This window comes from Muntiacus reevesi, chromosome 9, assembly GCF_963930625.1.
Source record: "Muntiacus reevesi chromosome 9, mMunRee1.1, whole genome shotgun sequence".
NCBI lineage: Eukaryota > Metazoa > Chordata > Mammalia > Artiodactyla > Cervidae > Muntiacus > Muntiacus reevesi.
In genome coordinates, this window is record NC_089257.1 from 67,709,455 (window position 1) to 68,286,170 (window position 576,716).

At 43.7% G+C, this 576,716-nt stretch overlaps 2 protein-coding genes and 1 pseudogene across 5 annotated transcripts; all 3 read right to left on the reverse strand.

Annotated features, from left to right (window-relative positions):
* Positions 1 to 15,614: 15,614 nt before the first annotated feature.
* On the reverse strand, positions 15,615 to 63,649 carry TTC12 (tetratricopeptide repeat domain 12). The gene is made up of 22 exons (XM_065944549.1): positions 63,639 to 63,649; positions 61,991 to 62,063; positions 53,870 to 54,033; positions 53,305 to 53,326; positions 52,579 to 52,656; positions 51,412 to 51,533; positions 47,111 to 47,170; positions 42,271 to 42,342; positions 36,718 to 36,778; positions 36,108 to 36,296; positions 34,411 to 34,480; positions 33,558 to 33,646; positions 31,362 to 31,530; positions 25,338 to 25,430; positions 24,232 to 24,292; positions 23,093 to 23,230; positions 22,550 to 22,648; positions 22,033 to 22,101; positions 19,395 to 19,496; positions 17,897 to 17,996; positions 16,919 to 17,144; positions 15,615 to 15,713 (listed from the first exon to the last, which is right to left on the reverse strand). The coding sequence occupies exons 2-22, from the start codon at positions 62,046 to 62,048 to the stop codon at positions 15,638 to 15,640; spliced, it is 2,118 nt and encodes a 705-aa protein (XP_065800621.1). The 5' UTR covers positions 62,049 to 62,063; positions 63,639 to 63,649; the 3' UTR covers positions 15,615 to 15,637.
* A 37,673-nt stretch (positions 63,650 to 101,322) lies between these two features.
* On the reverse strand, positions 101,323 to 449,650 carry NCAM1 (neural cell adhesion molecule 1). 4 transcript variants are annotated; one of them, XM_065944611.1, is made up of 20 exons: positions 449,409 to 449,650; positions 174,738 to 174,812; positions 172,851 to 173,069; positions 170,900 to 171,043; positions 170,365 to 170,502; positions 169,146 to 169,263; positions 168,555 to 168,721; positions 157,470 to 157,612; positions 151,115 to 151,144; positions 146,654 to 146,804; positions 146,162 to 146,346; positions 145,517 to 145,613; positions 145,065 to 145,235; positions 142,873 to 143,004; positions 122,457 to 122,581; positions 118,486 to 118,663; positions 107,941 to 108,148; positions 106,063 to 106,179; positions 104,279 to 105,079; positions 101,323 to 102,820 (listed from the first exon to the last, which is right to left on the reverse strand). In XM_065944611.1, the coding sequence occupies exons 1-20, from the start codon at positions 449,458 to 449,460 to the stop codon at positions 102,709 to 102,711; spliced, it is 3,363 nt and encodes a 1,120-aa protein (XP_065800683.1). In that variant the 5' UTR covers positions 449,461 to 449,650; the 3' UTR covers positions 101,323 to 102,708. The 4 variants fall into 4 exon arrangements, with proteins under 4 accessions (XP_065800683.1, XP_065800685.1, XP_065800684.1 ...); XM_065944613.1 differs by lacking the exons at positions 104,279 to 105,079; positions 151,115 to 151,144; XM_065944612.1 differs by lacking the exons at positions 104,279 to 105,079; positions 151,115 to 151,144 and having other exon boundaries at positions 118,486 to 118,666.
* Positions 355,032 to 356,034, reverse strand: LOC136175132 (zinc finger Ran-binding domain-containing protein 2 pseudogene; annotated as a pseudogene).
* Positions 449,651 to 576,716: the final 127,066 nt, after the last annotated feature.

Below are 576,716 nucleotides of genomic sequence, written 5' to 3' on the forward strand. Positions count from 1 at the left end.
CCAGGAATGGGGGGCCTAGGGAGTAAACCAAGCACTAAAGACCACTGTCTCAAGTTGTACTGAGATAGGTTGGGACCTGGGACCCTGGACTTCTGTAAGAGATTAAAAATAATAACTGTGTGCAGCTGGGGCAAATTATGACAACAAGATACAAAACGGTCCAAACCCAGCTGCCACTTCTGAGGTGCCAGGAGTGAAAGCAGGGTACTGCACGTGATCCTTGCACAGTACCACCAAGGCGGTGGGCAGACCACCTGAGCCACCCCTACCCCATCCCATTTAAAGGATGGAGCCAGGGAACCTGCTACTCTTTCTTGCCCCCTTGTGCAGCAGCAAGGGGCCCCCATAAAGTCTCCCCATCTGGCCTCTTATCAATTCCTACTGATCAGACAGCCCTAGAGCCCAGGCTGGTGACATTACAACAGGAAGTGCTGGAAACTTGCTAACTCTGAAGGACAAGAGAAGGATGTCTAAGATGGGACTGATTTCATGCTTCTTGTATTATGTTTCTTTTTTATTTACCTTGTGCATGCATGAAGTCTCTTCAGTTGTGTCTGACTCTTTGCGACCCATGAACCATAGCCCACCAGGCTCCTCTGTCCATGGGATTCTCCAGGCAAGAATACTAGAGTGGGTTGCCATGCCCTCCTCCAGGGGATCTCCTGATCCAGGGATCAAACCCTCATCCCCGCATCTCCTGCATTGGCATCACCTGGGAAACCTTTTTGTTTAAGGTGTGAGAAATTAGGCTACATTGGAAACACTAAAAGAAACCAAGCAATGATTTTGTTTGTTTGTGTTTGTTCACCATCTGGCTTGGATGATTGTGAAAAACGCAACTCTTAAGAGTTGACTTTTAAAAGTCAAACCTCATAAGAGAGCTCAAACCTGGGTCTCTGTGACTATCTAGAGGGTTGGGATGGGGTGGGAGGGAGATTCAGCAGGGAGGGGATGTAAGTATGCCTATGGCTGATTCATGTTGATATATAGCAGAAACCAATGCAATATTGCAAAACAATTATCCTTTAATTAAAAATAAATAAAATTTTAAAAAGTCAAACCTCAGATAGACTAGTAGAATGTGAACTCCTGAACAGGAATCGTGGGGTGTCTTGTTACTGCTGTGTTCTCAGAATGTGGCATTTAGGAGGGAGTTCAAGTCATATCTGATAGTGAATGAGTGAATGAAGGAAGGAATGGATGGGAAGGTGAAGCTCACGGGTAGAGGTTGTCTTTCGGGGTCCCTCCCATCTTTCTTCAGGGTCCTGTCTAGTCCCATTGAGTTCCTCCTCCCCTTATAGTTTCCACTTCTGCCCACACCCCAGAGCCAGGTTGCAAAGACCTCTGAGCAGTTACGGTTCCCAGCATTGGAGCTCCTGTGACTGCCTAAGACCCCCTTTCCCTGGGGAAGCTCTCTCAGTCTCATCACTGTTGGCCTTTTCCTGTCAGTTTCCTTATGATCCCTCATGACACTGTGCATGTTTTTATAAATATGGTTTTCCAAGCAAAGGACTTTTCTGATGAATCAGAAAGAGTTGATGGTGTGGTTTTTAGAGGCCAAAGCAATAAGAAGACCTGTCATTTACTGAATCTTCTCTTTGTGCCCACTCCATCTGGAGTGAGGGAGAAGGCAATGGCACCCCACTCCAGTACTCTTGTCTGGAAAATCCCATGGATGGAGGAGCCTGGTAGGCTGCAGTCCATGGGGTCGCTAAGAGTCAGACACGACGGAGTGACTTCACTTTCACTTTTCACTTTCATGCATTGGAGAAGGAAATGGCACCCCACTCCAGTGTTCTTGCCTGGAGAATCCCAGGGACGGAGGAGCCTGGTGGGCTTCCGTCTATGGGGTTGCACAGAGTCGGACACTGGAGAGACTTAGCCGCAGCAGCAGCATCTGGAGTGATCAACCTGCATTATCTCATTTAATCCAATCCCCTGAAGTAAGCAGTACTGATACTATTACTTCCATTTTTATAGGCTTAGAGAAGCTAAGTAACTTGCCCGTGGTCATGCAGCTGGTACTTAGGTGCCTCAGGACTTTAACCTGGCTTGTCTATTGCCGCGGCACAGGCTCTTAACATTGTAATACGGCCAGAAGAACCTTGATAAAATCAGACACGGATCCTGAGATTGTAAGGCTCATCCAGGTGAGGTGGTGGGGTCGTGTGTTCTGGACGTCTGGGGCATGTATCAGCTGTAGCAGTTCAGTGATTCTCCCCATCCTCCATCAGTCCTCCGGGGAGTGTGAGGGTGGTGAGCTAAAGGAAGGGCTTTGACTAATATTATACTCATCAGGACTTTGCCTGAGGCTAAAAGATATCTTTGGAAGCTGTGCCTTAGAAAGGTCTATATTAGCTCAATCAAATTTCGCTTCTGGAGGAATTTCAGGATTACTTAGTTACAATGAAAATGTCTCCTTGTCTCTGCTGTTTTGGCTGGAAAGAAAGCAATCAGTCCTTGAGATTATCAAAAGTCCTTTCCACCTGTAAGAGGGAAATGAATATATTTGCTGGAAAACTTGCATCTGAGGCTTCCCATGTGGCTCAGTGGTAAAGAATCTGCCTGTCAGTGCAGGAGAGGAGGGTTCCATCCCTGCGTCAGGAAGATCCCCTGCAGGAGGGCATGGCAACCCACTTCAGTATTCTTGCTTGGAGAATTCCTCCTTCCAGAGGAGCTTGAAGGGCGATGGTCGATAGGGTCGCCAAGATTCCTACATGACTGAAGCGACTTAGCATGGCACAGTAAACTTGCGTCTGAGTGTGGAAACCTGGCGTGTGGGATGTCAAGCAGATGGCGTTTGGGACTGGGAAGGGAGCCCTCTGCATTTTGTCCAGCTCTGAGCTATCCTCTCTCTCCTGGAGGAGTGACCTCAAAGAGAAAAGCGTGGTGGTTGGTTCTGGGAGGACTGAATCGACAGCAATATGAAGTAGAGAAGGTGAGATATTGAGGACAAAAGACTGATACACATGGTCTCCTTTCCAGGTGTAACTGGTGGTGGGCATGGACAGCGAGGTTTGGCTTTTCACAGAAACCACGACTGGTTTGGGACTTCCCTGGTGGTCCAGTGGGTAAGACTCCATGTTCTCAATGCAGGGGGCCTGGGTTTGATCCCTGGTCAGGGAGTTAGATCCCTCATGCCACATCTGAGAGCCTGCATGTCACAAGAAAGATCCTGCACATGACAACTAAGATTTGGCACAGCCAAGTTTAAAAAAAGAAAGAAACCAAGACTGATCTGGTGGTGGTGGTTTAGTCGCTAAGTCGTGTCTGACTCTTGCGACCCCATGGACTGTAGCCCGCCAGACTCCTCTGTTCATGGGATTCTCTAGGCAAGAATACTGGAGTGGGTTGCCATTTCCTTCTCCAGGGGAATCTTCCCAACCGAGGAATCGAACCCAGTCTGCTGCATTGTGGGCAGGTTTTTACTGACTGAGCTATGAGGGAAGCCACAGGAGCTTATGGGAAGTTACAGATGGTAACATTGAATGATGTTGGAACAGGTAACCAAAAAGAACTATGACTTTTTTTACCTTGAAATTCAAAAGAGTAAAAGACCCCATCTACTTGGTCTCCTGAGAGAGAATCTGGTCTGGTGTCAGAGAATGCACAAGGGGACTGACCGAATCAGGTCAGCCCAGATGAGAAAAGGGAGGGAATCAGAGTACATTCTGAGTACCTTCTCCTGACCCAGCCTTTGGTGCAGTCTGAGTTTCATTCTTTCTTCCCATCTTCTCTCTCTACTCTCAACCCAGATGGGAAAAGGGAGGGAATCAGAGTACATTCTGAGTACCTTCTCCTGACCCAGCCTTTGGTGCAGTCTGAGTTTCATTCTTTCTTCCCATCTTCTCTCTCTACCCTCAGCCCAAGTCCATCTCTGAAATGTCTTCCTTCTAGCATCCCTTCCAGGAAGGTGTCTGTCACCCGGGTGTCTCTTGCTGAGCTAGAAGCCTTATTTCTGTGCTACAAACATCATGCTGGGCTGAGCAGTATGTGATTCCTGATCTGTCTCTCTCTTGTGCACCCCTTGAGAGAAGAAACTGAGTGTATCTGTCTTCTCTTTGTGCCCAGCACTCATCCCAGTGCCTGGCACATAGTGGGGACTTAATAAATGAAAACCGTTGTTCATTGTAGTATTTCAGCCCAAACCATTACCCATTTAGCCCATTACCACCAGTGGGGTGGTGGTGGTGGTGGTGAAGGAAGGCTTGGGGAGTTTCAAGTAGTGTGAAAGTCCCCTAATGTGTTACCTTGCTAAATTTTAATCATTCAAGCAATAAACACATACTGAGCATCTATTGCATATCAGCATAAATGTTAAGTGTTCCTATTCCCTTTTTTTGGCAACTCTCTTGATAGATGCCTATCACTCTATCACATTATAAAACTTCCTTATCAGGATACATTGCTTATTGTTTGCACTTCAGCCCTCTTCCCACCAAAATATGAGCTCCATGATTTTTGTTCTTGTCAATGATATGACCAAGTACCAAGGAAGATTGAGGTGTCATTACTAGAACGGGGGAATGAGTGCCGGGCAAGCAAATCAACTGTCCAGTCTGCAAGGAAATAGCAAGTCAAAGACCCAGACCCAGAGAAGTGAGCTGGTCTGTCTGAGGTCATAAATGTGACTGGGGCAGAGCTGGGCCTCCGGCTCTTGGGCCATGCTGGTCCCAGAGTGCCTCAGAAAGAGCCCACTGGGGGCTCTTGTCTAGCCTCCTGCTGCTGAACAAATCACGTTCCCTGGCCACCCCTGCAGATGTTGATCTTCTTTTCTCAATGACTCTGGTTAAATAGCAAACACCCCAGCAATTTGGGAAGTCTGCATTTCAAAAACATCATTCCTGCTTCAGTTACTGACCTGAATTTGATTCTGACAGTTCTGAGAAGGAAAAAAAAAAGGCAGGGGGAGCGCTTTCTAAAAAATTGCCTTTTTAATGATCCAGAGCCTCAGATGTGTGGTCCATCTAGGACTAGAGATTCTAAACTCATTGCATGTTCATGGAGGAGGGTGTTCCTAGCAAATATCTAGGGAAAAGATGAGAGCAAGTCTAGCACAAAGTCTAGCACTAGTTATCACTGGTACTCAGGGGGGAGTCATACCATTCACTGATTGGGTAAATAGGGCAGACCACATTTCTCCTGATGCATTTCCAAACTGCCCTTGGGAGAAAAAGGTCACGTCTGAGTTCACTAGAAATAAAGACCATGTCGGAGAGGCTCTGTTTCATCAGAAATATGTATAAATTATAAACTCTGTGTATAGTATAAACTATAAACTCCATGTATAAACTATAGTCCTGACAGTACTCTCCAGAAGTCTGAAGTCTTCTAAATGCTTCCTTTTGCTTGAAGGACATAAGGCATCTTGCCGTACCCGGACTCTGGAGTGATAACCCCTGTAATCCAAGGGCTGGGGTCTGGAGGATTCTCGCCCTTATTGGATGTTCCTCTAACCCTTAAGGCCAGATTCATGAATCGGGGGCCAAGATCACATTAGCTCCATTGAGAGTTTTTGTTCAAGTCTGATTGGTTTGTTACCCTGAAGCTTCCCAGGTGGTGCTAGTGGTAAACAATCTGTCTGCCAGTGCAGGAGATGCGAGAGATGTGAGTTCAATCCCTGGGTTGGGAAGATCCCCCAGAGAAGAGATATGGGCTACCTGCTCCAATATTCGCGCCTGGAAAATTCTGTGGACAGAGGAGCCTGAGTTGGACACAACTGAGCGACTGAGCACCCACTGAGAATGGCCTGCTATAATTATCAAAGAAATTAGTGAGGAAATATCATCTATTTCATCCAAAGTCATTTGACAGTATCCAGCACTGGGCTTCCCTGGTGGCTCAGACGATAAAGAATCCACCTGCAATGCAGGAGACCGGGGCTTCATCCCTCGGTTGGGAAGATCCCCTGGAGGAGGCCATGGCAACCCACTCCAGTGTTCTTGCCTGGAGAATCCCCGTGGACAGAGGAGCCTGGCGGGCTGCAGTCCATGGGGTTGCAGAGAGTCGGACACGACTGAGTGCCTAAGCACAGCACGGTAGACAGCACAGTGCCTGGCTCATAGAGGGTGCTGGATAAATACTTACTGAGTGAATGAGGTGTTTTTCAGAATCAAGCTGTTCTTTTAGTGACCTTGGCTGAAGAGTTGCTTCATGTAAGGACAGACCCTGGGCTTCCCCCACCCTGTCTGGGGGGGCACAGCGGTGTCTGGAAATCTGAAAACCTCCATTTCTCAAGACAGTGCCCCAGCCTCTGCGCTGATGCCGCCTCACGCCTCCTCTAATGTGTTTGCGAACCAGTTGGAAGCTAATCCTTATCGGTGGGGAGATTTAAGCTGTTATCTAACAGACTGCTGATGGATTAGCAAGGCTTTCAGATAAAACCTTCAAGGGGTTAGAGTTTCATTTCCCCCTCACGCTCTTGGGGAGAAGAACTGCTGCTTCACTGCAGCCATGGTTTGGGTCCAGCAATGAACGAGAGGAGAGGCAGGGCTGGGTGTTGGGCAGCAAGGTTGAAGGGAAAGGCCGGATTCTGGTCCTGGCCCAGCCACGGTTTCCCCGGGAAATTCTGAACGAGACACCGAATCTCTGGGTTTCTCTTTCCTCTGCTTCAAATGGGAGATAACAATACCTACCTGACGGGTATTATACACATAAGATGAGATCAGTGACATGAAAGCCCTTTAAAGAAGTTAAAAGTACTTCCCTGTGTGAGGCTATTATTTTCCTGCCATGGGAAACAGACTGCAGGGCTGAAGCTGCTGCTAGAGACACAGGACTGTTGGGTGGGATGTTTGAATAGGGCTCTTTGGCCTACATTTGCTTAGAGTGTGACAGGGAAGAACCTATTTGACTCTATATGGGAATCTGTGCCTTTTACTTTAATCTTCATAGTCTATCATTTTTGCTACAAGTTAACCACTAAAGGGATATTGTCATTAGCATCAAGTATACATGATGGCCCATCTCTGGGGACCTTGCCTCCCATGCCTGAGCATGAAGTTAAAATACCTTCGTTTAGCTCACAGGAAACATCCTGATCAGGCTTACCTGAGAATGAATGCAGGCAACAAGAAATCGATCCATGCCCACTGAAGTCTGGCTGGAACCAGGAAATATTTGTGACAGTTTATTGCCTTTTAAACTTTATCTCTTCACCTACTTCTCTATGTTTCATAAGAGAAACTAAGATCCAAACCTGGGCAAGATGTTTCTTTGGAACACTGGTCCACTGTCTTCTTGGTCTGCTGGGTTACCAAATAAGGTTGCTATTCTTTGCTCTAAGAAGTCATTTCTCAACTTACTGGCTAGTCATATGGTGAAGAGATGAGCTTGGACTCCGTCACAAGAGGAAACAAAGTGGGACCTTTGCATTCTATCTGTGGATATTACGGTGAAGAAATGTGCGGCAAGTACTCCTCTGAGGAGTGGAGGACTCAGAGGCTTGACATCCAGACAAGATAATGTCGTGAGCGACAGGCCTGGGAGACTAAAGCAAAAGTCCTTTACTTCAAAGGACAGGGACACTGGGGTTTGTATAGGGTCCAGTCTCCCCTTTTCTTTGATATGCCTCAGTCTTGAGAGGAACACATTCAGGAAAAGAAAGGGAATAAAGTTTTGGATAGAAAGGTTAATCATAAACTCAATAGAGGAACTCAGTTCTAGGGGAAATCAACTTCAGGGGTAGATCTTCCACCAGTTTTCTGACCTTTCTGTGCCACCGTTTCCTCACTTGTAAAAGGAGAATAATTATAATATCCACTTCATTAGGCAGGATCTGAAACCTGTGTTTAATGAAAGGTGTCTGCCATTTTTATTATGTCAAGACTTTGAGGATGTCAAGGTTTTAAGGAAAGGGAAGAAGATCTTTTACGGGGGAGGAACAGTAGAAGCAGAATCAAGAAGATGGGAATGAACTGAATATATGCAGACAAAACAAATGGGGGGCTGGCCTAAGAGAAGAGAGGCCGTGGGGGGGTGCTACCACTCAGCAAACATTCCTCAGGCTTCTTGGAGGTGCTGGAGCACCACCATGAGCCACAAAGGCATGGGAGTCACGGCCAGTTCTATAACCCAGCAGGAACCTACGGGGCCTTCGTGGAAAAGATGGCCCACACCCCCACCATGTCCTCTGCTGCCTTCTGGTCTGTAGAAAAACTCTAGCCTCCTAGGCCTTCCCTGAGTTCCAAAGAATACATTCATCAGAAAAGAGAGAAAATGCAGAAAGGAAAACAGTCAAGCAAGACAAAATAATAGTAAGTTAGCCATTAAACAAAGTCAAGCTCCTTTAGTTCCTCCTCTGAAGTCATGTGCTGTGCTTAATCGCTCAGTCATGTCTGACTCTTTGCAACCCCACGGACTATAGCCCACCAGGCTCCTCTGTCCATGGGGGTTCTCCAGATAAGAATACTGGAGTGGGTTGCCATGCCCTCCTCCAGGGTATCTTCCCAACCCAGGGGTCGAACCCAGGTCTCCTGCATTGTGGGTGGATGTTTTACTGACTGTCTGAGCTACCAGGGAAGCCCAAGAATACTGGAGTGGGTAGCCTATCCCTTCTCCTGGGGAACTTCCCTATCTAGGTATCAAACTGGGATCTCCTGCACTGCAGGTGGATTCTTTACTAGCTGAGCTACCAGGGAAGCCCTCTGCTGAGGCCATATTCTGAGTTCTATCCTTTGAGTTGTTTTGCAGAGACTGAAACTCCTACCAGGTGGGAGAAGTTAACTGTGTGTTGACCACAGCAGGTAGACCCCAGACTGGTTGGAACCAGAAGGTTATGATGTTGACTCTCATTACCTCACCACCAACCAATCAGAAGAATGTCCGCAAGCTGGTCACATGCTTCCTAACTCCCCAACTTCACTCTTTCCCTGAAAGCCATTGGGGAGTTTGGGTCTTTTGAGCATGAGCTTCCTGGACTCCTTGCTTCAGTTCAGTTCAGTTGCTCAGTTGTGTCCAACTCTTTGCAACCCCATGGATTGCAGCATGCCAGGCTTCCCTGTCCATCACCAACTCCTGGAGCTTGCTCAAACTCATGTCCATTGAATTGGTGATGCCACCCAACCATCTCATCCTCTGTCATCCCCTTCTCCCCTTGTCTTCAGTCTTTCCCAGCATCGGGGTCTTTTCTAATGAGGCAGCTCTTTGCATCAGGTGGCGAAAATACTGGAGTTTCAGCTTCAGCATCTTTAGGACTGATTTCCTTTAGGATTGACTGGTTGGATCTCCTTGCAGTCCAAGGGACTCTCAAGAGTCTTCTCCAGCACCACAGTTCAAAAGCATCAATTCTTCAGCACTCAGCTTTCTTTATAGTCCAACTCTCATCTCCATGCATGACTACTGGAAAAACCATAGCTTTGACCAGATGGACCTTTGTCAGTAATGTCTCTGCTTTTTAATATGCTGTCTAGATTGGTCATAGCTTTTCTTCCAAGGAGCAAGTATCTTTTGATTTCATGACTGCAGTCATCATCTGCAATGACTTTGGAGCCCCCCAAAATAAAGTCTGTCACTGTTTCCATTGTTTCCCCATCTATTTGCCATGAAGTGATGGGGCCAAATGCCATGATCTTCATTATTTGAATGTTGAGTTTTAAACCAACTTTTTCACTCTCCTCTTTCACTTTCATCAAGAGGCTCTTTAGTTCCTCTTCACTTTCTGCCTTAAGGGTGGTGTCATCTGAATATCTGAGGTTATTAACATTTCTCTTGGCAATCCTTGCTTGGTACCCTGTGATAAATGCTGCATCTTCTTCATCACCACCTGGTGTCACTAGATTGGCTTTACTGCACACTGGAGGAGCAGACACAAATCTGATTTGGTGACAGTTCCAGGATGTGACCCTGAAACCAAGCCAGCTCTGAGGCTCAGTGAGATCACACCACATGGGTCATGTGGTAAGACCATGTGTAATTTTGGTAATATTTAAGGGGTAATTTTTAAATTGTACCTAAAACTTATGAATCATGGCTCTTACTCATATTTAGAGTTAGAAATGTATATAAATCATATAGTAGTTTAAAGAAAATAATGAGTGCTTTATCAGCAAATTTTCAGAATATTAAAAAAGCCCTATGTTCTTCCTCCCCCTTTGCCCATATGCTTACATGCACTCACAGCACACACACCCATGCACACACCCACAGGCAGACACCCCATTCTCACACATGGTGAAGGAGTTTGTCCTTTATTCTGCAGGCAGTTGTGAGGAGGTGCCTGAAAAGGGGCACGGCATAATGAAAGTGATCTTTAAGAGGATTACTCCGGCTGCACTGAGCAGGCTGGCTTAGAAGACAGAATGAGACAGGCAGATCAGCAAGGCGGCTATTACAATAATTCAAGTTAACCAAATCCGGCGCCTGTCTTTTTCTTATTTTCCTCAATACTGATAACGTAGTGTTGAGTTCAGCAAAGTCTTATCCTGCTGAATGCGTGTCTCAGTCCTTGAGGCTCTCTGGGGCAGGCTTCCCGCCCATCTTGAGTCCCCACCAGCCGTCCGCACGAGCTCAGCCCTCCCAGTCAGTCTATATCCAGGATAACATTGAATCTAGAAGCCCTTCTGATAAAGAGCCTCACATGTAAGAACTTGAGTAAAGAGCACACGTGGCTGGGAAGGCAGGGGGCATCTACGGAAGCAACTGATTCCAGTATAATGACAACAGGAGTCGTAGTAACCATTTTCCGAAGGCTTATTGTGTGCTCCGCTGAGAACTTTGCAGAAGTCATCTCATTTAATCCTCACCATAAACCCATGAAATAGCTATCATACCTTCCCCACCCCACATCTGCAGACAAGGCAGTTGAAGGCATGACATTATAAGAGGTGAAGCTGGGCTTTGAACCCGGCATCAGGACACGGGGCACCTGCACTCCAGCCACTGCATATCCTGCTTGCCAGAAGCCCCCGTGGGTCCCCGTCCTTCTCTGTACCTTGGTTCAGAGGCTTCTCGCACATGGAGGACAGCTCACAGGGTCTTTTGGAGTCTTGATTTCCTCATTTTTAAAATGGTGGACAGTGGCCTGGGCAACACATTTTGAACAGTGAATTGTATTTAGCAACTGAAATCAGATGGCTTCCAATAAAGTTGACAGCGGATTAGATGGTCCCTGAATTATTTTCAGCTTGGACATTCTAGGCGCCTTTGTCCTTGTCACTCATTCTAATATTTCCCCCTCTCTTAACGTGCATTGGATCAGCCTAAATCCTCGCTGCGTGTGAACTCATCCACTTTTATGTGCAAATTCATCTCTCAGCTGCAGAGAGATGAAGTCCGCCTGTGCGTGCATGTGTCTGGGTGGACTTGTGGCTTGAGGGTACGTGAGGGATCTAAATGAGCAGATGGAGCTGCTGAAGATTAAAAGCACAATGTGAAGTTGGAGACGGACATGTGACAGGGGAGTGATGCTCGGGCTGAGAGGAAGCGGCACTGCTGGCAGACAGCCACCCTCACTCGGGGACGGGAGCCCAGCCCCGGAATTGAGCTGACTTGGGTCTGGGGTGGCTGGAAGGGCACAGAAGCAGCTGCTGCTCCCACGCTTTGCTGGCACCCACAGGCTCTCCCTCACCTCTTGCAGGAGCAGAGACCAGAAAGCAGTCAGAGAAATGGGATCCTGGTCTCAGGGCAAATTCAGGCCAAAGGCCAGGCTGGCTCCAGGGAGAACCCATTCTTCATGTTGCCTTTTTGAAATGGAGATTAAATTAGAGGTCTTGACAGAATGTCATTCAGCAGGGCTTCAGATCACAGCAGCTCAGGGCTTCACTGGCATGTGGCGGGCAGCAGCGGGAGTGGGAACTGTCACCTGTGGGTCCTGCTGTGACCTGCGCCTCCTTTCCGGGTGCTTATGGCCCGGGGCGAGGGGGAAAGAACAACCATTGGAATCAATGGGCTTTCGGGATTCTAAGAAGGTCAGATAGCAAGTGGCAGGGAGCATCTGTTTGGTGAGGGGGATTTGGGGTATTGATCCCAGCATCCATAGCCCTTCCTGCACAGGGTTCCCAGCCCACTGCCCATGGGGTCCTGCCCATGTAAACGCAGCCTGGCTCCAGGCCGGGGAAGCCCTGGGCACGTTGTTCCTGGTAAGGAGCAATGTGAAACCTCAGGGAGCCCTGCTCAGAACCCCACCCCACCCAGGCCTGGTGCCTTTAGGCCTCGCTGCCCACAGACAAGTCTTGAGGGATCCTCGTGTTTGCCGTTGGGTATAGGAGAGAGGGAAGAGCAGACGTTAAGAGCCACATAGCTGCTTGCCTGCCTAGAGGTGAGTACCTAGGAGGGTGAGCAGATTGCTAAGTGTGGGAGGGGGACGAAAATAAGATCATGGCAATTTCTGGCTTAAAAATAATAGTCCCTGTTAAGAGAATGCCTTCTATTTACCAGTTGCCCGTGCCAGGCCCTGCATATGGGTTAAATCCAAACCCAAGAACTCTGTTAAGTAGGGACTGTTTCTCCCATTTTACAGAGAGGAAATTGAGGCTTGGAGAAACTCAGTAATTTTTCCCTCAGGCCATGTTTAGTAAACGGGAGTGCGTTTTTTACTCAGAAGGGGTTAAAATCCAGGCTGGGGTCAAATTCTGACTCCCTAACCTACCTGCTAGGTGGTCCTGGGTAAGAAGCACTGATTGTCTTCACATCTTAAGTTTCCTTACCCACAAAGTAAGTGAGATAATGCCCTCCTCACTGGTCTTTGTGAGGCTTACAGGGGCTGGATCTTCAGACACTCATGACAGTGCCTGCAACAGACCTTGGGCAGGACTTTCTCTCTGCAGGCTGGCCGGTCCCAGGCCCAGGAAGACTAAGAGCCTCTCGCCTTGAGAAACAGAGTGACCTGTAGATGTTTTCCTCATCTCCAATTACTCTCTCCTCTTTCTGGGCCTTGTGAAATCTGTCTTTTCAAGGCATTCAGAAAATGAGAACTTTTGCTGAAAGTCACCTGCCCTCAGGAAGCTTCAGATAGTACTCTCTTCTCTCAGTTCTCCAAGCTAGGATGCTCTCGTCCTAACAGAAACTTAAGAAAGTGCCTACCATAGCATTCCTGCTCTTTCCTGTCACTTCTTCCGAAATCTATTAATCTCAGTCCGGCCTTGCTACCTTCTTGCACCACTGGCATCACCTAGTCTAGGACAGCAGTTCACCATCCAGGGCTTGACTCCTCTGCGGTGGCTTCAGGGTGGTTACTAAGCTCCATCTTGGTCACATCTCCTGCTTTGGCAGGTGGGTCCTTTATCACTAGTGCCACCTGGGAAGCCCTGTCCCGCCTCTTTAGGATGGACAATCCCACTGCCTGTGGAACCAACAGACTGCTTTCCCAGAATAAGCCGTGATCCTGAGGGTGGTCAGGACGGTGCTCGTGTCTCCTGGCATGAGGAGAGGTGCCCCTCCTTCCGCATGGAGATCGTTTTTCCCAGGCTGCCTGGGAGCCCCGCGTGGTAGCATTGTGTGAGAGGCCATGAGGCCAGGGAGGGCTGGCTCCGCAGAGATGGAGACTCCAGTGTGTAAACCATTTCTCTCCACCTGCGAGAGGAGGGCGCACCTCTGGTACCACCAGATATTCCTGCAAAGCAGAGATGAGAGCACTTGGCAGCTTCTCCAAAGCAAAGATAATAATATAATTTGACTTTCCCCACTCTTTGGGGAAAGAGATTACATGGATAATAGCCGTTTTCAAGAGCCAGGGAGGAGGAGAGCACCCAGAGAGAGGGAGGAGGAGGAGGTGCCTGAACTTCAGATCTGAAAAAATGGGTCTGCTAGTTAGGGGCACAGGCAGCCTTCTCCATTTTTAAAGCTCCATTGAATTCTCTCCCCAAAACTGCAAATTTCACAGCCTCTAATTTTCTTCCCTGTGCTCTGTTTAGCGCCAAGCCGTCTCCCTCTGCAATTCAGGGGCCTCTTGAAGAGTGTTTGTTTGCACGATGGGCAAGTCCCAGCCTCTCTAACGCGGCCTGTCACTTACCGGCCACCCAGGGATAGCACTTGGGCAGCAGCACTAAGTGCTCCAGTGAGCCTGACCCAGAGTGAGATTCTTGGGGCTACTCGTTTCCTTCTAGCCCCCAAAGTGCTAATTATCTCTCGTGGTTCCAGGAGCAAAGCTCTTCACCGAAGCCAAGGGCTGTCTCACTTGTGAAGACCGATTTTGTTTGGGTGCGTTGCATCAGATCTCTCAAGAGGAGGATCTCCTTTCCTACGTGGTCCAAAAACATTTGGTTCTGGACTTCCCTGGTGGTCCAGTGACCAGGAATCCATCTGCCAGGGATTCAGTGGGTTCAGTTCCTGGTCTTGGAGGATTCCACATGATGCAGGGCAACTCAGCCTGTGCGTCACAACTGCTGAAGCCCCTGGGGTCCAAGCCCATGCTCTGCAATGCAAAGCCACTGCAACAAGAAACCCATGCACTGCAGTGAAGAGCAGCCCCTGCTCGCCACAGGCAGAGAAAGTCCAAAAGCCTGTGCACGGCAACAAAGATCCAGGATGGCCAAATAAATAAATAATTTTTTTTAAAGTCCACTTCTGATTCCTTAAAGAACATGTGCTTACCCTTCCCCAAGGTCCCTCAAATTTAACTCAACTGACATCATAGTCAACTCCCCCCATCTCAAGATAGAGTCTGGAAATCTCATATATTTCTGTAGCATTTTGCAATTCCTTGTGCCTTTACCTCCAAAACCTCATTTAATCTTCACAGTAACGTTGGAGATAGATTGGACAGCTATTAACTCCAGCTTATCCAAACACTGCAACCAGGCCTCAGAGAGGGTAAGGGACTCGTCCAGTCACACAGCTCCCAGGTAGCAGGGTAAGTAGGACCACAGATTTTTGGAACTTTGGTCTGGGACTCTTTGGCATTCGCTATACCATGAAGGTCCTGCCTCCTACCTGAAAAGAGTCAACTGATTGTACTGAGAAGTGGAAGAGCAGTGGCCCTTATTGGACTTTTTGCTTCGGGACTTGGGGTCCAGAGGTGACCCTGTCAGTTTCAGAGTGGACCTGGGGCAACTGTAAGGGAGCAGTGCCTTTTGGGGTTGGGGGTGGGAGAGCAAGGTGGGGGGTTAGAGAAATAGACTACATCTGTGTTTGTGAGAGTTCAGTGCAGAAAGAGATTCCCCCTGCTTTGGCACTTGAAGCAGGAGACAGTTTAAGAGAAGGGCATGTTACAGCATCCTTGCATGGGGTGGACAAAGGCGCCGGGTGGTGCTTGCAGGAATGATTCCCCCGAACCTTCAAGAACTCCCTGCCAGGGAGCTTACCACCCACCACTCACCCCACTGAATTAAAGACCTCGTGCCACAATGGCAGGTCAGGCTCAGAGAGGCTACTGCCTCGCAGATGTCAGTAGGGCTGTGTCTTGGCACTTCAGAGCTGGAAAAGAGAGGTCGAAGTCACTGCTGAAAAACCTGATGGTTCTAGTGCAACGCCAGCAGAAAACAACAAAAGGCGCAGGACAGGTATTAGGTAAAATCTAGTTCCCAACTAGACCCATTATTTATCAGAGTCTGGGAAAGTCTCATGACCAATAAAAACCAACTGGCGAGCACTCTGAAAAATTCATGTTCAGGTCTGGAGCAAATATTCAAAAAGTCTTTATTAGCATAGGAACAACCAGAGTGAACAGTCATAGGCAAAACCCGTTCAGACGCCACGTCTCTCAAGAACTCTCCACGTGCTTCATGGTAGAGTTGAGAATTTCCATCCCGTGAAGCTCTCTCAGCAGAGCAGCAAATCTGTTATAATCAAAGCACAAACTCCAGGATATAAATGCCAGAGCACAGACATCTGGTGCCCAGAGGCATCCCCCTGGCTCAGGAAGAAGCTGGCTGGGAAGGCGGGACGGGGTAGATGCTATTTCCTTGAAGATCAAAGTGGGGAGCCCCCAGGAGGCCCACAGAACACAGCAACACCCACTGTGTTAGTGGGGAGGCCCAGGGAACATGGCAATGCCCGCTGCGTGAGTGGGGAGCCCCCAGGAGGCCCACGGAACACGGCAACGCCTGCTGTGTGAGTGGGAAACCCCAGGAAGCCCACGGAACACGGCAACGCCTGCTGTGTGAGTGGGGAACCCCAGGAGGCCCACGGAACATGGCAACGCCCGCTGCGTGAGTGGGGAGCCCCCAGGAGGCCCACAGAACACGGCAATGCCTGCTGCACTAGTGGCAGATGTGCCAGGGACCCGTCGGGGCCTGCTTTCAGGGACTGCCTGGCAGGCTGCCATGGTGAGACCATCCTAGTTAATGCACCTTGCTTTCTGTAGAAGAAAGCTTTCATCCATTCCTTCCATTTGAACAATCAGAACTTGGAAGGACTTTAGGTGTGACCTAGGCCAGCTCCCACATTTTCCAGAGGAGGGATCGGACGGTGAGTCTGGGCGAGAAGGAAGCGAGCTGGCCATAGCCCCTCCCTGCCTGTGGAAGGCACCCCTCCGGGGCCAGGGCTCCACGCTCAGGCACATGGGCACCTTCCAGGGGCACGAGGATCAGGACCGAGTGGAGTGGGAGCCCGCGCTGAGACGGGCACGGGCACGCAGAGGCCCCGGGCTTGGCTTGTCGGGTGCTCTGCATCGGGCTGCCCCCACCCCGCTCGCCTGTTTGGCCCCACTCAAGAACGGACCCTACAGGGCACTCTTCCACATGCTTAGGCCCCAAGCAAAAAAAAAAAAAAAAATGAAGTTAGAGGTTTGTTTCTGGAAAAGCAGAGGAGACAGAAAGGCAGGAGAGAGAGGTGGGGATGGTGCGAGGAGAGGGAGGAGGAGAGGAGAGAGGAGACTGCGGGAGCTGAGCAGAGAGAAGACGCTGGGGGTGCCAGGAAAGACCCCTGTCCCATGCTGTGTCCCCTCAGCCTGAGCGCTCCCAGTGTCCTGGGCGGGGCGCGGCCGGGAGGGAGGGGTGTGGATCCTCCAGAGAAGGAGCTGGCTCCCCTCGTCCCTGAGTACCTGGGCTCCGCAGTGCACAGCTTCCCCAGGGCGATGCCCGCGTTCAGCTGCACGGCTGTCTGCTGGGCATCGCTGCCTGCCAGCTTCAGGAGGACGGGCACGATGTCCGTGGACAGCAGGGACGAGGCCGCGTGCGGCACCTCCATGCAGTTCCCCAGGCAGAGGGCGGCGTTGCCCACCAGGATCTCGTCCTCCGAGTCCAGCAGCTGCATCAGAACCCCGAGCTCTATGGGGCGGAGGAGAACAGGCAGGGAGGCTGGCAGGGGGACGTGGTGGGCACAGAGAGGGGGCGGTGGAAGGCCGGCCGTGTCACCCGCTCGAGGAATCCCTACTGAGTGCGCTGAAGCTCCTCGGCTCCTGGCCGGGTCTCTGAGGGGCCTCAGGAGCCCCCAGCACTCAGCCGTCCCAGGAACGCAGGCCGGGCCTCAGCCAGGTCTGTCCTCTCTACCTCCCGTGCTGAACCTCTGCGCTCCTCTCGACATCCCCTGCTTAAGCGGGAGGCCGGGAGCCGACGCTCTGGGCCTGCGGGGCCGGGACAAGGCTCCACAGGGAAGGCCCTGCTCCCCACTCGGTGGGCCCCCTCAGTTCCCAAGGGGTGGGAAGGTGAGCGGCAGCAGGCCCTGACCCCGACGGCAGCGGTTTGGTGATTAGACCACAGCCGCACTGGACTCCCCATCACGCGTGGTCACAGGTGTTTCCCCCGGGAAGGGGGAGGACCCGCGTCAGGTCGTCTAAGGAGAGTGCTTTGGAAACGATCTTAGCACAGGCGCAGTGCCCGTGAGCTTCCGAAGGCTAACTAAAGGCATTCAGAGCTGGAGGTGAAGTGACAGGGTCCCGAACACACTGCAGGAGGGCGGGGAGGCGTGGGGCAGCCTCCTCCATCTCTCCTCCCTCCTAGCGCACAGCGCCCTCTGCAGCTTCGAGGCTAGACTCACCTCCAAGTTAATGTGGGCTCTGCTTAATGAAAGGATCACTTACTTTTATCCAGTCTTATCACTTCTTCTCGTGCTTCTTGGTAACTGTTTGTGCAGATGGCGAGTATCTTTACTGCGTAACGTGACGCAGTCTGGCCTCCTGCCTAGATTTCAGAGTGCAATGAGAACAAGAAAACCAATGCTATGGTTGTTCTGGTCGAAAATGACAGTGAACAGCTGGGATTATGCTCATGGCTTCTTAAATTTCCGAGAGAGTGCTGCTGACAATACGTGTGCTTCCGGGCAAGGGGGCCTGGTCCCTGCTGGGGTGCAGGGTCGCTCACATCCTCCCTAGAATGGCCTGCAGCCATTCTAAATGGAGGCCTGTCATGGACACCCAAGTAATTATCTGTGGAAGGCTATAGGAGTGAGGGGCTGAGAAAAGAATGATGCTGTTGATCGGCAGATCTACCAAGAAGGGAGGCAAAGGCCCTCCCATGTCATTTCACCATTTGAGAATGAGGGCTGACTTGCTAGGGCTGCAGGCTGACAGGTCTGCATGGAGAACGTCACGAACCTAGATCATTTTAAGAGGTGATAACTGTCAAATCATAACCGTTAGAATCACCCTATGCAGGGGTCTTTAAAATGCATGTGTGAGGAAACGCATGCATAATGCACACACATGGGTACATGGAATCAGCAGGCTCCGGTGGGTATGCAAGAGTGATACGGAGTAAATGATGACCATCACCCACGTGGCAGCCTAAACTCAGACCCATTCTGCCCCCTCGATATCACCCCTGCCCCAGCAGAAGCCCCCTCACAGAGCACCCTTCTTGGTGCCACTCAGCCTAGGCATTTATGAATAAGTCTCCTGTGGGGTCATCAAGCTAATTCAGGTGAGTGAACCTCACTGGGCATGTATACTGCAGCTGGGATCCAGGATGCAACCTAGTAACTGATCTCCTGGCTCAGGAGAATCCAGCTAACTCTTGTGCTTCTGTGTGTGTGCTCAGTCCCTCAGTAGTGTCTGACTCTTTTGACCCCATGGACTGCAGCCTGGCAGGCTCCTCTGTCCATGGGATTTTCCACTGCACTCATATTGCAGGGAAAATCTGAACATCCTTTTAAAAGTCACGTGGTTACTCTGAGGCCTGCATGTTTCATAAATGGAGTTACCCCCCAACCTTTCCAGGAAACTGGAAAGAGCATTGTGAGCAGGAAAACATGAACAGAACCAGGGCCTGAGAAACCTTGTTGAAGCCACTCAGACCATCTTTTTTGAAGACAGAGGCCATGCATTTTTTAAAGTTAGGTTTTAGTGGTAAGCATTTTTATGGATTTGCCTAATGAATGTTATTTGTCCAACAATCTTCCATTGCTGGTCATAGTAGTCTAGGTGAATAGGCAGAAGGGAAACCTCATTCAAGAAGGCTAGAAACTAGCAGAGGGGAACTAGCAGGACCTTTGCTGAACAAAGCCCTCCTTTATTCTGTTCCCCAAATAAAAGATGACACTCCTGGAAATTCAGGGGGTTGTAACTAACGAAGTTATTTTACCTTCAGGAATTTAATCATCTTCTTCACCACTCCTGCTCTGAGGGCTTCCTCAACAATTTTCAGAGAGGAAGAAAGGGTGCGGCTGAGAACGCCAGCAGCTCTCTGAGTGAAGCAGAAGGGAAAGGGTGACTAAACGTTCCCACGGGGAGAGGGGCAAGAAAAGGGTAGGACATTAAGGGGTGCAAAGTGCTATGTACAAAATAAATAAGCTACAAGGCTATGCTGTACACTACAGGGAATACAGTCAATATTTTATCATAACTATAAATGGAACACCACCTCTAAAAATTATGAATCACTATGCCATACACCTGAAACTTACATAAAATTGTATACCAACTAGCCAACGGGAATTTGTTGTATGGCTCAGAAGACTCAAACAGGGGCTCTGTATCAACCTAGACGGGTGGGATGGGGAGGGAGATGGGAGGGAGGTTCAACAGGGAGGGGATATATGTACACCTATGACTGAATCACATTGAGGTTTGACAGAAAACAACAAAATTCTGTAATGCAATTATCCTTCAATAAAAAAATAAAAAGAAAAAAAATTTATACTAACTATACCTCAATAAAATTTTTTTTTCTTAAAATGCTGATGACGTTTTAAAGTGAACAAGCAGTTTTGTGAGGCAAGAATCATTAGTGTTAGATGCAAAATATGTACCTTGATTTTAAAAATGCAATGGCTGAGTAACTGACAGCAAGTCCTGATGTTTACAGTAAAGCTACTGGGTAGCCAATTCAAACTGAAGGCTGCCAACGTGGCCCTTGGGCACAGAGAGGCTCAGCTCATTCCAGCTTCACCAAGGACCAGCATTCACCCCTCAGCAAGAAAGTCCTGCCCTGTCTTCCTGTGGGGCTCTGATACCAGCAGGACCCTTATTACACGGCAGACTTCCTAGATTGATCCTCTGGGACTTTTATCTTTCCTGAATCTTTTTATTCTAATTTCTAGGAGGCTTTATTGATTTTTATTTTCCAGTTCTGAATTTTTTTAATAGCAAGTTGTTACTGTTTTATGGCCATAACACCATTTTGAATCTTTCTGAAGATACAAATGATAGCTATTAGTTTTTTCCTCTCTTTCCAACATCATCTCTTTTTTTTCTGGACTCAAATTTTCTGCTTACTCTGCTTTGTCTGTTTATTGGTATGGCTTTCCTGAAAGGCCTCGTGACTCTCAGCTTGCAAGTCACATTTATGAGAAAAGCAGTTATGTCTGGGTATGCTGTGGGAGTCTGTCCACTCACAGGTGGAGAGGTGGCACTCTCAAATACTAGAAAGTAAACATTCTTTCTCTGGTCTTTCAGTTCCTTAAGGAAAAAAAAGCTCATGTTTTATGCTCGAGGAAGAGATGCCTGGCTACCAAATGTAGCCCCCTCATCTCCTACTTCTGTCCTCTGCTGTATGCAGTTGGCAGTTTGACTTCTGTCTTCTCCATAGAACTGCAAGGTACACTGGTCGCCTACCAGCTGTGCTCCCCTCATCTGCCCTCTATACGAAGGTGCTTCCCGTGCTGCCTCATTAATGATCAGTCCTGCAGCTGTTCTCCATCATCCAGAATTGGCTATAGTAACTTACCCACCAGTGAGATAACTTACCCGCTAGGTCCACCAGCCAGAAGACCCCAAGTCCCCAAGAACAGCGATGCTTACCACTTTTGGGCTCATGCAACTTTTTTAAGGATCTGATGAAAACCGTGGTGCACCCCCTCAAGCCCCATGAAAATGCACATACATGCAGAATTTTCTATACAGTTGCTGGGGGTCTTAGGGAACCTGAAGAACCCACCACCTCTTCCTGGAGCCCAGGTTAAACACTTTGCCCTGTAAGTCTGGATTGACTGCAGGGAAGTTGTCAGCTTGCTGGTCACACACAGGATTCGCTGGACCTACTCAGAGCCTTTCACAACTCTTGAACCAGTCCCCAGGCTGTGACCCTTGAAGGGCTGGTTTCCCAGATCTGCCCTGGATGTGACTCCAATTGTGTCTCCAGGTTTAGAGGCCTAATAGCTGACCTAATAGGCAGAAACGTTGGGGTGATTCCTAATGTGAGTGAAGAACACATCCCAGGATGATGGCAAACAGCCTCTTGAATCATATCAACACTCTCCTCCTGATATACTGTGCTAACCACAGGCCTTAGTTTTCTTATCTAAATGTCAGAGACAGAAGCAAGAAAGCCATTCCAGAATTTTTCTCCAAGGCAGCTAAAACCATTGTGTACAAACTCCTCCAGAATCACTGGCTTTAAAACATGTGCCCAGCTTTTTTTTGACTATGGAGAAAAGATTCTAAATAAAATCATTTGGCCTGTCCAAGTCACACAAGGATGGTTTGATATGGGACAAATCAGATAGATGATCTGGTGTCAGCTGTTAAGCTCCACACCTTCAAGAAAAAGGATCCTGAACTGGAGTTCCTAGATTCCAGGGCATCCACATTCAGAGGTCTCCAAATCCCCTGAACCTGTAGGCAAACTCAGTATTTCTGTGCTTATGGGCATCGTTTTGAGGAGTATGTCTGACCCATGCCTCAGAGAGTCAGAAGAAGCTCAAAGGCATGGTGACCACAGAACAAAACAAAACGAGAACAACAAAGGAAGCGGTTTCTGGATTTCCCTGGGGGAAGCTTACTGTGAGGATTCCTCCATCCTGGCTATTCAGCAGAGACAGGCACTTCTTGCTCACCTCCATGGCCCAAACCTACAACAGGCAGTGCGAGAAGGAGCTTGCCTCTCCAGGTCATGGTCATCTGCAGATTCCTTCTGGGCACTCATGCAGAACCGACCGCTCCCCACTCCCTTCTTCTCGCCACCGCCAGGTCGGTCCCCATCTCCTTCACAACATCTGTGATTGCTCTCATTTCTTTCCCACGTCCATCTCCCCCAACTAAGAGGGCCACATCGTATTTGACTGTGTAAATGTGGAACTTAGCACCGTGCGTAGCGCCCTGGACACTCAGCTGGTTTGCAGAATGAATAACTGACAGAGTGACTCATCCATCCCTGAGCGGAGCAGGGGTGGAACCTCCGCCCAACGTTCCCCATTCCCAGTGCCAGGGTTTGAGTGCCCTGCTTCTAGCCTCTACAGGGCAACGAGAGCAGTTCTAAGCAACAGAATGTGTTACTATAGGGAGAAAAGAATCCGGTACCTCGGAAACAAGGGGGGACTGGAGACACAGGTTCATCACGAGCCCCAGGAGGGCGTACATGACGTCCCTGAGCAGGTCCGCATCCTCCTCACACCTGGCCTTGGGAAACAAAACAAGGTGATCAGAGATCTTGTCATGGTCACCTGTTCCCCTTGGCGATGGTCCCAGATCTCTCACACTCCCTAAAGGGCCAGTGTCATGAACTGAAGTGAGGCAGGAAAATCAGAGACCCATTTATAGCACAGAGTGTCTGGCGCCTCTGCTGTGGGGCTCTGGCCCTGCATTCAAATTGCAGAGGGAGCTGCTGAAATGGGTGCTCAAGCCAGCTCCACAGGGAACCCTCCAGACATCTCCAGGGTGGAGGAGACTTGATCTGGAGAATTCTTTAAGGCCAGCTGTCCACCAAATCTAGGGTTATAGAAGGGGTAAGCCACTGGCCCCTGCACCCTCAAACAGAATTTTTAGAAAAGTCAGATAATTAATGAGAAGCCCATGGCCCCAAAGCAGGTAGAAAACTAGCTCTGAACAGAAAAGCTGAAATACCATGAGGCCCAAGCAGGCAGCCCCAAAGTCTTCGGAGGCAGACATCTGTCTTTGGGCAGCGGCCTCAGCGCTGAAGTTCCCCATGATGGCAAGACACTGGCAGAGAGCTGATATGTTGGTGACCTTGGGATCTCTCTTCTGAAAGGGAAGGAAGAGAAAGCGAATCTGCAGAGAGCAGAGGAATAATGCCGGAATCATCTCCAGGGGTGTCCTTCACGCTTCAAAACGTCTGGGAACCAGATGGCCTGATGTCACATGGGGATGTCAGTGGGGTCACGCCGGCAGAAAGGAAGGGGGCACACAGCGGGGCAGACCCCAAAGCGCCCCAGCCTGGTCCCAGTCTCTCCACCAACCAGCTGGGGCACTGGGGCAAGTCCTGTCCCTTCCCAGAGCTTCCATTTCCACATCTGTGAAATACCAGGACGTTGATGCACCCTCAAAGGACCCCTGAGAATTCTACGGTTCACTGGGGTTAGGTCTCGTCACAGCACGCTTTTTTGGAGGACTCCCCTGGTACCCCCCAACACTTGCACCTTTCTCCCTCATCAACTCCAACCACCACACTTGCTCTCCTGATCAGGATGACAACTCAGGGGACAGGGTTGCATGAGGTACTTATGACGCTGGCCACCTGATGTGAAGAGCCAACTCACTGGAAAGACTGATGCTGGGAAAGATTGAGGGCAGGAGGAGAAGGGGATAGCAGAAGATGAGATGGTTGGATGGCATCACTGACTCAATGGACACGAGTTTGAGCAAGCTCTGGGAGTTGGTAATGGACAGGGAAGCCTGGCGTGCTACAGTCCATGGGGTCACAAAGAGTCGGACACGGCTGAGCGGCTGAACAACAACATTTCAACAACTTATGACAGGACTTTGGTCAGAAGGGGACTGGTGGAGACGGACAAACTCTCCGCCATCACCGCCTACAGCCTTCCTCCTCTGCAACCAGTCCTGCCCATGAACCTTCTCCACCTGATCCCCACAGCAACTGTTCCAAGTGCAAATTTCAGCTGTGAATAAATGATCCAGCAACCCGAGAGGCAACGGGAGTTCTAGGAGGCAAACCCCTGTTGAAACAGCCCCGCACACACTCCCAAGAGGGTCTGTTGCAGGTGACAAGACAAGGGTTTGCTCACCAGCACGCCCGTCAGCACCGGAAGGACGTCTGGAAGGCTGGTCTGGAACCAGACTTGAAATCTGTCAAGAGAACATCAGCCATGACTTATTTCTACACCGTGCAAAGTAAAACATAAGTGCAGTGTCTCGGGTAACAGAGCCAATCATCCAGCTGTGGGCCCCTGTGATTTGTTCCTGCGTGAAGGAGTCATTGGGAAGCAGAAAAGGTCGTCCCTGGGTAGGTCATGTGGCTTTACTCTGCTTCTAAGCCTGGAGACTGGCCTTTGATGTGAAACAACACATCTCAGACGGCGGCTCTCCTCTGCAGAAGCTGCTGGAATCCTGAGGTTTCTGCAAATTGACTTCGCACCACCCCTGCCCTCCCCTTGTTCCGAGTTACACGGTGTAAGCATATTTACATGTCACAGCTGTCAGGAGGGCCCCATAGTACGTACGCCTCCACCTGATATTTGGGTTAGTACCACCCCCAGCCCCTGCCGATGGCCAGCTACCTGCACGAGACGCTCTCTCGCTATATGACCATTTCTAGGTAAGATGCCCTAATGTTGGTGAGGAAATTAAAAACAAAACAAGATGCATTTTAAAAAATGAAAAGTTATGAAAATCTAATATCTTTACTGTCTTCTCCAGCATCAGTAAAGAAAAAAACAAACAAAGGCAGGAGGCTGGCTATCCATTATGCCACTGGCAGCCCAGGAGGGCTCCTATGTGTTTCTGTGTTTCTCCTCCCTCCCCATCCCTTTCTCTTTTTCCTCCCTCCTTCTCCTTCCTATTTATTCAACACACATCTGCCAGGCAGTTCCCATTAGGCACTGATTAGGGGAAGAAGCTTCACCAGCACACAATAATGGTAGGTTTGCTTACTATGAGAGGTGCGGTTCTAAGTATATGATGGCTTCCAATCCTGTTGAGGGCTGGGTCCCCCTGCACGCAGAGGGATTGGGACAGAAGTGGTGACCACAGCCCTTGGGGACATCAGCCCTCCTATGCAGGGAATCCTGTGATGCTCAGTCGGCCTAACCTCCCGTGTGCCTCACGTTTTGGGAGATCAGATGGTGCAGCAGAGGCTGAAGAGGAGACGTCAATTTCTGGCAAGAAAAATTACCTTTCTTGCAGAGCCAAGTCTGTGAGCAGTCCCATGGCTGAGTTGGCCTTTTTATCTGAGAAGTCAAGGAACGACACCAGAGCTTCCAACAACCTGCAAACATACGTAACACCTTCAGGGTGGGCTGACCTCCAGCTCACAGCATCCCCAGCGAGGGGGCCTGGCGTGGAGACCAGGGAGGAGTCGGCACCTGAGCGAAGTGAGCTGAGAGGGCTGCTCATGCCCCCAGGAAGCCAGCCCTTGCCCACCCCAATGAGGCAGGTACTGTCCCGTGAGAACAGCTCTACCACTTAATGTGAGGTTCTGGGGGGTGAACAGTTTTAACCTGCGTTCACTGATCATCACATGCTGACTTGGAAGGCCTCTGGTGCCTCTACTGTGTGACTCTGGCTCGGCCAAGCTGAATCACACAGATGACATCCAAATGGCACGCTTACTAATGTGCGCTGATGACTAAGTGGGAGGCCCCTTAATGAAGCGGGGGATGGATTAAAGACTTAACAAGATTTTGACAGGTTGCTGAATACATGAGATGAAATTTCAGAGAGTTAAACTCAAAAATCCTTCCCTGAGAGCTGGGAAATCTGTTTAAGTAACAGAATTGGGAGACCTGGTTGATAATTGACTCACGTGAAAAAGACTTAAGATTTTTAGCCAAATGCAAAACCCAGGATATGAGCAAACAGTCTGGTGCGCCTGCCACAAAGCATAATGGAGTATCAGGCTGCCTTAAGGGCTGACCAGCACCAGGACGGTGGAGTGGAAGTCACGTGTCCATCCAGCAGACCCATACCGGGCACCTACAGCGTGCCGAGGGCTGCACTTGATTCTGGGACACCATGCTGAGCGTCTGGCCTCCCACGGTGACATGTGTCAGGTGACAGGGTAGAAACAGGCACACGCCGAGTGGGCACGGGGCCCAGCTGGCAAGAGCTGTGGGAGGATGGAGATGAGGAGGACACTCCCGCATCACTCGAAAGTGGCGCGTTGGCTGCTCGTCCCTTTGTCCAGGCAGTCAACAGCACTCGCTGGCACTGACTGTGTGCCAAGGAGGAAAAAGACAAGGTCCCAGATCCAAGGGGCTTGCAGGCCCGTGTCAGGCATGTGGGGACAGGAGCTGATCATCCGAGGCAGAGGGCACAGCAGTCAGAGAGATGACGAGGCGTCAAACGGCAGAGGCACACTTGGGGACTGCTAGTGGTTCCTCACAGCTAGTGCGTAGGGTGTCCTGCTAGTAGACAGGGAGCAGCCAGCCCGGGTCACAATGGACTGTCTACGGCCTTCTGGAATGTCTGTACTTTCCCTGGGCAGCCTGAATCCCAAGTGTGGGTGGTGGATGACCTGCCTGGTGGGGGTGTATGGACAGGGGTGGGCTGCAGGCTCTTGAGGCCCTCTCGGTCTCTGAATGAGATGAGGTTCCAGGAAGTTGAATTTTATAATTTTATTTATTTATGTTTGGGGGCTGTGCTGGGTTGTCATTGCTGTGTGGGCTTTTCTCTAGTTGTGGTGCAAGGGCTTCTCATTGCAGTGGCTTCTCTCTGAACTGTGGGTTCAGTAGCTGCAGCTCCCGGACTCTAGAAGACAGACTCAATAGTCGTGGTACCCGCTTAGTTGCTCTGCACCTGTGGGATCTTCCTGGACCAGGGATCAAACCCATGTCTCCTGCATTGGCAGGTGGATTCTTTACCGCTGAACTACCAGGGAAGCCCCGAAGCTGCATTTAAATAAAGTCCCCAGGTGATTCCTAGACACTCTATCTATCTCGGAAGTTCAAGAACTAGTCTAGTAGGCAGCAGAAAGTCCTTTCAGCATTTTAAGTAGGAAAATAACAGGACAGATGTGCATTTAGGACAAATCCCTTTGGTGGTTCAGCAGAGGTGGATTAGAGCAGGTGGCACAGGAGGCAGGGAATCCAGTGGGGGAGAGCTGGGACTGTTCAGACATCAAGGTCAAGGCATGAGCTGGGACGGGGCCGAGTAAGACATACAGTCGACAAGAACGAGGCCTCATGATGACCTAGAGGGAATACCTGAGACGCTGCAGGAGGGAGAGAGGAAATGCATCCAGGAGATGCTGAGGAGGCAGGACTGACAAGGACCATCTCCTGAGGGGCGTGGGGACAGGAAGTTCAGCTAAGCGGTGTGGGTTTGAAGAACTACTTTTGAATCACTAAGTTTGTGATAACATTACTAAGCTTATGATAAAATTACTAAGTTTATGATAAAATTACTAAGTTTATGACACTTGGGATGTTGTGATGGAGGTGCCCAGTGACAGAAGGATGCTTCCTTCTAACATCTGAGAGAGAGACTCAGACATGATAACTGGGGCCATGGACAAGAAGAGGGCCAGAAGAGGATGTTGGGGTCCCTGACCTGGAAAGAAGACAGCATAAGTGGGCTCACCAAGGGAGCCAAGAAGGAATAGCAGAGGGTAGGAGGAGGGCCAGAAAGAATGATATCATTACAAGCAGACGCCATAAGCCTACAACGGGAGATAAAGACAGAAAAGAACCCATCAGATTGGGTTCTTATATTCAGGAGCATGGCCTCCAGTCACTCCCATGTATGGTACTGGGTTTATTTAGCAGCTTGTTCTGGGAGGGGGCTGGAAGACAAACCACCTGAGGAATGGTTGAGGAAACAAGGATGCTTGGGCTGGAAAATGTCAATGTCTTCGGACACATCAAGCAGTGGAGAGAGGGAGAGTGGATACAATCCGCAGGTCTTCGACAGACAGAACCGAGGCCTCAGTACAGAAGGAAGACCTGCCCTGGGGTGGTGGGGGCAGGCAGCTTGTGTTTGGTGTAAGGAATCATCTTATATCAATCAGAACTTTTCCAGAACTGGGCACGCTCCTCTCCTTGGCTGGGGAGAGACCCCCCACCTGTGAGCTGCTGTGGCGCCATCCCAGTCAAAAGGAGAAGAGAATGCAAATGCTGGAATCTTCCCTGCAGCGCCTCACACACAGGCCTTTTGGGCAACCCCAGAGGGGACACTGTGCTGGGTGGGGCTGGACTGGATTGCTGCTGTGGTCCCTCCGCACTGGGGGTTCTGCAAAAGCCCAACTTCCCCAGGAGAACGGTCAGTGTTCCTGCTGTCAGAAATCATTTATTTCCCTCAGTTCAGATTCTTCCCTCACCAAAGCAAACCTGTTTTCTTTAGTCTTGCAATGAATCCTAATTAACCTGAGTGGCGCAGAAGAGGAGCCAGGGGTCTGAGAGTCTCTGGGTTTTGTACTTGGAGACATAAATGAGACAAAATGCACTCCCTAACTGGACACAGATGGCAGGTCTGTCCTTTTTTCATGGCAGATGTTCTGCACTGCTGGCCTGCAGCTGATGGAAAAGGAGAAGTACCACAGGTCAGAAAATGGTCTAAATGACCAATAAGTGTGCTTTCCCCTTAGTTTAGGACCCTGAGCAATAGACCCAGAAGAAAGAAACTGATGCAAAAGTCATTATTGAGTCCAAATCACATGTCAGGCATGATACTAGCTGCTTTCTTTGATGTGGCAGATGCTGTTTGCTGGTGAACCAGACATCCCGTTATCTCCTTTCTGTCCTGCCTGCCTCTGCCTCAGAAGCTGGAACCATCTCCTCTCCAGGGCGCCATGTGACACAATTCTGACCAAAGAGACACAAAAGCAGTAGCTCCTCTTGATAAAAGGGACAGACCCATTTGGTGCTAACCTGTCTTAAAGAGGGATGTGAAGGCTGGAGTTGCAGCAGCCTTATGTGACCATGAGGGAAAGGTCAAGAGAGGGACAGAGACCTTGACCCTGCCGTCATTAAGCCACCAAACCAACTATTACTATCTTTAGTCTTTTGGTTTATAGAAAAACAAGATGAGTTCTCCTGGTAAGTGAAGAGATTAACCTGTCAAATGCTGCAGAAAAAAGTTTACCTGGCATATAGGCATCATCTCTGAAGTTTCACCATAAATCTCTGATACATGTGAGATACCAGGCGCATCAGGGCTAAGCAGTTTCCTGGGTCACACAAGCAGAAAGAGATACGTGGGGGGCTGAGGCTCCTGACCGCTCCAATCTAAAGCCCAGCACGTTTCACAAAGGGACACTGGCCTTCACTCTACTGCTGTCCACGCACATCTGTCCCTTCACATTCTCATATGGGGAGGAAGGCGAGGGTCATGGGACCCGGCCTATTTCAAACTAGCTCGTTTCAGAGAACATGTTCCACCTCTTTCCAGTTTACCTGGAGACAGATATTAACAAGAAGAGTGGGCACAAGGGTGATAAAGGCTTCTTCGTCTAAAGCAAGGAGGCAGTACTGCACAAGATGATGACAAACGCCAAGACACTGGAAAAATTCAAATGAAACTCAAGCAATTAAAAAACAAGCTTAGGTGGCGGGTGGGGAAAGCTTATGATAATTGTGGTTGTATTTACTCAAAGAGACCAAAACCAAATGAAAAAACATATGATGAAGGTACTGAGGAAATGACTACAGAGTCATTTGAAATGTGAAATGTGCTTTTGATGACTTAACTCTGCTAACGACCCATCTACCCGTGTGCGCTGAGCTTCAGGGGCTGCCAAGGCTTGTCCTGTGAGCCACAGGACTGTGCTGGGCTGAGAAGGGGAGAGCCAGAACCTAGGCTCATCCCCACACCATCCTCAGCACCCATGGGCCTCCTCACCAACATGGGATGGGCACCAGAGTTCTCAGCATGGTCCAAGCAGGTCTGACACGGCTTCAGACTTGGCTGCCTTTCTAACAGGGAACAGACTAGGAGCAAGCTCCACGGCCTGGGAGACAGCTGGCTGAGATGACCCAAGTCACTCTCCTACCCCATCTGTGAAATGGGGAAAGGACACTAATCTTGTCTCCTTCCCAATGAGATAACAGTGAGCAGAATCGGAAGCCAAATTCTGTTTTTAGATTACATAGATTACATTTATAAAGCAAAGGTATAACCATGGCTGGGCTTCCCAGATGGTACAGTGGTAAAGAACCACTTGCCTATGCAGGAGACGCAAGGGACTTGGGTTCAATCCCTGGGTCGGGAGTCCTCTGGAGGAGGAAGTGGCACCCCACTCCAGGATTCTTGCCTGCAGAATCCCATGGACAGAGGAGCCTGGCGGGCTACAGTCTGTGAGTTCGCAAGAGTTGGATATGATTGAGAACACACAGAGACACGATCACAGCTACTATTTCTTTTAGATTGAACCACATGAAATTGCCAACATGCAAACTTTTCTGGACATAAAAAGTGGCAATTTCACATATTCAAACTAATAATCTTTAGAGGGGAAAGCACCAGGCAGAATCACTATGGCCCATTAAAAAAAAAAAAGTTTACTTAGGAAAGAGGCACATTCCATTCCTATCATCTTAAGCCTTGGAAAGACCTACATGCAACAGTATTTGAGATGTGTTGTATTTATTTATACCCTACTCACTCCAAAAAGCATTTAAGGATAAGTAAAATCAGGTAGCATTACCTGAAACAGGAGTAAACAGAGAAAAGTAAGAATAGGAGCAGGGTGGAGCCAAGACTGAGGCTAAAAGAGCAGAGGCAAATGGCCCGTTTTACAGGTAGGTTTTGCAAGTGCCGCTATATTTACATGGTCTGCAGTATCTGTTCCCTGGTGGCCCAGTGGGTAAGACTCATACAGGGGATCTGGGTTTGATCCCCGGCCGGGGAACTTGATCTGACATGCCACAGCTAAGAGTTTGCATGCCTCAACCAAAGATCCTGCCTGCCACAACTAAGACCTGGTGCAACCAGATAAAGAAACCTGTGAAAAGAAAGAAACAAGTTCAGAAGTGACACTGTCCATGATAGTAAGTTCAGACAGGAGTTTGTCCAGGAGATCCTTAAGGGGGAGAGTTCCTCTCAAAGGCTCCTTCTGTTTTTTTTTTTTTTTTTTTTAATCCTTAATCTGGTTGGCTGGCTCCTCTCACATCAGAGATGTGGGAAATGAGACAGGTCTTAACATGGCAGGTGAAACCTGAGATGCCGCAGGGAAGCTCCCGCCCGCATGCACACGGAGCCTTACCGGATCAGGTCAAGGTGGCCGATGATCAGGTTCCGTCCATTCTCTGTTTGGCTGAGCTGCAGCAGCAGTGCCAGGCTCTGCTGCCGGATGGCCGGGACCCTGGAGGTCAGGAGGGAGGGCAGGAGCCCGCCTGTGTCCGGGTGCAGCACAAGCAGGCGCTGATTCTCCTCTGCAAAACACAGGGCACATGGGCCTCATGCAGACAACGGCAGTCACATGGGCTCTGTCTTCCCTCCTCTAAACGAGAAACCCAATTCTCCAGGAGGCAGGATAATGAAGGTAAGAGCATGGATTCTAGAAGCAGACTGTTGGGTCTGAATGACCAGGAAATGCCCTTAGCTGAGTTATCAGCTTCCTCATTAGTGGAACAAGGAAGAGGACCAATGTAAGAGTTGTCATGACGATGAAATAAGTTAATACATGATGGTGTGGAGAACAGGGACTGGCACATAGATATATGTTAGCTAGTATCATTGATCTTGCCAGAGGCTGCATGGTGGACAGTACCTGGAAATGTGAAGAAAAGGAAAGAAATCAGTTGAATAGTGAAAGAGCTTTAGACCATCGATTTTCATCTAATGGCCAAAGTAACCATCTGAGTTCTTTCTAGAAAACTAGAATGACCACATGAGAACATTAATGAATGAAGCACGCTACCCTTCCTGGTCGGTGAACTACTTCCAGGGTGGCAGCATTGGATATGCCCTCTCCCCCTTTCACCCAGTTCATTTTCTAACCCAGTGCATGAATTTATCTGAGAGCAGGCAGAAGGATACAGGCTGGAATAGGAGGCTAAGCTCTGAAACAGCTCAGTTTGTTTAGATTACAGAAAAAAAAATGGAAAGTAGCTCACTGTAAGCAACTCAAATAACACAAAATGTGCATAAAAGTTTCTTCTCTGTAACCTCCTCCAGGTAAGCCCTTTCCCTAAGGGGGCTAGTATTCATATGAATAATGTTAAAACATAATACACCCTTCCCTGTAACTGGCTTTTCTCTCCAGTCAGCACTATATCACAGACCTATTTCCACGCTTTTCCTTTTAAGCATTCCTTTGTCCTATTTAAAAATGTCTCTGTATTTATTGAATTGGATATACCAAGATTCCATTCACCCGAGACAGAGCATTTAAGTCCTAAGTTGTGTCTGACCACATATTTCCAGATGTTAAAAAAGATGTGACCCCAAGGTTCACAGAAGCCAAAGTAGGGTGCAGACTGAGGAAGCAGGGCTGTACAGAGAGATACGGGCCCCATTAGGACTGAGGAAACACCTGGTCACCAAGCCCATCTTCTTAATCTCAGGCAAGGGGATCAATGCAAACACCACCCGGAGCCCACGCAGTGTCCTATGAATAGCAAGGCACCTTGACAAGGATGTTAATCTGAGCATAATTCCCTTCAGGGAAGAGGCCTCCTGATTCTCTGGAACCTAAGATTTCTAGAATTTAAGGTGATTCCTCCTCTCTACTAAATGAATTAAAAAAATTATATTCTCTCATATTCGGCACTTAACCATTTACAGGCTGCATTCATAAGCTCCTGGCTTCTCATGCATGGGAGACACAGCTATCACTATTCCCATTTTCACTGTTTTGTGTTCAACGTCAAACATTTTCCCTCATTTGAAAAAACACTTTTTTTTTTAAATGAAACACCTAAAATTTTTATTTACATTGAGGTCACTGAAGTGGCGACTATAAAAATTTAGCAAACCCCGGAAGATGCTAATATGTAAAAAGGGAAGAGTCAGGGTAAATAAAATCTCCAAAGCGTGTCACTGTCTCAATATTAAGCACTCAGTATTAACCAGTGTCACAAGAGGCCATCAGGGACGGCCGTAAACCTCATGATGCTAAAATGGGTACTATGGTCAGCAAAAAGGAGAACTATTTTTCAGCACAGAAAAGGAAAAGCTCTACCCGCCCCGCTGCCAATGCAAGAAGCGAAGCTACTTGTCTGCAAAGAGCGGGGCAAGCACCCAGGTGATGAGACATGATGCCGGCCGTGACCTTGCCCGCCGTGCAGGCAGCTATGAGGGTGCAGCGCCAGTCTGCATGTTTCTTCCAGGGGACGGTCTAGACCTCCGCTCTCCAGGGTCTATCCCAGGGGAACAGTCACGCCTGCCCCTGCCCCTGCTCCGTAACTCTCCCATTACCAGTGCACTGGTGATGACTGATGGTGGCTCCCTGGCTTACCGTTCTCACTGCACACTGCCTGCCAGAGTCTGAGAACAGATAAGCACACCGTCTCTTCCACGGCATCTTTTCCTGCTGTAGAAAAGCACCTACAGTGGGCAAGGGAGAGACATGTTAAAATTGCAGTCCTGATCTTCCTTTCAGTTGGCTTCATTTCACCTCCAGACTCCTCAAATGTGGGTTTCTGCAGGTCACCAGGACCGCGGGACGGCTAAGCCCTGAACTGAGGTCCAGGACAAGGATGCAGCTGAGGAAGCTGGGGCTGCCTGGAGGGAGCACAGTGAGCCAGGGGCCAGGGCGATGGATGCACCAGACCAGCAAACTGTTCACGGGCCTCCTCACGCCCGCAAACGTGTGCCAGTGACTCCAACCCATGTCTTGTCCTAATCCCCAGGAATTGCATCAGAATAACTGAAGTACAAAATAAAATTAAAATACATTTAGCAAACTACCTCCTGCAATATGAGTCTTTCTTCAGAAGAAATTATATATGGGATCAGCCAGGACCCAGCTGATCTCATTTCCTGAAGTGATCGGCAAATTCCAAAAGAGGAAAGGAACAAAGAGCCATCTTGCAAAAACGGGCGGGAAAGACCCAGCAAGAATGGTCATTTCTCTGACTTTGAAGAGCTTGGAGGAACCTGGGAAGTTTTGCTAACTCCACTCTCTCTGCAGTTGTTAACTGTGGTCTAACTCAAGCTGCTCCCAGCTCAAGGGTCTCACGTGGCACCCGGTACCGACTGAAAGTCGTACCATCTACCACCACGCTGCCTGTGTGCCGCATGTCTGATTGCATAAGACATGGTCGTCTTTCCTTCCTTTGAGGCCAGGCTGTTTTTGCAAGCATCCCTACCTTCTTATGACCTCATTCTCACTGATGATACTGAATCCATTGTTTGTTCTGAATAAAGTTCGTTCTGTGCCTGAAACAAATTCGGAGAAAACCATATCATCAGAATCCTGAACTGTCTGCCTTAACTGTCTGGCTATCACAGAGCCAGATGATAACAGAAAACCAATATGGAATGTCCAGGTCACCAAATTCACAGTTTGGGCAGAAATTAATGCCTTCCATTCTGAAACCTACGCCTATCATCAGCCACTTGGTATCACAGTAAGAGGGACATCCTGTTCACAGGAAAGCTGGGTCCGGGTGGCCCTGTGAGTGATCTGACAACTCCTCATTTTGTAAGCTTTAGAGAGTCTCCAGGAGCTGCTTAACCTCCTGGAAGAACTGGCATATCCATCTGTTCTTAAATGTTTATTTCAAAGCTGTTTCCAGGCTCTAGAGAGGAACTGATAATCTTCAAGAAACTACTGCAGGGGTGTTTGAGCACCCTCCACTGTACACTAAAGAGAAGTTAGACTCCATCCATTTGTACAAACAAACAACATTCTGGCACTGAGAGACAAGGAAAGTTTCAGTCCTGGGATCAGTGATAACAGGAACTGGTAAGAGAAAGCAGCATGGGTCTCATTAGCGGGAGGATAGCTGATGTTTGCTCTGAAACTCTTTTCACATCCTAGGAAACTATTAAGTGTGACTGGGATGAACTTCATGGTTTATCTTACAAAATTCTGTCTTCCATTCTTCTATAGTTGGGGGGAGATATGTGGGGATAACACAGGATGCTTGGGGGTATGTATGGGGTGTGTGGGGCTTCCCTGGTAGCTCAGCTGGTAAAGAATCCGCCTGCAATGCAGGAGACCCCAGTTCGATTCCTGAATTGGGAGGATCCCCTGGAGAAGGAATAGACTACCCACTCCATTATTTTGGGGATTCCCTGGTGGTTCAGACAGTAAAGAATCTGCCTGCAATGCAGGAGACCCCAGTTCGATTTCTGGGTCAGGAAGAGCCACTGTAGAAGGCATAGGCTACCCACTCCAGTATTTGGGGGCTTCCCTGGTGGTTCAGATGGTAAAGAATCCCCCTGTAATGTAGGAGATCTGGGTTTGATCCCTGAGTTGGGACGATCCCCTGGAGAAAGGAATGGCTACCCACTCCAACATTCTAGCCTGGAGAATTTCATGGACAGAGGAGCCTGGTTGTCTACAGTCCATGGGGTCGCAGAGTCAGACATGATTGAGCAACTTTCGCATGGGATAAGTGTGGGGTATGCAAATGGTGTGTGGGCATGTGCAGCCCATGGGGAACAGATGAGAGGTGGATGTGTGTGGTGTGTGGATGTGTGATACAGCATATATGGGTCTGTATCCCACGTGCATGGTGTGTGTGTGTACATGATGTGAGCACATCCTGTGTGTGTGCGTGTTAAGTGTACATGCAGTGGGTGTATGCTGTGTTTTTTGTCGCATTGTGTCTGGTATTTATTGCAGGTGTGTGCAGTGTCAGCAGAGGAGAGGATGGAGCTGGCTGGGTGGGGGATATTTCTCAAGCAACCCCTTTAGCACCTACATTATAATAGATCTTCAATCAATATCTGTGAAAGGAACAGAGGAAGGGATTCTTTGCCTCATATGGTCAGACCTTTAAACTCTGTCCCTTCATACTAGACAACATTCATGAGATCACACACACTGCTGGCTTACAATCCTTCATCATCTCAGTCAGGATTTCAATCCCCCCTGCGTAGAACAAAGGGATCTGATCAGGCTTGGAAAGAGTCTCCAGGAGATTCTTGGTCGTCACGGCCGAGTTCTTTCCTGAGTCCAGTGACTCCTGGGCTTCCTTCTCTTGAAGGTCTGCTTTCTCCCGAAGATCTACCTGATTCAGGTAATCTAGAAAAACAAGGAGGAGAAGCACAGCAACATCCTAACAAGAAACTCGTGGACCAACCTTTTTCTGAAGATGGAAAGTTGAGAGGCAGAAAGCATGAGAATAATTCAAGCTTGTTTTCAGCACGGAAAACTTTTAGGAAGAGTGTACAGTTTCTACCCAGAATCTTAAAACATCTTGGAATCATTCAAGGACAACGTTGTTTGCTGTCTAGAAAGCTCTGGGGGAGGATGGTAGAGAAAAGGAGGAAGGCCAAGAACAGGGAAAAAGGATGCGGGCAGGGTGGTTAATGAGAGGATTGAACTGTGCAGGGCTGGGCAAGGCTGTGCCCGTGGCCAAGTGCAGAGAAGGCGTGGAGGGCACCCCAGAGCCAGAGCAGAGGGGAGGTGCAATTCAAACAAGGACGTCAGCAGGAAGTCTCACCTTTTACCTGTGTCTGCAGCTGGGGGTTTAGTTCTAAGATCTTCTGATAACACTCTCTAGACTGGAAGAAAGAAACAAGGCCATGAAGAGTGGCTAGGGGGGAGCGGTGATTATAAGAAAGGCACTGGCTACCACAGGGCTTGGCTTCTTCATTATCTCCTCCCAGCCTCCCCTGCTCCCCTCGTCAGAGGCAGGCATGGGGAACGCAGCATGCATTTGACATTTTGTTTAGACTTCTCTGGTTCTGTGGGGGCAATGGGCAATATTTCAAAATTCATTTTTAAAAACAGTGTTGTCAGATACAGTCTGTGATGGAAAATAACCACTCCTAAATTCTCATGGTTCATGACTGGCTGGGAGAGGAATAATCGTAAGGTTAGTGCAAAATTCAGATATGATATCTGCACTGAGAAAGAATGGGAGGCTACCTGTCAGATATGCCCACATGGAATAAGGAAATAAATGAAGCTAGAAACATTGTTGACGGAGACTTCGGAACAGGAAGAGACAATTGCCTATTCAAATGTGCAGGCTGCAAAGGGCTCGTGAGGGGGCTGTTCACTGGCCATGGAAGAGTCAACTAGAACCCCTGAGAGTGAGGGGCTCTCGCTGAGGACACTGTTAGAAAGTTTCTGCAGAAGAAAGATTCTTGCTAATGGGTTTAGGATGACAGGTTTAGGGCAGAGAAGAAAAGCTCAAGGGGGAGAAAAAATGGTTCTCAGATATTTTAAAGGCTCAAGACTCATCTAGAAGATCAGGATTAAGAAATAAACTGAAGAGAAAAACATCACATTAAAACAGGAAAGAGTGTTGCAAGATATTGAACATGGTAACTGTAATAGATTGAATGTTTGGATCTTCCCAAAATTCATGTTGAAACCTAAACCCCAATGTGATGGATCTGGACGTGTGGGCTCTGGGAGGCGACTGGGTCAGAGGTGGAGCCATCATAAGGGAGATGAGTACCCTTATTAAAGAGACCCAGAGATCTTCCTTGCTCCTGCTGTCTGTCTATGAACTAGGATAAAGGCCCTCATCAGACACTGAATTTGCTAGCATCTTGATCTTGGACTTCCTAGAATTGGGAGAAATAAACCTTTGTTGTATAAGCCACCTGGTCTATGGAGCCCCAAAGGACTAAGATAATATCCCTGTTTCCAACTTCTTTTCAACCCTAGCTCTAATCTATCAGTAATTCTCATTGACTTCACTGTGAGCATATAAGCAGAAGCCCTCACTTCTTACCACCTTCATTGTCACCAACCTGATCCAAGCCATCATCACATCTCACTTGGATGATTTGTTGCAATAGCACTCTGACTGGTTTTCTGTCTTTTTCTTACCATGTCAAGATACATTCTCAATACAGCAGAGTGATCCTTTAGAATACAAGTCAAATCGTTTCAGTTCTTTACTCAAAACCTTCTGATGGTTCCCAGAGCACTCAAAATAAAAGTTCAGGTCCTTCCATAAACCTGTAGGGCCCTAGGGCATCAGTCCCTCACACACTCTCACAGGCTCACCCTATCTCCTCTCACCCTCCTTGCTCATTCCATTCTAACCATCTGCCTATCTGGACCATTCCTCCACTGTATATCCACATGGTTTCCTCACTTCATGCCCCCCTTTCCTTCAGAGAATCCTTCCCTAGCCACTCTCTATAAACCCAATCTCACCTTCACCACTTCCCAGTGACACTTATCACCATCTAATGTACCACACATCTACTTATTTGGTTTCTATCTTGCAACAGGTCACCCTTACTTCGAGAAAGTGAGTCAAGGATTTTCTCTGGTTTCCTGCTGATTTCCTGCTGCCTAGAACAGTGCCTGGGACACTGAGAGTATGCATTAAATATTTGCTGAGTGAAATAATTAACTAAATAAATTAATGACTAAATGGAATTTGGTGGACAGGGGATTAACATTTTCCTTTTTACTTCTCTATTATTTGACTTTATCCTGATAAGTTTGTAGTATTTTTGAATTAAAGTCCAACAGAGAATAATATTTTAAAAATGTACAATAGGGAGCAATTTCTTTTTAAACACATTATATCTTGTAAATGGAAATACATCTCATGTTCATGGATTGGAAGCCTTAATATTGTTAACAATATTCAATGCAATTCAATGCAATCTCCATTAAAATTCCATCTGTCTGAATAACATTCCATTGTATAAATATACCACATCTTTATTCATTCATCTGACAATGGGCATTTAGGCTGCTTACATGTCTTGGCTATTGTAAATAGTGCAACAGTGAACACTGGGGTGCATGCATCTTTTTGAATTATGACTTTCCCTAGATATATGCTCAGGAGTGGGATTATGGGATCATAAGGTAGCTCTAATTTTAGTGTTTTTAAGGAACCTCTATACTGTTGTCCAATTTATATTCCCACCAACAGCGTAGGAGGGCTACACCCTCTCCAGCATTTATTATTTATATTACTCAGCCATAAAAGAAGAATAAAATAATTCCATTCACATCAACATGGACAGACCTAGAATTTATCATACCAAGTGAAGTAAGCCAGAAAAAGACAAATATGATATTCCTTATATGTGAAATCTAAAAAAAAAAAAAAAATGACACAATGAACTTACATAGAAATAGACCTACAGACATAGGAAAAAAATTTATAGTTACCAAAGGGGAAAGGGGGAAGAGAGACAAATTAGGAATTTCAGTTCAGTTCAGTCGCCCAGTCATGTCCAATTCTTTGTGATCCCATGGACTGCAGCATGCCAGGCCTCCCTGTCCATCACCAACTCCCGGATTTTACTCAGATTCATGTCCATCCAGTTGGTGATGCCATCCAACCATCTCATCCTCTGTCATTCCCTTCTCCTCCTGCCTTCAATCTTTCCCAGCATCAGGGTCTTTTCTAAGGAGTCAGTTCTTCACATCAGGTGGCCAAAGTTTTGGAGTTTCAGCTTCAGCATCAGTCCTTCCAATGAATATTCAGGACTGATTTCCTTTAGGATTGACTGGTTTGATCTTCTTGCAGTCCAAGGGACTCTCAAGAGTCTTCTCCAACACCACAGTTCAAAAGCATCAATTCTTCAGCACTCAGCTTTCTTTACAGTCCAACTCTCACAGCCATACATGACTACTGGAAAAATCATAGTTTTGACTAGATGGACCTTTGTCAGCAAAGTAATGTCTCTGCTTTTTAATATGCTGTCTAGGTTGGTCATAACTTTTTTTCTAAGGAGCAAGTGTCTTTTAATTTCATGGCTGCAGTCACCATCTGCAGATTTTGGAGCACAAGAAAATAAAGGTTGTCACTGTTTTCATTGTTTCCCCGTCTATTTGCCGTGAAGTGATGGGGCTGAATGCCATGATCTTAGTTTTTTGAATACTCAATTTTAAGCCAGCTTTTTCACTCTCCTCTTTCACTTTCATCAAGAGGCTCTTTAGTTCCTCTTCACTTTCTGCCATAAGAGTGGTGTCATCTGTGTATCTGAGGTTATTGATATTTCTCCCAGAAGTCAGGATTCCAGCTTGTGCTTCATCCAGCCCAACATTTTGCATGACATACTATGCATATAAGTTACATAAGCAGGGTGACAGTATACAACCTTGACATAGTCCTTTCCCAATTTGGAACCAGTCTGTTGCCCCATGTCCAGTTCTAACTGTTGCTTCTTGACCTGCATACAGATTTCTCAGGAGGCCGGATGCTGCTGCTAAGTCACTTCAGTCGTGTCGGACTCTGTGCGACCCCATAGATGGCAGCCCATCAGGCTCCCCCATCCCTGGGATTCTCCAGGCAAGAATACTGGAGTGGGTTGCCATTTCCTTCTCCAATGCATGAAAGTGAAAAGTGAAAGTGAAGTCGCTCAGTCGTGCCCGACTCTTAGTGACCCCATGGACTGCAGCCTACCAGGCTCCTCCGTCCATGGGATTTTCTAGGCAAGAGTACTGGAGTGGGGTGCCATTGCCTTCTCCACAGGAGGCTGGATAGTCACATGTAAAAGAATGAAGTTGGATCACTTCCTCACACTCTAGACAAAAATTAACTTGAACTGGATCAGAGATCTAAATACAAGTGGTAAAGCCATAAAATTCTTAGATCTTGGATTAGGCAATGATTTCTTACATTTGATATCAAAATCATAGGCAATCAGAGGAAAAAATTAGGCAATGTAGACTTTCATTAAAATTAAAAAACTTTTGTGCTATGAAGTGAAAAGATAACACAGAGAATGGAAGAAAATATTTTTAAATCATTTATCTGATAAGGGACTTGTATCCAGAATTTATATTGAATATTACATTATGCTAATATTTATATTACTTTATATTTAAGCTATATAAATATAAATTTATACCAGATTGATTACATTTATATTCAATATAAAAAGACAACCTATTGATAAAATAGACAAAGGATCTGAAGAGACATTTCTCCATAGATACATAAATGGCCAATAAGCATATGAAAAGAGACTCAGCATTATTAGCCAACAGAGAAATGCAAATCAAAATTATGAAATACCACTATAAGGTGGTATACTCATCAGGACAGGTATAATAAAAAAGACAAATAAATAGCAAATATTGTCTGGGATGTGGAGAAACAGAAACATACACTCCTGGCAGGAATGCCAAATGATACAGCCACTCTGGAAATCACATGGGCAATTCTTCCAAAGAATAAACACAGAGTTACCATGTGACTCATCAGTTTCACTCCTGGGTGTATAGCCAAAGAGACTGTAAACATGTGTCTATACAAACGCTTGTACATGGATGTTCACAATAGCCAAAAATGGAAATAAGTCACATGTTCAGCTGACAAATGGATAAATAAAATGTGGTATATCCATAAATGGAATATTGTTCGGCAATAAAAGAAATGAAGTACTACATATTAATATATTACAACATGGATGAAACTTGCAAACATTATGTTAAGTGAAAGAAACCAATCATGAAAGACCACAAATTGTATAGTTCTATTTATATGAATAGTGTAGAACAGGCAAATGGATAAAGACAGCAGTAGATTATTAGTTGCCTAGGAGTGAACTGGGGGTGGGGGTGGAGGGAAGGGAAGTGACTGCTAGTGGGTGACAAAAATGTTCTAAAGTTGACTGTGCAATTCTGACAAGACACTAAAAACCACTGAGTTGTGTATCTTCCATAGAAGAATCGTTTGACACCTGAATTAGATCTTAACAAAGCTGCTATTATAAAATATATCTCAGTGTGTACATATATCTGCATGATTGCTTTCTGGTGATGAGATCACAAGTGAATTTTGCTTTTTCATCTTTTTGCTTATGTCTTTTCTGTCCAGAGATGCTCCTCCTGGGGCTGAAAGAACACTGGGAGAAGACACTGCAGAAGAGGTTCCTATGGCAGGTGGGGCTGTACCAGATGATACTCAATATCCTCCCCAACTCTAAGATTTACTGTGGAAAATACTAAAACGTGGATTAACATCTCATCAACTTGGAGGAATGTGGTTCTCCTCTGAGACACTCTGAAGCACTGCTCCAAGATCAAACATACCATTTAAGCCTCCTCTTGCACTTACCTCACTGTAGTTCTTTAGGGCTAGGTGGGCTTTTCCCATGTGGAAATACGCTTTTGTGCATTTTTCATCACACTGCATAAAAGAGAATCACTGATCAGATGTTTTGGAAGATTTGAAATCATCAGCACCAACTGCCCAGCTAATAGGGTTAGGGTAGCGCTTTGATTCCCAGGACAGCCACCAGAGTTGACAATTAAGACTTTTTCTGTGCATCTGTGACCAAAATAATTGATGCTTGCAAGGAGCCTGGATGCACAAGTAAGCTCTATATCAAATTAATTCATGATACTCGCCAGTTTTCATTTCCACTTAATGAAACTCAACCAGGAAACAAACCAGGAACCCTTAATTTAGAAGAGCTCTTGACCCTGGTTGAACATTAGAATCACCTGGGGGTGCTTGTAAAAAAATCCTGACAGCCCACCTGAAACCCACAGCAATTAAATTATACCCATGGGTAGGACTGAGGCATCGATAATTTCTTACACTCTCTGGGTAATATAAATGCCCAACCAAGTTTGAGAACCACTGGTTTATTAGCAGGTAGGAAAATTTACTCTGGGTAAACAACTGAGGTTATTATTACATCTTAGGAAGCCTGGCAAGTTCCTCCCTCGAAATAAACCACAATATACATACCGGGAACTTGCCTTTGTTATCACTTTTGATCAGAAAGTGAGCCCCTTTAAAACTTATGAAACTTATGGCTGAAACAATACTGCTTGTTCAAGGGACCCTGCACTGGCCTGCTCTGAATTACTGTAACTACAGAGGGAATGATATAGGACAAAGACATAAACTTAAAGCATCCAGTTAATTCACTGAAGCCCTTTTATGTGCCAGGCCTTGTGCTGGGTCAGATGCTGTCAGGCATGTGGATGTACAGAGGGAGTCCAAGCTCAGGAGTCTAGAAAGTCCTGGGTGAAGCCCTGTCTGCCTCTCACTGGCCAGGCCCCCCAGGTTTTCTGAGGTCATCATCCCCATCTGCAAAGTGGAGATCATAGCAGTGTTTCTCCTGGGCTGTTGTGAGGAGAGAACGTGTGTAAAACACGCAATGCCAGGTAACAGAGTGTTAGCTGCTGTTGCTGCATTTACAAGAAAAGCAATCCATTTCAGGGCAAAAAGGAAAATTTAAGAAAAGCTAAAGAATAATAGAAGGGGTAACAATAATCATAACATTTGAAGAGGCCTTTATAGATGCATTTTCATGAATATCCTTTCCTGATTCCTTGCTAAGTGAATGATGGTAATTATATTAATTACCATTATTTTCAGTCTTGACTATATGGTTCATAAGAATGATCTTATGTAAATCTTATAGCAACTCTATGAAGGAGATATAGTTATTACTCCCATTTCACACATGAGGAAACCAGGGGTCAGAGAGGTTTAAGGTCTCACAGACCCTAAATGGAAGAACTGGGATTAAGATCTAGCCATTGGACTCCAGGACCCAAAGGCTTAGAAATCACACCGGATCTCCTCCAGAGAAGTGCTACAGCAATTCAGAAGGAGGAAACCCACTCTGAAGAGATATACAGTAAGTCCTCTACATACGAACCTGCAAGTTGCAAACTTTCAAAGATGCAAATGTGCATCTGGTTCCAGCAAGCAACATCTCCCTCCTCCAGTCAGTAACCCTTCTTGCCTGTTCACTCCTTGCCAGCCCCGTATGCCAACTGTTGTACCAAACTACTATACTTTTCAAGGTACTGTACGCTGATTTAAAATGTTTCCTTTATTTTCTGTTCATTTGCTTTTTACGCATTATTTGTGTGAAACCTATCATAGTACAGTACTATATAGCCGATTGTGTTAGTTGGGTACCATGGCTAACATTATTGGACTTATGAACATATTGGATTTATGAACGCACTCCTGGAATGGAACTTGTTCCTATGTAGGGGACTTGCTGTAGTCTAACAAAGACATACTGCATTTCAGAGGATGCCAAGACAATCACATAGAAACCTTTGGGGGTGGGGGAAGCGGAAATGCGGGGATGGGGGAAGCTGAAATGCCCCTGGCAGGGATGAGTGTTGAACCCACGCGAGGAGACAAGAGCTTTGAAGAAGAAACTGCAGGAAGAAGAAATGCAGGGAGCTGTGGTGTGAACCCTGCAGAACTCACACGGGATGGAACTAAGGCTTCACTGGCAGACGTCAGGGTTCCATCAGGGGAAAGGGAGCCCCACTGTGCCCTTCTTATGGGGTGTATTGCGGCCCCGCCTCTGCAGACACTGACACCAGGGCCCGCGCGCTTTCTCACTAATAGGCCCTTTCTCCTTTGAAGAGGTATCAACTCTCACCAGGACTCTCTCAGGCAAACCCCAGACCCCCTTAAAAGGAATTCTGCCTTCAGAGGAAGATGTCTTTTATTGTGAAGGAAGAGTTCTGCCAAGAAAGAAATGATTCTGATCCTAATTGAAACCCGTTTCACTGCCTTATCTTCCCAGACAAGGAACACGGGCCTTGAAATATCATCACATGGGCTTGTCACTGCCAATTCACAGGTGTCAAAAATACTAAATTGGCATGAAAGGACTAATACTTTCATGGAGTAAAATAATAACGGAGTGCCACTGATGTTCACTACTGATATTTTAAAATGTGAAACTTTTCCTTTTGATTCACAGCTTCCATGTAGAGCCAACCATTGTTAGTTTTTAGATCTCCTTACACATTTTTTCCCCCAGCCCTCCAAGTGTTCACCTAATCCTCTGCAACAGGGAGCCTCGCTGGGCTCTTATCAAGGTTGGTTGCTGGGTCTCAGCTATGCTGGACCAGCTCTGCTTCGGTCTCACCGTTCGTCACACCGTGCTTCAATTAACGTTTAGGAACAGGCCAGTGTATCGTGCTGAATCACCATGAGGCTGTGATTAACTCTTTGGGCCTTCACAGTTCAGAAAAGATACTCATGAGAAGCCCCATGAGATCTTGTTTCTGCCACAGAAGGAATGAGAGCCACGCCCAGGGATGACGGGGTTTCCAGTTTCCGAGGAGAGGTGTTTACAGTCAACGGCTCAGGGCACCAGCCTACGGCGAGGCCAATGTGGGCTATGTGATCCTGGGCAGTTTACTTAATTACTCTGACGTTCAACTTCCTTGTTAGAAAGATAAGGATAACTGTGGTGTTGACCAGAACAGAAGGCTGGGAGGCTCCAATGAGATGGGTGACAGCCAGTGAGCAGAAAAGCAGCTTTTGCTCTTATTGCTAAAACGCCACAGGAAAATGCCCTTGCCTCTCTCTTCACTTACAGATGATAGTAGGAAAAAAATAAATAAATAAACAACAAAAAACCATGATCACATAATGTGACATAACAGGCTAGTAGATCTCTGCTGGAGCCATGAATAACCATGAAGGCACCAGCTTCGGGCAGTTCTCATCACTTAAAGGTTGTCACGAGGCTGTGGGACAAGGTGTTCCCTGCACCATATCTTCTAGGGCATAAAGAAATCAAGTACGCCAGATGTCTGTTTTGGAGAGACCCTCGTGTTTTAGAAACTTATTAGGAAAGGTGAGTTTCAAATTCCTTGCCTACCTTCTCAATAGAAAGTAAGGAAGGAGGCAGGGCCAACTGCTGCTGCAGTGATGGGCTCTTGGCTGGGCCGTGCCCGCCCACTAAGCTGGGTTAGGCTGGGCTGGGGAAACTAAGCCCAGGATAAACCTGGCACATTTTCCTGGCACTTCAATTTTACTTGATTTTAAGTTATTTAAAATAATACGGTTATATTAAAACAAATAGATACAGTTAATGGTGTGCAATGCAAAATTTGCAAGGATTTCCAAGATATAGCGAAGTTGCTCAGTCATGTCCGACTCTTTGCAACCCCATGGACTGTAGCCCACTAGGCTCCTCTGTCCATGGGATTCTCCAGGCAAGAATACTGGAGTGGATTGCCATTTCCTTCTCCAGGGGATCTTCCCAACACAGGGATCGAACCTGGGTCTCCCGCACTGCAGGCAGACTCTTTACTGAGCCACCAGGGGCCCCTAGAAATAATTTGCACCTGAGAAGAAATTTCATGCTCTCTGCTTTTAGACCCTCCAGGGGCTCATGTTCCTTCTGTTAGCATGTTGGCAGGAAGGTTGAGAGGCATTGGATTTGATTATTTAGTTAAAGCCCCCTGTGACAGAGTAACTTGGGGGAATGTGGATTAAAGGTTATTTAAATATTTAGTCATCTGAAATAATGTTCCAAAGAAGTGATCATGACATTTCTCTTTTAAAAACCCTTCTAAGATTTCCACTAACAGTCCTTCCTTCTTTCTACCTTTGATTATCTATTTTGGCAGAAATACCATGCACAGTGTTATGCTATCTGCCTGAGGCCTGACTAGCATCCAGACGGAACAACAGAAAATCTTTCTTCTGATTATTCCTCTACACAGAGGGGTGCTATGATATATTTCTAAATTATCAGAGCTGGAGGAGAAAAGGATGAACTGATGAGGAAGAATGATGATGTGGCAGAAACAAGCCCCCCAGGTCGGCTCTGGAAAGCGTAAGACGCATCTTCACTATCTCAAGGAGCAAAGCGTCTGCTAACACAATAGTAAAGGGTGAGCCATTGTGATAAAACCCTGAAAAGCCGATGTTAACAACAGTTTCTCTAGAGTACTTCCTGTGGGTGAGGCACCACGGGTGTTATCATAACCCTCACAACAATTCTGTTCTCTCCCATTTTACAGATGAGGAAACTGAGGCTCTGACTGCAGTGTCTACACCACTTCCCACTATGATACACCACAGCTCCCCTCTATTCACTTCAGGAATGAAACACCCGGCCTTGAGCAATACCACCTCCATCATGTGGAAGAGGAAACAATCTTCTTACCTTCAGAGCCCAGTCACAATCCACCAATGCCTTCTGGTAGTCTCCAAGTTTGATATAAGCCTGTAAAGACAAAAATAGCTGGTGTTCACACACAGTTCTGCAGCCAGCAGTCTCCAGTCAATGCAGAAAGAGCAGTCGGGGAGGAGAGTGGTGAGAAGTATTAATAACTGGTCCCTGCCTGCATCCGTCAGGGTCCCAGCAGGAAACAGACAGCATTCACACTGGGTAACAGGAGTCTAATAAAGGGACTATTTACAGGGTGAGTGCAGGGCAGATGGAGACCAGCAGTGGATAGCCAGCACCGCTGCTAGACCTGAAGGAGCAGAAGGAGGAGTAACAGACAAAATGGAACAGAGCTGCTTTGTGAAGAATGCTGCTTAAGAGTAGCTGAGGCCTTTAGTAGAGCGGAAACTGGAGGAGGAAGCCCCAGTTCACGTTCCTCCTTCCTTCTGATCTCACTGGCCAAACAGAAGTTAGAAAGCTGGGAAGCCAAGAGGCCAGTCCACAGAGTCAGTCCCCCAGGGCACAGAAGGATCTGGAGGGACAAACAGAAAATACCCAGCACACTAAAAGCCAGTTCCTGGAGGCTACCCTGCTGTGAATGTTCCAGAAGGAAACCAAATGAGAAAGGGGATCAAAATGACAGATAATAACAAGTGTTGGTGAGAATGTAGGAAATTGGAGCACTCATACACTGTTGGTGGGAACTGCAGTGATTTTGGAAGACAGTCTAACTCAAAAGGTAAAACACAGAGGTGCCATATGATACAGCAATTTCACTCCTGGGTATATAGCCAAGGGGACTATACGTATATGTTCATGCAAAAAGTCGCATGCCAATCTTCAGAGCAGCATTACTTATAATGCCCAGAAAGCAGAAATAACTCAAATGTCCATCAACTTATGAATGGGTAAATAAAATATAGTAAAATTCACACAATAAAATATTATTTGGAAATAAATAGGAATGGGGTACTCATGTACACTACAACATGGATGCACCCTGAAAACACTACTGAATGGAAGAAGCCAGACACATAAGGATAAATACTGTGTGATGTCATTTACATGAGAAGCCCAGAACAGACAGGTGCATAGAGGCGTAAAGAGACAGAAAGTAAATTAGTGGTGACCTAGGGCTGGGGTGGGGGAGGACAAGAGGAATGAGGAGCTTAAAGGGTATGGGGTTCTTTTGGGGATGATGAAAATGTTCTAAAATTAGTTGTGGTGAGGGTTGCGCAAGCCTGTGAATAGAAACTACTAAATTGTATTTTCAATAGGGGAATTATTGGTTATAGCAACTGTATCTCAATAAAGCTGTTACCAAAATATGATCAAGAAAAAGTTTTGCTTCTTTCCTCCTGAGAGAAGTGAGGAGTTTATACAGGAAATGAGCTCATACAGGAAAAAAGCTCATGCAGGAAATGAGCTGACATGTAAGAGTCAGACCATCACCAGGAGCCCTTGGTTTCAAATGCCTTGCAGCTCTCTTCTGGGATCCCCTAGAATTGGGGAAAATCTTGAAAACCAAGCATTAACTCAGAATTCTGTGATTCACTCAAACTGAACTAACTGAACAATTTAGATCATTTATAGTTTCCAAGAACTGTGGCATATAAGCAAATGAAAGTCTGCACCAAAGCTGTTATACCCTCTGTATTAATTACTGGATATGAAAGATACTTAATAAATTCTTGTCAAGTTGCACAAAGTAGACTTTAAGTGCTCTTCTTTCGGAAAGTTCCCTAAGAAGCAGCAGTGATCACCCTGTTGGAAGAAAGGAAAACTAGGCACGAGGGTACCATTAGTCACCAATAACAGATCCAGTACTCCACAGAGGTCTGCCCATGATCAAAACTGCACCAGGGCACTGTGACATTCTGGACCATAAATTGGATGAGACATCTACACGGACAAGCCAATTATGAGTTAGTGTTATAGCTCATGAGAAATCTAAGCAGTCAACCAAAGTGAAGGGGGAGCAGGCAACAGCAGGTTAATGGAATTTCTGCTGGGCAGCTCTTTGTACCAAGAGAAAGGAAGCTGCCAGGCAGTGCTTTCATTAACAGGGGTTCAGTACTAATTGAAGATGGTGACTCTTTGAGCTCTCTGTTCTATATAAAGCACCATCCTTTCCTCTGGGTTTGGGGTTTCATTTGGAAGTCAGAGGATGTGAGGAAGAAACTAGCATCCTTCTAGACAACTTTAGTCATGACTTCACGACACTGTTATTCAGGATGCAGACTCTGTATGGGCTTCAACAATTTCTCTACACAGTCCTTCACTTTTGCTTCTTTTTCTTTTTTAAAGCTTGGACTCAACACCCTCTAAATTCCCTGTTTGCTTTTGTTTTTCCACATTTTGAAAAGAACGACTTTTCCAAATGGCAATTAAACTCCTGATTTATCTAAATTACACCAGCAATCTATTGATCATAACACTAGCTCCGGGAGAACAACAAAGCCATGAAAGGGTAGGTTTTCTCTCTAGCAAGCAGCGACACTCAATTCACAGGGTCCTTATTAAGTGTTTTCTAACACCACATGCAAACAGGGAGGCATTTTAAAAATAGTCAATGGTTCAAATGGTTCCTAACACCAGGCAGCACATTTTGCATTTATTTGTCTCTGAATAAGCTTTCTCTTTGGGAAAAGAGGAAGGAATTGCCTCCCCAAAGCTTTTCATTGCATTTACCTATTTTTATCCACAGTCATTCTTAATGTGGTTCTCCAGAACTAATCAAAGTACTGCTTAAACTTGAGTACAGTAAAAATGTAACTAATTTAGATGAATCAGGGTATAGACCATCTGAATTAGATGTAAGTCTGCATTATATAACATTCTAAAGGCAATTCAATTTTACAGCTTTCAGGTAACTTCAGAGTAATAAGACTGAATAAGCATCAGTAGGTAAATGGTTTGGAGACCAAATTTGTGATAAATAAAAAAGAACTATAATTATCATATTAATTGTTTGTTTGCATTTAGCTGTTTCTTTTGACATGTCAACAGAAACCTCACTCCTTCAAATGGACTTGCTCTGCCTCCACCAAGTGTTATATAACTTAATAAGGATTTATTGAACATTGGTTATAAGCACAGCATTAGGGGGAAAAGCATATGGCAATTTTCACCCTCAAAAAGTGTATAATCTTGTAAGGGTGATAAAATAGACATTGCAAAAATCAACCTCTGGCCGTTTTATTTACCGGTTCACTTCCTTATAACAATTTTTTCTCCACAAATAGGGGTAGGTAAATGACACCTCAACTCGAGACTGATTTATCCAAACTGGTGAACTAATGAGTTTATGTTGTGCTTGGATTTTATTTATCATTAAATCATTGTCACTGTCCAGACTTTTTGGACTGCTGATATCCTGTTTCTTGTACTCTTCCTCAACATACCACAGCAGGATATTCTTAATCCTGAGTTACAAAATTGGAGCTGACGAGGATCCTCTCCTTGTCAATGACATGGCATCAAGTTCATCTCACCCAGGTCCTGCTGACATACTCTGATCATCAGATAATCATGTCCACAAATTTGCCAATTTTTCAGGCCTGAGCAGGAGACAGCTCTCTTATACTCAAGCACTTTTCAAAGATAAGGTCACAGGTGACATTTTTGTTTCAACTGAAAACTATTCATCTTGTCCCTTCATTAAGGAGTAGATGATAAACATCAAGGTAATGATTTTTATCTGGTGTTCCAGAAATCTGAGCTCATCTGTGATATTAAATGGAAGTATCAGGGGTTTTACAAACTCAAAATTTCTGAGAAATTGGCTCAGGTCCATTAGCTGGAGTATACCCAATCACAGAATCTTAATGAAGGAGGGATTCATACAATAAGTAAGAAATTAACAAGAGAGTTAGCCTCAGGAGCCTTAAACTGGCATCAAAAAAGAGGATGAACTAAGTCAGTGGTGGCAGAATTCCAAGGTCCCCCAGGCTGTCTCGTTCCACTGGCTTTCTCAGCTACACACGAGGGACCATCAGTGATGAGATGGGAGACTTTTACTATGGAGAGAGCCGATTATGTGTTGCTATTCCCAAGTCCTCCTCTAATGAGTCCGAGTTGGTAGCTTGAAACTGGACCATAATGAGAGTATTTACACCACGGAAACTGGCAAATGCTCCATGCAGATCAGCCTCCAGCCTCACCCCAAGCAGAGCCGGCTGCTATGCATTCACCACCACACCACTGGTGCCAGCTAACCTCATCTTTCTCTGCTTTCACAAAGTTAGTGGCTACCGTCCCCTGGGGAAATCCCGCGGACACGACCTGGCCTCACTGACCTGAGCTCGGTTGGTGTACAGCACCTTCATGTCCTTCAGCTTCTCCAAACCCTCACTGTAGCACAGGATGGCCGTTTCATAATCACCTCTGACAAATGCTTCGTTCCCCTTTTCTTTCAGGGCTGTGAGAACAAAAGGCATACAGGTGAGCTCTCCCCACACACCGGAAAATGCTTTCAAGCTTCACTGCCCTGATTTTCCAATTCTGCTTTGAAGGTTAGTATGTCCATCCATCCAAATGGGGGCCTGGCACTTCCTTCTCTCTGCAGATCATTTCTGGGTCGATTTCTTTTACATAAATCCACCCCAAGTCTTCTACGCAGCTTCTCAGAAAAAGCAAATGCTTCTGCCTCAAGGCTCGGAATATCCCAAGCTTGCCACAAGGAGCAAATCTACACATTCAGTGTCTGATAAAGAGATTCAAACGACTAATTTTCTAGCAAACATGGAATAATTCGGATCTGCAGCACACATAGCACTGAGTGATATAAAGTAAATGCTGAAAGTATTCTTCTGTCATATGTATCCCCCCATCCCATGACCACACACACACAACCCCAGCTCTTTCTTTTCCTTTATTTCCCCTCTCCTTTCTCCCAGCTTGGGGCTTCCCTCATAGCTCAGTTGGTGAAGAATCCGCCTGCAATGCAGGAGGCCTGGGTTCAATCCCTGGGCGGGAAGATCTCCTGGAGAAGGGAAAGGCTACCCACTTCAGTATTCTGGCCTGGAGTATTCCATGGACTGTATAGTTTATGGGGTTGCAAAGAGTCGGGCATGACTGAGCGACTTTCACTTTCTCCCAGTTTTGTTTGCTTGTTTCGCTTTTCTTTTTCACATCTTCATCTGTGCCTGAGGCTAGAGAGTGGTACCTCACTCCCACCCCTCCCTACTTTCCAAGCATCCTTTAGTGCCACTATATTCAACAATATGCTTTAGAAACAGGTCTGACTGTGGAGGCTATCTCGGGGCTGTGTCTGCCTCTCCACCGCCTGTTGCAGTAGAAACAGGAAACAGACAAGTCTCTGCCTGGCCAGATCCCACTGCCTCAGGCGCATTCTGAACCCACCCACTGGGAATCTTGATGTCCTCAAACAGCAGCATAAACTCCCCTGCTTTTTCCAGCACAAATCATCCCTGCCATTAAAAAGTGAAAAGACTGACAATTACCATCTGCTAAGACTTTGTTTTCCCTTCTTCTTTTGGCACGTTCTTTAGCATCCTTCTCCAGAGATGCCAAGAAGGCTTCTGACAACAGAGTGATTTCAAGTATTAAAAAAGAAAAATCCAAATACTATAATCAGTTCTTTAGCTCAAATTCAGAAAAAAAAGCCACATCAGAGTTTTAGAGCCACATGTTTCATGCATACACATGTAGGCACACGCACGCGCGCGCGCGCGCGCACACACACACACACACACACACACACACAGATTTTGGAGACAACTGAAATGACATTTTCTTAATTCGACATTAAATGGGAATCTGTGTGATGTATTATTATACATGATGACTATGTCTGTGCTTCAAATTTGAATTATGCCTTTTAAAACAGTTTTTCTTTGAAGACGGACTTTTTTGGTTCCACTTAGCATAATGAGCTGCTGAGCTGAGCAACTGAGAAGCTCTCTGGATCCTTCTGAGTAGCTAAGAGTAAATTGGATGAAACAGAATAACTGAATTCAGTGTACAGAAGATTGGTCAGGAGAACACAGGAAAAATCCTCTGAGCGCCATTCCCTCTGACCACTAGTAACAGAACTGGGTGATCAGTAGGTTTTTGTTTATGGTTGTTTGTAAGCCCAGAGGCTCTAATTTAAGGGTCTAGAAGCCACAATCAATAAACGCTGACTTAAAATGAATAATACACATTGGGAAGAGAGATGCAGTCCTTACCTGTGTTTATTTCATCTGCATCCTACAGGGCACAGGTTATCATAAAAAGAAAGAAACAAATTTCAAAAACTACTCTCTTATTTATACATATACAAACCAAGCAGGCAGATAAATTTCAAGGGCGGGGGGGTAGAGTCCTTTCCTTTAGCCATAATATTAGAAGGTTCCAAATTCAGGGGGTTTGCTTTAAATCAGGAGATCTGATTATAGGCATAGCTGTTACGGGGCTAGTCTGCAGAAACCAGGGACCCCAGCTGTGGCTGCATGAATTGGAACTATGAGTTAGTAAGCGGTTACATTAACAGCTTAAAAATGGTCCTAATCTCAGTGGGTGGAGAGGCCAAATTTTCATTAAAACTAACCAAAAGGATTGTTTAAGGATGACTCAGAAAGGCCAAGAAAAATATATCAGAGTTTATACTTCCTTGTGAAAAATCTAGTGACTCTAAAGGACAAGTCTATTTCAGCCTCACCAGGCAGTTGAGATTAAACCATTCCTTCCTCTGTTCCATGCAGACTTCCTTGCTGTGTCTACACAGATAACTCCACGATAAGCAAAGCGCACCTTCTTGGGAGCTTGCGGGGGACTGATCGTGGTCTTGTTCACGGTGGTCCTGCACTCGTCCTCCTCTTGGTCCCCCTCTGGAAACTGTAGTCTCTTTTCTGTCTCAAGGACCGCTTTCTCGCGTACGGCTGGATCATCAGAATTCATCTCCTGAATTAAACTGGCTAGAGGAGAAATCAGAGGTGAATCATTCAAGTAAGGTCTTCAAAAAGAAAGACCCTATTCAATATCAATGATGGTGTAGTAAATTTCATGGGGAAGGACTTTATTTTCTCCAGCTTTTTTGAGATACAGTTGACACATGACAATGTGTAAGTGTAAGGTGCATCACATGGTGATCTGATAGAGGTATACAGTGAGAAAGGGTTCCCACACCAAGATGAGTTAACACATTCGTATTTAATTTTTTGTGTGTGTGAGTGGTAAGAATATTTAAGATCTCCTCTCAGAAACTTTAAAGTGTACAGTATTGTTAACTATAATCGCTATACTGTTTATTACACTCCCAAAACTTATTCACCTACTAGAGAGTTTGTGTAAATGCATGTATTTGAACATCTTAAATAAATGTTTTTTTAATAAAATGTGCATTCTTTTGCAACTTAGTTTTTTTCTCTTAGTATGCTTTAGAGATTTGTTCTTGAAACAAATAGTTCCAATTGATTCATTTTACTTATTTTACATAGGTGATTCATTCTCTTATTGATGGACCTCCAGGTTTTTAAATTTTTTTCTACAGCAAATAAATGCTGAATTGAATATACGTATATATTTACCCATGCACGTATGTGACATATTCTTTAGGCTATGGCTATATCAGTTTTTATTCCTACAAGCTGTGTACGAGAGTTCCCACCTCCACATCCTTGTTAAAACTTGTTCTCATACTTCTATGCTGTTTTCACTATAATGCGTTTATCTCCTTAATGTTGTCATTTGCCTTTTCTTGAATGTGACTGGGATCCAGCATCTTTTTATTGGTTTATAGGCCATCTGGATTTCCTTTCTGTGAATTGCCTGCTCCTATTTTCTATTGGGTTGTTTGTCTTCTTCTTATTGTGATTGTTTTATATATTCTGGACTGTTATGTATATTTATGAACATTTTCTACTTGGGTATGGTGTGTTTTTGTTTTTTGGAACCTTCCATTGAAGAGATTTCCTATGCCTTAAATGTACCAATATTTCCCCTTATGACTTATGCCTTTGTGTATATTAAGTTTACAAATATACTCTTGTGTGTCTTCTAAAAGTTTTAACATTTTGTTTTTCTCATTAAGGTATTTAATCCACCTGGAGCCGACTTGCTCTTTTTTTTTTTTTTTTTTTGGCTGTGCGGATACGCAGGGCTCTTAGTTCCCCAACCAGGGATCAAACCTGTGCTCCCTGCAGTGGAAGCATGGAGTCTTAACCACTGGACCACCAGGGAAGTCCCCTGGAGCTGACTTTGTGTAGGGCAGGAGCACCATTTGTTGAAGAGTCCCTGCTTTCTCACCGATGAACTGTGTCATCCCTGTTTCATGTTGCATGTGTGAACCTGCTCTAGGGCTCTTCATTCTGTTCTACCGGATGACCTGTCTTTTCCCGCACCAAAACTTTCATGCCTAATTACTACAGCTTTATAACAAAACTTAAGCATCTGGTAGGGGGATCCCACCTTCTTATTTTTCTGCAAAATTTCCTGCATTATTCGTGGCCCTTTGCTCTTCCATGAGAACTCTGGAATCGGCCTGTTGAATTCTAATGAAACATCTTGGGGATTTTGATCTATCCCAGGCGGCACTGCTAGTAGTACTGTTAGTCGCTCAGTCGTGTCCAACTCTTTGCGACCCCATGGACTGCAGCCCACCAGGCTCCTCTGCCCATGGGAGTCTCCAGGCAAGAACACTGGAGTGGGCAGCCATTCCCTTCTCAGGGCATCTTCCCGACCCAGGGATCAAATCCAGGTCTCCTGCACTGTAGGCAGATTCTTTACCACCTGGGCCACCACAGAAGCCCCCTACCTCCTAGAGGGGAGAATACTTTATTTACAATACCAAAATAAATCCATCAAAATGTATGCAAGACCTTTATGGAGAAAATTATAAAATTCAGTCAAAAGAACTCCCAGTGGTCAAAACTTTTGAAACAATTTGAGCAAGAAAACAAACATGATAGTATTGTATTAAATATCCATGAGTCTATATGGAGATTTACCTTACATATTTATTTACTTATTTATCTATTCATCATTTCTTTAAATCCATATAGACAAATTTAATTTCAATTAAATTTTATAATTTTCTCCATAAGAAATATATTTATTTCTTTATATCTATTTAGAAAGATATATATATATTTATAATTTTCTTTATATTTATAATTTTCTCCATAAAGAAATACTGCATATATTTTGATGGCTTTGTTCTGGTATTGTTGATGAAGTGTTGTGGGTATATAGCAAGTATATAAGAATGCAACTGAATTTTATACATTAATCTTATATTTGAAAACCTTGCTCAATTTCCTCCTTTAATAATTTATTTACAGATATTCTTGAATTTTTCTCTGTAGACTCTCACATTGTCCAAAGATAATAAGAGTTTCATTCACCTTTTCAAACTTTTCTACTTTTTATCCATTTTCCTTGACTTATTTCTACAATAAGCAGTAAAGTGCTAAATAAAAGCAATGATAGTATTTGAGCCTTGTTCTGGACTTTTAAGAGAATCCTTATTTCACTAGAAGTATGAATGTCTGCATGAGGGTTTGCAGGGCTTTCCAGGTAGCACTGGTGGTAAAGAACCTGCCTCCCAATGGAGGAGATGTGGGTTTGATCCCCGGGCTGAGAAGATCCTTGGAGGAGGGCATGGCAATCCACTCCAGTACCCATCTGGAGAATACCATGGACAGAGGAGCCTGGTGGGCTATGATCCATAGGGTGGCAAAGAGTCGGACATGACTGAAGTGACCTAGCACGCAGGCACATGAGGGTCTGCAATGAGGTTTCAGTTAGCATTCTTTCAGGTTTCCTTCTTAGTCTCGGTCGACATCAATTTATCATAAATGGGCTTTGAAGTCTAACAAATGTCTTATTTTACATTTTTCTATCAGCTAAAATGATCTTATGGCTTTTCTCTTTTAAAATGTTAAAATTTGAAAGTACATTAATAAATTTTCTAGTATTCAACCATTCTTGCATTCTTTAGAAAGACCAACTTGACCATGATAAATTATGTTTTAATTCATCACTGGATTTGGTTTGCTAGCATTGTAATTAAGATTCTAACTATATTTATAAATAATACTGCCCTATTTCCTTCTAGTACTGCATACTTTTTACTTCGGTGTCTAGTTTCATATAATGATCAGGGGCGTCCTCTGTTTTCTCTTCTCTGTAACAATTTGTATAAGACGGGAGTTATCAGCTTTTCAAATAGTTGGAGGGACTTGAAAGTTTGCAAATTTAGAAATTTTTATCTTCCTTGTGAATTTTTCCTTAGAAATTACAGTCTATGCTTTAAAGTCAATTTTGTCTGGTGGTAATATTCAACACCTACTTTCCTTTGGATAGTATTTATATCACAAATATTTTTTCCTTTTTAAGGTTCAACTTTTCTGAGTCCTTAATTTTAAGGTGTTTGTTTTATACAGCACAATAACTGATTTTAAAAAATACAATCTGACAATCTGTTTTAACTGGAGATTAGTCTATTTATTTTACCATAATTGATTCAGTGTTTAGACTAATTTTTACTATATTTCATGTATTGTATTTACATTTTCTTCCCTTCTTTTCCTGTCTTCATTGGAGTCACTGAGTTTGCTGAGTCCTTTTTAACCCTCTACAAGCTTAGATCTTATGCTTTGCTTTTCTTATAATAGAAACTCTTTCCATTTTAACAAACATGCTTAACAAATGAAAAGCTTGGAGTCTATCATGTTTTATCCAGCCTTTCTGGATGTATTGTATTATGTGGGAGGGATTTTAGAGTCTCTCACCAGTAATATTACTGGAAATGGAGATCCCACTTGCTCTTCTATACACTACAGTTTGGTTTCTCCGATTCCAAAGTTTTTTCCACCAAAGGTACAAACAATCTTCGTGTTGTTACATTTAATGATCATTCTTTAGTGCCTGTTTTGATCAAGCTCTCTGAAACATCTGACAAATGCTGCCCACTTCCTTCTCTATGAGGTGATCTTTTCCCTTTGCTTCCATAACATGAACTTCACCCAATTTTCTGCCTACCTCTCTAGTCATTGCTTTTGGTCTCCTTTGCTTGCTCCTGCTTTTCCTCTCCTACATATCTTCTAAATCATGGCGATCCTCAAGGCTCTGCTCGAGCCCTCCTCTCTTTTTCTCCAGCTTCTCAGAATTCCTGCTCTTTGCCAAGGCTCTATGTGCTATGCAGATCCCAGTGCCTTCTAAGCTGAACTCCTCACCTATTCTCTTTCCTAGGCTCAGACTCACAAAGCCAGATGCCTTCTGAACATCTTCACCGGGATGCCTTACTCATCAAACTTGACCTGCCCATCCTCTTCCTCCCAAAAGTCTTCTTCTTTCAAATGCCCCTGTCTCAGCAGATGGCCCAACCATCCACCTGTCATTCAGTCAAGAATCTCAGACTCATTTGCAAGCTTTTGCTCTCTCTCTGCCCTCTTAGCCATCATCACTAAAGCTTGTCAAATAAGGTCTGAAATCTCTCTTCAAAGTCTACTTGCATCCATTCTGGCCCCATTCTCTTCTCCCCAGAACACTGTGACAGCCTCCCAGCTGGATCTCAGCTCCTGTCTGTTTCTCTCTTCTAGTCTACATCTACACCATGGCCAGAGTGACTTTTCTAAGATGTAAATCTGACCACGTTTCCACTCTGAGTAAACCCTCTAAAATATTCCCATTGCTCTCAGGATGAACATGAATTCCTTACCATGGCTTCCAAGGTCTTCCCTGATCTGGCCTCTCTGGACTCAGATGAGACCCTTCTCTCCTTGAACTCTTCTCTCCAGCTACACTTAATCTTCGGTTTCTCAAAGGTGCCACACTCTCTCTTAACTTTCAGCTTTCCTACCTACTTTCTCCTCATTTACAGTACTCCCCTCTCTCTCCCCAATGGCCAACTCCTACTCACACTTCAGATTTGTGCCTAAATCTCATCCTTCAGGGAAGCCTCTATTTGTGGATTGAATTGTGCCCCTCTCCCCCAATTCATATGTTGAAGTCTTAACTCCTGCACTGTGACTGTACTTGGAGATGGGACTTTCAAAGAGGTCATGAAAGATAAATGAGGTCATAAGGGTGGGGCCTTAAACCATTTAGATTCGTGTCCATATAAAAAGAGGAGGAGACGCCAGGAATGTGCACACACAGAGAAAAGGCCGTGTGAGAACACAGTAAGAAAAGGGTTATCTGCAATCCCGGGAGAGAGGGCTCAGGAGAAACTAAACCTAACACCTTGATCATGGACTTCTGACCTCCACAACTGTGGCAAAAATGAATTTCTGTTGCTTAAGTCCCCCAGTCTGTGGTATCTTGTTACAGCAACCCAAATAGACTCGTATGACTCCCTTAACTGAGTTAGATTCCTTAGCATGTTTAGCATGTTACAAATCTCTTTTTGTAGCATACACCACAGTTGAAATTACTTGTTTCATACCTGCCTTTTCTCACTGGATTGTAGGTATCAGGAAGGAAGATGGTTCTTATTCACTGTTACTGTTCTTTCCAGGGTCTAGCAACAGTCAATACATAATAAGCACCCAAGAGATGAATGTATAGAATCTATACACATGTGGCTATATACATTTAAATTATGTATAAATGAAATAGGGCATCCCAGGTGGCACAGTGGTAAAGAATCTGTCTGGCTATGTAGGAGAGGCAAGGGATGAAGGTTTGACCCCTGGGGCTTCCCTGGTGGTTCAGAGGTAGAGAATACGCCTGCCCAACAGGAGACATGGGTTCAATCCCTGGGTTAGGAAAATCCCCTGGAGAAAGAAACGGCAACCCACTCCAGTATTCTTGACTGGAGAATCCCATGGACACAGGAGCTTGTGGGCTACAGTCCATGGGGTCCAAAAGAGTCGGACATGACAGTGGCTAAACAATAACTACAAATAAATGAAACAATAGGGGAACTCACTGCATTAATAGGACCAGTCACATTTCAAACCCTCAATGGCCACGTGCGGCCATTGGTTGCATCGTGCACACTGCAGATTATAGAACATATCTGTCATCACAGAAAGTTCTACATACAGTATTGATCTAAATGATATGGGAATGAACTTGGGGTATGAATGAATGTTAGTCAGATAAAGAAAGGTGAAGAAGCAAAGAGAAGAAAGCCAACAGGCACGGGAGGACCTTCAGGGGGTGTGTGTGGGGAACAGAAGTAGTTTGTTGCTCAAGTGTGAGGTAAGGAGAGGCGAGAGGCAAGAGTAAGGTCACGGGAGGACTTAGGTCCTGATGAGAGCTTGAAATTTATTGTGACTGCGGGAAGAATCCAAGCAGAGAAGTGTCTGGGTCAGATTTGCATTTTAGATACATTACTCTGTGGGGAGTGTGAGCCTAGAGGCAGGAAACCCAATCAGGGGGTTGTTGAAATAGTCTGGATTAGAGAAGCAGGACAAAGGGAAATTAGGAGAGGACAGAGCTGGAGAAAGAAAGCAAATCTGAGGGCTGATTAAATTCAGGGCTGGGGGTGGGGAGGCCAGTGTGACTTGTAAATTTAGGGGATGGTAGTGCCACCAATAAGACTAGAATGAAGGGGAGGGTAGGAGAAGCAAGTTTTATTTGGGGGAGGGGGACAGAGAGGAAAGAGACAATCAACTGAACTTTGGACACAGGAAGTTCCTGGTGTTTGAGGGACACATGGATGTGACAGTTGGCATAGAGGCTGAAGGTCAAAAACGCAGCTGGTGGCAATTGAGATGTGCGGTCATCAACAAGGGTGGGAGTTAAAACCTCATGCTTGGGTTAAACCACCGGCAGAGAAAGTGGTGAGCAGTGGGCCAGGCCAGAACAACATGTGCGGGACGGGCGGAGGAGAGGCCCATGACGAAAGCAAAGAACACACCAAGGATGTATCATCTATGAAGCTGCCTGGACTATTTAAAAACGATTTTATTCTTTGGACCCATTACGGCCTGTGAGAAGTGACAACTTCAATATATTTCTATTACATAAGTTTTGCTTTATTGTTGGTTTTCTTGTTTCTACCCTCAAACAGTCCATAGGGTTGCAAAGAGTCGGAAGTGACTGAGTGACTGAACTGACTGACCCTCAGACAAGCTCCTTGAAGCCTGAACAGGGACTGGGTACTTCGGAATCTCCTGTATGTGGTCTGTGTGATCAGCGTGTCCTCTGAGAGCCCACTTGTCTGAGCTGAGGAAAGGTCTTCCTGCCTAGAAGAATAGAGACACGGGTGTGGCAACTATGAGCCGTCCATGTAATGTGATGGATACTGAAGGAAGCCATTTGACTTTGCCTCTGCAGCTCAAAGGGCTTCCCAGGTGGCTCAGTGGTAAAGAACCTGCCTATGAATGCAGGAGACATAAGAGATGTGAGTTCAATCCCTGGGTCGGGAAGATCCCCTAGAGGAGGACATGGCAACCCACTCTAGTATTCTTGCCTAGAGAATCCCATGGAAGAGGAGCGTGGTGGGCTACGCTCCACAGGGTCGCAAAGAGTCAGACACGACTGAAGTGACTTAACACATACGCACACACTGCAGCTCAAAACCAGAAATGGCTTTCCCTCCAGACAAGATGGATTCCAGATCAATGAGGCTCCTGAGTGACCTCAAACGGAAGAGCTCATTGGTGATGGGGAAATGGAAGCTCCTTTTGACCTGCTTCTACAATGAAGGGGAGAAAATACGAAGAGTGGTCAACCTGAATTCCAATCAGAATATTAACAGCTTCACTGATACCAATTAACAGCCAGAAAATATTAGCCCCAGGCTCCAATATTACTTATTTCTTGATACCCTCTTCTGTTTAGTCTCAATGACATTTTTTTCCCTTAAGAGTCATAAACCTGTCAGGCAACCCAGGAACTAACTTAGAGTAATCATCTCTCTTTAGTCACTCCACTTCCATAAAGTAAAATTTAATTTGTATATGATTTACTGATACTTACTGATTTCATCCACATTTTTAAGAAATTTCTGCAAGTCTTCCTCTTGATAGTCAGCCATTGTGAACCAGAATCCCTGAGGGAGGCAGCATACACGATGAAAATTAATAATAATAAAACACTAAACAGAATTCGTCAAGCTTATTAGCCTGCTAAAACCAAGAACCAAGTGATTATTTTAAAGACAGATTTGTGTTTAGAAAAGTCATGAATAACAAGCCAGGTGATCTATTTCATTCTGACTTCTGTTAAGGCCAAGGGACACTCATTACATGTGGTGATATTGCCAGAAAGCTGCCAGCCTCCTCCAATGGGGAAACTGCTCTGCAAAATGTCCCTACAAAGTCCACATCCACTGCGGGTAAGGGATCTGGTGTGCAGGAGACCAGGTGGAGCAGCTGACAAGCTGCCAGGGATAGAGGACACTAACTCTTGACTTTGATCTTGACAGGCTGGCCCAGCCAGAAGTTTAGACTTGACCTTGTGACAGGTAACCAGAAACAAGTAATCTGCATCTACATGTTCAAACTTGTTTAAAATATAAGCCTCAGGCTTGTTTCTGAGAAGTGAAGAGAAGCTACAAATTGACTGAGGGGCTGGAACCTCACAGTCCAGCCTTATCTTCTCTCCAGGTACTTTAGCTGGATCACCTCTCAGCTGTTTTTGGGTGAAAAGGCTTCATGCTGTAGCCAGTGGTTCCCAAAGGTCCACCCACAGATCATAAAAAGCAAGCAAAAACTGATTTAGTACACAGATTCCTCAGCCTTAGCCCAGAGCCCCTCAGTAAGTTTGAGAGAGTACCCAGAAATGTACAGTTTTAAGCACTCTCCAACTAATTCTGATTCACAGTTAGGTTTAATAGTAGTCTTCAAAGCCACCTTTAACTGCAAATTCCAGATCTGCCAGGAACAAGCTGTGAGTTATTTGATCTCTTTTGAGATCCCACCAGTTACATAAGCTGTGCTACCTTAGCTTAAGGCACAACCTCTCTGAGCCTTACAGGCCTCACTGGTTCTAGCAAACAGGGCTATTTGCAGACTAATTAAAAGTGCCAGACACTCGCGATGATGACTGGTTACTGTGAGGCATCATTATTGTAAAATCAGGGCAGGGGACTTGTGGCTTAACTAAATGATCCATAGGCTTCTTTCCAGCTCTAACAACTCAGGCTCCCGCTGGAACTGAGGCCTAGTCAAGTGAGTTAACGTGATCAAGGTTAGGAGGGGCAGAAGGCAGGCTCAGAACTACCCTGGGCAGGCACCAAGCCCTCGGCTCCCAGGGCGGGGTCTGTGGGCGCGCCCTGCCTAGCCAGCAAACCCACGACCTGACAAGAAGGACAGGACTGGTGATGCCCAGGAAGTTCTCCAGTGTGTACTTCACCAACTAGAAGCCTGCGGCTCTCCTGGAGCCTCTGTGTGTGCAGGGGCCTAGGCACGCCCCGCCCACCCGGCTCGGAAGGCGGGGCCGCGGCATCGTTGCCTAGCAACTGCTCCGTAGCGTCCACCCGCCCAGTGCCCGCCTTAGGAGTCCTAGCCCACAGCTGATCCCATCCCATCGACTGGAGCCCAAACCAGTGTCCTCTGCTCAGTTCTGACGAGAGATGAGAACCAGACCTGGGCGTGGACAGGCTGGGCCACCCCGCTGCAGTTACCTGACGCGCGCCCAGGTCCGGACAGGAAATGGCGGCTGTGGGCTGGCGGTGACCGACTCAGACCGGGGAGAGGCGGGGCCGAGGGTGGGCGTGGCCCGAGCTCCGGCGCCCCGCCCCCGCGCTCTAGTTCGGGAGCGCGCAGCCAAGTTCAGGGCCGGCTGGGGCTAGGGATCTCTAATGGGCACGAAGGAAGGGTGGAGGGGACGGGCAGAAAAGCCCAAGTGACCTGCGCTGATGCCTAAATGAGCGCCAGGTTTTCGCCTCTTTTTCCTCTAGGGTTGGGGTGGGGGCGATGGTGTCACTTCCATTAGCTTAATAATCCCTGGCCCCAAATGGGGAAGGTTAACAGCGGTACTTAGGAGAGCCAGGCTTGCTTATTGGTATAAATGAGATCTTCGGAGAAGAGAGTTGTATGAAGACTCTGATCTTAAGTTTTCTTATGTGTGACATGGAGAAATGGCACTTTCTCATGAATTTTGATTAAAGTGCCAGGCGCCTGGTCAGTAGAAATAAGTTGGTTATTATCCAGGGAGTCATAGCATTTAGAGTATAATGAAACAATGGACTCATTCACGTTTTGAGAGACAGAGAAAAAGAGATTGATTTACTGTAAGGAACTGGCTCGCATTATTGTGGAGGCTGAAAAAGTGCACCATCTACAGTTCAGTTCAGTCGTTTAGTCGTGACTGACTCTTTGTGACCCCATAGACTGCAGCACGCCACGCCTCCCTGTCCATCACAGCCACCTGAGCATGCTCAAACTCATGTCCATCGACTCAGTGATGCCATCCAGCCATCTCATTCTCTGTCGTTCCCTTCTCCTCCTGCCTTCAATCTTTCTCAGCATCAGGGTCTTTTCCAGTGAGTCAGTTCTTCACACTCAAGGCCAAAGTAGTGAAGATTCAGCTTCAGCATCAGTTATTCCAATGAATATTCAGGACTGATTTCCTTTAGGATTGACTGGTTTGATCTCCTTTCAGTACAAGGGATTCTCAAGAGTCTTCTCCAAAACCATAGTTCAAAAGCATCAATTCTTCGGCACTCACCTTTCATTATACTTCAATTCTCAAATCCGTACGTGACTACTGGAAAAACCAGAGCTAGATGGATCTTTGTTGGTAAAGTAATGTCTCTGCTTTTTAATATGCTGTCTAGGTTGGTCACAGCTTTTCTTCCAAGAAGCAAGTGTCTTTTAATTTCATGGCTGCAGTCACCATCTGCAGTGATTTTGGAGCTCCCCGAAAGATCGTCTCTCACTGTTTCCATTGTTTCCCCATCTATTTGCCATGAACTGATGGGACCAGTTGCCATGATCTTAGTTTTCTGAATGTTGAGCTTTAGGCCAACTTTTTCATTCTCCTCTTTCACTTTCATCAAGAGGCTCTTTAGTTCTTTGCTTTCTGCCATAAGGGTGGTGTCATTTGCATATCTGAGGTTATTGATATTTCTCCTGGCAATCTTGATTCCAGCTTGTGCTTCATCCAGTCCTGTGTTTCACATGATGTACTCTGCATATGAGTTAAATAAGCAGGGTGACAACATACAGTCTTGATATATTCCTTTCCAATTTGGAACCAGTCTGTTGTTCTGTGTCTGGTTCTAGTTGCTGCCTCTTGACCCACATACAGATTTCTCAGGAGGCAGGTAAGGTGGTCTGGTATTCCCATCTGTTGAATTTTTCACAGTTTGTTGTGATCCACACAGTCAAAGGCTTTAGCATAGTCAATAAAGCAGAAGCAGATGTTTTCCTGGAATTCTCTTGCTTTTTCAATGATCCAATAGATGTCAGCAATTTGATCTCTGGTTCCTCTGACTTTTCTAAATCCAGCTTGAACATCTGAAAGTTCTTAGTTCACATACTGTTGAAGCCTGTCTTGGAGAATTTTGAGCATTACTTTGCTAGTGTGTGAGATGAATGCAATTGTGCTGTACTTTGAACATTCTTTGGCATTGCCTCTCTTTGGGATTGGAATGAAAACTGATCTTTTCCAATCCTGTGTCCACTGCTGAGTTTTCCAAATTAGCTGGCATATTGAGTGCAGCACTTTCACAGCATCATCTTTGAGGATTTGAAATAGCTCAACTGGAATTCCATCACCTCCTCTAGCTTTGTTCATAGTGATGCTTCCTAAGGCCCACTTGATTTCGCACCCCAGGATGTCTGGCTTTAGGTGAGTGATCACACCATCATGGTTACCTGGGTCATGAAGATCATTTTTGTATAGTTCTTCTGTGTATTCTTGCCACCTCTTAATATCTTCTGCTTCTGTTAGGTCCACACCATTTATGTGCTTTTTTGTGCCCATCTTTGCATGAAATGTTCCCTTGATATCTTTAAGTTTCTTGAAGAGATCTCTAGTCTTTCCCAGTCTGGTGTTTTCCTCTATTTTTTTGCATTGATCACTAAGGAAGGCTTTCTTATCTCTCCTTGCTGTTCTGTGGAACTCTGCATTCAGATGGGTGTGTCTTTCTTATCTCTCCTTGCTATATTTCTTATCTCTCCTTGCTATTCTTTGGAGCTCTTCATTCAGATGGGTACAGCCATCTGTGGTTGGCAAACTGAAGACCCAAGGAACCAGTAGAGTGAGTTCCAGCCCAAGTCCAAGGGCCTGAGAACTAGGAGAGCTGATGATGGTGTAGGTTCCAGTCTGAGTCCTAAGGCAGGAGGAGACGAACATCCCAGCCAAATATAGTCAGGCGAGAGAGAGAATTCTATTCAGACCTTCAAATGATTGATTGAGGCCCACCCACACTGGGGAGAGAGGTCTGCTTTATTCAGGCTATTGATTCAAGTGTTAATCTCATCCAGAAATATCCTCATAGACAAAACCCTGAATAATGTTTAACCAAATATTTGAGTACTTGTGGGTCAGCCAAGTCGATGCATAAATTTAACTATCACAAATATCTGGTCACCAGACTCAAAGAGCTTATCACCTAAAGGGTGTTAAAGCTCAATAAGCAAATAATCACTTAAATTCTTATTGTGATAAGTGCTGTAAGATGTAAAGAGTGAAAAACTAAAGTACCAAAGGGTGCTATGTCTCCTCCAAAGGCAGGTGGGTTCTTTACCACTAGCACCACCTGGGAAGCCCACCAAAGGGTACTATGAAAGTTTAGTCTCAAACCTTGGAGATTTCCCCTGAGGACATGATGTTTCTGCTGAGTCGTAAGGGATCAGTGGGCATTGACCAGCTGGAGAAGGAGGTGGAAGCAGAGGGCCTGCATGGACAGTCAGGAAGGAGTCTCACAAGGATGAAGCATCTGCAGGAGGCCAAACTTGGTTGTAGCTTGGAGAGCGGAAAGTTAGCGGTGCAAGATGAAGATGGGCAGAGGCCACACAGGGCCTTTGAAAGGTTCCGAGTCTTCCTCCTAAGTGCCACAGGCAGCTTCCAAGGGACTTGAGGAGAGGAGTGACCTGCTCAGATTTTTCATTTTAGAAAATCATTCTGGCTGCAATGTGGGGAATGACCTGGATCGAGGCCAGAGGGGACACTGGGAGACAAGTTAGAGGTTGTTGACAGTGTGTATTAGTAGAGGGAATAGAGGGGATTAGATGAATTTGAGTTGTATTTTGGAGGGAGAGTTGACAGCAGGGGAATTATAACAATGACATTAGGTTTCTGGCTTGAGCCAGAATAGGGCTCTCCATTGGCTGAGATGGAGAAAACTGGAGGAGAATCAGGTGGGGAGCCAGATAATGAGTTCAGATTTATATTCAGTGCAAGATGCCTATGAGTTATTCAAGTGTAGATATTGAATAAATTAGTTGTCCTTTCATAGTTACTCTCCTCTTCTTCATATCCTCCAATTTTTGGCAAAGCACAGACACCTAGAATAAATTGTATTTCCCAGTTCTCCTCACATATGACTATTTCCTTACACATGACTGGGTCAATTAAATAGAAGCAGAAGTGGTGGGTGCTACTTCTAGATAATGTCATTAAAAAAAAAAAAGATTTCCTTCTCTTTACCTTTTATTCTTGTTGGTTGGAATGTGGACACAATGGCTGGAGCTGGATCAGTCATTTTGGACCATGAAGTAGAAGCAGTATGCTAAAGATGGAAAGCTACAAGGTAGAAGGAACTTGTGTACTGATTGATGATCATGGAGTTACTATATTGGTTTTGGACTCCAGAACTCCATGTTTCTGGGTAGCAAAGCTATTTAAACTCAACAGTATGTCAGGTTCTGGGATTTTAAAGACTTCTATGTTGTTAGAGTAAGTGTTATACTGGGTTTTCTGTCACTCTCAGTGAAACCTAATGCTATCTGATGTGGAAGGCACTGTTCATTTATTCAGCCATAAAGAAGGCTGAGCGCTGAAAAACTGATGCTTTTGAACTGTGGTGTTGGGGAAGACTCTTGAGAGTCCCTTGGACTGCAAGGAGATCAAACCAGTCAATTCCAAAGGAAATCAATCCTGAATATTCATCGGAAGGACTGATGCTGAAGCTGACGCTTCAATACTTTGGCCACCTGATGTGAAGAGCCAACTCATTAGAAAAGACCCTGATGCTGGGAAAGATTGAAGGCAGGAGGAGAAGAAGATGACAGAGGATGAGATGGTTGGATGGCATCAGCAGCTCAATGGACATGAGTTTGAGCTGCTCTGGGAGATGGTTAAGGACAGGGAAGCCTGGTGTGCTGCAGTCCATGGGGTCGCAAAGAGTCAGGCACAACTGAGCAACTGAACAACAATTCATTTATTCAACTAACCGTTTTAAACTTGATTTCCAATTTTTTTCATTACAGATGTTTCCAAATAGTCCAAATGATGTCATGCAAAATAGAAATGTTGATATTTTAAAATAAAACATGTCAACTTTAAAATAATTTGTTGTCTGAAGGATTCAAACACCAGAGAAATTTGGCACTGAGATCACATAATTAAAAAACACATGAAGGACTTCCCTGGTGGTCCAGGGGTTAAGACTTCGCCTTCCCATGCAGGGGTGCAGATTTGACCCCTGACTGGGAGCTAAGAGCCCACCTGCCTCTCGGCCAAAAACCAAAAGATAAACAGCAGGAGCAATATTGTAACAAGTTCATTAAAAACTTTAAAAATAGTCCACACCAAAAAAAAAAAAAAAATCTTTAAATAAAAGTACATGAGTAATATTTTATGTTAGAAGTTATTTTTTTCTCTTCAAAGTCATATTTCCATTTTACAGCAACCCCCCACATACATGCTGAATACTGTCCTAAATATAGGATATTTTCATGCTTCAGTATCTTTCACTGATCATCATAATTCTCTGCAACAGAAGTGTCAACAAACATCGCTGGAGTATTTGCTTTAACCCTACGGTAAGTCTGGGGTAGAGCCCCAGCCCTCACACAGCTCAGTCGGGAAGGTGGATGCATAAACAGATTGTTACAGGACCGTGTGATAAGGACAGTCTAGCCGTTAAGGAAGAGAAAACGGTGTCAGGCAAGTGCCCATAGAAATAGGAATTGACACAGTTAATGTGGAAGCTGAGTATGTTCCAGGCACAGGGGACAGACTGAGCAGAAATTTAGGAGGCAGGAAATAGGTGTGAGAAAACAGAAAATTTCAAGGCAGGAGTGGTAAGAGATGAGCCCATCAGAGATGTGGGCAGGGCCCAGGGCATCAAGGAGGGAAGCCACAGGAAGACTGTGAAGTAGGGGAGAGACAAGGGGAAAGTCCAGGCAAGAGATAGGAGAGAGATCTCAGCAGGAGGCCTGCAAAAGCAGGGGCAGTGTGTGTGCTGCTAGGTCAGGCTGGAATAACAGCCTCCACAGGCACTTGCGGCATCTTCAGAGTCACCTTCATCTTGACGACATTTACATGGGTCTCTATCAAGCCCACACCTCACTCCAAGCCCCATTCTGATAAACCCAATAGGATAACTAGATTATAGATCTTTTGAAAGAAGGGATTTTGCTTTGTCTTAACATTCCCAGCACCTTGTGCTCAGTTGGAACTGAAAAGAAGAGATGTGTTGTAGAAGTGAGTTAATCTCTTGCTCTGCATGGAGAAAGGCTCAAATCTAAGTTATTCTAGATGGAAAAGGATTAACAATGCTTACAGTTTCTCTATTTCACTCTTCCCAGGGAGCTCCATGCTGGAGGACAAGTGCTGTGATAGTCACAAAATACATTGCAGTATGAGACTGATCGCTTTAAAGTGTCAGAAGTCCTAGGAAGCCTGGGTGGTGAGGAACTGTCCACAGAGATGCCGGGTTTTCTCCTGGTAGGCACACAGCAGGATCTTACCTCTCTGTGATCAGGTGACTTGCTTTGTCCAGGGCTGTAACTGTGGTCGGAAGAAATGAAGTGGGCAGAAGCCTTCAAGGGCCAGAGTGAGGCTCACCATACGTAGCCAGCCCTTCCCCCTGCTCTGCAACCAGAGGATGCAGTGTGTGTCTGCCTGAATCAGTCTCTGAATGAGAGGACAGGGACCAGAGATGCCCATCTACCTTTGATGGACATGCGATACTAGTGAGGAATAGACATGTCTTGTGATCAGCAAATATTTTGGACCCCTTTGTTACATAGCATAACATAGCCCTTCAAGTCCAACATGCCTTCTGAATGGGCATGTTGGACTTGAAGGGCTTTCTTGCCTCTTGGACCCACCCTTTGCTCTCTCGCCTTATTAGAGATAGAGAAATAATTTCAGGATCTAGTCACAGATTTAGTCTGTATGTTCACAGGGGCAAGAGTCTTTCTTAGGATTTCTATGCACAATTAATGACGTCACAGTGATTAACAACTGCAATTGTAACAATAACGATAGCTGAGTTGCTACGTGCTGGCCATCCCACTTATGTCCTTTGCAAGATGTATATAACTTCAACCTCTCAATGGCCTTGCAAGTTCCTATCCCCATTTCACAGACAAGAAATGCAGCCAGGGAGGTCGTGTGACTCTCCAGAGGCTGAGCCAAGATGTGAAACCTGGTCTGAGTATCCCCCTGCCCCCACTCTTGCCAGTTTGTGATATCACGTCTCACCATGTTGCCTCCCGGGTATCAGCCTTCCCTGGAGAGCTGTTTTCAACTTCATCCAGGACTATCCCAGGAGCCTCCGGCCCTAGCTCCATCTCATGGATGTATAAACCTCAGTACTGGGTGCCCCAGCGGTTTCACAGGCTGGTCCAACCTTCCACGGGTGATGAATGCATCTTTCCGGTAGCCCAGGCCCACGTCTCCCACTCTATTGGGAAAGACAGGGCGACTCTGAACAGTGTTCTCCCTTGGAGCCTTTCTGTGGATCCTAGGTCAACTCTGCCTGAAAAGGGAAGGGGAATTGGGCCTTGACTTCCAGGTGGAGAGAGTGCCCGCCCATCTGTACCTTGTGTGGAGCAGTACTGCCACCGTGTGGACAGACTGGCTTAGTTCAGCTCAGTCGCTCAGTCGTGTCTGACTCTGCGACCCCATGGACTGCAGCACGCCAGGCTTCCCTGTCCATCACCATCTCCCGGAGTTTGCTCAAACTCATGTCCCTCGAGTTAGTAATGCCATCCAACCATCTCATCCTCTGTCATCCCCTTCTCCTCCTGGCTTCAATCTTTCCCAGCTTCAGGGTCTTTTCCAGTGAGTTAGTTCTCACATCAGGTGGCCAAAGTATTGGAGTTTCAGCTTCAGCATCAGTCCTTCCAATGAATATTCACAATTGATCTCCTTTAGGATTAACTGGTTTGATCTTCCTGCAGTTCAAGAGACTCTCAAAAGTCTTATCCAACACCAAGTTCAAAAGCATCAACTCTTTGGTGCTCAGCTTTCTTTATAGTCCAACTCTCACATCCATACATGACTACTGGAAAAACCAGAGCTTTGACTACATGAACGTTTGTTGGCAAAGTAATGTCTCTGCTTTTTAATATGCTGTCTAGGATGGTCATAGCTTTTCTTCCAGGGGACAAGTGTCTTTTAATTTCATGGCTGGAGTCGCCATCTGCAGTGATTTTGGAGCCCCCCCCAAAATAAAATATCTCACTGTTTCCATTGTTTCCCCATCTATTTGCTATGAACTGATGGGACTGGTTGCCATGATCTTAGTTTTCTGAATACTGAGTTTTAAGCCAACTTTTTCACTCTCCTCTTTCATCAAGAGGCTCTTTATTTCTTCTTTGCTTTCTGCCATAAGGGTGGTGCCATCTGCATATCTTGAGGTTGTTGATATTTCTACTGGCAATCATGATTCCAGTTTGTGCTTCATCCAGCCCAGCATTTTTCATGTACTCTGAATATAAGTTAAATAAGCAGGGTGACAACATATAGCCTTGACAAACTCCTTTTCCAATTTGTAACCAGTCTGTTGTTCCATGTCTGGTTCTAACTGTTGCTTCTTGACCTGAATACAGGTTTCTCAGGAGGCAGATCAGGTGGTCTGATATTCCCATCTCTTGAAGAATTTTCCACAGTTTGTTGTGATCCACACAGTCAAAGGTTTTGGTGTGGTCAATAAAGCAGAAGCAGATGTTTTTCTGGTATTCTCTTGCTTATTTGATGATCCAACAGATGTTGGCAATTTGATATCTGGTTCCTCTGCCTTTTCTAAATCCAGCTTCAACATCTGGAAGTTCATGGTTCATGTACTGTTGAAGCCTGTCTTGGAGAATTTTGAGCATTACTTTGCTAGCATGTGAGATGAGTGCAACTGTACAGTAGTCTGAGCATTCTTTGGGATTGCCTTTCTTTGGGTTTGGAATGAAAACTGATCTTTTCCAGTCCTGTGGCCACTGCTGAGTTTACCCCATTTGCTGGCATATTGAGTGCAGCACTTTCACAGCATCATCTTTGAGGATTTGAAATAGCTCAACTGGAATTCCATCACCTCTACTAGCTTTGTTCATAGTGATGCTTCCTAAGGCCCACTTGACTTTGCACTCAAGGATGTCTGGCTCAAAGTGAGTGATCACACCATCGTGTTTATCTGGGTCGTGAAGATCTTTTTTGTACAGTTCTTCTGTGTATTCTTGCCACCTCCTCTTAATATCTTCTGCTTCTGTTAGGTCCATAGCATTTCTGTCCTTTATTGTGTTTATCTTTGCATGAAATGTTCCCTTGGTATCTCTAATTTTCTTGAAGAGATCTCTAGTCTTTCCCATTCTATTGTTTTCCTCTGTTTCTTTGCACTGATCACTGAAGAAGACTTTCTTATCTCTCCTTGCTATTCTTTGGAACTCTGCATTCAACTGGTTATATCTTTCCTTTTCTCCTTTGCCTTTAGCTTCTCTTCTTTTCTCAGCTATTTGTAAGGACTCCTCTGACAACCATTTTGTCTTTTTGCAATTCTTTTTCTTGGGGATGGTCTTGATCACTGTCTCCTGGACAGAGTGGCTATGGCTGGACAAACACAGTGGCAGAGAAAGCCGGGGACCCCCTGAGCAGTCAGCTCCTGTGCAGGCAGGCATTTAATGTTGGTTGAGCACCTACCGACTATTGCCATGAACTCAGGTCAGCTCCTTCTATTGCTGCTACTGCTACTGCTGCTGCTGCGTAGGTTCCTTCTCTGGGGAGGTAATTAAATGATGTCAGCAATTTAGACTATAGTGAAAGTTTAACATTTATTCATCATTTATTTAGAGCACTTTCATCTAGGGCTGATTCACATCACTCAGACATTATAAAGATGCACGAGCTTTGTGCAGTGGGAGTTTGTTTCCGAGGCTTTGAAGACAAGAGGACACAGAGAAATATAGGGCTTCAGAGTTACTTAACTACATCTCAATGTTATGAAAGTTACACATGTATTTCTATCAAACACTTGTGCTTCTTTTTGTTTTAATAGTTTAGTAGTATATTGAAAGCATGCCATAGGAAATAGATAAAAGCATAAAATCATTCCTTGCAACCCCATTACAATTAACATTTTGATATATTTCCTTTCTATCTTTTTTTTTTTTTGCCTTTCTTGGAGTTGATGTAACCATGCTTGCATATGATGTAGTAGTTCATTTTACTGATCTAGCACTGTATCATCATCATAGCTGATACATTCTGAGCACCCATGATATTCCAAGCCCTTTATTAGGGGCTTCAGTAGGGGCTTTCTCTCATAAAGCTATAGAACAGTCTCAGGAAATAGTATCGTTTTCTCCCTTTTAATAGAAAAGACAGTTCAGGCTTAGAGGGGATCTGTATGTCTCTTGCCTCTCATAAGTCTGTCTCACCTCATGCATTGCTATAGTAATGATCATTTAATCTCTATGGTATTAATGCATTTAATTTATCCATGCTCCCTCCTTCACCTACCTACTTGCCATCATTTTAAATCTTTAGATATTTTTTGCCGATGTAAACATTGCTGCAACAGACATCTCTAAATACATCTTTTTTTCATGGTTAGGATTAATTTGTTAGGGCAGCTTCTAAGAAGTAGAATCAAGAGTCAATCAAGACTTTGAGTCTTTTTATGGTTGTTGGTATTTCCACATTGCTTCTTAGTGGCGTTGGGCAAATCTGTGTACATTAGCCCTGCTACTGGTAATGTACAAGGCGTCAGTTTTGCAGCATCTTCAGCACTGACTGTTATTTTTTCCAACCTAAAAGATGATCAATGATTTGATGAATAAATCTGTGATAGATGGATTATCTTGTGATATTTCATTATCAGAGCAGGTGAAATCACTTTCACTCCTCATTACCTGTACAGGTACACTCTACCTCCTTTTGCACAATCCTGGAACATCTCTGTGGTCTTGGGCCCACTTAAACCAACCGGTTTAAACCTAGGGTCCAGGGACCCCCCCCCCAAGGGCCCGTGGATAGAACTCTGGGGGTCTGTGAACTTATTTGGGGAATAATTATACGCTTATTTTTACAGGCTTGTCACTGAGGTACTTCTCCTTTCATTGTCAGTGGAGGCAGCCACTCTCAGTGGCATTAGCAGTAACTGTGTATCGTTTCTGTTCAGCGACACTTTGAAATTAGTTATGAGCCCTGCTGCTAGAACTTGTGTTTTGATGTGTTAATAAACAAACACATGTATTAACATATCACACACTGGTTTGCAAAATATTTTGATAATTGTATTTCAGTATAATTGTTTTCCTTTGTAATGTGTGTGTTTTATTTTTAAAATAAAAACACTACTTTCAAAATACTATTCTAAGAAGAGGGCCATAGACTTCACTTGGCTACCAGTAGACTCATAGCAAAAATAAAGATTAAAATTCCTGTCCTACAAATCTTCATTACAGAAGAATTCCAAATAATGAATGTAGACGCTTCCCCTCTGGGGAGAGAACTCAATCCCTGTCCCCTTGAGTATCCACTGGACTCAGTGATTCATATCTGAAGAACAGCACATGGAAACATGAAGAGGGAAAAGAGCGACTCCAAGTGGAGAAGCCTGCAGACGTCACCTTCACCAAGTGCCCAAGGTCAGCACAACCAGTGAGAAGTCATGTTTCAGCACTCTTGATGCAACGAGAAGGGCACTTCACCTCTGTGACCTTCTTCCCCCAAATCCATAACCCTGGTCTAATCACAAGGAAATATCAGACAACCCAAATCCAAAGATGTTCTCCAAAATGCCTGAAAGATAACTTTCAAAAAATAAGGATATAAAGAATAAGGAAAGCCAGGGAAACTGCCCCGGACAGGAGGAGACGAAGGAGACATAATGGCTAAGTGTAAAATTGTCCCTGGATGAGATCCTAGCACTGAAAAAAAGGACATTGGTAGAAAAACTGGTGTAATCTAAATGAAACCTGCAGTTTTAATTAGGAGTATTGTATCAAAGCTAATTCTCTGGTTTTAAAGAAAAACTTACTGAAGTATAGCTGACTTACAATGCTGTGTTAGTTTCAGATGTACAGAAAAGTGAATCAGTTATACACATACATGTTCCCTTTCATGAAGTTTCTTCTCCTATGTAGGCCAATACAGAATATTGAGTAGAGTTTCCTGTGCTATCCAGTGGGTTCTTATTAGTTACCTGTCTTATATATAGTAGCGTGTATATGCAGAGAAGGCGATGGCACCCCACTCTAGTCCTCTTGCCTGGAAAATCCCATGGACAGAGGAGCCTGGTGGGCTGCAGTCCATGGGGTCGCTAAGAGTCAGACACAACTGAGCGACTTCACTTTCACTTTTGACTTTCATGCATTGGAGGAGGAAATGGCACCCCACTCCAGTGTTCTTGCCTGGAGAATCCCAGGGACGGGGGAGCCTGGTGGGCTGCCGTCTATGGGGTCGCAGAGAGTCAGACACAACTGAAGGGACTTAGCAGCAGCAGTAGCAGCGTGTATATGACAATCCCGATCTCCCAATTTCTCTCCCCCTTCCTCTGGTAACCATAAGCTTGTTTTCTATATCTATAACTCTACTTCTGTTTTGTAAATAAATTCATCTGTGCCTTTTATTAGATTCCACGTATAAATGATATTATATGATATTTGTCTTTCTGTGTCTGGTTTACTTCACTCACTATGATAATCTCTAGGTCTATCCATGTTGCCCCAAACAGCATTATTTTGTTTTTTTATGGCCGAGTAATAAAGGAAATGAAAAAAATGCAAAAAGTTTGTCTGAGGAGTACTTCTTATAGCTGAGAAAATAGGAGAATCAAAAGGCAAAGGAGAAAAGGAAAGCTATATCCATCTGAATACAGAGTTCCAACGAATAGCAAGGAGAGATGAGATAGCCTTCCTAAGTGACCAATGTAAAGAAATAGAGGAAAACAGTAGACTCAGAAACACTAGAGATCTCTTCAAGAAAATTAGAGATACCAAGGGAACATTTCATGCAAAGATGGGCTCAATAAAGGACAGAAATGGTATGGACCTAACAGAAGCAGAAGATACTAAGAAGAGGTAGCAAGAAAACACAGAAGAACTATGCAAAAAAGATCTCATGACCCGGATAACCACGATAGTGTGATCACTCACCTAGAGCCAGACATCCTTGAGTGCAAAGTCAAGTGGGCCTTAGAAAGAATCACTATGAACAAAGCTAGTGGAGGTGATGGAATTCCAGTTGAGCTATTTCAAATCCTCAAAGATGATGCTGTGAAAGTGCTGCACTCAATATGCCAGCAAATTTGGAAAACTCAGCAGTGGACACAGGACTGGAAAAGATCAGTTTTCATTCCAATCCCAAGGAAAAGCAATGTCAAAGAATGTTCAAACTACCACACAATTGCGCTCATCTCACATGCTAGCAAAGTAATGCTCAAAATTCTCCAAGCTAGGCTTCAACAGTACGTGAACTGAGAACTTCCAGATGTTCAAACTGGATTTGGACAAGGCAGAGGAACCAGAGATCAAGTTGCCAACATCTGTTGGATCATCGAAAAGCAAGGTAATTCCAGAAAAACATCTACTTCTGCTTCATTGACTATGTTAAAGCCTTTGACCGTGTGGATCACAACAAACTGGAAAATTCTTAAAGAGGTGGAAATACCAGACCACCTTACCTACTTCCTGAGAAATGTGTATGCAGGTCAAGAAGCAACAGTTAGAACTGAACAGGGAACAGTGGACTGGTTCAAAATTGGGAAAGGACTATGTCAAGGCTATATGTTATCACCCTGCTTATTTAACTTTTATGCAGAGTACATCATGAGAAATGCCGGGCTGGACGAACCACAAGCTGGAATCAAGATTGCCGGGAGAAATATCAATAACTTCAGATATGCAGATGACACCACCCTTATGGCAGAAAGTGAAGAGGAACTAAAGAGCCTCTTGATGAAGGTGAAAGAGAGTGAAAGGCTGGCTTAAAACTCAACATTCAAAAAGCTAAGATTATGGCATCTGTTCCCATCACTTCATGGCAAATAGATGGGAAACACTGAAAACAGTGACAGTATTTTCTTGGGCTCCAAAATCTCTGCAGATGCTGACTGCAGGCATAAAATTAAAAAACACTTGCACCTTGGAAGAACAGCTGTGACTGACCTAAACAGCAGAGACATTAAAAAGCAGAGACATTATTTTGTCAACAAAGTTGCATGTAGTCAAAGCTATGGTTTCTCCCATAGTCACGTTAAGGATGTAAGAAGTGGACTATAAAGAAAATTGAGCACTGAGAATCAACGCTTTTGATCTTGGTGTTGGAGAAGACTCCTGAGAGTCCCTTGGACTGCAAGGAGATTAAATCAGTCAATCCTAAAGGAAATCAGTCCTGAATATTCATTGGAAGGACTGATGCTGAAGCTGAAACTCCAATACTTTGGTCACCTGATGCAAAGGGCTGACTTGTTGGAAAAGACCCTGATGCTTTGGAAAGATTGAAGGCAGGAGGAGAAGGGGATGACAGAGGATGAGATGGTTGGGTGGCATCACCAACTCAATGGACGTGAGTTTGAGTAGGCTCGGGGAATTGGTGATGGACAGGGAAGCCTGGCATGCTGCAGTCCATGGGCTCACAAAGAGTCAGACACAATTGAGGAACTGAAATGAACTGAACTGAACTGATGGCTGAGTAATATTCCATTATACATATGAATCGCATCTTCTTTATCCATTCCTCTGTTGGTGGACCTTTACTTTGCTTCCATGTCCTGGTTCAGAGAAGGCGATGGCACCCCACTCCAGCACTCTTGCCTGAGAAATCCCATGGACGGAGGAGCCTGGTAGGCTGCAGTCCATGGGTCACTAAGAGTCGGACATGACTGAGTGACTTCATTTCACTTTTCACTTTCATGCACTGGAGAAGGCAATGGCAACCCACTCCAGTGTTCTTGCCTGGAGAATCCCAGGGACGGGGGAGCCTGGTGGGCTGCCGTCTATGGGGTCGCACAGAGTCAGACACGACTGAAGCGACTTAGCGGCAGCAGCAGCAGCATGTCCTGGTTATTGTAAATAGTGCTGCAATGAGCACTGTGGTGCATGTATCTTTTTGAATTACAGTTTTCTCTTGGTATACGCCTAGGAGTAGGATTGCTGGGTCATATAGTAGGTTTATTGTTAGCTTTTTAAGGAAACTCCATACTGTTCTCCGTAGTGTCTGTACCAATTTACACCCCCTCCCCCAGCAGCGTAGGAGATTTCCTTCTCTCCACAATCGCTCCAGGATTTATTGTCTGTAAACTTTTTGATGATGACCAGTGTGAGGTGATACCTCATTGTAGTTTTGATTTGTATTTCTCTAATGCTTGGTGATGTTGAGCATTTCTTCATGTGTTTTTGGGTAACTGTATGTCTTCTTTGGACAAATGTGTGTTTAGATCTTCTACCTATTTTTTGATTGCGTTGTTTGCTTTTTTGATACTGAGCTACATAAGCAAGCTGGTTGTTTATTTTGGAGATTAATCCCTTGTCGGTTGCTTCTTTTGCAAATATTTTCTCTCATTGTGAGGATTGCCTTTTTATTTTGTTATGATTTCCTTTGCTGTGCAAAAACTAAGTTTAATTAGATCCCATTTGTTTACTACTTTTGTTTTTATTTTCATTCCTCTGGGAGATGGATCAAAAAAGATCTTCCTTCAATTTATGTCAAAGAGTAATGTTCTACCTAGAGTTTTACGGTGTCTGACCTTACATTTGGGTCTTTAATTCATTTTGAGTTTATACTTTTGTGTATGGTCTTAGGGTTGGAAATTAGAAATCTTCTAATTTCATTCTTTAATTCTCTAGTTTTGGTAAACTTATTATGGTTTACAGGAATGCTCTGTACTATCTTTGTAATTGTTCTATAAGTCTAATTTACAGAACTCCTGTCTCCAACCAGTCTCTCTTCCCACTTTCTAGCTCATCCATCCATCCAGTCATCCATTCAACAAACACATTAATCAGCCTCTTTGGCATGGGGTTTGTGCAGAGGTATGAAGACAATGATGAAACAACAAGAGCTTATCATCTTTCATGCAAACCTCCAAGACCTGCAGGCAGCTAAGGTTCAGTGGGACAGATGTGTCAGTGGAGATCTGCATAGTGCGCAACACAGGAGCAGGACATGAAACAGAGGTAGAAGCATGCCTGGAGAACCAGGCCTGTGGGTGGAGTGCAGAGCAGGTGTGGAGGGCAGACATGTGAGAGTGTGGTGTCACTCGGAAACCATGAGGATTCAGTATTGCAGAAGCATGCAGTGGAAGGGTGGGTTGTTCTCTGTGAAGCCAGAGAGGGAGGAAGATACGACCATTAGCTTTTATCCTGTAGGTGGAGGAGAACAAGAGGAATGTTCTGAGCCAGTTAGTCACTGGTCTATGCTACAGAGAGATACGTTCTCACTGAGCAGGAAGGATCAGACCCACGTGGGGGTTCTCTGACTATGCACAGAATGACCCAGGTCTTTCTGCCTTGGATTCTTGGGTTCTCTCTCATGGGTTTTGCCCCCTGCTCTGGGCCTCACTGTCTGCACATCCTCATTCTCCTTCTCTGCCTCCCTACCTTACAGCATCTCCATAGCCTTGGATTGAGTGCTTTTCTGTGGAGATGACTCTGTAGATATACACCCAGGTCCCGTCATCAAGTCTCACCCTGTGACTGAGTCCTGTGGCTGATGCTGAGTCTCCAGGCCTTTGCTTGTGGGAAAGGAAGTACATACAATTGCAAGTGCACGTTTGGGAGGTGATGTTGGCCTAATTAGGTCTGTGATTGTGTGGATGGAGAGGAAATAATGCAGACAAGAGACGTTTAGTAGGGAGAATCAGTAGAAAACATCAACTCGTTGGAAGTAGAAAGGAAGGATTTGGGGATGATGCCAATTATGTAGCTCAGGGAAGTGAGTGGATGGCCATGGCTTTCTCTGCAAGAGGAAACAGGAAGAGGAGAAGGAGGAGAGATGAAAGAAGGCATAAAGGAGATTTGATGGGTTGGTTGAGTTCAAGATACCAGGAAAAGATTTGGCCACTCATATGTGAATTTTGGAAGAAAAGTTGGTGATGAAGATAAAGATGCAAGGTTATTAGAATATTTTCAGCATCCTGTATCAATAGGTTACATGTAGGCCTCCATACACATATTCATGACTTTCTATTAAGCAGCTTTAATTCTGAGAAATAAAGAGCACTGGACTTAGAGTCAGATCTGGATTCAAGTTCCAGTTCTGCCACTTACCATCTGTATCAAGGCTCTCCAGAGAAACAGAACTATACCTATAGGATGCAAATATAGATACAAATGGGCTTCCCTGGTGGATTAGCTGTAAAGAATCTGCTGGCAATGCAGGAGACACAGGAGATGCAGGTTTGATCTCTGAGTTAGGAAGATCCCTTGGGGGAGGAAATGGCAACTCACTTCAGTATTCTTGCCTGAAAAATCCAATGGACAGAGGAGCCTGGCAGGCTACAGTCCACAAGGGTTGCAAAGAGTCAGACATGGCTGGGCACGAGAATATATACATAGATATAAATATATATGATTATAGATTAGATAGATGATAGATAAACAGATAGATACTGCTTTAAGGGATTAGCTCCCACAACTTTAAAGTCCAAGTCTATAGGTCAGGCCAGCAGGCTGCAAACTCAGGTAGAAGTGGATGCTGCCATTTTGAGGCAGAACTTTTTTCAAGAAACCTCTGTTTTTGCTCAAAGACCTTCCATCTAATGGGAGGAAGGGACTCTCCTTTGCTAAAAGCCAACTGAATAAAGATGTTAACCACATCTACAAATTACCTCACAGCCACACCTAGATTAGTGTTAGATTAACTGGGCACTGTGCCCAGCCAAGCTGACGTAAGCCTAAGCATGACATCATCTATGTGGTCGGTGTCAAATAGCTTCTCTGGGTCTCAGTTTACTCATCTGTAGAATCTGATAAAAATTGCTTCCCAAAGAATTTGTGTTGGGACTTTTTTTTGCTCTTTACTAATTTATTTATTTTGGCTGTGCCGTTTTGGCAGGCAAAGTCTCAACCACAGGACCACCAGGGAAGTCCAAAACTTTTAATGAAAGTAACAGAATCCATTTTGAACTCACTTAAACTAAATGAGGAATTCACAGGCTCACAAATGAAAACTCTGGCTTTGGTCATGGTTAGATTCTAGGTCTCAAATGACATCATTAGGGCTTAGATTGGGTTCCCGTTTTGGCCTTGCTTTTCTCTGCTGGCATCACTGCAGAAAAACAAAACGACCCACAAAACTCAGAACTGTCTCTCATTGGCTTGATTGGGTAACTTGTCCCCATCTGAGTAATTGTGAGGCCAGGCATGTAATTTGCTGACTGGCCATGGCCACGCCCAGAGCCACAGTCAGTCCTACCCAACCCATACAGACAGAGAGAGAGGGAGCGTGAATTCCCCGAAGGAAACCAGGGTGTTGTTATCATAAGAAAGGGAAAGAGATGCTGAGCAGGAGAAATAATTCCACTCGCGTTCACTGTTTGGCTGCCCAGCACTCCTCAGGCCTTTCTTCCCAAGTAATAATTTTAAAAATCCTCCCCCTTATACCGCTGGACTCCAGGGCACTCACTTCTGCCCAAAGGAAGAGGTTCCAAAGCCGTCCACTTCTGAGCTTAGCCCCGGGTCAGGGCTCTCCGAGTGATGCGTGCCCGCCTTGGTTAGGCCCACGTGTGCGTCTTCATGGTGACATGGCCAGCGGCCAAATGATGAATGTCATCAGCCCTGTGCGCCCGGTGTGGCCCAGTGATGAGAAAGTCCTCTGACAATGTGTGACCCTGCTGTGGCCCCTGAGCCACAGGCCATCTCCCTCCCTGCAGTTGGGGAAAGCGAAATCATCCTCCCTGGGGAGGAGTGCACTGCTCCACCAGCCCCCGTCACACTCCCTGGAGAGCTATGCTTTGTCAACCCTGCTCCTTGACCTCACTGAGGAAAGGCCTCAGAGTACCTCTCCTTCCCGGGATCTGTGACATAACAGCTCGTTTGCCGTTGGTACGGTGGGAGTAGGGGTGGGGATGAGGCCTGTGAAGGGGGTTAAATGTCAAGCAGGATGAGGAGGGTGTCCACATGGGGAGATGGTGCTGGAGAGGCGAGAGGAAGGCATCCGTGTGTGTGTCCACTGAGAAGGCTTGGGAACAGTAGTTCCAAGGGCTACAGGCCTTGGAACCTCATGACTCCTTAGAGAAATGGCTTCCAGTTCTCAGGAGAAAGTTCAAGATGATTCCAGAATATTTTGTGCCAGAAAGCAATGAAGTACTCGAAAAATGATGGGATCTTGTAAAAAATGGTACAGAAGCCAGCTTGCATGTGCTCCCATGGCCAGACAAAGGAGCAACAGAATAACTAACAAGAGTGATAATTCACTGAAAAAAGTAGAAAGCCATTAGTCTATATGGATACAGACGAAGAATAAACATTTGAAATTTTGATGGAGCATGGGATATTTACAAATTTTTAAAGTACCTCTTCACATATTAAGCTAATGATATTTACTACAAGGATGAGCACATGCTTATTAATTCAGGGCTTCTCTGATAGCTCAGTTGGTAAAGAATCTGCCTGCAATGCAAGAGACCTCAGTTCAATTCCTGGGTTGGGAAGATTCCCTGGAGAAGGGAAAGGCTACCCACTCTAGTATTCTGGCCTGCAGAATTCCATGGACTATATAGTCCATGGGGTTGCAGAGAGTCGGACTTGACTTATTAATTACAAAGAGGGAGAAGAGGAAATTTGCTGTGGAGAAGCCTGGCAGATACCACCTCAGTCCAATGATCAAAGCAGATGCTGTCAGGTATAGGAAAATGGAAATTGCGTGCCACCTCAGAGGATGCAATGAGAAAACCCATTACCACCTCTGTGATGTTCTTGTCAGAGGCACTATCTGAATTCAACTGGGAGAAAATTTCAGACAAACCCAAATCAGGAGACATTCTGCAAAAGAAATGGCCTGTACTCTTTTGAAAATGTCAAGATCATAGCAAAAGATAAAGGTTGAATCTTCCAGATGTAGAGAGAAGCAGAAACCTAAACAAGATGCGTGTTTCCGGAGTGAACGGTGGACACATCAAAATGATTATCTTTTGCTGAAAAGGTCATTACTGAAACAACTGGGGAAATCTGAATAAGGCCTGCCAATTAAATACTAGTATTGTACCAACATTTGTTCCTTGATTTCAGTTTTGATTGTGATTATGTAACGAAGGGAATGTCCTTGATTGTGGGAAATAGTAAAATATGTACAGATAGTGGGACATCCTGTTATAAACTTAGTTTCCAATGTTACAGTAAAAAGAAAATCTTTTATAACTTTTGTGAAGTTTGTGATTATGATTGGGAGGAGCTGCAGTCATCTTTTGTAGCCATTCTTTTTGATCAAATAAAATACTTTGTCTTTTTTTTTTTTTTTCCAATCTACCGCTATGTCCACATTGGAACTATTATTTCCAGCCTTAAATATGCTCCTTCCTGTCTCAAAAAAAGCCCCAAATCCACCCTCTGTCTTAAGGCAGACGTCTAGGAATTGTCTTGACTGTCCTCTTTCTCTTACCGGTGAGTCCTACCAAGTCCGCCTCCGGAGAAGATTTTAAACCTGTTCACTTTCCATTGCTGGTACCACCTCTCTAATACAAGCTACCATGTTTGTGGGGCTGAGAAGGAGGTGTTCGTTGAGAGGTCCATGGGAGACTGTTACCTCTGCGTATCCTACAGTCAGGTGTCTCGCTGTGGGCTTGTGTGTGTTTGGGCTTAGTTGTGCAGTCACGTCCAACTGTTTGTGACCTCATGGACTGTAGCCTGACAAGTTCCTCTGTCCATGGAATTCTCCAGGCGAGCATACTGCAGCCATCCCCTTCTCCAGGGGATCTTTCTGACCCAGGGATCAAAGCCGGTCTCCTGCATTGCAGGCAGATTCTGTGCATCTGCGCCACCAGGGAAGCTTGCATTGGGCTTGAGGCTGTGGTTAATCACCATGCTGACAGATGGCTAGACTTGAATGGAGGAGAGCAAAGATGTCATGAACTCGCCCAGCCCCTCTGCATTGTCCATCCCTGGAGCTGATGGCAAAAAGTCCTCAACAAAGCAGTAGGCACTGCCTCACTTCTGCCTTCAAATCTCATGCAAATTCTTCCTTTGGCCAACTCTAACTGGAACTGTACATAGAGGGGAGTTCTGGGAAAAAGTAGCCTAGTGGACTGGGAGCGTCATACCATTCTCTGACCACCCAATCTAAAGTTCTCACCTGGCCCTACACCATCACATCTCCCCATTATAATTTTCTGGGTGGCATGTATTGCCAGCTGCTGTTGTGTAATTTGCTTTTGTGGCATTCCCCACTAGAAAGTTAGCTCAGGAGAGCATGAATCTTGTCTGCCCTGGTGCCTACTTGATATCCAGGGCCTAGAACAGAGTAGCACGTGGAAGTGAATAAATGTCCCTCACTATCTTGTGACCAACCTAGACAGCATATTAAAAAGCAGAGACATTACTTTGCCAACAAAGGTCTGTCTAGTCAAGGCTATGGTATTTCCAGTGGTCATGCATGGATGTGAGAGTTAGACTGTGAAGAAAGCTAAGCGCCGAAAAATTGATGCTTTTGAACTGTGGTGTTGGAGAAGACTCTTGAGAGTCCCTTGGACTGCAAGGAGATCCAACCAGTCCACCCTAAAGGAGATCAGTCCTGGGTGTTCATTGGAAGGACTGATGCTGAAGCTGAAACTCCAATAGTTTAGCCATGTGATACAAAGAGCTGACTCATTTGGAAAGACCCTGTTGCTGGGAAAGATTGAAGGAGGATAAGGGGACGACAGAGGATGAGATGGTTGGATGGCATCACCGACTCAATGGACATGAGTTTGTGTGGACTCCGGGAGTTGGTGATGGACAGGGAGGCCTGGCGTGCTGCGGCTCATGGAGTCACAAAGAGTCGGACACACTGAGTGACTGAACTGAACTGAAGTGAACCCTGTCTTTGAAAATTTCCTCTTTTTTAAAATCTGGTGGATCCTACTTTCACATTAATTTATTTTATTAAATAGGAATCAGTAGAATTATTTTGGTTTAGAATAGAAAAATGTTCATTCAGATTTAAGTAAAGGGGAACGTATTGGTTCTTGGAATTGAAAACTCCGGGACTCTTTCAGGTTCGGCTGGATGCGGGGGGCTCCAATGTCACTGAGATTTGCTGTGCTTCTTGTGGATTGGTTTCCATCTCAGACAGGCTTTCTCTTCAGGTGGCACTTTTTCTTATGGGTTCATGGGAAGAGAATTTCCTTTTGTCAGCAGTTTCAGTGAAAGTTTTGAGAATAGAAGGGGAATCCTTCTTCTGACCCCCATGCCCATCCCAAAGAGAGGTGCTATTGAGAGAAGGAAGGAAAATGAAAGCTATCTGGGTAAATGCATTTGTTTATTACAGACTTGTTACAAGGATCAAGAGATGATATTTTAAAGTTTCCACCATATAGTAAATACTCATGTTACTACAGATAATTAACATTGTCGTGCAGTTATGTAATGTAATTATTATTACATGACAATACTAGCAATAATATAATAGTATTATCAATAGTATTATCATGTGATAATAATACACAATCACTATTGCATGACATTTTAATAATAATATTATTATTACTGTGTAAAGCATGTTGCAGACTCTAGGGTACCAAACTAATATCAGATATCATTTCCTCCTTCGGAGTTTGTTGAACTAGACGTCTAAGTAGAGGGGTGGAGGGGAGGAGGTGGGCTCCTTTCCCAGGCTCCAGGGGAGGTGGGCCTTCTGTCCAGGCCGCCTGGTTGGAGGGAAGGCTGGTCCTCCTGTGGTTCTCAGGATGGCCACTTGGTGGCAGCCTCAGCCCACTCTGCTCCCTTCCCAGCCAGCTCCCACCCCATCGGGTTTTTCCTGGGAACCTCAGGGTCCCCAGCTTTTCTCAAACCTCTTGCCTGAGGCTCTCGGTTGTGCTGGAGATGGGGCCGCATGCACATACAGGCACACAAAGAATTTCCATGGTTCCTGGTGTGCCAGGGTTGCAGAGTGAGTGTACAGAGGCCTTGGGAGTGGGGGACGTCTCCACCAGGAATTTACGGAAGTGGCGAGAGGCTGGGAATATATTTGGTGACTACTGTAAGGGACCCCAGTGGACATTTATCAGGTTCTGGTTGTCAAGCACTTGTTGAGCACCCTTGCTTTATTGGAGGAAGGGCCAACATCCCCGCAAAAGTTGAAGCCTGGGTACTCAGGCCCCAGGCTTCTTTGCAGCTACTTACTGGCCATTGGTGAGACCCGGGGCCCTGTGACCAGACTCCCAGAGATGAAGACAACACGAGGAGAGAAGTTCTGCTCAGAACCCATCTTTTGTGCCAAGACTGTAGAGGCGTCAGCTTTCTCTTAGAGGTGGGGGTGAAGGGTGGGCAGTAGCACTTGAAAGGCCTGGACCCGGCATTGCCTGGAGGCAGAGTGGGTAGTGGTGACTTTCTCATCAGGCCAGCTCTGCGGGTTCATTACAAACGTTATTTTTGGAAGCTTGTTCTAAACCCCTGTTCTCCAGGCCTCCCACAGTGGCGTGAGCCACACAGTCTCCTTTTAGTAAAATCCTGTTTTGGTTTAATCCAGCAGAATCAGCTTCAGTTGCTCGCAGCTAAGAACCCTGACTAATGTAAGCACTATCCTGATTTATCATGTGCCACGATAAGGCCTCTTTGAAATTGCAAATAGTTCTATGAGGTAGGGATTTGCATTTTATAGACAACCCAAACATACTCAGAGAGGTTAAGCGCTTTGCCTACAGTCACACAGCATGGACATACCAGAGCCTCAAGTCCAATGCAGGATATATGTTGCTCTCTGGAGTCCATGATCTTTCCACTGTGCTGGGCTCTCTGCCATCAGGGCAGGAATATTGTCTGTACCTCCACTACCCAACTCAGTGCCTGACACATAATAGGTGCTCGATAAATATCTGACTTTAATAAACGCTGAACAAGTGAGTAAATGCTACAATCCTTTGTTCTTGGAGTGTGTTTGTTCTTGGAGTGTGTTTGAGCTTGGAGTGTCTTTGGGGTGGAGTCAAGTCCTGGTAAAATGGCAGGTGAAACTCGTCTTAGGAAGTCTCACCTCTCTGGAGAGCCCAGTCTCCTCCTGGCTCCAGTCCCTCTGCTCCATCTGGGAACTTAAGTAACCGTCTGTCCCCAGCAGGTGAATTCCAACAATGGCGGTGATCACGTTGACAATTTGCTTCCTCCACATTCAGTGGTGGTGGGGAGCTCAGAGTCGCTGCTATCAAAGGAGCAGAATCTGAACAGAATCATCTGTGCATCCGATGTACCATCTCCTCTGCTTGTGCATGAGGAGGCTGTCCAGCCTCTGCTTAAGGATCTGACTGTCCACTTCCAGGGCCGCCCTGAGACAGTGGTCTTCTGCTACTTTGTAAAGGCAGGTTCCCTCTAATGCTGGCTCTGCTTGAGCCCCAAGAGTATTACATCTGATGCCCATTCCCCCGTAACTGTTTCTACTTCTGAGGTTGTTTTTCTTAATTTAAGTTAAAACATTTTTTTGAAGTAACCAGAAAAACAACCCAATCAAAAAGTGGGCAGAAGACCTAAACAGACCTTTCTCCAAAGAAGATGTGCAGATGGCTAATAAACGTATGAGAAGGTACTCAACATCACTCATTATTAGAGAAATGCAAATCAACACTACAATGAGATATTACCTCATACCAGTCAAAGTGACCATCATAAAAAAAAATACAAACAATAAATGCTGGAGAGGGTGTGGAGAAAAGGAAACCCTCTTGTACTGTTGGTGGAAATGTAATTTGACACAGCCACTGTGGAAGACAGTACGGAGATGCCTTAAAAAAATAAGAATAAAACTGCCATATGACCCAATCATCCTACTGGACATATACCCTGAGAAAACCATAATTGAAAAAGACACATATACTGAGAGACTTCATTTCTGGGGCTCCAAAATCACTGCAGATTGTGACTGCAGCCATGGAATTAAAAGACTCTTGCTTCTGGAAAGAAAAGCTATGACCAACCTAGACAGCATATTAAAAAGCAGAGACATTAGTTTGCTGACAAAGGTCTATCTAGTCAAAACTATGGTTTTTCCAGTAGTCACGGATGGATGTGAGAGTTGGACTGTAAAGAAAGTCGAGCGCCAAAGAATTGATGATTTTGAACTGTGGGGTTGGAGAAGACTCTTGAGAGTCCCTTGGACTGCAAGGAGATCCAACCAGTCCATCCTAAAGGAAATCAGTCCTGAATATTCATTGGAAGGACTGATGCTGAAGCTGAAACTCCACCTGATGGCTAATACTTTGGTCACCTGATGCGAAGAACTGACTTATTGGAAAAGACCCTGATGATGGGAAAGATCAAAGGCAGAAGGAGAAGGGGATGACAGAGGATGAGATGGTTGAATGGTATCACCGACATGATGGACATGAGTTTGAGTAGATTCCAGGAGTTGGTGATGGACAGGGAAGCCTGGCGTGCTACAGTCCATGGGGTCGCAAAGAATCAGACACGACTGAGCGACTGAACTGAACTGACCCCAGTGTTCACTGCAGCACTATTTATAATAGCTAGGACATGGAAGCAACCTAGATATCCACTGACAGACAAATGGATAAAGAAGCTGTGGTACATATGTACAATGGAATTACTCAGCCATAAAAAAGAACACATTTGAGTCAGTTCTAATGAGGTAGACGAGCCTAGAGCCTATTAGACAGAGTGAAGTAAATCAGAAAAACAAATCTTGTATACACGTATATGGAATCTAGAAAGATGGTCCTGATGAACCTACTTGCATGGCAGCAATGGAGATGCAGACATAGTGGACGTGGAGGGTGGGAAAGGAGAGGGTGGGACGAATGGAGAGAGTATCACAGAAACATACACACTACATGTGTAAAACAGACGGCCAGCGGGGATTTGCTGTCTGTCTCAGGGCTCTGTGACTGCCTGGAGGGTGGGATGGACTTGGAGGTGAGAGGGAGGTTTAAGAGGGAGGGGACATGTGTGTACCTATGGCTGATTCATGTTGATGTATGCCAGAAACCAGCACAATAGTAGAAGGCAATTATCCTTCAATTAAAAATAAATTAAAAAAAAAACTAAAAAACATTTTATTGAAGTATAATTACTTTGCAATGTTGTGTTAGTTACAGGTGTATAACAAAGTGATTCAGCTATACACACACACACATATATATAGTCATTTCCCTTATAATTTATTACAAGACATTGAGTACATTTCCCTATGCTGTGCAGCACGTCCTCGTTTACCTATTGTAGGTATTGTCGTGTATATATGTTAATCCCAAACTCTTAATTTATCCCTCCCTGCTGCCGCGGTCTCCTTTGGGAACCAGAGGCTTGTTTTCTATGTCTGTGTGTCTGTCAGGGTTTTGCAATTAAGTTCATTTGTATCATTATTTTAGATTCCACGTATAGAGGATAGCATGTGATATTTGTCTCTCTCTTTCTGACTTGCTTCACTAGCAGGACAATCTCCAGGCCCATCCTTGTTGCTGCAAATGGCATTATTTCACTCTTTTTTATGGCTGAGTAGTATTTGATTGTTCACATATACCACATCTTTATCCATTCCTCTGAGGAATGGATAGGTTTAGGTTGCTTCTGTGTCTTGATTACTGTGAGTACTGCTGCTCTGAGCAGAGGGTGCATGTGTCATTTTGAACTAGAGTTTTCTGGATGCATGGATATGTACACAGGGCCCACACTCTTTTATAACTGGTTAACCTTCAGATGTGTGACGCAGTCACTTGAAGTCTCTGGTATTCAGCCCCACAGCCTCTCACTTGCTCCCAGATCTTCTTCCTCCAGTGAAGCACACCTGCTCCCCTTGCTGCTTTTCAGATGCAGCTTTTCATCCCTCCCCCTCCCAGTGGTTCTGCCCTGGGCACGCTCTGTTGGCCTGTGCCTCTTCTTGGTTGTGGATTGTCACCTTGAAGAACGAAAGCTGTAACCCAAGCGCCGTCTGCTCAGGGCTGGGTAGAATGTTGGCTTTCGCGTTCCTTGCTGTGGAAATCTTATGGCCCTGCTTCTTACTGACTGTGTGACTTTGGGTAAGTTATGAAACCTCTCTGTGCCTCAGTTTCTCCATCTGTAAAATGGGGTTAATAGTAATATCTACTTCATAGAACTATTACAAAGACTAACAAAGTAAATATTTGTCAAATTAGAACTGCGGCTAACAGTGACATGTGAAGTAAAAAGAAATACAGTGATCAATATCACAAGTATTGTGGAATGTCTATACTATATCAACTTTCACACTGAATTTATAGCCAAGTAAAAACCCATTGTCTTATTTTCTTTTTCTTTCCTCTGCTGCTAAACCCCATCAGCAGGCGCTTCAGCAGCTGGATTTTGGAGGGTGCAGGAGTTTACATCTCCTCCTTGGACATGACATCATCTCAGAGGCTCGTGGCCTCGAACGGCTGGCTCGCTGGAATGCTAGCTCTGCCTTCCTGTGTGTGCTGAGCCACGGGCCGCGTCTTGCAGACTCCAGACACTTGACTGTGTCTGCAACCCTTCCTGTCTGTCCGTGCGGTACCGCTGAATCTCCTGCAGGAGTCTCTCCCTGCCCTTAGCTGGATGGACTGGGAGCTCGGGCCAGTGGTCCGCGGAGGGGATGTTGAGGCAAGATGGTCCCTGGACCTTCAGTAGCTTTTCTCTGCCTGCAGGCTCTGGACCACCTACAGGGGTATCCTGCAACCCAGACCCGCAGCCTGAGGATCTGGGATCCAGGAGAGTGCAGTTTATAGAGTCCCAGGAGACCCAGTGGCCTGATTTGGGGATGACAGAGGAGCATGACCAAGCGTGGCTGAGGGCAAGAACCAAAACTGACCTCCCGGCCTGGGCGATGTGGGCAGACGCAGTTGCCCATGTGAGACCCTCTCCTTGTCTCCAAGGACCCACTTTCTTCCTTCTTTCAGTATTAGGACGTGAGTGTGGCAGGACTTGTGGACTGGATCCTTGGGCTCCAAAGTGTGGCTCCCTGAGAAAGCTGTACCCCCTCAGCCAGGGAGCTCATCAAAGCTTTGTTCCTGATGCTCACCATCAGGTTTCCAGCGGGCTGTTGATGGCTATTGCGGCAGAATGCACTCCAAAGGGAGAGGCTCTGTGGGTTCTCTTGTCTGGGCTGGGGTCGGCAGCCAGACACCAGGGCCCACCTGCTCAAGAAGACGCCCCTGCATGGTGATGTCCGCTGAAGACCAGCCCACCAACACCTGGATCTCGGGACCAGAAGACCCTCCCAGACCTCACTGTCCTCTTCTCCTGCCCCCTGTTCACGCTTCCCAGCCTCCCAGCCCAGAGGTTTTCCCTGAGATAAAGGGAAGGAAGTCCCCTGGGCTAGCTTGTCTGTCCTGCCCATCAGACAACCATGGCTCTGTGTAACAGGATGAGGTCAACTTGGCTGCGATGTTCTTGCTTTTCAGGTTCCCCTAAGCCGAGTCTTCCCAGACTGCTTCCATCCTGCAGGGGCTGCTCACTGGCTGGATTTTGCCACCAAACCTGGAGGAAGGTGATCCGGGGCTGGGGAAGGCACAGCACTCTCTCTCCAGTCATGTGAGAGCCCGTGACTGGACCCCTCCCTGGTCCCCAGGGCGAACTTCCTCCAGGACTCTGGGCAGCGGGCACTGCTGTGTGGCTCAGGATTAAAGGCATCATCCCTGGCCAGGTAGAGATCCTGTTTGTACTCACACACACACACACACATATGCACACACAGGCACACACATGAACATGGGCAAATAACCATGGTTGGTGTACATATATATATATATATATTTATACTCACTTCATTCATGAGTTCGTTCATCCACTCTATGATTCACGAAGCCGACTAACACCAAGCTTCTACTTTCTGACAGATGCTTTATGATGTGCTGGGATCAAGGAATGAAATAAGACAGACACAGAATCTGCCCTGGAGGAATTGAGACTCAGAGGGAAAGAGAAACATTCAATGAGAAAGTAAAGAAAGTGTGGGGTCTTAGCATATAACTGGCTGCTGCTGCTGCTGCTGCTAAGTCGCTTCAGTCGTGTCCAACTCCATGCGACCCCATAGATGGCAGCCCACCAGGCTCCCCCTTCCCTGGGATTCTCCAGGCAAGAACACTGGAGTGGGTTGCCATTTCCTTCTCCAATGCATGAAAGTCAAAAGTGAAAGTGAAGTTGCTCAGTCGCGTCTGACTCTTAGCGACCCCATGGACTGCAGCCTACCAGGCTCCTCCGTCCATGGGATTTTCCAGGCAAGAGTACTGGAGTGGGGTGCCATTGCCTTCTCTGAGCATATAACTGGAGGGTACGTTAAAAATATTTTACAAACTGTATTCCATGGATACTGACCACAGCTCCAAAGCAGAACCCTGCAGACCCTCTTCTGGATCAGGTGCGACCCCCTGGGTTGCGAGATCTTGCGGGGGGAGATCAGAAGGGTCCCTTGTGGGGGGCTGGGTGACAGCAACGGCTTACAACAGTGAAGAAGCATTTCAACATTTTAACAATCTGATACAAAGCACCTACAAGTGCCAGCTGCACACTGACCTGGAGAGGCCATCCAACAGGGAACTACGCAACCTGGATCATCCTTTAGGAAAGGCTTCCCTGATCAGGAGATATTTAAGCCAAGACCTGAGGATGGAGTAAGCGTCAAGGATAAGTGGGCACAGGGGATGCTGGAGAGTGTTCCAGAGAAAGCAAGAAGTGAGAAAGACCCTGACAGGATTAAGGAAATACATTTATTGCCCCACTAATTCTGGCACATGGAGTAGAAAGGGAAACTCACGTGACGGGCTTGGAGTGGTAATTAAAGGTCATGTCAGCAACTCTGAGAGGGCTGAGAGGTGGAACTTTAGTTTGATGGAGATGACATTTCTACCCAGGTGGTGCTAGCGATAAAGAACCTGCCTGCCAATGCAGGAGACGTAAGAGATGCTGGTTCAATCCCTGGATTGGGAAGATCCCCTGGAGAAAGACATGGCAATTCACTCCAGTATTCTTGCCTGGAAAATTCCATGGACAGAGGAGCCTGGCGGATGGGCTACAGTCTGTGGGGTCACGACTGAAGCGACATGGCACACACACATTTCTACCACCCCATGGCATGGCAGATTGAAGGAGGAATTAAGTTCACCAATAGGAAAAAAATGTTCATTTCATATTCACTCAATAGTCTTACCCACCACACCCACATGAGCTTGCTGAGAAAGTGCTTGGAACACAGGCTCCTTCTTCTTCTTGCTGTGCTGTTCTCAGTCATGTCCAACTCATTGCAACCCAACGCACTGTAGCCCTCCAGCCTCCTCTGCCCATGGGGTTTCCCAGGCAAGTGTACTGGAGTGGGCTGCCATTTCCTCCTCCAGGGGATCTTCCTGACCCAGGGATGGAACCTGTGTCTCCTGCATTGGCAGGTGGGTTCTTTACCCCTGAGTCACCAGGGAAGCCCCCTTCTCGTTCCTAGCTCTCTGCTTAATGCCAGTTCCTCGGAAAGGTCTTCAACCTATTCCTGCATGTCAAACAGTCGTTTCTCGTCTGTGACTCGCTAGCCTCCTTTCCTAACTGCGCATTTCTTACCTCACTTATCCTGGACTCAGGACGTATATTTAGAGTGTCGGCTCCACGACCGTGGGGTCATTGCTTCCCCAGCATGTAGAACAGTCATGGCTGTGGCTGGTGCTCAGCAATATTTGTTAAGTGGATCTTGAGTGGATGGAGAAAGAATCCATAAATGGAGGGGTGAAAGACCAGTGCCCAGGGAGGGAGATTGCTTTTAGGAATGGGAGAAGCTGCTTCCTTATACAGGAGCCAAGAGGCAGGGAGGGTATGGGGTGTGTGTGTGTGTGTGGGTTGTGGGTTTCATGTACAAGATTGAGAGTGTTCCTTTCTGCCACCTGTTTTTTCTTTCAGAAGAAGGAAGCAAGGTCATAAGCTGAGATGGAAGGAATGGCTTGACAGAGGGGTTGGTTTGGGGAAAGTGAAGACGTTTTGTCGACAATGAATGAGTTGTTGAGAAATATCATTTGGATTGTTAGGGACTGCTATTTTTAGAGCCTAATTGAAAGGGACTTTATCTACTGATACGAATGTGACTGGTTACCTGTTTTTTCTTCAGTGGCACCCAGCTGTCCAGGTGTGAGCAAAGAGATGCAGCCAGATGATTTTCCAGGGCTAGAGTTTTATAAGAGAGATGTGGGATGAGAACACTGAGGCAAGGACTGTTGAATTTGGGGGACTGAGTGGTTAGCATGCTAGACTGGGGAACAGAAGCTGGATATGGAGGGAGGAGAAGGGAGAATGTAGCAAGTAGGGAAAAATCTGGGAGTCAGTGAGTAGCAGCCTCAGCAAGCACGAAGCACTGATTTATCGACAGTAGCCTGGAAAATCCTATGGACAGAGGAGCCTGGCAGGCTGCAGTCCATGGGATGACAAAGAGCCGGACACGACTGAGCAACTGAATACACACACACATGGAAAAACAACAGCCGAGTGAGAGTTGGATGGGCCAGCAGCAGTAGAGAGCATTGCTGTAATGGAAATTTGAATTTCCGATTCAGGCTGGATGACTGAGATGATGATCGGCTCTGTGGCTTGCTCAAGGGATGAGGTGGTTCAAGGTCACTGGAGACAAGGCAGTCAAGCTGTGTGTTGGGAGGGTGGTCCGCACAAAGTCCTGAAGTCATCCAGGGTGAGAGGGGAACTCTGGGGGAGAGGAAGACCATGGACAGCAGCCAAGGTCTCGACAGATGAGGGGCAGAGTCGGAGACTGCCCTTGGCAGTGACAGCCTGGAATCAGATGGTCTTCCATCTTGTCATTGTCAGCTGGGTCCTCCCCCCACCCCCTGTGTGAATGCCATTCCTACTAGAGCAAGATAAAGAGCTCCGCAGTTTCTTCCTCGACACACAGCTGCCTGGGGAGTTTCTTTTTTGGGTTCCATGTTTGGTTCTCCCCTCTTCTTAGCCTACATTCGTCCCCTGGTTGACCTCAGCAAGTGCCAGGGAGTTAATCACAATTACATGCATCTCCAGATTCTGGAACTTCAGTCTGTTTAAATCTTCACTAGGATGTTCACATGGATCTCAGACTTGGGGTGTCCAGAAACAGAGTCTGCGTTCCTAAACTCTGCTTCTCCATGACTCCTTTTAGAGAGTAAATGGCAATTCCATTTTTCCAACTGCATGTGAAAGTAGCTCAGAAGTCTCCAACTCTGCAACTCCATGCACTGTAACCTGCCAGGCTCCTCTATCCATGGAATTCTCCAGGCCAGAATACTGGAGTGGATTGACATTCCCTTCTCCAGAGGATCTTCCCAACGCAGGGATCGAAGCCAGGAATAATAGGGCTTCCCTGGTAGCTCAGACAGTAAAGAATCTGCTGGCAATGCAGGAGACGTGGGTTCAATCTCTGGGTTGGGAAGATCCCCTGAAGAAGGGAATGGCAACCTACTCCAGTATTCTGGCCTGGAGAATTCCATGGACAGAGAAGCCTGGGGGGCTAAAGTCCATGGAGTCGCAAAGAGTTGAACATGACTGAACGACTTTCACACACATTTTTCAGTTTATTCGACTCCAAATCCAGAAGTCATCCTTGATGCCGATCTTAGATCCACATCCATCACCTGTTTCTGTTCTTTTTACCTCCAACAGAGCCAGAATCATTTGCCCACCTCCAAATGGAACCAGCTTATTCCACACACACCGTCTTGTCTCATCTACATTATGGCCTCCTAACTGGTATCCTTGTTTCTTTTTTTTTTTTTTTTAAATATTATTTTATTAGTTGGAGGCCAATCACTTTACAACATTTCAGTGGGTTTTGTCATACATTGACATGAATCAGCCATAGAGTTACACGTATTCCCCATCCCGATCCCCCCTCCCACCTCCCTCCCCACCCGACTCCTCAGGGTCCTCCCAGTGCACCAGGCCCGAGCACCTGACTCATGTATCCCACCTGGGCTGGTGGTCCGTTTCACCATAGATAGTATACATGCTGTTCTTTCAAAACATCCCACCCTCACTCTTGCCCTCCTGTGGTCTATTCTCTACCCAGCAGCCACAGTGAGTTTTAAAACTTAAGTCATGTCAGGCTTCTGTTAAAAATTTCTTTCTTAGCCTTCCATCTTGGTTGAAGAAAGAGCCAAATTCTAACCATAGTCCACAGACCCTATGTGAGCTAGCGCTGCATACCTCTGACTTATTTCCTGCGCTTCAGCCGCTGCCACACAGGATCCCTTGCTCTTTGCTCCGGCTGAACTGACCTCTCTGCTCTTTATCAAACACAGCAAGTAAGTCTTCACCTCAGGACCTTTGCATTTGCTGCCTGAGATATCTTTGTTCAGATATTTGCATAGCTCAGTAGGTCACTTCTTTCAGGGCTGCTGCTCTGTTGTATCTTTTCAGAGAGGACTACTCTGACTTCCCCCCTCACTTGGATTTATTATTTTCCATAGGACTTAGCACTCCCTGATTTAGCCATGATAGGCTGTGGTAGCAGATCCTGAGGTTACGTGGTTTGTAACATAAACGAATATCCAGTGGTAGGCTGGAGCCAACTTGTACTGAAGCAAGAGAGTCAGTTAAATTTTCAGGAAATCTATGAGTCATAGATCATTATTAAGAGTTAAATTACATAAACTTACAATTAACATACTTAAGATGAGGTGATACATATTCAAAACACATCAGTTCTCCATCGTTTCAGTATTATCATTAGTGTATACAAAGTTTATTGTTATTACTACTCCATATCATTATGACCTCTGTGCTTAAGGTTATCTATGCTGCTTTTATTTGCATGTTTGGAATACTATATAATACGTACTCCTGTGTGAGGGTGCATGCTAAGTCACTTTGGTCGTGTCCAACTCTTTGTGGCCCCATAGACTGTAGCCTACCAGGCTCCTCTGTCCATGGTATTCTCCAGGCGAGAATACTGGAGTTGGTTGCCTTGCCCGCCTCCTAACTCAGGGATTGAACCTGCATCCGTTAAGTCTCCTGCATTGGCAGGCAGATTCTTTACCACTAGCACCATCTGGGAAGCCCCAAGCTACTGTGCATCTCTACCTAATTCCTCATCCAGTGATGACATGTTGGAATCAGTCATATTGGGAATATTTTCACATCCCTGAAATCAACAAATGCTACAAATCAAGGTTTGATTGCTTTTGTGTCTCTCTCTGTGTGTGCTTTTCTAGACTTAAAGAAGTGATGGGAAAAATATTTATGATGCAGATTAAACTTTAAAGTGTCATGTCTGCAGCCATTACACTCTGAATAGCGAAAATTGAAGCAGTATTCAAAAAGTTACACCTGATTTGGCAAAGAGGTTGCTCACTGCTGATGAACGAGTGAAGTTCTGACTCATAGATCTTCATTGTGTCACTTTCATCTTACTTGTTAACATAAATGAATACATCAACCGACATTTATGTTGGAACTATGCTCATCCATCAGTTGCAACCACAGGTTGATTATGGATACAAGACTTCAGCAAAAATAAACCAAAGCATCTGTATTGATTGGATACATGGCATTTCAGTATAGAGTACTGTGTGCATTACTATTGTAAATTGATTATGTCAATAGAGTTTATAATAAACACACACACATACCCCATACATGTATCCCCCCTCCCCTCCTTCTTTGGAGAGCTGGTTGTTAGACATTTACTGGGTTGATTGCTCGTGCATGTTACAGGTCCATCATGGGCCTGTTCACACCCCTCGCTCTGGGGCCAGATGATGTCACTTGCACCACGTGCAGAATTGGTGGGGCAGGGGAAGCGGGCCACACTCAGACCCACTGGCTTTCAAAGGCTCCGTGTGGAAGCAACATGCACTTCCCTGTTCCTATTCCACTGTCAGGAGAGAGCCGCATGGCCACGCCTACTGTAAGTGAACAGAGAAGCGCGATTCTATCGTGTGCCCGGAAGGAGGGGGAGACCTGGAACGCTGGCACACAGCCCCATGACCCCACGGTACATTAGCGCTTGTGCGCGTATTGTCTGCCCCAGTCCCACAATGAACGAACGTCGCACTGGAGAGAGTTTTGTCTCCTGTGGTCTCCTGGAGCATCTTGAGACACTCAAAAAGTACTTAGCGAAGCTGAGAGGAGACTGGCCTGAAGGAGGAAGGTTCTGGAAGTAAGCCCTCATGGATAATGGAGAGTCATCCGAATCTTGAAAAGCAATGTACTTTCACCCCTCAGCATACTATATGCAGCTGGAAATTTGTGACACAGGAAGCCACACAGATGCACGTGGCTCTGTGTCCTTTAAACAGGCCCTATGGCCAGAGAAGGAGCAAACCCTGGGGGTGACTTCAGACCAACCCAGGCTGGGACCAGGGTGAGGCCCACAGACATCAAGGACAGTATCATTCAGGTTGGTGCAGGTAGAGGGCCAGCCCTCAGAGTTAGGTTTTGCCCCCTGGGTTCTTTGCTGGTCTCACCTCCTCCTGGCCCTCGGGCCAGCTCTTCTCTAGGAACTGCTGCTTCCATAGTTAAACAGATAATCCCAACCCTACTGGCTGCTTCTTCCCAATACAGCCTCATGGTAGTTTAGGCAAGAGAATTCTGAGCTGAGGCAAAGTTTTCTTCACTCTGGCTCAAAGGCTTCATTAAATCCTGGGGGCTGAATTAAGGCTCCGAGTGCTAAGCGGGATGACAAAGGTAATAAGGAGGGCCATTCTATGTCCTAGAAGTCTCAGGTGTCTACCTCGGGTTGGCACTTGGAGCTCAGGAGTACGCTGTGACCCCGGTGGGTTTGCTGTTATCACACACCAGGGAGGCACCCGTGCCACTTCAATTTGTTGGCTATCTATCATGTGCCAAGGTTTTCCTACACGGCGCTTCATTGCCAGTACCCACGTCTACCAGTCTTGGCATTTCCTATTTGTTAAAAAAGGAAACTGAGTCTGGGGGAGATTAAGTAACTCTTCTGATGTCAATAGGAAAGCGGCAGAACCAGGATTTGAATGAAATCTTTCTGACTCTGATATCCGGTCCTTCTCAATGAGGACGCCTCCATCAACCTGTGAGAAAAGACTAGAAACCCGATCATTCAGGCAACACAAACTCGGGACCCTGGGTTTTACTGGTGTTAAAAAACATACCAGCGTCATTTCCACATTTAATTCACATGACAAACGTCCCTTGACTTGAAATAAATTCCAGTTGGGCCATAACAGCTTTTTTTTTTTCTTTCAATTTTTATTGAACACAAGTATTCTGACAGAATGCAAAGTCAAAATTCTCAGTTAGTACTCAGTATTTACACCAGTGAGAATGGAAACAAAGGTGGTATCGATGTTTCACTTGGTAAAAAGTTTGTAACAAGAGAGAAGGCCCCCGAAGTCGGGAATGCTGGGTAGAGATGTTAATGCAGATCTGATAACCACCATCCAGACAGACAGCCTACAGTGAAAACCTGGGAGTTGGAAGGCTCCATAGAAAAGTGTGAAAACCGCGTTCCACTTCAAAGCTGCATTATATACACTACGGCCCTTCAGGGTTCGGAGGCCCCACGCGTGGCACCCGAGTGCCCCTCTGGCAGAACCTGGCCACGCCGGTCTTTATGTGAATACATATGTATGGCACATACACATATAGACACACAGACAGTGGAAACTGATAGGGTGATCCCTCCTTCAAAAAATTAAAAAAGGAAAACTATAAGCTTTTATCTCTTAACATAAAAGATACGACGTCTTGAAAATAAAGCGACTCCCTCTATGATTTTAGAGAAAGCATTGCTCTGATTTGTTTTTTTATTTTTCAAAGAAAGGAAAGCTCATGCATGCAGAGACAAATCTACGTGTGACGGGAGAGAGGCAGAACAAAAGGCTGGCAGAGTTTGGGGTTCCAGCAGAGCCGGGGTCTGGGGAGGGGGTGGGTGGGGAGTCAGCTGCACTGGGCCAGGTTATCTGAGGGTCGACCATACCTCTTTCTCCTCCTAACCACCAGAATCAAAATCAGTTCACTTGACCACAACCCCTTAAAGAGAGATGCACAGTCTCAGTGAGGTATAGTGTGGGCTTGGCTGAGGTGGTCGAAGCCATTACCATCCCAAGATGAGGAATCGATTCCATTGACAACCTGGGGAACCAGAGGAGCCCACCCACCCGCTCCCCGCTGGGCCCTCCCTTCTGTCTCAGACGCCCAGGAGCTCCCATCTGCTGCGTGCCCTAACCACTGTCTCCGTCCTGGGGGCGTGTGCATTCGAACCAAAGATTTGTGCAAGTCCTAAGGTCAAAGGGCCAGACCTGTGTAGACCCGGATCCTCCCTTTCTATCCCCAGGAGCTGAGAAAATGCAAAATAACCCCACACTGAGCAAACGACAAGACCATTATTTTTCACAGTTTGAAATAATCTAGCATAGCGCCACTGACCAGACTGCAGAAGTGTCAGAACATGGGGGAGTGTGGCCCACAGAACGGACGCAGAGGGAGTCTTGCCACCCTAACCTCTGGCTGCTTCCTCTGTACCTTGGGAAAGGTACCCGCAGAGTGCTCATTTCTGTTGACTTAGCATCATCTTTATCATCATCGTTTCTATTTCATTCTTTGTTTAAAGGCTTCAATTCCTTTTAAGAGTTATTTTTTTTGTTTCCTGAATGTTTTTTTTTTTTTTCTGAACTATCTGCTATACCTTCCACAACCAAACTATGTTGAAGTTTTATTTCAATACTATGACAAAAACACGTTTCACACTAAAATATTCACGCATCCACAGTGCACAAGCTTGCAGTTCTAAAGTAGAATGAGGAAAAAAAAAAAGCAAAATTTCTATACAAAGGGCTGGCTTTTCCCTTCTCCCCCCTCCCATCCCCCTTAAAGTTTCTGTATTTTTTTTGCCCCCACTTGGTTTCCAATCCAGGAAAAGTTGTCTTATGACTCCAGACAGCAGGTTGGTTTTTTTTTTTTCTTTTGTTTCTACAAATGCTGCCTAAGTGAACAGAACGCTGATGTTATTTTACTTCAACAGATTTCCAAAAAAGACACTAATTCCCTGAAGCACACATGCTCTTCCGCTCAAATCTAGATTCTGGGCTCAAAAGGAAATTGTATGTATATATTTTATTTGGCTTTCTACAAAAAAGGGGATGTTTGGGGTAAAAATGTGTGTTCACCAAGACCAGCCCCGACTATACAATCTTCTCTGCTTCATTCAACAAAGCCTAAGAGTCCTTCAAAAGGAAGGGTGGGGACGCCTGGGGAGCAGATCCTTTTCACAGATACGGGCAGGTGGTCGCTAATCAGAAGTGGTCTAACCCCCAAGGAACAAACAAAAAAAACAAACGGAACCGAAAACCCAAAAGCAAAACCGTTCCAGAACGAGATGGATTTTCACCTGAGTCGCACACAGGCAAAAATTTCAAATCAGAAGAGGGGGAAGAGCCACTGTAAACAATTAGATTTTGTAAAGTTGTCCTGGGAGGATCCTACACCTCTAGGCAGTATTTGTAACTTAAAAAAAAAAAAAAAAAAAAAAGGCAGCTATTTTACATGGACATCGAAACACAACTGAAGTCAAACATTTGTCACCTTGTAAACACTGGAAAGCAAAGTTGGCAGAAAGGAAAAAAAAAAAAAGGAGAAAGAAAAGAAATCCGAATACTGCAAATTGAGATCTACCCCCAGAAGCTGCATTTGGCATTCTTCCTACAAAACAAGAGTCTATGTGGGAATTGAATTCAGCTAGGAAGGGGGACACACTTTGCATACTGAACAAATACAAAGTGAACAGAAATTATAACTTATTTATGAGGTTTTACAGAGTTCAAACTCGACTGAAAGTAGAAAAATAAACTTGGACTTTGTTCATTCGGTTAGTCTTAGCGTCTGGAAGTTATTTCTCTGAACCCAGTCTGTGCCGGTTCGGCAACACCAAAATCCTGAACCTAGATTCTTTTTTCTTCTGAGCTTCCTAGATTCTTAATTTGGGGTCCTTTTGTTTGATTTTTAAATGGTTTCAGGGAACCGAGTGTCCTAGTTTGGCTGTGGGTTTCACGTTTTTGTCTCGTTTTCTTACAAGTGAGTGCGCAACAAAGGGACCCTTTCTATAAATCTACAAAAAGGAGATCCCATGTTGATCTGCTTAGTTTTTTTTTTTTTTTAAAGGCAAAAGACACTAGAGGAATGAGACGTGTGTGTGTGTGTGTGTGTGTGTGTGTGTGTGTATGTGTGTGTGTGTGAGATATTGGAGATGCTCTGGTGAAGCTGTTGTGTCACTTTTTATTTTGATCTTTGCTGGTGTCTCGTCACCCATCACGCTTTGCTCTCGTTCTCCTTTGTTTGTGTGGCATCGTTGGGGACCGTCTGGACTTCGGCTGGCGCTGGCTTCGTTTCTGTCTCCGGCTTTGCTTCTACGGGACCCTTCCTGTGGAGAATTGGGAAAACAGCACTGAGATCACGGTCTGCCGTAAGCCACCCTCCAGCCAGTCCCTCAAAAGAGCACTGGACTCCAACTTCAGCTGCATGTTCGGATCACCTGGAGCCCCTGAAAATCACTGACCCTGGGCCGTGTCCCCAGAAATCCTGGTCTCCTGGGTCAGAATGTGGTGACTTTTAAAAGCACCCAAGTGGTTCTAGATGTGCAGCCAAAGCGGAGAGCCGATGAATCAGAGGAAGGCGCCCTTCTAGCCCTGGCCTGATGTGGGGGGGCTCCAGCTTTACCTGGAGTGTGGAAGTGTGTCGGGAGCAGCCTCCTCTCACCCTGCACGGCTGCTGCAGCAGCAGCTGCCCAGCTTGGTCTAAACGATGCGTGTGTTGGGCTCCCCGGTACCGATTCCAGGGGACCCTCTGCAAACCGCCTGTGCTTGCCTGTCTGTACTCCCACCGCACTGTGCTCTGCCTTTCCTGATGATGCCTCTGTGGGGCTTTCCCCTGGCAGGATAAGCAGATGCTGTTTGTTACCACGGCAGTTTTCCATGGGAGTCTGGTGAGAGCTGGAGTGGGCTGCCAGGCTCCAGGGGAGCTGAGTGGGGTTGGGTGGGCAGGGCCGTCCTTTTATTTCCCTACAGACTCAGGGTTCCTGGTGAGGGTCCCCCCTGTCACTCTGGGTGGCAGCACCCCAGCTTATCTGGGAGCAGCCAAGAAGCCTCTGTAAAAACCTCCATCTGACTCAGTCGTTCCTGGCTCCAGTCAGTCCCGGGAGTGAGAAGCTGGTCTAAGGGCGCACCAGAGGAGGCTCAGACTTCAGGCCCAGCTGGTGCCCCTGCACGCTGGCCTCACATTTAAGAAACCTGTACACTGAAGGACCTGGCCTTGAACTTGGGAAACCCGGCCCTCTTTCAGGGCTTGAGAGCTTGAGTCTCCTGAGTCACTCGGGGCAGGAGCAGCAGAAGCAGGTGGGTTGGGTGTGTGGGTTTCCGGGCTGGGGTGTCTTGGGGGCTTCTGGATCAGATCCTACCCACCCCCCGCCAAGCCTCAGGGTCTGCCTCTTCACTGCCTGCACCACGGTGCCATGCTGGTGGGAACTTGGCCTTGGCCCTGGATGACACCCCGCCCGTGGGCCCTAGGGTGGCCGATCAGGGCACCGTGGCCTCCTTAGCTCACTTCCCAAGCTATGCTCATCAGCGACCCAAATGCAAGGGCTCCTCAAGGGACAAGAGATGCCACCGCTAGGATGATAAGGATAAGACGTAATTAACACGGCCTAATTAGTCAGCAGGCGGCTGCCTGCCTGTCGCCCGCTCTCTGCCTTGGCCCAGCCCCTGGCTGACGGTCGCCTCCGAGAAGCCCTGGATGAGGCTGCAGACACAGCTAACAAGGACACAGCACAGACGCACACCACCACGGACACCACCCGAAGACAGCGGACAGAGAGAGGCCGTACTCGGTCTTGGCTGGTGCAGGCGGAAGAGCGCCGTCGGCCGTGGAAGGAGCAAGCTCAGAGGCTTGTCCACCGGCCCCAGCGGCGGGAGCAGGAGAGCCCAGGGCTGCAAAAACATCCTTGGCAAGGTCAATATCTGGGGTCTTGAAGGTCCCTTCGTCCGTTTTAAAGTCCTCGCCCTGGGCAGGGTTTGTGGTGCTGACGGAGGCCGCCTCGCTCTTCGGGCTGGCGAGGGCCCTGGCGGCCTCGGGTGGGCTCTTCGAGGCGCCCGGCTGGGTGGGCTCGGGGTCCGGACCTTTGGTGCCGGGAGCCTCCTGCTTGGCCTGGGGGGCTTCCGGGGCGGGGGCCGTCGGGGCTGCTGCCAGGGGACTGGCTGCCGACGGGGAGACGGCCTTGCTGGCTGGAGGGGCCTTGGGGGCCTCGCCCGAGCTGGCCGGGGCGCTGGGGCTGAGCACGGCCCCCTGGTTGGCCAGCACGCTAGAGGACAGGTTGCTGGCGGCCGGGGCCGGGGCGGGAGGGTCGCTCAGGTCAACGAGGGGTGCGATCTTGGGGGCCGGGGCCGGGGCCGGGGAGGCGGCAGAGACGCCGGACCCCTTGGACGGGGTGGCCTGGCCGGCGGGCACAGAGTTTGAATCAGGGGTGGCTGCGACCGGGGGGGCGATACTGGAGGTCAGGGTGGTGGTCTCACTGGTGGGGCTGTTCTGAGCAGTGGCAAAGGTTTCGGTGATAGTGTCAGAGTTAGCGGTGACGGTGGTGACAGAAGGCAGCATGTCCTCGACAGTGGCTGTGGTGTCAGCAGGCAGCCTGCGGGGAGGACAGGAAGTAGAAGAGATAGACGATGAAGCTGAGACAGACAGAGAAGCTAAGACAGGGCGGAGGCCAAGGCGGGGGCCGAGGGCGGGCATGCGGGGACGCACAGGCAAGACACAGGCCCAGAGAGAGAGGAGGGCGCGGGAGGCAGCACAGGCCCGGGTGGGCAGAAGAGGACACAGGAGACAACAGAGAACGTGGCACCTGGCGGGGGCCTCTCGCCTTCCTCCCTGCCGACTCCCCGCCGCCTGCCTGGGGCTGCCTGTACCTACATCTGCAGCGGGCCTTGCAGAGCTCTGCTCACGCCCCTGCCCGGGGAGAGGCCAGCTGAGCTCAGCGTCCACCACCGCAGGCATCTGAGGTTCCTGGGGAATCGGGCCCAGCCGCCCCACAGAGAGGGGTTCCGCGTGGCCCCTCAGGGCTGGGGCGCTGTCCAGCCAGAGATTCTGCGCTTCCATCAAACTCCACTCCCTTCAAACCCACGGTACCCACGACAGCCTGGCATTCATGACACCCAAAGCTGGACGCGCCTGCTGACTGAGGGTCCTCAAGGTTTAAGAGACCAGCAGGGCCAGGCTTTTCTAGGTTCCCAGCTTCCCTCACCCGTTTAGGAAGAAAGGCAGAAAACCCTAAAATTCTTGGAAATCCTAAACAGAATCTGCTAAGCTCTCTCAGTGACGTTTTGTCTCCTTGAGTCATTTCCGGGGTGTGCGTGTGTGTGTGTGACCTGGGCCCAGGGTCTAGGGATCCCACTGATGCACAGAGCTCTTTAAGGTCACCCACAGTCACCCAGATAGGACCACGAATGCCTCCTCTCTGAGGAGAGTGGGATCAGGCATTCCTGGCCCAGGACTCCAGAATTCTGGCCGGTGATGCCGGGCCCGGAGTCGCCAGCGGGAAGCGCGGAGGTGTGGGTAGGGCGCTGAGGCGGGTGTGGGGCTCTGCCAGGGGGGGCCCGGCCCCACCCGCCCACGTACTCGGGCTCCGTCAGCGGCGTGGTCTCATTGGGCTCCGTGTGTTTCCCTCCGTCGTGGTTCGGGGTCCGCTCCTCCTCTGTTCGCACCTCCACAATGGGCTCCTTGGACTCGTCTTTCCTGTGGAGAGAGCGCCGCTGGTTCCATCCCGGGGAGCTGGGGGAGGCAGGGGGCTCCCAGGGAAGCCAGCCACACTCGGGTACCTGCGCCCAGCCCCAGGCTGGCGGGGGGGCGGTGCATCCAGAGCCAGAGCCCAGGGCTGTATCTCAGCCCCCGTTCCTGCCAGCTGCGTGACCCTAGGCACCTCATCTGCTCACCCATGCCTGTGTCCTCAGCTGTAAATGCGGCAAGTACAGTCTCTACTTGCCTAGATGTTTGAACATTAACTGAGACAATGAATATAAAGTATTGAGGAAAGCACCTGGCACAGATTAGTGCTCAAGTCATCTATGTGTGTATACACGGTAAATACGTATATGCATACCTATGTGTATATGTAAGAATGAACAAGTATATCATGTACGTACAAGTGTAAGTATATATAAGTATACACAAGTCTATGATGCATGTATATATATAAGTATATATAAGGATGTGCATATTTAAGTATATGTACATATATATACATTTAGGTAAAAATGTACATGAACACCTGAGTATATACATGTATATGATACATATATAAGTATATGTATATGTAAGTTTGCACATGTACCTCTATTTGCAAGTATATGTAAACATGCACACATATATGTATATGTAAGTATGTACACGGATATGCGTGTATAAGAATGTGCACATGTAAGTACACACATGTATACGTGTGTGTCTACCTATATGGACTTCCATGGTGGCACAATGGTAAAGAATCCCCCTGCCAATGCAGGAGACTCGGGTTCAATCCCTGGGTTGGTAAGATTCCCTGGAGAAGGGAATGGCAACCCACTCCAGTGCTCTTGCCTGGAGAATCTCCCACAGAGGAGCCTGGTGGGCGACAGTCCACGGGGTCGCAAAATAGTTGGACATGATTCAACTTCCTAAGAGACTAAACAAAAACAATGTATGTGTATATGATGCATCTACATGCACATACTGTAGTACACGTATGTGATGTATGTGTATGCAAGTACAAACACATATGTGTATGAGTAAGCATGTATATTGGAGAAGGCAATGGCAACCCACTCCAGTGTTCTTGCCTGGAAGATCCCATGGACGGAGGAGCCTGGTGGGCTGCCGTCTATGGGGTCACACAGAGTCGGACACGACTGAAGTGACTTAGCAGCAGCAAGCATGTATATGATGCATGTAATAGTATATGTGTATGCACACGTATGTGTATACACAGTGCCTGGCATGGGATGGTGCTGACAACCTATTGCCTTGCTCTGTCCTTTCTGACCTTGCTCCGGCTCAGCCCTGCCTGCCAACAGTCTGTGAGGTTTCCTCTATTTGGCTCAAGATCTGTTTCTCCACAGATGCTGGAGCAGAGTTTCTGTGTGGATCGTCCTCCAGGAGGACAGGCATTTTCATCTGTTTTGCTCACTGCGCTCCCTAGCACTGGGCGACGGCGCATGCCCACAGCAGCTGCTGCTCCGTAAATATCTGGTGAGTGACGGAGGCATGGATGGCGACAAGGCAAGTGGGTCTCTCCACGGCAGCTCCCCTCCAGGCTAGGCTCTGACCACACCCCTCATTTTGATCTGCATAGGGAATCTCTATGAGATTCTAGATGTGGGGTTGGGTTCAGGTGTCTGCTTTTAACATTTCTCTAAGGCCTTGCTTCCCTTGGGGCTTGCAATGGGAAGGCTGAGGTGGCTCCCTGACGGGGGCCCCAGCCTGCGTGCTTAGCGGAGGGTGGGGGGGCAGGTCTGCACTCACGAGAAGGCGGCTTTGCCCTCCTCCATGTCCTTGCCCTTGGCTCCGGGCCCGGCTTTGCCACACAGGTTGACAGCGATGCACATGAGCAGGCCGCACTTGTTCAGGAAGTAGCAGGTGACGTCCACGGCCACCAGGAGCAGGACGAAGGTCACAACAAGGATGCCCACGATGGCGCCAGTGCTCAGGCCCGAGGTGGGGCTGCCGTTGGCTTGGGTGGGAGGAAGAGAGGGATGGGGGTGGTTAGTACCTGCAGATGCAAACCCGGACCTGCAGAGCAACAGCCCTGGGGGTGGGGTGGAGCCCGCTGGACGGCCACGGCATTTGTGTCCAGAGTGCCACCGTCCCTGGGCCTTCTGGGGGTTGAGACATCAGGGTCTCTTCCTATCTTCAAGACAGAGGAGTGGCAGCCTGCTCTCAGACCAGGGGACGGGGCATGAGGGAGCCACCAGCCCGGACAGGAGCCCAGACTCGCATCACGTCTCTGCCTCTGGTCTCAGCCTGCACTCGGCTGGTCTCCCCGGGAGCCCTGGGAGCTGCCCGGGACAGGGTCCCAGATAGGGGCAGAGGGTCTCAGATGGGGGAGTGGAGGGTCCCCAGGGCTCCTTTTGGGCTTGTGGGGATGTCGGGGACAAGATGCCCCGTGCCTTCCTGCTCTTTAGAATTGCTCCAGAGGATCTCGACTTTGGACCACATCTTCCTTCACTGCACTAGGAAGATGGATTGAAGCCCCCGTGCTCTGGAGACATGGGGGTCTCCCCAGGCCCACTGGGCAAGGTAGAAGGTCTGGGAATACTCACCATCTGGGAGCCAGGCCCGCTTGGATTAGACTTCTGGAAACCCAGCAGACTCACCCAGAGAAACACTCCCGCAATGGCAGGCCCACTCACACGGGACACGTGCCCACCACAAGACAAACACATCATCTCACAGTCGAGCAATGCCCAGCATCCCTGCTCTGGCTGGACCCACTCGAATGACCACCTCTGTGTCTTACTCCCTGGCATCCCCCTAGAATACTCCAGGGCCCTGGGCTACTTGTGGTGTCACGGAAGGACCCCAGGCTCAGCTCCAGAGCACCTCCTGTGGTTTGTGCTAGGTGCCTGCGGTGAACCCCGGATTGCCTGGGGGTTCCCACCAGCTTCAGAAAGGCAGAGGCTGTGCTGGGGGGAAGCAAGGGCCCATGCAGAGCTCTGTGGAAGCCAGTGTGGAACCATGGCCTCAGACTGAAAAGTCTGTTTCACTTTCCTCTTCTGGGAGGACAGGGTTCCAGAAGGACAGCAGCATCATCCCACCACCAGACCTTGTCTGAAGCTTCCTGTGTCCTCCAGACCAACTGGGATGACCCGTCTGTGGACCGGAGGCAGGAACTGTGGCCAACACAACCTGGGTCTCCCGAGGCCTTTGCCTGGGGGGCTGCCGGCCACATCACAAGCCAGTTCACGGAAGGAACAGGTAACCCAGGGTGATGGAGATGGAACACATCCTCTTTCTGCACGTGGTCTGTGTTCCTGGGTCTGTGTTCCTGTGTCCCAGAGCCCTGATTAGGCACGGTGGGGCTCCTTTAACAGCTGTCCCATCCTGATGGTCCTTATTTCTAACTTCAGTTCAGGGTCTGGGCCACCAGTCAAGCAGCTAAGAGATGACCACTGACAACCTACTTTCTGCACCAGAGGAGCCGCCTAGGATCTTGAATATTTTGGTCTCCTTTGCTTCCCAGCCCCTCGCCAGGCTCTCCCACTGGCCCCTTTCAACCCAGGACTGAAGACACGGCCTATTTCTCAGGAAGACCCGAGTCTGGCGACTGCCTCCACGCTCAGGGCATCCAGCTCTGGTCACTCTGTCTCTAGGCTTCAGCAGCAGGAAATTGACCTTGGGTTCCTATGGTCACTTAGAGTTGATCTCCCCAGCACCACACCGTCCACTCTACCTCTCCAAGGGCTCACACATCCACACACAAAAGGAAAGAAACAGCAGTGCAGGCCTTGCTGGTCTTCAGAATCCCAAAGTTGCTTCCCCGAACAAGAAGAAATAACGGCCTTGGGTTTCCTCCCCACCCCGTGACTCAGGGCTGGAGCCCACTGTGGTTTCCTGACCTCTGTACCCAATAGGTGTTAACTGCCTACTTCCTGCAGAAGGAGCCTAAGGTATTACTGCAGGGAAAGAATGTCTGTACTTTTGGACTCAAAGGCCCTAACACCATGTTCTGAGGTTGATACACAAATATAGTTTTAGGGGACTAGTCACGTCTCTAAGGAAGGAAAACAAACCACCGCAAAGTGGTCTGTGTGGGAGAGGCAGCCATTATCCACCCATGCCCTGGGCTCAGCAGACCCTCTGGAGGGCTGCATGGCTTGGAAGGCCAAGGCCAACATCACGAGACGTTTGGGGAAGGGCCAGGAGGGCAATAAGACTGATATAAAACAGAAGGCAGGGTAAGAGGTCTTCCCTCTCATTTGACATAAGATTCAAATTGCTTTCCCTGGTCTAATAGGTCCCATACATGCCGTGGACTCTCCCACGCCTCTGACCGTCATAACTCAGGGCACTTTCTACCCGTATCTACCACATTACTCTGTTTTATTCCCTTCTTGACTTTACAGGTGACTTAGTGGTAAGGAATCTGCCTGCAATTCAGGAGACGTGGGTTCAATCCCTGGATCAGGAAGATTCCCCTGGAGAAAGAAATGGCAACCTACTCCAGTATTCTTGCCTGGAAAATCCCATGAACAGAGAAGCCTGCTGGGCTACAGTCCATGGGGTCACAAAAAGTTTGAGACACAGCGACCAAACAACAATTTAGTGACTAAACAACAATTCCCTTCTTACTACTATTTCCATCTGCCATTTTCTGTTCATTGACATGAACAGATTTTTTTTTTTTCCCCACACCGTGCAGCATGCAGAATCCTGGTTCCTGGACCAAGGATTGAACCCACACTCCCTGCAGTGGAAGTACTGAGTCTTAACCACTGGACGACCAGGGAAATCCCCATTGATGGGCTGTTTATGTGGCTGCCCCACCCTCTAGAATAACCTAGCAGGCACATTTGTCTCTGAGTATCTCGTCTCCCCGGAAAGTAACACAACTCAACTTACAAGAAATGTTTACAGAATATTTGCTGCACCATAAATGAGCAGTGTTTAGCCTTGGAGATGAGAACTCTGCCTCCAAATACTTAAAGATATGTCACGAGAAGGAAGAGGTAGTCTCAACAAGGGCCCCCAGTGGATGGAAATAAAGGGGGTGGCAGGCAAACTTCAGCTCATATGAGAAAGAACTAGCAAATAAGAGGTCTTCAGACATGGTATGAGCTGCCTCGGAAGATGAGCTCCCTGTTGCCAGAGGCATTAAGCAGAGGCTGGAAGACCCCCTGGTCAGGATGCTATATCGCTTTGGCTGAGGTTCCCGCACTGGGCAGAGCCTGGGATAGAAGATGTTTTCAAGCACTCTTTAACTCTAAGAGCCTGTCATTGCACGCTAGATGTCCTACAGTTCTCAGCAAAGGACGCTTCTCCTGCTAAGTCGCTTCAGTCGTGTCTGACTCTTTGGGACCCCAAGGACTGTAGCCCGCCAGGCTCCTCTGTCCAGGGGGATTCTTTAGCAAGAATACTGGAGTGGGTTGCCAAGCCCTCCTCCAGGGGATCTTCCCTACCCGGGGATCAAACCTGTGTCTCTTATGTTTCCTGCATTGGCAGGTGGGTTCTTCATCACTAGCACCACCTGGGAAGGCCTCCAGCACAGGATATAGGTTGCTTAATGTCCATTTCCTCCACAGTGTGTACCACGTGGGACTTTTTCCTGTAAGACCGAAACACTTAGTCGGTCCCATCTTTATTCACAGATTCTTGTGATTTTTATCTCTAGTTGAAAAATAAATACCTTTTAGCATAATGTTTCTCCACTTGCAGCAAAATTCCTGGGGTGCTTTGTGAAGAATTCAGATTCGGGGGTTCCCCCATTCTAGGAAATCAGAATCTCTGGGGTGAGGCTCAGGCTCAGGACTTGATCAAGCATCCCAGGGATTCTTATGCAACTAAGAGCTTGAGGACCACTGTTTTCTAGGTTTTTCTCATCCTTGCATTATGATGAGTAACAGTTGTTCCTATGACTCACCACTCAAGGATGAGCTGTGTAATCTTACCTGGTAGCCTTGACATTACTGATGTATTTGAAGGATGGAAAGAGAGCAAAGACTTGTCCCCAAGGGATCACTCACTTTACCACTAAGAATCTAGACTTACAGAGGAAGTGAGGTGTCCCTCAAGCTGAAGAAAGGGTATGTGGTGCTTTTGCAAAAAAACGTACATAAAGGCTCTTTTTTGTTGTTTTAGTCACTAAGTTGTGTCCGGCTCTTTTCAACCCCATGGACTACAGCCTGCCAGGCTCCTCTGTCCGTGGGATTTCCCAGATGAGAATATTGGAGTGAGTTGCCTTGCCTCACTTCAGGGGATTTTCCCAACCCAGAGATAGAGCCTGAGTCCCTTACATTCGCCTGCATTGGCAAGTGGAATATTTACTACCGTGCAACATGGCAAGCAAATAAAAGACAAACTGGGAATGGAAATGAAAGAGTATCCAAGTCAAGCCAACATTCTTTACCTCTCGGTGGCCTTTACTGAATTTTTCAGTTCAGGAAACCAGAAGGACAAAGGTTATCTCCTACATATTGCTTAACATTTTACAAAAGGAAAAAGAAAACAACTTCTGAGGTCTTTTCGTGACCTTCCCCTGACCTCTCTGGATACAAAGAGTGCCTCCGGGGACCAATTTCTCCACAACCTCTGGGCTCTGAGCTGCCCTGAACCTTGAGGCTATGATGTAGGGCTGCTCAGCGGCTGTGGTTCCTGGCCTGGGGGGCATCGGTACTGAACAGGGACCTGGCTTGCCCAAGACTGAGACGTCCAAGTGCCCACGCTCTTAAATGCCGCAAAACGAGAAGGCAGTCTCAGCCCTGGCAGATGACCCCCGGGCCGCAGTCACTGTGCCCCAGGACGGCAGTGCAGAAAGACGTGCCTGTCTCCCTCCTCTGACTCTCGGGAACCTCATTGAGCTGAGGTTCCAGTTTCCTCCTGAACACCTTACTTGTCTGCTTGTTCCTTCCCGGAGTCTGCTGAACAGATGGCTAGGTCTCGGGGCTTTAAGGAGGCATCCAAATAAGTGTGATTATAAACAGAGTAGGGTCTGCAAATGAGCCCCTTCTCTCCGATTCTCTCTGTCACCAGGTCACTCTGTGCAGCCTTTGATATGAAGTTGTAAAGGGAGCCGTGAAATCGAGAGAACGTGCAACAGAGTAATGTATCTGGTGGCTCAGAGCGTGCCTCTGACCCCAAGGTGACCTTCTCGGCTCTGCAAGGACACTTTCCCCTCCCCGTCTCCTGGGGGAAAGTCCAAGGAGGCAGGACCCCACACAGCAGCTCTGACTTAGGAGAGCTAAGAAAACCTAGCAGGGAAAAGCGACTCCAGCAGCTAGACTTCCACTCAGCAGGCTGCAAGTCTGGGGTCCCATTTAAATGGTTCTCTGGGGATCAAAGTAATCTGTGGGTCCCTGTGAGTGGAGGTGAAGGACTCTGGCAGAATACACCATTATCAAATAAAATCCAAACACACTGGTGAGTTCACATGAACTGTTATTTCCTTTAATAATGCAAAGGTGTAAACTTCATCAAGGCCTTGCTGATTATCTGCACAACAATGTTAGCATTCTTATTAGTAGAAAAACGTCATCCAAACCTGCCGTATAAATACTCCAAAAATGAGCAGAGAAGCCCTGCGGCGTGTGGAGCGTGGGCAGCGCTGAGCCGGGGCGGGAGTGGCTGAGCGGGGTGGTGAGCGTGCCCTCCTGCAGAGGGAGCCGTCTCAGGGGCTGGGGGCTGCAGCCACTGTGAGAGAACTCAGCGTCTGGTGGGGTGGGTTGCCCAAATGCTGCCCCCCGAAGGGCATTCCTTACAAACCATGAACCTGTAAGAATGGGCCCAATGCAAGGATGCCGGAGTTGCTTCAGCTGGGGTCTGCCTGGCCCAGATGAGCTGAGGGGACAGGTTCATGGACGTCAGGCTTTCCCACACTTTGGGCCAGATCCCTGCAGTCCCCTCAGAAACACTGGCTCGAGTCCTCACCTATGGGACTGGGATGGGCCCTCCTGGGCGAATATGTGACTTCCGCCCAAGAGGATATCAAGAGCAGGAGCCAGTGATGGGCCACTGTGTGAGGATCACCTCGTCCTCCTTTGCCCTCCGGATGGCGCTGGATTCTATGCTGGGCCTAGAGGCATGCAGGCCTGTTTGCAATCCTCTCCTTGTGCCTAAGAGCCGTGTCTGCTCCTGCTGCCCCGGTGGGACTGGAGGTGGAGGACCCCAGGGGAGAGGTTTGTGGTGGGGCTGCAGGCCGACGGGGCTGGGGCGAGAGGCGCTGCCCGGCCTCGCCGACGGGCAGTGTGGGGCCTCCGGTGTCTGCACGTGACCCTCTAAACTGCCAGCGCCAAGGACACGGGCCTGTTTGTGCCCAGCGACTTGGGCAGCGTCGCCCCGAAGATCATAGGCTCACAGTTGGCTTCCCAAAGGGAAAGGCTAGTCTTCAAAAATTAAAAAACAACAGAACTGAAAATTAAAGGAACCAAACAGAACAAAAACCAAACTTCTGTGGAGATGCTCAGAGATGAGATACGTGGAATGGTATGTGACCACAAGAAGGACCCCCGAGCACAGACACGGATGCTACGACTGGACTGGCGTCTCCACGGGGACTGTAATGAACACGCCCCACTTCCTCTTGTGGGCACGTGGGGGATGGGGTGTACCCCCAACAACAGGAGCAGCTGGCTCCTACCAAAATTTGCAACTTGTCACTGAAGCCACTGACCGATGGGGTGGTGGTGGGGTGGGCTTAGCGACACTCTGGAAATGGGACAGGCTTGCTGAGCTCTGATTCACTGATGCTCAGGGCTGGCCCCGCCTTCAGCTCTGCTGAGCGTGTGTGGGGAGGGGCTGCGACTCAGGCCAGGTTCACAGCGGATGCTTCCGATGTGGGGGACTGATGCTTAGGCAGTAGGGTGGGTCACAGCTGGACCACATCCGCTGAGACACGAGGTCCGTGGCTGATCTTTAGCCGGGCAGCAGGAGTCACCCCAAATGGGAGACACGACCTTCCAGAGCCCACAGGTGTTGGGCACATCCTAAAGAGCGTCAGGTGCTGGTTATAATACCAGGACCAAAGCGCCTCCCAGAATGTTGGATCAGCCCCAGAAAATACCTGATTAAATCGGAGTTCGTCCACTGCCTGGGCAACAGGGTGACTGAACTGTGCCCATCTGATCAGCAAAATGCTCTGGTGGATTGCAGTGGGCTTACCACGGGCACTGGATGTAAGCAAAGCCAACTACTTACTGAAGGGCAGAGGAGGCGCACGGGGTTAGAGTGGGCACAGGGGGTGGTCTTAACTGTCTGACGCAAGCTCTAGAGGGTACCTAGAAACCTTGCTCTGCTGCCTCATCTTCAGGTAAGAACCAAAAATTCGACCAGTAGCAGACGTGTAAAGACTTGTCTGTAAGTTTTTACGGACAAGGTTTTTACGTGTAAAAACCTAGCGTAATGCTTTTTATACATACAGGGTCTAAAGAAAAGAGCTCGCAATATTTTTGTACTCTACGAAAAAAGGGGCAAACTCCGTATGAAGTGGCGCAAACGTATCTGTGGGTGGGAATAATATATCCGGAGGTCCAGCTTGTTTTCAATTGCCAAACCTTCCTCTTCCACAGAGAACTTGTTGGCATGGCCATGGCAGTCCTGATAGATTCTTCCAAAGCGGTGGGGGGGAGGCACTGATCATTTTCATAGGAACTGGGCTTTTTAAGCAAATTTAGATTTTTGTGTGTGTGTGTTCAAGTTCCTAACAGAGCAAGAGAAGAGTCACTGCAGAGAAAAGCAATGAGACAAAGGTGTAGGATGCGGAGGAGCCTCCCAAGGTCGCTGGAGGTGCCAAGCAATGGGTCCCCAGAGAGAATGTGGTTGTTTAAAAACAAATGTGGCAGTGCGGATGTCCCAGTGACGTCCAAGGTGGTATGTGTGACGACAGACACAGGAAGGGAGTGGGGAGGAGGAAAGAGGAGGAAGAGACAGAAACAGAGAAAAAAAAATAGATAAAAAGAAAAAAAATTAGGTCAAATACAGAGAACGCAAGAATCCAAGGTTAATTCAACTTTGTAAATTAAGCTGACAAAGGTTAGAGGACTGAGTTCAGTGCGGTATTATCACCATAAGGCCAGTTCCGCAGCTCAGCAAGGCCACAAGCAGCACAGCAGGGTGAATTCGGGGGTTAGGGGTCAGCGAGCAAATGAAATTCAAGTGAGAGAACAGAAGCCTCCACAGTCAAGTATAGGAGTCTGATTAGGAAAGTGTTACCTTTGATAAGGGAGGTCTCTAAGGTATAGACAGGAGCCTTCGGGTCTAGAGCTTTTGACACGTGGGGACAGAGATATATCTGATCACTGTACTATGGGAAACAAACTGAACACAGGCACGGGGCTGACTTCTCAGCAAAACATCGGCCTCTTCTTCCTGCGGCACAAGCCCACCCCACGCCTGGCAGTCTTAAAGGGGACCTGGTTCTGCACCTCTCACCTCCAGCGCCCGCTGACCACAGAATTCCACCATCAACGTACATCTCGTAATTCAGAGGCTTTATCCGCAGGTCCCAGAGAAGTCTTAACCAGGAAAGCTCTTGCTAAGACCTGTGCAGTAGAGCTTGGGGGCCTGGTGGGCGAGGTGAGCAGTCCCTCCTCTCCTTTAACTGGGCACCTGGGAGATTAGCCAGAAGGGCTCTGACCACGCCATGGGCAGGACTCAGGGGGAACTGGTCTCCCCAGAATTTCTGCATCTGAAACACAGTGGCCCCAACTTCTTCAACCCCAAGAGCTGATGCCGCTGGCAGTACCCCATCTGGGGACCCACCCAGCATGTCGGAATCACCGCCTATGGAGTCTTACCCGAGGAAATAGATGCCAGCAGGACTGTTTCACTGCAAAGGAATCACTTGGGCTTCTCACTCCCCCAGCTCCTAAGTGCCCCATAAGAGCCGAGCGGATCTGGACACGCCCACCAGACAGTCGATATCAGGGAAAAACTGACCCAAGAATGCAGAGACAGAAAGGGCAGAGGACAGACAGGGCACCTCCGTTCGGACAGCCTGCGAAGCAGTGAGGAGAACCATCGCTTGCAGTCACACCCAGATGCCGCGGCATCATCACAGACCACGTGACCAGTGCCTGCAGAGACACGCCCGCCCTAGCCTATGCTGTGGGGTCTCCCTGCCAACACAGAGGGGAGGACCATGGACGCTTCTCATCTATGGCCGCCAACTTCCTGGGGGCCTGCACACGTCTCTCAGACACACATACACACACACGTATAACCAACCATCGGGGAATCACACACTGATCTCATTTTTCAGCTGCTCAACTAACCCAGTGCCACACACACAGCCCTTTGTCACTACTGTGACATGTCCCTTCTGGCCTCTCTCCCACTGGGATAAGCGATCATGACCACTGAGCTGAGAGCTAGGGGGCAAGCACTCTGGACAGAACAGACATGACGGCGGCCAAATGAAAGCCACCAGGAGGTTGGGGCATCTTCCTATCAAACTTGGATGCTGCAGAGAGTTTTTGGGGCTCCCTCTACTAAACTGCAGCTGTGTGTTCTATGCCCACCTCTCCTGTCTGTGGTCAGTATGTGGCTGGTCAGGAAAGCAGAGAGGGACGATGAACATCTCTTTCTGTTCCGTGGGATTTGGTCAATGAGTCTGGCCATCAGCAGCAAGGTAGCTGGGCCAGAAAGCAGAACTCTCAGTTTATTCCCACACTTGATTTGGTCCCGGATCCCTAGAGATGGATCTGCATCTCCTGGGAGAGATGCATCTCCCATCCTGGTCTCTAGCAGACTGGACTGCCTTTCACAGATGGGGATTTCCAGCATCTACGTTCTCCACTTGATCTGTTTCAAGTGGCTCCATTTAATCTTTGTGTCAATTGTGAGGCTCTTGGCAGAGAGGATTTTTAACTAACTGGGCACCATCTGTTCCTTCTCTTGGGCTCCCCACAGAAAGGAGAATCTGGACCACGGTGGTGCAGGTAAGCAAGCATCAGACAGAAAGCGCTTAAAAACAGGTTCGTGGTCCTTATATGAAATGGTAGATAGCAGATAAGGTCTCAGAAAAGGATTCTTCCTCAAACAGCATCCAAAGCTTGGCTGGAGCTGGGGCCTTTCCCACCCGAGGGGTTCCCATGGACTGGCTTACCATCAGTCCTCCAAGGCTGATGGAGGACACAGGACCTTCACCCAGGAAGCTTGCCCAAGCCTTCCTGGGGGTCCAGTCCGGCTCAACCTACTGCATAGCTCGGTACAAAGCAAAACTAAGCTCTGCATGGGCAACCAATCATGAGGATGGCCGTAAGCAAGCGAGTTGTCAGGGGCTATTCAGGCACATTAGGAGGTGCGGTGCTTGTGCATTAATTCGAAGCAGGAAACTCGCAGAGAGCAGAGGTGTCATACCTGGGATGGCTGTGGGCTGGGCCGAGGTCCTGAACACAAAGTGCGCCGCCTTGGACTTGCCCTGCTGGTTCTCGGCCACCACATAGACCTCGTACTCGGCATTCCAGTCCAGGGACTTGAGCATGACGTGGTCACTGCCAGATGGGAGCCTGATCTCTGGTTTCCACTCGGAGGAGAGCTTCTGGGAGAAACCGGCAAGAAAGATACAAGACACCAGAAAGCTTTAGGTGAAACAGCTGGTGAGACCAGCCCACAGGAGGAATGTAAGGGAGTCACTAAATATTGGGGCAAAATAAATAAAATAAAAACCAGTGGTAGGGCATAGTTTTTATTCTTTAGTAGCTTGAAAAACCTGAAAGTAAATGATCCTGCAGGTCAGAAGGTCAACTTTGGGGGCTTGCAAATAAAAACAGTGGCAGAGTGCCAGTGTGGCATGGGGCCAACCCTTCGATGCCCTGTCTGTTACCTTGAGGGCGTGCAGGGACCCAGGCTACACTCTGGAATGCTGGGCACATGTCCTAAGGATGCATGTGTGCTCAGCCACTCAGTCGTGTCTGACTCTTTGCGACCCAATGGAGCCTCCCAGGCTCCTCTGTCCATGGGATTCTGCAGGCAAGAATACTGGAGTGGATTGCCATGCCCTTCTCCAGGGGATCTTCCTGACCCAGGGATCGAACTTGAGGTTCTTAGGCCTCCTCCACTGGCAGGCGGGAAGCCCCATCCTAAGGGTGACCTAGAGGATAATCCGACAACTGTGATTCTTGTCCTGTTTTAGAATGTGGGTCACACTCAGGTGTGTGTTCACCTGCCTGACATGGGAGCACGGCACAGATTCCACTTTTATGAAAAGCATTAAAAACTATCAGTTATGGAGCACCCGCTGCATACCAGGGCCTGGACTGAAGGCTTTCTACACATTTTCTCACTGCATCCCTACAATAAACATGCGGGGGCTTTGGCCAGGTCCTTACTAAAGCTGACGATGGGGAAGGGGGAGAGAGAAAGGGTGACTTCCCAATTGTCCAGAGGCAACTGAGCTGCGGGCAAGTGCCTCTGGGCCCAAGTGGGGATGTATCCTCTCACAGGAGGGAGCGGGACACACACATGCTGCGGGGAACAGGGTTTCTCTGTTCCATGCAGTGTGACCTGGCCTCTGAGACTGCAGCTGGAGGTGTTGCTGGGGGTGTGGCTGTCAGGTCCAAGGCAGGGGCGCCTGCAGCGGCCAGCAGAGCACTCCCAGGACACAATTTCCGGCATAAAGCTGGAGTTAGAGGGGACCCCCTTTTCGCGAACATTATTTCCAGTCCTATCATACACATCTGCCGGTGAATTTGTTCTGGGTGGGAGGGCTTGACACATGTCTGCTGGATGATGGGCTGCTCCTGAGAAGAGCAGAACATGCTAGCAGTGTCCTCTGGAAGGTGAGCTAGCCTATGGCTGAGGCTGGAGGAAGTTACATTACAGGAAAGCCAGCCATCTTCCAGGCAAAATGTTTTGTACCAGCCAGAGATGCCTTTAGGGTCATGTTAGCACACGTGTCGTGGCCACAATAGTGTGGGGAAGATGCTGGAAGTGGGGCTCACAACCTCTGAGTCTAACAGAAAGCCAGGTTACCTGCCTAGGGCCCTAAGTTAGTTCCTGAGAGAGTGAGCACGCATCCCATTTTAATGTAAAAACAAAGAAATTCAACTGTTTGTCTTTTGTCCTCTTTCTCTGAAAGGCTTCTTTCCTTGGCTAACATCATTGCAAAAGAGACAGCCAGAATATAAAGCAAGTATTATGTTACATAATAAATATTAATAATGTATAATAATTAAAATATTTAGCAACAATTGGGATTTTGAGGTGAAAGAGAGAGGATGGTTAAGGTTGTCAAAGCCTAACACATCCCAGGGTTTTGCCCCGGCTGTCTTTTTAAAGCAGATCTGCCCGGTACTGCCAAAATGACCCTTCTGGAACATTGACATCTGATGGGACCTTGTATGGAAGTATTTCCTGAACCAGCCTGCATGGTAGCAGTGGCTATTACAGTTACCAAGTATAGAGTTTTCCCAGTGTCAGGCATATTTCAGGTTCGTTGCTTGCACTCTAACCAAGCTTTACAACAACTCGATAAGCTACCCCCATTTTACCAATGGAGAAATGGAGGTGATGGACCATTGGGTGACCAACTTGGGGCACAGGCTACTAAGTGATAAGGCTGGAACTGGATTCCTTGTCTGTCTGGGCCACATCAGCCCAACAAGTGCCAGAGGCATCCCCCACCACACTGTCCCCTTCCAGCGGCTTCCATGGGGCCACCTGCTTGGTCCTCGTATCCTATTCCACATCGAGGACATCACAGGGACCTCTCAGCCAGTGATGCCTCTGGGCCAGGTCTTACAGAAGTCAACTGAGGCTCCTCCCCCACGTCAGGCTCCAACCCGGCCTTGCAGTAAAGTCGGAGGGGGCTGAGTGACTGACAGGCAGCCCAGCGGCTGGGACGTGTTCCCAAGGTGGCGTTGTGGGGGCTCTGTGCTGCACTGACTCTCTGCAAACCTAACCAGGTTAGGGCTCCCACGGTGCTTCTGTGGGGGCTGATCAAAAGGCAGAGAGGGAGTTAAGTCAAACTTTTTGGAAAAAGCCTTTCTTGCGTGCTATTTGAAGAAAGAAAACTCCACTCAGCTTATTTTCTACTATCAAGAAATCCTAGCAAAAGGCTATTTGCAATGCTCAGAGGCTGTCTCTAAATCTCCCAGCAATCGGTTGTGGTTGGGAATGGTCAAGTCTCATTCTAAGACCAAAAAAAAAGAGGGGGTGAGTTTCAGTTTGGGCATTGGGGATGAAAGGTGGAATGTCAGAAATCTCTGATGGGCAGTGGGCGGACCAGGAAGAGAAAAGGCTAGGGCCAAGCTCACAGGTAGCGGCATGACCACAGGTCGGGTGGGCTACACTAGTGTGGAGGGAAATTGAGGGAAGGAGATGGTTCAGGAGCTGAGGCAGCCCAGGCCAGGGGGCTTAGACCCCCGTCTCTTCAGTCAGACAGACCTAGATTCAAACCCTGGCTGCCTGACTGTGTGAGACATGCGGTCACTAACTGCATAAACCTCACTCACTTTCTCTGTAAAGTGAGGATAACTGTTGAGATCAACTTTATACGGTTCTTGGGGGGAGAAAATGCATGTGATCATGGGCCCGCATGCCTGGCCCATAACACATTTTATCCAAGTGTGATCCAAGGTTATCAGTATGCTATTTGCAAAAAAGTACTGAATGATGGCAAAATAATTTTGTAGGAAAACCTAGGAAGCAGAAAATTCAGTCATGGGTGGGTTTATCATTACCAAAATCATTGCAGAGGTTTTATAATGGTCTCAGTGTGTTTGTCCACTCTATATATAGCACGTGTGTGCATGCATGCTCAGTCATGTCCCACTCTTTGCGACCCCAATGGACTGTGGCCTGCCAGGCTCCTTTGTCCATGGAATTTTCCAGGCAAGAATCCTGGAGCGGGTTGCCATTTCCTCTTCCAGGAGATGTTCCCAACCCAAGGGTTGAACCACCCCTGTTTCCTGTGCATCTCCTGCATTGCAGGCTGATTGTTTACTGCTGAGTCACGGGGAAAGGCCCCATATATAGCACAGTGAACTATATTCAATAACATACGATAAACCATATGGAAAAGAATATAAAAAAGGAATGTATACATGTATAACTGAATCACTGTGCTGTACAGAAATAATTAACACAACATTGTAAATCAACTATACATCATTAAAAAAATAGAGAATTGAAAAAAAAAATGGTCTCAGTGTGGCTATGACCTAAAGGCGCTAAGTCAGTCTTGGAATTTAAAACCCTAACCTGGGCCCCTGAGCCACCTGCCAGGCACAAGGGCTGCCCTGCCCCCTTGCTCTAAAGACACTGTTGGTTCAACAGGGCAGGCGTTGGGGTTGTGGGGTTGCAGGAAACCCGGGAAGGAGGCTGCTCACCGCTCGGTATTTGACCAGGTAGTGTCGGATGGGGGAGCCGCCGTCGTCTTGCTTGATCAGCTTCACCTTAATAGAGTTTCCATCCTCTCCCATCTGCCCTTCGAGCTTAGGTGCGCTGGGTTCCCCTGAAACAGCCAGGGAATTCACATGACATTTTCATCCACAAAATGAAAATCCAATCCATCAAAATGAGATGCAGTGATGGAGTGGGGCTGGACTCTTGATTTCTCAGCAATTCAGATGGTTAAAAAGCAAAACATGTAAAACTTTGAATTCTAGTTAGATGCCTCAGTCTTAACCCAAACTGAGAACGCCTTTCAGAAATGTTCGGGGAAACCACCCTCCCTCCTGGTATAGTCCTTTCACCATTTTAAAGAGAGGATTCTTTTTTTTTTTTTTTGGTTTGTCTCTTCCTGGTGCTTCCATATTCTGTTAGCTGCTCTTACAACTGCAGATTTAACTTTTATAAACCTGGTACATTTTGAGGAACAGCCTGAAATATGGGAAAATGTAGGCATTTAAGGAGAAAACTGACACCCATAAAATAATTTTTCAAAGCAGCCTATTTTTTTTTTTCCCCTGGGATATATGATCCATTCCAGGGGTCTAATTCCTAACAGGAGTGGAATGATGCTGCATTCTTGTGACCAGCTTTTGCATGAATTAAATTTTATGACTGAGATTCATTAAAAAAAAAATAACAGGTTTCCAGTTGTGATTAAGTAAAGCATGATTTGCCACAGGCAAGTTTCCTGTAAGTATTCTGCATTTATGGTGCAACTGCCTTGGTGATAATCCTTGGTGCCTTGTATTAATGGAACAATCATTAAAGTCTTTTTGTGAGAAGAGAGAGGGGAAAAAAATGTCTTCAGCATTTCTCAACAGAAAAAAGTCGATGTTTCTCTATTTTTTTTGCAGTAACACTGCGAATCCGAGGTTGAGAAGAAAGATGAGCTTGTATGTGACCAATTCTGAGGGCTAGGATGGTTCTCCTGTAAGATGCTAATTTATTTTAAGAGAAACTATTTCATTAGTGTATGTTGAAAGCCATGAGATGACAGAACATCTGTTATAAAAAGTTAAAAAGAAGATTTCAAACACTTGGGACCCTGGCACTTCTGGTGGAAACCATCTCTTGTATCTATTTCATGACCTCAGACAGATTTGCAGAGCCTATAAAACAGTTACCTTCTGGGTGGCTGGTCCTGGCTTGTTCTCTGGAAGATAGAATCTCAGACATGGGACAGAAGAGCCGGGAGAGGCTTGTCACCAGGCTTTGGACCTCATCACCCACAAGTATGTGGTTTGGTAAGGCCACCCCACCCACCCAACTCACTCAGTTACGCTGGGAACCTCATGATGGCCGAGGGGGCTGCTTTTCCCTTTGAGACCAGGAGGAACCAGAGACAAAACTGACAAGAGCCCCCTGCCACTCGGTCTGGAAGGGCCCCTGCACACCTCCTGGAAGCTCAATTAACAGGATTGCAAGGTGCACCTCTACTGGCCATGGGGCTACAAAAAGTGGCAACAGGGAGGCTGTGTAGTCTTAATGTCTGTGGGATAAAGTATTTACAAAAAGTTGTGCTTCTGATTCGCTTCCTTTAATCAGTGACTAAGGAAAAAGAAAAACAAAAAGATAAATGGGCTTCAGATAGACTTGTTCTTTTTTTACACCACTGTCTAGCCACCAGCACCAATTATTCAGTGGAAAATACTTAGAAATTCTGTTTGGATAATGTCCAGGTGTGCATGCTTTACAAATTCTTTTGGACCATTATACATCTTAGACAATAATTAATTATGCCTTATGCCCCATCATACATATCCAGTGCTAAAAAGGAGACTCTAAGAGGAGCATATTTTAGAGTAGGGATGGAAGCCTGTGTAGATTCACCGATGCTGAACAATGAAGTAGGAGATGCGGAAGAACATTACAAATTCTACTTTCTCACTGAATTGGGGTGACCCCCGCATCCTGGTTAGCTTGTGACTTTCCAGGCGCTAGCACTGCAAGTCCTTTCCCCTGGACAAACCCTTAAGTCTCAGGCGAAATGGGATGTTGGTGACCCTGGACTGAATGAAGACTTACATTAATCACAATAACTTTCTGGGTTCAGAATTGCAACACTGACTCTTTGCTTGAAGAAGGAGAGGAGGAGGTGGCATCAGTGGCCCTTCCAACACACCCTCCTGGCAAGGACCTGTCCCTCCCCCGAGACCTCCCAGGAAGGGAAAGAGAGATTATTCCATTGGGGCTGCTCGATGCCCTGAAGATCCCTTTAGAACTGAATGCTACGGAGGCCACAGTCGAGCCCAGGGGGTTTATTGCCTTGGCCAGCTCACCGCCTCAGTCTCCAGGTTTGCAAAACACCAAATGCTCCCAAGGGCTCCTTCTTATTCTGACATCACTGTGACAGTCGCTGTGCTAGGATGAATGCTCAAGAACATCCTGGGTGCGTTCATGACGCCGTAAAATATAGGACACCAAATCTAGGGTGTACAGTCAATTTTAGGGAAATGCGCCCCACGATAAACAATTCCATATCTCTTTGGCACAAGACTGCCCATTTTTCTACAAATTAAAAAAAAGTCATTTCAAAAATTCCTGGCTTTGAAAAAACAGACCCTGAAAGTCTTCAAAGACATGTGAACAAAAATCTCACCAAAGAAACCTTGTGAAAACCAAAAGCCCTAATGACCTGCTCCTACGTTTGGATTTGTTTCAGAAAAAAATATAGAGGGAATTACAGAGAAACCACTCAAAACTATACCACGGAACACAATTCTAACATCTACAGGAGTCAGAACACTATACTTAGCCATCATTTTATTTGAGTGACTACCATGGAACTCTGATATGTATTGCTTTCTCATAGAATTCAGGGCATTTTATATCATACCATATCATGTATTTATTTAATTTTTACTTTCTGGCTACACCACATGGCATGAGGGTCTTATCTCCCCGACCAGGGATCTAATGTGGTTAGATCTAACCCTGCAGTGGAAGCACAGAGTCTTAACCACTGGACCGACAGGGACATTCCTATATTACATCATTTAGAGTGCTTTAAAGATGATTTATTCATCAAATGCACATTCCATATCTATTAGGTACCATGTAGTCCATTAGGCATTTGAGTTTCAATGGTGATTAAAACAAGAGTTTGTTTGCTAAAATGAAAAAACTTACTCAATTCTTATTCAATTCTTTGAATGGTGGGGCCCTTGTACAGAAATCTAGTTTTTCCTATGACGGTGTTTCTAAAGGAAGATCCTATTGAACTAATATCATAGAGATTATGACCAACTTTATGGCCATGCAACTTGCTGTCAGTACACACAGATGTGGAAAGAGTGGTATTTGTTTAATCAGTTGCCTTATTCGTCTTCAAATGTTCATTGGGAGCCAATATTTTTAAAGATTAGAAATGGGGTGAAAGAAACGATTTCCTAAGCTCTCTGCAAAGACAGTGTTCCAGCCCTGCCTGATGAGGGACGCCAAAGAAACGGGCCTGCATTTAGGAGGCTGGCTGCTTTATTGAACACATCAAGAGAGGAAATTATTTAGAGGGTCTCAACATGCACTCTGTTCCGAGATGGTTGCTCTGATTGAAATCATTATGGGTAATTTCAGCAAAACCAATATTGTAATTATTTGTAAATGTTGGTTTGCAATTCAGCAGCAATCGGCAGGTGGCTCCGAGAAAACCCCTGGGGTTAATTATACCCTCTGAGTTTAGCTTTAACCATGAGTCAAATTTTTTCCCCCAAATATTTTACGTAAAGACTAAAACAGCGGTGTTCATAAAAATAAACCTTGTCGATAACAAACATAAAATATCAGGCAGTTCTGGTATTTTCTAGAAGAATGCAAATCATGTATGCAAGGGAAAAAAAATAAAAGAATGTACCAGAAGAATGTACCAGAGAGACCACATACAGTCAAAAATATTACTGGCAGGTCCTATAAATTCCCCTTAGAAACCATAATTGAGATGTGTATTTCTGGCCATGCAGATTGTAGGTTCTTCTTTATAATTACGGTGCTACTGGGCCCTAAAATCAGAGTCAGCTTCATGTCTTTCCCCGAATCAGCAGAAGCCCTGGGATCAGCAAACTACTGCTGGATATCTGAATCCCACAACAAAAATTCTAGCAAGCCCAGGGCCTCTGAACAGCAATTGTGAATTCTGGAAGGAAAACAATATTCTACTTCTCACTCAAAGAGCTCAAGAACCTAGAGTTGTATGTTCTGAATGAAATGCTAATTGGCTGACCAGGCTCCCTGAGACAGGCTGGACCTGGGTTCTCTCTTCACCCCTCAGACCCCCACAGGGGCCTCTGAGAAAACCCAATGATGGGCATAAGGCCTGCATGAGAATCTTTTACTATCAAAGAAGATTGCCTGGCATTAAAAATACTGTTTTCTCTGTTTATCCTAATGCCTGTTCCCCCTTTCTGATTATTTCTTATATGTGATTTCAAGCTGTTGGTTTTAAGAAGTCCAAAACGTATGATGCAGCTGATTTGATGTGATGCCTATTTGATTTTTTCAATTCAGGAATATTCAAAATTACACCAACAGGTCAGAAGTTTGAATGGGCCTTAGGGGGATCAGCAAATTATCAAAGGGAATCAAGATTAATTATTAGACCACTAATTCTCCTTCCTCAGACCAACCTCTTAGCTCTAATGTCAAACAGATCAATGTGATCTATGCCACACATAATCCTGGAGCCTCAAAATCTTCCTGATGGCAGCAGACCTGGCCATTCTGTTCAGAGGTGGTTTTCTTAAACCCAAAGAGCAGCCGGCAGCGCATGGGCTGGCATCGTTTTGTCTCAAGCACTGCTCCCCCAAATCAGGCCTTCGGAGAAAAGCATTCTTTTTCTCCTGAACCCTTTTCTCCTAATTGTCAGGGATTCGCTGCGCTAGTGTGACCTGGCCCTGTGTCATCCTCGTCCCTGGCCCTGAGGAGTGCTGGGGTACAGAACGAGTGGGCATGGGTGTGGCCAGCTCCCTCGTTTCTACAGAGAAAAGATGCTTGGCTCTCTGCGGCCACGCTCACAGAGGCACCCAGTCCACAGAGCTCTCCGGCGTGAGTTTTCTCGGGAATTGTGAATGAGCGCTGGGGGCAGGGTGGGGAGGCTTGGCAGTACCGAGGACAAATTAAACAGCAATAAGTGAACTCTGACAGACCGAACCACAAAAATACCAAATCCCTTCTCGTGGGTGTCATGAAAACACCAACAGATTAATTGATCAATTATCTTTGTTTCATCATCCTAAAAAGAAAATATGACCACGAAGGTATGGCTTGTGGTTATGGGGCTGATCCAGGCTGAGGAAGTTAAAGACAGAAATAACTGCCATCACCACCAATTAACTCGACTCCTGCCTCTGAGGCCACAAAGCGGGGTGGGGGTTGTGAACACCTCCAACAGTGCTTCATGGACGTTAGGTGAGTTATGAAGTATGAGGCTCCTGGGAGGTTTCAGCCCTCCTCCTGGTAAACCCCAGGGAAATGGTCACTTTCCAGGGCCCCCTGACTCTGCCCACGGGATTCAGGCTGATATACGTCACTGACTTGGTCCCTTCATGCTAGCTTTCTACCCTGGTAACCACCAGTGCAGGGAATCCTTGGGAATAAAGGCAATCAGAACAGAACCCCTGGTGAAAAGTCTATGTCGACCTGCCAGAGACCGTGGCAATCCAGACACACAGCTGTAAAAAATAAAGGAGGGGGTGGAAGGGATGGTTAGTGATGTTTTCAATCTAAGAAGGAAGAGTGGGTGTTAAAAGAGTTTAGTTCATCAGAATCAGCATTTCCTAGTACGAGTCAGTGTCAGTAGCTAAAGAAAAAAAGATCATTATAAATGCGTGGGGAGGGATCCATGCTCAAACATGCTGCACGCGGACGGGAGGGTGGGGAGGGTGCAGGGGGCGTCTCATCACACACATGCTGGTGGGGAGGGGAGTCCCATTTACACAGAGTCCTCGGTACTGATGGAGTCACCAGAGGAAGCAGGCCCCGCAGTCACGTGGTGCTGTGATATTAGAAATAAACTTGGACATCAGGGGGCTCAAATTTTTGCTTCCAGCAAACCCATGCCTATGCCTTTGGGCCACGTGTCAGCTTCCCTGTCACGGACCCTGCCTGCAGAGTTCTGTGGGCTCAGGGTCCAAGTGGCCCAGGGCTGGTGCTCAACGCCTCTGTTCATCTCTCCTCTTCTGGACGGAAACTGAACGTGCACAGAACATCCAGCATACATTAAACACACCCTAGGCAATTTGTGGGCGGTGGTGGTGGAGGGTAGTGGACACTGAGTTTAATCATCTGTGGGTGTACAACCTACCCATCGCTCACTTTAACCATTTTCATTAGGCCTAACTCACCTGAAAGCTTCACTTAAGCCTAGAGGAACCATCCCTAACTAAGTTTTATTTCTCTCCCCTGAAAATTTTATTTGCTCCAGCCTCTCCATTCCCTTCCATTCTGTTACTAAGGGCCATCTCCTGCTGTGTCTTGCTCATCTGAGTAACAGTCCTCTGCCTGCCCCCTTGCAGAAGGCAGAAGAGGGGTGATCTGATGAGGGGGTGATCACACTTTGGAATTCTAGTCTCCCAGTGTTTTAGTACTGATCACACTTCCTACTGACAGTCAAGACCACAGCTAAGGGGAGCTGAGAGAAACACCTTCAAACATTTCTAGCCTTGCTTAAAACGTCTACAAGAGATAGCTCCCCAGAGGTGTGAATTAGCTTCTCTCTTGTGCTTCATTCTGAATCACAGCATTGCACAGAAATGACTAAACTTGGGTTTAAAGAAGAAACTAAGGTTTCAATCCAGTTATCTGCTCATACTTCAGCTTCCAGGGACAAGGTTCAGCATCCCAGCAGTCATCTCAAGTCTGAAAAGGGCCTGTCTCCCTTGAAGCCACACTTTTGGAGTGGGACTTGGAGTTTAGACAATTGTAGGCTCCCAGCGTTTTTTCTTCTGCCTTAAGATCCACAGATCAAGGTAATTTTTTAAGCGAGGTCCAAGTTCTTAGCATAACAGAGGTTCCCTGACTTGGGGACCACACCTGGGACCGTGCGTGCGTGCTCAGTGGTGTCTGACTTTTTGAGACCCTGTGGAACATAGACCACCAGGCTCCTGTGTCCATGGGATTTCTCAGGCAAGAATACTGGAGTGGGTTGCCATTTCTTCCTCCAGGGAATCTTCCCGACCCAGGGATCGAACCGGTGTCTCCTGCATTGGCAAGCAGACTCTTTGCCAGAGCCACCTGGGAAGCTTTGGGGACATCCTCCTTTATTTCATATAACGTACATGCTAAACATCCTCTTGTTTGGAAAAGAGGACCCTCCCATCCAAGATCCTGTCCAGGAGTCTGGCTGTAAATGGGACTGACTTGGGGCTCTGTGGCCACGCCCAGAGAGCTGAAGTCCTCACAGGGGGCAGTGTGCGGGGTGCGGGGTGCCACACACAGGGTTCACACATGTCGGGCACACGGGACACAGGGCAGACCAGGGACGGAGCACGTGCGAGACAGCGGCCGATGGTTTTGTCCGTGTGGATGTCGCCCGATCAGCTCTCCGAGAAGCGAGGTCGCCGGGGACCCCTCGCATGCACGGGCACCCTGGGGGGTTACTGGTGTTAGTTTCGCTTTCGTGACCATTGCAGCCGGTATGTGTCTCAGGTCGTGATGTGAAGTACAAATTTCCAGTTAGGAGGGAATGGCACGCATGTGACTCCCAGGGCAGGTTTGAATGGGTGTTTGATTTTACTCGGGGGGGAGCTGAGAGCAGAGGCTTCATCTTCCCGTCATGGTAAGCAAGAAATGCTTTCACAGGATTGTGACAGTCACAATATTAACGAATTATTTTGTCACTCCTTTGAGCTTAATTAGGCTATAAGTTTATCTCCTTTGCTGCAAGGGTCAATGGTGTACTTTTGGATTACAGGGCGATCATCAGTCATGGTAATTGTTAAATGACTTTTGCTTTGATTTTTCTTTCCTCCTGCCTGGGGCGGGTGGCAGGTCACTTGCAAAGTGATACCTTGGTCATTACAGCCAAACTGCTCTAATTCCAAATTCTTAAATCTCTCATTTCAGAAAGTCCTCAATCTGCATGAATTTTACGAAACACTCTCACTGGTTTCAAGCAAATACAACTTTTGTGATGGACACATTTCTCTCTGCAGGTGTTCAATGTTATATTTTCATGGAAATGTGACATTTTATAACAACTGTGCTTTGGAGTACTACTGGATTAAGTGAGATAACCATGTTATAAAGCTCACTTATAACACTGCTTTTTGGGAAATAAAGTTTATGAACTATCTGGTAAAAACTCAAGGGTGCAAATTCAGCTGTGGTTAAAGTGATTTTACGGTAGCCAGACTTCTTGAAAGAAAACATTAAATTGAAGGCTGCCTTGGTATCAAAGTGTCATCATAAAGGCTCCAAAGGTTGATGAATTTTGGACGTGCACTGAGAACAAGAGGAAATCTCTCAAATGAATTTGCTCAGGAAATCCGAGACAGGAAGAAATGAGTGGGCCCTACGTGCCAGGCTGTGGTTCCAGATTTATTTCATGATTCAGAACAAAGAGTTTTACCTTCTGTTCACCAGCGTGGACGACATCATCAGCATCATGCAAGCCACATGACAAAGTCACATGATACGCACGCACATGATTGGTTGAAAGGAAAGTGGAGGAGATCACATGGAAAATACAAAAAAATTAAAAACTGATGTAAACAATGGGCAGGGAGAAAAATCAACAACAAAATCACAGACTAAATAAAAGGAGAAATTAAATTAAATTAGCAGCATATATAGGAAACATTGGGAGGGCAGTAAAACTGCCCAGAAATAGAAGACTAATAAATCATAAAGAGCATTTGGTTAACAACACCGATAAGCATTAGACAGAGCTGCAACACTGCATATTAATACCACATCAAGGAGCATGGACACTTGTTTTGAAATGGGGAGTTGTCTCTGTCAGGACCCGGATGCCAAAGTCAATCCAGGAGACTGTTGAAGGAGAAGAAAAAGGCAAGTTATTCTTCACAGAGTCCAGAAATGTCTCGGCATCCTTGGGAAGCAAGGGCAATGAAACAGAACATGGTCATGAAGGAAGAGTCCCATGATTGGGTGCCCTGGAAGAATAAAATATCATATTACATTAAGAAAAGTCATTTCATGTTTCCTTTAGAGCAACGAGGAGGGGGTGTGGACCGAGTGAGGTCTGCTGGGTGCAGGCAGAGAAGGTGGTCAGGAATCTCAACTTACTTCTCTATTCACCTACTCAGGTTATCCAAGGGCCGCCATGACAAACCCCAATCAAGACACATCTAAAAGGAGGGGCCGCTAGTTTGTTCTCAATATCTGTGAGTCTATTTCTTTTTTGCTATATTCACTAGTTTGCTATATTTTTTAGATTCTACATATATGTAACATCATACAGTATTTGTCCTTCTCTGTCTGATTTATTTCACTTAGCATAAGGGTTACCAGTGAGGAAGAAGTATAAACTATTTGGTTTGAAACAAGCTACAAGGATACACTGTAAAACACTGGGAATACAGCTAATATTTTATGATAACTGCAAATGGAGTATAACCTTTAAAACTGTGAATCATTCTATTGTACACCTGTAACTTATAATATTGTACAGCAACTATACATCAATAAAAAGTAAAATAAAAATATAAAGAACCATGAAGTAGTATAATAAAGATTCTAACAAAATAATTAAAGAAAAAGAGGCCAATGAGGAAAGGGAATAGGTTTCCTTCTGGGGGTTGAGGTCAGAGCTCTGTCAAAGGCAGAAACTGAATCGCTGGCCCAACGAGCTAACAGTTGGACATCAGACACACGCTTGGGCATTTGTGGATACAGTCATCTCTTTAGACTTGCAGTGAACGGTAAGACATGAATATGATTTCTACAATGAAAAGTAGTTTTCTTCTTTGGATATGTCTCAATTCCCTTTTGACCTGTGTTCTATTTGCATCTGAATTTTTACTGTATGATTGTGTTTCTTCAAAAGGCTTTTTGGGTTCCCCACCTTAACTTGCATAGGCCAAAGGGCATTTTGGCTGTCATCGGTAGAAGCTAACTAAGAGACGAGGCAGACAGAGAGGAAAGGTGAAGATTCGTTTCTGCCCAAAGCACACCACTGTTTAAAAGTGATTCGGGAGAAATGCTTCAATCAAGTGAGGGCTCTCGCCACTGCGAGCTGGTACAGCATTCGCTTCTCACTGTCTGACGCTGCATAGGATCTGGCATGTTCCAACCATGGGTGCCTGCAGGGATTATACACAACTGAGCAGTTTCTCCTTTTTCTATTTGAAAGTGAAAGTGTTAGTCACTCAGTCGTGTCCAACTCTTTGCGACCCCATGGACTATAGCCTGCCAGCCTCCTCTGTCCATGGAATTTTCCAGGTAAGAACATTGAAGTGGGTAGCCATTCCCTTCTCCAGGGAATCTCCCTGACCCAGGGATCAAGCCCAGGTTTCCTGCATTGCAGGCAGTTTCTTCGCTGTCTGAGCCAGCAGAATATTTTCATTCACTCATGATTATAAATGGATCCATACACACATACACACAGAAATCAAAAAGCAAAAGACACTATTTATATTCACCCCTATTGACCAATGATCGGCAGATTTTTGGATGCTTCTAGCTACTCTGCTGTTAGTTCCACTGCAATTCACATGTGCTACATTCTGCCTTGCAGTTTAGAAATACATTCATGCTCAACACGGGCTGCTGCTCAATCGAGTCTGTCTTTCTATTTCCCAGTAACCACTGGGACTTACAATTTGGGTCAGTAGTCAAGTGGTTCAAAATAAAGGAGACTCAAACTTTCTTCTCTTTGGACGTCACTACTCATCATTTGATCTGTGGGCAGACATGCTTGATGTTTAAAAATGAAACCTACATCAGGGAGAAACACTTAATTCCTCCATAACAAAAAACTGGATCCAAGATTGTGTTATACTTCCAGAGAAGACCAACCTACAGTGAGATACCTTAAATACAACCCAAGTTGTGCAAGGACATTGTGTAGCTTTTTCCCGCTACGCTCGGCATGGCATACACACTGCACCCAAGATGCAAAGGATTGGGGCCTCACTGTTAGCAGAAGAAAGGGTGCTGTTAGTCTCATTCCTTTTCCAAATGCAAAGAAACCCATCACTTGAACTAAACCCATGCGAGCACAGCTCATTGCTGCCTGCCTGCTCTGCTGACAAAATGAAACCTCAAAAGCATCAGCAATTAAAATTCACTGCAGCACGCACACGGAGAGAACACCAAGAAAGCAGACCCTCAGCTATGTTCTGCAGGAGAAAAAAGAACCATTTCATGCAACACGCAGCAACTCTTTTCTCCTCTGTTCAATTATGCATCAGAAACCCTTGCCCACGGAGTGGAGTGGGAGCCATATTTTGTATTCTTGCTTTTTGCCTTCTGCTCTGACTGCCTTTAATGGGATGCATGCCATTTTCCCTGTGTACTCAGAAATATTATAAAATCTAAAACTCACATACAACTATGGACACACATACACACACACATGCACCAGCTGACTTGTCAGGGGTTTCAGGACTAACACACAAATGCACTTCATTAGAGCATTACGAAGACGAGTTCAGAATATGTTTCAGGTTGTGACGAAGTGTAATGTCTTCCACGACGGGAAAGATGGGACAGTTTGGCCCTGACTCCACCATTAGGAGATGGATTCCAGAACTTTGACCTGGACTCTCAACATACAAACTTGAGAAAGCCTGGCTGTGCTTTCTCAGGCCATAAATTTTCTAGCACAAGGGAGGTGGCCTGGGGGGAGGGACACCCCCTCCTTCCCCGTGTGCTCAGGGCACACAGGTCCTCTCTCTGCGGGAGCAAAGGAGGGCGCGTGGTCAAGGAGCAGAGGCTCCTTCCTGCCTCACCTGCTCCCTTTCCCCGGGCAGCCAGCTTCTCCTTGTCCTTGCCGTATTTTCAGTCTTTCAGGTATTCTATTTTAATGCGTGTGTGAGCATGTGTGTGTCTCTGTGTGTGCATTTCTCTGTGAGTGTATTTCTGTGTGTGTGGTGGGTCTCTGTGTGCCTGTGTTTCTCTGGGTGTGTCTGTCTCTCTGTGTGTGTATGCATGTGTGTGTCTATGTATGCGTGTGTCTGTGTGTGCACGTGTGAGTGTCTCTGTGTGTGCACATGCATGTCTCTCTGTGTGTGTCTCTGCATGCGTGCCTGTGTGTGTGTCTGTGTGTGCACGTGTGAGTGTCTCTGTGTGTGCACATGCATGTCTCTCTCTGTGTGTGTCTCTGCATGCGTGCCTGTGTGTGTGTGTGTGTGTGCATGTGTGAGTGTCTCTGTGTGTGCACATGTGTGTGTTTCTCTTTGTGTGTGTCTCTGCGTGTGTCTGTGTGTGCACGTGTGTCTCTCTGTGTGTGTCTCTGCGTGTGTGTCTGTGTGTGTATCTGTGTGTGCACGTGTGTGTGTGTCTCTGCGTGTGTGCCTGTGTGTGTGTCTGTGTCTCTGCATGTGTGCCTGTGTGTGTCTCTGCGTGTGTGTCTGTGTGTGCTTGTGTGTGCGTCTGTGTGTGTCTCTGCATGTGTGTCTCTACGTGTGTGTCTCTGTGTGTCTCTCTGTGTGTGTCTGTGTGTGCGTCTGTGTGTACACGTGTGTCTCTCTGTGTCTCTGCGTGTGTGTCTGTGTGTGTCTCTGCGTGTATGCCTGTGCGTGCATCTGTGTGTGCGCACACCTCTGAGGTGGAGAGACAATGAAAGCTGGGAAGAGATGCTCTCCTTTTGTCTTCTCAGCATTTCTAACCCTTTTCTGTGTTTAACTTGCGGGGAAATTTGGAAAGGCCTCGTAGTGCACAGAGGTCTCTTCAAGAATCACCCCTGTCTTGGCCGGGCAGACAGCGCGCGTAGGGACCCACGGCAGGAGAGGCGCCTCCGAGCATGCACGACTGTTGCTTTCAGCACCCAGGGGCCGGGGCAGCACGGGGACCCAAGGGTCCACTCTACACAAGCAGCAGTCAGGCCCAGGGCAGCTAAGCTCTGTACTCACTAGATGCTTCGGTGGTGGTGAGGGCAGGAAGAGGCCAGGTTGCTATGGAAACATGAAGGATGGAAGGGCACAGAAAGGTGAAAGAGAGAACAGAGATAAATTAAATTCACGGACACATACGTGTATGGGCGTATATATATTAAGACATTAATATAAAGAAAAGAGATGGGAAAGGAGGAATGCTCTCATTTCCTTCTTCCCTGATTTATCAGTATGAATGCAGATATTTTAAAGAGATTATCAGAGATTTTGCAGACAAATTAGTCTCAGATGGCAAGTAATAATGTAACTCTAATTTATTCTTACTATGAATTCCAGCTACTACATGCTGGGCATTGTGTCTTGCATTTCTCCTACTTAAATTTTGATTTTCATAAATACCTACAAAGTAAGCAGAATCTACCCTTCCTTTGGGAGATAAGGAGTCTGAGGCTCAGAGAGGTGGGGTAACTTATTCAAGGTCAGGGAACTGCATGCCAAACCAGTGGAGCTTGGAGCTGAACTTGGTTGCTGAATCCTTATTGCTAAAGTTCACCGCCTGGAAAGCAGGGCAAGAGTGGGGGGCTGTTTCCAAGTCAGACAGATGCCACAAAGGGCTCTGGGTTTGGGACTCTGGTCACTCCCGAGGCTACTGCCGAGGGCAGGGCTTCTGACACACCACGGGGATACAGCCAGCTGAGCGGCCTTGCCTGCTGCATTCACTGCGCTGAGCACTGGCTGCCATGACATCCTGGGTCATGACATCCTCTCAGCTGCTATTTCCCTGTTCTTTCCCCTAGGAGCACTGGGTTCATCACTGCAAACAGTGGGGTGCTCCCACTCCCGAGGACTCAGGGGAATAGGACAGGGCAGCCCAGTGAAACGAGGTGGTAATTGAGGGAGTGTCAGACGCAGTGACAAAGCCGGAGGCTGACCAGGTAACACCACTGCCAGGCTTAGTGGCACTGCTCCCGAGGAGGCAAATAACTTGAGAAACCCTAGGTTTGTTGTTATCTGGGAGTGGGGTGCGATGACATCTCCTGTATAACAGAGGAGAAAAGCAAGGTTCCCTTGTAAAGGGTTAAATGATTTGCCTAATGCCTTCTGCCAGGCACATCTGCAAGCACGCACTGTTTCTTCTCCCACAAATATTTACAAGAAGCGTATGCAGTTATGGAGACAGCAAAAGCTACAGGCCTTGCTATCTAATTTCAACGTCTGAACCCAACTGTGCCAATTAAAATGCCGGGTGAAAACATAACACCCCAAACATTTCTTATGACCCTGCGGAATTGACATTTTTCTTGGCAAAATCGTTTGGCTTCTCTAAATAATCAGCTGACTACGAATCTGGAGGACAGGGCTGGGGCTGCCACAGCCTTCGGGAGCCTGCCTGCGAGATCTTCTGTCCCGAGCAATGCTTTCCACGCGCCTCCTCTGGCGGGGGTGGCTGCCCCCCCGAATATTGAGTGGCCCTGTGCCTACGTCTCATCTCATCTGCTCCTCTAAAACCCAGCGCTGCTCTCCACCAACAGAGTGGAATTATCACCTGGTGGAGGAGATCACGCCAGTCAGATACACTGTGGCCGGCAGAGAGCCACCTACAGGGAGATGGAAGATGGAAATGATACTCACTATCCAGATGAGACAATGGAACAGGGGTGGAAGAGCTAGCAGGAGCCGCTGAGAAAAGAAAAATGAAGATGAAAAAAAAGGGGAAAAAAAAAGATCATCCAGGCACACAGACACTGAAGGGAAAAATGGAAGAGGCAAACCAGGGGTGTCAGTAGGAGAAGCTGAAGTGAGTTGCAGTGGGAAGAATTCCATGCAGGAGAACAGGGGGCCTACAGCCCCGTAGAGAGCAGGACTCTCTGACCTCAAACTCTGAGCCTGTGCGCCTGCCCAGAAACAGCTGCGGGGCTCTCTAACCCTGTGAAGACACACAGGCAGTTCAGCAGCTGTCTCCATAGGACCAGACGTCTGGGGGGAAAGACACCTGGCCCCCAGCTTAAGGTGAACCAACAGAAAAAGGGAAAATGACCTTGGCCATGAAGTTGCCGACCTCTTCATGTGTTTACATTTAGGCAGACACCACACAGGTGGCACATATTTATAGCAAAGCGTGTGTGTGCATCACTCTCTGATTTTAAGGTCCCGATAAAACAGAAACAACCATCTTCCTTCCTTAAAGCTTGTGACTGGGCGAGGTGGGGATGGTTTGCGATCTGGATGGTATGACAGCCACCGCTGTCCTCCAAACCCTGCGAAATGTGATGCTCTGGCTGCTGCTGTGTGCGTGGAGGACCAAGCAAACTGACACTGAGCCAGGGCACTTTGAAGGGACTGGGACTAACCAAGTAATGCTAACCAGCTTTCTGCACGGTGAACCTTTAGAAATGGTGCGTTTGAGACATTTGGGACACTGAATGGATCTTTAATTTTTCAATGGCAAATATTCAGAAGCTGTTCCATCAACAGTCACAGAAAACAGGCCCCGTTGAGAGCTAGATAAAAATTTGGAAAAACGTCACCCTATCTCCAACACTGTCTTGACACTCCTGGTTAGGTCTTTCTCTTACCTTCTAGATGAGGGTACCTCATTAAATCATCCAGAACAATGTCACTGGAACCAGAGCAAGACAGGCTACTAACTCATCATGACTTGGCAGCCTGGTTAATTCTGATAAAAGTCTGTATCTTTCTTTCTCTTTTATTTTTTTTTTTTTTTTCGGTTTAATTGTGTGTACAGTTGTCCATATTATTCTGGCTGAGGGATGGGGTTTTATATACTTTAGTCACAATATATTACGATGCATTAACATATTTGCCATGTGCCATCTAAGGGGCAAAATATGAAACTGCACATTTCAAGATGCCGCTTTTAAAACGTAGAGACTCATTTGTAATCTTTATACCCTGTAAGAAATTGTCTATTTCACTTCATGGTACAGAAGCAATTGAAGAGGTAAGATTCAGGCAATGAGATTCTGAAGGTGTGTGGTTCAACCATGGAGGAAAGAGTCATAATAAATTATCATGTCACTTCTTTAGGGCTTTAGTAGCTCCAAGAAGGAAGCAGTCCCTCCCAGGGCAAACAGAGGTCGTGAGCTTTCCACCTAAGAGCTTCCTGACAGCATGCAGACACCTGGCCTCGAAATACATGAAACAGGGACATCTTCCCAGGCTGGAGTTCCATTTGTCCTACTGGAGCCTCGACTTTCATTGCCTTCACAGAAGCAGGTAAGCCAGGCTTTCTAATTGGGTAGTTCCAAAGCAGGAGTTCTTGAGATACTGGTGGTATTGTCTAGTTTCACCTGCTTATCTCTGCTGTGACATATTCATGCCCCTGAATGTGGCGGAGACCATTAAGGAATCATGAAGCAACCCTAATATTGAGACATTTCAAGCAACTTCAAGTGATGAGCAAATGGCTCTCCCCTACACCTCCCAACTCAGGGGGCCAGCAGCATCAACTCTGTGCAGGGTGCCAGCTCCTCCTGAACCTGACCTGTCTCTTCCTCAGACCTGAGGGTGTACCCGGGGCCCACCTCCCGGGCCACAGAAGCAGTCTGTATCCCAGCATCACAGGAGGTGAATGCACTGTCTGTGGGTGAGATGAGCCAGCCTCAGATGCCCCTGGTTCTTGGGCTTGGCGTAAGCCTGCAGCCAAACAGATGGCTGATCTTGTTTAAGTTCAGGTAACCTTTGTGCCTTTCAAGGAATGGGAGTGAGAACTCAGAGAAGGTCCTTCTGAAAACTTATCCTCACTTCCTAGCAGCAGTAACTGGGTTGTGTCCTGGCAGTGGGAAACGCTGGCATCTTCCTTCCAACTGTGACTTTTTCTCAGGATGGGTTTAGGCACAACAGGTTACCTTTTGAGCAAGACCCTCACTTCAACCCTAGGAAGGCTATGGAGGTGTGAGGAAAGACCATAACGATCAACTTTAGAGACAGAATAATCATCTCTTAACCCTGCTCAAGATCTAGAAAAAAATCACATTCAATTCTAAAACTGTGCCATGTTCTCTTTGTTTAAGAGGTTTGCTTTTTAATTCATGTTCAACTCTAAAACAGTGCCATGTTCTCTTTGTCTAAAAGAGGTTTGCTTTTTAATTCTTTAAACCATAACTTAATTAGGTGATTGAGAAAACTGACTTTTTATGTCACTAGCAATGCCTGCGATTGCATTACTCACAACTGACTTGGAATGAATGACTGACCCCACCATTTTCCAAAGGACTTCTTGGAATCTTGCTTGGTTAATCATCCATTTTCATACTGGCAGATAACAAACAATAAAACTTAGAGGTCTCCTTTTAAAAAAATATTAAACACTGGCTTTTAAAACTGTCTGCTATAAAAATTCTCACCTTAAGAAGGCTGGGCTGGCAATGAATGAAAACTACTTATGACCTTTGAAGTTCAAGACCCAGTTACTCAGATTCAGTACTCAAACCCTGGTTACTGGGTAGACACTCAGAAGGAGGTCTCACTTCTCTGTGATGTTACTTAGCCAGCCTCTGTTTACGGATAAAATCCAGAGGAGTGGGCACCTGAAGACCGGGTTAAAGATCCAGGAGGAAGGTGCCCTTGAGCTTTCTGGGTACACTGAGGGCAGAGCTGAGCAGTCGGCCCAGAGCAGACAGCTATCAGTCCTCACTGACAACTCCATCCCCAACCACTCTATCTGACTCCTTCCAGAACTGGTTCATTCAGGAACCAGCTCTGCTGAGAGAGTAGATTTAGCCCTTGTTCAATATCTCAGAATGCCTACACCGAGCTACTTAGTTTCTGCTGGTGCTGCAATATTTCTGAATAAATTTCAAAAAGATAAGCTTCCCTGACTGCCTTTTAGGAGCTAGGAGCGTTTCATGAAAAGAATGTGCTGCTGAAGACTTCCCTGCACCCTTCTGAGCTCAGCCTGGGAAGAAGCCGAGCCTCAGCGGACGTGAAGCCTGGGGACATCTATGCAGGTAGAAATCAGACTACAGTTCTGCTCCTGGAGCAGCAGAGATGCTCCTGTTACCCCTGCTCCCAGTTCCACTACTTACAGCTTACAAAATCAGGACGTTCTTTTTGGGGAGAATCACTCCCTTTCCTCATTCTTGGCAACACTGCTACTAAGTAGCTGGCGCTGTGCATGTGTGCTAAGTCGTTCAGTCGTGTCTGACTCTGTGCAACACCATGGACTGCAGCCCGCCAGGCTCCTCTGTCCATGGGATTCTCCAGGCACAAATACTAGAGTGGGTAGCCTATCCCTGCTCCAGGGGATCTTTCTGACCCAGGCATCGAACCGGATCTCCTGTATCACAGGTGGATTTTCCCGAACATGGAAATACATGTTGCAAGTAACCTAGTGCTAAAGAACAGAGTTTACCAGTTAAACTGGGGGCTTAACTCCCCTGCAGGAGGTACCCGTGATGCAAACCCACTCATGCTGCGTGGGGTCCCCCACCCATGCTCCTAGAGACTTTCAGCTACCACCTGCCAGACAGAAAAGGGAGGTGAAGTGAGCTCAGTCCTTTCACCTCCTAAAAGCAAGTGTGAGAAGCCTTCTGGGTTCTCGTGCCCATGAAGGGATTCTGAATAGAGGCCTGAAGAGGCTGTGGTTACTTTTTTGGCATCCCGGCTAATGGTGAGACGATGCCATACCCTTATTCAGAGGCCCTTTGCAGACGTCCACCGCACTTGGCTCGGCAAAATGTTGCCACAGGGTAATCGTCACACACAGAAATTAATAAATAAACACAATTTCAAAAGACAAAAAATTTGCATGCTCTAAAACAGGACTAGTGTTAGCCTCTTGGAGTAACCTACAGACATTAACAAGAGCACAGCTAGACTAAGGTCAGTGTGGTTAGGGCCCGGACGGCATTATCTACTTCAGCCTCTAGGGGACAAAAGGGACTGGAACTAAATTAAAAAACTAGAACTAGCAGATGTTAACACTCTAGAAACAGGTAATGAGGTATGAAGAGGCACTTACGTGGAAGAGGGCTATCTGCATATCCCATGGATGGAACACAGACGAAAAGAAAAGACAAGAGACAGACCCAAGAAAAAAAAATAAGATGTAAAAGAAATGAATAGGATCTGCAGAACACACGGAGCTGGAAACGCAAATTATCAAATTACTTCAAATCCAGAGAGAAGCAATTCCTGTAGGAGGAAGATGAGACAGGCTCTCTACTTCTGCAAAGAGGCAGGGGGATCACTCTGCAGGCCCCTGACCCCATAGGGAAGAAAGTGGAGGATTCTCCCATATGCCTTTTGACCTCAGGAGTCAGAGGGGGGCCCAGGGAGCTCTGTGAGCGCTGGGGGAGTCTTGCTATAGCATCTTCTTCACCTGGATGGGCTCATCATCCTCCCTGGGGAGGAACTGCATCTGTGGAGGGACTGACCTAGACCAGGGCTCACCCAGAGCTTGGCTATGTGTGGGGAGGGAGGGAAAAGCATGGCAGGCTTGGCTTAAGGAAAGAGGGGGCAATGGAGGAAAACAGAACTGCAACCCTGAATGGGATCAGGAAGAAGGGACTCCTGTAAGAGGCTGTGACCAAGTAGACCCCAACAGTGCTCCTGAAAAGGAGGAGGGGTAGGAACGACAGAGGCCATTTTTCCCCTCTTTATTTTGTTGGGGTTTTGCTCCTGCTCATTTATCCTACATCAGGCTCTGTTTCCCTGTAACTGGATATCTCTGCTTCATTAAAACCTCACAACTAATTATGCCAACCATCTCTGCCTTTACTGTCTTCCTTCAAGTCACCAGGTGCTTAGAGCCCGTGTGAGTGTGTGTGTGTGTGTGCATGGGTGTGCGCTCAGATGCTCAGTGGTGTCTGACTCTTTGCAACTCCATGGACTGTAGCCCACCAGGCTCCTTTGTCTATGGGATTTTCCAGGCAAGAGTACTGGAGTGGGTTGCCATTCCCTTCTCCAGGGGATCTTCCTGACCCAAGGACTGAGCCCAAGTCTTCTGCACTGGCAGGCGGATTCTTTACCACAGAGCCACCGCGGAAGACCCTAGGGCCCTTGTGACAAAGGGTAAATCTCCAAAATCTGTCTCCACCGCGCTGCCCTGAGCCTCCTCGGTGCCTCTAATAACACGCGTGTGTGGTTTTCTCCCCCGGCTGCTCCTCTAACAAGCTGGACCAGCTATTAGACTGTGTCACCAAGCCCTTTGAGAAAGTGAGGACAGAGGGTGTGGTATGGGCCGCCACTGAGGGCCAGAGAACTAGGAGGTGGGACCACCGTGAGCAGAGGGACCTGTAAAGACAAAAAGCTGTCATCTGAACGCTGGATGGGTCCCCCCCACCCCACGGGGACGAGCCGGGCAGCGGGCTGTACTTACGGACTGGCTGCGTCTTGAACTCGGAGGCGGCGCTGATCTCGCCCAGGCCCTTGCCGTTGAGGGCCGCCAGCCGGACTGCATATGTCGTCTCAGGCTTGAGGCCCACGATGGTGACGATGCCCTCCATGCTGGCTGTTGTGAGAACACGAAAAGGGTCACAAAGGGGGGAAAGCCTATTGGTGAAACAGCGCAGCCACTGTGGAAAACAATATAGCAAATCCGTCTGCTATTAAAGGTAGGATTTGATCCAGCACTTCCAGTTCTGGAAACACGTACCAGAGGACTGAAAGCAGGGACTGGAATAGAGATTTGTACAAACGTTCACAGCCGTCTTGCTTACAACAGCTGAACTGTGGAAGCAACCCAAATGTCCCCTGACAGATGAATGCATAAACAGAACGTGGTCTTCCATGCAATGGAATATTATCCAGTTTTAAAAAGGCATGACATTCTGACGCACTGCAACAGGGCTGAACCTTGAGGACATCATACTAGCTGAAACAGGACAGATACAAAAGGACAAATACTGTATTATTCCACTTATATGAAGTACCTAGAACAGTCAACTACATAGAGACTATTAATAGTCAACTATGGGCTTCCATGGTGACTCAGTGGTAAAGAATCGTCTGCCAATGCAGAAGCAGGAGATGCAGGTCTGATCCCTGGGTCAGGAAGATCCCCTGGAGGAGGAAATGGCAACTCACTCCAGTATTCTTGCCTGGGAAATCCCATGGACAGAGAAGCCTGGTGGACTACAGTCCACGGGGTTGCAAAAGACTCAGACATGACTCGGAGACTAAACAACAACAACAACAAGAGTCAACTCTATAGAAAGTAGAAGGGTGACTGCCAGGGGCTGGGGCAGGAGGGAATGGGGAGTTGTTATTTAATGGGTATTGACTTTAGGATGAAAAAGTCCTGGAGATGGACAGTGGTGACTGTATAACAATTTAACGCCACTGACCTGTGGACACTAAAAAATGGTTAAAATAATACTTTGTATGTTATATATGGTACTCACTCAGTCACGTCGGAATTTTGCTACCCCACAGACTGTAGCCCACCAGGCTCCTGTGTCCATGGGACTCTCCAGGCAAGAATACTGGAGTGGGTTGTCATTTCCTCTTCCAGGGGATCTCTCTGACCCAGGGATTGAACCCAAGTCTCTTATGTCTCTTGCATTGGCAGATGGATTCTTTACCACTAATGCCAGCTGGGAAGCTCATGTCATATACATTTTACTACATTAAAAAAGTTAACTAGGAAACGAAAAGTCTGTTGGACATGGGATTAACTTGCCACAAAGTCATTATGAGGTTTCAGGGAGATGTCAGGGAGGTGAAGGATGATTTTCTTCTAGTTTTAATCCTGATTACGCAGAAAGTCCTCCTAACCCTCCCCAAAGCTGGAGTGATGGGAGCTTCCTGGAAGGATGAGTTCTCAGTAAAACTGAGTTGGAAGATAGCTCTGAATTTCTGTGATACTGCATCCTAATCCAATCCATTCTCAGCTCTACCCTCATATCTGGGATTAAAAATTGCTACGGAAACAAAACTTACTTCACTGAGTTATTCCAATTAAACCTCAAAGGGAGAGTCAGACGTAAACACATTCAGTCCTTAGGGCAAGATGAGCTGAGCTCAGAAATTTCAAACTGCAGTCATCCAAGGGTCATTTTTCAAATCTTTGGAAATATATCATAGAATTGATTTAAAAGAGCTGTCTCTCCGGCTCTGCTTATTAGGTTAACGTCATAATTATATGGCGATCCCTGAACATACCCAAGCAGGACCGGATGGGTGACAGCAGAGAACCTGAAGCACATGGAACCCAAATATGCAGAGCAGGGTAGCCAGGACTCCTCTGGGTCGTGCTCAGGACTTAAGCGGGGCTTCTGCTTGGAAAGCAGCTGAGCCGGCCTCACCCAGCCTGGCAGGGTCACGAGAACCAGGTTCTGAAATGCCGGGGTGGCAGCAGGCCAACAGCCCCGCATGAGACGTGGCCACACCCCAAGGCTGGGGGCCAGTGACGGCGTCGCAGCACCGGGACAACGGGATGGCAGGCGGTGGCATCTGGCATTCCCCAGCAAGGGGGGTGTCACGTCAGAAGCCAGGATCCAGTGAACTCAAGGGGTGAGTGTGTGTGTCCAGAGACATCATTCTCGAGTAAACCCCGACTCTGGAACTTACCTTCCTTGGCATCATACCACTTGGAGTGCCACACCTCCTCTCCCATCGCTCTCCACTCTGCTTTGTATTTGAGGATGGGCACCCCGCCTGTGGCCTCTGGCTCATCAAACTGCACCTGTGCTGTGCTAGAGTATGGCTCCACCTGGTCGATGGACGGTGAGGATGGGGTGTCTGTGAGGAGGACACAGATGGAGACCCAGGTCAGCTGGATTTGGCCCAGGACGCAACTTCCAATCACGAAACATGACTCTCATTTAACTCCCATGAATCTCCTGGTCTACCCCACCATATAATTCTCTCCCAACATACCCCATGTCCAGCTCCTTAGCTCTCAGCCTCCTTGCCCTTTGGTTGCTGACCCTTACTCCCCTTCTCCCCACTTTCTGTCATCATAGAAGGTCATGAAATGGACCAGCCTGGGTGAGGGTGGTGTAGCTGCAAGGGGTGCTCACCTGCTTGGACAAGGATGAATTCCAAAGACTCCTGTCCAATGCGATTCACTGCAGTGCAGTTATAGTTTCCAAAATCATTTTCAGAGTCTGGGGTCACCTTTAGAGAGAAAGAGCTCTTGGGTTAAAAGTGTCCACCGGAATGGCCACAACCTCAGATCCTTATTTACTGAACTAAGAATAGAATCAGGAAAGCTCCAACTCATAGAGTTGGTAGATGCAAACTATCACACACAGAATGGATAAATGACAAGGTCCTACAATATAGCACAGGGACTGACATCCAACTTTCTGGGATAAACTACAACGGGAAAGACGATAATAAAGAAGAATGCATCTCTGTGTATAACTGAGTCATGATGCTGACCAGCAGAGATGGGCGCAACATTGCAAATCAACTATATTTCAATAAAAAAGAAAAAAAAAAAAGAAAAGGGGCTCATGAGGAAGGAACACTCTGCTCCCCTCCAGGCCCTGATCTGGCTCCTCGAGAGCAAGGGGCAGGCTGAGGCCGGCTTTCTTCCCTGACCAATGGCTCCACTGCTTAGGATGAGTCAGAGGAGCGAGGGAGAGGATGCTAGCTGCATCCCGAGCCTGTGCGCTCAGACCCCGCCTCCTGCACCACGCCCCGCCCCCACACCGCCTCACCTCCAGGTAGCTGGCGGATGGGGTGTTGTAGATCTTGATGTTGCTGTAGTTGGAGCTGGGCAGCAGCTGACCGTCGCGGAACCAGGAGATAGTGGCACTGGGGTAGGCAAACACCTCGCAGGTGATGTTCACCTGGTTCCCCTCCCACGTGTACACAGCCACAGGGCCCTGCAGCTTGGGGGCATCTGCAAAGAAGGACAGCGGCTCTCAGGAAGCCCGCCGTGATCGCGGAGTCCCCCACACTCTGGCTCCCGGCCCTGGGGTGGCGGGCGAGCCTTGAAGCCAATCTGACGCTGGGGGAAGGCGGGGATCGGGGCTTTTCCCACGAGCTGCGTGGGGAGACACGCAGCCCTGTAAGTCTGAGGATGGTGAGGGGGGGTCCCTTGGAGACACAGCTTTGGGACGACCTAGGGCCTACTGCCGCAGGACAGGTCTGTCACCCCGACCCTGTGCAAACCCCCCTGCCCCGCGGCCTCCCGCCGTTCTCCTCACATTGCACTTCGAGGTACATGGACTGGGAGTCCTGGCCGATGGTGTTGCTGGCGGTGCAGACGTATTCCCCGGCGTCGGTGTACTGGATGCTCTTCAGGGTCAGGGACGACACGCGAGCGTGGCTGCGCACCACCATGTGCCCGTCCAGGGTCTGCCGGAGGGGAGGGGCAGCGTCAGGGGCTGAGGTGGGCGGGGCTGAGACCAGGCATCGCTGCCAGTGACCAGCCTCACAGCTCTCCCCTCTCTGGGCAACGTCTAGGTCTTGCTTTAGGTACCAACTTGTGGCAGCAAGGCTCCAGAGAGCACCATGGGAACTTGGGTGCATCCCAAACAGAAAAATGGGTCTCAGTTTATCCAAGCGGCCTAGCCTGTGTGCCAAGACTGGCTTGGGAAGGACAACCGAGGCCCCCAGACAGCTTGGCTTGGCATACCTGAAATGGAAGCCAAAGTCTGGCCAGCAGGCATTGCAGCTGCAACAGCCTCACCTCATGAGGTTCTGGAAAACCTGCACTCCCATCCTTTCCTTCCCGCCTATCTGCTGGTTCCCTGGTGCGTGCACACTTAATGGGAAATCTGAATGTGCCAAATGAAAGAAATGATACAAGAAAGTCATCTTTCTGCAGATGCCTCATTTTCTTGAATGCTTAAAACTAGAACAATTTCATTCCAAAAAAGTCTAACAATCCAGAGCTCAGGAGCTGTCACACTGGAAGTGAGGGGAACGGTGTCCCCTTTCCCGGATGGTGGTACAGAGATTCCCAGGCATATGTAGGATCCTAGACACCACAACCACCATGTTTTAGCCCGTGACACTAGAACTGTCTTCCTGAGTCTTTGGAATTACAAGAACTGGTCAAACAGGCAATCAGCATATGAGCCCGGGGCAATGGGTACTGGAATATTTCCTAGGGGTTTCCCCTTTACACTCTTAAGTAAAATGGTTGCTGGTCTAGGAAGAATCTGGGCATGTGATCTGAGTTCAGATCCTCAAGAAAGGGGGTCATCTGAAGAAGGAGTCTAGCTTCTCATGGGCTGGGCCACACTTTTATGTCCACTGCGTGGTATTCCACAGACAGGGGCATGTGAGTGCTCTGCCTATAGCATCTGTCATCCCATGAGGTCATGCTTTTAAAGAACTAGAGAATACCTGCCTTCAGGTTCCTTTGAGCTGCCGGTTTGGAAGCCCGAAATCCAGTACTGAAAAATCATAAAGCAGGCCAGTTTGGGGAGTTCAAAAGCAAGACACCATTGGCCTTAACTGTAGCCTCAGATCTACCACAAGAAGTCCCTCTGTCATCCCTGGTATTTAGCCAATCAGTCACATCCGATTCTTTGTAACCCTATGGACTGTAGCCCACCAGGCTCCTCTGTCCATGAAGATTCTCCAGGCAAGAACACTGGAGTGGGTGGCCATGCCCTCCTCCGGGGATCTTCCCGACCCAGGGATAGAACCCAGGTCTCTTGCACTGCAGGCGGATTCTCTACTGTCTGAGCCGCCGGGGAAGCCCAGCACCCCTGGTAGAGCTAGTCTATTCCAGTCATGTAAGCCCCATCGCAGTTCATATCCAGAAGCTGGAACACAACTGCCAGCAAAGAGACAGCAGAGCTGAGCAACACCATCCCCACCTGCAGCAGCGAGGGCCACTCCTCTCCGACAGGAATGCCCAGATGCCTCAGTTCTCTGCCCCCAGGTGGCATGTGATCAGCCCCAGGTAGGCTGATTGGTTGAGAAGGTGCACCCTAGAGGATATGCACACGAATGTGAGCTGACATGGGCTGGGGTAGAGGGCCTGCCTAGAAAATCAGAGACATCTGGTCTGTTAAAGATACTGGCTCCTGAAAACCCTTTTCAAGTGGGCTGACAGGATCCATGGCAGTGGTGGTTTTCACGTGCCAAACAAAATCTTGACCCATCACCTAAACTTATGGCATCCGGAGTGTGAGGTCATCCCTGCAGAATCTATGAGGGCTGACCTGACCTGCTCATCATTCCTATTTCCCCAAAAGATAGAAGAGTGAGAACACAGGCTCAGCCAACAGTAACGCCAGCCAGAAGCTGAACTCTATAATTTTTTGTCACATACCCAGGACTTGTCCTTGGGCCACCACCACAAATAAGGAAAACTGACCGGAATCTTTCCAAAGTCAAGAGGACATTTCCATAAGGAAGGAAGTAGCAGCAGAAGATGCAAAGAAATGTCATGTAGCTAAGAGAAGGACATCAACAAGCAAGCACAAAGGGGGACATGAGCAGTTTTTACTCAGAATAATCTAGAAAATGGTCAGAGAGAAATGACTGCACTGACAGTCCTATTCCCCCCCCCCCCCCCCCTTTTATCAGGCCTATCTAAATTTCTCTCTGGAAAATTTTCTCACTGAATGATGTCAACAGAGCAGCAGGCGGCCTTCCACAGGGAACTATAGTTTTGTGGTGGCTCAAGACAGGATTGATGACAGGATTACTTGCCAGATACCCAGTTCTTCCCTCCGAGGGGGCGCAGACAGACTCCAGGGTGATTGGACTATTTCCCTCTGAAATGATTTACTCTGGCACCAGGCCAGAGTCAGACAGTGCCCCCTCCAAGCCATCCAGACCAGACGTCATGCAGGCTGATGGTCCAGATTCAAGAAGGAACTAGATAAACTGGGCATGAATGAAAAGATCATTATGGCAAGAAGACCCTGTTTTGCAAAAAAATCCTTAAGGGCAATTATAATTGCTCTTCTCATCAAAACATTTTTGTCTCTCTTCTTGCCGGGAGAAGTCCTAAGGCTTTCCAGAGCTTACAGAGTGAAATTGGTCACAACCCAAGCCTTCTTTCGAGCTCATCTGGATTCGTGGTCTTCATTCCTGACTGAGACAAATAGAAAGGAATGGAGTTTCTAAGCCCCAGCGGGCAGAACTCACTTGAAAGTCAATTATGTCCAGAGCGAGATAACTTAAGATAAGGACACTTTGGCAAAAGGGAGTGAGGTGTCTGCTTTCCTAGGAGTAAACCAATTACTTCCACTACTAATAGCAATCCTCTCAACATCTCCTTAATGCTCCCTGATAAATCTCAGCTCCTCCTCTAGCTGGGTCTAAATCTGAATGACAGGGGAAGATGTGCAAGGCCAAGAGGAATGAGAGGGGAAGAGGTTCAGGAGGGGCTGATAATGAACCCTTCTTTTCTCCTATCCCCAATCCTAATGAGCCTGTGACTTCTGGGCAATAAAGCACCCAGCCTGTGACAGCACCTCTGGGCTGCAGGAGGAAAGTGTTTCAGTAAGCCTGTGCACCTAACTATAGTCCCTACGCTGAGGAGGAAGGGATGATACAAAGGGGGCTTATAATGAACTAGATTCAATGACAGCAGGCTGCAGAAACTACCATCAGTGCCTGGGGACAGGCAGTCAACTTTTAAATATTAAACGGCATTAAACATTTATAGCCATGACCTGAACACATGAGTTATGTGTTCTGAATAATTATCATTTCTGAGAGACTAGGGGGATGGGTTTACCCAATTAAAATATAGTCCACAGGATTGCCATATTCCACATTTATGGTATTACACAATATCTAAGTTCCATCTAGAGAAAAGGCTCCTTTATATTTTACAGATTAGATTTTTGAACTTCATCTAAAGCATACTGGTTTTGATTTCAATTCTGTCACTTAATCACACAAAGCAGGTCAAGAATGGTAGACATAATCCTAAGTAGGGTCTTGGGTGTGTAGCAATTACAATCTAAAGATTAATATTTAACCTCAGTTTTCAAACTAAGTCCCACATTGCCCAAATGGAAGCAAGTAGTCAGAGAAATTTCAAAGGCTAAATATGCTACTGACTTAAACACACACATACACCCACACACACACAGAATCATCTGTGACACATCATTCTAATCTCATAAATTTAATGCTCTATAAAAGTAACATAGATGTGTTTAGCAATTTGGGAAAACCAATGAGAGATGTCATTTGCATTGCTTCGAGATGAAATGTGATGTGGTAATTTACCAAGACCAATCATGATAAAATAAGCGAGCAACAAGATGAGTTGAGCTGGAAAGGTAAGGGCTGAGTGGGTTTTTAGATCACTAAACTCTGTGACTTTATGATCCAAAGCCACATCAACCAGGTGAGAGTCAAAAAATTTCATCATTTCAAAATGCCTGGCATGGGAATTGGGGCCATTTATTTCTCTAATTACCTGGGTGTGATTTTATCAGCACCAGCAAGAGAATAAGATCCAGTCTTAGGAAATAACAAAGACTTGCTCATCCACTCCCAACACACCTTGCTTGCTCATCCTGCAATGACACTATTGCTAAGTAGCATCTACCACTATGGACCTATTCTTTAATCAAACTAAATTACTAGTTAGTTCTAGCGTGTCTGGTTATTAAACTGCAATGGTGAGTTAAACTGTAGTGCTTGCAAAACTAAAGACTGACTAGTGGTCAGGTAAGCTATACCTCTTGCTTCTCTGGTCGAGTCCACGAAGCCTGGAGAGAACAAGATATAAAACACAACAAGAAAGCAGTAAAATTTTACAATATGTTGCTTTAGAGAACTGATGTATCCCACTGCATTCCGTGCACATGCAGTTTCTTTTCAATTCAGAGCTTTTTCCAAGGCCCACTTTCAATGGTGTGTTCACAGACCAATTTAACTTAGGATTTAGCTTATGCTCAGCTTTTCTGCCCCCCTTATGCACATTAAGGTGTACAATTCACAGGCAAAGCCTCTCTTAATCTTTGGAAGACATACATATGGCTATCAGCTGACATATTAGACTGCTCCTATTCCCAAATACCTTGAATATTCCTCATGCTAGCAGGTGACACTGCTAGCTCTAACCACACAATACAGAGATACTTGTAGAGTAGGTTTCCTCCTTTGGATTTGATTGGACAGCTTATCATTCATTTATTATTTTGTGCTCATGCATTTTGTAACTCTGCATGCATACTATCAAAAATCAAATTTTTATTAAAAAAAAAAAAGGAATGAAGAAAGGAACAGAGTGGGTATATTTAGGAATGAGAAGAATGCTCTTAAGACTACGGGGCAGGATGCTTTGAGGATATCGAACTCTGAGTGCTGTGGTAGGTTCCAGTTGGTTCTTAAAGGCAGAGGGATCACATGCAGGTTTAAGCATCTTCATCAAACATGGCATTCACAAAGGAGTGAGCCAACCCAGGGACACTGCGGGGTTTGGGTATTTTCCTACCCACATCAAGATTTTTTATTTATCCAGCACTGGGGAATCTACTCTGCTTGCAGCTTTTCTGATTTCACGATGGGAGTCAAAAACATCATACCTGATGTTGTTGACTGCCTGACTGTCCCTGAGGTTCAGATGGAAAAAGGACAGAAGAGACACCAGAGACACAGCAATGCAATCCCAGGAATGAGAATGAGTTAGCAAACATTTAGTAAGAGTCTACTAAATGCAAGGAGAGTCTACTAAATGCAAGGAGCTTTCATGAGAAATGAGGGATATGGATGATGCCACAGGATGGCAGTGAGAAACAGGAACACGCATGGACCAGAGCAACAGCAGGCAGACATGTCACACGTGGCTGCCGTATCCACATCGCTTAGAAGCTTGTGTGCCACGTGCCAGGGCCGCACGAATCAAGACTGGTTTCAGGGCCTCCATCATATGAGTTGTTTGCTTCTCAGATTTGATTCGTCCTGCGTCTTTCTCAACTCACTGTGGTGGTTTTGTGGCTTTTAGAATAAATGGATGCTAGTAACACAATGCTTCTAGTAGCCTGAACTTCCACCTGTGTGTTTGGTCGGATAATAAGATAAATCTTTTTTTTTCTTAGAATAGAATTTCAGATGAACAAAGACTAATTCTTTAATTTTTAGTATAGTGTTTAAAATGTAAAACATCTAGCAAAAGTAGATCCCCATGCATTGTTTACCTGGGACACACTTGTACTTAAAAAAAAAAAAAATCTGGCAAGCCTAGTTGGGAAAAGCAGAGGTAGTTCTCTAAGTGGCTAAAGCACACCTCCTGGAAGGGGACTTGGTAAGGACATCAGTCCAGGTCCTGACGAACAGCACCAGTGACAGAGCAGATAGGATCATCTTGACCCTGATTATTTGGCGAAGGCATGTAGCCCACTTTAAAATAAGCTGGTATGCAAATATATACTTACAAATTGGAATATGATTAGCTTTTCGAAAATTGTTAGTTCCAGGTGCTTTTAACATTGCATGTTTCATGATGTTACACACAAGTCTGTAGGAATATGTATACAAACTAAAGTGGAGTGATGACACTTATCCTAGGCTTTCCCTGTTAGACTTTTGTCCACGTCCTAGATAAAAGACTCTAACTGCTCAATGCAGGCACCTTATCCAGCGTTTAAGAGCAAGCACCTGGTTTGTACTGAATGAGGAGTTCTTCCTGATGAAAAGACCTCAGTCTCCAAGGAATCCAGAGTTTCAAAAGGTTTCTCTTTTTTGTAGGATACTCTGTCAACTCAAGATACAAGGTTCATGAAATGCCCTTTACTTATTTCTGTCTCTTCTGATCTCAACACTTTGTGCCTCTCCTTCTCCTTAGACATTAAGGTTTTACTAGCCTTTCTTTCTCAGTCTCTTCAAAGGCCTAGAGATTTTCAAATGAGCAGACAATGGACTGTTCTGTCAGGGAGAGAGGATGCAAATCACCATCTAGGGGTCTCATTCAGTAAATAAATAGTACCTGGACTTTAGTGCCACTTATTGTGAGTCTTTAAAATACCTGGCAATTTAAAAAATGAATCTGAATAGGATGAGTAATAAAATGATGTGGATGCACAAACCTTCTTGGTATCACAATGACCTCCATACACAGAGATCAAACTGACCCATCACAAGGTTCAAAAATTTTGGCCAACATATTAGTGACCACTAAGAAATGGATTAACTTTCAGACAGATGATCTTCCCTAATGATCTTAGTGCCCCAACCTTAGCCTAGCTATTATCAGTTGTTGAGTGACACCAACTTAACTAATTAAAGCCTAACAGATTGATTATAATCAATCTGAAATGAGCGATTGGACTAAAGCTAGACATTATCACAGATATGATGTGACTTTTGGGTTCACTGTACTTTTTTTTTGCTTTTTTTCTCATCTTTTTTGAATGAAGAACATCAGTATTCCATTAGAAAGTCACCACAATTCCATGGTTGAGAGCTTTTGCTCTCCCTCCTCTTAAAAAGGATATATACAAGACTCAACTAGTGAAGCAGTGAAGCAAAAGAGAAAGTTGTACTTAATCAGTGTCTACTGTCACTAACTTTATTAAAGGAAGCGTTGAGCCTCCCAAGAAAGTCATCAGGATCATTAGACAGCACCATGGCATTATGCCCTCTACCTCTGAGCCATTGATCCCTGGTGGCATTCTAAGGGCTCAGTACTTGATTTTGTCCCAGTCGATATTGTTATCAAGGACTTGGACAAAGATATTTCAAATAAGTATTCATACAAGGTTAGAAGCAACAGCTAATACAGACGCTGGACAGCAGTTTTATGGGGAAGGCTGAAATACCTGCCCTTGGGGCTTGGACTTAGATCTGGGTCATCACTGACTGTTAGACCGCATTGCTTTTAATACACACAAATGAAAGAGGGAGCCCCCACTGGCTGAAATACTGTGGACCCAAAGACCTCTAAGGACAGTTCTGATGAAAACCAGTCCCGACTGGTCAGCAAGATGGACTAAAATGGTCATTCTCAAGCCAAGGAGTGTTTATGTGACTTTTTGGTAATCAGAATGATTAGAGGTGGTTACTAACATTTAAAGGGAAAAGAGCAGTGTTGCTAAATATCTTACAATGCACAGGACAGTCTCAGTGAAGAAAGTCTTCCCAGACTGTCATCCTGACCCCCGTTGAAAAATACTGGGTTGCAACAAACAAAACAATGTTTAATAGAAATAAATATAAAATTCAGCATTATCGGTTAGGCAATCAATTGCATCAGGACAGGACAGGGGATATGTGGCTTAAATGCAGTTCATACCAAAACGAGCTGGGTCTTTTAGCTGACCACAAGCTCAATAGGAGACAATGGAATGAGGACGCTACGAAGGGGCTAATGTGATGCTGACTGCATGATGTTCGTGTCCAGACCAAGCGAGCAATAAGCGAGGAGGACCGCTGCACTGGGTGCTACCAACTGAGAGGGGCCACTAGTGAAGGGAAGCTCTCTAGTACAGGACGACCGGAAAGGTGAAGGGTATGAAGGCCATAAGTTAAGAGCAGCAGTGAAAATAACCGGAAGTGTCACAGGGTCAGAGGACCGACTAGAGAAACACCGGAGGGCTGGTTAGCAGTTCCCATGCAAGGGACCCAGTGGCAGCAAGGCTGGGAAGCAGCAAGCCCTCTTGAGCATCGGGGCTACCTCTTGCCCTGCAGAGGACTGACGCTGTCGCCCTTCCAGCAGGGGCTGAGGGACTTTCTGGCAGTGAGACGAGACAACCTCCATAGGAGGCTTCCTTCCAACCTTCTGGGATTCTTGCAGGTCATGGGATCTACTTCTCAGGAGCTCTCCTGCCCTTGCCGGTAGACACAACTGTCTATTCTTAGCTCAGTGCATAATCTTGACTTGCAAAGGAAAATGGCTTGCCTCGGCTCCTACAGTTCTGTGACTCTGATAATCATCTTGATACCTAATTATTTATCATGCAACTTCAGACGCAGGAGACAACGAGGAGTGGCTGCCAGATAAAAGTAACATTTACTATTTGGAGATCAACTGGCTCACGAATAGGCCATCTCTGTCTTCTAAAGTTTTAGCCACTCCCAATGTAAGATGACTGCCAGGCTGTTTTGATGTCAATACATAACTAAAAGAAATGGCAACTTTTCTCTACAGGGTCTCATTTAGGCAAATATGCTGATCGGGGGTTACATCACTGGCCAGTTTGGAAGACTCATTCTGGTTTCAGTAACGTCACTAGAAGGCAGTCCATAGTAAAAGAAAGTACAACACAAGCTATGTAGCTTGGCTTAAATACTTTCTCAGACTGAGACTAATGATCTACACTGATAACTGAATTTTGCAAAGCCTCCTTGACTTGAGATGGTCTCTGCTGAACACGTTTGGTTTTAATATTTAGGAAGTATGAGGGTGTATTAGTAACTGGCTTTTTGTTCTCATTCTGTAAAAATGAATTCACAGGTACAAGCCAGAAGTATCTACCTATTAAAGGACCTGAGGTAGGCACAAATCACAATAACCTTTCTGGTCTAGCCTGGCTGCTGAGCTATTCCTAGAAAAGATATAGAATTTAAAACCATCATTAATCTGGTAGATGTTATTTCTGTCCTTCACTTTAGGTCAGAGACGTACACTGGGTCATTCTGGACAAATCTACTCTCAAACTTGATACAGAAAAATCCTCCAAGTGGCAGCCCTGTGGTTGGAGCCCTGAGATGTACATTCAATCCACGTAACACACATGATGGGAGTTAAAAATCTGAACTGAGGGTTTAATTCCAATGTTGATAAAGAAAGTATCCAAGTAAACACCACATTACTTAATTCAGTTGGTTTTCACAATATCAAACAGCATATGCAAGTTTCAAAAATACTTAGCAGTTCCTCAGCTGAGTTTTGGTTAAGCTGAATTCAACTCTGGAGGTAAAACTTGCAAAAAATAATGGATTTTTTTTTGGAACAGCAATTTCTGTTCCTCTTGATTTAGCTTTGTCTTCTATTAGTAGTAGAGAAATCAGTTGCTCAAATGCAAATTCCAAATTTGGCTCTGAAATTTCACACTCTCCCTTTTTAGCTTTATTTGAGTCTACTCTCTCTAGGGATTTCCTCATGCAGACAGAAGAGTGATGATCTATCATTTTCTGACATTCTGGTCAATCAGCAATCCATTATAAATGTTCTTTAAGGCTATGGCCATTACTCCTGAATAGGTGACAAAGTTGTGGCTAACTAAAACGAAGCCCATTACTGCAGGATATATGAAAAGAGATTGGAGAAGTGCCATGAGATGGTTTAAGTTGCTTTAAAACCAAGCTTCTTCCTCCTCCTGCCTTTAGGCCCACTCAATAGCAAAAGGCTGCCTAGTATGGGGTTACCTCAATTTTCATATATTGTCAATAATAAAGACATCTTTCCGGTGACCTATAAATCCATGTGCTTGGAATCTATATCTTGCGAGTCCTTTAAATTTGCCAGGAACGTTGCTGCAATGTTTTTCGGTTCTCAGAGACTATCTTGCAGAACCTGGTGTAATCATCCTCATGTAGAAACTGCTAATTATTTTTGCCTTGAGAACAAAATGATACCCAAACGTGACTGAGAATACAGGCAGACACAAAGGCAACCAAGCTTTTGTGCACATAGTGCATGTGGAGCATGAATATACACATCACAAGGAAAAGAATTAATAGGCTCATTCTGACCCCTATTAGTTCTGGGAGACACTTCCTTGGGTGCTCCTGAGGTGAAGCTAATAGCACCTAGGACACCAGGATCTCAGCTCCCCCTGTCCCTCCCCAGTTCCATAACTGTGCACTGGAGAATCCCTATTTCCGTCCTCCTCGGCATGTCTAACTTACCCACACCCACTAACATGACACCTCTGCAGATCCATGCAAGGAACTGTGCCTCCTCCATCTCAAGGGGATGCCGAGTAGGCCACAGCCAGGGCAGGTGGGAGGAGGGGGCCCACAGAACCTGGCGGTGACCTTCAGTGACCACATCCTATTTTCTGGTTCACTGAAGAGGGCTGGCCATGGAGCAGACTCAGCCCGGGTCAGGTCTGAGTTCCACAGCCCTGAATCTCTTGGGTGATATTATACCTTTTCTTCGCTGCTGATGTTTCGGGTGGATGTTCTCCAGGTGATTGAGGGAATGGGGTCTCCCGAGGCTTCACAGGTAAGAGTGACCTGTTCCTCTAGTTCCATGGCAGTCTGGTTCTCTACGTAGGTGATTTTGGGTTTTGCTGAAAACAGAGAACATTTCTGTGAGTTTACCTGATGTATTTTTAGCTTTCCAGGTTTGAATTATAAATGCACCTATCCAACGAGGTTATTAACTTATGAAGCCTAAAGCCCTGTTCTAGGTGCTGCACAAGATAAGGAGCTGAACTCCCCGGGGAGCTGACAATGAAGCAGGTATGTGTCAACACCAAAGCGACAATAGTAACAACAGCGCCCTGTTCGGCGACAGCAACAAGCACAACGGTGCGAAGGCCGGAGCAGAGGATGGGCCTGCCTCCAGCTGAGTCTTCAAAAGGAGGCAGCCTTGGAGCTGGGTTGTGAGATTATCAGGAGGTAGAACTTAGCAGGGACACAGTCATTCTGAGGGTGGAAAGCCATGTGAATGAAAGCAAGGAAGCAAGAGCGTGTGAGGACAGAGTGGGGAAGAGAGCAGAGTGCCAGGGTCCATGGGCTTGGGCCTCAAAGCAGTGGGAGACAGCACTGGATCCAGGCAGAGAGTGTCTTGATCATCTGGTGACAACGCTGGCTTGAATTTTATCCTGTGCCTGCTGGCCCCCCCCCACGGTGTTTGGTCAGAGGAATGAATGCTCATTTGCATTAGAGGAAGGTTAATCTGGGAAAAATTAAAGATGGAGAAAGCCTGAAGGTGGAGAAACCAATCTGGAAGCCGAAGAACCCCTCCAGATGTGATGTAACATGATCCTGAACATTGTCTCTAGGAGAATAGAGAAGGGGTAGCTTCCAGAGAGATGCTGAAGGAAAGATTTGCAGGAAGTGGAAGTGAACGGACTGCAAGTAGAGATGGGGAGAATCCAAAGGAGGGATGAGGAGACCAAATGACTCAGGAGATTCTGAGCACCTCGGAGAGCTGTGCTAGCATTAACTCGAGTAAGGAAATGTGGTGGGTGACCTTCTGGGGGCTGGGGAGTGGTTGGGGAAGAAGATGAGTTGAGATGAGTTCATTTCCAAATGTTTTGGGTAACGCAAGAAAGCGCAGGCATTCACGGCTGAGTTTAAATGTTAAAACATTAGAGAAAATTGAATTTTCCCAATTTAAAACAATTATACTCTGAAATCACTAAACCTTCCATCGAAAAGACAGCACTGCCCAAATGTAACTTATTTCACTAATATAGAAAAAAGCCAGGCTAGATAAACACATAATAAATAAATTCAAAGTATGGAAAATTTTTGAAAGGACTGCATTTGCTTTATATTCAAATTCATACAGTAACTTCAAGTAGGCTAATAAAACTACTGCCTATTATATATCCTCCAAGTTGAGGCCTTGATTCTATTTTAATAAACAGAAAACAGTGATGGAGCTGTGCATCTTCCGTAGCAAATATCTACTTCTATATGAAATGACCCATATCGTTCAAATATTCTCCTACAGGTTATCTGTCCTAACAGCCTGCTTAGAGCAAATCCTTTTTGAAGGTTAGCATCAAGGCACGTCTAATTCAATGAGGCCAAATGATCACAAATTTGAACAAATTTAATGGAGCCCACATGAGTGAGGTATTCCTCCAGGAAGGTTCTGTGTCCATCTTGATCGACAAAACTTCCAAGGAGCTTTACAACCCATGCTGGATGGGATAAGTATTAAGTGTTTTTGTTGAAGAAGAGGTTTTACAGAGGTAAAATAAAAGTTGCATTTCTTTTCTGTTAAAAATCACAAATTAAAAAGTTAAAAAAAAATCAGCCCAACAACTTAAGTCACTGAACTCTCACGGTGGTCTGGGGTCCGAGGGCAGCCCCAAGAAAGCTATGTGGACACTGTGATCCAGACACTGTTTGTGGATATTGTCCTGCCCCACAGCACTTTGTCCTAGCGGCAAAAGTTAGCAGAAGACAGATCAGGGACAGTTAACATCTATGAAGAATATTTGGTCTTGGTGACTCCATTTCCCAGATGGTTATAAAGGTTGCCCTGGATAAGTCTTTAGAACAAGGCAAAATATATTCTTACTAAATCATTATTAACAATGGCTAATTTTGTATGGTCTACAGAGGCTGTTGGAAGGAAGGCAGGCTACTCACCACTAACTTAATCCATTCTGCACCCCAGAAGCAAGCCACTCTTGGAACTAACTGAAGCCTTAGAATGCTGCCTTGGAAACAGGATAACAATATAATTTATTGTCCAAATTGGGGCCTTCTTGAGAGTGAAAGCCATGCTATAAATAATTACTCTGGGACAACGGGCATCCCTGAGCAGACAGGGACAGTGTAGGGTCACCTGCTCAGGAAAGAGTCCCTCCTTCTGCACACCAGCGTCTAGAAGAATCTCTCCAGGTTTTATCTGCGAATGGTACATGCACTTTTGTTGGCCCTTGACTTTGGATCTCTGTTCTGTTCTTCACCTGCCGCTATGGGATTTAATGCCTTAGACTGACCCACTGCACCTGTCCCCATGGGCAGCCCTGTGAGCACAGCTGTGCTTGTGAGTTTTCTAGGCATGCCTGCTTTCCCCACCCAGCACATCAATGGCCCTGCACCTGCCACTGAGGGCCAGACTTATCCACTCTCACTCAAGCCCAGGCGCCTGGAAGTCCGAGGAGGGCTCCAGGGCCTCTGCTCCCCTGCACTGAGATGCTGGGTGTGACCAGCTGCCCTTTCCTTCAGGCGCCTGTTTGTCTTTCCCTGTAACTCACAGTGGTTTGGTCCTAAGGGGTCAGCTAAGCGAAGCTTCTGCCCATTGGTGAACTCGCCTCAGTCCAAGCCTAGAGAGCAGCACAGACCTCGAGGGCAATGGTAGAAGCATAATAAGAATCTGTAGAGACAAAACTACTTCAGAGGGTCCCATGGCAGGAGAAGCAGTGGAAATGCACTGCCAAGTTTAAAGGTAGATAGGATGGGCTTAGTTAAAAGAGCTTCTGGTTGGTAACTAGGGCAGCACATGCTGGAACATGTCCCTGTCTTAGGAAAAGATGGTATTGCTTAGAACAATGACGGTAGTCCTTAATTTAGATACGGCCCTTGCACACTCATTGCCAGCCCTTCTAGAAGCCACAGTTCCACACATGTCTTCACTGTCTAAGCTGCAGGCTTCTTTCCTCTTCTGCCTCACTGTTGTGACCCTGCTGCGACCCTGCTGCTTCTTGGAAACCTACTCCATATCTCCCCTAATGCTGGTCCCTGATGGCAAGCCAGAAGGCCAAGGAGAAGGAGAAAGGGCCTGGGGAAAGATGAAGTTCAACCTAGTTAGCCCCACCTCACCTGTCTCCCAGGCCCTAGCACTGATCTCCTAACCCCCTGGGAGAGGCCGGAAGGAGGAGGAGAGAAATGAGACCAAGAATGTGGAATGAAGAGAGAAAGGAGGGCATATACGGGGACCACATTACTCCGAGGAGGCCATGTGAACTCTGCTCTGGATGTTGCAGAGGAGTGTGGACCTGGATTAGACATCCGCTGCGTTACTGTTCAGTCACTGAGTGTCTGACTGTGTGATACCATGGACTAAAACCCACCAGACTCCTCTGTCCTTCACTGTCTCCTGGAGTTTGCTCAAATTCATGTCTACATCTAACATGGATTAGACATACACATCTATTGAGTGCATCAATTCCTAGGCAGGTTGATAGGAAGTCCGGGGTCCCCAAGAAGGAGAAAGGGATCTAGGGTTCTCGAAGCAGAGATAGGGGTCTGGAATTCTCAAGAAGGAGGAAAGGACAAACATCTTTTTTTTCTCTACATTCCTTCCTCTTAGTCACATAAAATGTTTTTTTTCTTTAAGCCCGGAACTGATGGTTTCACAACCAACAACTCAGTTTAAACTCTGTACTAAGGATTATATAACAGCAATGTACCCTGCTTGAGGACAGTTTCTCCTTCCTGAAAACCTTCTGGCTAATCCTGTTATCTTAAAATGTAAATTATGGCAGTGGGTCTAGTAAGATCTTTACAACCTTGAGACATTCTTTTGATTTATTGTAATAACTAATTAAAAAAGCATATAACTCCCTTGCCAACATTAGCAATGGGGGCACTCTCCATCCCCCTTCTGATGTCGATGTCAGAAGCTTTCTCTGTCCCTTGTTGTACTTTAATGAAACTCTGCTACACTAAAGCTCTTGAGTGATCAAGCCTGGCCCCTGGTCCTGAAGTTAAATCTTCTTCTTCGGAGATCACGAATCTGACACCGTTCACCGTAAGCTATCACTATGATTCTCTTAACTTGTCTCTGCAGGAATCACTCACATCTCTTTGTTTGCTTTACTGGGTGGCCGAACAAACATTCTCTCAGCTGTAGTCTTGGGGAAGAACTGTGGCAGTGGAGTGAGTGAGTGTGAGTGTGTGTGTGAGAGAGAGACTGTGTGTGAGCATGTGTGTGCGTGTGGGTGCGATGCAGGAGGGAGGGTGGAAAGACAAACTGTGCCCTGCCACAGCTCCTGCATCCTATCTGTTCTGCCTCCTTCCCTCCTTCCCTGGACCTTACCCACCCTCTTCACTCTAGCATGACCTCACACGGCTCTTGACACTGCCGGCTCCTCCTTCCTGGGCAGCCATCACCCCCGGAGAGGCCTGGAACAGAAGCGAAGATCTGTTCTTGACTAGCCGAGTTAGAACTGAGTGTATGGCCACAGAGAAACCACGTGAGCCATGGAGGTAAAGGCAGAGTCCGCTAATCACGAGTCACTGTACAGAGATCTGATGTAATACGTGGTAAACTGGGTTTCGTGGAAGAGTGATCACCATCGCTGGCCCAGAGAATGGACACGAAAGCTTGGGTTTGAGTTTTGGTTCCTTGGGTAGGACACCTGATCACTCTGTGCTCAATTTTCTCATTTGCATGATAGGGATAAAAGTTAAATCTCCTTTGTAGGATTGTGATGAGGTTAAAAGCTCATTTATGGATAGTACCTCTCACAGTGTTAGGCACATTATACATGCTCACTCTGTGTTGGGTACTATTATTATTTTTACCTTCTGGGGCTGCTATCTAAAGGAATTTCCTAAAGACGAATGATTACATGTTTCCACATCCATCTCCCTGCCATAGAGATTATGCTTCATCCCTATAAAGCTAATTACGATGCCCTCATTTATTCAAACGCTGGTGTCTCTTTTATGCCAGCTGATGTCCCACTGAGGAAGTTGACGCTGATGCTGACACTGAGGGTAGGTCTGTGAGTACAGCGGACACAACCCCCGGCCACAAGGAGTTCACCTTCAGCACGGGGGCTCTTCCAGCCTTGGTGCCTGCGCAGCCCGGCTTGAAAGGCTCGTCCACCCCTCCCGCATCTGGGCAACTCCCACTTGGGGAACGCAGTACCGTCTTTGAAGACTTCCCTAACTACTGTCACACAGGACCAGAAAACAAATCTTTTCCTGTAAAACACTGTGTCTACTGCTATTTGTTGCTGTGTTCAGTCGCTCAGTTGTGCCTAAATTTTTGCAACTCCATGGATGCACGCCAGGCTTTCCTGTCCTTCTCCATCTCCTGGAGTTTGCTGAAACTCATGTCCATTTAGTCGGTGATGCCATCCAACCATCTCATCCTCTGTCGCCCCTTCTCCTCCTGCCCTCAATCTTTCCCAGCGTCAGGGTCTTTTCCAGTGAGTCAACTCTTCCAGTCAGGTGGCCATTGTACTGGAGCTTCAGTTTCAGCATTAGTGCTTCCAATGAATATTCAGGGTTTATTTCCTTTAGGATGGACTGGTTTGATCGCCTTGCTGTCCAAGGGCCTCTCAAGAGTCTTCTCCAACACCACAGTTCAAAAGCACCAATTCTTCGGCACTTACCCTTCTTTACGGTCCAACTCTCACATCCATACGTGACCACTGGAAAAGTCATAGCTTTGACTAGATAGACCTTTGTCAGCAAAGTAATGTCTCTGTTTTTTAATATGCTAACCAGGTTGGTCATAGTTTTTCTTCCAAGGAGCAAGCGTCTTTTAATTTCATGACTGCAGTCACTATCTGCAGAGATTTTGGAGCCCCCCAAAAAAGTCTGTCACTGTTTCCCCATCTATTTGCCATGAAGTGATAGTGCCAGGATCTTAGTTTTTTTAATGTTGAGTTTTAAGCCAGCTTATTCATTCTCCTCTTTCACCCATTCTCCTCTTCATCAAGAAGCTCTTTAGTTCCTCTTCGCTTTCTGCCATAAAGGTGGTGTCTACATTTCTGAGGTTATTGATATTTCTCCTGGCAATCTTGATTCCAGATTGTGCTTCATTCAGCCTGGCATTTCACATGATATACTCTGCAGAGAAGTTAAATAGGCAGGGTGACAATATACAGCCTTGACATACTCCTTTCCCAATTTGGAACCACTCCACTGTTCCGTGTCTGGTTCTGACTGTTGCTTTACCTGAATACAGGTTTCTCAGGAGGCAAGTATGGTGGTCTGGTATTCTCATCTCTCTAAGAATTTTCCACAGTTTGTTGTGATCCACACAGTCAAAGGCTTTGGCATAGTCAATAAAGCAGAAGTAGATATTTTTCTGGTATTCTCTTGCATTTTCAATGATCCAATGGATGTTGGCAATTTAATCTCTGGTTCCTCTGCCTTTCTAAATCCAGATTGAATACCTGGAAGTTCTCGGTTCACATACTGTTGAGGCCTAGCTTGGAGAATTTTGAGCATTACTTTGCTGGCATGTGAAATAAGTGCAACTGTGGGGTAGTTTGAACATTCTTTGGTGTTGCCTTTCTTTGGTACTGGAATGAAAACTGACCTTTTAGTCCTGTGGCCACTGCTGAGTTTTCCAAATTTGCTGGCATACTGAGTGCAGCACTTTCACAGCATCATCTTTTAGGATTAGAAATAGCTCAGCTGGGATTTCATCATCTCCCCTGTCTTTGTTTGTAGTGATGTTGCCTAAGGCCCACTTCACTTTGCACTCCAAGATGTCTGGCTCTGGGTGAGTGATCACACCATCATGGTTATCTGGGTCATTAAAATCTTTTTCTGTAGTTCTTCTGTGTATTCTTGCCACTTCTTAATATGTTTTGCTTCTGTTAGGTCCATACCATTTCTGTCCTTTATTCTGCCCATCTTTGCATGAAATGTTTCCTCAGTATTTCTAATTTTCTTGAAGAGATCTCTAGTCTTTCCCATTCTATTGTTTTCCTCTATCTCTTAGCATTGATCACTGAGGAAGACATTCTTGTCTCTCCTTGCTATTCTTTGGAACTCTGCATTCAAATGGGTACATCTTTCCTTTTCTCCTTTGCCTTTCGCTTCTCTTCTTTTCTCAGCTCTTTGTAAGGCCTCTTCAGACAGCCACTTTGCCTTTTTGCATTTCTCTTTCTTGGAGATGGTTTTGATCACTGCCTCCTGTATGATCTTATAAACCTCTGTCCATAGTTCTTCAGGTACTCTGTCTATCAGATCTAATCCCTTGAATCTATTTGCCACTTCCTACTTTATAATCATAAGGGATACTGTTATTATGAAGTCATCATAATGGGTTGTCACTAACAATTTTATGATTGTCTGTGTTAGCCTATGAACCCACTGATGAAAACAGAATGTATGTTATTCATCTTTGTAACCTTGGAAATGGCTGGACTTATGGCAGGTACTCAGATGTTGCTAACCAACATCATTTACTATAATTTATAGGCGTATATATTTATCTCCCTCTTTGTGCTTCTTGGGGTCAAAAGACCTTCTTTTACTCATATCTGTTGCCCCTCTGTCCAGCAACAAGGGTACTCAATAAATAATTATGAAATGAAGGAATACATGAACAAATACATCTGTCTTTCACTTAGAAAAACTTACAATCAGAGTGACTAAGAAAACCACAAATCAAAGAGACACATGTTCCCCAAAGTTCATTGCAACACTATTTAAAATAGCCAGGACACGGGAGCAACCTAAATGTCCACTGACAGATGGATGGATAAAGAATATGTAGTACATGTATACAATGGGATGTCACTCAGCTATGAAAAGGAATGAAATCGGATTATTTGTAGTGATGTGGGTGAACCTAGAGTCTGTCATACAGAGTGAAGTAACTCAGAAAAAACAAATATCGTACATTGACGCATATATATAGAATCTAGGAAGATGGTACTGATGAACCTATTTTCAGGGCAGGAATACAGACGCAGATATAGAGGACATGTGGACACAGGGTGAGGCCAAGTGGAAGGTCAGGACTGACATATCTACACCATCATGTGTAAGACAGACACTGGTGGGAGCACTGCATGGCACAGGGAGCTTGCTCAGTGCTCCGTGAGGACCAGGGCGGGATGCGGCAGGAGAGGGGAGCGCAGGAGGGAGGGCACACGTGTACACATATGGCTGGTTCCTGCTGTCACACAGCAGAAAGTAACACAACACTGCAAAGGAATTATACTCCGGTTTAGAAATTGTGAAATGAAGGAATATATTAACAAATGCATCTGTCTTTCATCGAGAAAAACTTTTTTTTTTTTTTTAAATATTATTTTATTAGTTGGAGGCCAATCACTTTACAACATTTCAGTGGGTTTTGTCATACATTGACATGAATCAGCCATATAGTTACACGTATTCCCCATCCCGATCCCCCCTCCCACCTCCCTCCCCACCCGACTCCTCAGGGTCCTCCCAGTGCACCAGGCCCGAGCACCTGACTCATGTATCCCACCTGGGCTGGTGGTCCGTTTCACCATAGATAGTATACATGCTGTTCTTTCAAAACATCCCACCCTCACGTTCTCCCCCAGAGTTCAAAAGTCTGTTCTGTACTTCTGTGTCTCTTTTTCTGTTTTGCATATAGGGTTATCGCCACCATCTATCTAAATTCCGTATATATGTGTTAGTATACTGTAATGTTCTTTATCTTTCTGGCTTACTTCACTCTGTATAATGGGCTCCAGTTTCGTCCATCTCATTAGAACTGATTCAAATGAATTCTTTTTAACGGCTGAGTAATATTCCATGGTGTATATGTACCACAGCTTCCTTATCCATTCATCTGCTGATGGGCATCTGGGTTGCTTCCATGTCCTGGCTATTATAAACAGTGCTGCAATGAACATTGGGGTGCACGTGTCTCTTTCAGATCTGGATTCCTCAGTGTGTATGCCTAGAAGTGGTATTGCTGGGTCATATGGCAGTTCTATTTCCAGTTTTTTAAGAAATCTCCACACTGTTTTCCATAGTGGCTGTACTAGTTTGCATTCCCACCAACAGTGTAAGAGGGTTCCCTTTTCTCCACACCCTCTCCAGCATTTATTGCTTGTAGACTTTTGGATAGCAGCCATCCTGACTGGCGTGTAATGGTACCTCATTGTGGTTTTGATTTGCATTTCTCATCGAGAAAAACTTAATATCAGAGTCTGAGGTAGACCAGTCGAAATCAGAGAAAACATCGTCAAGAATATTTTCCAAGAAATTTAGCTGCACTCACAAGTATGCACAGTTAATTTCGACCCAACTGATAACCTGTTTCCAAGTCCAACTGTCATTAATGAATAAGCAGGGTTCATCTAGGATAGCAGAAGTGCTTGGTTTTCAAAGGTCTGTGTTTACAAACATCAGTGCATCCTCCTTATTGAGCTAAACAGGCAGGTCCCAGGCAAGCTTCCCCAGGCACGTGCGCTATAGCCACCAAGGAGCTGCATGCATCAGGGAGGCCCCTGCAGTGTCTGATCTCCGGCAGCACCATCTACTCTGGACTCCCCGATCTGTGTTTTTAAAAAAGATGAGCAGACAGAGCGGAAAGTCACTAGGTTAAACATCTCTCCGCCACAAATTCGTTTTTCAAAGTCAGGTCAAAATGCATTTCAGCTCTGAATGAATGGAAGTTAACTGAGTTTACAGAGACAAAGCAAGTAGAGATATAGGGTTTCTTTTCATGACTTTTATAATCCTGCTTCACACAGGTCAGGGAAGGAAGAAAGGGAGACAGAGGCAGCCATGTGGTCACTAACACTGAACAAGGGCCTATTTATTATAGGCTTCCCTCGTGGCTCAGACAGTAAGGAATCTGCCTGCAATGCAGGAGACCCAGGTTCAATCCCTGGGTTGGGAAGATCCCCTGGAGAAGAGAATGGTTACCCACTCCCGTACTCTTTGGAGAATTCCATAGACAGAGGAGTCTGGTGGACTACAGTCCATGGGGTTACAAAGAGTCAGACATGACTGAGCGATTAACATTTTCACTTTTTTTTTTTTTTCACTTATTATGAAGTCTGGCACTATCTAGAGAGCCAGAGATAAAGTGATGTATAAGGCAGTCGGTGCTCTGCCATCTTGGAGTTCACATGCTTAGTGGACGCAGGAAAAGCAATCCCCCAAACCAGTATGTAAACAAGATCAGTTCAGGCAGGGAGAAGGGCACTGAAGAAGAGGTCAGTGGAGTGGGTGGGCGCAGTGATAAGGGAGCTGCTTGGGTCAGAGCAGGGAGGGCAGGGTTCACTGAGAAGGTGATCTGAAGGATGCGCTGAGATCTGGATAACGGATGAGCAGAGGGCAGCTTGCAGGGGATCTGGCAGAATGAGGCTGCAAGCGGAAGAAGCACCTGGAGCAATGTCCTTGAGACAGAGAACATGCTTAGTGTGTCTAAGGGAGAGGAATGGGGCTTCCGGGGCTGGAAAGCTGCAAGTGTGGAGGGATGATGAGGTCAGGGAGGAAGTCAGGGCGAGTGCAGATATAGTGTCTTGCCCCCAAAGAGGAGTCCGGATTTTATGCCTCCAACAGGGAGCTGTTGGAGGATTTGAAACAGAGGAGTGGCATGTAAGGTCGTTGCAGCTATTGGGAGTGGGGGAGGCTGATGAGGGGTACAGTGGGGAGCAGGGGGATCAGCTGGGAGTTGGTCTCACTGACCAGGTGAGGACCAGGATGGCCTGGACTCGGGCTGAGGCGGTGGGAGCTGGAGAGAAGCGGCTACTTTGGGGGCAGCCTCCCAGGCTGAGTGGACAGGGTCTTGCTGATGGACGGCAAGCTGTCAGAGAAACTGTGGCAGAGCAATGACCTTGACTGCACTGTCCTTACCGAAGACCTTGAGGTGGATGGACGCGTCCTGCTCGCCCGCCTTGTTCTCGGCGATGCAGACGTACTCGGCCTCGTCGTTCTTGTCCACCTTCCTGATGGTCAGCTCGGAGCTGTCGTCGCTGAACAGGTACTTCTCGTCCTCCTCATTCTCTATCTGCTCCCCGTCCCTGCCGGGCACAGAAACGGGAAGGACCGTGATTTTGATGACAGAGCTAAGAGGTTGATTTTTAATTAGTTTCCATAAAATGCAGACTGAACGCATGTCCAAGACTGAACTTGCACAGAAATTTAAGATGTTCAATTCTATTTCTTTCTGTGTGATTCCTTTAACCAAATCTCCGATTCTGCCTAAGGGCTGCAAATGGCATCCTCCAAAATTCCAAAGAGGGCCTCTGGTTCTGCCCCCCAGACTGAAGATGCAGGAATCCAATGCACACACAAGGCAAGCAGACCTTACTGGAAGAGTCCACTCTGCCCTCGGAGCTGCTGGTTCCCAGCTGCCCACCCCATTCCCTGGAAACGCCAACGCAGAGTAGGCCCTGCCAGGTCTCCTCTGCTAGTCGGAGGTAAAGGCTCAAGCCGGTTTCTTACTTTGTCCAGCTCATGGTGGGCTCCGGGAAGCCTTCGGCGTTGCACACGAGGGTGACAGACTGGCCGAGGTTGGCGGTGGCATTCACTATGCTCTGCCTGGCCTGGACGGTGGGTGGCACTGAAGGAAAGAAGGGCTGTCAGCGGGGGCTGGGAAAACCTGAAAGGACTCGGTGGCCTGGAAAAGGGGCACTTTCGGGGAACCCTGAGTCAGAGGGTCGGGGACTTGGGAAGCTGAAGAGCTTTAGTGTAAGGGGTCTAAATGCAGGTGTGCACTAAACAATTACTGTAAATTGGATAAATAATTCACCCATAAGCATGCATCAGTGTTTTCCAACAATACTTAGTAATGTTATATGTATAACAACATATAATAATATTGCTTTTCAATAATACAGATTTAGAAGCTATAGTAATGTCTTCCTTATTTTAAAGTGGTGTTCAAATTACAGTAGCTATTTATCATTATATACTTTTTCAATCAGTGCATACTCATCTTAACTACGATGATTGGCAGAACTTGACATTTAAAGGGCGGGGGGGCTCTTAATACTGGAAAAAGTTCAAAATTTTCATTCTCAGTAATTATATGGTTAATACCAATGTGAAATGCACTAGCTCACCAAAGAGTGACATTTCTCTTGGACTGTCCTAAACAACTCTGTGCACAAACTGGTTTTTACCAAAGGAATGAGAGAGAGTATGTGGCAAAAAATACATTTCAATATCTAAAACAATTCAACCACGATTTACTTATTTTCTTAGTACTGACATTATAGTTTCCTCTAAACATCTTGTAAACGTCAGATCGATTCCATGGGTGTGTTTATTTGACACTGCAAATTAAGATTAATAAACCCATGGATGGACTACGATTCTGACTATTCTGAGGCCTGAATTGATAATAATATTTTCTCTGAACACTGAACCAGGGGACTAACTTCACCATTACAGTAACATCAAGGACAATGAAGGATAAGGAAGAATTTATTAGGAAGCATGGGGCAAGTTTCTAGTGCTCCAAGATAATGAAGGACGTTCCAGAACTGCACTGGATGTCCCCAAAGTTGAGGGAGACCCAAAAGGCGAGTGTCTTTAAAAACAAACAAACAAATAAATAAGGCAGCGGACAGGGGCGGGCTGGGGGAAGGGGTGGACTCAGCTGACGTGGACAAGCCAAGGCGGGAGCCGTGCAGAGAGCAGGAAGGCCAGGTCTCCTTACCATTCACAATGACCTGAATGTCCTTGAAGTTGATCTCCCCGCGGGCCAGGATTCTGCCTTCACAGCGGTAAGTACCCTCATCTGTTTTCTTGATGCCCCGGATCTGGAGGTAGTTGTTGGCCAGGACTATGAATCGGACTAGAAAAGACAAGAAGCAGGTTTGTCCCAGGATCAGTCAGAGGATGGGAACCTGCAGGCAGAGCGCTGAACCTTGCCTTTTTCCTACCGTGAGTCTCATGGGGGTGGGTGGAGGGCTGGAAGTGGGGATGGGCTTTAAGCTGAAATAAGATAATATGTCCCTGGCTCCGACATACAGCCAAGGGCAAAAGTCTGCTGGAAATCTGTATTTTCCTTTGGAGAGAAAGTCATGTGCCTGAATATACAAGCTATAGACATGCAACCACTAGCCTGGAAATGGCATGCAGTTCTGGGACACTGGAGTCTGAGTTTGAGCTGGGGCGCCTCAGCAGCTGGCAGATGTAGAAACCCTAACGGGCTCAGTGGCCCAGGGGAAGGGGCGGCTGCCCGCTCTCACCATCTTTTTTCAGGATGACATCTCGGCCTTTGTGCTTCCAGATGATGGTTGGGGGGAGGGAGCTGACCACATCACACACTATCACGGCATCTTCTCCCTCTCTGAACTCCTGTGGGGTTGGTGCATTCTTGAACATGAGCTTCTCTGAAAAAGGGGGCAAAAGAAGAGTGAGGGAAGACAGTGGTTCTCCCACAAAAAACCCCTTTTCACTGGTGCCTTACCGCTTGGATTCGAGTCCATATATGCAGCGGTACCCAACGGGGTCCACCTGTCACTTGGCCAAACATGCAGGCAAAGCAGATGGCACAAGAGGAATATGTTCAGCCATGTTTGGCAGTTAATGTCTATTCAGAGAGCTAAGGTTATCACTCTGTGCAGGAAAGGGTCTACAGAGGGAGAGGTGTGTCTTTACCGTGTGGATGGAGCTAATGCAATGCAACGTACTGGTGGGACATCTACTCTACAATGAATAGTAGGAGCCATCAGTCCTTTCTCTGTCCCCCAGTCTGTCTGACACCCCAACCCCAGCCACCTATGGCAGAGAGAATTTTGAAGACTAGAACAGGAAAGGCAAGCTTATGGCAATAAATACTATGGCAATCAATACTGTTCCATTAGTGGTCACCCCCCATCACCCTGGCCAACAGGACAGATGCATGATAACAAGGTAATGAGATGCCACCTTTAGATTGGTTTCAGTGGCAATGGGAACCACCTGCTCTGAGCGGCACAGAATGTTCAGATAATAACCCTTCCCACCTCACCGAGCCTTTGCACTCCACTGTCAGCAGGAAAGAGTGAAATAAGAGGGGATTAACTGAGGTGTAAAACAGTCAACACTTGGGGAAGGGTGAGGGGAACACACACCCTCTGGGAATGGTGTAACGTGCATTTAGAGAATCGAGGCCAGGGCCAGGTAGCTGTGACCAGCATGAACACAGTTGTGAGTCTGGAGTTAGCCAAGGATCATTTAAAATCACACTGGATGGAGGAGAGGATATTTGTACACATGTGGCTGATTCATTTTGCTGTAGAGCAGAAACTAACACAACATACTCCAATAAAAAAAAAATTAAAAAAATACAAATCCCCTGATATAACCTACACGTGTGTTAAATAGGCATTAAAATATAACAACTTTTCAGGAAACATACTGATAAAACATTTTTAAAATTTTATTTTAGTTTTTATTTATTTATTGTTGGCTACCCTGGGTCTTTGTTGCTGCGGGGCCTACACTCTAGTTGCGGTGTATGGGCTTCTCATTGCGGTGGCGTCTTTTGTGGCAGAGCACAGGTTTTCAAGCGTGCAGGCTTCAGCAGCTGTGGCTCATTGGCTAAGTTGCTCTGCAGCATGTGGCATCTTCCTCCACCAGGGAACGAACCTACACCCCCTGCATTGGCAGGTGGATTCTAAACCACTGGACCACTACGGAACTCCCTGATAAAATCTTACTTGTGTAGAGTGTGTGCACGTGTGCTAAGTCACTTCAGTTGTGTCTGACTCTCTGCGACTCCGTGGACTATAGCCCGCCAGGCTCCTCTGTCCATGGGATTCTCCAGGCAAGAATACTGGAGTGGGCTGCCATGCCCTCCTCCAGGGAATCTTCCTGACCGAGGAATCTAAGCCAAGTCTCTTACATCTCCTGCATTGACAGGCAGATTCCTTACCACTAGCACCACCTGGAAAACCCTTGTATAGAGTACCTCATGAAATAATAAATTTAGTTTGAAACCAGTAGGCCCCCACCTGCCCCCCACAAAAAACCCACTAAAAACAAGCAAAATAACCCACATTGGAGCTCTTATCTTGATGCAGAGAAGACTTAGAGAAAAGTAGAAAAGAGGTCCCAGTCAAGCCCTGTGTTCCACCCCACTCTCTGCTACCCATGTTGTCTTCCCAGCCAAAGGAGAGGTCAGGGAATACAGAAGGTGAAGGAAGGGGGTCTTACGGAAGATCTTCACGTTGACTGTGGCCTCTGACTCGGTGCCATCCTCTGCAGTGACCACGCACTTGTAGATGCCGGCGTCGTCGATGTTGGCGTTGTAGATGGTGAGGGTGGAAGAGGAGTCATCGTTCCACACCACCGAGATCCGCTGCTGGTTCGGGGTGAGCTTCTCTCCGTTGGGGGAGAACCAGGAGATGTCTTTATCTTTGGCATCTCCAGCCACTGAAGAGAGAGAGATTATTTTCAAACCACTGATGCTGAAAAGACAAAGAGCCCTCCAGCAGACAGTAGGTAGTTGATAAGAGCTCCTGAGGAAGGGCTCATCAGGTTTGATAACGAGGTGGGAGGTGTGTGCGTGCGTGTGTGTGACCATTCATGTTGGTTGCTTCTGTGTTTGTTATGTTTTAATATTTGGAAAGAACTCAACAAACATTGGTGCTGGTATTTCTCATAGTGGGCCTATCCCTAGCGAGGGAAAAGATATTTGTTGAGGACCTACTGTGTGCAGGCACTGAACTAGTAGCTTATAGTCCCACAGATTGTGGGGCAAAGGGAATTAGTATCCTGGATCTGAGCTCAAGGGCTAGTTGGTTAGTCAATTCATCAGCTTGTTTTCGAGGGCTTAGATTATGGTCTCCTAAATAGAAGATGAGATATCAGCTAGTCTCTGAGTGTAAATTCCAACCACTTTTGCTCCACCACCTGCCTGCACAAACTGGCGTTTCAGCACACCGCACTCCCCACCCCCCTGCCCCCCGCCTCAGACAGGCAAACACATCTGCTGAAATGCTTCAAAGAAGGTAGCCAGCATCACCCATCATCCGTTCCCCAGGCAGCTCAGAGGCTCGGACGCTGCTGCTGCTGAGCTGCCCAGACACTGGGCCGGGACAAGGGCTCTGGGATCCTGGACGGTTCTCGCACAGCGTCCTCTCTGCCCAGCGCCTTTCCCCACCCCACCGCCTGGCACAGATGCTTAGTATAGAAATGCAGCAGCCCTCCTTTCAGGGCCCATCACGTTTTCAACAAATATCGCTCTTTGCAAGATGCGCTGTGGGCTCACTCCGTGGTGGCCTCTCCGGCTCGTTTCAATGGCTGCGATGAAGGCAAAGCGGGAGGGAAGACATCCAGCGGCCACGAGCCGCCTCATTCTGTGCAAATCGTGACAGCATTTCAAACCCCTCCCTGCCGAAAGCGGCTTGCTGGATGTCAGCTTACACCTAGCTCAGCTCTTTCCTGGTCCTTTCATGTTCCAAATCCCAGCCATGTCACATACAGAGGCTCCAGAACCTCACAGGAAGCCTTTCCTCTGCAGGACATTTCCTGATAATTAGCTGAGCTGTGGAAATGGGATATGTTTTCTAAACAGAAGACAAGGACACCAGGTTTGACAAATTCTGAGCTCTGGTGCGGGCAATGGGACAGAATATTGGAATTCACTGGAGAGCTGGAAAACCCAGGACGCCTGTCCTCACCACAAAAGAGATGGCTATACTCAGTTTTCTTTCAGGCACATTTTAGGGCTTCTTGTGTTTTCCTGCTCCGGGAGATTCTAATAATCCAGACACTGACCCACTGAAGCATTCGTTCTGAAGCAGCCCTGCTCTCCAGTGTCATTCACGGAACTCTGGAGGCACCCAGAGCAGGGGTCTGGCGGCTCTGTTGACTTTCCCAAGAAAATCCCTCGATCTCCTCCATCACCAGGTGGATGTCCACAGGGCACATTTCACTGTACTGGGGCAAACTTGGTGAGGGGAAGGGAGATGGTCTGAGCACTTCCCAGGTCACAGGGTGAGCTGAGATTCCAGGCACACCATCAGCCCAGCAGATGCAGCTGTGGCATCTGCCCTGCGGGGTGGGTTTCCTAAGACGCAGTGTGATAGGGGTACTTGCCTTGGCACAGGAAGAATTTGGACTCTCCCACGCTGATTTCCCCTTGGCTGGGAACAATATCCACCTGCAGAGAAACTGAAAAAGGCAAAAAGTCCAGCTCAAACGTGAGTTCACAGTTTTGAGACGGAAACTAGAGCTTTCATTAAAAAACGGAGTCTCCTCGCCCACTTCCAGAAAGAGCGAAAAGAGGAGGTTGTTTGGGTTTTGAGAACGTGTCATTACAGTTCCTCACACCAAAGCCAGGAGTGGACACGATCCAGGTCATTTCATGTGCAACTGCTGTCCTCTATCAGACGGTGCAGGCCACCCGGGAGACCTGGGGTGAACGCTGCCCTAAATGTTCCCGACCTTTTGAGAAAGCTTAGTGTCCTGCTTCCAAACAGCAACCTTCATTCATGGAAATGGCAGCCCAGCCAGTTGCATGTGCATCATCAGCCTGAAGGGTCCCCACAGCTGTGTTCAGAGGGAAGCCTGCTATCCACAGCCCTGCACAGGGCTTCCTGCCACTTCTCCACACCGTAGAGCTTAACCACCACAAAGGATTCGATGTGAAGATCCAACCTAGTTTTGGGGGAGGGGATGCCAAACAAACACTCACCTCCCTTGCGACTATAGGACCAATCCATCTCTTTGCATCAGTGGAGACAGCGATCAAACATGATCACCCCTATCAGTCTGTTACTCTTCTGCAATGCTGGAGTCTCTGCTCCGTAGCCCCCCTGCATCCCTTGGCTACTTCACTACACTCGATTTGAATACCCATAGGCTCTATCCAGCTTCCCAGGTGGTGCTAGTGGTAAACAGCCTGTCTGCCAATGCAGGAGACATAAGAGACGCGGGTTTGATCTCCGGGTCAGGAAGATCCCCCTGAAGGAGGGCATGAAACCCACTCCAGTATTCTCGCCTGGAGACTCCCATGGGCAGAGGAGCCTGGCGACAGAGTTGCAAAGTCCACAGGGTTGCAAAGAGGTGGACACGACTGAAGCAACTTAGCTACGCACACACGCATGCTCCATCAATCCACTCCACCCATTAAGACAAAACACACTGCACTGGATCTCATGGATTCCTGTATTCACCCGGTTCCTCGATTATCTGCTTAAGTCAGATAACCATTGCTCATGAAAATGTATTCTTAGGGTAGGAGAAGTGCTATTATTCATTGGGTTCCAACTTCTTTTTGCCTTTCCTCCTCATAGGTAAAGTAAATCAGCAAGCTAAAGGCTAATGGACATTTGGTTGAATGCATGAAGCGTCTGCAAGCCGGCATGAAGGAGGAGCCTGGACAAAACAGACCGAGTAATAGAGACTCAGCAAGCCCTTCCTTTTAACAGCCATTTTCTCTGCACAGTAGAGCAGAGGGACTACTCGTTGCCATGGTGACGGACTTGGAGGCAGAGCCGCTGTGGGTCTCTGCCTGTGCTCATTTGATGAAGCAACCACGGTTGTACTCAGTGAAACACAGGGATCAAAGGGGCTGCTTGGGGCGGGCAAGGGGGAGCGTGGGGCAACATATCCACCAGGGGCACAGCCTTCCTCACCATCCTACGGACAAAGCATCACACAGAAAAACCCAGCAGAGGCTGCAGAGAAAGGGATGGTTTGGTGGGACAGGAATGGAATGGGGAGGAGTGAGAAGTCAGGAACAGGCTGGGCGAGGATGCTGAGCACGCCACTCTGAGAATATGAAGCAGGAATCCAGAGGCTTCCAAATGCCAGCTCAGAAGAAATATGATAGGAATGGAGGGGCCGCCTGTCTCTCGGCAGTCGGTTTGCTTCCGATTACTCATTTCCAGGATGGAATTCTTCCTGAGAGCAATGAAAGGTCTTCTCCCTACCTTTCGTGAATTTTGCCCACAGTGCGCAGCGCTACAATGGATTATAATTTTTTTAATTGTAAAAAATTAATTTATTTTAATTGGAGGCTAATTACTTTACAATATTGTAGTGGTTTTTGCCATATGTCGATGTGAATCCTCCATGGATGTACATGTGTCCCCCATCCTGAGCCCCCTTCCCACCTCCCTCCCCATCCCATCCCTCAGGGTCATCCGAGTGCACCAGCCCTGAGTGCCCTGCCTCACGCATCGAACCTGGGCTGGCCACCTGTTTCACGCTACAGTGGATTATAATGTGGGGGCCACAGCACGGGGCGGGGGGGCGTTGGGGGCAGGTGTGCCTGGTTGTGGCTACTTTATTCCATCACTCTCCTCTGGATGGATTCTGTATGGACCTGAGCAGGAGGGGTCCCAACCATCACCATGTCCCGCCTCCTCATTTTCTGGTCAGAGAAGAGTGGTATGGACTTCCCTGGTGGTCCAGTGGTTAAGAATCTGCGTTGCAATGCAAGGGACATGGGTTTGATCCCTGGCTGGGAAACTAAGATCTTACATGTGTCGGACCAACTAAGCCCTCAGGCCACAGCTAGAGACCCTGAGCACCACCATGAAAGATGGTGCGTGCTGCAACTAAGACCCAACGTAGCCAAACAAATATTAAAAAAAAAAAAAAAAACTTTTTTTTTAAAACTAAAAAAAGAAAAGAGAGGTAAAGTGACTTCCCTAGGGTCATGTCTAGTGAGAGCCAGCATGGCCCCAGAGTCCAGGCCACCTGGCTCCCAGGTAAGTGTTCTTTCCATTACATAATGCTGTCTTTGCCAGTAGAAGATAAAATGTTTCCACTCAGTTTAACAAACAATCGGATGCATATCCCTCAACAGAAGAGACCAAACCCATGGTATATTGGGGGAGCACAGGGCCCTATAGGAGAGGGCTACAAGCCAGTGCCACCCATCTTAAGGCCACCTGGACCTTTTCAATCCCTATCGTGGTTCATACTCCACAGAACAACAGGCCTATGAAGCCCAGAACCTGAGCCTTGGCCACCCGTCGCCAAAGTAATGGTCCTTTCTGGAGTTTACTGGGGCATTCTTTGGAGAATTAGAAGCATATTTCTAGCTTGGAAAGTGTGCTGGCCCATATGCTATGTATTAGCAGCCAGCTTCAACATATGGATCCTGTTACTCTCACAGAGCCCTTATTGCTTTGAGAAGGATTTTCTTATCCCAAGTGAAAGAGCAGCCTTCATTTTTTTTCAGCTCTTTTCAAACAGAACATGACTCTCAAGGGGCAGGAGAACACGGCAAGGCTGAAGAGTTTCCATCCTCGAATATGGCTGGTATCTATCTCTGGACCACGGACAGAAATGAGAAACGAGCATTACCAAGGAATTCCCAGCTCCCCCAGATCCCAGGCACACATTTATCATCACAGACATTTTTTTAAAGAAGAGATATCCATTCAGACGCCTGCCCTTTTGCACACATGCAGAAGACAGTGACTTCTCCTTCTAGACACCGGTCAAACCCGGGCCAAAGGAAGCCCAGACTCTCTGGAAACTCAACCTTGGATGTTTTCCACTGGAGCACAATGGCTGATTATTCTCCCCCAAATGCGAAACCATGAATTATTATGTTTAATAACGGTGAGTGGAAATCCTGCTCCAAGTCCCAAACTCCTTCCCTCCACTTCTTGTGGCTTTTTCCTTTCTTAGGGTATTCGTCTTCTCACTGTTCCCAATAAAAATTCCTGTCTTGACTTTCACCTTTCTCCAGTTGCAAATATAACCAAAATTTCCTCACCAGGCCTCACTCAGACCCTTTAGAAGAACTCTGAAAACATGTGTCCCAGAAAAAGTATCTCATTTTTCGCTTTGCAGAAACATTCTCTGTGGAAACATGGTGTGTTATCTAATCATCTTAGATGCATCCAAAGATACACAGTTATGAACACAGGTTGCTGGACTGGCTGGGACCCTGGGGCAGGCTATCAGTGTCCTCCCATTATGGAAGACAGTATGGAGATTCCTCAAAAAATTAGGAATAAAACTACCATATAACCCAACAACCCCACTATTAGGCATATACCCCAAGGAAACCATAACTGAAAAGGACACATGTGTCCATCACAGCACTATCTACACTAGCTAGGATGTGAGAACCACCTTGATGTTTATTGACAGATGAATGGACAAAGCAGCTGCGGCAATATATACAATGGAATATTACTCAGCTGTAAAAAGGAAAGCATTTGAGTCAGTTCTAATGAAGTAGATGAACCTAGAGCCTATTACACAGGGTGAAGTAAGTCACAGAGAGAAAACAAGTATATATTAACACATACACATGGAATTTAGAAAGACGGTATGATGAACCTATTTGCAGGGTAGCAATGGAGATGCAAGCATACAGAACAGACTTGTGGACGTGGCAGTTGGGGAGGAAGAGGGGGGATGAATGGAGAGAGTAGCATGGAAACATGTACATTACCACATGTAAAACAGACAGCCAGTGAGAATGTGCTGCATTACTCGGGGAACTCAAACCAGGGATTTGTCACAACCTAGAGGGGTGGGGTGGGGTGGGAGTGAGTTCCCAGAGGGAGGAGACATAGGTATACCTATGGTTAATTCATGTTGACATATGGTAGAAACCAACACAGTATTGTAAAGCAATTATCTTTCAATTAAAAACAAATATACTGAAAAAAACCAAAAAAGAACCCATCTACCCCCCACCCAAGACCTCAGGAAGCTGGTTCAAACTTTCTGGTTTACAAAACACACTTTGTTATTTCCCCTGAGACTCCTGACAGTTCTGAGACATAAAAAGGCCAATAGGATTGTCCTCATTCTACAAAAGAGAGAATCAAAGCTGAGAGAAATGAAATAACCTGCCCAGGGCAACTCAGCTAGTAAGTAGTAAAGTCAAGATTAAAAGTCATCTAATTTCAAGACTCCAGCCTTTCTCCCTACACTTCACAGTGATCATTAATCTTTTGTTGGCTTCCTAATGGTCTCATTATTATTATTACCTATTAAGTTACCATTTGCTCTTTCTAAATTATGGGCTAGAAAAAATCATCAAGTTGTTGTCATCATGTCTACTCCGGTTAATTATAACGGGCCTCTGTGTTCACAGATAACCACTGCACTGTGTGTGCTCAGTCGCTAAGGTGTGTCCAACTCCTCGCCACCCCATGGACTGTGATGAAGGCCGCCAGGCTTCTCCGACCATGGGATTCTCCAGGCAAGAATACTGGAGTGGGTTGCCATTTACTCCAGGGGAATCTTCCCAAGCCAGGGATCAAACCCATGCCTCTTGTGTCTCCTGCATTGGCAGGTGGATTCTTTACCACTGCACCACCTGGGAAACCCAACAATAGCATTAAAGTTCCCATTTTACAGATGGGGAAGTGGAGGCTCAGAGCCCTAAGCAATGGTAGTGATGGATCAAGATTCAAACCCAGGCCAAATGACATCCAAAGCCCCAGCCATTTCTCCCACCCTGTTCTATCCCTTGCAAACAGATAGAAAGAGCTTCTCTTGAGAATGGAATGAGTCCCTTCTCCACATCTCATTTAGAAAATAAAATAACCCTGTGAGAGATGCATATGTTTTAAAATGTGTTTTCTACCTAAATGTCTTTAAAAAATAGATGTCTTGTTCTGAAAGATATGACAACTTGTTTAGCAAACAGCCTCAGGTTGAAAGAGGAGTTCTGTGATTTTCAAACTCCCTCGCAGAAGCAAGCTTTGAGATCTTAGTTGCTAAAGAAAATTGAAATTTCAGTTCTAAAAGGCGCTCAGGCACTTATCAGGAGAGGTGGGATCTTCCTAAGCAAAACAACAGGAAAAAAAAAAATTCCGATTTCAAAACAGACTCCGTAGATTTCCCCTGAGTTAGCAACTTCTTGCACCAGTTTAATTTTATTGTTCTTTTTGGAATCTTCTGTGCTTGAGGAAGCAGGAGCTGAGAGCAGCAAGTGGGCCCAGGTCTCTCCCATGACTGACCAACAGTACTTTCTTGTTAAGCGATTATAAGACATTGGCTCCTGAGAAAGACAAACCGCAGAGATGCAGCAGGCCCAGGGCTGAGGGAGGCACACCTGAGGAGCATGTCCTGACCATTAGTTATGAGGTGGGTGAATGCCGGACGATGAGTCTGATCAGCGACTAGGTATCAGACAAAGAGATTTTCCAGAACCTATTTAACAAAGGCTTTTGAAAAAGGCATCAAAATCCAGTTCTATATTTATTTTGTCAGCTATTGTTCTAGAAATGAGTCTTAAATAGTAATGTACTTAACCACTAAAAGAGACTTATTTTTTTACTTTTCAAATGATGCGAAAGTGTATTTCGTTCAATGGACCTGTGAGAAATCCAGATGTCAGAACAGGAGCGAAATAACAAAGGTATCCCCACATGCCTAGACAGTCTGCCTCATGGTCAGCAAAGTACACGAGGGGAGATAGGAGGGTGACTTCATGGATAAATCAAAGAAACGCAACAAACACAAAACTGAGACTAATATGGCGATCCTGCAGAGTGGTGAAGGCCATGGACTCCGGGCCAACCCTCAGCTCTACCATTTTCTAGCAGTGTAAGCCTGGCCAAGTTATTTAACCTCTTGGAGCCCGTTTCCTTATCTGTTAAATGGGGACTAACAGAACCCTTATCAGAGGGTTGTTGGAAAGATAAAATGAATTAATACATGTAGAATAGTCTCTGGCACCTAATACACATTTAATATTTGTTGTGTATTATTAATAAGCCCCTATCAATAACCTTTTCCAAGGAAATTATTTTGATTACTGTTTTTGCAAAAAGTTATGTTTACCTTTATGGTTTTAGATAAAGTAACCTTCCAAATCAGCCATGTGGTGGTCAGGTGGACCGATTCCATGCTCTACATTACTTTAGGATATTTATCTTGCCTGTCAGAACTTTGCTGGTATAAAAGATGACTGAATCCAATCAAAGCCAGAAAACTAATAATGTAGGCACGTTAGCCAAGTCACCTCACCCCAGTTTTCTCATCTGTAAAATAGGGATGATGATAAAATTGAATTTGTGTTGTTGGACTGTCATGAGAATTAAACAGTCAGGAAAGAGTCATGGTTAGGAAGTCAGGATATGGAGTAAGAGGCTGGGGTCCAAATTCCAACTCCGATACATAGTAATCCTGAATTCTCAGGAGGATCTCAGAAACCGTTCTCCATATTTGTAAATGGCCATAACAACTCAGTTGATCTCATGGGGATGTTGAGATGATTTAGAAAAGTATGTAAAGTTCCAAACACAAGGTCAGGGTTGTGTTGGTTGTGTTTCAAATGACAGTACATATATGACAGTTCTTTGACATCATACACACACACACCCTAAACAAAATACCCTATAATGTTTGTAATGAGAATGAGGTAGCAGGAACCTCTTGTAGACTACTGCATTCGACTGTCCAAAGTCAATTAAGGGATGTGTGTGTCTTAAGATTTATCCAGTTGCAGCCAGTGAGGGCTATTCTTCATTGTCATACGCAGGCTCCTCATTTCAGTGGCCTCTCTCACTGGGGAGCCCCGACTCTAGGTGTGTGGGCTTCAGTAGTTGCAGCTTACAGACTCTACAGCGCTGGATCAGTAGTTGTGGCGCACAGGCTTAGTTGCTTCGCAGCATGTCGGATCTGCTCGGACCAGGGATCGAACTGGTGTCCCTCGCATTGCAAGGCAGATCCTTAACCACTGGACCACCAAGAAAGTTCCTGTCTTTTTATCTATGTGTATGTATCATACACACAAGATCCACTAGATGAGACAGTGTGTGTGTATGTGAATAGAATAATTCAACTTGACAGATTGCTGTTGCTAGAAGAAGCAGCTGGACATAGGTAAATTTATCTCATTTTGGGAGAGAAAAACAAACAATTAAGGATGACAAAGGACTCGCATGTCACATCCTTGACACATGAGTCTCACCATGCTGGCTTGAGCTCCTGCTGACAGCAGCCAAGTGGAAGAAAACTAGGTAGACTGTTTTACTTTTGAACATCAACACAAGAGTTACACGTCAGTTTAAAGGAACTATAAAATACATGTTCTTATACAGTTTTGGCTTCTGATTCTGTATACTGGGCTTCTCTGGTGGCTCAGAGGGTAAAGCGTCTGCCTACAATGTGGGAGACCCAGGTTTGATCCCTGGGTTGGAAAGATCCCCTGGAGAAGGAAATGGCAACCCACTCCAGTACTCTTGCCTGGAAAATTCCACGGCTGGAGAAACCTGGTAGGCCACAGTCCATGGGGTCGCAAAGAGCTGGACATGACTGAGCAACTTCACTTTCACTTTCTGTATACTAACCTCATAATGGCAGGCCATATTCTGATTGCCATTGGAAGCATCCTTGCTGACAAAAGTGGGGTCACAGCAGCAACCAAAATCATCCAGGAGTCATACTCAGGGCTGCCAGTTCTAGTTAGGGTCCCATTTATGTAAATGCCGAGAATTCTATGTAATTTTCATTTACATCAAAACACCCAGAAACAATCTACCTGGGGTTTGTAAGCCAACTGAGGTAAGTTGATAACCAAACCCTTGGGACACGCTCTGTGTGTAGTCCCCACAGGACCCTGGGTCCCTGGCTCCCCCCGTATGTCAGCCAGCCTAGAGAGTGAAGGAAGCCCTCAGGAAAGCCATGGGCTTCCCTGGCTGACAACACCAGCACTCAGCAGACTTGGAGAGCAGAACTCAAGACTGGAGGAGGCAGAGAAGAAGGGTCTTGGTGGTGATGGTGCTGCTAGCGGCTCTGTGGTTTAATACCTTAATGCCTTTTGAACAGAGAAACCAGAGCTTCTGTACGAAGACAAACCATATAGACAAGTTGCAAGTAAGATACAGATTTTTCTAAACCAAACAACTTGGCTCATATACCAAGTGGGTTTCCCATGCCTATCACTTTAATAAAGCCGCCAAAACTTGGCAATGTTTCATTACAAAAGTGATGCAATGAGAATTCCTGATGAAAATTCTCTTTAACCTCCTCAAACCTCAGGACTCTTCCAGAGTGAAGGCGGGAGGTGTGAGAAAGGGGAATATAACTTCAGAATTCTTAAGCTTTCTATGTAATATGATAATACAGCTGATGCGTGTGTGCAGGCTCAGTCGCTACGTCATGACCGACTCTTTGCAACCCCATGGACTGTAGCCCTCCAGGCTCCTCTGTCTATGGCATTTTCCAGGCAAGAATACTGGAGTGGGTTGCCATTTTCTTCTTCAAGTGATCTTCCAGACCCAGGGATTGAACCTGTGTCTCCTTCATTGGCAGGCGGGTTCTTTACCACTGGGCCACCAGGAAGCCCAATAGGGTTGATATTATAAAATTATACTAAGGAAGAGAAAGCATTACGCATCACTATACGACTGAGGTTTGGATGATTAATCTGATATCCTGTTACTCCAAATAATCTATCCTATGAAATTCTAGTAGCCAAACAACAGAAACCAACTCTATTTCTTAGCAAAATAAATTACATGAGTTGCTGGGAACTGGGATAACTGGGTCCTGGCTCTGTTCTATGGGGCTGGCTTCAACTCAGAGCACAGAGCCAAAGGAGATAAGGGTTTCGGCTTTCTTGGCCTCCCAAGTTCCCTGGGTCAAATTAGCATTGCACTGGGTCTGATTGGACGATTTTGCTTTACAGAACTAAGTCAGTGGTTTAAAACCATGGTTGTTACCCCTATGAACTACCTAGAATCTAGAAAACTTGATTCATATCACATCACATAGCATCCTCGTGCTCTGGTTAAAGGGCAAGAAGATCTATGCATTGGTTTAATCTGCTCGGAAGTGATAGATCCATGCTATTCCCCAGGCTGTCACTCCATAGCCAACCTCTACCTCCAAGAAAGTACACAGTTCTTACTGGGAGCATTCTGAAACATCTAACGGGAGTCAGAAGAAATGACTCAAAGGGATATTAACCAGGAGCACAACCCAAAGAAATTCCACATGATAACCACGGTCAGACACAGGAAAGAAGCCAGCCAAACCCTGATGAAAGGAATTTTGTTGGTTTGCTTGTTTTAACAGGAGATCATAAAGGAAGGAGAGACATTGAAAAATTTTCTTAATCTTTTCCCCAAAGTAGCAAAAAGTCAGAAGCAGCCCCAGAGAGCCTCAAAAGGGCTAGATTCCAGGCCAAGAGTGAAATATTTCCCAGGTGGGCATTAATACTGTCTCCTATAGTCCACAAGAGGGGAAGGCAGTATCTTTCATACTCCCCACCCTGGGAAGCACCTGCCACGTGAGGGCAGGAGTGTGTGCTGAGAGGTGGAAAATGTGGACTTCTGTCTTCTGCTCCACCGGATCAATTCATGGGGAGGGTTATAGAACCATTTAGTAACAGAGAAGGTTTGAGCCGGGGGGACCTGACGTGCTCTGCAACCCCTACATTTTACAGATGGAAAATGCAGGAGCAGAAGTCTAGGGTCCCCAGAGCAAAGTTCAGGGGCCACGGGGTTGGGCCCACATGCTGACTGCTGACTTGACGCCTCTTCTTGTTTCTCTGTCTCATCTGCTTTGCGTCCTCAGTAGATCTGTCACCGACTGTTTCCCTTGCTTGGTTTGCCCTGGTCTCACCTTTGTCCCTAAAGAGCGATAGTCATCACTTAGGACTTCCATGGTGGTCCAGTGGTTAAGAATCCGCCTGCAGGGTACACAGGTTCCATCCCTGGTCTGGGAAGATTCCACATGCCTCAGGACAGCTATGTCTGTGGGCCATTATTATTGAACCCATGCGCCCTAGAGCACATGATCCAAAACAAGAGAAGCCACTGCAATGAGAAGCCCACAAACCACAACTAGAGAGTAGCCCCTGCTCCCGGCAACTAGAGAAAGCCTGCACGCAGTAATGAAGACCCATAGCAGCCAAAAATAAAAATAAATTGTAAAAAAGAGACTATCACTTGGAGTTCTGTGCTTGTGCTCAGCTGTGTCTGACTCTTTGCAACCTCATGGATTGCAGACTGCCAGACTTCTCTGTCCATGGAATCTTCCAGGCAAGAATACTGGAGTGGGTTACCATTTCCTACTCCAGGGAAGCTTCTTGACCCAGGGATTGAACCCATGACTCCTGCATCTCCTGCACTGGCAGGTAGATTCTTCACCACTGTGCCACCTGGGAAGCCCCAGAGACTGGCCTTATTAAGTGCAGCTATATTAAAAAGCAGAGGCAATACTTTGCCAACAAAGGTCCATCTGGTCAAGGCTGTGGCTTTTCCAGTGGTCATGTATGGATGTGAGAGTTGGACTGTGAAGAAAGCTGAGCACCAAAAAATTGATGCTTTTGAACTGTGGTGTTGGAGAAGACTCTTGAGAGTCCCTTGGACTGCAAGGAGATCCAACCAGTCCATCCTAAAGGAGATCCGTCCTGGGTGTTCATTGGAAGGACGGATGCTGAAGCTGAAACTCCAGTATTTTGGCCACCTCATGGGAAGAGCTGACTCACTGGAAAAGACCCTGATGCTAGGAGGGACTGGGGGCAGGAGGAGAAGGGGATGAAAGAGGATGAGATGGCTGGATGGCATCACCGACTCGATGGGCATGAGTTTGAGTAAACTCCAGGAGTTTGTGATGGACAGGGAGGCCTGGTGTGCTGTGGTTCATGGGGTCTCAAAGAGTCGGACACGACTGAGAGACTGAACTGAACTGAACTGAATTGAGGAAAGCTGGACAAACAGCTGGTGGTCTACCTGTCCTGCCCGAAGCTCATTAAGATAACTAGCGTTGCCAACACCAGCCCACTTTTTAACTGAAGCTCCAGGTCTCTGTTTTCTTTTCAGACAATCTTTCCTGCCATTTCCCTTTTTTGGGCAGACTGACTTCAGGCCAGCACCTTGCCTGAAGTTGAACGACTCACTCCTTGCCCTGAAATGTAGGGCAAGGACACAAATAGATGCTTGGAACTCAGCTAAGCTTCTCTAGATAAACAACATAAAATCTATCAACCTGCCCCGATAACCTAGGCCTTCTGAGTAAATTGTTGCTTGTGATCTGATAGCTTCCAGGATGCCCCTGACAATGCTTCCTTAGGTCTGTTTTTTTGAAAACTTGCCTTGATAAAATGACTCATCCAACTTCTCTTCTTCCGGCTATAAAAAGGTAATGATACAAGGCAGATGGTCTCTCTCTCTCTCCCAACAACTTTTGCCAACATGGCAAGAACTTGGAATTATTATCTTCCAATATTTGTCCAGCTGTTGTTTGCAGATGTTATATTCTTTACACTGAGAAAATAGAAATTTACAGAATGCTAGCCAGCAACTTCATCCTGAAAATTTCAAATCCTGTCCATGTCTTTCAAAAATGTCCTTATGTGATCATAGCTTTAAGCACATCTGGGCTATTGAAGATACAAAGGCTTACAATCTCCCAAACAACCAGTGCAAAAAGCTGTTAAATTTAGTTTTTGTCAAGTGAAAAATTCACATTCTCAAACCGAGATATATTGTTTATATAGACAGTGATTATTTTGAGCCAGTCCCTGTTCAGAGCACTTCAATGAGTTCATGTAATCTTTATAATAACCCCATGGGATAGGTACTTGGGGTTATTATCCTACTGGACAGATGAAGTAGGTTATTATCCTACTGGACAAATGAAGAAACTTAAGAACTGAAAGATTAACTAATAGCCCAAGGTCACAAAGCTAGTAAGAGGTAGAGCGGGGATGGGAAGCCCAGGCAGATCCAGCTCCACGGCCCTTGATCTTAAGTATGTGTTACATAAAGTTGGCTTTAATGAAAGTCAACTTTCATGAGAAAGGGGTTGCTCTTGTGCTGGGTGAACTGGGAGGCAATGTGCAAGTAGGAAAACACTATCTCCTTGGGGAAATACTGATTCTGAACATGGGCTCACTGAGGCTGCTTGAATTCGGAGCCCATCAGGCCACACCCCTCTCCCTGTTCCAGCCCTGCCTTCGTCTCTACACTGAAGCCTTCTAGCCGCCACCCCCCCACCCCCGACCAGCAATGGTCCTGGCATCCATGCCAACAGGCAGCCACCAGAGCTCAGCCACCAACAGGGATCAGGAAGAGGCTGTGAGCTGGACATTCCATCTACAGGTCACTCCTGATTCCCCCAATTTGGATTCATGGTAAGCCATATCATCCCTTATTTAAATGTGAGTATTAAAATCAGTATTCTTTGCTGATATTTAAGTTGTGACTGGCTCTTTACTCCTCGGTAGGGTGTGCATCCGAGTTGGATTATTCTCATCTAACTACTCAGCCAGTGTTCTCTCAAAGCACTCACTCTCCTTAAGAGATTGTCTGTAGAGTATCATGGTAAAGAGATTCCTAGTAGAGGTAATACTCTTTTCAAGGGGGTGGAGAGTCCCCCCTCTCTTAGCCAGAGTTACCCCTCACCAGAGAGTGCCTGACTTGTTGATTAACATGTAGAACCACATTACACAGAATAGATAGAAAAAAACTCAGCTATTAAAAGAATAATAATTTAACAAATAATATATCCACTATTCTGGGATAGCTTTTAAATTAGAGAACAAATAAGAAAGCTATCATTTGGCTCTACTACCAATTAGGGTAGGAGTAAAATGCCATATCCACTATTGCGGCTTATTAAGAACTCAGATGTGAGCACAGCCCCAGCCCAGGTGGGGTGGCAGAGAGAAGGGACCATGGCAGAAGGTGGCTGTGCAGTGGTCCTGGCGCATCTGAGGTACATCCTGGCTCTGAGTGTGTGGTACTGCTTCTGCCAACCTTACGATCCTTCCATCCATACAATTATCCAGAACGTGATTTTCTCTCAGTTAAAAGTCCTTTGGCTATATCTGCGGCCTCCTTCTGTCTTCACACAGTGTGATTTCAGGAACCCAGAAGAGCCCCTTGAGACTCCCCAGGCCCAGGCTGGTTACTGATACACCATTTTCATTCTTGGTACTTCTATCTTACGGTGTGTGTGCCTAGTAACAGCTAGCAATTCCATGATGCTATCAGTTTTTTCAAATTAAAATGAATGAAAGATGTAGATAGAGTTCATTTGGGAGGGCTGAAAATGAATGAAAGATGTAGATAGAGTTCATTTGGGAGGGCTGGGAAAACATGGTCTGTCAAGTAGGAGTTGGGAGGTTGTCAGGGAAATGTTCAGTCTTGTTCAGGCTTCAGAAGTAGGGGAGCGGGCCTCCGACTCTGGACCACATACCTGCCTACAAGCAGACCAGCAAATCAGGTGGCGCTTCAGATGAGAAAGGGAGTGGGTCTTGGAATCTCTTAAGCCCCTGAGGGCCTGGCCAGCCCCTCCCCTCCCCACCAGGGTCTAAGAAGTCTTATGACTCACAAGGTGAAACAAACAGCATTGTAAACATTAAAGGAAAACCAGAGCTGCATTTTTCCGTGCAAACTAATGACATCAATTTGTGGTCTGGGATTATAAGCGGGAGCCCCCAAATTGCAATTTGAAGTCTCACCCAGGGGACGGATGCACCGCCCAGGACCCGTCTCTCAGCTGAGACTCCAGATTGCTATTAATGTGGGATTTCTCAGGGCTATTCAAGTGTGGATGTAGGTGTCAGCTCAATTTGGTGATGTCTACGCAGTTACTTCTCTCTATTGTTTCTATTTCTTTTCTTTTAATGACTGTATATTGAAATTAAGAAAATGATCTTCTATAAAAAACTGAAATTGTTTACTTGTGTGTAACAAGTGGTTTCTTTTGTTAACAAATCCTTTGAATGTAAAACAAAAATAAAACATTCGGCAAAATATAAATTGGAGAGAAAAAATAACCAAATGTATGAGGCTCCCACTCATCTTGGTAGCTGAGACCATCCACGTGTGTTAATTATGCTCCTCCCTTGCCCAAAATAATGCTACAACTCTGAAGAACTGCCAATAAGTCATAAACATTAAATATGGAATGGGATCCTTATGATACCCTTTATGGACTTTGGTTTGGGTTTTGTTTTTGTAGTAGGGTTTTTATTTAGGCAAGCATCACTAAGGTCTTTCATTATTCAGTTAGACTCCTTCCCTTCCCTAATCCAAACCCAACTGTCCTTGACAAACTCGCTTTGCTTTATCTGATAGGCAGGAGAGTCTTTGAATCCCTGTCTGAGAAATCAAAGACAGAAAGATTAAAGAGAATCCCCCCATGGCATCATGTCGTAATGGCCTTTGATGCTCAAGGACTAAAATAAGTGGGATCCCAAGGAGACAATTCAAAGGTCAGAGGCAGATATGACGCTCATCCATGAGAAACAAACACAAGCCAAACTCGTCTGATGGGGGCAGAATCTTTTTGGAAGGATTTCACAAAGGCAATGCATCTTAACTTCCCCTTCAAGGTGACAGACTCTAGTTCTGTGAGCAACTTTAAAAGTCAAATAACTAAACCCTTGTTCCTGCATCCTTATCTCAAAAAGAAGGAAAAGCCTGCCAGGAGACAAATTCTCTTTATGGGAGATTCATGGAAAAATTCCTCTTAACTTCAGGAGACTAAGCCCCTTTCCTGGCAAAAGGAGTTTAGTGTCCACTGTGATCCTGGCTGGTGGGTCCAGCTCCAAATGTAACACAAGACTTGGGCAGGACACAGGGTAAGACACACACACACACTCACACACACACACGTGCTCACTCACTTGCTCCTTCCTCGCTTTTTCTTCTCGGACAGCAAATTACTCTTGGGAACTAACTTCTGAACTTTGAAGATGATCAAGTCACAGCCTGGTCAAGTCACAGTGACCAGGCAAAACTGGGTGCCTTCAAAAGAACTCAGGGCGCTAACCACTGAATTTTCCTTCTTTAATGTCTGCCTCATCAGTGGCTAAACTTGGGAGTGCAAGCACTCATTTCTGTTCCAAACTGGACTGACAGCTACAACACTGGGAAGCCCTAGACTGGTGGTGATCTGAACATACGTAAGTGAGTGGAGTTCACATGTGATGATGCTGTTTTGTGTTGCACGTTGCTTTCAGTTTCCCGACCAGAAACTCCCCAAACCAACTCCACCCTGAAAGCTGTAACAGTGTACACAGTCAAGGTTGTGACTGCGGCTGCCTTAGAAGCAGCAGTGCGTCTGTCTATCAGGATGACTATGTTGTCCTGTAACTCAGACATCTCTGCATCGTGGATTGTGACAGAATGGGCTGCTCATTGCATGCACCCTGAGATCTCCCCAACAGGCCTATCTTTGGTCAAGTGAAATCCCTGTCTTTTTCCCCTTCAGTCACCTCTCTCCCCATCCCAGCCCACCCCAATTCTCAAGGCTGGCCTTCTGTATACTCCCACAAGACAGACAGATAGAAGTCCTACATACCCAACAACAAACTTGGCCAAAAAGCAAAAGCACTGATACATATGGATGTCCAGTCCCATGCCTGCATTATACCTTATTTTGTAACGAGGCAAGCTGCCTTTATTTCTATAAACAAGTCATAGCTGTCAGCATCACTATTTGGCCTTTAAGATGCCAGTATCTTATCAATCAGTTCAGCTCAGTCGCTCAGTCATGTCCGACTCTTTGCGACCCCATGAATCGCAGCATGCTAGGCCTCCCTGTCCATCACCAACTCCTGGAGTTTACTCAAACTCATGCCCATCGAGTTGGTCATGCCATCCAGCCATCTCATCCTCTGTCATCCCCTTCTCCTCCTGCCCCCAATCCCTCCCAGCATCAGGGGCTTTTCCATTGAGTCAGCTCTTCGCATGAGGTGGCCAATGTACTGGAGTTTCAGCTTCAGCATCAGTCCTTCCAATGAACACCCAGGACCAATCTCCTTCAGGATAGACTGGTTGGATCTCCTTGCAGTCCAAGGGACTCTCAAGAGTCTTCTCCAACACCACAGTTCAAAAGCATCAATTTTTTGGCACTCAGTTTTCTTCACAGTCCAACTCTCACATCCATACATGACCACTGGAAAAACCATAGCCTTGACCAGACAGATCTTTGTTGGCAAAGTAATGTCTCTGCTTTTTAATACACTATCTAGGTTGGTCATAAATTTCCTTCCAAGGAGTAAGCGTCTTTTAATTTCATGGCTGCAGTCACCATCCACAGTGATTTTGGAGCCCAAGAAAATAAAGTCTTATAGAAAGCCATTAACCAGAAACAACCTGACAACCAAGTCTCCTAAAGGGTCACAACTGCCAGAATAAATGGCTAGTGAAAAAAGCTTGCAATCCCATCAGCAGCCCCTAAACTCCCTTGGGGGCAAGGAATCCGTGTCTGAATTTCATCCTGCTCTCTGGAGGATAAGCGATTACTCCCTCTTTCTCTTTTCTGCTATGGGGTCTACACATAGATTTACATTTTATGAAGCACTTCTCACTGAATCTGTTCAGACAAGATGACATACTTTGAATAGCCTTTAAGATATGACCAAAACACACACACACACACACACACACACACACACACAAACTCCAAGATCCCCAGTCTGCACAATGTCAATCTCAAAAGCCACTGAACTGTGAGTCATCTGCCTGCTTCCTGGGTGAGAAGAGGTGATGAAAACTCCAAAGCTTTTTCCCCCAAACCTCTAGGTGGCTTACGAAGCTGAAAACAAAAAGACAAACAAAAGCTACCACATTGAAGACTTCCTGCCCTTTATATACCCTCTGTGTACCACGTCCATTTTTGCCGAACCCTTGTGGCAAGGCTATTAAGTGACCAAAATGGGCTCAAAGCCTTGAGCTGGCCTTTGTCTTGGACCAAGACTCTTGTAACATCAGGGGGGAGAATGACCCAGAGACCAAGAACTGAAATCAAGGGGACTGGATGCAGCTTCCCCACAGCCAAATCCACTGGAGTCTGACTTAGTCCTGCCTCTTAGCGGAAGGCCTTGCTGTACAGTTCAGAGATGGAAAACTCCATTAGAGACCAGGTGCCAGAGCCACAAAGCTGAGAACAGGCCAAGGAAGAGAGCTGAGAATGGAGGTCGAGAAGGAAAGCATCTTCAAGGGAGAGAAAAGAAGGGGAACACCCTGGAGGACATGCGAGTGTCGCGTGACTAGGGCCTCGAAAGAGCCTCGGGAAGCAGCACCCGACAGGCTGATTCTGCTGTCATCACACAGCCCCCCAGAATCCACCAGCTGTGACGTCAGCTTCACACCCAGGGCGAGTGTGAGCAGCCTCCTCTCTCCTGCTGGGCACGCTGGACTTGGAGGCCACACTGAGATCTCCCAGGAGACCCTGTCTACGGGCACAGAGGGCTGGCACAGACCAGACTGCATGAAGCATGTGATGTTTCCTTACACTCTGCAGAAAGTGACCCTGCTGGATTCTGTTCTTCCAAGGGAAAATCAACCAGGATCACGGGAGGGCTGAGCCAGCACTACCCTGGTCTTTACTGTCAAAATCTTGCCCCAGGATCCTCTGAGGTCAGGGAAGCCATAACAGAAAGGGATCTGGAAGTACAAAGGTATGAAAGTCAGTCCCTCCTCCCTGTCTCCATGGCAATTAACTTGACCTCCATCATAACATCACTATCTTATAAGGTAATGCAGTAGCGTCTGTTTCAATGACTGAACTCTATTAAGGACTGAGCCTCTGCATCCTCAGTGCTCAGCACACTATATGCTTTAAAAGAGGTGCAGAATTAACTGAAGATCCTTTCTGATTATTCTTTCCTGAGGATCACAGGAATCTAACAGTTCTGAAATGCATGGGATGCAGGAGTCCAGGCCCCAGAATAGTATCAGGTCAGGTGCTTAAGAATGACCTGGATGACTTGGGAAAGCCAGATTTCCTTGCTGCACCCCCAAAGGTACTGATTCAGCCCCGCTGCAGTCGAGCCCTGTGATTCTAATGTGAAAATACTACTCAGATGACTTTGACATACAGCCAAGTGAAGATCCTCTGGCCTACTCACCAATCTACCTGGTATAACTGTTGAACTGCAAACATCAAACCCATCCAAACCCTTCAAGGCCCTGCCCAAAGCTGTTGTTTTTTTTTAATTGTATAAATTTATTTTGACTGAGCTGGGCCTTCACTGCCGCGTGGGCTTTCCTCTAGTTGTATGCGTGTTTCTCATCGTGGTAGCTTCTCTTGTTCAGGACACGGGCTTGGGGGCTTCAGTAGTTGCTGCATGTGGCTCAATAGTTGGGGGTCCCAGGCTCTGGAGCTCAGGCTCAATAGTTGAGGTGCACGGGCCTAGCTGCTCCATGGCATGTGGAATCTTTCCGGACCAGGGATCAAACCCATATCTTCTGCATTAGCAGGTGGATTCTATACCACTGAACCACCAGGGAAACCCACCGCCCAAAGTTTTTGATGTTCACAACCACTATGTTGCCTTAATACTCGGCTATTCATCACATTAAGCAATGCGACATAGCTCTGCCGAAACTTCTATTTTATGCACTTCTTTTCAAACTTGTCACATTAGTTCTTTAGAAAGTATAACCTTGAAGTCAAAACCAATCTAATAAACATGTTTTTCTAAAAGTAGATATACCCTCCAATCAAAATGGATATAACAATAAAGGACAGCAAGTTACAGCTGGGTATCACTGCCCTTGACGCAGAGTTTGACACTCTTGGGTTCACCTAGCCCGGGACGACAACCTGCTGTTACAAATGAAAGGTCTCAGCCACTGTCAGAGGTCAGTTGAGCAGTCTTGCCCTTGCTTTGCCAGGCTGGCCAGCCTAAATTGTTCTCTGCATGAGCCACATCGATAGCTCTGCTCTCCCGGATGAATGTGCTGGTCACTACGTGGACGTGGGTGAGACATCTATTCAGGAATCTCAAGGCAGATCCCTGTTAACTGTAAGAGGAAAGAGAGGTAAGGGGGGGGGGCATGAGACAGCAGACACCATCTTCCTAAAAGGAGAGACTTCAGGCCTCTGAAATAAAAACACCCTTTAGAAATTCCAAATTAGCTCTAAATCATAAAAGAAGATGAATTCCTCCTATAGTATCCTCAAAAGGTCAGATAAAAAGGAGACCCAGCCCTGCTCAGCAGTCTTTCAGCCTAGAAAACATTCCAGTCCATGGTATTAGGAACTACCTGCCTCTTACCTTTATTCTGTGATACTGATGGATTTCAAACCTCTACAGGAACATTTACACAGGCCTCTCAATCCCCTGCGGAACCTGATAGAAGAAAACTTCCAATTGTTTCAAACAATTCCTAGCTGAATTCGTCTTGCTTTCAAAAGTTGCAGAGTCCCAAGGACAAATCTACCCTTTAGATGTAAAAGATGATGATTTATTCGTAATGTCTCTATGCTCACTGATTGATTTTTCCCCTTCCATACAACACAGGTGTCGCCTGAAAAGAAAAAGACACGAGGTGCTCCATGAACTATTCCCCGAATGTGGAAATTCGTAACCACTGCACAGATGCAGATGCCTTTCCACCCAACTTATAGATCTTTCTGCCCATTCGATGAGGATCTCTATGGCTTACATACTCTGTACAAACATATTCCCACATGCAGGAAACACAGAAGAAAATGTTCCTTGTAAACCCTTTTGTTTCCGCTATTTTAAACTATCAAGAGAAATTCAATCTAACCACAAGAGCGGGACACCACTGCTCACTCTCCTGAGGACCCTGAGAGACCCAGAGGGCACCCCAGGTACCACATGGGGACTCATTTACCTTCCAAGGGGCCACTGAACATGGGTAGCGGTAAGCCTCCAACGCTCGGCTTCTGGCTGGTTAAATACTTCGTAGCTGAAAGCTTCCTGGTCTTAAAATCAGAAACTGATAATAATATTTAAGAGCTGACTCAAAGTGGAAGAAAAAAGGGGAACAAAAGAATCACACCAAACAGCCAGACTGTAAGCTACCTAGAGTGAGGTCGGATCTTTTCTGCAATTTCAAAGTGTCTTGTACTTAGTTTTATACCCAGCAGGTTCCAGTAAATGCTCTCCACCACCCGACGGCAACCTTCCTTTCATTTACGTTTTATCTCCCAAGGTGAAGATTGTTTCTTAAATGACTTGGTTAAAAAAAAAAATGTATTTTAAAAATGCTTTCAGTGTAAATGCCTGGGTCAGTGCCTAAGAGTGAGGCCGTGAGGTCTGGCATAAGGAGAATCCCTGTGCCCCTTACTGCCCACCCCAGAAGGAGATATGGGCTCTGGCTCTAATTGCCTCATTTGTGCTATGGCACGGGGCCCCCCTGCTGCAAGGTTAGGATAAACCACAGAGGGAGGCAATGTGGGGAGGCTGATGAAAAGGAAGCAGAAAAGCAGGGATTTTGTCTAACCCTCCCCCTAAAACACCTCCAGAATTTGAGGCAAGTCATTTTATTTTGCCAGATCTTGGTTTATTCATTTGGAAAAAGAAGGGGTTGGACTAAATGATTTTTTAAGTTTCATTCTATCCTATGGTTGTGTGACTGAGGCCAAGGTGACAGTTCATCAAGGGGCGTCCCCATCTTCCTGCCAAGGTTGGCTTGTCCCAGTCCTGCCAGGTGGAGTGAGGGGCTTGAACCTGTAGGCACAGGCCCACCTGTCACCTGAGCCAACCCTCAATGATCCTGGCAGCTCATCAGAAGCCCCAGCCCCTCCAGGGAGGCCAGCACTGCCTCCTGAAGCCTGGGGTCCCGGAGTACTGAGGAAGTGCTGCCCTGAACTCTGGTCCAAGTCAATCAGACCACCGGGAATGCTGCCATCCCCTGAGCCTGGAACATCTTCCTCCTCTACACTCCACTCCTGCTACCTCTGTTCCCGTCCCAGTCATGCCTGGCTCCTCTCTCTGGCGAGGCAGGGATGGAGGCCTTATCTGCACCATGCAGTGGAGGGGAATACAAGCAAAACGATCCATGGAGTGCCTGGTACACGGAGTAGATACCTGACCAGGGGTGACTGTCATCCTCTTGATAACTGAGTGTGTTGGTCACTCAGTCATGTCTGACTCTTTGTGGCCCCATGGGACATAGCCCACCAGGCTCCTCTGTCCATGGAATTCTCCAGGCAAGAATACTGGAGTGGGGAGCCATTCCCTTCTCCAGGGGATCTTCCTGATCCAGGGATTGAACCCAAGTCTCCTGCATTGCAGGCAGAATCTTTACCATCTGAGCCACCAATGCAAGGCAGAGAAAGCAAGTGTCTGGTAGCTATTAATTACACCATCAGAGCCCAGAAAATCAGCCTCAGGGCAGCCTGGTGGGTGAGCAGGACCACTTCCCGCCCCCTTGCTGGACGACGCTGACAAGAGGGAGTTTAACAAGTGGAGCCTGGCCCTTCTCCAGTGCATTCCCAGTCATCCTTGGACGCGTCACCATCTGGTAGGACAGTGCGTTAGAGACAGAAAACAAGGCGGACCATTCTTTTATCTAGACATTTACTCCCCATGGGGTACAGTAAAAAAGCTTGATGTTTCTTTAAGTGATAAGCTATCCCTGTGGACTTAAGGGAAGAGATATGCATAACTCTGAGGACAGTCCACTGTGTTTTGCCAAATAACATCATGACCACAAAGGCTCTAAGAAAACCAAGGAGCTAGAAAGAAATTGCTGTTTCCATTTATCTTTCTTCCCCCTCTTCTTGGGTTTATGCAGTAGCAAGCTATTTAGATATGAGGATGTACCCCCAGGGCCTATTTCACAAAATACCTTCTGAAGGTAAAGTGGCCAAGCAATTTCCTTCCAAGAATGTTTAAACTCTGGAGGCTCATATGTCAAATGGAGTGGAGTCCCTTGGTCTAAACCCCGGTAGCTATCCATCAATGCAGTGAAATCAGAGGAGAATCAGAGAGGCTGGACCAGTCAAGCATCACCAGGAATCCGATTGCTTCTCAGGTCCAGTCCTGCTTCTGGTGAGGACAGGGAAGTCCACTTGGCCCAGAACCACATGAAACACACTTCCTTAAGGAAAATCTGGCCGTATCATTGTAGGCTTGTGTGTGTATGCTCACTTAAGTCTGGCTCTTTGTGACCCTTTGGATTGTAGCCTGCCAGGCTCCTCTGTCCATGGAATTTTTCAGGCAGGAATACTGGAGCGGGTTGCCACTTCCTCCTCTAGGGGATCTTCCCAACCCAGAGGTCGAACTCATGTCCCTTGAGTCTCCTGCACTGCAGGCAGACTCTTTACCACTGAGCCATTGGGAAGCCCCCCTGTAGGCTTATTCACACTCAAAGCAGATACTTGGGCGTCAGAACCTGCAACCCCCAAAGCCAGACCATGTAAGGCCCGCCAAGCAGAGCTCAGGGCACCCTGCTGACTTGGGCAGCAGGAGAGTGGGCAGCTTGGAAGCACGAGGCTGACAGTGTCTGAGAGGCAGCCCAGGGATCTGCCCTGAACACACAGGCTCACACCAGATCTCACAAACGCCTCCAAGCAGATTCTCCCAGCCTAGGAGGAACTCATTCTAGCAGGAACTTGTCTTTACAGTATTAGTGAAACTGAGAAAATGAGAGGCCCCAGCAGAAGAATCGGCATTGCTATTCCAGGTCAGGGATCTTGTATCAAGTGATAAAGAGAAAAACCCCATGAATGCGGCCCCCTGTCTGGGCACAGGATTCACATCAGCAACCAAGTGTTTCCCTCTGGTCAGACATCATCTCTGGCCAGGTGATGAGGCCCTGTCCTTGCACACGCACTGATGGACCGACTGAAACTTACACCCATTCTTACTCACTTTACAGATGGGAAGACAGGCCTCAAGAGGTCAAGTGAATTTCCCAACATTACACAGCTAATGTTAATAGATGGGGGGCAGAAGGTGGGGGTGGAGAGCTTGGATTTGAAAACTCAGGGTTGCTCCACTCCCAAGTCTACTGCCTTTGTCTTATACCATGAAGCCCACAACGATGCGGCAGGGCTTCCAATGGGAGACTGATTTCTTCTCCTTTTTCTAAGTGCAGGTCGGTGCTGTTTGTTCTCGGGGTAGAGAGAAGAAGTGAATGACAATGCTACAGGGAAGTCCATCTCTGCCAGTACATTCACACATCATACCCACACTTTCCTTAAGGGTGCTTTGCCCAGGGCTAGGTGCCTAGACAATAAGCTCTTTGAAAGGTCATTATTCCAGAAAATGGCCTGCGAGTCTTTTAGTACTAAATCTCATGCTAAGGAAAAACTCCACCCGATAGCCCTTATCTTTAGAGGTTTATCTTCTTCCTTTAGCTAATACTTCTCAAAGGAGGAATCCTGGGGATGACCAAATGTCTCCATCAGATATACTTTCTCCTGCTTTTCAGTTCCAAAGTTATTTTTTTATTTTAAAAACAGAATTAAAAGACAATTATTTATTTATTTACGGCTGTGCTGGGTCTTCATTGCTGCGTGGGTTTTTTCTCTAGTTGCAGAGAGCAGAGGTCATTCTCTAGCTGGCGGTGCACAGGCTTCTCACTGTAGTGGCTTCTCTTGCTGTGGGGCAGGACCTTTAGGCACGAGGTCTTCAGTGATTGTGGTTCCCGGGCTCTAGAGCAAAGGCTCAATATTTGTGGTATAATGGGCTCAATGGCTCTGCAGCATGTGGAACCCTCCTGGACCAGGGATCGAATCCATGTCGCCTGTGTTGGCAGCTAGATTCTTTACCACTGAGCCACCAGGGTGTGTGTGCGTGCTAAGTTGCTTCAGTTGTGTCTGACTCTTTGCAACCCTATAGAGGTACTCCACCAGGCTCCTCTGTCCATGGAATTCTCCAGGCAAGAATACTGGACTGGATTGCCTTGTCCTCCTCCAGGGGATCTTCCTGACCCAGGGATCAAACCCACATCTCCTGTGGCTCCTGGGTTGCAGGCGGATCCTTTACCACTGAGCCACCTGGGAAGCCCTCAAAACCCAAAGCCCTCGACACACTCATTTTACGGCACCACCATAGTTCTCATCTGCAGGATGAGCCTGGAAGCCTCTTCAGGACAAGGGTAGGGTCTCCTTGTCCTCATCATCCTCCAGGTGCTTGTTGCACCTGTCCCAGCAGATGTTCATGTGAAGCGAGAAGCATTGAGAGTATCTGGCAGCGCCTGCCACAGCTGGTGTTCCACACACGGGAGTGAGAGCTAAGGCAGGTGCTGCTGCAGCCCCATGCTGCCCGGCACTCTGGGATCCTATTCTACATGCTGATCCCGGACAAGGCACAGACTCCAGTTCCCTGATTTCTCCTTTAAAGACCTTCTTTCAAGAGATCACAGGGATTGAGCATGAACATTCTTTGAACTGAGAATATTAACAAGTTGGATTCTTCCCGAACTCCTTTCTCCTATTTCCCAAGATACTATTGAAGACCCACTGTCACAAAAACCATGTGTCTCCATATTTTAAGAGACACAAATTAAAATCAAAGGAAGTCTCAGCACTTCATGCTAAGGAGGTTTGGTTTCAGACACCCTCATATGTCTTGCAATTTCCATGTGGTTGGTTGGAAGCTCTTTCTAAAATCTAACTGGTGACTGTCTACACTCTATATCACAGGAGAGAAGAAATGACCTCAGAGTTGATAGAAAAGCCACACAAAGACTGTCTGGCAGTGTTCTTATGAGCAAGAAAGACAGAGCAAGATGCCTAAATCATGTATCTGCTCTCGCTGCTGCACCACTGAGTCCTACACAATAGACCTTTGGAAGCAGTCAGCTTGTCAGCATCCTGCCTTGCACAGTGGGTGAGCTGAGGCAAAGATAATTTTCCAGGCTATTTGGCTATCAACAGACACCAAATTGCTTAGCTGAGCAGACCTGATTTCCTTCAACTTGCTGCAAAATTCTTAAACAAACTTTGAAAATGGAAATGTGCTCTCATTTTACTTCGCAGTTAAATGGTGGTGAATGGTTTACATGGGAATCAAGTTGGGGGGTACCCACATAAACATACTCTCTCACAGAACATAAGACGAGACTCTAAAATCATTAGAAATGGGTGAAAGTGAAAGTGTTATTCGCTCAGCTGTGTCCAACTCTTTGAGACCCAATGGACTATAGCCCACCAGGCTCCTCTGTCCATGGAATTTTCCAGGCAAAAATACTGGAGTGGGTTGCCATTCCCTTCTCCAGGGGATCTTCCCCACCCAGGGATGGAACCTGGGTCTCCTGCATGGCAGGCAGATTCTTTATTGTCTGAGTCACCAGGGAAGGCCGCCCCCCCTCCCCCAAACCGCTCTCCAAAAATGCATAATTATGCATAATTTTTAAATATATGGTAGGCTTTAATTACACTTTAATCACACTCTTGCCCAGTGGCATGCTGGTATATGGCTCTCAGTGGTGTGGATGCCTGCTCAGTCACTTCAGTCATGTCTGACTCTTTGCCACCCCACGGATTGTAGCCCTCCAGGCTCCTCAGTCCATGGGATTCTCTAGGCAAGAATACTGGAGTGGGTTGCCATGCCCTCCTCCTCCTCCAGAGGATCTTCCTAACCCAGGGATCAAACCTGCGACTCTTAAGTCTCCTGCATTAGCAGGCGGAGCCTGGCAGGCTACAGTCCATGGGGTCGCAAAGAGTCGGACAGGACTCAAACGACTTCACTTATTTACTTACTTCGTTACCACTAACGCCACCTGGGAAGCCCTCCTGGAGGTAGGGGAGTCCTCTAATTTGCACCACTTGCTAATTTCTGTGGTGTAAATACTCCTACCAAGAAATTTCCCACTACCAGAGTGATGTTTCTGAATATAACTTTGGAAAATATACTCACAATCAACTCTTGCAATCTGGTGGAACAGCTCCAGCATACACTACTGTCCTGCCTAATGTTTAAGCCCTAATTCTGGCCTACAGAGGGGGTCGCCAAGAGGCTGCTTTTTCTGGCCAGGCATGAGCAGCAGGAGAGGGAGTTGATGAAAACTGGACGAACGTCAGCTCTTCAAAGGTCAGCCATCCTGGAACAGTGTGATCTCACCATCATCTCCCATGCCGTCATCACTCTCTGGACTAATCCAAGCTCTCACTCTTCAGAAAGCCAGCAAACATTTTCTGTCCTGAGATCACCCTGAGGGCTCAGGAAGAAATTAGCCTTCTTTCTTATTCACTGAGCTCTCTCCTGATCCCAGCAGGCAGGCTGGCTTTGGTTACCATGTATCTGCTCAAGCCCAGGCTGTCAGGAACTTGCAGAAAAGCAGAGTGTTAACAAGTTTGCTAATTGGCCTCCAGGATGAAGAAGCTTCATCAGAGCTCAGTGGAGATAAGGCAGTGCTAGCCTGGATGCAGTTACATTTCCAGGTAGCAGGATTATTCCCCCAGATTTCATCATCCTGCTGATGAAACACACATTGAAACTCCAAATCCTTTCTAAGGACAAGAGGCTGGGTCTGGGACTGGGAGATGAGCCCTGAAGCCCGGTTTCATTCTGAATTTGCTGGCATGCCAGAGGAGCCTGATGGGTTACAGTCCATAGGGTCACACAGAGTTGGACACGGCTGAAGTGATTTAGCATGCACAGCACGCACGCACTTGGAGCCTGAAAGCTGTTCCATCCTAAGGTGTTTTATTCCTCTTATATGCCTCCTCTCCGGGGCTTCCCTGATGGCTCAGCAGTAAAGAATCTGCAATGCAGGAGATGCAGTTTGATCCCTGGGGAGGGAAGATACCCTGGAGAAGGAAATGGCAACCCACTCCTGTATGCTTGACTGGGGAATCTCATGGACGGAGAAGCCTGGTGGGCTCCGGTTCATGGGGTCGCAAAGAATCGGACATGACTTAGCGACTAAACAAAAACATGCCTTCTCTCCACTGGGCTCCTTTTTCTGTCTCCCTGACTCTCCTCTGCGCTCAGGCTCTCTTTCTGTGACTTCTTCATTTTTTTCCTTCTAAGATGGAGGCATAGAAAGGGTGGGATGAGGAAGAAAGGACATTTGTGATGCGAGCATTGTGTGTGCACATATTTCATCTGCACAGTCTATCTCATGTTTGTTACTTGGACTTGAAATCCCACACAGTCTTTAAGAAACTGCTTTTTAGAGATTCACTCTCCATTTATAGTCTCTTTTCTAAAATAGCATTCCTCCCACTCACTCCCCTCTAGTGCATTTTTCTTTCAATTTGCTGCATGCATCCCTTTAGATGGAGTGAGGGGAGGGTCCAAGGGAGGAAGAATCTGAAGGTGACAAGCCAGAGAGACAGGGATCAAAGAGAGGAAGGGGAAATGGAGAGATGGACCTGGCAGTCTCAAGTTGGCTGCCCTGCCCCTGGGCTGCAGTCAGTTCTGAGCCTGCCCCAGGGGGTCAGCCTAACCCGCCTCCCCCTACCCTGGACACCTTCCCTTCTTTACCCACCATGGTGTCTGACCTTCATTCCACCTGCTGCCTTCAGGTTGTGCTCCCTTACAAACTATAAGAAAAACGTGAGGCTCCTTCTCCCAGATGACTTTAAACAGTGATTGTCACTGTTTCTTTCCTGGTAGAATTTCAGACCATGCAAGGTGGAGCTGTGAAAGACAGAGGCCTCAAGAGCTGATGCCCTTGAAGCCACCCCACACGGGCAGCAGCTTACACCAGGTCTACTCAGCCCGTGAGCGTGAAAAACACCCGCAGAGCAAACATCCTGACCCGAGATGTTTAAATATGCAATCTGTGGATCCAAGGTGGTCAGGACAACATACCCCAGGATATACTGAAGATAACATATCCTGTGATCCCGCAATGATCTCGACCACACTGTCAGACAAGAACGTGTATTGAGAAGTTTGGAAAAGACACAGCGGCACTCTATGTTCCAACCTCCCAAAGACAAGTTTAGCATTCCTGGTGAACTGACGTGGGATATCACTTTCACACCCTTTCACACACTAAATTTTCATTGAGGATGCAACCCTCATAAGAGGATGATGGACAAGTTTTCCTCAACAGGCTGGGAAGTAAATGATGTTTTTTGTGTTATTTTTTTTACGGAACAATGGAAACATTTGGAAAGCATTAAGTATATCTGCCTTTAGGAATTTGTTAAGCTAAAGTTGGCCCCATCTCAATGACCACAGAGAAAAACCACATAAGTTAAACATACAAGAAACAAACAATGGGGTGATTTCAGATGTCTCATATCTCACGCTGAAGCTCAGGAAAAAAATTAATCTTAGGAAAAACTCCTAACACCCCCCTTGAAAATCAAGGAGAGTTTTGTGCTTCTCTTTCCTAGACCAGGGGGAATTCTCAGGGGTGGGATGGGGATGCGACCTCAGGATAGACCTGATGGTTTGTCAAGATGTTAGATAATTAGATGGTGGTCGAATAGGACTTCATCAACTCTCCTGTAAAATACATCAGTTGTGGAAGAAACAGCTCTGATAAACTGCAGAGAACAGCATCCTTGCTGACCCTGGGCTACTTTCTTGTACTCACTCTTCTAAGCAGAATCTAAATATCAAAGCAGAATCTAAAAATCAAAGCAGAATCTAATTTTGAGTAACATGAGAAATATTCACCATGCATTTTTGCTTCTAAAAGGCTATCCAGCACCCTTCCTAAACCTGTAAGGTTTAGGTCTTCGATCTCTGCACCCTTGGGACCAGTTCTCTTCTTGACACATAGCTGGGCTACACAGTTGATGGAGGGACTTGAATGAACCCACTGTGATCTCTGGGTTCCCACTCTGTGTTCTGACCATTAGAGTCTGATGATTAAATCCTGTTCTACTAAGACATGCTGCTGTATTTTATCAGAAACACCAGCATCTGGTGGCTTAACCATCCACCCCATTCTTATCACCCTCTTCTTTTAAGTCACTCATTTCCTCTTCTACCTGCTCACCAACTTCTGCACTGCGTCCAGTTTACTTAAATAGCATTCCCGTTTTCATTCTTCTTGCTTCTTCTTTCTTTCCCGTATTTTTATATATGCATATTTGCATACAGGCACAGCGGCAACCCACTCTAGTATTTTTCCCTGGGAAATCCCATGGACAGAGGAGCCTGGTAGGCTACAGTCATGGGGTCACAAAGAGTTGGACATGAGTGAGCAGTTAACACTACACTTCACTTCACAAATGTGTTGGGTTTTAAATATAGGGACATAAATATGTGTACAGATATATAAGGAGAATGACTGATTTTTTTTTTACAATGGCAAATGACATGAAAAACATAAAAATAAAGGTATTCTATTATTTCTCCATACAGTGACAAAGAGGAAAGTTCAAAGATTCAGCCTTTTCAGTGCCATAACTGCCTTAATAGCAAGACTCTAGTTCTATACCCTGGGCGTACATATCTAAGTTAATTCTCTAGAAGGTTAGGCCCGGCCTCAGTCTAAAACCAAAATACACGTGTTGCATTTTGAAATATATCACCCCTCTTATTGAGGAGTGGGGCCAATGTGCAAAAGTCCTAAATCAAAAGAGCTTTCTACAAGGTGAACAAAATGGTGAATAAATCAATGACATACACATGAGCAGTGGGGCAAAGTTTCCCAACTGTGGGTGATGTACACAATTCAAGCGCTTTCCAAATTGTTACAAAATGCATGAGTCGCGTTCTGTGCCTTGCCGCCTCCATTCAGGCAGTACACGCAGCCTCCATCTCCTGGGCCAAGGGTTATTGTGGGGCTGTCATTCACGAATCAGCACAACTGGTAAACGCTATTAAGCTTCCATCAACTCCTCGTGTTGCATTAGGGACCTCAGTCAACCTTTTGACAACAACTGTAAAATGTCTCCAGATGGTTACCATAGCCCATCAAAGTTAGTATTCAAAGGCTTCAGTCAATCTAAGGAATTCAGATCTCCCACAAAGGCATGGCATCACACAGCAACCTCAGTTGCCAAGACACGGATGGAGACTTTTATTCTGTAGAGGCTCTAAGAAGGAAGACTTGGGGCCTGACCGATGTGCAAACACCACACACACAGAGTCTCCTCCAGTAGATGCAAAAACTTTACTCCCTGAGAATGCAGCCAGAGTTGTTGGTGGGCCTGGAGGGAGAGCAACTGTGAACATTACACTTGTATTCCACTTGTACACTTTGATGGAATTCACGCTGAGGATTTCCTACCAGGATTCCCTTATTCTAACCTACCTTCCATGATGCACCCTTGTCTTCATCACCGTTTCTTTACCTTATTTCTATGTCTTTACCTTAGTGAAAGTATGAAGGGCACCTGGCATCTCTATGCTACATGCAAGTGAAAAAAAAATACTAAGCCGAATGTGACAATTTTCACATTTCCAAGTTTGCAGTATCTTTAAAATCTGAGTTGGCCAAGGGTGCTGAGAAGAGTCAGGTAGGGACTGCTCCATGCCTCTGGGAGGAGGACCAGATGGGCTGCAGCATGAGCTGGGGGGACCAAGGGGCAGAATGTCTGGTTCCTGGCCACCAGAGACCTCTATTCCAGGAGTCACCTGTTGACTACATTTACTGAAACAAACCACTACCACAGATGTTTCTTTCTTTTTTATTTTCACTGAACCCTCACAAATTTATTTTCAGATGCAAAGAATCTTCCTGTACAACCTTTGCATAAATATTACTAAATGCAATTGAGGTTGCTTAGAAATACTGAGTGTTTGATGGGAAAATGGAGTCTTAGCTCTGAAAGAGAATTCTCAGTAAGATCTCAGTGTGTGCAAGACAGCAAGCAATGGAGAAGCATGAAAGAGTCTATGAGTCTGCAGAACCAACCACTGCAGGGAAACAGCGTGCCCCGTTAGGGTCTTATCCATTACTCTGGTTATGTGAAAAGGATAGGACTGCCAGGGAATCCTCCAAAGAGGATATATATGTATATCCCCTTTCTAGTCTCCTAGATCAAAGCAGACCATAATATGAACTCCATTGTCTAGTTAAAGGCATTATTCTGCTGCATGGGACACAGTATTTAGACTAACACACTGACAAAGGTAACATACCACAGAGAATTTTTTTTTTTTTTAAATATTAAGTACATTCACTGAGAGTAAAGGATGATCTGGGTAAAGTGGCCTCTGACACTGAGCTAGACAGAGGCAACAACAGTCTAAGTTCAGAGACTGATCTTCTTCACCCACTGCACCATCTCTACTCATAACCCCCAGTAACCCAGCATCTAAGACCAACGCCATGGTGCTGACCCCCAGGTCTGGTGGGTTCCTCTCATTGGAATCTCACATCTTATTTTCTCCAATTCCAGAGATGAAAGGCACTGAGGCTCTGAAAGTTGAATCCAAGAACACGGCTTTGAGCTAGGAAAAAATGAACGTGGATGAAGATTTTGTGTCCTGTCCTCGGGCCCCGAACCGCCACGTGGTGCTTCCCTGGTAGCTCAGATGGTAAAGAATCTGCCTGCAATGCAGGAGACCTGGTTTCGATCCCTGGGTCGGAAAGATCCCCTTGAGAAGGGAATGGCTTGGCTATCCACTCCAGTGTTCTTGCCTGGAGAATCCCAAGGACAGAGGAGCCTGACGGGCTACAGTCCATGGGGTCGCAGAGGGTCAGACATGACTGAGAGACTAATATTTTCACTCCCTGTTGCCCCTATAGCTTTTCCAACGCATCATGCTGCCCCTAAAATGTGTATATTTCAAGTAATGAGCTAACATTAGTCATGAATTTCCCACCTGCATAACGAAGGGCTCACAAGCCTGAAAAATGTATCTGGACAAAGTGCTGCCATAGAAGCAGTGGAGACCCCGCCCACAACAGCTTCCGTCCACATCCTTGGTCCAGCCCACCACAGCGGGGGGATGGGGGGTGGCGAGCAGCGATTTGCACCATCAAGAAGTCCCTTCTTATTGTACTACCAGGGCCGAGGTCCAGCGAAGCAATTCAAATGAGACCCCACGTTTACAGAGATTCTTAACATATCTATAAATATTCAAATCAGGGCTGGATCTTGGCAGAATTTTTCTAATTAAAATTTCATTCAGATTAAATCAGCCACATTTTGACAGACACGGGAGACAAAAAGCTTTGTGGTTTCATGAGGGATCTTTTTTTCCCAACTAATCAAAAACATAGCTAATGTAATAAGAACAAGGAAGGGACTCTGTCTATGTGATGGTGGTTATGCATGAGCAACCAAAGGGACCTTGCAACTCGAAGCCACTGCTTCTCGTAAGGGCAGATCATTTAAAAATGGCCTGTTACCTAAGAATCCAAAACTGGAGGCAGGAGTTGCCATGAGCAGTATTTTTAAAAAGCAAAACTTGACAACATCCTAGGAAAACTATTAGACATCATTTGCATCTCAGTTCGATCCCAGATTAAGCCTTCAAAACACAGCTGCCAGGCTGAAATTTGCAAATACAGATACAAATTTCCTTTTTATAACAGTCAGACTTGTAAAAGGCAAACATAATAGACAATGCAGCACTTAGAACACTTCAGCTAAAAAGGAAAAAAAAAAAAATCCATTCTGAGATCCAAGGCAAAATACCTACTTTTCTTGGTAAAACAGCTTTATTCATTTCCACTTCCTTCACCGAACACAATTTAAACTCCACATAATTTTTGCTATCAACCTCTCTCCCACAGACTGTAACAGCTAAAATGCCAGCCTGTCTCCAACATAATTAAACAAAATGTGCAATCTTCTAAAATCTGTGAATAAACAATATAAGGCAAAATAAAAGACCAAGACAAAAGGACATACTGAGATCAATCCTCAAGCTGTAATATCCTGACATCCTGCCAAGCGGTACTTACAGGATCCAGTGTGGCATGGAAAATAATAATTCCAGAACACAGTGAGGACAAGGTTGTTTTTGTCGGGGGTGCTGTTGGGAGTACAGGTGAGCATACTGATTTGGGATGAAGAGGAGATGAGCTGTATGCAGTCTGTGAGACAAAACAGCTTCAATGGCAACTTCTGGAAGCTGCCAGAAATCTGGGAAGACAGCTTGGGAGAAGTTTCAGCAGCCCAGCCTGGACTGGGCTAGAGTAGACCAGGGACCTACCAGGAGAGGTGGGATGTATTTGCTTGCTGGCTCTGCCAGAACAAGTACCACACACTGGCTTAAACAACAGAAATCCTGAAATTCCGAAGACTGGAAGTACAAGACTGAGGTGCTGGCAGGGTCCTGTTCCCCTGATGAGCGAGGGGAGGGTCTGTCCTGGCAGGGAGGATTGGTTCTGGTAGTTCCTTGGCTGAGGCAGCACCACTGTAGTCTTCACACGAGCGCACTCTCCCTGTGTATGTGTCTGCCTCCAAATTTCCCCTTTTTGTAAGGGCATCAGTCATATTGCACTCAGGGTCCATCGTATTCCAGTACCACCTCATTTTTTACTGAACTAATTACATATGTTTCTGAAGAAGGTCAGGAGGTACTGGGGGTTAGGGCTCCAACTTATGAATTTCGGGAGGATATAGTTCAATTCATAATGTGTATGGAGGAGATGGATTACCTAATCGGACAGTTAGTGATCATTAACTCCAATTCACTGTGATCCCTGGGAGGGCAATCAGGTATCCCTTTCTGTGATGCATCCCAAGCCACGAGCCTTCCCAAGTTCCCCTTTGGGAAACCATGTGCAAGGGATGACTGGGCATGGCCTCTGCAGCTAGAGTGACTTGAATTCAAATTCTGGCTCAGTCACTTAAGAGCTGGGTGCTTTGGGACAAACTGTTTAACCCCTCTGTTTCCTCTTCTATAAAACGGAGATAATGTCTACATAACAGGTTTGTAGTAGGGGCTGCAGGAAACAGCACAAATAAGGCAAGCGTCCCATCTCCTGGCACAGGAGGGCAACCACCATTCATTAATTTATCTCCCCTACCCCTACGCTGCTTCTCTCTGAAACCCTGCATCTGAAAAGCAAGTCCCACTTTTAATTACACTACTGAAAATTTTCTAAACACAATGTGACACTGACATCAGCTCAGATTACCTAGCCCTTATTTACAGCATAAATAATTATTTTAATGCAATTAGCTTTTAGCAGTGTTAGAAGACAAGCATAATGATTTTTTTTCACCCATGAGAACCTTGATCCATGAATTCCACTGTCTAGTCAATGTAATATGAATAAAAAATGCCTCCTTTTTGCCCTTCGTTTTCTTAGTCCATCTCTTTTATAAGCAAATAGACCAGGGAGACATGAAAAGAAAACTCAAAGAAGCAGCCTAGAGATGAAAAGGTAGAATGAAGCAAAGCAAAACAAACAACAAGAACAAAAATCACCCTATCCTCCCCCTACTGCTTTCCCCTCCCTACTGCATCCCCCAACTAATTCCTCAAAATGATTCTTAACATTATTTTGATCCTCTAACATCTGGCCAGTGCATTTCTTAAATTCTAACCCTTTAAGGTTTAATAAGCATTAGACTTTGAGTATAAGATGTCACTTGCAAAAATATCTCCATGGAACAGACATGTATTACATCTGGAAAATATACAGATAGCTCAATAACAAAAACCAAACAACCAAATCAAAAAACGGGCAGGAGATCTATGAAGACATTTCTCCAACGAAGATATACAGATGGCCAAAGGGCACATGAAAACATGCTCAACGCTGCTAATTACTGGAGAAATGCAAATCATAAGTACAATGAGTTATCACCTCACACCGGTCAGAAGGACCAACATCAACACGTCTACAAACAATAAACGCTGGAGAGGGTGTGGAGAAAGAGGAATCCTTCTACACAGCTGGTGGGAATGCAAATTGGTACAGCCACAGTGGAGAACAGTATGAAGATTTCTCATAAAACTAAAAATAGAACTACCATATGATCCTGCAATACCACTCCTGGGCATATATCTAGGGAGAACTGTAATTTGAAAAGATACATGCGCCCCAATGTTCACAACAGCCCAGACATGGAGTGAATGAAATAATGCCGTGTTCAGCAACATGGATGGAGCTAGAGATGCTCATACTAATAAAGTAAGTCAGACAAAGACAAATAGATGATATCACTTATATGTGGAATCTAAAGAAAATGATACAAATGAACTTTTTTACAAAACAGAAACAGACTCACAGACATAGAAAACAAATTTATGATTACCAAAGGGGAGAGGGGAAGAGGGGCAAATTAGGACCTAGGGATTAAAACACACACACTCCTGCATATAAGATAGATAACAAACAAGGATCTATTGTATAACACAGGGAAATATACTCAATATCTTGTAATAACCTCTAATAGAAGAGAAAGCTTAAAAAGGAATATATATATAATTAATTATACATATATATATATATGATTGAATCATTTTGCTGTACATCTAAAACTAACTCAACATTGTAAATTGACTATATTTCAATAAATTTTTTTAAAAAGCATTCATTACAATTCAGGGGTTTAACAGAGTCCTAGATGAATAGTAAGAAGGACATAATCTGTCCTGTCTCACTTTCAATTTCCTGTGTTTTGTTCACTCACTGACACACATGGGGTGCATATTCTGCCACAGAAAACCAGGGAGGATGAGTGTGGTCAAAGGACAGTAATCTTATTTTAAGAGTGGACAGAATTTTAACTGGGCTTCCCAGGTGATGTGAGTGGTAAGGAATCTGCCTGCCAATGCAAGCGACTTAAGAGACCCAGGTTCAATCTCTGAGTCAGGAAGATCTCTAGGAGTAGGAAATAGCATCTCACTCTAGTATTCTTGCCTGGGAAATCCCACAGACAGAGAAGCCAGGTGGGTTACAATCCATGGGGTTGCAAAAGAGTCGGATACAACTGAGCACCTGAGCAGAATTTTAATAGTGGGGAGAAAGAGAGGTGAAAGAATACACATACACATGAAGACGTGTTAGTCTAGTCTTCTTGGAAAAAAGAGCCAATCAGAAAAACAAGCAAGTCAAGCCAGGCTGTGAAAATGTTTGCCATTCTCCTCTGAAACAGCAACATGAAATGATTGGGAACAATGTCTTCATGGGGATGACAGTCACCTTACTTACACCCAAGAGCCTATGGAAAAATCAGGAAACTTATGACAAATGAAAATACATATCATCTATTCTCCTGTGTGATATAAAACTCAATACATTTGTGAGGAGCTGCCAAGGGGACAGAAGAAGGCAAATGCTAGGTTTGCGTAAAGTGCAGTCAATCTGTATTACTGATCTCACCCAAGTAGAGGTCAACCCTAACTGTTCTGCCAATAAAGGCAAGTTGAAATGATCTGCTAGCGTCCTAACATGGGTAAACAACTAGCGTTCTAGTGTCCTAACCTAGCTCTGTCTAACTGCCCATTAAATCATGCAAACAATTGTCCTCAGTTTCTGTTTTTGACATATGATTAGTATCAACTAGGTGAGTCTCATCCTAAGTTTCCCAAGCTGGTTGTTATTTCTGAAAAGCAATCTGGAAATGGGCAAAAGACACAAAGAGAGAGAGGGGTAATCTTTGCTTTCCTCTTTAATAGGCATTTAAGAACATTTACATTCTGCCTCCAAGTTCATGCAATAAAAGTCTCTTTGGTAGCCCATAATTATTCTATTAAAAAGCTTATGCTTAATCACACAGTTAACATTTTCATATGGAATTGGTTTCCTGGTTCCCCCCACACCCTCACCCATCTGGATTCCCAGCTCTCACCTCACACAAGCTAAACATTTCCCATTGATTAAAATCGCTGTTAGTGCAACTTTACTATCATCCATGGTTAAATAGAATTAGCTCAGCATTTCAACAAAAGAAACTGGATCAAATTGCTCTGCAATTTTGGGTAAGAAACAGGATTTCTTCCCACTGTGTACAGACTAAACCAGGAGCAGCAGGACGGATCTGAGATGTTAATAACACATCTCAAACAGAAGTGGGGGAGAAGTACATTAGTTACTAGGTAATGGATATCAACGGTGCAACTAACTACAATTACACATGCTTAAGTGACGTAGGGTGTAAACCAAACTTGGAGAATGCTCGCTGTCTGTTCTTTTTCCCCAAGGTGTGTTGTGTTGGGGATGCATTGAATGGGCAGAGATGGGCTAGTTATGATCCCGCTAGCAGGGACCCTGCCACAACTAGGGAGTCAGGGTCCAGGTTTCTCTCTGAACAACAGATGTGAGCTGGAATTCCAAATCTGTGTTTAGAAAAGCAGTAAAAGGGAACAAGAGACCAAATACAAATAGAACCCTGACCGCAAGACTTTGGTTCTCAAAATTCAGACGGATGCCTTGTGCATGTAGCACCTCTGCACATGACACCATTTTCCAAAGAAAGTCCTGCAAATGACTTGAATTAACTTGATCATCTAGCTTAACCTGCAAGAAACCTTACTTGTCCAATTCAATTTTAAACACGATTCTGGATTCAATTCTGTTTCCTTTTAGATACAGAAAAGCGTGTACTGTGAAATTCTGGTTTTATAGTCCAGTCACAATCTAAATTATCTATATAGTTTCAAAGAAGTTACATAAGAGGTGCCAAAGGATAGGATCCAACTTTTCAAAGGTGAAGGAAAAAAGTACAGCAACAACAACAGTAAACACACACACATTAGCTATCAAGCTGTATTATGAAACCATAGCAGATTGGTCACAATAGATTAGTTCTAGAAAAGTCTGCTAATAAAGTTGACACAATGCCAAAAATTAAGACCCACTCATTTTGGGCTCGAGCAGTGTGAATCCTGGGGCTTTCCAGGTGGCTCAATGGTAAAGGATCTTCCTGCCAATGAGGAGATGCAAGTTTGATCCCTGGGTAGAGAAGATCCGCTGGAGAAGGACATCGCTGCCCATTCCAGTATTCTTGCCTGGGAAGTACCAGGGACAGAAGAGCCTCCTGGGCTACAGGGCATGGTGTCGGCAGAGATGGACACAACTTGGCAACTAAACAACAACAAGCGTGAACCCTGGGCAGAAACTGCCTCCCACACAGGGAGAGGATGCAGGGCACCCGCCCTCCAGGCTGGAGATGGGCTCAGCGGTCTTCTCACCACTCCCCCCTTGTCCTCTAGCTCCGCCACCGCCCAAGGGCCTGGCTCCAGCTTCGAAGTTTAGAACTGAGGCTTTTGAGTAACTACTGAATGCAGAGTAAGGGTTTGATGAAAACACTCTTTTTTTTTTTTTTTTTTACAAAGATAAAGAATCGTTTCGTCTCTCTGAAATAATAGGGTGCAGCTGCCACGTCAGGTGGCACCTGCCCTCACAAGTGTGTGGAAAGCAGTGTGAGCCTCTGTGTGGGACCAAAGTGGACCTGTGTCGGGGGTTTGGGGGGCAGACCTGGAGGGTGGCTCCTCTCATTGCAGCCCAGGCCATGGGGGGCTCTATAACAGTGCTCATAAACCATTCCGAAACATGGTGCTTTTTTTCTCTCCAGGAATGTAAGCGAGGAAGCTCAGAAAGATACACACACACACAGAGGACAGTTCAGCTTCTCTACAAGCAAGGCAAACCTAAGGCCAGTGATTAACAGAGAAAGCGCAGGGTTCTGGCTTCTTTACACAGATAGGTCTGCGTTCCTGACAGCTACTTGGATGACAGAAGGATCAAGACTGTGTACTTAGCATGTCCTGTGTATCCAACAAAGTCATCAATACTGCAGCTCTCTTTACATGCAAGTCAAAATCCATTACATCTAATCCCAAAGAACCAGAAATCAAATTTGTGTTGACTGAACAAAGAAGGGAATGAGTGGGTGAATACTCTAAGATGCCATTTTAAAAATTTCAAATCCAATCTAATCCAGTTGATCTTGTGTAATACTAAAAAGTACTTAAAATGATTATATTTGTATTTCCTTGTTTTGCTCTTGTTGGTTTTTTTTGCCTGGATGGAGACAATATGTTGCAAAGTTCATATACAGTAAATAGAACAGAGACGACTGTATTTGCTGGAGGCGGAAATCCAGATTTCCTTCTATAACACATTATGTCTTATGAATCTGAGGATTTGAAAGGCTCCTTCATTACCTAATCAAGTCATTATTTGTTATCATCATTTGGCAAAGTACAGGCATAATAACAACCTCTGTCAATGATTTATAGTGGTCTTTCTGTTTTGTCATAACCTATTATATACCTCCAGAGGAGCCTGGCAGGCTATGGTCCATGAGGTCGCAAAGAGTTGAACGCGACCGAGCAACTGAGCACACCCATGATATGCCTCCTATCACACCACCCTTAAAACAAGTGCATGGACTGTAGCCCGCCAGGCTCCTCTGTCCATGAATTCTCCAGGCAAGAATACTGGAGTAAGGGTAGCCATTCCCTTTTCCGGCAGATCTTCCTGACCCTGGGATCAAACCCGGGTCTCCTGCATTGCAGGTAGATTCTTTACCGTCTGAACCACCAGGGAAGCCCCAAACAATTTTTACTTTAGGCAAAATGCACCTGCTTTATAGGTGAGTAGAGATTCATAAAGGTTCAAATAACCCATCCATCCAAGGTTGCATAAATTCCACTGGATTGGTACTGCACGCAGGCTCACTGGTGAGCGCATTACTCTGTGTCCTGTATGGCTTTTCAGGGTCCTTCTTCTGCAAATTCCTTTCACACATTCGGTATCTAGTAACCAAGCTGCAAGGCCCCAGAGGAGGCGAGGACTGTGGCAGGGATCCAGGTCCCAGGCTCCTCCTTCTTCCTCCTGCTGCTGTCCTTTTGCTATTTTTCTGATCATTATCACCTCTCCCAGGGAGAAGGCGGGGAATATGAAAAGGCGGGGAACTGAATCAGTCAATTTTGTTACTTTAGGAACAACAGAAGCAGGCAAAAAGCCAGTGAAGCCAATGGTGGTCTTCTCCAGACTGGAGCTGAGCTACCAGGAGGAATCCAGATGGCGGCAGGGTCCCCCAAGTGGAGCAAGACTGGAGGCTGCCTTGCTCATTCGTTGTGCAGAACAGGCTCGTAAGGATGTGGAAGAATATGCCAGATGGGTAACAGTCCAGTCAGGAGGTAGGAGTGGAAGGTACACAGATCCCAGCTCTGACCACGTGTCTCAAAGGTTTCAACTTCGTTCTCCGAAAAGTGGTTTTTAAAATTAACTACAGTTCTGAAAAGTGGTGATTTTTAGTACTGATACCTCCCAGGCTCCACTGCATGTAAGAGAGCCTTCAACTAAATCAAAACGAGGTAATTGAGTCCACTATGAGCCCAGAGACCACCTCTCAGATTGTGAATCTTAGTTCTAAGAGGGACCTTTGAAGTCATCTTTTTGAACAAGTGCTTCTGGAAGCTACTGTGTGTGTGCATGTGCATATGTTAGTCCCTCAGTCGTGTCCAACTCTATGTGACTCCATGGACTCCACAGCCCACCAGGCTCCTCTGTCCATGGGGATTCTCCAGGCAAGAATACTGGGGTGGGTTGCCATGCCCTCCTGCAGGGTATCTTCCCAACCCAGGGGTTGAACCCAGGTCTCCTGCACTGCAAGAGGACTCTTTACCATCTGAGCCACAAAGGAAGCTACTGGCCTTACCCATATCCACTAGAGGACAGAGGCAGTCTTTCTTGACCTTTCTTTCTTTTTTTAAAACAAGGTAGAAGGATAAATGCTGCTTACCATTCTAATTTTTATATCTAATTTTGTTTATTTTCTTCAGACCACTGACTCAGGATTTTTCTTTTATTCTTTCTCTGTTTTTCTTCTCCTTTCCCTGCACCATGATGGTAAAATTTAAAAGCAGCTTTTCTGTCTATGTTTAAAGGAAATACATAATCAAGTTATTGGTAGTTATTTTGTGAAAAATCAAATGTATCAATTTTAGGAAATAGAAAAGCAACAGTAAGACTAGTATTCCATTCTCACTTACTGGCTGACCAAAGATAAATCACAGACTATTGCAAGTTGTAATGGGCGCAAATATCCTTCATCGGGCCCTAATAATCTTGAAAAGTGAAAGTGAAAGTCGCTCAGTTCTGTCCAACTCTTTGCAACACAGTCCATGGAATTCTCCAGGTCAGAGTACTGGAGTGGGTAGCCTTTCCCTTCTCCAGGGGATCTTCCCAACCCAGGGATCAAACCCAGTTCTCCCACATTGCAGTCAGATTCTTTCCCAGCTGAGCCACAAGGGAAGCCCAAGAATACTGGAGTGAGTAGCATATTCCTTCTCCAGCGGATCTTCCCGACCTAGGAATCGAACTGGGGTCACCTGCATTGCAGGCGGATTCTTTACCAACTGAGCTATGAGGGAAGCCCTAATAACCTAATAATCTAATAATCTTAGGTGTGGACAATTGTAAGAGCCGTTTGCTGTTTTGTTTCTGGTTTCTTCTCACCCCATCTGTGCTACACATGCTACTTCTGTGGCATTTATCCTCATGAGAAAACCATTTTGGTCTTTTGCCCAACAAGTATCTGTTATCATTCACTGCCTTCAGAAAACAAACAAGTAGGGACTTCCCTGGTGGTCCAGTGGCTAAGCCTCCACACTCCCAATGCAAAGGGCCCGAGTTTGATCACTGATCAGGGAACTAGATCCTGCGTGCCACAACTAAGACCCAACACAGCCAAATAAATAAATAATAAATATTAGAAAGAAAATAAATAAATGAATAAACAAATAAATCAATAAATAAAAGTGAAACAAAACCATAAATGCCCTCTACATTCCCAGACCTCCTCCAATCTGGCTGGATTTAATTTTTTAGACCTGATTTTCCTACCTAAAGACGCCTTGCCAACTAGTTTGCCAAACTCACTGTCCCATCTAAATGTCATCTGCTTCTCCAGTAATGAGCTTGTGTTTATCCACTTATTTCCACATACCTCTCTGTCAGTCTGATCTTATTTCTAAGTCACTCTGCTTTGTGGAAGGCAGGCCTCCAATGCTGCTCACGGGGTGCTGATAATAGAAGTTACTTCACAGCTGTAACGCTCCAGCGTCTGTCTTCCCCTCAGAGAAACTTCCACGGGCATGCTTGGCCCGTGTCAGGGAGGAAGCAGTGGGTACCCTGCTCCACCCACAGCAGAGGTGCTAAGAGCAGACTGTAGTCCTGACACCCCAGGGGCATCTGGTCTAAGGCAACGCATCTCCACTGGGGGAACTGCCTGTGCTCCGATCAGCCTGGGGAGATGACCACCTACTCCACACCGAGACCTACTGGGTCCCATGTCAGCCAGGTCTGGGATGATCCTGGTGCACTGCGGGTGCCCCAGGGCCCCATCCAGTGGCCAGAGGGATGGCCCTCCAGTGTTTCCTCCCATAGCGCCCTGCACTTCCCTTTGGAAACACCTCTCAAGCTTTTGTTCACTCACTCCCTGTCTTCACCTGACCTTGCACTCAAGGACGCCAAGGTCAGCGAACTCCCACACAGCTTTGTACACCCATCACTGGGCATGGGGCCTGGCACATTTACAAAGCCTATGACTTTCGAGCAACTAAACCCTGCCATTTTCTTTCTTAGATCTTAGCCAGGTCGGAGCAACACTTGCCCTTAACTCTATTCTAGATTTTCACTTCTTATCCAGCCTCTGGCCCACCACAAGAGGGATGCTCAGACTATGGCTTTCCCTCCTGGAGATCAAGGGGCACTGCCCACTCATCTCTCTGGACCAGGACTGGACACAAGGCAGAGATGCCCCATCTCTGACAAGTTACTTTCCCTGGCGCTTTCAACAGCTTCCAAGAGCAGAACCTCAGCTCCAACCCTGAATTTCTTGGCTTTAAGGGCCAGTTCACAAGACAAATCTACAGAAGTCAAAAGTGCGACACCCAGTCCTCATGGGCGGAGAGAAAGGTCCCTACTAGAAACAAAAGCATTAATTAAGTCCGTGTGACTGACCAAGCTGCTGAGCCGACACTTAAAAGGAACAGCATCAGTGTCCTTTTCTTCCCCCCTCATTTTTCCAACATTTTGCAGTATTTATTTTATAGTAAGTTAAAGATTCATCCCAGACTAAGAAAATTACATCCCTGACTCCAATTGCCAGGGATCTCTTCCGCTTCTCTTCCAGGAGGCAAGAAGACTTCCTTCCAGCAGGAGACCGCTGGGCAGGGTGTGAGGTTACAAGGTGAGGGCGAGCAGAAGTTCTCCCAAAGCAGTGGCTCTTTACCCTGGCTGCATGTTAGAACCACATGGAGCTTGGAAAAAGCTGATGCCCACACCCTACCTTGGGCCACCGGAGTCCCAGCATGCAGGGATGGGGACCACATTATAACCACTCATGTTCCCAGGTGACATTCACAGGCAGCCCTGCATAAAGGTGTCCTTCCTGGAGAGCAAGGCAATGAACTGAACGTCCATCCCGAATCTACATGTGGACTGGGGCTCGAGTGGCCACTAGGGTGGCGTGTTGAATCATTAATGAGATCGCGTCTCCGTTGCCCTGGACTCCTGTACTGCCTGCCAGAGAACATGTCCTATGATTGCAGCCACGGAGGAAGAACAAACAGGGCAGAATCCAAGCACATTTCTGGTGGAGACAAACATTTGGACAGTCCCACATTCATTTTCTCTTTCCCCATCGCGTTATGGTCATGGCTACATAGCAACTCATCTTTATTTTGAAAAGCCATTAAAACAATTTTTTTTTTCAGTATTATCTGTTCAAGGAGAGTGATGTCATGGGCTCGCTTTCTTTGCAATTTGGGGGAAAAATGGATTCTTCCATTTTCAGTCTCAGTAATAGTTATTCATTCAGGACGGGCACCGAGGAAGCGATCCTTGCAGATAACAGCAAGCCCCTCCTCTGCTGCAGCCCAGGCTTGAACTGAGCCTGAGGCGGGGTTTCTATTTTTTAACAAATAAATGACAAGACAAGAAATAGACTTCAAGTGATGGGAAACCAAGTAGACAAAGGGTCTGCTATACCATCGTGCTTTGATATTTTTAGCTCTGTTTGCAAAGGCTAAATTACAGTAGGAATCTGGACCCGTTCCTTGGTAATTGCCTCGTAACACACCATAACTGTCTCGGACGGCTCCTCCTCCCCGAGGAACCACAACTCAAAATTACAGATTGTACGGAAATACAGCCCTAACTGCTTGTTTGTTTGTTTGACTTAAGTAATCCTGACTTCCCAGCATAACACCCTTGGATTCTGAAAATACCTCCAACAGCAGTTCACCTGGCACACACGCAGATTTCACGTTGTTGGCAGGAAGCAGCCCAAGCCAAGGTTTCAGGGAAAGATCAGTTCAGAGGATGGATGAATATGACCAGCTGCTCCCTGGCACAGAAGACTGGAAACCCAGCCTACTGTACGGAGCTCGACCACAGCCCAGCGTCTCCACTCTCTCCCTCAGCTCTGCCACGTGTGTCTGTGTGTGCGTGCTAAGTCGCTTCCGTCATGTCCGACTCTGTGTGACCCTATGGACGGCAGCCCGCCAGGCTCCTCTGTCCATGGGATTCTCCAGGCAAGAATACCGAAGTGGATTGCCATGCCCTGCTCCAGGGGATCTTCCTAACCCAGGGATCGAACCTGCGTCTCTCATGTCTCCTGCATTAGCCACTAGCGCCACCTTTACCATCATCACGACCTCGGAAGTCCAAGTCACCTAAAATCAAGACTCTAGTTCCTGTCAAATTATGGGCAAGAGACAGGAGGGGGTGTATCCTTATTTACTGCATGAGCAGTATATCCTCGTGCTCAACAGGGACCATTGGGACTTTCTCTAATAGCCTAGCATACTGACCACACTCAACAGTCAGATGAATTTCATGTATATTTCTCTTACGATAAATGCATAAGTCTGTTGTTTTTTTTTTTTTTTAAAGAACTTTACCCTGATTATAGGATTGATCAGTCTCAGGAATGAACTGTCCAGGGTTGATAATGGAAGCATGATAAGGAAGCACAAATATTTTTGATAGCTCAGAAACCACACATTTGGCTGTAGAAACACATTCTAAAATTCTTTTATGATACCTGGGGTCTCTTCTGGTGGCATAAGGTTCAGTGATGACAGCATGAAAAAAGGGGGAATTCTAACTCCAAGGTGTGATGTCCATCAACTAATGCCATGTAGGATTATGGGGAAAGAAAGAAACATTCTGAAGTGAGAAATTAAACAATTTGAATTAAGATTTTAAAAACTGACAAAGAAACGCCCTGGAGTACATAATTTTCATTTTGTATGAAAGCCATTGTCTACGGGGAGGCTGTTTTGATTCCCTGCCCTTTATTTCTCATCTGTAGCATCGATTCTCATTTTCTAACACGGACTGTCTGTTTTGACCACCAACAAGTGTAATTCAACATTTTCATCTGCCAGCTCTCTTCTCTGAGAGACGAACGCGAGAGCAGGGCATGCCTGGCAGATCCCCCTGTACATTCCAGCCACGAAGCCCACAGAAACGCATGCATAGGACAAGGGAGTTGTATATCTCAATGGATAAGAACATACAGTTTAATCCAAAAGCTCTTTAAAGAGAGACTATCAGGAAAGCAGACAAGGCCCAGACAGAATTTATGGTTGATTTAACCTTGTAAAAATTCCCTAGGTCAGCACAGTCCAGTATGCTTCATCGTACAATCTGCAGTGAATTCCTTCCAGAAACCGCACTATATAAGCAGAACCCTCCATGACCTTCTTTGTTTGGAGCTGGTACAGCCATCTGCAACTGCAAAAGCAATCATTTTAAGTGCTCAAGACGAACACCTAGGGCAACCACTAGCACCATCACACAAGCAGCTTCCAACAAAAAAATGCCGTGTGCCAAGTGGGGTTGAGGGTTTGCAATAGCTGCTGTTGGCAGAAAATAAAATCAGTTCAGGCAAAGAAAGGCCCTGGAGTTTCTCTTCAATGAAGATCAGTAACACCAGTTGTGTCTGATTCTTTCATAACTCCTGCAAAACTACAGTTCCAAACTTACTCCCCTCCTGCAAGATTTCGGATATTGTCCGGGTGCCAGGAAAATTAGACTACATAAAAGGAGGCCTGGGACTTCATGTCTTGCAGGTGGAACAGTTCCATGGAAACTGGGGCAGTTGGTAACCTGGAGTGAGGCAGAACTAAAGGGGAGATACAATCTCCTTCCTGGAACACCCTCTCACTCCACAACCACCTTCATACTGTCAACTCCAATGTGGGAAGGGACTATCCAAAGGCCACGACCCAAAGCTGGGTGTTCAAAGGCTCCTCTGCAGTCGGGTCTGTCACCCCTCCCCATGTGTGGCCTCAAGGGGTGATAGAAATAAAACCAGCTGCAAACCAATGCCTTCCTGCTGGCCACACCCTCTCCAGGGACCAGGCACTCACAGCTCTGCCTGCATGGTATGAGCAGGTACAGGTTGGCATGTTGCAGGCACAGTGGGAAGAGGGGGCTACATGCAGCAATGACTAAGAGAACTGGATACTGTTAGGGGACATTTAAAAATATTTATAAACTCAGATTTGAAAAAGATTCAACTGGATTTTCTGTTTTAAAAAGCACTTACCAGAAATAACTCTTTTTCTAGAAAATACATGTTTTAAAGTGTTAGTCACTCAGTTATGTCCAGCTCTTTGCGACCTCATGGACTGTAGCCTGCCAGGCTTCTCTGCCCATGGAATTCTCCAAACAAGAATACTGGAGTGAGTAGCCTTTTCCTCTCCAGGGGATCTTCCTGACCAGGGATCGAACCCGGGTCTCCCACATTGCAGGCGGATTCTTTATTGTCTGAGTCACCAGGGAAGCCCTATAAATGAAATCTTCAGATTTCAGAAGAAATCTGAAAAAACAGTTAAATTCTTAACTGTAGGGGTGGGAGATACAGACTACTGGCTGTAAGAAGGGCTCAAGGACATATTGTATGACATGGGGAAGGCTGTCAGTATCTTGTAATAACTACACATGCAAAGTAACCTTTAAAATTGCATAAAATAAAAAATTTTAAAAAGTCTCCATTGTAAAGGCTACACCACACATGTCTCTATTCTCTTCACATCTAGTACATTTCACCCAGATGTCTAATAGATGCTCAAGGAGATGGTACAGGACAGGTGACTTGAAAACAGTATTGTAAACATTTCTGCAATTGGATATTTTCCATTTATCTAGCATTGCTTTATTTGTAATTGATGCCTACACACAAAAAAAGTGAACTAAAAAAAAACTTAAAAAAAAGAAGTGAACTATTAAATTCTATGAACATTTACTTTAAGACATAAATTAAATTTAAATACACAAAGCATAAATTTTAAGTTATAATTCTAAAATGCAAGGTTCATGACCATTAAATTTGAGAAGACAAACTGTCAAGTTTTTAAAAGTTATCTTGTTCAGTCGCTAAGTTGTGTCTGAACCTTTGAGACCCCAAGGACTGCAGCATGCCAGGCTCCTCTGTCTTCTACTACCTCTTGAAGTTTGCTCAGATTTATGTCCATCAAGTCAGTGATGCTATCTAACCATCTCATCCTCTGCCGCCCCCTTCTCCTTCTGTTACATTTTATAAATAAGCTATAGCAAGCCATTGATTACATTAGAACCTTAATCTTATGAAGTTCCCATGACATCTATATATAATTTAGAAAGATTAAATAAATCATTCTATTCAACAGAGGCTTATGCTCTAACTAAAAAAAAAAAAGTCCCATCTAACATTAAAAGAGATGCTGAGTTTCAATTTTCAAAGTGTAGCGCTTGTCTCTAGAGATAACTGTTGCTAGAAATTGCATATTATTATTTATTATAGAAAAAAAAACATAGTCCAAACACAAACTTGCTTAAATAAAGACATTAAGGTATTTACTGTTTTGGGTGATACTGCTTGTCCTAATAATTCAAGTTCGTGAAAATATGCCTCAAATAACCATAGTTAACCTAATCACTCACGCAGTGTTCACTGGACAACTAGGTACTGTATCCTGACCACCCACCTGGGCACAGTGCCCTGAGTCCAGAGGAGGCATGAGAAGTCTGCCATGTGGCTCTTGGAGGGCTTCATAACTTGGCAAGTAAACCCGAAACTTAGAGAGATCATTTTAGAAAGCAACCAAGACGAGGTAGTACGCGCACAGACTGCCTTATTATAGCAGGGGTAAAGTGAGGGAAGAGGAAGATAAGAATGGAGGGACATGCACATCTCCCTAACATGCCGGGGGACAGAACGGGCCGGGCTGGGCACCTCCACTGTGCACGGAAGCGCTGCTTGTCATGAGCTCAACCAGACCCCTGCTCACACGTCACCATTTCACTTGAAACAATTACTGACACACAAACCAAGGTTACTCAGACGAGTACTGGAAGACATCTTCTCAAAAACGAACGAAGCAAACACAGTTTCAAGGAAAATACATCATGGTACTTGTGGCCAATGATGAAATCCAAGATTTCAAGAGAAAATTAGCGTTTCAGAAACCTGCACCCACCAACGTGAGTATAACTACTTTCAGTACTTAAAGACTCTTCTGATGAAATCCTGGAGATGGCCACACACACAGTTTTAAATATTATGTAAAAAATGTGTCGGTATGTGAAAGGTTCTACATAACTGAATGGGCCGATATTTTCTAAATGACCAACAGATGTAAAAAATCATGCATGAGTAAATGATTCATCAAAGTGCAAGACAAACCAAGAATCGTAATATAACCAAGTGCGAAAAGCTGATTAGTATGTTTTCAGAATTCATATTCACAACTAACTTTAAAAAGAAGCTGCTACTTGTCAAGTTTTGGTATAGTGTTAAAAAACATCCACAACTGTCTCTAAGGTCTACTAAAATACTCCTCCCCACACATATGGGTGAGATTGGATTTTCTTTATGTACTTCAATAGAAACAGTGTATTATAATAGATCAAATGCAAAACAGGTGTAAGAATTCAACTGTCTTTTATTAAGGCAGATATTAAACAGATTTGCAAAAAAGTATAAAACAATACTGCTCCTCTCAATTTTTTTTGTTTTTTATTACCATAAGTATTGATTAATACAGTAACATAAGTAAAAGAGCTTTGAGGAATGTAACAATTTTTAGGAGTGTCAACGGGCCTGAGACCAAAAAGATTAAATTTCTAGATGATCTAGAAGTAGACTTCCAAACCACAATGTCTGATTAGTAAGAGTATAACGTACCAAAATAGATAAACAAGGACCTAATATATAGCACAAGCAACTATATTTAATATATTGTAATAACCTATTGATGCACGTGAATTTGGGTGAACTCCTGGAGTTGGTGATGGGCAGGGAGGCCTGGCATGCTACAATTCATGGGGTCGCAAAGAGTCGGACATGACTGAGTGACTGAACTGAACTGAACTACCTATCATGGAAAAGAATCTGAAAAAGAATATACATATATATATATATAACTGAATCACTCTGCTATACATCTGAAATTGATACACTGTAAATCAACTACACTTCAAAAATAATAATAATAAAGAATGCATTGGTAACTCCAAATATAACCAACATGGATATAAAACCATCATTTATTTGGTTTGATATGAAACTAAAACTTGGAACGTTTCCAGTCTGGGTGTGGGTATCTGTTCAGCAAATGAGTATGAATTAACTAAATTTCAAATGTTTTAGGTGCTCTAGCCTTTGGAGCCCAGCATCGCTCTAGACAGGACCCAATGGTATGAATTAAATTGTAGCATGCTTCAGGTTTTTAAGCAGAATATGCAAGTGGGTCTTATTTTGTTTTCCAGATGAGAGAATACTCTTGTTCCTTTAAGTCTTCATTACTTCTCTCTAGGCTAACCTTGCTAATCTTGCAATGTCTCTTCCAAACTGAACCAATTTAAAGTGAAAAGGGACACAATTAAAATAGTAGTAATTATGCCAGAACACCAGGGACAAATCTTGAGTGTCCTTAACAAACAAGGACATATGGTCACCCGACTTCTCCCCAGGCCACCTCCCTCAAGTCTGACCAATGTACTTTCCTGCTACCCAGAGCATCTATCCCAAGCCGTCGACATGCCTCTCTTACCAGAAACATGGAGGACCACCAGACTCCACACTTCTCCACCTTGATGCTGCCCTCTCTGTCTCCTCTGTCTCTTCCATCTCCCCTTGTTCTCAGAGGATGCAAGGAGAACAAGATAACAAATGAGGATGCAAGGCTCTGCTCTTCTCTGATCCCTGCTTTATCCAACAAGCAAATCTTTGCTAGCATTCTCCCTCTCTCTTCTGTATTTTCCCCTTCCAGTGAGTCATAGACACTGTAGTTTTTCCTTTTCAAAATGTCTCCCCTAGACCTCAAGGCACTTTTTTCTCTTTTCCTTCCAGTATCCTTGCTTTCTCCTGCTAACTTCATGCCAAACCTCTTTCCGGGCACCTTTTCCCCAATGTCACCAGGCTAGCACAGCTCAAGAGCCAGGACTCAAACCCAGATCCAACGATGACATACCAGTGCTTGTCCAGTCCCCCTTCATTACCCTCACTTGTGCCTGTACATATGAGACACATGGCCAGAATGACACACCTAGCCCTGGCCTTTTTCTTAGCCCCAGAGTCGGACAAACAAAACTGTCCATTTTAAATTTCTATCTCAAAGTCCACCTCTAACCAAACTCAACTCATTATCTTTCCCAAGCCTGCTCATTAACTCTCATTCTTAAAGATGCTGTCCCTGATGACCAAGCCAGAATCCTGGGAAATATCATCTCCATCACACCTGCTACACACACTCTCTCTCTCTCTCTCTCTCTCTCTCCTCCAGGAACTACACACTGTCCCCTCTCCCTAAACACCTCTTCCATCCATCCTTTCCTTAAATCACTATACTGTTGTAGTTGGTGCTTAGTCACTCAGCCGTGGCTGACTCTTTGTGACCCCATGGACTGCAGCCCGCCAGCTCTGCTGTTCATGGGGATTCTCTAGGCAAGAAAACTGGAGTGGGTTGCCATTTCCTTCTCCAACTGTTGTAATTAGGCGCTTACAAATTTCACCGAGATACTGCAATCAAGGTGACTTGGTTTCCTTGCGACTGGCTTGACCCCTACAACCCATTCCTCTCTTATATCAGCATCATCTTTATACAGCACACATATGATGATGCCACTTCCTTCTTAACACTGGGTAACACTTCGATGGCTTGCTGTCCCAGCTAATGAGATAATCAAGCAAAAGCTCCTGAAATGGGATATAAAGACTTTGAAGCATTCATTCTACCTGCATCCCTGTCCCTCCTCACGGATGTTCTCACCCAAGGCTTATGGGGGTGCCGGTCCCCTCCAGCCCACTGTGCTGCTCCATTTACTGCCGCCTCTGCACACACTTCCTCTTCTGCAAGAAACACCTATCTTCATTGCTGTCATCTTCATGAACTCCTACATGTACTGCAAAATCCACGTCCCTCAACAAAGTCTTCCCAGATCCTTAAACCTTCTTCCAAGCTTCTAGTGAACATTATGCTTTCTATATAGAACAGTCACACAATGCATGAATTATTTCTTTTTTTTTTTTTAATTAATATTTTGCTTTATTTAAATCTGTTTCTCTACAAATGTATATATTGTGAGCAATTTTTTCAGATTTGTTTCAGGATTTTTTTTTAGATGCTCTCACTTTAAGTATTTCAAAATGCATATATTTGATGACGGTTATCCAACTTCAACTACAGTACCATAATACTATTACTACACCTAAGAATATTGACTAATTCCTCAATATTGCTTAGCTTCTAGCCCACTTACAATTTTCTTTTTCTTTTTTTTTTTTAATATTATTTTATTAGTTGGAGGCCAATCACTTCACAACATTTCAGTGGGTTTTGTCATACATTGACATGAATCAGCCATATAGTTACACGTATTCCCCACCCCGATCCCCCTGAATTATTTCTTTACTTCCTTGTTCCCTTGCTATGTTGTAAGTTCTTCAAGGGAGGGACCAAATTTTACAAAAACTTTCTTATGCTCAATACCTGGAAGCAATAGGTGTCCAAAAGAGTTTTGTTGGTTGAATGAATAAGTAGCTAAGTGAAATCCAACCTCAGAGAATAGGAGCAAAAGCAACTTGGTTAGGAATGGTCCTAATCCTTTAAGGGCAAAACCACATAAAGGTGTTATCTGCCTGCCAGGACCAAGTATTCTAAAGGAAAACGTGTTAGAAATACTCATTTTTTAGCATTACACAAATATTTTTAGAACATATTACACTGACTTGTTTCATATAGGAGACAGGGAAGAGAAGATACCAAAGGGGTGTGTAGCAGCTGTAGTTTCCATTTGCTAAAAAAAAAAAAGAAAGTAAACCATGATGCCAGAAGCAGAAACTCACAAATGCAGCAGCATGGCAGAAATGCAGCCAGGCCACGCTGAGATTTCTGCAGCCCTTAAACTTGGATTATGTTTTCAAAGGCAAGGCCTACCTTCCCTGGTGGTCTAGTGGTTAGGATTCGGCGCTCTCTCTCAAAGGCAAGGCCTGTCACCCCACACACAGGCTATGTCAAGGAGTGAGGCCTAAACTCTGACCCTGAAGCTCAGAGAGCAATTAGGCTGTCTCCAGAGACAGTGTGGGATGTCTTCCCAGAGCTCATTAAAAAGATTCTTAAACTTTTGGCTGCTTCCAACCATGTCCTATCTTTCTCTTGCATGTGTGCTAAGTCGCTTCAGTCGTGGCCAACTCTGCAGCCCTGTGGACAGTAGCCCACCAGGCTCCTCTGTCCATGGGGATTCTCCAGGCAAGAATTTTGGAGTGGGCTGCCAGGCCCTTCTCCAGGGGATTTTCCCAACTCAGGGGTGGAAGGTGCATCTCTTATGTCTCCTGCATTGGCAGGTGGGATCTTTACCACAAGCACCACCTGGGAAGCCAGATTTTCTCTTGAACCCACTTCCAGTCTTCATCCACATGATTCTGTTCTCATGCGTGCTCTCTACTGTAACAGAAGGCAGAATGCGGCAGGAGTGTTCTGCCCAAAGTTAGAGGTGATCGAGGACTTTCCAGGTTGCTCAGTGGTAAAGAATCCGCCTACCAAGCAGGAGACTCGAGTTCGATCTTTGAGTCAGGAAGATTCCCTGGAGAAGGAAATGGCAACCCACTCCAATATTCTTTCCTGGGAAATCCCATGGAAGAGGAGCCTGGTGGGCTACAGTCCACGCGGTAGAAGAGAGTCAGATACAATTTAGCGACAAAACAACAAGAGGTGATCAAATACCCACTGTGTCTCCTTCATCCCTCTCACCTCCCACTCCCTGCACCTGCAGCCCTGATGAGGACTCTTATGCGCCGCAGTGGCCTCTCAGCATGCATTTTCCATCCTTCCCAAGTCAGCTGCTGAGCCATGTAAGGCTCTGAGCTGGTGGGCTCATAGGATCTAGCTGTGCACTCACTGGATCAGAACAGACCACAGGGGCTGATGAGTGAAACTGAAGGCAGACTGTTGCTAACATGGGCCTGGGTCTTCCAGCAGAACCTTGATCCTTCGTGAAGAGCCTTCCATGGAAGTTGATGACCAAGGGGAGGACAAGGATGACAGACAGATACAGATGCCCTTGGCCCATCATTTCAACTTTGTTCAGTTACTGGGCTGAGTGCGGGGTCTTCGAAAATGTGTCTCAGTCAGGTAATGCTGTGGCTTTTCCTACCCAATGCCAAGCTGAATTGTAAGTGAACAATTCACAGAATCTGTCAGGCGATAGAATGTCTCCTGACCACATACAATTGACTAGTCACTTTCAGCCTTCCCAGCAGAGAGTACATCTTCACTTACAAGGAATGATTTCAGGATCATGAAGATGGTCAGTTCGACTTGGCTGTAATTTCTCTCTCTTGAGCTCCCAGGAGAATTGCCTGACTGGCCCACGGTTTTTGCAGATTGACAAGAGGCCCTCAGTAGGCCTCTGTATTTCTCTTTAATCTGATTTCAGCTGGCATTTTCAGGTTCTGGCCATTCCCCTTGTATTAATACATTTAGGGCTTGGGTCCTTGATTCAAGAGCCAACTGGAGGCTTTAAAAAGGTCATTATTCTCAAGCTTGTCATATCAGAGAAGCTACATGGCTCATGATGTCCCAGGGAGGAGGACCAGCGCCCTACCTGGCTTTGCTCCTACTTCCAGAATTTTGTGCTCAATATCCTGTTGTTTTGTTGATCATATCCTGCTCCTACCATGTTATCAGATCAAGATGTGATCCCTCAACCAGGCATCTAAGGCCTTCAAAACCTACTCAAATCTCAACTGTCTAGACTTTTCTCCCCCCAAATGGGCATGATCCATTTGCCAGCCTCATTCAACCTCAGGCCTAAGTCTTCCATCATCCTTTCCTCCCCACACAGGAGGTCTTTTCCTAGATTCCTGAGTTCATTCTTCCCTGAATCCATTTAAATTTATCCCACATCCTTCTTCCTTCACACAGTCTCCTTAGGCTCCTTTAGTTCAGAGATCTCTCTCTTGATGAGTAAAAAACTGTTAAAAAAAATAAAAACAACAGCAAAAACTGCCTGAAAATTTGGGAACAGAACATACTCTAAGTTCTCTGATTGTCTTTTGTGTGTTAGTTGTGCCTTCTCAAATGAACGATAAATTCCTTAATGGCAGGGAAAGAGTGGCATGATTTTTACCTATTCCCAATGCTTAGATTGTTGCTGGCATATGAAAGATGCTAAATAAAGACCTGCTCCAGTGAATCTAATATAGCAACTTCGATCATAAGTGATCTTCTCAACAGGAAATACCAAGTGAGCAGGCTGGTGTCATAGCTCACCAACTCCCAAGTGCCTCATTCAGTTTCCATATAGACAAGACCACACATGTAACCATTCATTTGTTACACCCAAATGGACTGATCTTAAATCAATTTAAACTACGATGTGTAACTCATTCCATTTTTTCAAAAAGTACATTACATTTTTTTGGTATCTTAATTCATAGTTTCATAACTCAAGATATATTCATTTAAACTGGACCTGTCTAAAGTAACAATTTACTTTAAAAAAGTCATTTATTTATTATTATTATTTTTGGCTGCGTTGGGTTTTCATTGATGCACGTGGCTTTCTCGAGTGGTGGCAAGTGGGCACTACTCTCTATGTTCCATTGTGGTGCCTTCTCTTGTTGCAGAGCACAGGTTCCAGGGTGTGCAGGCTCAGTAGTTGTGATGCATGGACTTAGCTGCCCCACGGTATGTGGAATCTTCCCTGACCAGGGATTGAACCTCTATCCCCTGCATTGGTAGACGGATTCTTAGCCAACTGGACCACCAGTGAAGTCCTTTACTTCCATATTTTTAAAAATTATTTTTTACCATAGCAAAGTTGACCCAGGCTTTACATAGTTTATTTTAAATGAAGCCGACCTTATACTGTTTTTCCTTTCAGTACTAAAGTGGCTGAACTAGAGGTATTCACTGTGCCTCACATTTCTCACTGCCCACTTTTAATCATTCCCAGCCTTTTAAATTCTGACTTTTATGCAAATACTCCCAAATATATGCTTCCCAACTTCACCTTTCTTCTGACAGTCAATTCCAGATCTTCTACCAGAATATCTTTTTCAAATAAAACACAATAAAAGAAGTCAGCAACACTGTAATCCAAAATTCTATTTTCAAGGCTGTTTGAAATTTATAATTCATTTTCCATAGAAACGGCATTATAAATAGTAATTCAGTTAGTTCTCTGGCTGGGAAACAAAGCTTAGCTAATCCATCTGCAAGGAAAAGTAGCAGAAAGTAATATGGTAACAACATGAGTAATTAAATGAAGCACTAAAAAGTAAATGTAAAAAAATAAGCTAATCTTGGTTGTTAATATTTAAAGAAAGCACTTTTCACTTGGAGGACAGGGAGACTGAGATAGTGGAGAGTTAGAGGCTTCCCTGGTGGTTCAGATGGCAAAGCATTTGCCTGCAATGTGGGAGACCCAGGTTTGATCCCTGGGTTGGGAAGATCGCCTGGAGAAGGGAATGGCAGCCCACTCCAGTGTTCTTTCCTGCAGAAATCCATGGACAGAGGAGCCTGGTGGACTACAGTCCATGGGATTGCAAAGAGTCAGACACAGTGAGTTACTAACGCACACACGTGTGCACACGCGCGTGTGCACACACACATACACACACACACACAGGCCTGTTACAGCCACACAATACTAAAACCCACCAGGTTTTAGACCTACCTCCTCAATGTAGTTATCAGTCTTTCTGATTCTTCAGCTTACCTCTTCTATTTGTCTGTTCTCTTCCATTCCTTCTGCCCCTGTCCTCAACCAGACATCCTCCTCCCTGACTTGGATTATTATAATGGTTTCCCAGTTAGTTTCTCTGAGTCCAATTTCCTTTTTAAATTCGTTTTGCATATGACACTCAGATTAAATCTTTTTGAACTCTCTTCCATGTGTCATTGCTCTGCTCAAAGGTATACCATCTACCCCTGATGGGTCAGAACAGCACAGGCCTGGCCACACTTCCTGGGGTGACGTGTACCCTTGGACTGGAGGAGAGCGCCCATCCTGGCAGAACCCTTGCAGGGTCCAGCGGAGAATCTACTGCCGTGCAAAGGACTGCAGGCACCCAGTCACTTTCAGAATTCTTGATCAGGAGGGAGCACAAGCTCCTCCCTTTAGGAGTGCCTGAATAGTCAACCTACTCTAGTCAATTGGGACCAGAAAGTGTCCCAATCTGGTGACCACATCATTCTTTCAGAGGAGCTAGAATGCTGATGCTCTCAGCCAAAACTGGGAGGATGGGGAGGTGAAATGGTCACCCACTGGCTTCTTTAAAATTTTTGGTCTCAGTTACCTGTGATCCCTCTGAGCAGACCCTCTGGTACGACCTGATGGAGAACCACCACAACAGTGAAAGAGCCTTGCACTGCTGCAAAACTCCTTCCCTGAGACTCTGCTGTGTCTTCATTTGTACAAAGGAGACAGTGATGCCCTCCACCCATAGCTGCTGTAAGGGCTGAGGGAGGAGCCGGAAAGGACTAGTCCCCATATCCGATACTTACATACATACAAGTATGCATGAATTAAATAGGGGGTAAGGAGATGTACAAAAGCTTGGGCCAGAGCCTCTGACTCTTGACCAACCTTGGCAAATGCTTTCACTTGGACAAATGTCTACTTTTTCAATTTAGGGCTGGAATTCAAGCAGGATCTTGTCTGCTGTTCTACACACTCCATCCTGACTTGCTAAGAAAAACTATCTGGGGAAAGGAGAATTACTGGGCTTACAATTCAGATCCAAAAAATACTCAGGAATTAAGACAATAGCCAATCTGAGTGAGACACGGAGTCTGCTCTGGATAATTAAAACAAAACAAAATAACCTCAAAAAAAAAGCCCAACAAACCAACAGAAAACAACCAGGTCACCAGGCTCTAGATCTGGTCAGCCAGGAGCACAGCTCTGCCTGTTGTCATGGCGACGCGGGCCTTGCAATCCAGGGCCGCTGAGAGCAAAGACTGGCTGCGGAGAGCCACGCCCAGGGCGCTGTGGTCCCCAACACAGGTTTCTTCTCTCGGATGCTGGCAAGGAAAGTGAAAGAGGGCTGGGAAGGTGTTTATTTGCTTCCATTCTCTGTGTGGTACTCACAGAAAAATGTATTTTAGGACTAAGCATTCTGAGGCATTACAGTTGTAGAAGATTTATCCATTTTCAAAGCATTTTCATGCAGTAAATTCTAGCAGCAGCCCAGGTAGGTATTATTTCCATTTCAAGGATGGAGCCTAAAGTGGTGGCCAAGGGACAGGTCATTCACACCCTCTGAGCTGTGGGTTTTTCCTTGGCATAATGTGGGTAATGTGACTTATCCTGACTACATAGAATTGTAAAGGACAGAGCTCTAAATAAATGTTGGAGAAACGGGCCAGTGTCAGTTCAATCCCCCACCCACCTCAATATAATCTTAAGAAAAGGTTAACACCAAACAGCATTAGGTGTTACACAATAAAGAACGTGTCCTATCTGTGTGGATACCTACCTGTAGAAGAGTTGTCCTGTTTCTAGCTCTTGGGGCTGTTTGCAAACAAAGACTGCCACTGCAATCTGCGTTTTTGAATCTTCCATTAGCAGAGCCATGCCACCTACTGTACCGAGAGGTGACCTCATTAGAGGAGGGGAACTATCAGTGCAAACTCAAAGCCTCCTAAACCCGCTGGCAGTTGGGCCTATGCTTGGGAAAGGCGTCCAGCAGCTGCCACTGACAATGGGCTTCTGTACCCGACACTTGCAAAAGCTTTCTTTTTTTGTTTTTTGGAGGCCTTTGCTTCTCCCAGGAGCTAGCCGGTTTAGTTTTGTTTTTATCCTCAAGCAAGATGGCTGCTGATTGCAATGAGCTCAGAATAGCAGAAAGTAATTAAAAATTCATTTAAAAATCTATCGCACAGTTTAACATCTACATTAAGAACACTGCTGGGGTAAATAAGCTGGCATCATCTTCACTAGGGCAAGACAAAAGGAGAATTCAGGCAGTCTGTGCACATGGTGTAGGCATAGTAGATACAGTAAACTGTATTTCAACTGGCTTTGTACCAGTTTTGTAGGTCTTTTCCTGAAAACACAAGTGGGTCATGACAGAAGCAAGCATCTTCCAAGAGAATCTGGTAGCCATCTGATAGCCCAACCAGGGAGCCTGCTGACTGAGATAATTGTTTAGGAAAATATATCTCCTGTTTTCAATGAGCAGTTCTCTTTAGAGACCTGTGACCACCAGTATTGGGGAGTTGACATTTTAATAAGCACTTATTTCTCTAATGATTCGGGTCCATGGTATACTGCATTGTATTAGGAATATTTATGCATTGATTATCTAGGATTTAAACCGCCTTTGATCTGCAGGCTCAGCTGTCGAAGTAGTAACAGAGGTGGGCCTGGATCCCAAGCGTTCCTCCAAGCCCTCATCATGCCTTCTGCAGTCCCAGACCTGCCTGTGACCAGCAAATACTGCGGTCAACTTCATCCCTGTCCTGGCCCCAAACCTCAGTACCATTTACAACTAGAAGCAAATTCCACTGGAAAACAAGACAGATATTTTCTGCAAGAAAGTCCATATTCAAGACATTTTTCTGAAAGTTTTCTTTAAACTCTAGCAGAGAAAGCACCTCTGAGAACACAGTATTGGAAAGACATTAACTTGCATTTATTTCATCTGTATTTTCACCCATGAGCTATGTTTTCTGGGTCCAAACATCACTTTATATCAATTTTGAAGGGTGGCAATAGGAATCTGATGATGGATATAATAAAATAGGTTCATTTAGCAATTGAATTACACTATTAACATTACCACAGTACCCATTTTATTTGAGAATTTATGTTCATTTTCAGAACTAACAACCCTTTCTGCTCATTGCATCCAAAGACAGTGCACATATTTTATGTTTAAGTAACTTGTCGTCCTCCAACCTAGGAAATAAATACCAAATCAATTTACTCTCTTTCTATTTCCCCCAACACTGAAAGCAAATGTCAAGTGTTATAAAGCTCCCCAATGATGTCAATAATTTTATTAAAACTTGAGATTTAATATCTCTTCTCATATTCTTGATAGAGGCATTGAAGTAGGTAGGGATATAAAACTAATAACCTAATTTTCACTGCAAATATTTTCATTCACCTAGGGCAGAGTAAACCAAGGCCTTTATGGCACTCTTAAGCCAGATTACGAGCAATTATGATTAAAACCAAAGATACTGACATTTTCCAAAAGGAAAAGGAGAGTCACCAGAATCAAGGTCTTGGCCATTGCTTGTGTCCAGACGCATCTAGAAGCCGGGGTTGGAGAAACTACCTCCAGAGAGTTGTGGGCCTAAATGATCAGGGATTCTTGCCTCTTCCTGCCTGATTGTAAGGGGGTGCAGGTGGGAGGCTGGGGAGGGGCAGGGAGGAAATCTGTGCTCTTAGTCACACAAGAGTAACACCATTCTGACCTCAATTAACATACATATGAAGCAAAAAGAGAGACACTTCCTTAAACAGGCGTGGAAAATATCAAAAGGTAACCTTTTTCCAATTGTAAAGCAATGAAGACGACCATGGCTAGACAGGTCATTAAAAAGGGGGAAAGAGCTAACAAGATGGAATAATGAGGTTCGCCTTTCTTATTATTATCAGTGTTGAAGTTGTCTTTATTAAGACAGTTAAAAATATTTTCAAGTTTTCAAGATATAAAATTGAGTGGAAGATTTGGATTATTTTTCTTGTAATTATTTCAGAAACAGAAACTAAATCTCTTATCATCTGTTGTAAAATTATAAGTGATGTATTGAATGCTAGCATGGGCATGATTCTGGAATTTTATCAGGTTTTCCCCATTTGCAGTTTCTATACAGATGATCCAGGCCCAGTTCAAACATAAAGAATAATCATCACGCTTTATAACAAAGGGCTGTTTTGTGGATTCTTTGTTCCTGTTGTTACATGTTTATATTTAAAGATAAGGCAGCTGCTCTTGATATTCCTGGGGCCAGTAAAATTGAAAGAGTTAATAAAAGGGTGTCAATCTTTTCCAGATAGAATATTCATGTAGCTTGAATTATTTATATTTTTGATAATCAACTAAGAGAAGGTATCTGCCTTTCATAGCTTATAAGTTAGATGAGGAGGTGCTGATACAGCTAAGATGATGGACGTCATGTAGTAAATCCTGTTTTCCTTAATCATGTACATCGGCTGGAGGATCTTCTACCCAGAAGGAAATTGCCCACGATCCTGTGAGACTACAATGTCTATGATCATTAACATTTCTCAGCATCTGTTATGCAGCAGACACTTTACAAATGTGATTTCTTTTCATCCTTGCTAATCTTTCATGGAAAAACGATTCCTATTTTATGAAAAAGAATATGTAACTTAAAAATTCTAAGAAACATGTTAAAGATTTATATAGGACACATTCTGCCAACCTAGAAAATACAAATACTGAATCTTTATAATTAAAATTCAACACAAAACTGCCTTGAGTAATGAGTGGGGTCAGCTCTTTTTCTGTTAGGTTGCCAAATTACTATGAATTAAGAGCTTTTAAGCAGTAACTGTATTAGTGGTTCTACCACTTTTTAAATATTTAAATCTTTTCCCAATTACAATAAAATTTATCTTATTGTACATGGACCCAGAATGAACTATTCTGATTAATAAAACACTCTGGCTAATAAACTGTTAGGGGAAGACTACTAATCTTTAAGAAGTAGCAAAATTATACACATTTAGGATTTTTTTTTTTTTTGCCACACTGGGCGGCATGTGGAATCTCAGTTCTCTGATTAGGGATCGAACTCCTGCAATGGGAGCATGGAGTCTTAACCACCAAGGAAGTCCCAATCATATAAACTAAGCAGATACTTTGTTGATTCAGGAAGCATGTAGGAGATAGTAATCCTGGAGGGTCATCATGATAAAGATCAGTTATAATTTCACAAGGAAAGCAGAACAAAACGACTTAATAGAGATTTTTAGTCGTCAGAATCTTAGGTTTAAAGAACGAGAAGGCACCCTAGAGATCCTCCATCTACACCTTGGATTTACAGGTGAGGACTCGGGGACACAGACATCTGGCAGCTGCAGTGACGAACCAAGGTCATTCAGGAACCCAGGAGCAGCCACGGAGCGACCAGAACATGCGGCAACTAGTTTGGCCTTGCTAAGCCAATTCATTGAAGTCATAGTGACCCTACTTACCTCATCATCATTTAGAATAAAACAAAACAGGGAAGGTGCTGCCACTTGCCTTCTGAATCTGTTGATTTCCAAGCAACCACAGATCTCTCTTTTGTTCTGTTCTCTGTGACAGCTATTTCCTTAACTTCCCCAGCACAATTAAGATTCCTGAAGTCACGCTGTAAACAGACACAGCAAGGAACATGCCCCTTCTCTGAATGGCTTCTGATTTTTCTGTCTTTTTTAATACGATTTTTATTGGGATTGAAATGTAGAGAGTTCTACCAAGCATTCAATTTCAGCCTTGCAATTTAACTTGCCAGGTTTAACTGGGGGATGATGAATCAATTATTTACTTAGCTGGCACCATTTTCCTGTCCCTTAAATCATATTTAATTTCAATCTATTATAATCCATTCTCAGTGCTGAACCAAAACCCTTGATACGCTATCTGCTTACAAGATGGTTTCTCACATACAGCATCAAAGTACTAAGTGTCTTGTGTACATTTACAGATGACAGACTGCATCTGCTAAGATGTGGTGCATGTGCACACTTTGGAGATTTCTATATTTTACAACTTTAACATATCCGGCGCCATTTACTACCCAGTAAAAAACCACCGGAATCATCTAGATCAATAGTCTATTTAATCTAAAAAGTCATCATTCATGTAAAATGAGACTTCAATTTTTTTTTTGAAAATCATCCAGATCTTTTATTCCCACCTCCTTCACAACAGAAAGTCAAAACTCTAAAACTATTTTAGATATAAAAAGCAAATGCAATGTATGAGACAGTTAAATCCTAGTTTTGGGGAAAATATATATGGTACATTTTGGAGGGATAATTGCACTGGGTGTTACATGATACTAGAGAATTTGTGTTAATTTTCTTATGTATGAAAATGGCATAGCAGTTATGTCAGAGCATAACCTTATTTTAGGGATAACATCCTTATTTTTAGGAGATGCAATAATGAAGTATTTTTGAGCAAAGTGTCATGATGCCTGCAACTCTTTAGATAGTTTGTATAAAAACACAGAGATGAAACGTATGTGGTAAAATAGTAATCTGAATTCAAGTAGTTGATATATAGGTATCCACTGAACTATTTTTCCCATTTTCTTATTTTTTTGAAAATCTACAATAAAACCTGAAGTCACTAAAATACCACTTTAGAGAAATAATTGAGAATTGTTTAGGTGTATACACCCTACGCACCCCTCCACCCACTCCCAACCCGACCACCACCAGGGGAACAGGGAACCACAGTCTGGGCAGCGGATGGGACAGTAACAGATGACAGAGAAAGCAGCTATTTCACAGAATGAGTCTCCAAACAGCAAAGATAAAGACAGTGAAGATAAGAGGTCAAAGGTAGGTGAGGTTGCAGTAACAGGGCACCCACCTACTTTACATGTGTCTTTCCAGGCTCTGGCAGCTCCTACTTGGGTTATTCAAGGAGGATGTGTGTGCAACCACAGGCACACCTATATATAGCTTTTAGGCTTTGTGGCAAAGGGGAGAGGAAGGTGCTAGGTGCTAAGTCACTTCAGTCATGTCCGACTCTTCGCGACCCTATGGACTGTAGCCCACCTGGCTTCTCTGTCTAAGGGATTCTCCAGGCAAGAATACTGGAGTGGGTGGACATGCCGTCCTCGGGGGATCTCCCCACCCCAGGGATCGAGCCCATGTCTCCTGTGTCTCCTGCACTGCAGGTGGGTTCTTTATCACTAGTGCCACCTGGGAAGCCCTAAGACATGCAAATGTCCCAATTTTCAAAAGGGAGTAAAACGTTTGGTATTTAGAGAAAACAGTGGTTTAAAACCATGCTTCATTTCTACGTATATTGCATTATTACGTTGTCTACCTGAAACTAGTATGTTACAGGTCCATTACATATCAATTAACAACAAAAACCAAAAATCTCATGCTTCTGCACCCTTTGAAGCCGGGGACCAAAAAGTGGTAGTCATCATTACCAAGTGAGTTTCTAGAATCAAAGCACTCAACTCTTGGGTCTTATGAAAACCTTCCGGCCCAGATGGAAAAATTAGAGGCAGGCTGTCAATATAAATAGGCTTATTTATATCTAGTTTAAAAATCTCTCAAGAGGGCTGATGAACAGGTCCATGTCAACCTACAGAGAGGTTTTAAGTGTTCCAGTAATTCACCTTTATGTTTTTTTTTTACTTCTACTTTTATATAAGACTAAAATGAATACCTATTATAGGTGACCTACCAAAAATACTGATGAGAAAACATTATGGAGACAAGTGACAGGCCAGAGAGCAGAGCACTGAAGTACAGTGTGAATACCTGTGGACGGGTGAGACGGCTCATCAGGGAACAAGAAGGCAATGTGAGAGTGACTTCCGTCTACTCTTAAACTGTAAAAAACGTCTGCTCTGCTAGTATTCTAAATGCACTCAGGGACGGGGATATGGTCACCTGGTCTACAGTGGACAGGTGGGCTTGTCAGGTAAGGTATACAAGGAGTCTGAGGGTTTCTACGGTAGATGACTGAACAGTCTCCTCTGTTCTCTTCCATTGTGTAGTACCACACACTGATGTTTCGCTGGATTATATTACCCAGTTTTAACTACACCAATCTACCCATAATGGATACCTGGCTCAAAAAAAAAAAAAAAAAAAAAAAAGATTTCCACAAAGAAATTGGGAACTGAATATAATCCTAACAAAGAAAGCACAAGTGAACAACAAGAAAATGGCAGTTCATGCAGCACTAATCACAGTAGCCAGGACATGGATGCAACCTGGAATAGATGTTCATTAACAGAGGAAGGGATAAAGATGAGGTATGTATATCAATGGAATACTGTCACTGTTTAGTCACTAAGTCATGTCTGACTTTTGTGAATAGCCTGCCAGGCTCCTCTGTCCTTGGGATTTCCCAGGCAAGAATACTGGAGTGGGTTGCCATTTCCTCCTCCAGGGATCCTCCTGCCCCAAGGATCGAACCCGTGTCTCCTGCACTGGCAGGCGGACTCTTTACCACCGAGCCGCCAGGGAAGCCCCACAGTGGGATATTACTGAGCCATAAAGTGGAACGAAATTGGATCATTTGTAGAGACGTGGATAGACCTAGAGTGAAGTAAGAAAGAGAAAAATGAATATTGTATATTAACACATGTATACGGAATCCAGAAAAATGTTACAGATGAGCCTATTTGCAGGGCAGGAACAGAGATGCAGATGGAGGGAATGGACGTGTGTGGACAGGGCAGGGTGGGCAGAGATGAACTGGGAGACTGGGATTGACGTGTGTGCACTGCCTAGTATAAAACAGCTAGTGGGAACCTGCTGTATAAGGCAGGGTGCTTAGCTAGTTGCTCTGTGGGAACCTAGAGCAGTGGGTTTGGGGGTGGGTGGGAGGTCCAAGAGGAAAAGGATATATGTATACATATAGCTGATTCACTTCCTTATACAGCAGAAACTAGCATAACACTGTAAGGCTACTACACCCTATTAATAATGATAAAAAAGCAGAGTGTCTGTACTATGCCAGATATAAGAGGTAAAATAAGAATGATCTTACGAGAGCTGATCAGAAATCAATAACATTTTTTGAAATCATCACAATAATTTGAGATACAAATTTGACTCATTTTTTTGAGCCTTGCTTTCAGTTCAGTTCAGTCACTCAGTCGTGTCCGACTCTTTGCGACCCCATGAATCGCAGCACGCCAGGCCTCCCTGTCCATCACTAACTCCCGGAGTTTACTCAAACCCATGTCCATCAAGCGAGTCGGTGATGCCATCCAGCCGTCTCATCCTCTGTCGCTCCCTTCTCCTCCTGCCCTCAATCCCTCCCAACATCAGGGTCTTTTCCAAAGAGTCAACTCTTAGAATGAGGTGGCCAAAGTATTGGACTTTCAGCTTCAGCATCAGTCCTTCCAACGAACACCCAGGACCTATCTCCTTTAGGATGGGCTGGTTGGATCTCCTGCCAATCCAAGGGACTCTCAAGAGCCTTCTCCAACACCACAGTTCAAAAGCATCAATTTTTCGGCGCTCAGCTTTCTTCACAGTCCAACTCTCACATCCATACATGACCACTGGAAAAACCATAGCCTTGACTAGACGGACCTCTGTTGGCAATGTAATGTCTCTGCTTTTTAATATGCTATCTAGGTTGGTCATAACTTTCCTTCCAAGGAGTAAGCGTCTTTTAATTTCATGGCTGCAATCACCATCTGCAGTGATTTTGGAGCCCCCCAAAATAAAGTCTGACACTGTGTATATATTAATATTATGACTTGAGATATTAGATAATGATGTAACTCTTCCCGGGTGGCTCAGTGCTAAAGACCCCGCCTGCCAATGCAGGAGACACAGGACTCAGGGGTTCAATCCATGTATCGGGAAGACCCCCTGGAGAAGGAAATGGCAACCCACTCCAGTAGTCTTGTCTGGAAAAGTCCATGGATGAGTAGCCTGGCCGGCTACAATCCATAGGGTCACAAAGAGTCAGACATTGAATGACTGAGCATGCATGCATTAGCTAATGTTATAAATTATAAACTCACAGATACACATATATCGAGGGTGACTACTCAAAAATTTTTTACAGGTGAAGTAATCAGTAAAAACTGTTTAGAGGAAATAATCTGAACACAAATTTCAAAATAAGCTGGAAGACAGGCCAATGTTAATGAATGAAAGATAAATGAAATTAATGCAAAAAAGTCCTACATTTCAGGTCAAAACACCCAATATACAAGTAAGAATGCAGGAGACCTGCTACAAAGCAGTTCTCATTAAACCAGACTTGGCCTTGCAGCTGACAGCTTTGTGCCAGGTAATAGTGGGCGTGGCTGGAAAAAGCCTGAACCAATCAATTCTCATGCTGCCTTCCTCCGGGGAACTCAAAGGGTTTAGAAACAGGGAGCCAAGCCTCACTGTATTCTGTTGACCCACACATGGAAGACTGTTCAGTTTTATAAGAAACATACAAGCTTCCAACAGGCCTTGCTAGGAGGCTGGACTAAAAACTCTCAGAAGTAATTCTAGCTCTGAATTCTGAGTCTGTGAAGACACGGGTGCAGAATCTGGATAAGAAGCAAACAAAATTTAAACAGCTTAGTTTGTTTAATCTACCAGTCCAATGGATGTGGTCGGCAGCCCACTCAAATATAACTACATGACAGCAGGACCTGTTTCTTCATCTTCATCTTGCTCAATATTGCAACCCATCAACCGAGACAGTGCCTGCTGTCCAATCCGTGTTCAACAAAAGTCTGTTATCACGGTAGGGAATGCCTCATCACTAGAGGTGTGCATGATAAAGCTGCAGGGGTTTCATCTCTAAGGAATTTCCGACTCTAAGATGCTACATGCTATATTTGCATACAATCTTTTTCTCAGCAAATTAAAATATCACTAGCACAGACCTCTGAGCCTGTTATAAGTTTTTAATTCAACACTCCAGATTTCTATGTGTGAGATTCTCTAGTCACATCAATTCTGATTTTTTCCCCAAATAATCTAGGATTTTCTTTCTAATTTTTTTATATTTTCTGATAATCTTTTTTTTTTAAATAAAAATACACAGAAAGATTCTTGAACTCAATTCTGCTGGGGATTTGTAAACAATAATACTTTGTCTTATCTCTCTCTACCCAAGAGACTGCAAATAAATATAAAAATGAATGTGGCATAACAAGCCTCAGATTATTTTAGCTAAGGTTTAAGAAAGAAAAAAAGAAATAATAAGGGGCCATTAAAATACATGTGTGGGGAAAAAAAAAAGTAGATCCAGCCACATATCAAGGTGATGACAGCACAGAGTCGCTATTTGATATGTTCTGCAACTTGACAGGACAATAGAGAATCATTCCTTAAACCATCCCAGTTTATTAAGTTAGATTCTTAAAAAAAAAAAAAAGACTTCAAGTGGAAATGAATGGAGGAAGTCATTGCCCAAATTATAAATATAAAAAATATACAATGTACCCTGAAGCAGCACCGAACATTATCTTTTATGATGTTCAATTCAGTTCAGTCGTGTCTGACTCTTTGTGACCCCATGGGCTGCAGCACGCCAGGCTTCCCTGTCCATCACCAACTCCCAGAGCCTACTCAAACTCATGTCCATTGAGTTGGTGACACCATCTAACCATCTCATCCTTTGTCATCCCCTTCTCCTCCTGCCTTCAATCTTGCCTAGCATCAGGGTCTTTGCTAGTGAGTCAGTTCTTCGCATCAGGTGGCCAAAGGATTGGACTTTAGCTTAAGCATCAGTCCTTCCAATGAATATTCAGGACTGATCTCCTTTAGGATGGACTGGTTGGATCTCCTTGCAGTTCAAGGGACTCTCAAGAGTCTTCTCCAATACCACAGTTCAAAAGTACCAGTTCTTCGGTGCTCAGCTTTCTTTATAGTTCAACTCTCACATCCATACATGAGTCCTGGACAAACCACAGCTTTGACTACGCAGACCTTTGCTGGCAAAGTAATGTCTCTGCTTTTTAGTATGCTGTCTAGGTTGGTCTTAAAACATGTTTGCTCACCTCTTTTAACAAACAAACAAACAAACAAACAAACAAACAAACAAACAAATAAATATCAAATATGCTTTCCTGTCTGTAGCAATCATCAGTTAGCATGTTCTATAGACCATTTCAAGAAGACACTTAGTAATTGATACTTTATTTGGATGATAAGAACTGTCCTAGCAAGTTCCTAGGGTAGGTGACAATCTGGCTGGTCTTTTTAGAAAGCCTGGAGAAGCACTAACACTCACTATTATCCGAGAAAGACAGGATAAGCAGTCTTGGGACAATGCCCCACATGGGGAAGTGTTGTCAGAGAGAGGCCTCTGTTGTTTTTTTTCCTGGATATCACAGTAAGTCTCATCAGGCTCATGATAGAAGCTGTGTGGCTATCTGTGTGTGTGCTCCGTTGCTTCCAGCTCTCTGCAGCCTGTGGACTGTAGCCTGCCAGACTCCTCTGTCCATGGGATTTCCCAGGCAAGACTGGAGTGGATTGCCACTTCCTACTCTGGGGGATCTTCCCGACCCAGGGATCAAACCCACCTCTCTTGTGTCTCCTGCACTGGCAGGCGGGTTCTTTACCACTCGTGCAGCCTGGGAGACCTGTGATGAGTGCGGCAGAGGAAGGATCACTACGTTGGAAGAGTTGAAATGACCTCTAATGGCTAAAACAAACTGCAAAACCCTACAGTGTTAGCAGATGCTAAAAATGTGGGCCTCCTGGATGATTAAATTCCATAGTGATTCCAGAGTGTGTGAAAAACACATTGTTCCTTCAAGCATAATCTAAAGAGCAAAAAAAGCAGGTCACTGTTAAATCACTGCATCCCATCACCAAGATTAGAGTACAAAGGAAAGCATATTCACATCTGAGTTTCTTCATTTGTGCAATTATCAAGCGCAGGTATTGTGAAAGAGCCCAGATAACACAATATCTAAATTCAAGGTGGAGTGGAAGGCGCAGTCTCTGCCAAGAGAAATGTCAAAATGCAAGACCGCAAATACCCAGCTCAGGTCTCTGTCAGTTCGTGCTCGCAGAGACGGGGATGCCATCTTGCTGCCTGCCATCCCAAGATGGGGAGCTGTCAGGAGAGGCAACACTATGGCTCCCCAGGCCTGGGATGACAGAAGCCCCGGAGTCCTGGGCCACGACAGATGCTGGACTGAGATAACCAAACAGAATAGGAAACGCATAGAACAGCAGCTGGGCCAGACACATTCAACTTCCCACCTGCTGTTGATTTACACATTCATCTCTTACACTCGCTCCCAGCCCATGTAAAAACGTGCCAGCACGTCGAGAAATTAATCAATTTGGGGAAAGGCAGGGAGTTATCCATGGTCGATTTTATATTCTTTCTGTAAACACATTTGTGTAGCACAGAGGCAGCTGAGCCCAACAGCAGCGGCTTTTTCTGCTTTCTGCTGTAATCACCCATACACCTGGGACTCACAGGGCTCTCGCTGCTGTTTTCTTAGATGAGAAATTTCTTTCTTTCTTTTTTTTCTCCCAGGGTAAAGCTGGCTTTGGAAACTAATTAGATACGTCTGTGTTTTTTTGTTTGGCTTCTGAGGACACTCTGGCCATCTAATTTGCATTTCTGTCTTGTCCCTCCCTTGTTGCCTTTGTTGTTTTTCCTTTTGTCTGAACAGAGAACAAGAATGATTTCCAAGCACGGCTGGTCAAACATGCTACTCTTCAGAGTGTGTATCTATATGCGAATGTAAAATTCAAGTGTCTCATTTGCTGCAAAACAACCTTTATTCCGAAGAACATTTCGGCTCAAGGAAATGCTCTTTAAAATGTCTAATTCCCCTCTGTGATTTCCTTTAAAGTTCTAATTAGTTGAGCCCAGTAATGAATTCTGTAAATTGCAGTGTTTCATTTAAAGCATTTAAGGTACAGAAGGTTCTAATAATGAGTTTTGCCACCATCGGTCTTTGAAGAAAGTAATTTTGAAATGTAGGTTTCATATTTTGGGAGATGTCATACATCTTAGAAACAATCACAGTGTTGAGCCTCAAATTATTTATTGCTTAATGTCATCAAAATGTCAGATTAATGAGTAATTAACAACGTTTGTACATAATGTTATTTCCTTCTTTCTGCAAAGGCCAACAGCGTAAATGGAGAATTCAAGCCATGAAACAGATATATTTTCAGAGTTTCCATTTTAAATAACTTACTACCAGGTCTATAACTGTCTTCTTTAACGGTCAGCAAACAGCTGGGTTTCGAGATAACACAGAAAATATAAAATATTCATGTTATTTGAGCTATTTCTACATTTTATTAATATTCTTTGATTTGCTGGTCTTAAAGGGGAAAGAAACCATCACCACTGACCCCCTGCAAAACTGACACCCTTTTTCTTAAAAAGAAAGGTTTATCTGCACCAACAACCTCCTACTGTTATGCTCTGCTTGAGGACAACTAAATTTTGTTTTGTTTTGTTTTCCCATATTTGACTTTCAGGCTTTCCTTCTCTTCTTGACCTTAATTGCAACTTGACTGTCTTGGGGTACATGCTCCACTTTCTCATCCTCCCCAGGACAAGCAGGGCTGTCTTCTGCCTGCTCAGCCTCAGCCCAGGACTTCCCAGGCATCCTCTTTCCACGTTCCTTGTTGCTCATGCCTGGGTCCCAAGGAACCTTCCAGCCATTCAACTCCTTAGGGTCTGTTAACCCTCCTTTATCTACACTGATCTCCATCCTCTCATCTGAGACTCATGATTAACGAGTTGGAAACCACTCTCTCCAGTAGCCCAGCCTCCTGACCTGCCACTCTCCTATGCCTCTCAAGTCAGCTCCCAGCCCCGGCCCATCCCCACCATGCGTCCTGCCCGTTCCCAAGCCTGGACTGCAGACGGTGGGGACAGAAGTCACATCCCTGCAACTCTGGTCTGTTACAGACTCGGCCACCTCAGGAAGCACAGGAGCTGCACATCAATCACTTTTCGCGTTCCTTGTGGTCTTCCTCACCCAGACCCACAAGGACTGGGCCAGGCTGTTTCCCATCTGCTTATCCTCCCAGCTTCTTCTGAATTCCCAGCTGGAGTCTTGGGAAGAGCCTGGTCGCCGGTACCATGGACAAGACCAACCCTCTGGTGTGTGGGCCCCTCACCTGCCAAGCATCCCATCTTCACTCTTTACTAAGTGAGGAAGATATATCCAGCCCTCCTTCCCCACGAGCCCACGCACATCACACCCCAGCCCACTGCAGCTATTCTCTCTTCCTATGCTTAGCCTCTCTCTACTAAGCAGCTTTTCTGACACTTTTTTCTTTTAAAAACAAAAGCAAACCCTTTATCTGACCTGCTATTATTCTTCTCATTCATTCATCTCTCCCTTCCCATTTCCTGCCAAATTTCTTGACTCTGCACTCCCATGTGTAGGCATGCTGCGTTTGTATTCACTCCTCTCTTAACCTTCCAAGGCCGACCTCCTTCGAGCTTCACAGTTCTACCGACAACATTCTGAATTCACCAAGCACCTTGCCTCTTGACAAATTCATCAGCACTGCTCTTTCCTTCCCTCTTGATCAGTGGTTCCCAACACCTCTGGACATAAGGATCATTACTGAAGATTTTAAAAAATATAGTGTCTGAACTGGGTCCTACTGTACACATTCAGATTTAATTGCTGTGGGATGGGGCCCGGTCACTGGTGCATTTTCAAAAAGCATCCTGGGTTGGATATAGGAAATGTCTGTATTCCCCTAAATTTTGCTGTGAACCTAAAACTGCTCTAAAAAAAATTAACTCTTAGGAAAAAAGAAGCCCCCCCGGCTGATGGTAATGTGTACCAGGCGGAGTCCTGTTCCTCGGATGATCACCACCCTCCCCTGGAAAGTTCTCTGTCTGTGCTCCAGGTGTGGTGCCTCTTGTCTGCTCATCCTGACTCTTCTTGTCTGCCCTCACTTCTGGTTTCTATGCTTCAGCCATGCCTGTACATTTTCTCCAAGGGATAGTCCCCAACCCCACACACGTGTTCCTAATATTACTAATTAAAATTCCTAACACTAATAATGTCCAGATCTCATCTACAGCAGAAACCTAAAACCCAGTTCCCCAGCTGTGCGTTTCTTCTAGCTGCATATTTGCTGTGACAACCAAAGTGATCTGATGTCTAAAACCATCTCCATCTTATCAGCCCTGTTCCTATCATTACTACTATGTATTACAGTTTATTTCAATCTAAACTGCACAAAAATTAAAATCCTGAATAAGTGCAGTGTTCACTCTAGAACATCGCTTACCTCTAAATTAATGTAAAAGTAAATAAAATCACAAGTGAGACTCATTGTATTCTATCAACTATGTTAATTTTTGGACAAAAAGGTCCTCCTCAGAACTTCCAGATGTACAAGTTGGGTTTAGAAGAGGCAGAGGACCAGAGATCAAATTGCCAGCATCCACTGGATCATAGAAAAAGAAAGGGAATTCCAAAAAAAAATCTGCTTCATTGACTATGCTAAAGCCTTTGACTGTGTGGATCACAACAAACTGTGGAAAATTCTTAATAAGATGGGAATACCAGACCACCTTACCTGTGTCCTGAGAATCCTGTATGCCGAGAGGAAGCAATGATCAGAGTTGGACATGGAACACAGATTGGTTCAAAACTGAGAAAGGAGTATGTCAAGGCTGTATATTGTCACCCTGCTTATTTAACTTATACGCAGAGTACATCGTGTGATGTGCCAGGATGGATGAAACACAAGCTGGAATCAAGACTGTCAAGAGAAATATCAATAACCTCAGATATGCAGATGATACCACTCAATTGGCATAAAGAGAAGAGGAACTAAAGAGCCTCTTCAGGAAGGTGAAAGAGGAGAGTAAAAAAGCTGACTTAAAACTCAGCATTCAAAAAACTAAGATCATGGCATCTGGTCCCATCACTTCATGGCAAATAGATGGGGAAAAAATGAAAACAGTGACAGACTTTATTTTCTCAGCTTCAAAATCACTGCAGACAGTGATTGCAGCCATGAATTTCAAAGATGCTTGCCCCTTGGAAGAAAAGCTATGATAAACCTAGACAGTGTATTAAAAAGCAGAGTTATCACTTTGTCAACAAACGTCTATACAGTCAAAGCTATGGTTTTTCCAGTAGTCATGTACAGATGTGAGAGTTGGACCATAAAGAAAGCTGAGTGTCAAAGAATTGATGCTTTCAAACTGTGGTGCTGGAGAAGACTCTTTTGAGAGTCCCTTGGACTGCAAGGAGATCAAATCAGTCAATCCTAAAGGAGATCAACCCTGAATATTCATTGGAAGGACTGATGCTGAAGCTGAAGTTCCAATACTTTGGCCACCTAATGGGAAGAGCCGATTCACTGAAAAAAGAGACCCTGATGCTGGGAAAGACTGAGGGCAAGAGGAGAAGGGGTGGCAGGGGATGAGATGGTTAGATAACATCACTGACTCAACAGATATGAAATAAGCAAACTCTGGGAGAGAGTGAAGGACAGGGAAGCCTGGTGTGCTGCAGTCCATGGGGTCACAGAGTCAGACACAACTTAGTCACTGAACAACAAGCCGACCTGTACAATAAGTGAGGAAACCTGCTTTCAAATCTCTTTGTCACCGATCATCAAGAAACAGCTAGCCCTGGGGTTCCCATTAAACATGTTAATGGTTAAATTGCCCTGTATGTATTATCTGGCTTTGCCTCCATGACACAGCAGGTGGACCTGGCACTTTGCATAGTCCAGCTCGACCTTGATTTCTCAAGAAGAGCACAGACGAGTATTGACAAATTATTTGGTAAGGAAAACAGCTCCCACACTGCTCTCAAAGGTTCAAAGTGCCAATGACATGAAACATCCAGGATAAAGGAGGCCTAAGAGGCAGGACGTCTGCCTGCTGAGGGCACACATCCAGTCTTTTTTTTTTTTTAAGTGGACATATAGTTGATTTATGGCTTTCCTATGGCTCAGCCATTAAAGAATCTGCCTGCAGTAAAGGACACACACAAGACGCGGGTTTGATTCCTGGGTCAGGAAAATCCCCTGGAGGAAGAAATGGCAACTCACTGTAGTATTCTTGCCTGAAAAATCTCATGGACTGAGGAGCCTGGTGGGCTACAGTCCACAGCGCCACAAAGAGTCAGACATGACTAAGCATCTAAGCACACATAGTTGATTTACAATATTGTGTTAGTTTCTGTTATACAGCAAAGGGATTTAGTTAGAGGTATGTGTGTGTGTATTCTTTTTTATACTCTCTTCCATTATGGTTTATCACAGGATATTGCATATAGTTTCCTGTGCTTCAGAGTAGCACCTTATTATCCAACCTATACATAATGGTCTGCATTTGCTAACCCCACCCCTCCCCACCCCCTTCCCTCTTAGCAACCTCAAGTCTGCTCTATGTATCTGTGAGTCACACACCCAAGTTTGATGAATCAAGCATCTTCTTCATCTTGCTCTGGAGCCCCTCATGGCTCTGACACACCACACCTCTCGTGTCCACTCTCTGCACACCCCACTGGCCACGTTTGTTTTCTGCTTCAAGAACTGATTCTACGACGTACCCTTACAACTGCTAACAGTGCTGTTTAATTCTGCCCAGCCACCTGCCTTCTCAAATAATGAAATGGCCAACACAGGCCATGAAAATCACATTAAAAGTATCCCTTAAAGCATGTTTTTGATGTTTTCTTACAAACATGATATTTGTTTTTAAAAAATCAGAAAATGATATTTTTTTTCTCAACCTGCCTATCCACAAGTGAGTTGCATCTCTCCTTGTAGACGCTGTCCTAGTAGAGCTTTGGGACTGTGGTTAAGCCACGTTGGCTGATGATATCACAGAATTGCCCCCACCAAATAAATCCTAAAATCCCACGCTTTTCACTGTTCTCCCACACTCATGGGCATCAAGAGAACTTTCGGAAAACAGTCCTTTTTTTGCCATCAGGAATCCAGGCCCATGATGGGGACAAGTCCGGGTGCCCACGGTCCTGGATAAACCAAGCTCTGGTAACACGTGCCACAGCCTGATCCAAAGTGCCCGGAAGGAACAGGGAGGGCAAGATGGAAACCGTCAGCCACTTAAGATCTGCACAGCGCCCTCATCCCTTCTATGGATTACTGCAACAGGATGAGCTTCTTCCAGTCATGATGCAAGGAGATCTGACTTGATGATGAATCCTCAGCTCACATCCTTTACAAGAGACGATGTCTATTATCCAGAAAAGACAACCATCCCAGCATGAGGGTAATTAATAGGTAGTATGGGGGACCATGGGATACCACAGCCTCTGCCCAAAATGTACAGGAAAGGGGAGCAGGGGAGAAAACGATGTGCCGGGTAACAGGAGGAGAGCTGACTGTCTGCCAGTTACTAAGCCTCAATGAATGTTCAGTACCTGGAGACACAAGGCTTCCAGGCTCACTGTGTTGAAGACTTTACCACACAGGAGACAGTGCTAACTCAGTTTGGGAACGCACATGGCAGAACTCATCCAATCAAAAAAAGGCATGGGACACATGTACCCATGTTCACAGCATCACTATTTATAAGAACAAAGATGTGAAAAAATCCAGATGTTCACGGTAGGGTAAATGGATAAGCAACACGGAGTACATATACTTACAATGGAGTACTATTCAGCCTTAAAAAGGAAGGAAATCCTGTCACCTTCTCCAACATGGATGACCCTTGAGGACATTATATTAAGTGAACTAAGTCAGTCACAGATGGACACATACGATGCTACCACCTACCTGAGGTATCTAAAGCAATCCAATTCACAGAAACAGGTAGTAGGATGGTGGTTACCAGGGGTTGGGGAGAAGGAGAAAAGGAGGACTGGTAAAGAGTTTCAGTTTTGCAAGATGAGAAAGCTCTGCAGATCCTTTAAACAACCATGTGAATATATTTAAACACTACTGATCTGCACAATTAAAGATAATTAAGATGAAAAATGTTATGTGTTTTTTACAATAAAAAAATGCAAAACAAAAAATATGGCTAGTGTGCATGTGTGTGTTCAGCAATTACAAAACTACAAGTTTTCCTGTGGAGCAGAGAATCCAAATGGTGTCTATCCTATCATGTCACAGGGATAATAAAACCCCAAACTGGACTCATTACTGATGGGACTAATTGTGCTTCAGTGATAATCGAGACAGAGTTGTATTAACACTCCTCTCACCTCCTTTCATGTAACATTTCAGTCTTTATAAAACTTAACTGATCACTGTGAGCCGATGGTAAAAATTCATAATACAAAGACCACCCCCCCACACACACCTGTGCCCCGTATTATGCCAGCCCTAGGAGAGAGGAAATCCATCAGCCAGATGTGATACTAGAATTGGAGGCCCTACAACCAATCTCTTTTTCTCTTAAAGTAAAAATACTCCCAGTGACCAAAATGCAACTCTTTTTTTTATTTTCTCTATGAGTTGGTGCTGCTTCCAGCAAATTAATACCATTTGCAGTTCCTTACCTTTTGGTGCGGACGAGGAAGAGATGAAGGAATTTCATGGCAACGGGCGGGACACAGCAGCCGAATACCAGGTCGGAAAGCAGAGAGCAATAAAGAAAAGGCAGAAAACTGTTAGTTCATGTCCTTGGAAAGAAGGACCAAGTGCACTCCTGAGTAACATCTATCGCGTGAGGAGCGCAGCGAGAGCACAACGTGGAGATGTTTTGAAAACACAGTGACACGCTTCATCACAGCGACCTCTCCTCCATCGCAGTTGGAAGCCTGGTGCTTCTGGCACCCAGAACAAAGACGAGCCTGCCGGCATCGACTGCGGACCTTCCTCCCAGAGCCTGTCTTTCCTTAGCGATGGACTCTGTTACTGAAAACATCATTTTCCATCAACAGGGCAGAGCAATGGGCTCTCTGGGTACAGATTTCTCCCCCTTTTCCTGAACCAAAGGAAAGAATCCCACTCCTAGCACCTACATCCGACGCATGGGCCCCAATTACTGTGTCCCCAACACCTACGAGAAGAGCCCTATGAGAGCGTCAGTATGCGTGGCCGCCGTGTAAGGGGACTTGGGTGTCAGGACAGCCACTGTTCTGTAGTCCCGGCAGGTGCTGGGCAGCCCTCTTCCGGTGGGGTCAGGCCACCCCCTCTCCCATCCTTGTAACAGCTATGCTGTCAGAGACACAGGCCAGGACAAGTGGACAGCGTGGTGCTCACACCCTGCAAGTTCCTAGACACACACACACACACACACACACACATACACACACACACTCTCTGTCTTCCTAACATGCTGGATCCCAAACACGCATGCACCCACATCAAAGCCATGTGGCCAAACTTAGGAGAAGGAAGTTGTGTTGATACCGACGTCCCGAAGAAGCCCCACTGCAGAAACCATGAGGCAGAGAAACGGAGGGCCCTCCCCTCGGGCCCGAAGGGACGCACAATCCCTGGAGCTGAGATAGACTAAACAGATGCGATGCGGGGGGACCTGTCTTTTCTTGTTATAAAAGGCAAATTCTCACAGCCCGGCTCAAAATTTAGGTCAGAGTCTCCTGGGAACACTGTCTTTTCTTACACAGCTTACAGACGTTATTTCAAGGCCTATTGTTAGCTGCATGAGGTGAGCCTTGCACAGAATATGCTTACAACTCAGCTGACTTTTTTAGCCCTGGCAGAGGGTGGGGGTGGGGCGGGAATGGTGAGTCTGGCTGAAAACCAGCCCAATGGCTGGTCCAGAAAGTTGAAGCAGCATCCACGTGGCAGCAAGTTGAAATGGTTTCTCACAAAAAGCATTACACATCTCCTTTCATCCTATTAGTATCCATCACAGAAGGACACACAGCTTTCAGTCATGTCAAAGGACATAGTTAGCCTGGATCCAGAGGGATCTGGAGCTCCTGGATGGGGCAGAGATGACTGACTGTCCTCCAAACCCACTTCCCTTCCTCCTGGGCACACAGCTGAACCGCACCCCTGGTCTCCCTTGAAGTAAGCCAGGGCTGTGTGGCTTCGTCAAGGCCAATGGACACAGTGATATACGCCACCTGCAAGACCGACCCACAAAACAGCCAGCTCCACCCTCCCCTCTCCCTTACCGGTCTGCAGGCTGGATGGTGATGTTCCGGGTAAAGACAGCAGAGCTCCGCCACCCTGGGGCCCTCAACGACTCTTTATGGGCCTCCGCCTTTATGAGCATGAGAAACTTCTGCTGCGTGAGCCACTGAGGCCTGGGGGTTTCCCTGCCACAGAGGCCCACCTTCCTCTTAACTAACTCACCCATTCTCTTCCCTGGTGAGGGAATAAGCACCAGGTCTTAGCTTCTCTTAGATGCCCCTGCCTGCTTCCAACAAAGCCCTCCTTTTCCCTTGAGCCAATCTGAACGTGTGCTCCTCCTCAATCAATGAATCTCTGGGTAATGCCCTTGAAGCAAATGCCCTAGATGCCCAGTGATGGGCACAGCTGACTGCCCATGATGGGGCGGACCAGGCGGTTTTGTGGACCCCACATGCAGCTCAGAAGGGCTGAAAGCATGGATAGAAGGACGCCTGACTGACAGGGATCACCCCCATGACATCATTAGGCTGTTTGTCTTAACCTACCTACCATGGAAAAGGCAACTAGGCTTACAATTAATTTAGAAGGCCTATGAAAAAAAAAAAAAAAAAAAAAAAACCTTCCTGATACTAACTGGAATGTTTTGGATCAGACCACAAGGTCTGATGTCTTCAGAGCTAAATATGAACAGGGAGACAGCTGCTCCCAGTTGGTTTGGGGTCAAGCCTTTACTGAGCATCCCTCCTGTGACCTTTATACTAAGGAAGCAAAATTTCCAGAGGAGAAAACAAAGAAAAGGTCTATAGCAGATTTCCTCATAATCCACGCTGCTCTGTGAGGAGACAATTAACTAGGAATTGCTCAGCAAAGGATACAGCGATATCTCCCTCCAACTTAGGAAACACACAGAGGCACCTCGTAATACACTCCGTATAGCCTGAAGCAGTCACACCCACGGCCATGTCTGTCTCTTACTGTTGGAGACATATCCGTCCACTTAATACACATGTCTGGAACATCTGTAATGTGTGTGATGCTGGAATTGGGGCTGTAGGGAAAGCCAGGACTCATGATTTATAATCTCTGTCTTCAAGTTGCTCACAAGTTACTCACAGAAGCAGGACATAGGCATGAGAGGTTATCTAGAATAACAAGGCCATAGTACAAATGACGTCACAAAGCCCTCATCATTGGGCTGAATTCAGTCTATTATTATGCTTATGCCTATTACTACTATGCTTTTCAAACATATTAATTTGCCAATATCATTATTCCTTAGAACTCCCAATTTCAGCAGGTCTGTGTGATTTCCCCATAATATATATCTCTTTGAATTGAATAAATTACTTTTCACTGATTCTAATGTGTTTACTAAGCTTGACAAAGGCAGAGATTTTCTGTTTTGTTCACTATTGCACCCCAGTGCCTCACACAATGCCAGGCACAGAGTGGATGCATAATATTCGTCAAATGAATGAAAACTACTCTGTTTCTAAGTACAGAAATGAATAGCAAACAATCACCTTGTTCTTTAAACTATCCATTCAGTTCAGTTCAGTTCAGTCACTCAGTCTTGTCCGACTCTTTGTGACCCCATGAATTGCAGCACGCCAGGCCTCCCCATCCATCACCAACTCCCAGAGTTTACTCAAACTCATGTCCATCGAGTCGGTGATGCCATCCAGCCATCTCATCCTCTGTCATCCCCTTCTCCTCCTGCCCCCAATCCCTCCCAGCATCAGGGTCTTTTCCAATGAGTCAACTCTTCGCATGAGGTGGCCACAGGATTGGAGTTTCAGCTTCCGCATCAGTTCTTCCAATGAACACCCAGGACTGATCTCCTTTAGGATGGAGTGGTTGGATCTCCTTGCAGTCCAAGGGACTCTCAAGAGTCTTCTCCAACACCACAGTTCAAAAGCATCAGTTCTCTGGTGCTCAGCTTTCTTCACAGTCCAACTCTCACATCCACACCACTGGAAAAACCATAGCCTTGACCAGATGGACCTTTGTTGGCAAAGTGATGTCTCTGCTTTGGCCCCACACAAGCCATCTCAGCCTCTTCAGACTCTCTCAGCACAGTAACTAGAGTCTCCCAGCTTGCTCACCACTGAACACACAGAGCCTGGCTACAGATCAACAAGGGTCTCGGTGTCAAACCCAAACTGCTGGGAGCCTTCCCTGGTGGTGCAGTGGCCAAGACTCAGTGCTCCCAATGCAGGGGCCTGGGTTTGATTCCTAGGCAAGGAACTAGATCCCGCAAGCCACACTAAGAGTTTGCACACCACAACTAAAAATCCTGCATGCAGCAACTAAGACCCGGCGCAGTCAAATAAATAAATAAGCCCCAAGATGCTGGGAACTCAGCAGATGCAGTGGGCAAAGCCTGTGTTTCACATGGCTATCTGCTTATTTAAATTAATAATGGTGTAACAGGAAGGTGATCCTCGGTCACTCTGTGTCCCGAGGGCCATTAGAGCTATCAATGCCATTAAAAATATGGCAGTAATATTTAATAAGCAGAATGAATGCCTTGTATAAAATGCACAGAATAAGACAACAGAACCTGAAGCTACAAGAGACACATGCTAAATCACTGGCCTATTTACTCAGCTAGCAAGAGACTGAAAAGAACCTCGGAGGCAGAAGACTGTGCAACCACTTAACACATCTTCTTTATTCAGGACAGCCACAATATTGCATCACCTCACAAGGAAGCTTGAAACTCAAATTCCTGCTTCTCTCCTAGCAATCTCTGGGCCAGGTATTTATTTTACATTCTGTGCTCTTATGGCAAGGGTGGGGGAAAAACTGGCTCTTAGGACTTCCTCCAGAATACGCTATATGTAATCACTAGATGAAAGGACGAAGACTTGGCCTTGTTCGTCTGTTCATCTCACAGCTGTGACCAAGCGGGCATTTCGGAGAACAAATGATTGATGCTCATCCGTCTTGGGCACCGTAGCCGGCATAAAAAATACAGATCCTTGTCTGCAGCGTGCCCAGGAAACAAACCAAAAAAGAATCTCATTAGAGTGAAGACCAAGCCAGCAGAGATGTACAGAGCTGGTTTCAAGTGCATGAAAAAATGACACAGGAACCCATCTGCCAGGACAACAGTTTAATTTTCAGAAGCAAAACTTGGCCCTACATGACCAAGCTAAGAATAGATTTTTTATTGAAAGTATCTTCATTTGTCAGACACAAAGAGTCCTCTTCAGAAAATGAGAGGGCCTATACCCCGCAGAACTGAGAGCGGAAAGCTGTCATTGGGCGGCGGGGGTCCCCCTAAGAGATTCAGTCTAATGAAAAGACAAAAGGCTTGAACCATGTGGCTCCCAGACAGAGGATTGGTTTAATAATTCTGCCCTCCTTAATGCTGTACATAATCTCCCTGGGGTTTGATTTTTAATAAATTGTGTGTGTGCGTTGCAGAGTGTGTGTGAGCATGCACGTACACACACAGACATACACATGCACACAAAGACACATACACACACAGAGACAGCACTGACTTTATTAACTCTCCAACTGCTGGCTGAAGAATGTCAGCAATACATGCTGCCCCCAAATATAAACCCTGAACCTGTCACCATATCACACACACGTGGCAGCTACTTTTACCTCTTTCCACCTTTGTCTTTGGAGTCTCGCGCCGACCCTGATAAAGGGAAGCTCTAAGAAAATGTGGGCGATAAAGCCAGTTTTCTGCTAGTAAGGAGAGGCTGCAGAGATATGAACAAATCAACTCTCAGAATAAAGATGTCCAAAAGGAGTGGGGTGGGCCCTCTGCAGAGGGCAGAGGTTAAAGGGCACTGTGGTGAAGGTGACAAAAGTAAGTCTTCGTGTCTATTTCCATCCTGGGGTCTACCGCCTTGCACTGTGACTTCCCTTTTTACACAGTTCCTTCTCTGTGGGAAAGGGTTGTTTATTGCTGGCTCTTGCAGCCAAAGCTCCTGGAGAAGAATCAGAAGAGACCATCAGAAGCCTTGTCTCCCTGGCTGGTGCTCACATGGGGTGCTTTCATTCCCATTTCATGGAAGAGCAAATTGAGGTGTGGATATCTGAAGCCGCTTGCCCCAGCTCACAGAGTTAGTAAGTAACAGACCTGGGACACAAAGTTGAGTCTGTTGGGTCCACGCCTTTCTGTTACGCCTGCTCTGTCCCTGCATGCAGAGCCTGGGCAATGAACAGCTACTGAAAAAACAGGCAATGCTGTGGGACTCAGATTCTATTGGAAGGGAACTGTGGCTGCCAAAACTCAGGGGTGAACGGTGTGTGGTTTAAGTAATGGAGGAGACGCCAGCCAAAGAGACACAGAGGACAGTGACAGGGTCCACATCTCAGTGCCAGGAAATGAGTGGACATGTCATCGGTGGCACCTAGGAGAAGTGATGGCTCAGCCATGCCCAACATGCTCAGCACCCTCACCCCACCCAGTTACCTCTGCCCAGTCCTCTGTGATACAGGATCCCCCTGCAAGGGTGACATGACCTGGTATCTAAGGTTAAAGATGTTGACAGCAAAAGGAGAAGGGGGCAGCAGAGGATGAAATGGTTAGATAGCATCATTGACTCAAAGGACATGAATCTGAGTGAATTCCAGAAGAGTAGAGGACAGGGCAGCCTAGCATGCTATGGAGTGTGCTGCAGTCCATGGGGTTGCAGAGTCAGACACCACTTAAATGACTGAACAACAAGAAAGTCCTAAAGAATCAACAATGGCTTGTTTAAGTGTAACCCATCTTTAAACTGGGGCCTACCTACCTGTATCTTTCTCTATATAATATGAAGAATGCTGCCTCTGATCACTGGCTTAGTTTTGCCCAGTGGCACCAACCATGTACTTTTGTCTATTATAATTACTTTTCCTTTGGGTGGAGATTCAATTAAGGCATTCAATGCCTTGCAGCTCTTAATGTTAATATTTTTTATTTCTATCTTCCCATCACTACTCAACTACAACCAGTTTTGCTAAAAGCAACGGAAATTTTAAAACGCTATCCCTAAAAGACAATTTCTGATGAAAAAGATGCGCATTTATTCTTCCTTTATAGTCTACAGTCCCTTCTTTCACAGGAGCAATTAGACCAGGAGCTAAACGGCTTCAGTCTAAGTGGCTCTTGGAGGGAATGAGATGGAGCGCTTCTCCACGCACGCACCTCAAAGCTCCCTTCTGGCAAACAAGTGGACACGGCGGTTCTGCTACATATCGGCAAAAGTCCTTGTTTACTGCAAATTCCATTTGCTGTTCTGAGGCGGTAGAACTGTACTTACTTAGTAACAGAATTGGGCATCCCTGGCGGTTCAGTGATAAAGAATCTGACTGCAGTGCAGGAGATGGAGTAGACATGGGTTCAATCCCTGGGTTGGGAAGATCCCCTGGAGGAGGGCAAGGCAACCCATTCCAGTATTCTTGCCTGAAGAATCCCAAGGACAGAGAAGACTGGTGGGCTACAATCCATGAGGTCACAAAGAGTCAGACATGGCTGAAGCAACTGAGCACGCACACAATGAACAGAATTATCCAAGGAGCTTTTGTAAAAATGATTCCTCAACCCCATACCTGGAGATGCTGGGGTGGAGCCTTGGAATGTGTATACACAAGCACTCAGGTGGATTCATGAGGGGCGTCAGGCTTGGGGAACATAGTTCTGCCTAACATATCAGAGGTAATGGAATAGAGACAATCTGGAGTTCACACAACCTGCAAAAATCACCACCTCCTTGGAGTTCAACAGTGGGAAAAACATATTTAGCAGGCATCCGGTAGGCACGGGGTCTCACCGGGGGAGACAGCAGGGAGGCACAGACAGCCCGCAGAAGGAAGACTTCTCTTCCAGAAGAGGTTTAAGTCTGGCCGCGTCCCTTGTACCCAGATCTGTCTGGTTGCTCTGGATGAAGGCACCCTTGTGAGTAACCAGGGTGAGTGTCCTGGGACCCGTGCACTGGGGGGGCAGGTCTGCCTAAGTGCACCCTGCAAGGCAGATGATGTTTTCCCCCGTGAACCTGCTTATTCTCTGTGTTGTGAGTGAATCTGCACTGTGTTTTCCGGGGCGGTGGCGGGTGGTTGGGTAGTTGAGTAGATTCTTATTGAAAAAGTAACAGTGTTGCCTTTTATGAGAGAAATTTTAATCTAAAACACATTTCAAAACTACATAAGAATGTCAGGGAGACAGGAGAAGCTCGATAATTTGTCAATGGCATCTGCTGAGAATGCTATTATGAGAAAAATGAACTGTAATGGTATAATAGATCTTTTCGTGTTACTTAAAGACTAAGCAATGAAAGAGGAGGGTGATAAGCATAAGGAGAATGCGGCTATAAACTCATCTGAATTAATCTCATGACCACGTGAGGCAATGTTCACCCCACCTTCAGCTCCACCCTGGGATGAAGGCAGCACAGAAAACTCTGTGCTTTGGAGTCATGACGTATCTGGGTTCAAATTCTGGTTTCACCACTTAGATGAGCTGTCTAACCTTGAGTGAACTGTGCATATGCCCACTGGACCTTGTCTTAGGAGACTGGTGTAGGGATTACAGCTCATATTGGCAAAGCACAGAGCACAGGGCCTGCCACATAGCAGACACTGGATAAATGGAAGCTACTTAGCATTATTACTACTTGCTGTTGTTAACGGTAGTTTCAGGAAGGAGTGACTCAGATCGAGGATCAGACTCAGCAGTGGAGAATACAAAAGCAGCTCCACGGGTTTCACAGACGATCTCAACCTATATTTTAATTTTGAAGGCAGGGGGTTGGACCATTTGAAGCTCCGCCTCCATGCCCAACCTGGTGACCTGGTGTCTTTCAATCTGCCCGGCAGGTCGTCTACCTCTGCCTGACTCAGTAGCAGTTTCTAGACCAAAGTGGAGCAAGCTGCTGCTGGTCAGTTCTTCCTCCTCAAACCTAACATGGGGCAAAGAACCACTGTCATCACCCCCAAGTGGAAGTCTGCTGCACCATCTACATAATTAAGAAGTAAGGAAAAAGGAAAGTTAATCCAGTCGAATCCCTTCCATTAATAAAGACAAATGAGATTTCTCTTCGTTTGTTTGCAATAATTTCCCACTTTTTCATGAATGGAAATATGCTGTCATTTTTCAGCTTGGAATGGTGACAGGGTTAGAATTTCTAAGATGCTACAGTCATCACTACAGATGAAATGTGATCTGTTATAACAGTGGAAAGAAAACCCTGCCTGGAATCTTCAGAGGACCTAGAGAAAGCCTGCTTTACTAGGCTCCTCGTTCTAATGCCGAATGGTGCCCTTATCCAAGTCACTCACTCTGCAAAACATTACCGGAAAGTTACTACCCAACTAAGTGCTTCAGACAGCTGATGGCTGCAGTCTATTTTGCTCTAATTATATTACTTAAGATTTTATAAGTTGTCTGATTAGAAGGCTGATTTAATTAGAACGCTAATAGAAATGACAAACACTACATATGCTCATCTAAAACCTGTCTCAATTCTTTTCGAGGTACCAGGAGTGTGATGACTAATGCTAGGCGTCCAGGCCTTTAATGACTGAAGGCCTCAGGCAATCCACACATACTTTCCTGACACACATCAAATCTGCATTCAAAGCACTGCTCAGGAATTTAACAGCAGTGTTGATTCACGCTCTTTTGCCAGACCTCAAGTAATCCCGCTGTTGGTAAATGTGTTTCATACCAATTTTAATGCAATAGTGAAAGCCAGACGAACACATACAGAAATAGTGGGGATTTAAAAAAATATTTCCAAGTATCATATACCTCTTCATTCTGGTGTCTTCAGGTAAGTTACCATCCAAGGCAAGTTCTTCAAAAATAAATTATCATGAGAAGCTACACTAAAGAATGAAATAAACGACTGTTTCTCATATGCAATGAGCCTTAAGAGAACAATGTGCCTGATGCTGGGAAGGATTAGGGACAGGAGAAGGGGACGACAGAGGATGAGATGGCTGGATGGCATCACCGACTTGATGGACATGAGTTTGAGTGGACTCCGGGAGTTGGTGATGGACAGGGAGGCCTGGCGTGCTGCGATTCATGGGGTCAAAAAGAGTCGGACACGAATGAGTGACTGAACTGAACTGAAGACTAAAAGGACGTATAAAGAATTTCTGCAATATCTTGTGACTCTGCAGTTTGCAATCCGAGGAGCACACAACAGCTGCCGTACGGAACAGAGACCTCACCCCTGATGGGCAGAGGACTCACATGAGAGGTGGAGGGTGCAGACTTCACGGCGCGGCGGGATGCCGAGTGAGACCTGTGCTGCTGCCGGTGAGCAAGGAGCAAAACCAACCTGGGAGACGGCCCAGCGCCCCCCATTCTAAGAGGTACACAAGGCTGGGAAGAGACCCCGCCTGCTTGCCCTGCACTGCTGTCCTCATTCCCCACCTGCCCCGTCCTCTCCCCCGCTCCCCAGTCTAGAGAAGACACAGGGACGCGAGCAAGGGGAATCACGAGCCCTGGGTCTTCTGCCTGCTCCGTGAGAGAAGCTATGGCTCTCCTCTCCCTCTCCTTGGGACCATGAACTTGTCTTTCTTTCAAAGATAGGAGAGATCACGCAGGAGAATCACTTTGGAGGGGTCGGTGAGAAAGGGTACCTGGCACCTTGGCCCCCAGCTGGATGACTGCTGGGTCATCAGACCTGCTCACCTGCCCTGAGCTGACTTGAGCAGGTGAAAAGAGAATGGGAGAGGAATGGCAGGGCCAGCAGGGGCGGTGGGCGCCTGGGGAGGAAGGATGTGTGAGCTGTCAGTGGGTCAAGTGTGCCTAAGTACCCCGGTCGGGACCCTGTCCAAGAGGGCAGCCTGCAAATTAAGGGACTTCACGGGAGAGGCTGTGGGGTGTAGTGTTAGGTGACTGGATGAAGGGGAGCTGACACCAGATGTCTCCCACTTGGGGAACCTTCTCTGGGAATGCAAGGTAGAGTCCCCGAAAGAGGCCCTGAGGAGTGCTCGCTTGGCTACCAGAGGAAGGCCAATATTTGGATGCCTGCCCCTGGCAGGCACCCACCACCATGCCTTTAGAGAGAGAACTGCAGTCACAACCAGGGATGTGAGGGACATGTCGCTTCTACCCTCTTCCTTCCTAACATGAGGGCAGACACAGAGGATGAGACGAGGGGAGCGGTGAGAGTGTCCCAAGGTGTAGGAGGGGGAGGCAGATGGAGAGAGAAGCCCCATCACTCCCCCACTCTCATAAACCCAAAGAGGGCAAATTCTGGAGGAAAGAGGAAAAGATAAGATTTACAAAGGCTATGTGACTGGCACTTTAAAGCAGCCAATTCTGAATTTTCTTCTTATTAATGAAAACAACTGGGGTTCTACCATATCTGTTCAGTTTAGTAAGGCTCTCCTGAGGTTCTGCTATGTGCCAGGTGCTGCTATAGGCACTTGGGGGACCATGACACCGATGAACAAAATGGACAAGATCCCTGCCCTCCTTGTTACCAATGGGGGAAAGGAGATTTAACACAGCACGGCTGACAACAGTGAGTGGAGAAAAATAGAACTACTGAATCTTTACCAAGTTTGCTGCTGCTAAGTTGCTTCAGTCGTGTCCGACTCTGTGCAACCCCATAGACGACAGCCCACCAGGCTCCTCTGTCCCTGAGATTCTCCAGGTAAGAATACTAGCGTGGGTTGCCTTTTCCTTCTCCAATGCATGCAAATCAAAAGGGAAAGTGAAGTCGCCCAGTCCTGTCCAACTCTTAGCAACCCCATGGACTGTAGCCTACCAGGTTCCTCCATCCACAGGATTCTCCAGGCAAGAGTACTGGAGTGGGTTGTCATTTCCTTCTCTAGTATCAAGTTTAGGCCAGCCAATAAGACAGGTTCCACAGCTTTCAAAGATTTAGCAATTTCTATATGAAAGTTTTGCATTCAGGAAAAACACTGCCTTCTGCAAAAGTGCCTAGAGATGGAAGAGCCACCTAAGAGGAGGAAAGGAGGGTTGAAGGGCGAAGTGACTAATAAGACCATGTATGTGGGTAGAGAAATTAAATTTCGTAAGTGTTCTCAGAGACCACGGTGAGGTTTTACAAGCTGTCATGGCAGCTGTATAGATGATGGATATTTGTTCCCATTTCTTCCGTGAAGGCTCTCCTGGGAGACGGGATTGGAAGGCACGCGGGGGATACCCGGCAAGCCGTGAAAATAGAGAGATGCTTAAGGGCACTCAGGATCAAGTGAAATAGACTAGAATGACCAGGTGAGAATTTAAGACCTGCTTTCAGTTATACCAAGGCAAGTAAGACTGTGTTTTCTAAACATTTTCTCTCAGAGGTAAGTCATTATTTATACAGTATGTCCACGTTATGTACAGCTTAAAATTCTTTGACAAGGCATCCAAAGTTTCCTCTTTACCTTCCTCTTCTTTACCTCTCTCTCCCTTCTCAGATGTCAGTTTGATTCCGCCTACCCAGAGAAGGATTCTGAGGGTCACCTCTGAGAGGTCTGGCAGGTGCAAGATCATGAAGCCCGATGGAGACACAGAATCTCTGGGGTTTTCAGGATGATGGCTCTGAGCCCTGCAGTGAACTCTGCTCCCTGTTCTCCTTCCTGAAATGGATCGCTGCTTTCTCACCCAAAGCCCCTCTCTAGGCAGGAATGTCTCCTTTTCTATTTTTAAAACTAACTGATTCATTTTTGGGCGCACCGGGCCTTCACTGCTGTGAGGAGGCTACTCTCCCGGAGCACGTGGACTTCAGCAGATGCGGCCTTCAGGCTTAGCTGCTCCGCAGCATGTGGGACCTTTCCGGATCAGGGGTTGAACTTGTGTCCTCTGCGTTTCTCTTTTACTTCTAAGATCGGTGCTTACTCCCTTGGCAGACTGCACCCAAGGCGCAGCTGTGTCTGTATCAAGCCCTGTCTTCTCAGGATAATAAAACTGGTCTAAGAAGTGAGTTGGTACAAAGCAGGACTACGGTGATGTCACGGAGGCCTGGTGTCCTAATGAGCCAGGGTGATGGTTTCCTTTAAGGCCAGATTATTACCCTGAATAATGCTAAAGGAAGAACACTCCTGACTCCACACTGGATCTGCTCTGTTGTCTGTGCTTAGCCAGGCAGACCCTGCACCTTTTGTAAAAGGATGCTGCCTGTAGCCTGAAATATACAGGATAGCCTGTATCAGAGGCTTCCCCAAGGGCTCAGCAGTTTAAAGAATCTTGCACAACAAAAGAAACTATAGGCAAGGTGAAAAGACAGCCCTCAGAATGGGAGAAAATAATAGTAAACAAAGCAACTGACAAAGAATTAATCTCAAAAATACACAAGCAGCTCCTGCAGCGCAATTCCAGAAAAATAAATGACCCAATCAAAAAATGGGTCAAAGAACTAAACAGACATTTCTCCAAAGAAGACATACGGATGGCAAACAAACACATGAGAAGATGCTCAACATCACTCATTATCAGAGAAATGCAAATCAAAACCACAATGAGGTGCCATTACACGCCAGTCAGGATGGCTGCTATCCAAAAGTCTACAAACAATAAATGCTGGAGAGGGTGTGGAGAAAAAGGAACTCTCTTACACTGTTGGCGGGAATGCAAACTAGTACAGCCACTATAGAGAACTATAGTGTGGAGATTCCTTAAAAAGCTGGAAATAGAGCTGCCATATGACCCAGCAATCCCACTGCTGGGCATACACACCAAGGAAACCAGAACTGAAAGAGACACGTGCACCCCACTGTTCATCACAGCACTGTTTATAATAGCCAGGACATGGAAGCAACCTAGATGTCCATCGGCAGATGAATGGATATGAAAGCTGTGGTACATATACACAATGGAATATTACTCAGCTATTAAAAAGAATTCATTTGAATCAGTTCTAATGAGGTGGTTGAAACTAGAGATTACTATACAGAGTGAAGTAAGTCAGAAAGAAAAGCACCAATACAGTGTATTAATGCATATATATGGAATTTAGAAAGATGGTAACGATGACCCTATATGCAAGACAGCAAAAGAGACACAGATGTAAAGAACTGACTGTTGGACTCTGTGGGATAAGGCGAGGGTGGGATGATTTGAGAGAATAGCACTGAAACATGTATATTATCATATGTGAAATAGCTCACCAGTCCAGGTTCCATGCATGAGGCAGGGTGCTCAGGGCTGGTGCACTGGGATGACCCTGAGGGATGGGATGGGGAGGGAGGTGGGAGGGAGGGTCAGGATGGGGACACAGGTACATCCATGGCTGATTCATGTGAATGTATGGCAAAAACCACCACAATATTGAAAATAATTAGCCTCCAATAAAAATAAAAATAAATAAATAAATAAGGAATAAAGAATTGGCCTACAGTGCAGGAGACGTAGGAGATGTCAGTTGGATCCCAGGATCAGGAATATCTTCTGGAGGAGGGGATGGCAACCCAATCCAGTATTCCTGCTTCGAGAATCCCATGGACAGAGGAGCCTGGTGGGCTACAGTCCAGAAGGTCTCACAGAGTCAGACATGATTGAAGCAACTGAGTAAGCCTAATCTCAGGGCTCTGACCTTTAAGGGTATAATACTCTTCCATTCACATAGAGGGAGAAGGCAATGGCACTCCACTCCAGTACTCTTGCCTGGAAAATTCCATGGACAGAGGAGCCTAGTAGGCTGCAGCCCATGGGGTTGCTAGGAGTCATACATGACTGAGCGACTTCACTTTCACTCTTCACTTTCATGCATTGGAGAAGGAAATGGCAACCCACTCCAGTGTTCTTGCCTGGAGAATCCCAGGGACGGGGTAGTCTGGGGGCTGCCGTCTATGGGTTGCACAGAGTCGGACACGACTGAAGCGACTTAGCAGCAGCAGCATTCACAGAGAGATAAAAAGTTGAAGAACAAAGAATAACATTTACCTTCTTGGAGGTTTACAGCAGCATCATGACCTGACCTAAGGGGATAGTTGCAAGAACAAAGGATTCCAATACCAAGAAGTTTGCAACAACTAACCACGCCCCTCCATCACCTTGCTTTTTAAAAGTGCTTTGCTGAAACGGTGAAGGAGTTCAGGGCCTGGGAGCACAAGACACCCATCTCTTTGCCTGGCCTTGCAATAAACCTTTCTCTGCTCCAAACTCTGACGTGTTGGTTTGCTTGGCCTCACTGTGCATCAGGCATGTGAAATTACATTTGGCAATGTGGGTACTAAAAAAGATAAGGACATGTCTACTCTGACACCTTCCAACTTGCAAAATGAGTTCACTCTTAGCACTGCCCATGTCAGCCCATAGGGTGCAAATGACCCTGGAAGCTCCTCAGAGCAAACACAGGATTAACATCACAAATTCTTCATCACAGAAGCCAAAGTGCCAGCACGGCTTAAATCCTTCTAGTGCCATTTCTGCAAAATGCCCCTTCTTAATAATCTGGTAAATTTTCCAGCCTGGCACAGTCATAGATGGCCAATTTTTTTTATAGAGAGCCAAGGGAAAACTCTAGCTTGACTTCTTTTAGGAAACTATTGGCCTAATTAAGCCCAACAGCCAGAGTATTAAATGCAAATCTTGGTCCTCCAGCAATTTAGCTCAAGCAGCAAAGCTATTTTCCTTTTTCCTGTTCCCACTAAGTATTTTGTCATCATGGATTGAGAATAATACTACTAAACCAATGCTGGTTAAATGTAACTCCAGACAGGGTATTGGGTTTTAGGGAGATCTATGGGTCTGACATTAATAAAATTCTGTTTATCTCTAATACATTAAAATAGTATTTTGCAGGAAAATTTCAATGTGTGCCACACAAAGGAGGCAGGCTGAACCCATTGACATTTAGCGAACAGAATTTTTAATAGAATTGAGCTGGCCTAGGAGGGAAGAAAAATAGGACAGAAATGCCAACCAGACGACTCCCTAGAGAACAATTCATTTTGGTTTAATGTGACATTAAATATCACTTCCTCCACCAAGGTTAGAACCTGTATTAGGCTTAACAAAGCAAATTTCACCCATACCCAAACTCTGTCCTCATGGCCCCCAGATCAATCTCTGGGTCTGCCGCACTGCTACCAGACATTGGAACAAGAACAAGACCGCTCACTGTGAGGGGTGCCATTTTCCACTTGAGTGTGGATGTGTCTGCGGGTCACAGGTACCCACGGCTTAGGGAAACTCTGTTGGAATGTCTGTCCTCTGGGCCGAGTCTGACTGCTGGCTTGGCTTCACCTGGTTCACGGTGACCCTTGGCTATTGCTCTGGACAGAAGCTCCGCAGCTCTGAGAGCAGATTTCCTCCAGAGGGACAGGTCCGGAGCCCTGAATCCTGTTACTCAATGGAGGAGTATTTCACAGGATGGGGAAAGCCAAGTGCTCTCCAAGCCTCAAGTTACCAGTTTCTTCAGAGTATTTCTCTCCATCCTTTCTTTTTCCTCTTCCCCTACTTACCTTCCAACTCTTCCTATTTTCCTACTCTTAAAACTGCCCATTACTCAGTCATTAAAAAAAATTCATTTGAATCAGTTCTAATGAGATGGATGAAACTGGAGCCCACTATACAGGGTGAAGTAAGCCAGAAAGATAAAGACCAATACAGTATACTAACGCATATATATGGAATTTAGAAAGATGGTAACAATAACCCTATATGCAAAACAGAAAAAGAGACACAGATGTACAGAACAGAATTTTGGACTCTGTGGGAGAAGGAGAGGGTGGGATGTTTCGAGAGAACAGCACCGAAACATATATATTATCTAGGGTGAAACAGATCACCAGCCCAGGTTGGATGCATGAGACAAGTGCTTGGGCCTGGTGCACTGGGAAGACCCAGAGGAATGGGGTGGAGAGGGAGGTGGGAGGGGGGGATGGGGAATACATGTAAATCCATGGCTGATTCATGTTAATGTATGACAAAAACCACTATAATATTGTAAAGTAATTAGCCTCCAACTAATAAAAATAAATGAAATAAAATAAAATAAAATAAAATGAAGTGTAGGGAAAAAAAAAAATTGCCCAAGAAGTGATGTTTTAGCATCTGCCCAATGTTTTCATGTTCTTCTCTCAACTTTAGGGTGATTTAAACATTTTATATTTTTTTCTAAATGTATATGTATTTTTGATTTTAAAAATTCATTTATTTTTAATTAGAGGATAACTGCTTTACAGTGTTGTGTTGGTTTCTGCCATATATTAACATGAATCAGCCCTAAAGGTGGGAGGGAGGTTTAAGAGACAGGGGACATTCTATCTATCTATCTACATATACATATATACACAAATCTTTAAAGGCACTAAAATACTTTGATTTTTGTTTCTGCTCTGTTATAATGAGATTTTGATAATCTAACTGCTATTCTCGACTTGTTTTAAATATGAAAGTCTTCTCTTTTTCCCCCTTTTATTGCCTTTCTGTTTTTCAATAGTTCCTTTTCATTTTGCATGCATGCATGCTAAGTTACTTCAGTCATGTCTCAAAGAGTCATGTCAGACTCTTTGCGAACCTATGGACTATAGCCCACCAAGCTCTTCTGTTCATGGGAGTCTCCAGGCAAGAATACTGGAGTGGGTTGCCATGCCCTCCTCCAGGGGATCTTCCTGACCCAGGAATAGAACCAGAGTCTCTTACATCTTCTGCACTGGCAGGCAGGTTCTTTACCACTAGCACCACCTGGGAAGCCCTTCTCTTCATTCTGCATGCTTCAGATAAGCACTAAACTTCAATGGCGAGTCTCTGGGTTTTCTTATTTGCAGATTCCTTTCACTTCTATTGGAGAAGGAAATGGCAACCCACTCCAGTACTCTTGCCTAGAAAATCCCATGGACAGAGGAGCCTGGTGCAGGCTACTGTCCAAGGGGTCGAAAAGAGTCAGACACGACTGAGTGACTTCACTTCACTTCACTTCTATAGATTCACAAGTTTAGTGCTTTAGTTTAGAACTCGTCTCCCTTTATCCAAAGCTTTTTATTGAGCACCTACATAAGCCAGGAGTAGGGGCCAGGCACTGGGGGTTCATTGTTCAACAATATAACTGGCTTATATTCCAGAAGAAGAGACAGTAAAGGCTAAACATGTAAAACATTCAGAGGTGTTGATATGTGTTACAAAGAAAATCACTTGCATGCTTTGGCGAATAGGCAGGAGGCCTGACTGAGATGGGTGGTCAGAGAAGGACTTTCTACAGAGCTGGGTTTTAAGGGAGTCGGCTGTGCAAGGAGGTGGAGAAGAGCATTCAGGGAAGGAAACACCAGACACAGAAGACCTGAGGCAGGAAGGAGCTTGCGTTTTCTAGGAACTTGGAAAGAATGTGTGAGCGACTGGGGCTCAGCCAAAGGGGATAAAGTGACACAGGACAAGACTCAGAGAGCAGGACCGGAGCCCACAGGAGGCTTCTGAAGAAGCTGGATGTGACTAAGGAAGTTGCTGAAAGGCTTTAAGCAGTGGGGCGGCATGACCTAATTTCTGTGGTATTTCTCTTTACACATCACTCTAGGAGAATCTGAACTCCTGACTGACTGACTCCAGGCCAGAGTACTTTCCAACACATGTTCAAGACCAAATCGCTAGCTACATCCACAAAACACACAGGCGTGCTGAATGTACCCCCAAATGAATTGCACCTAAACAAAAGCAAGACAGTATGCACCTTTGTGATCTCAAATAGTTCTGAAGGTGTACAATCTGGAAAATGAGAGATCCATCTAGTTTCTAAAAATTAGGATCCAAAGCTTCTGGCCTGTACATGTTTGGTTTTGCTTTAGTTTTTTACTACATCATCTCTTTAGATACCACTAACTATTAAGGCTGGAGCGCATTGTGGCTGGAGAGTTTCAACTGAGGTGGTCTATGGATAAGTCCAGACCTGCAATCTTGGTCCTTGGGATAGTAAGCAAAGAAATGCAGACTAACACATCATGTTTATGCTCAAAGCAAGATTTACGGAAGCATAGATACACTCTCAGAGGGAGACAGGCCTAGTCTCTGTGAAGAGAAACTAACTCTGCTATACAAGCTGAGAGTGATAACATGAGGGGTTTTGACCTTGGGGCCAGGGGTTAAGACTAGGTGATAAGGTTTGGTCACTGAAGTGACAGATTTTACTGTACATGCTCCGGGTCCTAACGTCCCTGTTCCTTGCCCATAATTCACCTGAAAGGCCTACTGGGCTGGGGCAAGGGGGTTGGTTATCCAACCACATTGGATAACCATGATGGTATGATCACTCACCTAGAGTCAGACATCCTGGAATGCAAAGTCAAGTGGGCTTTAGGAAGCATCTCTATGAACAAAGCTAGTGGAGGTGATGGAATTATAGCTGAGCTATTTCAAATCCTAAAAGATGATGCTGTGAAACTGCTGCACTCAATATGTCAGCAAATTTGGAAAATTCAGCAAAGGCCACAGGACTGGAAAAGGTCAGTTTTCATTCCAATCCCAAAGAAGGACAATGCCAAAGAATGTTCAAACTACCGCACAATTGCACTCATTTCACATGCTAGCAAGGTCATGTTCAAAATCCTTCAAGCTAGGAATCAGCAGTATGTGAACTGAGAACTTCCAGATGTACAAGTTGGATTTAGAAAAGGCAGAGGAACCAGAGATCAAATTGCCAACATCCACTGGGTCACAGCAAAAGCAAGTGAATTTCAGAAAATCATCTATTTCTGCTTTATTGACTATGCCAAAGCCTTTGACTGTGTGGATCACAACAAACTGTGGAAAATTCTTAAAGATATAGGAATACCAGACCACCTTACCTGCCTCCTGAGAAACCTGTATGCAGGTCAAGAAGCAACAGTTAGAACCAGACATGGAACAACAGACTGGTTCCAAATTGGGAAAGGAGTACGTCAACACTGGATATTGTCACCCTGCTTATTTAACTTATGTGCAGAGTACATCATGAAAAACACTGAACCAGATGAAGCACAAGCTGGAATCAAGATTGCTAGAAGAAATATCAGTAACCCCAGACATGTAGATAGCACCACCCTAATGGCAGAAAATGAAGAGGAACCAAAGAGCCTCTTGATGAAGGTGGAAGAGGGGAGTGAAAAATTTGGCTTAAAACTCAACATTCAAACAACTAAGACCATAGCATCTGATCCCATCACTTCATGGCAAACAGATGGGATCATAATGGAAACACTGACAGACTTTATTTTCTTGGGCTCCAAAATCACTGAAGATGGTGACTGTAGCCATGAAATTAAGACAATTGCTTCTGGAAAGAAATGCTATGACACACCTAGACAACGTATTAAAAAGCAGAGACATTACTTTGCTGACAAAGGTCAGTATAGTCGAAGGTATGGTTTTTCCAGTAGTCATGTATGAATGTGAGAGTTGGACTATAAAGAAAGCTGAGCACCGAAGAATTGATGCTTTTGAACTGAGGTGTTGGAGAAGACTCTTGAGAGTCCTTTGGACTGCAAGGAGATCAAACCAGTTGATCCTAAAGGAAATCAACCCTGAATATTCATTGGAAGGATGGATGCTGAAGCTCCAATACTTTGGCCACTTGAGGCGAAGAACCAACTCATTAGAAGACCCTGATGCTTGGAAGAATGAGGGCATTAGGAGAAGTGGATGACAGAGGACAAGACGGTTGGACTGCATCACCGGCTCAATGGACATGAGTTTGAGCAAACTCCAGGAGGTGGGGAAGGACAGGGAAGCCTAGTGTGCTGCAGTCCATGGGGTCACAAAGAGCTGGACAAGGTTGAGTGACTGAACAACAAACTGCAACGCAAATTTGTTAAAACAGGGGTATAATAAGGTCAGGGGTCCTCCCAGGTGGGGCTAGTGGTAAAGGATCTACCTGCTAATGCAGGAGACGCAAGGACACGTGTTTGATCCCTGGGTTGGAAAGATCCCCTGGAACAGGAAATGGCAACCCGCTCCAGTATTCTTGATTGGAAAATTCCATGGACAGAGGAGGCTGGCAAAGGACAGTTCACGGAGTTGCAGAAGAACTGGACACGACTTAAGAGGCTGAGCATTGCACAAAATAAGGCCAAGTTTACTAGGTGATTTGCTTAATTTTATTTTATTTATTTTATTTTTTTTTTGATTTGCTTAATTTTAATTGCACCTGTGAGTTCGGTGGAATTCCCCTAGGCGGTGCGCACCTGGTCTCCTCTGGATATGCTGACCACAATCTGTACCGCCACAGTTTGCACCTCAGCCCTTTCCTCTTAGGGAGGGATACAGTGGCTTCTTTTCCTGTGTCTCCACCGCCACCATTCCCTGCTGTTCATCCCTAGCTAGCTGCCTAACATAATGAGGATTTAAAATAATGAAATGTGTATAATAGCTTCCCCCAGGATTTTGTTGAAATGATAAAGCAGTTATTTAAAAAATATATCAAGGAACACATTATAAGAAGAATGAGAAGAATACAAGGTGTAAGCAGGAACTAATAGTCACATATTTTAGCTGGTGTAGCTCTGGAAGTTTAGGTGATAAGTAGAGAGGAAAGTAAAAAAAATAGTTATCCTTGCAAACAGTAGCATAAACCCCCTTCCCTTGCCTTTTATCTGTTCCAGTCAATCATACATTTATTGCCACCTGACTGTTGGGATCTGCTCTGATTAACTCCATCCACCTCGACACGGACGTCTTTCTCCACTTACTCTGCTGCTTTCTTTATACTCTGACTCTGCCTCTGTCTGTCTGTCCATCGGTCTCCTCTTTCAGTCCAGCCCTCACCATCACTCTCGACTCAGAGCCCAGCTTCCTCTTGGAAGACCTGGTCCTCCTTAGTTTTGAAAGCCATGACGCTATAAATGAGACGCTGTCAAGACACAGAATGGATCTGCCTGGGGAAAACATCTCCTCAAGCCTGTGAAAAGCTTCCCCAGCAAAGGCAGTGGGCTTTTCTGAGACATTTAGTAGGTATAACTGTTAATTACATGAGAATCCTTTGGGCTCATTTAGGTTTTTCATCTATCCATCAGGGCTAAAATAACAGCTGAACAAAAGCAGGATACCTCTCCAAACAGACATAGCTGAAGAACAAATGCTTAAGAAATAAGATTAATGTCCTTTGGGAGTACAAAGATTTAACAAGTTATTTTTAGCGCCTAGATACTAGGATACAAAGAAGCATCAGAAAAAGGAACATTCAAAGGAAAAATATGTCAAAGCCACACTGGCAGTGGATTATTCAGAGAATAAGGATAAGAATCATTATAACCTCATGAAACCAAAACTGAAATAACAGATGATAATGCACTTAAAAAAATATCTTCTTACAACTGTTGCTATTAATCACTTTTAGCCTAAGAAGTCCAGGATCAGATTGCAAATGTGAAGCAAACAACTGCCTGAGACATTTACAATATTTACAGTACTTTCTGTATTAAAACAATCTGTCATTCTTCTTCTTTTCTGCTTCAAATGATAGATAATGCCATGTAGTTTGCTATGATGATAAAATGCACAATTATTTGAATCTTCGTAAGTGGGTGTATCCATATTCTGTTCTGAGTATAAACTAAAAAGCTAAGAAATTTCATACATTTATAACTGGCATGATATTTACCAAGATTTAGGTGGGGTTTTTTGCCCATTTAAATTCTTGCATGCTATTTGTTTTTCCCTCAATACAGCCAGACAAAATTTCTAAGGAGATCAATACTTTTCATTATCCCTGAAGTCTACAATCCACAGACAGCAATTTCTGGATGGTTACTCAAATGTCTGCAATCCTGTTGGTTCCAAAGCAAAATGGTCAATAAGACCTTTGTCATGACAAGTAGATGGTCTGGTTTGGGGGACTGAGGGATGACAGTTGGGGGGAGGTGGAAGATACAGGTGCTTTGGGTTCCTGAGTAGAATACTGGGGGAGGGGGAGAGAAAGGCTCTGTTCATCAAAAACAGTGTCACTGACCTGAAGGCAGGACATCATGTCTGTAATTCGGGTTTCCCAGAACGCGGTGTGAAGATCCCTTCTAGTGGCAAGGATGTCAAAATGAGAACAATTTACATCTGAGAACTAAACGCATCTTGGGTTTTGTTTCTAGCATATTAGTCTGCTCCCAGCTTTGCCAGCCACCGAACGGCTTACGCAGATGAAGCGAAATGCACGAAATTGTGTTTCTGGAGCATTAGGAAAAAGATATTAATGCTACCCTGATTTTCTTGGCACATGAAATATTGAAGGCCAATTTGCAAAGAGAAACATGTAATTTATGTATTCTCCACTCATTCTCAGAAAGATTTGAGGCAGAGGACTCATTTTACAGAGAGTGCCCACTTGAACTCACCCAATACAGAAAATGTCATCTTCTATATTCAAAAAGAGGCATATTTTTATAAACATTTTTATATGAAATCTCACATTGTTAAAAAGGGTCCAGTCATAATACTAGATGTTAATCTGCTTTTTTGGCTTCTTTCCCAAAACACAGTGGTACCTTTCCCCCAAGGCCAGGAAACACACAGCAAGGCCCTGAATGAAGAATTTCACCGCGCTTCTCCAAATGTACTGGGAGAAGAAGTGACGCAAGTGCTGCTCTTTGCTAGCCTTGGCTGGGGTCAGCTTCCCCGGCACCTTCTTGAATATTATCTTTATCGATTGGTCTTGCTCTTTGAAATGAGCAGACTAACATCTGACAGCCCCCTGGCAGGCGAAGCCAGAGGGAAAGCCAGGAGCTCTCCTCTCCCTCCCAGAGTCAATACATCTACATAACTCGAAGCCTAAAGCGATTCTAACTGCTTGGCGCAGATGGAAGCTTTGCCTTGGAATTACTTGAAAATACGTGCCCCCTGACCTGGCCCGCTCTAGTTGAAGGTCCCCGTATCAGCTGCCCTGTCTTTTCTGCCTGTCAGTGACTTTACAGGACTGCGAGAAGCTCCTTGGAGGAAGGGCTGCCGTCACGGTGCCTCCAATCGGTTACCTTTCTTCCCCGCTCCCGTAATACAGGGACAAAGCAGAATTCCAGAGCAGGGGCACTGAATGGACAAAAGGTTCTTTACCAAAAGCAAGTAACAAGCAACCAGTGATCCTTGAGCACCTTAGGCTAAGATGCTGGACTAAGTCCTCTAAGAGATGGGACTTCCTGTTAAATCTCTCACCACCAAGAAGGAGAAGGGGACGTGCAGACATCAGTTACACATCCAAGATGCTCATCATGTTCATGAATTTGTACAGATGCCATCTATTTGCAGCTTGCCGCTCTCAGCCTAGATTGTTGTGCTTTCTCCAGACCCATAGCTAGTTGAGATAAGAGATGTCAGTTGAAATTTAGGAGCAGGAAGAAAAAAAAAAAAAAACTCTAAAAAATTCTCTTAACAGCATAATTCCTCTCTAAAAGAGACTGATCTTTCAAACTCACACACTTAAAACTGGTCAAAATCTGGATGGCGGATTCTGTTACGTGCATTTTACTACAGTTTAAGGGGGAGAGAGAGTGATGTGGAGGAGAACCAGAGTGGTTTCTCCCCTACTGGCTGACATTTGGGTAACATCTCCTCAAGCTGTTTTCTCTCCTCCTGGCTTTCGCTACTGCTTCTCTGACTACTATCTAGCTTGGCAGAATCTCTAAGTTCGGTGAACTTACTGTTATTTGTGTTTGTTATTGTTTTTTATTTCCCCTCCAGTTTTACTGAGATGTGATTGGCAAATTAAAACTGCATATATTTAGGTTATACATGATTTTTTAAAGCTGTACAATGTGATGATTTAATATACATTTATGTTGTGAAATGATTACCACAATCAATTTAATTAACACACTCATTACCTCACAAAGTTACTAAAACTAGTTACTAAAGCTTCTGTATAGCAAAGAAAACCATCAACAAAATGTGAAGGCAACCGATGGAACAGGAGAAAATATTCGTAAACCATACACCTGATAATGGATAAATATCCAGACTACACAAGGTACTCACACACCGAATAGCAATGGAGCAAATAACCTGATTTAAGAAAAACAGACAAAGGGCCTGAACAGACATTTTTCCAAAGAAGATCTACAAATGGCCAACAGGCATGTGAAAAAGTGTTCAGCATTACTAATCACCAGGAAAATGCAAATCAAAACCACAAAGAGATGTCACTTCACACCTGACAGAATGAAAGTGACGTGAAAGTGAGTCACTCAGTCGTGTCCAACTCTCTGTGACCCCATGGACCACAGCCCACCAGGCTCCCCTGTCCATGTCAAATGGTACCTGCAAGTAAAGTCTTCTTCAGGGCATCCACAAAACAGAAGGATCCCCAAGAGTGTATGTAACAGGGACCTCACTGTGGTTTCTCTGTACTTTGGCTCTTATTTCCAGAACAATCTGGAACTGCATTTTGTTAGCTGGCCAACGGAGAATTCATTACTCCTGACTTTCTGGTCAATATCTTACAGCATCTAAAGCATTGCTGGCATCTCAGCAGTGGGGTGAGGGAGTGATTAGAGCCAATGATGGGTCTATTTGTTAACAAAACATTGGCAACAACACAGCTCACACCTGCTATTAACTCTTTGCTTGCGTTCTGAACCTTTACTGGGAACATGGAGGCAAAATAAGTGAATCTGACTTTCAGCTTTCCATTAATAATGTAGCAACAGTAAGAAAGCTTTATTTTCCCACAATCAGCATCTACACTGTTTTGTAAGCTGATATACTATAGACAGACAAAATTTTAATGCATCAATAAACCCAAGATCCATGAATCAGGGACTTGGCTTGAAAGTCCAGCCTTAATCAGTCAAGAACTATCAGTTGCTGACGTGTGGACTGACTGATCCGCCTTCAGAGTGAAGCGCTGAGCAACCTGAGTGCATTTCCTTGCCGTGATCTTTTGGGTCGCTGAAGTGAGGTGCGTTTTGGGCCCTGTGGACCACGGCTTCCACCAGAGGGAGCAGGGATGTCACCACAATCCTGACACTTGGTGCAAAACCACACGAGGAGCCTGAAGGGGAAACTCAGAAAGTACCCAGGCACAGCAAAGAAGAATTTAAATTGAAGCCAAAGTGAACAGAACAGAGCTGGAGGTCCATGTAAATAAGTACAATGACTAGATTAAGGCAACAGAGACCTCCTTTTCCTGCTGCCTAAATGTCGGGAGCTTGTGACCTAGAGGGTCCTCCCCTGCCACACCGACTACATCTTCCACAGCCGCCCGCCTCCTGTCTCCTGGTTACCAGTGTGGAGTCAGCCTTGCCACCACGCACCATGAAAGCAGAAGGGAGAATGACCACAGCCAAACCACTCTGACATCCAGCACTGCAATACTCTGAAACAGAGCTACTGGTCTCTCCAACTCCGGGGAAAAGATCGGTTATGTGGGTTGTGTTTGGTCTGGCACAAGTGCCACGATGACTTCATTCCAAGCTCTGGGCTGCGAGTCCAACTAAGAACAAATAACTCTGCACAAACCACCATTAAGTCACATAAACGGCAAAACCAAAGTTTAACGTTCAAGGTCTCTACTTTCTTCTCCAGGCAAGTTTAAACCTAAAAAGGGCAACAGTCTAAAACGTTGGGGATCAAAACACACAGTTGAGTTAAAAGCAGATCATTAGGCCTTTCTGGGCTCCCCTGGTGGTTCAGTGATAAAGAATTCACTTGCAATGCAGGAGATGGAGGTTCAATCCCTGGGTCGGGAAGATCTCCTGGAGGAGGGGATGGCAACTGACTCCAGTATTCTTGCCTGGAGAATCCCATGGACAGAGGAGCCTGGTGGGCTACAGTCCATAGGATTGCAGAGATTTGGACACAACTAAAGTGACTGAGCATGAACACTTGAAAGTTAGCCCGTTATTAAGTCTCTCGTGAGGCAGACAGGGGTATACAGGAAGATTGGAGAGGACAGATGTGGGGCACTAATTTATCACACAGACCACCATCCACAGATCATGGAGATCATAGGGTCAGTTTTGAAGCTTGATATAGTCTAATAGGAAAGATAACTCAAGAGGAGATCTAAGCTGCATCATGATTTAAAAAAAAAAAAAAGACGGACATCAAACCAAAGCAGCAAGCCTTAAGTAGATTTAGCTAATGAAACTCTGGAGAGTAAATTATTCTTCCATGGCTGCTGAAACAAGCAACAATAGCAACAGACACTCTCTGTTTTCTAAGTGGTTACATCCAGAGGGTGGATGGAACCAGTCCACAGATGTCCAGTTAAGTTCAGTCACTCAGTCGTGTCTGACTCTTTGCGACCCCATGAACCGCAGCACGCCAGGCCTCCCTGTCCATCACCAACTCCTGGAGTTCACCCAAACTCATGTCCATTGAGTTGGTGATACCATCCAACCATCTCATCCTCTGTCGTCCCCTTCTCCTGCCGTCAATCTTTCCCAGCATCGGGGTCTTTTCAAATGAGTCAGCTCTTCGGATCAGGCGGTCAAAGTATTGGAGTTTCAGCTTCAACATCAGTCCTTCCAATGAACACCCAGGACTCATCTCCTTTAGGATGGACTGGCTGGATCTCCTTGCAGTCCAAGGGACTCTCAAGAGTCTTCTCCAACACCACAGTTCAAAAGCAACAATTCTTCTGTGCTCAGCTTTCTTTATAGTCCAACTCTCATATCCACACATAATCACTGGAAAGACCGTAGCCTTGACCAGACGGACCTTTGTTAGCAAAGTAATGTCTCTGCTTTTTAATATGCTATCTAGGTTGGTCATAACTTTCCTTCCAAGGAGTAAGCGTCTTTAATTTCATGGCTGAAGTCACCATCTGCAGTGATTTTGTAGCCCAGAAAAATAAAGTCAGCCACTGTTTCCACTGTTTCCAGTGAATGTCCAGTTCAGGCCATTCCTGGGAGCCTACTGATTAGATGTGAATGCCGAGCAATCATGAAACAGATCATCCCAAGGAGTGAACATGGTACTGTTTTAAGTTTTTTTTTTTTTTTAAGGTAATGATCAGAGCAAGTGAAAAACTACATATAATTCAAAAGAGAAACACAGGTGACAAATCCAAATAATACAATCACAAATTTGTACAAGTTGAGATGCTGTTATATTTGCCTACATTGCCCAGTCTGTAGCAAGTGGTCAGCAAGGACTTACTGATTATCTAAAAAGATATATCTATGGGCTTCTCTAAAAAGAAACCTGATGCCAGACCCTTTCTATCACTGCATCAGATAGAAGTTTTAGATTAGAGAAGGGAATAGCAACCCACTCCAGTATTCTTGCCTAGAGAATCCCATGAACAGAGGAGCCTGGTGGGCTACAGTCCATGGAGTCACAAAGAGTCAGACACGACTGAGTGATAAAAATACAGTAGCTAATACAATGAGTCTAAAATGATTTCCAAAAGTTGGAGGATCCTGCATATGAAGAAGATGGCTTCTAGTTCTAATCCTATTCCTCTAGGCAGAAAGGCTTTCATGAAACTAACAATAAAAAAATCCTTGAGAGAGAAGCAAAGAGTGTGTTAACTTTTGCAGGGAACAGAGAAGGCTGCCCCCACCTAGCAAGACCCATGAAGAAGCTCTCCTAATGTCTGCGGAGAGATCTTTCTCTACATAATGGTAAACAATGAGCCTTGTCAAATTTTTCTTATTTTTCATTATGGGAAACGTTAAGCGTCACAATACTTCAAGCGTGCAGCGTGAATGGAAAACAGGATGGCACACCGACTTCACGACAATGGTAAATCAAGTGTTCTGTCTGGCAGGAAAAATGTCATTAGCCTGCAAAATGATCTAGCTGATGTCATTTTTGAAACAGAGGTAATAAGTCTACTTGAATTTATGAGGGAAACAATTGACTTTCTTTTCAGCCATCTACTTTTAGAGGTCAGAAGGAAAATATTTATTGTATCTTTTACAAGAAATAGATTTCATCCCCCCCAAAAAATAAGTTTCACACAGAGTAAATATTTCCACTGGCAAAACATGGGAAACAGAAGTTCATTCTTAAAAAGTCAGGTTATGAAGGACTAACAGCCTTATGCCCAGATGGAGTTTTAAGGTAAAAATAGCTCATCACATTGCTCATTCGCACAGGTTGGCCCTGCCTTAGCTACACCTTCAATTCAAGGTCAAAGAAAATGTACTGAGAAACAGTCTTCAGCAACCTAATAACTAAATGTTTAACAATAGACAGAATGTTCCCAAAGAGGTTATCTAAGCAATTTACCAGTTTTGCTATTTGTTAGTCAAAGTAACTGTGTTCTCAGAGAAGGGATTTCTTTTTTGCATAGTAAATGTTAACAGTAAAGCCTAAAAACAAGATCTGATATAAGAAAATTCAAACCAAAGCAAATATAAATCATTAATGCTTTCAGAACAACCATGCTCACTGTTCAAGACAGAGATGAACTGTTACTGATTATAAAGAATGCTTTTGATATATTTTTGAGTAGAAAATAGATTATAAGATATATAGAGTATAATCTATTTTTAAAACTGTATTTTTACAATGAATATGCATAGGATAATGTGTAGAAGGATATACAACAAGGATCTGACATTGGTTTAAGTGTTCAGTCATGTTTCCTGAGGGATAATTTACATTCAGTAAAATTCTATACAGTTCTATGAATTTCGACAAACACAAGCATATAATCTCCACCCCAGGCCAGATGTAGGATACTCCCTTCACTTTAGAAAGTTCCTCTGTGTCCTTTTGTAGCTCATCCCTCTCCCCATACCGTCCCTAGCCATCAAAGATCTGCTTTCTTTATCATAATTATAACTTATTCCAGAACATCATGTAAATGTAATCATACAGTAAGCAGTCTTTTGATTAACATTGGCTTTTCTTTTCTAGAATTTAGGGTGATGATTTATTCTTGTTATCTTCCTTTCCTATATTACTAATTTTTTTAATCAAAAACTTAACTAATTTTACAATTTAGAAAAACACAGTAAAAATTAATTAATTGTGATGGGCCAATGGTAAGTAGGCAAAGTCATAAGGCACATATGAGAGCAAATGATGAATAAGATTGAAAGAGTATGAAATTACTTCATCAAAGCGGTATCTGGAAATTAGCTACGGCTCGGGGAAAATCCTAGCTGTGATGCCTACCAGTTGTGTATCTTTGGGCAGGTTATTTCTCACTTTTTAGCTGCAGTGACCTCATTTCTAAGTTAGAGATTCAAACAGTGCCTGTCTCATAAAGTTTGAAGAATCAGGTGAGATTGGGCATGTCGACCACTGACACCAGGTAAACTTTAGCACTACAACAAGGTTTATTATTTATTTGGCTGTTCACATGAGTATTACCATCATTGGGAGGTTTTCCAATACAAAAGGACATGCTAGGCCCAGGAGAAGACCCGCGAGGAGACAGAGCGTGCACAGGGGGAAGAAGGAGTGGGGCTTGGGTTACAGGTTCACGTTTCAAATCTTAAAACTAAACTGTAGACGGGGCTTCCAACATGGTGCTAGTGGTAAAGAACCCACCTGCCATGCCAGAGATAAGAGGTGCCAGTTTGACCCCTGAGCTGGGAAGATTCCCTGGAGGAAGACATGGCAATACTCCAGTATTCTCGTCTGGAGAATCCTATGGACAGAGGAGCCTGGCAGGCTACAGTCCACACGGTTGCACAGAGACGGACACGACTGAAGTGACTTAGCACGCCTGCACAAACTGTAGACAGTTCGCTTTAGAAAACGTGGAACTTCTGGTTGTTCTTAACAAAGTTCTCATCAACTTTGTTATGATTTCTTAAAGAGTTCAAACACTTGTGGTTTTCTCTTCTTGGAATTTTAAGTCATAGCTCTTTATTATTCAAGGCACCTTGGAAAATATAATATTAATAGTAAAGACCAGCCATTTCAGTCCACAGTTTCTTACTATAGAACTCAGCAATCCTTAAGTGAAAATATAATTTGTATTTATTTAATTCTCTTCTGTTTATCCCGCATGAACAGCCCAAACCTTCCAACCTTTCTTCACCCCACGCTAGGATGTGATTCAGCACAGAGGAGGGAAGTCAATTAAACACCCAGCAGTCTACGCAAGGACATCACACTGGAGATCAGTGCACAGCCAGACCAAGCAACCGGAGACGGTCATCACTGCAACACGGCTGTCAGAGGAGACTCTGGGGTGAGAATGGGTCCATGAAAAACAAATAAGGATACACTTTCATCTTCCCAAGACTGTAATACATACCAGGAAGTGAATAAGTCTGTCTCTTTTGGGAAGTTCCCAAGTGTTTTGATTGAAACAGAACATCTCATTTAATTTTCCACCACAGGATAAATTCATAATTCATGAACTCGTCCAGGCTTTTCATAATAAATGGCAATTGAATTAAAAACATGTCTGCTGTCTTTAGCCAAATATACACATATATTAAGTGTAGGACTATTTTCTTCATGCATTTTGGTCAAAAAATAATTAGAGCCACAGTATAGTTAAGTTTATATTCATAGCCACATGTGTATGTTTCTATGTATATGCATGTGTGTATATACATATGTATATGTGTTTATATGTATATATGTGTGTGTATATATGTGTGTGTGTGTCTGTAAATGTTCATGGAACATACATTATTAAGAAATCTCACAGGCACACGAATGATCTCTCAAGCTCCAGGTCCCTCTATCAGATGTCTGCTCAACTATAGGAGACAGTTCCTTTGACTAGAAAATCTTAGCATCTCCACACCCAACCTGTTACTCAAGATGCAGCTCACATGCCACTTCTCCGTCAAGCCCCTTGCAGTTTTCCCGCATCAGAGACAATCTCCTTTTCACTTTCGATGTATTATTTACATACCTGTCTTCTCCCCATGACAAAGCAAAAGGCTCCTTGAGTAGGGCCCACGGAAAATTATTATTTGTCTCTCCCTCACCCACCAGTCCATGGGGTCATAAAGAGTTGGTCACTACTGAAGCGACCTAGCACACATACCCACTAGCGCCTAGCATAGTACTTTGTACCAATTGTTGTTGTTGTTTTAGTTGCTAAGTCAGGTCTGACTGTCTTGAGACCCCATGGACTGTAGCCCACAGGCTTCTCTGTCCATGGGATTTCCCAGGCAAGAATACAGGAGTGGTTGCCATTTCCTTCTCCAGGGGATCTTCCTGATCCAGAGATAGAACCTGCATCTCCTAGATCGGCAGGCAGATTCTTTACCACTGAACCATCAGAGAAGCCCTTTCTACAAATTAGGGGCTTATATAAATTTTCAGGATGCAATGAATATTTTATTCCATTTCAATACAATCATCAGGGTTTAAGAAGAAACTTGTTTTGGATGGTAGAGACTACCTGGACATTAAAACTGACAAGGGTATTAGGGGATGATCTGTCTTCCATATGCTTGTAGGTAAACAAAGAACTTTTTGTCCTGATATGAATACACTAATCACAAGCAGCTTCTAATCAGTTAAATGGCCCACATATGAGAGATGAGTCAAGAAAGACAGGAGGCATGTATCCCATTTTCACAAACTAAGTACCATGCCAGAGATAACTTTCTCCCAACATCTGATAAAGCAATTATACATAAAGATGGAGTGCTCTGAACAATAATCATCCCAGTTTGGCATCTCTCTTCTTTTTGAAGTGTCAAAAATTTATTAGGGGACAAATATGTGGCCTTCTTCAGTGCTCTGCTTCAAGACAACTGACATTAATTGACTACATGATGCGTGGCTTTGTCTGCCTTTGCTCACCCAGTCCTCACAACAGGTTAATTGCCATTTAGCCCATTTTACAGATGATAATACTGAGGCTTATGTAATTAATAACTAGGCATACCCTACAGTCCACAAAGCAGAAAACATTTTTCAAGTCTGAGCTTACTTCCTAAGAGTTAATCTTTAAAATCCAATATTGAAATTTGAGGACAGTGTTGATATATCATGGACAATGTTGGTCAACGCATTTTCAATTCACTCAAATGAACACCATTTTCTGTTACAGTTTGGGGGAGCTTATCTCTAAATGATCACAGAATTTCCAGAATATTCTGAATTTCATCTAGGAGTTAATAATCTCTGAAAAAAGGTAACGTAGGTTTAATAACACAAAAATTTGAGCCCACTCAGGGACTTCTACTGGATCCTATTTCTAGGATTGCTCTAGAGGATTCTACTGCCTGCGTTTATCACATCTGGTCAACATGAAGGGTATACATTTCTAGGAGCAGTCTTCTCTTTATTAAAGCCAAGTCTCAAAGGCATTTATTGACAGCTTACTCAAAAAGCCTGGTGCATTGAACATATTACCCCTTTTAATTTGATCAAATTAGTATTTTAGATACCCCGAGGACCCTCAGTGTCCATACAGAGAGGTTAAATTCCTCGGCTATAACCCTCACAACTAGTAAGTAACAAGTACAGCTGGAATAGGAACCCAGGTATTCTTAGCTTTAAAAGCCAGGCTTTTTCAACTACACATACAACACACACTCCTCTTCCCAGCACCCCACCTCCAAAAAAAATTATTATTATTTCTGCCTTCTGTACCTCTAAACTTAAAAGGTCAAGTCCATTCAACTTCTTTTCAGGATACAATCATTTTCTTAATGTTCATCTTCTTCATTAAATCACCAAACTGAAGGGAAAGTTGCAAATTTCTTTAAACTAGGAAATTATGGTGTAAAACAGAGCTCGGATTCCGCTGCCATTGCTTAGAAAATAAGGGAAGAAAAATCACAGCTACTGTTGATTGTGTACCTCAGCCCACAGCACACAACTGCCTCTTCTCTGACTGCCATTTTTACATTTTCTTTGGACTTTTTTAGAAACAGATGGGCTAGTGACTGGAGTATTATCAGTTCTCATGTATGCAGCTGGAGCATCCCAGAATTGCAGAAATAGCAATCTTCTGAATAATTTCTCCTGCCACAAACAACTGCTGCTTCTGCTATAATAATCCCCTTAGTGGACCCAGAGAGCATTCTTCCCATTCCAAGAGCCACAGTTCTGTTTATTTTTAACCACAATGTCCTTTTGTATCTCGGCTAGGAAACGCTGCAGAAATGTGGACCACCTGATCTTTGTTTTGTCTTTCCTAAGGCAGATACGCCAGATGATAATATTTGGGTTAAAGGATATTTTATCTTCAGCTGTCATAAAAAAGGAAAACCAGGATAGGAGGCAGCTGAACTGTTTTTGTTCTTTCTTTCTTATTCATTAAGTCCATGAGTCTTCATGGGCAGGGTACCTCATGAACTGCCCATTTTATGATACCAATCTTAGACTCCCAGAAGGCCAAATTTGTACCAACCACAAACCCTGTTCACCATATTTTGACCATGATGCCATGCATTCAGAAGTTTTCAGAGTTGAGATGTTTATTGTTATGGGGGGAAAAATGTAGATCTCAGACCAAATATATATTTTTTTCATTTGAGCGCTTTGCAACCACAAAGTACTCATTTGATAAAACAAGACCCGATAGTATTTAGAAATAACTGAAATCACAACATACATAATAATAAACTCGATCTGCCACCCATGGAACAAGCCTTAGTGTTTTTTTCAGTACATCTTTTCCTTTCAGTGGCAAAAATTACACCAATCAGCCAAATAAGTAAATAAATAAATTATGAACTATTAAAATTATTAGCTTTTTATCACATTTTAATTTTTATTAAATTAATAGATTTTAAAACAGTATGACCCTGAAGAAACTAGTGATGACAAAGTTATGTTAAGGCATAATTTCCCTATTTGTCAAATGCATCATTTTTATAAGCTTTGAGTTGTAAATCAGATATCAAATAATTCAGCCCTTTTAAAGCTCAATTGCTTTTAGTATATTCAAAGAATTGTGCAACAATTACCACTATTTAATTTTAGAGCATTTTTATCATCCCCCAAACTTTCCCAGTGGCTGTCACTCCCTGTTCTGTCCTCCTAGACCCTAACAATCACTAATCAACTTCCTACCTGCACAGATTTGTCTATTTTGGGCATTTCATACAACAGCTTTTGTACCTGGCTTTTTTCACTCAGCACAATGTTTTCAAGGTTTATCCATGATGTAGCAATCTATTAGTGCTTTATTTATTTTAATGGACAAATAATATTTGACAAATATTATGTATGAACATCTTTTTATTTATTCATTTATTAGTTGATTGGCATTTGGTTCTGTTTCCACTTTTGAACTAAGGTGAATAATGTTGCTATGAACACTGTGTACAAGTTTTTGCATGGATATATGTCAAGTATCTCTTTTTAAAAAAATTTTATTTTTAATTGGAGGAAAATTCCTCCAATGTTGATTTCTGCCACACATGTATATGAATCAGCCATAGGTATACATATGTCTCCTCCCCTCCTTGTTGAACCTCCCTCCCCCTTGAGCCTCTCCCCCTCTTTTTCAAAAAATATTTTATTTTTTTGGCCCTACTACATGGCATGTGGGATCTTAGTTCCCCAAGCAGGGATCAAACCCATGGTCCATGCAGTGGAAGCTCAGAATCTTAACCACTGGATCACCAGGGAAGTCCCAAGCATATAGTTTTTAATGAAAATCACAATTTTGTTGAAGAAAGAAATGTGTTATTTTATGCCAGTGAAGGGAAAGAATTTAACCAAGTACTGTGCAAGAGTGAGCAGGTGAAGTAGGTACGACCTGTGTTGGCCAAACATGGAGAGGCAATGCGAGCCCAGCCCTTCCTGGCCTGTCCTGCTGGGATAGCAGCCAACAGCAGGGCCTTTCCTCTGGGAATCCCTCACTGTGTGATTGAGACCATGGGTCCTCCAAGGCCGGCCGCATAGGCCAAGCATGAGCAAAGCTTGCCCACCCCACCCAGGGTCCTTGCAGCTCATCATTTCCTGGACTGTGAAGTGGAGAGAGTGTTTGAGCCAAACCCTGATGACAGATGCTGATGGGGGCTAATGTGACCTCCAAATGGATTCTCACTAATGACTGAAGCAGGTCAGTAGGCAAATCATATTTTTAACACCTTCCTCCCACATGACACACCATCTCATCCAAATGAAAAGAACTCATTCAAGTAAATAGGTAAGTTAATAAAGAATAACTCAACCTATTTTTACTAAAATAGTCCTAGAAAAGGACCTACATCATTAAAAAGCACTTTGCTTCTAAGTTGATTATCAAAGGCAAGTTTTCCAAGTGTCTGAAGTACTAGTGAAACAGGTTATCCATGAACATCTTCACCCTCAAGTAAAACAAGATTAGGGAATTCAAGTGCATAAGACTCAATTTATTTCAAAACTGGAGGTTCAAAATATCAGTAATTATGAGTCTAAGAAGGACAAAGGGATGTTTTTGCATCTTCCAAATTACCAGAGGTGGTCTGCTAACTAGTGCACATGGACGATGAGCGATTACTTCCAATTCAGCTTTGTTCTCATTAGAAAAGGACTTAAACCAAACTGAAAGGCAGGAAGAGCTCAAACTATCGCAGTCAACACCTGTTGTCTCTTCACAACCGGATCTGCATTTTCTTAAAGCAATACAAAAGTCACAAATGTAATATGCTCATACACGTATATATCTGTAACAGGAGGGAAAGGGGCAGGGCACAACTTTTGAAAGAGTGACATAGCCCAAGGACACAACACAGAACGATTAGAATGAAATGGGACCAAGAAGGCAGACAAGACCAGACCTTTATCCTCAGTCAGCTAGTGAAATGACACCCAGAGGGGCCACGACAGTAGCAAGACACTGTTAAAAGACCAAGAAGTGGGCAGTGGCCCAAATCCTGGAAATCTCCGTCCCTCCCCCAAATAGCTGGAATAACCCTCCCACTCATTAGCATATGAAGTTACCCAGCCTATAAAAACCAAGCATGCCAAATTTCAGGACCATACATTCCCTCTGCCATGTCCTACACTCTGTCTGCGGACTGTGCTTCTCTCTGAATCTGAATAAATCTCTTTCTTACCTATCACTTTGTCTCTCACTGAATTCTTTCTGTGATGAGACATCGAGAATCTGGGCTTCATTAGGTCCCGAAACGAGGTACCATGGGTTTTGGCTGGGTTTGAGTCCCAGCTATGTGGGTTCAAGTCGCAAGCAGGGTTTTGGCTGGGTTCTAGCCCCAGCCCCATGAGTTCGACTCCCAGACTGGATTTTGTCTGGGTTTGAGTTCCAACAGATGGGTTAAAGTCCCAGTCTGAGGTAAACGGTTTCATATCATCATGGTTACTTCCATTAGTGAAATTCTATCATCTGAATATCTTGTAATTAAAAAAAATAAATAACCACAGTACAACATGAGCAAAGACAGAGGCAAGAAATAACACAGGATTCAGGAAGTACAAACTGCTCCATATATGGCTGAAGGAATATGTGCATAGATAACAATGCAAGGATAGGAGGGTGGAGAGACAAGTAGAGTCTTTAAAAGGTGCCTCTTCTGTTAGTCAAGAAGTTTCTATCTGTCAAAATGTTCATATAATTCTAGTTTCTGTCAACATGGTGAACTACATTAAAAATATTAAGCTACCCTTGCATACTTGAAATAAACCTACTTTGTGGTGACATTAAAAAAAATAACCACAGAAACAGCATCAGTCAACACGACTAAACTTTGCACTCTTTTAGGAGAGCAGTATAAATCACTGCTGCTGTTCTCTCTACTCTCACAAACAAAAGAGGTTCACCCATCCCTTCTCCCAACCCCATGGGAAACAAAACAAACCCTGGTCTAGACCTCCACACAATCCCAGAACCCAACCCCTCAAGATACTGGGGACTGTTCTGGGTTTGTGTTTAGAAAGCTGAAAAGAAGAGAGATCAGGAGGAGAAATGGACACACAAAAGAAGGGCCTGCCCCAGAGGTAGCCAAATCTGCCTACTGCCTTTGAGCTATAAAAAACCTTAGAGTATTGGAAGAAGTATTTAAATCATTAGAAGAAAAATTAAAAAAAGAATATTCTCTGACATATGAAAATTACATAAAAATCTAATTTCAGTGTCTATAAGCAAAGTTTTATTGGAACACATCCCCATCCACTCATTTACATATTGTGGAGGATTATCTTTGGGCTTCAGAGGTTAAGTTGTTTAGTTGTTGCAGAGACCAGAATGGCCTGCAAAGCCCAAATGAATTATTACTGGGCTCTTTACAGTAAAAGTTTGCAAAACCTTTGTTGAACCTAGTCAAAGTGTACATTTCATTCCAAACCTCTAAAATTGATCTTAAGAAAGAGAGAAGTAAAAAAAAAAAACCCAGCAACAGAGAAGGTTCTAAACCACCCACCATGACTGGACGGGCTAAAGGTGGTACATTTGTGGCGGGAGGTAACTTAGATGGAATTCCTGTTCCACAGAAGCACAAAATAAGTCAGATACATAAAGTTTACTAGGTTGAGAGTTTTTGCCGACAAACAACTTGTCTCCTTTTATAAATTTCTTTCAAGCACACAGCTTATCAGTGAACACAAGAACACATTAGTTGCTCACAAATTAGCATTTAGTACAATTATCTACAAAAGGGACAAGGAATCCATTTACATTTCAAATCTTCTTCTTCCATTTAGCCTGCAACTTTTTTCAAGTAACAAACACAACCAGGAACACTAGATAACTACCTCTTCTTATCACTGTGAATGTCATTTTAATCCACCTTTTAATAAAGCTGCTCTTGTGTGAAGGCAGAGGAATGAGGCAACTAGGGAAATGGAATAACTAATGAATAGAAACTGGAACCTGGCAAGCTCACTGACAACAGCCATAGTGTGATGATGTCAAAGTTTCATTAATTGGATGTGTTAATCAACTTCTCCCCATGTACTCTTTGTTTCCTCAACTCTATCCTGTGCTTATCAACGAATTCAGCGGACTGGGTCTTTTGCCTAATTCAAACAACAATATGTAGAAAAATGTCTGTAACTAAATTTCATAATCTAAAAATCACTCAGTTTATTTTGAGTCTAATCATCAAGGAGACATATGTCTGTTTTTATGAAGAAATAAAGTAAATAACCTAAATACAGTATTATAAATGCTTTTGAATTCTGGGGTGGGAATGAAAACACTTTTAATAGTTGATCTGGTCTTAAAGATTTTGCTGCAGAAATCTTAGCTATACTCTTCACCTTCCCCATGAAAGTGCTAATATATGTTTGCTTTTAGTGGTTCATGTATGTGCATCAGAAGAATGATGCTCTAATTTTTAATTAAAATTTGCTAGTGTTTCAACTCTTCAGTTCTTTTTTTATTTTTTTAATCATTCAAACTAAATAAGTAAATACCATGTTGCAGAGAAGCACAGATGGCTGAGGAATCTATGGGAAGCCAGATGGTGTATCCACATGCCCACAAGCCAGTCATCCCATTGGCAGATTCCAACTTGACAGTGGATGGGATTAATATAACCTCTACAGTCTCCACACCAGCTGAGGGGCTCACAGGACTAGTGTTTGGGCCAGAAAAGATGCTGACTAAAGACATCCAGGTCTCACCTCACTGTCTGCAGCAAATTTGGTTTCAAGTTTCATACGGACTGAAACAGCCTAACTTCCTCTGTAGCTGGTATAGGTCAATGATGCTTCTAAGACCAGGTAATGGTCTGTGTGGGAATGCATGCCCAGACGTGCCCTCATGTGGATTAGAACCTCCTGCTTTTCTTTAAGGCAATCCCTATCACATTTATAATTTATATTTTATGGGAAAAGTCCTCTAAAAATTAAATACAGAGGAAAAAATATTCCTAAAGAAATTTGTCACAGGACTAAAAAAAAAAACACAATTATTATACAAGGGTAGAGTTTACCACAATCTTCCAAATAAATAATGAGTTTACAGAATTAGGAAACAACCATGTTTCCTTTCATTTTTATTAGGCATTACTCTATCCTTAGAAGAAAACAGAAACAAACATACCAGTGTTCTTAATCAATTTATAGAAAAGACTAACAGAACATGATATAAATAGGCTAATGTGCATAAACAAAAGAGAGATGCTCAGTTGTTGAAAATCAACTTATTCGTGTTGTGAAATAATACATACACATTATTTAAGAAGCATGTCGTAAGAAATAGTGGATCCATATTTATTAACTTACAGAACCCTCTGGACCTCAGTTTCCCAATGAGTAAAATGATCTCAAAGAGGCAACTGTGCAAACTAAATAATTAATACACTAAAGTTCCTGGACAGTTGTAAGCACTCACTCAAAGGTGTCAATTATTTTAATTCATTATTAAAAGTATTCCTAAAATAAATTACAGTCACAATTATTTTCCAAAGAATTTTACTTTTTCTGATATATAAGGAGATAGAGAATGGTTCACTGAATGGGCACATATGAATGTTAGCCACTCAATTGTGTCCAGCTCTTTGTGACTCTGTGGATGGTAGCCCCCCATCAGGCTCCCCTGTCCATTGAAATCTCCAGGCAATACTACTAAAGTGGGAAGAACTAAACAGACATTTCTCCAAAGAAGACATACAGATGGCTAACAAACACATGAAAAGATGCTCAACATCACTCATCAGAGAAATGCAAATCAAAACCACAATGAGGTACCCATTACACACCAGTCAGGATGGCTGCTATCCAAAAGACTACAAGCAATAAATGCTGGAGAGGGTGTGGAGAAAAGGGAACCCTCTTACACTGTTGGTGGGAATGCAAACTAGTACAGCCACTATGGAACACAGTGTGGAGATTCCTTAAAAAACTGGAAACAGAACTGCCATATGACCCAGCAATACCACTTCTGGGCATACACACTGAGGAATCCAGATCTGAAAGAGACACGTGCACCCCAATGTTCATTGCAGCACTGTTTATAATAGCCAGGACATGGAAGCAGCCTAGATGCCCATCAGCAGATGAATGGATAAGGAAGCTGTGGTACATATACACCATGGAATATTACTCAGCTGTTAAAAAGAATTCATTTGAATCAGTTCTAATGAGATGGATGAAACTGGAGCCCATTATACAGAGTGAAGTAAGCCAGAAAGATAAAGATCATTACAGCATACTAACACATATATATGGAATTTAGAAAGATGGTAATGATGACCCTATATGCAAAACAGAAAAAGAGACACAGAAGTACAGAACAGACTTTTGGACTCTGTGGGAGAAGGCGAGGGTGGGATTTTTCGAGAGAACAGCATGTATATTATCTATGGTGAAACAGATCACCGGCCCAGGTGGGATGCATGAGACAGGTGCTCGGGCCTGGTGCACTGGGAGGACCCAGGGAAATCAGGTGGGGAGGGAGGTGGGAGGGGGGATCGGGATGGGGAATACATGTAACTCCATGGCTGATTCATGTCAATGTATGAAAAAACCCACTGCAATGTTGCGAAGTAATTAGCCTCCAACTAATAAAAATAATTGAAAAAAAAAAAAAAAAGAATACTAAAGTGGGTAACCATTCCCTTTTCCAGCAGATCTTCCCAACCCAGGGATCAAATCCAGGTCTACTAAGTTGCAGGCAGATTCTTTACCATCTGAGCCACCTGGGGATCCTCAAGAAGCATAAACGCAGGCAAACGAAGTGGAAAATTACATAGTCAGGACAAAACAGGAGAGGAGGAAACAGAGGAAAGTATACCACTACTGTTATAATGAAGGAACAATACACAATGAAACCATAATTTAGAACAGATCACAGAGAAGCAGAGTTAAAATAAGGAAAGCAGGGTTTGAAAGCAATAGAAGGAAATCACGAAGCCATGAAAAACAAGGTCACACTTCTAGTAATGCTAACAACTAACATGGGAATTCAAGCCATCATGGAAGAAATCTACAGCCTCTTTGATATTTCATTTTAAAGCTTTTAATAATCACTCAGTTTGTCATTGCCACACAGCATAGAACATAGGCACTCTGGGATGGTCACTCAAGAAAAAACTCTAGAAGTAGGTCAGTGCACTAAGATGATGTTGTGCAGTTGCTCAGTCGTGTCCGACTCTGCAACCCCAGGTACCTGGACAGGCTTCCCTGTCCTTCACAATCTCCTGGATGGTGGAGTAATGGCAATTTAGACTGAGCTATTTCCAAGTCAAAGGTAAACCAGGTAAATCTTTCCTTAAATCTACTGAGGAAGAGTAGGTTCCTTCCTCCAGGTACAACCTAAGCTGGATCCTACTGATTTAAATATCATAAGGTCCCTTCCTAGAACAGGGAGAACGAGAAAATGAGAAAGTGATTTCTTTTAAACACATTCCCTTTTAACACCTGGAAACATTCTAGGATAGCTATACTGGAATTGCCATAGTAACGCTCCGGGATGAGTTTAGAGATTAAAACCACCGAAGATGCACTGCCTAGTAGCTCCTACCAAGCCCAAGAGACAAATTTAGGGTGAGGGGCTCTGGTTGATGAGTAACTGGGAATTTTCCATGAACAGGACTCAAATAGCTTGTCTGTTCTCTAAAAACAAAAATCACATGACGCAAGTGTCCTATAACCAGCCAAGGAACTTAATCCTTTCACTCTTTACTCATGTGGGTGGGATGGCCCTTTGCTTCTGCTGCTGCTAATCTTTTTCAACTGCCTTCTGCCTTTCTGGCTTGTTTGTTTGTTCATTCACATTGCTCCGTTAGTCAGCTGAAGTGGTTACTATAAACAGAATTAATTTACTCTAGTTACTGGTTCAGGAAAGCATATGGTGAATGTGACAGGACAATAGTTATCTGCTACCATATAGTGGAAAACTCAAGAGAAACAAATCAAACTGGGGTATCCCACCCACTTCACAGCAGACAATGAATTTATTACTTAACACCCTTCCCAAGCCTCATTATGTTTTCTAGTATTCTCTTCCAGATTTCCCCAAGGTTTTATTTATTCTCTCTTGACGGACAGTCCATGAGGCAGCATAATATAGTAGCTAAGATCGTGGATTCTACAACTAAGCCACTTATACTTGCCTCTAAACGTCACTAAATAAATTTAATCTGGAGAAAATTAATGTCTCTGAGCTTCAGGATTCTTCCTTCTTTCTTCACTGAGGTATATAATTGACATATAACTTTATATCAGTTTGATGTGTAGTGACTGGATATTTGTATACACTGTGAAATGATCACTGCAATAAATACAGTCATTATCCTCCATCATACAAAGTTAGAAAAACAAATTTCTTCCTTATAAGAACTTTTAAGATTTACTCTCTTGGCAACTTTCAAATACGCAATACAGAATTATGAACTATAGTCACCATGCTGTACATTGCAACCCAATGATGTATTTATTTTATAACTGGAAGTTTGTATCTATTGACTCCTTTCATCCATTTTCCCACCCTCAACACACTCCCCTCTGGCAACCACCATTCTATTCTCTGTATGTGAATTTTGTTTTTTAGACTCTACATATAAGTGAGATCCTTTGGTATTTGTCTTTAACTCATTTATTTCACTTAACATAAACCCTCAAGGTCTATCCATGTGATTGAAAATGGCAGGATTTTATCCTTTTATATGACTGAGAGTATTGTATATTGTATATGCCACATTTTCTTTATCTACTATGGACATGTAGGTTGCTTTCCATGTCCCAGCTATTATAAATAATACAGCAATGAACATAGAGGTGACTATATCTTCTTGAATCAATATTTGCATTTTCTTCAGATAACCAGAAGTGGAATTGCTGGATCACATCATAGCTCTATTTTTAATTTTTGAGGAAACTCCATACTGTTTTCCATAGTGGCTATACCAATTTACATCCCCACCAATTGTGCACAAGTTTTCCCTTTCCTGCATATCCTCACCAACATTTGTTATTTGTGGTTTTTTGATAATAGTCGTTGTGACAGGTGTGATGTGATATCTCACTGTGGTTTTAATGTGCATATCCCTGATGAGTAGTGATAATGAGCATCTTTTCATGTGCCTGTTAGCCATCTGTATGTCTTCTTTGTAAAGATGTCTATTCAGATCTTCTGATCATTTTTTAATTTGGATTGTTTGCTTTTTGTTGTTGAGTTGTATGAGTTCTTTATATCTTTTGGGTCTTAACCTCTTATCAAATATATAATCTGAAAATATTATCTCCCATTCAATAGGCTGCTTTTTCGTTTTGCTGATGGTTTCCTTTGCTGTGCAGAAGCTTTTAACTTTGATGCAGTCTCACTTGTCTATTTTTGCTTTTGTTGTCTTTGCTTTTGCAGTCAGACACCAAAATCACTGCCAAGACCAATGTTAAGAAGCTTACTGAATATGTTTTCTTCTAGGAGTGTCATGGTTTCCAGGCCTAAAGTCTTTAATCCATTTCCAAATTAATGTTTGTGTGTGGTATAAGATAGTACTCTAGTTTCATTCTTTTGCATATAGCTGTCTGGTTTTCCTAACATCATTTATTAAAAAATTATTCTTTTCCAATTGTATATTCTTGCCTCTTTTATTGCAGATCAACTGACTGTAAAATTGTGGGGTTTTATCTCCATTCTGTTCCACTGATCTATGTGTTTGATTTTACACCAGTGCTATGCTGTTTTGATTACTATAGCTTTGTAACATAGTTTGAAATTAGGGAGAGTGATACCTCCAGCTTTGTTCCTCTTTCTTAAAACTTTTTTGGCTAGTCAGGATCTTTTGTACTTCCATACAAATTTTAGGATTCTTAGTTTAATTTTTGTGAAAAATGCCATTGTTTTTTGATAGGGAGTGCACTGAATCTGTAGATTCCTTTGGGTAAAATGGACATTTTAACTGTATTAATTCTTCCAATCCAAAATCACAGAATATTTTTCTATTCATGTCTTCTTCAATTTCTTTCATCAATGTCTTACAGTTCTCAGTATATAGGTCTTTCATTTCTTTGGTTAAATTTACTCCTAGGTATTTTACTCTTTAAATGCAACTGTTTAAATGGAATTACTTTCTTAATTTCTCTTTCAATAGACCATTATTAGTATTTAGAAACACAAAGTTTGTAAGTTGATCTTGTACCCTGCAACTTTACTGATTTCATTTATTGATACTAACATTCTTTGCCTTTGTTTTCTATATAAAAAACTGTTATTCACTTACTTCTTCCTTTCCAATTTGAATGCCTTTTATTTCTTTTCTTGCCCAATTGCTTTGAATAGGACTCCCAATACTATGTAGAATAAAAGGGGTAAGAGTGGGCATTCTTGCTTTGCTCCTGATCTTAGAGGAAAAGCTTTCAGCTTTTCACTATTAAGTACGATGTTGGCAGTGGGCTTGTCATGTATATGCATGCATGCTCAGTCAATCTGACTCTTTGCCACCCCATGGACTGTAGCCGTCTAGTCTCCTTAGTCCATGAAATTTCCCTGGCAAGAAGATTGGAGTGGGGTGCCATTTCCTACTCCAGGGAATCTTCCTGACCCAGGGATGGAATTCATGTCTCCTAATCTCCTGCATGGGTTTGTCTCATATGGCCTATATTATGCTGAGGTATGTTTCCTCCTTGCCCACTCTATTGAGAGTTTTTATCATAAAAAAAAGTTGAATTTTATAAAATTTTTTCTGCATCCATTGATATAATCATAGGATTCATATCCTTCATTTTGTTAAAGTATCACACACTGATTTTAAGCTGTTGAATGATCCTTGCAACCTGGAATAAATCCCACTTGATTAATGATATATGATCCTTTTAATGTATTATTTAATTTAATTTTTAATATTTTTGAGGATTTTTGCATCTATGTTCACCAGGAATTTTGGTCCATATTTTTCTTTTCTTGTGTTTTGTCTGGCTTTGGTATCAGGATAATGCTGGCCTTATAAATGAGGTTGGAATCATTCCCTCCTCTTCATTTTTTGGGAAAAATGTGAGAATGACAGATATTAAATATTCTTTAAATGTTTGATAGAATTTATCAGTGAAGTCATTTGGTCTTGAGTTTTGTTTTTTCTGAGAGGTTTTTGATTTATTGCCTTACTAATAATCAGTCTATTCAGATCTACTATTTGTTCCTGATTCAATCCTGAAAGACTGTATGTTTCTACAAGTTTATTCATTTCTTTTAGGTCATCTGATTTGTTGGTGTATAATTGGTTAAGTGGTCTCATGACCCTTTGTATTTCTGTGCTAGCAGCTGTAACATCTCTTTCGTTTCTGATTTTATTTATTTGAACCCTCTCTCTATTTTCCTGGTGTGGCTAGCTAAAGGTTTGTCAAATTTGCTTATCTTTTCAGGGAACCAGCTCTTAGTTTCATCGATATTTTCTACTGTATTTTAATCTCTATTTATTTCTACTCTGACCGTTGTTATTTCTTTCCTTCTGGTAACTTTGAGCTTCATTTGTTCTTATTTTTCTAATTGCTTTAGGTATAAGGTTAGATTGTTTATTTGCCATTTCTCTTATTTCTTGAGGTAGATGTGTATTACTATAAACCACCTTCTAGAATTGCTTTTGCTGCTTCTCATAGATTTTGGTAGAGTATAGTTCCATTTTCATTTGTCTCGAGGTATTTTTTGATTTCTCCTTTGACTTATTCATTAATCCATAGATTGTTCAGTAGCATGTTTTTTAGTCTGCACATATTTGTGTATTTGTGATTTGTCCCATTTTCTTCTTGCAACTGATTTCTAGCTTCATGTCATGTGATCAGAAAAGATGCTTGGTATGATTTCAGTCTTCTTCAATTTATTGACATTTATTTTGTGACCTGATGTATGATCTATCATGGAGAACATTCTATGTGCACTCGAGAAGAATGCATATTCTGCTGCTTTTGGATAGAATCTTATATATATTACTATTAAGTCTACCTGCTGTAATGTGTCTTTTAAGGCTGATGTTTCCGTATTGATTTTCTGTCTAGATGATCTATCCACTGAAGTCAATGGGGGTATTAAAGTCCTCTACTATTATTGCATTGCTGTCAATTTCTCCCTTTAGGCCTGTTAATATATATATATATATATATATATATATATATATATATATATATATTTTATATATCTGGGTGTTCAGTTTTCTTATCTGCAAAATGGGAAGAAAATAATGGTGCCCATCTTTTAGAACTGTTTTGAGGATTAAATGAGTTAATATCCATAATGTGCTTAGAAATATGCCCCATAGCTGTTTATCATTGTCATGGAGCATGTGTGGGTAAGGGAAGCAACTTTCATCTGGTTCTTCTAAACAACGATCCTGTTCTATTGTTTTAATTATTGCCAGGGACCTGATGACTATCCAATCTTTATCTCCTTTGTCATCATTTTCCCATTCTTCTGATTTTCATGCCTAACTCCTGGTCAGCATATAATTTCATGAGCCCTTCGAATCCAACAAACTATCTCAAACTGGACACACTGTGTTTCTTCTCATCTCAGACCGTTAATTCTACTTTAGTTTTTCAAGTGATTCATTATTCTGGCCTCAGATCCAATGTCACCTCCTCAGCGAAGCCTTATTTATAAGAGCCTCCCTATCATGCTTATCCCCACAAACTGTCCCTATCTTAGTATCCTGTTGTGGTTTCTTCATAGCCCTGATCACTGTATCTGACCTAATCTTTTGCATTTATTTGCTTTCTTATTCATTAAATGTCCCCCCGCCCCCCATCACTAGACTAAAGCTCCATGAGACCAACATCTTGTTTTGTTCACTGTTATATCCTGGGAACCTAGAGCAAATTCTGGCAATTAGTACAAGCCCAGTGTTTATTAGATGAATTATTGACTAAATTCCATGGCATAAATTTCAGAAAATTTTGCTCTCATATATTTGCTTAAGAAATGTTTTCAGGCAGAACACTCTTTGACATAAATCATAGCAATATTTCTGGGAGTCTGTCTTCTAAAGTAAAGTAAACAAAAGAAAAACACACAAATGGGACCTAACTAAACTTAAAAGCTTTTGCAAAGCAAAGGAAACCATCGATGAAACAAAAAGGTAACCTACTGAATGGGAGAAAATACTTGAAAATGATATGATCAATAATGAGTTAATATCCAAATATATAAACAGCTCATACAACTCAACAACAGAAACACAAACAAGTGGACTAAAAAATGGGCAAACGACCTGAATGGACATTTTTCTCAGAGGAACTACAAATGGTCAACAGACACGTGAAAAGATGTACACTTATCTCTAATCATCTGGGGAATGAAAATCAAAACCACAATGAGCTATCACCTCACACCTGTCAGAATGGCTATCATCAAAAAGAATCCAAATGACAAATGCTGACAAAAATGTGACAAAAACAGTACCCTCACACACTGCTGGTGGGAACATAAGTTGGTGCCACCTCTGTGGAAAATAGTATGGAGGTTTCTCATGAAAACTAAAAACAGAGCTACCACATGATCCAGCAATTCCACTCCTGGGTATATATCCAAAACACAAGAACACTTGTTTGAAAAGATGCATACACCCCAATGTTCACAGTAGCATTATTCACAACGGCCAAGATATGGCAGCAACCGAAGTGTCTGTCACACTTAAGATAAATGGATAAAGAAGATGTATGTGTGTATATATATACACACACATATATTTATATATAATGGAATATTATTCAGTCATAAGAAAGAATGAAATTTTGACATTTGCAACAACACAGATGGACTTCGAGGGTATTATGCAGAGTGAAACAAGTCAGACAAATACAAATACTGTATTATATCACTTATATGTGAAATTAAAAATACAATAAAATATTGAATATAGCCAAAAAAACCACAAAGAACATTCACAGATATAAGCAAACTAGCAGTTACCAGTGGAGAGAGGGAAGTGAGGAGGGGTATACCAGGGTGGGGGGTTAAGAAGTACAAATTATTATGTATAAAATAAGCTACAAGGACACATTGCACACTCCAGATAATATAGCCAATATTTTATAATAATTATAAATGGAGTATCATCTTTAAATGTGAGTCACTATACTATACACTTATAACTTTTATTGTACATCAATAAGAAGGAATTATTTTCACCAACTGTGTTCATAATAAAAAGGCTTTGGCACTTGGTAGGATAAGATTCAATATTTAGATACATGGAAAGCCCCGTTGACCCTGAAACAGGAGATAAATGAATCCCCTATAGTTTTTTTTTCCTGCATACTTAACACATGTACACTTAACGCAGAAGCTTACATAAGTTCAACTTGAATGTGTCTTGATTAGGACAGGGATCCTACTGTCATTTTAGGTATTTATGTCAAAATAAATGCCCATAAATGACAAATAAATTTATTTTGACATGCATGCCTCCTGTCCTTTAAAGAACCACTCAACTGTTTTCATTAACAACTATCTAAAAACAGCTACTAGCCTTAGGGACAAAGAGTAAAAGCAAGCCCAATCGTCAGTTTCAACAAATGACAAGTTGATATTTTTTCCTCACAAGATATTCTAACAGCTCCCAATGAGACTGGCAATCATGTGACGAGTAACCAGATCATTCAGCTGACAGGAAAACATATTTATTGACTCCTAATTTGAGAATCACTCTTTGTACTAGCTGGGCGATGCTATTTAGTTCGGTTAAACTCAACAAACATTTACTGAATTTCTCCTTTCTGTTCAGGTAAGTAGTGGACAGAATATAATCAGTGAGACACAGAACCTGTCTTCATTGAGGTAATATTTGTGCAGGTGCCTGGCATATAGCAGTTCCTCAATAAAAGTGTGCTGAACCCACTAAAACACAAGACAGTATTACATAAAAGCATTAGTAACATTTCCACGTGCTCTGGGATTTGCAGCCTGGAGGGGTAGAAACACGCTGGGATCTGGACCCATGAGCCAAGCTAGGATGCAAGCTCTGAGACTTCCGAGCTGTGTGATCGTCAGCAAATTTCTTAACTGCATCAGACCCAATCTGTTCCCATGTAAATGGGGATACTAAGTCCTCCAGCTTGTGGGACTTGCCATTGGAGAATTAAAGATGATATTTGTAAAACAATAGGCTAGGCACAGGGGAGGGGCTCAATGCCTGGTAAGTAAGAGGCAGCAATGGGAGGGAGACTGCAGGGAGCGGAAATGCTTCCAAAGAAACAGGAAAGGAAAGACAGGTGGAGGCATTCCAGGCAGAGGGAGTGTAGTCAGCCCGGCTTGGAGAAGGATTTCTGCAGGGTGCAAGCATCTATCTGGGGGAGAGGGAATCACTTTGTTGGCCGTATTATAAACGCTGAAGACACGAGGCAGCAGGATGCAAAGTAATAGGTCAGCTGAGGGCTGTGGATCCCAGGCCCAGGAGTTTATACTCTCTAAGGTCAAACGGGTCCATTGAGAGTCTGGGGCAGGGAGGAACGCAGGCAAGTAGAAAATCAAACACAATATTTAAAAATTCAGAAATGGCCCAGAGCTGGAAGGGACCTGAGGGTGGGGCTGCTCCAATGGACACACCGTTACAGATAAGAAAACTGATAAACTACACAGGAATGATGCTCAGAGTCCCAGGCCAGTTGGTACCAGAATGGTGTACAGACTGGAATCCAAGTTTCCTGGTTTAACAAGCACTTCTCCAATGCCACCAACATATGGCATGCATGTGCCAAAACAGGGCATGATGTATTAATATATGTGTGTATACATATGTATACATGTGGCTCAGTGGTAAATAATCTGCCTGCTAGGCAGGAGACATGGGTTTGATCCCTGCATTAGAAAGATCCCCTGGCAAAGGAAATAACAACCCACCCCAGCATTCTTGCCCGGTAAATCCCATGCTCAGAGAAGCCTGGTGGGCTACAGTCCACAGGGTTGCGACTAAATCTGGACATGATTTAGCAACTAAAATAACAATACATATAAATACATACATATATAAACACATACATACACATACATACATATATTTACACACACACACGCACTTCATGCTTACGTAAAAGGATCCACCAGGGTACACACTATGGAGACAGAATGACCTCCTCTGGGAAGAGAAGCAGATGGTCACTGAAAATTTGAAAACTTTCCCCAGATATCACCTCTCCCCCCAGAACTGGCACAACCACTCCCTCTGCCCTGGTTCCTTGCTCAACTTTCAGAGCTACTAAACCCCCACCTCCCACCCCCACTGCCCTGCTAATTCCACATCTTAAACATTCCTCAAAGTTAAATAGCACTGTAAGGAAGCAAAGAGACCAATCCAGAAAGTGGGACTTAGCTCAGCAAATCAATAGCATAAAAAATAAAAACAGGGGTCTGCTCCAGAGTGAAAGAGACCCATGAGGCACAACCACCAAATGTAACACGTGATCCTTACCTGAATCCTCACTTAAAAAAACAAAAGTGAAAGCCACTCAGTCATGTCCGACCCTTTGCAACCTCATGGACTATACAGTCCATGGAATTCTCCAGGCCAGAATACTGGAGTGGGTAACCATTCCCTTCTCCAGGGGATGTTCCCAACTCGGGGATCGAACTGGGGTCTCCTGCACTGCAGGCAGATTCTTTACCAGCTGAGCTATTATGGAAGCACCCCCCCCCCCCCCGCCCCAAACAAAAGCTACCTATAAAAAGACAGTTTTGAGAGAAATGTGAAAGAATACTGGATAGGACAGTGACATGAGAAGCTAATTATGCAGGAAAATGTCAATTTCACAGAGGGACCTATGAAAGTGTACAGAGGTGAAGCAATGAAATCTGCTTTATTTAATGCTAATATTTATTTTTAATTATTTGGCCACATCAGGTCTTAGTCGCACTACACGGGATCTTTAGTCGCGGCATGCGAACTCTTAATGCCAGCATGTGGGATTGAGTTCTCTGACGAGGAACTGAACCCAGGCCCTCTGAATTGGGAGCACAGAGTCAGCCACTGGATGGCCAGGAAAGTCAAGAGGTCTGTTTTAAAGTACTTCTGGCAAAAAATGACAGAAAACAAACAAGGAATAAACCAGACAGCTGTTGAATCTGTATAATCGGTATATGGGGGTTCACTGTGCTATTCTAGTTTTGACTATGACTGAACTTTTCTTGATTAAAAGTGGGGTCTTATTTCTGCACCCCAAACCAAACAAACCAAAACCCATCTTACCTATACCTTCCCTGGCAAAAGGAATCCCACTCTTATTTTCCACTCACTGACATTCTAGTCCATCTGACTGCACTTAAATCTGGGAACCTCCGAGGATGCTGTCCCTTCTCACCCTCCTCACCTCTTCAGGTTTCCTCATCTGCACCCACGTCTTCAGTTACTATCCAGAAAGGTATCTTTAGCCCCGGCCTTGACCTCTGAGCTGAGCTGCAGTGGACATTTTTGTATGCATTTCCCAGTAAACAGCACATGCTCCTGCGGGGTTATTTAGCAGACGGAGCCTGCAAATTTCCCAACTCTAGCCCTGACCCCCAACTGACCTTTCCTCCTTTATTCCACATCTTAGGTACCACCATTGTTTCCAGAGGGTAGAAATGTCTCCCTGCCATCAATTCCTCCCTGCCCCACCAGTCCCCACTTCTAATTGATAGCAACTTTTGCCAATTCTATTTCAAAAGGGTGTCTCAAAAATTCAAACCCACTTCAATAGCACACTGCCCAAGACAGCTCAGGCCTGGAATCCTATAAGTGCTCACTTCTCTCCTAGCCATGGCTATCCCCAAGCCAGCCATCCCCTCCGCTGCTACCCAGGACACTTCCCCAAGTCAGACCTGGCCTTCCCAGAGATGCCAACAGACCTACTTTAACTGTCTCCTCCTTCAGAGTCCAATAGGCCTGTGTTTGCATCCCCACAAGCAATCAGTAATGACAGCAAAAATACTGAATGATTACCCTGTCAGGCATTATACTAGGTGCTTCATTTACCTTGTTTTTTTTTAACCCTTACAGCAGGTTTATTTTTGAACAGATATTATTATCCATTCTACAGATAAGGAAACTGAGGCACAGATTACACTAATTTGCTCAGAGCCATATGGTCAGTAGGTGGCAAGCCACAGAAGTGACCCTAGACAATCTAGTTCTGAGGCATGTCCCTACTTGAAGTTAACATCCCTAAGACTCAGTTTTTTAAATCTGCCAAATGGAGTTAACAAAGCCTTCCTCAAAAGATTGCTGTAAAGATTCGAATTAATAAGAACTCAAAACACACTAGCTACTGCTGAGCATTGGATTGTTTCCAGTTTGCTGAGGAAGAATTAGGAGTCTCAGCTCAGTGTCATTCCTCCTCCCTCCCCCAGTCTCCCTAGTATGTTTCAGGACTCCTGGGAAGCAGCCCATGTCCAGGCTCCCCTTGTTAAAGGAACCGCATCCAGACAGACATTGACTCTGCAGTCATCCATCTGCTCAGCGCCAACAGAGTGCCCTTCACTGTGCTGCGAATGGGGCTTGGATGCTCGGTCTCTGGGTAAGATAAACACACACACACAAATTGTAAGAAATGATGCCATTTGCAGCAACGTGGATGGACTTAGAGATTATTAGACAAAGTGAAGCTGGTCAGACAAAGAAAGACAAATAACACATATCACTTTTATGTAGAATCTAAAAAGATGATACAGACAAACTTATTTACAAAACAGAAATAGACTCACAGACACAGAAAACAAACTAATGATTACCAAAGGCTAAGGGGAGAGGAGGGACAAATTAGGAATCTGGGATATATGAGATATCCACTAATATATGTGACATGGTTGAACAAGGACCATAGTTGAGGGAACTACATTCAATATCTTGTAATAACATAATGGAAAAATTTCTTTTTCAAATTCTTTTCCATTACATTATTGCAAGATATTGAATCTTTTTGCTATACACTTGAAACACTGTAAATCAACTATATTTCAGCCAAAATAAATACAAATTCAAAAAATATTTATAGTAGAGTGAGTGCTACATCAGAGGATGACACAAAGGGAGAAATGCTGGGAATACAGTGATTAGCTTTGCTCTGGGGGAATTCAGCAACGTGGAGTAAATCCATATTGACTGACTACTTATTCGTCTGCTCAGTTACTCCTGCTGTGCGTCCTTAGTCGCTCAGTCGTGTCCAAGTCTTTGTGATCCCATAGACTGTAGCCCGCCAGGCACCTCTGTCCATGGGGATTCTCCAGGCAAGAATACTGGGGTGGGTTGCCATGCCCTCCTCCAGGGGATCTTCCCAACCCAGGGATCAAACCCAGGTATCCTGCATTGCAGGGGGATTCTTTACCAGCTGAGCTACCAGGGACGTCCCACCCCGTTGGCTCAGTTGGGTCCAGTTCTTTGGGATCATTTAGACTGTAGCCCACCAGGTTCCTCTGTCCATGGGATTTTTCAGGCAAGAATCTTGGAGTGGGTTGCCATTTCCTTCTCCAGGGAATCTTCCCGATCCAGGGATGGAACCTGCCTCTCCTGCACTGGTAGGTGGGTTCTTGAAAGAACCATTCCTGGATCAAGAAGATCCCCTGGAGAAGGGAATGGCAACCCACTCCAGGATTCTTGCCTGAAAAATCCCATGGCAGAAGGAGCCTGGTAGACTACAGTCCATGGGGTCGCAAAGAGCTGAACATGACTTAGTGACTTAACAACAACAATCATGACCACTTAGCAAATATTAATTTATGATGGGCAGCTATACTGTTCTTCTTCAATTATGATTTTTTTTAAATAAAATCATTAACTTTTGATAAAACCCCACTAAACACAAAATTTTAGTCCCTTCTGAGCTCACTGTTATCAGGAAATCTTAACTGCCAAACCTCAAAGGTCCCATTTAACATGAGCATCCTAACAGCTTGAAGAAGGCAAGAAACATAAAATGTATTTCATTTTTTCAAAAAAATGTTTATATTATTTAATAATGCAAAACCGGATACTATTTCCTTCTATATAAAAGAACCCAAAAACGTCCCCATGGCTTTCTACATACCAAATGGAAATAATTTAATATTAAAGATTTCCTTCTATATTTCTCTTTATCTAGAAAGTGTGCGAGAGGTGTTTTTGCCAATGTAACTTAGAAAAGACCAGGTCAAAGCTAACAGGGTTGTTTGAGAGCCAATTAAAAAAATATATTTGCTATTCCTTCATTCCAGTTCAAATGACCCAGATCTGCCTGCTACCAGCCTATTAACCATGGGTGAGGTGGAATCAGCAAGACCCAGTCAGTGGCAGGAAATAGGAGCATAGGCCACCACAGGTGTCCCAGGCCCTAAGTCCCTGTCACCCAAATGAGGGCTGCCCAGACCCTGCTGCAGAGGAGTGGGACGTGCCCCACGAGCGGCAGAAGAGCACAAAAGCCCTGCCCGGTCTTCTGTCTGTACATTAAGATTCCAAAAGCCCAGCCGGTGGCAAACCCCTCTATTCTACAATGACAGCAAGAAAGACTGTTTAGTCCAAGCTCTGAAGACAACATGACCTTTTGTCTTATGGAGGCTTATCCAGCACCCCAAAGCTGCAGATACCAAAATGCAGAGTCATCATCTCTGCAATGATTTTAACAAGCTTGATTTCTATCTCAGATCAAAATGGTGCATTTGTCCCCTATGCTCACATTCAAATGTACTTTACCTTTTTTCCCCTTCTTCATACTGTCTTTGTTGACACTCCCCAGCGAACCAGTGGGTCCATGCTGGTCACAGACCAAATGGCAAAGAGCTATAGGAATGGTCTCACCCTCAAGCCCCCCCTTCCCAAGTCATCCTTCTTTGTTTGTGTCATTGTTGCTTTAACTGCCTAAAGGAACTCTATTTTTCTCTGTGTTTGAAGCAGCAGGGCAGCACTTCTCTCCTATTGACGGTTTTATCTCTTCTCCAAGCCCCCCAGAGGTAGCAGCAGCTATGGCAGCTTGCAGGTGTGTTCGAGGGGTAGGGTGAGGGGTCTCCTGCAGAGAGGCACAGCACACAGCAGCTTCCCAGTGCCAGGGAAAGGTGCCCACTGGGAGGATGTGATGACATCGTGGCCACTGGGGCATTGCTCCACTGGTCTGGAGAAGATCCTGTATAACTGTCATTTGCCCCAATCCATCTGCTTATTTGCTTTAAAGTAAAAAGGTGTGAAATGATCTCTCCAGTCAAAGAAGGAATGACTTCTATGTACCTGACTGTGTGGGGTGGCTACTGAATGAGCATGCTTCGCTTCCATAAAAGTCTGCTCCTAACGTTCCCAACCTAGAGAAAAAAGATCGGGCATTTTTTTAATGTTCAAAGGGACGCCTTCCAAAGGCTGAAGAATAAAGATGCTCCGTCCAGCTGTGCCCCAGGAGACCCATCAATCTCAGGCTGCAGAACCTTTGGACAGAGCTACATCACAGTTATGGGGCTTGGGGAAGGAGGGAAGACCTGGATGCGTACTGTTTAAGGATCAAACAAGAAAAACGTTCTCCTGTTTCACTTGGTGCAATGAAACAGCTAAGATTCTTGGAAGCCCACTTGACTGTTTTTGCTGTTTTTCTCTGAAACAAGCTCTCACTAAGAGGGCCTTCTCTGTGCTAAACTAGATGCCAGAAAGAAAAGCCACGTGGGCAGTGTGTGACCTGTTTTCCATCAAATGTCCTGCTCCCTGCTGGCGGCGTGAATTAAGGGGCCTCCATCTGGGAGTGATGACGCTCCTTGAAGAGCATCAAATACTAGTGATCTGTGTTACAGTTACAACTGAAAACCGCCTGCGTGTCAACAGAAAGAAGACCAACTGGGAAGACCAGGTATTTTCCAAGTTACCCATTTATTTTGTCATTCACTAATGAGCTGAAGCCAAGGTCCAAAGGCTCAGGAAAAATATCTTTCACCAAGAAAATTCCCCCCATACAGTAGTTATCTGCAAATTAAGATTGCTATTATTGTTTTAACATTGAGTATTTGAGCAGTCAGCATTTAAGGACTTGAACTTTGTGGGAGCTGAGCTTAAGGATCACTGCTGGGAAGCAGCGATCATGGGCCAGCGCCAGTTCCTGCCGAGAAACAAAGAGGGGATTCTTTACTGACAGTTATAAGAGATGTTATATAATCTCCCTCCCTTTCTCCAGGAACAAGTGTAATTACTTATTTGTCTAAGATGAAAAGCATTTTTCCACCTAGGCTCTGCTATTTTGATTCCATAACTCCCCCACTAACAATCAGGCAGGGGCAGGGGGAGATGGTCAGACCTTCCTGACCCTCGAGTTTGCCATCGGGTAAATTATCTTTAGAATTTAAACAGACTTTTATATAATTGCAATTTTATTTGATAACTGAGTCCCTTCTGCTTGAACCTGAATCCCAATTCCCCTCCTTGGTGACAGAGTTCCCCTGGGCAGGGTAGCTAACTGCCCTGTGCCTCAGTTTTCCTACTCTGTAAAGAAAAGCATTTCATCATCATGAAAGTACCGGCCTCAGAGCACTGCTTCTGTTTCTTTCCCTTCTAATCTCCTCACTCACTGGTGTGCTGAAAAGGAAGAGGGCCTAAAGCCAGAAAATTTAGGCTTGAATTCTTATCTCCGCCTTTTTAAGAAAATTAAATCATTATACCTTTGTATTGATAATTGTTAGGCAAACCATCTAACCTTTTAAAACTTTAGTTTACTTATCCCTGAAATGGGGAGAATAAAACTCAGTTTATAGGATACAAGGGCCGAATGAGAGATTGCATGCAAGTCCTACACTATCTAATTATTCATGTTACTTAACTTTTATGATTCATGACTTATTTGCTATCCTCAGCACCAACCCTGGACACAAATTTCTTGTTAAGTAATTATCTCCCCCAACCTCTGATACAGCTCTGCCCTCCAACCCACTTTCTCTCATCTTAACATTTCAATCCTAGCCTTCTTATTCTCTCATGCATGTCTTATTTCCAGCTATTATAAGCTGCAGTTCCCGAGGATATGACTACGGTGATGAGCTATGTTCTGGCCCTGGAACCTTGAGTGGCCTAGAAAAGCTTGAGTCCAATAAAACATCTGCAACACACCACCCTGCAGTCAGCCAAGTGGACCGAGATGTGCCTGGCAGGAAGCTACCGAGGTGGGCCCACTGAGCTGTGAGGTAGTGGGGTCTGATAAAATATTTGAGAGCACACAGAGTTCTCTCTTACCAACTGTTGGATCTGGGGCGGTGACTCAACCTTGTTGAGAAGCAATTTGCTTATATCTTACAACAGACGTATGCTGCATAGTATATGTGGGTCGGGAGGGGGGTGGTGGAAGATCCCTTATAGAGATGGGATATTCTAGGAAATCAAACCTGTGGTGACTCCCCACACTTCCACACAAATCCCTCTTATTCTGTTCTATACTTTCTTTTCAGATAGCTATGATCACTCTCTGGAGTACAACACAATTTACCCATTTACTATGTTTACTGTCTACTGTCCATCTTAATCTCAACTAAAATGTGAGTCTGAGAGAAGGGATCTTTTACTGCTCTTTCTGCTGAAGTATTTCAAGTGCCTAAAACAATACCTGACTCACTGTAGGTGCTTAGTGAGCATCTGTTGAATGAATGAATGAATCACAGTCAAAATGGAGCATAAGCCAAAATACATCAAAAAGTGCTAACACTGAGGGGCTCATATTCTGGGTCTCACTTAAATTCCTATGAAAATGTTCATTATTTCTTCCAATTTTAACTCAAAACACCCTTTTCCCTTTCCCTCTAGCGTTGTTGTTGCTCAGTCGCTAAGTCATGTCTGTCTCTTTGTGACCCCATGAACTGCAGCACGCCCGGCTCCTCTCTGCTCCACTATCTCCCAGAGTTTGTCCAAATTCATGTCCATTGAGTTGGTGATGCTATCTAGCCATCTCATCCTCTGCTGACCCCTTTCTCCTTTTGCGTTTAATTATCAAGTTCTTTTCCAATGAGTCAGCTCTTCCCATCAGGTGGACAAAGTACTGGAGCTTCAGCTTCAGCAGCAGTCCTTCCAATGAGTATTCAGGGTTGATTTCCTTTAGGATTGACTGGCTGGATCTCCTTGCTGTCCAAGGGACTTTCAAGCATCTTCTCCCTCTAGTGTACTGAAGCTATATATAGAGTTTAGTCTTTATGGCTATGATCCTTAAGTAAGACACTCAACTTGCAGATTGGACTTTTCCTCAGTACATGCCCAGCTAGGTGACAACTCTGTGGCCACTGAGGAGGGAATCTTAGTTCAGAAGAGGAGGAGAAAAACAGCTCCACCATCAACCCCCACCATTACCTCCTTGGCCTTTATGTTTCACACCGTCCCTATAAGTTCAAGAGTTCAGGCACTGCATTTCACTACAAATTATGTTGCAGAAAATGAAATAATGTGCTATGGGGTTCTAAATCTTCTTTTCCACAAACTCTGCTGTCTGGCTTTATTGTTCACTGATGCAAAACTTCTCCTTTACAGAAGATGTATTATTCTTGATCCCATTAATATGGGTCAGTAATACTCTAAGTAATAATCCATGCAAGGCAAAGTCCTCATGAATGTTAACTAAAACACACAACCCACAGTGTTTTTTTCTCCCCCGTCAGAGCCTTGAATTTATCAACTCTGAGACATAGCATAAAGTAATATGAATGAAGTCAGAGAGAACAGCTAAAAATCATTTTCTCCTAACTCCTCATTGAGATTTTCAAACAAAAACAATCAGAAATACCACAATTTAGAGATAGTTAGAAAACCTCCAATTATTCAATGCACACAAAACCTCATAAATTTTGAAGATGTTCCTTTCATCAACTTAATGTATATCTCACTGTGCATAATATTAAGTTGGATGTACTGAAAAATCTATTTCTTTCTCCTGTACTATCATAAAACCAAACATAGATAGATAAAGAAGACTGCATGCTATTTTGGGGAGGAAAAATGAACCCAATCCTTGGTTACACTTTTTGGTTCAGTTAATCAAGGCAGCAAACATGGTAATCTTCCTTTGGAAAAATACACTTTCTTCATGTTATGACTATATGTATCTTCATCCCTCCTTTCTGAAATGCCTCCCCATTGCTTTTTAAAAAAACTTATTTTATTTTTAATCGGAGGATAATTACTCCTCATTGCTTTTTTGTGAAATATTTTACTTTCTTTCCCCAACACAGAGTTATCTTCACTTTTCCAAATGCTTCCAGCAGGCTGATTCTGTAGACATTACCCCAAAACCAGCAAAATGAGGAAAGGGGCTCAGTACTTCTAACGGTATCACTATCTTGAACCAAGCTTATTCATTTAATAAATTAAACTTAATTAATAGCTTTTATATCCTGATTTTTAAAAAAACACCTAAATACACTCTATCTTTTAAACTTTCAAGGGAAGAATGAAAAGCTTTATGAATTTTGAAGCCAAATGTGGGGTTCAATGAAATGCTTAAATAAGTCATATTTTGATTTCTCAACCACTTTGCTAACTCTTGGGCTTTCCAGGTGGTGCAGTGGTAAAGAAACTGCATGCCAATGCAGAAGACGTGGAGACATGGGTTTGATTCCTGGGTCGGGAAGATCCCCCGAAGAAGGAAATGTCAACCTGCTCTAGTATTCTTGCCTAGAAATTCCATGGAGAGGAGCTTGGCAGGCTACAATCCATGGGGTCACAAAGAGTTGGACATGACTGTGCACACACACACATTGCTAATTCTACATTTTTAATACACAGTGGTCCCAATCACAGCTGTCTTCAGGTCAGTTCAGTTACTCAGTCGTGTCCAACTCTTTGTGACCCCGTGGACTGCAGTGTGCCAGGCTTCCCTGTCCATCACCAACTCCCAGAGCTTGCTCAAACTCATGTCCATCGAGTTGGTGATGCCATCCAACCATCTCACAGCTGTCTTATTCCAGACAATAAAATTTGATCAATTAGCTTTTTTTCCTCTCTCAAGTCCCATTCTCTAATCTGCCTGCCACTGACCGAGGAATAAAATATTCCCTTGAGATTTACTCATTTTACTATGATTTGGAGTTAAGGACAGGATTTCCACCTATGTAGTGTTTATGTTTAAAGCTTGTGGTGCTTCTCCCCTTGGTTCTACTTGCACACTTCTGATGAAGCAACTTCAAAAAAAAAAAAAAAAGACCCCTAACAAACCCAAGACCAACACTAAACTCTAATTATTCAGTGTGCAGTGGCCTCCAGCGACTTCTGCTAAAACAATTGGTCACAACATGGGAATAAAGTCACCACTTTTTAAGGCGGTTAAAGTTCAGTTTTCTTTTTAAATGTCTTGCATAGAAGGCAAATGCTAGGACACTAGCAAAGCGGACTAATGAAGGATGGCCTGGCTGGCTATCCTCACGCCAAGGATACACTGTGACTTCAGCAGCTAAGGAGAGGCCACGCCCTTTGACCTCTGTCATGTCATAGGTCAATGGCAGGTGTAGACTTCCTTAAAGCAGGAGTAAATCTGCTTTCTGTTAAAAGGCCAAAAGAACAATGCACAGATATTTTTATACAAATCCGTGTATAATGATAATGGAGCCAACCATGCTAGGAAGCTCTGTGAGCAAGCAGGAAGAACAAATTGAGACTTATTCATGACTTATACTCATCCTTTCCAGGGTGTCCAGTTCAACAGCTGCTATGAATGGGGAGTTTTACCTCCTCTAGCCAGCTGCATCACTTCAAGCAAGGCATCTCTGGAGTCGTTAATGTGTGGATTACCTTCAGAAAGGGACGGACAAATGGGACTAAATGACACACTGCTGAGATCTGCAACAACTATGCATCAGAGGAGACAGCGAATTATGGAAGCAGAAGTTCACTTTACCAAAAGAGCAAGAAACCAAACTCACACAGGTCATCTGCGGGGTGTTCTTTGGGCTTTCCTGCTTTCCAGTCTTTCCACTGTAAGCTCAGAACACAAATGCTATTAATATAGTGACATAAGAGGAAAACCAGGAAGCAGGAGACACAGCCATGACCAGCCCAGCTCCGGTGGGCTTCCTGAAATGACTCTCTTCTGCCTCCCACAGGCGTCACCCGTGATGAACTTGGTGGATCTGTTTGAGAAGAACAACCATCTCCAGAAAGAAAGGCTGAAATACAATTATGCGCTTTCTTTCTGAATAATGTTTGTATTTGTTTAAGTTGTAGAAAAATAGATTCTATGATCTCAGGCAAAGATATATATATATATATCTCCTTTGGCTTAGCTAATCTGTTAGATTGCTAGGTTTAATTATTAATATACCCTGTATAGCTACAAAGACTACAGTACTTGTTGCTACTTAGTCGCTAAGTCATGTCCAACTCTTTTGTGACCCCATGGACTGTAGCCTGCCAGATTCCTCTATCCATGGGATTTCCCAGGCAAGAATACTGGAGTGGGTTGCCTTGCCCTCCTCCAGGGGATCTTTCCAACCCAGGGATCAAACTTGTGTTTCCTGCATTAGCAGGCAGATTCTTTACCACTGAGCCACCAAGGAAGCTTAAACTACAGTATAGTTAGTTTATAATTACCCATGACAATTACACAGAGGTTATTCAGGTATTCTAATATAGAACCTTATTGTTATTTCCCTTACATTGCATTGAGATTACGATCTGTCTTCTGGGAATTAAACACTTGAAACTTTATTGTTTCAAGCTACCTAACAAAGCTCTACCAGAAGCTGGAAATTTGTCATGTTTTTCTAAGCTACTACCCTGTTCACACCTCTTCCCAACTTTCCAAGTTAGAAATAGTCTCCTTGCCTCAAATTAAGGTAAAGCCTCAACTATTATGTGCGGCTCACACCTTCTGATGGGAAAGAGATAAATAAGAAATGGGGACACACCTCAGTGGTGGATGGAGTGTTAATACCATCTTCCTTAATGATGTTAGTAAGAATTTACAAGCAAGAGACATTCCTAAGAATCTAAACTGTGATCCATTTCAGAGAGTAATAGCTGTTCAATCTCCAGTATCAGATTGCTCTGCTCTTCATGACTCTTGTCAACTGATCAATGAAAAGTGTACTTCAGAAGACTGATCAGTCACAAATGCATAAATATTAGCTGAAGATCAGCAGGAAGTCAGTGGTGCCTTTTAGACCATTCATCTCCAAATGTGCACCAAAAATTAGTCCCTACTTTGTCAGCTCTGAAACACCAGCATTCAGTCCAAAAGATCTATTAGACGTCCTGGGGCCATGAGTCCTGCACTGCCTGCTCCTTCTGGCTTACAACCACAGCCGTGAAAAGCAAACTCTTGCCTCAACTTCTCTCCAGGGCTCCTATAACCCCACCACGAACAGGAGATTTTCTCTCTGATGATGACTGTCAGTGTAACGTGAGGATTGTTGCATGGAATCTGGGGTTAGAAACAAATTTATTTACACTCATCTATTATCATTTATCAAGGGGTACCACTGCTCCTGTTATTGGTATGTAATGCAGCTTACAGAAGTCAGGTATAATTTGCTAAGGGCTTCCCAGGTGGCTCAGTGGTAAAGAATCCGCCTGTCAATGCAGGAGACATAGGAGACAGGGTTCAATCCCTGGGTCAGGAAGATCCCCTGGAGGAGGAAATGGCAATCCACTCTAGTATTCTTGCCAGGAAAATCCCATGGACAGAGGAGTCCAGCAGGCTGCAGTCCATGGGGTTGCAAAGAGTCGGACATGATCAAGCACGCACATGTAATTTGCTAAACTGTGACAGCATAGCTTCCTCAGCTCTCAGGAGAGAGAAAATTGGGAGAACGGCACAACCTCCATGAGCTATTGTCTATATACATGGTGTATGGAAGCTGAGTGAAATAAATCTACCCTGGCTCTATTCAGAAACCCAAAAGGATTCCACTCAATATATTTCTACTAAGAGCCTTAAAGTATTGTGTGGGGCATCACAGGATCACTAAAGGAGATCATGAACTCCAAAGTTCATAACAGCACTATTCACAGAAGCCAAAATATGGAAGCAACCTAAGTGTGCATCCACAGGTGAACAGACAAAAAAGGTGTGGCATATGTACTTATATATAATGGAATACTCCTCAGCCATAAAAATGAATGAAATAATGGCAAGTGCAGCAACAGGGATGGATGCAGAGAAGATCATGCCAAGTGATTAAGTCAGGCCGAGATAGACAAATACCACGTGGTATCACTTCCATGTGGAATCTAACTGTTTATAAAACAGACTCACACACGAAGAAAACAAACAATGATTACCATAGAGGAAAGGTGGGGGAGGGATAAATAAGTAGGAGTTTGGGATGAACAAACACACAATACTATATGTAAATTAGAGAAACAGCAAGGGCCTATTATATAACACAGAGAACTATATTCAATATCTTGTGAATATCTATAAAATAAAATCTTAAAAAAAATATATATATAGAACTGAATCACTTTGCTATACACCTGAAACTAACACAACATTGTGAATCAACCATACTTCAAAAAAGCCCTCAAACACAGCAACAACAACAACAGAAAAAAACAGCATACAAAAAAGGGCTCCCTTCTCTAAGACTCTTCATAACCCAGCAGGACGCAAAGCAAGTAAACACAGACACTCGGATGATGCAGCTTGTAGCGCATGCCGAAGTCAACAGCTACCAAACACACGGGGCAGGGGTTGGGGGGGTGTTCCCCAGGAGAAACCATGTCCTGCCAGGTGAAGAGAGGAGGCTTGTGAAAGACTTAACCCAGATTCCCAATTCACCTAGTTAAACACAACGATCGGAGGTGCGGAAAGGAAACGTGCGGGGAAAAACTCTTAAGAACAAGTGTGAAGAATAATCACATTGTCCACGTCCTGTAGATTCAAGCCCACGGCATCAGGCAACCACAGGGACAGACATGAGTGGTAATTGCAGAGCCGGAGGCCAAGTAAAGGCAGGCACCGTGGCTACTGCGTCTCAGCCAATCGAGTCTCATAACAAAGGCAATCTAGTCGGACTCCTAGCGTCATGGGATGAGTCCTAACAGAATAACAGTCTTACCTAACGGGGGATCACAGAAATGTCCCAGATTTCTTCTGGTCCAACTCTGCTTGCAGACAGGCCAACAGCTGCATCAGTCAAGACAAATCTTTGTCAATTCACCCTTTTAATCACCTTTATGGATATAAATTTTATAGTTTCTCCTGGAAGTCAGCCTAAGAATTTAATGATGCTGACACTCTGCCAGGGGGTTAGCAGGCTTCTGAGTACAGTGACATTCAGACAGCGTCAGGGTTCAGGATGGTTCAGTCAGCCAGACTACCATCACATTTATTATGGGCCTACTGTATGCCACAACTGTTCCAACCAGCTTGCATGGACTAACTGACTTTGCTCTCACAAGAACACTATCAGGCATCAAACACTTTTGTCAGCCTCATGTTACAGGGCGGTAAGTTGCATGGACCAGTAATATACAGCTGGTCCTTGGTAGAGTGGCCTGGCTCCAAGACCAGCGCTCTTACCAATTATGCTAAGCTATCTCTGAGAGCATCAGGATAACCAAGTGGGCATCAGGCTAACCACGTCACAAGGTACACAGCAGAGGAGGCAGAAGACTGCCTCCTATCCCTTCCTTTTACTAAGACTGCCTCCTCCTACTCAGGCAAGAGACCAGTTCTCTACGACTGTATTTTATGGTAATACGGGTGTGCTCAGTCACTTCAGTCATGTCCGACTCTTTGCGACCCCATGGACTGTAGCCCACCAGGCTCTTCTGTCCCTGGGATTCTCCAGGCAAGAACACTGGAGTGGATTGCCATGCCCTCCTCCAGGGGATCTTCCCAACCCAGGGATCGAAGCAGCGTCTCTTATGTCTCCAGCTTTGGCAGGAGGGTTCTTTACCACTAGCGCCACCTGGGAAGTCCTTATGGTATATAAGCACCCATCAATTGTAAGATGCAGCATTATTAATTTTCACACCACTAACAGAGTAACTTCAGTGGCTCAGACAGTTAAAAGTCTGCCTGCAATGTGAGAAACCAGGGTTCAATCCCTGGATTGGGAAGGTCCCCTGGAGAAGAAAATGGCAACTCCAATATTTTTGCCCAGAAAATCCGATGGATGGAGGAGCACAGCAGGCTATATAGTCCATGGGGTCGCAGAGTTGGACATGACTGAGCAACTAACATTTTCATTTTTCAAGAAAGAAAAAACCTTGTTGATTAAAGTATGACAGAATAGTCAAAAGCCACCAATTATAAGACAATCCTGATTTCAGAGATGTTAAAATGAGGGCAAAAAAGTTCATTTCAGAATTTATGAAATACTGTTACACCATTAACTACAATGAGTAAATCATATAACCTGAGGCTCAGTTTCTACATCTATAAAATGTAGGAGACTGACGATTATTAAGGTCCCTTTCAACCTGACAATTCTAGGTACCACCTATATAAGGAACAGGGCAAGCACTGGGGTGAGAAGGCTGAGGTGTCCAGGGTCCCAAATTTAAGGAGGTACCACTCTCCAGTTGGTGTTAAGTCCAGGGTGGGAACTGGAGAGTGAGCGCTCCCTTAAAGCATATATCCTTGCACCTGGCTTCCCTCAACCCAGTGGGGCCCTGATGGAGAAAGTAATGAGGAATTCAGACCATTTGTCTCCTGTTTTTCTTTTTTTTCTTTAATCAAGATCTTTTTTTAGTGACTTGTTTCCACTTAAAAGCAACTTTTTCCAATTATTTTCCTTTTTCCTACAGAGACCTATTTCCTTGGTGTATTTCTTTATATTTCTATTCCCTCCCCAGCTTCTCCCATTTCTATTAAAATCCCTGATTCCAAGTTCATTCAGCTAGTTCTTCAACGTTTTTACTGAGGCCAAAGACAGATGTGTGAGCTCCTCCTATAACTTAATTCCCTAAGTTATATAGTGAACTCCATCTCATGGGAAACCCACTCTGATCTGAAGGAACGGATACAGCCAAGGCCCTTGCTACTTAGACCATTAGGACCACATCACCTGGAAGCATCTTAGAAATGCAGAATCTCATCCCCGCTTTTGTACTTGCAGAATCTGCATTTTAACAAGGTCCTAAATATAGCTTGAGAAGCATGGGACTAGGCAACATTATGCCAATTATGCAAAAAAGCAACTCCAATTATAACAATTACTCCTTATTAAGCACCTAATATGTGTCAAGTGCTTCCCATACAGCACCATTCCATTCAACAATTCAGTCAAGTAAATGATGATCATTTAAATTAAGTGACCCAGGTGGAAGTTCTTCTGGAAGTGTGGTATACCTATCATCACTTCAGGCCAACGAGGTTAAGTAAACTTTTTTCAGCAAATAGTATCATATTCACCTCCCATTCTTTCCCTACCCTGGTAACGACTAGAGATCAGGACTTTCAATTTGCCCAGCTTGATATTAACTGTGTGCACCTGAGCAAGTAATTCAACTTTCTGAAACTCAGTTGCTTTATCAATAAAATAGGAAATGATAGAGTGTATTATAAGGATGAAATCAAATAAGGGATATGGAGGGCTCAGCAATCTATGTGTGTGTGCTCAGTCATGTGCAACTCTTTGGGACCCCATGGGCTGTAGCCCGCCAGGTTCCTCTGTCCATGGGGTTTCCCAGGCAAAAATCCTTGAGTAGGTTGCCATTTTCTTCTCCAGGGGATCTTCTGGATCCAGGGATTGAACCCATGTCTCTTTTGTCTCCTGATTGAAGGCAGATCCTTTAGTACGAGTGCCACTTGGGAGACAGGCATGCAGGAAAAGTTCAACAAATAAAACATACTACATTGCTTGGCTATTAGCAAAGGCTGGTTAAGCCACGCAAGTACAAATCATTGGCCTAACAATTTTCCCTCTGCTTCCATCTCCTCGAAAAACAAAACAGGCTCACTGTAATTTGGAGATTACCCATCTATATATGAAGCTCTTAAGTGATGACAGTCAAAGATATCATTGTGTCTTTGAAAAGCCTCTTCCGAGTAAAGATATCTGATGTAATTTTAATTGTGACTGAAAAATAAAGCAGCGAAAAATAATGCCCTCCTCCCATGTCTGTAGATGCGAACAGCCTGATAGAGGCACCTTGCTCATTTATTGAACTCTAGTGAAGTAGGGAGTTGCTTTTGACAGAGCTGTTAAGCAAATAAGGATCCTCCTGGCTGCTGAATAAATTAAGCTATTCTTATTTGACCTTTGCCAAACTAGGTTTGAGTGACCGACAGGATCCAGCATTGTCTCCTGTTCTTTCGTACAATGTGACAAGTATGCTCACCATGTCCAGATCCTTCTTGCTTTTGTTGCTTTTACAAAAGGTTTCATTGAATGGCTTATTAAAACTGCTGTATATAAAACTACGCCTTTGAAAGATTTCTCTGGCTGGACTCCAGCTCAATTAGCAGACTACTTCCAGCTGATGAAAAGTAACAGTCAATATCAGATTAGAGTTAGCAACTATTCACCAGAGTAATCAAATTAGATTTGGGTATCTATGGTGACACAACAAAAATTTCCACTAAGCCTTCTGGTTTTACAATAAGACGACCACAGCTTTATATTAAATTATTGTTCAAAATGTTTTCTCAAAATCTAATCTGCATCTCAGGAGATACACAGTCAAGTCTATGGGCATATCAAAAAATGTATAACCAGGACTTTCCCAATTTAAATACTAAGTAGCCTAAAGAGTCTAGGAGAACAATTTGCATGAAGCTTGGTCTTCTTTCTCTTTCAACAACTCCTTCCCAATTATCAATTATGACTGGCCATTGTCAAGCTGATGTGCCAACTGATTTGTCAATAAAATTGATCAAGTCTGCAGTCCAGGACTTGGAGGATAACAGAAAAAAAGACAATCCCAGCTTTTGATATGCTTACAATCTAAACAGGATATTAAACATACAAATTAGAATACCATATTAACACAGCAGATTTCAACTTATATGCATATAGAGTAAAAATGTACACATAGGTAGACACATGATGTGCAAAATGAGTTTAACTGCAAGTAGGCACATTAAATTTAGCCTCTGCTGGAGTCTGTTGTATTTGTTTCTTTTAAAACAACAAAACACCCTTAGATGAGATTTTCTTTTATTAAAATAATATGCCTCTGATGCTCTGTGGGATGGGGTCATCTTTGCAGACCCCTAGCTAAGAGACATCACCCAGGTTCTTAGGAAGTAAGCACCTCCAGTCCACCATGCTGCAGAGGTCCCAGAAAGGCTGGACCTCCCATCACCTTTGGTCCATGGCCAGCTCTGGCTTCTACAAGCACAGATGTGATCCATCTCTGCGCTTCCTGGGAATGGAGCCCTGGGTGATGAAAGCTGGGCCATATCTTAGACTCCTTTTCCCCACAGATGCCACACATCTGTCTCTCCACAGACCTGCTTCCCCTGCTCTGGCAGCACGGAAAGTCATCCATCTGGGGGACAAAGTGACAGGCTCTCCTCTGACAGGCACCCCCAATGTTTACCAGGGGTATCCTCCACCTTCTGAGTGACTTCCGGAAGAGAAATCACTACCTTTTACTGTCGAGAGAATTAAGTGAAATAGCATCTATGAAAGTACTTTATAAAATGGAAAGGCTAAATAAATGTAGGAAATTATTGCAGACAGTAAATGATTTTAGAGCTTTCCTGGTGGCTCAGATTGTACAGAATCTGCCTGCAGAGAAGGAGACCTTGGTTAGATTCCTGGATAGGGAAGATCCCCTGGAATAGGAAATGGCAACCCACCCCAATATTCTTGCCTGGAGAATTCCATGGACAGATCAGCATGGTGGGTTATAGTCTATGAGATCGCAAAGAGTTGGACGTGACTGAACGACTAAATTATTATTAATTATTAAATGATTTTTAAAAAAACTCAAGTACAGTGCTTATCTTCACTCAAATGCCAATCAGATTGTTCTGGATCCAAGCAGTATGCAAAACTAAGTGAAAAAAAAACACAGCAGAAGCCTCTCCACTCTGTTCCCTTAATGACTTTTTTACCTTGGCAACTGCATACACCATGACTTGGCAATCTGGGGCTCTACAAGCACCAGGAAGACAAAGCCAGCGCTAACTGAACACCACTCTACTTACGACTCTGACTATACAATCCAATGTTTTGGCAATTGACAGTCACAGTCATGTCTCCTTCCCTCTTGTCACTATAAAAATACTGTTATATGATCTAGAGCTTTAGAAATTATATCAGTTATAGCCTCCATTCAGACAATTAACTTAATAATCCATGATTACCAATTAGATGCTCAATTGGACAGGTGCTTGCTCTTATATACAAAAGCAATACCGCTTGTGAATACCAGCCACATCAAACTTGACTGACAGGTCTTTTTTTTCTAAGTTAAAAAAAAGAAAAGTCTTTTCAGAGCATTTAATTTTCAGGGTTTTATATATCTGATTTGACAACTTCTATGCGGTTTAGATGGAATACTTTGTATTTCTACTTTGCAAAGTGAAATTTTTATCAGGAAACTGTTTCTTTAAGGACATTTCAGGCTTTGGGGAAACATATATGCTTACCTGGAAGACCTGCTTCAAATTACCAGGTAAAGCATATTTCTGTAGTGGGCCCTTGAAAATCATACCACATATTACTAACTCAATAGGGTGTATCATCTTCTGCCAGCCTCTCTTTTCATTATTACATAAATGGATGGTAGAAACAAAATGATAACTGTAATTCCACATGGCTTGTTCAACCCGAAATCTGTTCTCTTTTCCAGAAACACAATCAGATATCTGAGCCTATTCTCTGTAGAATTTCAGAATCTGAATCTCTGGGATTATTCCTGAAGACTTTGTATGTAAATTATAATATACTACAAGATTATTAGGGTTTTAAAGTCTTTAAAGATACCTTTGTGCACAGTCTTCCAAAGAATGAAGACCATTCCTTCAGAAGAAATACTAAGCTGAAGCAAGAGCTCATTCCTCTGACTCAGCCTTGAAATGGTTTTGTTAAAATACAGTGGCTGTGTCTTGTCAGTAAGGAAAATGGCTGGAGAAATATCAAATTGGTGTTTTTACCCACATGAAATGGACTCGTTTGTTTTGTAACTCGGCTGTGTCGGGCCTTAGTTGCAGCATGCGTGATCTTCACTGAGTCTGGGGGATCTTTAATTGTGTTGCACAGATTTTCCTGTTGTGGCAGGCAGCCTCTAGAGCACAGACTCAGTAGTTGCGGCACTGAGTTGCTCTGAGTCATGTGGGATCTTAATTCCCCAATCAGGGTTCAAACCTGCATCCCCTGCAATGCAAGGCAGATTCTTAACCCCCAGACCACCAGGGAAGTTCCGGCAAACTCTTAGTTGCAGAATGAGGGATCCAGTTCCCTGACCAGGGATCGAACCCAGGTCCCCTACTTTGGGAGTAGAGTCTTAGCCACTGGACCACCAGGGAAGTCCCCTGTGAAATAGACTTGATGGACTGGTTATTCAGCTGAAGGTGCTAGAATATCACGGTCAGCCATTCATCAAAGACAAGTTTCTTTAATTTTTAAAAACATTTTACCCGGTTTTATTATGAAACGTTTAAACACATTCCAAAAATGTATATCACAAAAACTACACATGTCCATGGTTTATCCCAGGTATCCTTAATTTTCACATTAATCAGAATAAATCAAAACACTTGGCAAAGTCTTTGGGTGTGTGTGTCAAGTAGCTTCAGTCATGTTTGACTCTTTGCAACCCTATGGATTATAGCTCCTTTGTCCATGGGATTCTCCAAGGCAAAGAATATTGGAGTGGGTTGCCATTTCCTCTGGATCTTCCTGACCCAAGGATCGAACCCATGTCTCTTATGTCTCCTGCATTGGCAGGTGGGTTCTTTACCACTAGCGCCACCTGGAAAGCCTTTACAATGGATTATTTATTTGGTTAATTGAGTCAGCAACTGTCTCTGGGACACAAGAAACAAACAAGAAATAGATGTATCATTCAGCTCCCTGAGGAAGGAAAAATAGGGGGCTTGTGAAAGACAGGGATGCTAAGTCACTTCAGTCATATCCGACTCTTTGAGACCCTGTGGACTATAGCCCTCTGTCCATGGAACTCTCCAGGCAAGAATACTGGATTGGGTTGCCATACCCTCCTCCAGGTAATCTTCCCGACCTAGGGATTGAACCTGCATCTCCTGTGGCACCTGCATTGCAGGCAGATTCTTTACCATCTGAGCCATCAGCAAAGTCCAAAAGACAGGATAGAAGGTCCCAAGGAGACAGCGGTGCAGAGGATATCCAGTTTGTCTCTGGATTTGATGCCTAGTTCTACCACCTACTAGCTGACTGAGTCTAAGACAGTCCCTTAACTTCTGTTGCCATGGCCTCTGCAGCTATTAGATGGGGTACAAATCAGGTAACAGATGTAAAATGCTTAACAGAGTATGAGCTTACCACACAAGCCTCACGCTCACTGGAAGGTGGCTGGGATCAGAAGCCGGTCTTCCTCGGGGCCACAGAGTCACCCTCTCTCGTGGTGCCTCCTCTTCTCTTCCCCCTTTGCTGGGTCACCTCTTCCTACCAACGGGCTTCCTCTCTACTCCAGCTGGACCATCACCCAGGGGCCATAGCTATTCAGGACCTTTCAGCTGCAGGGTGCACTGCCAACTAACTCAGTCTCTTGAGTTTCAACACTCAAGTCACAATGAGAGAAGTGCAAGTGAACCACATCAACTTGCCAACACTGGACCGCTTCTGAGTTGGCTGTTCTTAGGACAGGTCTCCAACCTACTCAACTCACCTGTAGTCAAGATGTCCTTGGTGGTCCAGAGGTAAAGAATCCACCTTCCAACGCAGGGGATGTAGGTTCGATCCTTGGTTGGGGAACTAAGATCACATATGGAGGGAAGGAGCTAAGCCCATGTACTTTAGTGATTGAGCCTGCATACCAAAACTAGACAGCCTGTGCCCCGCAACTAAGACCCAAGGCAGCCAGAAATAAATAAACATTATTTGTAAAGGTAGTGGCTTGGGCCATTTAAAAAATACTTTAAAAAACGAGTCAGTTATAGTAGTCTAGAGCATGGTGTTATGGGTCAAATGAGCTGTAGGCCGACCACACTGTGTGGTCTAGATGAAATGCTCTTTCAGAGGACCCTTTCAGAAGACCTGAAATGCTTTTTCAGAAGACCCTTCCTCGGGATGTGGTAGATGTGAAAAATGAAATATTAACAGAACATCTTTAAAAGCTTCTCTCCCCACAATGTTCCATGTTCACCCTAATGGGGCAATGAAAATAGCCATTTGGCCAAAGTTTTGCATAACTTGATACCCTCTTCAGTCTTAGGCACTGGAAGGAACCCTACAGTGGATGGGACAGTGACTTCCCAAAAGATGTATGCATATTCTAGCTCCCAGAACCTGGGAATAAGACTGTATTTGGGAAAAGGAGTCTTTGCAGATTAAATTAATGATCTCGAGATGAGGTCATCCTGAATTTAGAGTGGACCCTAAATCCAATGACCAGTTGTCCTTTAAAGAAAAGCAGAGGGAGAAACGAAGCCAGCAGCCATGAAATTAAAAGACGCTTACTCCTTGGAGGGAAAGTCAGACCAACCTGGACAGCGTATTAAAGAGCAGAGACATTACTCTGCCAACAAAGGTCCGTCTAGTCAAGGCTATGGTTTTTCCAGTGGTCATGTATGCATGTGAGAGTTGGACTACAAAGAAAGCTGAGTGCCAAAGAGTTGATGCTTTTGAACTGTGGTGTTGGAGAAGACTCTTGAGAGTCCCTTGGACTGCAAGGAGATCCAACCAGTCCATCCTCAAGGAGATCAGTCCTGGGTGTTCATTGGAAGGACTGATGCTGAAGCTGAAACTCCAATACTTTGGCCACCTGATGTGAAGAGCTGACTTACTGGAAAAGACCCTGATGCTGGGAAAGATTGAAGGCAAGAGGAGAAGGGGACAACAGAGGATGAGGTGGTTGGATGGCATCACCGACTCAAAGGACATGGGTTTGGTTGGACTCCAGGAGTTGGTGATGGACAGGGAGGCCTGGCGTGCTGCAGTCCATGGGGTCGCAGGGAGTCGGACACGACTGAGCGACTGAACTGAACTGAGCTGAATGACACTGGCAGAGGCCACGTGAAGACAGAGGAACCTGTAGTTTCACATCCCCAGGTCAAAGAACGACCAGAACCATTAGGTGAAGCCGGAAGAGGGAAGGAAGGAGTTTCCCCTGGAGCCTTCAGACGGATCAAAGTCCTGCCCACACCTAGGTTTCAAGGCTTCTGGCTTCCAGAACTGGGAGAGAATACATTTTCTGTTATTTTAAGCCACCAAAATTGTGGTCATTTTTATAACAGCCCTAAAAAAGCAATACAGTAAGTCCCCTATATATGAAGTTGCCAACTTTCAAAGATCCAATTGTGCCCCCGGTTCCAGCAAGGAACCAGATCCTGGGCCACCCACATCAGCTTGAGTGAGACTGCGGCTCACCCTCCGTCTCCTGTTGCTGGCGATCCACCAGCTCCACCATCTCCCACCTCCTCTCCCCGCTCAGTCAGTAACCCCTCCTGCCTGTTCACTCAATGCCAGCCCCTGGATGCCAGCTGTTGACTGCACTGCTGTACTTTTCAAGGTACTGTCCTGTAAGATTTAAAATGCTTTTCTCTATTTTTTATGTTTGTTGTTTACATATTATTTGTGTGAAAAGTGCTATAAACCTATTACAATATAGTACAATATAGCCAATTGTGTTAGTTGGATATCTAGGCTAACTTGGTTGGACTTACAAATGCACTCTGGGAATGGAACTTGTTCACATGTAGGGGGCTTACTATACAGATATTAAAATTAGTGTCTGTGTTTATCCACTGAAGAAGTACTTCCTGAACACCTGTACCTGCAAAGCCCTAAGCTGGGCAATCTACTATGAACATGCTGGTAAGATAAATAAAGGAGCGTCCATACACACATTTAGCACATGGGCTAGCATGGTGTCCAACCTCAGGATAGTGTATGGTCAGCACAGACAGACAGACAGACAGACAGACACACACACACACACACACACAAAACTGGCTCAAGAACAGATGTACATCATACAGCAGGCTGAGACTGTGGGTGGACCTCCAGGGCAGGTATATCACACTTGGAGAACAAGTGCCTATAGTTAAGTTAAATACTTATAGTCTGCTAAGAAAAGCAAAGTGCTCATCTAAGACCTATATAGAGAAGAACCTCTTGGATTGTCCTTCCTCCCTTCTTTGCCCAGCAAATGTCTCTACATTAAGATCAAATGCCATCTCCCTGATGAAAACTTTGCTGGATGATTCCCTAGGAAAATGAGCAATTTCTTCCTCTGTACATCACATCAGTCTCTTGATACCATACTGTAATACCAATCATGCTGCTTTTCCATTATTTGCTTACAAGTCTGCCTCCTCCATCTAATTACAGGTTCCTAGAAAGAAGAGACTGTGTCTGATACATCCTGGGGTCCCCAGTATCTGGCATAAGAGATGCTCAATATATTTCTTGAATGAATGAGTCAGAGTTAATTATTCATGAATCAGGGTCCTGTGTTGAAACATGCATAATAATTAAATGTTAAAACATTTTGAGGTCAGATATTTAAGAGTAGTCATGTTCACAGGCAGAATGAATCATATTTTTGTATCAAAATAGGAACATTTTCTATTTTTTTTTCTGCCCATGGTAATTCAATGCCAACATTTTGGTATACAGTCAAGAGTACAGACACAAATATATAAAGTAACCTGAACATGATGTGGCAAAAGGCAATAAAATAGTTTATTAATTTCAAATTAGTTGAATAGAATTCTTTGAAATACTAGAAACAAATCGGTTCTTTTTCTGTGGAAGGAAAATGTACATACAAATGTTTCATTTTACTTTGTATTTACATGGAGGGACAGCTGTCTAAGCTGACTGGTGTTAGTAGAAATGGCTTGGGACTGAAGATTCAATGAAAAGAAAAAAAAAATCACATAGAGCATGCCTATGCTCTTAAGGAAAAGGGTGGGAGAACGAACAGGCAAATTTCACAACTTAAAAAACAAAAATGGGGGCCCAGTGGAGGATGGACAAATCTTTTTAGAAGGAGGGCAACTGAACTGGTAACTGTTTACTGAAAATAGGATTTCCCTGGCGGCACAGACAGTAAAGAATTCATCTGCAATACAAGAATGTGGGTTCAATGACTGTTTCGGGAAGATCCCCTGGAGAAGGGAATGGCAAACTACTTCAGTGTTCTTGCCTGGAGAATCCCATGGACAAATGAGTCTGGTGGGTTACATGGCACAGGGTTGCAAAGAGTCGGATACGACTAAGCAACTAACATTTTCACTACTGAAAACGCCCTTCTCTCTTCCAGACCAAGAGTCCCTCTGCAGTGGTTTCTGACCTGGGACACTCAGTTTGGTGATGCTGCCCCAGTGTTCTTCACACTGGAGGGCAGACTCAGTAGATATGTAAGTTCAAAAGAGAACTGGGAATGTTTGCCCACTGGACATCAGCTCTTTTCCTTCGAGTCAACAGTAAGATTATGATTGCTTCCTTTTTCCTTAATGAAGAGTCAATGTATGGAAGGAAAACAGTTATAAATACAGGCTACCATTCCATAATGAAGATAAGCATTTAAACAGCATTTTGCAATTCTTATTATTTCAATTTTTATTCCTAACAATCACATAAGCAAGCAGAACAGTTGTTAGTCCTTCCCTTTTATGCGGAAGGAATTAAGTTTCTGAGAGAGTAAACAGTTTACTGAAGTCCATCTGGCTAGTGCATGTACTTGATGCCAGATAAGTTCTTATTACCAATACCCTAGGACAGGGATCCTCAACCTCTGGGATCTAATGCTTGATGATCTGAGGTGGAGCTGATGTAATAATAACAGAAATAAAATGCACAATAAATGGAATGTACTTGAATCATCCCCAAACCACCCCCCGACCCCCATCTGTGGAAAAACTGTCTTCTACAAAACCTGTCCCTGGAGCCGAAAAGGTTGGGGGTTGCTGCTCTAGACATTTCCGTTAACTCGAGTTGGCCTGACAGAGATCCCCTGGGCCCTTACAAGGTTCTCCCCATTTAGGCCTATTCAATCTCTTATTTGTAGAGGTTGCCAAGGAAAGCAGAGAACCTTACTCTATCTCAATTCTGCCTTCTCCCCTTGACCACGGAAATCAACAATTGAGTTTCAAGGATGGTGGATGAATTTGACTGAAAAGGAGGGTGGCCAGTGATTGAGCTGAGTACAGATCCACAAATCCCAACATATAAACAGGCAAGTTTCCACCTGTCCAATGTCATCACCTCCAGAAAAGTGTGAGGGGACACCCTAGGCTGGAAGGTTTACAGTCAGATGTGGCAGGAACCAGAACACACAGGGGGTTAGAGATTCAGGAAGCCACTCTCTCCCTAGACATGTACTATCCAGTAAAGTAACCATTAGACTCACGGTCCTCTTTCATTTCAATATCAATGAATTAAAAACAAAATGATCAGCTCCTCAGCTGCACTACCCATATTTCAAGTTTCCAATAGCCACATGTGACAAGTAGCTCCCCTGGTGGACAGTAGAGATAGAGAACATTTCCTCCACTGCAGAAAGTTCCACTGGACAGGGCTGTCCTAGGCTGTTTTCTCCTTTTCACAGAGGGACTCAAGGTTTTTACTTTAGGCATAAGTCAAGAAGAACTCATATTACTTTAGGCACGTGCCACTGTGGAGGGCAACCTGAAGAGATGATTGCCTTCTACACCAGACCCAGGGCCCCACATTATGCAAATCCAGGGTACCATTTCAGCCCAATGTATGTGAGTTACACCTGGCATCCTTCAGCGTTTGTCCTGTATCAAGGCTGCCTATGGCAACCCTGATCATCCCAAATTTATGATTTCTTCCTCTAGTGTTTGATGTCATGCCTGCAGTATTCAGGGCTTCCCTGGTAGCTCAGTTGGTAAAGAATCTGCCTGCAATGTGGGAGACCCAGTTTTCATCCCTGGGTGGGGAAGATCCCCTGGAGAAGGAAATGGCAACCCACTCCAGTATTCTTGCCTGGAAAAATCCCATGAACAGAGGAGCCTGACAGGCTACAGTCCATGGGGTCGCAAACAGTTGGACATGACTTAAGAGGCTAAACCACCTCAGAATCAGGAAACAAAGAAGGATCTTAGCCAGCTAAGCTCAAAAGAAACCTGTAGAAAAGGACCCAAAATCATCATCCTAAGGAATTTTTACATTAACTTACTTGAGTGAAGGTGCTCTCTTGTAAAATACTCTTCTTACTCTTGCACTGGCATGTTTTCCCTTCCAAATCTCATTACAAATTCTTCTCTAACACCTACTATTTACTCAACAGCAGAAATCAACTCCCACTCAGAAAACAGCTATGCATTGCTCCTTAAAGACTCATAAGTATCAGATGTAGGTATTTTATAAAAATTCAAATTACATGTGAGCATTTCAGATTTCCTCCTGTAACTTTCTTTCCACTGGTGTCATAACTGATAGGGAGAAAAAAGAATGACAGTTGTGTTCCTCACCCCTGACACAGACACCCTCCCACCATGACTATCCACCTCAGGTTCTCTGAAATGTGCTAAGTATACTTAAATGTTCTGTAATAGGTTCTTTCCTCATTAGCTTCCATTGGAATGAAATGTTTCCATATGGCTCCAGGGCATTAAAAAACTTAGCAAAACTTTTAAAATAACAAAATTAACATAAAATAACCTTATAATTTAAAAATTGAGGAGCACCATCCAATAAAGCCTAATGCCATGCTAAAAATACTCTCAGAGTGCCAGAAGGTGGGGTGACAGCTAGAGAGGTGCAAAGCAAGACATACCTCGATGGAGGCATTCCTGCGATTTGTGAGAAATGAAAATGGTTTTTAAGCTAAAATTTTCAAGGTAACTTTTCTACACATGGTTCTCTCTTTCTTACCCTCTTTGCTGAATATATCCTTTTGCTTGGATTCAGTATAAGGGGGCTATGTTTTTGAAAAAAAAAAAATCCTTTTTCTTTCTTTCCATAGAGATGTATTTATACTTAGTTGGAGGAAAAAGAATAACAGTATTAAAACAAGGCAAGAAGCACTGGAAAACCCTTAGAAACCATGATTCTTGGTCTAAAACCCTTGGAAGAAACCTTCTTTTAGCAGGACAAAAAGAAAGATAATTTCAGAAATGTAGTAACCAGTTTGGGATCTGTCTCAAGTGAAGTGTGTGTATTGAGCCAGCAAACATGTAAATCAAGACACAAGTTATAAAAGCCATACAATAAATGTGCAGCAAATGAGGGTGGTCCTCAAATGTTATCCCTGTGGTTAGATAGCATATGAGAAATCTACATGAGAACTCAAACATGACAACTTAACAAAACAGGTCCAGATTAAGCTTTTCTGAGCTTCGCTGACCCCAAGTACCACCATAGACCTTCTATCTTCCTGTCCAGAATGTTGACATTGCAAATGACTGGGTTGGTGATGAAAAGTAATGTGTTCACTTACCATGTGCTTATCTGAGACTAATATTTCATTAATTTTTAAGTTTAAATATGGAAATGCCCATGGCCTTCCTCAAACTGAATACTCCTAACTCACTCTCAATTTCAGTCCTTAGTAGTAAGTGTAAGTGAAATTCACTGGTCTAAATAAAATTAATGCAACCATTGGTCCAAACAACAAAACTACTAGTGGCAACTTCTGAAAAAAGTTATGACTTATCAATGATCAATGGTCATCTTTAATGATACTTACCAATGAAAAAATGTCAAAAAAAAAGAGATGGAAACCTTGAAAAACATTTTTAACTGGGTAAGACTTAACAAATGAAAACTGAGTCCCAGGACTTCCCTGGTGGTCCAGTGGTTAAGAATCCACCTTGCAATGAAAGTATATAGAATATAGGGGATGCGGGTGTCGACCCCTGGTCATGGAACCAAGATCCCACCCACCTCAGGGTAGCAACTGAGGCCAGCACACCACAATTAGAGAGTCTGTGCCCTGCAACGAGCGATCCCACAAGACACAAGGAAGATACTGCAGCTGCAACTAAGACCCAACTCAGCCAAATAAATAAGTAAATATTTAAAATAAATGAATAAAACAAAAAATGTTCTACGCTAAAAAAAGAAAAAAGAATATTAAAGCTTAAAAAAGCAGCAGCAACAACAAAACCGAGTCTGCCCACTAGCAAAGTATTCCATCTAGGCCAGCTGTGAAAAGGTCCAGGTTCTCAGTATAATTCTTACCAGCGGTAACAAATCCCAAGGCAATACTTGGAAAAGTTGCTCAAATGAAAAGCCCAAGGGAACAACATGCTCTTCATTCAGCAAACACTTGCAGCACATTTCTATGGCTATATCCTGAGATTTGGTACTCCTGGGAACCATTTCACCTCTGTCTTCCTAAATTGGTTTATTGCAATACCCGACTGTGATCCATTATCATCCCCCTCTTTTCTATTCACCTCTAGCCATACCAATTCCTGTCATCTGCTGGGACAACACTCTCTTCTTGCCCTGTTCTTCCAATCAACCAGGCTCCTTGACTTCACAATCTCCAAATTAGAGCATAATCACTCTCTGACCCAGTGCCTCATCCCTCATCCTTGCAGTAGACACACATGCCCAGGAGAGATTCAATCCAGCCATCGACTGATGCCCCTCTGGTACAGGGCTTGCTGGGTGCTGCAGGAGAAAAATAAAGTATGCTGACTGGACCAATGCAAAATTTGTGGTTTCTGCTTTCAGCACACCCCCCCCCAAAAAAACAATTTTGTGAGGGAGGCATCAAAATAGTTGCCGTTCTCATTTATCCACATTTGTGCCACTTTCTCAAGCACCCAGGTCCTCCCTTTTCTCCCCTCTCCATCCTCAAATGACCTCTTATCTTCCTTGATGGTAAAAACAGAGGCCACTGAGGAAGAGATTTTATCACCTCTTAGGCTCTCTTCCCAACTATCTCCAAACTGATTTGTATTCCTATCACTCTTTCTTGCGGTTCCTCCAATTACAAAGAAAAAGCCATACCTTTTATTTGAGACTTCCTTCTCCTGTCTGTACCCTTGATGTCCTTCTGTCTCCCTCTGGGATCCTGCCCATCAATCACTCTTCTCTCCTCTACCTCTCATCTTTCCCTGCCCAATTCCCTTGGGTTCATTAAAATGTTCACGTCTCCTTTCAAAGAAATAACTGCTCTCCTTCAACCCATGCCCTTCTCCTGCTCCCTGTGCATTCTTCTTTTTCTAGACAAACTTCTTGAAGAAATGAGTCATTTACTACCAAATCTAGCTTTTCTCTCCACTATTCCATTTGGTATGACATCACTCTTTCTTCTATTTTCCCTAACCTCTCTAATTATTCTCAGCTTATTCTATTTCACTTAACCTCTCTGTCTAGTTATTCTCAGCTTTCATTTCACCTGGTAAATAAGCACTGATGTTTCAGGTATTCTACATACTATAGTCACACCATTTTCCATCTAAACCAGGACACTCTCCAGCGTGAAAGGTAGTACACGGCCCTTTGCTCACCCGGGCTCTGACCCTCTCCTTGGCACCTATTCAGTCTGAGCTACCTTCCCTTCACTCAAGACTCCCCTTTCCCCAGGTAGGATGCTGAATCCTGGACCTACATCTCCAAGCCTGAGCCTTTAGGAGAGCTAGAGCCAGAGCTGCATTTTTTTACACTGGAAAAATCCTCCTTCAGGTACAACTGATCCCCTTTTCAGAACACGCTGCCCTTCTCTCTGGCCACGGCACACCCTGTCTTGGTCAGTGGCATTACTGCTCCTCCAATCAACACAGCCAGAAGTCTCAGAGTCATCCTCCCACCAAAATAACATCAGCAGCAAACTGTCACCATATTCTGCCAATTTTTCCTCTTAAGAATCTCTTAAGCCTCATCTCTTCATCTCCAAGGCCACTGACTTGTAAGAACCTTTTCATCTGTTTGGGACGATGTTCACACATGCCCCTATTTTTTAAACATTAATACACCTCATTCCGCACCCGGCCCAGTCTTGAATAGCTCATGTTCTTTAACTGGTCCCTCTGGATCTCCTTTGTTTCCTTCTGGATCCTTCTCCATTCTGCTTTAGTTATCTGTCTTAATGGAGAAGGGAATGGCAAGCCGCTCCAGTATTCTTGCCTGGAGAATCCCATGGACAGAAGAGCCTGGCAGGCTACAGTCCATAGGGTTTCAAAGAGTCAGACACGACTAAGCAATTAACACACACACACATTTGTCTTAAAGGAGATCTAATCATCATGTGGAAACATTATGACATGTGGAAACAGTGTTAGACTCTATTTTTTTGGGCTCCAAAATCACTGCAGATGGTGACTGCAGCAATGAAATTAAAAGACGCTTACTCCTTGGGAGGAAAGTTATGACCAACCTAGACAGCATATTAAAAAGCAGAGACATTACTTTGCCAACAAAGGTCCATCTGGTCAAGCCTCTGGTTTTTCCAGTGGTCATGTATGGATGTGAGAGTTGGACTGTGAAGAAAGCTGAGCACCGAAAAATTGATGCTTTTGAACTGTGGTGTTGGAGAAGACTCTTGAGAGTCCCTCGGACTGCAGGGAGATCCAACCAGTCCATCCTAAAGGAGATCAGTCCTGGGTGTTCATTGGAAGGACTGATGCTGAAGCTGAAACTCCAGCACTTTGGCCACCTGATGTGAAGAGTTGACTCACTGGAAAAGACCCTGATGCTGGGAGGGGTTTGGAGGCAGGAGGAGAAGGGGATGACAGAGGATGAGATGGTTGACTGACTCGATAGGCATCACTGACTCGATGGGCACGAGTTTGAGTAAACTCCAGCAGTTAGTGATAGACAGGGAGGCCTGGCATGCTGCAATTCATGGGGTTGCAAAGAGTCAGACACGACTGAGTGACTGAACTGAATCATCATGTCATAAAATCCTAACTCCTAAAGTCCTGCAAAACTCCTTGTCTGGTTCAGAGGCTTCGTCATTTTTTTTTCCATCATGTTTCCATTGCTCTCTGATTATTCACACTTAGTGCTGCCTCCACAAGGGGACCCCATGGCTCCAGGGACAAGGGTCATGTCTCCTTCATCTCTGTCTTCCTCATGCCCAGAACATACGAAGCAATTATTAAATACTTGAAAATTGATGAATGAATGAATACAAAGGAAGTACCTCATGCCAGGGCATTTACTAATAAAGTACAAATATTCAGTTCAGTTCAGTTGCTCAGTCGTGTCCGACTCTTTGCAACCCCATGAACTGTAGCACATCAGGCCTCCCTGTCCATCACCAACTCCCGCAGTCCAACCAAACCCATGTCCATTGAGTCGGTGATGCCATCCAACCATCTCATCCTCTGCTGTCCCCTTCTCCTCCTGCCCTCAGTATTTCCCAGCATCAGGGTCTTTTCCAATGAGTCAGCTTTTCACATCAGGTGGCCAAAGTACTAGAGTTTCAGCTTCAACATCAGTCCTTCCAATGAACACCCAGGACTGATCTCCTTTAGGATGGACTGGTTGGATCTCCTTGCAGTTCAAGGGACTCTCAAGAGTCTTCTCCAACACCACAGTTCAAAAGCATCAACTCTTCTTTATAGTCCAACTCTCACATCCTTACATGACCACTGGAAAAACCATAGCCTTGCCTAGACGGACCTTTGTTGGCAAAGTAATGTCTCTGCTTTTTAATATGCTGTCTAGGTTGGTCATAACTTTCCTCCCAAGGAGTAAGCGTCTTTTAATTTCATTGCTGCAGTCACCATCTGCAGTGATTTTGGAGTACAGGAAAATAAAGTCAGCCACTGTTTCCACTGTTTCCCCATCTATTTGCCATGAAGTGATGGGACCGGATATACAAATATCCGGATTAACCACATATAAATTAAGCACAATCACTAAGTGAAGTTGAAAACCCCTTCTCTCCCTACATGAGCCATACATTATGCCTTCTTGACAGAATAAGACTGCACAGGATCATGTGACGTTAAGGAGCCACAAAGATTCAACTGAACAGACGAACTAGTACTTCTATGTCCAAATTACCAAAACCCACATCATCCAGTGGTGAAGTTCCTAAAACAATAAAAAATGCCAGGTACAGCAATGAGACCCTTTAGGCAGAACATCTACATCACTCACAGTATATTCTGTAAGACTGAAGAGCTAGGATGGAAGATTATGTTAGACATATCAGATTACAAAGTAAATCACAGGAATTTATTCTTGGCTTCATCTGTAGAACCGGATGAAATGAATGACCAGTATGATTACAGGCCAGCATTTCTAAAACTGTCCTGCAGAACTCTAGATTCTCCACAATATTAATAACATTACCATTAGCAATCATGTATTAAGGACACTTCAAGTGCTAGGCACATGACAAATAGTTTATACACAATCATTCATTTAAGTGTCATAATAATCCCAAGGGCATCTATTATCAATACATCTACCTTCAAGATGAGAAAACTAAAGTTTAATTACAGAACTTTCCCAAAATTGCATAATCCATGATTATGCATGATAATCCATGATTACCACCTTGAAGCCAGTGTTGTTAACCACTACTGCTCATGTTCAAACAAGTTTTGGAAACATGGTATACTCACGACTTCCTTGGAGGTTATAGTTTGTGTTACCATTAAAAGGAGTCCCAGAAGTGTCCCAGCAAAACAAGCCTTTTGATTTTAACACAGAAATCCTCCAGCTTGTTTGACACCAGGAACTTTCTTTAATGGAGCCAATCATTTGTAACATATCAGGGGGCACATGTCTTGCAAGATATAATTTAGCTTTAGATGGTAACCAACAGGATTGTGAACTCAGAGGCTGGGAAGGAGAAAGGAGCTAATTGCAGCATTTGATGCAGGTGACAGAGCTTAGTGAGGCGTTTGTGTCACAATCTCAAATGCCAGATGACATAATGATGGTGACAATATTCATGAGTCGAATGAAAAGCACTTTCCATTCATGGAATGAGACACTTTGATTTGATCCATGAATCATAAAGCCAATTCAAGAAGCCAATTTGCTAAAGGGACAGTAGGGGTAAAGGATTCCTGACTAGGGCCATGCCTTTCAAATGGTGAGTCACCCAAGGGCCTGCTTGTGCTATTTTCCAGGCCAGCCACACTTCCTCCCTGTCTAGGACACTCATGTCCTTAAAAGAAACCCTGGGCTTCCAATGAAACATAGTCTGGAAGACCTAATGAAGAGAGGAATGAGAACAAGCAGCTTTGTCACAAACAATTCACTTAATTCCACTGGGTTGCTCTCTCTTTATTTATTCAAATTCTACTTATTGAACATCTACTGTGTCTCAAACTCCATCCTAAGAGGGAGGACAGGCTTCCTCTCAAAATGCTCACAGCCTCGCTGGGGGAGAGCCGGGTACAGAGATAAAGCCACAGACTTCACAAAGTGCTGTACAGAAAATGTGCACACCACACTGCAACTTCTCTTGCACTCCAACTTTTTCTAGAAGGAAAGACGATCCAAAAAAGCTTCACATTCCTCATCCTAAAATGAGTACATTTATAATAAAACCTGCCCTCCAAAATCCTAGGGAAAATGGAGGTTGACTCTGTAAAAGAAAACCTGATTAAAGGAGTGTGTAATTTGAAAGCAAGCCAACGTGCTCACGGCGGGCAAAGCACAGGAGGCAAGAGTGAGATGCCTGAGGTCTCGTTTTGATCCTGAGAGGCCTGAGCAGAACCCCTGGACTTCGCCTCTTTTTCCTCTGTCCTACTTGGATGTAGTGGAGATAAATTAATATAATGTGATGGGCAAAGACTTATGTAATTAGAGAAGTAAAATAGAAAAGACAAAAAGCTAATTTAAGATCCATTATAACAACTACTACAGAAAACAAATTTATTTCTGTATATAAATAACCTTAATAACTTTATGTGGACTTTTGAAAGACTAAAATTAAATTACAGAATTACTGCCTGCTTACAGACTTTTTTTTTCCTCCACTGAACTGTTCATCTTCTAATGTCAGATGGGTTCAAAAGGATCTTTATATGATTTTGTTTTACCAAAATTACTTATCTAACAATCCCAGTTGAATAAATTCACATCTACTTTCTGTACTTACAGGATAAATTAGACAAATGCATTATGAAAATGAAGGGACAAGTACCAGCCAAAAGACCTGCTCTCATGAATCACACTAAAATGCTCACATGTTCTTTTCAAAATTATTATTCTTTTTTGTAAATTGAAGCATGGTTGATTTACAATGTTGTGTTAATTTCTGCTGTATAGCAAAGTGATTCAATTATATATGTATATATACATTCCTTTTTATAATCTTTTTCATTATGGTTTAATCTCAGGATGGTGAATAAAGTTCTCTGAGCTATACTGTATGACTTGGTTGTTTTAAATTATCATTATAATAGACAATTAAAAAAAAAAAAAAACCTGTTTCAGTTTGGGAAAACAGTACAAAATTCCCACATCAACCTTTACAAAGTTTCCTTACTATTAATGTCTTACATTACATGGCGTACTTGTCACAATTAATGAACCAATATTAACACATGATCAATAACCCAAGTCCATCATTTACTCATCATTACTTAGTTCGTCCCTAATGTCCCTAATGTTCCAGAATCCCATCCATACATTTAGTTGTCAAGTTTCCTTAGGTTTCTCATAGTTGTCACAGTATCTCAGACCCTCCTTGGTTTGGGTGATCTTGACAATTGTGAGGAGGACTGGTCAGTATTTTGTAGGATGCCTCCTTTACTGGGATTGGTGTGATACTTGACTCATCACTAGAATGAGGTTATGGGTTTGGGGAGGACAACCACAGAGGTAAAGTACCATTTTCATCAGTCATTTCAAGGTTACCTCCTACCAGCATGATTTACGAATGTCAACAATGTCCTTGATCCCTTGGCTGAGGTAGTGTTTATCAGGTTCCTCCATGGTCAAGTTACGCTCTTTCCTCTCTTCTCCATATTGCAGGAAAGAAGTGAGCATGTGCATCTCATCCTTAAAGAAGGGGAAGGCATGCTTTTCACCCTCTAGGGAGAAGTATCTCTATGATTTACTCGGAATTCTTCTGCATGGGAAATTTGCCTCTTCTTCCTCATATATTACTCAATCATTTACTTGTATTGATATGAACTCATGGATATTTATGTGCGCTTTGAATTACAATCCAATACAACTTTGTTAATTTTGTCGTTCACACTGATCCAGCTTTGGCCCCTGGGAGCTCTTTCAGTTGGCCCCTGTGCTCTGCTAACCCATCCTCATCGATTAATGTGGTTCTTTTCTTGTTTTCCTTCTTTCTGAGCCCTTCCTTACTTTGTGGAGCTACAAGATGCTCCCGGTTCACGCTGTACGTGTCCTGCTCCTGTTCCGAAACCAGCCACTTCTCCAAGGATCTAGGCCTAAGTGTGCTCGCTGCTACTGAAGCACCGTTTCTTTTAAGCCCTTTCAGATGGCAGAGCAAAGGCATACGGGTGTGTTTCCTAACCCACGTACATATACTTCCCTAAAAATATTTTTATATGCAACTATATTTATATGTATAAAGGAAAATATTATGTACTTTTTAATTTTCCAGATGCTATCAACACTTTTAAGTTTTCTATTCAAAGTGCCTCAGAAGAAAATGATGTTGTTTTACGTTTAAAACGTCCCATGGGACCTAGCACTGAAAGATCCATGAGCGTTTGCTGACCTGAAATACAGAGCTCAAGGATGCGTTGAGAACGTGTGGACACAGGAGGGAAGAGGAGGGTGAGATCAGCGCTGACGGAAATACACCGGCTCGTGTAAAACAGACGGTCGGCGGGAAGCTGCCCCACGGCACAGGAGCCCACGTGCGGCGCCCTGTGATGCCCAGAGGGGCGGGATGGGAGGTGCCGAGGGAGGGCACACGTGCATACTTAGAGCTGATCCACTCTGCTAAATGGCGGAACCTAACACAGGGCTATAAAGCAATTATACTTCAATTAAAAAAAATGCGTTGAGATACATCTGATAGTCGTGGATAAGCCCCCATCTCCTCACCAGTAAAAGAGGCATAGCAATGACACCAACTGAAAAAGGTTACCGGAAAATTAAACAATATGATGTACATAAACATTTAGAACAGAATCTAAAACACTGGAAGCACTTAGGAAATGATACATCAAATAAAGTTCTAGCTTATGATAAAATATTTTCAAGAGTCAAAAGTATAATGATATAACTTTAAGTTTTGACTTGTTTATGGTTGTCTTATTCGTTTTTACCACCTGACTTAAAAGTAAGCATCAATTTAGATGTATTATTTGACTTCCAAATATACTCTTTGAAAAGATTAAGCCAGCAATAATCTAGTAGTCATGTTATTCCTGCCTGGAGGCACAAAGAAATTGATTCCTTAATGTACACCATCACAACTTGTCTTGAGGAGTGCTAATGGGTTAAAAGAAGGTGTCACAGAGAGGAAGAGAGAGCAGTGAAACATAGGATTACAATCTCCACATCCCCCCACTCCATCAGAATGTCAATCATTCCACTCTAGACGTGCCATTTAATAGAAGGCAGTCAGGGTTCCCACAGAAAATAATTTCAATTCCTACAGCTGATTATAACTGTCTCAACACTTGGAAGACCTGTCCATATAAATCTGGAACAAGATGATGAGAACATCTTCTATCTATCTTTTATGAGAAGATATATGACTAAATATGGTAAAGCGAGTGTATTATTTCTACATGAATGACCGAATGAGATACTAGTCACACATGGTATGTGTAAGCAGTATGCTTCTGAGGGCTGAGTTTTAAGTAACGCTGAGGAGCCCTAAATGAATATTGTGGTGCCCTGAAAGATCACTGAAGTATCCACTTAAACTAAACCTGATATTGTATTTCTTCTACAAGGCTACTGGACCAACAGAATTGGAAAGGACTCAAGTATCATGCCTGTTGAGCAGATCATATGAGTTTGACATTTTAGCAAAGCTAAGCCTATGGTGTCTGAGATGTGAGCAGCCCCTGAGACTGGGCAGAAGGTGTGAATCTGCTAAGTCCTGGCAGTCACGAGGGCCCGCTGGGTGCCGACACAGCACCATGTGAACGGGGCACCTTGCAACGAGGCAGTTCTGCAGAGCTCGGCATAACCAATCGAGTGGTCCCCAGAGGAGGCAGAACAAAAACCAGAGATAACTTTTGCAGTAGGTGCAATGTCAAGTTCAGAACCTACACTGTAGCTGAAGACTTCTGAGCACAAGGCTTGGCCACAACTGCAGGGCCAGCCTGGCCACAGCTGGACAGCAGAGTCTAAATTTGAGCATCAGGAAAGCCATCTCAAAATTAACAACAGGCAGACACAATCGTGCACTAGGAGATAGCGATGAATCTCTGGCACATCCTCTACAAACCCCCGGGACAGCCTCCGACTGGCCAGTCCGCTGCCCTCCATATAGCACCCAGGAAGTTAGCTCAGGCTCCTTCTCCGCTTAGAATGCTCCACTGGCACCACACTGTCTTCGGAATGACATCAGAGCCTGGCTGCCTCTGCTTCAGCCACATCTGCCTTCTGTGACAGGCTGCAAGACGCTTTCCCACCTCTGGGCCTTTGCACATGCCATGAAAGTGAAAGTGTTAGTCACTCAGTTGTGTGTCTGACTCGTTGCGACCCCATGGACTGTAGCCCACCAGGCTCCTCTGTCCATGGGATTCTCTAGGCAAGAATACTGGAGTGGGTTGTCATTTCCTCCTCCAGAGGATCTTCCCAACCCAGGGAATGAACCTAGGTCTCCCCCACTGCAGGCAGATTCTTTACCACTGAGCCACCAGGGAAGCCCCTATACATGCTATTCCTTCTGTCAAAGCTATGGTTTTCCCAGTAGTCATGTGTGGATGTGAGAGCTGGACCATAAAGAAGGCGAAGTGGTGAAGAATTGATGTTTTCAAATTATGGTGCTGGAGAAAACTCTTGAGAGTCCCTTGGACAGCAAGGAGATCAAACCAGTCAATACTAAGGATATCAACCCTGAATATTCATTGGAAGGACTGATGCTGAAGCTGAAGTTCCAACATTTTGGCCACCTGATGCAAAGAGCTGACTCACTGGTGCTGGGAAAGATTAAAGGCAAAAGGAGAAGGGGGCAGCAGAGGATGAGATGGCTAGATAGCATCCCTGACCCAGTGGACATGAATTTGAGCAAACTCCAGGAGACAATGAAGGACAGTCAGCTCTGGCATGCTGCAGTCCATGGGGTCACAAAGAGTGGGATAAGACTTAGCGACTGAACTGAACAGATTCTTCAGAGGTCTGGTTCCGTCTAAACTTTCAGTTTTCTATTTCATTGTTATCTTGGAGCGGTCTTCCTTGGCCTTTTTGTTAAGTATCAACCACCCCCTTCATTATTCTCTAGCCCAGTACACTATTTGTCTTCTTGTAGCACTTAGCATGGTTCAAGGTTATTTGTTTACTCATTTACTTATTCGTGAAATTCATGAGGACAGGGAACATGCTGGTTTTTTCTTTCACTACATATACAGCACCCAGTACATCACAGGCATTCAATAAAAATCGTCAGTGTTGAAAATATTATGTTCAGTGAAAGAAGCCAGACACGAAAGGCCACACATATAAGTATGATTCCATTTATGTCCAGAAATGTCCAGAACAGGGAAATTGAGAGAGATAGAGCACAGATTGGTGGCTGCTATGGGCGGGGGAAGTGAGAACAAGGAGCAACTTCTTAATGGGTCTGGGGTTTTCTTTTGAGTGATGAAAATGTTTTGGAACTAGAGGAGATGATGGTTGTACAACATTGTCAATGCAATCAATGTTGCTAACGGCAAAATGTTACGCATATTGTACCGCAATAAAAAATCACTGGTATAGACCAGTGCATGCACTGTGCTTGCATTGCCTCCCACCTTCCTGGCAGATGACAGCTAGGAGGTAGGATGCTTCTCCTCGGGCCAATGCCAGGCGGCATACCTGCATGCAACATAGGTGCCCCTGGAGGAAGGCATGGCAACCCACTCCAGTATCCTTGCCTGGAGGGTCCCACGGACGGAGGAGCCTGGCAGGCTGCAGTCCATAGCGTCGCACAGAGTCGGACACAACTGAAGCGACTCGGCATGACGAGGTGCTCGCAAAACAAACCACTGAGATGGACTCACTTTTATCAAGTGGATTAATCCAATGAAGATCAAATCCCCACTTGGGCTGTGCAGATACAGAATCAAACACAGAACCCCAATTCAAGTCTTCTAAGTTACACACAGAGAGGACAGGATGTGAGTCCCAAGTATTTGTCCCAAATTCAAGCCAACCAAGCTGGCCCAGAGGGGGAAAGAGAAAGCGGGAAATTTCAAAGCAGGAGATCTCTTCTGTTCCTTTCCCAGATCTGCGGCGTGTCAGTACCATCGCTACGAAGGCTTGCCTTCACAAACTGAGAACTTTCTTTGTATTTGGACTATTTACTTCCATAATTCACTACTTCTGAGATTAAAGGTAAAACACAGGTCTGGGCTTGGGGGGCAAGATATTGGGAGTAAAATATCACTGAGGCTATAAGATTAGAAGGAGTCTCCAGCAAAGTATGCAACCCTTCTACTAAGAAGGTTGGTCGGTCACTTAACCACTACTTTTTGTCTTCTTTCATCTATTTCAATAACTTGATTGACACTTTGTGAACTCGCTAGTCCAAACGAAATGTGGGGGAACACTGAGGAAATGAAATGCAAAAGATATACAAACATAATCTTTCCAAATACTAAAATTTATATATAGGAGTTTTTAAAAAATGAACTTTGTAGTCTAAAATGTGAGATTTACTTTTTGGACAGAGAACAATGGGAAACCTTCTCTCTCACAGTTTGGATCCCACATAAAACAACGTAGCCTTTATCAAACTGCGAATGATTTAAACCATGTTTATAAGTACACAGGAAGAAGAATCTTTCTAAATTAACTCCCAAAACTAGAATTCTTCATAAGCCAAGGCTTAAAAAGACACAGACTATTTAAAAGAAACATACACATACTTTCTTAAGGACGTAGGTTAGGTCTTTAAAAGGAATATCACTACATTATACACAGATGAACATAAATATCCAAATTTAGCTCATAATGCCAAAAAAGAGACACTGATTTTCAATTATCCTCTGGAATCAGCCACTATGGTATCATAAAACATGATGTATCAACCAGCAAGGGAATATATCACAGTCTTGTTAACTATGTAGTCTGAAATGCTCCTGAATTATCTTTTTAAGTGGAACAACCAAGAGCTACAAAACCTGGAGACAAATACTTTAAAGTCTGGAAAAATGTAATCAAAATGATCTTAAAAACTCTTGAAATAAAATCTTTTAGAAAGCAGAAATATATATTTTCTACTTTATCCAGACCGTTTTGAGACGCTCACATTCAGTACTCACTCTTCTCTAATATGTTCTGATTCATCTATTCTATCTCCTAAGTAACCGCTCCACACACGCTCCCTATAGAGTTCTGGCGAGGAAAGAGGTCCTGGCTAATCACTCCTGGGTGCCCTTTGTTTCCACTGGATTAGTAATAATGTACCATTCATTAAGCACTTGCTAGAGTGCCAAGTGTTTTACATAATTATCCCTAAAACCAAGCTTTTTCTCCATTTAATGGGATGGAGCACACTTTACAAAGACGGCAGCCACATTACGCCCCAACCCCAGGTGAAGCTGCAGTGTATCCCTGCCATCAAGAGGTGGGCCCTGCAGTGCCTCGACCAACAAAATCTCGTGCAAGTAACTCTGTGCCAGTTACAGGTGAGGCCCTCAACTGCTCTAACACTTTCTGCTTCTTGGGAGAGGCACGCAAGAGGCTGGGCCGTGACCAGCTCAAGCCCCAAGGAGAGGCCCTGCAGAAGGAGCCATGGAGAGGCAGGGCAACAAGCATGGAGGCATCAGAAGTGTAAACGAAGGAGTCGTCCTGGAGTCTGTCTCCAGCCGCTGTACTGCGCTCACTCATGTCCGACTCTTCGTGACCCCATAATGGCAGCCCGCCAGGCTCCTCTGTCCATGGGATTCTCCAGGCAAGAATACTGGAGTGGGTTGCCATTTCCTTCTCCAGGGGATCTTCCTGACCCAGGCATTAGAACTGAATCTCCTGTGTCTCCTACGTTGTCAGGCTAATTCTTTATCACTAGCACCACCTGGGAAGCCCTGTCCTTCAGGCCCAGCCACTAAAACTGATGCCACAAGGATCAGGCCCTAACTGTCCAGCCAAATCCTTCTTCATGTCCACAAAGACATAAGCAAAATAAAATAGCTGTTTCAGGCCACTGAAATTTGGGCTTGCTTGTTAGACAGCAGTACACAACTGTAACACTCTCCCATGGACCCCGCAGCACTAGAAGAGTCTTAGATCTAAAAAAGATGAAAAGAGACTCTCTGTCTTATGGCTGGCAAAGTATAATTTAGCCCATTTTACTAACAGAGCAACTGAGGCCCAGAAAAATTAAATGACTAGCCCAACCCAGCTGGCACTAGTGGTAAAGAACCGCCTGCCAATGCAGGAGATGTAAGAGACGTGGGTTCGATCCCTGGGTCCAGAAGATCTCCTGGAGGAGGGCATGGCAGCCCACTCCAGTATTCTTGCCTGGGGAGCTCATGGATGGAGGAGCCTGGTGGGTTATACAGTCCATAGGGTCGCCTAGAGTCGGACGCAACTTAGCACAGCACAGCTCAAGAGAGCAGAGTTTCTCCAGCATGATTTCCTCTGCAAGTGGGGAAAGAAGCCTAAAACTCTGTTTTCTTGCTTTATTACTGTGCCGCCTATCTCCTAGTTACTTCTCCAGGTTGTTTGACCAGAGCATGAAAGTAACAATAAAGTCAATGGAGAATGAAGACTTCATGATGAGAAGGGAAAAAAAAAGTCCAATAACAGAGACAGCAGATTTCAGGTCACCAAAGCCATGCTTCTCATTTATTTGAACCTCTAAGCACATAGGTCTTTCTCCAAATTGGGGTGTCTTTATTTGTCAGGTGAGTTCACTATTCGTTCAGTAGCAAAGGCGGTGGAGCAACCCCACACCCGGCTGGTTATGAAAGCATCTACAGTTAAGCTGAGGGAGCCTGCGTGGGAGGCAGGGAGGAGCAGAAACGGGCTGTCACTGGACTCTACTCCTCGCACCTCCTTTAAAGGTCAAGAGGAAGCAGTTCTGCACCATCTGCTCCAAACAACTATAGAATGAAAGCCAACTCCAACTCTGAATTTAAAAATAGCAAATTTCAGAGGGTTCCATTCAACAAGCCAAGCATCCTTCTCAATATAAAGATACCATAAATGTGGGAACCCATGAAGAGGCCACGGCGGGATGGCAAGACTTCTGTGCCAGGGAAGAGCAACTCTACCTCAGTCTAAACTCTTCCTTCTGTATACTCTCAGTGACCCTTCTAACACCCATCCCCTCTCACAACCCTTTCTACCAGGCTCTCTGGAAACCTTTCTAACTGAAAACATACCTCCTCACCCACTCTCTCCATATCCACCTTTCAATGGCAACAGGCCCGTCTACGAGGAAAACACTTCCCCATCCAAGGAAATCCACATATATTTCCACATTCTCTGCACTACAGGACCCAGCAGTGGGGCAAGAGAAGTCCTACAACGCAGTGAACAATACAACCAACTGTCTGTTGAACATCTTCACCTTGCAGATCCCAGAGGCACTCAAATTCAACATGTCCATAACTGGATTTATTCCCAGGTGGCTCAGTGGTAAAGAATCTGCCTGCCAATGCAGGAGACACAAGAGACATGAGTTCGATCCCTGGGTTAGGAAGATCCTCTAGAGGAGTAAATGGCATCTCACTCCAATATTCTTGCCTGGAAAATTCCATGGACAGAGGAGCCTGGCGGCCTACAGTCTGTGGGTCGCAAAGAGTTGGACACGACTGAGCAATTAACATGCACATCCTCTTTCATGCCAAACCTATTTTTTGTTTTTCTTATTTTTTCCAGCTTTATTGAGCTATAGTTAACATATATCATTATGTGATGTACAGAAGATGTCCAATGTGATGATTTATGTGTATACTGGAAAATAGCCATCACCATAAGGTTAACACATCCATCACCTCACAGAGTGACCTCCTTTTGTCCGTACACAAACCTGTTATTTTTTATTCTCTGTTTTAATTGATGAGCCTGTGCATTCAGGCTAGGAACATAGAAGTTGTCTTTGACTTCCTCTGTCCCTTTCCTCCAACCTTACAGGTGTGCTCAGTAGCTTCAGTCATGTCTGACTCTTGGTGACCCTATGGACTGTAGCCCGCCAGGCTCCTCTGTCCATGGGGTTCTCCAGGCAAGAATACTGGAGTGGGTTGCCCTCCTCCATAGTATCTTCCCAACACGGGGATCAAACCCACATCTCCTGCCCTGCATGCTCATTCTTTACCGTTGAGCCAGTGGGGAAGCCCTCCAACCCCAGAATCAGTGACGAATTAGTAGAGTTCCCCTCATATATACTTATCCTTTTTCTCCATTCTACCACACCCCTAGTTTAGACACTCACAGTGGCTTAACTGGCTTGATTCCATCCTAGTGCCCTCAAATTCAGACTTCCCAGTTGCCAGAGAGCTCCCTCTAAATTACAAGGAGGAAAGAGAGAGGGCTGGATGAATTAGGAGACTGGGATGGACATACATACCCTATTGATACTATGCCTAAAATAGATAACTAATGAGAACCTACTGTATAGCGCGGGGAACTCTACTCAATGCTCTGTGGTGACCTAGATGGGAAGGAGATCCCAAAAGAACGGATATACGTGTAGCTGATTTGCTTTGCTGTACAAAAGAAATTAACACAGCACTGTAATGCAACTATACTCCAGTAAGAATTAATTAAAAAAACAAGCAAATCTGGCCCTGCCTTCAAAAATAAATAAAATAAAATATGACTGTATCTTCATCATTATATTTAAATTCTTCAGTAGTCCACTCTGCCTGGAGGGTCAAGCCTAAGTTCCCTAAAACAGTGTACTAGACCTTTTAGCCTACGCCTACTCATGTCTGAGTCTAGGATTTCACCTCTTACCTCCTCACTCTGTTGCTTGTACCTCCCAGAACACTTCATGCCGTTTCTCACCTCCACACCTTTGCTAACGTCACACCCTCTCTGTCTGGGGGCTCACCACGTCTCTATTCTTTCCCACACATTACCTGGTTAACTCCCAGGCACTATTATATACAGTCCAGGTGTCCCTGCAGCTCGGGGGTCATTCCTGACATCGCCCTTCTCTTTCACCACCCACAGCCTAGGTTCCCTGCCTAATTGTCTGTTTTTTAGTCACTAAGTTGTGTCGGACTCCTTTTTGACCCCAGGGACTGTGGCCCATCAGGCTCCTCGGTCCATGGGATTTCCCAGGCAAGAATATTGAAGGTGTATTACCATTTTCCTTCTCCAACCTTCCACAATACTTACTATTAATACAGCTTAAAGAAACTGTGAGGTATTCATTCTTCATTTCTCTAGCACCTAACACCAAGTCTGGGGCTGTAGGAGATGCACAAGAAACTTAAAATGAATGGATGATTAAATTATTAGATGGATGTGAGACTCAGGATAAGTCTGTACCAAAATGTAGCAGTTGTCTGTGGCTGTGTAACAATATTATGACCAAATTAGTGGCTTAAAACAAATCCATGCTTTTTGGCTAAGTGTTTCTGTAGGTCAGGAGTCCCAGTACAGCCTGGCTGGCTCTTCTGCCCCTCGGTCTTACAAGGCTGCCATGAAGATGCCGGCCAGGGCTATGATCTCTTCTGGAATTTGACTGGGGAGGGACCTGCTTTGTTGGTAGCATTCGTTTCCTTGCAGACTGTTGGGCTTGAGGACCTCACTGGAACCGGAGGTCCCTCCCGGATGGGACTTTCCAGCGTGGCCAGGAAAGGACAGAGTGGCTCAGGAAGACAGACATTACAATCTCAAACAATGTAATCAGAAAAGTGCTACTCCATCACTTTTTCCATATTATACTTGTTAGAGACAAGTCACAGGACATTAAACCAAGAGATGTGAACCACTGGGAATCCGAGAGTCTGTCACACACAGATACGGTTTTGAGAGAACTCACCAGAAAGGGTGTGCAGCTAGAACAACAAGGAGAGGATTGAGAACAGCAAGAATTAACTATGCTAACAGAACGAGTATATTTATGTGCAAAACTTACTGCACAATCTTAATAATATTTTCTCTTTATGGAAATGACTTTTAGGTTACTAGAGAATTCCACAATTAGTAACAAAAAAAAAAAAAAAAAAATTCTGTAAAGTACCGCTCTGGGTTTGGGGGTAAACACTAAATTTAAAATGTTGACCATTTTCTACTTTTACATTCCTTTCGGCATCATTATTTTTGTAACTGGCTCTGTAGATCAGCAAGACTCTTCTGAAATCATTTATTTTTCATCCATTTTACAGGGTGTTTGGGGCCCAGGAGGCAGAGCTTTATTTAATATTTCTCAATAATTTATAGCCAACAATACACTGAGAGAAATGTCAACCTCATAAAAACTGAAATTCAAGTGAGAAATGCTGAAATTTTCCTCAGAGAAGGAGAAATTTATGAAAATAAGGCAAGCCAAGGAAGTATATTAAAACATTTCAAAACATAAAGAATGTGTTTAATGCATCCACAATTTTTAGACATGTCCCTCTGGGTTGATCCACATCTATCACAAACAGGGCGGCCTGGGACTGCATCATGCCTCGGTCTGTCACTCTTCAGACAGGTCAGCACCGAGTGTAGCTGATGATGTAGCAGTCACTTCAAGGTAGACCTTTGTCTCAAGGCTTTCTTATATCCTCCCCTAAAAGTCCATCCACCCCTTTTATCAATGCTGTTTCCCCTGTGAGTAGTTCTCTGCTCCCTCTGACTCAGGGTTAATCACAACAGTTATGGAGAAAGTCCCCAATGCTACTTCAAGAGATATCACAAATGAGGGAAAAGAAAAAAAAAAATCTGACTTTCTATCAAAACATAAAGCTATTAGCAATTGTATGCAAAGATTTGGGAACCAGGCCCACCTGGCCTCCAAAGAACTCAAGAGGTCAGATTCTCCACAGTCAAAATAGCCTCTCAGGCCTCTTTTTAGCTCTGTGATCAGGGAATAAGGAGAGGATTTTCCCGCTAACTTTTAAACTTCTACGTAATTTCTGAGGCATAGCTATTACCTATCATTAGATTTTCAGGGTTTACCCAATGAAATTCGATAGCACTCTGAAGAATCAACTGAAAAAGTACCCTTCGTCAAGGGCAAGCAGATTGTGAAGGGTACAGCTAATGCCATGGGTTAAGATTTAAAATGCTGAGGCTGAGATTTTAACATCATGCCCACAAACCCACCAGTCCTGCCACTAAACTGGCTGACACTGGTCTTCAGCTGAACATCAGGAATTTCCAAAAGAACATGGACAAGGGTTCTAGAATCAGAACAATCATCACTTACTAGCTGGGTAGGTGGTCTCATTTCCCTGAATCTCAGTCTTCTCCCCTATAAATTGCCTATTTCATGCACTGGTAGCTTGAATCTGAGTTCAGACATCTCCGAGCATATTCAGTGAGCTTAGAAGAAGGGGAGTCAATCAGCAATTGAATTTCTCTAAATACAGGAAAGAGCCAGGCTAACCAATTTGACTCAGGCGGGAGGGAAGCAGTGATTTTGAATACAGCAGGGTAGAGACCGCACAGATACATCCCCAGCCTAGACCTAGGGGGCTTGGGCTAAACACAGAGAGAGTGAAGACATGGAGAAATCAGAAGACCCTTTCTGACGATGGGCTCTAGGTGACATGGGGCATAACCAAGCTGCTCTGGTGTCCCTGAGGCAAAACCATGACAACCTGGAGAGCAGTGAACTCCCCTTTCACACGTGACAACATGACCTTATTGTAACTTACACTCCAAGGAGCACAGAATGTTTGGGGCCCTGAGGATGCGTTCAACAAAACTCACTGGGTATCAGCTGAGCATTTATACTGTGGTTGAAAGTACAGAGACTGGACCTGGGGCGGGAGGCAACAGAAGCCAAGACAGAGAGGCAGAACTGCACTCTACAAAGGGGGACTCAAAGGGGACCCCAGGAGAGAAGACATCCCCCCAGGAACACCCAGGGCCTTGAAGGGAACTTTTCTAGGGGTGAGATCACACGGTCATAAGTGGGGATAAAGGTGTCTAATATCATTATAGTACTATCAGTCTGACCCTCACTGACATTATACAAGTAGGACCGGCTGGGCAGGTCAGGGTCAGTACCATTATTTACAGTGGGAAAAGTTGGGAAGGTTTTAAAAAATAAATCCAGATTTCACAAAATTTTCTTTAAAGCAATGCAGGTAAAAGGGAAAAAAATATTCCTCTGGTTATTGCGAAAGAAACCGCTCCTATCATCAGACCAAGCTAAATGGTGCAAGTTCAATTTCCTTTCAGTGTGTTATGGCTTTTCCCAGCTTCTCTACTCCTGGCTTCCTCATTTGCCCAAAACCCTATGCAAACTCACATCCCTGGTGGAGAAGCAGGGACTGCAGTAAGGGTGCTGCTCAGATTAGGCACGAGATAGAAACTCAGGTCACATTTCATAAAAGATGACTTCTGAGAAAAACCAAATCTGCTTCCCACAGCTCAAGAGTTCTTCAAAGTCCATTTTAATTACCAATGTTTCACAGGAAACATCCTTTGTCTATTTATTCTTTAAACAGGGAGTTCAGGTTTTCTTCCATTTCAAATTGCTTTATTGACTCGACTTGCAGCAATTCCCTTAGGTGAGTATCACCAGCAGATCCAATTCAGCAAAGTACTGGATTCGATTACCGTCAAGTAAACAACTTACCACCCACACAGATTCCATCCCCAATGAAATCCCTGTGTTACTGAACACTTCTCTAGGAAAGGCAATGGAAAAGACTCCCTCTTCAAAAGGTGCACCTTGATGCTATATTGTGTATAGTGTGGTTCCCTGAGCCCAAGAGACATTGTATGTGGAAGACCAAGGACGTGTAAGGCAGCAAACTCAGCCCTGCCTCTCCATCAGAATCGCCTCCCAGGAGGGCAATGTACAACATGATCACTATGAAGTATGTCTCAAAAACATTTGTATCTTTCAGTTCAGTTCAGTCGCTCAGTCGTGTCCGACTCTTTGTGACTCCATGGACTGCATCATGCCAGCCTCCCTGTCCATCACCAACTCCCGGAATTTACTCAAACTCATGCCCATTGAGTCGGGTGATGCTATCCAACCATCTCATCCTCTGTTGTCCCCTTCTCCTCCTGCCCTCAATCTTTCCCAGCATCAGGGTCTTTTCAAATGAGTCAGTTCTTTGCATCAGGTGGCCAAAGTATTGGAGTTTCAGCTTCAGCATCAGTTCTTCTAATGAATATTCAGGACTGATTCCCTTTAGGATGGACTGGTTGTATCTTTAGACCTATTCATACCATCTGTAGAAATTTGTACTAAGAATATAAAATGGGTGTAGAAACCTACAAGGATGTTCATTGCAATACTGTTGATAAGTGAAAAAAAAGAAACTAATAATAATGCTCAATGATAAGAATTGTTCAAATAAATCAGCCAATTAAATATTCTACAGGTATCTTTGACATTTAAAAAAAAATACAGTGGAAAATCCCATGTAGAAATGATATTACAATGAGCAAAGTAAGTTTGTATTGTAATATCAAAACCCATAGTTTTTGTATATATTTTATATACATATGACATAGAAAAAAGATCCAAAAGATGGGTACCAAAATGTTAATATTACTTATTTTTAGGTGGTAGTTTAATGGGTAATTTTAATTTTCCTCTTTTGTCTGAGTTTGTAAATTTTTGATAATAAACACATATTACTTTTTTAAATTAAAATAACATTTTGGTTAAAGGTCAAATTAGAAGAGAACTGAAAATAATATAGCCCAAACTTTTATTTCTACACATAGTGATGCTCCAGCTTAGGAAAGTATACTGGGTAGAAAGAAACTCTACGACAGAAAAAGGAAAAGGATTTCTTAAATCACTATTCATATTAAGGTTGCCTTAAAATTAAATGTGTAATTAAATGAATTACAAACTTATCAAAATAATCTCTGACTTATTATGTAACTAGAGCCCTCCCAAGGGCATAGCTCTTCAGTTTTTCTGGGTCACTAAGATCACCTTGGAAACACCTGATTAATGTCATCAGTAAAGCTTGCAGAAAATGCACACAAGTGCTAATAAACAGAAGTTCTGAAAGCTGGTTGAGGAATTCACAGAGACCCAAAGCAGTGCATGGATTCTGTAAAGCAGTGTTGTATGTTCCAACATGAAATCATATGATGTGGAATAGAAAATGACAGAATACAGAATATAAGGGAATAATATAAAACAGAGCATGCATCTATGATGGCTCAGTAATAGTGTGTGAAATCTGGGGCTCACAAAATGTTAAAAATTAATTATTTTTAACATCTGGATAAATCTAAAGAATATGCAGAGATGTAATTTATTCTTTTATATGTCTGTAGAATCTAGATTTTGACAAAAAGTTTATCACTGTGGGACAGGGTTAAACACTATGAATATGACTATGCTAGAAGCCCATTACTCCAGGTTAAAAAATATATATATATTCTGCACTAGAGAAGGGAAAATAGCCTCAGGTGATTTAACCAAGCATCTACTACACCTTTTAAAGGAAATAAGGGAAAAGAGTAGAATTTCTTAAACCTCCTATACAAATTATCCATTACTGCTTGGAAAAAATAGGAGTTAAAAATTTGGGTCAGGGCCTGAGCAAGTGGTTTTGGATTTTTTCTAGTCTACATTCTGTAAGTACTTACAAGCTTTATTTCTAATTATGATTTATTTACTACCACTGAATATGGACAACATTCATTCATTTACTAATTTAATATCTACAAAAATAAATCATACCCAGTCACATACAAACCCTCTCTCTCATTCATTCTCTGTCTCCTTCATTCATCTGCCCTTGCCTTTTCCCCAGAACATAGCAACAGCTGGAAATGGGGAAACGATATAGAATTGATTGCATCTGAGACAGCCATAGCAGCCACAGGGAGACAAATGTCTGTTTCAGACTGTCTCTGGCTCATGCCAAATGCCTGAATCCAATGGATCTTCCATCAGAATGGTGGATTTGTGCCCCATTAAGAAACTGATTCAATCAAGTTTTCTCTCACCCCTGTTTCAGCCACTGGACAGCTCTCAAACACCCCCTGTCAATAGGACAGGCAGCTCCCTAGTTTTATGGGAAGCTCCCGTAACTGTTTTAGCTCTCACTCAGGGGAGCGTAGACAGAGGAGGAAACTGGTGTCAGGTGGGGTGCTCTGTGTTAGAACCGCCATTTTTCCACTCTGTCCTCTGGAGCTTTGACATGCAGGCCTACACCATCTGGGGCAGAGCAGCCCATGGAAACCAAACCTCCTTCAGCACTTTCAGCCCTTCTGCTCCCTTCCCTAGATGCTCCCCGAAGAGAATTCACAAAAAAAGGGACACTGCCCTGCGTGAAAGTGTGGAAACAGATGGAGAATCTTAGGCATTACCAGGAGAGATAATTATTATTAACTCATTACGTGTGGAAAACACTCTTTCAGGTTCTGAAGTCATATTACATAGGCTACAACTGGTCCTGACCCAAGAGTTTTGAAGGCATTTCCAAATAAAGGAAAGGAAATTACAGGGAAGAAATTATCTAAGGTCAGTAAGAATCAGGCCCAGGATGAGTCACAAATTAGGGTGAAGCTTATGGAGTTGATCATAAGATCTTTTTTTTTTTTAAATTGATGCAAAATTCACATAATGCAAAATGAACCATTTAAAAGTGTACAGTTCAGTGGTATAATATTGTACGATCACCATCAAGTTCTAAAACATCAGTGTCACCCCAAAGAGAAAACCCTGTACTCAGTAATCAGACCTCCCTGATAGCAGTTCTTGGGCTCAAAAGCAGATTGCCTGACACTGTCACGTCTGTTTTGTTATTGTCGTTTGGTCGCTAAGTTGCATCCAACTCTTTAGCGACCCCATGGACCCACCAGGCTCGTCTGTCCGTGGAATTTTCCAGGCAAGCATACTGGAATGGGTTGCCATTTCCTTCTCCAGGGGATCTTCCCGATCCAGGGACTGAGCCTGTGTCTTCTGCACTGGGAGGTGGACTCCTTACCACTGAGCCACCAGGGGAACCCCTGAGTTCTGTTTACAAAAGATCTAAGTTGAGTATAATGTCACGACAGGACCTTTGCTTATCTTCTTCAGCACTGTATCCTCAGCATTGCTGAAGGGATGCTGAATGACTGGGAACCAAACTGAGGAGCAAAGGACTTGATTTGTCACCAAGCCAGTGAAGTATCAATCCCTTTCTGCCCACCTCCCAGACACTGAACCAGGCTGGGCCGTCAGTGCTGGAATCTAGAGATCTGAAGGGGGCTGACACAAATAAGAGTTAAGAAGGACCAAATTTGATGATATGAGGCTTAGCAAGTACTTCCTGAGTGTCAGAAGTTTTACTTCAACCCCTTACTCTCCATGGGGACACCTAAAACTTACAATTGTGTGAGGTCACTCTGAGGTCACTCAGAGCTGGGGCAGTACAGCCCAAAGCACCTGCCTTCTAACACGAGACCACGGCCATTTTACAGATGAAAAAACGAAGGCTAGAGCAAAAGCAGCAGGATCCCAGAGAATCAAAGGCACTACCAGTGTCAGGGCACCTCAACATCAAGATGGGTGAGAAAGCTGCCAACCGATGGGTGAGTTTACATCTAAGTTCAGAAGGGCGAGTCCTCACTCTTTAGTGATGCAATCAGAGGCAAGATCCCATGTCCTGGTGATCCTCAAGTTTGCAAAGGTCATAAGGTGGGCCCAAAGGTATGACTAGAAGGCAAACCTAACCTATAAAGTGATGCACAAAACCCATTTATGTAACGTTGTAAAGTAGAAGTTTAAGATCACTTTCTACGCACCTAAATACCCAGGTTTTTTTTTTTTCATTTATCTTTATTCCTAAATACCCAGTTTTGAAAGCTTTCAAGATTTCTGCTAGAAAGAACATTCTTGGAGCGGATGGCAATGTCAGTCCCACAAATGGTCTTTCTCCCTCTCTCTCCTCAACTTTTATTTTTTTTTTATGCTTCATGCATTATATTGGAGTTTTTTTTTAAGATGTAAATTTTAATACATTATTTCTTTTTTGAACTTGAATGGGAACCAGAATGGGATGATCCAGAAGGTGACCTGTGGCGTCTGGGTAAAGCAGTGGTGTTCCGAGGGACTGGCCCTGGGCTCAGGGTTGTTTAGTGTTTTCACCAATCACTCGGCTTTCAGGTGACCATGATCTTGTTGGTCTTTTTTTGCGATCACCAGATGAAGAAGATCTAGAACGCTTCTCTTTCTGTTCCTCTCAGGAGATGATGATGAACTTGAACAAGATCTTTTTCATAGGGGAGAAGAACCCCTGTGGGACCTGGAGCTGGATCTTGATTTCGACCCACGAGATCTCGAACATTCTCTGGAACTGGAACGAGACCTTGACTGTGAACTGGAAGAACTTCTTGAACACGACCTGGACCTAGACCTTGAACTGGAGGGGGAGGATGAGCATGATGAAGATCATGAATGTGAAGACTGAGATTTTGAGCGACTTCGTCTGTTAGATTTCTTATTTTACTATCTTCTTCTTCACTGGCATCAAGATTATATTTTGAGAGATGAGCATCATCTTCATCCTCATCTAATTTATATTTAGAAAAATCTTCATCCTCATCCTCTTCTTCTCCCTCAGATTCTTTATCTTCAACTTCCTTTAAAACAGATGCAGGACCAACTGCCTTCCCTCTGTATTTTTTCTTCTTACATCCAAACTCATCATATTCACCATCAGATTCTTCTCTCTCTATGTATTCAACATTTTCTCTTTCATTAAAACCTCCACCATATCCTGTTCTTTCTTCCAGTTTAGCATACTTTGGAATATTACACATGTTACACTCTGATCTTCTGGCCCAATTCACATTACTGCAAGTTTTGCACTGCCAGTCATTAGCACTAAATAAGCCTCAGCTCTTTTCTGCGAGTGTCTTTCTTATTTTAGCGACCCCTGCTTTCATCATCTTAGCCTCAGTTGTTTTCTCTCGACCACATCTGTTACAGCTAGTTCTTCTAGCAAAGTTTACTTTTCCACATCTGGGTCCAGAACTTCTATTTCTCTTTTCATGTTAATGTCAATGTTAATTTTTGTCCGGGCAAATCCAGTCACCATCACTGACTCTGAGATTCTTGGTCGACATCTTGAATGCCACCACCACACTTTCCTCAACTTTTAGAGTTCACTTTTGTCTTTTTCTCAGGGAAAGCAGAGGACAGAGTGGTCAGCATGCTCGGGAGTTAAGTCTTGGTGACAATGCCCTGAAGGAGACATTGCTCCCCGCCCCCCCACTTTCAGACACAGAACTCTGAGGCCCAAAGGGGTGAACTGCAGCAGAGGTGTCCCTGCAGCCAGCTGGCACGTCTCAGGACAGCAGCCACGGGCACTGGTACACGTGAGAACCAGGAGAAAGAGGATGTGGAGGCGCCGTCCTGGGCGCTGGGAACGATGTGGAAGACTCTCCCCCGCTACAGAGCTAGTGCGACAGTGAAGCAGCTCTGAGACTACGATGAGCATGGAAATTTCACCTCCCACCTGGTGTGGCCTGGGAGGAAGAGGCTCTCTTATTCTTTGGCCTGTTCAAAGTCCAATGCATTATTAATATTTGAAATTTTCTTTTCTATATTGCTGTATCTGGGATTCTAATATTAAGTTATCTGAAAAGATTTTCACTATGGTTTGATTTAATTCTTATTGTAAGTGTGATTTTACTCTTACCGGTGACTTTATGCCATGCAGAATAAGAATGTCCTGAAGTAAATATTCAATTAAATAAATAACTAGAACCTAACAGGAAAATAGGATTCACTTTTTTATCTACTATAATGTTATTCAGGAAAAACACCGCATAATGAAGATGTTAGCTTCTGTTTTACAACCCGTGCCAAGAACCATGTGTTCCTGTAAAAGCATCAGGAGCAAAAAGTCACAAATCTCCCAAGTGCCTGGGCCACTGCCTACATGGATTATGTGAAAGCCTAACAAGTACGAGTTTTAAAAGGTGCAACTTAAGCCAGTATCTTTCCATACCTATGAACTGTTCTCTATTAAGCTATCCATTTGTCTACATACCTGTCTACCTATCTATCTATATCACCTGCTCTGTTGCTAACATGAGACACTTAAGACTGTAAGCAGGTAACTTTCCAGCCAGGTAGGTGTCTTTGGTCCCCTTGCTGAAAAGAATCAACTTGTCTTAACCTACAGTTGTAAAAGCAAAGGTTCAACAGAAGGTGGCTGAGAGCTGTGTATAAACATGAAGTAGAAACACTGGCTCTGTGTGCCATGGGCCCACGGGGTCTCGGTCCCGTCAGCATGGGCAGGGAAGGCAGCGCAGTATCACAGTTTACCACGTGGCCGCGAGCACGTGGCCGCCTGTGGTCAAGGCCCAGATGCCTCCCTTCCCGGCTGCGTGCACTTAAGCGGGTTCCTTAACCTCTTCTCCATTCTGCTGTGAAACAAGGTGATGCTAATATCAACCCCGAGGACTGGATTAAGTGAGTCACGTAAGTACAGTGTTCAAACAGCACCTGGCACCTACCGGGCACTCGGTAACATGATTACTCCCTACGGGTCATTTTCTCTCTGGTTCTTTAATAGCAGCCAAATTAGTACAGAAAACTGAGCACTCTTCTGATAAATAATCAAACTGTGCTCTCTCCCATGTTATTTTCCCCAAATGCCATCAGAAGCGATGGAGTAAGTCTTTAGAAACAGACTGCCACTCATATTTTTTTCATAATTCACCTATAGCTTTGTAGCTCTATTCATCTTCCCACAGAGCTTTAAATGACAGAACTTCTAACATTCCTGAAGCTGATCAGCAGAGAACGTAACACAGTTTGAAAGCCGGTTTAAAAAAAAAAAAAAAAAAAAGAAAACTCTTTTATTCAAAGAAAAATTTCCTTGAGCTGAGCCACTTCACTCACCTCAAAGAGAAAAGCATATTTCTAAAACACGCTGGCCTAGTTTAGCAGACAGGAGGAAATAAAATAAAAGAATTTATCCAGTCTGAATCTATCATCAAGGGAAAAAGAAGAAATATTCTCTCTCTCTCATTTAAATTCATTTGCAATATATTTTTGTATCAAGGGGTATAAATAATGCATGATGGCATTTCGGAACCGCAGACTCATGCTCCAGTGTGTTCTATTACCTTCCACTTGGGAGTCACAATGCAAGGGGTCCTGCAGTGAGCTCGCAGGGCTGTCTAAGATGGAAAAGTGGGAAGGAACGGTCTCTCCCAGGGCTCTGATGTGTCTGAGTTCACTTCTTCCCTCCCGCCACCATTACCCTCCCAGTAGGAGCTCAGGGGCCTGGCTCTGAGCCACCGCAGTGTCCTTGGGAGAGGGTCTCACAGCCTGCAGTGATCAACAGTCCCTGAAATGGTCATCATCTCTCTGCCCAAGGAAGCCGGCGCAGCACAAGGAGCCGACCAAGGCTGGTTTGCCTATTGGGAGGGAGAAACCAGCTTCCTTCCCAGGAAGGAAGGAAGAAAAATACTTACACGGTAGGAAAATCGTGATCTTCGTCTCCTGTAAACCCGTGTGCCTTTATTTCCTATCTATTTAAAGAATATGCTAAACCTGGAGACATTTCAGCTCAACAGTGTACCACCCTGCTTGTCCCTGGAAATAAAAATGGGTAAAAGTTCACTAATGCATTCTGTTGCTAGGTTCTACAAATCATGTTTTACGGCCCCTGTGTGTGTGTGTGTGTGTGTGTGTGTGTGTGTGTGTAATAAGAACTGACAAAGAAAAATACAACACAGTGAAAACAAATTACTTTCTTATCTTTCCTCAAAAGTTAAGTAAAGGTTAGTGGGTTCTTCTTGGAGTATGTCCATGTCCTCAAGAAGTTATTGATCCAAGATGCTCAGACAATACTCTCACATAGCAGAGCAAGAAAAAGAGCAGGCAGAAGAGAAGGAACCAAAGAATGTATTCAATCCTTGCCTGAGATCCTGGTTTTGAAGAGAATACTCTTCAGACTCTATAGATTTCTACTGGATACAGGAAAGTCTTGTTTCATTTGTTAAAAAGAAAGTCTTGTTTCATTGTTAAAAAGATTTGACTGACCTTGGCTAAGTTCTGCCAGGGCTAAACAGTATAAGGAAAACATCATTAAATACCACTATCCGTATCATATCAGAAAACAGTGATCCTCAGTAAACCTGCTGTGAAATCTTAAAACAGGACAAATACTCAAAACTGTCTAGGCCACACTTAAACACACACAACCACCCAGAATAACTGCATTAGGAGCAGGCACACTGCCAGGCCCTGGGGGAGGTCTGGAAGCTGCCTTAGACCTTAGAGGCGGACCCTGCAGGGCAGAGAGGGGGAGAGGCCCTGAGCACAAGGCGTGTCCTGTAGGACACGGAGCTGAAGGTATCACAGCAATATGCAGCCTCCGAGAGTTTGCTACCATCTGGAGAGATCACTGCTGCTGCAGAGATCACAAAAGTTCTTAGAAGAGATGCAGGCTTCCCAAATAGCTCAGTGGTAAAGAATCCACCTGCAGTGCAGGAGATGCAGGTTCAATCTCTGGGTCGAGAAGATCCCCTGGAGAAAGGAATGGCTACCCACTCCAATATTCTTGCCTAGGGAATTCCATGGACAGAGAAGCATGGCTGGCTATAGTCCACGGGATTGCAAAAGAGTCAGACATGACTTAGCAACTAAACAGCAACAGCATTTCAGATAAACCTTGAATTAAAAGTAGGATTTCAAAAGTCACAGATAGGGAACGGGAGAGCGGGAGTTCTGGGAGAAAGTGGTCTCTCCCGGCTGCACGTGCATAACCTGCTTCTATTTAAACCCTCCCTGTCACCCACGGAATGCAGTAAAACCCCCTCCTTGATCTGTCCCTTCCTTGCCGTCTGGCCTCATCCCTATTGTGCCGATTTCTCATCGTTGGTGGGGAACTACCTGGAATTCCATGAGTTTTGTTTCTGTTCTGCTTCCCTCCCTTAAGCTTTTACACACAGGATCCTCTTCCTGGAATGCCTTCTCCCCCACCCCTGACCTCTTAGCTCCCCACAAGCCCTGGTTCTCTCCAGTGTTCTTCCATCCTTCAACTCTGAAGGTGAGCTCAGTCCCCTCAGCAGAAAGGTCCTCATCATTCCAGAAGTGTTATCTCCAACTTTATTATGCCTGCGGCATCTTGACTGTGCCTTCTGGTTAACCTGTACACCTTGATTGTGCCAAGAAACCCTGGCTTTTCGGGAGTATAAAAATGAAATGGGTTTACATTTTCAAACCATTACCTTTAGCTGTACTCTGCCAAATCACTAGTCCTACTGCTTAGCCACAACAGCGGCCAGAACTTTTCAGGCATGTCCAGAGGTTAAAGTTAGTCCACTTCCTTCTAAGACCCTCTTCGCTCATCTTCCTTCATTGCATGGCGGAATGAAGACCGTCTCCTAAGACTAGCCCCTGGGTGGGGTGTTGGCAGAGGATAGGGAGACAAGAGGTTTGTACTAAGAACCTCTGGTTCCTCCCTCTCTGTCTGACCTCTCTGATGTGGAGTGAGGGAAGCGGAGACCAAGACACACAGGATGGGAAGGTGATGCAGGACAGTCATGAAAGACCATCAGTGGTGAGCAGGCAGCTGGTCTCACCAGGCATCCGCTGGTAATTTCCAACTATGTGGTGATCTCCGTGTACATTCTGTAGCACCCTCTGGAATGAGGGTTCACCTTCACCCTCATCTGTAATGGAGAACCCCTCAGAGACCCCTGACTGCCCCACCTCTCTCCTGAGCCCACCCCTCCCTCCATCTAGCATCTTCTCACTTGGCAGCATATCCACAACTCCTGCCTCATCTACTCCATCCTGTTTCATGAGGACTTGGGGGAACCGGGAAGGCTGCTTCTCCACCTGATCGGGACTCCAGGGAGCCAGGGAGGAGATGGCACTCTGTCTGCCTTCCAGGGACCCCGAGGTGCAAGTCATTCCCACCCCACCAAGCACAAGGCTCTCGAGCACTAAACAGTCTCCAAAAGAGCAGTGTGCACTGGTCTCTCTGTTCAGATGGGCTCCCCCATTTAGAGGATACACCCTCCAACAACCCACTCCTCATCTTCCGTTCATTCTGCTCCACGACCACACCAGGGAGGACTTACATGTTCAGAAGCCCAGCCTGGATTCAAGCCAGCAGGAGACGCCAGTCTGCCCTTTGACTGGCAGAAGAACAGTTCTACAGCCTCCACCAGGCTGCAGTTGGTCTGGAGGAGAGGGGAATGGTACCAAAGATTGACCCCACGTCCTCTCCAGGGCTCTCCTGACCCATTAGAGCAAGGCTGCTTCTACCGCCTCTGGTCAGACCTGGGGAGGCTCTGTACCAAACTGCTGGCAGCTACTTCAGACGGCATGGTTCTCAGGGCCTCTGTCCCCACCTTTGCTCCTTAGCCGGAAATCCAGGCAAACGGGAATACAACCAAGTTACTTAGCTTCTGTTATACTCTATTACAGACCCCTCGGGGTGTGTCCCACTTTCCTGCTCACACATCTGGGTCTTTACGGGACCCAGAGCTCCGTGAGCCCAGGGACAGTATGTCATTCACTGCTTTAGTCTCAGTCCTTGGTAAACCTAAGTATGTCATCCCTGCGTGATGGTGGAAGGCAGGAGAGAACAGCAACGAACATAAAAATACAGCAGAAGAGAAGGCTGTCCCAGATCACTGAAGATTTAAATGGTAAAATAAGAGGCTGAGAATACAGATGGTGGTGAGGAAGAGGAGGAAAACGATGGCATTGCTGAGCACCTACTATGTGCCAGGCACAGTTCTAAGAGCTTTGCACATGTTGTCAGTAAAGGTGAAGAGTCGAGGAAGATTCTGGACAAGGAAGGTTGTGGGGTCAGAACGACACTTCCCGAAGATTTATCTGACCGCAGCAGGTAACAGAGGTGAGCAGCAGGGTAGGGGTGCCAGTGCTCCCGCAGAGGGCACATGTGGTTTGTGCAGAGGAAACAGAAAAGCGAGGGTGGAGGGGGAACCAGAGGTCCTCAACAAGGGACAGGGCGACAATGAGGAAGAGACTGACATCCTGGTGATGGGAGGAAGGGGAGGAGGGGAGATGGTGGGTGTGGTTGGACTGGGTTCTAAGTGCAGCCAGGCGGGCAGGCGTGGAGAGGCGCACTCAAGTCAGAGGAGGGAGCAGAGCTTGAGACAGACCTGGGGTCCACGCAGGTGGACGCTCTGCAGGCTTAAGGACAGGCCCTCCTGGGGTGTAGCACGGTCAAGGCAGAGCCCGAGGAAGGGGTGATGGAGAGGGACGCAATTCCAATAGAATGGCTGTGGAAGAAAAAGGAGGTAAAGATACCGCCTCTGAGACACATGATGGGGGAAAGAAGGAAGAGGAGCAAAGCAAAGACGGGCAGGGCTTTCACTGCTCCTCTCAGGCCCCTGCCTTACAACCTTTGAGGGCTGGAGGGAAAGAACTGCTGAAGGAAGACAGGTTGAAAATGCCACAGGGAGAGTCTGAACTGACAAAACAAGGTCCCAAAGGAAGTCAGAGGAGGGGGAAACAAGTGCAAAATTCAGCTTCCAAGAGGTGTTTCTTTTCCTTGAACTGGAAAGGAGGAAAGTGGGTTAAGGATACAGGGATCCCGTGGGAGGGCTGGGATTTGGCGGGGTGGTGTGGGAAGGAAGCTCAGGGCGGAGGCGGGGCGGGGGGGGGGGTGGAATATGTGTACACAGAGGGCGGATTTGCACTGTACAGAAGAAACTAACTAAGAGCATTGTAAAGCAATGTTGCGCCAATCAAAAATAAATAAATAAAAATCTTTAAAAATGAAAAGATCATTTGGGGGATGGGCAGGGAGAAAGCTGAGGGCGTTTTCTTTCCTGGTGCTGTGTAAGAAAGATGGAGGGGGGAAGGGCAGCGCTGGGAGGAACGGGGAGGTCTGAACCAGGCATTGCCACAGAAACTCGGGGGTCATTAGCTGGTCACCCGACCAGCTGACCACAGTCGAGCCACTCCAGGCTGATCTGTTGCCTGAGGGCGTCAGAGTGATGTTGTGATTACTGTTGCTTCAAATGGGGGAGAACAAATCTTAATAAGTATTTTTTTCCCCCCAAAGACACAATACAATGGCATAACAAGAGGAGACTTAAAGATGTTTATATCTTCTCTCTTTCCATCCTCCTGTTCCACTCCAGTGAGCTGGTCTACAATCAGTTCATATAAAGGAATCAAAACAAATCTGAAGCTAGCGTTCCCCACTACATAACCGAATAGTCAACTCACTGTACAGTCAGTTGCTCCCAGCTTCGCAGAATATTATAGCACACTCCCCAACGCTACAAAGCCTAGTCTCCCTCCAGCATTCTTGATGTAAGAAGAGTTTTCAAAATGGTTTAATGTAACTATGCCAAGGGGTAGAGTGGTGAGGAAGGGATGGCTTGGGAGTTTGGGATTAGCAGATGCAAACTATTACGTATAGAATGGATAAACAACAAGATCCCACTGTATGTAGCACAGGGAACAATATTAATATCCTGTGGTTAAACTATATGAAAAAGAATATAAAAATTATATTTATGTATAACTGAGTTACTTGGCTACATAGCAGGAATTAACACAGCATTGCAAATCAACTGAACTTCAATAAAATAATTTTCTTTAAAGTTTTAATGTGACGAGCATAACACACATAAAGGTGTGTATCGGTTTATGATAGTTATATCCAGTTTGGGAATGAAAAAAGACACTACCAGAATCCTCCATTTAGGTATTTTTTAAATTATGTATTAAATGTAAAGCATGTGTTATAAATATTTTCAGGTAGGGATTATTCCATTGCTGACTGAAAAATCTACCTCACCATAGATTCTGCACCACTGACTATTTCCTTGTAGCTAAGAATAAGACGAATTTATGGAAACTATTTCACATTATTTCCCTAAACATTTAAATTTTTTTAAAAAACAAAATCTATTATATGTTAATTTTTATAAAATTTAGCAGAATCATAGTTCAAAAGGAAAAGGTCTTACCTGTTGTAAAACAGTAATATAAGTAGAAATGCAACAGCCGAATCATCCAGAAATGTTATGCCAGCCAGATGGAGGGGTGGGGAAGAGAAAAAAAGTTGTGATCAACAGTGATATAAAAACATCTCATTTTCTAAACAAACAAATCAAAAAAAATTGGAACAAAATGAGCACTAACAATCATTTTATAAAATATGAAATAAACTATAGAACTCATTATTTTGCTGTATTTGTTAGCTTCTCAGTACAAATAGAACTAAACAGCACAGAAGCAATAATTTCAAACAAAAATTATTTTCATTTATATGCTTGAGCAATTTTAAACTTAGGAATGGAATAATGTCCTACTGAGTGAAGTAAGTTTGACAGAGACGGAGACATAGCATATGATATCCCTTATATGTGGAATGGAAAAAGAAACAAACGAACTTACAAAACCTAAAGAGATTCACAGACTCAGAGAAGGGACAGTTGGGGAGTTTGGGATGGACATGTGCACTCTGCTATACTTAAGATGTATAACCAACCAGGGTCTACTGTACAGCACAGGAAACTCTTCAAGAATATGTGGCAGCCTGGACGGGAAGGGAGTTTGAGGGAGAATGGATGCATGGACACGTGTGGCTCAGTCTCTGCCGTTCACCTGAAACTGTCACACCACTGTTAATCGGCTATACTCCAACACAAAATAAAAAGTTTTTTTTAAAAGAACTGGAATAGGCAAGTTCAAGACAAGTCTGACTTGCCCAGTGTTTTGTTTTGTTTTGTTTTGGGGCATAGCTCATTAACAGTGTTGTGATGGTTTTAGGTGAGCAGCAGACACTCAGCCACACACACACATGTATCCATTTCCCCCAAACTCCCCTCCCATCCAGGCTGCCACATAACCCTGAGCAGTGTCCCATGCCGCACTGCTTATTTTTATAAAGTTTTACTGGAACACGGTCACACGCATTTGCTTATATGTTGTCTGTGGCTACTACCATGATACAATTAACACAGTTGAATAGTTGCTACAGAGTCCAGATGACCTTTAAAGCCTAAGTATGTACTACCTGACTCAATACAAAATACATTTGCTGACTCTTTTTTAGGAGTAAATGGTAAAAACATCCCTTTTTCTTTTCCTTCTCAGAGAATTTCATCCCAATCAGCTCTGACATATGCTTTCCAATATGGTGGCCGCTAGCCATGTGTGACTACCACACACTTGAAATGTGACCAGAATTGAGATATATAAAATACACACCAGTTTTCAAAGACTTAGAAACAACAACAGAAAGAAACAATCTCATTAACAATTTTAAAAATATTGACTACACACTGAAATAATACTTCTGGCGTATTGAGTTAAATAAAATATGCTATTTAAATTAAATATGATATGTAAAATTACATTAAAATTTCAGGCATTTATTTTTTTAATGTGGCTACTAGAAACATTTTAAATGTATATGAAGCTCATATTTCATTTCTATGGTACAGTGGTGGCCTACAATTGAGGCCCCAAACAAATAATGCTCTGAGAACTAGGTCTTTCCAGGATCTGATCCTAAAATAACACAATTCACCTTACAATGGTGTGTAGGCTATTGGATGGGCACAATAAAGGACAGAAAGGGTATGAATCTAACAGAAGCAGAAAATATTAAGAAAAGGTGGCAAGAACACACAGAACTATATAAAAAAGATCTTAATGACCTAGATAACGACAGTGGTGTGATGACTCATCTAGAGCCAAACATCCTGGAATGCAAAGTATAGTGGGCCCTAGGAAGCATCACTACAAACAAAGCTAATGAAGGTGATGGAATTCTAGTTGAGCTATTTCAAATCCTAAAAGATGATGCTTTAAAGTGCTGCACTCAATATACCAGCAAATTTGAAAAACTCAGCAGTGGCCACAGGACTAAAAGGTCAATTTTCATTCCAATCCCAAAGAAAGGCAATGCCAAAGAATGCTCAAACTACCCCACAGTTGTACTCATTTCACATGCAAGCAAAGTAATGCTCAAAAATCTCCAAGCTAGGCTTTATCAGTACGTGAACCGAGAACTACCAGATGTTCAAGCTGGATTTAGAAAAGGTAGAGGAACCAGAGACCAAATTTTTCCAACCTCTATTGAATCATCAAAAAAGCAAGAGTTCTAGAAAAACATTTACTTCTGCTTTATTGATTACACCAAAGCCGCTGACTGTGTGGATCACAACAAACTGGAAAATTCTTCAAGAGATGGGAATACCAGACACCTTACCAGCCTCCTGAGAAATCTATATGCAGGTCAAGAAGCAACAGTTAAAACCAGACATGGAATGGTGGACTGGTTCCAAATTGGGAAAGGAGCATGTCAAGGCTGTATACTGTCACCCTTCTTATTTAACTTATATGCAGAGTACATCATGCAAAATGCCAGGCTGGATGAAGCACAAGCTGGAATTAAGATTGTTGGAAGAAATATCAATAACCTCAGATATGGAGATGACACCACCCTTATGGCAGAAAGTGAAGAGGAACTAAGAAGCCTCTTGATGAAAGTGAAACAGGAGAATGAAAAAGTTGGCTTAAAACTCAACATTCAAAAAATGAAGATCATGGCACCCAGTCTCATCACTTCATGGCAAATAAATGGGGCAACAATGGAAACAGTGACAGACTTTATTTTCTTGGGCTCCACAATCACTGCAGATGGTGACTGCAGCCATGAAATCAAAAGACATTTGCTCCCTGGAAGAAAATCTATGATCAACCTAGACAACATATTAAAAAGCAGAGACATTAGTTCGCCAACTAGTCCGTCTAGTCAAAGCTATGGTTTTTCCAGTAGTCATGAATGGATGTGAGAGTTGGACCATAAAGAAAGCTGAGTGCTGAAGAATTGATGCTTTTGAACTGTGGTGTTGGAAAACACTCTTGAGAGTCCCTTGGACTGCAAGGAAATCAAGCCAGTCAATCCTAAAGGTAATCAGTCCTGAATATTCATTGGAAGGACTGATACTGAAGCTGAAGCTCCAATACTTTGGCCACCTGATGCAAGAAGTGACTCACTGGAAAAGACCCTGATGCTGGGAAAGATTGAAGGCAGGAGGAGAAGGGGATGACAGAGAATGAGATGGTTGGATGGCATCACCAACTCAATGGACATGAGTTTGAGTAAGCTCCAGGAGTTGGTGATGGATGCGGAAGCCTGGCGTGCCGTAGTCCATGGGGTCGCAAAGAGTCAGACATGACTGAGTGACTACTGAACTGCAGTGTAGGCTACACTCTACTCTTAGGACCTAATCACAAATGACAGCTAATTCGTCTGTTTTTTAATTTGCTTGGTAACTGAATGGTACAACTTGTCTGGATAATTTGGTGCTTGAGATGGCTTAAAAATGAGTGAAAATGTTCAATCACTAGCTAAGGACAGACAGTGGAAGTTGTTGGGATTAAACTGTCTAGGCGCAAAAACTTTTGGTAAAGGTCTATGACATCCTTCATCTTCCCTCCTCATGTAGATAAGAACAACCCAAGCTCTCACCTCCTGCAAGTTCAGTGTAGTATATAACTAGGGAAGGGGAGGTGAGAGGTGAGGGGGAGAAAAAGATCTAGTTCATGTTAGCACATATGTGCCAAATGTAAAAACTGATTTAAGCAATACCATCTATCTTATATAATTCATTGTTATTACAACCTCACACATATTCTATTCAACACTTACCTCACTTAATACCCCAAAGTCACAGAATTCTTTATTTCCTCAGTGAATCTTCCTTTTGATTAGTTATATTATTTTGAGATAAGTCTATACAGTAAAATGAGACAAACTGATGAACATTTACAGAGACAGTGAGAAGTGAGCAGCCCTGGAGGGGACTATTCACCACCCATCACTTCCATATATTTGTGAAATATAACAGCACATCCCAGAACATAAACACTCATTTCTCCCAAGGCCACACAGAGACCACAGCAAGTAGTGTGTCTGTGATAAAAACAGGCTGGTTTTTTACCACTGGTGCAAGCAGTCTCATCACTCAAGCCCTAAGCAGCTGCCATGGCAAGAAAAGGTGAGAGGGAAAGCGTTTACCCTTCTCAGCATCTCCATGATGTTTTTAAAATGAAGTTATTTCCAAGGCAGTGGAGGCCAAACCCAAATGTTCTTCAGGGTCCGAAGCTCCAATGTGCTGGTCACAGCTTCCCCAGCACTTTCTGTCACGTTTCAACTATCCACTCACCAAACTGCTACAGACCCCAAGCCAGACGGGGCCCCGCTGCTGGATAGTGAGAGATACAGGATGGGTAAGTTCTTACTTGCTCCAAAGATGCTTAGACTCAAAAGGGAGATCAGACGAGCACAGCTACAGAAACAGGATTCAGGGCAGACCAAGGAGACCCAGAGCAGAGGAGCAATACGCTAGGGATACTCACAGATGGGGAAGATCCTTCCTTTCCAACTGGACGAGAGTCAGGGAACTTTTAGTGGAAAGGATGACTCGCAATGAAGAGAGATGAAAGGATTATGTGTAGAGAGAATTACCTAAAAAAGGCAAGGAGGCAGAAACGCAGTGGGCATGTTGAAGGAATGGTAAGCAGCACATCTTGGCTGGAACGTGGATTTAGGGATTAGTGTCAGATAATTCGAACAGCATGTTGGAACTAGGTCACGGAGAGTGTCTCTACGCTGGACAAAGAGACCCGGACTTCATTTGGCAGCCGAGGGAGAATCACAGGAGACTCCCAATCGGGAGAAAGACAAGATGCAGAATGACACAGAGGCCCTGGACCAATATCACGAGTCGTGGGTGGCATACACTCCCACAGCAGAGGTGACTCTGGTTTTCTGGGGCCGTGTCTTGCTGCTGCTTTTTCTTGGAGGTGGGCTGGAGCTGACAATCTCTAAAGTTCCCTCAAGCACAAAAATAAGCCCGTGCCCAGGAGGAGAGCGGTGTTTGCGAACACCGAGGTGACATTAGTGCAGCCGCAGGCTGAAGCCCAGGACCAGGAAGGAGGCAACAGCAACAGGGCTAGGGACACCTGGAACTGAAAACCCCAGGGGGTGGCTGAAAGCGAGGGCAGCATAGGAAACGCCCGAAATACTGAGAAAAGGAAGTTATACTGGGCTTATTTATTCGCTATATTGGTAGGACAGAAAGGAGGAGTCCCAGATGATTGTACGGTTTGGTGTCTGGGTCTCAGAAGACTTGTGCCCTCAGCAATTCAACTGAAACCAGCTGACACTTGGTAATCAAGTCTGTTGATGGACAGACACTGCTGGGCATGGGTCTCGGGGATGAGTGAGGCAGGGAGCGTCCCTGGGATCAAGCACTTCCACTCCGGCACAGGGTGGAGCTGCCGCTCGTGTGCACCTTAGCTCCTGCCGTGGCAGTACCGTTTGTGGGCAGAGCAGAGGGTGACAGTGGCCATCTCAGACTCGGACTGGACCCCTGAGAGCCTAGGGCAGTCCAGGTGGATCTGAATTCACAAACCCAGCCCTCCCGTTTTTCTCCTTGTGTCTCAGCGACTCTTATTACCTTTCTGAGCTTCACTGCCTCACCCATCAAAAGCAGTTAGTGATACAGCGCTTCCTAAATTATGAAGAGGTTTAAACAAGGTTTAAACATGGGAGTACTTTGGGAGTCACCAAAGGCTTTACAAATGTTATTTCATGCAGATGTGCATCCTGAGGCACTAGTGTACCCAATAAAAATACAGGTACATAGCATGGGAGAGGGGTTCATCTGTAGACAAATTTGGATTAAGATTGTAGCTAACTTAGATTGTAGTTGGAAGTCATATGGACATGTGGAGGGGCTAAGTGGAAAAGCAGAGGGAAAAAAGCTGAGAGATAAACTTAGGTGCCCACAGTGAAGAGCTGGAAGAAGAAAAAAGCCAAGGGAAAACAGGAAAGTGTCCAAATATGGGCAAAATTAGATAAATCACTGGGCTTGAAGATCCAGGGACTAGTCCGGACTCTTCTACTCATTGATTACATGTTTTAGGGCAAATTATTTAATGCTCTAGTCTTTGAACTTAGACACAGATACTTCAGGGGCATCAGAGATGAAAAGAAAAATACCTAAATCAGCCTCACTCTACAGTGTCAATTTCCTCTGAAGGTTTGAGGCAGGGAGTGGGGAGAAGGCATCTGGTGAGACAGGATGAGAACAAGAATCATGAGGATTGGGATAAAATTCAGAGAGCCCTGAGGAAAGAGGCTTCCAGAAGGAAAAGGTGGTCATAAGTACCAAAGAGTGTGGGCAGCCAAGGAGGATGAACCCTGAAACAGCTGGAGTGACTCTGGAGAGAGGCATCTTTAAAGTAGAAGGGACGGAGGTGGACCGCAAGAGATGAAAGGGGGCCGGGAGGCAATGGTGCAGGACAAATGGGGCTTGAGAGGACGGCCATGTCCCAGGTCTTGGGTGAGTCTCTGCGACAGGCTAGCAAGTGAGGGTGCTTGGCCTCACGCAAGAAAGAATTCAAGGGTGAACGGTAGTCAAGCGAAAGCAGGTTTATTTAGAAAGACACACACATTCCACAGACAGAATGTGCGCCTTCTTAAAAGGCAAGACAGGTGGCCCCAGGACATGAGGTCCATTCAGAAAGTGAGAGCAGCCTGAGATATGGGGGCTGTTAGTTTTTATGGGCTGGGTAATTCCACAGGCTGACAAGTGGGAGGAATATTCTAACTATCTGGGGGAAGGGATTGGGATTTGCAGGAATTGGGGCCCACTCACCTTTTGGACTTTTGTGGTTGACCTGGGAACTGTCACGGCTCCTGTGGGTGGGTCATTTAGCATATGCTAATGTATTACAATGAGCCAATGTAAATATTACAATGAGTGTACAATGCAGTCCAAAGCCCACTGTAACTTGAGCCTTCGCCTTCCTGGAGGCTAGCTGGTCTAACCAGTCTGTGTCTTATCCAGTTCCTCCTAATGGTCCTGTCATTCTGCTATTGGCTGTGCCCTGCCCCCATCCTTGCTGTCTCAGTGAGAGCCAGGATAACCAGGGGAAGGAGGTCCAGATGGCAGAAGGGGGCAGCAGAGTTGCAAACAGTTCCCGCTAGGAATGGGGGGTTTGGGAGAGTGGAGGGGTGGAGCCAGGAAAGCAAGGGAGAAGGCAGGCAGATGGATCAATTACTGAGGGGTGGGAGAGAGGGCAAAGGAGAAGCGTGGCTCCTTTGTTGAGACTGTGGGGAGAAGGAGGGCTGGGAATAGGAGAATTCTGAAGTGGAAAAATAAAGAGCAAGAAACAGTTCATATCAGACAGAATGAAACTTCCAACCTGGAGGTGAGGTTAATTACTAAGAGTTCAGAACGTTGGGAATGGTTTGGAAGAGCCCCCATGGAAACTGAGCTAGGGAATCAAAGGGATAGGACTATCCGTGCTCCTGGAGAACTGGTTTCCAATCAAAGACTCTGCCCAGGCAGAGAGGGGACTGGATCTCCCTGAGGAGGGGCTGACAAGGAAGACTCTCCAGAGAGACCTGAATGCTTCAGGTAACACAGTCACATGCCTTGGTCTGGCCGATAGATGCTAAATGCTGCACTGGGGTCCTTCTAGGTAACAGCTTAGTCGAGGGAGAAAGAAAGGTGATCTTCATTTTTTTCCTTATTAACAGTGACAATAGAACTAAAGAGAATGTGGCAATCATAAAATAATAGTCGGGTACTAATTATGACATTACTTTGCCAACAAAGGTCCATCCAGTCAAAGTTATGGCTTTCCCAGTAGTCATGTATGGATGTTAGAGTTGGGCCATAAAGAAAGCTGAGCACAGAAGAACAGATGCTTTTGAACTGTGGTGTTGGAGAAGACTCTTGAGAGTCCCTTGGACTGCAAGGAAATCAAACCAGTCAATCCTAAAGGAAACCAGTTCTGAATATTCACTGGAAGGACTGATCCTGAAGCTGAAACTCCAATACTCTGGCCACCTGATGTGAAGAACTGACTCCTTGGAAAAGACCCTGATGCTGGGAAAGATTGAAGGCTGGAGGAGAAGGGGACGACAGAGGATGATATGGTTGGATGGCATCACCGACTCAATGAACATGACTGTGAGTAAGCTCTGGGAGTTGGTGATGGACAGGAAAGCCTGTCCATTCATGCCAGTCCATGGAGTCGCAAAGAGTCAGACATGACTGAGTGACTGAACAGAACTGAACTGATTATCTAGACAAACATACTCAATAAATGCCATATGTTATGTTATATTATTATGCCAATACTGTAACACTAATGGAATAGTGTTAAATTTAGTCTAAAAATTACAGCAATGCTCCTCTTATCCAGCTTGGCTAGATGATACAGGATCCACATACCTGAATTTACCAAATAATGATGCTTTCTTCCTAGAATGTCAAGGCCTTTAAAAAATAATTTTCACACCGTGCTCTTAAAAGAGAACAATACATTTCCTTACTAGGCCGAGCATGATTTAATATCTTTTTGAAGCCTGGGGGTCATCATTATAAAATCTGTCCCTATGCTGGACTCTATAATGTGATAATGCCTTCAGGGGTGCTGAGACGTGCAGATTTACTTGTCCATTCAATAAATTCCCAGACCTCGATGTCATTATAGTTCGTGATGCTGCTGTCTCCTTCTCAATTGCCATGTCCCAGGGTGAGATTTGTCTTATAATGTGTTGTTCACATAAACTTGAAAGAACTAAAGGTTCTGGAGAAAATATATATAATCAAATTTATTAAACCAAGAATTGCTGTTTTCATTGAATTACAATGAAATGGGCTGCAGTTGAAAGGTCTAGGGTGCTTCCATATGTTTCCAACAAAGTAAAGTGCATGGGTTTTGTGACAACTATTTTCCTTCGTGCTTATATATTTCACTGCATTTCATTTTCTTGTCTCTACAAACTCAAAGAATGAGCTGTCAGAAGTCTGACCCCCGAGAACCTCTAATATTAGTATATGGGCTTCTCCACTATTAAATGCTGAAGGGTCTGGCTTGAAGGTTATTAACATGGCCTTCTTAACACAGACCTGAGAGTATTTTATTATAATAACAGAATATTTCCCTTGTGTTCTTAGATATCCAAAGAGAACAAAAGCTATTTTTTCAGCCTTGAATTTCTCATCATAAATGGTATCATGAAAGCCTAAGTCACTTGGGTTCTGGGTATGGCGAGTCATGCTGACGCTTTCCAATAATGAATCCTTTATTTAATATTTATAAACCACAAGCTATTTGTGAATCCCTAAAGCTGCTGACAACTAAGGAAAGGGAATATTAAAACAATATTTCATCTTCATCTTCTATCCCATCCTACACCCTGAGATGGTAACAGATTGGAACAGTCACCCCATCAGACATCACCTATGTTTACAGAAGCCAAGGCCATTAAAAAGAAGAGAGGAAAGAAGAAGAAGAAAGAGATAACCACAAACCTCACAAGCACCTCGTATGTACAACTAAATAATATTACTTCTGGAATGCAGTTGGTTATATGCACAATGATACAATGAAAAATATTAATAGCTTTCTTTCTTAATAAAAAAGAAAGAACTCACTTCCTTCAACTCACCCATTAGTGTTTTTCTCATCTTCAGCACTCCAGGTTGCAACAAGGCCCTAAGGGTTTTCTCTTAAATCTAGGTCTCATATTCACAATGCCTCCTTCAAGAGTAGGTGAAAGTGGAAAAAAAAAAAAAAAAAAAAGTCTATTCTGTCTCAAGATAAACTGCTGGCAGACAAGGGTTTCTCTGCCCAGGTGCTAATGTGCCACCCATCTGCGAAGAATTGGACAGGCAGTGGGAGAAACTGACCCTCAGGACATATAGGTGAGTTAAGCTGCAGCCTAATTACCATGACTGGATTTGAGGTTAATTTTCCTTTTCTGTCAATATCACAAAATAAAAGACAGCTCATCAATCACATAAATTAGCATAGCCCTCAGGCCCAAGCCTCAAAGAAACTAGGTCAAATCGAAAAGAAACTGGGATAAGTTGCAAGTCAGAACTTGAACAAAAGCTGATTATAACGCTTGGCAATTTTTTTCTCTCTTACGGCTGCTCAGCAATATCAAACAGAGTATGTCTAAAACAATAGCAGTATCAGGGCCAAGGCATGAAAATGTGACTGGGCAAGATGTTACTGGAAGGTGGGGTCCACTACTTACCACTCAGAAGTCAATAAACAGGCCAGGTTGGTGGGAAAGGAAGTCTGATTTATGTCAGATGACGGCAACTTGGGGGTGGGGAGGGTGGACGTCTGTCCAAAGGCCCACTCCCCGCACTGACAGCTGGTGGGTAAGAACTTTTTATATTAATAGGAAGAGGGAGAGGGTACATGCAGAAAGACCAAAGTCAGCTCTGATAGTCATCTTCAAATTGGTCACTGGTGGTCTGATGACCAACCGTCATCTTGATTGTTTTAGGTACAGTTAATCTTCAGTTCCGGGGTCGGTTTGCTTCCATTTCTTTGAGGCCAAATCTCAGAATTGCAGCAGCTTGTGTCATGGCTATAGTCTGGGCAGCATGTAGTTAAGTTCTCCACCTTAGGTTTCAACATCTGTGAGACAGCTCACAGGACCGGGCTCAGAACATTCTCTGTAGCCTTTGAGAAGGATCTAGGGGGTCCCTGACTACGCTCAATGAGAACCTTATTATTAGTTGGTCTCCTTTGACTGTTTCCTTTGTTTTCAAATGTTCTCACTTCTCTGATTAAACTTACTCTCTTGACTAAAGTTTTCCACAGACAAAAGGCAGACAGAGGACACGGGGATGCAGGCAAAGACACAGGGTCCTGCTCCATTTCAAACAGACTTTATAATTATTCCTGCAAGAGGATGGACCAAAATTTCTTAAAGCCATTTCTTTAGTCTCCACCAGGAGTACCTGTTACAATGCTGCAAACATACGATATTCAATAAATGCTTATTAACTAAGGACAGCCAGGGAATGAACGTACTTTTTATAATGATAAAATCCAAAATTCATAAAGAAAGAATCCATGGTATGTTTACTAATTATATTTTAGGGACAAATTGAACACAAGCCCATATCCTCATCTCCATCAGTCAGAGATTAGAGGTGAGCTGGGAAGAGGTTAAATTATACATACATGATGGAAAGCTGGAAACTACAAATATCAAATACATGGCGTTATTCTAACTTCATGACACGGCATCCGGGTAAGTGTGGATGGTGTCTTAAAGAGTTAACATTTTATGAATTAAAAAAGAATTGTAACAGGTTACTATGCAAAATCCATAGGTGGCCTCAGGAAGCACAACTGACTGCAACGTGGAAGGAAGCTGGAAAATCACATCCCTCTACGAAGACAGCTCCGGAAGAAAGAACAGACCTGCAGAGGTAGGGCTGCTTGTCTTCCATTCACGTGAGCTTCTAAATTCTACCAAGCATAACCACCGGGCTCTCTGCAGAGCAGAGGAACAATATGCTTCCCCTTCTACTGAAAGGAAAATTAAACTAACCAGGTATCAAATCCAGGATTTAAGACAAAAGGAAGAAATGTGTATTTTCATCCTAATGTTTCAGTCCTCCTCATCCTGTCTCCATCCTGAAGGGGGTGGGGGGGTGGGAACCTTCCAGTGTCATCCTCAACTGTACGTTTCCTGCTATATTTATTTATTTGGCCGCACCGGGTCTTAGTTGCGGCATGTGGGATTTTCATTGCGTCATGAGGGGTCTTTCATTCCAGAGTACTCTCTAGTTGTAACACTAGGGGCTCAGTAGGTGCATTGCTCAGGCCTAGCTGCCCCACGGCATGTAGGATCTTAGTTCCCTGATCAGGGATTGGACCCACGTCCCTTGAATTGCAAAGGGGATTCTTAACCACTGGACCACCAGCAAAGTCCCCCCCGCTATATTTCTACTATCATTTCTACTGCTACTTCAGTACACAGCGTAAAGTAGGAATCTGCTCAGCTCTGCCTCCCAAGGCAAGTCTGATAATATTACTGATCACACATGAAACACAGCCTATTTCAGATGCATAGTTCATCCCAGAGCCGCAATTACCGGTCCTAATTCTGAAGCCAGAAGCAGTGATGTGTCTGAATTCCAGGGAGATGATTGAATGGAAATGTTCACATCTGATCACCTCTCACATACAAATCACTGTGTATGCCAATCTGGCAATTACCTCAAAAGTAATAGTAAAAGTCATGCAATCAAATCCGTTATTATGGTTGCCTTCAATTATGGGAGGCAAGAACCTGAGTGCGGAAAATTTACTGAGGGGGGAAAAATGAGTCTCTGTATCTATTTTAATTTTAAATCAAGTCATTTCACTTGGAAAACTCTTTTAATTTTGGAAAAGACTCGGCTAAAATACCCAGCTAAGTATAAGAAAATAATCAGCTTATTTCCCCTGGCACCCAAGGAAACTTTCACTGCACAGAAAAACAAAGACTCAACTTCCACTCTTTTCTTCTACAATTTTCTTCAATTACAGACAGAGGCTGTAAACTCCTAACACTTCTTAAAGAGACAAAGAAAAATGGCATAAAATATATAATGGGTTAAAAATATGACTATGCCCCTCTCTGTAGTATATGGAAGGCAAAATGCTGTATGTTCACGGGATCCTACTCCTTGTTGCCTAGGCACATAAGAACATTTCCCAGCACCCCTTGCAGCTAGGCGGGGACACTGGAATGTGGCTGGAAGTGAGGCAAAGCACATCCAGGTTTTGCTCCTGAAACTTCCCCCACGGTCCTCTGCACCTCTCTGTCCTGCAGGTCAGCCTACAGGATGAAGAGGATTCAGGGAAGGACTCGAGGATGGAGGAGCCTGAATCCCTGCATGACTGCCCCACCCCTTCACCCCTGAATCTGCACTAAGTCCCTGTGTTCTCACCATATAGGGGGAGGTTGTTTCAGCAAGTGGTACAGCCTAGCTAAGCAAGTGCAAAAAGCACAGAAATCAATTCTACCATCTCTTCTTTACGGGGAAGTTAGGCAGCTTGCTCAGGTTAAGCTTCAACTTCTAATTTATAAAAAATGATAATGGGGTTGATCCTTATTATTTGCTGACTGCAAATTCACCAATCTGCTTACCAAGTAAACTTTATCTGTACCCTCGAAATCCAGGCTAGAGACCCTTCCGCGGTCAGCCAAGGACGTGTGCAGAGCATCCTCTATATTCCCGGCTGGGGTTCACTCTCCTGCTATAAACAAGTGTCCTTTTCACGGTCTATTTAGTGACATGTTTTCCTTAGAATTTTTGTTCTTTTTGTTGGTAAATTTGCGTTGAAAATGGTCCCCAAGGTACCACTGAGTGCTGTCTGGTATTCCCAAGGATGTGAAGGCTGTGATGGGCTCAACAGAAAATACATGTTACATAAGCTTAGTTCTGACATGAATTAATCATGCTGTTGGCTATGAGTGCACTGCTAATGAATCAACAGTATATATTAAATAAAATGTCTTCAAACAGTTGAAACACACAAAAAACAAGGTTACATATTAATCAGTTGGCAAAAATATCATGGCCAGAGGCTAGAAGGAATCTAACCCAGTATTTCTTCCTATAAACGATGACTCAGGGTCTGCTAATCAGTGTTCCTGACAACTTTATAGAACCCAGGCATTGAAAATAAGGAGAACTGACTGTAATAGCGTCCTTAACAACTGTGAGGATTTTACAAGATAATGAACTTTAATGTTTTTCCTACCTTAATGAGGTATAAAAACGTTGCTTATTGTTTCCTTTAAAATTTTAGCTGTACATTGAGCCAATGAAATAAATCACTTTATTTACTCTACAGTCTATCTTAAATCTGTAGCGGAGCAAGGATTCATCCTCCTTGCTTGGTAACTACTGTTCACAGTAAAGAATTATTTCCAAATTAACTTCACTTAGTATGTACTAGGTGTTTCAGAAAATCCCGAATGAACTTTTTGGCCAACCCACTAGTTTTTTACATAGCTTTCTGAAGTTTCTAATTGCATTTTTCATTTTCCTTGCTTTGTGACTGAATTTTCTCAAGCTCTTTAATCCTATCTAGTATTCTACAGGCCAGAGACCTCCTTTCCCCAGACTCCACTTGCCAGGAGCCCTGCACCCTCTGGTTTTCATTTTCTTCTTGGCTGCACTGGGTCTTCACTGGTACCCACGGGCTTTCCCTGCTCGGTGGCGAGCGGGGGCTGCTCTCTGATTGCAGCGCTCAGGCTTCTCATCGTGGTGACTTCCCTTGTTGTCGAGCAAGAGAGCGTGGGCTCCAGAAGCTGTGGCGCATGCACTTAGCCGCCCTGCATCAGGCGGAATCTTCCCACACTGGGGACTGAACCCGTGTCCCACGCACCCGCAGGCCGATTCTCAACCACTGGACTCCCAGGGAAGTCCCGTCCTCTTGTTTTAACCTAACGTGGCTCCTCTGCAAATCTGCCCTTATTCTGAGGCTTCTCTCACTCCTCTCTGGAGGTGGATAGGCCTTTCCTGAATTCCTCACCTTCTTTTGTTCTTTTCTCCTTTGTTCTGCTGAAACACATCCCCCTAACTTCCAAACAGCACCTGAAGTTATTAATTTCCAACCAGTCTTGTGATGACGGTCACCCATGATATTGCCACCCAGACCATGTCATCACCTTAGTCATTACTGCACAAATTTGATTCTATGTGCCTGTAAAACACTGGCTTCTGTGACTTACATTAGTTACAGAAAAGATTATGCTCATAATTTCTACACAAAAGGAGTAGTGTTAGTGAGCTAATTTCCATCTGTTTATGATACAGCCTGCTAGGGTAACAGCTCACCTCCTAACACTGAAGAAGTAAATGTGTGTTTGCAGGTTGTACTTAAGATGTATCACTTTCTGAACTCTGGTGATGTTTTTAAATTCTAACTAATGAAACTATATCACACGTTGATGACAACGAAAGGAAAAATAAAAGTGGAGGTACAATAAATAATCTTGAGTTGTCATGCTATTTTATTTCATGCTGATAGTCAAAATCAAAATGGCCAGTGGATGTAATTGCCTGAATAACTTAGAGAGGAAAAATTACACTTAAACGGCACAAAGTATAAATACTAAATTGCTTAAAATGTGCATATACACTGGTTTGATTTGTCAGCTAAACCTATAACACTGTAAGTGCCAAGCAACTGAGAAATATTTAAATATGATTTGACAAGGAAATTCCAAGTTATTATATAGATACCTTTTATTCCTGAGACTGTTTCCCAGGAACCAGTTCAAGGGTTTGGTTTGATAAGAATCAAATCTACATATCCAGATACTTTAAGATTAAACAGCACATCCCTCCACCATAAAAGAATGCCCTTTAAACCAGTGTGGTTCTTGTCCTCTGACTCAACACTGGAAGGGTTTTCCCAGTCTATTTAATATGAATCTAAACACCCTGACAGGTAGTCAGTTTCTATTGAATTACATCAGTACTGAGAGCAAGAATGTAGAAATTCTCATTTCACTCACCTTAAATGGAAATGAAATCTTATTAAAGAAACTCAAGTCATTCATAGAAAAGTTTGCTCAGTGAAGTCATAGGACTTATGTCTTTGGTTATCTGAAAGTGTTTAGTCTAATGATTTCCTAGATTTGACAGTTTAGGGTAAGATAATTCTTACACATTCAGGTGAAAATTCATAGCAGTCATTATTAAACGCCAAAGAAGCTATTTGAGATCAACTTCAGGCCAACGACTTCTCCACACCACACTATCACGCAGCAGGTTCTTTGTGGCCGTTGAACAAGGATTGCAAGAACTAAAATTCAGGAGAAAATCTTTAAAGGTCTAGATGAAGTAAAAAAAAAAATAACCTACCATGGAGCAAGCAGCTCTCACACCTGTAATGGGACCAACTCGGCACACTGGAACAGGGCTTCCCTTGGAGGGAGCCAGCGCTGGGTCACACTGACATCCACTGGCCAGGTACTCACATTTAAAATTCCTACAACACCGCTTCTATTCACTTCCACCTACATGTTGTCACAGCATGTTTTATGCACTCTTTAACATCACAAATTCCTTCTCTTTATTTGGGAAACAAACATACATTTTGAATTTTTCTTTGAAGGAACAGTGCAAGAGGCTGTCAATTTCAAAATTTAGTAATTTAGTTGCTCAGAAGAGTAAATTTTCTCATATTAAATTGTTCTTTTGTTCACAGAAACCTCAAGATGATCCACGTTCCTAAGTAGAGGAGGAAAACTCAGCCACAGCAGATGCCTGACCTTTGTGCTCCACCATCTGCACAGAGAGTCTGACTTCAGTGCCTACCTGAGTAAGAACAAGCTCAATCCTTTCTATTAGAACAGAGCTCGGAAGGAGCAAGGCTGTCAGACTCATCATCCAGAAGACAGATGGCAGAACAATACAGTCCAAGATATAGACGGTAAACAATAATAAGTTTTCTGCTACCAAATGTCAGGAGACAAAGCTTGTTCCTCTTGAATAACTTACAATCTAATTGAAGTATATTCTTTTGATATCTTCAAGGATAGCTTGGATTTTGACATCTGGAAGAGTCAAAGGCTGGAGCTAGGTCCAGTGAAGAAGAGTCTCCTGGGAGTGCTGTCAATGACAATGACCCTCAGAGACTGGAGGAGTGAATCTCCTGCATCTGCCATCCCCATCATGCTCCCACTTCTAGGATTCAACACATCACCCAACTGAAAGTGCAGGCTTGAGCCGAGACCAGACATTACTTGGTATGTACTGCTACAATTAATAATAATAATAATCTGCTGAAGTACTGTCGTGGTAAAAAGACTGAGAATGACCCTCAAACCCTCTCTTCTTGCACCTCACGTAACCTGTCTAGAACAGCATAATTTCTACACGGTAAATGGGCCTATTTGATCTCATCAAGGCATGTTCACAGTGTATCTATTTGCAACAAATCTCTGCAGTTTGCAACAGTTTTATTGGTATTTTACGGGCACCTCTAAAAACTTTCCCTACCTCATCATCATTATCGTCACTAGGGATGGTTAACAGAAACTGTGTCCTCCCTCCACCAGCCCGCTTAGCAGCATTTGCTGTTAATCATCTTCGTAACAAACCTGCAAGATGGACTGTGGTGAGGATGGAAGACCTTGGAGCCCAGGGAACTGTGTGTGAGCCCAGCTTGGTCACGGACTGAGTATGTGGGTTAAGCTGCACACTGACTCTGAGCCTATCTTTCCAACAAAAAAATAGAGATTAAAAACTTCCAACTTAGTATAGCTATAATGAATGTTAAATGTCATGCCTGACAAGTTTTTAATAAATGATACCTATTACCATTACTGGGCCTCCCAAGTGGCTCAGTGGTAAAGAATCTGCCTGCCAATGCAGGAGATACAGGTTCAATTCCTGGTCTGAGAAGGTCCCCTGGAGAAGGAGAAGGAAGATAAAACCCACGTCAATATCCTTGCCTAGAAAATCCTTTGGACAGAGGAACCTGGTGGGCTATAATCCATGGGTCACAAAGACTCGGACACAACTGAGTGACTAGACAACAACAACAACAACATTACCATTATTACTATGATCTTAAAGATGAGTAAACTCAGGGTCCAAGATGCTAAGTCACTCATGTAACCATCTGCATGGCTGGTTCCGGAGTCTGTACCCTCTCCCAGGTGAAATGCTTAACTACAGAAGGACATTTGACAATGTTCAGCACCTTTGGTTGCCATTGTTTAAACTTGACACCATATTTGTTTCTAAATTTAAAAACAGAACACATTGATTATTCCCCACCTGCACCCTCCAGGGCAGTATTACCATAAGGAGACATCTATTGTAACATCTCCTTTTATGTGACAGCTTCTCCTAAGGTTCCACAAGGTACTGAAGAAAACAGGCACCTCTCTACCTATGATAAAGACATTCAATTTCCTCAAAGAGCACAAAATCCTGGGGAAACAAATTAGCCAATGAAAATCTTAACTACTAAGTTACTACCTTTTAGGTTCACTATGATTTCACAAATGTCCTAGACGTGAGTTCCTGCCCATCTCTACCATTCTTATTAGATGGGTAATGAGAAAGAAAATGATGGCCCATCTGGTTTAATCTTTGGGCTTTATAGCCTCTATCTGGAATATACAGAGCTTCTCTAAGAAGGCCCTGGAGTTTTTCAAATTAATTTGTAATTCCTTTGAAATATTTCCCTTAAACCATAGAATTCTATCTTTTGAAAATCCTTGTAACTCATAATTCACTGCTCCACACGTAATAAGTGTTCTTGAGCACAGCAGGCTTTCCACAAATATTTTCCGACAGTTCAGTAAGCATTAGCTGATGATGGTAACCCACTTAAAAAATATATGCAAACTATGTCAAAATGCACAGTGTGGGCACGGCCACATAACAACTCAAAAAGGTGTCCCTAATGGAGCCAATCCACGTTGGTGTTTCTCTTACTCTATGCCTACATGCTTTAAGTGTGTACATATATCTCTTTGTCTCTATGCTGACTCCTTTATATCATTAAAATCTCATTTCTAACGTCAGTGAGAGCTTTCATTGACTGCCCACTCTCTACCCACTTACTCTCTTCGCTATTGTTCCCTTTCATTATCTTCCTAAGGCTCTTTAGTGTCCGAAACATCTTAGTCATTTGTTTGTTCGTTCACTCATTTACCCTTTTACCATCTGTCTCTTCCAATCAGAGTGACAGCTGTCTGACAGTAGTTTCAACTTAAAGGCTAACACTGAACACCAGCACCCACAGGGTGCGCAGCTCATGAATAGGTGCTAAACAAGTAATGTGTCAATGAAGGAAGACATGGATGAATAAATACAGCTGTTTTTAGAGTTCTCATAACTTAGCCAGCTATGTCTCATAACTTAACTATGACCCAATGGGTGAGTAAGAGCTTGTTTCCATCTGCAAGTCTTCACGTCTTTAGAACAAATCTGTATATACTTAGGTACTTAAAAATCTCTGATGAAAAATGATTCAGGAGATACATAAATTACTCTGTTATGTAAGCAAATTACTTAATTCCAGTGGTTAAACACATTAAATGTTGAACATTTTAATGACAAAACCATTATTAACTGCCTAAGCATTTTCTGAAACCACTGATGAGACAACTTGGATGTGTTGGTCATATATTTCCAGATTTCAAGTTCTCTCCAGCAGGAAAGAAGCATAGCACAAATAGTATATCAACTCTGACTTCAATCGGTTAGCTATTTTCACGATTATCATAAGCCTGAAGTTTCCTAATCTCCATTCTACTGCTGAAAATGTAAACTTGATAATGGGGTAAAATATATGAAAGCGTTAGTTGCTCAATTGTGTCCCACTCTAAGCAGACCTAGGGACCATAGCCCATCAGACTCCTATCCATGGAATTATCCAGGCAAGAATACTGGAGTGGGAAAAAATATACTGCTACATTATTCTTGCAAGCAATTTGTTAGCACAGGTTGGAGTCTGGAAAACCATCTCCTAGATGCTTATTAAATAAAAAGCTTTCAATACATTGGTTGATACTAACTTTTCTAGACTCCACTAGACTTCTAGTATAGTACAGGTAAACAAATAGACCACTCCAGCAATCACAGAATGAAACAATTAATTAAGAAAAGACTATAAAAGAGGGTAAAATAATAAAGTAAAAAAATTAGCCAAGATGCAAACTTATTACATGTAACCTGGATATAGAATGGGAATATGCTTGATGGCTCCAAATTTCGGCTAAAGCTTAAAGCTGGAAGATAGTGGGTAAAAAGTTAATCTGACCTTAAAGTCACATCACCTTGCAGGCCCTATTAAAGGTACCTGAATTGGTTTTCAGACGATGTATGTTCATCTTCCCTCCCATCTCTGCAAGAGATTAAAGGTTGTTGAGGGGGAGACTCTCCGGCTTAAAGCAATTCACATATATGGGGAGTGCTCTGACATTCCCCACCCACCCACCATCTAAAACTGAGTAATGGATGCCCCAAAGCAACGTCGTGAGGTGACAACAAAGGGTGTCTGCAGGAAAGAAAAACTAGACTGGCCATTTTAAATACCTGAAAGTTACTAGAGAACTAGAAAGTCTACCCAAGCAGTTGTTAAAAACCTGTGTTTCAGGTTTATAAATGTTTTCTGCAGATCAGACCAAAATTTTGCCCCATGTATCAGACTGAATTTATTGACCCTTCCATTAGGGAAAATATGCAGTTTATTGAACACTAAAAGCCTTTTCATGTTTTTGGAGAGGCTATTTTAAAAGAATTTCCTCCTATTTTGATTTCATTCAACATCATTAAAGCAAGAAAAGAGATGAAGTCCCTAATTCTATAAAACAGTAACTTGAATATGTATGCATACATTTTATTGATTTTGACACACAAATACAACCCCACACACGCAGAAAACAGAGCTCTAAAATTGTTCATCAATCATAGGTGGTTTTAAGTTATTTCTTTTTTCTTTTCTTTTAAAGTAAAAATGACTCTGTTCGTACTCCCCAAGTTCTTCAATGGGTTTTCTTCTTTGAGAATGTTTTTTGCCTGGAGATGGTCATTGAAATGAATGAAAAATGGACAAGCCCGGCCAAGTGAATTCTTGGCTGTAACTTCCTTGGGAAGTGCTTTGTGGGTAGGCAGCTGAATGAACTGCTATAAAAGTCACGGAGTTGGCATTTAATCATTTCCGCCTCTCTATTCCCGGGCCACATCTTTCCTTTTTGCTTGCATAAGAACTATAAGGCTGCTAAGAAGGAATCAATGTTTTAATGTCCAAGTTCAATCAACTACCGAAGATTTGTTTTCTAGTAAGAGTTTCTCCAACAAGTGCTATGATTTTCTCCATGGTGAACAAGATAACTCACACCTATGATTGCCACCTTTTATTAAAGTTCTTAAAGCTCTTATTTTTGTATAAATAGGAGAGTATTTAGCAGTTGTGCCAGCATCCGTGACCCCTCTCCCTATGTTTTCTTGTCTCTTCTGTAGTAATAAAACTGGAAATCTAGTGGGGTACCCTGTTGCCACTCCTATGCCAGCCTGCATTATCTGGCTTCTCCTGCATTGGATGTGGTCAGGTGGTCAACTTTCAGTCAAAGAAAAATGCAACTTCTAAGAAGCCCCTTCACAGGGGAGGGAGGACTGCCCTTTTTTGTTACTTCCTCTTTTCAACTGGCCGGAATGCAGATGTGATGTGATGACTGGAGCTCTAACAGCCATTTTAAACCATGAGGTAGAGCTTTTTAATCAAGATTGAGAGCCGAGGAATAGAATCCTAGGTCCTGATAGCATGGGGGAAGTCATCAAAACAACTCTGGACTACCTACCTTCAAATTTCCTTTATCTAAAAAATAAACTATCTCATTGAAGCTACTATTATTTTAGGTTTTTGGTCGTTCGTGGTCAGGCCTAACTTAATTGATACAGAATTCAACTTGTGCTTTCTTGGCAATCCCTCTACAAAATTCTATTCTCAAAACACTTTTGTGCTCAGTTATAAAAAATGAGGTCCCTAACTTCTATCAGGCAGATTTCTATGGAGCCATTAGCTAAATTCCTTCATTCCATAATTCTAAGCGGCAGGCACAGCATTATCTTAGAGTGATACTGAAGATCATCTATGCAATCCCAGAAGAATTCATCCTGCCCAGAATAGAAACAATAAAGGTGGAGACTCCAAAATCTTCCATCCTCTTCACTAGCCTAGGAAGCCAGCAAAATATGTGCCTCTGAGAACAACATATGTCCAGGTTTCTAAACTATTCACCAGAGAATTAGACTCACTATCCCAAGACAATGTGCTTGCATTGAGAGCATTATCTTAAATGAAGTAAATCAGTCAGAGACCTGTTGGCTTAAACCAACTCCCTTAGTGTCAATGAATCTTTTAAACTGAAGTTTCAAGTTGGTGGACTGATCTAAGACTTTCCTGTTATGAGTTTCTGTTCATTTAATTGGATTGATTATATAATTCTTATTACAAAATATGCTTGCAAACCACTCATAGCACTTTGATGATAGCCTGGTTCTGCTTCAACACATTACCAGGCTATGTATTTCTCCATCTTACAGAGAAACAACCACTGCTAAGGCTGTGGCCTGGCTTAATTCTTTATCTCTGTCATTTTTGAGGTTCAGTATAGTCTAGTAAATGGCATTATGATCCTGAAGGCTAACCAAACAAAGCCAGACGGTCTATAGTAGGTTTTTAAAAGCCACAAAGATCTCTTGTAATACTCTAGCCATGCAAAATGACAATCTATAAACCTGCACAAGCCACCAACTTATTTAGCTTCACAATAATTAGACAACATGACAATTAGAATATCACCATGACATTATTAGTTGCATTTTGTATAAAGAAGATATTCTTTAGGGATTTAGCTGATATAATGTATAAACAGAAAATATCTTTCTCACATTCTTAAGCATGAAAAAAATTAACAGAAATTCCTAAAGCTGATAGAGATTAGAAAAGATGAAACAATACTCCAATATGTCTTCAATAAGATCACTTTCCTGTACCAACTACTATATGATTTAAGCCCAAATGAATACCCAAAGGATGTTATTATAGCTTAGTTCTGTTTCTTATTAGAATAAGGCTTCCACACATATCTCCCCAGACACACTGATATAAAGTCTTCTCTATCCCTGGTTAACTTCCTGGACTCCTGACCAGACATTTCCATAAGGCCACCCTAACAACTGATGCCATTCACTTCAGACTCCATAAATGCTCTGTGTATGGAAGTTCTCTGCATCCTGTTCTGCAGACGGACAGAGAAAAGACCACAGCGTGCTAACTTATGACCTTTAGGAGTGATTATCTGATTCAATCAGTCACTCTATACTCTCAAATGTGAGTGGAACACTTAGCACAATACCTGGAGTGTGGTGAACACTCAACTGTACTATCATTATTGTTCTTATTACTACTGATTTCTTATCCTGTAAGTCAGTAGTCCCTGGCTAGTAGGAGTCATTGACTAAGAAAACACATCACCAACTACCTGCTATAAAATAATGAATCCAATAAAATGACAGATATAAAAATGCATTTAAAATCCTAAGAGTGTGCAGAGTGAAGTGAGTCAGAAAGAGAAAAACAAACATCGTCTATTAAATATACCAAGTGTAAAATAGACAGCTGGTGGGAAGCTGCTGTGGAGCACGGGGAGCTCAGCTCAGTGCTGTGAGGACCAAAGGGGTGGGATGTGGGATGAGCTGGGAGTGAGACTCAAGAGGGAGGGGACATGTGTGCACATATAGCTGATTATTCCCTGCAGAAGGAATCTGCAACCACGCCAGTATTCTTGCCTGGAGATTCCCATGGACTGAACAGCCTTGTGGGATAACCCATGGGTGGCAAAGAGTCGGGCACAACTGAGCATGTACACACAATAGCTGATTCAGGTTGTTGTATAGCAGAAATTAACACAATGGTGTAAATCAATTATCCTCCAATTAAAAAAAAAGTGAAGGTCACTTCAGTTCACTTCAGTGGCTCAGTCGTGTCTGATTCTTTGTGACACCATGGACCGCAGCACGCCAGGCTTCCCTGTTCATCATCAACTCCCAGAGTTTACTCAAACTCATGTCCATTGAGGGAGTGATGCCATCCAACTATCTCATCCTCTGTCGTCTCCTTCTCCTCCCTCCTTCAATCTTTCCCAGCATCAGGGTCTTCTCAAATGAGTCAGTCCTTTGCATCAGGTAACCAAAGTACTGGAGTTTCAGCTTCGGTATCAAGTCCTTCCAATGAATATTCAGGACTGATTTCCTTCAGGATGGACTGGTTGGATCTCCCCGCAGTCCAAGGGACTCTCAAGAGTCTTCTCCAACACCACAATTCAAAAGCATCAATTCTTTGATACTCAGCTTTCTTTATAGTCCAACTCTCACATCCATATATGACTACTGGAAAAACCAAAGCTTATAGATGGATCTTTGTTGGCAAAGTAACATCTTTGCTTTTTAACATGCTGTCTAGGTTGGTCATAGCTTTTATTCCAGGGAGCAAGCGTCTTTCAATTTCATGGCTGCAGTCACCACCTGCAGTGATTTTGGAGCCCCAAAAAATAAGGTCTCTCACTGTTCCCATTGTTTCCCCATCTATTTGCCATGAAGTGATGGGACTGGATGCCATGATCTTAGTTTTCTGAATGTTGAGTTTTAAGACAACTTTTTCACTCTCCTCTTTTACTTTCATCAAGAGTGTCTTCAGTTCTTCGCTTTCTGCCATTTAAGTGTGGTGTCATCTTCGTATCTGAGGTTGTTGATATTACTCCCAGCAATCTTGATCCCAGCTTGTGCTGCATCCAGCCCAGTGTTTCTCATGATGTACTCTGCATATAAGTTAACTCAGCAGGGTGACAATATACAGCCTTGACATACCCGTTTCCCAATTTGGAACCAGTCTGTTGTTCCATGTCCGGCTCTAACTGTTGCTTCTTGACCTGCATACAGATTTCTCAGAAGGCAGATCAGGTGATCTGGTATTCCCATCTCTTGAAGAATTTTCCATAGTTTGCTGTGATCCACACAGTCAAAGGTTTTGGCATAGTCAATAAAGCAAAGGAGATGCTTTTCTGGAACTCTCTTGCTTTTTCGATGATCCAGTGAATGTTGGCAATTTGATCTCTGGTTCCTCTGCCTTTTCTAAATCCAGCTTAAACATCTGGAAGCTCATGGTTCATGTACTGTTGAAGCCTGGCTTGGGGAATTTTGAGCATTACTTTGCTGGTGTGTGAGATGAGTGCAACTGTAAGGTAGTTTAAGCGTTTAGTGAAGGTCACTTAGTTGTGTCCAACTCTTTGCAACCCCATGGACTATACAGTCCATGTAATTCTCTAGGTCAGAATACTGGAGTGGGTACCCTTTCCCTTCTTCAGGGGATCTTCCCAACCCAGGGATCAAACCCAGGTCTCCTGCATTGCAGCCAGATTCTTTACCAGCTGAGCCACAAGGGAAGCCCAAGAATACTAGAGTGGGTAGCCTATCCCTTTTCCAGTAGATCTTCCTGACCCAGGAACTGAACCAGGGTCTCCTGCATTGCAGGCAGATTCTTCACCAACTCAGCTATCAGGGGAAAAAAAAAAATTCACCAATAGGAATACTTCCAAGTGAAACAGCCCTTCCTAACATTTGTCTTCCTCCCTTTCCATCAGCTAATGTCATAATCCAACTCTTCCCTATTTTCAGATGAGGTATATCCAAAGGAATAGTGCAAATGCAATGAAGATAACCACAGTTCTTACAAGGATGTAGTACTGTATAAACGCCATAAAAGGAATGCTGAAAAACTGCTCACATCATAGCAAAGCTGTTGACAAGAGTGGAACTGGCTAACAACCAGAGGGGTTAAAACTGACTAGGGTGATGACAGGATGGTTGCTGCCAACATGGATGATCTAACTCCTAAAGAATTCAGAGAGGCTCTTGAAGATTGTTGCAGAATCAACCCTCTCTGTTCAGGCAGTAGAAAGTGCAACGTGCAACAAAGGATGCATTTTCATATTATCACACAATTGCAGAAATATTAGGGGAAGCCTTCACAGTGATGGCTTAGTCTGCTCGAGCTGCCGTAACAAAATCCCACAGCCTGGAGGCTGTGCATCTACTTTCCCGTGGTTCTCAGCCATGTCCGACTCTGTGTGACCCCATGGACTGGAGCCCTCCAGGCTCCTCTATCCGTGGGATTCTCCAGGCAAGAACACTAGAGTGGGTTGCCATCTTCTCCTTCAGGGGATCTTCCTGACCCAGGAATCAAACCCGTGTCTCCTGCATTGCACGCGGATTCTTTACCAGTTAGCCACCTGGGAAGCCCAAAATACCTTCCACAGCTCCCGGAAATCAGAACCTACTCTCCCACTTTTGTTCTTTATACAAATCTGTATAAGCACTTCCCTCTGTTCTTTACAAAGAGTCCAACACGGAAAAACAGCAATTTTTGCAGCAAAAATTCTCTACCAAAAGTAATAGTTCAATAAATCTAGACCACTCAGTGATTTTATAATGAATCTATTAAAACAGGCATTTCAGGATAAAGCATTTAAGACCATAACCGTTTTAAAAGAATTAAAAATAATGTAAAAACTACGCACAGCCAAAGCGGTATTGTGAATGGTTGACTGAATGGGGGCCCACCATTTATAAGATCAATCATTAATAGAGCCAAATATTTCAAGTTTATTCTGCAGTGGCTGATTACATTTATTAAATGGACATGGCTGAGCCACACAGACATGGATAAAATAGATAAATTATCTGACAAATATAAGTAGCCCCATCCAAGACTCCCAATGTGGGAACTAGCTGAAGTAGAATCAATGTTTCCCACCAGGAACACAGCACATGTGAGCAGCAGTACCATCCCAGGGAAGGGCTGCCTGCATAGATCCATCCACACGGCCCATGGCTATACTCTCGCATAATAGGTTCTCCTAAGTACGTAGGTTCCTTTCCCAAAACATCTCCTTTTCATCCCTCACTCTTTTATGGCAAAAATGAAAATTTTTTTTTACTGTAATAGCATGACTATTGCACAATAATATGAATATACCCAACACTATCAAATTGTACACTTAAAATGATTAAGACGTCAATTTTATGCTATGCAGACTTTTTACTACAATTTAAATTTTTTCAATAAAATGCAAAAAAAATAAAAAAGAGCGAGAGAGAGAAAGCCATACATTTTTGCCCTATTTCATATTTGTGGTTAAATCATAGGCCAGTTGGGCAGCATAAGAGATGTAGGATCTAAATTCAGGAGTATTTCAATTTATACAGTTTGTTCAATGGAAACTAATTCCAAATATAACTGGTACAAACAGCAGCACATGGACAAATAGAGAATTTTTTGGTGTGTCTGATTTCTTTCTTTCTTTCTTTCTTTGATTTCCATACTTTATACCTACTTGATGGAAGGGATCAGGGCAATTCTGTTTAAGCTAACCCTTACTACTTACAGTAGAGATGCCAAGACCACTGGTTTTTCAAATTTCATAAGACTGAGGAGTGTTCATTATTAAGACAAGTAGGGATGCTGGCACAATATGGGAGAAATATCTGACACAGATACAGCATATACAGTATATCACTGCTATAAATGAAAAGAAAAAATATTCTCATATTTACTTTGTATATTTCCTTCTCCTCATCACATCCAAAGCTTCTGGTTAGAGTTCATTATTGTATCAAGGTGCCCCTAAGTCCTGGTCACGCTCATGCACACATACCCCACACACAAATACACACACATACATTATTCACAGCTGATTTTACTACCAACAAAAAGATCCAACAATCATCTTTTATTTTTTCAGATCCAAGTGAAGGATGTTTTTGTTTGTGCATCAGATCCATTGATGAAGTCACCACAGCTCTGGGAATTACTCACTAGCTAAATAAGCTTGCTGTGACACCAGGGGAATACAAACTATTGTTTTTTTCAGGAGTCACGGTAACAGACACTATTCTATTTGTTCTTATTCAAAGGCTGAAGAAGACTCTTGCAAAATAAATTCTAAAATTCAAAAGTATAACAAGTTTATACCTGCTTGAAGAAAAAACGTAGAACATATCTAAACACAATTAAATTTCTAATCCAATTCACTACATGTTATTATCCTTGCTTTTTTTCCCCCCAGTTGTCCTCATTCACCCCGGGGCAGTGATGAAGCATCTAACAACAAACCCTCTCAAGTTCTAGCAGAAAGAAGAACCTCTCTCAAGTCCTTTAAGAGAAGGTGGAGGCATTTTTTTCTACCTTCATGCAAACTACTTAAGATGCAAAGAAGGTGACAATCCACACTCCAAAACACCGTCACTGAAATAGGCTGAAACACTCTGCATTAAAGAAGGCTGTGAGCTCCAAACGGTGATTTAACTGTGTACGGTCTGAGCTTACACCTGATTCCCTTTAATATCACAATTCATTGGAAGCACTCTCCAGCCACAGATACTCACTGCTGAAAAGTAAGCAACAAAGAGGTAGATTCATCTGGACACCGATTGTCTGCCTGGTACACCCTAAAATAACTTGTGATTCAGAATCGCTGCTTTCACACGTCTCCTGCCTTCTTTCTGATCTCCTTCACATCCTTTACTTCTCCAGGTGATCTGCAAAGTTTAAGGGTGGCTGTGCCCCTTCTCTCAGGAAACCCTAGCACACCCTCCAGAACAGTAAACAACAAAAAAAGAAAACGCTCCCCCTTATCGTCCCCCTGATGTTTGTCACCAGCAGGGCCATCAGGAGACAGTCTCTCAGGAGATAGTCATAAACAAGCAATGAACACACCCTTCAAAGTCACGGCGTCTGCCCCACGCGTTTCCTCCCATCCCCTGTGGCTTCTCCACCAAGCTCTGCTCAGACAATGTGTGCTCCTGCCTTAAACCCCAGAGGCCAAAGAGCAGATTGTCACTATTCAGGAAAGGTGCCTGGGTTGGGAGGCGGCAGTGGGGACAGGGGTGGAAGAGAAGGCTGTGTCCAGAAACAAGAACCCCCCACTCCGATTCACAGCTGGGTCTCAGCTTTGTGGCTCTGGGAGAGTTGCTTAACCTCTCTGATTTCTTCAGCTGTCAAACAGAATAGGTGCAGGACAATGCACTGGTTATCCTCTGATTACCCAGGCTGGCTTGTGATGTTCTTAACTTGTTGCCTAGCTCATCAGAGTAAAACCTCAATACTTATGTTTGCATGAACTCAACCTCCTAAATAGATCTGTGAATGGGCTGAATAAATTGAACCATTTATGGACATTTCCTTGAGTTCCTCCAATGAAATTGAGTTTCCAATCAATTTAAATCAAATATTTAAAACCTGGCACAGTATCATCACCCTGGTCTGACTCTTCTCCTAGGAAGCCAGCTCAACACCTGCTATCTTCAGGTTGCTGAATCAAGCTTCTTCCATATTCTACCTGTCTCATAGAAAACTGTTTGTCTCTATATTCTCCTCGTAAGACAAAAGCCCCAGGACAGAGGTACAAACCCCAATGTTAAGAGCATAAATGCAAAGTTTGCTCCTGGTTACCTGTCTAGATCTACTGATATTACATTGGGAGTGACCCTAGCCATCCATCTTAAAGTGTCCATGACACCAGAGGGTCAAAATGAAACTATTTTTCAATATTTGGATATACACTATATATCAATCATGGTGTCTTCCACGCCCACAGCTCCTGCTAAAGAAAGCAGCCTTAGGTGACTGTGTTCTTTTTTAAAATTTTTATTTTATATTGGAGTAGAGTTGATTAACAATGTGTTAGTTTCAGGTGTACAACCAAGTGAATCAGGAGATGGCGGGGGCTGTATGCAGGCGGTGCAGCCTAGAAGGGGAGGCAGGAAGGCGGCTGGCATTGGCTCGTCCAGGCCCAATGATGCTAGGTTATGCTAGCATCATGATGCTCACCGCCTTCAAGTGAAGATCCAGAAACACCTGCTCTGGATTCTGAATAAACCTGGGTTCAGAATAAGCTCTGGATTCAGAATGAGCCTTCAGCGCTGGGCTTTCCCCACTCAGATTTCCACGAGCTTCAGTTGCGCCGACGGCGTGGTGTGCACTCACCTGAATGTGCCTCGTGTCCTTAACAGCCCAGAGCATCACAGCCTCTCAGGTATCTCCAATGTTAGAGACTCAGCTTTTTAAGGCTATAACTTATTCCTCAAAACATCTTTCGGCAAGAGAGACACTGGAAAATGGACCCCAGACAGCTTCTACGGCCGACTTTTATAACACACAGTTTTGTATTTCATTACAACATTCTTTCTGCATCACGTCACACTGCTCAATAAAAGTCCTCCTTTACGACAGCGTTCATTCATCAAAGAAGGGATGGAGCCGCCTGCCTGTTTTGTTCCATGTCAGGGGTGATGCTGGGCAGACGGAAATGAGCCCCATGGGAATGACTTTACAAGCCGCCTCTCTGCCCTCAGGCTGAGGCTTCCCGCACAAACAAGTCCCCCAGCCCTCTGCACACGAGGTGGAGGAGAGCCATCTGCTTGGAAAGCCCACGTTTCCATCTAAGAGCCTGCCCTGAGCTAGCGTGTCTGCATCCAGAGGGCTGTATCACATTATATTTTGCACAGCTCTGCTTTATTTATTTCAGGAAATGCCAAGTTCATTGCATGCTATAGTCTGAAGCACCATCAACTATAAGAGAAAGTGTACTTTAAAGATGTTTCCCAGGCCTGCATAGTGTACCATTTACATGCAACAGTATAAACAACCAAAGTTCCAAATATTAGAAATATGCAAAAAAAATATAGAAATACTCCTGCTCTTTCTTTCCAGAACAAACAGTCATGAGGGAAAATTCAGACTTGTATTTGTCTTTAAGAAACGTAGTTTAATCTGAGACATTCAAAGGGACAATTTGGTCGGCTCTCATGTACCAAAACCTTGGGCAAAATGCCAACCATTTAACTTAAAAAACCACATCGAAATTTGGGTAAGTATTTAAATTACTTTTATAAATATAGATAAAGTATGGAAGTATGAAAGTGGATCTTTTATTGGTTTCAAATAAATGGAATATATTGACGTTAACCTGGCTAGTACAACAATATAGTTTTGCAGAAGTGTATCAATTGAGGCAGACTGTTTTTAGCTTCAAGAAACTAAAATCTTAATTCAAACCAGCTTAAGCCATTAATAAAAATAATCCCCCATGAACAGAAGAACAGAGGCTGTGTAAATTGATAATAAGAATATCAAAAACCCATTTCTGGACACTGCCAATCTCAGTGCATCTTTAGTTTTGTAGCAATACAGATTGAGTAGCTTCTGGCAACAGTCCAGACATGATGATGTCCAGAGGAAAAATGTATAGGATTTATTTTTGTAAATTTTTCTTTCACTTTTTAGAAAATGTTTTATTCTGAAAAACTTCAAACATATAGAAAAGTTTTACAAAAATTACACAGTCATATTTTCTTCACTGAAATTCATCAGGTGTTAACATGATTCCACATTGCTTTGTCTCCCTCTCCATAAATATATACATAATTGCCAAACCATTTGAAAGTATGTTGCAGCCATTATGATCCTTTACCCCTAAAAACTGTAGTACCTCTCTCCTAAAAAGCAGGTATCTCATGTGTAATCTGAGAAGGCAATGGCAACCCACTCCAGTACTCTTGCCTGGAAAATCCCATGGATGGAGGAGCCTGGTAGGCTGCAGTCATTGGGGTCGCTGAGAGTCAGACACAACTGAGCGACTTCACTTTCATGCATTGGAGAAAGAAATGGCAACCCTCTCCAGTGTTCCTGCCTGGAGAATCCCAGGGACGGGGGAGCCTGGTGGGCTGCCGTCTATGGGGTCGCACAGAGTCGGACACGACTGAAGCGACTTAGCGGCAGCAGCATGTGTGATCTACATTCAATTTAGCAGTCAACTATCTCTCCCCCAAATCCAAGTCCCCTTGGACCCTCAGAATGTGACCTTATTTGGAAACAGGAACTCTGTAGATGAAATTGATTAAAATGAGGTCATACTGAATTAGGGTGGGGCCTAAACCCAGTGACCAGTGCCCTGATAGGGCTGTGTGAAGGCAGAGACACATGGGGGAAAGGCCGTGTAATTGCAGAGCTTGCAGTGCTACGGCTGCAAGCCAAGGAAGACAAGGATGCCCAGCAACTGTCAGAACGCAGGGAGAAGCAGATGCTCCCCTGGTGGTCCAGCGGTTAAGAATCCACCTTGCAATGCAGGGGATGTGACCCCCATATGCTGCGGAGCAACTAAGCCCGCATGCCAATGTAGCCAAAATAAATAAACAATTTTTTCAAAAAAAAAAGAAGAAAAAGGTAGGAATAGGAAAGGAAAGACTCTCCTCTAGAGACTTCAGAAGGAACATGCCCTTCCCAGCTCTGTGCTTTCAGACTTCCACCCTCCAGAACCATGACAGAACACATTTCCGTTGTAAGAAGCCACCCAGTTTGCGGTCCTTGGCTGCAGCAGCCCGAGTGAATTAATACACAATCACAACGCATGTGTGAAGTTCAGGAGATTTAACACTGAGACGATGCTCCTATCTAATATACAATCTATATTCAGATTTCATAAATCTTCCCCCAATCTAGGATCACACGTTGAGTTTAGCTGCCGTGCATCCTCAACCTCCCTCAATATGAACCCATTCTTCAGCCTTTGCTGGTTTGATGAGTACAGGTCAGTGGTGTGGCAGAGCAAATGGGATCACTAGGATTCCCGTCACACACACGGTATTTCTTTTACGGTTGCTTGTGCTGTGCAAGATACCACTGCCACCAGCCTCTCTGCTTATCCATCGTCGTCTTCAACCACAGTAAATCCCCACCCCCACTGACAGGTCCAAATGAAGGCCTATCCCACCATGAATTGCTTGTCCATTTCTGGTTATATCATTTCTCCTGCTTCTAGAACTATATCCATAATAGTTACTATCTTAAGAGTTCATTTGATACTTAATAACTAGACTTCACTGTCATTCAACTTTTCCTAAGTATGCATTGTACTGTACCAAAATCTGCCTTAGAGCTAGTATTATGTACTCAATATCTACATTCCTTGAATTTAATTAAATTAACACATTCAGTAAGTTATTACACAATTAAATACTTGGTACTCTCACTAAGTGACTTTTCCTGCTTGATTTGGGTATAGCAGCAAAAGAAAGTAATAAAGAACAGATCTTTCCATCTCAGAAAAGTCAGTAATTATAAATCAGTAATTATTTCCATAGGAACAATTATTCTTTCAGGTATACAGCTGATGTTTGCTCATTAGGAGAAAGCATGCTGGGGAATAGACTATGACTCATAAATAACAGGGAAGGTGGTTTTATTATCAGTTATTGCATTGAAAAGCTATATGATTCTGTTATTCATCAGGATAAGGAAAATGAAGCAATTAGAGTCAAGCCTCACTTATTCATATTCACATTACTGAAAGACTATCTTACTAAAATAGAGAAGTCTGATTTATAGAATGTTTCTGGGGAATGCAATTTAATTCTTTCAAATATAGTCATTTTTTGAAAACCAATTCAAAATGAATTGCTCAAATGAGAGCCTGCTTTAATGTGTGTGTATGTGTGTATGTATATATATACATATATATATACTTTATATATATATATATATATACACACACATACACACACACATACATATATATAAGAAAGTGAAAGTGTTAGAGTCACTCAGTCATTTCCCACTCTTTGTGACCCCTATGGACTGTAGCCCGCCAGGCTCCTCTGTCCAAGGAATTCTCCAGACAAGAATATTGGAGTGCGTTGCCATTTCCTTCTCCATATATATGTAAGAAGGGACTGTAATTAGCAGATCACAGCCAGAGACATGAATCATACAGAAAGCTAATTTAGTTTTGAACCAGACCTGGGAATGCTTTGACACCCTAGTTTTATACTTTCAGAAAATATAAAATTGGTTTACCAGGTGATCTTGATTTTTCCTTTTAAAACTGAACTAATAATTCCATTCTAGTTCAAAATGTGATTTAATTTCCGAAGTCAAAGAAAGCTTCAGCATCTTCTTCTGAGCCTCTGCACTGGCATCTGCTTATGCTGGAAACTGCACACTCTACACAAATAAGAGCTGCACTGGGCTTGCAGGTGAGTCATCTCGCTCCCCTTCCGCTTTTGTTTCCTTTATTCATAGCACTTGATCTCTCTTCATGCGTTCATGAGGCATACAAAAGTAAGCAATCACTCTAACTCTTTTTGAATTATCACAAATAACTGAATCTTCCAGCCTGGGATTAATGTTTTCATCCTCTACAGTGCCAAAGCATCTCTAGGATCCTGATCTTACTTTTCAAACTCAAAACTTGAATATTTGGTCTTGAAAAAAAGTTCTTTCTGATCCAGGGATGGATTTCAGGGTGAGTCCAGCAGAGCAATTTAGTTGCAGTCCAGCAACTAAATCACATTCAGTTCCAGATACACACACAGACACACACACACACACAAAGACACACACACACATATTACCTTCTCTGGTGGCTCAGGTGCTAAAGAATCCGCCTGCAATGCAGGAGACCTAGGTTCAATCTCTGGGTAGGGAAGATCCTTGGAGAAGGGAATGGCAACCCACTCCAGTATTCTGGCCTGGAGAATTCATGGCCAGAGGAACCTGGTAGGCTGGTTCCAGTCCATGCCAGGAACCAGTCCACGGGGTCGCAAAGAGTCAGACACAACTGAACAACTAACACTTCACTTCATATATAGATAGAGAGACGAGACTCTTTTCCTCACTGGCTGTCTAGTTATGCTTACTTTCACATGCAGCAACAGCTGTTTAATACCTTCCAATTAAACAAGTCCAACGAAGACTTCCTGCCTTCACAAACTCCAAGGTTTCGTCTGACTGAGCAGGTAAAGTTTTTGCTAATATGTCAATAAGTCTATGTGGTCCTCACGAGTCCATGCTGTCTTATAAAGAGAAAACAAATGGAGATGACCAGCATGTCAACCATACTGTCAACCAGTTTCCTCAAGCGCGAGGCTCAGCGTCTCTGTCTCATTCAGGTTCTCCGTGAACAGCCAAAGCTTCAGAGCAAGTTTCTGCACTCTTCCCCCTAAATGGCCCTGTGAGAGATCTGTCAGGATAACTCAGGACAGTCTGCAGCCTGTGTTGGCCTTCCCTTGGTCTCTGGCCCTGCGCACAGGACTCAGCTATGCTTCAGGCTCAGGGGGCCCACACTCACCCCAGAATCTGCTGTTTACATATAGTCTTCAGCCAAGAACTACAGTTAAAGGGAAATCAGCAAGAATGATCCTCCAGTGGATTAAAAAAACATTTCAAGAGTGTAAAACCAGAATGTGTATTGGTTCTCTCTCTTCTTAACTTTTAACGTATTGATTTTAAATCACTATGGAGAACAGAAGGATAAGTCCTCTCCAGACGACATTTCAGTTTAACTACTTAGACAGACAACGGGCATCTATGGAACTACTGGGAAGAATGACAGCCATGTGAATACGCTAAACTCAAGAGCATAATTTTGGGAAGCAGTCTCCCGATATTAACTGGCTTATGACCAGCAACGCATTTAGGGGTACATTTTGCAACTAATTTATGGGGATGGTTTTGCAGGTAATAAAATTAGATTTGTGAGCTGGTAAAGTTTTTCATGGCTGAAGTGAGTAATCCTGCTCTGAAACTGTCGTGGCTAAATTCACCAGAGCCATGTATTTCCACCCCTATGAAATCACTTTCATTGAGGGGTGCTTTGGAGAAATTCCCCCTGCTTATACTGAGAATAAGAACCACATGCAACTTAATTCATACCTGTGATTATTCTTAAAGCCAGTATCAGAGCATAATAATATGAAGGCCTTTCCTGGAGGATAAAGATACTGATCCTTCATTGAAAACTGTCATTACTTACATTCAGAATCTGTGGTGATGAAAGCATATTGGAATAAGAGTATAAAGAGTATAAAGATTTCTGCAACTCTTAACCACCATAATTTGTGAACTCTAAATCATCAGGTATCTTAAGATGCACCACTATTTTATATATTTTATATATTCTTTATATATTTTATATATAAAGAAAGAAAAGCTGTTGAATTATACCACAGTGTCTTATTTTTCAAATTTTTGTTTTACACCTATTGAGAGGGTTCTTTTATATACAAATGTTTATTATAAATCACCTTTGTAGTTAAAGGCACAATATCAGAAAAAGGGAAATATCAGAAAAAAATGAACTAGTTAAGTATCCCTAACAATTTTTTACATTCAAAATCCAACTCTGAATTATGTTCTGACTCTGAACCATCGAGGCCCATGTCTTCCCATATAACATAACCTCTGTGCCATCAAGAGCATGCTTAAGAGGGCTCCACTCCTGTCTCCGGGATTTCTTTCCAAGCTGCTGATACCATGCTGCACACTGCGATGTTGGTCCTCTGGATGTGCATGCATGCACCAGCGACCACAATGATATCACAAGTGCTGCTTGGCTGAAAGCTGCAGTCAGACACTATGGATTCCAAGAACCCATAATAATTTCTAGAACTATAAAATGGAAAGATGCACATCTTAGAATCAATAAAATGTGGTAGTTTTGTGACCCTGCACAAGTTCCTTAGCCTGGATTTCATCTGCTAATCGCAAAGAGTATCCAAGAACAGCAGGAAAGGTTCCCAAGGCTTTAAGATTCTGTGACGTTATTTATATTGTTCTGTGTAGGCAGCTATGTTGTAAGCAATCAACGGGATGCTTTTAGACTGATAATAATTTGTGAACAGACAGAGATCCTAATTTCTCCTCCTTCCTTCATTTGGCACTTCCTGATGAGACCTGTAGATTACTTCTGGGTGCCTTTACACAAACTTAAGCTGTGCTGCATAGATTTTTGCTAAAGAGTATCTACTCAATTGGTTTTTAAGAAAGCACTGCACCTAGAGAGGAAGGAAACAAGTGCCAGTGCCCGTGAGAAATTAAGAGGAAAACCATGTCCTTCATAACCAAACTGACCTGGGTTCCAGTCACAGGCCTACTCCTGACCAGCTCTGTAGTGATTAGACAATTATGCAATGCCTCCGTGACTCCCTCAGAGTCATCTTATGTAAGTTAATGAAGGTGAGCATTTATGCCTCAGTTTATGTCAAGGTATACACACCTGGTCAGCATTTAGCACCAAGTTAGTCACTAGATGTTCCGCTCAGGGGTATGAATTCTGCTAAATTCTTCCCTAAATCCTAGGCCCCACCCTGAAGCACAATTATCCGGAAATCTGTCTTGATTAATGTATTGCTTTCTACTCAGTGACCAAAGGAGAGGGGAAAGAGAAGGTGTCAGTTGCTCTGTCATGTCTGACTCTCTGCGACCCCATGGATTGTAGCCTGCCAAGTTCCTCTGTATTTGGAATTCTCCAGGCAAGTATACTGGAGTGGGTTGCCATTCCCTTCTCCAGGGAATCTTCCCAACCCAGGAATCGAACCCAGGTCTCCTGCATTGCAGGCGGACTCTGTAGGATCTGAGTCACCAGCAAATCCCAAGGAGAGGGCAGCAGGCTTCGAAACTCTGTACTCTTAAAACTGTTTGTCACGCTCATAAAGATATGCAAACGCTCTTCTTTCACAGCAGCTTAGTGATTTGGGATCTTTTTATTTTTCTCATGAAAGTCATAAGAGACTGGGGAGCTTAATACCTCCTAATATCACAATTAGAGTGTATGAAAATGGTATGCTACTTTAATAAAATTATATTATGCAAGAAATCACCAAAGTCAGTACAGCCCCACCAGCCATCCCATGGCAAGAACCTGGGTTAACTTTGAACTCCTGGAGTCCCATAGGGCCAAGTTTTTAAAAACTAGGCTTGTCTTCTCACCTTATGAAGTTTTTTATCTGCTTTTGTCTGTTTCACTTTTGATTACCAATAAGCCCACTAGTTCAACTTTCTGCCATTATTGCAATCCATCAAAAGCATACAACTACTCTCAAATCCAGTTCACCACGGCACAAAAGTAACAAAAATCAAAGTGTTTATTCTATTGGGGTAATGACTTATTACCTTGCTTTTTAAAAATTCTGTTTGCAGTTGGAAATGCCACCTGCAGGTTTAAAAAAGGAAACAAGAAATAGAGGTTTTCAAACCATGCAAATGTTCAAGACAATGATTAAAATGAATAACCATCTGAAAGTATTGAGGATTGAGACAGACATGGAACTCACTCTCCTTGAGGGTCCCCATAATGAGCTGATAGGGTCCCTGGCCACAATTCATGACTCCATAGTGAACAGGAATAGTTAATCAAGAATGAAGAGGCTGCTTCTTTACAACATGGTTTTTAGTATTTGGAGATGCAAATGAGATTCCCTTTGATAACTTCTGTGTGTAAAAATATGTGCAAGTCATTCCTTTCAGAATGACATTTTACAAACAAATCATGCAAAGTCAGAAGGAAAATGGCCAGAATTTTTGGAAACAGAAAAAGGACATGTACTGGCAAGAAACAATACGATGTAAAGCTCAATCAAGCAAACAAAGAAAAAGATTGCTTAATGCTGCCTTCAAAATCTGATACTGATCTCTTTAGAAGGAAAAACTCACATGTTGAGAGACAATTTGTTGACACTTTAGACTGGAGATGTGGTCAAAACAGTCTTGGGGGGATATATATATGTATATATATACATATATACATAAGAAAAACTAAGTTGAAAAAAGCAGTATTATTGACCAACACTGTTAAAGGATGGTTCAGTGTGCTCGAAAGACATACCTAACTTCCATATTCAAGATGAAAGTCAGGCCTCTAAGTCCCCAACCAGACACTGCAGTTTAGCCACCACTGCTTCCCCAACCCCTGCAAAAGGTACAACAAGAGACTCAGGAGAAACTGAATCAGTGACGCCAGCACAGAAAAGACATGAACGGGAATGGAGATCTCCACGGAGGCACTGAGAGTCTGCGAGCTGAATGATGAGACCCCTCTCACCTAAACCCCTTCCTCCCACTCAGATGCAGGGCAAAGCTTACATCCCTCATTTCCTCCAGAGAGAAGACTGAAAAACAAAACCATCCCAGAGACAAACTCTACAGATGTGGAAAATCCAGCTGGGAGCTTATTACCCTAGAGTGAAACTCATCACTCAGTGAGTCTCAGCCATCCACATAGGGTCCCTGAGGTTTGTGGTCCTTCTGTATATTTGTGCTCAGTCGTGTCCAACTCTTGGTGACCCCATGGACTGTAGCCCACCAGGCTTCTCTGTCCACGGAATTTTCTAGGCAAGAATACTGGGATGGGTTGCCATTTCCTACTCCAGGGAATCTTCCTGACCCAGGGATCGAACCTGCAACTCCTGCATCACCTACACTGGCAGGCAGATTCTTTACCGCTGTGCCACCTGTGGTCCTTGGACAATTATAAATGGATAGTAAAGGATCACCAGAAATCTGGGGAACATGAAAGAGATGATCCAAGTCTACTAGCAGAAGAAGAGAGGTCTAATAAGAGAAGATCGATCATATAAAAAGCAGAACAAAGGGAAAAGAAATAATAATTACAACCCCTAAAAAATAATACATTCATAATATAACTGGAGGGCAGGACATCAAGAAAGTGCTTTTGGGAATTAAAAAAATACAATGGCAAAAATCAGACAGATTAAAAAAAGACAGATCAATAGTAAAGTTGGAAGAAATCTCTTCGAATATAGAAAAGAATGGCAGGAAAGATAAGCAATAAATAAGAAAAAAGAAGAAAATCAGAAGCCTTATTGTTCAGACCCCAAATCTGAACAAAAAGAACTAGGAAAAAACAGAGACAAACACAAGAGACAGAAAGAAAACAACAAGGAAAAGTTATCCTAGAATCAGCACAAGAAAATTTCACAGAATTGACGGTCTTGAGTTTCAGACCACAAGGGCTCCACTAAGAATCTAACATAATAAGTGTGATGATTCCATAGCCACAGAATTGTGGAATTTCATAATACTACGAACAGAAACCAGATATCAAACTGCACCCCCAAAACAGAAAACTGGGTACACATAGAAAAGCAGAAATCAGAATGCCATTGTACTTCTTGACGTTGATACCAGAAGCCTAAGAACAAAGAAATAAGGCCTTCAAAATTGCAAAGTGAGAATTTCTAGAATTCTCAAATGCTCCTCATTTTAGCAAAAAAAAAAAAGAAAAAGACAAGCACATATACTTGCATATAAGTACACGTACAAAAACAAAAAGAGAAAGACGGGAAGAACAAAAATGTGTTTAAAAGAGAGAAATAATAATTGTTAAATAGGTGGTTAGACATTAAAATTCACGTCAGTGTTTCTCTTCTGGTTGGAAGAAAGCAAACACAATGAGGTTTTTCATCTCATTATCTCTCTGGTATATTTACAATGAAGATGTCTCTGAAGACATTTATCCTCAGAATTCTTTAGGTAAAACCATCTGGTCAAGAAATCTTACAAAAGATGTGCGAGTTTTCAGCAAGGCTGACACTGACACATACAGACATTGTCAGCAAATTTGGACAAATGATGAAAAGAAAACCTTTTTATGATATCAGTCACTGCATCGTTCACTCCTTAATGAGTCTGACGCCCAATTAGCTCAGCATATGCAAAAGGACAGTTAAAATTACTCTTAACATGTATGCGTTATAAATTGAATACTTCTAAGCAAATCTGTAAGTGGTGTTTATGTTAGCTTGGCAAGAAGGCACTCGTCAAATTTTTGAATGCAAGGTTTAATTCTTATTTTTCCTCATAAGAAAAAAACTCTATATTCATTTTAAAAATCTGGATAAGCTGAATGAATTTACTCTTCACTTCAAAGAAACAGTAATGCAGAGTTAGCTACTTTAACAGACTTAAGACTCAAGCAACAACTGACACTTGAACAACAAAGCTGAACGTCTGTGCCACACAAAACAAGACCGTTGCAATTAAAATGAGGTTTGAAAGTTGGATGAAAAGTACTGATCAAGAGGATGAAGAATTACTTGGGATGTTTAGTTCATCTACATGTGATAAAAATGAAAACATTAATGATAAAAATATGATCATCAATAATCTCCTGGCATTGAGAGTCCTTTGCTTTCCTGAGAGAGCAGGAGTGTGCTATCAAGGAACCAGAGACCTTTTTAAGGATGATTCACTTCTTTAAAAAGAAGAGGTATGACCTTAACAGTGCATTCCACCCACCCTCTCCCCAATATTTTAAGCTTTTCATTGAAATGATTATGAAGCTCCTAATTATGTGTATCTGGGTATCAGAAACCAAGACCAAGAAAAAGACTGGACCATGAAACTGATTTTTGACAATAACTTTCTTAAATTCAACCCAATTTTCCAAAATTGGTCAGAGTCAATAAAATTTTTTTAACCATCTTTCTGCTTAACTAAGATCCACAGGAGGCATTTTTGTTTTTTGAACGGTTATTAACTTCAACTATTAATTTATTATTAAAAAGATCATGTAAATATTATAAAGTGTAATCCAAAATCATAAACCTTTAAGATAAAACATAAGACTTCAAAGAAATCCCACTTGCCAGCCCCTCTCAAGAGCCCTCCAGGTGTTTGCATTTACCCGCCTCTGCTGCAGGGCGGAGAAGGCAATGGCACCCACTCCAGTACTGTTGCCTGGAAAGTCCCAGGGACGGAGGAGCCTGGTGGGCTGCAGTCCATGGGGTCGCTAAGAGTTGGACAGGACTGAGCGACTTCACTTTCACTTTTCACTTGCATGCATTGGAGAAGGAAATGACAACTCACTCCAGTGTTCTTGCCTGGAGAATCCCAGGGATGGGGGATCCTGGTGGGCTGCTGTCTACGGGGTCAGCACAGAGTCGGACACGACTGCAGCGACTTAGCAGCAGCAGCAGCAGTTGCAGGGACTCAGCTAGAAGCTGACTTGGAAAACGAAACTCCCTCATTTCGTCCTTTTCTCTTCCTCCATTATCCCAACACTTACCCCAATATCTGAGGGGCACAGAGGAACGTAAAACATAAATGACTTGACCAAAGCCCCTTCAAACACTGAGTAACCAAAACAAAAAAACATTTAACTTTTCTTCCCTTGTAAAACACAGATTTTACCCTCCTTCACAAACGTATTCATTCATTCCTATACTCATTAAAACACGTGGGCTTAGCTCCTTGTCATGCTAGCCTCTCTGACCCCATGGACTGCAGCCTCTCAGGCTCCTCTGTCCATGGGGATTCTCCAGGCAAGATACTGGAGTGGGCTGTCATGCCCTCTTCCAGGGGATCTTCCTGACCCAGGAATCAAACCAGGGTCTCCTGCATTGCAGCTGGATTCTATACCCGCTGAGCTATCAAGCAAGCCCACGTCCTGCAAGCTTACTGTGTGCCCCAGTTTGTGACATCTTATTTTTAATTCATTTGTATTGAAATATAGACGCTTTACAACGCTGTGCTAGTTTCTGGTGTCCAGCGAAGTGAGTGAATCAGCTGCACGTGAACACGTCCTCCCTTTTTTCTTTTACTTTCCTTCCCACCGAGTCACCCAGAGACTGAACAGAGTTCCCTGTGCTGGACAGTAGGTGCCCAGGAGTTACCTATTTTATATGTGTGACATCTTATTTTTAGAGACCCTTGTAGTCTCAGAAGTTCTCCTAGAAGAGAAGAGAGAAATGCCCCCCTTCCTCCATTCATTCAACAAATGTTTACTGAATACCTGTAGCAACGAACACAGGTTTCTGTCTGCTCAGTATTTCAGCGGCAACGGCTGCTCCCCCATTATCAGTTCATGGGGTTCAAGGAAGGCTGACTCCTCCTACTTTCAGCCACCCCTACTGGGACACCCTCTCCCTAGTAATTGTTTCAGAAATGGGTATTTGACCCAAACAAAGCTAATGAGAGTCCCCCCCACCCCACCCCACCCCACCCCAGGGTTTTGTTGGGACAGTTAGACAGAGACAACCTCTTATTTCTGCGCTCCGCTGTCTAGAGCTGCTGGTTGCTCTAATTGCCTCCCAACGGAGAGGGCCTGCCTGGGAACGAAGCCAGCGCAGAGGGAAGCACAGCGGCAAGATGGAAATAAAGGCGTCTCGGTGACATCATCCATCCACCTGTACCCAGGCACGTCTGAGGACAGCAGCTCCCCACTGGAGGCTTTATTATAGGAGCTAGTGAAGGCTGCTTTATGTTTGTTTCGGTGTGAGTTACATTTCTGTCACTTGCAACCGAAAGGTCACTAATACACCTAACCCAGGACCAGGCACCACGCCAGTCTATGGGGTTATAACAGCAAGTGAGACAGGTGAGTGGGTATCTGTGTGGCTTCCTCACCAGAGAACAAATAGGGACAACAAAATGTCCACCATCTGTCATACCCAAGTCTTAGCTGCACTAGTAACCGGATACGGGACATCGGATTCCTGGTGGCTCAGATGGTAAAGAGTCCACCTGCAATGCAGGAGACCCAGGTTCAATCCCTGGGTCGGGAAGATCCCCAGGAGAAGGAAATGGCTACCCATTCCAGTGTTCTTGCCTGGAGAGTCCCATGGACAGAGGAGCCTGGCGGGCTACAGTTCATGGGGTCACAAAGAGTCAGACATAATTGAGTGACTAACATACACACATACAGACTATCTCCAGCTTCCCTGGGGGTTTAGTGGTAAAGAATCCTCCTGCCTGTGCAGGAGACCTGAGTTTGATCCCTGGGTCAGGAAGATCCCATGGAGAAAGAAGTGGTGACCCACTCCAGTATTCTTGCCTGGGAAATCCCATGGGCCTGAAGCACCACAGTCCATGGGGGTCGCAAAAGAGTAAGACATGACTTAGCAACTAAACAACAAACACTTGTCAAAGACTTGTCTTAAGAATTATGTGAGAGTCTAGAAGTCAATCACTTAACTCTGTTAACCTGCACATATAAAATGCCCAATAACATGGCTATTATTAGCAAGGGAAATATGACCAAATTCCTCCAGTCAGTCTACACCATCTGAGCAGATAATTCAGTCCCCTTACATACCATTCCTCTTTGCACTGGGACAAACATGCCCAGAGTCATGTCCATGCTTCAGGAAGCACTGCTCTTCATCAGCCCAGAGTCTACGTGCCTGACGTCCAGTGTTGTGTGGGGTACACACTACCACCCAAGGATGTCACTCCAGACTCAGGGGAACATCTAGGGCACTGTTTCCTCTTATCATCCTGCATGCAAAGAATGTGCAGGGGCGAGCATGCATGCACATGCACACACACACACACTCACACACACACACACAGGATGGCTGCTGTTAAAAGGAACCAGAGGACTCTCATATTCTCTCACTTCAATGTGACCTTTTATAGAATTTCTATTTTTGGATTTAGGGCAGCCTGCTTTCCAACTTCAGGTTGCAGACCTGGGAAGAGTTTTTTCTTTCCTACAATTACAAACAAAATGCCTCAATTCTATGGGGGAAGACACTGCCATACACCTGCACAAATTTGAGCAAACTCTGAAGACAGTGGAGGATACAGGAGGCTGGCACGCTATAGTCCATGGGGTTGAAAAGAGTCGGACGCAACTGAGCAACTGAACAACAACAATAGTGATTCACACATAACATTATGTTTGTATATAATATGATATATGCATGTATATGTCTACACACTAAAATATATATTATAAATATGTGCGTGAATATATGTAAATATATGCATATAGAATTCTGTAGGACTAACCCCCAACACTCAAAAGCTTAAAAGCAGTTTTAAAAAGGTAAACACTAGACCCCAACCTTCCTGTAGCAACTTTGACCCATCAACCCTCCGGGAACACAGTGCCACACTCAAAGATCCATCAAGGTAATATCCACTCTAATACCTAGATGACATCTGCACTTTGAGAAGGCTGCGTTTTAATTCACGTGGCCATGGCTTACATTCCCTCAACCTGAATTCACCATGTTTCAACCTGCAACTAGTTATCTGTGCTGCCTGTCCTCATAATATCATGTTTGGCTTAGGCTGACATCATAAAAACACTAATAAAACATCCATACATCCAACAAACACCCCCACAATTTCCTGGCCTTCTTATTGCAGAACCTGGAAATGGAGACAACAGCGTACCAGTTTCATGGTACAGTGTCATGATCTTTCCATTCCTAGCACTCACCACGACAGGATCGTTTTGTCTGCCTCTCCCTTTGGGGCTTCCCAGGTGGCATCAGTGGTAAAGAAACACAGGAAGGAGACACAAGAGATGCAGGTTCGATCCCTGGGTTGGGCAGAACCCGTGGAGAATGAAATAGCAACCCACTCCAGTGTTCTTGCCTGGAGAATTCCATGGACAGAGGACCCTGGCAGGCTAGACTTCACAGGGTCTCAAGGAGCCAGACACGACTGAGCAACTGAGCATCATTCCCACTAAACCATGAGGTCCAAGAGATCAAGAACTATTTGTTTTTCATTCACCCTTAAATCCCAGCACCTAGCAGAGTGCTTGACACAGGGTACAGACTCAATGAGTCTTTGCTGAATGAATACATACATGAATGTGCAGACAGTGATACTGAGTTTAAAAAGAAACAGGTGGAGAGGGAGGTGGGAGGGGGGATCGGGATGGGGAATACATGTAAATCCATGGCTGATTCATGTCAATGTATGACAAAAACCACTACAATATTGTAAAGTAATTAGCCTCCAACTAATAAAAATAAATGAAAAAATAAATAAATAAATAAATAAAAGAAACAGATTAGGTCACAGAGCTATTTAACTAGTGGCAGAATGTCAGGCCAGACGATCCTCCAGTGTAAACTCTTTCCTCTGTGTAATGCTTTTATTTATCTGCATCTTTAGTAATTCGAATTTATCATATAACAGAAACTGCCAACACATCAAATGGTGTTTTAATTTAAATACACTCTCTTTACTCACATTCTGGCATTTTCATTTAAATACACACTCTGTACCTCTTACAATGAGCTTACAATCATGACAAAAGGTACAAAGTACAAATAAACACACACTTCCTAAGACAATTCTAAACCACCCAAACCTCTCTCATGGTCTGAAGAAAGGCACAGCTGCTTGTGACAAGGACGTTCTCTCAGGGGAACACTGCCTGAATGTGATTACCTACCAATGACATCATGATTTATAACACAATATTCTAAATTCTAAAGCTGTAATTTATAATGAACCAGACAATATCCATATGGGACCTGGTTTCCTCTTAATTGGGTTATCTACATTATCCACTTTCTTCTAATTTTTTTATTTAAAAACTCTTACAAAACATGAAATGCAGACAGACTCCCAAGTCTCAGTAATTAAAAAATGATTACCCAGAGAGTTAAAAAGAAAAAAAAAAAAAAAAGACTATTCTAGAGTGTTTTCCTGAATTTACTAGAATTGTTGTGACATCATATATTATAGATATTCCAGAAAACAGGATCCATTTTTAAAACTTTTTTTGTTACATTTTTGGTGACACTTTTTGTCCTTTTGAACAGCATGGACTAAAATTATTAGCACAGCATAATCAATATTCCATAAGATATCAGGAAAAAGTTAATCACACTACATATATTTTTAAGCCCTGCCCCAATTTTTAGTATCTGTTTCGTACCAACCTGATGGTTCACCCGAAATATACTTTTCCAAGGATACACTAGAAGATGTAGGTTCTAATCTGTACTTCAATTCGGACCTGAAATGAAGGGAGCTTATTTTTGTTATTATTTTTGGATCAATCCCTTAAGAATAAAATTATGACAAGTGTATAGAAACCTGTTTAGGTTAGTTTTTAAAGCGTGATTTTATTTGGCAGACTCCAAATATTCAAAAGCATTCTAGCCAATACTGGATCACCCCTGTGAAAGTAAAGTCTTCGATGAGAAAGTAAAAAGAGATTTGGGCTCACATACCATGTGGGCACGAAAGGTACTCAGAATCAGATGTAAGGACAGAATAGATACTCATTTTGAGCTTTTGGCTAAAACACGATAACTTAAGCCTGGAGAAAATCAGGGTATCTTGGCGTAGAGAGGCGCTTGGAAAGTAAGAGCCTGTATCCTAACCAACAGTGATAACAAGTAGAACAAAAGAGACCAGAAGCTGGGTTGGAGGAGAGAGGTGGAGCAAAAACTTGGAGACTTATAGATCAAATACTACATTTGTATCTGGCATTTTTCCTAACTGGGATTCATCAAAATGTATTAGTCAAACATCAAGATTAAATATTTATGCTGTTAAATCAATAATGAAAGGATATAAAAATCAATAAAAATCAGATGAACTGAGTAGGAATCCCCATTTCTCTCCCATCCATCCATAAAGAAATCTAACTGCCTGCAGTGTTCTTAATCAGACATTACCTCATGATGGTTTCAAGTCCCTACAGGTACGTGCCTGGGCCAATTAGCCAAGGCTCAGTACAAATGTCTTCTGCAATGTTAGCCTCCCTTACTATGAACACACCACGTGACACTGTGAAAAGGGCCCAGATGTTGAATCAGCCGGAAGAAGTTGCTCTCCAAGCCTGAAGCTCTTCCCTGGGCCCTTCCAGTCCAACTCCAGCATCTAATGACTCCAGGGCTTGATGATGAATTCCAACTCGGGCTCTGATCTCTGCTGAGCACCCAAGGGGCACCTGCTTGTCTGTGGCATGTGGGCTAAGGGTAAGTAGGTCTGTCCAACTCTTGCTAAGACACTGGAAGGGATCTGGAAAGAATAAAGAGTCTTCGTAGGAAAAAAGTATCATCTTTTAGGTCTTCATAAGAATAGAATCATTTACCCACAAAGCTACACTGGTTGGATGGCATCACTGACTCAACGGACATGAGTTTGAGCAAACTCTGGGAGATAGTGAAGGACAAGGAAGCCTGGAGTGCTGCAATTCATAGGGTCACAAAGAGTTGGACATGACTTAGTGACTGAACAACAACAATATATTGTTTAAAACAGAATAATCAATTAGCTATAACCAAAATATATTGCATTAGACCTGAAAATAATCCTTGATGGGGTAACTTCTTTAGTTTTTAATTTAATTATGGTTCTTATAGAGACATTCCGGGAACTAACAGCCCTTAATAGTTCTTCTATGTCTTAACTCCCCCTCTGACTCATTCAATTGCTTGTCATTTATTTTCCAACCCAAAGAAAGACAGAGAGATAAAGAAGCTTACACATGTTTACATGTATCTTAGTATGTACTTGTTTCTAGCCCTGAACTCTGATGGCTTTATCACTTGGATCTCTACAGAAAGAAAACTAAAAATACTGGGCAATATCCCAACAGCAGTTCAACAAAAGAATGCAAAACCATTTCTTTATATGACCACTTTACATGGCCTCATTAACCTCTCTTTTGAAAATCCACCCCCTTAAAAACAAAGAAGACATGACAACACCTATAAATCTCTTTCTGTGGTGAATTAATACACTCTGGAATGAATTAATGTTCCTTCATTGTAATTATCACTGGTTTTTATGTTTGACGTAGATAGAAATAAAGTAGCCTTTTATTCTGAAGTTATTTTCTCAAATAATAGGTTCCCTGACCCAGTCAGTATTCTTTAACATCCACTGCCTAATATGGTAATTAACCTTTTTTTTCCTGATTAATTTTTGCACCAACAGAGGAGGCCCAGGACAGGGTGCGAAAGTGCCTGGTTCATCGTCCCACTCCCACGTCTAAGTCTGACCAAAGCTTCTCAAACCCACTCCCCGACAGGAACCTGTCCTGTGTCCCTTGATTGCTCTCATGAAGCCATCATGAATCAGCAAAACTAGCTGAAAAAATATCTCCACCGCAGGGTCTGCTAAAAACTTGACCTGTGTTAACCTTACCAAAAGTGTCTGCAATTTATTTGGAGGAATCTAGTCTCTGGAAATGCACTGTATGATGTGCAGGATTAGAAGTGAGGTGTCCCCAGAAGATACTGTATAAATGAAATTTGTTAAGAGGTACGTCCTAAGGTAATCCTGGGAGGTGACAACGATGTTAATCAGCTTGATTGCGATGACTCTCTGACAATGCACGTGTGTATCAAATCGTCAAGGTGTACACCTTCAATATATGCCAGTGTTAAAAAAGAAAGAGAGCCATCTTCCACGTTCAAACTTTTTCCACACAATTAATGGATTCATCTAAAAGTACAGAACTCTGGGCTCCCTATTCCATGTGTAAACACACATTACAAATCATCAGAGATTTATCAGCCTCCCTAATAAAAATAGGTGGAATCAAACAATGGCACAGCCTTGTCTTTCCGGAGAACAAAAAAGGTCTGCATAAGTAAGAGGTATAGAACAGAAGACTCAATAATCCCACTTGGAGGATATACATACTCTAAGAAAACAATCCCAAAAGCAACACAGTTTTTTCTATGAAGATGCCGATATCCATCCTGTTTATGCTAATAAACAATTAGAAACACATCAACTTGTAACAATAGAAGGAAAGCTAAGTATGACTAAGACATATCCATGTGATGGATACTTTATCACTGCTAAAAATGTTATGTAAGAACTTTCACATAATACAAGATGAGTTAATTCTAAGAGCTCCACTGTACCACATCGTGCCTCTGGTTAGCAATACTATATTGTACATTCAAAAATTTGTTAAGAGGGAAGATCTCATGTTAAGTGTTCCTGCCACATTTCATATGTAAGCACACATTCATACAAATTACACATAAAGTAATATTCAGTTGGAAAATTAGATCACGTGTGCACTGCTTATACCTATGCAAAGTGTACCAACAGATAAAAACAGATTATAAATTTAAAGTTATAAACAGAGGTTTCTCTTTTTTCCTAACAAATTGTGTAAAATGACATTTAAAAAAAAAGTGGACAAATAGGAAGAGGATAGGTCCTCAAGTAGAAATGCCACCAGGAGTGTTGACTTGCATAAAGCAAGGCCGGTTCTGGCTTCGACGATAACTCAGTGTCGGGGCTCTTCCGGCAGTCAGGCTCCACCAGGCTCCCAACCTGTCAGGCAGTGGTGATTGATCACTTCAATACAACCAGCCAAACAGAACCAGATCAGGGTCAGTAGACTTTTACCCCTGCGGCCACGTTACATTTATATTTGTGATATGTTCAAAGATCTTCAGAGCTGCTTCAGTTCCCTACATTCTCCTAACGCTCTGTCTGCACTAGCCAAATAAATCTGAAAATGACAATACACTCTGAAGACCTGCTCCAATTCTACTGTTGCTAGTTAAGGTTCACAGCTACATGTTACAAAGTCATTCCTTCTCCATTTAAAGTACAAAAATAGATGGCAGTAGGATGCTAATTAGTGCCTTAATCCCTGCTCAAAATAGTATGGCTTAAAAAACAATGCTGGCAGTTCCCCAAATTAAAATATCAACAAAAACTCAAACATGGAGAGCGCTTTACAGTATAGAAAATGTTATTGTAAACAGTTTACGCCATCACAAGATCTGATCCGTGTTAGTTAAAATTCAGCTTAGCTTATATTAAGATGGAGTGTCAAGTTCTAGCAGCTTTCTAATTGCAAGGAAAACTAGGCAATTAGAAGAGGCCTATTTAGAGGAGCTACCTCTTAAGACAGCTATGATATGGAAAATGAAATCACTTAAAGCTAGCAATTCTTTTAATCCAAAGTTAGGTGGGAGGGTATCAAATTCACCAAAACACCTCATTTATGGATTCTGTGGGAGGTGGGGGCAGGAGGAGAGGACAAGTTTGGATTCCTTCTACTGAAGATCTGACCAAAGCCGAACATGAGCAGATCACTGTATCATTCTGAAAGGCAACATTTCCATTTTCACAAGTGTTACAATGAAGCCTACATGACTCAGTGTTGACCATGTGCCAAGTGTCAGGACCTACAAATCCAGGCAGGAGACAAGGGGCCTAACTTCTTGACTGAGGCAAGACAACTCTATCAAGCCTGGGGTCCACTGATCTAACCTGGATGACAAATGACACCGTTTATTTCTTCTCCCACTCAAGTCTCCACGGTAATAGAGGGATATTAGCAATTCCTTAAAATAAAGGGATCGTGTTTAGGGAAAGGGGAAGCAGGGAAGCACAGGAACAAGAGGACGGGAGGCGAGTCATCAACAAGCAAGGACTGGGTGGGACGTGGGAGGGAGGCTCAAGAGAAGGGGACACGTGTACACCTACGCCGACTCACGGTGATGTGCGGCAGGAACCAACACAACACGTAAGCAATCATCCTTCAGTTACAAGTAAAGAAATTAAAAACAAGGATTGTAACAGATCTCCACAAAAGCAGGTAGAAAACACTGCCTGAAGAAGGGCAAAGGAGGTCCAGTAGAAAATACACCTTTGAGGGACCCAGTGACTCCCAAGACAGTAAGTAGCTGACCTGCCTTGCAGACATCCAGACAGCCTCAGGCCCACCGGGCCCTCTGGAGAAGAAGCATGAGATGCAGGGTCAAGATCAGTGGAGACCAATTAAGAGGTACAGGCTAATCTGCCTTCTCTTCCCCGTCATCTTATCTCTGAGGACTAAATAATCATGTTTCTGGACCTCAGGCTAATAGAAGAGGATTTCCCCAAATGAAAAATGTAAAATGAAAACATCTTCATTGCAATGACCCATCAGGAAAATGAATTCTGAAGATCCACACTTAGATACATTATATTAAAATATTCAGAACAACAAGGGTGAAGAAGCGATCCTATAGGCTTTCAGAGAAAAAACAAAGACAGTTACAGAAAATGAAGTATCAGATTGGCATCAGATTTCTCATCAGAATCAAGAAGGCTAAAAGACAACAAGAAATGCCTTCTAGTTGCAATGGGGGAAATTATTTGCCATCTAGAAGTCATGAGTAGTCAGCCCTGTAATCAACAGAATAAAGACATCCTCAGACATGAATGGGTAGAGGGTGGAATAAAGACATTAGTAGAAACATATGAAAGTAATAACGGAGAAAATGTACCTTTCATTAACCCTTTCTTAGGAAATTATTTGAAAAATGTGCTCAAATAAAACTATATAGTAAACAACATAGAAAAAAAGGTACTAAATTCCAAAACCTGGATTTGGCTAAGAAGATCAAAGAAGCGTCACCCTGGGTTGACAGCTGTGTAGCTGAATCCAAGGTCAACCTATCCAGAAGTCAGCAGGGGGAAAGAGAAGGCAGGGATTCCTCTCCACAAAAGGGATTCCTTCAAACCTAGAGACACTGGGGAAACTTATGGTGATGACAGCAGACGGTGCAAAGCAAAACGGAAAGCAGAAACCTCAGAACATCTCTATAGGAAAGGATACATAATCATAATACTCCACTTGATTCCTCAATCACTAGTATTTACTTGGTCATCAGAAAGTAAAAACAATTTTACTGCTTTCCAACTTTAAAATATGTTCTAAAGAAATCACTGAAGACAATTATGGGTAAAGAAAGGCAAGTCCATGTTACCCACATTGATAATGCAAAAGGAAATGGACAGCTGCCAAAGGCTGGGAGAAGAAATGTAACTGGAGAGCTGAAGGGAATATAGGGGCGCTCTCGCCTGCATCCCGTATTGGACAACACAGATAGCAAATAACAGCTGACTGATGACAGCTAAGAACTTAACCAGGAATCACATATAAGGATGGACCTGTTTTCTGGAGATGGGAGCTAGGTGAGCTAGGGTGATGCCAGAAAGATTCACTTCTTGGGATTAATAGATACTACTGTATATAAAATAAACAACAAAGACCTACTGCATAGCATACAGAACTGCATCCAATATCCGATAATACACAATATATATATACACACACACACACATGTACATATAACTGAATCACTTTGCTATATACTGGAAACACAACACTGTAAATAAACTAACTACAATTTTAAAAAAGAATCAATGACCAAAATAAAAGCAAACAGAAAAAGAGACACACTTCTTTTACCATAGCATGAAGTCAACAACAACAAAGATATGTCTGATCGATCCAGACACAGCAGTATAAATTTAAATAAGAAGGAAGGTACACAGCTTTGTATCATTATGAAGAATTTTCTAGAAGAGATAAGAATTAACTGATTTTTCTGACTTTTCTCCTTAGGGAGAGTATAAAGTATAGGACAAAAGGTGAGAAGATTTTTTTTACTATATTCTTATATTTTCCATTTTTGAACCATGTCAAATAAACTACCTTTTCAGACAATTAAATATGTCCACATTTAAAGAATACAAATATATTATTTAGCAATATGGAGGCAACCACACCAAAGTAACAATGAAAAAATATAAAAGTGGTTCCCTTTACAGATGGGGGATTAGTAATCAGAGAATGAACATTTTTCAATATAAATTCACCTGTACAATATTTTTTAGCAATTTGTGCATAACAATTTTCATTAAAAATTTCAATGAATAAAAATAAATAAAAAACCTCAGATGGAGAAAAAGGCTTCTTGAAGAAACATGTCTTTCAGGGGAAGCAGCTGTCAAGTAATAATACAAATAATGAATCATCCTCTACAGTCCCCCTCTCCTATTTTTCAATGGCTTTTTCCTCCTTCCTTCTCTGAAGAGAATTTCATGATTATGGTGTGATTTCCAATAAAACATTTGTTAACATTAAAAATAATACAGAAATGTATTTAATTTAATGTGCTAAAAGCTTAAAAAAAGTTGCCTAAAATGACTTTTTCACCCTTAACACTTTATAAATGAAGCAACAAACAGATGCAAACCCTGACTTTACTCATCACTAAAAGAAATGAAACTTTAAATGACTTCATCAACATTGTACAGCCTATCTATTATGAATCATAATTATACATAATTACTAATTGGTGATACTTCAAAATATGTCCAAAATTACTACCAAAAATAATTTTTCATACAAACACAAACTTTAAAAATACTCATATTGGGGGTAAAATTAAGAATCAGGAGTCCCGTAAAATGAGTTAGTTATCTTGGCCTTCTATCCTCTCTTTCTTCTTCACTTTATTTCTGCATCTGTAAAGTAAGTTAGACAAACGCAACAATCTCTAGGATCCCTGCCAGCTACAGTCATTTTTCCCTTGTTCGTTTTACTTTTCGGGTAATTTACTAGTGAAGATTTAATGGCAAACAATCAATTAGTGGATGCTACCATTAATGTCCGGATATGGTCAGAGTCTGACCAACTGAAATGGTCTATCAGCCACATTGCATTAGGTTCTAGTCTGGTTGTTCCATCAGTCATCTGAGATGCACTTGGGCAGCAGACTAAGGAAAGAGTGAAGCACAGCCCCTGTCCTCAAACTGTTCACGCAGAGAGGGGCAAGTGACCAGTGGACAAGAACAGAGCAATGCTGAAAAGTGCTCTGGAGAGCTAAGTCCATGTGCTAATGGAACACAGAGAACAGAGTGATTAACTCTGCTGAAGGTTGTAAAAAGAGGTTAGAGGAGAGAAAAGAACCATGAGACACCCGTAAGGATCCAAGGATACATTTTGCTTTTTTATTCATATTAAATTTCATCATGTCAATTTTAGCTTTTTTAATCCAAACTATGGAATCCTGATCCTAAAAGCCATCATTTAACTCTTGATCCCAATCTGTGCCACTTATTTGGCATTTCCATCTGAAATACTGATTAGAAAGTTGAAAAAGAAAGTGCAGGCAAGTCCGGCAAAATGCAAGACCAACCTGGACACTTCCTCCAAGCTGACGATAGGTACAGTCATTTGACTTATATTCACCACCTAGTTGATATATTTCTCCATTCAACTAGCATGAAAAACCGATGTAACTCCGTCTTCAGTCAAGTTGCTATTCAGTCGTTAAGCTGTGTCCAACTCTTTCCACCCCATGGACTGCAACATACCAGGCTTCCCTGTCCTTCAAGAAATCCTACCAAAGAAAGAAAACTGAGGTCTGACATAGCTTTTTCATAGCAAGTTTACATAAGATGCAGGACCTGTCTGGGTTCACAAATGACAAATGCTTAATTTTTAAAACACTCTTAAAGCTTGTTTAAGGTGAATACTGTTTACCAGTCTGAAGTAGTATATATATGTCACTCTTTTCATTTGAAAAAAAATCAACATTTTTGTTCAGACTTTTTGAGGTCACTTTCTGTAGCTGTAAGTATCTTATTTACAAGTTCTCCCAGTATACTGGAATATAGTTTCATTAATGCCAAGGGATGTAAATCAATTAAGGCTAAATAATCTCTTATATATTTGCTACAATTCATCACCAGCACTGACAGATTAAGAAACCCAATGAGAAATTGGTATGGATTGCAAACAAACATCATTAAAATAGAGCTAAAGTGAATGGTTGAAAAAGAGAGTAAGATATTGCAAGGCAGACCATGATATAAAAATGGCAGCTCTGTGGTTTTACTTTTTTGGAAATCTACAAAACAGCAATTTGCTTAAATGACTCACTAACCATTTTTACCAAACATTACAAATAAAAATCGCCCATCTCCAGAGAGGGGTGTTCGGCTAGACTCTGTCCTTGGTCCTCTTTGCTTCTCTCTCTAAATGGACTCACTCTCTAAGACCCATTTACTATACTATTTAAATGACTGCTGATCTGTGTCTCTAACCTGATCTCTCCTAGTTTCTATTTCTATTACTCTAGGTTTCTATTTCCAGCTGTGTACTCAGCTTTTCTTCCTAGACAGTCCACTTTAACCTCAGGGTGAAGCCGCCCCAAGCCAAACTATCATCTTCTCGAAAAATTAAAAGCCCCCTTTACCCTTCTCTATTTCTGTTGCTAGTGCCACCCTAAGCCTGAAACCTAAATCATCGCTATTCTTCCCTCTGGTCCAGATCCAAGCCAAACACCACATTCATTAGTCTTCCTGCCATCTGTAGTCTCTCTTGCATAATCCCTTCCTTTAATTCTCACAATCAAAAATTGAATTCAACCTTCTATCATCTCATACAGCCTCTCCCCTCCCCACCATAATCTCTTCCAATTTCCAAGAGAAGGGCAACAGATCCATCTTTCTAAAACACACCCTCATCATACATTCCCAGGCTCTACAGTCTCCAATGAACGATGACCTCCCAACTTCCCATCTGATGAACAAGGCCACCCACAGTGTAACCTTGAAAACCATCATTACTGTTTACTCACTGCCACCAAACCTTTGCATCTACACCCATAGCTGGAACGTGTCCTACAGTTCAATTCAATAACATCTAACATAAAACCTTCAAATCTTTTCTCTCAGTCCAAGGCAAAAAGAAAAATTTGCAAATACAGGAATAAATGTGTCTACCTAGAAGGGACTTAAAAATGAAACTTAAAATGAAACTGGGAGCTTACAGGGCACCTTTTTGCAAGTGCTTAGCTAGGTACTGTAGAGGATGAGGAGATCTGCATCACATTAAAAACTGCATCTCAATTTCCAATCAAAATAAGTTATAGATCCCTTGGGGGGGAAAATCCTATTAGAGACCAAGTGCAGCCTATATCACAAAGCAAATATGTCTGAAGAACACGGGACTGCCTTCCTTGATAAGTATTAAACTCACTCTAAAAAATAAGGGCCACCAAATAAGAGTCAACTAATTTCATTACAATTCAAATAAACTTTGATCTCGGACCTCCTTCTGTATGTCTAAGATGTCTTTATTTTTAAAAGACATTTGTTTGGGAACTGTGCTTTAAAGAAATAACTTTAATGAGACGAGCTTTTATGATCCTTCAAACTCTCTAATTCCCCAGGGATGAACCATCTTGTATGTCTCCTCCAAATGATTATGGACATGGTGGAGCCAGCTACATCTCTTTAAAAGCATCCTGGGGGGAAATTCACAAGTTGTCTAGAGAGGTTTCAGTTAGCTCAAGACCACTAGTAAAGATTTCCTCTTCTTTCAATGAAAGAGCCATCCTATCAGAAACTCCCCACCTGTGTTCTAGAAAAGCAACACTGTGTTTGCCAGACGCACTGAATGCCATCTAAGAATTATTTAACCATTTTTATATTAATCACCACAGCATTGACTAATGTTTCATTATGATTGCCAAGGAAGTATCACAAGCCAAGAGATACATCTTAAATCCATCTGAGCTTGACTTTAATACGCAATGATGTGTATTTTTTATAACTTTATGATTTAAAGGACTAAAAACAAACGAACATCTTTCTCCAATTCATGAGTGAAAGATTATAAAATGCTGGAAAATACATTGTTTCCTTTTTCTCTATAGACAAATAATCTATGATAAACTTTAAACTATAAGGTGGGGGGAGGTGGAGACTGACACTCCACAGCACAAAGACGGTAACACAGTACATGGTAAAGCTCCTGGAGGACTGATTCTCGTCTACCCTCTGCTACCTTGAGTAACAGCTTCACAGAAACAAAAGGAAAACCTACCCCAGTCTAAGAGGACATTAACAGAGCACATGAACGCACCCCCTCTCCTAGAAGACAGACCCAGATGTTTTCGGATGCTTAGGATTTTTCTTTGTGCCAGAGGTCATCCTGGTATGTTCATTCTGAATAGCTCTTTAAAGAATATCCAAATAAAATTATTTTAACCATCCTCATGAGGATGTAATACACACAATCTAAACATTAATAAGAATGGAAGATAAATATTAACAAATACTGGATTTGCTAGGATTTAAGTAAACATTCACGGTTACAAGTGAACAAATGGCTAATGCAATTAAGGACCTTACATGACTAAAAAGCAAATTTTTCCCACTGAAGGATCAATAACCACAATGAACATCCTTATTTTCAGACTGATAGCTCATAGACCAATGAAAACTAGTGAAGAAATCGAACATGTCTGACTCTCTTCCATTGGACTTTGAGCTCCTTGAAGGCTCCTATTTGATCCCCATTTCCTAGCAAGACATTTATCTTAAAAGTACTAAAAAAAAAATTAAAGAAAGAAAAAGAAAAGTGCATTCATCACAAGCACCCTGGGGAGGGGGTGAGGAACAAATTGGGAGATTGGGGTAGACATATACATACTATTATATATAAAATAGATATCTAATAAGGACCTACCATACACAGCACAGGGAACTCTGCTCAGTACTCTGTAATGGCCTATATGGGAAAGAATCTCAAAGAGTAGAAACATGCCTATGTGTAACTGAGTCACTTTGCTATACACCTAAAAACTAACACAACACTGTAAGTCAATTATATCCCAATAAAAATTTTAAGAAGTGCTACACATGCTGCTATATTAATAAATATTAAATAACAGTATTCTGATCATTTTAAAACCGCATATAAATCAACTTCACATGAATTTCTTTACAAACTTTAGAAGTACGTTCTATAAACACTAGTAAGTTGTAATATTCACTATCACCTGTTTTCTGTTAGAACTGAGGAGGGTTTGGATTCTTTTTAACTGGATAGCACCTGATTTTCATGTCACTGGTCATGCAGACGGTCCAAATTAGTCCTCTATGACAGTTGAAAACATTACCAATCTTTTTGCATTCATTCATTCTCTCAATGAACATTTATTGAGCACCTACTATGTATGAGGCATTGTGCTTCTATGGAGAATAAAATGATGACCAAAACACGTGTGATAACTACAGAATGGTGAGACTGACAATTAAGCAAACAGACCATTACAGTACAATTGATAAGCACTATGATAAACATGATAGCAGTCGTATGAGGTCCTATGGAAGCCCATGGAAGGATGCAGCACCTGATTTAGACTCGACAGATCAGAGGATATTTTCCTAGTGAAAGTAACATAGAACCATAGAACACAGAACCATAGAGGTCAACAAGAATTGGCTAGGTAAAGAGACAGTGAAGTAAATAAAGTAAGAGTGAATAAACACTCTGGGCTTCCCAGGAGGCACCAGTGGTCAAGAACCCACCTGCCAATCCAGGAGACACAAGTTCAATCCCTGAGACAGGAAGATCCCCTGACTTCCTTGAGAAGGGCGAGGCAACCCACTCCAGTATTCTTGCCTGGACAAGTCCATGGACGAGGAGCCTGGTGGGCTACAGTCCATAGCAGCTCACAGTCAGACATGACGGAAGTGATTGAACATGCACACACACACACTCCACATTCAATGGATAAGAAAGTGTTAACTCCTTTATAATTTTATTTTCCCTTAATAGAACAAGATAAATAGGAAGTAAAAAAAGATGCTTAATTTAGAATAAGAATTTCCATTGCTTTAACATTTTGAAATGTATTTGCTTTATTACTGAAAATATCTTTTTATTAGTGAAATTTTAGATAACATAATTAGTTCTTTGATCTAAACTATAATTAGCACAAAAGGTAAGATTATCCTTGGATTAAGTTTTTTTGGCTTCAAAAGATTAATAGACTTGACTGACTTCCAAGAATATGCAAGTGTAAATTAATATTGTGGCTTGTGATAGGACTTGTTGAATGGAAATAAAAAGAGAGAGAGAGAGAGAGAGAGAGAGAGAGAGAGAGAGAGAAAGTGAAGACTTCCTGCAGAAGGAACATCCCAGAATCAAGGCATGGAAGTAAGGCGAAGCATTACAGAAGCAAGACCAGGCTACACAGAGCTCGTGGGAGCCAGAGTTCGAGGTCGAGGACTGGTGAGAGCTGAGGCTGGAGGGATAAACTGAAGTCTGATTACGAAGCACCCTGTAAGCTACATTGAGAAGGTGGAATGGTAACCCTAGAGTAGTGTGCAGCTGTTTTTTCTGAAGCCTGGGTGGGAGAGGTCACTTCATCACAACACTCTAATTATCATATGGTAACTTCATTAGCATAGCAGATCACAAAGCATGGTGCTCAGAGCAACAGCCTCAGGAACCCCTGGGAACATGTCAGGAAGGTAAATTCTTGGGCTCCACTCCAGACCTATAGAATCAGATACGCTGGGGGTGGAGCCTAGTATCTTGTGTTTTACAAGCCTTCTAGGTGATTCCCATGCATGTAGTGTAGAGGTGGTAACTGAAGCTAGGGAGCAGACAAGACAACATGTGTGCATGCATGCTCATTCATGCAGCCAGCTCTTTGTGACCTCATGGACTGTAGCCTGCCAGGCTCCTCTGTCCACAGGATTATTCTGGCAAGAATACTGGAGTGGGCTGCCGTTTGCTTCTATGGGGGATCTTTCAACTGAGGGACTGAACTCACATCTTCTGCATCTCTTGCACTGGCAGGCAGATTCTTTACCACTGAGGCAGCTGGGAAGCCACTGAGAAAGGCATAAAAGAAGAGGGCTGAGGAGAGCTCCAGGAAACACAGATGTTTAAGAGATGGACAGAGGAAGAAGGGCCAGGAAAAGTAAGGCCGAGGAGGGAGAAGCCAGAGTGCTAAGAGGAAAGTTGGAACCACGGCGGCCCACGGCAGGCACTGTGAGGGCCAAGTCTGTTGAGAAGTCAGGCACGACAAGGACTGGAAAGCCTCTCTCCTGGATTCAGCATTGAAAAGGTGGTGAGTGACTTCAGCAAGCACGGTCTGAGTGGGCTGGGGGGTGGAGGGGGGCTGGGAAGTCATGCTGTGAAGAGGGAAGAGATGGGATAGTACCTGCGGAGGCCAAGAGATGAAGGGTACTTTTAAATTGAGAAAGGCCTCAGTTCAGTCGCTCAGTCGTGTCCGACTCTTTGCAACCCCATGGACTGCAGCATGCCAGGCCTCCCTGCCCATGACCAACACCTGGAGTCTACCCAAACTCATGTCCATTGAGTCACTGAAGCCATCCAACCATCTCATCCTCTGTCATCCCCCTCTCCTCCCGCTTTCAATCTTTCCCAGCATCAGGGTCTTTTCAAATGAGAAAGGCTTGGTCTTATCTAAATGATAGCTAAAAGGATCTAGTGGAGGGAACAATTGAAGGATGAACTCTCTAAGAACATGTGACTAGTAAACAGTACCTGGGATTAGCCTTGGAACAAATTAGATTTATCTCTGCCACTGTCACAACACAAGAGGCAAAGAGATGTGGGAATACAGGTGCACCGGTAGGTTTGGGAAGAGGACTCTCATCTGAGGGGGTCTGTTTCTCTGTCATTTCAGAGGAAAGGTCATCTGCTGAGAGTGAGGGGTGGGTGATGACTGAGGATACAGTTGGAGACTAGACAGGGCACCCTCTTGGATGGGGGGCCCAGCTGAAAGCTGGGGAATGAGCCGGGAGTACAACTCACTGATCCACATGAGAGAAGACAGGGGCCTAGTCAGTCAGATGGTGGCAGCGTGGATGTGGACAAATATGTGGATTACAGATGCTATGGGGGCAGAATCATCAAGAGCTGTTGACTGGTAAGTTATAGAAAATAAAAGGAATCTGTCTATATATCGTGTAGGGAGGTTCCCCTGCACGGAGACCTCTTTGTGAAAGGGGATCATAACACTGCCTTCCCTTACGGTCCCTGGAGTGAAAACACAGGTCAAGAGCATAGTCTGTACTTAAGGCAATGCACAACAAATGGTAGTTGGTATGATTATTTTGCTCTTACGGCAGAACACTTTAAAAGGAATATGCACTCATATCTGTTGGATGATGACTGATTGAATGAATGAACAAATGAACAAGGATGCGCGCAAACAGATGTGGCCTGAGTATTTCCACTTCTGCTTCTACCCCTGCCTAACTTTACAACAAAGATCACCAAATACTAGCTGGATATTTGACCATAGTAAGCACATTTATTGAAGTATAATAATTGCTAGAATGTTCTTAACTAGCTCTTTATGGACACATACTGAAATATTTATAGAAAAATGATACAATATTTGAGATTCCATTAAATATGGAAAGGAGGGGAAGGAAGTATAAAGGAAATACAGTAGGACTTAAGTTAACAATTATTAAATTTTGATGACAATTATTAAATTTTATTAAAATTTTAAGTTATTAAATAATTTAAACATTATTAAATTTTGTATATGGGAATCATATTGGTCTATTTTCGTGTTTGATTAAGATGTACATGCTAATTGTTTTTGCTTTTCCCCCTCCAATCACAAAAAAGTTAATCTACGATCTCTGGCAGAACTCAAGGTCATAAGATATTTAATTGCTGTGTGGAAAAAATAATATTTAAATCTTTCAGATAACCAATGATATGACAGTTCTTGTATTAGAGAGCGGTTTTGTTATTCTTTATTTTGTGGAATGCGGGCAAGGCTTTTTTTCACAAAATAGGCTTGAAATAGAGATTGTGTGTGTGTGTTTGTGCATGTTTAGCCGCTCAGTCATGTCTGACTCTTCGCAACCCCATAGACTGTAGCCTGCCAGGCTCTTCTGTCCGTGGGATTTCCCAGGCAAGAATACTGGAGTGGGTTGCCATTTTCTCTTCCATGGGATCTTCCTGACCCAGGGATTGAACTCCTGTCTCCTGTGTCTCCTGCATTGAAGGCAGATTCTTTACCCTCTGAGCCATCATGAAAGTCGAAAATACAGTATTTTAAAAACTGAATCACGTTATTGCTCCTTGACATCATCTTAAGGCCCAGAGAGGCACTCACTGAGCCATCTGCTTCTGGCCACTGTGTGCCATCCCTCCTCTCAATGCAAGGTCTGTTTGCTCTACCTGGCACTTCCCACCTCCCCCCTTCGCCTGGCCACTTCCTCCTCCTACTTCAAGTCTCTGCATTAATTTCATGCTCCTGAAAGCCTTCCTGCACCCCGAGACCATGCTGGGTGCCCTTCCGACATGCTGTTGTAGCGGTGGTGTTCATCCTAACAGTGGTTCTCCCCGTTCACTCCTTACCAAAAAGGGGCACAAGACCTGTGAACCAGAGGACAGGAGTGGTCCAGTCACACCCATCTCCTCCCTGCCAGTCCCTCCGCTAGGGCCTGCACCACCATGAGTCACAACACCAGCCCCTGAGCCAACCTCCACACCCCCATCCCTGCCCAAACCTTTTCAAGGGCTTCTCAATGCCACCTTCCTCGGCCAATGTCCCCATTTTTCTTTCCTTTTGCTTTAATGGTAATAAATACACAACATAAAACTTGTCATTTGAATCATTTTAAGTGTACAATCCTGTATCATTAATTATATACATAAGGTTGTGCAACCACTATCATCATCTATTTCCGAAATGCTTTTGTCACCCCCAAGTAGAAACTCTGTACCCATTAGACAATAACTATCCCTACCCTCCAGCCTTTGTAATCTACCTTCTGTCAAGACCAGGGACTGTATCTCCATGGATTTTCTTATTCTAGAAATGTCATATAAGTGTAATCATACAATATTTGTTCTTCTGTGTCTGGTATATTGCACTCAGCAAAATGTTCCCAAGGTTCATCCATGTTGTAGCATGTATTAGAACTTTACTTCTTTTCATGGCTCGAATTCTAATGATTTATACATATATACCACATTGTGTTTATTCATTCATCTATTGATGGATCTTCCCAACCCAGGAATTGAAACCAGGTCTCCCGCATTGCAGGCAGATTCTTTACCAACTGAGCCACCAGGGAAGCCATTGATGGACATTGGGCCTTTTCCAGTTTTTAGTTATTGTGAAGTGTTGCTGTGAATGTTGGCATAGACGTATCTGTTCGAGTTCCTGTTTTCAATTCTCTCAGGTTCACACCTAGTCGTAGAATTGCTGGGCCATACGGTAATTCTATGTTTAGTCTTTGAAGAAATTCCCCTTTTGATAAACACAAAACTCTCACACCAGTACTTCCCTGGTGGTCCAGTGGTTAAGCCTCTGTGCTCCCAAAGCAGGGGCACACGGGTTCAATCTCTGGTTGGGGAACTAAGATCCCATGTTCCTAAGAACATAAAATAAATAGATAAAGATTAAGGGTTTTTAAAAGAATAACGGAAACAAATTTCACACCTACGTAAACACCATGATACGTTATTCCCCTATCCCTGACGTGGACGCTCTCCCTTGAGAATCAGCATCTCTAGGGAACATGCAAAAGCCTTGGCCCAGCTGGCAAGACTGTCCATGGCCTGGCCCCAGCTCCCTTTTCCGTTCATTGTCCTCCTCCCCCGTGCTCTAACCCTGGTGTGTCCCTGTGATTTCTAGAGGACTATGCCTCCACACCCTCTCTTCCTCTGCCTGCTCCTCTGGCAAAAATTATCCAAGTCTTCCTGGATTTTCTCTGGTCTCCCACAGCACCATCTCTGCACCAAGAGGGCAAAAAATACCACCACCCTGAATTGTTCAAAAGGGTAGAACCCATGCTGGCCTCTCTAGGTTCACATAGCTTGCCATCAACCAAGCCTACACTATATAAAAGTGCAAGATATTCTGAAAACAAAACTTAACTGGCATAAAATTTCAAGGTCAAACAGATGGCAATGGGTTATCCAAAGGAAGTTTCACCTATGTAATGTAATAAAGTACTAGCATAAATATGTTCTATTGATCTTTAAAATGCTACTAAGTACTATATTTAATATTTCATTTGACTGCAAATGTCTCAAGGATAGGAATTACATTTTTCTAACTTAAGTCTTCTTTATTATGAAATGTAACATATATAGAATAATGAATTGCATGAAAACATGGCTTAATGAATTAGTATAATTCAAATATAACTCAAAACCCAAGTAATCACCACCTAGTTCAAGAAATAGAATGTTGTTAGGCCCTCAGAAGCCTTGCATGTGACCTTCCCCAATGATGACCTCTTCCCTTAGAGCAATTATCTTTAAGCAGGTCCATATCTTTGAAAATAAAGATCTGTATCCCAGTTAGGCAACTGAAAGCTTACAAAAGAATAAATCAATGTCCAAGATATTTTCCTAGAGTCTCAAGGTATGTGCATGAGACTCTAGATAGTGAAGGACAGAGGAGCCTGGCACGCTGCAGTCCACGGGGTCGCAAAGAGTCAGACACACGACTTGGCCACTGAACAACAACATGGTATGTCGTCAACAAATGTGCTGGGTAATGCTTAGTTTCACAGCTCCATATTTTATAACATCTTTAGTTTTATCTACCAAAATCAATTTTAATAAAATAATAAATTTCAGGTCTTCAGGACTTTCACTTTGGCTTTCACAGATTCCACTGGGGAAAAAAATCTCAGGTCCATTTATTTCCCTCTCATATACCAGTTGTGTGTGTACCAATTTTATTGAGATATAATTCACATAGCATATAATTAACTATACAGTTAAATGGTTTTTAGTATATTTATGGTTGTCCAACTATATCCACAATCTATTTTAAAACATTTCATCATCACCCCCCCCCCCCAAATCCCATACCAATAACAGTCACCTCCCGTTTTACTCCAAGCCCCCAGCCCTGGGCAACCATGAACCTGTTTTCTGTCTTTATGGATTTCTCTGTTCTGGACATTTCACATAAATGGAATCATACAACATGTAGTCTTTGGTGCCTGGTTTCTTTCACTTGGTATAATGTTTTCAAGGTTCATCTATGTTGCAATATACATCAGTACTTCATCCTTTTTATTTCTAAGTAATACTTCATTGTATGAAAACACCACATCTTGCTTACCCATTTATCAGTTAATGGACATTTCAGTTGCTTCTATTTTTGACTATTATTAATCATGCTTCTATGAACATCTGGGTAAAGGTTTGGTACACAAGAAGAGTCAAACCGCCCAATCATATGGCAACTTTACTTACAATCTGCCAGAACCCTTTCCAAAGGCACTGCACCATTTTACATTCCCAACAGAAGTATGTGAGGCTTCCAATTTCTTCACATCATTGCGAACATTGTTATGATCTGCCTTTTTGAAGGGCAGTTGATTTACAGTCTTCTATTACTTTCAGGTCAACAGCATAGTGATGCAGCATTTTTGCAGATTATGCTCCAGTACAGGTTATTATATGAAAATAGCTATAATTCTCCGTGCTACACAGCATATCCTTGCTGCTTATCTATCTTATACATAGTAGTTTGTATCTGTTAACTCAATACCCCTCACTTGTCCCTCTCCTCTTTCCTCTTCACTTTGGTAAACACAAGTTTGGCTTCTATATCTGTGAGTCTGTTTCTGTTTTGCACAAACATTCACTTGTTATTATCTTTTAGATTCCACACTGAAGTGATATAGTATTTGTCTGTCTCTGTATAACTTCTTTCATTAAACATAATATCCTGTAGGTCCATCCTCGTGGGTGTGAAGCACTATCCCACTGTGATTTTGACTTACGTTTCCCTGATGACTAACGATGCCATGCATCCTTTCCTGTGCTTACTGGCCATGTGTATGTTAGCTCTGGGTTTTCATAGATGTCTTTTATCAGACTGAGGTAGTCCTTTCTTTTCCTAGCTTGAGTGAGTGAGTGAACATCGCTGAGTCATGTTCGATTCTTTCCAATCCCATGGGCTGCAGACTGCCAGGCTCCTCCGTCCGTGGAATTTTCCAGGCAAGAAAACTGGAGTGGGTTGCCATTCCCTTCTCCAGGTGATCTTCCCGACCCAGGGATCAAACCTGGGTCTCCAGCATTGCAGGTAGATTCTTTATCATCTGAGCCACCGGGGAAGTCCAATAATTCCAAGTTTACTGAGTGTTTATATCATGAAGAGCTGTTACACTTTGTCAAATGACTTTTTTAGCCTCTATTGGTCCTACTTTTTCTAACTGTATACTGGCTACTGCCATTCTTTAGAACAACACCCAAATATACACTAAAAGTTTATGGACTATTCAGCACAGACCCAAATTAAACACCAACTCCATAGACATGAATACAGCACAAAGCAATTCAAGTAAAATAAATGGTGTCATGAGAGGATCTGTGTTCAACTATCAAATAACCAAAACTGTTCAATATTAAAGAAGTCAATAAAAAGCTCTTACACTGATAGCCAAATATACCTAAGCCAAGTGGGTTTTAGAAAACTTTTAGTTTACAACTTATAATTTAATTTTAAGTAAACATCTAGTGTACAACTTTTAAAATCGGTTAACCACCTTCTGATATTTAACCAAAAAAAAAAAAAAAAAACCCATTAATAGAACAATAAGTTTTGACTTCATGATGACACATAATCACTTTGTAAAAAGATGCATACACGTTCCCTCCCTTATAAAATTCAAAGCCTAATTGGGAATGCCATAGACTGTGTGGAATTTTTTAAATGCTAAAAACATGTAAAGGATATTAGCCCGGCCCAAAGTAACAGACCTCCAAAATAACTAATGTACATGTTGAGGTTCTGGAAACTACATTGGCTCATAAGACCAGTACCAGCTAGAACTGACTAGAATTAGGAGATCAGGAAAAGGCTTCAGAGAGATGTATTTTGCCAGAGCAAAAGAAAAACACAAATGAACTAAAAGTAGCTCATCTAATGAGATCTTATTAAGAGAAAGCCTCAATAACATTAAGAACATTTCTGTTGCTTATTTTCAATGTTTATTTTTGACCAGTGAGTTGGAAAATACAATGAAGCAAAGATGTCATTATTCAAATAATTTCAAAGAAATCATTTAAAATCAATTTTGGGGGGCCAAATTATATCTCAAGATGTTAAATCAAATCACATATTTTCTCAAAAGATACTACTACATAAGTCACTTATTTTTATATTGAGTATCTCACCCTAAACCCCAAAACACAAAGATTCAGGGTTTTTTGGTTCATGTTTAATCCTGCTGAGATTTACAATATTGCAAATATTGCCCAAGTCTCCATTTAATTCTTCTGAAGTACAGAGCAAGGAAGGGTGCTTGGAAAATTTACAGAGATCTACAGGAACAGAGACTGCATCCTAGGAAGAAGACATACTCTCCTCTTCACCCCAACGTTCAAGACCCTAACCCACTGGGACTGCACCACACGAAATGCAGTGGCCGAAGGGGCTCTTCTTCCACAAAAACACTGCACTAATTCTCCAGCATTCAGCTTCTCCACTTGAATGGAATAAAAACCCTTTTGAGAACAACAATTACAATCCCCCCATTTTCTTCTCAGGCGCACTATTGGACTTCTTGGTGCACGCACAATGCAAATAAGGCAAGCTTCCTTTCACAGAGTGATTAATATGCAACGACAGCCTGCTTTCTTAGGAGGATGTGAAGAACCACCAACAAGCTTTTCTAAACCCAGAGGTTTCTACAATTCTTTCCACTGTTTATTTTTAAACAGAAGATTACACAATGACGCCAAGCGCTTTAGCTCTAATTTGCCAATATTTTGTAAACAATGACAATTTAGATTTTGAAACCTTTTGTATCATATTTAAGTCTATGGTCAACCATGGAAGCCAATATATTAATTTTTCTCCCTAAATCTAGGAAACTCACTTGTGTGAAACAGAATTCAAGTTATACTTTCAAGAAATTGCACTTTGTATTTAAATAGCAAGACCTCTCTGTTATATACCTTTGGCAAACTCATGATTTTAAAAATTTATTATAAATTCCAAACCAAGAAATTACATTTTATTGGTAATCCATCTAATTTATATGCATGTGCCTTTATAAAACATATGATTTTTTAAAATTATTGTTAAATTCAATATGAGGCTATGCCTTGATAGAAAATTAAATGAAATTTGTTCAATAAAACAATGTCACAAAGAAAAGGGAATTTTTGTGCTACAGATTACACATATATGCACATTTATTCTCAATAAAATAATTCATAAAGTATCATGTTTCCTTGGTGATTTTTACCAAACTTTCCAAGACAATGCAAACACGAGGTATTAGACCTTCCTTACTAAAAATTTCACTTATCTCTCTCTTTTAACCTATCTTCATCTACACAGTCTCATGAAGAGATTTCAATCACAAGAAAAGAAACTCATAACAACTCAAAACATTTTGCTCTGGATGGATACAAATTTTTCTATTCAATGTATTAAATGTCAAAATGAAAATTTGATTTTTACTTTTTTTTAAAAAAAAGCTTCGATAGTTACAGTTTTAAGACGTTATATATAGATGAGACTTATGACTTCGAATTGAATTTCAGTCAAAATATTTCAAAATTATATATAGGTCAATACCTATAATCAAACCTATGATCTAAAAGAAACCTACATTACTGCCAATAGGCCCAAATCCCAGGGCATGTAATAATGAGGCAAGAGGAGCTGATAGTGACATCTGAGAACCATCAGTTTTCTTCCAGGAGAGATATTAGCATTATCTCAGGGACATCAGCAAGTCATTCAAGATATTTGTTTCCTGTGAAGCCAGAGTGTTTAACTACTGCAAGTCCCTTACATGCCTAGATTCTCCCAGACATCACTACATACGTAACCAACCCCACATTTAGCACCACCAGATTCACTGTAGGTTTACACTGTTTTCCTCTTTCGTACTTCTAATTCTAAATTAAGGATTTTGTAGTTATAAAAGAAAGAGAAAGACTTTATTTCTTCTACTCTGTAAGCAAATAAAAAGATGAAAGTGAAGACTAAATTAACAATGGAACTCCTCATTTTAAATCCCTCCTGTTGAGTTTGTCAAAAGAGAATGTAATTTTAAACCCACTTACTACAAAGAAAAAGTTTAATATGTAGAAACACGTACCTACATTGTTAAAATAATTATACATACCTATAATTTATGTTTGCTGAAAATATACTCCATTATACACAACTGTTATGGTATTTAAATAATATAATGTAACTCTGCGATAACTGGTCTCTTAATATTGCACAGGGCAGCAAAAACAGCATAGAGTAATATAACAGATTTACCTCCCAGTGACTTCAAAATCATCTACTGTAAATATCTCTAGAAAACCAAATAATAAATGATTATCCAGGTTTCTTATTTAGATACAAAACCATTCTTCAATACCTAAATCAAATAATGCGTGAAATGTTTATCTTCTAAAAAATTAATTCCTACATCTAACTTGACTGTGAAGAACTTGTAAACCATAAATATATTCTTTTATGAGAAGGGAGGAGGAGAATGAACTGTCTGCATGACCAGTTATCTTAATTGAGTCTGACCAGTAATTTAAATTCTGATTCCAAAACCAATTTAGCTCAGAATGACCTCAAATTGTAATCGAGGGCAGTTAACGGACTCATTTTCAATCTCTTATCTTCAAAGAATATCACACAATGTCGCTTTTTTGCTTCATTATGACAGATGGTTTTCTTTGATGAAAATTTTAAATTTTAAACATGCCATGAGTAACTTTAAGATACGTACACAAAAGGGAAAATTTGAGAAAGGAATACATAGCTCTTAGTTATCTTTTTTTGACATTTCAAGGTTGTCTTTGGTGTCTCATTCCACAGGAATAAATACTACAAATGCAATCAGAAACAGCTTAGGAAGCAGTTTAGATTTTCTTTTTTTTTTACAAAACTAATACATTCATCTTAGACCAAACACAAGGAACAGAGGAGTTATTCCGTAAGTTTGAAATTAAGTGAATATCTCTAGTAAACGTTTCTGCTACTCAACAAGTCTGGGACATAGCCATTTGCAAATGTGTTCATGAAACCGCTCTTACTCTGGTTCACAGCATCACTGCCAAGCCCAAGTCTTTATATCCAAGAAATGTGGGATCTCAGGCCACCCTGGCATCTTTTGAGGACTCCTTAGTTTAGAAATTGTTCAACAATCTGAGACCAGCCCTAAGTCCCTCCATTGTCAATTCCCTTGAAGGTGCCTTAACGTTCATCCTCTTAGGTCTCTGCCTTTGATGCATCCCTGAAGCTTGTCCCCCTTCTTTTAAGAACTCTTCAAGCTTCTTTCCATCTCAAAAATTCCATACTAAACCATATGAGATACAAGATTTCAGAAATCAGCTTTCGCTTGTAGCAAATTTGAACCCTGAAGGAGACAGGTCACCAGAGGGTTCTCACAGTCTGCTCCAAAATTAAAACTAACCATTTCTCTCTTACCACCAGTCCTCTCATACCACTAACTTCAACCACACACACACACACACACACACACACACACACACACACACGTAACCTACAGTATTATCTCGTCTCCCATCCTGTATTCTTCTTCACTCCAGCAGTCTTTACTGCATATTTATTAATGGAGAAGCTAAATGACAGCGTCTTTGTTCTTGGGGATATCAGGCATTTGAGAGCAGAAGTGCCCCACAGCAAACAGGAGAATTAAATGAAATCTTGACTACTGAATAAAATATTCCCAAACCATATCTCCCACTCAGCTTACAGAAAAAGAACAGTCAGACTTATACCCTGTCATTTGCAAAATGTTGGATTCTCCTCAGCTGATCGCTTAAGAGAAAACACAGGTACAATGAGTGGGTTTGCATGACCCCCACCCAAGGGACTAGCTCTGTGTACACTCACCCTGCAGTGAAGACCACCCACATGGAGCTTCCCCATAGTTTTCAGGGTCTCACTCCTAATTACTAGTAGGCATCCAGGGACCATCCAAGTTTGAGAAGTGAAATGAGACAATATGAAACACAGCAGAGATGCTAAACCCAATAGTAAAGAGGAATTCAAAGGAAAAAGACAATACAGGAAGCAAGGAAAATATTCTAAAATACTCAGAGATATAAAATTTGTTGCATCAAGAAAGAAGAGGGTGCTACCACAGAGACATTCAGACCACATCAAACAGTTCTTAGAAATTTTTAATATGCTATATGTTTATATCTTTTGTGTTCTTTATGTTATATATATAAGCAAAACAGAAAATTCAATAGAAATACTGGCAAAAAACTGAGAAAACCTCCCAGAAAACAAAGGATGGAGGCTTGGTGAGACCAAGAAATGAGTAATAGGAGACAGAAGATAAGAAAAGTCAGATGATCAATCCAATTTCTAAATAAGAGTTCCAGAAAAACAAATTTAAAAGATACAAAAATATCAAATAAATAATGTAGGAACATTTCCCAGCACTGAAGGACATGAATTTCCAAACTAAAAAGGCCCACTAAGAATCTACCCCAATAAATGAAAACAAACCTAAATCAAGCCATATCATTGTGAAATCTCTGAATACTATAAAGAGAAGATCCTAAAGCCTTCTACAGGAGAAAAAAGTTTCATGCAAATTATCAGAAACAAGAATGCACTGACTTTCACACATGCAACAGAAAGCTAGAAAGTCTGGAGCAACATCTTCAAAATTCTTAGGAAAAACAATTTTCAATGTAGACAATTATACACCAGGCAAACATAAATGAACTGCCATAAGCCTAGAAAATTCACAGTCCAGACTGAAAAACAGGGGAGAAAGGAAAATAACCATATTTTAACATATAGAGAGGGGATATATACTTCAGTCTGAGAACTGAACCATGAATTAGTGATAGGTATGTAGAAAACTAAGCTAAAAAAACTGAGGCCATAATACACTCAAAAAAACCCCAAGAAAACTATAAAAGAAAGGGAACAAAGTCACAGCACTGATCAAGGCTCAGCTATAACAATATTTATATGGTCATAATAACGTAAACATTAAATACTGGTTTAACAAAAAATTTTTAAAAATTCAATATTGGGAGGCCACGGTAAAGAAGGAGGGAGTGCGAAGTGTGCAAGAGTAGTAAACTCCGATAGGAAAAAGTCAATAAATAATACCGAAAACTGGAAATTAAGAAAGTATAAATATGGAGATAAAAATGTGGAAACAGGTAAATGAGTAGAAAGTGGTTGTTTCAGGGGAGTCAAGATCAAAGGTTGGAGGGTTAAGGAGGGGTAAGATGGGGTAGAAAGAGTTGGGTCTGGGGACGAATGCTTTTTGTTTCAAGTCATAAAATAATTTAACTTCTTAAATGTGGACATTTCAATTTGCCAAAAGTAAACATTAAATTCAAGAAAGAAGAGAGGAGTGACAACCAAGTATTTGCGATTGCTTGACTAGTTAGGATCTTTAATCTCAAGATACATTTAGAATAACTTAGCAGAAAGAAGAGAAACGAACCAACCCATCTTATCTTAGTGGTAAATAACTGTGGGCTTCAAGCCAAGCTGAGAAGCTGTACAGTATAACAAAGTCACTTTATAAGAGTGAAATATGAAATCTTTGTCCTAAATCCTTGGAGATTAGAATGTCTCGAGTCAATTTTCCAGATGACTAACACTAATTACATTACCTCTTTCATAGATAATGGTACCTATGTTTATCTTTGCTTTATTTTTCAACTATATGGGAGAAAGTCATAGCTCCTTTAGCACCTAGCACAGAGCTGAACACAAAAGACATATGCTCAATAACTGAGTTGGTATAATTGTTGCCTGCTGCTTGAAAATGAGGTTTAGTTATGAATAGGCATTATTTATACTGCACTGTTTTAGAGACATTCCCTTAGCATCTGTGATGCATAGGGCTTTTTTTTTTTTAAAACCAAATACTAAATGGCTAAGATTGGCATGCTTTCTATGCTCCTGAGTTTGATTCTCATAATTGTCCCATCCATTCAAGTTACTGCATCTTGTTCCCATCAGTGCACCTGAACCTAGCAGTCACGTTTCCTTGATGCTAATCTGAATATAGGAGTCTTTATAAATGTGGTAGAGTATAGAAATTAATGAAGAATATATGAGCTCTTTCTGAATAAAGGTATTTATTTAATGTCTAATGAATCAAGTCCCATGGACAGAGGAGCCTGGCAGGCTACAGTCCACAGGGTCGCAAAAAGTTGGACACAACTGAGCAACTAAGACTATGAATTAAATGCATACAATTCAGTGCATGGACTTGGGGGTTATCTATTTTGGCTATCCAGAAGATTCATTCCTTCACTTCTTCACTCTTTCCCTTAATTCTTCATGCTCCAAAAAATAAAGGTTGCCAGAAAAATGACTTCCATACTAATGAAGTGCTACTAACAGGGTCTTTATCAGCAGCCATTACTTAAATATACCCTGAGGCTGGGGAAGATTGAAGGCAGGAGGAAAAGGGAACGACAGAGGATGAGATGGTTGGATGGTATTACCAACTTGATGGACATGAGTTTGAGTAAACTCCAGGAGTTAGTGATGGACAGGGAAGCCTGGTGTGCTGCAGTCCATGGGGTCACAAAGAGTCGGACACGACTGAGCAACTGAACTGAACTGAAGCCTCCACCATTGATAAGTTTAATATTAACTCTATGCAAAATAGAAAGAAGAATCTATATGAACTCATTTGCTCTATAAACTACTTTTCTCAAAATCGAGACCACTTTGCTTTCACTAAAGATAAAACAGCTAAGCAATCAGCCATGGCATTTCTAACTCAGTCGGAACTCAATGGTGAGTTCAACTCTGAACTCTCAGAGGATGAAAAATAAATGGAAGAAAATGTGACTCTAATTATAATCAATACTTAAATCCAACACTCATTGTGCACCCCTTCACTGTGAACTTTAGCAGAAAGAAAGGAAATGAGAAAAAATGGCTGAGTTTACTATGTGCCAGACAGTTGTATGAATTACCTCATTTTATCTTCACAATAGCCCTTTTAGGTAGGTATTATTATCCCTGTCTCACAGATAAATAAACTGAGTTTTGGAGAGATTCAATTATTGGCTCAAGGTCATGGACAGCAGGAAAGGCACCTTTCAAAATCAAGTTTGATATAAAAGATCCATGAGACGCTCCCTACAGTATGCATTGCCTACAGAACACCAAAAACGGAAGGTAATTTATAATATCAACTTAAATCAAAGTGTCTGCACTAAACTTAGATCTTCTCATGCATACAATAGCAGATCTTTAAGGTTTCCATTTGTGTCCTGAATAGAATTATCATATAGCAACCGCAGCTTAACTGGTGATTGGCAGTATCTATCGTGGACAGAATAAGACACTTGGGAGCTGAAATATAAACCAAAGAACATTGGAAAAGTGGTCAATCTCAACCATTACCACCCACTCCTCTGCTGATCTGATAAAAGCAATGCATCTAAAATGTGACAGGAAGGACAGATTTTAGAAAATTTTGCATGAAAACTAATGACTAATGGGTATGGGATTTCTTTGGCAATAATAAAAATGTTTAGAAATTTTAAAAAAGGTTATACGGGTGCTCCTACCAGTCTCTCCTGGCTCTTTCCCTTGGTGTGCAGGTACAGTGCCAGACGGCCCTGAGCTCGAAGCCTTCCAAACCACCTCTTCTCCCCTTGTTTTTGGCCAAGTGTCTTAAGATATCAGCTCTTCCTCCACCTTTGACTCTAAGAACCTGAATTTCACTCTCCGACTGAAATTACTCTAACATTTCCATTCTCTTCCAAATCCAAAGATTCTCCTTGAGTCTCATCCTCCTTATTCTCTTAACCACAATAAACACTGCGGTCCTCTTTTTCATTGTACTATTTGTTTTGCAATTGGTATATAAAGCTCATTAGAGAAAGCTCAGATTGTATAAAAATAATCTTCTTCCAGTCTTAAAAAGTGAAAAAGATTTTTAAAACAAAACTGAGATGATGCTTATAAATTCCATTTGCTCTACAACTCTTCTACTTAACATGATTATTCTTCTCTAACCCAGGCATTTATACTGCGTGGCTCTGGTCCCCTTTATTTGTTCAATATCACTTCATAAATTATGGACAAGTACCATTATAGATGCTACATAAATACAACAACACAAATACTCCAGGTGTGATAAAGACTCCACAATGTACCAGTTGTAATTCATGGTGTTTTCTCTCCACTGAAAAAGGATAAAAATACAGACTACTACGGCTCTGAAATCTTGATCTCCTTAGCTGGGTTACCTCCAAGCTTCCACCCAAACATGCAACAAGCAACATACCTCATCCATGCTAAGTCCTTCCTTTAAATCTCTTTCAGCTCTCATTTACACTGTGAAGAGTTTTCCAATCTCCCCTGGGGCACAGGCAATCTTTATCCTGCCTCGACAATCTTAGCCACGTACTGGCTTTAAATGCTACCTGGTATTCCCAGCTGTCTTTTCATTCTCCACTAGACAGCAAGCTCTCTTACTATCAAGGAATTGTACTTGAGAGTTTTGGGGTTTTGTTTTACATCTGCAGCTAACCGGCTGCGGCAATGATCGGTAAGTATTTTCACTGTGACTGCTCTCCCTCTCCCCCCAAACCCATTAAATCTCTTCCCTACCCCTTCTCCACACTACAGGCAGTTTGACTCTCCCTCTAGTTCTATATTCCTCCACCTATGACATCAGCTTTCTAACTCTTCTGACCTGAGTCATAACACGATATATGTTTTCCATCAGAGCCAGATCAACAAAAGTTTCACAAAACAATATCTACCCTTACTACATAAGATATACTCTCTATTTTATTTGATTTCTTCTTTCTCCCTTTTTTCCCCTTCCTTCCTTTCTTTAACACTAGTAGAAGCCAACTGAATAGATTCCACCACCTACGGTTGAAAAATACTGACCTACAAGTTAAGACACAAGGATGCCCGAATTTTTTCTGAAACCTAATGTGCATAAAACTGAGGGTATCCCTTCTTCATCCAAGGTGAACCCTTCTTCCCAATTCCCTATCAGGCTGACAGTACCATGATTATTCCATTACTCTGGGTTGATAGCATAAATGTTTTTCTCTCTCAGTCTGCTACCATTTTGGACCTATCATTTCCTCTTCTGGCTGATTTGTGATCTCCAGGGTGTCAGCTGTGCATCCTTTTCATTCTTACCCAAAGTAACCACAAGTATATCTTTCGAAGATTACCTGCTTTATAAAATATTGATATATCACAATTGTATTTCTTTAACAAGCAGCTCTGATACACAAAATTTGATTTTTGTAAGACCTTTCAGCCGTGGGTCTATTAATAAAAGGTATAGTTAAGTATTTTGGTTTGTGGTGAATTTCACATATATTATTTGATTTGATTTCTCTATTCAAATGAGGAAATTACAGTTTGAAGATATTAAGCAACTTTCACAGATAAACTAGGCTAGTTGGTAACAGAGCCAAATGTTGAACCCAAATCTTTTAAATCTAAGCCCAACTGTTCCCTTTCTTCACATACACATCTTCCAACTCTTAAAACAAGACTTTCATTGCACTTCACAGGCCTTCAAAGCAGCTTCAACTGAATTTCCTATCTTCCAACCTCTAAGTTCTCCATCATCTAGCTGATTTTTTATAACGCTGCAAAAAAAAATCCTTTCACCAATTCACAATCTTGTCCAGCTCCTACAGGGCTTGCCACATAAAACCAAAACTCCCTTTAAGGACTGCAATGATTTCATGACCGATTAGGCCCTACTTGCTTCTCTGCTAATTCACAGCTGCCATCAAACACAGAGCCTAACACAGCAGATATTTCATTGCTGTAGCTGACTATAGCCTTAAATATTTTACAAAATGATTTTTCTTACATCCCCAGTAGCAGCCCCTCCTTTGTTTACCATTTAAGATTTTAATAAGACCTGTCCCAATATCCAGTCTGCTTTCATTGCTCCTCAATACTAAGGATCCTCCAGCTAGATGCATCTCCTCCTACAGAGAACTGGTCCTTCCTGTTTTTTATCCTTATGTTCTTGGAGCTTGAGATCAGTAGCTCTGCCATATCTTTTTCCAGACATGAAAACCAACTAAGATGACTTTTGGCTTTCTGAATAATTCTCACAATTATTGTCTGCCTCCTTCTCTCTAGGCACTTACTCACATAGTACCTTTCAGGATTCCCTACCACCTGAACTAAGTGTTTTCTTTCCAGCCATCTGAAAGCCTCTGCAGGACCAGTATAACACACTTAAATGTATTTTGTTTTTCCCCTCGGCTTCCAGCACAAACTCTGCACATCCCATTCACACCAGTTTAATAAGCATTTCAAACAAAACCTCCATGGAGGATGAACTTTAAAAACAAATATTGAGTTCCATTCAGTTGCTCAGTCATGTCTGACTCTTTGCAACCCCATGGACTGCAGCACACCAGGCTTCCCTGTCCATCACCAACTCCCAGAGTCTACTCAAACTCATGTCCATCGAGTCAGTGATGTCATCCAACCATCTCATTCTCTGTCGTCCCCTTCTCCCACCTTCAATCTTTCCCAACATCAGGGTCTTTTCCAATGAGGTGGCCAAAGTACTGGAGCTTCAACTTCAGCATCAGTCCTCCCAATGCATAATCAGAACTGATTTCCTTTACAATTTTGTTTGATCTCCTTGCAGTCCAAGGGACTCAAGAGTTTTCTCCAACACCACAATTCAAAAGCATCAATTCTTCAGCGCTCAACTTTGAGTGCCTACTGTATATGACCTATCTTACATACATGAATTATTAAAGCTCACCAAAACCCATAATGCAGGTGTCACTTTCCTCATTTTATGGAGAGGGGATGCAGCAACTTGTGGAATGTCAGTGACAGTGACTCTGACCTAGACCTGTCAGATTCCAAAGCTCTTAATACTGCCTACCACTCCCCCTCATTTCCATCAGATCCAGAAGGCAAGCAAGTTCACCTTTGCTTGGCATATACTCTGATGCTGTGCCAAGTCACCTCCGTCGTGTTTGACTCTTTCGAGCCTGTGGAGTGTAGCATGCCAGGCTCCTCTGTCCACGGGATTCTCCAGGCAAGAATACTGGAGTGGGTTGCCATTCCCCACCCAGGGGTCGAACCCGCGTCTTTAGTATCTCCTGCCCTATAGGCACATTCGTTACCACTAAGCCACCGGGGAGGCCTGACTGATCCTGTATGTATTCAAATTATCCTAACCTTAGGAAAGGATGAAATGCAGTCAAAGAAAGTTAAGTTACAGTCCGAGCTTCACCTGAGTAAATCACTTACTCTCCTAGCCTCAGTTTCTGTTTCAAGACCTAACACAATCCGGCCCCGAGAATTGTTTTTTCTCCTCATCTCTGGCCACTTCTCCCCAAGCACCCCCCACTGTCCCCAGATATGACTGTATACATCCACGTCTCTATGCGTTGGTTCTGCTGAATCACCTCTTCTTACTTCATCCCGTGAAGGCAAACTGAGGCTCCTTACCCACCTCAGGGGAGCCCCAAGCCGAATTAACTGCTTCCGTTCTTGTGTTCCAATGGTATTTAACTCATGTCTGTATTTATAAGTACAGATGTCTCCCCCACACTAGATGGTAAGCTCCAGAGGCAGAGATACATCTTACCCGACTTCATAACTGAAACCCAGTACAATTCCTGAAACTATTTGACCATCACAAGGTTTCAGGAAAGTTCGCTGAATTGAGAAAGTCAGGAATGTTGGCTGTGATTCAACCAAGATTTGTTAAGCAGTCAATCAACCATGCCTTCAACTAAGAGGAGCATCTGTCCTTCCTACTTCAGAGTTTTTTCAGTGTTATCTGTTTACCTCCCCAACTACCCAAAGACGGACCTCCCCCTGATAATCTCTCATAGCCCCCTGATCCTTTTCTTACTTTTTAATCAGAATACGTAACTATAAAGATGTGTGTGAATTACTTTGTTAATGTCTATATTCCTCCACACTCTTAGACTGGAAGCTCTATACAGGGATGCTATACGTTTAGTTTACCACTGCATTCCCAGCTCCCAGCACCCAGTACCTACTCAATGAATACTTACCAAATGAAAGATATGAAGATTAAAAGACATAATGATCAAAAACCTCTGTGAATTGTATACAGATGACAAATAAGATACACTAATTAGGATTACATATCCAGTTTATCCCCTTTGATGGCTAAAACAAAAGCTTCCGTCTCTTCTCCAGTATCCTGTGCCTTTAGTTGGCAAACCTCTTCCAGCCTCACCAATAGGGCACTTATGTTTGACTCATCTGAGTAATAAGAGCAATTATCTTATTTTTATTCCAGTTTGTAATTTATAAAAATATCGGCAGTGAGACACATCTAATCACCTCAGTTCTCACTAAAGACAGTCTATAAAATATAGGTCAAATAGCCTTTTCTTTTCAAAAATACCTTTGATTTTGATACATGGTTCTCATCTTCAAAGCACTATACAAACAACCTTTATGAGGTATTTATTTAACACACTGGAACAATTAGTTTATATTCTCAGGCGAGTGCGCCCAAGCAGGCCAAAAGAGTTGCCATGGCAAGTCAGATGTTTGCATGTACTTCTTAGCTGCATGGGTCCCTTCCAAGGCTCGGGGGGGCGATGCAGGTCTGGCGACCTGTGCTCACAGTCAAAAGCAAGAGGGTTCTGAGTTGCCATCAAAATCACAGACCTTTCAGACCCATGAAACCCAGATGAATCCTTTGGCTAACAACTTTCAACCTCCTAAGACCCTTTTCTCTCTGAAGTATTCATAACCAACAACATGGCAGGCATATTTAAAACAAGATTTTTAAAAATCTAGTTCTAATCATTGAAATACAGTACTTTAACATCCTTTTTTAAAGTCTATCTAAAAAGAGCATGATGTCTGAATAATTTTTTTTTCTCGATCCATATACACCCCTCTTTCTCTTTAATAAGCACAGCTCATGTGCATTCTAAAATATTCACAAGGTTTCTAACAAGGAGGTATTGCTAATTTTCCTATCTCACAGAAAAGGAAATGAACTTAGAGAACTGAATCGACTCACCCGGGATCAGACAACTAATGAAGGATCCATGTGCCTGGGGTGCTACCCGAGGGCCACCGGCCACTCTCAATCTCTAGGCTTTCCTACTCACAGGGTTCCTTGACAGCAGAAATTAGGTCATCGCAGTGCTTTGTAATTCCCCACAGAGCTGATGATAAAAAGCTGGCACTCAATAAACATATTTGATGAACTATTTAAGAGAATACCTATTGTAACCCAATCCCTACTGGTGTGACACCACTATGAATAATCCTAAATGGTGGAGTAATCTGATCTCTCAGGAATGGTACAGAATGGAAAACAGGGCCAGATGTTGCCATGGTTTGCAGTTACAAATCAAAACGTATTCAGTGAGCATACCCAGTGGAACACAGGTTAGACAAAAGCCTTTCAAGTCCCACCAGTGAGGCAATCTTTGAACTGAAGTCAGATCTACAATCATATCTACATATATCTGGAGAAAAAGAATGCCTAACATAGGCTTATTAAAACCTTTAAAAAACACACACACAAATACACAAGATAGACCAAATGTTTTGTTCTTCGAGCACAGTCCTCTTTGAGTGATTGCTTGGAAGTTAAATTAATTCTGCAGGAAGGAAAAAGTGTGGCTACCTAGCTGAAAACAGTGAACTCAGTGGCTGCGTGTAGACATGGCCTAACAGCATTTCAAGTGTAATGTACTGAACGCGCCTGGAAGGCCACCATTGGCTCCCACACCAACATCAAAAGGCAGCGCTCCTAATGAGGATCTTCAGCCAAGAGACGGCGTTTCAACACCGGGAAACAAAAAGGCATAATGGCACCAAATAATTTACATCCCTGTATATCAGCAATTGGTTTTAAGTGCGGCACCAAGATCCAATAACAAAAAGGGCTAGAGTTGACATGCCTCTGACCTTCAGATTGACTTCTGCGTTGTACCACTGTACAGTAGTTAAGTACATTTGCCTGTATCGTTGGTAGTAGGTTCACTACATGGCTTTCTCATATGAGAAACTCTGGATCTCACAGAGACCTATTCATCAAGACTCGGAGAGGTCCTTGGGTATTCACTCTTCCTAACAGGCCAACTCTGACAATACTGCTCAAAGCCTCATTGAGTATTTTAAGAGATGTATAAAATCCTCCTCTGGAATCATATTATTTCTTCCTTTTTAACTAAAGGGATCTTAACCTTGCCTTCTTGATTCAAACCTCAAACAGCCGTTATTATTATATAGCCTGTTGAGTCATGTTTTCAATTTGGTTTAATTTGTAATTCATTTTTAAGACTGGAAAAAAAGTGCTATGTATAATTTCCTGCCCCTTCTTTTAACATTCCAGAAGTTTCCTAGCCTATATAGGGTTAGGGGAATTGAAGAATTATCTAATAATACCTAAACGGAAGAATTATCAGTTATGGAATTTACATTAAGACATTTATATTGGCAGCATAAGACATGTGTGTGCTCAGAAGCTCAATACTTAAATAGCACAGGAGAGCCTTTTTAAGATGCCTTTGTCTCCTGCCAGAGTGACTGTTCCCAGAAGACTGACGAGGGCAGCTGCCAGTCTCCTCTCTCCTCCTCCTACTGACTGGTTCTGCTCTCCAGCACCGCAGAACCAAGATCAGCAGCGAAAGTTCAAAACGTTCATGAGCAACAGGTAGTCAATCACTTATTTTTCACCAAGACAGGAAGGACTGTCTGTAAAATATCTTTGGAGGTCTGCCATCAGCACTGAAGTCCCTTTGAGTCTGGGAAGCAGCCCCAGTTCTTTAACTGTGAAGATGTAAACGTGGGGAATTCAAATATTAAATAGAGGCTTTGTTACCTTAAAAGATTCACTGCTTGGATCAGAAATTCTGAAGTCCCTATTTCGAGCAGTGGGAAGTTTACAAGATACTGTCTGTAATTTACAAAACTGGGTTCTGCAGCAAACAAAAACATCTGTCATGTCAAAAGATTAGTATTTGAATGACAAAATGGTGCTATTTATTTTGAAAGGCAATTAGGATGTTCCCTGTGACAGAAAAAAAAAATACAGATATAGATCACTTACATTAAATGACATATTACCTATCTGAGGAAGCTAATTAATGATAAATGTATTCTAAAGAAAAGTGCTATGCAAAACTCTCAAAATTTGGGGTTTTTTCCTCTCTTATTGCTGCTTTGACTAAGCACCTACAGTCCTTGAAAACAGCACATCCACACCATGAATTTTTTTTGCAAACAATAACTACTTTAATTCTTGAACTATCAAACTCAAGAAACACCATTTAAATCAACAAACCGATAGCTTAATCAATTAGCATAGACACTTATGGAAAAAGTATGTGTCCTGCTATTGTCTGCTATTTTAATATTATTTTCAAAGAAAAAAACAATTCTGGGTAAAGGTATCTGGAAAGAAGTTATCAAGTTTAATCTGTCAGGGGAAGAGAGGGGAAGCTTCTTGAAAAACTAACTCTAAAAAACAGTAAGTGTTAAGACTATGGGCTTCCCTGGTGGCTCAGGGGTGAAGAATCCACCTGCCAATTCAGGAGAAGAGGGTTCAACTCTTGGGTCTGGAAGATTCCCTGGAGAAAGAAATGGCAGCCCACTCCAGTGGGCTTGCGAAATGCCATGCTCTGCAAAATGCCATGGACAGAGGAGCCTGGCAAGTTACAGTCCTTTGGGTCGCAAAGAGTGGGACACAGCACAGCTCTATTACATTCCATTAAACTTTGTTCAGAAACATACATTACTGATCATAAAATGAAGACCGATAAAAAAAAAAAAAATAGTTCACCATAACTGTATTGACAGCAAACTCTGCTGAAACATATCTTACTTCATTTAGAGAATGATATCAATATGTACTATATATATACATGCAAGCTAGCTTTTGGGTAGCAAAGGTGCTTTTTGTTCTTAATCTGGTGCAACTTGTTAGAAAACCAGTCCTGATCACTCCCTGACTCTTCCAAGTTGGCAGAGAATTGCAAAAATTATCAAATAAACGTATGACTTAATGGCCATTTCAGATCAATCAATTTTTCCACAAAACATCTAAAACTGGCATCATGATAAACTCAAATTTGTAATTCCACAACCTTTTACTTTATTACTAAGACGCAGAAGACACCAAAATGACAGAGGGGCAGCAGACCCGATTCCTTTGGTATATTAAGATGAACACACCTTACATTTAAATCTTCATGTGTTCCCAGTCGTGCACAGACTTAACCACCATTGTCCCTGGAGATGCTAGAATATTGAGGCAAAAAAAACCAACAGCAAAACGTGTGTGTATGTGTGTGTGGGTGGGAGGGAGAGAAAAGGCTGCTCTGTCATTTCTGTTTCCGTCCTGACCCTCTGACTTGAACTCTACATTTTTTTTTTAATGGTGAAAACAATGCTTTAGTGGAAAATCATTTCTCTTTGGAAAACCGCTCAACTTCTTTCTTTTGTTAAGCAACCTCGCATGTGTTTCTCGTTCATTCCGCCTTCTCCCCGTCCTCACGTTACTAGGGCCCCGGAAAGAGGATGCTTTCCTTTCAAAGCACACTGGTCAGAAAGCCACCCATGCCTTGGCAGCCAAGAACATCCAGTCTGGGCGTGTACCTGCTGTAACTCCCTGGGGAATCCCAACACCAAGAGCTACACCCATCACGGGCTTGGAAGGGACAGCTGAGCGATCCCCCAGAGCCCCTCAAAGACCAGGTCTGTACGGTCATGCCCCCACCTAGGGGACAGAAGGCCCCAGAATCTCACACACACACTCGCGCGGTGCAGGGAAATCAATCGCGCGCCGGAGACCTACCGACACGACGTGAGAAGGCCTGACAAGGAGCCCCTGGCCAGCGGGCAGTAGGCACAGAACCAGGGGTCAGCCGGGGTTGGCCCCCCGTCGGGAGGTTCGCGCCCCTACCCCGGGCCAAAGCCCCGCCCCCGGCGGCGCCCCCTGCCCGAGGCGCGCCGGTCAGCGCACGCGCGTCGGTGCGCCCAGCCTCTGCGCCCTCACGGACCACACGCTCCGGCCCAGACGGCTCGGCGCCCGCGCGCCCGTGTGTGTATGTGTGTGTGTGTGTGTGTGCGCGCGCGCGTGTGTGTGTGCCGGAGGGGCAGGAGGGATGGTCCAGGCCAGCGTGCAGGAGGCGCGAGTGGGCGAGCACGGGCGGGTCGGGCCGGGAGACCTCCCGGTGACCACGTCGACTCCACGTTATCTCCTCGGAAACTGCGGCCCGGGCGGGGGTCCGGCCCCAGGGCGGGGTTCCTCCCGGCCTGGGGCGGGGGCGGTGAGCGAGACCGTTAGGCTGGAGCACCCGGAGACGGTGCTAGCAGCCCCGGGCCGCCACCCGCGCCGAAATAAAAAGCCTCTCGCAGCTTCCCGCCCAGCCAGCCTCTCTCTGATTGGTCGCCGGAGAATGGACCCGTGTTGGCTGGAGGCGGCGGCCGCGCGCGGCTCTCGTGCCGCCCGGGGAGGGGGCGCGTTGGGTGCTCCCCGGCCCGCTCTCCGGCACTCGGGCCCGGCGGTCTAGGGCCGCTCCAGCGGCGTCTGGCAGCGGCGGTCGCAACACACAGACCCCTTCGCCCGGCTCTCCTCGGGCGCTTCTCCCAGCACACGCCCCCCGCCCCCCCCCGCCCAGAATGTCCGCCCCCCCCACCCAGCTCTCTGCAGCCCCGTCTCCTTTATTCCCGTCCGTCAGCTCCAAAACGCAAATCCTGGGGTGGGGTGGAGTGAGGCGGGGTGGGGTGGGGTGAGGCGGGGTGGGGTGGAGTGAGCAGCTGGAGGGGAGGGTGGGCACGCACAGAAGAATCTTCCAGGGACGCTAGGGTGGAAATACCCCAAATGGGGGGGAAAAAAAATCACCTCCCTCCCGGCAGCCAAGGTGTTTTGGGCGGCGGCGCGGCCCCCGCCACCCGCGGGAGCATCACTACTGTCTTCCTCCCAGCTCCCTATTGTTCGCACTTTGCCAGGATCGGGAACCTCGCCCAAAGAAAGGAGACTGGGGCGAGGTGTTTCGAGAGGCTACCTGCCATTCTTCTCTTGCACCGTGCAACACGGGGTTCGCGGTGCGTGTGAAGGCACACGCGCGCATACACGCGCGCACACACACACCAGGCAGCCCCGATCACGCCCTCCTCGCCCTCCGCCCCTCCGCACTTCCTCCTGTCAAAACGCAGCGCTCGACCCTCCCATCCCTCCTTGCTCCGGGCCGAGAGCAGGCTTTGCAACTAACCAGCAATTTGGCAAATGAAAAACTAACGTCATATCGACAGGGAGGTGCAATAACGGCCACAGAGCCCTGAGATTCTGCCCATTTCGCCCCATTTTTGCAAACCGTTATTTCTCCGGGGCGGGGAGGCAAGGGGGTAGGCGCAAAGGCGGCGAGTCCCACTTTATTAGACCCGGGGAAATAACGATCGCGGGCGGCTGCCCCGGCCTTATTGTTCACTGTTCGCGGAGCCCAGGCTGAAAACCCCTTCCCCACGGAAGACAAGCCTGTGCGGCTGCACCACCGAGCTATGGCATCCCCCGCCCCGCCGCCCGCTTTCGGGGATGGAGCGCTGCCCATCGCCGGCGCGGCCGCAGCGTCCCCGGGAGCGGACGGTTAGGCTCCCGGCGTCGCGGGCACACAAAGTGGGAAGGGCGGGCGCGCTGGAGGGGCGCCCGGCGCTCGCTGCGCGGGGAGGCTGTCCCGGTCCAGGCAGCCCGAGAGGGCGCGGGGTTCGGCTGGGCTGCAAGGACGACGCGCTCCTTCTTCAGCTCAAGGAAAATGAACACCCTTAGCATTCCACGTAAAACCACCCCCAAATAACAGCGTTCCTCGGGGGACGAGGAGGGGGCAGGGGGCAATGAGCAAATCAAATTGAGAATAATAATTTTGAAAATGTACCTGCAGTTCCCAGGAAAAACAAAGTCCAGATGAGATTCTTAGTTTGCAGCATTGTAATCTGCTGGCCGGGAGGGATGTTCTTGCCGCGGTAAATTCTCTGCCCCCCCTTGCAGCGAGTGTGGACGGCGGCAGAGCAACAGACCTAAGGGCAGACAATTGCCAGGCTGAGTACGATTATTTTTGCAGAATTGTTTCCTGCCAGCCGCTGCCGAGATGCGTTCACGCGCTGATCGGAGAATGAGTGACAGTCCCAGCCTCAGCACACTCGCAACTCGGAGATCCTTGCGCTGGCCCGGGTTCGCTTTGATGGAACTGGGGATGGGAGCTGGGGGCGGGGGGCGGGGGTGAGAACCTCACTGTGTCCTTCCACCACGCCGGCCACAAATAGTGCCTCACATCAAGGAGGTAAGAGAGACAGGGGAGGCAGATGCGGCCGCCTGCAAAACGTGGCCTGGAGCCGCCGGAGGAGTCGGGCTCTTTCGCACGCAGTCTTCCAGGCAGAGCTGGGATTTCTGCTTTTCACAATTCTCCCAAGCCTCCGCGGTCCTTAATGCCGTCCAGCCTTCCTTCATCAGGAAGCTTGGGTACTTTAATAAGTAGTAGATAATAAAAAGGAAATTTTAGGTGTGCGTAGGATTTCAAAGTTGTCAAATCCTCCATTTAGATCTTAAGATCCTTGAATTATAAGAATAGCCTAGGACTTCATTTTTTTAAGTGCAGGAAATTAGAAATTTGGAGAGGGATGGGGATTGCTGTTGTGGGGTTTGGTTTGGGTTTTGTTTATTGGTTTGTTTGATACTGGCTGTGAAGTTTGCTCTCCCTCAGAGAGGCAACAAATCCCAAGGGAAGGAGATGGGAAGCAACTGAAGTTAGGAGAAAAACGCAGATATTTAGAAGGGCTTTTCAGAAATAACTGAAGGAAAATGTTTTCTTGTTTACAAATGCTGAAATCTGTTATAAACCAAGATTTTTTAAATGCAGGTTTTATGGTATAGGCACTGTATTAAATAGTATTTTCTTACAAGGGCATACAACCTCAGTTCTTAAAGACTTTAATACAGATCATCACTGAGGTACCAACACTAAGAGTTTCAGTGAATCTTCCAGCTGTATTTTAAACAGAAGAGGGTGGAGGAGCAGGGTTAAAATAGGTATGTTTCAGCACCCGAGCAAGGCTTGAGTGTTTAAGGAACAAAAGGTGAGGTAGAATCAGGCGCTGGCAGTGTTCTAGCTGCTGGACTAGCCTATTAGCCTAGCACAGAGAAACCCTCCCAGAGGAAGGCTGCCTGCCTGTGTTTAAAGCACCAGGGTACCAACATCACCATGCACTCCATTTTTCTTCAAAGGTCAGACTCTCCACTGCTGTATCACTCTTTTAAAACCTGTTCTCTGCTGGTTAACCAGCCAGCCTCCATTACTGGAGAGGCTTGCACTCCCCACTCCCCCCGCCCCCACCGCTCCTCCCCCCATCCTGTATTTGATCAGGCCTGCCACACCAACAGACTGAAATACATGGGCCCCTAAAAAGGGCTTCCTCCCCCAAATCTATCTTTCACAACATTTGCTTTGTAATAATTCCCTCATACCAACTGTAAATAATTTTAAAATACACAGAAGTGGAAAGAACTAAAAATATCCCCCAAATCCCACAGATTCCAGAGATACCCACAGCCTTTCTAAGTCTTCTGTAAATGCATATGATTTTTACCATTGACATAGTCTAGTAGAACTTTGAATGCTGTTCATTTTCCCTAACATCTCATGATAAGCATTTCCCCAAGCAGCTAAAAAGTCTTTTGAAATCTTTTATAGCAACATAGTATTTCTTCATCTCCAAAGGTCTTCAATGGTTTTAGCATTGTTGGATATTTAGATTATGTCTAGAGTTTGATAATATAAATAATGCTTTTGGAAGTTTTTTGGTAAATATTTGTTGAGCAACCACTGTGTTTAGCCCTGTGCTGGGTACAATGAATTATATAGTTACTGTTGTTGTTTTAATGGTTGCTGTATTGAAGCCAAGCATCTTTGGCTTCAGACAGGAGGTTCGGCTAACATGTAAAATTGTCACATTAAACTTTGTAAACTTAAGTGCGTAAGTATATTAGACTTTTTCCTAAGGAAGAGACTTTGATAGCAGGGAAAGAAGGGGAGAACAGGTCTGAGGGGGCAAGGAAAACAGTGAAGGTTGGGATACCTAAAATATAATTTTTCTGTTTCTAATTTTACCAAGAGTGAGAGACACACCATTCTCTGCAAACCTCCTTCCCTACAGCCCCTATCTGCGGAATTAAAAGATTCCTCACGATTTTCCCCCAAATGTGCCTATTTTTAGCTTTTCAACACAGGCAGGTGTGGAAATCCTATCTCACTTCAGCATGACTGAATTTCTTTTTTTTTCCTCTCTCCGTCTCTCTGCAGCCCCTCCCTGCCCCGTGTGGCTGTTGCTCTCTGTTGTGATGACTCACTCTAGAATTCTGGCCCACAGTCATTCCAGTCCACACTCCATGTGTCTCTCCTGTGTTCTTTTAACAGGATCCGTCACTTGTGTCCAGTTCGTCAGCTCTCCACTTGTCAATGCCCACAGCTCTGAGTTCTGGGTGACAGTTCTTTCCTGAACCTCACTTTGAAATGAGACAGAACTGTGTCCCTGCTCAGACCTCTTTCCCCAGGGAGGGTCCGAAGTTGTCAGGTCCACCATAGTGAGTATCTATCGAGTGAATATCCAGGGCTTGAAGCAGAGGAAGGAGACACTCACGACTGTCTCAGAGATGGAGCTTCCCTAGTAAAACGGAGAATGGACTATAAAACCAGCCATAGCGAGCAGAACAGTCAGGAGGGAGGCCACAGTAGTGTTCTGGAAGGAGTGGGTCCTGATCCAAGGCAGTGACCCTGGAGAAAGAGACAACAGGGTACAGATTTGAGAAGTATTCCAAGACAAAAACAGTGAGACTTTGGAACTTTCTGAAGATTGAAGTCTTAAGGCAGGGGAAGAAATCAGAGTTGCTTTCATGCAATAAATACATATTCATTCATTCACTCAACAAATACTTATTCAATACCAACTAGGTACCCAGCACTGTTCTAGACACTCAGGACATAGCAGTGGACAATAGAGAATCTTTGCCTCATAGACTTCTGTTCTTATGGGGAAGATAGAAATTAATTGACAAATAGCATGCAGATAGTGATATGAGCAAACAAGAGGCGATAAAGAGGGGTACGAGGATAGGGAGATGGGGGAGCATTAGCATTTTGTATAGGGGAGCCGAGGGCTTTCCCTGTGGTTCAGTGGTAAAGAATTTGCCTGCAATATAGGAGATGCAGGAGTTACGGGTTCCACCCCTGGGTCTGGATGATCCCCTGGATTAGGGCGTGGCAACCCACTCCAGTCTTCTTGCCAGGAAAATCTTGTGGACAGAGGAGCCTGGTGGGCTACCATCCATGGGGTCACAAAGAATCAGATACAACTGAGCAACTGCGCACACACAGGGGAGCCGAAGAAGATATCTCTAACTCAGAGATATCTGGCAAAGATCTCGAGAAAGCAATGATGCCAAAGCTTCCAGTGTGAGCAATTGAGTAGCTGCTGGTGACATTGACTGGGAGTGGAAGAGGAAGGGCAGACTTGGACAAGGTAATAAGCCAAGGAGCATTGGTGTCAGCTCTGGACATGAGCATTCTGAGATATTTGAGGTACATCCAAGTGGAGATGTGCAGAAGATGGACAGTCAGATGGAGAGGAGCCCAGAGTCCATCAATATTTAAACTGTGGGCAGAAGGAACTGCCAAAGAAATAGTGAAAACACAGTCAGAGAGATAGAGAAATGGAACATTATAATGTCACCAAATGGAAAGGAGAAGAAAATTTTGAAGTGGTCACATAAGAAGACTTAAAAATTTCCTGGACTTGACTGTTGGAAAGTCATGAATGGTCTCCGAGAGAGCAGCATTCATGGGGAACAGGAGAGATCACTTTCCCAGGAATGGAAGGCTGGCCAGGAAGGAAAGCTGGGGATGTGGACCACTCTCAGAGGAGCTACATGAGGATGGAGCAGAGGTGTGATAAGGACAAGGAGAGAAAGGCAAGCCTGAGGAAGAAGGAAACTTGAAAGCAGGTTTTCTTTTTTTCTCTTTACTATACGGATTTAATCATTAGGCTATAAAGTCAGTTCAGTTGACTGCTAACTCCTGTTCACCATCATCACCACCTTATAGTCTAACTTCGACTACTTGGAAAAATGAATTTAGTCTAGAGTCAAATGACCTCATGGCTGTTTTTCCTCCTTTACGACTTCTTTCACGTTGGTGTTGAAAAGGAGAACTAAGGCGTAATCTCAGGGCCCACACATATCCAAGAAACTCAATTTCACATTTGACATGAGTGAAATACATTCTGGAAAACACAATTGCCTACGACCAAAGCTAAAGACAGTGGCCTGGGGCTAGGAGGGACTGGGGAGAAAGAGGCAAGCCTAGAGAGGGAGTGTGATCCAGGAAAGGGGACCACAGAGCTAGAGTGACGTCCCTCCTAGCTTCTTGTATTCCTGATCTGATTGACGGGAGAAATGACTTCTAGGTTCTGCTGGGTGATGAGGCTTAGGTCATTGACATGCTTCCCTCACTGATCAAGGCCACTCAGGCCCTGGTGAAGGACGGGTACACACTCATCAATCGATCCAGCTGAATGTTGATAGTAACCACAAAAACCAAGGATGGGATGGAGGCAAAGAGAAACCATTGCACTGATGACTTCAGGGACCACATTTCAAGCTTCACATCATGTATTTATCTAGTTGTTAGGACAGTTTTTTATGGCGAAATCACAATGCAGGAGTGCTATTGTCATTTTGGATCCTTTATCTTTCTTTCTTTTTCTTCCTTCCTTCCTTTTCTTATTTTGCAGGAAATTTATTAGAGAGTGCTTTCAATACCTGTATGAAAAGGGAAGCAAACGGGTTGGATCGAGGGAGAAGTTAAGTCCTGCTGCAGGCCCCACAAGGCCTCAGTCAGACCCTGGGAGCTATGAAACTAGTTGTAATATCCTTGCATGTTATGGTCTTTGGATTCAGGCTGCCTGGGGAACAGAGCCTGATCTTGTGAGAGGCAGCTCTCTGCGGCCAAGGGCAACCTCTCGAGGCTGATTGGCTGACAGCATCCTCCCATGTGGAGAAGCAAGTCCTCCAGCCCTGAAAGTGGCCTCTGGGCAGCTTAGCACAGCATCCTCTACACAATTTAAGCTGTAAATCAAAATAAAATTTGGAGGAAAGTTAAATAATTTTTTCCTTTTTTTTATTATGAGAAAATATATGTAACATAAAATTAACCATTTTGACCACTTTAAGTGTACACTTCTGTAGCATTAAATACATTCACATCGTTGTACAACCATCACCATTATTTATCTACATAACTTTTCACCCTCTCCAACTGAAACTCTGTACTCATTAAACAATAAATCCCCCTTCCCATTCTTCTCCCAGTCCCTAGTAACAACCATTCTACTTTCTGTCTCTGTGAACCCGAATAGTCACACATATAAGAACAATCATACATTTGCCCTTTTCTGCCTTATTTCACTTAGCATAATGTTTTCAAGCTTCACCTCAGTTGTAGTAAGTGTCAAATTCTCCATTGTATGCATATACCACATTTTGTTTATCCATTCATTCATCGGCGGACACTTGCGTAGCTTCCACCTTTTGATTATTGTGAATACAGCTGCTTTGAACATGGATGTGTAAATATCTATTCCTGTCTCTGGTTTCACTTCTTTTGGGTATGCACCTTGAAGTGGAATTGCTGGATCATGTGGTTTCATGTTTTGAGGAACTGCCATACTATTTTCCACAGCTGTGGCATTATTTTACATTCCCACCAGTGATGCACATGGGTTCCAACTTCTGTCTACAACCTTGCTGATGCTTCTTTTCGTTCCTTTCCTCTTTTCCTTCCTCTTGTTTTCCTCCTCTCTTTTTCTTTCTTTCTTTCAACAGTCATCCTAATAAGTATGAAGTGGTATCTCATTGTAATTTTCATTTTCATTTTCCTGAGATCTGTCTTCCCAGGTGGCTCAGTGGTAAAGAACCCACCTGCAAATGCAGGAGATGCAGGAGTCATGGGTTTGATCCCTGGGTCAGGAAGATGCCCTGGAGTGGGAAATAGCAACTTGCTCCAGTATTCTTGCCTGGAAAATTCCTTGGACAGAGGAGTCTGGTGGGCTACAGTCAATGGAGTCATACACAACTGAGCAGCTGAGCACATAAGGTCTAGAAATGTAAGCATCTTTTCATTGGCCATTCACATATTTTCTTTGGAGAAACATCAGTTCAAGTCCTTTGTCCATATTTTAACTGGGTTATTTGGTTTTTGCTGTTGTAAGAGTTCTTTATGTATTCTGGATATGAATCTCTTATCAATTATATGATTTATAAGTATTTTCTCCTATGGATTAGCTTTTCACTCTGTTGATGGTGCCCTTTGATACATGAATGTTTGATTTTGCTGAAGGCCAGCTTGTCTGTGTTTCCTTTTGTTGTCTGTGCTTTTGGCATCATGTTCAAGATATCATTGCCAAACCTATAAAATCTTGACATTTTCTCCTATGGTTTCTTCTAGTTTTATAGATTTAAATCTTACATTTATATCCTGTATCCATTTTGAGTTAATTTTCATGCATGGGTAAAGTAAAGGTCCAGTGTTATTCACTTATTTAGATGTAGATATCCAGCTTTTTTAACACTTTTTGTTGTAAAGTATTTCCCCGTTGAATGGTCTTGGCATCTTGGTCCCAAATCCATTTGCCACACGTGCAAGAAGTTATTTCTGGACTCTATTCCATGGGTCTGTTTTCTGCTTATGCCATGACCACACTGTTTTGATTACCATAGCTTCATGGTAAGTTTTCAAATCAGGAATATAAGGCCTCTAACTTTATTCTTTTTCAAGAGTATTTTGGCTATTTGCAATCCTTTGAGTCCGTATAAATTTAAGGATAATATTTTTTCCCAGAAGGTTATTAGGAATTTGGTAGAGATTGGGGGGTGCTGTTTTCTAACCTTCCCAAAGTCGTTATCTGGTCTAGTACCTGGAACCACGCTGGCATCTTGGGGGTGGATATGTGTTGTGTTAGGCATCTCACTCTAGAGCATAGGAAATGGAGTGACAGTGAACTACCACAAATCACCAACTTGGATGATCTGTTTTTTTCAGTGTAGTTACAGAGAGATGAAACAGATCAAATTACAAGAATCAGGCCATGAAATTGTACAGCTAGTTTAGAAAAGTGGCAGTGTGCCAATGAAGGAAAGATGGGTTCAAATAGTTTCCTGGCTTTGAACTGAACTCAGACGTTAGAGACTCAAACCTGTTTTGTCTTTGGGAAAAAAAGCCCTCTGAAGAAACAGGTAATTTAGCAGTCTGGAGAAAGGAGCCAGGGTCTCCATGTCAAGATCTTCTAAGTCACAAAATATGACTGAGCTAATATTAAACACAAGATCACTTCCTTTCCTCTCTACTCAGCAGCAACGAAGTGCAGTGAGGTGAGTCCTTGGGTCCTGGAACTTAACAGTCCAACTTCAGTTCCTAGCTTCTCCATCTGTGGATTTGGGCAAGATATTTCACACCTATAAACTTTGTATTTTTCTTGCTCATAAAATGGGATTAGAGAAATATCTGTCTTCCAGACATCTTGTGAACATTAAAGTAACATACATAGAGGGTTAATGTAAGCCTGACACCCTTTCATTCAACAGGCAAGTACTGAACCCCTGTCACATCCAAGGCACTGTGTTAGTCATGGAGAATAAAGAAAGTCAACAGAACACATGTGTTTACAGGCTTGTAGAGAAGACAAATAACTAAACAAAGAGACAAAAACAATTATGAACCATAACTAGAATCATGAAAGACATAAACAGGATTGTTTGATTAAAGAATGACAGTAGAGATATCTTTTAGATCAAGGAATGCTTCCTTGAGGAGGTGACAGGTAAGTTGCAATCTAAAGAGTGAGAAATACTAACCATGTTTCCAGGTAGAGGAGCATTAGAGAAATGTGCAAAGACCCTGAGATCAGAAAAATCTGGGTGGTTCTAGAAACTAAGATAATGTGAGTCCCAGATGGAAACAGCAAGTGGGTAAAGAACAAAAGATAAGTAGCACATGAGCCACCTTGAAGGCTAAAGCAAGGAGCTTGTATTTTACTCAAAGTTCAAAGAAAGCCCCTGGAGGACTTGCAGCAGAGAGTGACAGGAGTTGTTTTCTGTGTTTTAATAACCATTCTGCTTTGTGGAGAAGGGCTTATAGGAAAACAGGAGTGGATGTGGGGAGGCCAGTTAGAAACCACTGCAGAGATGCAGGGGAGAGATGGTGCAGGCTGGGGATGAGGTGACAGGAAATGGAGAGGAGCAGAGATAAAATGGGCCAAATTTGCTGATGGATGTGAGGAGAGAAGATGGCGAACATGCCAGGAGGATTTGTTTGGAGAGGAGGGGAAATCAAGAGTTCAGTTTTGGACAAGTTACATCTAGCTGGGAGACATTCATGTGGAAATGTCACGTTGGTCATCAGACATGAGTATAGAAGTCAGAAGACAGAGGTCTTAGCAGAATGTATAAATTTTGGAGTCACCAGCAATAATGGTACATAACGTCATGGGAAAGGATGAAGCCACTTAGGCAAAAATGAGGAGAGAGAAGAGAGGAAGGCCAGACCCTGATCCTGAGCAACTCCAATTTTATGAGTTCAGGTGAAGAAAGCAGAACGCGTGAGAAGACTGAGCCGAGGCTCTGACATCAGTGTGTGAGGTCGGAGGTCAACCAGGAGAGACCAGCATTCAGGACCAAGGGCCAAGAGACTTGTGAAAAGGAAGATGTGCCATGTGATGCATGCTGCTGAGCGGCCAGATGAGGATGGAGAAGAGTACCCACCATATTTGGGAGTGCAAGGATCATTAGTAACCTTGGCAAGAATAAATTCACACTTCCTGGACTGAAAATGAGTGCCTAATAAATGTTAGCTGTGATAACAATAACAGGCTCCCTACTCATTCCTTCTGTGAGCTTCCGTGATAATAGAAAGACATTTGGGGACTGATCAGAGCCCAGAAGTGCAGCAGTCAATGATTAACTGTTCACACGTACAAATTGGTCTTATTTTAAGGTGTAGACTCAGACACCATTGTCTTTCTTGAATAATTGCCATCATAGTTGTAGGCAACTAATGCTCCAGAAGATTTGGGGTAAGAGGGAAAAAATGTATTCCTTTCTCCTCCGACTGTCTTTACTTCTCCAGCACAGTCCTGCCCAGCCCCTTCTGCCTGTCCCTCCGTGTGTTCTGTGGTTGTATAGCCTCCCTTGGTCACACACTGAAACACCAGGCATTGACCCCAGCACCAAGGAAAGCAGCCTAGTGGGTAGCGCCAACACTGAATTTAGGCCCCTCCAGGCTCACCTGTATCTTTGAAGCCAGAGAGGGTCTCGTTCATGGAACCTGTGACCACTTGTGGCACCTTTTCTCATAAACGCAAGCACCTTGGGGAGTGAGAGAATAGTTAAGAAAAGGAGGAAGCAAGATGGCAACTGTTCACCATGAAAGACAGAGGCATTCATCATTCATTACCACTATTCCCACCATCACTGCTTCTCTGCAAGAAGAGCCAAACTCTTCCCTCCTTGACACAGCCATTGCATCATACCTCTTGAGAATTCTTTGGAACCATCCTGAAAAAAACACAGTGCCAAAGAGGATCGCATGGCTGTCCTACATTAGTGACAAAATCCAAAAGAATTCTGAATTTGCAGTCAATACGAGTCTAAATGCCTCCACCTCCACCCTGCACACACCTTCCAAACACTGGCAGTCATTTCTTTCCTTGTCCTGCCACTGCAAGGGTGCCAAGAGTTTCACAGAACCCGAGAGCTCCTGGGGGTCCCAGGAGACATACAGTTCATTCCAGTCACTGGCTCCAAAAGAGAAATTCCTTGTTGCATCAGCAAGAACTGTGGATTGAGCAGACTTGTCCCAGGGTGGGAGGCTCTCTCCAGCCACCATCTGTCCTTGCATCAGGAAAGGAGCAATCAGGAAGGAAGATTCCACTCAGTGACTCTCTGAGCAGGGGACAAATGTGACAAACACCAGACCTCTGGTTCAAACTACCTTTCCTTGACTTCCCGCACCATCTGTATGCGTGTGTGCTAAGTCGCTTCAGTCCTGTCCAACTCTTTGTGACTTCATGAATGTAGCCCATGAGGCTTCTCTGTCCACAGAATTTTCCTGGCAAGAATACTGAAGTTGGGTTACCATGCCCTCCTCCAGGGGATCTTCTCCACCCAGCAACTGAACCTGTGTCTCTCATGTCTCCTGCATTGTCAGGCGGGTTCTTTATCACTAGCACCACCTGGGACGCCCCACCCCCACTGCCCCACCACAAATATCACTCTAAATATTTACTGAAAGAATGGGATCAGTAAACAAACCAAGAAATAGCTCATACAACTCAATATCAAAGAGGAAAATCCAGTCCAAAAATGGACAGATGATCTGAATAAATACTTCCAAAGAAGACATACAGATGGTTAACAAGCCATCAGCATTTCTAGATATGCAAACCAAAACAACAATGAAATACCACCTCACACCTGTCAGAATGAATATTATCAAAAAGTCTACAGATAACAAATGTTGGAGAGGATGTGGAAAAAGGGAGCCCTCATACACTGTTGGAAGGGATATAAATTGGTGCAGCCATAATGGAAAACAGTGTGAAAGTTCCTCAAAAAACTAAAAATTAGACTACCATACATGTGTGCGAAGTTGATTTGGTCGTGTCCAGTAGCCTGTCATGCTCATCTGTCCATAGGATTCTCCAGATAAAAATACTGGAGTGGGTTGCCATGCCCTCCTCCATGGGATCTTCCCAACCCAAGAATCAAACCATGTCTCTTACATCTGCTGCACTGGCAGGTGGGTTCTATACTGCTATTGCCACGTGGGAAGCTCAGATCCAGCAACTCAACTCCTTGGTATATGTCTGGAAAAAAAATGAAACACTACTTTGAAAAGATACATATACCTCAGTGTTCAGAGAAGTGATATTTATGGTAGCCGAGATATGAAGTAAACTGCATCCATCAACAGATGAACAGGTAAAGAAGTTATGGTATATATGTATGTATGTACACAAACACACACACACATGGGCTTTCCTGGTGGCTAAGATGGTAAAGAATCTGCCTGCAATGCACGAGATCTTGATTTGATGCCTGGGTTGGGAAGATCCCCTGGAGAAAGGAATGGCAACCCACTCCAGTATTCTTGCCTGGAGAACTCCATGGAAAGAGGAGTCTAGTAGGCTACACTCTATGGGGTCTCAAAGACTCAGACATGACTGAGTGACTAACAACTATGCATATATATAAATAAATGCAATGGAATATTACTCAGCCATAAAAAGAATGAAATTCTGTCACATGCAGCAACATGGGTGGACTTAGACAATATTTTACTTAGTGAAATAAGTTAGAGAAAGACAAATACTGTATGAAATCCCTAAAACTGGAAACTAAGAGATGATACATATGAGTATATAGGCAAAACAGAAACAGAATCACAGATACAGAAAACAAATTGGTGGTTACCAGTGGAGCGAGGGAAGCAGGGGTCAAATTAAGGGTATGGGATTAAGAGATACAAACTGCTATGTATAAAATAGATAAGCAACAAGGATATATTGTTTGAGGTTTTTTGTATTTCCATACAAATTGTGAAATTATTTGTTCTAGTTCTGTGAAAAATACCGTTGGTAGCTTGATAGGGATTGCATTGAATCTATAGATTGCTTTGGGTAGAACAGCCATTTTGACAATATTGATTCTTCCAATCCATGAACACGGTATGTTTCTCCAGAAAGAAGAATGGAACTGGAGGAATCAACCTGCCTGACTTCAGACTCTACTACAAAGCCACAGTCATCAAAACAGTATGGTACTGGCACAAAGACAGAAATATAGATCAATGGAACAGAATAGAAAGCCCAGAGATAAATCCATGAACCTATGGACACCTTATCTTTGACAAAGGAGGCAAGGATATACAATGGAAAAAAGACAACCTTTTTAACAAGTGGTGCTGGGAAAACTGGTCAACCACTTGTAAAAGAATGAAACTAGAACACTTTCTAACACCATACACAAAAATAAACTCAAAGTGGATTAAAGATCTAAATGTAAGACCAGAAACTATAAAACTCCTAGAGGAGAACATAGGCAAAACACTCTCTGACATAAATCACAGCAAGATCCTCTATGACCCACCTCCCAGAATATTGGAAATAAAAGCAAAAATAAACAAATGGGACCTAATGAAACTTAAAAGCTTCTGCACTACAAAGGAAACTATAAGTAAGGTGAAAAGACAGCCCTCAGATTGGGAGAAAATAATAGCAAATGAGGAAACAGACAAAGGATTAATCTCAAAAATATACAAGCAACTCCTGCAGCTCAATTCCAGAAAAATAAATGACCCAATCAAAAAATGGGCCAAAGAACTAAACAGACATTTCTCCAAAGAAGACATACAGATGGCTAACAAACACATGAAAAGATGCTCAACATCACTCATTATCAGAGAAATGCAAATCAAAACCACAATGAGGTACCATTACACGCCAGTCAGGATAGCTGCTATCCAAAAGTCTACAAGCAATAAATGCTGGAGAGGGTGTGGAGAAAAGGGAACCCTCTTACACTGTTGGTGGGAATGCAAACTAGTACAGCCACTATGGAAAACAGTGTGGAGATTTCTTAAAAAACTGGAAATAGAACTGCCATATGACCCAGTAATACCACTTCTGGGCATACACACTGAGGAAACCAGATCTGAAAGAGACACGTGCACCCCAGTGTTCATTGCAGCACTGTTTATAACAGCCGGGACATGGAAGCAACCTAGATGCCCATCAGCAGATGAATGGATAAGGAAGCTGTGGTACATATACACCATGGAATATTACACAGCCATTAAAAAGAATTCATTTGAATCTGTTCTAATGAAATGGATGAAACTGGAGCCCATTATACAGAGTGAAGTAAGCCAGAAAGATAAAGAACATTACAGCATACTAACACATATATATGGAATTTAGAAAGATGGTAATGATAACCCTATATGCAAAACAGAAAAAGAGACACAGAAGTACAGAACAGACTTTTGAACTCTGTGGGAGAAGGTGAGGGTGGGATGTTTCGAAAGAACAGCATGTATATTATCTATGGTGAAACAGATCACCAGCCCAGGTGGGATGCATGAGACAAGTGCTCGGGCCTGGTGCACTGGGAGGACCCAGAGGAGTCAGGTGGAGAGGGAGGTGGGAGGGGGGATCGGGATGGGGAATACGTGTAACTCTATGACTGATTCATATCAATGTATGACAAAACTCACTGAAATGTTGTGAAGTAATTAGCCTCCAACTAATAAAAAAAAAAAAAAAAAGAAAAGAAAAAAAAAAGGATATATTGTACATCACAGGGAAATAAAATCATTTTCTCATGATAACTTTTAATTGAGTATACAAAGGATACAGAGGAGACAATTATAGGTCTAAGGAGTAAAGTCAATTTTTATTTTAAGACTTTCTTACAGAGAACCTTTGGCTATCATATCTCAGGTCAGTCTCAGAAGCCAATCTTTCTTGGTTTGGATCTTTCTATCCTTGATTAATTGAGAAGATTCTATTTTCTCCTCAATTCCATCCTGTTTTTGTCCAGGAAACTCAGGCACCCTGGCATCAAGCCCAGTTCTACAGTAGCTTCCCCTGGCATCTTGGTTCCCCCTCTGGACTTGGGAGTAGCAGCCCCCAGAAGCCTGCAGAAGAGGCCAACCTGTTCCCTGCATCTGAGGGATCCTTCTAATCTCTTTCCCTAGCGCCTTTCTTTACTCCTTTCAAGGGCTGGTTCTTGTCTGCCTTTGCTTATGCTGCATATGACAAAATAGGGTGAGAAAATTCCATGTTCCTAATTTACCATTTTTCTGTTTCCTCGTTAATTTCAGGTTGCTTTTCCTCTTATGATTTCTATGCAACTGAATGAGGAAGTTACTGCTCTTATTAGAAATACTTTGTGTCATGCATTGCCTCCCTGGGTCAGAGCACAGTCTCTGGCTTATCAGGTGGCGACATTTTTACCTACTTTGTCCACTAAAACACTGAGAACACACACAGCTTTTGTGTGCAGTTAACCTTACAATGGCAGGAGGGAATTTGGAGCAATAAACAAGCGCTTCCCAACTTCTCAGCATCTTGACCTGCCCTCCATTCTTGCCCCCGTCACCTGCCACTTGCGTGCATTCCTGTTTGTTAATGTCCCCCTCAAATGAGATTCTCAGAGCAGAGCTCAATATGCCAAAAGAGGTCTGGATGAGGAAGAGTCAGTGGGGCCATCGCCACCTTCAGTTTTCCCTTTCAGTCCAGGGTCACATAGGCCAGCAACTGGCTGAGCTAGAGCTAAAGTCTCAGTACAATGGCCTCTCCTCATCAGACCCATCTTGTCTAAACTTGCTTGGAAAACCTGATATAAGGAAATGAGCAGGGAAAAAGAATGCTTATGTTGCAAAATGATTGCTAAAGGATCTTTCAAAGAAGTCACTCTCTAAGTGCATATAAATACTTCTGTGTTCATTTATTTATTCAAGCACCTCTGGATTCCAGGGCTTATTCTAGACACACGTGAAAGTGAAAGTGTGAGTGTCTCAGTTGTGTCTGACTCTTTGCAACCCCATGGACTATAGCCCGCCGGGCTCCTCTGTCCATGGGATTCTCCAAGCAGGTATACTGGAGTGCATAGCTGCTCCCTTCTCCAAGGGATCTTCCCGACCCTGGGATCGAACCTGAGTCTCCTGCATTGCAGGCAGATTCTTTACCATCTGAGCCCACGGGAAAGCCCCTATTCTAGACACGGTGAGGTGGTAAATAAGATACTAGCTCTCTCCTCACAGGTAAAGCAAGAAGAAGAAAACCTAAAGAGCAATCATTATTATATGCACTCTCTGGGACAGTCGCTTTGCTCACATACTTTTATTTAATTCTCATACAACTCTCTGAAAAGGTAGAAGTCCCACAGTTTGTCCAAGGACCTGAGCCCAGAGCTATCCAGCCCTGTATCAGTCAGGATACACTAGATTCTGCAGCAATAACAGCCAATCTTCAAATCTCAGGGCTTAAAAATAACAAATGGTGTGTTATATGAGTTTAGGATTCTCTTCTGTATTGTCCTCACTAGGGAACCACATCTGAAAGTGGTGTCATCTCCAGGCTTCCATGATTAGAGAAGCAGAAGAAAAAAGAAAGTGGTGTGACAAGTCACATGTAGGCTCCTAAACTTCCCCCCCCTAAAGTGGCTGCATCACTCACACTTTCATTTCCTTGAATATAAGAAGTCATAGAGACATTATTACCTTCAGGGGATCAGAGAGGTGAAAATCTATTGTGCCTAAAAGGAGAATCAGAAATACTTAATGAACATCCTAATAACTACCACAGGCTCTAAAGCTTAAGTTGCATTCCAGTACATTGTATTTGAAACTAGCTGGGAAGATTAATTGCTTTTAAAGGGGCTAGGGGCAGGGAAGCATAAATCTAGAGAGTTAGAAGCCACTACCAACAGAAGATCAAAATCGGGAATGAAGATAAGTTATCCTTGAAATATGCATGAACATCAATGAGGAATGGGACCCTTTGGACACAACTCAGATACACCTAGCAAATTTACAAGCACCTACAGAATACACACAAGAAATGAGGTCCTTATATCATGAGATCTTTTAGGATTTTAATAACTAGGACTTAGTTCAAAGTCCTCTTATATAGTATCCAATTTATGGCTAAAATTTATATTACGACAAGATTTCCGAATATTAGGAAAGACCACCTTTCCTTAGCCTTGTGGATGAGAACACTGGGGACTGGAATTGATTGCTACTTATTTCTGAAACAACAGTCTAGCAATAAGCTATAAATTTAAAACTGATAAACATGCGTAAGAAAGCCAAGCTTTGGAGGACTGCAGAGCCCCCACAGCGGTAGAGATAAGACCTCAGCAGAGATGTGCATTTATGTAAGAGTCTAGGACTCAAGATAAAACCTCACTCTTTTCTAGGCATAAATGTGGACACATAGGTGGTCCAAATGAGATCATTACACACTGAATCCCATATTGTTTGTCTAGTAGCATTATGCTTAATCATTGAGGAGTTTGACTACTTAAAGTCAGACTCCAAATATCACAGAAGAGGCCTCCTAGGCCATCTTCATTTTATTTATTTATTTTTTTTCCATCTTCATTTTAGATACATGCCCGCACGCATGCACACACACACACACACACACACACACACACTTTTTCTACTCTTCTTCACATTAAAGAGAAAATTCTGCATTCTCAAATTGCTTGTGAGTTTAAATCCCAGGATTGCAAAATGATGTAACTACATGGCAATATGGCCACCACCTGGGGAAACATGGCAAATCTAAAACACTATCAGTGGACTTGAAATAACTGGACTGTCTTCCACCCAGCTTCTCCAACGTGCTCCAGGAGAGAAAAGGCACTTGTTTGACTTAGTTGTGTCACTGTTCAGTTGCTCATATAGGCTGTCTGGCTGGTGATGAATGCATTTCTGAGCTACCATCTACTGTAGTTGTTTGACATGTGCACTTCTAGGCATGTATTTTAATATTGTTTTACACTTAAGAAAATTAAAAAGATAAGCATAGTGATATAAATATACATACATGTTCTGTATTCCTAACACAAACACTATAGATCTTTCAATCTTTAATTAATTTTTCAATCTTTTAATCTTCTAAAATAATCACTGTGTTTAGACCTGGGGACTGCTGTTATCCTCCACTCGGGCAAATAACCAGAGTAAATGCAACAACATGCGATATGAACTTGACATACAAAGAATACTAATTGGGCACTTGCTATGTGCCAGGTGCTGAACTGGGTGCTGCCATTCTATCAACAATTGCTTGCACTTATTCAAACTTGTTTTATCCTGAGTAAAGATGTTTGCTTACTATCTTAGTAATTTATTAAAAATTCATTAGCTTAAAATCAGAAAGATACCTTCCAATAAGACTAGGCTGTTCTTTTGCATAAAGTGTCAGATATAATAAATGGGTTTATTAAGAGCATGCTAAGGAAGAAGGCAGGTTCATTACCTTTATTTATTTTTTAAATGACAAACCATGCATCTACTAATCTTCCTAACAGGATTCTTCCTTTCACTGTCATTTCCCTACCCAAGATAGGAACAGGGGCGTTGCCTGAGGCACCAAGCCTAAACCCTGCTTTCTGGACTTCAAGTCTCCGCCTCACTAACTTAATTTCTCACTGTTTTCTGGTATGAAGTCTCTATTAAGTTCACATTGTTTCCTTCTGTTCCCCCTACACATGGCCTGCTTGCTAACTCATTTAACCACTCACAAAACATTTATGGAAGTCTTGCTTCCCATGCCAGGCTCTATGATAGGGCCTGGAGATGAATAGATGGTTTTTGTTTGTAGGGCGCTCAAATCGAGGGTGTGAGACGGGGAGACAGATCCATAACCAAATAATCACAAATCATGCACGGTGGACTTGGGGGCCCTGTGGAGGGAATAATTGTATGTGTATGGGAAAGAGCGTGTTGAGGGAGAGGTCAAGGACAACTTCAGGGAGGGGAGCGTGGTTGAGCTGGCCATTGGACATTTGCCAAGTGAGCAAGTGGAAAGGGTATTTTGGGCAGAGGGAGCGTTCTGTTCAAAGGAATGCTGCATAGCCTATGCTGCTCCTCATGCCTTGTCTTCCTTCTCGTCTTCTATGCTGTTAAACTCCATCTCATCCTCATCCCCGGGCAAGCAGCATGCATTCTTTAGACTGGGAGGAAGCCTAGAGGTCATGTAGCCCAAGTCCTTTGTTTCACCAAGATAGAATCTGAGGTGTAAAGTGTTAACGTTGTGAATCACGCTTTGACCCTCAGTCCACTGTCACCAAATGTGTCCCATACATATTTATTGGGCACCAACTGTGTATCAGACACTGTAAGGTACCCAAAGACAAATTGAACTTGGGTTTTCTTTCCCCCATTGAGAATTTATTTCTCATTAGCAATACGCAGCCTGGAGGTTAAGAACTCTCTGGTGTCAGACAGACTGGAGTTTGAAGCCCGACCCTGTGACATTCCTGCTGGTGACCTTGCATGAGTTACTCATCCTCTCTGAAACAAAGTTTCTTCCTGTAAGAAAGAAGATAACATTAGAACCCTAGTCATAGGTTTGCTATGAGAATTCAGTGTGATAACATTTGCAGAGCACGAAGCACTTAACAAATCTCAGAGATGAATTATACAGTCTAAAGACAATATGGGAAAATAAGGGTATATAGTACAGACTAGGTTCTCAATTTAAAAAGAGCTATATGATGAATGAATTAAAATTTCAAATGCAAGGTCTTTACCTGATCAAAAATTAGTATAGAGTTCCTTGAGAATCTAGATTCCTCAAAGCTTTGTGTCAGGCCAAATTGAAATGGAGATTTCCCCCCCTAAAGTCCAGTAATCTCTTGCAACATAATGAATCCTAATTACTTCATTAAGCATCACACAATCTTTAAAATTGGTAGGTCTGAACAGCTTTCTGAACAAAGTCAGCTGCTCTGTGAGAGAAGAGCGGCTTCCTGATTTCATGGGTCACACCCCTTTAGTCATTTATACTCTGCCTTATGCCATCTGGGCTCCACAGGGAATTATGGGACCATCTCCTGCTATGTGACACATGGTCAGGAAAAAGACAGCATCACTCTTGAAGGAAGAACAAGAATGAAGTGAGGGGGCTTCCGTGGTGGCTCAGGGGTAAGGAGTCTGCCTGCCAGTGCAGGGGACGTTGGTTCGATCCCTGGTCCGGGAAAATTTCACATGCTGCAAGGCGACAAAGTCCGTGCACCACATCTATTGAGCCTGTGCTCTGGAGCCTGGGAGCTGCGACTACGGAGCCCACGCATTCCAACTACTCAAGTCCACGGGCCCTAGAGCGCATGCTTCACAGCAAGAGAAGTCACGCAACAAGAAGCCTGCACACCGCAAGTAGAGAGTAGCCCTCGCTCCCCACAACTAGAGAAAAGCCTGTGCAGCAGTGAAGACCCAGCACAGCCAAAAATAAATAAATGATAACATTATTTTTAAAAAGAAATAGAAAAAATAATTTTAAGAAATGAATGAAGGAGGGAAGACGTGAAGAGATAGACTGTGATTCCACATTAGATAGAACTTTTGAGCAGTGAATGAAATTGACTGCCTTCCGAGTAGTGGAGGGTCTCATGGCTACTGGGGTTCCAGAGGAGATAGGCCCAGTTGGCATCGATTTGTAGGAGAAGATTGTGGAAGTGACTGGGAAGGAGAATTATCAGTGCTTACATTCCATTAAATAAGTTTCTATAATTCTATTAAGCCATTCAAGGAAATGTTTATTGATCATCTATTAAACAGTGTCTCCATTTAAAGTGCTAGGTAGACAGCAGTAAACAAGACATCCTCATGCAAATTACATTCCAGGGAACTGCTATGGATCCCTCAGTGGGGTAATAAGCAACGAGGCATCAGGGCAACTGAACTGACTCTTTTTTTTGGTGTGGAGATAAGAGTTATCGAGTCATGAGAGGAAGAATCTTCAATATGTACCACTTATGTGTATGAAAATTAACCAAGAGAAGTAACTGAGAATGCCATATATGGAAAAATAATGCACAACTTTAAAAATTATTATTTTTTGATTATTGGCAGAACTTTATTAAAAAGGTACAGAGATACCTTCTTTTTTCAAAACAGATGTATTATAGTTGATTTTATGTTGCATAAGTTTCAGATGTACAGCACAGTGAATCAGTCACACATTGCACATGTCCCTTTTTAGATTCTATTCCCATACGGGCTATTATGGAGTTTTGAGTAGAGTTCCCTGTGCTGTACCATAGGTCCTTATTAGTTATCTATTTTATGCATAGTAGTGTGTCTTTGTTGTTGTTCAGTTGCTTAGTTGTGTCAGACTCTTTGCAACTCCAGGGACTACAGCATGCCAGGCTTCCCTGTCCTTCACCAATTCCTGGAGTTTGTTCAAACTCATGTCCATTGAATCAGTGATACCATCCAACCACCTTGTCCTCTGTCATTCCCTCCTCCTCCTGCCTTCAATCACTCTGAGAATCAGGGTCTTTTCCAGTGAGTCAGCTCTTCACATCAGGTGGCCCAAATATTGGAGCTTCAGCTTCAGCATCAGTCCTTTCAATGAATATTCAGGGTTGATTTCCTTTAGGATTGACTTGTTTGATCTCCTTGCAGCCCAAGGGACCCTCAAGCATCCTCTCCAGCACCAAAATTCAAAAGCATCAATTCTTCAGTGTTCAACCTTCTTTATGGTCCAACTCACATCCGTACACTACTACTGGAAAAACCATAGCTTTGTCTATTTCTGTTTTGTAAATAAGTTCATTTGTACCATTTTTTAGATTCCACATATAAGCAATTTAGATTGTCATACTGAGTGAAGTAAGTCAGAGAATCATGCAAAACTTTAAATACTGGGATTGACTAACTACAGCAGTAAATGCTAGAATCATCAAAATTCTCCAAGATAAAGTTACAGGCCATGACTTACACATTTGCCTGGTTTTTATTTTATGTGCTGCACAGTCTAACCCCAACCTTTGACTCTGTAACCACCCTGGTTTGAGTTGGGGTTTGAACAGCTGCCCAGCCCATCAGTGCTTCAGTGTGTTTGAGCAATAACTCATGCAGAGACGCTTAAGAGCTCACACGTCCTCAATAGACTAAAAGCAAGAGAAATAAGATTCCATAGCAACAACATGTCACTCTAAATCATCAATGCTGTTTCATGAACAATGTGAGAACTGCAATAGAAAATATGGCAGGGAGTAGGACCAGTTCAGCAGATATGATTGGCTATTTTCTGGGAATTAGATCACTTTGGTCAGAGGGACCACAAAACTGCTCATTTTTATTAACTAAGCTGTTGTTTCTAGAAAGCTAGAAAAATTTGCCATCATTTGCTACTTTGTCTTTCACTGAAAAAATAAAAGGGGGTTTTATTTCCCTCCCTTGTTCTTTGCATGGAGATATCAGTGCTGATGGAGACAGCCAGCATGAACTTGGAGCAAGGGAGCTTGAATGCTGTAACTGAAAACCTTTGCTGACTTGATTAAGGTTTTGCTCTTTCTGATAAATATTCCAGCAGCCAAAAAGTAGCTAGTAAACATTTGAGGGACTGAGCTGGACTTACCTCATTGTGGGATTTGCTAATCATCCAGTTTTGTTTAAAAAAAAAATGAAAATGTACTCAAAGTGAGCTTTCATATACATGGAAGCTTGGAGCAAGATACACTGGCTCAGTAAGGACTCTGACCACAAACATTGCTTAGAGCAAATATAATCTTAGGCAGAAACAACTTTCCAACACAAACAGCAAATGGAAGCTTCTTGGAAATTACTTGATAAACTGTTAAAATAATAACTGCTTATCTTAGAGTTGGCTTAGGACTGCAGTGTTGGAAATGACACAGCTGAAGATCAAAGCAAGCATTTCTTGCAGTGTAGCTGAACAAGAAGGTGGCTGTTTCAGTCATTTGTTTAGGAGGGACGGAGGAGTAGGATTCAGTTTTCATGTATAAAAAAGAAGAGGGTCCGTGTGTGCTCATATATTTCGGAGCCATAAAAAATGAAGACTGATTTAAAATTCAGACAGCTTCTCTCTTTCTTCCCTGTTTTGACAATAGACAGCTGTGCGCCCTATATGTGTTCCTCTCAGGGAAGTTTTGTTCTAGGGCGTCCTCTGTGCTCCAAAGTAATAAACATGCATGATTTCTGCTAATGGTTTTGCCATAGGTGGCTCCAAGATGGCTGAACTGTACTACAGGTATTTTTAAGTCTAAAAGCAAACCTTTGGAAAATCTCCCTCTCAGTTTTATTCCCTAAGTCTCTTCACAATTCTCTGAGGACTTCCCCATATATGGTGGACCTCTCTTGTAAAAATTTACCAGGGTAATAGGTGTACATAAGCTGCTAACCAATGTCTTTTAACCAATTCTTTTTGACTTGATATCTTGATGGAATTGTTATGTAGATTATTTTGTCATCTTATAAGGGGATTCAATTGAGCATTTATACCTGTGGATATTCCATGAAGAAAAGAGTGCAACTAATCTTCTTTGTATACTGTATGTATTATCTCATTTAATTTTCACAATAATACTATAAGGTAAACTTTACCTATATTGTCTGTATTTTACTGATTAAAAAAACAGATAAACCAGATGTTCAGATAAATAATTTGGCTTGTGGTTTATTCTCTACACAGCAAAGCAGTCTTTAAAAAGCATAAATTGGAGTGCTGTCATCGAAGATGTAATAACAATGACTAGATTTACCTTTCAATCTGAAACAGTTAAAAATTGAACAAAATGTATGAAGCAAGTATTTTTTAAGATATGGGGCATCAGGCAACTAGGTACAGTGATCCCTGAGAAATAAGAAATAAAAAGGATGGTCCCAGCAATGCTCTAGTTAACTACCCTTCTATTTCTAGATGTTTACTCTCAAGGTACGGGGACTCCCTAACTTGACGATCTAGAACAGGAAGTCCAGGGAAACCAAAGGAACTTAGAACAAATTATGGAAGAAGAGAAAACATATGGAAGACAAGTCTGGTGATTCTATGCAGAGAGATCCATCAAGTCTTCAGCCAAGTATTCATCAGTTCAGACATGTGAGGAAAAGGACCACAAATGGATTATAGGGAACCATCATTGGAGGTGATACAGAAACAGGAAGAATTTTTCTCCCAAATAGACAGAGTGAAAAACCCTACAATTAATGGGACATTGAGTGGGTGTTGAGCAATATACTCAAAAACTTTTTGCCTCCAAAATAGAGCATAATTAGCCCTATACCAAATGCTGCTCTGGCCTCACTTAACAAAACTCAAAAGCAAGAAATCAAAGAATCAAGATGTTTCCAAGTAACTTTTCTGTGTCTCAGAACAAAGTTAGGAATAACCACAGGAATATAAAAATATTCAGCACCCAACAAAATAAAATTCACAATGTCTATTATCTAATCAAAAAGTAATGTGTGCAAAAAAGGCAATAAAATATGAACCAATAATGAAAAATAAATAAATTTAACAGACCCAGAAATAATACAGATGATAGAATTCACAAACAAAATCAAAACAGTTATTATAATTATATTCTATATGCTCAAGAAGTTAGAAGAAAGATTGAACATTTAAGTAGACAGGGAAGATATAAAAAGGCCCAAACTGAATATCCAGTCATGAAACAATAACATCAAAGATGAAAAATACATGGAGGCAGGGAGATTAACAACAGATTAAACAGTGCAGAAGAAAAGATGACAGAACTTGAAGACACAGCAATAGAAACTATCCAAAATTAAATAAAGAGAGCTCTGAGCTGTGTGTGACAACTTCACACAAGCCTACACACCTATAATTATTAATAGAGCCTTTATAGTGGGAGGGGCTAAATAATATTTGAAAAAATAATGGCAAATATTTTTAAATGTGATGCAAACTATAACTGCACAGATCTGAGAATCCCAATTAACTTCAGGTGCAAAAAGCATGAATAAAAAAAATTACTGAGACACAGCATAATCAGATTTCTCAAAACTCTGTGTACAAATATACAGAGAATAAAAGACATGTTACCTATAGAGGATCAAGATAAGAATGAGAGCAGATTTCCAGTCAAAAGATAGTAAAGCTTAAAAATACTGAAATAAAATAAAATTAATCCAGAGTTTAACACCCAGGGAAAATTACTTTTCAAAATGACAGCAAAAAAAGCATTTTTTTCTGAAAGAATTTATCACCAGTAGACTTGAACTACAAAAATGTTGAAGGATGTCATTTAGGCAGAAGGCAATGGTACTGGAGGAAATCTACACAAAGAAATGCAGACCACCAGAAATGGTAACTCAGGTAAATAAAAAATACTTTTCCTTATGGCTCATATCTCCTTAAAAAAATGATTGACCATTTAAAATAAAACTAATAAAAATATTATCATGAAGGTTATAACATATAATATAAAATTTATTACTGAAAAAAACACATAAGAAAGAACAAGAGAAACAGAAGCAAACAGATATAAAGTTTTTACAGTGTACATGAAATGGTATTACATCACCTTGAGGTAGATGTTAAATTAAAGATGTATATTATAAATCCTAAAGCAAGCACTAAAATAACTGACAAAGAGTTATAACTAATAAACCAACAAGATAGATCAACTGTAACCATAAAAATATCTAGTTTCTTAAAAAAAAGAAAAATAAACAAGAGAAAAAACATATGAGGCAAATAGAAAACAAATATCAAGATAGAATATTTGTACTCCAATATATTTTTAAAAACCATACTATGTGTTTTTAAAAAGCCTAATATTTTAAATTTAGACTTTTAACAAGTCTAAATATTTCAGAAGGCAAAGATGATTAGTTTGGATAAAAGAGCAAGAATTATACTTTGTCTGCAAGAAACCCACTTTAAATACAAAGATATGAATAGATTATAAGTCACCTGATGCAAAGAGCTGACTCATTGGAAAAGATCCTAATGCTGGGAAAGACTGAGGGCATGAAGACAAAGGAGTAGCAGAGGATGAGATGGTTGAATGGCATCATGGACTCAATGGACATGAGTTTGAACAAATTCTGGGAAATACCGAAGGACAGGGAAGCCTGGTGTGCTGCAGTTCATGGGGCTGCAAAGAGTCAGACATGACTGAGCGGCTGAACAACAATAACGAAAAGAATTAAGGACTTACATTTCTTGATTTCAAGTCTTACTATAGAGCTACGAGAATTAAGACAGTATAGTTTTGGTGGAAAGCTAGACAGATCAAGGAAACAGAATAGAGGGCCCAGAAACTGACCCACACATGTGTGGCTGGCTGACTTTTCACAAAAGTACAAAGGCAATTCAGCGGAAAAGGACAGTGTTTTAGGAAATGGTACTGCCACAAACGGCTATTCATAAGCAAATAAAAAGAGAACTTGATTCATATCTGACACTTTATAGAAAATGAATTCAAAATGAATAATAGACTAAAAGTGAACCCTAAATTAATAAACATTTTCTAGAAGAAACACAAGGGGAAAATATGTGTGTCCTGTTAGGCAAAAACTTCTCAGACACCAAGAGGATGATCCATAAAGGGACAAATTGATAAGCTGGACTCCATCAACTAGAAATATATTCTCTTCCAAAACATTGTTAAGAAAATGAAATCTAAGTTAGAAAATCTGCTATTCAAATATCTCATAAACAACTTGCACCCAGAATATATAAAGAACTCTCAAAACTCAATAATGATAAAACTACTCCTCACCTCCCCAAAAAAGATTTTTAAAAGGCACGTTGTCGAAAAGAATATACAGATAGCAAACAGAAACAGGAAAAGGTGATTAACTTCATTAGCCATTAGGAAAATGAAAATTAAAACCACAATAAGATATCCCTGAATGGTATCAGAATATCTAAAATTGAAAAGATATGTCAAGTTTTGGTAAGGATGTGAACTAGAACGCTCCTTAACTGCTTATGGAGATGTGACGTGGTGTAACCATTTTAAAAAATGTTTTCCTGCTTCTTAATATGTAAAGCATATACCTACCATATGATCTGCCTATTTTACCCCTATGTATTTACCAAAGAAAAATAAAAACATATGTCCATACCAAGATGGGTACACAAATGGTCGTAGTGGTTGTGTTTGTAAGAGCCCCAAACTAGAAACATTTCAAGTGTTCATCAGCAGGTGAATGGACAAAAGTAGCGGTATATCCATATAATGGAATACTGCTCAGCAATGTAAAAGAATAATCAATTAATATAGTCATTAACATGAATTAAACCCAAAGTAATTAAACTGAATGAAAGAAGTCAGACAAAACGAGAACATTATGTATGAGTACTTTTATATCAAATTCTAGAAAATGCAACTGATTAGTAGCCACAGAAAGCAGGTCAGTGGTTGCCTGGGTACGGAGGTAGGGACTGAGGGGAAAATGAGGAAATGTTGTGGATTTTCAATATCTTAATTACCTTGGTGATTTCGAGGCTTTAATATACATGTCAAAACATAAATTTCATAGTTAAAATGTACTTAGTTAATTGTACATCAATCATACCTCAATAAACCAGCTTTTAAAATACATAAATTAGAACATGTCACTCTCTTGCCTAAATTCTGAATAATTGCTTATTACATTTAGAATAACATCTAAACTCTCTCATGAACCCCAATGAAACATCTGCATGGCATTTGTTTCCTAACACATCTGTTCTACTTCTTGATCAACACATGCTGGTGACACTTGCCCCCTTTAGGTTTTTTGCCCATTAACTCTCCTATTTCGGGGTATTTTATGTGGTATTTCCTGTGCCTGGGACACTGCTCCCATGGGCTCACATGGTGAGGCTTTTCATTTTCAGATGCAATGCCACATCATCAAAGAAGTACTTCTGTTTAAGTAGTCTTCCCTCCAAAATTATTCTTTTTGAATATGAATATTTATTTGGCTGTGCTCGGTCTTAGTTGTGGCATGTGGGATCTTCTTAGTTGTGAGATGCAGGGTCTAGTCCCTGACCAGGGAATGAACTTGGGTACCCTGCATTGGGAGCATGGAGTCTTAGCCACTGGACACCAGTGAAGACCCCAAATTATTCTTTATCATTGCACCGTATTTACTTAGTCATAGCACTTAGCAGAAATTGTAATTACACATTACTTCTTTATTTGCTTGTTTATGATCTGTCTCTCACTAGGCCATAAGCAGGTAATATCTTATCACTTTGGTCATGTCAGTGATATGCTAACCTCCCACCACCTCCTTGTTGTCATGAATAATTACTGTAGCCTGACTGTACTCTCTCTAGTAATGGTTTTTCATACCATCCACCCTCAGGAGAGGGCATTTTTTGAACAACAAAAAAAATCAACTGATTTTCTGAATGTTTTATTTTAAAAATTAGAACAAAAATCAATAGCTTTGAAAGTCAAAGCTATTGATTTGTAAGATCTGAGCTTTGAGAAAAAAAGAAAAGGTGTTTTTCGTCTTTGTTTAAATTGACACAGGATTTACATTCAGCAAAATGTACATATTTTGTTTTGAGAAATGTACGTACTTGGGTAACTACACTATACTTAATGATAGAAAATATTTCCTTCACTAACTAAGATGTCCTTTTCTAGTCAAGATGCTACCCACCCTTTCCAAGCAAAGACACCACTGTTCTGATTTCTATCACAGTAGTATGGTTTGTCTATTCTAAAACTGTTCTAGATGGAATTATACTTTTGTGTCTGGCTAATTCCATTCAATTTAATGTCTGAACGTTGTGCATGTTGTTGCATATACAAGCGGTTTGTTCTTTTTATCTGTAAAGCAGTATTCCATGGTATGGATATATCACAGTTTGTTTACCCATTCCTCTGTTTATGGATACATGAACTGGCCAGTTTTTAGCAATTTGAATAAAGCTGTGTTATGAACATTCTTGTACAAAGATTTTGTGGACATATATTTCTCTTCGGTTAATATCTAGCAATTTATGGGCCATAGAATAGATATATATTTCATTTGACAAGAAATTGCTAAAATGTTTTCTAATGTAGTTGGATTATTTTACATCCCAATCATCATCTGTGAAAGTTCTAAGTAACCCACATTTTTACCAGTACTTTAGAATTTGGCCCTTCTCATGGATACAAAGTGGTAACTCACAGTGATTTTAATCTGTATTTCTCTGGTATTCAGCATCTTTTCATGTGCTTTTTAGCTATTCATAGAGCCTTCTTTATGAAGATACTGTTGAAGTCTTTTGGCCACTTAACAAAATTGGATTGTTTATATTATCAAAGTTTTAGGAGTTTTTAAAAATATATTCTAAAGTCAAGTCCTTGGTTAGATATATGTATTGTGAGTCTCTTCTCCCACTCTGTGACTTGTGTTTTATTCTAACAGTGTCTTTTGAGAAGAGATCTTTATTATTTTTGCAAAGTTCAAGTTAAGAAAATGGTACTGAGAATCAAAAAGTTAAGTCCTAAAGAAAGGAGCATTGTCATTTGTTTCTCGGTTCTTTTCAATTTTCTTTGTAATGTCTTCAGTGACCAGCTGGTTATTTAGAAGTGTGTTGTTTAGCCTCTGTGTGTTTGTGTTTTTTAACAGCATTTTTCCCCCTGTAGTTGATATCTAGTCTCACAGTGTTATGATTAAAAAAAGATGCTAGATATGATTTCAGTTTTCTTAAATTTGTTGAGACTTGATTTGTGACCCAAGATGTGATTTATCCTGGAGAATGTTTCACACACACTTGAGGAAAAAGTATACTCTGCTGTTTTGGGATGGAATGTCCCAAAGACATCAATTAGGTCCATCTAGTCTAATGCGTGTGTGATTTAAGGTTTGTGTTTCCTTATTAATTTTCTGTCCAGATGATCTGTTCATTGTTATAAGTGGGGTCTTAAAGTCTCCTGCTGTTATTTTGTCACTGTCAATTTCCCCTTTTATAGTTGTTAGCATTTGCCTTATGTATTGAGACGTTCCTGTGTTGGATGCATAAATATTTATAACTGTTATATCTTCTTCTTGGATTGACCCCTTGATCAGTATGTAACGTCTTTCCTTATGTGATCATATGATCATTATGTAACACCCTTCTTGTAACAGTTTTTATTTTAAAGTCTATTTTGTCTGATGTGAGTATTGCTACTCCTACTTTTCTTTGACTCCCATTTGCATGGAAAATTTTTTTCATCCCTTGATTTTCAGTCTGTATGTGTCCTTAGGTCTGAAGTGAGTCTCTTGTAAGCAGCATATACACAGGTCTTGTTTCTGTATCCATTCAGCCAATCTGTGTCTTTTGGTTGTGTCATTTAATCAATTTACATTTAAGGTAGTTATTGATATATATGTTCCTGTTGCTATTTTCTTAATAGTTTAAAGTTTATTTTTGTGGGTCTTTTTTTCTCTCTTATGTTTCTTGCTAGAGATTTCCTTTTGCATTTGACATAAGGCTGGTTTGGTGGTGCTGAATTCTCTTAGCTTTTGGTTGCCTATAAATACCTAGAAACAAATGACAATGAAAACACAACCACCCAAAAACTAAGGAAGGCAGCAAAAGCAGTTCTAAGAGGGAGGTTTATAGCAATACAAGCCCACCTCAAGAAAAGAGAGAGCATCAAATAAACAACTTAACCTTATATCTAAAGTAATTAGAAAAAAAAGAACAAGAAACTCCACAAAGTTAGTACAAGAAAAAAATCATAAAGATAAGAGCAGAAATAAATGAAAATGAAGGAGACAATATCATAGATCAATAAAAGTAAAAGCTGGTTCTCTGAGAAGACAAACAAAATTGACAAACCACTAACCAGACTCATCAACAAAAAAAGGAAGAAGACTCAAATCAATAGAATAGTAAATGAAAAAGGAGAAGTCACAGTAGACAATGCAGAAATACAAAGGATCATATGAGACTACTATGAGCAACTATACACCAATAAAATGGACAACATGGAAGAAATGAACAAGTTCTTAGAAAAGTACTACCATCCAAAACTGAACCAGGAAGAAATAAAAAACATGAAGAGACAAATTTCAAGCACCAAAACTGAAATGGTAATCAAAAATCTTCCAACAAAAGCCCGGGGCCAGATGGCCTCACAAGTGAATTATACCAAAACTTCAGAGAAGAGCTAACACCTATCCTGCTCAAACTCTTCCATAAAACTGCATAAGAAGGAAAATTCTCCCAAATCAGACAAAGATGCCATAAAAAAAGAAAGTTACAAGGAAATAACACTGATGAACACAGATGCAAAATTCTAGCAAACAGAATCCAGCAACACATTAAAAGGATCATACACCATGATCAAGTAGGATTTATCCCATGAATGCAAGGGTTCTTCAATATAGGCAAATCTATCAATGTGATACATTGTATCAACAAACTGAAAGATAAAAACCATATGATCTCAACAGATGCAGAAAAAACTTTCAAAAAAACTCAATATTGATTTATGATGAAAACTGTCCCGAAAGTAGACACAGAAGGAACCTATCTCCACATAATAAAGGCCATATACAATAAACTCGCAGCAAACATGATTCGCAATGGTGAAAAACTCAAAGTATTTCCTCTAAGATCAGGAACAAGACAAGGGTGCACATTCCCACCACTATTTCTCTACATAGTTTTCGGAAGCCCTAGTCACCGCAATTAGAGAAGGAAAAGAAATAAAAAGAATTTTGATTGAAAAAGAAGTAAAACTATCACTGTTTGTAGATGACATTATACTATACATAGAAAATCCTAAAGATTACACCAGAAAATTACTAGAGCTAATCAATGACCTATAGTAAAACTGCAGGATATAAAATTAAGAAATCACACACACAGAAATCCCTTGCACTCCTATATACTAACAATGAAAAATCAGAAACAGAAGTTAAAGAAACAATCTCATTCACCATTGCAACAAAAAGAATACGATACCTAGGGATAAACCTACCTGGGCTTCCCAGGCGGCACTAGTGGTCAAGAATCTGTCTGCCAATGCATGAGTCATAAGAGATGTGGGTTCGATCCCTGGGTCAGGAAGACTCCCTGGAGAAGGGCACAGCAACCCACTCCAGTATCCTTGCCTGGAGAATCCCATGGAGAGAGGAGCGTGGCAGGTTACATTCCATGGGACCACTAAGAGTCAGACAACTTAAGTGATTGAGCACATGTGCACTAACCTACCTAAAGAGACAAAAGACCTGTGTGCACAAAACTATAAGACACTGAGGAGAGAAATCAAAATGACACAAACAGATGGAGAGATATACTATGTTCTTGAATCGGAAGAATCAATATTGTGAAAATGACTATACTACCCAAAGTAATCCACAGATTCACTGCAATCCCTATCAAGCTACCAATGCTATTTTTCACAGAAATAGAACAAAAAATGTCACAATGTGTACGGAAACACAAAAGACTCTAAATAATCAAAGAAATCCTGAAAAAGAAGAATGGAGCTGGAGGAATCAATCTTCATATAAAAGATACAAATACTTTTATTTTGACAAAGGAGGCAAGGATATACAATGGAGAAAAGGTAGTCTGTTCAATAAGTAGTGCTGGGAAAACTGGGCAGATACATGTAAAAGAATGAAACTAGAACAATTTTCAGCACCATACACAAAAATAAACTCAAAATGGATTGAAGGTGTAAATGTAAGGCCGGAAACCATAAAGCTCTTAGAGGAAAATGTGGGCAGTATACTCTTTGACATACATCACATCAAGATCATCTTTGACCACCTCTTAGAGTAATGGAAATAAAAACAAAAGTAAACAAATGGGACTTAATTAAACTTAAAAGCTTTTGCACAGCAAAGGAAACAATAAACAAGATGAAAAGGCAACCCTCAAAATGGGAGAAAAGAATTGCAAATGAAATAATTAACAAAGGATTAATTTCCAAAATATACAAGCAGCTCATGCAACTCAATACCAGAAAATCTAACAACACATTCAAAAAATGGATGGAAGACCGAAACATATATTTTTCCAAAGAAGATATGCAGGTGACCAACAAACACATGATAAGATGCTGTATGTCTCAGGAAACTCAAACAGGGGATCTGTATCAACCTAGAGGGGTGGGATGGGGAGGGAGATGGGAGGGAGGTTCTAAAGGGAGGGGATATATGTATACCCATGTATTCATGTTGAGATTTGACAGAAAACAGCAAAATTCTGTAAAACAATTCTCCTTCAATTTAAAAATAAATAATTAAAAAAAGAAAAGAAAAAAAGAAAATCAAACAACCCATTAAAAAAATGGCTGGAATACCTAAACATATGTTTTTCCAAAGAAGATATACAGATGACCCAGAGATCAAATTGCCAACATCTATTGGATCATCAAAAAAGCAAGAGAGTTCCAGAAAAACATCTATTTCTGCTTTACTGATTATGCCAAAGTCTTTGACTGTGTGGATCACAACAAACTGTGGAAAATTCTTTAAGAGATGGGAATACCAGACCACCTGACCTGCCTGTTGAGAGACCTATATGCAGGTCAGGAAGCAACAGTTAGAACTGGACATGGAACAACAGACTGGCTCCAAATGGGAAAAGGAGTACATCAAGGCTGTATATTGTCACCCTGCTTATTTAACTTATATGCAGAGTACATCATGAGAAACTCTGGGCTGAAAGAAGCATAAACTGGAAATAAGATTGCCAGGAGAAATATCAATAACCTTAGATTTGCAGATGACACCACCCTTATGGCAGAAAGTGAAGAGGAACTAAAGAGCCTCTTGATGAAAGTGAAAGAGGAGAGTGAAAACGTTGGCTTAAAGCTCAACATTCAGAAAACTAAGATCATGGCATCTGGTCCCATCATTTCATGGGAAATAGATGGGGAAACAGTGGAAACAGTGGCTGACTTCATTTTTGGGGGGCTCCAAAATCACTGCAGATGGTGATTGCAGCCATGAAATTAAAAGATGCTTACTCCTTGGAAGGAAAGTTATGACCAACCTAGATAGCATATTGAAAAGCAGAGACATTACTTTGCCAACAAATGTCCATCTAGTCAAGGCTATGGTTTTTCCAGTGGTCATGTATGGATGTGAGAGTTGGACTGTGAAGAAAGCTGAGTGCCAAAAAATCGATGCTTTTGAACTGTGGTGTTGGAGAAGACTCTTGAGAGTCCCTTGGACTGCAAGGAGATCCAACCAGTCCATCCTAAAGGAGATCAGTCCTGGGTGTTCATTGGAAGGACTGATGCTGAAGCTGAAACTCCAGTACTTTGACCACCTCATGCGAAGAGTTGACTCATTAGAAAAGACCCTGATGCTGGGAGGGATTGGGGGCAAGAGGAGAAGGAGATGACAGAGGATGAGATGGTTGGATGGCATCACTGACTCGATGGACATGAGTTTGAGTAAACTCCAGGAGTTGGTGCTAGACAGGGAGGCCTGGCGTGCTGTAATTCATGGGGTCGCAAAGAGTCAGACACGACTGAGAGTCTGAACTGAACTGAACTGAACTGATTCATGTTGATGTATTGCAGAGGCCACACACTATTGTAAGGCAATTATCCACCAATTTAAAAAAAAAAAAGAGAGAAAGAAAGAAAGTAGCATTAAAATTTATACCACTATTATATACTGGAATACATTTTTAGGATTAACTTAAACATGTCCTAGGGGCTCAGATGATAAAGAATCTGCCTGCAATGCCAGAGACCTGGGTTCGATCCCTCGGTTGGGAAGATCTCCTGGCAAAGGGAATGGCAACCCACTCCAGTATTCTTGCCTGGAGAATCCCTTGGACAGAGGAGCCTGGTGGGCTACAGTCCATGGGGTTGCACAGAGTCAGACATGGCTGAGCGACTAACACTAAAACATGTCCTACAAACATACTGTTCTTTCTTTTTTCCCCCTGTGCTATACTGTAGGTTTTCTTTAGTTATCTATTTTATACGTTGTTGTTTTTGTTGTGTAGTTGCAAAATTATTGTTGTTTACCCATAGATTGTGGCCCACTAGGTCCCTCTGTCCATGGGATCTCCTAGGCAAGAATGCTAGAGTGGGTTGCCATTTCTTTCTCCAGGGCATCTTCCTGACCTAGGGGTTGAACCCACGTCTCCTGCGGCTCCTACATTGCAGGCAGATCCTTTACCACTGAGCCACCGGGGAAGCCCATTTTATACATAGCAGTGTGTAGGTGTCAGTCCCAATATGCAGTAGGTACAGACAAATCCTGTTTGATTCCACTTATATGAGATACCTAGACTAGTCAAATTCGTAGAGTCAAAAAGTACACTGGTAGATGCTAGGAGCTGGAGTTGGGGTGGGGAGAGGGGATAGCGAGTTAGAGTTTAATGGGGACAGAGTTCCAGTTTAGGAAGGTGAAAAATTTGGGAGATGGATGATGGTGAGAGCTGCACAATGATGTGAATATACTCAGTGCCACTGAACTGCACACATATAATTAAAAGTTTGTTTTCTATTATGTGACTTTTACCACAATAAAAAAAAATCATTAAAAAAACAGTTTACACCACAAACAATGTTTTTGAAAGAATTCGTGATGATTTAAGACATGGTTTTCCTTACTGCTCAAGAGGCGATTTAAAGTTTGGCTACCTGATGCTAAGAGTCAACTCACTGGAAAAGACCCTGATGCTGGGAATGACTGAAGGCAGGAGGAGAAGGGGACGACAGAGGATGAGACGGTTGGATGGCATCACCAATTCAATGGACATGAGTTTGAGCAAGCTCCGGGAGATGGTGAAGCCAGGGAAGCCTGGTGTGCTGCTGTCCACGGAGTTGCAAAGAGTTAAGACGCGACTGAACAACAACAAAAGAGAAGGTGCCTGAGGGGGTGGGAGAGGAAATAGAAACAAAAGGGGTTTCTACACAGCCTCTACCCAACCCCCCACCCCACCCCCCCTCGGAGTAAGTGATCCGCGTCTCAGTCAATGTGTGGGGACCCCAGAGCAGGGAGACCTATGCCTGGCTTTCCTAGGAATCAGTCAAGGAAACAGAAAGCCTTGTCCAGAGCATCACAGAAGGGCAGCAATGGTGGGTGAGATATAAGCAGACCAGAATGGGGGAAACTTTGGGAGGTACTGTTATGCTCAGCAAAATAATGAGAAAAGCAGACAAAAATGAGTTCTTAGATTCATCGTGGGAGACAGATTGCTGAGAGAAGGTGAGCTCACTCAAAGTAGCCCAACAGTCCTTGTGAAAGCATGGACCTCAAGAGTGATGCCCAGAACCTGAGGATGAGGGTGAAAGAAGGTGAAGTTCAACCCCGTGAAGGCCAGTGTAGACAATGGACAATTGCAAATGAGACCCCATTTCATCCTGGAGTCCTCTTGAACTTAAATTACTCCCCAAAGAAGGGGGAGGGGAGGGAGGGGAACATGAACCAATTCTTCACCTAAATGAGACAACATATTAATCCAGAAAAAAGTGAGTGTTACCTTGAATTGGCAAGTTTGTTTCCTGCTACCAAAAGGATATGGGCACTTGAGAACTAAGTTATGTTGTAAAGGAATAGAATTTCACATCTTATCCCTGAGTTTTTAGTGAAATTGCACTAGGAGTCATAAGGTCTTCAGGGCAGGGATAATTTCGGTGCTGTTGGCCAACTAATACTCAGGGTGTTGACCTGTGCCAATTACACAGTAGATGATCAGGCAATAGTTTTAAGTGGATGAAAGACAGTGACTTGACTATGGTGAAGTTAGCTTGTGGGACCTCAGATCCCCCAGTTTTCTGGTTCTCTGTGTTTCTCTTCCTTCTATGCATAATGAAGTTGAGGACAAATTAGCCATGTATTTGGATCACAGCAGCAATGGGAATAGACGTTTTATTTTTATTTTCCCTTTCCTTGCCAATTGGTAAACAATTATTTCCTTCAATGCGCCTTTTACATGGGGGATTATTTAATCTGGTAGATTCTTCCCTGGATGCCATATCATATAAAACTGATTACTTCTTTGTGACTCAATATTCTTAACTCTTTATACATCTTGAGGCTACTGAAGGGTTCTCTAGGAGTTTGAAAAAATTTCTTTTAATACACTAAAAGCAAAGAACAACACTCATTGGTTTTTAGGTTTTTTCAGCTGTGATTGACATTCCGATGTCTCAGGACGAATTGTTGACAGCAACAAAGACCTTGTTCCTTAAAAAGTTATGGACAGTGGTAGATACGAAGGAAGCCTGTTCTAATTTGTCAGGGCTTACAAAGGATGCTGAGGACCTTCTGATAGCACTTTAGGAAAGAGGGTTATTGTGATACTTTATGAGAACCAGTTGTGGAATCAGATTTCATCTCACACCCAGGCTCTGCCACTTACCAGCCATGGGAACTTGGGTGAGTTGCATAAGGTCTTCAAGCTTCGGCTGAGTCTCCCAGGGAAGTTTAGACTATTACATGCGATGATATGAGCTTAGCGTGTTGCACATATTGCTTTTGGCGCATATCACGTACACAATTCATCTTAGCCATTTCATCTTTATTTTTATTCACTGGCATTCTGAAACTGGAACAAAGCAGTGATGTTCTTTTTTGAGGATAGCAACGTCTGAGCACGGCTAGGGTGAGGTTGTTAAAACATTTTCTTGTGCCAGGTGTTCAGTTTTTAGGAACCAATGTCACAGATCTAGTAACCTCCGTAAATACATATGAAAGAGATCAGAAGAAAAATCAATTCCAGGGAGCACTATTTTTATTTTTTTATGGCAATCTAAATGATGCTTTAGGGTTTGGGAAAGAAGTTTAGGTTTCTCCTGGTGAATGAAAAAAAAAAATGCTTAGAAACAGAAAAACTTGGGATAAATGTGTGTTTCTTTTTGTAACTGCTATTTGAAATTCATTAACAACCAGCTATACTATGGCAGCAGAAGGTATAAAACCAAATGGGCTCCTTTCTCCCATAATCGAGCGAGACTCTCAGAATCATTTGGAAAGAAAACTCAAATCTAGGTCAGAGCTTATTGGCTGACTGATGAACCACCAGTAAATCTTCAAGCAAAAAGAACTTGATGTTGAATCCATTCAAAAAACATTCTTCATTTGATCCTCCTAAAACCGAAGTTATTTAAATATAATTCATTCAAAGTGAGGCAGCTGTCCCAGAAATCAGCAAAAGCCTACTTGTTTCATGTCGGCTTAGTTGTTCTTCTGCTAAAGAAATGAACTTGAGGGTGTGGACACAGCAACCTGGGCCCACTTGGGGACTTTATACAGGGCAGCTGCAGCAGGCTCAGCATCCAGATGGTACTCTGGAGAAAAGATGGAGGCTTTGAACTACTAATGGAACAAGGGATTGGAAACAGCAGAGAAAACACTAGAACACGGAGGGATGTGACCTCAGCAGTGTCGGGCCATTAAGATGAGCCTTCAGAAATAGTCTTGGAAGCTGCAATGATTTGGACAGGTTAGGCGACCTTTAAGAAAATGACATGAATATCTAATTAGATGCTCTTCTGCACAATTACTACTAAAACCCCCACATGATCCAGGTTCCCTGCATAAAAGAACTGTTCCTGCAGTGGGCAGACCATGGTCAAGGGGAAAACATCCATCCTGAGGTGAGTGTGAAGATTCTAAGTGATGGAGAACGAGTCCAAAGCTAAGGAAATGGGAAGCAGGGATGGAGTTAATACATAGTGGAGGGTATCGCTGCTGTCATGGGAAGAGAAAAGGACAGCTTCATAGACAGAAATGTGAGCAGTGACAAGGCCAGGGTGGAGAAAGTCCTGTAGGTAAGCCTGGAATATGTCCCCCAGTTTTAGATATTTGCATAGCTTTTAAACCCATTTGGCCCAACTTTGTTGTTTATGTAGAGACTGCTGAGACTTTTGTCTTCCTAAGATGTTATTCCACTGACTTTAAAAATCTTTCATGAGTTTAAGGAGCCCTTAGCACAATCATATTTGATTATTTATTAATTTAATCAACAGATGTTTATGGAATATGTATTAGGTACCAGGTACTGTTCTAGGTTTCTGAGATAATAGTGGAGAATAAAACAGGCACCACCCTGGCCTCAAAAAGTTCACATTCTAGAGGGAGAAACAATCAATATACACATAGAAAAATAAAACAAACACTGAATGTAACATGTTGTTATGAAGGAAACAAAGAGTTGAGACATAGAATAAGGGTATGTAAAGTTAAGTTCAGAGTCTAGGAAAAGACTCTCAGAGACAGGATACATCATGATACTGCCATTCTGGAAAGTTTGCCAGCAGTATTTACCAGAATACAATCTGTGTGTGCATGGGATCCAGAGATCTCACTACTGCATATACATGTCAGAGACATTCTTGATCAAGTCCATAAGAAAATGCATTCTAGAGTGTTTGTCATGATAATGTTTTTCATAAGAGGGAGTTGGAGGAGTCCATCACTAGGGTGAATGATTGCTATGGATTATTGTATTAATAGAACACTAAGAAGCAATGGACAGGATGAACAGGAATGTAGATAGCTCTAAATGTCTTAATGTTGAATAAAAATGTCAGAGAAAAGACAGAGATTCAAAGAACAATGTAGCCTGAAAACACACACTGAAAACATCACAACATATGTAACTGGGATGAATCAGAGCCAGCGTCAGTCCTCTCTATGGGGAGAGGGAGTGAGAGTGAGGATGAGAGGAGGGGAGGAAAATCCTCTCCTCTGTAATGGATTCAGGAAAGAGTCTTAAATGGTAGAGTCATGATGACATGCTATGAATTTAAGAGCATGATTGACTCAGATCTGCACCTGGGGCTAAAACAGAACAAAACAAAAGAGTGAGAGAGAGCCAGCCAGGCTGAGTGCTGGGAAGAATACTCTGGCTAATGGGAACAGCTTGTGGAAAAGCCCCAAGGTAGGCAAAGGGCTGGCCTGAAACAGGACCAGTGATGGTCAAGGGCAATGCGGAAGGATTGACAGAGGAAGTTGGAGATAAAGGCAGGACCTTGATCATACAAGGTCCCAGGAGGCCATGGCAAGAGGCTCAGATTTTACAGAGAGATCAATGGGAAGCCACTAAAATATTTAAGCAAAAGAGTGACATGCCTTCATTGATGTTTTTAACAGATCAAGCTGTGAGGGAAAGTCTGGATAGGAGGAAGCAAGAGGAAAACCAGAGACACCACTGAGGAGGTGCTGCAGTCTCCCATCTGAGAGATGCTGGTGACCTGGACCAAGGTGGCTGCATACACTGAGGGAAGTGAAAACACGCAAACTCATGGGGCTTTCCTGGCGGTCCAGTGGCTAAGACTCCGTACTCCTAATACAATAGGTAGTGGTTTGATCCCTGATCAGGGAACTAAGATCCTGCGTGCTACATGGCATGGCCAAATATGTGCAGACTTAGTTGCTCAGTTGTGTCTGACTCTTTGAGACCTCATGGACTATAGCCCACCAGGCTCCTCTGTCTGTGGAATTTTCTAGGCAAGAACACTGGAGTGGATTGCCATTTCCTACTCCTAGGGATCTTCTTGACCCAGGGATTGAAGCTGAATCTCCTGCACTGGCAGATAGGGCTTCCCTGGAGGTTCAGAGGTAAAGAATCTGCCTGCCAATGCAGGAGACGCAGGTTTGATCCCTGGTTTGGGAAGATCCCCTGGAGAAGAAAATAGCAATCTGCTCCAGTATTCTTGCCTGGGAAATCCCTTGGACAGAGGAGCCTGGCGGGCTACAGTCCATAGAGTCACAAGGAGTAGGGCACGACTTAGGGACTAAACAACAACAGTATAAAACATGAATAGTACCTGGCACATAAGAAAAAACAAACAACCAAAAACTTACACTCACAGCCAGCAAAAAGTCTTCCCATGTACCACATTTCTGCTTTTCCACTGTGAACATAACCCAGTGTCTCTGTTGAATTTCTGTTGGAGAAGCATGAATACCCAAAATGCCCCCTAGTCCCACCCCAATCCCAAGTTCCTGGCAGCTTTGTGGGCTCATGGGTGTTTGCCTCCTAGTCCTGGACTTTCCCAGACATGAAGGAGTCACACAGGTCTCCCTAAGTATATCTGTGGTCAGGATGCTTTAAGAGCTGGTCCCTGGAGCCTCAGTTCAGTTCAGTGGCTCAGTCATGTCCAACTCTTTGCGACCCCATGGACTGCAGCACGCCAGTCTTCCCTGTCCATCATCAACTTCTGGAGCTTGCTCAAAGGTGGCCTGAATTTGATTTGCAGCTCCGCCAGTCAGTTACTGGCTGGGTGACCTTGGACAAGTTCCTTTGTGCTCTGTGCCTCTGCTTCCTCATCTGTAAAATGCAGATAGTGATAGTGCCTATGTCATCACCTATTTCTGAATTCTTGTGGCTCAGCTGGTAAAGAATCTGCCTTGTGATGCAGGAGACTCTGGTCTGATTCCTAGGTTTTGGGAAGATCCCCTGGAAAAGGGAAAGGCTACCCACTCCAGTATTCAGGCCTGGAGAATTCCATGGATTGTATAGTCCATGGGGTCGCAAAGAGTCAGACACGACTGAGCAACTTGCACTTCACTTCACTTCACTTCACTTCAGTTTATATAAAAGGCTCAGAACGAACCTGACATCAAACCCATGTCCTATTAGAGTTCATTATTATTATCAGTGAAGGGAGCCAGTTGTTTTCCTTACTGATATGCCTAGTGATTACAACTCTTCTAGCAGAATACTTTCTGATAAGCATCAGTCAGGGAGCCTGCTGCCCTGTATCTGCCCTGTACCCCACCTACATGTTGAACAACCAAGTTTCTAAAACATGAGGTCATTTTTTTTATAAGCTTCATATTACATGAATAGCCTTTGCTTCTCAAGGACCAAAAAAGTTCTCGTTGTAAACAAGGCTGAGAATTTTAAAACTTTTCTTAAGTTAAAAGGAATGTGTCATCTGCTGCTTCTTTTATGAGTATATTTTTATACCTCTCATCTCATACGAGAGCTCAAGAAAAGCAGGCTTAATACCCACGTAGAGTCATACGTTCCATGTTGCTGCTTCAGGTCACACCAATACACTTAGACATACTGGACACTGGTGAGGCCGATGTTCCAGCCCACGAAGCACCCTACTGCACATTCACCAGGTGTGGCAGTCATCTACAGCCTTTCTTTATTCCCTTCCCTTTATTTTCCATCTGAACTTGCTGTTTCTGTCTTACCTCTGGGATTTTAGGCAGTTTCATTAAGCCATTTGCAGTTGGCTTGAATGACCAGTGGAATTAACCTTGGCCCTCGCTGTTATTTGCATTTTAAAAGGAAGGTTTTAATCTGAATAGACCTCTACTTTGGTGATTTGAGAGTGAGGAAATGCACTTTCCAAACATCTCTGGAGGAGGGCTAGGTTAGACCTTGGGTGCCCTCTGCCCTCCCTTCAGTCCCAGCACCCTTGCATTCCCTGCAGACTTCCTGGGCAGGCGGGGCCTTGTTGGGCACTTCCTGTGGTTACCGCACATCCTCCCAGCTCAGTTCCTTTTCCTGCCAGTGCTATAGCACCTGCTTCCCACAGGTGGGACCTGCCAGGACCTCACCTTATCTCCCTACCTCTCTCTTTCTTGCCAGGCTTCTCTGACTTGGGGTACCTGTGGTACAGCCTGGACCTGAAGGTGATTAATATCTCTCTGACCAAGGAGCGATGGAGCCAGCAGGTAGATGCTGTTCTTTCACGTGGACAACCCTGGGGCAATTCTACTGGCTCCCCAGCATCTTGGTAGGATGAAGCCCATGACCCACAGTGGTGATCCGACTTGAGAACTCACCCTTGAATCAGCTTTCCCTCCTCCCTGTTTCTCTCTACACGGTTTCCCACTCCTGTTTCCTCAGGCCACTTATCAAAATAGACTACCTGCTTTCAGCGGAACCCAGGCTAAAACAATGCTAAAGCTAACCTAGCCACTTCAGTTCAGTTCAGTTCAGTTCAGTTCATTTCAGTCGCTCAGTCATGTCCGACTCTTTGCAACCCCATGAATCGCAGCGCACCAGGCCTCCCTGTCCATCACCAACTCCTGGAGTCTACCCAAACCCATGCTCACAGAGTCGGCGATGCCATCCAGCCATCTCATCCTCTGTCGTCCCCTTCTCCTCCTGCCCCCAACCTCTCCCAGCATCAGGGTCTTTTCCAATGAGTCAGCTCTTCACATGAGGTGGCCAAAGTACTGGAGTTTCAGCTTCAGCATCAGTCCTTCCAGTGAACACCCAGGACTGATCTCCTTCAGGATGGATTGGTTGGATCTCCTTGCAGCCCAAGGGACTCTCAAGAGTCTTCTCCAACATCACAGTTCAAAAGCATCAATTTTCCGGCCCTCAGCTTTCTTCACAGTCCAACTCTCACATCCATACATGACCACTGGAAAAACCATAGCCTTGACCAGACTTCTGAGGAGGCCTTACAAATAGCTGTACAAAGAAGAGAAGTGAAAAGCAAAGGAGAAAAGGAAAGATATTCCCATTTGAATGCATAGTTCCAAAGAATAGCCAGGAGAGATAAGAAAGCCTTCCTCAGGGATCAATGCAAAGAAATAGAGGAAAACAACAGAATGGGAAAGATTAGAGATCTCTTCAAGAAAATTAGAAATACCAAGGGAACATTTTACACAAAGATGGGTTTGATAAAGGACAGAAATGGTATGGACCTAACTGAAGCAGAAGATATTAAGAAGAGGTGGCAAGAATACACAGAAGAACTGTACAAAAAAGATCTTCATGACCCAGATAGTCACAATGGTGTGATAACTCACCTAGAGCCAGACATCCTGGAATGTGAAGTCAAGTGGACCTTAGAAATCATCACTACAAACAAAGCTGATGGATGTGATGGAATTCCAGTTGAGCTATTTCAAATCCTGAAGATGATGCTGTGAAAGTGCTGTACTCAATATGCCAGCAAATTTAGAAAACTCAGCAGTGGCCACAGGACTGGAAAAGGTCAGTTTTCATTCCAATCCCTAAGAAAGGCAATCCCAAAGAATGTTCAAACTGCTGCACAATTGCACCTAGCCACTTACTTTTGTGCTATTCAGGGGAGGATTAACATGTTGACAGATTATGATCTACAAAGCAGAGATTTGTCAGAGTTTTTATAAAGAAGGTTAAATCCAATTGTTGGAAATTTAATACAATGAATATTTATTTCAGTTTACCTGCTGCTGGGTACAAAGCTGGGCTTTGGGCAGACAGTGGTGAATGATCCTCCCAAAACTGTAGCCTGGTGTATATGACTCCAATCCCTCTGCCAACAGTGGTCCACCTTGGAAAGGAAAGGTAAGCAGATCTTGAGGACACTAGGATTAAGAGCAGCCATGCCTAAGGAAGGCTGCCTGGATTCACTTCCTCATCCATTACTTCCTGGTTGGGTAAATTACCTATATTCACCAAGCCTCCGTTTCTTCCTCTTAAAGTGATCTTGAAGACAAAATGAAAAAAAACCCATGTCATGATCTTCTTATTCTGCCTGACACGTAGCCATGTACAGCCAAGTCTAGCTCTGCAGTGAGGTGTTGATTTCCATGAAATGTGTTAGGGCCATGAGGGTGTTGGCTTTAGATGAGGGGAGGTGGAGGGGAGGAGGGTGAAGAGGCTGTTACACCTCAGCCCAGCCTGGGTCCAGTGTTAATATTAGGAACGTGGAAAGGATGATTCAGCTAAGAGAAAGGTAACCACAATGAATTATCTTAACACATTGTTGACCAGAGATGTATTAACCCCATAGGTGTTAGTTTCTGCAAAATCCCCCAGTCAATAATGTGTTAACAGATGTGAAACTATTGGCCACTTTCTTATTCAAGCAATTTATATCACGTTGAGTGTTCTGAAAGTATAGCTTTATGTTTACACATTTAGATGACTTATGTAGGATGACAAATGTGCTCTTAAATGTTGGAAATAATTTTAACTAAAAAATTTACATTCTCATACATTTTGTACCACACTTTGACTAGTTTTGTTTGAATAGCACCTCCCTCTCTCTAATTATCCTAGTCAGTCAAAAGTTTCTTATACTTTCTACTTGAAATGTGTGGCTAATTTGAGGATGTTTCTGGGAAATTTTCTGTCAGCCATTTTGTCAGAGATAATTAAGGGGAGAGGTGGAGTTTATAAACTGGAAAAGGAAAAAGGGAGGGAGGAATATGGGGAAAAGGAGATTTCGTATGAACTCAAGCAGTGGAGTTAGAAAGACTAGTATAATCCCCCCTGAGAGAGGAGCTTTCTGTCCATGAGCCAAAGGAGCCATCTTGGACACACCCTGTCCCCTCCCCCATTCTCCTGGACACCTGCACCTGCCACCAGGTGCTTTATCTCCCTCTCACTCCAAGACATCAGTTCTTCTCAGAAAGGTTTTACATTGTGCCAGCAAAACTGAAAGGTAGATAATTTTCCTTTGCTTCTGCCCACCCCATCTCTGCACTCCTATCCAAGCTACTATTCTCCCGAGGCAACTGTGAAGATATTTTTGGCTAAGGAGGTCATTTCCAGCAGACCACCAGAGGAGCAGATGCGGGGTGGGCCAGAGGAATGGGTGGGTAGGTGGAGCTGGCATGAGGGGCATCTGGCAGTGTCGGGCTGGATTACAAGGAAGTGAGGGGCTTAAGAAACTGTCTTTCTTCCCAGAGTCTCTGACTGGCTTTTTATAGCCACTCAACACCTCCTCAAATGAACCAGAGAGTCAAAGTAATCAGATGATTCTCCTTCAGATGAATGGTTTGTTGTATCCTTTGTAGGTGTAAAAAGATTTATTAACTCATAATTTTATCAAGTAGTAAACTGTGAGTAAATGTTTTAATAAGGTCACTAATTCCATTACAGTATGTTGTGCTTAATAGCCTTTAAAGGTGAAATAAAATTATCAGCTCTTAGTTACTTTCCTCCAATTTTCTGTAGACTTAATGAGGGGTTTTCTAGAAGCCCATGCTGCCTTCATCCCCCTTCCCACTTCCTCACTCTCCCCACCTCCATAGGACTCTGCTGCATTCAAGACAACATACAGTGTTGTGGTTCAGAATTAACATTCAAGGGTAAGAAAGATTAAAATTAGAATCCTAGCTTAACTACTCAGTACCCATGTGACCCTGGATAAGTTTCTTATCCTGTCTAAATCCTGGCTAAGCCTCAGGATGCTCACCTGTAAAATGGGATCATGATCCTACCTCCTGACATTCCTCCTAAAGATGAGATCATTAATGCATGTGTTAATAAACTGCCTGGAAGGAGTATGAGCTCATTGAATGTTAGCTATCGTATTAGTTGTATGTTGCTGTGGGACAGATTACCCTGACTTAATCAGGGTATAACTAGGTTATGTGCCTCTGCCTCAGAGTCCCTGAGAAGTCTGTAATAAAGGTGTCAACCAGGCTGCAGTCTCATTCGGAGGCTTGACTGAAAGATGATCTGCTTGCAAGCTCACTCTCATGGTTCCTGGTGAGATTCTATTCTCCATGGGCTGCCGTTGGCTGAAGGGCTTCCTCCATTCCTTGACATGTGGATGTCCCACCATGCACTTCAAACAGGGCAGTTGGCTTCCAACAAGAGTGAGCAAGCAAGAGGGCAAGAGAGAGCCAGCAAGACAGAGGATAGTTTTTTCGTAACCTAATTTCTGGAATAACATTTCATCATCTTGCCATCTTCTATTCATTAGAAGCAAGTCATCAGGTTTAGAACATTCAAGGGGAAAGGGTCATATAAGGGTGCAGACACCAGGAAGTAGGGATCATTAGGAGATGTTTTAGAAGCTGCCTACACAGCTATGGGTGTTATTATTGCAAAGTAACTTAGATTTAAGAGTATCATATTTTATCAAGCCTCTATTGAAAAGTTTCCTCAATTCCCCTTTGTTTATCACAAAAATTTCACAAGCACTGTGCAGCAGGCTTTGCAGTCCATGTCCCTTTACTCTTCTAGGTTTTTTCCTGTCATGCCCCGTGGATCCCTTTAGTCTTCGTGCATGCATGCTAAGTCAGTTCAGTCGGGTTCGATTCTTTGTGACTCTATGGACTGTAGACCATCATATTCCTCTATTTGTGGGGTTCTCCAGGCAAGAATATTGGAGTGGCTTGCCATGCTCCCCTCCAGAGGATCTTCCTGACCCAGCAATCAAACCAGTGTCTCCTGAGTCTCCCACATTGGCAGACGGGTTCTTTTTGACTAATGCCACCAGGGCAGCCCTCCCTTTAGTCTACTGTACCCCTATTTCTCATACTGTCTAAACATGCCAAGTTCCAAGAGTTTCCAATATTTCCCCTCCAATTCATAATGATGTTCCAGGAGATTAATGTCATTGCAAAAGATGATGGTGTCTGTTTGAATTCCTTAGTTTTTAGAAAAAAAAAAACACATAAAATTATTTACATATTTTCCCCTTTCACAATAGAACCGGGGAGCCTCTGAGTACATAGCAGATGAGCATGTGAGGTTTGAGAGTCAAAAGAGGTTTGGAGGTGTCCCCATGCATATTCATGCCTCTGTGATTGCTTTTGCCTCTCTGTTCTGTTTGGTGGACTCATCCTGATCCTTTAGAGTCACACTGAGCTGTCATCTTCTTTTGGTGAGCACATATCCAAGCTCCTCAAGGCTTACCTCTTCCCCTATGTCTTCTCTTCCCCCATCTCTTCTCTGTTTCCCCCATAGCATTGTGAATAATGCCCTCTTAGAGATCTTTAGTCATAGACAGTGTCTACAGAAAGTGTCCCACAGAATCCTAGAATCCCACAGGGTGCTGGGGATGGAGATAGGTGAGTTAATTTCTTAAAGGGTGGTCTTTTCAGTTTGTGTTACCTACCCTGCCTTCAGCTCCCTGCTGTGCACACTTATTTTTTCCACTCATGGACCATGTTGCTCACAACATCCCTGTCTTGAGGATGGACCCTGTCTCCAGGGCAGTGCACCTCTGCAGGAGTGATGGGCCTGTCTTATAGGTAACGTGCCCAAGTGCATGAGGCAGCAGGTGGTGGAGCTGGGAAGCAAACCTTGCCAGCATCAACTGTCTGGCCTTTGCTTTTGCTGTCTGCAGTACACTGGCAGGAGGGTAACTTTTTAAGCAGCTCTTGCAGTCAGCTCTTTGGTTTCTGACAGACAGGTGCTTCAAAGGCATGAGGAAGACATAGGATTTTTCCGTGCTTCAAAACTGTTTGAAAACCAATTCAGAGTCAAAAATGCTTCCCTAAGGAGCACTTACCAGCAATTCTTACTGTCCCTGTCAATCATTCACACATTCGCCCTTTCTCTCTGCATCTTTCTGCAGTGATATATTTGCTTGTGTTGGGTCACTATTTTTTTTTTTTTTTTTGCCTTCAAATGTTCCCTTGTTCCTTGGGTTTACTAGAATCTATTACATATTTGTCTCTCAATTGCAGATTCTGGCCTTCCTGCATAGTGAAGCTTTTCTCCAATTCTATAAAAACAGACATTTCAGAATGGAAATGGGCCCACGATGTTATTTTTGCCAGGCACCCTGCTTCTTTTGGGAGTCTTACTTCTCCCATGCTGAAAGACTCTGGTGAAAGACACACAGTAAGGTGCCTTAAGCCAGCTCCACTTATAGGCATAGACCTGTGATCTGGTCCATGACCTGTGACCCACGATCACTCCCATCTGGGTGGCATCAGTTGTAGAAGTGAGAGCAAGACCTAAGCTGAGCAGTCAGAACTATTTGAGGTGACAAATAGAACTTGGGGAAAAAGAAATTTTGTGGTTGTTAAGCTGGGATTAAATAAATCTGCTGCTGGTGGGGGAGCCTTTTTAATCTGTCAGGTGGAGAGAGGCAGGTTGCAAAAGAAGCCCACAGTGCCTAATGCTAGAACCACTCCTGCAGTTCTCAGCTGTGTATGCTAATTAATTACCTTCTATTTCTAAAACTAGTTAGAATTGAGTTTTAATCATTTGATAGCCCAAAGTCATGCTTAATACAGACGTCAGGGATGGCAAATCAATTTCAACTCACTTGCAAACCACAAGAATTGCCAGGTAAAATACAGGATTTCCAGCTACATTTGAGTTTCAGATAATGAATATTTTTAGTTATATATATATATGAAAAGTGCGAAAATATTAGTCACTCAGTCATGTCTGACTCTGCTACTCCATGGGCTGTAGCCCACCAGGCTCTTCTGTCCATGGGATTCTCCAGGCAAGAATACTGGAGTGCGTTGCCATTCCCTTCTAAAGGGGATCTTCCCAATGCAGGGATCAAACCCAGGTCTCCTGCATCACAGGGAGATTCTTTATTATCTGAGCCACCAGGGAAGCCCATATATATATGACCCTTATATGACATGGGACACACATGTACCAAAACACTGTTTTTCCTACAGGCTGCAGTACACCAGCCTTCCCTGTCATTTCTCTGTCTCCCAGAATTTGCTGAAACTCATGTCCACTGAGTCGATGATGCCATCCAACCATCTCCTCCTCTGTCGCCCCATTCTTCTCCTGCCCTCAATTTTTCCCAGCATCAGGATCTTTTCCAATGAGTCCACTCTTCGCATCAGGTAGCCAAATTATTGGAGCTTCAGCATGAGTCATTCCATTGAATATTCAGGGTTGATTTCCTTAAGGATTGACTAGTTTCATTTTCTTGCTGTCCAAGAGACAAAGCATTACTCATTGTTTATTTGAAGTTCAAATGTAACCCCATGCATCCAATATTTTATTTACTAAGTAAAAAGCAGTAATGGTTGCTTGTAACACTATGTTGAGGATACTGAGGCCAAATTTAGCCTCACTGGAAAACAGTAAGGTTATTGATGAATGATGTCTGCCATGTATGTGGAACCAGAGAAAGGTAGCATGTATGGCATACATATACCATCCCTGGTTTTTCCCAAGTATTTAGAAATGTTTTTCTTCTGCAGCCATAGATAATGCAGTTTATTTTAATAATAGTATAAATAATGGTAGCTGCCATTTGTTGAGTCCCTTTACTCCGAGCGCCTTACATATGTCATCTAACTGAATCCTTGTGACAATATTTTATCAGCTGTATTCACAACTGAGACTCAGAGAAGTTAAAATTTTCACAGACAGTATAAATGCCAGAGCTGGTATTCAAACCCATGTCTGTGTGACACCAAAGTTCATGTTTTTTCTGATTCATCATTCTGCGGGAGGCAAATATTGTCCTAACAGCATATACGAGGAAGTCATCTTTAAGTGCTATTTTGCAAATTGCTATATAAACACTTATAAATCCAGTTCTTGGCCCAAAATGGTAAACTGTCCTTTCACGACAAAGAGTAGCAATTCAACAACAAATTGGAGCCTGTATGAGGCAGTATTTTGGCAAACAGATTTCAACAGTTGACACCAGAGGACTGCCAATTGTGAAAACTGATTTCAGGCTATAAATGACTATGTAAAACCAGTGTTATGACAAGGTGGGAGGGGAGCTGTTTACCGTGGAGCAGGGGGGGTGCTGGACAAGCCCCACACAAAATTTAGAGCTGGCTGTTAGTGGGGCTAGAAGGTTTATGGTTCTCAGTTATTTGCATGAGCTGATACGTACAAGAGCATTTGTGATTTGGTAGATGGAGGAAGAAAATAGTATGTGTATTCTATTTTAACTTTTCATGTATTTGACATTCAATATTTTTAAGCTATAAGACAGGGAGACAGTAGACAGGCAACGATGCTGGGTATTGGATAGGATGGCATCCATCCCCTATTCTATTTCATAAGAGACAGAAGTTAAAGGAAAACCTTGTGATTTGGGCATAAGCAATGCTATTTTCACTTGCTTTTGAACTGTGGTGCTGGAGAAGACTCTTGAGAGTCCTTTGGACAGTAAGGAGATCAAACCAGTCAATCCTAAAGGAAATCAACCCTGAATACTCATTGAAAGGACTGATGCTTAAACTGAAGCTCTAATACTTTGGCCACCTAATGGGAAGAGCGGACTCATTGGAAAAGTCCCTGAGGCTGGGAAAGATTGAAGGCATAAGGAGAAGGTGATGACAGAGGATAAGCTGGTTGGATGGCATCACCGATTAAATGGACATGAACTTGGGCAATCTCCTGGAGTTAGTGGGGGACAGGGAGGCATGGCATGCTGCAATCCATGGGGTCGCAAAGAGTCAGACATGACTTAGCGACTGAACAACAACAACAATGCTATTTTAGGCCCAATGGAAAAGAGAGGCATGAAGTCATGCAAGGCCATGGCTTCCACATTGATGTGTTACCGGTACCTCTCTGGGACCTGAGGACTGGAGGCTTGGGAATCCTTTAAAGGCAGCACTTTTGGCTTGAATATTTTTATTCTTAAGAAGAGTTGGATTAGCCTTTGCAATGGCATGACTTCCTGGAGCTATTGCCTGTGCCGAGAACACTGACAGTGGGGCTGGGCATCTGGTGGTGGGTGATGAGGGTGACAGAGAGATTCATGAGCACATGCCCATGAAAATGCTTAGATGTACCTGGAGGCCTTCTCAGGAGGTCTGGAGGCCCAAGTGAACAGAAAGTCTTAAACAATTAGGGCTAATGGGATATCTTTTGTACTTACAGACAACCAAGGTCTGGGGCACCCAGTGAACAAACATGAAGACCAATAGGAGAGAAAGGATAGGATAAAGAAAAGGAAATTTTGGCAAAAAATAGAGGCTTGAATAACCTCAACAGAGACAAGGAAATTAGAATGCTGGATTAAGGCATTCCAAACTAGTAAAGGAAAAGAGAAACCTAAGAAGGAAAATATAATTTCCCTTCTTCTCATCTGATCTAGAGGAGGAATAGCTGTCTTCATCTTCCTCCCAAGTGTTTTGAAATCCATGGCCTGACCCTGGTGATGACCTTCTCTCCCAGTAATAGCTGGGGCTTTGTTATCAGGTGTCGAAATAATGTATGTCCTTTTCTTTTTAACTCTTTTTATGAGTTCATTGTCACCTTTAGTGTGTTCTGTTTTAAGACTGCAGAGTGAGTTCTGAGATTGGAAGATGCCATTAACATTTCTCTACCGTTGCAGGTTGTCCCTGGGGCATTTTCATTTTATTATTCCAAATCTTATGAATGGGATGAATATTTCATCATGCTTGTTACACAACAATCCTTAATATATACTATCAAGCTCTAATTTCCACAAAGGCTCTATACGTCCAAATATGGCTTAGCCTTGGCACCTGCTGGGTCTGTGTCCTTGTAGACCTATGAGCTAGGCACAATCAGCATTTCTGTGAAAGAAGAAAGGAGAAACTTAAACCAGCCAAGAGCTCACTGCAGAGTAGCTTTGGTTTTTTGCAAGCTTAAAAGGAGTATTGGCATTTGCAACAGCAGGGAGAAATTAAATGGGACATTTTTCATGATTTAGAGCTACATCATGAGCAAAAAACCAGTTTCCTCAGTTAGAATGCCTTCTGGAAACATATTACCTTTCCCAAAATTCCCCACCAGCTTCCAGCAGCTGACAGAATAGGTACAACCTCCCCACCTGACATTTGAAGTCCTCTGGGCCTCCGTTCACACAGTTCCCCTCAACTTCCTTTTATGCCCTTCACAGTAAAGAAACCAATCTGTTCAATATCCCCTGAACCTTCTTGTTTCTGAGACTTTTCTAGACCTTTCCTTCCACCTAGATGACCAGTTCTCCGTGCCCAGTTCATACCACTTTCTCCATTGGACCTTTGCGATGTGGAGAGCAGGAAATTCACTACTTCTTGCTTGGAATTTCTAGAACACAAACTCTCAAGTGGACCTGAGCACTTGTTTTATGCTTCTATCCATGACTACTTTACTTCCCCCACCCCAGGTGTAATTTCTGGAAATCTAAGACGCACATTCCAATCTTCTTTGTGGGGTCCCTCCTCCTCTCTTGACAAGGCTGATGACAGAGGGCTGGACACATCGATGCTGCAGTGACAGTGGATGAAAGTACAAGAAAAGCAGTTCCTGGAGATTTGGGGACAAAAGTGGTCAAGTCTCTTTTGCGCCTGGAAAATCAGGTCTGGGTGACCTGCTGGGGCTGCAATGTCAACTCTCCCTCCCCTGCTGCAGAGAAGATCCCTGGGGGGATGTTAAGGTGTGTGAGCCCTGACCTGTGACCTTGGGTTAGGGGAGGAGGCTGAGAAGGTGCAGTGTGTGGGGCTGTTTTGCAGGCAACTCTCCCAGAGCAGAGGGTGGACGACTTCCTGACTTCAGCCAACTCCTCTATAAATATATGCTTTGATTAGAAGGAAAACCAAATGAAGGGATGGGACTTTCCTAATATAAGCATATTACTGTTGTCGGAATGTGGATGCTAGGGAAATGATCTACAGAGCACCTCAGAGGCATCATTGCTCTGAGGGTCATGCCCGTACCAAATTCAGAATTAAAGGTTTGCTTTTGAAGTCTGTGTCTATTTCTGTTTTGCAAATAAAATCATCTATAACATTTTTCTAGATTCATATATATACATTAATATATGATACTTGAGTTTCTCCTTCTGATTTCACTCTGTATGCCACCTTCTAGGCCCATCCACGTCTCTACAAATGATCCAATTACATTCCCTTTTATGACTAGATATTCCATTGTATATACATATCACATCTTTATCCATTTCTCTATTGAGAGAGATTTAGGTTGCTTCCACATCTTGGCTATTGAGAACAAATGTATGGAAACCAAGAGGGGAAATGGAGGGGTGGGTTGAATTGAGATTGACATATATATACTACGGATAAAATAGGTCACTAATGATGAAAACCTACTGTGCAGCTTGGGTAACTTACTCAGGGCTCTGTGGTGACCCAAATGGGAAGGAAATCCAAAAAAGAGGATATATATATATATATATATATACACGTTCACTTTGCTGTAAAGCAGACACTAACACAACATTGTAAAGCAACCATATTCCAATAAAAATTAATTTGAAAAAATAAAGGCTTGCATAACCCTTGATTTCCTTTACAACTCATCAACTAGCCTCATCCACCTAGCCCTTTTGTAATACTGGTCTAATATGAGAGATTAAAGTGCTCTCCCCTCCATATTCATCACTACAGAAAACAACAGTTCAGGTATTTGGCCCAACTCAAGATTGCCTCCTTTTTAAGAAGGTTGGGAAGTCTTATCAATTGCCTCCTTTACAATGCTTTTCTCCTTCAGATGCTTCTCATTCCAATTGACTTATTTACCATCAGTTGGGTACTGGAGATTATGCTAAGTTAGTACTTAATGGGTTCTAAACTGCTCCACTGTGGATTAGACTATGGCGCTCATTCCTGATTTAAACAGTAAATTGGATCACTATTTGCCGGCATGGTGATTTGCGCTTTGGCAGTCTTTGAAGATCCATAAGTAAACTAGTAGATTTCCCTGACACAGTAATCGGCCTTACTATCTAGAGTCATCAAACATTTTTCTTATATGTTGAATTAATATAGAGAAGCAGAATGGTTGATGGTTTCATTTGTTGTCCCATTAATGAAACATAAAACAGATGTGTGAAGCACTGTCTTAGTAACAGAAGCTGCATTACAAATTATTTATCTGCAGAAATCATGTCCTGAATGTAAGGTGTGAAAAAATATAGTTTTTCTCTTGACAGTGCTAGGTCAAACTATATTAAAAATCCCATTAAGCATAGAGTCTCCTGCTGCCATTAAATATAAAACACAATTTGTTCTCTTAGTTTTGCATAATATTAAACTTGTAAAATCAACAGTACTTCGGACCTACTTGTGTGTGGCTTCCACTTTGTTTTTTTCATGGTCACGTCCCAGGCAATTCCCTAGAAGACAAGAAAACGAGAGAAACATATGTACTGCCTCCCGTCCTCCCTGTAAAGACCAGGCTGGCAACGAAGTGTTGTAGGAGGAAATAAAGTCAGCCAGAGAAACTTGGCAGCTGACTCTGGTACTGAGGGAACGTGTCCATTACCTCGATTTTCATCCTTTAATATGCAAAGGAAAACATGGCACGCTAAACTCAGGAGGGAATATAAAACAACCTTCTAGAAAGCCTTGGCAAGACCACAAGAGAGAGATTGTAAATTCCGATGCTTTTCTTGACTTGGATGGTTAGGAAGGCTGGAGGGACTGGGTACTCGGGTTAAGTTATATTCTTGGACAGCAACGCTCACCACCAGCACCTTAGGAAGGAAGGAAGGGTAAAGGAGAAATGGGAGGTAAGGCTGATGTGACTCAAAATATTCTGCAAACCACACCTTCTAGAACTTTCTCTCAGCTCTTCTTAGTGGTCACTCAAAGCATCCGTGGATATTATGGGCAAAAATTGTGTGGGGCCATTTCCCAGGCAGCCCTCCCAAGTAAGCCTTAATTTCTTTCCCTGGATTCCTATTCCTAGAACTTGCCCTCATACTGTGTCTCTCTACAGTCTGGTCTCAGGCATGACATCAACACCCTTGACTTGTTCAGCTTACAGACAGTCCATGGGTTCTAGCCTCAGATTCCACGTCGAGCTCTGGGTGCCACCCCCCAATCCAGTTTGCAGCTTTGCTTGCTCCCTGCATGATGAGCCAGGCCCACTCTCCTCTGTGCAATCCTAGTACCTTTTACATGCATGTGATGTCGGATTTAAACTCTTATATCATAATTTACACACAGTTAAACATATGACCTTTGGTAGGCAGTCATTTAGAAGAGGGACTTCCAAGAGTGTGTTTATTAGTACCTCTCATAGCACCTGCCATTTAATATTCAATAGATCCTCAGTAAAGAAACATTGAGTGAATGTTTGAATGAATTATTATATTGTTGAGGGGGGCATTTCCTCTATATCAGTTCAGTTCAGTTCAGTCACTCAGTTATGTCCAACTCTTTGCAACCCCATGAACCACAGCACGCCAGACCTCCCTGTCCATCACCAACTCCTGGAGCCTACCCAAATAGCCATCCCCGTATAACACAAATGAGGGGAAAATGAGGTTTGCCAGGAAACCTACTTACAGGAACCTCAAAACTGGTCTATTGCCCAGAGCCTTAACTCTTGGCTTTCTGTTTACAGACAGGAATCACACTCAGGCACTCTGGATCATGAGGAGCCAAGGTCAGAGGTCTTTCTCTCTGGAAATACTTATATAATTTCCCATCAAAACTGATGATCATCTTAAAAAATAAGTATTTCATTGTGGCAAATAGTTTGGGTTTCAGTAGTTTGACTTTAAATAGGAGAAGGATATTTGTGCATGATCCATTAAAATAAAATTATTGTGTTATACGGTGCACATTGGAAAGAGAAAAATCCCTTTGCCTCAGGAACTCATGTCCAAGCAGACCTGTAGACAGGTTGGGCTGAAGACCTGGTTGTGATGTGTAAAGAAATTGTTTGTCATAAGACAATACACGCCCCAGTAGAGATAAATGTGATGCATTGCTGAGGCAGCCTAGAAGAAGGAATCCACAGGCTCATAAAAGAGTGACCCAAGAGGGGGCTGCAGCAAGCAAATGCATGGTTAGCGCACTTCAGCTATATTAAATAAAAAGAAGGGAAGAAAGAAGGGATGGGGAGGTGAGAAAAGAAAGAAAGGAAGGAAGAAGAGAGGAGAGAGAGAAGGGGGGGGGATGGGAAGGAGGAAAGAAGAAAGAAAAGGAAGGAAGAGAACAGAAGCAAGAGAGAGTGCGTGTGTTAACTGTTCTAAGGATGAAATCGCCGGTAATGTCGGCCATTCACTTGTCTGCTCTCATTACCTTTACTTTACAATTATGTCCACTGCTAAGTAATTACATGTGAGAGCCTACAACAGATGGTAAATAATTACTTTTTACCAATGGTCCGAGCCCATGTTTCCACTCTCAACGATAATTAATGACCAGGCAGTATTGACACTAGCTATATACTGCAGCGGAAGTCCTACTGTCTGGAATCTTCCACACATTGACAAGAGTCCAGGAGAAGGCAGACAAAGCCGTAAGAAAGAAGGGGTACCATCAGGGAGCAGAACAGGATTTGGATCAGATGTGAAAGCCAACGGCCGAGTGTCTGGTTGTGCTGTTTCCTCTTGCTGGCTTTAAGATTGTTAGCCACTCACGGTGCTCTCAAAGCTCTAATCAAACTCCTTGGAATGTATTTGTCCCAGCAATTTAGACACATTTTTAAAACTTCATGAGCCCCCTTAAGAAAATAAATCCTGGGCCACAAACCCCAAAATCTTTGCTTCTGCAGGCAGAGAAATCAGGCTCATCCCACATCACATCCTGCTTGCGACAGAGGTGTTTGGGGACAGTGGGTCAGAGAGACAAAACCAGTCCTCGGAGCAAAGGTTAGGCGGACAGTTTGATTCAGACGGGTTTCTCCTGGGGCTGAACTCCGGGCCGGAGGTACCTTTCAAGACTGCATCAGACACTTTGGGAAGACCACGCATGGGTGGACCTTCCATTGGTGGGAAGGGCACCCCTCTCATTACTAGAAGTCATTTTATGTTGAACAAATGGAAAAGGTGAAGGTTCTTTGGTGTCATTCCACCAGAAGCGAAAGATTGACAGTTTCATGGACCATGAGAGATGGCCTGAAATCACTCTCCCTCTCATCTACTGCTAGTCACTCAACCCACCAAGTAAGAAGGTGAACCCTCTCTGAACACAAAATATCCTACAGGCAGTTAGAAGCTTTTCTTTTTTTCCCAACTGTGTCTACTCAACTAGAAACAAGCCTGTTGTCAGTGATCCTCCTTTCTGTAAAAGCTTCTCTTAAAACTCTTCTCTTTGTTTCTTTGACCTATAAACTTTGAGGAGATGCTTCCCCCTCACCGCCGCTTCGACAACTTAAACATCTGCTGTGAATGCCTGGAGCCTCTCAGAGAGCGAATCCTCCTCTGAAGAGACGTCTGATAGGTCTAAACTTCAGCACGAAACAGCCAGCTTCTGGTCCCCAGCCGAGGAAAATCGATCCATTTCCCCTTTCAGGAGCAGTGATGTGAATACTAGGCAGTTTGTGTTTAATGGGGTCCCTAGAGCTTGTGGGTGGAGTTGCTAGTCTTCTTTTCTCTGGAGCCCGGGGTTCATGGCTAACAGAAAAAACAGAGTGGTTAAGAAGAGACTGTACTCGCCTTCCTGCTGCAAACTCTGGAAAAGTTGAGGATTCAGGGCATATAAAAGAGGAGCCCTGATTGTGAAAGACAGTTTGAAGAACTGCCGGGCTGTTGTTTGCCATCTTGCAAATGACTCCCGGGCTGATATTCAGGTCCTGTTTCTGCCACCACAGAGGATAAGCATTTTTTTTCCTGTTGTTTTTTTAAATTGACATATTTTTGATGTATAATGTTGTGTGAAAGTATACAGCAAAGTGATTCAGTTAAACATATATATACATATATTCACATTCTTTTTCAGATTCTTTTCTGTTATAGTTATTACAAGATATTGAAAATAGTTCTTGGTGCTATAAAGTAGGTCCTTATTGTTGATCTATTTTGCATTACTTTTAAATTAAATTTTTAAATTCTTCAATGTTTTGACTGATGCACAGTTGATTTTAAACATTGTGTTAGTTTCTGCTGTATAGCAAAGTGTATCGGTCATACATACATTTGTATCTGCTCTTTTAAAAATCATTCTTCTGCATATGTTGAAAGTCCCGGTCACTCAGGAATGCTGACTTAGTACTGGGTGATCAAATCCCCAACTTCTCATGAAGGATCTTGTGGGAGGCAGGGAGTGTCACAGATAAGGCTGGCGGGGTGGGTTGTCACGGTTAGGGTTGCAGACCCTTTCATGCCAAGCTAAGGAATTCAGCTTTATCCTCTAGAAGATGGAAAAACATTGAAAGACATTTAGCTGGGGAGCAAGGCAGTCAGATGGGTGTTTTAAGTAGAACATTGTGGGAGCTAAGTGAGGATGAATTTCAGGGGGTCAGGGCAGGTCAGTTAGGGATCTCTACTAAAAATTCAGGGAGAGCCTCAGGACTCAGGTATAGTCAACTACCTATTGGATGCTTCCACTTACATTTCCCACAAGCAAAGAAAACCATATCCTGTTACTTCAAAATCATGCTTCTCCTAAATTCCCTATCTTGGTGAATCATTGCTCAACCACTCTGGTCAGAAGCAAGGTAATCATTCTTAATACCCTTCATTTCCTGCTTTCCCCATATTTTATCACCACGGTCTGCTTTTTCCAGTCTTACCCTTCAAGGCATTACTAAAATTACGGCCCTGGTTCAGGTCTTCACCATCTCCCCCCTGAACTTCTGCACTAGCCTCCTGAACTTGAATGTAGTGGTCCTCAGAAGTTCTGCTCTTTCAAGAAAGGCAAAGAAATGAGAAGAGTCCACCCTGGGTTGCAGATACAAGCTCCTGAGGAGGAAGTCTTATCTGATACCCACAGGGGAGGTGCCCATCCCCTTCTTTAACAGCATTTTTCTCATCTTGTTGATATATTCTCTAGTTCCATATCTGTCATTTCCTCGAGATCAGGCATCAGCACACGATGAGCCAGATCTGGCCTGTCCCCTCTCTTTGTAAGTTTTGATGGCTGAGTCCAGTTTGGGAAGATAGATGATGGATTTAGTCTTCACTTTCTAGAAGCAAAGCATTAATCTAACAGGGGCCCCAGGCCTGTGTGTTGGTGACCAGTCAACTCTTAAAGGAAATCAGATGAGTAAGCTGGGCTGTGGAGATTATATAACACGGCTGGTTATGTCACAGGCACTTTTTGACTTGGAAGCCTGTGTTCTGTCAGTAACATCAAAATTCAGACTAACGGGAGCTTCATTTATCTTTTTAAAGATTTTTTTGATGTGGATATTTTTAAAGACTTTATTGAACTTGTTACAATATTGCTTCTGTTTTATGTTTTTGATTTTTTGGCTGTGAGGTATGTGGGATTTTAGCTCCCCAACCAGGGATTGAACCAGTACCGCCTATGTTGGAGGGCGCAGTCTTAGCCACTGGACTGCCAGGAAAACCCCAAGAAGCTTCATTTTTGGACTGAACATATTCAATTTTCCTTTTTATGGGATCAGAAATGTGTCAGAACTTCCCAGGCCACTATTTCCCAGGTTCCGATCACCATTATGTGATTTCAAAGCCGAGTCTTCAAGAGCCGAGGTTAATTCTTTGCACAAAGGCACTACAACAGCCCCTGGGAATTCTCTGTTGCCTGGGCAGATTTTGGCATATTCTCTGAAATTTCTGAAGACACAGCCCTTCTCCCATGCCACTGGAGAGAATCCTGTGCTCGCAAAGGCTGTCCCACGTTCCATTCAAGCACAATGGGAATTGGGCAATTGAGCTGTACATCGGCTTTTCAAAAGGCTCCAGGATAATGTGGCAATTGTGTCACGGACAACAATAATAAAGGAAAAAGCTGCCAGCCAACTTTCTTCACATGACTGGACAGAGGAAAACAAGCAAACACAACACGGACTGAGCCTCCCCCAGCTTTCCTCCCCACAAAGCAGGTTCTAGAATCACTGCCTGATTCTCTGTGTCACAAATCCAATGACGATTGGAAACTTACCTCTACCTAATACAGCAAGGGAGTCTGATCAGTGATTTTCATTCCTTTGGCTCTGAGCTCTATTTGTGGCTGAACTTTGGTGTCATACCCATTACCAAAATGTATCATTAAGTAGCAAAAACCACTTCAGCAGGTGAGATTAAAACCGATCATGTGGAAGTTTTTGCTTGGGTTTCTACCCAGTCTGAAAACCTGACTCTGTGCTTTTCCTCTTCCAAAGATAATCTTCCCTTTAATGGACTGCAGAAAGCAGCCATCCAGCAAAAACATAAATAAAATAAACATTTATTAAAGCCTCAATAAATAGTAATTCACTGATGATATGATTCTTTCTCCTGAAAGTCTAAAACTCCTTCTAGAAATTATTTCAGAAATATGTCGCTCAAGGATTAAAATAGATTGAGTGCTTAAGTTTGCTCTTGATCATGGTTAACTTGGTTTTCCCTGGAGAATATTAAACCAAACAAGGGGGGGGAAGTTTCAGAGATGACTTGGATGTAATTTACTTTACGTGATGTAAACTCCTGAGAGAGAAGAAAAAGACTTGTGCTCGAAACTTCTTTCACCTCTCTCATCCAGACTCTTTTCCTTCTTGCTTTGCCTCTGGCTCTGATTTGGTGTCTCTTGCCTTCAGGACCTTGAAATGAATTCCGAGTCATTTTCTGGGTGGCTCTTGGGGGATCAAGGAACCTGATCTCCAATGCTGCAAAGGAGGCTAGTGGGATGGAAACATGTAAGTTGCAAATCCTGGGTGGTCTAGGAGCCTATCCAGCCTAGTGAACTCAAAGTGCTACCCCTGCTCAGAGCTCTTCAGGATGTCCTGGTCTGGGGAAGAGAAAGAGAAGCAAGCATGGCAAACCACCACAAATAATGTTTCCAGTTCATATTACTTGTTGTACTGGAAATTCATCAGGAGCAGGAGACGGCTTCCCTAGGTGCTTAAACCTAGTCCTTAGATCAAAGGACAAGAGACTTGAAAGGAACTGGGGATCTTCTCGGCCAATCCCCTCATCATATACAGGCCTAAAATCTCTTCCAGTTTAAAAGTCTCCCATTACTATGTGTTGTTCTCCAGTCACCTCCATAGTTTTCATTTTCCTTTCACTGCCAACTATACTGAAAGGCAGCTTAGATTCCCTGTAATTCGTCTTTCTGCAATCCATCTTTTACTTATTATTCCTGGAAACTGCTCACTGCAAAGTCATCAATTACCCTCCAATTGCCGAAACCAACGACTACTTGCCAGTCTGATTTTGTACTTTGCCCCTTGGATGTTGCTCACAGCTCCTTTGGGAAACCGTCCTCCGCCGGCTTCAGTGTCTCCCTTCTTCTGGTTCTCCCCCTTGCCTGCAGCTCCTGATCGGCCTTGCATCGGTTGTCTCACCAGGTCTGGAAACGCAGCTTCCCCCGTGACTGTCCTCCACGTCTTCTCTTTTCCTCTGTGCATTCTATTCGGCTGATCATATCGGCCGAGAGTCGGACACGACTCACAGCACAGCGCATCAGGTGCTGTGACATCAGTCATACGCTCTGTGGCTGGCTCTCATAGGTAAGTAAGCAACTCACACTTCTCAGCTCCAAGCAATGTGTCTTCCTGCGGTGGCATCTCCGCCCAGCCCCTCTTAGGCGCCTTGTACGTGCGTGTGCGTGCGCATGCTCAGTCGTGTCCGACTCTTGTGACCCGTGGACTGTAGCCCGCCAGGCTCCTCTGTCCATGGCTTCTCCAGGCAGGAATACTGGAGTGGGTTGCCATTCCCTTCTCCAGACCTTGTACATGACTTGTCCAAAATAGAAGTCAGTTATTCTCTTCCTGCATCCGGTGTTCCTTTCAGAGTCCTTGGGTCTCTATCAATGCTTCCAAGTCACAATCTGTGGGGGTGACCTAACTTCTGTTTTTCCTCTGTATCCCACACCTGATTTTTTAGACTTTACTTAAAACACATTGTTATCTATTCCATTTTATTTTTATTTATATTATTGAAGTATATTTGATTTACAATGTTGTGTTAATTTCTGGCATACTGCAGAGTGATTCAGCTATATGTATATATACATTCTTTAAAAAAAAAGTTCTTTTCCATTGTGATTTATCATAAGATATTGAATATAGTTTCCCTGTGCTATACAGTAGAACCTTGTTGCTTATCCATTCCATATGTAACAGTTTGCATCTGCTAAGCCCAGACTCCCTCTCCCTCCCCCTTGACCACCACAAGTATGTTCTCTGTCTGTGAGTCCGCTTCTTTTTGTAGATGTGTTCATTTGTGTCAGATTTTAGAGTCCACGTATAAGTGATATCATATTATCCCACACCTAATTAATCACCAAGTTCTGCCAATTCTTCATTCTACGAATCTTTTGCCTCCTGCCCTGCTGCACTTTCTATACCTGCCCTGAGCTGTTGCAGCACCTTCTCCTTGACCTCCCTGCTTCCACTTCCTTCCTCTCCAACCCATCCTCCATATGCAGGTCAGAGTTGCCCTATATACACACAGAGTTGTCCTAATCTAATCTGGCAACTCTCCTGCTTAAAAGTCCTTGTCGGTTTTTCATTGTCTGTAGGATAAAATGCAACCTCCTTAGTCAGACATAAAAGGCTCATCATTATTTAACTCCTCTGAACTTTCTAACCTCATCATTGACCACTCGAACCCTCTTAGAGTCATTCTAAGTCGTATTCAGTTTCTGGCATCGCTCATGCAATTCTCACCCTTGAACCTTTGCATATGTTATTTTCTCTGCCTTGAAGGCTATAGATTCTTTGGTAAGTACCAACACATCCTTGAAGATTGCTCAAACATTTCTTCCTCTTCTTACTTTTCCTTGATATCCCTCAGCACAGTTAATTGCTTTGTTCTTCATATTTTTATAGTATCTTGATTATGTCTTTCTTATCAATTATCATGCAATTTTGTAATTGTTTATTTATAAAACTGTTATTCCAGCTAGAATGAGCTCCTTAAGGGTGAGGACCTTGCCTTTTTTATCTTTTCCATTTCTGATAACCGATAGACCCTCTGTAAACACAATTAGAAAATTAATGAGAAAACAGAGTGGTGCAGTGGATTTCCTCAATCACGCACCCAGTCAGTGTGATTTCTGGGCTGGGACTGTGATGCTCTGACTCTGGACTTGTGTCCCATTTACCACAAAATGGCTGGGCACTGAAATTTAGCTCCCTACTGGGGTGGGGCATGGGTAGGTATAGGGGAGAGGACCTATCCGTTGATATCAGAGGGGACATAATCCAGCAGACAGAACTGGCATCTGGAGGGAATCTGCACAGACAAGAATGACCAGCACTCTGGGTTGTCAACATTGGGGGAAGGTATTGGAAAAGATAGGTGAGCCTTCACCAGAAACCACAAAACCACTGCAGAGAAGCCAGAGCAACAAGATTCAGAAATCCAGGAGGACAGTGGACTCAGCAAGGTGACATCAGATAAACTTATAAGAAGGACTCTGATAGGACTCTGATAGTGTTAGGGTTTTCCAGAGAAACTGAGCTGATATGATGTCCATATTGATCTGAGGTCTTTATCTATGTATCTATCTATATCTCTATCAAGAAAGATTTATTATAACGTGTTGCCTCTCTCAATTATGCAAACTGAGGAGTCCCGTTATCTGCCATCTGCAAACTGGAACTCCAGGAAAGCATGAGGTATATAGCTCAAAAGCCTGAGAGTCAGGGAGCTGAATGGTACAGACTTCAGTCTGAGTCCGAAGTCCTGAGAACCAGATCCCTAAAGGCAGGAGAAGATTGTTGTCTAGATCAAGCAGCCAGGCAGAGAGTGAATTCAACCTTCCTTTTTGTTCTATTCGGGCCCTCAATTCATTGAATGATGCCCACTCACACTGGGGAGAGCCATCTGCTTCACTCAGTTCACCAATTCAAATGCTAATCTCTTCCAGAAACACCATCACAGACACACCCAGATATCTGACTATCCCCGTGACCTGGAAGATTATCCATCATAAGCTCTTATTAGAGCCACTAGATGAAGTCCGAGTCCTGGACCTAGAAGCCAGAAGCATAGACGATCACCAAAAGGACCTGGGCACAGGCAGCAGCAGGAGGAAATCAGTCACAGAATCAGGTTGTGAAGCAGAGATTATGGGGATGGAGAGGGAGGTGAGGATGGTGGTGGTGGGCAAGGAGGGCTATCATACTCTTGCCTCTCAGCTGTGTCACACTCTACAAAGCAGACATGTTCAAAATAGACAACGTTAAACATCCCCCTAGGACTTTTCTCTGTATTTTCCCCTGGGTCCATTTTCCTTTATTTCCAGCTGCATTTCTGTGTTTATTAAAAACAAGCTGTTACTGACCTGGGATGATTGGCCGGTGTCCCTCATTTTGGACAGAAGGAGGCATCTGTCCTTGCAGTCAGGGTGTGTTTGGAGCTTGGAAAGTGGGCAACTCCACCTCTCCACCCTGGAACACTTCTCAGGGATCCTTGGAAGCCTGTGTCTGAGAGGATGCCCTTGGGCTGGGCTTCAGACTCACACATCTGTTCGCTTCTGACCTGGCCTTAAAGGAGGTATTAAGATGTACTCCAACTCTTTATTTTTCCCCATTCTAATTAACCAAAGTGTTTAATAAGTAACAGGGATGTTTCCAGTAATTTAGCACTTCATTAGTAATTTGTTCCATTATAATACATATCACCCAAATCAACTCCATTCAGACAACCATTTGCTGCCTTCACAAAAGATAATGACTTCTAATTTCCATTACTTGAGAATCTTATAAACCTTCTAAGTGGTTTGCTATTTTTCATTAAGGTGTATCACAGACAGATTTTGGACCTTGCAAAAAAGTAAATAAAACCCATGAAAATTGAACCAGAGATAAGCAAATAAAAGTGAATAAATACACTTAGCAAGCCCCTCAGGGACACTACATCATGACTGTGCAGAAACAGCCTTTGTGTTTTTGCATAAAACAAAGTCCATTTCTTGTTAAGTCAGGTCATTTTAATTTTGCCTTTTCAGATACCTAAGGCAGCTAGAAACTTCATCCCTATTTCATGAGAATGAAGGCTTATAAAATCAGAGAATGTTTTAAAAAGGCATAAGGGTATTTCATAATGCAAATGAGAAGGATTTTGAAGTCACCAGACTGTGTTTGGGACAGAATGGTTCACCCAAGCTTGCCTGATCACTTTTAACTAACAGTGAATATGGTGGGTGGGACTTCCCTGGTGATCCAGTGGTTAAGAGTCTGTCTTGCAATGCAGAAGATGTGAGTTTGATTTCTGGTCGGGGAACTAAGACCCTGCATGTCATGGAGCAACTAAGTGAGCATGCCACACTTACTGAGCCCTTGCACCACGACTAGAGAGCCCACATGCTGCAACTAAGACTCGATGTAGCCAAAATAAAACTAAACAAATATTTTAAAATGGTGAATACGGTGAAGATCTCACCCCTGGTCCGCAGTTTCACATTGACTTTGCCTGTCGGCCTTTCTTCTTGTGTCTGCTCCACAGCCCCTGGTACAACACTGAGCAGGCAGTAGGTAGCTTATGCTCAGATGACTCCAGATTGCTGCTACCTCGTATGAACTGATAACACACCACGTGCTGGTTGCTATACAGACATGTTCAGTGTCACCTCATTTATCCAGTGATTGAAACCTACTCTTTCACGTAGCAAAATTTTGCTACTGTGTGTTAGCCAATTTGGGCAGAAATTATCCCCTAATATAATACATATTTCTCTGTCTTCCTCTAAAGAGAAGACAGACTATGACTTAAGCCCCTACATCTTAAGGGTTTAGATGAAAAGCAGGACTCAAGGTATGAAGTGGTGGCAAGAATTAAAGAGAGAGCAGGAAGAGAGGCACAAAGGAGGCAGGAGGAGACGTGGCCTACAGGCCTGTGTCCATCCTTCACTCAGCAGAGACTCGCTGAGCACCTAGTGTGTGCTACCAGTGTGCTGCAGACCGAAGAATCTGTGATAGGCCAAGCAGATCTGGTCTCTGTCCTCCGGAGGCCTCCAGGCTCATGAGAGAGTCTGAGAAGTGAAAGCACCATCCTAATGGGGGAAACACACTGTGATGGAGGAAAGGACTGAGGACATATGAAGTGAGGGAGCTCAGGGGAGCATCCTGAGAAAGGAACGCGCATGGGTGCCCGCTATAATCTTCAGTATGGTAGTGAGAACCAGCCAGGCTCCTGAGGTGAGCAGTTGTGGGCAGAAGTGCCACCACCTGTTCCCCAAAGAAATGTGCAGGTCAGGAGACAGGCAGACATGCAGATGACAGGGCAATGGAGATGCAGCTCTACCTCTCCTGTGAGAGCAGCTGTGGCTTCTCACTGGGCCATCATGGTACAGAGTGTGGAGGTGCTTTCCCTATAAGGCTGTGCTATGCTGCGATTTAAGGAAGGTACGGCAGGTGTCTTCATAGAGCTCTTTATCTGATGCTGCCATTTTTCTAATTGAAGCGTAGTCGATTTACAATGTTGTGTTAGTTTCTGGTGTGCAGCAGAGTGATTCAGATGTTTCAGATCTACATACATATATATATGTATGTATATTTACATATACATGGGCTCCCAGGTAGCACTAGTGGTAAAGAACACGCCTGCCAAAGCAGGAGACATAAGAGATGTGAGTTTGATCCCTGCATCAGGAAGGTCCCCTGGAGGAGGGCATGGCAACCCACTCTAGTATTCTTGTCTGGAGAATCCAATGGCAGAGGTGCCTGGTGGGCTACAGTCCACAGGGTCATAAATAGTCCAACATGACTAAAGCAGCATTGTATGCATGCATGCATATATATATATATTTTTTTATATATTTATATATACACACAGACACACAGATATATATACATGTATGTGTAGGTGCTGTGCTGTGTTTAGTCATGTCTGACTCCTTGCGGCTCCATGGACTGTAGCCCACCAGGTTCCTCTGTCCATGGGATTTTCCAGGCAAGAATACTGGAGTGGGTTGCAATTTCCTTCTCCAGGGGTATGTATAGGTATAAATGTATATAAACATGCTTTTTCATATTGTATTCCATTATAGTTTATTGCAGGATTCTGAATATATATAGTCTATATATGTATATAATACATATGCATATATGTATATATACATATGTACATACAGTAGGACCTTGCTTATCTATTTTATATATAGTAGTTTGTGCCTGCTAATCCAAAACTCCTAATTTATCCTTCTCTCACCCAATTTCCCCTTTGGTAATGATAAGTTTGTTTTCTATATCTGTGAGTCTGTTTCTGTTTTGTAAATACGTTGCTTTGTATCGTATTTTAGATTTGACAAATAAGTGATATCATATGGTATTTGTCTTTCTCTTTCTGACTTACTTCACTCATTATGATAATCTCTAGGTCCATCAGTGCTGCTACAAATGGCATCATTTCATTCTTTTTATGGCTGAGTAACATTCCATTATATATATGTATACCATATCTTATTCTATTCATCTGTTGATGGATATTTAAGTTGCTTCCATATCCTGGCTATTGTAAATTGTGCTGCTATGAATATTGGGGTACATGTACATTTTCGGATTATGGTTTTCTCTGGATATATGCCCAAGAGTGGAATTGTAGGATCATATAGTAGCTCTATTTTTAGTTTTTAAAGGAACCTCCATACTATTCTCCATAGTGGCTGCACCAGTTTACATTCCCACCAACAGTGTAGGAGTTTTCCCTTTTCTTCACACCCTCTCCAGCATTTATTATTTGTAGACTTTTTAATGATGGTTATTCTGATTGGGGTAAGATGATACCTCATGTAGCTTTCATTTACATTTATCTAATAATTAGCAATGCTGTGACTCCAACATTTTTGAAAGCAGTGTCTCAGCTAGCTAGTTCTGCATTACAAACCACCCCAAAACTTAGTTACTTGAACCGTAAATATTTATTTTGACTCATGAGGGTATGGATCAGTTGGGTGGTTATTCTGGTCTCAGCTGGGCTCATTAATATGCTGGGTGTCATCTGCGGGTAAGGTCAACAGCTCTGGTGATCTTGGCTGGTCTGTGTCACATGTTTGGGGGTTGGCTGGTTATTGTTGACCTGGGATGGCCTTGGTTGGAATGAGTGGGCTTTCCTTCACATGTTCTCTCATCTTCCAGAAGCTACCCTGGTATGTTCACATGTGGTATCAAAGTTCCAAGAATGCAAAGTGGAAGTACAAAGGCCTCTTGGTGCCTAGGCTCAAAATTGACATACTGTCACTTCTGCCACATTGTATGGGCCCAGACAAGTCAGGTTGCTCAGACTCAAGGGTAGGGAAATAGCCTTCAGTTTTTCAAGGGAGGGACTACATAGTCACACAGCAAAGACATGAACTCAGGAAAGGTGTCATTGGAGCCACTTGTGCCATCAATCTACTACTTTGAAAGTGTTAGAAAACCCAGGGTTTCCCTAGTATCTTTGTTACAACTCATGTCTCTGGTATTCTCTGGGCTTCATCATAAATGTACATACCCACTTCTGTGAAAAGAAACAGATGTCAGACCCCTAAGACTTTGCTTAGCCTCTTTATAAGGAGTTTTGTCTTCCTACATGTTTGAAGTGGAAGCCAGCCAAACCAAGAGTCACAAGGGCAAATGCCATTAAGCAGTGCTGGTCAGCTGTACTGACCATCGTCATCATATGGTGACTGATCACTGATATTGATAGATCTGCCCTGGTCAAGAGACAGAGTCATTGGAATAGAGTGGCTGGCGGGTTGCCACATCCAGGGAGAGTGCCATGTGTGCTGATGTAACTTTAATAAACATTTAATATAGTGCTGGGTGCTTGGATGAGCTTGAGGGTCACTGCTAATAGAAGCCTGGGCTCAAAGATCTTATATATTTGTCGTAAATGTGCAACCAGTCATCGGAAAACTTTGCGAGTCCCATTCTCACTTCAATAAATGAAAACCAGCTTTTCTTAGGTGAAGATAAGGATCGTTCTGCTTTGTATCTTCAGATACAATCATTCATATTTTCAAACTCTGCTCCTTTTGGAGTTCATATTTTCTTGACTTTGCACTAGGAGAAAGACTGCCTTTTCTTCTTCAGTTTCTGCTATAGAAATCTGAGAAAGGCTATTTTGAATAAAGTTGCAATGAATAAGGGGGTGTAGATATCTCTTTTGAGATACTAATTTCAGTTCTGTTGGATGTAAACTCAGAAGTAAGATTACTATATCATATGGTAGCTCTATTCTTAAGTTTTTGAGGAGCCACTACACATTTTACATTCCCACCGACAGTGTACAAGGGTTCTAATTCCTCCACCTTCTTGTAAAAAAAAAAATAGGCATCCTAATGGGTGTGAGGTGATATCTCATTGTAGTTTTGATTTACATTTCCCTGACGATTAATGGTGCTGACTATCTTTCCATGTACCCGCTGGCCATCTGTGTGTCTTCTTTGGAGAAATGTCTATTCAAGATCCATTTTCAATAGGTGTTTTGTTATTGAGTTGTAGGAGTTCTTTATATACTTTGAATATTAACCCCTTATCAGATTATTCACAATAGACAAGACAGCCAAAATGTCCATTGACAAATGAATGGAGAGGAAAGTGTGGTATATACATACTTGGAATATTGTTCACTCTTAGAAAAGAAGGAAATCCTGTCATATGCAATAATATGGATGGACCTGGAGCACATTATGCTAAGTAAATTGAGCAAGTCACATTTGTAAGGACAAATATGGTGCAAGTCCACTTCTGTGAGGTATCTGAAACAAATTCAGGGAAGCAGAGATTAGAATGCTGGTTGCTTGGGGAAATGAGGAGTTGTTCACAAGTAGAAAAGTTCAGTTCTGCAAAATGAGTAAGTTCTAGGGATCTGCTTTATAACATAGTGCCTTTACTTAATACTAAATTTAGTTAATACTGAACTTACTATATACAATATGTAATAATACTATACTTTAGTTAATACTAAATTACTTTAGTTAATACTAAATATTGTGTCCTTAAAAAATTAAGAAGGTAGATTTCAAGTTAAGTTCTCCTACCACCAAACCAAACCAAAATGAAACAGAAACCTAAAGAGACAGGAGGTAACTTTGGAAGGTGATGGATATACTTAGTACCTCAACTGTGGTGATGATTTCTGATGTGTATGTATATATTCAAACTCATCAAATTGTATGCATTAAGTATGTGCAGTCCTTTTATTTATCAGTTGTACCTCAATAAAGCTGTTTTTTTTTTTAAGAAACCTGATTGAAAGCTCTGATGGGACACTGGTCCTGGGTGGCTGTCAGATGGTGCTATTGCGCTAACTGGACATTACCTATGGAACCCTGTGTGTGGAGGAAGGATCAGTTCCTGGCAAGATGCAAGAGGATTATTGGGGATGGGAGGGGGAAGGGAGCTGTTGGTTGGGGGTCAATGTAGCAATGGGGTAGGGAGTAGGATAAAGTTGTATTTTTCTAGCTGAGACAGTCTGATTTATTCAGACTGGCCTGCAGGTACCATTTGACTACCAAGATAAGTTTATGAACAATAAAACTATAATAAAATACTAAAACAAAAATGATATGATGTTTACTATACCTTTGATCATAAATATTGAGATATTCTCTGATTCTACAGGAAGGTAAAGATGAATTACTGATTATATTCTAAAGTGTGCTTTCCTGAATGCTCCTCCACTAAAAGCTTTCTAACTTGTTGCTTTATATCTTTTCAATAAACTCTGTATTAAAATGGTCATGTGAGATTTCTAGTTTGTTGAGATGTGGATGGATTGTGGATTATTTCATGAGCAGTCAGTCTATTGGTAGAAATCTTGACAAAGCACACTGCAGCAGAAGTCTATGCCAGGGGCCATGTATTAATAACTCTCTTCTGACCCTCCCATCTCTGAGCCCCACTCACTCAGCTCCACCATCCCATGAGCTCTCAGTCCTCACATGGCCCATGTGCTCATTGTATGGGTGGACTCTAAGGAAAAGAGCAAGAACATTATGGCCAAGCTTTATAGAGGAAAACAAGCTAATTACTGTCCCAGTGGGTAAATACTATACTACCCATTTTGTGGATAGTGGTCCAAAGGAAATGTATGTAAAAAATGAGAGGAACAAAGAACTGCTACTTGGGGGTTTAAATGCTCCAACTTCAAAAGATTCTCATTGCTAGATGAAAATATCTCCAGTACTTGACTCCAAAATGATTCTAGATTTCTTATGCACCACATTTGGAATTTAACCCCTGCCCAGCTGCCGTTTTCTTGAGACCAGCCTTTTCCCCAAAGGGTCTCATTCCAATCTTTTCCTCCCATCCCCCTGCTGTCCCCACTCCCTCCCAGATGTCACTGGTTCCAGGACCCAGCTCATCTATTTGACATCGGATGTCTTGCTGAGAGATGACCAGTAGTGGTTGACGGTTTTGGTGGCAGCAGAATTGTTCTGGTGTATGCCTTCCTGGTAACTTCAACCCAGGGAGGTTAAAAAGCAAACGAGTAAGACAGCCAGCACTTGTTCCTTCCTCCTGCTTCTTCACTACATACTTTCTTGAGTAGGAGTTGGATCTCCCATTTCCAGATTGCCCAGTGAGAATTCATGCCCATTAATATTAATAGAATAAGCATTTGTAAGTCAGATATTTCTGAGTATCAACAAAGCACAGGATTTTCCTGATAAAAGGCTGTTCTTCTTGGCTTACCCTGGGTTGAGATCTTTCTTGGTTGGCACAGAATGGCTTCTGCTGTCTCTTCATGTGTCTGTTGCCTGTCCTGGAAAGGGTATAAATATTGACACATAAGCTTGCAGTTCAGGCTTTTCTTATGGCACTATTTCACCTTTCCTGGTAGTAGAAAGACCCCCTACCCCCTATGCAATTAGCATCAATGGGCTGCTTGCTGGCACTGTTAAATGGGAAACAGAGAAACTGCATCGGTTTCTGCTGATGTGTTTGCTTATTTTCCAAGGTTTGCGGACAGAACATAAGAAGACCCACTCTAACCACTGCTGTTAAGCCCTGATTGCTGCGACACATTATTAAGAATAACAAAGTGGGAGTCCTTTTGTTCTTTGCTCTCTCTGAGGAAACAGCAGATTCAGCCCGCCCCCATGGAAGTCAGATGCTCTCTCGTCTGCCATTTCACACATATTTTGACTCCAAAACCGTGCATTTGAGCTGAATGAAATAGTCTGGGGAAAGTTGCATTGTGGAATGTTCTGATGCACTGACTTGTTTATCTCATTTTATTTCAACAAACGTTTGTTTAGGATTTACCCTATGCCTGACTTTAGGGTTGCACAGAAAACCACGTCAGCATTCCAGTCCTCAAGGAACTCATAGTCCATGGTGGAGAAAGAGAGAAAAATAAGTGAGTTAAAATGAGTTTGAAGCAAAAAGGAACATAGAGATGGCTATGGAAGCAAAAGGTAGGGGCAGTAAGCCTATCAAGCTAAGAAGGGAGATCTTTCTTGGAACAGTGATGATAAAGCCACATGTTAAAGAATTCTTGAAATACTTACTCATTCACTCAACACATATTACAGTTCCCAAGGGCTAGGCTTGTAAGGACTCAGTGAGTCCCAGGATAGGACCTCAGAGCAATGGTTGGTGGATGGAGAAATGACAACAAGAGGAAAGATCACAGAGAGAGATAAGGAGAGGGGAGAGGAGGGGCACCCAATGAACTGCTAAAGTCCAGAAGAGATGATGAGCCAGGAACAGAACATTAGGGGGTGGGGACTCAGTTCTTAAGAGTAAACCGAGCCTCACCCTGAGGAGGAGGGGAACTACTGAACTATCTTAATAGTGACATGATCAGATTTGCATTTGAGCAAGACACTTTGTCCTGTTTAAACAGAGCAGAGCAAAGACTTGAAGAAGGTTTTGTTTAATTAATGGAGTAAAGCAATGGCTTGGGTCTGGATAAAGGCAGTGACATTGGGTTGGCCAAGAGGGCATACGTATGAGACACATTTAGAGTTTAGAAATGATACACACAAGTGAGACACAGTTAGAGTTCAGAAATGATAGGTGTAGTGGGTGAGGGAGGAGGTGAATGGGACAGCTTCAGGATGAGTCCTCGTTTTCAGACTTGGATGATCGGCTAGGAGAAAAAGCCTCTACTGGATTGGAGAAGCCTGGAGAGGGAGGGGATCTGGGGAAAGAAGACAATGAGTTGTGTTTTGAACAACTTAAGCATTAAAATGTCTGTGAGGATGTCACTGGGGAGATCAGAACTGTGGGTCTTGAATTCGGGAGAAGGGCTGAGCTGGAAGTATCATTTGCGGAACCACCTCCTTAGGTGGTAATCAAAACCAAGGGTGTGGATGAGAATGCACAGGAGAGCTTGTGTGGGAGGAAAATGCAGGGAAGGAAGAAGCACAGGGCAGAAACATTTAAGGGATGAAGGATGTTGAAAAGAAGCCAGCAAAGAGATCATGATTAAAGAGAAATGAGAGAACCTAGAGGGGCAGAAGAGAGCATTCTTTCAGAAGCCAAGAGGAGAGAATGTTTCAAGCAGGTGAGAATGCAGAAGGCAAGGCTTCATTTTTTCTTAATTTTAAGGGAGGCAAGAAGGAAGATGGGAAGGGAGAGAAGGTGAGAGGAAGGGGCTAAGAGGATGAAGAACAGAAAGAAGTTCTTGGACTTGGCAATTTACAAAAAGGCATACCCACAGAGGTCGTTTTGTTCAAGCTTTAGCAAATTTGTGTGGTTCAATCTGCTTTTGGTTCATGATTCAGAGCAATTCATCTCTGCACTCACCATGCCGTGCCGTCTTCTATGTCCTCATGTGGCAGTGGCTGGGTCTAGTAATAGCCTTCCTCTGAAAGACCCGCCTCTTCTCCTAGCTGGTGAGCTCAGGACCTCAGCAGCAGATCATATCCCTTCAGAGGCAACCTTCTGTCCATAGGCCAGAATTTGCCATCACACAGGAAGCTTGGTCCCAGAATAATACCATATTTCTTTGTCTTTCTGTTTTGTATTCATCCATGGGTAGGAGTTAAGATTCAGGGCTTTTGATCTGAGGTGCTTTATAAAGTAAATTGGGAAGCCACACCATAAAGCCTATGAGGAAATTTGTCAAAAGGAGAAGGAAGCAATAGAGAGGCAAAGACACTACAAATGAAGAGCTGCAGATTACACAGAACAACAGAGAAGGTGGAAAATAAACAAGAAGCGGGAGGGAAGGATGGCACAAAGAGAAATACAATAGTGGAGGAAAAATATTATTGGTGGTACACAGTAGGTGCCCCTGAAATGTTTGCTGACTAAAGGAATAAAAACAAAGGAGAAAAGTTGGGCCTACAATCAACACTGCCTCCTTTGTGATACTCTTCTGATGGGGACCCTACCCTTTCTCCTGTTTGCAATCCAGAGGAGGCCCTGCATTGTGATATAAATCCTGCCCACCTGAGAAAGTGAGACAACATGTGTTCTGTTCCAAGCTTCCTCCCAAGCCTTCGCAGTGATGCTCTCCTTCCCACGTTTATCAGCATAATACAGGTGTGCTGGACCCCAGAGGGTTTCTGGGTAAAAAATGACCCTCCCCCGACCCCGAATTTGTATTTAGCTAGGACATGACTAGGTTGGTTACTTTGGGAGACCAGTGAATGAGATGCCCCAGAAGTACAGCCAGAGAGGATAAGTGAGAAGCATTCTTTTCATTGTTCAGAGGAAAATGTCTGCACACAGATAATGTGCTGATCCTGGTTTTATCCTACTGGCAGAATGAATACCGTGTGGCTCACCCCATGTCCACTGGACATCTGAGGAATAGTCTTCAGTAGGGGTTAGGCTTCACAGGTGGCACAGTGGTGAAGAATTCACCTGCCAATGCAGAAGCTGCAGGAACTGTGGGTTTGATCACTGGGTTGGGAAGATCCCTTGGAGGAGGGCATGGCAACCCATGCCAGCATTCTTGCCTGGGAAATTCCATGGATGGGGGAGCCTGGTGGGCTACAATCCTTGGGGTCTCAAAAGAGTCAGACATGACTGAATGACTGAGCATGCACACCTGCGCTGCAGTGGGGATTATTTTGACACGAGAAAACACTGGGAGAGGAGACGGGGGCTTTCCCGATGCACCGCTGGACCTAGGAGCCCACACCCCATCACCACCTCCTGATTGGTCTCCATAATTATTGGCACCTTCTCTCAGATGACTTTTCTCTACAGGAGTGGCCAGTAGCAGACAGGCCCCAGTTAAGATCCACACAGTATGACAGTCAGAAGGTGGCTCTTCCCCTAATCTTCAGTTAGACAGTTCCTCAGGGAGGACCATGACCAGCCTAGCTGGGGTTACACTCCCATCCACAGGCCAGCCCCTGTGTCCAGTGAGACAAAGTTCTATGACTCCCCCATGTTGGGCCAGGTAGCCACAGCTTCACCAGTCATTAGCCAGAGACGTACATCTCATAAGGAGATGTCAGCTGCCAGCAGTTCCCAAAGGTGGTTTGCAGGAAGAGACATATCTTTTCTCTTAACAAAGTGTCACTTGAAGAAACTCTCTTCTGGATATTGGTTTTATGTTTGTGAGGAATGAGGCTGCTCAAGCCATTCTGTATCCATGAGGTGGGTCAGCCAACCATAGTGGGGGACACACCTGAGGGAAGACACGGCAGAGACACGGAGCTGGAGCATCCAGAGGGATCCAGGCCCTTCTTTGGGCCTTCAAGTCAACAGCTTTCCTTGCTCTTTAGACTGGTTCAGTTTCATTTTTTGTGTGTTTTGGTTTTGGTAACTTGTAGCCAAAGTCCCCTGATTGTATGGGGTGATTGAAGATTGTTTCTAGAAAAAATGAAGAGCTGCTGAGAAGCCAAAAAAGGTTCACTGAAATGATGATGAGTCACATGTTGCCTGGAGGATTTCTACAGATAGGCTGAAGTTTGAGGGAGCGCGTTGGATTTTCATCGGTGCTCAGTGGAACATGTGGGCCGGGGAGCTGAGTGAGGGCCCCTCGCAAATACTGATCCTCACAGCAGCACCTGAAGACCCCCTACTGCCAACTCTGAGAGCAGGAGCCTGCTTTGGAGAGTGAGGAGTACCAGCTACATTCGTGCTGTTGGCCCTTGGGGCCAGACAGGCCGGGGTCTTCCTTCTGGAAAATGACCTTTGGGGAGATGGGGCTGGTACCTCAAGGCGGGGGCCCCATGCCTCCAATGCCAACATTCCTTCTCTGCTTCTGCAGATTAACATCCTGCATGCCTTCCAGAGGTGCTATGAAAGGAAGGATAGGCTAAGGTTAGTGCCATGGAGAAAGAGGGTTTTGTGAAACAAGGGCTCCAGAGAAGGTGCTCTCTGGGGATGGAGAGCAGCAGGGCCATGTCCACACCAGCTGGAGGACTTCAGCTTGGCCCGCTGCCTGGGAACTTGTTCTTCCCCAGGTGCCAGCTTCTCTCCAGACCTTGTGGTCCAGGGAACCTTCTCATCTCTCTTTCTCTCACCCAAAGCTTAGGAAAGCCCAGGCCCAAGGGACAATGCCGCCTTGTTCCCGGGCCGTGATTTCTGAGTGGCCTCTTGTTCGGGGGCCCAGGGAGCAAGAAGGACAGGCTGGGAAGCGAGGAAAGAGCCGCCCTGGGAGCTGGGGCTGCAGTTTCTTTGTGCTTCCTGCCAAGCGCCCCTCTAATCTAGGACAGAGGGCCTGCTCCCAGCTGGGTGTCAGAAGGCGCCCTGGCCTTTGGGCTCTGGGGAAGTGGAACCAAAGTGAGGAGGAGCAGGAACCTCACAGGTCCTTCAAGCAGCTCAGGGGGTCGGAGCGTGAGGGTCGTTCAGTCTGACCTGCCTGTGTGTGTGTGGGCATGAGTATGTATCTGGGGGTGTGAATGAAGGTGACTCTGAGTGTACATACTTGCTCTCTCTGTGATTCTTTGATTATGGATGAAAAGAATTAGAATTCCAAATTCAATAAGTCTGGTTTGTCAGAAATTCAAGCCAAGTGGACTTAGACCACCCATCCTCGGCCCTAGGCTTTGTCCTACAGCGGCGGTCTTGTGAATTGACTCCGTGATGTACCCGGGGTCATTGGGCTTGATACCCGGGGTCATTGGGCTTGACAGATAAGGCCTGAAGTGTGTGTTACTTGTGTGTATGCATTTAGCAGTCCAGGTATGTACACTTTCTGTGGTTTGCACAAGTTCTGTTGAAGGCAGTCTGGGCAAAACTTTGCATATATAATAGAAAAGTGTGGACTCTTCCTTACATGATGGACTAGCCTCCTATCCAGGGCTCCCATCTTTAGTCCTTTTGCACTCTCTTTCATGGTTCCCTGTGCTCACAGCCAGGGTAAGATTTCTTGGATTTTGTTTGCTTTTTAAATTAAATACTCCTGTGATTTTTGCTAAATAACTGTAAAATGTCCACAATATAGCCACACTATTTTAAATTAGTTACCAATGAGTTAAATTCCCACTCTGAAAAGGAACACTATGGTTTTCCTGTGCCTTTCATGCTAGTTCACAACCCCAGGTCTACATGTACTACAGGAATATGGACCTGCTCCTTGCACAAAACCTGTCACCTATAAATCTTTGGGATGATTTGCCAATAGCTACCAAGGTAAGAGGTCAGTTTTCCTAAAAGTTCCCTTTGATCTTCCCTTTGTTGAAAATGTATGCTGGGTCTCCATGCCTGAGCAGTTTCTGAAATAGGGTACACGTGCCCAGATGGTACAAGAAATTACATTAGGGGTTCATTAACAATATTTTTAAAAAACTAGCTATATATATATATATTTGTGTATATTATTAATAGATAAATACAAATAGGATATAAAACCTGTGATTATTATGCTATTATTTCTTAGATAAGGCTAAGATTTTTTTAAGAGTGTAGTTGTAAATTTGATTTAAAGAAAATCACTATGCAAATAGTAGTGCTTGAATGTGTGCATCCAAGGAAGAAGTAAATGACTAAATGATGCCATTCAGGGCTCTCCTAATCTGACCCTGACCTGCCCTTCAGCCTTATTTGTTCCCCCTTCCCCACAAAGGCTCTCTGCTTTGTCAAAAAGGCTTACAAATAGTCCCCTATATAGAGGTTCCATAAAAGCATGAGCTCATTAATACCACAGTGTTAGGGGGCTTCCCAGGTAGCTCAGTAGTAAAGAATCTGCCTGCAAGAAAGGAGACATGAGTTTGATCCCTGGGTGGGGGGAAGATCTCCTGGAGGAGGAAATGGCAATCCACTCCAGTATTCTTGCCTGGAAAATCTCAGGGACAGAGGAGCCTGGCAGGCTACAGTCCATGGGGCTGCAAACAGTCAGACACAACTGAGCAACTAACACACTGCTACTACAATGGTAAGAATCTCTCTCAAGGGAAGTTCTCAGCCTTGGATGAAACAATGGAGATAACACTGCTCATCCGTGAGTGCTTGTGGGAAGGAGAGGGAGACTCTTAGAACCAGAAGAGCCTTTGGTATTATCCAATGATAAGAATTACACTTACCGAGGATTTGCTGTATGCCAAGTACTTCATGTATATTAATTAATTTAATCCCTAAAAGTTTCATGAAGATGGTATTTTAGTCTTCATTTTAAAGATGGAGAAAGGGCTTGGAAGGATTCAATATGTTGCCCAAAATGGGCTAAACTGGATTTGAACCCAGGTTTTTCCAACTCTGGCTTGAGAATGGTCCTCATCTTAGACAGGGCTTCCTAAAAAAGGAGAGTGTGTCCGGAGCCCCCATGGTCACTCTGAGTGACAGTGAGGCTGTCACGGCAGCGTTTGTTCTTTCACAGTTCACTGCGGATGGTACCCGGGAGCCACTGGCCATTAACCTTGGGGTCATGAAGAAATATAGCTGCTGTTGTTCCAGGATGCAAATGTGCTTATTTACTCTAGCCAGCGGGCAAATGCCAGTTCCTGTGGGAAACGGTGGTGAGGGGTGAGTGCAGAGAGGTGTTGCACGGCATTGGGGGAGGTTGTGCAAAGCACCAGGGAAGGTGGCACAGTGGTCTTTAAACCTCCCAGGATACATCCTATGCTCTCTCAGCTCAGGGCCTTTGCACATGCTACTCATTTATTCATTCAGTAAACATTTTTTAGCCTCTCTTGTATGCTAATCACAGTGACATGTGCTGGGGTAAGACCACTGGACGAGATGAATGAGCTGTGTTTCCTGTTGGAGCACACTCTCAGATTACAGAGGTAAAAGGGAGACAGAAAATATTCATGGAAACAAAACAGTGAAAAAAATAACCCCAGATTTGGGATCTGTTAATCACTAAGAAGAAAATAAACTAGGTAATGGAAAAAGGAACAGTCTGGAACACTTCCCAGACCTAATTATCCTTTAGGATGTACCCAGAAACATCTCTCCTGAGAAGTCTTTATGGTCCAACAAGACTAAGTGAGACACTCTCTAAGGTTTTCTAGGTGGCTCAGTGGTAAAAGAATCTGCCTGCAATGCAGGAGATGCAGGAGACGCAGGCTTGCGATCTGGGTTGGGAAGATCTCCTGGAGAAGGAAATGGCAATTCATTGTCGTTTTATTGCCTGGGAGATCCCATGGACAGAGGAACCTGGTGGGCTACAGTCCATGAGGTGGCAAAAGAGTTGGACACGACTTAGTGACTAAACAACAACAACAATGACAATGTGCTACCAGGTGCCTGGCTTACCACTATCATCACGTTACGTTTGTTAACTTATCTTCACTCACAGGAGTCTGTGTACTTCTTGAGGACAGGGACCAGACACTGGCCACCACACCAGGAAGGTGTCTGGCACACCAAGGGTGCTTGATTATTATTTGCTAAATTAATGGATGAATGGATGGACAGACAGAGAGATGGATGATGGGTGGATATGTTTTTTTCTGGCTGAGACATCAAAACTATTTTTAGTGCAATTTTGTCCTCAGGATTGTGTGATCTGGTTGTATTCTTCCAAACTGCTACTGGCTGTCCTTTTTTTAAAAAAAACATATTTTGGGATTTTAATGAATGAGAATGATTTGCACTGCAGCATATGGCTACTTTAATTAAGCAAAGGGTATCATTTTAGTAGCATAATAAATAGTGTATAATTTATCAGGCCTCATGTGTATATTATAAGCATACCATGTGGGCTATATAAATCTTTCTATATCTGGGAGGGGTAGAAAGAATCTCTATTGATCTGATGCAAGCCAGCGCATAGAAAAAAAGAGCTGAACATCTTGGTTGCCCCCAAAGAGGCAGTTTTCTGTGCCGGAGTCATCTCGGCACCCTAAAAAGCAGACAGACTGAAAAGGGACAGTGGGAGGGGGGAAAGCCAGCAGCCAGTACTCTAGCACTAAGAGTGACCCTCTCTGTTCCTCATGGAACAAAGCCCTGAAAAGGTAGTTCTCACTGCTGCTTGGAGAGTTGGAAAAAGACTCTGGGCTCCTGGGTTTTGTTGCTAAGCATTTGCTCAGGGCTAGAGAATTAGAATCCATCTGGGAAAAGGGGCAGACTAAAAATAAAGCAGAGGGAAAGCAAGATGAGCACATGGGCACAATGGAAACTCGGGCATACTGAGACGTAGCAAAGAAACACCAAATGGGTTAGAAATAGACCCTGACACAGCGAAACGGATGGACAGATGGGCTGGCTGGGTCCAGGGCCTCTCGGTGAGCCTCTGATCCAGAACAAACGGTGCCCGGGGTCCCCAAGAATCCTCAGCACTCTGATGAGAACCCTTCCTGAGCCAGCGCTACTCTCCACTACAGACAAAGGCAGCTGATCCCCCTGGTAAGGGGCTGGGGTACCCGGATGAGGAGTCTCCGGGAAAACGGAACCAGCAAAAAGATGTGCTCTAGAATGAATTTTCCCTCATGGACACTTTCTACAAACAAACTGACTTGTGATTTGCCCTCTTCATGGGAGTGGAGCAGGGAAGGATTCATGAAGGAAGTGACAGGGGTCTGGTAAGATGAGTCACATCCCATAGGCGTGAGAGAAGGGTGTTAGCAGAAACAGGACCAGCATGCCATGTAGCGTTCCTTTTATTACATTTTATATGGATCCCACGTGGGAGACATCAATTCCATCGCCTCTGTATCTATTCCAAAGACTGCGAGGGGAGCTATGTTTGGGGACAAGAAAGAACCCAGCCTATCTGAGCAGAACATCTGTGGACAGGGCAGATCAGCCTATTCTTTTCACATGATTCTGGAAAGTACAAGGAGATGAGATCGAAAAGTAGATCTAGAAGAGATTGTAGAAAACCTGAAGGCTTTATCTGTAAAAAAAAAAAAAAAGAAAAAAAAATTACTACCTACACCTAGCTACAATATGCAAGGCATCTATTCAGGCTGGACTGTATTAAGGAGTATCTGACTCAAATAAATGGCCACATGGGCAACTCCAGTCGGATGTCCCCTGGCACGTTAGAGGCCACCTGGCCAACATGCTACTTGTCATCTATCTGCTCCAATGAGCTCCTTCCCTCTATTTATTTTCCCAGTTAAAGGCACCAATGCATACCCAGTCACCTGAGCCATAACCCAGTATTTTTTCTAAACACCTCCTTCTTCCTTACTCTCCATGTTAAATCAATCATGACATCCCATCAGTTTCATCTCCTAACTCTCCAATCTCTCAGCTCCTTTCTACTTCTCTTTCATGGACCATTTCATTCCCAACTGGTGCATTAGAATCTATCTGGGAGAAGGGGCAGACTAAAACAAGGCAGGGGGAAAGCAGCTGGAAGTGTTTGTTACCTGGTGTTCCTGCCGCGAGGCCTGCACCCCTCTGTTTCAGACCACCCCCCTCCCCTGCTACCATCATACCACCCTCTGCTTAGAACTCTACACGGATTCTTCAATAGCTAAAGCAATAGTATTTGTTAATTTTTTTTTTAATTTTAGAAAATTTCTTTTTCAAATAGAAAAGAAATTTGGGGTCATTTGTATCAAAGAGGTAAGAGTCAAGATATTCTGATGAACGTCTCACATGCTCAGTCCTGCTTCTTGTCCTAAGGCATCATGAAAGAGCCCAATTGCTCCTATAAACACAGTTTAAAAGCTCACAGGAAATGTCCAAGCCACTTAGCACAGCTTACATAGCTGTCTATAACCTGGCCCCTGGCCATCTCTCCCATCTACTTCCTGCCACTGTCTCCTTCACCTTTTAGGCTCCAGTTACACAGGCTTGCATGAGATTCTTCCCACACATCTGATGCTTCATCCCTCCATCACCTTGCCCTTGCCTATTGGAACCCCCTCCTTTGGTCATCTTGCTTTCTCCACTGACCTCATCATCTGCCTAATTACATCAGTCTCTCCAGACTGTTCATGTATCAGCTCCTGCTAGAAGCTTCTCTGAATCCTGAAACAGGGCCAGACGGACTCTCTGTTCCCTGAGTCCCATGGCCATAACTGGACCACAGTCTTATGCAGGATTATGTGTTTAGTCCTTCCCTAGGAGACTGTAAGCTCTGTGAGGACAGGATGGTGATCCTTTCACCCCTCTTCTTGGCTTCTAGCACAGGGCCGGTGCCTGACACTGAGTGGATGCTCAATGAACCTTTGCCACACCGAGTGGTAGAACAAAGACCAGGGCCCTTACGACCTTCAAGTAGACTGTGCAGACCCTGCTGGGCTGCCCTGTGGTCCGTGATCACAGAATACCCCTTGTGCCCTGTCTCAGGAGACTCAGGGCATGCACACCCTCCCCAGGACGTCCAGCCTGGCCCACGTGGGCCCTGATGGATGCACAGCCCCTTTCCTGGCTCGCTCCCTGCCAGGCCTAAAGGAAATACCAGTCCTTATCATAGATTCAGTGACACATCAAATTCCTTGGGCATGAGGCCAGTGAACAGGGCTGGTGAGTAGTGGAAAGAGAGTTCCAAGATGCTCATCAACTTGCAGATTTTTAAAAGATGAGCTGCGAAGCATTTGCTTCAAGAGCCAGATGCAGAGCTTCGTCATCCGGCTCGGCTGACAGCAGTGAGTCAACCAGGCACTTGATATGGGAGATTTAGGGGACAAAGGGACCCTGATCACTGTGGACTCTGCGGGAGAAAGTGGCTAGATAGGGGCTTCATAATAGTTGTGAAAAGTGATGATGTTATAGACTGAGCTGTTCCTCCCCAAGTTCATATGTATGTCCTAAGTCCGAAGATCTCAAAATGTAAGTACATTTGGAGATGGGGCCTTTAAAGTGGTAAAATCAGGGTGGGCCCTCATCCCATAGGATTGGTGTCTGTATAAGAAGAGGACATTTGAATAAGGATGTGGGTAAAGAGGGAAGACCATGTGCACACACTGGGAGAATGCAACCTCCTACAAGCTAAGAAGAGAGGCCTCAGAAGAAATCAATCCTGCTGCCACCTTGAGCTCAGATATCTAGCCTCTAGAAATGTGGTTTAATCCCCCTACCCAGTCTGTGGTACTTTGTTATGGCAGCCTTAGCAAACCAATGGGTATGGTGTGCTGAGGGTCTCAAGCTACTGCAGGTCCTTTTTGGGCTATAGGCCCTGGTTACCACTGTCCTCTTGAACCAATCTGGTTTCACAGCACCCCATGCTTCTAGCTTGGCTCTTTTAACTCCTCTGTTTCTCCAACTAGACCGTGAGCTTTTTGAAGGGACGCATCTTATTCCCAGTGCCTGGGACACTGTCCGACTGACACGTGTCCAACTCTCTGCGAGCCAGTGGACTGTAGCCCACCAGGCTCCTCCATCCATGGAATTTTCCTGGCAAGAGTACTGGGTATTGGGTTGCCATTTCCTTCTCCAGGAGCTCTTCCTGACCCAGGGATCGAACCCGGGTCTCCCTCATTGCAGGCAGACGCTTTACCGTCTGAGCCACCAGGGAAACGGACAGAGGCAGTATCCTGTAAAGAAGTGCCTCTGGGATTGATGAACTGGATTTGGGCTCTGCCTGGGTGTTTGCCGTTGTCTATCTTCAGCTCTTCTGCCAGAGCCTGCCCCTTACATTGACCCGGCTTGGGGCTCTCGGCTGCCCCACCTCTCTAGCATCCCCGGGCCACTGGCAGCGCTGTCAACAAGCCCTCAGCAGGAAGAGGTTTGCGACGAAATGGCCTAGATCGGGGAAGCAAGATGATTGGTCCCTGTCCTGAAGAGCGATGTGATTGGCTGTCTGTCTGAACGGGCTCCTGTGATTGGCTCCCCAAGCAGTAAGGGAGGCTCACCAATCCCTTCCCTTTAGGTGTTTCCTGCTCACTTTCTGGCTGGGAGAGGGGTTTTGCTGCCTGTGAGCTTGCTCTATTCTAGTCAGTGTTTGCTGCAGCCTCTAGACGCAAAAACTGCTCGCAGCCTGAGCAAACAGCCCCTTTCTAGACCTGCTGGGAAAGGGATTAGCTGCGGGTCAGTAGGGGTCTAACACAATCTCTTTTTGTTGGGTAAACACAGTAACTATTGATAAACCTGCTCTCTGGACTTGACACCTTTAACTCATCGCAGAAAATCAAACCACCTAGCTGCAATTCGATTCTAGCCACTTCCCTCATTCCTCTTTTCCTTCAGTTTCCCTCCTGGGATTCGACCTGTATTTTCCTTCATTTCTGCAAGTTGAAAATGTAGGTTGCGGGCTGGGCTGCCAAATCAGGAAGAACTGATGTTAGAATAATTGGCTCTCCCACAATTCTCAGCCTCGAAATACTCCTTACTGTTCCAGCAGCCCCAGTAATGTTTGGAAGACTACAATGACCATTATAATATTGTTTACATATTACAGCTGCTAAGAGTTTACACATTATAACTCACTATACAATTTTGATCTTATGCGAATAGGCATTATTCCGTTTGTCAAAACCCTCAAGCAATTTACTTTTTTCCCCCTTTGTTTTCTATTTTACCTTTTGAAAATAAGGAAAACCTTATCCCTGGGTTGGGAAGATCCCCTGGAGAAGGAAATGGCAACCCACTCCAGTACTCTTGCCTGGAAAATTCCATGGACTGAGGAGCCTGGTAGGCTACAGTCCATGGGATCGCAGAGTCGGACACGACTGAGCAACTTCACTTCACTTTAAGTGACCTTAACAAGACCACAGCCCTAGGATGGAACTGGAATGCATCAGAGTTTATAGACCCATTATGGGAGGAAGAAGTGGGTCCACTGTGAAGAGGAGTGTGTCCATTTGTGAGAGGAGGGAGGTTGTTCCACCAGCTTTAATTCCATGGATGGAAATTCAGCATCCAGCCTCCTTTTCTGGCCCACTTTCCAAGAAGCATTAGCTCCACTCACTCCCGAGATGGGCTTGTCTCTGGCTCCTGAGTCGTTCCTGTCCTGGACAGGTCTTGGATGGGTGGCAGCCTCTCTGAGGTTGGGGACGGCAGTGATCAAGGAGGTGTTTTCCCTTCTTCCTGCCTGCCTCCTTGCTTCTCTTCTGAAGTTCAGCACTCTTGTAGAAGCAGACGAAGATGATGACGACGTTGGCTTACCATTTCATCACAAGACTTTTCTTGTGCTGCCTGCTCCTGCTCCCCTCTACTTGAGTAGGTAGAGGAGAGGAGTTCTTAAATCATTTATTTTGTAAAAGAATTTAAACAGCTGAGCTGGTGTAACTATGCCTCAGGCATGAGATGCTTTTCTAGTCCTTTCTGGATCTTCTCTCATGCAAGGTAGCTTTTCTGCTTCTTTGGTTTAATCCTGGAAAGCATCACCAAAGTTAAAAAAATTAAAAACTTGCTTTATAGAAAATCAGAACTAGGGTGAATAAATGGATATATATGAAGGGAAATAGTGGTGCATCAGTTTTCATTCCAGTGACTGTTGAAAACTGAAAATTTGCCACCTCTCATTCATTTCCCTCAGGTTTGTTCTGACATCTTGGGTCAGTACAAAGGAAGGCATCATCTTTGTGGACCCTCAGGAGCCACAGGACTTACTTATGTGCAACTGTACCTGGCAACACCCTTGTCAAGTGCTTGATGCAATGCCTGGTAAAGAGTAAGAAGTGCTCAGCAAATGAGAAGTATTGTTATTATTAAAAACAATAGGATAATGAAAGAAAAATATTTGATTTGTCTCTTTTCTCCAAGGCCCTGAGATCAACTCTCTTGTTCAGGGTTTACACTGCCCATCTCAGGACAAAGGCATCTCTTCAAAATGGACAGTGAGGTCTCCTGAAAAGGGAGTAGGGCAGGGGTCTGACTCCTGAACCTCTCATAGTATGACAGCTTGCGTGGTCACTCTGAGACATCCTTTTTTTTTGTCTCCAGGTATATGGGTTGAGATTCCATTGCCAGATCAAATCTGGGATTTTGCTAGTCACTGATTCAGATGGCTGATGAGAGTGTGTATTGGTTCCTAGATTTATTGCACCAAAGCACCACAAACTAGATGACTTAAATCAACAGAAGTGTATTCCTTCTCAGTCTGGAGACTAGAAGTCCAAATTAAGGTGTTAGAAGAGCCACATTATCTCAGAAGTCTCCAGAGGAGGATCCTTCCTGGTTCCTTCCAGCTTCCGTGAGCCCCAGGCCTTCCTCAGCCTGTGACAGCCTCACCCCAACCTCTGGCTCCACTATCACATGTTATCTCTATGTGTCTCCCATTCTTCCAAGGACACCAGTTTTGTTGGATTAAGGGCCCATTTTAATCCAGTATGACTTCATCTCAAGGAGTTTCTTCTGCAATAACCTTATTTCCTACCAAGGTCACGTTCTGAGACAGTAGGAGTTAGGGCCCAGTGCAACTTTTGGGGGGACATAATTCAGTCCCTATCAGGGCTCTTCCATCGTCCATCTCAAAGGCCTTGATGCCAGTTGGACTCTGGGGCACGACTCCAGATTTGCCTCCAAATAGGCTGCACCGGAAAGAAAGAACAGGGGGCTGACTGGTGGTGCTGGGTTTCCCTCCTCTGGCCTAGCGCTGGAGCCCGCCCGGCCAGGACCGATGAAGCCCAGCGCCTGTATCCCCATCCCACGTGTCCTCGGCTCAGGGAGCAGGGTCCAGACCAGCCTGAGTTCTTCCTGCCCCAGAGGGCCAGTCTGCCAGAGCAGACATGACTTAGGTGCTGGCCTTTCCCTTGGCCTGTCCCCCTACTCTGCAGCCAGGAAAGGTTATCCTGGCATAGATGCTCTGACAGCTCGTTGTCTGGAGGACAGAGTCTGTGGTTCAGGCTGAGTGACAGTCACAGCTGAGCAGAAGAGGGCAGAGAGAGAGAGAGAGAGGGAGCATGAGAAAGAACAGAGGGAGAGCCTGAGCTGGAGACAGGGCGTGGCCCTGGGCGCCACTTCCCTGACTCCCCGACACCCACAGCAGCTGTTCCGCCTCCTGGGGGAGCCTGGCTCCAGCGCCCTCCTCCCTGGTCTGCAGGGACAAGTCTGCCCGGTTCCCTGGGCTCCTCACAATGGCTGTGGAGCCTTGAAGTGGGGAAAAAAATAAGCTATAAGTGTCTCGATCCTCCGCAGGCTTATTTATTACTCTCTTGGTTTGTCTTAGAAGGAGACAGTTGTTGGCTTTTATTATTTTTTTCCAGAAAGATCTAAATGTTCCCTAATTAACCTATTAGTTTTAATTATACCCTCCTAGCCATTTATTTGCTAATCTGAAAAAGCGAACACCCTGGATTCAAAGAAAAGGTTCTCCCCGCCACCCCCACCTTCTTTTTCCTTTTCTCCTGTGAAGTGTTTAAATCACTTGTCAACACAGAGGGAATAATAATAATAAAAAGAGTGACATCCGATCAGAGAGCAGGGGAGTGGTGGAGAGGAACAAAGCCCCAGTGCAATCAGCGTGAGTGAAGGCTCCTCCATATTCATCGGGGAGAAGAGGCAGGCGTCCCTGGCTGAGCACGGGAGGAGGCTAGCAGCCCGGCCTGCTGGGCAGGGGCGCCTCCTGCTCTGCCTTTGGGACCTACCTCATGGCTCAGGCCTTAGGGGGAGACCCCGGACCACGTGGGTGCTGGTGCTGTCTGCATCCCCCTGTCCCGACATGCTTGGCAGTTGAAGCTCGCGTCTGAGATGTGTTTTCCCAGGGCAGCCAAAAGGAGGGGGAAAACACACACACACATTTATATTTATTTGGGGGGAAACAAGGCATTATCATCAGTTGTAACCACCACAAATATTATTAGCGCATCAGCAATGATAACTCACTGGTAGATGTGACAAAAAAAAGAAGATAAGCTGCTATTACATACAATTCCATCTGTGCAGCCTGCAATTCTACCCTTTCCTTTCTCTGCTGCAGGAAAGCCTGTCAGAATAAAAGGCAGAGAGGTACCATTATTACAGGCAGCTTCTTGAATTTATTTCTATATATAAATACGAATACTAACTTCAGTCAACATTTATTTTTAGCTGCTCCTAGGCCAGACATTGCGCTAAGCCCTTGGCATATCTTGTCTTACTTATTCTTCACAAGAACCCTTAGGGGGTAGATACTATCATCATCCCATTTTATAGACAGGTATATTGAGGCTTAAAGAGGTGGTGGAAATTGCCTGAGGTCACAAAAACAGTCAGTGAAAGAGTCAGAATTCAGACTCACTCCGAAATGGCCACTTGCAACAACTTTGCTATTCTGATTCTCCAACTAAATTTGTGATAAAGTAAGCAGTCTGTAAATGTCAGTACTTAATTTTGCTAACAGATGACTGATGGCATCCCTCACAAACAAGGCCGAGGCTTGTCAATGTGGGAGAAGGGAAGGGGGCTGACTGCCAGAGGCCCATGTCTAGTCTCCCTCTCACTCCCACCTGGTGACCCTGGACAAGTCACTCTGACCTTCAGGTCAGAGAGTCTAGGGTCCAGACAGTCCTACCTGGCTTCAGAGGCCTGGCTTTATTTGTGAGGGAGAGGAGAGCTGGGGCTAGGGAGAGAAGTCCAGTTTGCTGGAGGGGATGCAAGAGCTGCTTTGTGAGTCAAGAGTCCTCCAGGAAGCCTGGGGACCCCACAGGCCTGTTGGGTGCAGGCCAAGGCCTGAGGATGACACATCCCTTCTTAGAAGAGAAACAAATATCTGCAGAAGCCCAGTCAAGGAGAACGGGGAGGAAAAGAGAGGAGGATGGTGGTCCCTCAGGACATCACTGCGGAAGATCCCTAATGAGCATTTCAGAGGCTTTGAACAGGGCCCCAGGCAAGAGGCTGGGGCTGGAAGGCTGTTAACCAGGGCAGGGTGAGGAATAACAAAGCTGCTAAGAGTGAAAACCAGGAAGACTTAGGAAGGCTATGATGCTGGTTTTGTTTTTTTGTTTTCACCAGGAGATCAAGAAGAGTGGAACTCCCTTGAAATTGAACACAGATTTTGTATATTCTCACCTTTCCCAGCAGCCATTTCCAAATTCTCCAGTTTTCACTGGAGATTCTCACTGGAGATTCTCACTGGAATCAGATTCTCACTGGAGTGGGACCCTAAGCAAAGAACCACTGTCCCAAACTGTCTCCAGCAAAGGACAAATGTTTGTCAAATATGATTGGCAGCTTTCCTGGGGCCCTGGAAGCCAGAACGATGCCCTTCCCAAGACCAGCCGTGGGGTTGCCCCACCTTGAGTTGCAAGGCTCCTTGGCAGTTGTGTGCTCCCACCTTGGGAAGTTTGAGAATATGTCTTGATCAAAATACCCTTAGCGTTACTCATGGATTGACCATTGTCCTGGAGCTCTTGCTTGTGGGGCTTTCACACCTGCGGATAAATGATACACCATGTTACAATCATGCAAGACTTATGAAGAGAGGGTTTTAAAAAATAATGAAATGGGTAATTTGACACTTACTCCTCTCTTTTGTCTCTGTTCACTGAAGATATATAAAACCTAATGAGTTGCATGTTGTTTTGGATCTAACCATCTGCCATTTCAAGCTTGGACGTCTCTCCTCCCCTCCTTCCCCTTCCTTGGTTCCAGACAGTAGTCCTGACTCCTGGGCTTTGCTGGGAGCTTCTCCAGGAAGATTGGCATCTTCCCCTTAGGCTGAGATCCATTAATAATCTTGTCCCTATTCGCCCCATCACTTAAAGCAGACCCACAAGTCTAGGAACTGAGTTCTAGTTCAGTAATGCCTCATTTGTCTGGGCATTGTTAGAATTTACACAAACTAGCCAAAGAAGTGAAACTTATCCTTTCAAGAGCCAGAATCAGTCCTTAAAAAAATTAATCATTTTTAGTAGACATTTTTCAAAAATGCATTACACACTCGCCTTCCTCCTTAACCAGAGGCTACTGATCATAATTTCACAGAACTGTAATCTTTGTCTGCACTGCTTTCTAGTTGCTCTGACTCCTCTTTCAATGACAGGAGATCAGTTCTCACTCCTCTTGCTGTCTGGGCATCCATCTCTAAAAGCTTCACTGCCTTTCTTCTCCTGGGCTATTTCTATGCCTGCTTGCTTCCAGCTTTGGGGAGCTATCAACCCCTTTCCTCAGCCGGCTGCATTTCAGAGAAGAGTCTAGGAGTCCCTTGACAGTGTCCCAAAGAGCCAGGTGCTAGACTGGGCAGAGGCAAGGCTCTATGATGGCCCTTGGCAGATAGTCAAGGGCTTTTTGGCTTATTAAATGGGATGTTTCCACCTTATCAGACTGATAGAGATACCATGGAAACATCGTCCATTTAGCCGTAGTCACCACAGATTAAAATCCTCATTGATCAGTTTGGCTGTGTTTGGGTGACAGGATGTCATGAAGGAAAAGACAAAGAATAAAACTGGACTTAACGAAACATTTGTTTTATGACAAGTACTCTGCTAGGAATATTCATATTCTATTTCACTTACTTTTCCCTCCCACCCAGAGATGTAGATCCCATGGTCCCTGTTCCACTGAGGAGGAAATGACAGCTGGAAGATGTTAACTAGTAAGTTGCAGAATCAAGATGCCAACTCAGACCTATCTCATTTTAAAACCTATTGTCTTTAATACATTGTATCCTTGGAAATAAAGCAGAATTTAAAAAATTCTTTCCTTCTTTTTAATTCTTGCATTTTCTTTCATTCTTTTTAATTTCTTTTAGAAATCTTCTTGGGCTTTCCTTGTGACTCAGTGGTGAAGAATTCACCTACAATGCAGGAGATGCAGGAGACCAGAGTTAGATCCCTTGATTGGGAACATCCTCTGGAAGAGGGCATGGCAACCCACTCCAGTGGGTTTTGCTTGCCAGGAAAATCCCATGGACAGAGGAGCCTGGTGGTCTACAGCTCATGGGGTCGCAAAGAGTCAGACATGACTGAACAACTGAGCAGCAGCAAAATTTTCTTAACTGAAGATTTTTAATTAGTGCAATCTTATGTGAAACCCCCCAATAATAGATAAATGTGGATGCTCTTGTGAAAGTTGGGTTTTTTAGACCTCAGGACTCTATGGAGCCTCAAGCCCCATGAAACCCAGATTGAAAACTATGGTAACCAGGCCTAGAGATGCACCAAGATAACACCTATAGTGTTGGGAGCTCTTAAACATAGCTGAAATAAAATTTTCTCTGGTCATACCCTCCTGAAGGGCAGGGGTAGACAGACCATTCCCAGAGAGATCTGTTCATGAGATCTCCATCTCAATCCAAGTTCACCATCTTCTCTAAATTCTTACTTGAGTCAGTTTAAAAGATTTCTTTGATATCTAATTACATTTGATTCCTCAGACACACCTGTACAGACTGATCCCCAGGCAATTCACTTCTGGTGGACAAGTCTTCAGCCCCTTTGGGACCTAAACTCTCTCCTTCAAAATCTTCTTGCATCTGACTGCCCCATGCCCCTTCTCTTCAGCACCAATAGTACTTAGTTCACGAGGGAGCAAAAGTTATTTTTTTAGACTATCACATCAAGATACAAGGGCAAAAGGACATGGCAGGACTAGAAGGGGTGACCAGTGACCTCAACAAGCAGACTTGGCAGAAAATCGGTCATGGCCGTGGGTTCAAAAGAAGAGGCAGTTAGTAAGGAGCTGGTTTGAGAGTTCGGGCTCTGGAGTCAAGCAAAGTAGCTTTCTAATTCTGCCTCTGCTGTGTCCAGGCTCGTGACCTAAGCAAGTGCTTTAATTCCTCTCAGTCTGAATGTTCTGAGCTGCAAAATGGGGATAAAAATATCTTCCCTGTCAGGCTGCTCTGTATTCTCGATGGGATGATGCCTGTAAGGTGCTGGGCACAAGTGCCTGGCACCCAGCAAAAAGTCAGTAACTTTGCTTGCTTTATTACTGTCATCATTCATCATTATATGATCAGGCAGGAAGACTAAGGAAGGAAAAGGAAGTAAAAACAGTATAAGAAGCAAAAAATCTACTTAAGGCCTCGTCACAATGTTTAAATCAGTTTAATGGCTGTCAGTACAATGGCCTGAATTTTATTCATATGAGGAGATCCCAGGCCTGAGCCTTGCTCTTCTAGCAGGAATACTGAGTTGTCGGGCATTTGGATTTGGCAAACAGGAGTGAGTGGTCCAGGAGTCCTCAGCACTTGTTGCCGTTCGGTCCCTTAAGTCATGTTCAACTATTTGCAACCCTATGGACTGCAGCATGCCAGACTTCTCTCTCCATCACTGTCTCCCTGAGTTTCCTCAAACTCATGTCCATTGAGTCAGTGATGCCACTCACCCATCTCATCCTCTGTCCCCCGCTTCTCCTCTTGCCCTCAGTCTTTCCCAGCATCAGGGTCTTTTAAAATGAGTCAACCATTTGCATCAGGTGCCCAAAATGTTTGAGCTTCAGCATCAGCATCAATCCTTCCAATGAAAGTCTGATGCCTAGATGGTATTATATACATACATTAAATATTAATACATAGAATGGGCTTCCGAGGTGGCTCAGTGGTAAAGAATCCGCCTGCCAATTCAGAAGACACAAGAGGCATGGCTTTGATCCCTGGGTCGGAAAGATCCCCTGGAGTAGGCAACCCACTCCAGTATTCTTGACTGGAAAATTTCAGGGACAGAGGAGCCTAGTGGCTACAGTTCATGGGGTCACAAAGAATCGGAAAGGACTGAGAGTGCATGAACACACGTTAAATACATAGATGGTATTAAGCCATGTGGCCAGATACATCACCTCATGAGAGAGAGGGGATAGAGATGAGAAGGTATCTATCAAGGAGAGGGAACCAGCCAAGCAGTCCAGGAAGGAGGCACCACAAACGTAGTAGGAAAGCCCGGTGTTCTGTACACAAGAGGAGAAGCGATCAAGGAAAAAGAAACCAGCTGTGCTGAACACAGCGGAGCCTTGGAAGGGACTGCATGTGGCACTTTGACAAGGGCAGCGTGATGAGGGCAGAGGGGCTGAAGCCTCATCTGGTGGTTTGAATGGGGGAAGCGAAGTGAGGGAGTTGTCATCATCAGAAAGATGAGTCCTGGGAGATGTTTTGCTTTGATGATCTCCCCAAGGCTTAGAACGGGTGTGGCTTCCATGGAAAATGTGGGGTGAGAAGGAAGAGGGTGCAACACTGCCTGGATGCATTGGTGGTGAGGTGTCCTCTGGGAAGCTTGTCACTGGTCTCTTCGTGGAGTATTATTAGTCTTTCAGTTGTGCCCAACCCTTTGTGACCCTATGGACTGTAGCCTGCCGAGCTCCTTTCTATGGGATTCTCCAGGCAAGAATAACTGGACTGGGTTGCCCTTCCTTCAGGGGATCTTCCTGACCTAAGGGTGGAACCTGGGTTTCCTGCATTGCAGGCAGATTCTTCATCTGGAAGCCCTTCATGGAAAACAGATTTCAGCTACAGGGGAGAAATTAAGTCAGAGCCCTCAAAGACTGTGGGAATCACTTTTCCTCCAGTTGCCCAATGGCTGATATAAAGGAATTGATGTGGAAGGGACCAGCCTTGCTGAAGCAGAGTATTCCTTCCCACCCATCACACAGCCTGATCCGTGGCCCCACGTCAGATGGGGAATCATAACAGCCCCTGGAACACTCGCCTGCCCTGGAGAGTTTGGGACCACGCCCAGTCTGGCCTTACTGCCAAGCGCCCTGGGACAGGTGGTCTGGGATGAATCAGACAGCTCATTAGCAATCTCTCCCAGTCTAAAAGGAGCCAGAGACACATAAATTGCTCCCAAGAGGGAGGGAAGGAGGCAGAGAAAGGGAGGTGGGGAAACCAACAGGGGTTACATCAGAAAAACAACATCATCCAAACAGCCGCACGTCCTGAATCAGTGCTCTTCCTCCGGCAGGGGTGGCAGAGGCGGCTGGGACCCGGGGGGCCCCTGAGAAGGAGCACCTATGTTAGCACCTCGCTATCTGCAGGGAGGATGCCCCTTCCTGCCTGACTGAGCCGGAGCTGCTTTCTACACAGCTCTTTGGTGTCTGACGTCTCTGCTTTTTCTTATCATTCAGCCCTGAAAATTTATCATAGAATGTTAGCAGCCGGCTCTGTCCTCCATCCACTGGAGCTTCTGCTTGGTCAGAGCCACACTGACACAGTGACCGGTCCTGCCCTAATCTGGGGGATGAAGGAATGAATGGGCTTTACCAGTGCAGAGTTTTAGGGAAGAGGGGAACAGGGAAACTTCTGGAGGGATTAGAGTCTAGTTGTCGCTGCATGATCCGGGATCCATCCCTTTAGCCCTTTTTAATTTTAATTATTGATTTAAATTGGAGGATAATTACTTTACAGTACTGTGATTTTTTTTTTTTTTTTTTTTTTTTGCCATACATCAACATGAATTGGCCATAGGTATACATGTGTGCCCCCAATTCTGAACCCTCCTTCCACCTCCCTCCCCATCTTATCCCTCTAGGTTGTCCTGAGGCTTGGAACCTCAGAAACAGGTAAGATTGGACTACATAATATCTCCAACTGCCAGCAACTGTGAGTTGAGCATTCTTCCAATCAAATCGTTTTTGTAAATATTTATTAAGACATGCCTTTAAAAAAAAATTGCTTTCTCCACCCTAACGTTTTGAAGCCTAGCATTCTTGTTGATTTCAGCTCTGTGTGGGCAGAAACAGTGAGAAAGAAACTTGAGGTGGGCAGAAGAGCAAAATGATTATTCATTTGAGAGATGAGGAAGGAAGTCTTAAGTCTGTAATTAAAGATAACTGCCCACAATGAGCATAGTCAGTGCCCAGATCTTGGTTTTTAATACCATTCTCCAATAAAAGGAACCAGAGTTCCACGAAAAAGTGGTTACTTCTAGGACTGGGAAAGGAGACAGATAGGATGAGCATCTGGTAGTGCCAGAAAGGAAGGTGCAAGGAGCGGGGAGGGGGGAAGATGAGGGGGTCAATGAATTGAGAGAGTAGCATTGATGTATATACACTACCTCGTGTGAAATAGCTAGTGAGAAGCCGGTGTATAGCACCGAGAACTCAGCTCAGTGCTCTGTGATGAGTGGGATGAGGGGGTGAGCAGGAGGCTTAAGAGGGAAGGGACATATGTATACATGTGGCTGATTCACAATGTTAGTTAGCAAAAACTAACACTACATTGTAGAGCAATTACATTACAATAAAAATAAACAATGATGAGAAGAAACAAATTTGTTTTACCCAAGAATTACAAATTATTTAGGTAAAGATCCTCTCGTTTCAAAAATTGTTGCATAACTCACTCCTCTTTAATTGTGGCGTGCACTTAAAAGCTTCCTTCCAAAGAGTATGATATGGAAAGGGGAGGTAGGAAAGAACCCTGATATACATGACCTCAGCCAGGTGATCAAGGTCAACATCAGCAGAGGTAAGTCATGTTGGGGGTGTGTATTCTTGATATGATGTGATAAAAAAAATAACACTTTACCATTCTGGTCTTCCTTTTGAAAACTCATAATCCTAGTCTAAGCATGAAAAAAAATCAGGCAAATCACATTTGAGAGACATTTTATGAAATACCTGGCCAGTATTCCTCAAAACGGTCAAGGTCATCAAAAACAACTGAAGTTTGACAAACTGTCACAGCCACGTAGGACCTAAGGTAACATGACAACTAAATGGCATGTGGTGTCCTGGATGGGACCCTGGAACAAAAAAAAAAGGACATTAAGTAAAAACTAAAACTAAGGAAACCTGAATAAACTGTGGACTGAGTTGATAGCAATGTGTTAATATTAGTTCATTAATTTTAACAAATGTACCATACTAAAATAAAATGTTAACAGTAGGGGAAGTTAGGTGCTAGGTATACAAGAAATGCTGTACCATCATCAGAATTTTTCTGTGAACCTTAAACCTGTTTTATAAAGTAAAGTTTATTAAAAAGAAATCTTTTTAGAGTGGGTTGCCATTTCATCCTCCAGGGGATCTTCCCACTCTAGGGGTCAAACCAGGGTCTCCTGCATTGCAGGCAGATTTCTTTACCAACTGAGCCACCAGGGAAGTCCAAAAATAAATTACCCTGCCCAAATTAGGTGTTTCTAATTAAACCGTTTGACTGGCTCAAGCCTGAGTAGAGTTGCTTTGTAATTTTAAGACTGTATTTGGATAAAGGATTTTGGTGGACACTGTTAATTGCCTGTCTAATTTCTATTTCCTTCTTCTTAATGGACAGAAGACCAGTTTTTATTCAAAGGAACAATGTGTCCAGTTAATGATCCGTTTTCCCTTATTCTCTTATAGCACATGCTTGCATGCTCAGTTGCTTCAGTCTTGTCCAGCTCTTTGCAACCCTATGGACTATAGCCCGTCCAGGCTCCTCTGTCCATGGGATTCTCCAGGTAAGAATGCTGGAGTAGGTTGCCAATCCCTTCTCCAGGGAATCTTCCCGACCCAGGGATCCAACCTGCGTCTCCTCAATGCAGGTGGATTCTTTACTCCTGAGCCACTGAGGAAGCCCCTCTCTTGTAGCAAGCAGTGGCTGTGATCACAGCTCTGGTCAATGAGATGTAGGTGGGACCTCTAGGAAGAGCCTGCCCTCTTGAATAAAAAGAGTTGTCCTGCCTCTTATTCCTGCCTGGAGTTGGGACATGAGGCCTGGAAGTGCAGCAGCCATGCTGTGAGCATGAAGCAATCAGCGTGAGGATGAAACTCTGCATATTACAGGTGGCAGGGCAGAGAGAGAGCGAGATGTCTGGATCCCTAGTGGCATTGCCGAGTGACCGTATAAGCCCCAAACTGCCCATCTCTAGTGCTCCTCTGTCCATGGGGATTCTTCAGGCAAGAAGCCTGGAGTGGGTTGCCATGTCCCCCTCCAGGGGAATCTTTCCAACCCAGGGGTTAAACCCAGGTCTCCTGCATTGAATTTTTTTACTGTCTGAGTCACCGGGGAAGCCCAAACTTCTTATTAGATGAATCAACTAAACCCTTTTAAAAAAGTCTACAGTAGTTAGAGATTTTGTTACTTGCAACCAAATACAATGTTACTAATACAAGGACCAACTGTTAGGTAGACAAGATGAGAATAAGGACAATAGGAGACAAAACAAAATATATTCAGCAGATGCAGTAGCAAGGGTGCTACAGAAAAAAAGCCAAGATATTTGGGGAGAGAAAATTGGGTTTTAGAACTAAGTGCAGTAGAAATAGTATGAAACATTAAGCATCATTATTGAGTATTTATGTTACACCTGAGGCTTTCAAAAATGAGGTAAACTTATTTAGTCTGCACATCAAACTGCTGTGGATGTGAATCACTGTCTCTGTCTGAGAGCTTAGAACATTCAGACAGAGAAGAAAAGTAAACTTGTTCAAGGTCACAAAATAAGTATTTCCTCTGAAAGGAATGCAGGTCATCTCAGGCCAAGTGTCCCTTTGTAACACTGTGGAGTTCAAGTGCATCTTGGCTGAGTAAGGCAAGGAATGGGGATGGTAAGGAGACCCCAGATGAGGAAGAGAAGCTGGTCCAGGCTTCAGCTCCATCTGGGCCTTAGAGATGAGAGGGGGTAGGACATTCTGGTCACACTGCCAGAGAGCAAACGACAAACCTGGGGCTCCAGTGATCATAAAGAGAGGAGTATCTACATGTAACTGGGATTTTCAGTCAGAAAGGGTATGGTAACACTTTGAAGACCACAAATTAGAAGATCAGGCAACAGTGAGTGAAAGATTTGGGGATAGAAAAGTCCAGACTTTTTGAAACATTTTTATGAAAAAAAAAAAAAAAGAGCATAAGTACTGGTTAAAAATTCAGCAAGCACTTCTTAAACATACACTATGGGCAAAGCATCATGTTAGGCAAGGTGAAAGCTACAAAAATAAGTAAAAATCAGAAGGTCCTAGTTAAGTGAGAGAATACAATTAATGCACCAATAGCTTTGTATTGGGAATTGCATTAAGTGACAAATTAGGGTTTTGTTTTTGCCCAGAAATAAGGGATGAACATGGGCCTGGTATGATGCCTTTAGGATGTTTTCAGAAACCAAGAATCCTGAGTTTTCCTTCAGGATAGGAGAAGCCTAGTGGACACAAGATGGTTGATGGATCTCTAGCATTCCATCTGTGTTCCGGGCAGGAAGATGGGAGAAGCAAAGTGCAAGAGCTGCTGCAGCTGTGTCTACCTCCACCCCTTTTAGGGAGCTTTCTTGGAAGTCTCACAATAGAACTGCCTCTTACATATCATTGACAAGAACTGTGTTACACGTGAACTTACGGTTGCTGGGAGGAAGGATGATGGAAGGGATAGTTCGGGAGTTTGGGATGGACAGGTACACACTGCTGTATTTAAAATGGATAACCAACAAGTACCTACTGTCTAGCACAGGAAACTCTGCTCAATGTTATGTGGCAGCCTGTATGTGAGGGGACTGTGGGGGAGAATGGATACATGTATATGTGTGGCTGAGTCCCTTTGCTATTCACTTAAAACTATCATGACATTGTTAACTGGCCATAATCCAATAAAAAATAGTTTAGTAAAAAATAAAAAACATTAAAAAACAATTGTGTTATGTGGACTTTTCTGTTGTTATGGGTTGAATGTCTTCATATGTTGAAGCCCTAATCCCTAATATGATGGTGATGGGACCATTGGGAGGTAATTAGGTTTACAGTAGGTCGTGAAAGTGGGAACTTTATGATGGGATGAGTGCCCTTATAAAAAGAAGACAGATTTCTCTGTGTCCACCCCCATGTGTTGAGGAAAGGCTATATGAACATACAGTGAGAAGGTGACTTTCTACAAGCTAGGGAGACAGTTGTACCTGGAATCCTATCTTCCTACATCTTGATCTTTGACTTTCCCAGCCTCTAGAACTGTGAGAAATACTTGTCGGATATTTAAGCTACTCAGCCTATGGTATCTTGTTAAGCAGCCCAGGCTAACTAGGACACCTGTCTACAAGGTAAGCTGGGAAACATGCCCATATGACATCCCAAATAAAATCCTCTTTTTGTTATTATGGTTGAGAGAAGAAGACCAGACATGAGGCAGGTGATTAGTGCTCTCTGCCACAACCTCACACATAAGGGGAAGTTATTGCCTTATGTCTTACATCACACTGTCTTTTGGAAAGTTGATTTTTCAACTGAATTGAGTAATGTAATCTATGTTAAAAACTATGACAGACGTAATAAAAGCTACCTAAAATGTTATTCTACAGAGGAGCATTTCCCAAACACCTTAGGTTAAAGTGTGTCATATGGTAGTCACCGTTTCAATCTCTGGGTCAGCCAGATCCCCTGGAGGAGGGCATGGCAACCCACTCCAGTATTCTTTTTCAGAGAATCCCATGGACTGAGGAGCCTGGAGGGGTACAGTCCGGTTGCAAAGAGTCAGACATGACTGAAGTGACTTAGCACGCACAGGTACACATTTAATAAATTTTTATTAAACACACATATGAGATGTCATTCTTTACAGAGATTGTTTTATTTAATTCTCCTATCATCCCATGAGGAGGATCATTGGTCCTCTTTACAGAGAAGGAGACACTGACTCATAAAACTTCAGTTTCTTGTTCAAAATCCCAGAGCAAGTACTTAGATGACCTGGGTTTAACTCCACAGCTGGAGTGGTCCCAATCACGACATGATGTACCATGGAGGTGCAATTCTGCTCCTAAAATGCCCACGATACAGAGGGTCTAACTCTGGCTAGACCTTAAAGAATGAGTAGGAATTTTATAGGTGGCTGTAATAGGAGATTAGGGGTGAGGGTGAGGATAAAGAAGGGAAGTCCATTCTAATCAGAGGAAGTGGTTTGATCATAGCATCTGGTATGGACCTCAGATGTCTGAATTAATCAAATGTCCAAACAAAGGTACATGGATGTAGGAAAGACTAGAAATGAGAGTTGTGTCTAGATTCAAAAATCAAGTCAAGGAAACTCAACATTGACAGTGGGGGACCTTCAAAGATTCCCAAGTGGTGAGGACCATGATTAGATCTGTGTTTGAGGAAGACGCCTAAGAGCAGCAGGGAGCCCAGGTGTGGAAAGCTAATGACTGGAGGCAGGAAGAATCAGCTGAACCTGGATATTTATACATGGAATGAGGAGAGGAGGATGGGTACCAAAGATCCAGCAGACACAGAATCACAGAGCTCTGGGAGATGACTAAATGAGGTGAATTGTGCACAGAAGCCAGACCATGAGACATGATGGAAGAGAAAAAAGGAAGCAGATTCTAGTCTAAGCCAACAAGATAGGATCCATGGTTTTCTTATTGGATGTCTGCCAACCTAATAGCAAACAAATTCAAGGAGACACACTTTTTAGAGGATCCTAGGTCCCTCTTTTAATCTTTGAGTGATGGTGCCCTGGTCTTCTGCCTGCAAGATCTGTAACAAAATTCATACAAAATGTGCCAGGGCTCCAGACTTCCGCCTAGAGTAGTAGATCAGAACTACTGCCAAGCTCAGACTTCCTCTCTTCCACAGCAGAATGAGGCCAGGGGCTAAGGATGCCACTCTCAATGGTCCCCAGAATCTGAGGGGACTTTATTCCCTTGGCAGTCTTAGGGTCTATGCAAAGACAGTGGACTGAAACTGTGCTGACTCTTATGGTAGTAAAACTTGATTGAGCAGGAGGATATGGGCTTTATCCCACAGCAGGCTGTATTAGTTTAGACCCTGAAGAGTATCCTAGAAGGGTTTAGAATGCATATGTCCATAAATACTGTGTAATCTCTGTCCTTGCAGGTACAACAAATGAGGAATAAAGTAACCCCTGCCTATTCTCTTTTTTAAAAAAAATTATTTATTTTAATTGGAGGCTAATTACTTTACAATATTGTGGTGGTTTTTACCATAAATTGACATGAATCCGCCATGAATGTACATGTGTCCCCCATCCTGTACCCCCCTCCCACCTCCCTCCCCATCCCATCCCTCAGGGTCATCCCAGTGCACCAGCCCCGAGCACCCTGTCTCATGCATCAAACCTGGGCTGGCGATCTATTTCACATATGATAATACATGTTTCAATGCCATTCTCCCAAATCATCCCACCCTCACCTTCTCCTAAAGAGTCCAAAAGACTGTCCAGTACATCTGCGTCTCTTTTGCTGTCTCACATATAGGGCCATTGTTACCATCTTTCTAAATTCCATATATATGTGTTAGTGTAATGTGTTGGTGTTTATCTTTCTGACTTACTTCACGTTGTATAATAGGCTCCAGTTTCATCCACCTCATTAGAACTGATTCAAATACATTCTTTTTAATGGCTGAGTAACATTCCATTGTGTATATGTACCACAGTTTTCTCATCCACTTGTCTGCCAATGGACATCTAGGTTGCTTCCAAGTCCTGGCTGTTGTAAACAGTGCTGCAGTGAACATTGGGGTGCACGTGTCTCTTTCAATTGTGGTTTCCGTGGTGTGTACGCCCAGCAGTGGGAATGCTGGGTCGTACTGATCCAATTGCCCATTATTCCCTGTCATGGTAGCCCGTTCTCTATTCTTAGTCTCAGAGAGTGTCCCTCCAAGGGCTTGCCCTGATCTGTGATTCACTTTTCCCCAAAGCCATCCTTCTTGCTCTGCAGGTCTTGGTTCCAATACTGTCTCCCACAGAGAACTTCCCTGACCCCCAAACTAACATTATTCTTCATATTCCCTGACCCCACTTACTCTGATCATAATTCCCTAATTGATTTAATTTGACATTAATTTACTTCTTAAATCATCTTTCTCACCCAAGAGAATAAGCTCAAAGAGAGTGGGAACACCTCTGTCTAATGTGTAACATTTCTGCAGCACCCAGAACATTTCTTGGCCCATTGAAGGAGTTCAGTAAATATGTATGGACTGAAGGAGATAGGCTGCCTTATCAGTGAGCATCCAATATTTCTCCCTGCCACCTGTTTCTTACCTTGCACCTGTCTTCATGCTCTCTTTTCAAACAGGGCCACAGGCAGAATTTACACTCTTCTGAGAATAAGGATATGTGAATTACCACTCTGTACCCCATTCCTCTCTAGCAAGCTCCTCCCCTCTGCCAGGTGAATAGATAAAAAGTGCAGGTGACTTCGGGACATCCAGGTATGCCTTAGGAAAAAAAGGTGTTTGCAGGGGTCTCCTTAGCAGACAGGATAGCTTGGCCTAGCAGGAAGTAGGTGCATTACAAAATGAGGGTGGAGGAAGTCTGTGCATTTCAGCATGGACCTGATGGCATGTCATCGTGTGCAAATCTAGCACCGATTTGTCTCAAACCACGATCAGGTCCATAGAGACCCCAGAGCCTCTGTTTCCAGCTGACAAGGGCCCCTCCTCGCTCCCGGGCGCAGCAGAGACTGCGTGCCAGCGTGGCAGGTGCATGCCGGGAATCTGATCAGCATTCAGCTTAGGCAGCATCGGGGCCTCATTAGTTTTAATGAATTAGCACTTTGGAAAAGGCGGGGATGATGTTACAGCTAGTGAGTGCGGATCAGCTGCCTTCATTTATGCCCCAGTGAAGAGCCATCCTCTTCCTTCATTTTCCCTTCTCCTCCCAGGTGTGGAAGCCTGAAACTTCTCTAAATGCTAGAGTGAAAGACCTCTGCATTTTCTATTCTAACCCCTTCTCCAAGCTGTTTATAGACCAAAATCACGGCAATTTTTGAGTCAGTGAAAGATGGAATCATCCCAGCTGGAAATTCTGACGTCTGGTGTGGGATCCAGAGATGCTGGCAATCCCACCGTCCTGAGCAGCCCTGTCTGTCCCCCTTCAGCCCCAGTTCCTGCCCCTGAAGCCGGGCGGGCAGCTGCTCCTTGTGTGGGAGTGCCTGATTCACCGCCCTCATCGGTGATGTGGACAAAAAAATTCTTTGGGACAGAATTATCTGAAGTGGAGGTAATCAAGAATTGGTGAAAGTAAGGTGTTTTTTTTTTTGTTTTGTTTTGTTTTTTTTTTTTTTAATCTGTAAACTCACATTCTTTTCAACTTAAGTGGTGCCACTGCAGGTGGGAAGTTGTTACCACACTGTGAAAGCCCTTTGCTAAAGAAACAAAAGGAGAGTGACAGAAACAGGCAGAGTTGGTAACAGAGAAGGTCAGGCAGAGACAGACCACAGCAGAGAGAAAGGAACAAAGAGGCTAAAAATCCTCAAGGACAGGTGGCCAGTGACTGCAGGAGACATTCATCAAGACAGCGGTTCCCTTCCACCAGGGAGATGTTCCAAGGATCTGGTGATTTTGCCTGAGGGGACTGTTCTTCCCTCTTTCCTGGAGAACTGCTGCAATTTTTTCATGGAAACAGAACCTGGGTAGAATCCAATTGCTGAAACTGAATGAAAATGTGATCCAGTGGCTGAGAATAATCAGAGCTGCAAAATGAAGAGGGTTAGACCCAGATCACTGACGAAGAGGAGATTATTTCTCATTCTTAGCATTCCCTATAGGTTGACTGTCTGGTCACATTGCCTGGTTTAAATCCTGGTTCTGCAACTTATTAGCTGGGCAGAAAGGGACAAGTTATTTAACATTTCTGTAACTAATTTCCTCATCTGTTAAACGTGGATAATAATAGTAACTTGTATGCTCCTTTGAAGATTGAGATATCACATGTCAGGTGCTTAGAACAGCATTTGGCATACTTATTAGCATCAATGTCATCACTTCTGTTATTGTTCTATTTTTTTTGAAGATTTTTTTGATGTGGACTATTTTAAAGTCTTTATTGACTTTGTTACAATGTTGCTTCTGTTCTTTACATTTTTGTTTTTTGGTCCCAAGTCATGTGTGGGATCTTAGAATCTTAGCTACCCTAACAGGGAACAAACATGCAACCCCAGCATTGGAAGGTGTGGTCTTAACCACTGTACTGCCAGGGAAGTCTCACTGCTGTTACAGTTATTGCTGTCCTTCTTTGGGTCTAGGGGTTCCATATGGAGCAGAGCTGTAAATATTCATCACTGCTAAGACTGTGTATAATATGCTGTGGCCAATAACCACATTTCTCCAGCCCCTGGAGTGAGGAGGTTGGGGGAGGGGAGGTTCTTTATAGCTGGGGCGGGGGGAACTTCTTAATATTTCTGTCTTAGGCTGTTATTAATATTATGTTCTGATGAATTAGGATTGTGACAAAAAGAGTTTGGATCAGAAGCAAATTGGAAATGAACTGGAAACCAGGCAGTCTAAATTTTAATGTTTAAATTAAATTTAACTCAAAAAGATTCAAAAAAGTAAGAGATTAACATCCACTGAGAACTAATTATGAGCCAGGCACTATGCTAGTTTATTTTACAAATGGCATTGAATTTAGTACTTGCATTAAGACTTTCAGTGAGTTATCATTACTGTCTTATAGATGAATGGCTTTTTGCCCAATATCACAAAGCCTGGTGAAATGTATGTGGTATATGAATGCAGCTAATATTTAAGTTAGCCAGTCAGGTAGTGTATAATGAGTAAGGTAATGCTGTAGTTACGAAATCTAAACGGTGAGTGTGGATTAGGTTTTAGGACTTCTTTAAGGATGTCTTTGTAAGTTCAAGTTTCAGCACTCTTCCTTTACCCTGAGCACATAGATAATAAAATATGAGAGGGGAAGCCAAGAAGACACAAGTTGGCTCAAAAATAAGGTAAACACATATGTGAACTAGAACCAGAAGAAAACACAAGCAGGACAGAAAAAAATGTAGGGTAGGAAACAGTGACAAGCTGGGGAACAGTATCAGGATCACTGTCTGAAGTATGAAGCTGACTTTGCTGAACATCCCCCTTCACACTAAGCAAGAGCAATAATTGGCTAAGTCCCTTGGGGGCTGATTGTAGTGAGTATGCATCCGAACCACCAAGAGGACTTAAATTGCTGAGTTCTAACCCCAGAGTGTTGATTCAGTAGGTTTCAGGGAAGGATTTGCATTTCTCACTGGTCTCCATGGATTCAGATGCCATTCTATCTGTAAGGAACAGACTATAAGAACCACAGTTTGATAGGAAGCTGTGACCTTGGGAAGTTGGAAGAAAATGAACATAGATTTGTGAGCAGGTACTCTGTGAAGCCATCTGTGAATTCATGTCTGCATCTGTGATATCCTTAGCATTACTACAGATCCAGAAACATTACACAACCCTGTTTCTGAACTTGGGCACAGGGGAATCAAGTGGAGGCAAATGCAAAATTACCAGATAGAGAAACAGAGAAGAACAATGTCACAACAACATTGTTCATATTCTATTATCCTCATATCCAACAACAGCAACATATCCTATTAAAAATGACCTCTGCAAACCAAATTCTAAAACACATGAGGAAATCTGATAGCAAAAAACAGAGCCAAAAAATGAATAAACAACATGAATTAGCTCCAAATGAAGTTAAGTATCAGTCTAACAAAGTTTTAAAATCAAGTATGTTTAAAACCTCACAGAGATAAAAATAACATCAGTGAAAAATAAAAAGTATGAAGCAAAGTGGAAGAAATGAAAAAATAAAAGAAAAAGAATAGGAGGCCATGAAACAAAACTAGTTAGAAATCTTATAAATGAATAGAGATAATTACAGACACACACACACACACACAAACCAATATTGGAAGAAAAAGGTCACTGAGTTTTTTCAGAATTGAAGAAAGACATGAATGCTCCAATTCAAAATGCGTCTGTATTATTGAGCAGAATAAGCACAAATACACACTTAGACTTGTAGCTAAACTACAGAACATGAAGAGAAATATTAAACCTATCAGAGAGACAACATCCTGTTCTACAAGGAATGATGATGTAAGTTATAGCAGTTATCCTATTTGCAATAACAGAGGAAGGAAAACAATGGAGTAAATCTTCCAAGTGCTAAAGAAAAGTAACCATCAACTTCAAATTTTATAGCCAGCTAAACTATCATTCTTTAAGGGAAGAAAAAAAAAAGAATGTGCCGACCACAGACAGGAATTATTAAAGAAAAAGTAAAAGAATCCAGAGAGAAGGTCTGGAACACTAGAAATGATGGTGAGAACAGAAATTAATAAAAGAGTAATAAATTTAGTTAAGCATTAACTGTTTAAAAACAAAACACCTTGTTTTACATTGAAAAGGGGCAAAATTAAAATTCTAGACCGAGGGTCTGCAAACATTTTCTGTAAAGGGCCAGAGAGTAAATTATGTTAGGCTTTGTAAACCCTATTGGGTTTACAACTCTCAACTCTGCCATTGTAGATGAGTAGAATCCATAGACAATACATGAGTTAATGAACATGGCTGTGTTTCCAAAATATTATTTATAAAAAGCAGATGTTCAGTCAGCTTTGGCCTGGGAATGGTAGTTTTCCCATCTTTTTGATTCTGGTGTTGGAATGGCGAGAAGGAGGACTTCAGTCTTTGTCTTTCAAAGAAAGAATTCAGCAAAGAGACCAAGATTCTGAAATAGAGATAGCATCTATTAGAAGCAAAGTACATGTGGAAAGCCCACAGGTGAACTCAGAGTGAGTTGCAAGCGATAGGGGCAGTTTCGGTTGCTTATGTGAGGCTGTTTTCTGGGTTGTCTCTGGCCACTCATCTTGCTTAAGCCCATATTTGATTTGTCAAAAGGCAATAGGAAACCGGTTACAACTGCTCAGCCTGGGGCCTATCTGTCCCCTACCTCAGCTTCTCTAGATGACAGCTAACAAAATCTTGCATAGTATACTATTCAATAGGTAGGTAGACATTTTACTGCCTTTGGCATGTTTAGTTTAGGGAAGAATGGAAATATTAAATTTCTTAGATACCTTTAAATATGTTTAAGCATGCCTGTTAAAAATTTTTTAAGTAACCATTAAACATTTAAAGCACACAGTTCCCAAGTTACCAGAGTGAAAAGGGGTATAAATAAGGCAGGTACTGTTTGAAGGCGAAAATTTGGGGCCATACAAATGATCACTATCTGTGCCCTCCCTGCCTCCAGTGAGTTGGGCAAACATATGAGAAAGAAGACTGACCATTCGGCACCCACGTCCACTTGCTGAGGGATTGGTTAGAATGAAAGGGGCAAACAATAGTTTGTAAATAGGTATACTGGGGTGCTTTTTTCAATGAGAGACATCCTAGTTAGCACTTAGTAATAGAACTGTAAGAAGCAACTCAAACAGTCATCATTCAATACTTAATAGCTGCCCATATACCATAATACTAGGTGTTATTTCAAGCACTAATGGATACAAAACTAAACATCATAGTCCCCTCCTTCAAGAAATTCATATTGTTGAGGTCAAGCTTAAGGGAATTTTTTTTGCTGCTAATGCCTAGGTTATAATTTACCAAGTGAGAAAGTTTCTTACCGACATAAGGACCCTTTCTGAGAATGAAATTCTGTAGTTGCTTGACACCACCCCCTTCACTGATCCCTCCTCCTCCTCAACCCCAGTGTCCAACACTCTTCCAGGAAAGAGTCTGTTCTTATTCTCCTTTTTCCTGGTTTCTCTTCCTCTCTCTAACAGGACAGTACTGACTATGGCTTGGCTGTGAAGCAGAGGTTAAGCAGAGCTAGAGACAGGTCAGCAATTTGAATGCATCAAGAGGGACCAGAAGAAAAAGGAAAGTGCTGATCATGCTGCAATCCTGCAGCTCACAGTGTCCTTAAGATCTTGAATGTTCTGTTCCCCCTGCCCAGAATGCCCTTCCTTGTCCTCTTCCCTGGTTAAACTCTACTCACCCTTGATGCTTCAGCCATGATGTATTTCCTGACCCTCCATTTCCCAAACAAGGTTATGCTCCTATCCAGCCTGTCTATATTGTATTGCCTGTGTTCTGGACTGTCCCGTGTCTTGGACAAGACTGTGAAGTCCTCAAACACTTGTCTGATCATCCCTTTTCTTACCTTTCACTTTTAGAGAACCACATGTGTTCCCCAGAATGGACCAACTTTGGACCAACTACAAATTTTCCTCCCATAGGATCCCCTCCTCCTGCTCACACTATAGATATTGACTTACACAATTCCTATTCTACTTCTGGAACTCAGCCTAGCTACCATCTCTTACATGAAGTCCGTCGACCCCACCTCACCACCTGATGATGGAACAAACTGAGGCTGGGTTCTCTGGTGCTTTCCTACCTTGGCACCTAAAACATTTTATTTAAAATGGTCAATTTTCTTTCCTATCCCTCACAGTAAATTCTCTGACAGCAGGAATTTTCTGGTATACCGTTGCATTCCCAGTATCTGGAATAACCCAAACAATTGATTGAGTGACACAGAGAGGCATCAAGTCATAATCTTTGGCAGGGTAAGGTTGGTGGTAAGAAAATTGTTTCTCCAATCAGAAACTTAAATAGAGAGATTTAAAAATTAGGGGAATTAAATAATCAGAAAATTATTATATTATTAGCTTAGAAAATTAAACATGTCACACACATGTTACAGCAGGTCGGCAGACAGAGTTGGTGTGAAATGGACTATTGTGACATTGGAGGCCTCATGGAGAAGACAGGCTCTAAAGAAAAGGCAGGATTTAGATAAGGCAGAATACGTTGTAGCTGTTATTTTGAGATGCCAGAGAAGGCAGAACTGGGGCTAAGACACAACCACATCTCTGAAATTTGCGTGAAAATATTCACTCCTCATTAGGTATCTTGAATATAAGTTGTCATGATAATTAGGTATCTGTTCTGACAAATCTGCATGTATTTTTGCATCAGCTTTTATATCTGATTGGCTCTTCCCTGAGGTAATTATGGAAACTTCTGGGGAACAAGAAAGACCAGTGACAGAGACGGTTTGTGTGGTAAGAAAGAGCACTTGGAAGCCAGGCACAGACAGCTTCCAGAGAGGGCTGGCTGTGAGGCCCAGCGTCCTCAGCATAACCACCTTGGGGCTGTACTCACTGATGTGTGTTTGGCAATCTCTCTGCCTGCCACAGGTGTTTCCTTATTAGCTGATTCATCCACTTCTGATATTTTAAGCAGCCGATAATAATGATAGACCATGGTGGACTGGTCCTATAAGGCAGATCTCAGGGGAAGAAAAATCCCTTCCAAGTTGCCAGTACTGTTCAGAGAAGGTTTAGTGTTTATTGGCTGGCTGTAGGTATAATAGAAATGGCCCCTGAGGACCCCTCTAGATGACAAGTCCTTGAACAGCCCTGTAAAGCTAAGGAGAGCATCTCTTGGTGGTGTTCTCCCCACCATGTCTAAAAGCACTTAGCCCAGCCCTGACCCTTGGAAGGTGCTCAATAATGTTTGATGAATTGACTTGACTGGTGAGGGGGCTGGTGCTGCTGCTAAGTCACTTCAGTCGTGTCCGACACTGTGTGACCCCAAAGACAGCAACCCACCAGGCTCCACCCTCCCTGGGATTCTCCAGGCAAGAACACTGGAATAGGTTGCCATTTCCTTCTCCAGGTGAGGGGGCAGTGAAGGCTAAAACTGCCAAGTCCTACATTGTTTGATGGGCAGATGTATTGATTTCCCTGTTTTTCATATCCTTCCCTGCAAATGGCCCAAAATCAGCAGCAGGACGACTTATGGTAGGCTGAGAAAGGAGGGTCGATTGTTTCTGGAAAGTTGTAGGTTCTTCATGTTATTTATAAATGGGCATTTTGGAAGCTTTTTCTTTTTGTCTGTGCATCCAATTTTGTGTAGAGATTCTGATGAGTCACATTTTTAAGAAGATTTTTTAAAATGTATAGACCATTTTTAAAGTCTTTTATTGAATTTGTTACAACATTATTTTGTTTTGGTTTTTTGGCCACAAGGCATGTGGGATCTTAATTCCCTGACCAGAGATCAAACCTGCATCCTCTGCACTGGAAGGTGAAATCTTAACCACTTTAAGTCCCTTGGCGAATCTCTTAACCATAATGTCTTACTTTCCTGTTTCAGTGGACTTTTCTATGGCCTTTGATTCTATTACTAACACTAACCTAATTTTAAGTGAGTCCCTTCTCCGACCTAATAAACAATTTTACGCATCTCCTGATGGCTCCCTAATGTCCCCCTGGCCCTCCCGCCTTCCTGGCCCTGGTATTCTGTCAAATTCAAGTCTTTTCAAGCTCACACACATACCTCCTTTACTAAGAAGGCAGAGACCACCATGTCTGGTTCTTCTTTTCCATATCTACATGTGTCTGCCTTTATTCTCAAGTTCTCACCTTATCCAAGAAGAACTGTTCTTCCAAATTTCAAGGCTATGTCTTCTGAGTAATGCTCATGATTCCATCTCCAGTCCCCTCTGAGTTCTTGTGTCATCAGTTACTGCCCTCCCCATAATACTTCTTCCTCTATGTCTGCCAAGATGTTCAGGTTACACCAACTGGAAAGTAAAGCAAAAACTCAAACAGGTAAACACAGGGCCTGCTTGACTTGACTTCCCTTTCTTTTATTCTATTTCCCTCATGTTTTTCTATTTCAAATTACCAATCAGCTCACTAAGTCTCTATGATCCCACCACCAGCAAACTTTTTCCGTTTGCCATCTGATATGTGTTTCCATTACTACAGAGAAAGGGTTCTTTGCAAAGCCACTAGTGTTTGAACAGTAAGTTCCCTGCATAAGAATGAGTTCTATTCTGAGAACGTGCTTGTAGATCCAATTTGTTCATAAATCCAACAAAGTTAGTCTAGGTATTCAGCTAACTCAATTTGCTATATAGTAGTGTACTGTAACAGGTTTATAATACTTTTCACACAAATACATTAAAAAAACACAAAACATAAAGAAAACACTTTAAATCTTATAGCATAGTACCTTTAAAATACAGTAGTACTGTACAATGGGTTGGTGGGTTCTATCCCTGGGTTGGAAAGATTCCCTGAAGGAGGGAGTGTCAACCCAAGTCAGTAGTCTTGCCTGGAAAATTCCATGAATAGAAAAGCTGGGTGGGCTACAGTCCATGGGGTTGAAAAGAGTTGGACACGACTGAGTGACTAAGCATGCATCCCCAGTAAAACAGCTGATGCTTCTCATCGCTGCTCTTTTATGTTGGTTAGGACTTTTTTTAAAAGATTTTTTTTTTTTTGATGTGGAGCATTTTTAAAGTCTTTATTGAATTTGCTGCAGTATTGCTTCTATTTTATGTTCTGGATTTTTGGCCACAAGGCATCTGGGATCTTAGGTCCCCAACCAGGGATTGAACCAGCATCCTCTGCATTGGAAGGCTAAGTCTTAACCACTGGACTGCTAGGGAGGTCCCAGCGCTGCTTTTATGCTTGCTTCTAGACATCCTGGGCTTGAGACAAAGATATGGTACCACTGTACTCTAAACAGTACTACACAGTAAAGTACACAAAAGTGCTACTACTTGTAGAGGATACATACAAGGGACCATGTACACCAGACATGTGAACTAACTTCTGTGATTCGACATCTGAATGCACATTCATATCTTTGAAAGTTCACAACTTGAAGGTTCATGTGTAGGGGATTCACTGTATATTTGCCATTTATAACTAAGCACTTTGCATTTGGTTTCCTCTTGGCAACCTGGACATCATGGCTGCAAATGTTCACATGGGTGATCACAGTCTTCCCTTCACTCTACAGAACTCCACTACCTCCTTCATGCATCGAAACGTGTGCCTCCTCCCCCACCACCACAGAGTCATGGATGCTAGTTCTACATATGATTACCAATGACTTGCATATGTGCTAAGATGCTTCAGTCATGTCTGATTCTTTGTGGCCCCTGGACTGTAGCCCACCAGGCTCCTCTGTCCATGGGACTCTCCAGGCAGAAATACTAGAGTAGCTTGCCATGCCCTCCTCCAGGGGATTGTCCAGACCCAGGGATCAAACCCTTGTCTGTGGCATCTGCTGCATTGGCAAGCAGGTTCCTTACCACTAGTGCCACCTGAGAAGCCCTACCAATGACTTGCTAAATGCCAAATCCAAAGAATAAAGTTGCTTCTGACCTCACTGGATCTTTCTTCTGTATTTGACCCATGGTCTCTCCTGCTTTATGCAAAATTCTCTACTCCACTCCCTTTCATTGTTAGCCTAACATTCTGCTTTTTTTTTTTTTTTTCCTTCTTCTTTGTCTCTTTTTTATCCTTTTCCTCAACCTTCCTTGACAGGCTGATCTTCCCTCGAGTTCAGTTCTTGGCCCTTTTCCCTTCTGACTTGATTTGATATACTCTCAGTGATGACCTTGCCTTCTTAGGGTCTAACAGGTGTCTCCCAAATCTGTATCTTCAAGCCCAGCCTCTGCCATGAACTTCCTTCCAGACATCTTCTCCAGCCAGTCTCATCCGCTCCTTGATGTACCAAATATAGACTCAGCATTTCCCCTCATCAGCCCACCTCTCCTCACTTCCCCATCTTGGTGACTGACTCCTCCAGCTACACAGCTCTGAGTTAGAACGTCTGGAATCCTCACCACCTCCTTTCCTTTGCCTCTAATTGCTATCAATTACCAGTGCCGCCAATTTAACCCACTATTTCTTGAAGTTCCTCCCTCCGTTCTCCCCAGAACTTCTGCTCCAATTCAAGCCCTTGTCATTTCTTGCCGAGATTCCCAATAGGTCTCTGTGCCCCCGGGCCTTCCTTCTCAAATCAGTCCTCTTCAGAGCAGGAAGATCTATTTTTAAAACATGAATCTGACCCTGTTCTTCTCCTGCTTTAATCACTTGGATAAAGTCCAAGCTGCTTAACAGGGCAGAAAAGGCCTTCATGATCTGCCTGGACCAATTCCTCCACTCTCACCTCCCAGCGCAGCCGGCTCTAATCTGCATTCTCAGTAACAGGAAGTTGCTTGTGGCCACCCCTCCCCCAGTTTACGCTGTTACACTGTTGCTTAAACCCATGTCTTTGCCCATGCTGTCCCTCCTCTCTGCAGTGCCAAGCCCATCGCCATTGGCTGAATGAGTCCTACTAGTAAACTCTTAAGGCTTCCTTAATACCTGATGTGCACCTTGATTACTGCTCTTTCATAGTTTTTGATGACTTTGACAATTGTCCCTTATTTTTGTGTTTCCCAATCATACTTTGAATTTTTCCTTAAATAGAAACTTCAGCTTTCCAGATTGGTTTTGTCTAGTCCAGAAACCTATCTACTGATTACAGATACCTTAAGGGATAGATACATTATAAGAAGGAATAGTTATCTTCCCTGATACCTGTCTTCTTATTTTTTTCCCTTCCCTCTTAAAAAAATTTTACTTGTTTATTATGTGCTTTTGCTTTGCTGGAAACTAGAAACCAGTGATAGAATGGTGAACTAGGTCTTTGATCTTGTGGTGTTTGCAGATATGCAGGTCCCCTTGGTAGTTCTAATCTATTAGCTGTTCTGTAATTCAAAAGTTATCCTACTATATTTACATTTTCTTCCTATATCATCTTTTGACAAATTCTATTAACTGTTACCCATTATGTGAAGCGAACAGCAGACTAGCATGGAAGTTAGGAACTGTAGATTTGGAAATATTAGAATTCAAACCTGGCACTCTCACATGCTAAATACTTTACTTTAGTCTAATTAACTTCTTTGAGCATGAGTTTTCTTGTAAACATAAAGGAAAGAATAAAAATACCTAACTCTTGGGGACTGCACTGGTGGCCCAGTGATTAAGACTCTGTGCTTACACTGCAGGGGGTGTGGGTTTGATCCCTCATTAGGAAGCCAAGATCCCACATGCTGTGCAGTGACAACAAAACAAGGCAAAAACAAAACCCACCTAAATCCCAGAATACATGAGATTATTATATGTGGTAACATTTGTAAAACCAGAAACACTCAGCTCAGTGTATGTCAGGTGGTAAATAAATGCTCAGTAAGTGTATTGTGATTATTAACCCAAGTATCAAAGGGTGTGGTATAGGAAGAACTACAGGAATTGAGAGTTTAGGCAAATCGCTGAAAGTAGCCATCGGCTCCTTACTCTTCATCCTTCTTAGAGAACCAACCTGTCTCCAGCTCTTGGAGTACACCTATGTGTTTTGCCTCTGCTTACCATAACCACAGCTGATGGCAGCAGGTAACACAGGAATCCAGCTAAACAGAATCAGATTCTCTTGCAGAAATCTGAGATTTGGGTACTGAGACATTGACTTGGATGACAGGGGAATATGAAGAGAGAGGTATGCAGTTGTGGTGGAGGTCAGAAAACTAAAGCCATGACTGTAAGTCTGGGTTGTGGGAAGAGAATAAGAATGAAAGCAGAGGACAGAACTGGGAGGAGCAAAGAGGGGAAAGAGGTCATTTTGTCCTGAGGGACAGACAAAAAATTTAACACCTGAGATTCCAGTTTTAGGTTCCTTGAATTCTGAAGAAGCCTTGCTTCCTGTTTCTATATATCAGTGAAATTGACTCTGGTGTCTTTATATGAAGTCCCTTTCCTTAAGCTATTAATAGCCTGAATGGGTCTCTGTCTCCAAAAATTAAATGATCCTTAATTGGTCTCTATCGCTAGCAATTAAATGATCCTTAATCACTAAGTTTGCTTCCAACTCAGAAACCACATACCACGGTTTTATTCTCCTTTCATCTCTTATCTTTGGTAAAAGTATGGTAAAAAAAAAAAATTGGCAACTTTGGTTGAGATTGTTCTTTACTGTATGGATTTTGGTCATGTCTTCTTTATACTTAGAGAGAGAAATCTTGAATTCTTCAAGTTTTTCCTCCAATGGAAGCTTCGTTCTCCTCCTTCTGAACATCCTTTCCATAGATCTCCACTTCCATATTTTTTTCCCCAAAGGAGAAAAAAAAATCTCAATTCTTAAAGAATGTAAGTTTAAGGAAAGACTAATGCTGGATATGATATCAGATAACAATATTTTATAAATCTTTTGGTCTGTAACAAGCAAACTAGGAGCTCAGAAATAATCTTTGAGGAATCCAAGTTTCTTTCTTAAATTGGGCTCCAAATCCTTCTATTTCTTTAAATGTTTTAAAGTTTTTATTCTTAAACATTGCTCATATTAAAAAGTCCTGTCACTTTTTTTTATAACATTCTCTCACACGTTGGTTTTATTTAGAACCTTTAGTAACAGTAGATAGTGCTCTTAGGATGCTTTTTCTCTATTATCCAAATGGTAGCTTCATGTGACTATCTAAATAGAAGTTAATTAAAAAGAAATACAATTAAACATTCTGTTCATTTTTCACTAGTCACTTTTCAAGTTCTCAATAACCACTGTGGTTGTGTGTGTGTATTCAGTCCCTCAGTTGTTTCTGACTCTTTGCGACCCCAGGGGTTGTAGCCCTACAGGCTCCTCTGTCCATGGCATGTTCCATGGCAAGAATACTGGAGCAGACTGCCATTTCCTACTCCAGGGGATCTTACTGGTCCAGGGATCGAAACATGTCTCTTGAGTTTCCTTCATTGGCAGGCAGATTCTTTACCACTAGCGCCACCTGGGATGCCCAATCACTGTGGCTAGTGGCTGCTATATTGATTAGTGCAGATAGAGGCTTTCTTTTGCATTGCTAAAAGTTCTAATGCCAATGATGCCCAGAGGAACCTAGGATCCAGTTTAAAGGAATCTGCAGTAGGAAACAAGTCCCACAGATTTAGAGTGAGTCCTGAGTGAAAGAAGCAAGATAGTGACTCTTGGGTCAGGTGTAATTTAAAAACAATGTAGGTTGCATTGTCTTCAATATCTGGTTGGGTCCAATCAACCAACTGAACTTTATAGAGCCAGGACACCAGCTCCTGGAGAGGGATAGTGTGTTAGTTGGCATAATCTCATTATCTATTAGCTCATAGACTATTGGCTAAAGCGAATCATTTGGCTAGAACTCATCTTTAAGAGTAGCTTGGAAAATGTGGAAGATCATATGTATATTTGGTTAGCACTACTATCTCTACAACATCTAGGAAAAGTAAGGTCATTCCCCAGGCTTATAAGTAATGGTTCTGTAAAGTAATAATGGCAGGAACTTTCAACTGTGAGCTCCTTGGGGACTGAGAGTATGCCAAGAGTCAACATGGCACCTAACTCACAGCAATACTTAACAAAAAGTTGGTGGAATGTATTGATGTAGGTGCCAAAGCTGGGGCCCAAGGTGGCCACTGGGTCTCAAAGAGTGGGAAGACCTGATGCTAAGGCCTAGAAGATTGGGCTGGTCTTCTTAAAGGCCCTCAGATTATAGAGGGGTTTGCCTGAAAGCTAGGACTGATATTGTAGCTAAGCTAAGGGGAGAGGGAAACAAGGGACTGAGTTGCCAGCAGAGGTGTCGTGTTTTGCCATCCACACATTCCTAAGGTCTCCCCCAAGTCCAATCACTTCTTCTTGGTACTTTACTTACGGGAATAATTTAATGTCAACTGCAAGCGTAGAATTTTTATTGGAAATTCTCTTATCAAGATCATTCGTAAAGACCTAACATGATCCTTTATGACTGTCTCCCTGGAGAACTGACCATCCATTTATCCTGACCCTTTATTTTCTGTTTCTGAACCCATTCCTTGCTTCCAACAAAACCATGTTCCTCATGTACCCAACATGCCCTGATTTCTTTTAGTCTTTGAAATGGAATCTTGCCAAAGGCTTATTGAAAGTCTGAGTAGATTATATCCACCAGTTCCCTTATCTACATGTCTATTTATTCACTTCTAGAACATCCATAAATAAACATTGGCTCTGTCCCAAGGTTCAATCCTTGGGGCTCTGTTCCTTTCTCTTTATTCTCTCACTTAGGGATCATGTCTACTGTTAGAGCTTTAACTGCTTCCTCTCCAGGGATGAGTTCTACAACTCAACCTCTCTTCAGATTCCAACTCTGCATCTGCAATTGATGGCTCCTTTGCTATACATCTAAGACTGAGAATAACACCTCCCCTCCCAAATTCACTCCTCCTCTAGGTTCTCCTATTTCTGTCTCTTGAATCATCAACTTTCTAGTCGCTCAGGCTTAAAGCCATGACTCAGCTCTGATTCCTTACTCTCTCACCCCACACTCCCATCCCATATCTAATTAGTCACCAAGTCCCGTGTTTCCTTTGTCATGCCTCTCAGATCTTCTTTCTTTCCCTTTTTCAATGTCACCACTTAAATTTAGGCCCCATGGCTTTATTCTTGGAGTATTGCAGAAGTCCCTTTGTTATGCTTCCTCTTCTGCCAACTCATGTGACCTTCATTTATATTAAGCCCCTGGATTTGGAGACATCTAGACCTGTGGAAAATTCTGAAAGAGATGGGCGTACCAGATCATCTGACCTGCCTCTTGAGAAACCTGTATGCAGGTCAGGAAGCAACAGTTAGAACTGGACATGGAACAACAGACTGATTCCAAATAGGAAAAGGAGTACTTCAAGGCTGTATATTGTCACCCTGCTTATTTAACTTATATGCAGAGTACATCATGAGAAACGCTGGGCTGGAAGAAGCACAAGCTGAAAGCAAGATTGCCAGGAGAAGTATCAATAACCTCAGATATGCAGATGACACCACCCTTATGGCAGAAAGTGAAGAGGAACTAAAGAGCCTCTTGATGAAAGTGAAAGAAGAGAGTGAAAAAGCTGGCTTAAAGCTCAACATTCAGAAAACTAAGATCATGGCATCTGGTCCCATCACTTCATGGGAAATAGATGGGGAAACAGTGGAAATAGTGTCAGACTTTGTTTTGGGGGGCTCCAAAATCACTGCAGATGGTGATTGCAGCCATGAAATTAAAAGACGCTTACTCCTTGGAAGGAAAGTTATGAGCAACCTAGATAGCATATTAAAAAGCAGAGACATTACTTTGCCAACAAAGGTCCATCTAGTCAAGGCTATGGTTTTTCCAGTGGTCACGTGTGGATGTGAGAGTTGGACTGTGAAGAAAGCTGAGTGCCAAAAAATCGTTGCTTTTGAACTGTGGTGTTGGAGAAGACTCTTGAGAGTCCCTTAGACTGCAAGGAGATCTGACCAGTCCATCCTAAAGGAGATCAGTTCTGGGTGTTCACTGGAAGGATTGATGCTGAAGCTGAAACTCCAATACTTTGGCCACCTCATGTGAAGAGTTGACTCATTGGAAAAGACTCTGATGCTGGGAGGGATTGGGGGCAGGAGAAGAAGGGGATGACTGAGGGTGAGATGGCTGGATGGCATCACCGACTCAATGGACCTGAGTTTGAGTAAACTCCGAGAGTTGGTGATGGACAGGGAGGCCTGGTGTGCTGCGATTCATGGGGTTGCAAAGAGTCAGACACGACTGAGTGACTGAACTAAGAACTGTATTCAAATCCTAGTGTTGTCATCTCTAAGTTTTGTGATCTTGGCCAAGGTACTTTAGCTCCCTGAATCCTGAATTTCATTATCTCCAAAATATGATTAATATTATTTAAGAAATCATTACATGTTAACTATTATACTGTGTTTTAGACATTGTCCTAGAACAATAGACATTGTCTCATTAAATGTCTTGCAATAAATTTATGAGATAAGTATTATTAGTATCTTTATTTTACAAATGAGGAAGCTCAGAAAAATTAAGTAATTTGTCGAAGGCCACATAGCTAATCAGTATCAGAGCTCATGTTCAAACCTAGGCAGTTTGATTACACAGTCATATCTAAACACTCTGCTGCCTTGCCCCCCAAAATAATAATTACTCAATAAATCTTAGTAATATAAGCAATTAATACCTAAAGTGCAGCTTTGATCCTCTTGATAAAAAGTTTCCACTGGTTGGACTTTGTAGAATAAAGTCTAATAAGTTTAAACTTGTGTGGTGGTACCCATCACCTAAGCATTTTTGTCTTCTCATCATGTTTACAATTTTTAAAAATCCATATATTGATATAAATATTGATGCTCCAGTTATGATAGAGCATTATGTGTCAGACTAACATTCCTAGTAAGAAGCATAAAAGTTGAATAAAGTTTCATAATGGTCACTTGTAAGTATAAGAGAGAATTTAAGGCATCCAGAATATGTAGTGTCAAAATCCTAAAGAGATAAATATATATTTTCAAGTGAATATATTAGAAAAGAAAGACTTAAAGTCATTATTTATCACTTCCAAAAAGTACAAAAAGAACAATAATTAATACAAAATAAAGTTAAAGGAAGAAAAAAGTAAAGAGCATAGATCTATCAATAGGAAATAAATGTACAATAAAAAAATCAACAAAGCCAAAATTTAGATCATTGAAAATTCTAATAAAATTGATAAAGTTCTAGCAAGACTGATTAGGAAAAAGCAGTAAAGGGAAAAACAAACCTATGTCAGGAATAAAAAAGGAGGCCCTAAAGATAGTACAATGATTTGTTGTTGTTTAATCTCTAAGTCATGTTTGACTCTTTGCAACTCCGTGGACTGCATCATACCAGGCTTCCCTGTCTTTCACTATCTCCCAGAGTTTGCTCAAACTCTTGTCCATTGAGTCAGTGATGCCATGTAACCACCTCTCATCCTCCGTTGCCCCCTTCTTCTCCTGCCTTCAGTCTTTCCCAGCATCAGAGTCTTTTCCAATGAGTCAGCTCTTTGCATCAGGGGGCCAAAGAATTGGAGCTTCAGCTTCAGAACCAGTCCTGTCAATGAATATTCAGGACTGATTTTCTTTAGGATTGACTGGTTTGATCTCCTTGCAGTCCCAGGGACTCTCAAGAGTCTTCTACAGCCCCACAATTCAAAAGCATCAATAAGATAATATTATGGCTGACCTTAAGCCAATAAATTTGAAAATTTAGATGAAATGGAAAAATTCTTAGAAAAAAATGCATTTACCAATACCAGCATAAAAAGATATAGAAAATCTTAACAGTTCCATACTATTAAAGAAATTAATCCTTACTCTACATCTTCCACACAGAAAACTTTAGTTCCAAATAACTTCACTAGTAACTTTTTTCAAAATTTTAGGAAAAAAAAAAAGAAACACCCTGCCAATCTAACTAGCTCTTTCAAAAAAAAGAAAACAGAGACTTCTCAACTGATTTTTATGAGGTCAGCATAACCCTGATAACAAAACTTGACAAGAATATTACAAAAATGGAAAATTACAGGTTAATTTCCCTTGTAAAAATGAAGCAACTCTAATAAATAAAATATAAAAACATTTAGTTTAGTGATATTTAAAAAGAATAATATGTCATGGCCTTGTGAAGCTTGTCCCAGGAACTCAAGAACTGTTTAACATTAGGAAGTCAATTGATATAAATAATTCATTATATTTATATAATAAAGGAGAGAAAACATGATAATCACAATAGATGCTGAAAAAATACTTGACTAATTTCAAAACTGTCCATTATACATATTAAAAAACTCATAAGAAATTAGAATAGAAAGGAACTTCCTTTCTTGGTAAAAGGTAGCTTCTAAAATGTTTCCCATTTTAGAAATGGGAAATATAGAAATATTGAAAGCTCCTTCTCTGAGAAAAGTAATGAAACAAGAATGCCTGCTATCATTGTTTCTATTCAGCATTGTATTGGGTATACTAGCCAGGGCAAGAAGACCAGGAAAGAAGTAAAAGTATGCAAGTTGAAAAGAAAACAAAAAAGTCATTGTTTGCAAATGACATAAAAAATTGTTATGTAGAATACATAAAGGTGTATATAAATAAATTATTAGAATCAATAAGTAATTTTAGAAAAATCTTAGCATTTCCACATAGGAGAAGGTGATTAGGAAATGAAACTCAAGAAACATGCCACAATAAGATACCAATGTACTATGCCTGAAACTAATACTGCATATCAACTATATTTCAACTAAAAGGATAAAAAAATGAGACGCAAAAAAGGAAGATGACATTACAATAGCATTAAAACTATCAAATAACTAGAAATAAGTAGAATCAAATAAATCTAAAGAAAACTACAAAACAAAACTAAGTAAACAGAGCAATGCTTTCATATTGAAAGATTCGATATTATAACTTTGTCAAGTTTCCTTAAATTAACAGAAGATAAATGCAAATCAAATCAAAATGCCAGTGATATTTTGTATGTGAAAAGTGACAAGCTGATATTTAAATTTACACTGAAATTCAAAGACAAGAATAGCTAAGGTGATCTTGATGATCACAGCTGAAGGAAAAGAAGAGTGGACATAAGACTTATGATTAATATACAGAAAAGTAATTGAAGTAATATGTAATTGGTGCAGGGATAACCAAATAGGTCAATGGAATAGGAAGAAGGGTTTAGAAACATACCTACACAAATATTGTTCTCTGATTTATGGCAATGTGCATTGTTTTGCAGAGTATAAAAGATGATCTTTTTAATGAATGGTATTAGATCAATTGAATATGTGCATAGAGAGGCTAATCTTGACTTCCATCTCACACTAAACACAAAAACAAATGTAAGAGGGATAATAGACTTAAATGTGAGGTGAAAAAATGATAAATTTAACATAGAAAGCTATCTTCATGATCCTGCTGCAGGAAAGAATTTCTTAAGAGATACAAATAGAACTAACCATAAAGGAAGAGAGTAATAAATAGTATATTATTAATATTAAGTACTTCTTCACATATATGTACACACATAAAAAATCCTTTTATAGAATACTTAAATGATGTCAAGAAAGAGTGAGAGAATGAATGGAAGAATGAAAAAGGAAAGATAAGAGAGAGGGAGGAAGGGAAGAAAAGAAGGAAGGAAGGAAGGAAAAGACAACCTTCTTCTCCAATGAGTAAAACCTTAAATATTCACTGCACAAAAGAGAATATTCAATATGAAAAAGTGCTCAACCATTTAGAATGCACAGAAATACACAAATTAAGATCACAATAAAATATCACTATATACACAAGATTGTATTCAGTCACACAGTAATGTCCAACTCTTTGTGACCCCATGGAATGCAGCTTGCCAGGCTTCCCTGTCCTTAACCATCTCCCGGAGTTTGCTCAAACTCATGTCCATTGAGTGGGTGATGCCATCCGACCATCTCATCCTCTGTCATCCCTTTCTCCTCCTGCCTTCAGTTAACTTTCCCAGCATCAGGATCTTTCCTAATGAGTCTGCTCTTCTCATCAGGTGGCCAAAGTATTGGAGCTTCAGCCTCAATATCAGTCCCTCCAATGAATATCCAGGATTGATTTCCTTTAGGATTGACTGGTTTGATCTCTTTGCTGTTCAAAGGACTCTCAAGAGTCTTCTCCAACACCACAGTTCAAAAGCATCAATTCTTCAGTGCTCAGCCTTCTTTATGGTCCAACTCTCACATCCATACATGACTATTGGAAAAACCATAACTCTGAGTATATGGACATTTGTTGGCAAAGTAATAACCATGCTTTTCAAAACATTAAGTTTGTTATAGCTTTTCTTCCAAGGAGCAAGCGTCCTTTAATTTCATGGTCGCAGTCACCATCTGCAGTGACTCTGGAGCCTAAGAAAATATAGTCTCACTGTGTCCATTGTTTCCACATCTATTTGCCATGAAGTGATAGGACCAGATGCCATGATCTTAGTTTTTTGAATGTTGGGTTTTAAACCAGCTCTTTCACTATCCTCTTTCACTTTCCTCAAGACACTCTTTAGTTCCTCTTCACTTTCTGCCATAAGGGTGATGTCATCTGTGTATCTGAGGTTATTGATATTTCTCCTGGCAATCTTGATTCCAGTTTGTGCTTCATCTGGCTTGGCATTTCACATGATGTACTCTGCATAGAAGTTATATAAGCAGGGTGACAATAAACAGCCTTGACGTACTCCTTTCCCAATTTTGAACCGGTCCATTGTTCCATGTCTGGTTCTAACTGTTGCTTCTTGACCTGCATACAGGTTTCTCAGGAGGTAGGTAAGGTGGTCTGGTATTCCCATCTCTTTAAGAATTTTCCACAGTTTGTTGTGACCTACACAGTTAAAGGCTATAGCATAGTCAATGAAGCAGAAGTAGATGTTTTTCTGGAATTCTCTTGGTTTTTCTATGATCCAAAGAATGTTGGCAATTGGATTTCTGGTTCCTCTGCTTTTTTAAATCCAGCCTGAACATCTGGAAGTTCTCTGTTCACATACTGTTGAAGCCTAGCTTGGAGGATTTTGAGCGTTACTTTACTAGCGTGTGAGGCGTGCTGTGATTCATGCAGTCGCAAAGAGTCAGACATGACTGAGCGACTGAACTGAACTGAACTGAGATGAGTGCAATTGTGCGGTAGTTTGAACCTTCTTTAGCATTGCCCTTCTTTGCGGTTGGAATGAAAACGGATCTTTTCCAGTCCTGTGGCCACTTCTGAGTTTTTCAACTTTGCTGACATATTTGAATACAGCAGCATCTTTTAGGATTTGAAATAGCTCAGCTGGAATTCCATCACCTCCACTAGCTTAGTTCGTAGTGATGCTTCATAAGGCCCACTTGACTTTGCATTCCAGGATATCTGGCTCTAGGTGAGTGATCACACCATCATGGTTATCTGGGTCATGAAGATCTTTTTTGCATGGTTCTTCTGTGTATTTTTGCCACCTCTTCTTAATATCTTCTGCTTCTGTTAGGTCCATACCATTTCCTTCCTTTATTGTGCCCATCTTTGCATAAAATGTTCCCTTGGTATCTCCAATTTTCTTGAAGAGATTTCTAGTCTTTTCCATTCTATTGTTTTCCTCTATTTCTTTGCATTGATTGCCTAGGAAGTCTTTCTTATCTCTCCATTCAAATGGGGATGTCTTTCCTTTTCTCCTTTGCTTTTCACTTCTCTTCTTTTTCAGCTGTTTGTAAGGCCTCCTCAGACAACCATTTTGCCTTTTTACATTTGTTTTTCTTGAGGATGATTTTGATCACAGCCTCCTGTACAATGTTATGAACCTTCACCCAAGGTCCTGTAGGCACTCTATCACCTCTAATCCCTTGAATCTACTTGTCACTTCCAGTATATAATCATAAGGGATTTAATTTAGGTCATACCTTAATGGCCTAGTGGTTTTCTGTACTTTCTTCAATTTAAGTCTAAATTTTGCAATAAGCAGTTCATGATCTGAGCCACAACCAGTTCCCAGTTTTGTTTTTGTTGACTGTATAAAGCTCTCCATCTTTGGCTGCAAAGAATATAATCAATTGGATTTTGGTATTGACCTACTGGTGATGTCCATGTGTAGAGTTGTTTCTTGTGTTGTTGGCAGAGGGTGTTTGCTATGACCCATGCGTTCTTTTGGCAAAACTCTATTAGCCTTTGCCTTGCTTCATTATGTACTCCAAGACCAAACTTGCCTATTACTCTAGGGGTCTTTTGACTTCCTACTTTTGCATTCCAGCCGCCTGTGATAAAAGGGACATCTTTTTCGGTGTTAGTTCTAGAAGGTCTTGTATGTCATTATAGAACTGTTCAACTTCAGTTTCTTCAGTGTTAGTGATTGGGGCATAGACTTGGATTAATGTGATATTGAATGGTTTGCCTTGGAAATGAACAGAGATCATTCTGTCATTTTTGAGATTGCACCCAAGTACTGCATTTCAGACTCTTCTGTTGACTATGGGGGCTACTCCATTTCTTGCCCACAGTAGTAGATAAAATGGTCATCTGAATTAAATTCACCCATTATGGTCCATTTTAGTTCACTGATTCCTGAAATGTTGATGCTCACTCTTGCCATCTCCTGTTTGACTACTTCCAATTTACCTTAATTCATGGACATAACATTCCAGGTCCGTATGCAATATTGCTCTTTACTGCATTGGATTTTACTTTCACCACCAGACATATCCACAACTGAGTGTTGTTTCTATTCTGACTCAGCCTCTTCATTCCTCCTGGAGTTATTTCTCCACTCTTCTCTAGTAACATATTGGGTACCTACTGATCTGAGAAGTTCATCTTTCAGTGTCACATCTTTTTGTCTTTTCATACTGTCCATGGGGTTCTCAGGGCAAGAATGCTGAAGTGGTTTGCCATTCCCTTCTCCAGATATACACAAGATTAGCTAAAATTCACCCAAAAGAAAAAATATCAAGTGTTGACTTGGTATAGATACGCAGTGATCTCATATACTACTGATGAGAGTATAAATTGGTACAACAGCTTTGGAAAACTTTTGGGCAGAATCTACTGAAGCTAATAGATGCACACCTATAACCCAGAAACTCTAAATTTAGATACTATCACCAAAGTGAAACAAAATGTAATAGTGCATATATACCAAAAAAAAAAAAAAAGACTACAAGTCTGTTATTTGTTGTTGTTGTTCAGTCACTAAGTTGTGTCCAAGTCTTTGGGATTCCATGGACTGTAGCATGCCAGGCTTCCCTGTCCTTCACTGTCTCTTGGAGTTTGCTCAGATTCATGTACACTGAGTCAGTGATGCTCTCAAACCATCTCACCCTCTGCTGCCCCCTTCTCCTTTTGTCTTCAATATTTCCCAGCATCAGGGTCTTTTCCAATGAGCCAGCTCTATGTATCAGGTGGCCAAAGTACTGGAACTTGAGCTTCAGTATCAGTCCTTCCAATGAATATTTAGGGTTGACTTTTAGGAGTGACTAGCTTGATCTCCTTGCTGTCCAATGGACTCTCAAGAGTCCTCTCCAGTAGCAGAATTTTCTACTAGCACCTATAATTTTTATATCACCCCAAAGGAACTCTGCACCCATTAAGCAATAGCTCCCATTCCCTTTCTTGCTAGCCTCTCAGATCTGCTTTTGGCCAAGTGTAGGGACTTCTCTCTGTATGTATGAATTTACATATTCTAGAAATTCCATGTAAGTGGAATTATACAGCATTTGTCCTTTTGTGTCTGGCTTATTTCACTTAGCATAATGTTTTCAAGGCACATTTAATGCATGTTGTTGCATGGAGGTGTGGCACATCCATCTTCATCACTGTATAGTATTTCATCAAATGAATACACTACATTTTCTTTATCCATTCTATAGCTGATGGACAGTTTTTCTCTCATCTTGGAACTATTAGAAACAATGCTACCAGAAATATCCTTGTAGACTTTTGGTGTTCAAATGTCAAAAAGCATTAACTATGTGAAAAATTATGGAGTACTTGGGATTTGTGTCCTTTCCTGAATGTTATTCTTCAACTAAAAAGTTTTTTTTTTTAAGTGAGGAATACAGAGAGGAGGAGAGAAAAAGAGTAAAGAGAAAAAGAGAAGTCATTGCATAGCCTCTAAAGCCCTAGGAAATCTGACCGTGAACAAACTTCCTGGCGATATTGGACCACTAGCTCAACAAGTCTATTTTGGTTTCTTGGTTCTTGGGCCAGGAAGAAGGATGGTGCCTTCCTTAGGACCCTACTGGGCAGGGATGGGAGTGGTGGTGGGCTAAGCCAACAGGCTAACATGGATCTCTGTTTTGAGCCAGCCAGTGGTGTAGCTTCACTAATCTTTCTGTAACTCCCAGGGGAGTATGGGAAAGCAAGACCAACACAGCACATTTCTATGGGGCCCTCCAAAGCTCCCTGAAGATGTCTGTCTATAACTCTCAGTGCATCCGAATGAACCCGGGAGCTAGCAGAGTCTTCCCTGTTCCATTCAGTAGCTTGTGGAGCTGCAGACAGTAAAGAATCTACCTGTAATGCAGGAGATCCAGGTTCAATTCCTGGGTTGGGAAGATCCCCTTGAGAAAGGAGTGGCAACCCACTCCAGTATTCTTGCCTGGAGAACCCCATGGACAGAGGAGCCTGGTGGGCTACAGTCCATGCGGTCACAAAGAACTGGACATGACAGAGTGAGTGACACTTTTACTCTTGGGGGGCAGTGTACAGACGGGCACTAAGAGGGCTCCACTTGTTTTTGTCTTCCCTAGACTCTGCTGAGTTCAGAAGAGACCTGGTCTCATCATCCTCTTCCTCTTCATGTTTCAGTCACATCTGTCTTCACTCCATTGCTTACCTACTTCTTGTCTCTCCGCACCCCAGGGTCTTTGCATGTATCATTTCTGCTGCATAAAATATTTCTGCTTCTCTTGTTAACCCGACTCTCTCTCTTGCTTCAGATAGCAGTCAGTTCCCACATCTTCAGGAAAGCTTGCTCCATCTATGGCGTCTGATAATCACCATCGTCTCATCATACTCTTACAGTACTTAGTGCAGTTTCAGTCTGAATATTCAATTCATTTCCGATTCTCCTTGAAGATTACAAGCTCCATGAGGGCAAGAATGTGTTGCTTTTGAAATTGGATGGTGAGCACAGTGCCTGGCAAAGCATAGGTGAATGAATAAGTGAAGGAATTGAATGAGTGAATGAATGAATGAATGAATGGGTGAGTGAATCCAGGACTCTCCAAAGCAGCAGAAATCCAACCACCTGATACAAGCCCTCATTCTTGACTGTCTCTTTAACTTCCCTCTGTGTGGGCCACCCACCTCCCCAACACACACACACACACACACTGCTAAGGTGGGATCACAGAAAATTGCAGGTAGCTCTGCCCACATGCCAGAAGGAAGGGGCAGAAGGGGGACAGGGCAAGCGGATCCTGTTTCTCTCAGGTCTGCTTGATGGATCCCCTCTGCACTCACTGGCCTGGTGGTTATCCCTGTCACACTGGCCCAGGCAGGATACACCAGGAACATTTTCAAGCTGCCACTAGGATAGCTTAAGTGAAATCTAGGCCACTCATGAGTGATTGGTGTGATGGCAGCTCCGCTCTGCCATCATGCCACAGTCTTCCAGGGAATGAGTTTGCTGTTCAGGGTCATGGTTTCAGCATTCCTGCCAATTTCCCACTCATCACATGGCCCAGTGGACCAGGACCCAGAGCCCAGGATCCCAGCCTCCAGCCCCACTCCAGCCCCTCCCATTGCCCCCACTTCCCTCCCCGCCTCCACAAAAAAAATATAGCGTTTCTGAAAGCAGAAGCTGGAACATCAGGGATGAGAGAAGCTAAACAAAAAGGCTAAGCAAGATGGGGGTGATGGGTTGGGTGACACCAGGGTTCTGTCTTCTTTGGGAGGTGGGACCTTCCAGAGGCCATCTAACCATTTTTCTGATTCGAGACAGATTTCTTTCTCTCTCACCCTCAGTGACATTTGTGTGTGTGACAAACTCTTTGCTCATACTCTCCAGAGGTTTTCTGGAAAGCTTACTTCTTGTATCTAAACTAAATTTCTTTTGCTTCATTTAAATGTTGACTCCAGCTCTTCCTCCTGGAAGCAGAGCGCAGCTGTGTCCACTCCTTCGTTCAATCACGCTCTCATTCATTGAGCACACGTTGACTCTGTGAATGCTCTGCGCCGGGCCCTGTGCTGAGCACTTGGAGGCGAGGCCTTGGACACGGGCCCTGCATTGATGGAGTTTCAGGTTAATTGATGATAAGCTGGCAAATATTTGCAAACTGTAGCAAATGGGGTGAGGAAGAAAAATTAACTGTTGTCATAGAAGGTGGTGGATGGGGGAGGGGAGGGGAAGATGAAGGGGCTGCTTTAGATCTGGGGCCAAGGAGGACCTCTCT

Coding starts and splice junctions, on each gene's coding strand:
- TTC12 (XM_065944549.1), bottom strand. CDS start 62,048: ATGGCTGACTATCAAGAGGAAGACTTGCAGAAATTTCTTAAAAATGTG. Junction 42,343..47,110: donor ATTGTGACTGGGCTCTGAAG/GTAAGAAGATTG, acceptor TCTTTTATGCAG/TGTGATGAAAAATGCACAAA. Junction 34,481..36,107: donor GACTGAGATGATGAAGGATT/GTAAGCCAGCAG, acceptor AATTTGTTTCAG/GCACAGAACGAACTTTATTC.
- NCAM1 (XM_065944611.1), bottom strand. CDS start 449,460: ATGCTGCAAACTAAGAATCTCATCTGGACTTTGTTTTTCCTGGGAACT. Junction 151,145..157,469: donor ACATCAGCAGCGAAGAAAAG/GTATAATATCAC, acceptor TGTTCTCTCCAG/GCTTCGTGGACTCGACCAGA. Junction 118,664..122,456: donor ACCTGGTCAAATACCGAGCG/GTGAGCAGCCTC, acceptor TTCTCCCAGAAG/CTCTCCTCCGAGTGGAAACC.